Consider the following 576716-nt stretch of genomic DNA (forward strand, 5'->3'; position numbering starts at 1 on the left):
AATCCCTTTGTGCCCTATTCCAAGGTCCCTTAGCAGGTCCCTCCTTTAACGCCTGGTCTGACCAGGCGGTGTGGACGGGACCCGTTAAGGGACTTCGGAGCTAATGACGGTACCGCAACTTGTGGTACCGTTATTAGCTACTTCCCCATACCCATTGAGCTCTATGGGGGCTCAAATGGGAATGGGGAATGGTTTGGTGAATGGGGGTTTATCGGTCCCACCAAGGTTGGACTGGACCGGTAAGTCCCCCTTTCACCAAACCGGAGTCGGAACCGGTATGGGAGGTAGTCATGGCGCAAATAGCGCCATGACTACCACCATACTCGGAATGAGGCCCAATGTGTTCTTGTAGAGCTAGCCAAATGTAGAACAGCATGCCCAGACACAACTGCTGACAATGAAGAAAGAAGGCTTTGGAGCATCCCTATTATTGAAAAAGGATGGATGGGGATGAAGCCATGATCCATTTCCAGTGACACCACTTAAGCACGCCAGGCTTATATAAACTCCAGAAGGAATGGAAGAGGGACAGGAGAAGGTGGTTTAGGCAGCAGAGTCCTTTGCTACCATCCTCATTTTGTAATATTAAACTTGTTATCCTTACAAGTTTGCTTTTTAGTCGTATTTCCATAGAGGGGTGTATTTATATTTATTCTGGTGTGAGCGTAATTAGGGACACACTTACAAGTGGTGACTATTCTGACGGGATCCCAGTCTCCCCTTGTACTTTGTGGAATGGTCCCAGGCCTCTTCATCAGGAAAGAGCCACAGCCACCTACAGCGACCGGTCCCCCAAATAAAAAAATCACATGTTTTCTGAGCGGTTTTGTAAAGAGCCATTTTAAAAGAAATCCTCTCTGCTCACTGAAGTGTGGTGTCGCTCTAGGCCAGTATTGGGACCTCATAATGGAGGGAAACTCGGTGAACATGCACATGTGTGTAGATTCTTGTAAAAGATAACAACAAAGGGACAGGTTTGTATGGCAGTATGTTGGTGTGAATGGACGAAGTACGAGGTCAATGGCCCCTCCTCAAAACGAGATTTCGGAGAATGCCGGGGCCCAGCACCGGCAGGCCCCGGCCCACTTAAAGCCCTGGTTGTACAGTAGCTGGTAAGTTGTTAAATTGGGGTACGGGGGCCCTAGGACGGATGTTCTAACCTTGTATTTCTTCTTCTTCACAGGGTCTGAGTTTGTGGATGCAGAGTGCAGTGCTGCGGCATCAGGATCAAGATCACTGGATGTCAGGAGATGAGTCTGCATATGAAGCGATGAAGCACTGGTTTCCTGGAGATGAGTATGCAGGAGAATGCCTGGTTTCAAAGGTAAGTAAACTGGTCTAAGCGGCGCTGAGCGTCGCGTTGCACGCGAGTGCACAGTAACGCGAAGCACCGGACTTAAGGATGGAGCAGCTTATATAGATGAGCTTCTGAAGCCACACCCACCAGGTTCAGCCTGCCTGCCACACCCTGCCACACCTGATGAGTCAGCACATGAGAATGTTCTCTGAAATAAAGGCTTTCAGCTCCTGGAAAGTTCTTGTAAAATAAAAGCACTCCTGCACTGAATTAAAGTAAAAGCACTCCTGCACTGAAATAAAGTGTTCCTGCTCACATCTCCATATGAGCCTGGTGCGACTGAGTCCAGTCAGGACCCTTGTGTTTATGGGTCCCAAAGGGACATAAATGTGTCGAAGTGACCCATTGCCACATCACTAGATGGTGTGGTTTTTGTGTTCTTGGGCCTGTGGCCATGACATACTTGTAGATAGAGAACCCAGGATTAGGATTCACCTTCTACCACACGTCCTGATGAAGGCCTTTACATATAAGCTCCATTCAACAGCTTGTCTCTGGGCCGAAACACAATAGTGTCAAAGATTCCTTTACTGATCCAGTGTTGACTCCACACAATGATATACGTTTTTTCTGTTCACTGAAATTTGTTCCGTGCTGTGTTCACATTGTATTTGTAAAGCACAATATGCCGACGAATGAAAGCAAAACATGTTTTCTGTTTATCGAAATTCAGAGCACTTGGCTGGGTTGTACTCACCTGTATTGTACATTTTAAGTGCCAATTAAGAATGTCTCTGGGTACTCTATCCCCACATTTGCCAAATATATGTAAATTAAACAGGTAAGGTCAAAACATTTCTTTTTTGACTTTTTTTGCAACCTGAGAAACATTGTTGATGCTGTGTAGGAATACAATATGAAATGAATGTGTGATCTCTCTGCCTGATTTTTGCGATTATTTACACATGTGACCACCTGGGCTTTTCAGGGCTTAGCCAGGTGCCCTTTTAGATTATTTTTTTACACTTGTGTCTAGGACAGGGAGGATAGCTCAGGGGCAATGCGCTTGTCTTGGAAGCAACATACCACAGCCCAACAGAGATTTGAATCCTGGTCCCCGACAATAAGTGTTTTAGAAAACATTAATTCATTAGTTGAGGATGGAAAGGTATGCTTGCATAACATGAGAGTTTGAAGCTCTGGTCATTTTATTTTGTTGTCACTCTACCCCTGTTCCCTGTATGTGGGTATACATTGGTATGGATGCACATGTGGTGACTGGAAGGCTATGGTTGGTGTTTACATCTTTGTGGGTACACAGGTGTGTGCTTTGCATTTTTCGCAGTTGTGTCCTAGTGTTACTTTTTCTCCTGTGTGCATCTGTACCCCATGTGTTACTTGTGAGGTGTTAGTGTGTGTAGGCAGTTCCTTGGGTAAGATGTATTGTAATGCCAAGATAGGGTGTAAGAACCTCTGAGGTGCCCGGGTGGTGGCTCTAACACTTGGCTGCATGTATTCCTTCTCCCCTGAGTACGCCCTGTACTGTTTTCCTTATCCTCAACATTGCCTATCGTGGCTGTGTGAAGAAGGGTGATGTGTGGCATACTCCTTCTACCCCTGCGTGCCTGCGCCTACGTGGGTGTCTGTGTGTTGAGTGCTATGATGGCATGAGCTTGTGAGGTCATCCACAGAGTGTTCCCCTCCCAGGGTCAGGGTTCCAGGAGTGTCTGTTTTTAAGCTTGCTAACTGAGTTGTGGGAGCCGGTGAGTCTGCATATCCGCATGTACTTAAGATGAACATGGACTTAATATAATATGATGTGATATGATTGGTTATTTATAAGGTGCCTAATACCCAGAGGTTTCTAAGCGTGGACGCGGGGATCGAACCTGTGTTGCTCCCTGTCGTCTTGCTTCCACGGCAAGCGCGTTGCCCCTGAGCTATCCTCCTGAGACTTAAAAAATGGAACATACCTCCAAGACGTACGTGGTAAGTCCAGCATGATCTGTATGACTAGATACATTTTGCTTGCTTTAAGTTGTGGTGGCAGGAAAAGGTATGACCTTCTCAACCCATTGTTTACAACAACATTTAATCAATTTAAATTGGCATAAACTTCACCCAAATCTGTGACCCCGAATCCCGTCAAAGTTCGGCCAAACCCAAATAACCGGAATACGGTGAAAATCGGGGGACTTGGGGATCAGCTGGATTTATTTGCCCATTCTTGCATGGGAATTGATAATTACGGTTAAGCATGGTACGAAAATGCCAGGCAGAACTAGGCCTGGTGAACCTACCCTTTGGGCACAATGTGCGTATGGTTATTGATTAGTGCCGAAATATTGGCCGCTTTTTAACATGCTCCTTGTGTTACAACTTCCTCCAATTTTTCAAAGGTAAAAAGACACACACATGTTATTTAAATCAAGGTGTATCTTTAATGTGTTAATCATAGACATGTGTCATGTAAAACATTTAGGTATAGCAAATACGATAGAAACTTCACCAGCTCAGGAATGTTCCACACCCTACCGCTCTTCATGCATTTCTCTAAATGTAGGTCTAATATGAATGCTCGCTCAAGTACATTTTGCAGCTTCACTCTAGTTCTACTGTGTACACCATATTGAGTATTTTGTCACTAAAAAAATAAAATACAGTCACAAGAATTCATGTTGGCCCGTGAACCTGGTTCTATTTTTCTGAAGGTGGAATGTTCATGATCATCAATGAGAAGGCGACTGTCGTGATGTCAGTGACACGTCTCCATTTGCTAGGTCTTTAGGCTGATATCGCGTGAAGTCCTGCTAAAATGATGGGACTGTAGTATAAAATGTAAACATTTTCCTTCACCGTCACTCTTTACAAAGACAACGCATTGAATCGTCTAATGCAAACTGTTTTACAATGACAATGGATTACTCTATTTCGGGTCCTTGCTAATTCAGTTATATTTCCTTCCTGGTTCTGAAATACTGGGGGCAGAGCCTTGTGCTGGTTCAATATTGATACAGACATGAACATGTGTCTACATAATTTCTTTGCTCATACAATTATACAACAGTATTATCAAAGGTTCACAATACACATGGTGGTGTTTGTTCGTGGGTGTTTCCACACCTTGCCTCACATCATAGCAAGGGATGAGAGGGTTCAGTTTACCATTCTCTCTCTCACACACACACACGCACGCACGTACGTACGTACGTACGTACGTGGTGGTGCTGCCCTTTTCAAACAATGTGAACAGCAATGTGACTTGGGTACTCGGAAATAACTTAGCTGAAGACCCACAGCTTGAAAAATGGGTTACGAGGACTGTGTTTGTATTTCAATGTATCAGACAGGACTGTGATGTAACACACGACTTCACAAGAATTGCACATATTTCACTAAGTACTGGCTCGCCTTATGTGCACAGTGCAAATTAAACATAATTCCACAAGTACACATTTTTTGTGACACAGCATGATTGGCACATGTAAAATGATTTAATTTTACAATGTTTTGCTCTTCCAGTGAGATAGTGAACATTATTGCTAGGTTTTTGGTCTAACATACACATCAATACATTCAGAACGTTTTTTTTTTGTGGTTTTAAACAAAAGATTACAAATTCCTTGGTCTTGTTAACCATGAAGGAAATAAGTCCCACATTTGCCAGCGACATAACGTCTGTACATCAGGGTTATAGCGTGAACTGTGAGGAGGTGCCGTTGAAGATTACATTTAAAGATGGACGCTTAATATTCTGTTGCTGAGTACCATTTGTTTTTGTGGTTTCAAACACAATACAATGTACTTCTTTGCAGATAGTTTTAGTTTCAGTCAGGGGAGTTGCTAGGTCTGGAAAAGACCCGGGGCTACGCTGATGTCGGAACTGTTGGGACTGGGGGCTAGCTAGCCTTTTGGCTGTAGTTCCTGAGATTCTATCCGGGGCTACAACCAAAAGATCAGGGGCTATAGCCCCTTTAGCCCCCCCCCCTAGCAACGCCCCTGGTTTCAGTTTATCCACTGCATTTTTGGACATGTTTAAAAAATACTACTCGTGGTTTGGTGTTCAGCGCTCTCTCAAAATATTTCACATTCTGAAAATGGATAATTTCAAAATGGCATGTTTGCAAATCCCTTTTGACAATCTAGTGAACGTAATCTGGCATGGGTTTCTCACCAATGCCCTGTGACACGACGTGAGTAGTTCAAGGTGATCTCTAACTCGTTTCTATTCAAAAGCATGTGTCAAATCACTCCAAAGATACCACGAGCAGGAGTAAGCCAGAGTTACTCATAGTAACTTCTCTAGTGATTTGAGTAGCACTCCGCCGGAGTAAGTCGAAGGAAAGTCAGAGTGAGTCAAGGGAAAGTCGGAGTTACACCTGGTAACTTCTCTATAAATCGACTCCAAACCATTTGCTTGAGGGGATCTGAATAAGTGTTCTTAACCTGGTCACTATCATAGCCTGTTCTTGCCTAACAATAACAAAGCGTGAAGGGGAACTCTGATTTCTGTGTCGCAGTTGCTTCAATCCAAGCACATGAAGGAAACACCATGGGCGTCTTAGGTTGCTAGCTGTCTTTGCTGCTGCTCTTAAAGAGAGTGAGGTACAAACACATGCAAAGTGGTGCCAAAACAGAAAAACACTTTCACAACGATGTTACTTGGTTGTGGGTTGAGAGGACACGTATGGTACAGCTCTTTGTTCAATGCTTTTTTAATGTCCCCTCCCTTCCGCTCCAAGTGTGTCACCTTTGAATGTCACACAGTTTGGTATTTAGTCACGGTTGCTGCACCCAATGTATATCTAACCGTCTTTAAAATCCTTGTACCTTTGTTAAGACGAGCCACACGGGCAAAGCTGCAAGCAAAAAGAATACGAGGCTCATTCCGGAAATGATGTAATGCTACTGCCGAGTATAAGTGCAAAATATGCCCAGTGATAGTACCTTTAATTTAAGTGCGTCACCATCAGGTATCCCCATTAGCCAAAAAGATGATGTTTTAAGAAGATGGTAATTGCCATCTAATATACAAACAATTTTGAGTTGGCCTTAAAAATGACCTTGCTTGTAAGCATGTGCTGCTATATGAATGTGTCGTATTGTTGCTACATAACACTTATGCCAGAAGGGGCAAGTATTATTTTTGCAGTGTACATGCCTATTCCCGAGGAATGTACATGTGTTTGCTAGTGGCATGTTATTTCTTCTGCGCCCGTAGTGGATCATTTTACCGCCATTATTGTATATACATATATGGCACTACTGATAAAATAATGTATCATCACCAGCAGTGTGGATATACAAACAGTGGCACATGCTTCCAGTGTTAATATGTCTCCACTTGTGGCATTTTTAACACCAGCAGTAATTACCACCGGAATCATTTACCGCCACTGATAATACTTAAGACTAATATTGCCGCGATCACCTCCCGGTGGAATGGTAATGATGGAAGTGGAGGGATTTGCCAACAGCAGTATTTCTTCGAGAATGAATGCCTCCGCGTCCTATACCGCCCTGCGCTTCATCAGCCATGTCAAGTAATACCTTCTGAAGTCACTATGGACAGACATTTTTGCCACATTGTGAAACATGTCAAAGGCGGTTTGGGAAATAACTCTTCGTCCTTGATTGATTATTTGTCAGGAAATTGTCAGCTGTACCAAAGAAATCAAGGATTGTTTTGGGTGGGTTAGGGGGGGACGTGTTGGGAAGTGGTGGCACTGGAGGTTGGAAAGGTCTCACCTAAGCCCCCAACATGTTCTCATGGTGCCAGAACAAGCAGGCAAAGAACATGTGGCCACAATTAACATAGGTTTCTAGGTTGTAAAATCATGGCGTTTATCAGTGGAGCAGGAATTTCAGGTGGCAATGAAAAGAACATCTGGAAGCTGCATGTGCACATCAGAGGCGCATCCACTCTTCCAAAGCAAGACAATGGCCAGCGTGAACCATGATTGACTGTCTACACCTAGCTCCTTTATGATCCTGGTGATGATGGTCAATGGTCTTTTAAGTACCTCCCACATGTAAAATACCACCTAATTATGAGTTGGGAGAGCCTGGATCATTTACGTCCTCGGTACTGTCACAAATGTGACATGGATCACAACACAAGCCTGGACAAAAGTTACTTATACAATTTAATTTATTATTAGGGCAGTATAATTCCAGGGGGAAGTGGTGTGTTCAAAGCAATAATAGATAAGGTTAAGAAACTTAGGATTTAGAGGAGCATTGTTGATGCTTTATGCTTTACATTTTTTTATAAACAACATCATTTTGCTTTAAGAGGTTTTCCACACCCTCATTTGCCCTTCTAGAGAGAATCTCTTGTGTGTGTCTAATCAGGCTTATGGGTTTCCTGTGCCCTGGGATGATCACCTTATCATCTCTCAGTTCTTTGATCCCCACCCTCAGACTTCAGGGTTTCTTGCACACTTTGATGATCTCCTGAGCATCTCATGCTTCTTGATTTTTAGGCTCGGGCTTAAGGATTTCGAACACTGTGTGATTATCCTATCATAGCCCCTGTGCTCCTTGGTTCTCAGGCTCAGGCTTGAGGGTCTCTTTTAGTCTTTTTAGTGCCTTTCAGGGCTTCGTTCCTCAATCTTTGGCACAACGGTTTCTCGCTCCCTGTGATGATCTCTGCAGTGAAGAGGTTCTTGATATGGTCTCTGCCACCTCGCTCGCACAGGCCCCTTGCTCCTTCCCCAAACCCTGCCTCACTACTCCTATTCTTTTTGTGATCCTCCTCATTGCTACGCCATGCTCGCGTGCCAGCATGGTGCCTTCCACCCATCACTTTTGTGGTTATAGTTTGTCTGACTATGTGAGAGAAGGTATGCCCAGACGTGGGTCACTTGTTTGCTGCGCCGTAGGGAACCAAGCTGCATCTCACCGAGGGGGCCCATCAAGGCTGAAACATGTCTGGGGTTGCTTGTGTTTCCATGCAGAGGGGACCTGGCCTAGCAGCTTGGGCTGGGCTGCTCCCATTGGTAGCAGCACCTTACGGATTTGCATATGAGTTGACCCCTTTTGCAATGGCGCAGGCAGGCTAAAAAAGAGTAGTGTGGAAGGTTTCCCAGAGCAATGCCAGTGGTTTAGATTCATTCCAAATCTTCCACCCATCACCAGGGACTCTGCCCCTTCCGATCAGAGCTCCACCCATACCCCCTGCCTTAGGCCATGCGTACCCATGGAAGCCTTCCTTGTCTTTCTATGATCTTTCTGCTTCCTTTGGATGTTCCTTCACACTCCAACATTTGACCTTTTCTGTCCTTCTGATGTTTCTACACCTGTACCTCTTATTCTCCTCCAGCTTTCCCTGATGTTTCCTCCACCCCTTACTTTCCTCTGTCCTCCTCTTGATGTTTCTTTACTTCTGCCTCTTAAAATCCTCTCACACCCTCTGACATATTCTCTACCTCCACCTCCTAATCTCCACCAACCTCCTCCTATTCTCCTGCCAAATGTCTCCAGATCTCATCTCCTCTTCCAACCTCCAGCCTCTACACTGAGAACTCCTTTTGTCTCCAAAAACTTCACAACACTGGTTTACTCCAACCACATCTAAAATCTGTACTACTAGACACACCTCCTGCAACTGTCTCTTCATTCAGCCACCCCTGTACTCCAGCTCCCTCCAATCTCCTTACAACTCCTGCACTCTCCAGCTTTTACTCCAAACAACCACCCAAGTTGAATAAGAATCTGGGATTATGTAGCCATGTAACCCCTCCCACTGGGATGGACTCCTTGTGAGGGCCTCCAGCTATGCAGGCAAATTGGCGAGGCACTGGTATTGGTGGGTCTTAATACTTTCATTTGGAATCACTGAAGAACTATGCTGTGTTCCGCCATTTTGGATTTCAAATCCTCCCTCTGGTTACTGTTGGCCTTGCCACACACTGACTCTTCCATGCCTCTACCGTGGCATTCATACTGCTTTGCATTGGGAGTGTATATTACTCATAAGAGGCATTGTGCAGATGTGGAGCTCTGTATACACAAGCTTGCAAAATGAAAAATATGGCTGTTTTGCCAGCATGGGCTCGTTCAGTTTGTTGTGTAGAAAGTGCAAGTTTGTCTGTTACAGCTACACAGTCTGCCTAAGTGGGCCATGCAGAAAATATGTGCTTGTTGTGAGAAGCCTGAGGGTATTCCCTTTTCTATTCCCCTTGGGTCCTCTGCCCAGATGGCCAGGGAAAGGCCATCGCCTTTGGATCCTGACCCTGGGGGTGGACAAGTGAGGGAGGATCACCTGGGTGGAGGGTCCTTGTTGACTAGGAGTGAGAGGCCCTTGGGCGAGACATGGTATCCCCTTTTCCAAATGACAGCCCAACCAATCATTCTCCAACCTTTATGGGATATTGCAAACCAGGTTCCCTTATGCTACTCTATCACTGAGACGAGGAAGAGGCAACTAGGAGTCATACACACCAACATGAAACTACACCACTCTGGTACTGGGATGAGGAAGAGAGCCTCAAATGAATACCACTATAAAGATCAGGCATGTCTCACTAATAAGCCTAACTATGGTCAGGCAATTGAAAGAGAGGACTACCACCTGCAGCTCATTCACAAACAACGTGTGTATAAAAGGTGGGAAAAAAAAGAGCATAGAGAGGGAGAGAAATGTGAGACAATGCTGGGAGCCTTTGGATGCAGAGCTGCAGTGTAACCAGGGTTGGACCACCAGGGGCTGCAGGAGCTGGCAATCCAAACTGGGATGGTGCGAGAACAGGAGTTCTTTGGTGCAATTGCACGGCAAGAGAAGGCAGCATGCTGAAGGACCGGCCTTCTAATAAAGAAGCAGAGTGCTCGTTCTCCTGTGGTGATGCAAGAGCGCGGCAGTGTCTCAGGGGCAGAGGAAAGAACCCTGAAGACAACCAAGGTGAAGCATGTCCAGTGTGGTATGTGAGAAGCATGTGGAGAAAGCTGGTGAGTTCCAGAAATCAGGAAACCCGGTGTGAAACTGACCGTGAGCGCTGTGAACTATTCTCCGGTAATTGTGAATGTATACATTGTAGCAGAGTGGTTGCGTGGGTCTGAATGGAGTACAACACGTTCTCAAAAGTATCCATTTGAACTGTTCATTGAAATTAACCATTATATAAACTGTTAAAGGGCCTGTGGACTTTGAAGACAGAGAAGGAGCAGTTCTCCACAGTTCCAATCTGAGAAACAAACATTTCAATGGTGAAAATCGTCATTGCTCAATTTAATAAAATACCTAAACCTCTTTAAACCTCAAGTTGAATCAAAACAAAGCTGATGGCTTTTCCCTAAATATTGGAGTGAAACAAAGGTGGGGAAGGGTACCCCAATGAACACAGGAAAGGGATAAAACCAACTCCAAATATAATTGAAGTGCTACAGGAGAGTAGTGCTTCCATTGTGAAATATTCTGAACTTGGGAAAGGGAACGCCAGTGCTTACAGTGTGAACTGTTTTGAACTTGGCAAAGGGAACCCCATTGATTCTGTTGGTAGCTGCTTTAAATTTGACGAAGAGAACCCTGGGTCATGATTTAAACAGTTTCCTTTTTGGTTTCCAGAGGAGAATTTTGAGACTTTGTCATAAAACAATTTTCACACATGGGAAGATGGTTGGACAGAAGCTGCGAGCTGGAAGAAGCTCACAACTTTGGGGGTTAAACACTGTTTTCTTTTGTTTGCTGATATCCCTCCACATTTTACAGAATTAGTTGTGAGGGCAAGTATAGGTTTTGGACACAGACCGATTCTTTAGTTGAACTTCTTGACTCTGACGTTTCTTAGTTTTCTTTAGGTAGGGAAATCCCACCTTAGTATAGGGCAAGATTGGCCTTTTTCCATCGTGACATTTAAGTTTCAAAGTTTTCATTTTAAGATTTGAATCTGTTTTCTGTGTCCTTCTTCATGATGCCTTCACATTTCTTGCTACAGCTATGAAGGCTCCCTGAGTAGGTGTGACAGACACCATACTCCAGCCAACCGGTGCAAACCTCGTGAACCCAATGTCCCAGAAACCGGCTTGTCCTGGGACGTCAACCCACCTCCTGAAACAGTGGCGGCTTGGAGTCATAAGGGTTGTTACCCAACATGCGAGAAACTGACAAATACTACATTAAGTGGATATACCATGATAGGTTTGCCAAGACAACCCACAACATTCGACAGGCTCATTCCTGAAAGCGGGCGTTTACACAGCCCATCAGAAGAGCCGAGGCTGTATCAACGACAATTCCCCAGAAACGTTACCAACGAGTACGCGACAGACACCAAAATCAAGCTGAACCACTCACCTGTCTGTCAATTCCCCAGTAATTCTCCTTCTCAGGGACATCCGCCTGTACCATGGTGGCTGCCTCAGAAGGCAATCACAAACGTGATGGAGTTAGGGGTGGGGCTTCCATGTCTTGTAGCCTCCATGGGAAATGCTGCCTGAATTCTCATAGGTGTTCACCATTCCCCAATAGTATAAAAGGATATTTACCCGATATTTTGTGTGTTTTATGTCTCAACAGGGAGGAGACGCTGAGAGAAAGACAGACGAGTTTGAATGGGCATGCTAAAACGAACGAAAGGAACGCTGTAATACTAGCTCATCTGTATTTAAGAAATCAAAAAGACTTTCTTTTTGTTGCATGTAACCTGAATAAAGGAGTTAAGCAGAAGTTTGACTCATCTCTAACAGTAAGTCTTGTAGAAAGTCTGATTTTCTGGTTTGACAGTATGCAAGTTCCCTGAGCAAGTCATATAGAGATGTTCAGTTAGGTACTAGGTCTATATGAACTTATCAAGGGGCTCACAGAGAAATTCAGAGAGAGACTGGGATATCTTTCGGAGGGTCCGTCAGCACAACCAGAGAGATATAATTCACACGATGCCTGATTATTCAGAGCTTCAAAGCTCAAGTTCCTTAAAAAGACAGAACTACCAACAATGCTCATATTTGGAGAGGATTATGCTTTGGAAAAACATTGCATCCTTGGGGGCTGTCAGCCTCAAACTCGGAAAGTGCAGAGCTGTGACTTTTAAAGGGATAGATCCTTTATCATTATGCTGGTTGAGAACAAGGGGCTGGTTGGTAATGAATGTGGAGGGTTGGTGTCTCTTCTCAGCTGGTGTGTCCCTGGACATCTAAAATGCCATGTTCTTGGTTGTGAACTATGTGATGGTCTCATGCCTTAGGCAGGGGACCAAATAAGGGTGACAAGGGGGTCCCCTTAAACCACCTTAGGCACATTGTTCTCTATGTCGGTGAGGCCCCTAGCACCATTTCTCATTTCACTAAATATCCCCAGCAGTAGGCAAAGTGCATCATCACAGAACATAGAAATCACTGCATTGAATAAATATGGCTTTCACCCCCGCTGTAGGGGGTTGACATGGCCATTGACGGCCCACTAGTCCGAGATCGGCCGCGGCCTGCAGGGCGTTAAAGGCCATGACCGCCTCCCACAGCGGGGGGTTAAAGACATTCGCACTCTGGGGTTTAGCTGGGGTGCAAAATGCTTTTTTTTCCCCTCAGGCAATTGGTGTCGCTTGCACAGTCAATCTCCCGAAGAAAAAACATATATGAAAAAAGATGGCCGCCACCATAGTGAAAAGGGACTAACTCCCTTTTCTATTTCTATAGCGGCAGCCAGGTGACAGGAGGAGCGCCGGGATTGGAGCACAAAGATCCGGTCCAACAGGTAAGTGTGGAGGGAGTGGGTGGGTAAGGAGGAAGGATTGTTTTGGGGAGAAGGAGGGTGGGGAGGCAAGAAGGAGAGGCTTCCTTTAGCCTCCCCACATGAAAAAGAAATGTGGCACTACCGGGGAAGGACCTAGGGTGGCTGGAAGCAGCAGGTGCAGAATGTGATTGGCTGAGCACCCTTCCCCGGGTGTGAATATGCATTATTTATCTCACGCAGTATTTTCTATAAACTATATGCAGTAAAAAACGTTTGCTGTGCCAACTCATAATTAGGTCGTATTTTAAAAGGCTCTGCATTACATATTTATTCTGTGCATGCACTTGCTATGTACCCATGCCATAAAAATACCATACACTCCCAACTAAGAATTGGGTGGTATTTTAAAAATAGGAAGTATTTAAATTACCATATACTTTTAACATTACTATCATACTCATTGTGAAGCCTCTTGTCCGTAGTGCTGGGCTCTTCTACCACCACATTGTAAAATGTGGTTACGTTTTCAGAATGGCTAAAACATGGGGAAACCATTTCCATTTAAAGTCAGTAAATGTAATGTTTACTCTTGCATAGTCCTTGTGGACATCCTAGAAAACCTGACGAGATTTTAATAGACAATCGGTGAAAGAGCGCAGTTCTGCTCCCTGAACCCGCCAGTTAGATTTGCTGTACCTCAGCCAGGACAGCGTCAGCGACACACCACTCCACGGCTGCCTTTGAGGGCTGTTTCCAACATAAGTCAGAGAACTCGTTTGCATGCAAACATAACATCCAGCCGCGGCATGTTGAAAGCCCTGACACAGCCCGGATGTCCTGACAACACTTCATGATCAATATCCCACTTAGGAATTAAGGCTGCCAGGGTTCCTGTCACAGCTCACTGTTTCCAAGGCAATGGATCTCGCCGCCCTCAGCAAAATGGCGGATTATGTCCCACATACGCAGGTTTTTATGTTTGACATACAATAGCACAAGTAAGCCTTTGAGGTGGTGAGCATATATATGTCTGTGTTATAGGGCCCTCCTTACACACTGCGTAGTTAAACTTCCCAAGCATTTAGTGCAGAGGAGCAAATACACGGAAATCAATGGACAATATCAATACAACACATTTGGCCTGATTTCCAAAGCGTTTTTCAATGGGATTGCGCAATTGTAAAACGCTTTTGTAAATCACGCCCTGTGTATATATAAATATGCAATTGTTGAAAAAAAATCAGAAAAAGAACTTGCTTGCAAAGAATGTTTCCTTGTTAAAAGATAAAATTAATCATTTGTGTGTTCATTTGCAATTGCATGTTGTAAAGCACAATCTGTATGCGCGAAATTGTCCCCATGTCTCCTCCTGAAGCCAAGTTTGCTTCACAACACAGGGTACATCATATCCTTGAGGGGGCATAAAAGCCAAGCTGATACACACAGTAAAGGAAACTCAATATCTGTTTGTCATTCCTGAATTGACTTTGGGTAGCACAGAGATGCTTCAAAAACTATTGATATAATCAAAAATGCTACTTTTGTGTAGGCATTGTATTGGCAGCTACTATCCTGCAGTGCACCCTGCATTACACGGAGGGATGTCAATATCCAGATTTTGTGAATTTGATCTTGTTTGCTGCTGGCCTGGTTCGTCCCTGGGGCAGAATAGGGTTGACGCGTTCTCTCCTGCTCCTTTGGTAGAAATTCGGTCTGGCATCCATGATATCCCACACATAACAGGGCCTCATTACCGGTCCGGTGGTAACCGTGCCGGTAAAACCGGCAGGTAGCTGCTGGACCCGTAAGGAATTACCAGCGCCCGACTTCCCGGTGCCACCGGGCTATTCCAAGTCGGGAAGTCAGAAGCCGGCAATTTTGTTAGTCCACATTCCCATGGGAATGGGGACACGGGAGCACCGGCAACGTTAACAACGGTGCCGGTGCTCCCGTGAGAACTCTGTGAGCCGGTGCCGTTCCGCCTGGCAGGTCCTGCCCTGGCGAGCAGGATGGCACCTGCCCGCAGAGTTGTACTGTGCCGGTCTGGAAACAACGGTTCCGGACTGGCAGAGTTGTAATGAGGCCCATAGAGAACAGCGTGGCTAATGGTGAACACACTCACAGCAGTTCCTGCTGTGCATATCCATTTGCATCGCACCACTTTGCATGCACAAGGAGACACACAACATACAATATTATATCACCAAGTCCTCAAATGTGTGGCTGCGCCCAATCAGCCAAACATAAACAATTTGTAGCAGTCATAATTTACCTAATTCCAAATATCTTGCTATACATCTTAATGACCAAGTAAACCACAATATCTCAATTAGCTTCCAAGTCCTCAAATGTGTGGCTGCGCCCAATCAGCCAAACATAAACAATTCTTAGCAGTCATAATTTACCTAATTCCAAATATCTTGCTATACATCTTAATGACCAAGTAATCATCTATATCTCAATTAGCTTTGGAAATGTCTTCAATATGATTAAAGGATTGGTGTCAGCATGTACCTGCGTGACAGGTGAGTGGCACAGATGCCCGTTTGCAACTGCTATTCACCCTAATGAGGACCTGAACAGGGACCACAGATTATTGTGGAGACGGTGGTCTTAGACAAGAAAGGTGGGAATGCACATTTAAAGGTACAGATTTAGAACAGTAAAGTAAGGGTGGACATTTTGTGGTGGCAATGTCTTTCATATGGGGCTTACCTGACGAGATAAGAAAGAAGAAAATCAAAATAACAATAGAAAATCGGGGTAAATCAAACGAGGAAAGAAGCAGCGATTCAGAACGAAATGATGGGGAAGGAGATTCAAAAAATTGGTCCTGGTTAGCAAAATCGTTAAACAATGTAAAGAAGAGCTAATGCCACGAGGAGATAACGAAGCTAGTGATAGCTTCGTGGAATACTAGAGGATTTTCACATCTCCTAAATTCCCCTCCTGCAATCTTAGAAAGGGCAGATTTGATATGCTTACAAGAGACATGGATCACCACCATGCCATGTGTGGATGGATTCAAAGTAGCAATAAATCCAGCCGTAAAACAAAAAAAAAGGGCGGCCAATGTCAGGTCAATTGACTCTAATTAAGAGAACAAGCGGTCTAAAAATCAAATCGGCCCGCATTTGGTCACCTTTCCTGCAGGAAGTCTGTTAAGAGCAAATGGAGCTGAAAGAGAAGCACTTCCACCTAGTGCACATACTAAACATTTATTGGAACTCAACACCAAATTCAAATCAAAAGCTTGAGGATGACATCATTGAAGCCATCGATTCCATTCTGACAACTGATTCGAAAGCAGTAATTGTGTTGTGTGGAGACTTCAATATGAAGCTAATTGAATTAGATCAACAGAGAACAACAAAGTCTGACAATAAAAGATACAAAAATGATTGTTGGCTAGAAGGATTGTCACTGAGAAATCTCTCAATGCTCAATGAAGCGACAAGAGGAGACATTCCGGCAAAGCCGACATGGGAAAGAGGAAACCAGAGATCTATACTAGATTATATCTTCGTCTCTGAAAACATACTACACGAAATAATCTCTTTCAAAGTCACCAAAGACAAGCAAAGTGACCATAACATCATATAGACAGAATGGAAATGGATCAAAGTTAAGAAAAGAGAACAGTGGTGTTGTGACATCTCAGTGGGACCAGGGCGAAATAGATTAAGGCTAAAAAAAAACGGACATTAAGGAGATATCTGACCAAATGCAAAGATGCCAAGTAAAAAGTTCAACTGCTGGAATCGAATATCAGCAATTGCTAGAAATCTACGAAACTGAAAATAAGTTTTGTAAAAAGACTCAAAACTATAGAAGGCACACGTACAACCCAGATATAGCGAGAAAGAAGAGAGAACTAAGGAAAACCTTAAGAGAAATTCTTGCGACAAAAGGAGAAACGACTCAAGGCTCAATAAAAAGAGCAAAGAACCAATATAACAACTGGTGTAAACAACACAGAGCAAAGATGGAGCAAAGAGATGCCGAAATAATGCTGAAGGCACTGAATCAAAGGAACTCCCGAGGCTTTTGGGCCCTAATAAATGAATCAACAAACTCAGAAAAAGCCATGATAACGAATATGGTAACAGAAAATGACTGGTAATGTCACTATAAAAACCTATTCAAAAGAAGAGAAAGCACAGGTAAAACTGAATACCAAACAAAAGTACCATGGGATATTGAAATAGACAAGGAGGACATTCGAGCTACAATTAAAAAGAGTAGCACATCTAGAGCGGCAGGACCCGACGGTCTCTCCAATGCCGACTTAAAACAAAATATTGAAGAATGGTCCGAATTCTGTGACATCTTATTCCAGGCAATAATAAAAGAAGGAAGGATCCCTACAACCTGGAAATCAGGGATCATTGTGCCTATATTCAAAAAAGGCCTGCGCTCTGACCCTGCAAATTATCGGCCCATAGCCCTCCTTGACGTTGTAGGAAAAGTGTTTGCAACCCAACTCCTTAACCAACTAACAACCTGGATTAACCAAGAAAAAATATATGATGAGCGACAGTCCGGGTTTGTCAAAGGAGTAGGATGCAGCACGAACCTTCTAATACTAAACCTATTGAAAATCGATGCCATCCGAGCAGGTCAGAAAATCTACCTAGCATTTATTGACATGGCAAATGCGTTTGATGGAGTAAACAGAGAAATCTTATGGTACAAACTAAAAGAAATAGGGTGTCACGAGTGCCTAATTGCTGCCATCAAGGAACTTTACTCAGACACCTACATTCAAGTACGGTTAGATAGTAAAGGAAATTTATCTAAACCAATTCCCACAGAGAGAGGTGTAAAACAGGGTTGCCCATTAGGGGCGACCCTATTCAACTTCTACATCTCAGAAGTGGAAAAAGCTCTGGCAATCGTAATCTCATTTCCACCAAGCATTAACGGATTACAGTTACATCACATCCTATATGCCGACGATATGGTGATCTTGGATCGCACACCTATCGGTTTGCAGCGCAAACTAACAGCATTAAAGAACTATACAGAAGATCTCGGACTAGAGATAAACGTAGCTAAATTGGAAATCCTAGTCCTAGAAAATAAAAGAGGAAGAAAGCCATTGAAATATAGTACAAGCTGGTTCGTAGGAAAGACAAAACTGGAGAAAGTACATTATACAAGATATTTAGGTACACTAATCAACTCCAGTGTTAACGACGAACCGATGATGGAAAAAATCTTAAATAGCTGCAGGCAACTTACCACACAAGGAATCGTAATGCAAAAGAAATTTGGGAAATTCACGTGCGAGCCTGTGAAGAAATTTTATCAAAATAAAGTGACACCGATTCTAACCTACGGGGCAGAGAACATGTTTGGCTGCGACCACAAGATATGGGCCAGATGCAAAGGATTCTTCTGGAAAAAATCCTCCAGATACCTCAAAGTACGCCGACATCTTGTGTCCTGTATGAAGTAGGGATGTCCACCCTGAATGCGAGGATCATATGGAACAAACTACTGCTCTTCAGGAAAACTCATGATGAAGCAAACTTGCCAACGTTTAAAATCCTGATGGGAAATGAAATAGGGAAAAAATCAGCCCTAAGAGATTGGAAACAACAGTGCAGAGAGGTCCTCAACCAATTGGGCACGGATGAGACCACACTCTGGTCTAATCCAGATTCTGTAAAAAAAAATTGTTAGATCTCGACTGGATCAAAATTGGTGAGAAAAGAGAAGCACAAAAATCCATGCTAAATCAGCCTAAAGAAGCAAAAAAACTGAACACACTCCAGAAATATCTGGTTTTATCACCATGTAAACGTGTCCGAAGACTCTACTTGAAGTTTCGCCTGAACATCATAGAAACAAAAGAAATTCTGAGGACCAGGCGCTTAATCCCACAGGGAAATGTACTATGTAGATTTTGTGCGAAAGAAGACGAAAAATTAAAACATCTTATCCTAAAATGTTCCGAACTGAATAAGCAACGTGAAAACTGTTTAGGTAAAGTGATGGAAAACTATCAGACGCTGACCACTGAGGAGTGGTGGAGGCTATTACACCTGACTGAAAGTAACTCAGTGCTGATTGCGCTTACGCGATTCTTAAACATATTACAGAATCAACTAGAAATGAGACCTATTATTCCCAAAGGCGAGCCCGATTCAGCAACAAATCAAAGGAGAAAAACTTGCACAATGAAATCATAAGCAACAACATACAGAGGAACTAAGAAAAATAGTTGCAATTTAGTGACAATGAACAAGGTCTAAGACCAAAAAAAGGTTAAAGAGACACTGCAAGTTAAGGCAATAAGCTTTGTGTCCCTCCTTTTTTAGTATGTGTATTTCTCTTTTTGTTTTGTGTTTTTTCTATCTTTTTAAGCAAAAAGTTCTTTTTTCAAAAGTTTGTTCAAACTAAATGAAAATAAAAAAAAAATAATAATAAAATATGGGGCTTCAGAGGATGAGATGGCCAGGATTAAGTTTTTAGAGGGGAGAGGAGGGATTTAGGCAGTGATAAGGAGGCCAGGAGTAAACATGAAGTCTTCTGCACTTAGCAAGGCGACATTATCGTGGGATAAAGCTGAATCTCATGTTAATGCCTGAGGTGAAGTTAGGGTAGGGAATTATCCCAAGTGATAATGACCCCTCCAAGGAATATAAGGCTGTTAGCACTTTTTGGTGAATTAAAGTAGTGTGTTTGCAGTGTTTGCATTTAGGTTGCCATGGAAGTCAGACATTTTAGAATGAGGTGAATAATTAAGCCTTATATTTCCAGCGAGGGGTCATTAACACAGGACAATATCCTGCCTCAAGTAATTGCATGAGGCGAAGCCGAGGTTTTTAAAGTTGGGGAAGGGTCATTAGGCCAAGCGATAATTAGCTCTCCCGAGGTCTATAATGTTTTAGCAAATAGAGCTGTCTAACTAAAAGGGAACGTGCTTGTATCTTGGGGTGAAAAAAAAGAGCACACACCAGTAACTTTGAATGTTAATTTAATGAACATGGAACTAGAAAAAATCAACTTTACACATTTTGTGTTTTATTGCTTGGGCAAATGAACTGCACACGCGCCTCCCGGCCTTTACAATGCTCATGACAATTGTTTCTCTGCTGCTTAACAGGCTGCTGCTCAAGTCAGAATGTTTGTAATGAGGTCTATACCAGAGATTACAGACTACATTCCGAACATTTTGAATGGCTGGGAGGAGATCTGCAATTGAATCAATGTGCGAACAGATATTATTGACTCAAATCCGAGCATTCAAGAGGATATTAATAATGACGTCCATCTGATCATTATGCACCAAAAACGTGTTATAGCTATCATTCATGTTGACCAGCCAACGTTATGATTGTTTAGGAACATTAAAGTCAAATTAAGATTCCATACCATATTTTGAACATACAAAATGGATGGTAATAAGAGCGAAGACATTATTATCAATGTTATGGAAAAGGTAAACTTCAAATCAGTGAACGTGTTTCTTTAGAGGTACAAAGACAACTGAATATGATGGGATAAATCGATTAAGAAGCACAAAAAAGGTATTCTAAATTACTATTCAGTGCCCATGGTGTTTCCCTCGCTTCACTTGCTGGGAGAATAGGTGAGGGGCAACACAGGTCCGAATCCCAGTCCCGTGCTTAGAAACTGGTTTCCGGTAATTTGTGGGTTACAAAAGATGAATACATTTATTCACTGTTACCAAATGAGAGATCCAATGGTTGACTTTTGGAATGTGCTTTAGACTTTTTCTATAGATCTACAGGCGTTTCTAATCCCTGTGAGACAATGTTCAAAAGGTGGCATCAAAATAAGACCGGGAATAATGTGACACATGCTTGATGCTTGGCTGCTGCAACGTAATCTAATCTAATGGGAACCTTCTGCTTTGTTCCATGTTGTGTATTTAGGGCTACCACACAAAATATAGGGTTCAAGTGATGCATTTTGATTAGTTAATTTTGTGGAACTAACGCCATGGCCATGGCCATGACTCAGTGCTAGCTGCTGGAAGTCACCATCCATGTGGTTGGTTTAGAGTTCATGGTTGGGTGCAAGGCTGTCGTAGAAGCTGTATTCAATGAAAGCATTTGATTTACATGGAAATGAAAACCTGTACCCACATTTGTATCGCCATGTTCAAAATCTCTGTGTAGGTGAGCAATTTGCTGAACATTTGATCATTTACAGTCAATTTCCAAATGCACTGATAACTATTACAGGACATCTCCAGATGTCATAATACGGGCATTTCCCTAATCTTCACAGCTTTTGAGCCAGAGTGTAAGTTCACTTTCACCTGCTCTAGAACTTGACATTACCCTCTAATCCATGGCAAAGGTCTATTTTCTTTAGTGGTAATCCATGTCATTATTGTGACAGAAAGCAGAGAGGGCTAAAAGGTAGTATACTTGATATTCGCCGTATCAATCATTATAGCTAAAATTGAAGCCTTGAACATGAAAGATGCAGTGGAACTACAGGTGCGTTAATGTGCATCGTCATAGCTGTTTAATGGATGTCCCTTTGAAACCCTACGCCCATGGATTAAAAGATTTGCATCTTCGATTCAAACTTAAATTGTCATTCGACTCCAATCTCTACTAGGATATCTCTTATCCATGCATTCGACCGTGACTGTAAAGACAAATTGTGCTATTTACTTGTTTGGCAAGGAGGACCGATGTTCGTTATCTGGTCTTTGTGTAGTATGCAGGACCGTGGAAGTGGCAAACCATTTCCAGAGCTACAACCCACAGGCAGAGTGTGCGTATGGATGCCTGCGGAACTGTATGCGTACAAATTGAAAGATGACATTATTTAACACTGTCAATCTAACACGGAGGAAGGTGGAGGGTGAACACAGCAATTAGGTCGTCTAAAGTTCTGGAAAAGGGACTGGAGAACATTGTTTTGTCTCCTTTTCAGCTTTTTACTCGAAGAAGTGTCTGAAGATATAGACTTGCGGTTCAGCTTTAGCTGAGCCCGGATCATTTTCTCATGCTCTCGAATTTGCCTGGTCAGGTGGTTCTGAATGGCAATTCCTAAAGACTCTGGGTCCATGGAAGCACCGTACACCTCCCACGTCATGCCCTGCTCATCCCACACAACGTCCTTCACGCTCTTAGACTCCTTCCCTTTCTCCTCCGATTTGGAACTTGCCTGGTTCAGCTTCTTGCCCAGATGCAGTTTAGGCTGATCAGAGGTGGCAGAGGCTGCAAGTTTCTGCTCCTTCTTCTCCTCCCGGGCTTTCTTAAGACGAGGGGTATGTGGGGAGGAAGCGTGACTGAAATCTGAAGCTGACCGTGACTGGAGGCTCAGGCTGCTGGATCGCTTGGCTTGTTCATTCTCCTCTTGGAGCTTATCCTGCTCCTTTTTTATGAAGACTTGGAGGAATTCTTCCACCGGGCCACCTGTGGCTCCAATATTGCTGTTTATTTCTCCATCATAATTCAAAAATGCTGGCTTGTCATCCTTCTTTGGCTTGATGATGTCAGTAGTGATGATAGCTTGCGTGGTTCCCAGTTCATTTGTGATTTTGAAGTGGAAAGGCTTTCTGTCCCCGCCTCCATCAGTAGCCGGCTGGTCATGGTCTGTGGTGCGGTTAGCACGTAACTGATTATTTTCTGCAACACTGACAAGGTGCTGGCCAGGCCTCTTGTTCATCTCCTGGCCTGGCATGAACTGGGGTTGCTGAGTTTTGATTTCAAGTGGCCTTTGACATTGCTTGTTCTGGTTACTGGCTTCAATGTTAATTTGATAGGCAGGCTTCACATTCAGTAAGACAGGGTTGGATAATGGATGCTGAGGTAGCCCGTGACTTTCTCTCATGGCTTGTGCATCGGAGTCCCCTTTGTACATTCCCATTGGGTAGTTGGATGCTTCTGGGCCTTGATAGGCAACCTTGGTTAGGTTTGGTGAGATTTTACAGGCTGCCTCCGCGGACATTCCTGGCCTTCCATGCAACTTGAGATATGCAGGATTTAGTACCTCCATTGCAGTTGCTCGAAATCGTACCTTGGGCGTAATTACTTGATTTAGAGCCATATCTTTGTGCAGAGGCATACGATAGGCATTGCCATGCTGTGGGTGGCCCGGCCTTCCACTACCTCGGTAAATGATACACACTTGTTCTTCCCTGTCTTTTAGCTGAAAAGGATTTTCCCTTAAATATGCAGCAAGTATGCTCGGGCTGGTGGTGACTGACTTACTCTCTACATGGGCCACAGCTTGAACCTCAGCATCATGGTAGCTATGTGTCTCTGTTGTCATCGTTCCCATGTCCTTGTACTTAGAGTCCTTTGACATGTCTGGTTTACTTTTGTCCTGTGCGGAATTCTGAATTGGCTGCTGCTCAGATGCGCTGGGCTGCAGAGACATCTCCAGATCTCGTGATGTATCAGAAGGATGGCGAGATAGTGCTTGTGGGTCACCTCTCGCATTTGACTCTAAATTAACCGGACAGTTACTGGTCTGCTGAACTACAGTCGGCACCCCGCTAGGCTCACAATTTACTTCTGACGTGGCAGCTTTTGGAGGTTCGTACGTAGAAGTGTTCTCTAAAGATGGCTTTTCATTCTGTCCTGTGGGTAGGCCACTTGACTGAGTTACACCATTGCGAGATTCTTCATCTTTAGATCTGCACTCCTGCTGTTGACATGGATCCACAATGGATGCTTTATTGGCTATGCTGGTTGTATTTACTGAACAGTTGCCATCTTTTGAAGCGGATTTAGGGAGGGGCTGATCAATTTGCATTGTTGGTTTAGCAGAATGCACATTGGACTGGATGTCCGTCACATGCACTAGGTTTCTTTCACCTGCTGGCTCATGTTCCTCAACGACACAGTGGTTTGGTAGCTTGTGATTAGTGAGGGCCTGAGCATCTGATGGAAGTTCTCTTGCTGCTGGACTGGTAGGCGAAGGTGGAACTGTCTGATTGAGACCCTGTTTGCCCAGCTCACATGGCTGCTCACTATTGGGCGTTTCAATGGATGTACTACAGTTGAGGTCAAAGGATCCCAGTCCTGCAGCCTCTGCTCGTGGCATGGGGACTCCATTACCATTCTTCTCCGTGATCGTTTGTTTATGTTCATGATTGGTGGATTCCGGGTTTATCAGGGAAACCTTCTCTTCAGTGCCTCCAACTATTGTATCTTTGGCAGACCCCTGAGAATCGGATACAGTCCCCATGGAACTTCCGTGTGTTGCAGCTTGAAGCCAGCTTCCTCCGGTGTGAGTTCCCTGTTTCCAGAATCTCAGTTGGAGTCAAGGAGAAGGCTGCACAAAATCTCTCTGTGAATGAAAAAACAAAACCAGGTTAGTCTCATTTGGAAGGGGTTAATGCCTCAAATATTCCAGTTGCACTGGGAACATATATTGCAATTTGATCTTTCTAAAAAAACCGTATTATGTTTAAAAAATGTGTAGAAAGCCCTAGCAAATCTTTCTATTGATCTATGGATTTGTGGGGAATCAGAGGACAGGCAGCACACCTTTGAGCATGAGATGTATTTGTTTGAGAACCATGGTAATTAACATGAGTGAGATATCTGAAGCAATTCCAAATTCCAATAGAGATTAAGGATTGTAATCATATGAAACCAGTGGGATTAGCTAAGTAACAAGCTAACAGATTGTCAATTCCAAATCCAGAGCTATCTAGCAATGATTTTTAGGAGTGTCGATCCTCTTACAATTCTGGTTTGTTTCACAGTGCAGGTTCCACAGTGTCCTTCAATAAAACAAAAATCACTTTTCCACACTTTCCTCCCATTCTGCAACCCAACCGCCCCCACCTTCCCCTTCCACAGGACCACCATGCTCCTTAGAAGACATATTTACAGCACACCTCATAGAGCACAACAGTTAGGGATAATTCTCCACACAGGAGAGAAACTTGTGGACTGGAACGTTCTCTCCAAGTATGATGCCTACAGCTACACTTAACTGCCCTTCCTCCTGTGTCTAATAGCATTTGTTTCAACAGCTGAGGACATATCTTCCATATTACTGTATTAAGCCAAAATGGAAGCCATTAAGCCTCCGCATTAGTTAGGCTCCCATTAATCCAACAGGCCAGTTCTTCCACATAATTCAGTTCCCACATTTCTCTCGATCATTCATCTTCAGAAGTTGTTGTTAGTTGTTTTCTTCCAGCACCCTTCCAAGCAAGCTCTGACTGCTAAAAGCCTATGATGCAACATATGTGGGAAAGTTCTACTGCAATCCTCTTCAGGTGAGATGTCAAACAACACCATCATGGGGTCTAATGTATGCTCTGTTCACCTCTGTGTTGTTTATCCAAGATAGAACTTCTTCTCAGTCCACCTGTATATAGTTGCATCTCCACCAGACATGCCACTGTTTCCCTGTCAACACAATTCCTCCAAAACAACTCACTCCTGCAAACATTCTCGACATTCTAGTGGTCTGGGGAGGCTGTCATTTGCATGCCACTTGAATTGAGTAGCCTATTGCCATTGTTATACAATAGAGAACAAAGTTTGGCAGAGAACATAAAACAATGCCTGCTTTCTATCTCTCTCTAGCCCGGAGGGCCTTAGGACTTTTTGATTCAATAACTTTCCAGTACATTTCTGAGACCGGGCCCTTACACCCCTGCGGGAATTCAATACCTTTTCACACCCTATCAATTTCCTAGATGTATTGAGCTTCCATTTGTCTTGGGAGAGAATACCCGTTAACTGGAGAAACCAGCAAACTGAGAGACTTCCTAAGTTGAACTCACCTTCCAGACTGTAGATATCATTGAATTCCCTATCCCTTCAAAGCTGTCCTGCTCATTCCACTCCAGCCTGAAACCAACCCTGGAAGCACAGCACTTTACTAAAATCCACCCAAAATTGGGCACTCAAACAGCTCAAGGGTGTGGACCAGTGATCTTTGGCTCTCCCCATGCCACACAGACAGCAATAAGAGTTGGAAGCCACCTAACCAGTTTAGTTGTTCTAGATTCTAACAACCATTCCCCCACTGCAACTGGCTTTACAACTGAGTCTCTGATATGATCATTACCCTAGGTTGAGCTAAAAAGTAATACTCTTCTAAGTCTGGGAATCCCACCCCTCCATTTGAAAGTGGGATTGGGGGATCAGGACATTGTATGCAATACTCTGTCTTTTTTCATCCCATAAATATCTTAAAAAGGTTAATTTCAGCTTCACAACAAATTTTTTAGGAATCAATACAGGATGTACAGTGAACAGGACCAACACACTTAGGAGTACATTGATTTTTAATATTGTTATTCCATCTATTCGATATAGTGTGAGGGTTCCCCATCTTGGAAAGTCACACGTTATGTCCTTCCCCAAAGGGAAAGTACTGGGAAGAGGAAGATGCCTGCAGAGTACTATGAAGGCCAGGCATGTCCCTCTAACTATAGTCAGGCAAGTCCAATTGGGAGCTCCCACATGTAACCTGTCAAGTGGGTGCAGGCGTATAATAGGAGACCAAAGGAGCAACAAAGAGCGCACCAGGGAGGCCTGTGTGGGATAGTTCAGCAGGGGACCCTTCTCGTGAGGTGGTAGCCGTGGTGGCTCCGGAGAGGAAGCCAGGACGCCAGCATTTGTCCCAGAAGATCTGTGGAGCACGGGGCGAGTTAGGTACCCCTTTCGACTTCCACTGGTGTGGGAGCCTCTGTGGTCGAGAGAGAGCAGCTGGTGCTGCGGACAACGAAGAAAAGAGAGGTCGCCATCCATGGAAGAGAAGCAGAGCTGCTGGCGTGTGCAGAGAAGCACCCGGAGTGCGAGCGGGACTCGCAGTGACCCGCCACGAGCCGGCAAAGCAGGAGGGAAGCTACAGAGCCGCCAGAGAGGAACGCTGGAGACCAGTGAGTGCAGGAAAATGTCACTCGAGGCTAGACTGTCCTGGGGCTACGCATAAATCACGAAGTGCCAAATTAATCAAATTAAATAACAAACTGAATGAAAACTTGAAGCAAAGTTAAATTGCTCATATTGAATACCGAACTGAATGAAAACCTAAATCAAAGTTAAATTACGCACATTGAATACCGAACTGAATCAAGATTTGAAGCAAATCATGCATATTGAATACCGAACAGAGTGAAAGCTTTGTGGGCAAAACTATTAGCTGATGAAAGTTAAAAGGGAGAAAGCCCATTTGAAAGCAACCTACGAAATAAATGCGCATTTCTGCATGAGCATGACAGAAAGGTGGGAGATAAATAAGACCATCACAGAGTGAACTTTATGAACGGATACAGTGAGTGCAGCAAGGCCAAGGACTGGCATCAGATGTGTGACACGTTATGGCAAAGCCAAGAGCCTAATCAGGAGAAGCCATGAGAGTGTGAACCTGCACATAACGCCAAGAGGCCGACAAGGAGAACCTAAGTGGATGGGAATCTGTACACAGGGTTAACTACAGAAGAACCTGTGTGGGCTGTAGAGCCTAGGATTCCTGGTTGCGGGACCTCTGATGGGTGGACCGTGTGGTCTGACAACTGCGCTTAGACCAGGGAGCCCTAACTTGTGAAAGCCAACGACATTTTGAAACAATCCAAGAAGGAGCACTGTGAGTGAACTGTTAATACAATCCAGAAGGAGGGTCAAGCTGACCTAGACTCGTGTTGAATGTTGAAATACTGAATCAAATAGAAGTTGCTACGTTGAAGTCTTGGTGGAAGGGAACCCTGAGACTTGATGAACTGCAAATGTTGTCTTGAGGACGGAGCATCAAGACCCTTTTCTTTTGAACTGCGCTACTTTGAACTTGTCCTTGCCTTCACAACTAAAGCTAAACAATGTGTAGGGATTTCAATAATCAAAGAAATTGTTATTAGTACAGTAGTGAGCTTCTTCCAGCCCTTAGCTTCCTACTGTCAAACTGGATATTAAATTATGCCTCCTATTGTAAACAATTATATGCATATTGGCCTACGCCAAGTTGCATAAAACTGTATGCGAATAACTCTCTACGGCAAGGTCTTGACCTTAGAAATTGATGTAAGCCGCCATCTTGAATCAAACCGCCATTTTAGGTTCTCTAGCTGTGTAAAAGTCACCTTGTACATCAAAATGGTGGACGATGCCATTTCGAACAGAATCTGGTCGACATGACCTCCGTACAGCTAATGTATAACTTGCCTGCAAGCCACTTGTTAGGGTCGTGAACTGAGACCTTGTCCTTCTGTTGACCTGCATGTAAATGGATTACCTGTATCAACAGAACTGATCTATGCACATACTAATGAATAAATCAGAATTGACCTGGCAGAGACCCTAGACCAGTAATACATTCATGGAATGGTTAACCCGCGAAGGGGTTGGACAAAAGGCTGCAGAAATGTATAAAAGCCTGAATGTCCAAATGTACAGTCTCTCACCCCCGTTGAAGTTCGTTGTGTTGTACTGAGGGCCGATAGCTATCTGACCTATCATTGACTTTGTCATTGCTTGATCTTCAAATAAAGTATTTTGTATGTTCCTTTGTAACCAGTGTTTGGTGTGTTTCCTTTGGGTTTCCCGGCCTCATATTATTTTCCTCTTTTCACACTTTCCCTTCCCCAAGTTCAAGAAAGTTCCACAAATCCTTGAGGTTTCCCCTCCCCAATTGGAAAGCAATACAGTTCCACACAATCCATGAACTTCCCTTCCCAAAAAAGCTGTTGCGCAATAAATTAACATAAAGGGAAACAATACAATAAGAAGTTACCAACAGAATCCTCTCAAGTGCTAAGATTTCATTTTGATATTATAATGGGTGTTTGCTCACTATAACTGAAAAAATGACTAACTGAAATGTAATCATTTGATTTTTGATAGACAACAAGGAGTTTTTCTTTATATTTTAGCGCTCGTGACTTTGGTAGTACTGTGCTTTCTTTCTCGGTGTATAGTATGAGAAATCCCGGCGTTCACCACTTTTCCCCGAGGGGGAGCCACCGCCTTTGAGACTAGGGAGATGAGCCCTTTATGCTTAACACCCACTTGGGGACAGGGGATGCTGGATCCCTCTGGAGGTGGCGCACCCTTTGGGGATGGGAAAACCCAGAGAGGGGCACACGTCACTATCCCCAACCGCTCAGACACTAACACTTTTTTGGGATATGTGGGAGTTAAAGCATATGATAACTTATGTTGTAATGGCTGTTTCGGTTTTTGGCCTCAACCCTCCTCAGTCCTCTTGAAAAACAGCTGAGAGTTAAATGGATCGGCCTCTTAGAGGCACGTCAGAAAAACAACCGCTCAGAGGAGGGGCTCTGAAAAGCCAGATAGTGTAATTGCGCCAGAATACTAATAGGAGGTGTGGTCGGTCAAGAACCCCAGAGGCAGCGTCTCAAAGCACGCTACGGGCTGCTGGACCCACTGGAGGAACAACCGGAAGACTTCAGGTCCAGGGAATGGAGGCAAAGGAACCTCAGAGTGCCAAGGCCTGAGGAGATGCAGCTTCATCCCCGAATTAAGCGAGCAGGAAAGGAAAGCCGACAGCAGGCGGCACAGAACCTGGCAGATGTCCTGTGGCAGACCAAGTCCACCGTCCCTTCGAGCCGCCCCGATCAAGAGACACAGGTATGTGGTGGCACCAGGGAACTGGGAGGTGGGTAGAGACACAAAGAAGAGGAAGCAGAACCCCAGAGTGGGGTGAGAGAAAGAGGGCGACCCCAGAGTTGGTTGAGAGAAAGCAAATTGTAGACCATGGGCCCATGGCGCTCGCCTAGTAGGGCCTGCATGCTGTCCCTACAAATAAAGACACAGATACCAGGGTAATCAAAGCACTTTTCTTTTGTTGTTTATTTTCTTTTATTGAATTACAAACCACAGTGCAATACAACCAAAACAGTGGCAAAGAAAGTGTGAGGCAACAGATCCATAAAGACAAACATTAAGAGAGCTTCCATGTATTCTGAGCCACTTGAAACCCCGATCCTTCTCCCACCCGCAACGTTCCCTCCCCCTAGAATGTAATCACTCTGTAAAGAGTATGTTCATGTTGGAGCAACACGTGTACGTTAGGAGTAGGCGTAAGGCCATGGAAATCATAGGCTTTCCACGCCCTTCCTGACAGAGGGTAAACTGTAGTTTCGCTATGTGGGTAATATGACTGCGTCGTTTTCATCTTAGAAGTCCCGTCCAAATCCAGCTCATGCAGTAGCTCCTCAAGCCACAGCGACTGAAGTGGGGAGTAGATCACCAATTAGAAAGCAGGCATCCATGTCACGACAGCATATGTGTGAAGCTTTACCGAAATGTGCATTCATGATCATCCACAATCTACCCTTTATTGTAACATTGTCCTGCATTCCCGACGTAGCCCCCTGCACCATGCGGTGAGGCTTTGCCGGAGTGCGCATCTACACTACTGTTGCTTTCTATGCCTACTTGCATATCCAACGTAGCCCCCTGCACCATGCAATGAGACTTTGCCGGAGTGCGCATCTACACTAATGTTGCTTTCTATGCCTACTTGCATATCCAACGTAGCCCCCTGCACCATGCAATGAGACTTTGCCGGAGTGCGCATCTACACTAATGTTGCTTTCTATGCCTACTTGCATATCCAACGTAGCCCCCTGCACCATAGAGTGAGGCTTTGCCGGAGTGTGCATCTACACTAATGTTGTTTTCTATGCCTACTTGCATATCCAATGTAGCCCCCTGCACCATGCGGTGAGGCTTTGCCAGAATGCGCATCTACACTAATGTTGCTGTCTGAGCCTACTTGCATATCCAACGTAGCCCCCTGCACCATAGTGTGAGGCTTTGCCGAAGTGTGCATCTACACTAATGTTGCTGTCTATGCCTACTTGCATATCCAACGTAGCCCCCTGCACCATAGAGTGAGGCTTTTTTTGCAGTGTGCACCTACACTAATGTTGCTTTGTATGCCTTCCTGCATATCTGACGTAGCACACTGCACCATGGGGTGAAGCTTTTTTATGGCGTGTGCACTTACACAAATGTTGCTTTCTATGCCCACTTGAATATCCGACGTAGACCCCTGCACCATGGGCTGAGGCATTTCCGCAGTGTGCACCTACACTAATGTTGCTTTGTATGCCTACTTGCATATCCGACGTAGACCCCTGCACCATGCTATTCCGTAGTGTGCACCTACAGTAACGCTACTTTATATGCCTACCTGCTTATCCAACGTAGCCCCCTGCATCATGGGGTGAGGCCTTTCTGGACTGCGCCCCTGCACTAATGTTGCTTTCTATGCCTACATGCTCATCCGATGTAGCCCCCTGCACAATTGGGTGATGCTTTTCGGAGTGTGCACCTACACTAATGCTGCTTTATATGTTTACCTGCTTATCCGACGTAGCCCCCTGCACAATGGGATGATGCTTTTCTGGAGTGTGCACCTACACTAATTCTGCTTTATATGCCTACCTGCTTATCCGAGGTAGCCATCTGCACCATGGGGTGAGGCTTTTCTGGAGTGTGCACCTACACTAATATTGCTTTCTATGCCTACCTGCATACCTGACATAGCCCCTGCACCATGGGGTGAGGATTTTCTGGAGTGTGCCCCTACACTAATGTTGCTTTCTATGCCTACTTGCATATCTGACATAGCCCCCTGCACCATAGGCAGAGGCTTTTCCGGAATGTGCGTTCACGACCTACCCTAATGTTGTAATGATAAAAGTAAAAATAGCATAAAATAAAATATGCAGCAGTAGTAAATTATATAAAAGGGTCTACTACATCCCAGAATGTGTCCGCATGTGAAGCATGTGCAATTTGTCAAAAGCTGAATTTCTCTGCGAGGCATAATTTGGAAAATAATGCTGAACATTTCCTTTTGTCTGGCGGGGCCTCAGCCTTCCATTTGGAGAGAATAGCTTTGCGAGCCAAGCTTAGAATTATGTGGAGGAGTTTACAGGACATCCTATCTTCATGCCATTCCTCGTCATCCATTCCGAATAACATTAATATGGGGGTCACTGTGATAGAGGAGCCTTGTAATCTGGATGTGTGCTTTAAAAGCATAGCCCAAAAGGATTTAATTTGTGGACAAGACCATAATATGTGTTTAGAAACCTCCTGGGGAAGTCGTTGAACATTCACACTGTGGCGCCCTCTATATGTATAGCGCTGACAGCGTGATGTGCCTTTAAGATCGCCAGCTTATGTTGAAAAGTTGAGGAGCCGTAACGTGATGATCTGAGGGTGCTCCCATTTGTTTGGTTTCGGGATAGGGGCTCTCTGAACTCTTTCTATGGTGTAACATTCTAGGGTCAGTGATGTAAAGATTATTCTGGAAGTATCCATTCAGGAAACTCCCCATATCTGTGCCCTCTGCGTTTTCTGGAATACCGACGAGCCAGAGGTTATTTCGCCTAAATCTATTTTCTTGGTCCTCAGCCTTAGCACCAAGTTGCTGCACATATTTGATAATTACGCCTACATCTGCTGAGAGAGTTTTGTTATTGTCATTCAGTGCGCTTATGCATTGCTCATTTTTCATTGTACGTTCTGCCTGTGCGTTAAGACAACCATTAATGGGCCTCATTACACATAGTGCGGTAAACCATGGTGCTTTTAGCACCATGGTTCAGGCCGGTAATTTACTGGTACCACCTTGGAGGAAAGGGGAATTACTGCCCTATTCCAAGGTTAGGAAGGCGGTAATTCCGCCTTCCTCCATTGCCCTTCCCCATTCCCATTTTTGCCCCATAGGGCAAAATGAGAATGGGGAAGGTGCTAATTACGGTACCGCAAATTGCGGTACCGTAATTAGCACCCTGGTCCCTTTGCGGGTTGGTTTTTAACGCCTGCTAAAAAGCAGGCATTAAAGTACCAACCCGCAAAGGGACCTCGTAATCAGGCGGTAAGGGTTTTCCGGTACCAGTGCCCTTACCGGTACCAGTAAACCCTTACCGCCTACCGTGTAATGAGGCCCATCTTTTAATTCCTTCACAATATCCTGGACCGTATTGTGTGTCTCTTATGTGCATTGTCCAGTGCTCTGGAAATGATTTGGAAGTCAGAGTATTTTACTCCCTATTTTTTAAAGTTGGGCGTAAAATGATTTGGTATTTTACTGCTGTTTTGGTTTTGTTTCAAAAAAATCACATAGAACTGTATATTATATGTATATAGTTAAGTAATGTTAAATAGGATGCTATGTAGGGAAAAGGGGCTTAAAAGGGATTTCTAAGTAGAATGTTAAGTAGGTGTAGGACATTAAGTAGAAAAAGGGGGTAGAAAGTTGGTACCCTGGCGTGAGGTAGCGGGATAGTGTGGCCGCTTGCCTGAGGCCACCTAGCGAGATGGGACCACCAACAAGGACCGTCCGCTCGCTTCCCACTCCATGTGGGTGCTACCTTACTGTAGGTAAGTGGTCTGTTGTGCCAGGCTCACCCTAAGGATCCCTGAGTCCCCCTCCAGGGAAGGGTGTGCTGATGTAGCAGGTCCCCATTTAGTCGGTGTTCACGACAGGTGAATCCTAGGGTAGAAAGAGGGATTTCATGCTGGGGTTAAGTAGGAATTTTATTAATCAACAAGACCACTGATCAAAGCTGATGGATGACACACCTACTACTTCTATTAGATTCAGCCACTGTTAGCCTTTCCGTATATGGTTGGGAACAGCACCAGCAGAAACAATTTCCAATGCTTTGAGGACTCTTGTTTTCCCCGAGCCCGGTGAAAACAGAAACGTGTAGCTCAAAGTTGGGATCGTGACAATGTGATAAGTGGAGCATCAAGTGGGGTTCAAACAAGATCGGTGAGGTGTTTCCAAATGTAGACTTCGTCCAACGATGTGCCCACCAGCTGAATGTAATCATGGAGCAGGCTGTATCCCTGGCCTCCCCAATGTGAGCCTTCTCTGGGGACCTCAATGTCCTGACAACTTTTCTTTCCTCTGTCCCTAAAAAGAAGGAAGTCTGTGCAGGGAACAGTGGTAAGAAGACTTCCGAGGGGGATCCAGCTCACTGGAACTTAAAAATGTGTGCAATTAGTATTGTGTGCTTTTACACAGAAGATCAAATACAAGGATGTTTAATAATGTGAACATATTGGTTCAAGCTCAGAGGATTTATCCAAACCCTGGTAGACCAGAGGTTCCTCTACTACTTCTTCGGTTATGATCTAATGCCCTATGTCAACATTTTATAAAATTCTCTAAAAGAAGGGACACATTGACGATGCATCTATGTACAGAGACTGTGGACTTTGCCAGTGACATTAGCAAGGTGAAGGGAATCTACAATTTATAGTCCTGACTGCCAAAGGAGTATTTCTTTTGTAACCCAAGGTGTACTGTCAATTGGAGAACTCAAATCAAGAGGCATAGGAATTATGTGTGATCCAATTATTCTGAAGAACATAGTGTGCCTGGTGTTCACAGAACATTTAGTGAATGGTAATTTGATACCGGAAGACCCCCACAAATATATGCGGCAAACTCATCCATTAAAAAAAAATATACTATGAATTCTACTGAGATTAAATAAATTCGACAATCTCGCATAGAACTAGCCTGAATTGCAGCATGGTAGGCGTACGCTTTCTTTCTTTGGATTGCCCACTGAAAACAATATATAGGACACTGGGCCTCATTACGAGTGTGGCGGTAAGGGGTTAACGGCTCCGGTAAGGATGCCGGTGCCGTTAACCCCCTATCGCCGCATTCCGAGACTCCTTAGCGGGTCCCACTAAGGCTGGCTGGTTTTACCAGCGGTCCTTAGCGGGATCTGCTAAGGGACCAGGGAGCTAATTACGGGCCCGCTATTTGCGGGCCCGTAATTAGCTCTTTCCCCATTCCCATTGAGCCCTATGGGGGCTCGAATGGGAATGGGGAATGGTTTTCAGAATGGGGACTTATCGGGTCCTCCAAGGTTGGAATGACCCGGGAAGTCCCTATTCCGACAACCCGGACATGAGGTTGGAGGCAGCATGGCTACATCCAAACTCGTAATGAGGCCCACTGACTCAGTACGTTTATTGAAAATGCTCCTCACAGCCGCCATGTCAACAACAGAGTCTGAGCAGTTTTTCCCCCACCTGGCGATGATTGCGGCTATGTGGTCACGGGGCAGGATTGGCGTGACGCTATTGGGACTTTCAGTGAGGAAACAGCTGTGGCTGGTAGCTGCGCTGATTTGTTGGCAGTAGTCACACCCTCATCACATGGAGAGCCCGCGTGTTTTACCTTGGGGGCAAGGTGACGGGTTGTAGTGATGACTGGTGAATTTTAAAGTTGAATGGCCAAACATGTTGATTCTGAGCTAACGCATGTGAGCGAGCAAAAGGAGTGAGCCTGACTGTTTCAAGGGCAAATTGAGGGTTTATTCCCTACATGAGCATTTTTTTAAATGATGTGTGAAAATGGGGATTGATGCTGCAGAATGTTCGGGAAACGCTGTGTAAAAACACAAACTATTCCAATACTTCGGATGCTACACCGCCCACAGCGCACTAGACTAAGTCATGCATGTGCCCATCACTATTACATGATGTCTCCCAATAGGTGGGTGCATATTTGTGCCATCTCACTCAGGCAAGTAGTACAGTGCTACTGACTTTGCATATGGTGATTAATGCACATTCATGTGCTGGAGAGTTTAAAATATAATCAAAGGGGCAATGGTGCCAGCATATGCCAGTCTACCACTAAGTATATCTGGGCGTTGCTCAAACAATCCGTTGAGTTGCTAATGTGCCAACTCCCAGGGGTGATGAATAAATACACCACGTGACTCCCACATTTCAGTCCAATGAGCCAGCTTTTCAGTTCCAAAATTGGCATGGAGTGTTTACATTGCCAAACCATTTTCTCTCTGACGCAGAGCAGCTAATCAGATTTTCTTAATGTCATTCCAGTTCAAACTGTGATGGCATGCTAGGTTCATCCCAGTTAAGCATAGTCATGCTGACGTCCACACTGCGCTGGCCCCAGTTAGCACACTATCCTGCTGGTTTCTATATTTCACCCAGAAAATTGTGATACCACGCCAGGGCCAGCCAAGGAACACACATTGACAGTCTTGCCCTACCGATTAAACACATCCGCTTCTTTTCTACAGCAATTTGCCAACAGCCACCGCGGCAACGAAAGCCTAGGATCATATATAGATAACATTAAATGATGCATTTTAAAACGACTATTTAATATTAGCACTGGTGGAGTTATCCCAAAAACTCATAGACCGATTTACTTGTTAAAAAGTGCAACGGCGGAGTTTACAAAAGGTTTCAAAATACAGGTTTTTATGTTGTTTCGTTGAGATAAATTTGAAAGTGGTAAATGTGATCGACCTAGAAATGATTGCTGCATTTGGCTCTTTTTTCTTTTAATGGACGGCGGGCATGCCTTTTCCCCGTTCTACAAACTCTTCCTGCCCGCACTCCCCTCTACAAATAAATAAATAAATAAATATCTGTATGTGACAAGCATCTCAGTGCAAAGCCTCTCCTTTTTCACCCGCTGGAATCAAATAAAAATAAAAAAAAATCCTGTGGCATTCTGGTTTTATTTCCTTGGGAATCCGTGAGTGCGCCCAATGACACGATGTGTCATTTGTTTTTCTTGGAAGGCAGGAGGGGTTGGTTAGGTGTCAGTCGTATGTGCAATCCAGTTGAAGCTCTGTATGACAGAGCAGCCCCTTTACAAGATCAGTGATAGAACAGTCATGAACATATCAGGCATTTGCCTTAGAGATCTGAAAGAGGGCAGATACAACCTGTTAGGCCTGTGACCCGTGGAGCCCGGTGCGGTAACTTTGTGCCAAATTCCCTATAAGGATTGTGTTACATCCCAATCAAGAGGAACGGGTGGGGTTTGACTAGGGACAAGGGCCATGGAAAGCTTTTGGCAGATGGGGCTGGGTTGGAGGGAGTTTGACAACAATGTATTGCCTTAGATAGAGTTTAAAATCATTGCCTTTGATAGAGTTTAAAATCAATACATTGATTCACAAATGTTTGTTTGCTGATACTCCTGTATACTTGAAAATATGTATCACTGTCCAGAATTCTGTTAGGACTACCAGATCTAGAGACTCTAAGAGATTGATTTGTCCTAAATCTATACGAGCCAAAGGGAAGGAGAGGTCCTACCCTGTGAGGGCTGCTGTAGCTTGGAACAAATTACCGATAAACCTCTGCTGCGAAGAAAATCTTCCCGCTTTCAAAAAAGCACTGAAAACACTTTTATGTTCTTAAGCCTCCTAATGCACCGTTTATTCCCTTCTCCTTTCTAATCTCTTTTTTTCGATCTGCCCTCTCCGCGCCCTGATGCCTACGGGCTGCGGCGCATAAGAAACAGACAATAACAATAATAACAATTAGAGAGGCTGGTGGGGCTGGTGCAGTGCCAGTTGAATGTCTGTGAATGGCTTTGGAAACAAATGATGGCCTGGAAAGTGTCTGGTCTGGATGGTGTGATCCCTGTATCTCTGGATGCTGTGATCCCTGGACAGTGTCAGGTCTGGATGATGTGATCCCTGTATCTCTGTGATAGACAGTGTCAGGTCTGGATGGTTGATCCCTGTATCTCTGTGATGGACAGTGTCAGGTCTGGATGGTTGATCCTTGTATCTCTGTGATGGACAGTGTCAGGTCTGGATGGTGTGATCCCTGTATCTCTGTGATGGACAGTGTCAGGTCTGGATGCTGTGATCCCTGTATCTCTGTGATGGACAGTGTCAGGTCTGGATGGTGTGATCCCTGTATCTCTGTGATGGACAGTGGCAGGTCTGGATGCTGTGATCCCTGTATCTCTGTGATGGACAGTGTCAGGTCTGGATGGTTGATCCCTGTATCTCTGTGATGGACAGTGTCAGGTCTGGATGCTGTGATCCCTGTATCTCTGTGATGGACAGTGTCAGGTCTGGATGGTGTGATCCCTGTATCTCTATGATGGACAGTGTCAGGTCTGGATGGTTGATCCCTGTATCTCTGTGATGGACAGTGTCAGGTCTGGATGGTGTGATCCCTGTATCTCTGGATGCTGTGATCCCTGGACAGTGTCAGGTCTGGATGCTGTGATCCCTGTATCTCTGTGATAGACAGTGTCAGGTCTGGATGGTTGATCCCTGTATCTCTGTGATGGACAGTGTCAGGTCTGGATGGTGTGATCCCTGTATCTCTGTGATGGACAGTGGCAGGTCTGGATGCTGTGATCCCTGTATCTCTGTGATGGACAGTGTCAGGTCTGGATGGTGTGATCCCTGTATCTCTGTGATGGACAGTGGCAGGTCTGGATGCTGTGATCCCTGTATCTCTGTGATGGACAGTGTCAGGTCTGGATGGTTGATCCCTGTATCTCTGTGATGGACAGTGTCAGGTCTGGATGCTGTGATCCCTGTATCTCTGTGATGGACAGTGTCAGGTCTGGATGGTTGATCCCTGTATCTCTGTGAAGGACAGTGTCAGGTCTGGATGGCGTGATCCCTGTATCTCTATGATGGACAGTGTCAGGTCTGGATGCTGTGATCTCTGTATCTCTGTGATGGACAGTGTCAGGTCTGGATGCTGTGATCCCTGTATCTCTGTGATGGACAGTGTCAGGTCTGGATGGTTGATCCCTGTATCTCTGTGATGGACAGTGTCAGGTCTGGATGCTGTGATCTCTGTATCTCTGTGATGGACAGTGTCAGGTCTGGATGCTGTGATCTCTGTATCTCTGTGATGGACAGTGTCAGGTCTGGATGCTGTGATCCCTGTATCTCTGTGATGGACAGTGTCAGGTCTGGATGGTTGATCCCTGTATCTCTGTGATGGACAGTGTCAGGTCTGGATGGTTGATCCTTGTATCTCTGTGATGGACAGTGTCAGGTCTGGATGGTGTGATCCCTGTATCTCTGTGATGGACAGTGTCAGGTCTGGATGCTGTGATCCCTGTATCTCTGTGATGGACAGTGTCAGGTCTGGATGGTGTGATCCCTGTATCTCTGTGATGGACAGTGGCAGGTCTGGATGCTGTGATCCCTGTATCTCTGTGATGGACAGTGTCAGGTCTGGATGGTTGATCCCTGTATCTCTGTGATGGACAGTGTCAGGTCTGGATGGTTGATCCCTGTATCTCTGTGAAGGACAGTGTCAGGTCTGGATGGCGTGATCCCTGTATCTCTATGATGGACAGTGTCAGGTCTGGATGCTGTGATCCCTTTATATCTGTGAGTGAAAAAGGGGAAGGTCTGTTAGTCCTGTCGAAAAAACGACTTCACACTTGTTAAGTGAAAAAAAATGTTTATCGGGTCCCTAATCAATATTTATGCGGTCTGAACCTTTTCATAGCACATTTCCAATTGGAGAAGCATCACAGTATCACAATAGGGACTGTTGAGCTCTGATACACACACGCAATGCTCTCTGTACCTTTACCACAGCATCTGATGACACCAAGCAAGGCAGAACCACGTGCCTGGCATTGCTGTTGATGTTCTTGCCCAGACGAGACCGGCTTGCCCTTTGGGGCCGGTCTGTCCTTTGAGGTGGGGTGGGGGAGTGTGATATGCAAATAGCTGTACCTCCCCGGTATGTCACCGGCCGCTTAGACGTCCCACAGAACACGCTGTTAGACCTGGTGTGTGCTCAGCAGCAGATGGTCTCTCCCACTGACGAGCAACAAGGCAGAAACACACGGAGGGACACCCACAGGCACACACACCAACGAGTGAGACATGCAGAATGGCATGCAGTGCCGCGTAGGGCGCACATGTGACGTTCAGATAGTGGTAGGCATGGCTTTAAGTGGGCTGGTGAAATCTTGTTTTGAGACGGAGCCCTGCCAGAGCCCACTAATCTCCCGTGGCAGCCCCGGCCACTACACGAAAAGGCTTTTTTTCTATAGCCTGAAGCTATCGCTCGTGTGCGTGAGCTTCAGAAAAAAATGCCTTTCGCTTTCAGCCACAATGGTGGCGCCGCACCTGCGAGGCATCCCTTTAAGCAAGAGATGCCCGTGGACTGGCGCCACCATTATGGAGAAAACGTGAGGCCGCTGGAAGCATACCTGCCTAACCTCTGGAATTTTTCTAGAGACTCCGGAATTTCAAGCATTTCTCCAGGTCTCCGGAAATGTTGCTTGAATCTCAGGAATTTTGAGATTCTTTCTGGGTCCCGTCATATTCTCCACCTGATTGGCTGCCGCCGGGAGCCAATCAGGTGGAGAATATGACGGACCCGGAAACGGCGTGAAACGTTCGTGCCCACTGCCTGCACCACTATAATAATAGTGCTTTCAATCCATATAATTGGATTGAAAACACTATTATTACGGCGGCAGTGCCACGTTCATTTTGCTTACCAAAGCACTGAAAATAATTAATTCAATGCTATAGTAAGCACACTGAAGCCGGCCCCGCAGCCGAAATAATGCTGCTTTCAATGCAATGACATGGATTGAAAGCGCTATTATTTTGGCGGCGGCGCCGCCTTCATTTTTCTTACTATAGCATTGAATGAATTATTTTCAATGCTATAGTAAGCAAACTGAAGGCTACAACAACCAAGTTTACCTTTTTGACAGGTGGGCGGGGCGTGTGGGCGGAGCCTTGTGAACATGGGCGGAGTCTTGTGTGGCTGTGGGCGGGGCATAAATCTCAGGAATTTTGATTTTCAAATGTAGGCAGGTATGGCTGGAAGCAGAGGCCTCGTTTTATAAGTCCTGAAGCTCCCGCGCATTCGGCCTCTGCTTCCAGAGGCCTCACCCTTTCAACCTTAATGGTGACGTTGCCCCTCCCCAGCTGGCGAAGGGCAGCACCACTATTAAGGCTGAATAGGCGAGGCGCTGTCCCCTGCCAGGCAAGCCTACAGAAAATAAACGCAGAGATCAGTACCCTCTCCCCCATGGAGAGAGGGTGCTGATCTCTACAAAAGGCTGCCTGGCAGGGGGGCCTGTAGCCCATTGAGCCGGGTCCCCCGCCTTTAGGCCACGCCCCCTTGATGAGCCCCACGCTCATTTTGTAGTGCCACTTAAGGCACTGGTGGTAGGTATACTCAGTGACAGGCCCACTCACACAAGGTGCCAGCCATGCACACAGAAAAAGAGACACAATGCAAGCGATTCTCACACACACATCCCCATTGACTTATACAGAACGCATATTTATGACAGTAATAGCACAAACAAACTTACACCACTGACACAGAGCCATTTAGCGACAGGGGCGCGCGCGCGCACACACGCATGCAAAGCTGACGTCTCAAAATAATGTCACATATTTTTATAGTGCAACGTGATGGAGCCCTTCCTCTGCAATAAAATGGGGTTTCATTGCCCAGCTTAATTGTTTTCATTTCATCAACCTGGCAAGAATAAACGCATGATTTGGACCTGCCGGTATTTGAGGCTAACCCTGAGTTTCTTTTTGTAAGTGTAGGTGCTAAACCATCTCTGTCTTCTTCTCGAGAACTACGTTCTTGTTTAGTTACAGTATTTCCATAAAATAAATACACGCTATCGGGGATTGTGCAGCGCTGCGTTTCCGGTGGTGCTGTGACGAAGATGGCCTGCATAATCCTGATGGACCCCTCCATATTCTCTAGAGTGACCAGATTTCCAAAACGAAAAACCGGGACGACCAACAACATAAAAGAGGGACTACACCATCACAGCCCACCAATTACCGGCCCTCCCCCAACAAGCCCCCACAACCACCACCCAATTATGTTTCGAGCACTTCTCCTTTCTGTAAACTGTATATGATCTCATTTGTGCAGTTTTGTCTATGAATATTGTCATGTTAATTCAAAACAGGCATTTGCTCTACTGGATATAACATGGCTTGCTGTACCCTCATTTTCAGATCAGTTCCGGTGGCACAGTCAGTAAGTGTTGTGCCTTGTACCTGATAGGTTGGGGGTTCGCGCCACTGCTCCAACTTCAAAATTCTAAAAGCGTTGTGAGAAAAAATTACAATTTTTAAATGCCGTAGCCACTGAACCGTGCAAACCCCGGACGGGGTTTCTAAAATGTAAAAACTACCGGGACCCCGGGACGGAGGGTGATTTCCCCGGACTGTCCCGGGAAAACCGGGACGTCTGGTCACCCTAATATTCTCTCACTCTTACAAATAAACAGCCCCCCCAGATCTTTGGAAAAACCTAGAAAATGCAGTGACGTCAAATGAGTGATCAAGTCCCCGATATCGTCACGTGAGCAGCAGGAGAGGTCGGAGACACGCAGTGATCTCTAATGGATTGGGTAATCTAGCAGCCCAAGGGGAGTATGTGGCAACCTACCTGTGCAACACAGTCCTCCAGTGATCGCCGGCGGCCTCGACTGCACTTTCTGCTGGCCCCACTGGCTGGCAGAGCGTCGGCGGCCCTACTGGGCACCGAACCGCGGGAGTGGAGAGATCGGTGAGGTAAGGTGCCGCACGTGAAGTGGCAGGTAGGTCAGCGGAGTCCCGCTAGGCCATGATATAACTACGCCCGATTCGCAGAGAGTTCACAGATCCAGCTGCAAATACTGCACTCACTGGCGAATTGAGGCCAGCGTCGTGGAAGGCAGGGCCGTTTCCTGACTGACATGGACGCTGCACGCGGGCACTGTAGTTCCACTCTGAATGATTCATGTAATATGCAGCAGTGGTTAGACCAGTCTCTGATGACTGGTCATGAATCGTGCCTCCTGAAGTTTAGTGACTGTGATATACACAAGCCAGGGCAATTCCAGAACCAGGAAAATGACCGTGTACGTTCTGCTGTACACACGTTTAGAAAATTAATGCATTGCCAAGCAGACTGGCCGAATGTGACGAATCAACTTCCGGCGCACCAGTGGTCCAGAGGTGAATATCAGTTTCTAAACCATCAATCATCCCCACACATCTAGTACACCATAAGGGATCCGAACTGATTGCAAACCCAAGCAAATTATAAACCTACTTGTCCAATTTTGGTAATGCGGACGGAACGGCAGGCTTATCTCCCAAAGGTCGTGGATCGTTGGTTAGTTGCAACACAGCAGCGAGCATAGGTATGGTTCCTCTCACATCTGAGAGCTTGGTAAAAGATGAGGGGAAGCTTAAGGGCGATGTCCACCCATGCTTGCTGGCGCAGGGAAGGAGATGAAGGAAAGCAAGGTTCGGGTGGTGGGGGCGGGGGGGTTATGTGATGTAGCAGTGGCGATGGGAGCACGATGATCAAGATAACGAGAATTACAATAGTCGCAGGACTGGGGAGAATAGACATCCCGGTTTTGCTGGAACTGTCCCGGAATTGAGCCCCCTGTCCCGAGAGTTTTTATGTTTAAAAAGCCATCCCGGTTTTCTAGGAAGGGAGGTGACGAGCAAGGGAAAGAAGGGAATACCGCTTTAAGGGGGAAAGGAAGCAGAAAGGCACGGGTTGGAGAGAGGAAGGGGAGGAGTTAGAAGAGGAGGGCACTGTGTGGACAGAGAAATAAAGGCGAAGGTGCATTACTACCAAGTCTCCGGGTATCATTATGGAGCAATCCTCATTCCAGCCCGAAACACCCACCCCTGCTTACCTTAAATGAACAGGAGGGTGAACACTGAAACATTCCAGGTTGAGTGCACAAAGAGATTCAACCTAACAATTAAACAGTTATAAACTGTATACAAATAAGCATATTCAAATTGTGCTCTATCACTTAAGCCATCTTTTTTTCATTCGAGGCATGGACACAGCCTTTCAGGTGACAGTCACATGCATTAACTAATTGAGCCAGGGGGCTTGCTGTGAAATGTATACACACAACAAAGCCTGGGAAAACAATCGGAAAACAACAATTTTATTGTTTTTCACATGCTTATGTTCACAGCCAAATCCGCACAATATATATACAATAGCAGTGTTAGAAATCGAACTAATTTACTATGGGAGTCCATTAGAGTGGGGCTAGGGGTGAATCTTCCGAGGGCATTGGGAGTTGGTGTGTAGTTCTACTTTTATGTTTGTGCCCGTCCCTGTTTTTTTTATTTTGAAAATGTGGTCACACTAGTAGGAGCAGGGTTGCCAGACAGGATCACTGCCTGGGAACAGTCCCAACTGACGGCCATGTAAACGTTGGAACCACCATCAAATCTTGGGACCAATGTTGAGTATTACAGAGTGATTACCTGAAAATCCAAACTAGTTTGATCAATGAAAACTGCTTCAAAATTCGGTTAGGGTTGATCTCCAGAACCCCAATTTCAGTTACATCCAATGCTCATCTTGTTTGGTCACAAAACATGAGTACAAATAGACAACCCAGGATGGTCTACTACTGCCATTGCTACCACTGCTAGTGGCACTGCTAACAGTACTGCTAACACGACTGAAAACAGACAATCCAGGATGTCCTACTAGTATAGCCTCCTGCTACTACTGGTAAAAAGTCTACAGCTGTAGCTACTACTGCCATTGCTACTACTGCAACTGGCACTGCTAACAGTACTGCTAACAATACTGCTAACAAGACTGAAAACAGACAATCCAGAATGACCTGCTAGTCTCACCTCCTGCTACTACTGGTAATAAGCCTACAACTGCTGCTACAGCTGTTGCTACTACTGATATTGCTACTACTGTTACTGGCACTGCTAACGGTACTGCTAACAAGACTGAAAACAGACAATCCAGGGTGACCTGCTAGTCTCGCCTCCTGCTACTACTGGTAATAAGTCTACAGCTGTTGCTACTACTGCTAGTGCTACAACTGCTGCTTCCACTGCTAACAGTACTGCTAACAAGACTGAAAACAGACAATCCAGGATGACCTGCTAGTCTAGCCTCATGCTATCACTGGTAATAAGTCTACACCTGTTGCTACTACTGATATTGCTACTACTGCTACTGGCACTGCTAACAGTACTGCTAAGAAGACTGAAAACAGACAATCTAGGGTGACCTGCTAGTATAGCTTCCTGCTACCACTGGTAATAAGTCTGCAGCTGTTGCTACTAAGGATATTGCTACTACTACTACTGCCACTGCTAACAGTACTGCGAACAAGACTGAAAACAGACAATCCAGGATGATCTGCTAGTCTAGCCTCCTGCTACCACTGGCAATAAGTCTGCAGCTGTTGCTACTACTGATATTGCTACTACTGCTATTGGCAATGCTAACAGTACTGCTAAGAAGACTGAAAACAGACAATCCAGGGTGACCTGCTAGTCTAGCCTCCTGCTACTACTGGTAATAAGTCTAAAGCTGTTGCTACTACTGCTACTTGCACTGCTAACCGTGCTGCTAAAACAGACTGAAAACAGACAATCCAGGATATCCTACTAGTATATCCTCCTGCTACTACTGGTAATAAGTCTACAGCTGTTGCTGCTATTGCTATTGCTACTACTGCTACTTGCACTGCTAACCGTTCTGCTAAAACAGACTAAAAACAGACAATCCAGGATGACCTGCTGGTCTAGCCTCCTGCTACTACTGTTAATAAGTCTACAGCTGTTGCTACTACTGCTAGTGCTACAACTGCTGCTGGCACTGCTAACAATACTACTAACAAGACTGAAAACAGAAAATCCAGGATGACCTGCCAGTCTAGCCGCCTGCTACTACCGGTAATAAGACTGCTATTGCTACTACTTCTGTTGACACTGCCAACAATACTACTTTTACAGTCCTATTTTAAGTACTCCCAGTAATAGTGCAACACCTGTCAGTAGTAGTAACCCCTTGCTCACTATTCTTAGAGAGGCACAGATCCACCCTACTGATGTGGTCCAACAGACCGAAACACGTGTCTGGGGATGCTGTTGGTACTCTTGTTCAGAGGGGAATTGCCTAGCATTTCGGTGCTGGACTGCCCCAGGGCAGGACAAAGACTGATATGTTTGGGATACTTCTTCTCTGTGAAAGATAGTGAGCTAAAGACTCTGGGTAAGTCTCTCGTAACCAGGACTAATGTCTGGCAGAGGACCCCCCTTGTTAATTAGTTAATTAGTAGTAGTAATAGTAACAACAGCCGAAGTTCTTCTAGCTTGACCACAGGTACTAATTGTAGCAGTAGCCAATGTAATACAACTGGCATTACTAGCAGTGTTACAGGCTGTAGTGGCAAATGGAAGGATCAATGGCAATACCAGTTGTAGGAAGGACTAGGGGTAGTTCTAGCAGTAATAGAAATAGCAGCAACCATTTACTATTAGTAGTAATAGTAGTAATAATACCAGTAGTAGTACTAGTACCAGCAGCAGCAGTAGAATGAAGACAGATAGTATTAGTCTTACCAGTACCAACACTAGTTACATTAGTGGTCTTGCGATAGTCAAAATAGCATCATTAATAAAAATAAATAAATGTTTCATATAGCAGTTGCTGCTACATTTGAATTACAATGACCTATTTTATCTGGATGCTGGAACTAGCATGGAATTTAGAGATGTTTGGGCCAGACTGGCAACTGGGGCAACAGCTTTGCAGTTTGCATTAGGGCTAGTGTGGTGCTCGGGTATCTGGGTTGGGTTGGTGCCAACACTGAGGTGTATCTTGTGGCACTGTTTCTTAAGGAATAATGACCCTTGTGTCCTCGTATGAGGATAGAGCCTTTTTACGTGCTAGAGCTATACCCTCAGATACAGAACTTGAGGAATTCTGCAGGTTAAAGTGTCATACAACTTTCCTTTCAATGAAGACCAATTTGAGGAAGTTGTTGCTGCTTTCCTGTTTCATCGTGGCTGTGTCATTACATAAACTCTTCTCCCATCTGTGGGTGCCACTTACTACACAGGTGGCCTATGATGGGAGTGCGTTGCAACTCTTCCTCTCGTCACTGTGATGTCAGTTCCTACTCACCTCGTTTCCCAGGGATGCAGGACTCTACGACGTTCTTGAAGTTTTGATGTTGCTGGCCTACCCACCTCCCCCAAATAAGACCTTTTATAGTCAACAGCCGGTCCCACCCCGAACCCCACTGTGTAATCCGGAGTCAGCAGGGTTCGACTGCGTTGCCATAGTGATAACAATGACGTCTTACAGCGGTACAAATCCCAGGTGCTATTGTTAATTAACAGCACTCAGTTCATTGGCCTGCCATGTAAACATCTCTCAGTTTCCTTCTTGGACAATCCATTATCTATAAGGAACCCTCCTGTAACTGGAAAGCAGGATCGAGGTCCAACCCATGTTTTATCGCTTCACAATAATACGCCATACGTCCCATCTATGGCACATATTTCTGAGAATATACTGAAGACACATTTTCAAACTATTTGCTGACAAATTCAGAGCTGCATGGCAGGCCCCACCCCAATATCAGCGATCCAACCCAAAATCAATTCAATTGGCCTCCCTCCTAAACGCCACTTGCAATGGAGCCTTTTCTTATCCCTCCACATAACCCGTTAGCAGCACATATAACATGTTCTGAGGATCTGTGGTGTCCTCGTGGACAATAAGACGACTCTCTCCTCTAATATCACTCTGGTTAACACAATTGTATTCACTGGAAACATGTGCTCCCTGGTGTTTCTAGAGATGAAAGACTGGTTTTGAACTTCAATTTGTTGATGTTCACCATGGTCTGATTTGATGTCATTGTTGTAGTCTGGTTTGATTAAGGGCCATGGCCCTTGCGATTGACTTACATGTATGATACGCAGCCACTTAATTAGCCCTGGTGATGGACTAAGCAGTCCGAAATGCATTGGCAGATTGCCAATGGCCTTCAATACTGTTCACCTGTTTGCTGCGCTACCAAACTCTTGACAGGAAGGCCTGCTGATTAAACAGGAAAGGAAGAGGCTCAATGCTTCCTTTGCTCTTAGTTGGGACACCAAGCAAGAACATGTGCTGAGATAGGGTGACAAAGAAAGACAAAGGTAGCTGCCGCCTTGTCCCCACAACCGTGATACGGGCGATTGCCACAAGGCCATCTCAACAGGCCAAACAAAATCATACGTCCATGGTAAACTTCGCCACTTCCAAATAGCTATTGACATGCATAATTTATAAATGCCTGAGCAGGGGAGTACCCAGCATGACAGGAGAGGAGGGACGAACTATGGAAAAAGTTGTGCTTTCTTTTTGATTAGGAGAAATTGGTTCTCCCAATGTAAGACCAAACTACCCATCTTCATGGGCTTCCATACCCTACCCCAACAATACTTCAACAATACCACTCGGTAGTCGGGGGCAATTGCACCTGGTGAATTTCTAAAATGGAGGGGGGTAAACGTTGTCCCTGGAATGAACCGAGCAATCTCACCTATATGAATCCAATAGGGGTATGGCCAGTGCTTAGAAGTCTTTTAAAATAAGGGGTTGAAAATGTGCATTTGAAGTTACACTCCATTTCGGAGGGAAACACATTAAACACTCCAATAGATGCCAGGTCACCATCAGCGCACAGGAACATTTTTTTAACAGGTGTTGCTGCTGTCTGTCCCCAAAAAACAACCAGGGGGTTACTCCCAACAATATATGCTTTTAAGCAGGTTCTGTCCAAACCACATCACAAGATATGTCCCACTGTCATGCTTTGTGTGTCCAACGACACAATGATGCTGGTCTCGACAATAGATGCCAGCATTGCCCCTGTAGAACACATTTTTATGCTGCTAGTGCCAATAAAAGTGCCATGTCTCAATATTCAAAGGCCATGCTGCCCACCTTTGATGCTGCTAGTGCCCAAATCAAATCCTGCAGTCTGTTGCTATATATGACCTTGTTGTCTCATTATATGCCCACTCTTAGTGCCCGTAAACTGTTTCTTTGCCACACACACAAAAACATGCATGCAAACACGCATGCAAATCTTTTTTTAAACATTTCTTTGTTCTTTGATATGATCCTAAAAGCCAGGAACGGTTCATTATTTCGCAAACTGACATTGGGAAACCTGGAATCTCCTTACACTGCCCTACACCCCATAATAAGTTCAATACTTAGATAACTACCAGAAGAGCATTTGTGAGAGCGCCACCTGCTCGTAGCCATAGTTTGACAAAGACATGCATCTTGTACACAACATGTGTTCTTCAAACAATCATCTATAACTGGGTTAACCCTGCATTGTTTGCCATGTCTGCTGCCAGGGGCGAAACTACACAGAATGTCAAGAGGGTGGGTGGGAGACTAATGCTTCAAATGGTGGGGCTAGGGCCTACACTCAGAGACCTTATGGGCCAGCAAAACTTACTTGTATGGAGGGCCCTTCTCAATCTCACCTTTTTGGTTAACTTGTGTAAAATCAGCAGAACATGGTGCAATTTAAAGCACATTGGAGCAGTGACATTGCCCAAAATCATGCTAGTATTTAAAGAAAAAATAGACATTTGTAATGGGAAATAACAGCATGGTAATATTGGTTTATGGTCTTTCCATCAAATGTTTTGCATCGAGGGACATTTCCTTTTAATGTTTTTTTTTTATTGAGGGGAGTCCCCCAAGCCTCTGTTTTTTACCCTTTAAAACCCACCACAAAAAAATAAACCCTTTACCCCCCAAAAACATGCATTCAATGTATATTGTTTCATTGCAAACCCCTTTGTTGAAAAATAATTAGATGGAAAGGCATTCGGTGGATAGACTAGATACCGGTAATGCTGTGGTGGTGATGTGGTGCATGGTTGGCTTTGCCAGTTTCTAGTTTATAGTGCACATCCATCTGCATTTTACCATAATCCCATGTAGGACTGAATTACACTACGGATGGAGTCTTTGAGGGTTCAAAGGGCAGTCAGAAGGGAGGTCCTGGGCAACTGGAGAGAAACAATGGGCCCTAAAGTTTTGCCATGGTATAGTGTCACCTGACATGACATCACTTAACCTACCATCACATACTATGGCATGATTAGGCAAAAAAGCTGCAGACGAATGGTTTGCATGGATGTAAACAATTATGACCAACTGTGGCATTTCCAAAGTGAAAAAGGCTGTCTGCCCCCAGTTATTGGATGGTTTGTTGGGCAAGATATGGTAAGAGGTTTCACAATGGAACGTACACTGCCTGAAGACACGTGTCTACACTACATTTCGCTACACACCACAGTAACTCACTACAGAAAGACCAACACAACTCTACACACATCTTCAACCCGACTCTGACAGACACAAACTATTTACATCACCATCCTGCAGCGGACATAACCACTGCTCACAAAATATTTAAAGCGCTCACACCACGAAAAGCCCTCTCTTTTCAGAATTGCACATATCAACACTGCAACAATGCAACTTGCCCTGCTCTCCCTGATTCAATGTTACCCCACTACCCCAGTCCCTGCAGATCCCAAAGCTCCAAGAAACTAATAAAAAGGCTGCAGGTGCTACAAAAGCATTAGACTGTATTTCAAATAGTTTCACTCCTTCTTCGGTGGGGCAGTACTCGGGATGGCCAGGCACCTTCAGGGATTGTCAATAACAGGGGAGGAAATTAACATTGCTTCCCTGCAGCCAGTCACTATACTAGAATCTCTGGTGGACTGACTGGATAGTGAGACTATGGGCCTGATTCCTGGAAAGTTTTCCTATGGGATTGCACCATTATAAAACACTTCCATGAATCAGGCCCTATACATCTGCCTTTCAAATCAAGTGTTATGGGACTGACGGAGAACCAGTGCCACAATAAGGCAATTCTATGTACAAGTGTCAGAAGCCATTAATAGAGGAGGATTTTGTCCCTAAAATAATTTAATGAGCGCCATTGTGAGGGAGCCTTTTTTTAATAGATTGAACTTAATCACTTCTATGGACTCCAATTGTAGTTAAGTCACAGCGAGATTACATTGTTTGTCCAGGATCACACACTTTTTTTAAGCAGTGAAACCAGGATGAGTTTTACCTTCTCTGCAATTTAAGCACTCGGCCACATATTTTTTAAGCCTAACTTGGTACAAATATTACATTTTGGCTTTCAAGACTACAATATTATTGTTTCATAATGATTACCTGTGAAATATTTAATCACATTCTAAAGCAACCTAGCAATATATAAATCCTCATTGAAACATTTAATACAAAGAGCATCAGAGTGGCATTTTTTTTACGACATCCTTAATGGAAAAACAACAAGTACCAGAATGCAGAATAATGCAAGTCTAAAAATATCACTGTACCTTTAGCACTTGAAGACACACACACACATTCTTTCTCTCTCTCTCTCTCTCTCTCTCTCTCTCTCTCTCTCTCTCTCTCTCTCTCTCTCTCTCTCTCTCTCTCTCTCTCTCTCTCTCTCTCTCTCTCTCTCTCTCTCTCTCTCTCTCTCTCTCTCTCTCTCTCTCTCTCTCTCTCTAAAAGGAATTGTGTAGTAAGGTCACCTGGCCATAGACATTGTTTGTCACAAATTTCTTGCTTGCTCTTATGCATAATGTTAAGAGCATTTGACTAGCTGCATCAAAGCAAACGCTTTTTTGCAAGTCAAGCTAGCAGACATTAGGGATATAAATGAATATTTAAAAGGCGCTTTATTGTGTTGCTCACTTTAATTGTCTTCGTAGCAGAAACAGGTTTGCTAGGCAACCTTAGGAATGTGTGGTCTTACATCATTGTGTCAATTAAATTAACACGTATGCCTAAAAAAAGGTGCTGCTAACACAAGAAATGTTCTTTAAAGTAATTGTGAGGCCATTGTTACCTGCGTTTTATCCTGCTCAACGCAACTCTGAAGGTTAGCAGGTCCCTTAAAAAAAGTCCCAAAACGGCAAAGGGTGGGTGAAGAAACTGGTGCAAAAAAGCAGGAATTTACTGCCCAGGCCGGGACAGTTTCTACCAGCCGCAGGTTTCTCCTGTCGAAGCAGCAGCAGGGAAAAAGCATCCAGGAGCAGTCTCTAATGTCCTGTTGTTGTGGACTGTGGCGTCCTGTGTGGGGACAATCTGCCCCCACCACCCCTGTGGTTGGTAGCTACCATCCCTGAGATGTTGGATGATAAGGATAACCACACTAAAACTACCCATTCTGCATACTCACCCTCAAACTCTGAACTAAACACAACCATACCTCTACCGCACCACAAACCGCACGCACTTCACAACACCCATCATAAGATCAAACCATACACAATCATAGCTCAACACCACATGGCGGCTAGAAACTGAAAATGCCCCAACGCTCAGTGGCCAGTTTCTCCGAACTGAAGCTGCCAACAGCACGAAAAAGCTCTCTTGCTCTTCTTCCTCTCAAACCCCACTAACAAAGCCCCAACCCTCTTTCCACTGCCGGCACCCCAGAGCACCAACAGGCCACGTAAGTGGCAACAGTGCGCAGTACAGGAGCCATTAGCATTTACATTAACGTTCTTTCCCATCCTAGTTTGTTCCTCAGTCTCTTTGAGTTTTATTTAATTCATCCTTTCTTTTTGCCTTTCTCCAGACCATTTTTCATATTTAACTCAGTGTATTTCTTTCCCATGTTTTGTTTCCAACCTCCTCCTTCCTTTCTCTTCCTCCTTAATGTTGTTCACTTCACCCCCTCTCTCTGTTTTGTCCTCTTTAAATTTGCGTCTCAGACATACTTGGTCACAGGGACTAATTGATCAAATGTCACTGCAGTGCTCCCTTCCCCGTTTGCGCCCCCTGCCGTCACCCACTGACCCTGCTCCTAGGAGCGGCCCTCCTGACATGAGGCATATATTGCAAATGGCTCTCTGCTAGCAGGCGCCTGTGCTCCCGATCGAGAGAGCCATCTGCACCCACAGCTATCTCTGTTCATGTCATAAAACATAAAATACCAATGTCTTCAATCATATTTTTGTCGGCAGTGTTTTGGCAATCTCAACTCCCCTCATAGACAGGTCTAAGTGGCAGTGCCAGGTTGTTTTAAGGCATTGAGCCTCAAAATCTATGTTTGTCTCACTAGCCCTAACTGCCTGATTCATGGAATTATTTGCACTGAAAACGGGGATTTGTGCGCCATTCTGCCCGCAAATCCCCATTCGTCAAACAGGGATTTGCGGGCAGAATGGCGCACAAATCCCCAATTTCGGCGCAAATAATTGCATGAATCAGTTTCCATTGTATATCTTGTGGTCCATTTTCAGATCTACGTGTGTGAGATTGGTGGTACATGTTCCTCAAGCAACTATGTTTTGATATTTGATAATAATTCATTCCCACTTTAAAACAAATTTTGTCCTGAACACGGTGTGATCAAATTAATAACAGACCAAAAAAGCTGTGGGAAAAATATCGAACCAATTGTGTTCCTTTAGAAAGTTGTGGAGTGTCCCACTGCAGGAACTCACTTTCTACAAGATGCACGGCCAGTGCCTTTGTGCAGTGAATTCTTGATTTTGCCCTGTCAAGTGCAATAACTAGAGCAGGGGTCTGAAGTCAGGTCCTCGAGAGACCCAGCCACACCAGGGTTTCAGGATAACCACTGAAAATGTCAATAGCTCCCACTTATATTCATTCTAGAAAGTTGCATTTTGAGCAGAGATCCTGAAAACATGGAATGAGTTTGGCTCTTGAGGGGCATTCTTTGAGACCTCTGGCCTACGGAATACAAGCTCCGAAAATAAACAAGATCAAATGCCCAGGTGTCCCTCGGTCCCTTGCTCGCAACCCTAGATGCTGCACTAAGCTCTCATTTCCTAGAAAAAGTACTGGTTAAGCTAGTCGTCCTTACAACGTGTTATTGTAGGGTAGAGCGCCATATAGTGCATGGTTCCCCTGTCAAGAGAATCATCATGTGGGCCCGGTATGTGGATACCTTTATGATGCTAGCACATGACTGCTGAGTTCCCCTGCTTATGAGGGGCGCTCTGCAGGCCCAACTCTCACACCCAGGAGAACATGCAAATGAAGAGAGAAATCAGGCAACGCCTTAGAGTAGGTAGTTGAAACATGAGAGTAAGTAGTTGAAACATGGCACCATGGCATCAGATCTCATATCCGGCTAATAGCTACTTTTTGGACAAGCTGGCAACAAACAATTCTTTTGGTTTGATGTACAAGCAGTTTATAGTAGTTGCATGGCCCTGGATGCAGCAGGCATCCGACTTCAAGGCGCCAAAGATGCCGGACAGGAAGAGGGTTATCAAGATAAAGCAAATAGATGTTGGAGGATGATCGAGGGGTTGTTTAGGGTTGAGCGTGGTGCATATCTGGTGCGTATTCTGACCTACATTGGGCCCGTGTTGAGGCATATATGCACCACAGAAGGGTTTGAGTGTGAGGATCCTGGGTGGACATGGGGGTGTTATGGATGCAACATCTGGATTTGTGGCGTTGTTTGCATTCTGGCGATTGACAATGATTGACTAAAGATAGTTTCTGAGGTTCAGAAGAGCAATGTTTGTTTCTGTCATCTCATGATATTGTGTTTCTCCTTTCTTTTGATAGAATGTGAGGGTGAAGAGGGAGACTGGGATCGGTTATGCAGACTGCTTGGAAGTGGTTTACCCCGCCGCAGAATGGACCGAACGCTGGGCATGTGCCGTCATGAGGGAAATCATAGCCGCAGCAATAACGGGTCCTATCTGACTTCTTCTGAGTAGGTGCTAGCATCGAGATCTGATGGACAGCGCCTGTATTGGGAGTACTGAGTTTGATTTTGTCAATTTTTTCTAGTTGCATTTCAATTTCCGTGTCAGTACGTGCCATTAGTAGGTCTTCTAGGGTAAGCAGTTTCTGTAGCAGTTTCTTGCGAAATGTGGAAGACTCACATCCTGCTATGATTTGAGATTTGATGGGTTCCTTTTTTGAATAGTGATTAAAATCACAGTGTTTCACACACATCCGCAGTCGGATGTCCAAAGTGTCCATGGGTTCTGGTTGGGATTTGAGTGGTTGTTTGAAACACGTGCCGCTCGTAGTCTACGTTCCCGTGTGGAGCAAAGTATTCATTAAAAGCTCCTCACGAGGCGTTGAAAGTAGGTCTGGTGTCTTCCGGGAGATCGTAGATTATAACCCAGGGACAATGTGAGGAGACTTATTTTCTGGAGGACATATTGTGGACCAATTACATCAATGTAAACGTTGAAATCGCGTATCTATCGAGTCCGCAAATGTCCTAAATTGCCTGCATCATATTCCCAGTGCGCCGTGTGGTAGAGGTAGTGCTGCCCTGGCGGGAATGGCTTGACTCGTGGGAGAGACGCCATCGTCTGCCCTTTTGTAATCCTTGTTAATGTAGTTGTACAATGGCAGGTGTATTGTCCGGGGGGTGTCTAATCCATGAACACATTGTTCTCTTTAATTACCTGAGCAATAACGAGGAGTCAGAGAGAAAGGGCAGTAATTGGGCTTTGACCTCGGCTGTTGTACGATTTAGTTACAGTTAACACATAGCACTTGCACCACCCGGATGGCACGATAATGCTGTAAGCGAGATGTGAGCATTTGTGTAAGGATACAGTGCGCTGTCTTGCTATATTTTAGTTGTGCATTCATCCATTTAGTTTGGGAAGTTCTCGCATTGCCTTGCCTGGCTACTATGCTTCACTCTGGAGGGCAGATGTGGGTGAGGCAGGCACATATAGCAAGCAGGGTAGGGTCCTGGATGCCACGCATATCTCCCTCAGAAAGCAGTAGGAGAGGTATCCCCCCGCTTCTGCTGGAATATCACCACCCACTTTCCCTACCAGCAGCAAGCAGCCAAAAGAGGGCAACTGGGCAGGGCATGTGGATCGGAGCCAGGGTTTTCATTTCTATTGCTTGACGTTCAGTCTGGCCACCGGCTAAGACATTTACAAGGCACCTTCTGAACAGACTGTGGCGTGTTGTCTGTGAAGGAGTAGTGCAAGGACACAGCAGCAGGAAGAAGAGAGCAGTGTGAGGCGACAATAGCTCACAGGCAGCGTAGAATGTGGAAACAGAGCTAAGGCAATATATGGCTTGCAGATACAGCAATTAGTATTCATTGGGAAGCAGAGGTACAGCCCAAGTATCTACCGCAATGGGGGAGGAACTCTGAGCCACGACCTGGTAGCCATACATAAAGTTAAGTGTTTCCCAGTCTACCCCGCCATGACATAGGCCGCCACAGGCGTTGGTTATTGACCAGGACTTTGACCCACTGCCTCAAATGTATGCCTGCAATAGGCCACCGCCATTGCCCAAAATGAGAACCTCCAAGCCATAGTCTGGCTTGAAGACGACTTCCATTTGTCTGGTGGGGCACAGCAGGACAATGGGTAAAGGGCGCCAAAAGCACAGGGAAGCCATGCTAGGGCACAGCATTAAGACACACATATGGATTTCCCACCGTACAACTACACCAGTGGAGGATGCATCACAGTGCAAGGACACCATAGAAGGCTGACTAACAGCCCAAGGACACATGGGGGGGTTGTTAAAAACAGCTGACGTATATCATAGTAGAGTGACCGATGGCTCAGTAACACCTTGGGGTGTGGAGTGAGAAACTGCATGAAAGATGTGGAGGTGACAAATTCGGCCGGGGTTGACATATAGGAGTGGCACGTAACATTATGGGGAAATGAACAGATACACCACCTGGGATGGTGGCCAACAGCATCATAACACTACGGGAATAGACCACCAACACCTTAACGCCACTGAGGAGGGTCAAAAACCGCAAAGTAACTATGAGTAGAGAGGGACGATTAAGAGAAAGGCCACCACCTTTAAGAGTCTGCAGCAATCCCTCTGGCAGAAGAAGTACAGAGTAGTTCTCCACAAACACACCACACCAATGAGTGTGGGTCATTGTGAGAGACGTCATAGCATCATGTGGATGATGGTGAAAGGAAGGTAAGGCAGTGGGAGGCCAAGCTCTGACCGAGTCTCTGACTCCATCTAAAAGTCAGCAACTAGGGAATAGTGCCGCCCTCCTGCGACAATCGCGTCGCTTCATTAGCAGTGTCCTGCGTTAACATCTAGGGGTGTGTGTGACAACTCTTGCAACTGAATTAAGTCTCAAGGATCTCGATCGCTATTTGAGGAGAACCAAAAAGAGCATATTAAAGTAGTCTAGTTGGAGCCATTGATGGCTTCTGCAGCAGTGGTGCAGTGTTTTTCCGCTAAGAAGGGTCTATGCTGCCGCAGTAAGATAAGGTAGTGATTTTCGACGATGGCATCTGATTGGACACTCATAGACACTGTAGACTTGAAAATCTCACTGGGGGTTTTAGCATGGTCAGTGGGGGAGAAGGTCAGATCTGCGATAGTGGGCAGGTGTTTCTTTATCTCGAGGGATGGCCGCCTCAGGGGCTAGCAGCAGAAGTTCCGACTTTGACAGATTAAGACCAAGCCAGTTGCCCTGCATCCTCTGATCTACAGCAGCGCAATTATGGAAGAAACTCCTTTCTTTGACAGAAGGTCATCTAAATATTACATACAAATGTTTACAAGAACTAAGAACCCTGGGGAACCCCACAATGAAGCATGGATGAACGAGACTCAAATGATCCCACCTTGACTTCCAAGCGATTGTTGCCCATGAAGATGCCAATCTATTTTAAGGCTTTTTCTGAAACCCACACCACTTGCAAGGGGCCTAGAGTGGTCAGCAGCATTTTAGTATCTGCCCAGATTCTGCTGACTCGGCATAGTTGTATCTGATACTCCTGTGCTAATTGTGCACCATGAACTCTAGCCATTATGCTAATCGCTCACAACCGAGCATGGTGATGCTGTGGTAAATGACCATAGGATGGTGGAAGGTGTGAGGACCTGAAATTGGATGAATTTGGAAATCCAATGCAGCTGCCAGATCCGACAGCATCAAAAGGCTGAAGTCAACGTTGTCCAGTTGCGGCCGCAGCTTCTCTTTCATATCCAACCATGCTTATTGAGTGGCCTTGTGAGATCTAAACCCTGACGGCGCCTGCCAACGGCATGAGTAACCTGACTAAAGTGATGAGGACAGTGCCTGCCAACGGCATGAGTAACCTGACTGAAGTGATGAGGACAGTGCCTGCCAACGGCATGAGTAACTTGACTGAAGTGATGAGGACAGTGCCTGCCAACGGCATGAGTAACCTAACTAAAGTGATGAGGACGGTGCCTGCCAACGGCATGAGTAACCAGACGTTTGAAAACAATACCTGGTATCTGATTGCAATATTTGTCATGTGATGCATCATTCCAACACCTGAACATTTCTGGCATTTCCTGGGCATGTAATGGCAATAACTGGCAAATGGTGTGCATGTGCAGGGCTTTGACAGCAGTACCAGTACATGAAAGAAATACTTGACATGTGATGTGTGTACAGGAGCATATCATAGGAATGCCTGACAAATGATGGTACTTCCTTGCTATACGGAGGTTATAACTTGCAAAGTGTGCGATCTCCGTGGCATATGACGCCAGGGGCGTGGCATGGGGTGGCACGTGCTAACCCTGGAATCTGATTGGCCACCCCAAGTGTCACCCCATTATCCTAAACTATGATCATTATGTGTGTGTGTGTGTGCGCTGGTGCTTCATGCCGCCCCTGCATATGTCAGTGGCCCACTCGGAACACCACAGCCAAAAGAGTCTGGGCAAGCCACTGTATAATGTTGCCAATCTTAAGCCTTTCCACTTTGCAAAGGGGCATCTGGAACTGCCATGCTAACCCATCTCAACTGACTCCCAAGCCAGCCTATGCCAGTTCGTAATAACTGGATTTATATATTTAAATTATACCTATGTCATTGCTGACAGTAGGCCCTACAATTCAAAACTCATGTCAGCTAAAGTATTCCACCAACATACTGGCAAGCGATGAAATTCAACTGCAAAGGTATCTGACGAGGAGGTTCCCGGGCCCAATCAGAGGATGTAGTGTTTACACCAACGGTGCTTCAAAGTGGAAGCTCCATGGCGTGCACACGCTTTATAACCCCACTCTCTCGCTAACGTTTAGACTTGCCACTGTGGGGTCTAGTCAAGGTTCTTCTTCTGAGAATACACCTCTGCTAAACATTCAAGGATTAGGTGTGTCGAGGGATGTGCAACAAACCCCTCTGCTTCGACTCACAAGGTTAGAATCAAAAGGTGAAGCAAAACTTAAAGCATAGAGACACAGAACTAAAACTCCCAGAGTCCCCAGCGTTTACCCTACGCGGCCTAGCTACAGCTCATTCTACTTTTTGATGAATTGAACCGAATCCCGAAACACTCCCAAAAAAACCTTCATTCCTTAACGACAAAAATCCACAGAGAGAACCAACTAACGCAAAGAAGCACCTGATGGAAATAACATGTTTGTTTTTAATTCTTATAAAGCTCCACATCACCTGCTACCAAGAGGCCGCTCTATGGCTTTTGAGAAAGTGTAATATGGATGGGCACCCCGGCTTGAATCTAATGCTAACCTTTCTAAACAGTGGGTGGATCCTGTCAGCTTTACTGTTCCACACCATTTGATGCTAAAAAGGCAAAGGGAGCCATGTTGTAAGAAGTAAGTACATGGAGTGGGCACGCCAATGTCAGAAATTACAAGCTTTTCGATCCCCTCCTTGGACTTTTCCATATTTGCAAAACGGAATACCAAAGCCAGAGTCGCTGCTAGAGGGTTCTGGGGGGCTATATCCCTGGGCCTTTTGATTGTAGTCTCTGATAGAAGCTCAGAGGCTACACACAAGAAGGCACAACACATCTGTACATAAGTGCTCTGCAACACACTTCTCAGTCATCCTGTGGTGATAGAAGGAACTAAAATTATGACCGTTGGAAAGGACACAAGGATAGAATGATTTTCTATCTAAAGCTACCTAGTGATGAACTAATATTAGGAAGCGCTGATGTGCCGCTTATCTAAAAGTAGATAGGACAAGAAAGAGAGACCTAAACAACTTGTCAACTAGGTACCTGTAGGCTCACTAGTGGAATGAGAGAGTTCCCCCCTGGACCACACACTTTCATTCATGTAAGTTTAAAAAAAGGAAAGAGAACTGTTAGGCAGAAACCTGTGCAGTTCCGCCTGGGACCACTGCAAAAGATTTAAGACTACAGGTGTTTGGCAGTAAACCCACTTGGTAGCAGTCTGCACCACACAGATTTACTTGGTAGCTGTGGCTGAGCAGTCAGACTTCCCTCAAGAAGAGTTAGGCAGTATACAGAGTATTGGCAATAGGTCAAAAGAATACAGTAGAACAAGCAAACACTGACCAGAGCTTGGTGTAAAAGAGATATAAGCATTTATTTAAAACCACATCTAATAAAACACACAGGCACTAATTTTAAGCAGTTCAAAAACCATCCACTAAAAGATATACACTCCCTTCAACGATTAGTTAGACAAGTCTTAAGTAAAGCAACACTTATTTTCAGACAGCGGTGAGCGCTTAAAGAAGATGGCACTCTAATCAATCGGTTTAAAAGGGAGAGAAAGGCAGAGCAAAGATAGAAACAGATCCCAACACTTTCAGAAGAACACAGTAGAAGAAGAAGGCAGGTTAAAACCGTAAAGTCAAAGTTAACAAGGCTGGACCCACTGTAAGAGGCTCCGGTCGAAATGTGTCCAAGGCCACACGGTTCAAAGTGCCAAAAAGTCTCGAAATCAGTTCAGAAAGATTTGGACCAAAAGAAAGGGACCAGTTAGATGGTCAAGGCGGCCAGCCCAGTCCAGAAGGTTAAGGGATTATTATTACCTTGTAGCAATCTTTAGAAAGGGAGGCCTGGCGGACACGGTACCTTAAAGTGGTGAGAATATGTCCGGGGAAGAGAGGATCTCGTCGGGGAGGAAGACAGGAGTCGGTTGCACTGCCAGGGAAGAAACCAGCCGCAGAGTTCTCAGTTAAAAGGAGCGGTCCTTTTATTCGAGGTCCAGTGGTAAGTGGCTATCCAGTTGCCGGGGTGCTTGGCACGGGCAATTCGAGCACAAGACGTCCTGGGATGCGAGGAAAAGAAGGTAAACTGGTTGTGCCCACCAGTCAGGGGAAGAAGACTCTCCAGCCGGGAGATCTTCTCTTTCGTCGGGAAGTGGTGAGTCGGTTCCGCAGGGCTCCACCGGTGGTGTTGTCGTAGCAGGTCGGCTCAGCTTCTCCCTCGTCAGATTCTCAGGTCCTGTGGCGACTTCTGAAGTTCCAGTCCCAAAAGCCCTGCTTTTATGCAGCACACCCCCATTCACTCAGCCTAGCTGTCAATCAAACATGCTAAGTGGTGAGCCGGCCGGCTCACCACTTGGGCCAATCACACAAGAGTGAGACTTGAGTTACCAAGGTAACTCAGTCCAGTGTGTCCAAACCCCCTCCCACACCCTCTGTGGTACCCAGACAGAGTGGCACCACTTTTGGAGGCTTCTGTGGAGAAGCCCGCCAAAAAGTGGAACAAAGGGCTCGACTTGGGTTGGAGTCACTGAAGAGAACACAAACTCCATTTTAGAATCGAGTTCTGGCAAAAAATACCAACCGGCGAATTAATATTAAATAAATAAACCGGCGGTATGTTTGAGGCTATGAGAATTAAATAATTAAAGTTGGTAGCCTCGAACAATGGGAAAATCCCATAGAGATATATTTGCGGTCGAATATAAAAAGTAGTATCCACTGCCACCAGCCAAAACCCGATCAGGGGGGATGGAGACGTGCCCCCTCGACTAACAGACCCCGGGGCAATTGAATTGCCCCAGCCAGTACATCCACAATATGATGGTTTGTACTGGTTTCTGTTCATAATTTGGGACTAGTAAAGTCAATGGTGACTTTACATGCCCTGGGAGACAGTAGTCAGTCCCAGGGTGTGGAGTCTATGGTGGGGTGTCACTATGACACCCCTGTGTCACTGCACTGAGGGTGCTGTGTAACACACATAGTAAAACACATGAGACCCTATGTAGTAAAAGACCCCATAGCCCATAAAACACATTAACAGTCCAAGGAACCCCTCAAATCATGTCCAAGAGTGTGAAGAAAAGAGACTCGCTCTTGGCAGGAGAAAAAAAACAAACTCCAGAAATCCAGCAAAGCTGCTGGGGGACTCACTAGGTTAGGAAATTCAGCCTAAACGGAGAATTCTCCCTAACAAGAACACCTATGGCATACAGTAAGCAGTCTATTTCAAGTTACAAACATTTTATTACCCTGTAGATTCACTGAATTTTCCTAGGCTCTCTATTATTAAAAATTAGTGTTTCCTTTACAGCAATAGCCACAGATTGCTAAAAATGAAGACACTAACGTTCAACTTGCTACAGATGATTACTAGTAATCAGCGAGAAGCTGAGAGTAAAGGCTGCTTGGACTAAATAAGGATATTATGGCCTCCTAGATGCAGCAACAGTTGCTTCATCTAGGAGGCTATAATATCCTTCTTTAGGATAAGGATATTATCCCGATATAAACCAGAGGCCATGACTCAGATAATCTGGCTATTGGCCATGACCACAAGAGACTGGCAATGGGGTTAAAGAGGGCATTGCTCACCAGGGACTGGCTATGTGGTGATGTTTTTCAAAATCGGGATACGTTTGAATGGGAGAATAAATTCTGCCCGTGGCTAAAATTCTGTCCGTGGCTACAGCCCGAAGTGCTGCACAGGATTGCATCAACAGATTGCTGTGGTTATCGCTGCATAGACTCCGAGACAATGCTTATCAGTAGATAATTACCAAGCACGCCGAACCAGGAGCCCATGTGGTCACAAGGCCTCCCCTTGAAATCATTACCCACCTTTATTTGCGACCATAGTGGGACATGATATTGGGATTGAATGCTGGACTCATTTCCACAACCTCGCAGAAATGACTGGCCCACAATACACATGCCTTGAGAAAGACTCTAGAGAGTCGAAATACGTGTCGGCTGAGTTCTAACAATAAATATAGCATCAAGAATGGTTTTGAAGACTGCTTCATTACGACAATAGTTACTTATTGAATAACCCAGTGCTGAGATGAACAGGGCTCACTCTCCTGTTCGAAACCTAACACCTGAACAAGGAAGAGCACCTTCACAAAAGAACCCCATCACCAGCAGCAGGGTAATCTGTTTAAAGTACTAGATTAAGTGCTGTGATCTACCCATTCTACTGCCCGGCAATTACTTGATAATCATGTACTCTGATTTGATTATTGGGGCTTGCAGCATGGCCGAACCATGGGTTTGAATGGGAAGAAATATTTTTCTTGCGGCTACAGCCTGAAGTGCTGTACTAAATGACAACAAACCTGCGTGAGGAGCATCAGCAGGGACCTGAAAGCACGGATTTGCAAATCTGTTTTGTGTTTTATTTTTTTGAAAGTGTGGAAATGGAAGTAAATAAAATTGTGATATAACTTTTCTGCCATGGGCAGCGGCACAGAAAATAGTGATATAAGTTTGGTGCATGGACAATGGGCCTGGCCCTCAGCAAGGACGAATGCCTACTTTAATTTACTTATTGGGGCATGCAGCAGGGTTGAAGCTGTAGGATTTAATAGGAAAAGAAATTGTCTTGCGACTGTAGTCCGGAGTGCTGGACGGGTTTGCAGCAAAGTTGCGGGCATGCGGTATGGCCGAAACTGCAAGTTTAAATGGGAAAAAATTAAATCTGCTTGCGGCTGCGGCACGGAGTACTGAATGGGATTGCAGCAAAGTTGTGTGAGGAGCATCAGCAAGGACCTGAAAGGATGCTTTTGGAAATCTGTCCTGTGTTTTACCTTTTTGAAATTGTCAAAACGTAAGTACAAAACATAATTAAATAACTTTTCTGCCTTGGGCAAATGGCCTGGCCTTCGGCAAGGACAAATGTCTACTCTGATTTGCTTATTGGGGTATGCTCTCCTGATAACGACTCACATAAGTATGCTTTGTAAAATATATGTTTGTTAAAGGAGGTTTATAGTTCTTTCATATATGTTAAAAGAGGAATTATTGATAACTTATATACAGTGATGTAACATTATGAAACTTTTTCAATTATAAAAACCTATTCAATTGACAGTAAAAACTCTGTTAAAGAAATGTTACGGTTAAGCTGTACCCCACCCTTGATAGTGGCCTCCCACCTTGGGATCCTTTGGCCCTTCATCCTGGGCTCCCATGAGCACTTGTCCATCCGTACTGCCACTTTTATTTATGCACTTATGTCACTGCACAATGCATATGTGCATTTATGGAAGCACTATGTACATATTTTTGTTATACGTATGGGAAATGTAGATGCAAAAGATTTATAGAACATTGATAAGTGGCAGTTGGTGAGTGCACGTTTAATATTTTGATAAGTGTTTTTATTAAGTGATTGGTGGATATATGTGTGAATGGTGTAAAGCAGACAATGAGGGAGTGTTACAAATATAACAGTAAAAAGAGTAGAAGGGCTGTTTTGTGTGATGGTGTGCATGTGCAATCTGGGTTTTCTAATAAGGCATGGGATAGACAGGGGAATGCAGAGACTGTGGATAGTTATAAACAGCAATGTATTATGCTGTTTATTGTATACAAGAGAGGAGAATTTCAGACAGAAATTTGTTTCTGTGCTTTTTTCTTTTTCTCTAGTATACAATTGTCCATTATTTCCATTAGCATAGTAGACAATGCTTATGGGAATGTTGGAGAATCTTATTGAATCTAACTACTTTACTGAAAAATGTAAAGCAGATGGAGTCTATAAGCTTATTTTTTGAGTTCTATTTTTTAACTGTGAAAGGTGGTTCCAAAGGAAACTTTTTTTTAATTTCTTTTTTGCAGGTGAGGCCAGAAAGTAAGGTAGAAAGGGAAATGAGGGAAGGGGCACCAACCACACATATGGGGGGCAGGTGTACAGAGGAAGATGTTGCACGTGTGTTAAGTCTAAGGTAGGGGGCAGTGTTTCTCATGCTCCTTGATTACAGTTTCAAAAGCACTTTGAAATTGTTCCCCCCTGCAGAGTGGTGTGTTGCAATACATAAACAGTACTGTTGTTTTCGAATTATATGGATCAACAGCCTCTTTCATTGCTTGCAAGGTAGCTGGTGGGATTGTGTGTCCCATAGAAGTAGGCTGTGTGATTACATCATTGGTTGAGAAAGATGAGGTAGAGGACAACAGCCTACTACTTCCTAAAAAAGGAACAGCCTTTCTGAGACCATTGCAGTGGTTGGATTTGGTGTGACGCTGCATGGAGGCGGTCCCATAGGAGTACTGCCCAGGTTCTCCGCAACTGAGTACAACGTTGCATTCAGTGCATTTGACTTTGGTAGCTTTAGCCTTTGGTACATTTCCAACAGTGGTAAAGAACTGCCACACCCATGAATCTCTCTGGGTGTTAGAGGTAGGCATTTCTTCTACCTCATCTTCCTGGTGTTCGTGATTGTCTTTTGAAGTATTGCACTTCTTTCATTGCGTAGGTCCTCCAGCTGCTGGTGGTGGTAGCTCTTGGGGAGGAGGGATGGCAATAGATGATGCCATGTATAAGATAAATGGCAGTTTTCCTAATATTCTTCCAAGTATGTGCTGTGTGCTAGATTGTTAAAGTATAATGAGTAAGAACAGGTGTAGGAGCTATGCAAGAGTACATTTTGAGTGTCAAACTTCTTAGATCAGATGGATATGCACTTCCGAACTGTTCGTGAAGCATGGACCCTTTGGCGAAGTGTGGACCCTTTTACGGACACGTCATCATGCTGTGTGCGAGCACATGGTCACGTCATGCTGTCCGACAAGTCCGCGATGAACAAAACATTGGAAAAGTTGCAAAAAGTGTATAGAAGTGTTAAAAATGATGCTAGAAGGTGGGGAACGGCAGAGGGTTAAATTGAAACTTTGTAAATTAGAAATAAATGTTGCTATATTGGGGTAAGTATGATGTTAGTAAGTTGTAACAAATTAGGGTGCGCTGGTAAAAACCCAAGAAATTCACTGGAAAAACTTTGTTGAAGGGAAGATGTGGTTAAATTGCAAGGGTTGTTATGGTTATGTTGTACTAATAAAAAACTATGAAATTCAATGAAAACACTTTGTGAAAGAGACTTTATGGTTACAAGTAATTTGCCAGTTATGGTAAGCTAAGAAACCGTAACTGCTGCACCATCGTGCACTGCTAAGACAAACATCCATGAAAGATGACATTACAAATGTCATTGATGACATCACTGATTACATCACATATTAAAATCATATTAAAATCATTAACAGTCCCTACAATGCAAACAGAGGATAGCATAGGGGCAACGCGCTTGTCTTGGAAGCAAGACCACGCAGAGCAAGAGAGTTTTGAATCCCGGATCCGTGCTTAGGAACCAAACTCAGATATGGTATTAAGGGCATTATAAAAAACAATTAAATAAATAAAATTTAAATAAATAATGTTGGTAACAAGTAGTCAGCGGTGATCGTGAGATCTATCACAAACTACTTATTTATATTTGTATTTTGTATTTATTTTATTTGTATTGCGCACCTGGCCCGAAGGCATTTGGGTGCATTTCTTAGGGAAGGGTGACAAAGGAGGTACATAAGTGGCAGTGAATTTACAATAATTGCAAAGTGCAACAATGAAAGTAAATTTACAATTTTACAGAGAAGCAAGGTAACTGAATTGGGTGAGCATAATTACAGAGGCACAGTTACTAACATATGACAATATATTTACAAGCGGTAGAAGGAGATGATAATGGAAGTGCAGCAGATTTACATAATAGATGTAATGTGGTCCTGCTCGATGAGCCAGGATTTGACTTTATTCTTAAATGCCAGGTAAGATGGTTCGGCTCTCAATGTAGAGGGTAATGTGTTCCAGAGTTTAGCGGCGAGGACTGGGAAGCTGGATCCCCCTGCTTTCTGGAGCTTAAATCTGGGTATTACCAGTGAGTGGACTTGTGCAGATCTTAAGGGTTTGTTAGGAGTATTTGTAGTGAAGCGGTTAGCAAGATAGAAAGGTGCCTGGTTGGTCGTGGATTTGTGAGTAAGCGCAAGGGTTTTGAGTGAAATTCTAGAGGCAATAGGGAGCCAGTGTAGACTTCGTCGCGTGTCGGAAATGTGAGATTTCCTGGGGATGTTAAGGGCCGCACTAATAGCAACGTTCTGGGTGCCTTAGAGCTTGTTGATGTTTCTTTGGCTGGCACCTAAGTATAAGCCATTACAGTAATCCGTAATAATGTATTAAAGAATGTTCTCATCTGAAGAAACCATTATATTGGAGTGGTGTTGTTAATACAGGAATCTAATCATACATACACATAGGCAATGGCTGCAGCATGTACCAAAAAAGTACCATATTTTTAATCTGGTAATTTCCTATAGTAAAATAATAAATGCTACCTTATCAAGGTTTCGCATAATGTTAACCATGCACCAAATAGCTAGCAATTTGAAACACAGGGCATACTTGTGTTAGTACAAGAATACATATAAAAACCCAGAATGCACACACATTAGAGCCACATACAGGGAAACTAAAGTAAGGAAAAATAAAGAAACAACGGCACCAAAAAATGACAATAACATTAGAGTTGATTATAAAATGCACAAATAAATTGTGTGTTTGAGGCCTGCTTATTGCCCAGTGTATGTTCACTATGAGGTCAGATCAAATGCTATGGAAAGTACTTTAAGAAGATATAAAAAGTTTCATGCATACATATATAGAGCACCTTTTCAATTTTAAAAATGCTCAATGTTAGTGAAAAATAAAAACTAGCCCAGACATAGTGAGCAAAAACAAGTGGCCCAGATATGTGATGTCATCAATGACATGTGTGATGTCATCTTTCATGTACTGGATGTTTGTCTTAACAGTGCACAATGCTGGTGGGAGTTATGGTTGCTCAGCTTGTCATAACTGGTGAATTTCTGGGGTTTTCGGTTTTACTTGTTACCATAGCGTCCCTTTAACAACGTTTTTTTATTGAATGTATATATACATAATGTCACATAGAATAAATAGCTGCAATAACAATGTATCTGGGTTTGATGTGGTGCGTCATGGATCTCTTTTTGTGTTTGTAAGACCGCTTTTGCTAATTCAGGATAAACACCCTCTCAAGCAAATGATCGCATTGGTCTTGCATATCTCCGTACGCCAGTATAAAAACTAATTTGGATATGTTGAAAGGAAGGTGGTCTCATCAATGAAAATATGGATGCCGTGAATGAGTGCATGCATAGGATGTGGTTCAATTGGAAGGATCACAAATAGGATCACTGTTTCGAGTCAGGGTGAAGACGAATCAGAAGGGACGCCTTCCTGAGGGATAACTTGGTGAATAATTTACCCTTGCAAACCTGTAGATTCAAATATGCTATGCTGGCTGGGGATAGTGGTCTACCAAATACGTTGATGTTCAGGCTGTAGAGGCTGGCGCACAAACGTACACCTCTCCTCTCAGGTTTTTTCATAAGAACTATGGGGCCTTACCCATTCTGTTGCGTCTACTGCCTCAATCACTCTGTCTTCTTGTACTCTCTTAAGTAGGGCATGTGTCTCTTCTCTGTGAGAGGAACAGGCCGAACGTTGTGTTGTGCTGTTACCATCCGTCCATTTCATCTTGTGCAAGAGCTCAATTCGGACCAAAATGACATGCCTTACTCGTGTAGTACTTCTGCATACTTAACTTGTTGCATCATCAACACCGAATCATCGTTGCATGGGTACAGTCATATACGGAGGGATACTTGGTATGCCCACTCTAAGGCCGATGGACTGGCCTTGGAAACAAACAGTTTACCTGCAGCATTTCTTGCACTGAACCCAAGTTCACACCCTTGAGTGCCAATCAGCTTGATACACTGTCCTTCACAAGCCCCTGGCTGGATCGATGCGCTGTCAATCGTGTCATAAGAGCCATAATCATCAGCTGTGAGGGTCTCCTGAATATCATCTAATCTGGCTCTGCAAAACGCTTTCTTTCTATGACCTTTTTATAACAGCCTGATACCTGTAGGACTAACTTCGAGGTTGCTTCCAAGAGGCCCCCAGAGTCCAAGCTGCTGTTCACCACTGCTAACTTCCCAGCAGTTTTAGCATTGCCTACCTTTTCAATGTCTCCTTTTGTCTACCTTCTCTTTGGCAGAACAGTCTTTGCTACTCACTAGGTGGGACTTGCCACCACGCCTGAAATAGATGCGGTAGAAGTCTCTGCTCGTGCACAATACCTCTGATTTTGGGCAGATCTCGTGGGAATGCATGGTGTCATCTCTGGCCTTGGCACGTGCCTTGGGATGGCCCACCACTGCACATACCTCTTCTTTGGATGCAGAACTCTTTTCCATCTACATCCACAGCATTGGCCATGAAACACTCTTTACAATGCCAATACCTTAGCTTTGTCTAGATATCCGTCCCTGCTGGCCCACAAGGCCTCTACAACTTGATGTCATGTCTCTGCAATGAACAATTAGTTGGTCACAAATGAGTTGGTCAGCTATGGGGCCAAACACATATGTGCTCAGGGACGTCATTAAGGGGTCACAACTGCTATCCATGAGGTCTCTCTTGCTACCCCTGTGGTCTCCCTGGCCACCCCTAAAAAAATATTTTTTAATGCATGGTCCTGGCCTTTGGCCAGCACCATGTGGCGCTTTGCTTCTGGAGTGGCAGGCTTTCTTGTTCAGGCCTTTTAAAAAAAATAAAGAGCATCCTAACACTTTCAGCAGTGACCCTAAATAAGAAAGAATAGGAATACCAAATAATCTGTCTTTCTGGAATTCTATACAATAATTGCTAGACGCATTAAAGGTTTATTTCAGGCAAATGAGTATCAACACAGGTTGGGTGATATTGTATGTATATTTGTTCTACATAAAGCGCTTAAGCGTAAGTGCTATATAATAACACATCATTATCATTTGGCCATGGATGTCTGCTTGCATTCACAGTAATTTGGTAATATGGGGCCATACACACTAATCTTAACAATACATATGGCGATCCAATCTTGTATGAAATGTATATCACATTATAGTGATATCGTAACCATATTTTTCATAGTGTACTTAGGGACAATGCTATAGGATGCCACTTCCTGTTTTGTCAAGGGGTGAAAGGTTGCGTTCCATCGCTTCCCGTGATATCACTTTGGGGTCAGGGTCAAATGACATCACTTCCTGTGATATCATCAGAGGTCAAGGGTCATGTGATGTCACTTCCGCTACCCCTGGCATTTTGGTGAAATGACGTCCTTGTATGTGCTGGCCAATTTATGTAGGCCAGTAACAAAGCATTACATGGATTTGTGCATGGATTCCAGCTGGGAATAGAATCTGAGCATTTCAAGTATAATATTACATTTCTCGTCAGACCTTCTTTCCATTCTTGTTTGACTGCCAGACAGAAATCATGGATGGCAGAGCATCCTTGCTCTTTGCAACAGCTGCCAAAAGAAAGTTGCGTGCCTTCCCTGATCAACATGTTGAAGAGCAGAGTCTTCTTGCTCCTCTGAATTCACAACCAGTCGATCAGGGGACTTGAGGAGCAACTGGGTTGAGGAGCAGGGACAGTGGTGGAGTTACACCCTGCACACTTGGTCGCCGCGTGACACAATCTCCAGATGCGAGTTTTTGGAGTGACTTGAGTGCGGTGAAGAAAGCAGAATGAATTAAGCTTCCCCGGCATGAGAAGGACCCACTTCTCGTCACCTCTTGGCTGATCTGGTGAGGGCTGAAGCAGCAATCACATGGAAGCAGAGATTGTGACAACTCAGCATGGTCGGACTGGAGCATAACACTGTATCAGTCACCAATGAAAAGTGGCCCGCAGTTGCAAACAGAGATTCATTCCTTCATTCACAGACTGTTTGAATAGTACTCTGGGGGGGGGGGTTGTTAAAATGTAAGCAAATTGTGATATTTAAAGAATATTGATTCAGCAACAATGGTCAAAATTACTAGCGGCATAGTCAAGTAACTCATCAAACTGGACCACATTGGCCAAAAAGTGGGCCATTTTGACTGGCCCACAATAGCATTTTGGGTATGGGCACTGTCTATCGGCCTATATATAGGCCAGTCCGAGCCTGCAACTCAGCTGCATTCATGAACTGCAGTAAATACGGCTCTCGGGTCATGAGCAAGTAGGAGGGCGCAGAGAGTGCTGTGGGTGTGTCCTCATGTGGCTGTGCTCTTATTTGCACCACTCTAAACTGCCCATAATGCCTTGCGTCCATGCCAACCATGGCTCTGCGCATTTATGAGACATGCGTATAGAGGGCCACACATGCACCCAGAGGTGCAGCCACATTTGAGACAGGCCTGGGTAGTCTATGATTAGTGGCAGCCCGGGAGCGGGAAGTAGTTGCCAGGCATAGCTCTTGCCAACACAATCTTTTGTAGCAGAGACCTTTTGTGTGTAGAGGACTGCAGACTGGTCAGAGTGCAGGATAAATGCACTTGCAGCAGAGACAGTGTAACCTGCATGCTCACATCTTCCAATCCTGAATAGAGCACTTTGCCTTTCATCATTCCTGGCGAATGAAATGAGGAGCGTTAATTGGTGATATAATATCTACTACTCACTGCCTTAAGGCACTATAAACGTGAAATCGTCTTCATACCCTAGTCTTACTACATACCACTGTATAGAATAAGGCTACATAGAAGAATCCCAGCACTACTAAAAGATGGGGGATATGTGTGTGCCTTGGAAAGACCTTAGATAAACTGGTAATAGCTTAGCTCAACAGGTTAACGTATCTGGGTAATAATAACACCTGTTATTTACTGTGCCACGAAACCGCAAAAAAAGTGGTAGCTTGTGCTAAATAAAACACTAAAAAATATAATACTTGTTGGTTGCAAAACCCCTTCACTGCACATGGTTGGGTTCTATGGGATATTTTCGAATATTAAAGGGTGCACAGAAAAATGACTGATTTATTTAGGCCAATTTGGTGCAGCCTTCAATATTCCAAAATATCACATTCCGGGGGTTTTCACCACCAACCCTTGCAGAAACCAATTGCCCAACTGCTCTGATCATTACAACTGGGGGGTTTCACTCCCCAGACACCCCTTCATCCTCCTGCCCCCTCTCTCCCCACAATAAACATTCCTGCTCCAACTTCCCCCCACCCCCTAAGAGATACACACAGACATAAACTTACTGTCTTCCTGCTCGACCCGGCCGAGCTGTCAGCCTCTGCGCGCACTTGTTGATTTAGAAAGACCTCTCTGAGCGGGTCTCAGAGCAGTCTTTCTGAATCAGTCTTTTTGGTCTTCGGTGAAACCAAAAAAACGTTTTCACTCCCCCCGTGTGCGTGCGTGTGACGGAAGGTCAGAGGTTCCAATCCCTGTAAGATAATTTATGGGGTTAATGTGCCTGCTGCAGAGAATTATGTGTAGCCTGCAGGAAATGAGTTCCATTAAGGTTGATAATATTATTCTATGCACATTTTCTGAATTGGCCTTGCTGCACCTGCGACTAAAATAATTGGATACACCAAGGATTGAACATTATAAAATGCTAGTCATATTTTTATACCCAAACTGCCTTTTTAACTTTCTGAAAATGCAAGGCAGGAGTGTGTCTCCAACAATAGAAAAAATGAATTCCTCCCTCCAGTCCGATGCACTCTGCTGGACAGACCATGGATGCTGTCATCTTTTCTGACATCCCCATTTCCAACCCTCTCACTATTCCTCTCTTCTGGTCTGATTATACTCTCCTGTCCTCTCACCTGGACCTCCTGGGTCCTCCGACTAAGCCTCCTCCTGCATGACTAGTCTCCTTCTCTGTCATTCGACACATGAAGCGAGTGTCAGTTGCTGATTTTGCTGTCACCTCCATTCCCCCCTCCTCCTTCCTCTGACTATCACTCTGACACAGCCCTTACTAACCTTCAACTCTCCATCTCCAACACTGGATATCCTTGCCCCTGTCATGATGAACTGCATGAAGCCTGCCTCCAAGCGCGATTCCTGGTATGACTCCGACTTGGCCTCTCTGAAACACAAGTGCAGAGCTGCTGAGCGGAAGTGGCAGACTTCGGGCACATCCTCTGACAAACTGACCTGCCGCCTACTCCAAAAGCAATACAGACTTTCCATCTGCTCAAAGAAGAGGACCTATATCCAAACCCTCTTTGGGGCCACTAACAACATAGCTAAACTTTTCAAAATCTGCAAGGAACTTGCCAATCCTACCCTGGCCCTCTGCACTGCACTGGCCTCTCACTTCATCACTAAAATTCAGGACATCCTGTCCTCATTCTCCTCTGCACCACTCCCTTCTCCCTCATGTTTGCTCAGTCCTCCCTTGGCGCCCCTTCCCCTCTACTCTACTCTTTCTCTCCCATATCACCTGATGAGGTTACTAGACAAGTCTGCTCTATGAAAGTCTTATCCCAACAAGCCTTCTGCCGACCCTTCCTGTCTGGCTAACTACCACCCTATCTCCATTACCCTCTTCCTGGGCAAACCCTTGGAGAAGCTGGCCATTTCCCCACTTATCCACCACACTGAATCTGTGGGTTGTCTCCATGACCACCAGTCCGGCTTCAGAGCTGCCAGGGGCAAGGAAACTGCCCTCATGAACACCTGTGAAGACTTGCTCTCTAATTCCCGATTCCAACTATCCTTCCGTTCTCATCCTCCTTGACCTTTCCTCTGCCTTTGATACGGTCAATCATGCACCCTTATAAATTAGCTCTGATATTCTTGGCATCTGGACTGGTTGACCTCCTTCCTCTCTGACCGATCTTCCCAGGTTCAACTGGGCTCTTTTCTTTCCTCCATCTCACTCTCTATCTGCGGTGTCCCTCAGGGCTCTATCCTCTTGCCCTGGCTTTTCAAAATCTACATGGCTCCTATAGCCCATTAGATCTCCAGCTTCTCTCCTAACTTTCAGTGTTATGTGGATGACATGCACCCCTCATTCAAGCTTCCCTCCTTTGCCGCCCCCTCTTCCTCTCTAATTCCTGACTGCCTGTCTGCTGTGGAGGCATAGTGCACTGCTAACGATCTCTGCCTTAATGCCAGTAAGACAGAGATCCTTCTCATTGGGACCTATGCTGCCTCCTTTTTTTATTTATTTTGCGCCAAAACCTGCAGGCATCAGTGCGTAGAAACACAGACGCAAGGTCAAGAACACGGGTTGGACAGAACGGGGACAATCAAAACCAGGAGAGTAAGCAAAATTGAGTGGTTTATTGAAACAACCAGGTCTTCAGGTGTTTCTTGAATGCCAGATGACATTTCTCCAAATGTAATTTCTGGGGTAATGCGTTCCATGAATGGGCCGTAATGACATCAAAAGATTGTCCATTTCCTTTAGCTTTTTTGAGTGAGGGACAATCAGTTGCAGATCGCTGAACGGTATGTAGGGTGTTATGCGTTCCTTGAGATAGGTGGGTGTCTTCCTGTGTGTACAATGGTGGCCAAGCGATAGGGCCTTGAAGCTGAATCTAGCTGAAATCGGTAGCCAGTGCAATCTTTTCCTGGCCCAAGAGATATGCTCCCACTTAGGAATATCGAAAATGATCCGGACTGCTTAATTTTAAGTTTGGTTATGCATTGTTTGTTGGCTCCTATGAGAAGAGCATTACCCTAAAATGGCCGCCACCGTCGTAAGCGCTAATATTTGTTTTCACTTGGTTGCCTAGCAACCTGCTACGGCGTTGCCTTGATAGGCCAGGAGGGGAACCGGAAGGCGAAATCCGCGCCAACCCCACGCCTAAGGCCACCCTAGCTCAAGGCTACCCCTGTCTGAGCCTGTCCAGGACTCTAAGGGACCAGGGCACAGAACTCTGCTACCCGCCGCGCAGCCCTATTCACTCCATCCAAAAAAGAGATTCTCCTAATCATTCTCTGGCCGTAATATCTGACCTGGATGCCCCTAAAATGGATGCTTCTAAATGCCGCAGACTTTTCCTGCTCATCCAAGGTAAGGAGTTTGGTTCCAATCCACTCCATACTCATGCTTGCTTAGCATCTACACTAACGAGGCTATGTGCCCGCACGAATGTGGTCACATTTGACTCACTATCATCATCTATGTGTAATCGCAACGCCCGCCTACAATCCAGACATCAGGTCCCTGCCCATACTGCAAGAGCACCCTCCCTCAAGCCACTAGTCCTGCACCAAACAGCAACAAGTATCCGTATCACACTTGCCACTAACTCGCCCATATCAAACTACTTATTGCTGAGTGCCACCTCCCTGGTGTCTACCTCCCTAGAAAATGGGACCCCTGATGTGATTATTGTGATGCCACATTTTGCCACCCCCAATGTTAATTGCAATGTGTTGAATTCTACCTCACCTATGTCCACCACTCCAGAAAATGGGACCCCTGATGTTATTACTGTGACACCACATTTTGCCACCCCCAATGTTAATTGCAATGTGTTGAATTCTACCTCACCTGTGTGCACCACTCCAGAAAATGGGACCCCTGATGTGATTACTGTGTTGCCACACTTTTCTACCCCAAATGGTAATTGCAATGTACTGAATTCTACCTCACATGGGTCTCCCCAGCACAAAGGTCTGACTACTACGAACATCAACACTGACAAGATTAGAACCACCCTTGCACCCAGCGCCCCTGTCTCCACGTCCCCCCCACCCACTCTTCTCCCCCAGTCACCACTAAACCTCATCTCAAATGCGCCATGATCAATGCTAGATCTATCAATGCTCATGCTCTAGACATACATGACCTCATCTCCACCCACAACCCCAACCTCCTCATGGTCACAGAAACCTGGCTACATGAAGCCTCGGCCCTGCAGTCTCTCTTGCACTCCCCACCCAGCTACGCCATCATCCGACAAGATCGCCCATCCTAAGGTGGAGGTGTAGCGCTAATAGCCAAAGACTGCCTAGCCATTAGAAAGTTAGAGAAATCTATGAGCAATAACAGTGACTACCTCCAACTCAAACTCAGCCTCTCTCCTCAACTACACCATCGCCATACACCTTGTCTACCACCCTCCAGGTCCCCTTGCCGACTTCCAGGCTACACTCACTCACCTCCTCACTGACAATCTCAAGAAACCTTCCAAAGTCATCCTACTCAGTGATGTCAATCAAGGTCTCTATGACATGAAGGATCCAGCTGCTAAATCCCTCAACTCAGCCATTGAGATTCTAGGATTCAAGAACACTATCGCCGACCCCATCCACTCTCTAGTTAGAACCTTGGATTGGATTTCCCAACCTAATTGCCCTATCACCATCACAGGAAATACCCCCACCCCATGGTCTGACCACCACATCAGCTCTTTCAGCATACCCACATCTAATTCCTCTACACCAGGGGTGCACAACTGATTTTGACATGAGGGCTATAGTGGGCCGAAAAGTAAAAGTGGGAGGGGCGGTAGGCGGGACATGTCAGGATGCTTTTTCAACCCCCAATTTGTATTAAACATATGGAAAAAGAATATGTTTTTGAGGGGTAACAATTTTTATTGCATTTCACACTTACATTTTGTACTACACATTTTCCATTGTTATCATTTATTTCGATTTAGTTATTGTATATCGTCTGTTTAATTAAATTATATATATTTTATTGCCCCTTGATTGGACATTCCGTTATTTTGGACTGCTATAGGTTGCTGTTTGGGTTGGCCAAGAGGAGTATGGCCTTCGTTGAGTCAGGCTTCCTCAAAAAAGCAAAGGATGTACATCTCCTAACTGTGCCTGTTTTAGCTTTATTGTTGAGTTCACTCTTGGAGTGCAACACTATGCTCTATGGCTCCCACCCCCAACCAAACACTATGCCCCATGGCCCCCTCACCCCCAACCAAACACTATGCCGCATGGCCCCCTCACCCCCAACCAAACACTATGCCCCATGGCTCCCACCCCCAACCAAACACTATGCCCCCAGTCCCTCACCCCCCAAGCAAACACTATGCCCCCTGTCCCTCACCCCCAACCAAACACTATGCCCCATGGCCCCCTCACCCCCAACCGAACACTATGCCCCATGGCTCCCACCCCCAACCAAACACTATGCCCCATGGCCCCCACGTCTCAAGCAAACACTATGCCCCCTGTCCCTCACCCCCAACCAAACACTATGCCCCATGGCTCCCACCCCCAACCAAACACTATGACCCCCACGCCTCAAGCAAACACTATGTCCCCTGTCCCTCACCCCCAACCAATCACTATCCCCCATGGCCCCCTCACCCCCAAGCAAACACTATTCCCCATGGCACCCACCCCCAACCAAACAATATGCCCTCTGTCCCTCACCTCCCAAGCAAACACTATGCCCCCTGTCCCTCACCCCCAACAAAACACTATGCCCCATGGCCCCCTCACCCCCACTGAAACACTATGCCCCATGGCTCCCACCCCCAACCAAACACTATGCCCCATGGCTCCCACCCCCAACCAAACACTATGCCCCATGGCCCCCTCACCCCCAACCAAACACTATGCCCCATGGCTCCCACCCCCAACCAAACACTATGCCCCATGGCCCCCTCACCCCCAACCAAACACTATGCCCCATGGCTGCCACCCCCAACCAAACACTATGCCCCATGGCCCCCACGCCTCAAGCAAACACTATGCCCCCTGTCCCTCACCCCCAACCCCCAACCAAACACTATGCCCCATGGCCCCCTCACCCCCAACCAAACACTATGCCCCATGGCTACCACCCCCAACCAAACACTATGCCCCCTGTCCCTCACCCCCCAAGCAAACATTATGCCCCCTGTCCCTCACCCCCAACCAAACACTATGCCCCATGGCCCCCACACCTCAAGCAAACACTATGCCCCCTGTCCCTCACCCCCAACCAAACACTATGGCCCATGGCTCCCACCCCCAACCAAACACTATGCCCCATGGCCCCCTCACCCCAACCAAACACTATGTCCCCTGTCCCTCACCCCCAACCAAACACTATCCCCCATGGCCCCCTCACCCCCAAGCAAACACTATGCCCCATGGCACCCACCCCCAACCAAACAATATGCCCTCTGTCCCTCACCTCCCAAGCAAACACTATGCCCCCTGTCCCTCACCCCCAACAAAACACTATGCCCCCTGTCCCTCACCCCCAACAAAACACTATGCCCCATGGCCCCCTCACCCCCACCCAAACACTATGCCCCATGGCTCCCACCCCCAACCAAACACTATGCCCCATGGCTCCCACCCCCAACCAAACACTATGCCCCATGGCCCCCTCACCCCCAACCAAACACTATGCCCCATGGCCCCCTCACCCCCAACCAAACACTATGCCCCATGGCTCCCACCCCCAACCAAACATTATGCCCCATGGCCCCCTCAGCCCCAACCAAACACTATGCCCCATGGCTCCCACCCCCAACCAAACACTATGCCCCATGGCCCCCACGCCTCAAGCAAACACTATGCCCCCTGTCCCTCACCCCCAACCAAACACTATGCCCCATGGCCCCCTCACCCCCAACCAAACACTATGCCCCATGGCCCCCTCACCCCCAACCAAACACTATGCCCCATGGCTGCTACCCCCAACCAAACACTATGCCCCATGGCCCCCACGCCTCAAGCAAACACTATGCCCCCTGTCCCTCACCCCCAACCAAACACTATGCCCCATGGCTCCCACCCCCAACCAAACACTATGCCCCATGGCCCCCTCACCCCGAACCAAACACTATGCCCCATGGCTCCCACCCCCAACCAAACACTATGCCCCATGGCCCCCACGCCTCAAGCAAACACTATGCCCCCTGTCCCTCACCCCCAACCAAACACTATGCCCCATGGCTCCCACCCCAACCAAACACTATGCCCCATGGCCCCCTCACCCCAACCAAACACTATGCCCCAAACACACTCAAGCATGCACCCATACAGACCCGAACCCCCCACTCCCCAACTCAGCACACACACTCTCAAACATGCACCCATACAGACCCAAACCCCCAACTCAGCACACAAACTCTGAAGCATGCACCCATACATGCATCTCAACATACACAACACAAACATACAAAAACAAACATTCATGCACACCCGAACCCCCCACAACTCAGCACACACACTCTCAAGCATACACCATGCACCCATACAGACCCGAACCCCCACCCCCCAAATCAGCACACTCTCAAACATGCACCCATACAGACCCGAACCTCCCACCCCCCAAATCAGCACACACTCTCAAGCATACACCATGCACCCATACAGACCTGAACCCCCCGCCCCCCAAATCAGCACACACACTCTCAAACATGCACCCATACAGACCCGAACCCCCCACCCCCCAACTCAGCACACACTCTCAAGCATACACCATGCACCCATACAGACCCGAACCCCCCACCCCCCAACTCAGCACACACACTCTCAAACATGCACCCATACAGTCCCAGAACCCCCACCCCCCCCAACTCAGCACACACACTCTCACACATGCACCCATACAGACACGAACCCCCCAACCCCCAAATCAGCACGCTCTCAAACATGCACCCATACAGACCCGAACCCCCCACCCCCCATCTCAGCACACACACTCTCAAACATGCACCCATACAGACCCGAACCCCCCACCACCCAACTCAGCACACACACACTCAAACATGCAGCCATACAGACCCGAACCCCCCACTCCCCAACTCAGCACACACTCTCAAGCATACACCATGAACCCATACAGACCCGAACCCCTCCACCCCCCAACTCAGCACACACACTCTCAAGCATGCACCCATACAGACCCAAACCCCCCAACTCAGCACACAAACTCTGAAGCATGCACCCATACATGCATCTCAACATACACAACACAAACATACAAAAACAAACATTCATACACATCCGACACGCCCCCCAACCCCCACATTTCAACATACACTACACAAACACTCAAAAACAAACATTCATACACATCTGACACGCCCCCCACCCCCATCTCAACATACACAACACAAACACTCAAAAACAAACATTCATACACATCCGACACACTCCTCCACCCCCATCTCAACATACACAACACAAACACTCAAAAACAAACATTCATACACATCCGACACCCCCCACACCCCCATCTCAACATACACAACACAAACACTCAAAAACAAACATTCATACACATCCGACACTCCCCCACCCCCATCTCAACATACACAACACAAACATACAGCAGAACAGACCCGACACACAAACACAAACACACAGACCACTTACCGGAGACGTGCTGGTAGGCAGGTAAACTGGAACGCTGGTGAGGTAAGTGGAATCGTACTACGGCTGGCGTGGCAAGCAAGGTTGAAATGCCTTCCGGCATCAAGCCTTACTGGCCATGCTAGCCGTAGTGCTGGCACTCCATTGGTGCAGCACACACGCACTACGTGGCTCATCGGAGTGACGTGGTGCGTGTGTGCTGAGCCAATGATGACCAGTGTTTTGTTCGGCCCGAAAGACAACAAAGACTTTCCTAATGGAGGGCGGCCCATGCTGCTTGCGGGCCGCCCTCCATTAGGAAAGTCTTTGTGCCTCGCGGGCTGGAAAAAACAGCATGGCGGGCCGCAACTGGCCCGCGAGCGGTATGTTGTGCACCCATGCTCTACACCATCTCCTCAACCCTTACCACCTGTCCTTGCAAGAAGCTCTCGCCAGCTAACTAAAGAGAGATTATTACCCTTACTCCAAGGCCCAGCCTTCAGACCACCCTTCTCCACGGACCCAGAAACCCATACACTCTCATACGATGCCACCCTCAAATCTGCTGTCAATGCCATAGCCCCGCTCAAACCTTGCAAACAGAAACCCACGAGTCACTCCAATACCTGGTTCACCCCGGGCCTCCTCATACTTTGCACTGAAAAACAGACAGCCCTCACACAATGGCAAACCTCCCACTCGGATAAAGACAAACTCACCTTCAAAGCCTGCTCAAAGGATTACAAGAAGGCAATCATCCTTGCCAAAGCTAAATCTTTCGAATCCAGAATCTCCAATACCAAAGAAATCTTCTCTATCTTCAGAGAATTAGAGACCCCTATGGAACACCCCCCTAACCTTCACCAAATATAAGGTATGGTGCAACGAAATCCAGACAGCCATCCGCAACAAACTTAGCACACTCCAAACTAAAACCCAGTCCACTAAGCACCTGCTCCCCACCACCACCACCCCCACCCCTTCCTCCTCCCCTGACTCCTCCCCGCTTTTCTCATTCAAAGCTATACAGGAACAAGACATGATCAACCTCATTAGGAACCTAAAATCGTCCAACTGTAAGGGTGACTCCTGCCCTGCCTCTATTATTAAAGACTGTGCCAAGAACCTCACACCATTCCTGACCGCTTTCGTCAATGCCTCATTTGCCACTGGGAAAGTCCCCTCCTGCCTCAAGGAAGGCTGGGTCCGCCACCTCTTAAAAAAAACACTCTTGACCCTACCTCCCTCAACAAGTACAGGCCCATCACCACCGTCCCCTTCTTGCTCAAGATACTGGGCAAAGCAGCATACCTGCAGGTACAGCACTTCATCGAAGAAAACAAGCTCCTAGGGCTACGTCAATCTGGTTTTCGCCTTAGGCACGGGACAGAAGCACCTTACGTGACCAACAAAAATCAGATGGATGATGCCAGAGACCTAGGCAAACCAGCCCTACTCCTACTGCTCGACCTCTCCACAGCATTCGGCCTTGTAGACCACAATGTTCTATGTCACCACCTTTCGACCACAGCCAGATTCTCCCCTGACGCCACGACTTGGATCACCTCCTTCCTACAAGGCAGAACCATGCAAGTATTCTCTGACCTGGCCTCCGCCTCACCCACCATCATGCTTTGTGGAGGTCCACAAGGCTCCTGCCTCTCTCTCACCCTCTACAACATCTTTACTCACCCACTCTTTCTCATCCTCGACGCTATGGGTATCTTGTACACAAACTACGCGGACGATACCCAGATCCTCCTCACCCTCACGGGCAACTATGACACAGACTGTGCTATGCTCAACGACATCTACAACACCATTCAAGCCTGGATGGCAGCAAACGAACTGTGCCTCAACTCTGACAAGACTGAACTCCTCCTGGTAGGTTACCCCGACACACTAAAATACCTTGACTTACAGTTTAGCCACTTCACTATCGACTCCATTAAAATCCCAGTATCAGACTCAGTCAAAACCCTTGTAGTCCATTTGGACTCCAACCTATCCATGAACAAACAAATCAGTGCTATCACCTCCTCGGCAGCCTACTATGCCAAACTAATTAACGCAGCTAGGCCATTTCTCTCCAAGGAGAACTGCACCAACATAGCCAGAGCCATCACAGGCTCAAGGTTAGACTACTGCAATGTTCTCTTCCTTGCAACCTCCACCAAAAACCTGGATAGACTACAAATCATCCAGAACAACGCACTCCGCGCAGCACAAGGTATCTCGAAAAGAGAGCACATTACTGCTTCCAGGAAAGCAGCCCACTGGCTCCGAATAAAAGAGAGAATCTTATTCAAAACCCTGACACTGATCCACAAGAGCATCTACCTCTACATACCTGAATACCTCTCACAAAGGATTCACCCATCCACAAGGCCAATTAAGACACCCTACGCCAACATGCTCTGTGTGCCTATGGTAAGAAGATCTAGAGCAGGTGGCTCTAGCTTCCCCTACTTAGCACCTTCACATTGGAATGCCCTACCTTCCACCCTCCAAGGCGAGGCATCCCTCATGACTTTTCACAAAGCCATGAAAACTGTGCTCATCACCTGAAGTACGCCATAATTTACAGCCAAACCTGTTTTTCACATAAATGCACCATGCTTATATGTATATTATATGTATCCTAATGTATATTTGCTCTATTTCTGTTCAATGTATAACTGCTGCTCCCCATGAGTCCGCTCGATGTAACTAAGTTCCCTTCAAGTAACAGCACCTCGATGCCCAAGAGCTGCTGTGTGCTATACAAATGTAATAAATAAAAAAATAAAAAAATTACAGTAGTCCTGCTGGGGCATGATAATGACTTGCACCAGGACTTTGCGATTCTTTTGGGATAAGAATGGTTTAGTGTGTTTCAATACCCTCAGATGATATTGTGAATTGCTAACCATCCACGTGCCCTTTGGAACTGAGCGAGGCTTCTATATAAACTCCCAGTGTCTTGACCTTCTCTACAGTGCCTATGCTATTTCCTTCCAGATACATGCTTTTGTATTTCGGACTCAGTTTTGCTCTTGCCATTTTGGAGCCAAAGATCATAAGCTCAGTTTTAGAGGGATTTAAACACATCCATTTACTGGACATCCACTCTTTTATGGAGTCGTAGAAGGAGTTTAGCCTGGTTGTATCATTCTCGTAATCTCCACTTAGCTCCATCACGAGCTGGGTGTCATCAGCGTAATTGGCAAAGTAGACGCTCAAGACGGTTAGTAGGTCACAGAAAGGCGTCATGTATACATTAAATAAAGCCGGGGATAAGCAGGCTCCCTGAGGGACCCCAGAGAGTATTTCCTTCCCGTCTGATGAGGCATCACCCCAACAAATTTACGAGATCCTATTGCTCAGAAACGAATGAAACCAGTTACCCATGTCCCTCGAGCACTCCCTGCTAGTGCGCAGGATATTTATTAAACACCCACGGTCTAACACATCAAAAGCGGCCGACGAATCTAAAAGTACTAGAAGGCTAACTTTTCCCTTTTCCAGAAAGTCGAGCATACGTGACTCTAGGTCCAGTAGGGCGCTTTCTGTACCACTCTCTGGCTGCCCTCCATGGGCCCCCTACCGTCACGCTCCTTTGAGGCAAAAAACCTTGGTGTCATCTTCGACTCCTCTCACTCCTTCTCTCCTCACATCACGGATTACCTTGCACTTAGATCCTGTACCTTTCTTCCTCTGCACTCTGCTTTCCCCTGGCTCTCTCCGCCTCGCCTCTCCTGGCCCTCGCTTTCTCACTGGTCCTTCCACCCTGATCGACTCTTCCACCCACCTCCCCTCCCCCGGCACTTCTTGTTACTGCGCCTGCACAATCTGAATGTTACATGACCTAGTAGGACTGTTTTTTGTTTTTGTCATGCCTGTCCCCCCTGCCTTGTTGCGCCTTGAAACACCCTGTGTAGGCGCATTATAAATACCCAATAAATAAAATAAAAAATTAGCACCCAACTGAGAACTGAAACCTTGGACATTTTGGAGCGGCACGAGGGAACAATATCCAATTAGGAAGTATAATGCATTGATCTTTTTTTTAAACAGAGTAAAGGAAGATAAATGCACACATTATTAGTCTGAAAATCAGACATAGTGAGCCAGTTGATGAGTGTGAATTCATGCACTAATGGCTATATTTACCCTGTCCCTGCCCCCTCCCCTTTAAAATAATAGTCACAACTTAAATTCAAAAGTGTCTTTGAGGACTCTTCTTCACTTTGGACCACAGGAAGAAAGAGCACTGCTTAGCATCTCAAAGGCTTTTATGCAGTGACATTCACCTGTCACTTAACTGCTACTGCCTGCAATCACTGCTAATGTACCCGTGCTTCACCAAGAGATCAGGAAATCGGGCACCCAACAGACAAAAGTCTTCCCCCTGCTGCTGCCGTGGTCCATGTTTTTCTGATGCGTGTTTATGAAGCAGCCTAGGCCGCTCGTTTCCTAGGGCTGCTGACTCTTCACCCAATGCCAAGTTTACTCTGAAGTGGCCCAGACTGGGCTCGATAGAAGGCAGCAGGCGCCCAAAGGTACCCGGTAGATAGCTCAGCAGGTTGAGGGCTCCCTTCTGCGATTTGTGTGTGATCTGCAGGTCGCAGGTTCGAATCCCGGCAAGGCAAACTCAGACTTTAATCCTGCTGCCCTTAAATGAAACCCTGGACTAAGCAGGCATGGCAGGCATGGCGTGGGTAGTATCATACAACATTATTCGCATACTGCGTCTGGAAACCGGCCTCTCCTCTTAGAATGAAACCTGTGGCTATCGGCAGCAAGTTCAGGCCACGTGATTACATTGCTGCAGCTGAGCAAACGCATCTCAGTTCTACTTCTCCAGAGAAATCAAACAGGAGATTTGTAAAGGTTAATCCGAAAACAAAAGTGGATAAACTCAACAGGTTGCGCTTGCACCAGAATGGCTGAATGATTTTTCACGGATTGTTTAACCGTGAGAATCAATAGGTGTGTTGGCAGTGGCCTTGAGCTTGTCAGCAAGGCATCGGGCCGGTCGACTGTTCGGCACTCCACTGCAAGGCCTTGTTCCACATTGCGGTGCTAACAGACATGGAGGCCAAATGAAATCAGTGATGTGTTGTTTGAGTGATTACTGATTGTTGCGTCTCATCCCATTGTTGTGCAATGATACCAATTAAAATGTCACCACTCTGACCCAAACTATGTTCTAATTTCTCAGATGTGACCTTGAGGTATGCCTGGCATTCCTTCTAGTCTGTTGAAACAAAAGAGAAAGGGGACTTTGAAAAGAACGTTGGCGCCTGTCCGTGAAGCGAGACGCTGCTGATACAGAACAGAGTGACACTTGCTGTCTTGCAAAATTCCTTTCCTGTCATGGCACTCTCCTCATGCTTCACTCATGGGCGGGCTTTGCAAGTTGTCATTAGAAAACAACCTAAAACACCTTTGCCAGAGAAGGACAAATGCGTGTGTTGCGCTTATTCTATTCACACTTGGTGGAATTCTTTCACAAAGTGCTCTACACTGTTCAAACCCAAAATGCATGCTGGAATAATGTTCCCAAAACCTAATACACAAACTACTGTAATAATGTAAACACAACAAATATACGGTATCTCAGGACCTTCAATCTTCTACTTTACGGTACATTCAACTAAATTCATTAATGAAGTAATACAAACGAGACAAATGTCAATATTACCCGGTGCATTTGAGTTGTTCAAACATATTTCTAGGAAACTGTATAACCTACTGAGCAGTTACAACATCACAGTGGACCATGTCAATGGCTAACCCATTTCTGATTTCACGGAAGTGCAAGTTAATAGATACAACAGCTTTGGGGGTGTATTCTGTTTACTCCGCCCAAAAAACTCCTTCAAGACTCCCTTCTTCTATATTCACTTCATCTGACATTTACTTCTTTATACATTTACTTATTACCTTAACTTCGACTTCAACTTGACATTCTCAAGGTGGCAATGGATGCGGGAAGGTTAGCTGCAGGGTTAGAGTTGAGGTCAGTGGGCCCTCCCCCTGTAATGACAGAGCGAATGTTAGAAGAAGTGCAAGGCAGAAGATGTAAAGGATGAAGTGGTGAATGAATGGCCAAGTGAATGCAGAAGAAGTGAAGACAGACACATCAATTCCGTGCTGTGTCAAAGACATGACTATGTTCACAACTAAGTACTCATATTCCCAGCCTTAATCAGTGAGCACAATTCTGAATGAACAAGATTGTACCTCGTAGACAAAGACCACAAAGTCTATAAGTAACAACATTAACGTTCATCCTTTACAAAACACATTTGATGTCTCAAGGATAAACTCTTACCGGGCAAAATATCGCTGAGAAGCATGGTGCCTTGTCCTACACACAGAACATTTACCATTCTGACTCTTCAGAGCCCCATGAGCTGTAGGAAATGGCAAACCATTTGAAATACTCTGTACCTAGGGTGACCAGATTTAAAAAGTAAAACACCGGGTAAGGGCAACTAACATAAAGGTAGGACTAACTCTTGAAAGTGGTTGTCAAGCCTCTACACTTCAGTAGTGGTTGGAGGAGAAGGGGGTTTAAGTGTTGCTGTTCAAATAAACACATATTATAATTAATTTATCACAAACTAACACTATCTTAAGTTGTAAAATGCAGCATCTCTTCTGTGTGATTGTGCATTCATTTCTGTCAGCTATAAAGAACGACTACCAAAAACCGGGACCACTGCAGTTTCCAATGGAAACATAATCTTGAGAAAGGGGAACAGAGCAGCAAAAACGGGGACAGTCCCGGAAAAACTGGGACATCTGGTCACCCTATCTGTACCCGATTAAAAGAATTCCTGCAGTCCTTGGAGCATATCCATCATGAGACAGGCCAGGTAAGTTTTAGGGGAGTTTTGATAGATTCTGTGGAGTTTTAGGGGAGTTTTGATAGATTCTGTGGAGATTGGGGATCTTTCTTGACTGTGCACTCGCTCTGAATACTTTTTAGTCTCTATTTGCACCCTTTTGTATATGTGTTTAATATGCCCATCTTTTTCTTACCCTTTCTTTATCTCACCCAAACCCTTCTCCCTGCCCTTTTCTCTTTGTGTCACACCAAAAAGATATAAAAAAGCAACAAAAAACGTTTCATTTTTTATTTCTAATCCCATTTACTTTGTGTGTGTTTCCTTCGAGGCCTTGTGTGACTTGTCTTTGGTTTCCGTATCTTGCCTTTAGCTCCAAATAAACAAAGAAACACATTTTACAAAAATGTTTCCTTTTTGTGTCCTTCCTGTTTAAGTCAACACCCTTTGGGTGTCTGAGAACCCCGTGTGGATCAATGTGTTTGCCCTAGTCAGACACTGGTTTTTATTCATGTAGTCTAGAGTGTCAGTCCCCAGATGAAGGGGGGTGCAGAAGTGGATTTGTGCTGCTCTGAGGCAGGTGAGCAGAGAGTACAGGTAGTGGAGCAGGGGGAAATGGAAGAGCAACACGTTAAGATGTCAGAGGTGGCCCCCCAGCAGATGTCCCAGGAGGAAGAAGAAGCATCTTCACCTGTGTCCACTCTTGCAGATGGGGTTAGACTGGCACAGCCATCCCATGTCAAGGGTCAGTTGGAATGGGATATCCTGGGCCTGAACAGTACCCACCTCGTCATGGTCCTGGAAGCACTTCAGGTTGCTGGAAGTGATGACAGTGAGGGGACAGAAGAGCACTGTCAACACACCAACGAAGTAGGATAAAACAAGGAGGTTTGCTTCGGTTCTATTTGCGGTCATCCCCGGATTTCTTTTCGCTGAGTATTTTGCAGCAATATTTTCTCTGAAAAAACTCATCGAATTTCTTGTTTTTTTATTTGGGGGGTTACCCCCCAAACCTCCCCTTCCCTTTGACTTATTATCTATCCCCCACCACCCCTATCTCTTATATGCTCTTAGCCAATCCCCTACCCCCATATTTTTCACAGAGTTTTTTTCGACCGAAATGTTTTGGCAAAAAACACCGCGAAAAATAAACGGGCGATGGATGAACGTTGTACCATTGCTTCTTGGGTGCTACTGCAAGGCACAACCACATTGAAAGGAAGCATGGCCTGAAAGGTCCTGCACGCAGGTTAGCTTCAACTGACCCCTCTTCCGCTGCACCCTCCGGCAGTGGCAGCTGATGTGGTGACACAGCTGCCTATTGCCAGACCGGGACACCCTGGCACTTGCAGCCATCAGCTACCCTTCCCTTTCAGCCTGCACAAGCACTGCTGCACTCCCTGCATTCCGGACCAGTGGCACCCTCCAAGAGCATGGCCCTGCTCGCACCTCCAACGCCGCCACCACTGTAGTTTGTTGATATTGTTAGCCCCTGGTGTGCTGCTATTTGGACAGGTGCATAATGACCAAATGATATGTCACGCTGAAATGTGCTGCCTGTATGGCCAGATGACCATCAGTTGGAGGGAGCTGAGTCAAATGGAAATGGTTGTTGACATTGAGGCACATGCTATGGCACCACGTCACCACCATGTAAGGTACTCACTGGGCGTTTGGATCTATTGGACCTAAAATGTTTGACCTAATCACATTTGATCAAATTTATTTGGCCTTTTTTTTGGGTCTAAAAGGGGTAGGCAAAGAGTAGGAAAAGGGTAGGTAGAGTGATTCTTCTCAGAGCCAGGGGCATAGTCCCCAAATATTGTGTGAGTAACTCTCCAAGTGGTTGATGGGGTCAAAATGAGTTTCGCAAGCAGCTTGGTTGCACCAAAGTTTGCAGAGTTGGAAAGGGAGTGAACACGTTGGAGACAGAAGATAAGGAGATACATGAAGTGAAATGAGCTTGTCCAGACTGGAATCAGATCAATGGACCGATGGTTGGCCCACAAGCTTGTGCCCTTACGTCGCATGTCATAAAATATACAGATTTCAGAAATCCAATTAATAATGCTCCAATTGCTAGTGTTACATATTTGTATGTTTCATTCACAGCACGCGCAACACGATAGCTAGAAATGGGGCCGTTGCTATATTCAAGCTTCTATCATGGATGGTAGAAATGAAAATGTGTATTTGGCATGCCTAAGAGAAAAAAGCACTTCAACCCACCACTGAATTCACTGTCAATATTACCTGGGCAGAATAAAGTAAATGCCAAAAATGGATGACTTTGAATATGATGTGGGGTGATATTACCCTACATACTCGTTAGACAGGCTCGTTTTTGGTTAGTTCTGTGAATTTGCTTTCTTGTTTATTGCCTGGGGCTGATGATGTGTTTTCTAAAGCAACCGTGTGCTTGTGTGGTATCTGGTCTCTGCATCGAATGCCATTGCTTCTAATGCCATTCCATCGAAAACTTTCCATCGAACATTTTTCCATCGAATGCATATTTTTGGGGGGTAAAGGGTTATTTTTTGTTCAGGTGCATTTTAAAGGGCAAAAAAAACAGGGGTTTAGAAAATGGATGCAATGGCATCGATGCAAAGACCATAAACCGCTTGTGTGCATGGACAAGCACCATAGTAAATGCTTGCTGTTGGGGCTCACTTCATATGTTTCCTACTGTGCTTTCCTGGCAAGCAATGAATGGAGGAGGCAGAACATGCTTTTCGCAGGTTTTATTTCACAAGGAGAAATGAAGCTTCTAGCTAGGGCTGCTACTGTGTGCCTTGTTGGGAGGTCTATCTCTGTGAATTACTGTGGTTGTATAACAGCACGAACAGGAGTAAAGAACTTAGCAGGAGCATCTATGACTAGTCAGTCAACCCCACTGAAAGTACTGACTGCAGCTGTGGCACAACAGCAGCAATCATTTCTGGAGTGACATCTCCAACTGGGGTGAATAGGCTTACTGGCTACTGGCAAGCTCTTCTGGGTTTCTTCCAGTCTTGTGTATGGTGCTGCACCATATAACACTGCAACCATGTGGCACCCAACTTGGCCCCAGACCTCCCCTGGCACACATCTCCATTGCACAGAGTGAAGGGGGCAAGGTGATTTCATTTGTTTTCCAGAACTAGGAAAAGTCCAAAGTGTGGACTTTCTTGCCAGAGCAAGTAGGCATGTCCTATCTACTGGCCAAAAAGCTGACGGTGGGGGTGGTGAATTTGGTGCTGTGGTTTCCATATGCTGATGTTGTACACTTTCAGATCTGGTAGGCTGTCATTGTAAGACCCAGTACATGCTCATCATCAGTGGATTTGGGTGGTATTGGAGACCAGGACCACCCACGGCCTCAACCACTGCACGTGTTCCTCCCAGCTCTTTAGTAGCACAGTAGTATCCCTTACATCCATTGAATAACATCTCTTCATGCCTACCAAGAAATGTAAGAATGTTTCTCTGCTATTGGTATTTGTTATGGCAAATAAAGGACAACAGACTCAATTACAGACACTGAAAATAACCTCTCCTTGCCTTCTTATAATTATAGGACCTTTATCTTCAACTTGTAATTTTCACAGCCACTAAAAGTCCTTCCTATCTGTATTTTAGCTCTTGCACTATTTGAAATGTCATCAGGCCAAGTATGATAGTTAATTTCACATTCTTGCTGTTTATGGCCTGTAACAATGTCATTGTATTTTCCCTTGTTCCCTCTCTTGCTGTGAAGCACTTTGAAACACATTGTGTATAGGCGCTATATAAATAAACTATAATATCATATCATAACACTCTCAGTTACAGAAACTAAATTCACTATGGTTCTTTAAACACATTCTATGATCTGTTATTTGGCAGCTTATGAGAAGTATTTAATTTTGCCACTAAAAGACAGCACAGTCACTTACAGCCACTCAACATAATCTTCTTATGCCTACTAAGAAAAGGAAGACTTATTCTATCCAGCTGGTATTTGGCATGGCCACTAAAATATGGCACACTCGGGTAAAGAGACTGAATATATTCTCCTACTGTCTTCCAAGAAAGCCAAGACTTTATATCTGCAACTACTAACAACGAGTCTTTTGTCTGGCCACTGAAATATGGCACATAAGACACTCAATGCAATCTCCTCCTCACTACCAAGAGTTATGAGATATTTTCTTTGAAAGTAGTATTCGGTATGGCCATTAAAAGCCAAAACAGTGTGTTGCAAACTCTGTAAATTATACCCTCCTGCTTTGTAAGAAATATGTTTTTCCAGTCTTCATATTGATAAATCTCCCATTAATATCGTGTAATCAGTTGTGGATCAGTGTGTTCCATAGCAGTAAGCACCAACCGCATGATGGTCATGCTACCTCGGATGCCATGTCTAAAAGGATAAACACGACTTCCAATACAAATAACACAAGATTAGCAATCAGCCTCGAATAAGAAATCACGCATTCCTCGCGAGGAGCTAGAGTAGCAGCGACGAAACAAGTGTTGAGGGTGAAAATCTAGAGGTTTATAGAAGATTACATACAAAGCAAAAAGCTGGACTTTTCGAGGATATTATGAAATTAAAACAAAGCTGCAATGACGATGTATCTACTAGAATGTAGCTAAATAAGTTTAATATGCAAGACGTTAAAGAGACCTGGAAATCAATGGGACAATACCTTTATTTATGTATGGATTACAGCTGGCGCGCAATCTCTCCACAGAGACAATAAACAGAACTCTACATTCTGAGGTGTCTCTACCAATGCCCTCAAATTGACAACTAGATCCTAATTTGCCAATTCATCACTCATCCCTCTGATACCACTGATATCAGCAGTAAAATTGGCTCATTACGAGGTTGGCAGCAATCTGGTGGTAAATCTGGGAATTACTGCCAAACTCCTTTACCGTTACCACCACTTGGTCCTGTGGCATTACTGCAAGATTACGAGTGGTGGCACATTGTTGTCCCCGCCACCCTCATAGGACTCCATGGGGATTTGTGTTGAATTACCACGAGTTGCAACTCTGCTGCGGTAATTGTAATGATTTTAGGTGGTAATGTAGACGATTTCACCTTAGTGCTGAAACTCGTAGTAAGGCAGTGTAGTACAGTGGCGTTAAAGTGGGGGTAACAGAATTACCACCACTTTACTGCCATTTTACTGCATTTGCATAGTCTAAATGAGGATGGGGCTCAATGTGTTATTGGGCGCCCTACAGACCTTCATAAAATAGCCTGCCACCCTGCCAGCCTGATGACCAGCACTTTAGAATGGATGTGACCCTTTTTGCCACATCTAAATCACGTTTGTACTACCTCCATGCTAACAGTATGCCCCTCCTTCTCACAGTTAGGGAAGAACCTCCTACCCATTGTGCCTTTCACTATTCTGTTACTTTTTACTTGCACAATTAGGGCCTTAAATTGCAGAAGGCTGCTTAAAGATAACACTTTCAAGTCCTATACAACATAAACGTTGATGTTACTACATGATAGAAGTAGCTGGGGGTCAAGGAATAGGTACTTCCCAAGCACTGGCATAATGGAATTGGCCACAACATGGGAACACCTGAAACATAATGCAATATCCAATTAGTTCATGTCAGTGCCTCGCAAATGCCTATCAAATACCCATACACAAGTGAAATGATTGCTTTTGTTAGTAAAAAGAACAAATGCAAGAGCACACATCTGTCTGATTTTAAGCACAACACGAACTTATTTGCATCCTCGATTAAGGCATTAACTCTCACAGGATTACTGAAACAAAAATACAGCCAAGTCCTATGAAACACACACTTTGATGTTACTACATGCTAACAGTAGCTACACATCGAGGAATAAACATTTCCCAAGCAATGCCATAATTGACGACCATAACATGGCAACATCTAGAAAACAGTTCAATTACCCAATGTTATGAGGTTAGTGCCTCACAAATCCCTACCTATGTATGTGTGGGCATTTTAATGTTTGAGTGTGTGTGTGTGTGTGTGTGTGTGTGTGTGAGAGAGAGAGAGAGAGAGAGAGAGAGAAAGACAGATAGAGAGAGAGAGAGAGAGAGAGAGAGAGAGAGAGAGAGAGGATATATGTGTGTACCATTGATTCTGTGGTCACAGAGAGCACACACAGCAGCTGCCCAGTTTAGGAGCGAGTGTGGGGTACTTGTGTCATCTAGTCTGTCCTTTTCCACAGTTATCTTACCAACTTGGGTAAAAGTTGCAGATGTAAGAGCACGATTCAGTGAGCATCCCATGTACTTCAGAGAGACAGCCCAACATCCTCCTTGCTCTCTTCTGTAGTGTAAATAGCTATGAATGGGTGAGGCTGTCCCTTCCCTCACTCCAAGAGACCCCTGTGGACAACAGCTCAACACATTGTGCAAATGCAAATCCCAGACAGCTCATCCCTACCATTGGAAGGACAACCCTTAAAATCTGGATGAATAAATCATGGCTGTTTTTGCCCCGGTCCTATCCTTTAGCTGTGGCACATGTAAGGAAAACCCCAGGAGACGCCAGAGCGACTGCAAGCTCGAGATTGCAGTCTTATTGGAAAGTTCACCATAACACCAGCCAAAAAACTACCAACACACTGCTCTTCACCATACTGCAGCTGTCACACCTCCCTGTCACCTTTTTTTAGGTCAAGGTGGTACACATTGTTTTGAGGAATCTGCACTCCACCCTGTACCTTTTCGGGGCCTTGTTACATCATGAAGAATCCCCAGCAGGAGTTGCAGCATCACACTAATACCAAAGGCCTGGGGCCGCATTAACGTCTGGTGAGTTGTGTCAGTTGGTGGCGGTAGAGGGAGGATTTTATTTCGGACTGTGTGAGAAGAGTTTGGACCTTGTGTGAGACAGAGTGCAAAATGAGCAAGGATGCAGGCCCCTGCACCGATCAATGTCTGATGGATGCCTGAAAAGATGCCTTGCAAAGCCCTGCCCTTAATGGGCAAACGTCCCTGCAGGCCACTGAGCCTAGCACCTGTGCATGTTAGAGTGTGGTTTGAGGTATCTCTCAGCCTACTAACCATACTAGGGAAGGTGAAATGGGTGACTGCTGTCCTCAAATTTCAAGTTGCGCTACCACTTAACCTTAACCTCTTGCCATCCAAAAGCTGTAGCAGATTATGGTAATGTCTGAGGACAGATAAAGAGAGAGGTGGCATTGAAACTGAGAGAAATGGGACCTGTGTGAAAATGGGCATGGGTAGAAATACAGGGTTGGAGGAGGTCTTGCCTTTTAAGGCCTGCGGTCACACATTCATTTCATATTATTTCATGGCAAAGTAACAATAGTGTTGCATAAGAAAGTCAATCACAGCAGGTGTTTGACCTTATGTGTTTAATTTGCGTGTTCATAAGAAATGTGGGGATAGAGTACCCAGAGACATTAGAAATGAGTTTTTTTTAAAAGGTACAATACAGGTAGGTACAACCCAGTCAGGTGGACTGGATTTTGATAAATAAACAACATGTTCTCCTTTCATTTAATGACATATTGTGTTTTGCAAATACAGTGTGAACATAGAAACAAATTTCAGTGAACATAGCAAACGTATAACAGTGTGTGGGGTCAACACTGAATAAGTAATGGAATCGTCGACACTGTGGTGTTTCGGCCCTGAAACAAACTGTTGAGTGAAGCTTGTGTGTGCAGGCCTTCATCAAAATCCAGTCCACTTGACTGGGTTGTACCTACCTGTATTGTACCTTTAAAAAAAAAAATCTGAATGCCTCTGGGTACTCTGTCCCCACATTTGCTATGAACATGCAAATTAAACACATAATAATAATACTAATAATACTAATAATAATAATAATAATAATAATAATAATAATAATTTAGCATTTATATAGCGCTACGAACCCTCAGGTATCTGAGCGCTGCTTATTATTATCCATGGTGTGTGGTGCTCATTTATCGGGATTCGAACCTGCGATAGCAGGTTCTGCAATGATGTCAAAGCAAGCGCTCTTCTTGCTGTGCTATGGGACAGCTAAAGGTCAAAACACCTGCTGTGATTGACTTTCCTATGCAACACTATTGTTACTTTGCCATGAAATAATATGAAATTAATGTGTGATCTCACACCCTGATTTCTATGATCATTTAATTACGCCCACCTGGGTTTTGCAGGGCATAGCCAGGTGCCCTTATATATTTCTTGTAAGGCCTGCTACAGCCTTCTCTCAACTAAGCAACTCCCCTCGAAGATCTCATGCCAGCTTACACTACACACACAGATCAAGCAACGACTAAGCTCTCCTCTTTAACCCTATCACACTCTACCATATCAGTCGCTAACCAGCCCCAAAGCGCTGTACTTCCTCAGATCTGCGGCTCATCCCTGTGGATAGCATACTCGCAGGTTTCTCTGCCAAACTCATAGAAAGCCGATTGGCATTCAGGAACTGGGTACATCCGACCTGCGCCCATCAACATCAGAGGTTTCACATCTTGCTTTCTCACGAATGAACCCCAACCCCATTTTTCTTACAGAGCCATTCACAGAGAGGCCACCAACAGTGGCTATACAAGACCACTCACATTATACTAATTTACATTATCGGTGGCTTCTTGCTGTCCTCCGTCTCTTAGTCCTTCTCTGTGCACACTATGATCTGCTCCACTCTTTTGTCAATGTGTACACCATTTGCCAATGTAGCGTTGCCACAAAGCCAGCGTTTTTAATTTGTGCCTGGACCGATTTTCTCTCCCAGTCCAACCCTGAGTGTAGGGGAGCGCGGTGCATTCCAGCCCATGCACAAAGAATGTTCAGCGCGCACAGAAGTAACACACAATCTGCTACATAATGGTAATGTGTTCTGTTTTATTGAGTACCAGAATGCAATGCAGTTATAGCTGCTCCCACACCAATTATAATTGTAATTGGTTATTTATGGTTTCTAAGCGCGGCACCAGGGATCGAACCTGTGTTGCTCCGCTGTGAGCACGTTGCCCCTGAGCTATTCTCGCGGTACATGAAATCTATCACCCAGTGTAGGGCATGTGATGGCTGTTCCAATGATGCCTATACTGTAAATTGGATAACCGTGTTTCAGCCTGTGCTGCAGCACTGAGCCCCGTGCTTTCCTGTGAATGCAATACCGCTGACTAGCCCCTAGCGTTGCCTGTGCACTTCTGAATAATCAGTGGGACCCTTGCGTCGAAAGTCACAAAGAGGATCGCTCCTTAAGATGTGGCCCGAGATTGGACACAGTGGACCAAAGTGCTTGTGTTTTCTGTGCTGTGCCAGACGCACTCCACGCCTCTCCTGGAAATAGGAAATCCGAGTGCTTTAATGTCCCTGTGATGTTAAGGATTCACCTTATATTATGTAAGTTAATGTTTGAAGAGTGTAAAATGGCGCTGAAATAATGATCACGCGCTTGCTGCTGGTGCCGCTGCAATTCCCTCCAATGATGATGCAGTCACACATTTTTTGGTCCATACATGCACGCCACACTCTGAAATGAAGCTAGGGGGTGTCCAGTCAGTGGGCCGAATCAAGGAAGGGGTTGCCCACGATCACAATTGGTAGCCAGAGGATTTGTCTATCCTATACCAGTCCTATGTCTGCCATGTACATGGCTCTTAAATTGGAGTTCACTCCCTGAGGCTGAGCCCTGAGTGTAGCAGGCAGGGTCTCTAAATGCGCCATGGTATTACGTAGGACCATCAGTGTCCTATTAAGGCACCTATAAGTTTGCCACAAGGGTGCCCGAGGTCATTTACTCCTAGTAACCAACAAACATTCAGAAATGAGTTAGAAGATTGATATATTTAGGTTTCTTGTCGCATGCCCATGCAATCGGATGTTTGCATCGGAGCGTGAGATTCAAGGAGAGTGAAGGCATAGATTTATATGCCTGTGAAAACACTACTGTCTTGATAGAATGTCGGAAGTAGTCATAATTGGGTTCCTGCTGAACAATGGATGTTTGAGAGTCCCAGAGGGCAAAATGTCCGCCTTCCCGTTGATGAAGGGCAAAGGTGGATGATTGGAGGGATTTTGAAGGGTTGTAGGTCCTGATTTATTTCTTGAGGTAGGTGGTCATTTTTCAGGCAGCCTGGAAACTGATTGATGGCTAGTTCCTCCATGATTTTGGTGTTCCTGGGAAGATTGGCGATTCCGTTGCATTGAGATGGTGTAGAGGGATCCAGTGATGGATTCTTGAGAAGGGGGGTCTCCATAGCATGATTAGGTTGGGGTAAATGAGGCCCCATAGAAAGACTTGTTGATGATGATGAATGAGGGGTTGCAAGTAAGGGTCTAGGCTAGAAGGCTAGAGATGGAAGCCAGCCAGAGGTCAAGGGGAGAGTCAGTCTGGCTAGCAGCCTTAATAGTCCTAATTATGTCTTAAAGATATTTTCTAAGACGTTTCTAAGCCTTTAAGATGAGTTTATTAAGAAAACACTCAGCGCAACAGCTGCGACCGGGGTGACAGCACCAGTACATTACATCCAGTGTAAGCCATCCTAGGAAAAACAGAACTTCTATGTGACATGCAAGAACACAAACACACACACAAGCTGAAATTGACTCCGACATTAACGGCCGACCAGTGCATATCACTCAACAATATGGGAACAGGCTATCACTTTCCCACATGAAATACCAGTCTACAGAAGAACTGTAAACATTCTGCAAACTCTTGATGAATGGGTGAGGTTGTTCTCAAAGTTGTGGCCAGAATCAAGGCAAGAGTTTATTGATCCCCAACGAACGTGGATTTCTGGAGGGCTAAACAGGAGAATGTGGATTGGCAGTGTGATGTGATATGTTCATTGAAGACGTCCCCATGACTTGGTGGGAAATTGATATTACAGCCTAACACAAGCAGACAAACCTGCTCGTCATTTTCAGAGAAGTGAATGGTTAAAAACACAGCTGATGATCACAGAGAAAGCTCACACGTGGTTGGAGAGTAACAATAAAAACTGAGGAGATATGAGAAGGCCAGAGGAACACCATAGCGCACTGGCGTTGATGGAGACAACCATTTCCCCATTGTCACCATTTGCACTCTACTTGAAAGGAAAGACCAACCCCTGGTCAGGGCCTGATTGATCTAAAACCAAACTAACCCGCATACTAAAAACACCATGATCCACTGTGTCAAAAGTCCCTGGTATGGCTACCAAGACTATTATGGCAAAAGATCAAGAGTTAGTCAAACATATCATGTCACAACAGCAACAAAGATAATTTCAGTGCCAAGGAGTGCCAAGGAAAAATCTCTCTCCCTCTACCCTGCTAACCTAGCTCTCTGCTCTTTCCCATTCTCCCTCCTCTTACATACAGGTTGCTGACTGCCCGCCTGGTGTACCTCAGAGTCTCACAGGTCCCGGGCACCCCCATCAATCCTCTCTCGCACTTGCCTCAGGGACCTACACCCCACCCACTTACACTGCACTTGAGAAACACCCCACACTTGCCTTAGGAACCTACAACCCAAGAGAGTGGCTCTCTCTGCACTTACCCCACTCTCCACCGACTGGGTGCACGTGGAACTCGCCCTCCCTGTGACCGGCTGTGCACTTGCACAATCCGAATACACCGGAGGTGAAGATCGTCTGTCTGTTCTCCCTTGTCTTCACCCCTTAATTGCACTGGTAAAACTGCAGAATCGCCGTCAGGCCTATTTGCTGTGTCTCAACTATTAAATGTATTTTACGCACTTACTCTGCCCGTGCAGAATATTATTGTCTCTGAATTTCAAGGGCTCTGAGCGACTGTTGTTTTTCCCCCCTGTTCCCACCCTCTTTGAGTGCTTTGAAACACTTACCTGTTTATAGGCGCTTTATAAATAAACAATACCAATACCAATACCAAGACTGCAATAGCACAAGCTTGGAAAACCTGCTACAAGATCCCACAACCTGTTCCTTAATCATGCATGCTTACGCAGACCAGTACATTCCCAGAATCGGTGGAATTTGCTCTCATGGCAAAAGGTGCAGACCTTGGACAGCAAAGACCTGAGTGGGAATGCTGGCTCCCTCAACCTGGCCTCATTGAGTGTTCCGGGAACATTCCTTCTTTCTCTCGGAGCCTTTTTCCTCGTAGCTGTTTGATTGGGAGCACATACAAACAGGCAACATCTTGCTGAAAAAGAGCTACATAAGGTCTTGATCATGTCTGTATTTTTGTAATGCAAAGATGTGGCTGTCAATTCCATCCAGCCGAGGCACAATGTGACTCGAGATGAATTGAGGAATGTGTTGAGCGGAATAAAAAAAAGATATCTGCACAACCAGCCGCCGGCGCCGCACCACCAGGATCACTCGCTGCTGCGGCCGAGTAACAAAAGGCGGGACAAAGCGAAAATTAAACAATTCAGGGCCATCACCCACTGCAGTCTTTTTCAGTCACACAGAACAGAGTCCTCCATGACATTTCAATGTGAACCAATCACATTCATTTTGGTGCAATGAGCTGAATGCTGAAGGGGTTTTAAGTAGTTCCATGAGGCATTTGATTGCATCCTTTTCTATCCTGTTTTTTTGCTTTAATCGTTTTCGGCCTAAAGCACAATGCCTTTGAAATTAACAAATGGACTATGTGTCATTTCTAGACTTAACATCTTGCTATGCCTGTCCATAGTGTGTGCAGTGCACATACTAAATCCTCCAAATAGCCTGCTTTTTAATAGCATGCCATGGATGTAAATCTCTTGGCGTCAAGGTGAGGTGATAATTGCCCTAAGGCCAAGACATTCACCCTCTCCCTGAACAGAACGCTATCAATGTACAGACTGCACACTCCTCATGCAGCCTCTAATAGCCCGTGTTCCTTCCTTTCCCAGCATATGATATGATAGGTTATTTAGAACGCACTTAATACCCAGAGGTTTCTAAATGCGGACCTGTGGATGGAACCTGTGTTGCTCTGTGTCGTCTTGCTTCCAAGGCAAGCACGTTGCCCCTGAGCTATCCTCCCGAGACACGTCTCTACGTGTACTGCCCCGTGTCTTTCCACATAAGGCAATGCTTTTCAGATACAATTTTCTGCGTCCCTCACTCTGGGTCTTTCTTTACTTTAGCTTCTATCTTCCACACATCTTGTTTGGAAAGTTGTCTGAATGTCTGTCTTTCTTCTCTTTAATGCTCTCTGGCAGTCCTCCCCTCCCTCACGACTCCCACCTCCTGGCGTTCCCACCCTCGGCCATGATCTTTTGCTTTCAACAATCCATTTCTACTTCGGATCACCTCTGACCTCACAAAGCTTTGGATCGATTTTCCTTGAGGCGCTTGCTAGGTTGCGTTTGAATTCAATATTATTTGATAACACGCTCAATGCCGTCTCTAAGTGCATGACCGGAATTCGAACCCGTGTTGCTCTGTGTTGTCTTGCTTGCAAGACAAAGGCATTGCTCCTGAGCTATCCTCCGAGCCCTCTTAGTGTATTAAGATAAGAGGTTTGGCCCCCTAGACATGTTTTACCACCCACATCTCTGACTCTCTTGCTACAGGGCAAGACTGAATGTTACCAAGGTTGATAATATACATTTTGGCCCAGCCCCATACGCACAGGGTTCAACATAAGAAGGGAGCAACGTTCTTTTTTTGATTCTTATGCACATTAGTTGTTTACATTTTTTATTCTACATATGCTACCCATCCTTTTGTAGGCTATATGAAGCCATGTTTTAGTTCAGACTGAAAGTTGGCAAACCCATATTTGCCAAAGTACTCCTATGCATATGGGCCTCAGTATTTGTATCAGTATACAAAGTAATTTGGCATGCTGTTTCCTACCTGTAGAGCATTGACCCAATCAAGATTTTGCCTGACCCTGACATGGCAGCATCAGGCAGACCCTAATTGGATGAATACTCCTGTTAGGCTGTAGATTCTGTAAGCAAGAAGGGGTGCCTGAAACCCTTAAGCAACGACTGGTGTTGTGTCCAAGTTTGAAGACGCAGAGATGTATGCACTTTTGCACAAAGCAAATACATTGAGTGTGATATATTTTGGGAAAAGTGTTTGAGCGGCTACCCCACATCAATTGCCATATCGGTAGTGAATTTTTTTAATAGTTTACACTTGGAGGGAAATGAAAATAAAATAGACAGGAGTAGTTTAATGCCTCCAGAAGCATTTTAAAATATTCTATATGTTACTGAAGATGTTTATTAGAAATGTATTTAGTGAATCGAAGATTGAGTAATTACAAAGAATGTGTGTTGGGCTTGACTTGATGAAACAATATTGTAAGTTTGCACAAAAATATATGAATCTATTATAACTATGAGCGTTTTATTTTTCTTGATGTACTTTCGAGGGCTGCACAATAATTTATATATTGTGGTTCAATGAAATAATGTGCTCATTATTGTAATGTGTTTTTGTGTCTTTCTTTTTGTATTGTATGAATTGTTAAGGTTGAACATGTTTTAACCGATAAACAATAAAAACAACAAATACTCCTGTCATTCCATTCACAGGGCTGCCTCTGGCCACTCCTCCATTTCCCAGTCCCATACCTGAAAAAGTGCACATTACAATAACACCGTGAGGAGCTATGCAGCACTTCACGCCTAATGCAGCCTGCTTCTAGGTGCTGAAACATTTGGTGTCACTATTATTAGCGGCTCAGTTTATTGAGGGGAGGACGAAGGGGTTGAAATTAGCCCAACCGCGTTATCAAAACCATGAACCATGGCATCGCCCTGTTGCAAGAAAAACATCTTGTGCTTCAACTATCAGCCTGGCATTTACCATAGATCTCTCTCTGCCCCAGTTGTTCTATCTCTCTTTCTTCCCGTGGCGCCCCGAGGTTCCCAGTCGAAGCACAGTGAGAACAGGACCTCAGCAGCTGTCCTCCCATAGAAAGACAGCCTGTGCATGATGCCACATGATGCCACATGATGCCACATGATGCCACATGGGAGGAACACTCAGTCTCACCGCAAAGAGACGAAGCACAAAATGGCCTTGGGATTGAAACCACTTTCAAGTATGGTTTGGCTTAGTGATAAGAGTCCCAGTCTATAGCAGAGCAAACCAAAGTTCAAGTGCATAGGGAGGGATATCTATTTTTTAAGGCTTTTTATTCTTGCCCACATCTAGTGATGTAAGGCCTAATCGAAAGCCGCTGTTCAACATTTTCTACTGTGATGTAGTTTACTGAAAGCTGCCAACCAACATCCCTTCATATCACTGCTCTTTCCAGGAGCACATTCAACTGAGCCTAGACCTCTGGAGTGCACCATGAGCAGGCAAGGAACTTTAAAGCTGATCCAACCCTCCATGGGCACCACTGGGCAATGCCTTATCTCAGACTGCTGCACTCTCCCGAATAGCAATAGACCAGCCAAAGTGAACATTCCAAGGGAGCAACCGATGACATGGAAATGATTGAACAAAGTCATTCTGAGCAGACTGGCCTTCCCTTAAGAAGTCTCCTGGATTGATTTCCACATGGGTGGCCATATGGAAGTCTCCTTTGATGCACTCATGGGCGCCGGCATCTAGCTCCCACTTATCCGTGAAAACAGTCCAGGGATGGGGAAGTGCCAAAAACCAACTTTAATTACGCAATAAGCCCAGTGCCGCGGGGGCATTACTGAGTCAGGTAATGCCCCGGCGTGGGCCACAGTCTAGGGGTTGACTCTGGTTTCATAGGTTTTTTTCATATTTTAGAGGGGTTCCTAAGTGCGGACCCGTGTTGCTCCACGGTCATCTTGCTTCCATGGCGAGCGGGTTGGCCCTGATCTATCCTCCCGGTCCACCTTACACCCACACTACACTACAGACCTTAGGAAATGGTAAAGATGCATCAGCACTTGCAAATATAGGCTTCTGCCCAATATTTAGACATCAGGGAACAATGGTAAGAACATCTTATTGTTATCATCACGTTTACAGTAAACTGTTGTCTCCCAGCAGCAAAAGCAAGGCTGCATCCTGCAAATATATACATATATTTCCCTTTAAGAAAGACATGCTCTGACAGCAGGGGGTGGACTAGCTGTTAGTGGCCTTCCAATGAGGTACATACTGTTGCCGACCGGTCATCTCTTTCTTCGTCTCTGGCCATATTTATCCTTTGAGATTTTGCTCCTCGCAGCTGCTTTGTGAGTGAGCACCGGATTTCTAAGTGTTGCTTCCGAGTTTCCTTAGTTTAACTTCTTTGTGACTGCGCCTCACTTTAGAATCACCCTAGTTCTCCTTTGAGCCTTTATCATGGCATTTGTGTAAGGGCGCTGTGTTCCAACTAGTGTTGATGAGGAATCTCTTGGCACAACACGAGGGCGTGTGCTCCAGCCCGTTGGACTCATAGCCTCAGCTCCAGTGTAGCAACGCTTTGCTGTGGTAAAACGCCCCTTAAGGGATTTCCTCACCGGCTCCTGGTCCCCAGCCGTGGGCCCCATCATCTACACACATGCTCAACAAACAGCAGGGGGGGGCATCTTTCTCGCTGCAGACACAAAGTGGCTCCATCGCCCCTGGTTCTGTTATCTACTGAGTCTGGCCACGGATGGCTGCCAGCTGCATTCATTACTGATGAGTTACCATTACTGTTCCAGGGGTTTTCATCTAAGGTGGCAATGCGAGCCATGCTGCTATGAAAATCATGCAAAAATAAATGGTGGCAGCCATGCATGGTTGGCTTACCCATCCCTTGCTAAAAGCATTGCGAGAGTGAATTGGGGTACCTGCACATTGGCTAGCTGGACAACGAGACATTCCTGTGACATGGGCATCTTTTGGGCTTTCCTGCCTTATTCAAACGCGTGAACTATTTGCATTCCCCTCTCGCTCCGCCTTCTTCAGGGTGGCAAGCTGTAAAGCCTTGAAACTCCTCCCTGTGGCTAGCCATGGTGGGATTGTATCAGAGTCATAAATTCCCTTGCATCATGGATGTCTGGTACGACTAGACTGTGGTGCCTCGATATGCGCACAGGCAAAACCCTGAAGCAGACATGCTGGATGTGCGTCGATACTTTAAGCCATTCAATTATTTAACACAAAACAAGCATCCTTGGAAGCAAAACTTGCAGTGCAAAACAAACCCTGTTCTGTCAACCCTCAGACATCTGGGACCCTTACCATTAAATGGGCAGCAACACCAACACAGAATGTTCACATTTCAGCAAAAATACTCAATCAAAATGGATACACAATGCACTCCCAGATGAATATCTTAAGATCCCTTTTCGTCAAATATAGACATATTTGGGGACAGTGAGGTAGCACATGGAAAATAAATGGACGGACTAAACAGTAGGTCTCCACGAGTATGGAGACTCCCGTCCCTGCACACACTTTTCCTGAAAAATCAGCCAACAATTAAAAGTTACAAATCTGTTAAATGAATTCACTGTTATAAATCCAGAATGTTTACATAATGACACATTCATTCACAACCTGTGGTTCTTCATTGGATGGAGGACATCTTCATTTTAATTTCAGGTACATAAGACACCCAAAGCACTCCCTTCTTCAGGAGTTATCTAGAACATCATTTAAAGGCACAATTTTAGTATCTCGTTATGAGAGGTTATAAAGTCAGGAAGCAAACAATGTATTACACAATATACATTTTGTTTAACTCTGTATTCAATGTAGTTCTCAATTTATATTATAAAAATGTCATAGTGTTTTCTCTGTGCAGTAATACCAAGTTAATACACCTAATATTAGGTGTAGCGATATTCCACCACACTGCGCCTCATTGTGCCCAATAATCACCCATTGTGCACTAACATGCACATCTAATAACTAAATGGCATGCCATGTTTATAAAGAGTGTTATCTGCCCTTTCCCACCCCCCCTAAAAATGTTGTTTACCATTTTCGTAATTCTTTCCACGTTTAAATGCCAGGTGTTGAAATTACTGGCGATGAAAGGACGTTGTGCCCAGCAAAACACAATTCAAGACACATATAAAAGGGCAAGAGATTATAACACATTACTAAGGCGGATGTGTTCCGCTTGCATCTGCCTCCACTGCCGTCCATTATCCGTCCACACAGCCACACACTATCATATACTTTCAAACTCACATTTTTCCATCTTCAAAATCTTCCATTCATCTCTCCAGCAGCAAACCCTTACTCGTTAACCTACCTTCATAATCATTCATGCACACATCCACCCTGGCTCTCATTCCTTCATCCGTCCTCTACTATTCATTAATCTAGCCCTGCTGCACGTTGCCTTCCCTCTTCCTGCTTTCCCCATCTGCCTGAAGGCGGCGTATAGTGCTTGCATGAACATAGAAAATGTATTCACCATTCAACAGTCAACACCGTTGGCTTCATCAATGCTTTTCTTGGCACAGCCATTTTGGTCAGTTTCTGTCTGATACTGAAGACTGTTAACTATACACCAAGGGTTATCCTTTCCAGTCGATTGCAGAACTACTTCTTGAGAATACGAAACACGTCCGTGCTGTGATCTTCCAGAGCACGCTGACACTGAATGAAGGAAATATGAAATCTAGGTCAATTTCCCAAAAAAGGCGGCTGCATTGTCTGGGATACGGTAATCACTGAATGTCAGGGCTTCGATGACCCCTCCAGTTCGAGCTACCTTCCCTTAACAAGGGTTCATAAAAGGGGTCGAAAATGAGAATTTTCAGCTGACGTTTTATAGCAAAATAATCACGCAGGCAGCTCAGCTTTCACCTGCTGTACTATAAGGACGGTGAAGGGCAAACGAGGTGAACGGGCCTCGTTTATGTAACTGTATTGCCAAGAGCTCAAAACCAGGCCAAACACACACATGCGCGCGGACACACACACACGTGAAATGAACGTATCCACCCAATCAGACAGGACTTTCACTGAAGCAGTTTAAGGATTCCTTTGGCAACTAGGACTTTTGGGTAATAACAGGGCTTCCAATACAAAGAAGATTGCTCTGAAGCCCTGCTTAATGCAGCTTCATAGAGCTATCATTTAATGTCTGTGCTCCTTCTCCCACCGGCCCCACAATCACCAACGACTCATAGCACCTGCTCCCATGATTCTTATCAGAGAATATATGGGAACTGCCCCTGCTCTGGCCAGGCAGGCCAGTCCGAGCAGTCAGTCACATGCTTCATTGAGTCTCCCGGTGGTGGCACTCTCAGTCTAAAGTTGTACCCATGCTCATACCCATTTTTTGAAAACACCCTCTTTTGTTTGTTTTTTAACCTTAATTCCCCCCCCCCCCGCTTATTTCCTAAAACAAGGAGCCGGTAACGTCTGTTACACCACCCTTATGCATGAAAATGAGGTCAGTAATTGAGTACCAACTTCGGTTAGATGATAGTGCATGTAAATATATTCTCTGAAAAGCGCTTTGGCTTGGCGAAAGCGCTATATAAATAACAGATCACTCATGTTTCCTTTCTGTACCAGTTATTTCCCAGTTCCATTCCCCTCCAGCTCTGGAGAGTGACAAATGACCAAACAACCACAGCCCCTCTCTGAGCAGTCCTGCAAGATAATAACTTCTTATTTATATAGCGCTTTTATCCAAAGCGCTTTACATAAAACATATTTACATACATTATTATTACCCAATTGAAATTGGTACTCACTTTATCGACCTCGGAAGATTGAGAGGCTTAGTCAACCTTGCCAGGATGTGAACCTATGACCAGCATATCAAACACAGATCACAGCAACGAGCACTCAACCCACTGAGCTACCTTACCGGTTAGAGATCTTTAAATCCTTCTTCACTTCTTTTCTCAGCTCGAGCCCAGTGCTCTGCATCAAAACGTTGCCCCCCACATGTATCATTCACGTGACTGGCTTGCCAGCCATATCACGAGGACAAGCACCGTAAGGGACACCGGCACAGCCAGCAAGGTACTGTGGCTTTGTGAACCGTGAACTGAACACTCGGAAAAAGCCATTGTCTGTTTAAAAACGGGAACGTCCGGTTCTATAGCATTGTACGCGCATTTGTTTCCATGTAAAGTGTCATTTAAGATACATGTGTAATTCTAATTCCGGAAACTCGCGCTATATGTGAGCAAAGGTAGCGCTTTTACAGAGGTTTATTTTCCAGTCAGTCACGGAAAGGCAGCCTTTGGCTGAGAGACGCCCCTTTTTCAGGATAGTGTGCGTGTTCAGGACTAGAAAATGACTGCCCTTTTCACATAGTGCTAACTCGAAGTCTGAGAGTGCTCTGGCACCCGTTTCTGTTTCCTGCTCGGTGATTTCCATTTTAATAAGCCTGGACGTCACTGTAGTCATGGTGATGTCTAGACATTCAGATTATTAGTTAGCTAACTTGTAGAATTATCTGTCATCGGCATAGCCTAGAGCCCGGACCCACAGACAATGTTTGCACCCCTCTAGGTCTGCCCGCCCCTTGGGCCCAACCCATAAACACCAATAACACGGAGAGGGAGGAAAAAAGGCACCCTTTCCCTTGAAAATCGAGGAAGCACATTTCCTCGATTTCAAGTGGAAAAAGCACCCCTTTTTCACGTTTTTGGGGATGAGCATGCGTACCACAAATATTTTTGAGTGTGTTAGGACAGTTTTTCTGAAGTACAACTAAGGGCTTGGAAAAACCATTCAACTGAGGCAGTACAAGACTCCACTCTTAGTACAAGACTGTATCACTTGAGTGCATGGTAGCGTAGGCAGAGCAGCCAGGCTTATCTTAGGAGGGAGAGAGGGCAGTAGATACAGTACAAGTGAAATTGTAATACAACGGATCCAAAGAAACACTGAAACACTATGGGCCTCATTACGACTCAGGCGGTAAGGGGTTTACGGCGGCGTAAACAGCGCCGACCCTTACCGCCTGATTCCGAGGTCCCTTAGCGCCATGGAAGTTTTAACACCTGCTTTTAGCAGGTGTTAAAATCCATGGCGCTAAGGGACCTTGATGTTAATTACGCCACCGTAATTTACGGTGGCGTAATTAACGCCTTCCCCACTCCCATTATGCCCTATGGGGCAAAAATGGGAATGGGGAAGGGTAAATGGGGATTGGGGACTTACCGCCCCACCAACCTCGGAATGGGGCGGTAAGTCTGCCAACCACCATGGCGTAAACATGGTTTACGCCATGGTGGTAAAGGTACGACCCAGGCGGTAATTTACCGCCTGGGTCGTAATGAGGCCCTATGTATTGTAAAAATAAAAGATTTATTTAAATACAGGTAGGCCCAGAGACATCTAGGGGTTAAGTAAGTACTAACACATTATATAAAATCACAATATAAAAACACAACACTATACTTGAAATCCACAGACCCAAGTATAGACCTTATTTGGAACACCTAACAGTAGTTCTGGGGAAGTCAAAACCTTGTTATACACATTTAGTATAGGTCAAGCCTATTCTTTGGGAGCAAAAGACCAATGGTTACTTTCAGATTATATTCAGTAATACAAGGGCAATACGCCCTTCCAGTTGTACAGTGACACTTGGAACAAATCACATAAACAGTCAACTGAACAAAATACTTTTGGTGAATAGTGAAACACTTATCCTATGTGCAGTAAAAACCTATAACTACTTTTGTCATAACACACAGTTATACCAGGTGAGTAAAACCTAAGGATGTAATATACCATTACAGATGCTTTTGAAATCAGGGAACCCCATATTGAGGTAAGAAATAACTCTGGTAACTTATTTTGGATGGCACACAGCTAACACAAGGTAAGTAAAACCCACATACTTTAACTTCACAATGAAGGGGAAAGTAAAACCCAATGCCACACTTTACTGAATAGTTATTCTAGGTAGGCAACAACCTAATATAGACTTATTAAGGACAGGCTAGCAGCAAGTCAGGTGAAGCAAGACCCAGTTGGGGGACACTCATACAGTTATCCTAACAGGACTAACCTGGTGATACCAACAGTTGGAGGACACTCATACAATTACCCTACAGGAATAATCTGGTGTAACCAACACATTACTTTTGTAAAGAGGCACAACCTAATCACAGGAGAGTAAAATACCTACACATCTACTTTCTATTAGACTGGCAAAACAGTGGCTAAGGAAGAAAAGATGTTAACCATACTTTTAAGAATATTGTATCACACATTCAAGATCAGTAAGAACATTTGTAACTGTTCACTCTTAGAATTACAGTTACCAACCAACTCTTTACAAGTAAGTAAAACACGTGATTTCTTTTCTAGGCAGAAGTCCCAATCCCTTCAAAGTCTTTCCCTTATTCTTGGAGCATGAGTGTTCTCAGTGGCAGAAGGGGCGTCACTGGGACTAGTGACCAACAGGCAGTGTTAGAAGAAGCAAAAGTCAGAGTTTGCTTACGAAAACTGGCAAACAGGTGAGTACTTTACTTTAGAGTTAGAAAAGGGTCCAGGGGCTTCACAGAAGACACCCCAGCAGGATTCTAGTAATGGGACTGGGTGCACTGAATGAGGGACCTTCCAATCACAGAAAACACCCCAGGACTGCACAGAAATCCCAACAGGCTTAAGGTAAGTATATACCCAAGCCAACACAGTACCTCAGCAATGAAGAAGAGATTGCAGCAGGAGAACTTCAGAGCCTGCAGCCAAATATCCGGTCAGTGGATTCCTTGTCCTGGAGACTAAACACAAGACCTCAGAAGGGACTTTGCAGCAGTGATCGATGAAGAAGGCTCTAGGCAAGATTTCTCTCATGGCTGAATGCGGTTCTGCGGATTTGGTGCTTTTTCAAAGATCACAGAAGAAAACAGACAATCGCGGTTGAATTCTCATCGTTTTAAAGGTGCAGCACTGTTGTGAGGGGACTTTTTGGACTCGATTCATGTCTCTGGAGATGCACCAAAATGCCCACAAAGTTTCAGCGAGATTCAGAATTCGGACGACCGTGCACTGCACAGTGGCTAGAGGTCCCAGGGTATTAGGGTTTTGCAAGAACGCAAGGTTGCAACAACCCGTGGGATGGCTCAAAATGCAGGTCTTCTTGAGTCTAGTGGTTCTCCCCAGGCCCTGGGTTCAGATCATCGTGTTCTGAGTCCCGAAGTTGATTGGAAGGAAGGGCTGCAGCAGGCTCGGGTTACACAGCAGGCTCTCCGGTCGCTGGAAATCATCTCCACTACTTTTCCTTTGTCATCTTCTTCGGTTTAATTTCCAGTGGTCGACATGGCTTAAGCTTCCAGGTTTCCAGTATTTATCAGGAACTAATGCACAACCTCTGCATTCTCTCCCTGCATTTTACAAGAAAGGGGCGTCTGGTTGTCCAATCAGGACAGCCAGCCCTCCACTGGGATTTGTCCCAGTTGAAGCAAGGCGTAAGACAAAGGTGGGGGAAGTTTTGGACTTCTCCCCCACTTCCTGTGCTTACAGACTGACTGGAGCTTGGGCGGGGTATCCAGAGGACTCCCGCCGAAGACAAATTCACACAAAGGAATTTCCCACCCTGGATGTCAGAGGAAGGAACAAGAATCAACAAGTAATACTAAAATGGCATTGAAAGAAGACAGGGGCCATTTTGGTAAAATGAGCACCCATCGGTGCCTTTTACTGCAGCTGTGATCACTGCCCGCGATAAAGGTGCACCAAATTAGTAAAAAGTATCACTGCCACCAGCCATTAAAGGTAAGCTTGTCACTGTAACATAATTGTTACAGTTTTAATGTGAAAGGGCTCCCCAGCACTCCACTTAAGGTGGGTGTGCTGGTTTCACAGAATAAAATGTAAAAGGGATCCAAAGATCCTTTCTACCCTTGGGAACTGTAGTTCACTCAAGGATAGCACAAGAAAGTTAAATGGGGAGCTCCTAGGGCAAACCAGCAACAACAGGCACTTATTGCCAATAAGTTGTTAAACATGATAACTGTAAAAAGACACTATGGAGAGTCTTAAAAATGACACCCATAAAAAGAGTTAAAGATTAGGTGAGTGTGGAAAACGGTTCCCTCTCACTAAGGTATTAATGAAAAATATCCCACTAGAAAAGCAAAAAGTTCTGGAGTTGAAGCAGGAAAGGAAGATTTACCAGCTTATGGCAATCTTACCTACCAGAGTGCCACCGCTGGGTTGAGTTCACGTTGGTGCCACCAGCAAAGTGCACATTCAGAAGGTTACAGCTCAAGGGACATAGACCTCTGCTACTTACTGATGATTAATTTCCCCCCCAAACTGCTACTTATGCGTTGAATTTACACCGCCAGAAAAAAAAAAGAACAAAAGAAATTTCACAAATAAACTTACAAGACACTTGATCAGGCAACATTCTATAACTGCATGAGGACGGTTTTAGATTTAGAAGATTCAAGTCTTCGAATTTGCCAAAAGAATGAAATAATACCTTGTAACTAACTCCGGAAAATGAAAATAGAAAGTATGAGGGTAACGTAAGGGTAACCACAATCATATACCCTCCTCGCCTTCCTCGTCTACCCCTCTGTACATTTCCAGTAGTTGGTCTGTATGTTCCTAGGCTACTCCAGCTTCTGATATCCACTCACCCTCGTTCCCTTGTCTTTTCTCCCCACAGACCATGACCTACTGTACTCCTAAATCGGGGCACAAAATGCTGTCTGTACAACCCAGGCTGCATTTAGACCACTACAGCAGTGATGCTCTCAGTGCAAACGCTTAATGACATAAAATAACAACTGCAGGGGTGGACTGGCCTATAGGGAACTCTGGAGAATTCCCGGTGGGCCTCTGCACCCTGGACTTCTTTTATGTGGTATTTCCAAATGTTCCCATAGGAAAAGGGTTGGTCTTGCTGAAAATGTGTCATATGGGGCCACTTTGAAATGTATTTCCAGGGCCTCTTTTGCTTCCCGGGCCACCCTGAACAACTGGAATCATGAGAGGCATGGTTTCCAACACCACCAGGGGAGCACGGACATATTTACCAAAAATGATCCGCCCAAATGCTCTGGAAAGAGTGCATGCGGAAGCCTCAATGCACATGCGTTGCTAGGCATTATGGGCCCAGAGAAACGTCTTTCAACTTGAGATGGGCAGCACAGGTCCAGAAATGACATGTAGAAGCACACAGGCATAGAACTGCAACTCCAAACTCTTCATCATAAATAAGCAATTGAAACAACCAGGAGGTAGGCTTCCTTTTTGGATTAACTAGCGCGGGCTATCATGCATGAATTTGATTGAATTAGAGGTTGCGTTGGTAGTTAGTTTACGTGTAGAAGGCATACGCTTTCTGAAGACGTAGGCATGTTGTTAATGCATAAATCCAAGAAGAAGATGGTAATTCCTTGCATCGCTGCTTGGTGTTTGGTTGGTGATGCCATCAGAAAAAGAGTGTACTGTCTAGCAAGCAGGTCCCAGAGATAACATTGTATTTAGTCATATATAGAAAAAGGAGCAGAAGCCCTCACTGCCTTTGCATTGCTGCTTCAGATCATGCTACCATCCACAGCAACAGCCCACCCAACATGGCCGCACACAGGGCTCATGTTGAGGGTCCCCCCCAGCTAAAATGAGAAATTGAATATCCTCTTTCAATCCAGGAATTAAAGCCGACCTCTGGGATCGAAACGCAGTTGTCAGGTTTGCATGCCAGACACTTCAGCACTGCACTATGTTAACCTGATGAAAATAACAAACAACTAAAGGTGAAATGTCCCATTTCGGTACTGCAAGATGCAGGGAAAACATTTGTATTGGTTCTTGGAGTTTAAAACATGCACACCTTTTAACGTTTTCCAAAACACTATTAGAAGCAGATATCCTCTCTTGGTTTTGTGTGTGTGTTGATTTTATGAAAGGCAAATTCCATTCGTCCTGTGCAATTTGGGAGGTTATGCAAAGCCAATGTAATGAAATGTGCATATTTCACCTTGATATGCTAATTTCTGGTGACGTCACATCCCATTGCGTTTGATGATGAGTCACCCCACTTTAATTTTTTGGATTTGACCCCTGGCCGCACAAATGGTTTTCCTCTCAGGGATGGGTGCTGCGCCTGGTGTGAGTCAGCAGGAATGTTGCTAGATCTGGAAAAGATCCGGGGCTACGCTAATGTCAAAATTGTCAGCATTCGGGGCTAGGTAACCTTTTAGCTGTAGCCCTGAGCTTCTATCTGGGACTACAGCCAAAAGACCCGGGGCTATAACCCCATTCAGACCCCATCTAGCAACGCCTCTGTGTGGGTGGGGTGGTGTAGAGTATCCACGTCAGGAGTTTACAATCAGGAGGGATACGATGTCAGCAGAATTGTCATCATTGTCTGGCCAGGGGGGTCTATCAGCGGTGTGCGCCATAACCACAGTGAATCCGTAGGCATGGGGACACACCGCTGTACTACCCATGCACACGGGTGAAGTGGTGATGTGGAAGGAAACACACAGCACACTTCTCTGTGTTTTTCTGCCCCACACAACCTCCAGGAGTATGAGGCTCTTACTCCTCGTACGCTCACTGCACTTGCAGTACCGTGTACAACCTGGCAACAGGATTGCAAGCCAAATCATTGCACTTATAAAATGTCTCCTGGGACATCCAGCGAAAAGACAAATGCTAGCAATCCACTGTATAACAAACCTAATCTCTTAGCAATACTATTTGCTGCAAAGTATTGTCACACACTCGACTATGACAAATTCTGAGTAGCTGGTCACATTACCGTTTCGCACTGAAACACCAGACTTGCCTCAACACCTCTGCTATTACAATACGGCGACAACCTACAACAAATTTAGTCTAGCCGGGTGCATATCGAGTCACCAGCAGTAGCGCTCTGTCGTGACGTCCCCAGCACCAGTCCACATGGCCAACCTCGTGGATTTTATTTTATTTAATGGGTTTTTATAATGCGCCTATACACAATGTGTTTCAAAGCACAATGGGTTGCTTACTGGAGCCTAGCTAGCCCTTCTAAGCCCTAATCTCGGCCAAATGCACACACGCATCTTAAGCCTCCACTGAGAACTTTCCCATCTCTGGATTTCGGTCCCCGAGGGCTTTCTTACCACAAAGCACGCGCCGAGGCCATACAAATGGGAAAAGGCGCTGTATAAATGACTACTACAATACAATACAATTCAGAATTTTACACAAGTATAACAGACATTGCATCTTTGAGCTCAGCGTTCAGTATAGAATTATTATATTATGAGGCCCAACAAGACTGAAACACGTGTCTGGGGTCGCTGTTGGTACTCTTGTTCAGATGAGAATTGCAATAGCATTTCAGTGCTGGACTGCCATGTGGGCGGGACAAGACTGATATGCAAATGCATATTTCCCTTCTGTGAAAGGGTACAGTGAGCTACACTGTGGCTGCCGACTTTTGAGTGGGTACCTTCCCAAAGAACTGGTCATTTAGCCGTGTTCGTTCTCAAAGAGGGGCGTCTATGGACTATTTTTGATAGAATTATATACTCTTTGCCATGAACTGTGATGATATATTCCACCAAGGCATTCCGAGTGACATCTGATCTGATAGACAGGTGGAATAAACCTACCTCTACGTAAGTGTGTGCTATTGATGACCTCCCTGCATCCCTTTGACACCCACGGCACTGTCTGCATGGACCAGCGTTGCGAGTGATGTAGGGGGAGGGCGTGTGGGAGCTATAAACAATATAAAATACCAGGGTCCTCCTCCCCTCACCCCGCACTGACCCAGACTGGAGAAAACATTATTGGCAGATAAAATGCTGTATCCCGTGCTGTGATGTCACAGTAGCTGATTATGAATTGCATCATCCCCAGCAGTGACGTCACAATAGGCAGATCGAGCATTCATAAAGGGAGATACTTGCTAAAGGCCTCTTATGGAAGCCATAGAGAGCATAGAATTCCACCATTTGTTTAAAGGCAGTCTTCGCTTGGAGCACTGACCTCATTCATTGCCCATGCATTCAAATGCAATTGGAAATTGACATCACGCTGCCTCCACGTCTGTTTCTGTTTGCAGTTTGGTGAAATTGGGCTCACAGGTTGTCAGCCGTTTAGCCCCCTTGATGCTGGTTATAACATTGCTTAGAGTCGGGCGAGGAAACAAAGGTACAATTATCAAGCGCACCTGATAACATAGAATGAACACTGTCAGATGTACAGTAACGGCCACTGGCGGTATAGAGGAATAGATAACGCTGATTATATTTACGTCATTGGCTTAGACGCTATTGACAGCAGTGTTATAAATATCGCCATAATTTACCGGGCTGTAAAAGATGATGACGGCCTTTAAGACACCATAAAACACCTGGAAGAGCCATACAGTACTGACTGATACAGCATTCTGGTCAGGACTAGAGGGAAGTAAATCGATGAGCGTGTCCCTGTGCCAAATCCTGCCACATTCCCCCACAAATTTGCCAGAGCACAAGCAATAGGCCAGATGCGTTGACAGATGGCCATGCGTGTTATGATTGGGTACATGGGGGTGGGCCGGGAGCCGAGGCGTAGACAGGGTAGGCGCCATGTCGGTCTTTACAGATGTTAATGTCACTGCGGTGGGCCCAACGACATTTGCTTCAGGCCCTACTTGTTAGGCCATCCTGGCTACGCCATTTCTGGGAGGGCTGATAAGCTGAGCGGAGCATAGTCAATGGGCAACTCTTATGCATTGGCTGGTATTTGACATCTACACAAGTACCACGGCTTTTTGGATGACTGCTCAGCTTCCATGGCCTTCACTGTCGCCCTGATGAACTCAGGCAGCAAATGCTCCTGTGCCATTGCGTGTTGAATGCCCAGCATGTGGTTCAGTGAGGTATCCCATGTGGTGCGGGGTCTTTCAGTGGCTGATAGGTTGATAATACAAGGATTGTTGACGTGGAACCATCTGTGCAGGGCCACATATTGGTTCACACGTTGGGGGCTCTTGTTCTGAAGACCAAAGAAGTGGAGCCAAGATCCCGGATCTACAAGCAGCGGAGAAAGTCTGTTGTCCTGCGAGTACACGGCGTCAGAGTCACAAAGAGGATAGAAGAAGACAACACATAAAAAGCAGTTGCATGGACATGATAGAGGCCATCCGCTTACCACCACTTTTGTGGGTTAGGTAATATGGAACACGTGTGAAGACCCGTTATTTTAGTAAGGCTATCACTGGCTAGATAACCCCCACCACAACTCGATTATTCAATAGCACTTCAATATCTAGCATTAAACAGCTGGTAGAGGGGCGGGATTGGCAGGTAATGGCCCGCTAGCCCGAGTTATGGTGGGCCCATGTTAACGGCGTCTGCCCAATCCCTTAAAAAATAGAATAAAAACAAAGATCGCCACCACACAACGTAGAAAAGGGTAATCCCTTTTCTACTTTGCTGTGGGCCTTCGTCAGACAGTATTGGGCGTTGAGGAAATGGAGCACCATGTAGCGGGTAAGTAGGTGTGGGGGAGAGAACAGGGCGTGGGAGATGTACGGTCAGAGAAAGGAGAGGAGCAGGGACAAGGTGACAAAAAAATGGCGGTACCAGGGGAATGGTGCAGGAGAGTTGGTCCTGCAGAGAAATCTGGTCACAATGGGCTATCTTAGTAGACTTTTGTATCTGAGAGAATACTTTTTTTGAACGGTCCAATGGTTATTACATTAAAAATAATGTTTACAGATTCTAAAAGAGACAAAACAAGCCTTGACAAAGCTAGTAGGATTTGTCTATCAGACATCAAGTGCAGCAGTAAATGTCCCAATTTACTTCATGCCATGTCCGAAGGACAGCCATGAAGTTCACACACTTACAAGTTATTACAATCATTAAAGTACATAACACAAAACATGACCACAATTCAAACAAAAGAGCCAGAGCTAAACTAGCACAGTGCTGTCCAGCCCAGACATCTGGGTCCTTTATATTATGCAGACAGAAGAGACAAGCAATTGCAACTAAGGCACACATAGCCTCGGGAGGATAGCTCAGGCGCAACGTGCTCACCTTGGAAGCAAGACGACACGGAGCAACACAGGTTCGATCCCAGGGTCTGTGCTTAGAAATCTCTGGGTATTAAGTGCGATACAAACAACCAATCACATCTTATCATATCACCAAATGTTGACCCTTAAGCCAATCATAATGCCAGAAACACAGAAAAGCGGCAATAATGCCACATCTCTAAGGCAGTTATGTCTCTTCTAGGACACTTAGGGACCTTCTCTTAATGCGCATGGTGGTGTTGTATGTGTAATGCTCATGTGGTGTGCATGTAGTGCTTACCACATGTGCATTTCATTTGCCTGCACAGTATTATGTGACCCTCATCTTTAGGCACTTGCTCTAGGGTTAGATAGTTGTGTGTGTACACGTTGCTTTTCAGTGCAGCATCCTCATATTAGATGACTGAGTCCCACACCGAATTCGGTCTATGCCAGCAACCACACATTCACTAACAGAGCATATTATGCTACGACCTATGTTTCAGTAGGAGTTATCTCTCCAAAAACGGTGATATCCATACCATGCTAAAGGCACAGTATCGTGCAATGTCATTTCCCTGCAATACAGTGTTCCATTCATCATATATGTTCAGATCCTGGCAATGCACCGTTTGAGCATATACCACTGACCGAATAGGCATGTCATGTCCATGCAATATTTACCGTATGTGCATGTATGGTATCCCAGAGCCCTCAACTGCAATCAGTTCCTTCAGGGTTAGCTAGTCACATTCATCCACATTGCTCAGCTCCCCTATTAGTGCTGCATCCCATATTAGCTGAAGGAGTCAGACCGCAACTGTGGTTCCTACCAGCAACCAAACAGTCAATGAGATAGTAATTCACATAGCACCCCACCCCTAAACCATAACTCAGCTCAATGTACTGTTTCAAGATTAGTCAGCTCTGCCAAAATAATGTCGCTTTCGTGCAATGGCAAAAGTATCATGTGGTGTCCTCATATAACGCAGTGTACTGTTTATCATATATGCTCAGACTTATGGTCTGCGGAACACCCACACAGCCACCCAAAGCACTTCAAGGACATGACTGTGGCAGTGAGGCGCTATAGAAACATCACACAACATTCACATTCGGCACGTTCCACTATGCATGCCAAGAACTCCTACTCCATTAAGTGTAGCTAAAGTGATGCCCATGGTCCAACCCTTAAACATCTCTCTGACAGAGATGACCCACCATTATGTTTACATGGATTTAATTGCAAGGAAATCACAGATCTGCGATCCTGTAGATCACTGATAGAATAGCGGACCCTTTCAAATGTGTGTTGCCCACAATCAGGATCAAACCAAGAAAATATTTGTATTTTACTGGAGTGCACAAAATGTGATTTGTTTTCCCATTTTGTAGAAGATGACAAAGAACATGTCCCGAAAACAGCACTGAGTGGTGAGAGGATTAGAGCCAAAGAGACTGTCAAGTTGCAAGTTCACCTCATTTAAAGATGAAAACGACAATATGATTCTGAACAAATAGCTACACTGAGGTCAATTCACAAAAGGAGCGCTTGATCCCAAAAGCACTTAAATGCTCTTCTGTTGTGTAATTTACATGAGTAAAATTCACTTGATTCACCAAAAATAAATGCTGAAAATTGCTCACATTCCCATGATGCACTCTGAATGGCCGTTATTAGCCCCGGTAGGCCTAGCCTCCAAGGCTAAGGTAAAGTCAAGTCATTTGCATTTCTATTTTCTTTATTTGAATCTGGTGCATTGTACTCAAGTGTAAATTACACATCTAAAGTAGATGCAAATGCTTTGTGGTGCAAGGCTTAATTTTGTGAACTGCCCGCAGTGTGCATGTGAGCATATGGCCCTTTGGGTATCGTGCATGCAATGGCTGGGATGCAGAGTAACTCTGACACCAAATAATCGAACCAACTCAGGAAGATCGCAAATGTGCTGTTTTATTAACAATTATCTAAAACAGGGAGTTTCAAGAGACATCAACAGCCTCTATGGCAAAGAAACATCAGACGTGACATCATACTACGTGGCAAATAAGAAAAACCTATGAGGGATTGTGATAAGTTCAAGGGGAACATCTACGTATACCTTCTATACGGAATGGGATTGTGATTGGCTATCTACTGTCAGGTGGACAATTTATGCCTACCTCTAAAACATGTCATCTTCAACACTGTTAGTATACAGTTTATCATTGGCTCTCAAACTATAAGGCCCTTCGTTAAATGGCCCTCTATAATTGGTTGGCACGCTCGTGCCATGTCTGGAACATTCGGTTCACTTAGCAGCACGTAAGCTCAGACCGAGGTGCCAAGAGGTGGACATGACTTTACCTCCGCACCCAATTAGCCCAACATCTCTCATCAACCATGCCTTCTGCCATGAAGATTGTCTTTTCTTGTCTCTCAGAATATATGGGAGTACGAACACTCACTATTATTGTTCTAGGACTCCACGCTCAACTCTATTTCCATCCTTGGCTCACGTAACAGGAGACCACGATTTGGTTCATTTTGTTATGTTATGTTATTTTGCATTTATATAGTGCCTTATGTACCATTGGTATAGTCTCAAGGCGCTGGTAGGTTGAACACCCTTGGGAACCAAAGTTTAAGTCAGTGGGTAGAGATAGAGGGAGTCAAATATGCGTGTGAGCACCTGATGTGTGTGCAGCTGGTGTGGCATTCGTGTGATAGCTGCTTCTTAGCGGTAGGTGTGGTGGTTGAGGGATCAGGAGTATGTGTTCGTTCTTGCAGGTTTTATCCAGACCAATTCTGGCTGCGTTAGGCCTGAGGAGAAACACCTAGGCTGGAGGGTGTGTAGCCAGCAGTGTTTAATAAGGGTGATGGGGAGTATGAGGCAGATGATGGTATGAGAACAGCTATACCGAACGGTGTCATAGTATAGCTGTGTTCTAGTTGAGTGGTGGTGTAAAGAAGAGAGTAAGCGTGGAGATGTGATATGGTGGTTTATCTTAGGTGTTTGAGATCGGGCCCATTCCAGTAGTTCCATGTACTCCATCTGTTCCATGTACTCCGACTGTTCCATGCATTACGACAGTTTCATGCATTCAAAACCGATCACTTCCATGTTCTTTCAAACGTTCCATGCATTCCAAACATTCCATCCCGCACATAATTCACCCGATTGCTCCACAACTCGACACCCGCTACGCGCTCTTCACCTGCTCCGGACTATACGCCCGCTCCGCACCCGCTCAGCACTCTACACCCGCTCCGCACTCTACACCTGCTCCACACCCGCACCATACTTTACATCCGCTTAACACCATACAGGGGGTGCCCACAAATTAGGCAGGTGTCATTTGGATCTTTTGTTTGAGTCTGCACGCCATTTTGCATCATTTAAATGTCTTAAATTAATAAAACTTGACACGCTTGGTGTTCTTACGTTGCACCTTAACAGGGGATGAATCAGCTTCACACGTTCACTGCCTTCAAGAATAGATAACCGACCTTGGCTGTTTCAGCTTTAATACCAGGCCAGACAGCCTCGCAATTAGTTTCCACAATCTCAGGACCATGGGTCCTGGCTTATTAAATTCATGACACCGAAGTCCAGCTTCTATACAATGGCGGCTTCGCCTGCAGTCTACTCACTACGTATATCCAGCTTCTATGATCACTTAGTATACTTGCGTTACAGCATCTGTACAATCATTGAATGTCTTGCATTACTATAGCACTTTCTTCTTTTCGCATATGAAAGTTTACTTGATTCTTAACTTCGTCATTAGTTTCTGCAAGATCCATACACTCTCTTCAGCCAGTATCCACAGGGCGTCACGCTCGTCTCTTGTGACGTCACTGACTTCTCTTTCACTCTTTTTCATACTCCTTCAGGGAGTTCCTCCCTCAGATTATCATTTCTGCAGGGATACATTCGATAGGGTTTACTCAGTGGGTACCTTCTCTGAAAAACTCGCTGCGGAATTGAAACAACTGGTGTTGTCAAGCATGGCATAATCTCAGGCTTCCAGCATATCAGAGGTAGGGGGGTGGGATTTCCTGCAGAGGCGTGCAGCTGCTCCTCTACACATGTGTATTTTAGTGCAAACCTTTGTCCAAATTTGGACACAATTGGTTCTATCATCACAAGGAAGCTAAGCCTACTGAGGAACCGCTCACATCGAGAATGGGGAAATACCCAGAAGAAGGCTACAGACCTCTAGGACCATGCTGCATGAGAGAGCAGTGGTCGAAGTGTACGAAAAGAAGTAGTGGAACTATGTTCCCTGCTGGCCTGCACCCACTACCCACAAACCCCATTTCCACGCCCTCTCTCACACACAATACAAACCCCCAAACACATGCACCTGCTGTTTAAGGGAACGTTCAGTGTAGTGCACTGAAAATGCAGGCTGCAACGTCTTCCTACACTTTTATTTTAAAATGAAAACATTCTGGAACGGTTTCTTTTTAAAATAAAAGTATAGGAGCTGTAAAACGTAATTTAAAAAAGTAGAGGAGCACCGCTCCCGACTGCTCCCGACCGCTCCCGCTCACTTCGCCCACTGGATGGGACCCTCCAGTAGTGTGCATTGGCCTTGGGGAGCCCTTACATTGCAAAGCACGTACAGTGTTGACATGTTTACGATGGGGTGCACTAGATACATTTAAGCTCCGAGGAGCTGTTGAAGTTTGTTTGAATCCATCTTGCCCCTTGAAGGTCTACCGGATAAGTTGTTCTACTACACCATGCATGATCAGGCTTGCCATTTACTGAACACATTATGGGTTCGATAAGTGAAGAATTTACTCTTAGCAAATTGAACTACTCTGAGTAAATGCAGAGTAAGTCAGAGTTACTTAGAGTAAGTTCTTTGTGAATCGAATAGCCCTCTCTAGGCTTAAGTCAAAGGTAAGTCAGAGTAACTCCTTAGTGAATCAATCTCTATGTATTTTGAAAGCAATAGAAAGGAGGGCTGCATGACATGTCGGGTGAAGCCCGTGTCGAGTTTAATATTCAGTATATTAGACACAACCACTTTTAAGGCCTCATACAAAAGGTTCAAGAGATGGCTGATGTTGAAAAAAGGAGTGACATCAATTGTGCTTGTAATATTAATGTTGTGATTAGTGGTTAGGTCCAGCTGTTTCCCTTAAAGATTGTGCAGCACTGTGTACAGGTAGGAAGCTACATGGAAGCAGCACATGATTTCTGAAACTCAGACTTCCTGCGCCTCCTAGCAACCGCCTCTGCTTTATGCATGACACTCTTCTTTGCTGTCCCTAACCAGAGGCTCACCCTATCCCTGTGGGGTGTGCGATCCCTACACAAGAGGTGATGCACCGCCTATCTAACAGTGTAGGAGAAGAAGAAGCTATCCCTATCACTACAATGAATCTGATAGAAAGAAGCTAAACAAATAGCTGGGATCCAGTCCCATAGCACACTGGACACTTCACCTAGGAGTATTTCTAGTATCTTTTTTCACCCTTCATGAGGTATGTAATGTTGTGGACATTTTAATTTGCGGGGGCTTCTGCTGCCATGGCAAATTAAAGCAAAGATGGCTGATCGCTGCACACTTGAGAGTGCATAACAATGTTATGAGCCAAAGCCGATCAAGAAGAAGGCATGTGTACGGGTGAAATGAAGGGTCGGACTGGTCGGACTTGCACAAGTAAGTAGGTAGTCCAGGTGCAAAAAAAAGAATGCCCATTCAAGAAGTGCAATGCATGACTTTTTATGATAGATTGAGTAGTAACTGGGGGTGCATTTTTGGGGGGAAAAGAGATGACGTTGTGTAAGAAAGCGAGTCGACATGGAAAAAGATATTTCTTCAGGTCTCTATAGCATTTGAAAATGGCCGCATGCCTCTGCCTCGTTGTATGTGTCGAAACACTCTCTTGCACAAATGGTGTTTTAAGAATGAATCTTCACCTGTTATGGAAATAAGGATTGAAGCCAAGGACCGTTGGATTGGCTTCATGAACACAATTGGGTCTTTTTAATTTATTAACCGATCCATTGTCCTGAGCAGGATGTTTTCGGTTTCTCCTACGCATTCTATTGTTTAACCATGGAGAGCGGATGTTCTCTGAATCGCCAACTTGATGGTCCTGTTTATATACACACACCCAATTCAGTGGACAAATTACACAGGTAGTACTCAGAGACTTCCTGTTGTTGACCTAAGGAAAAGCAAGAAGGATAGTGCCCTTCTTAGAGAAGGAAAGGTGGGCTTCCTAGTATGGCAATGGGCGGCCTGCTTAGGCTGGTCAAAAGAAATTGAAGCAAACCTAAAATGGCAGATTCTAAAATGGAGGGGCAACAGACAGGCTTCAAGAAAAACACAGCATGGAATAATGGTGGGTGTGTGTCTCTCAAAAACTAAGGCAAATCAAAAAGTAGAATGTACTCAATTAAAGGAAGCACAATTGGTGCTCGGGCACCAAATGAGGACTATAAGAAAACACGGCAGACCATTGCACGTTAAAATAATGAATGCTTTTTCCAATTACTACCCATAGAAAGTGAATGAACCTCGGCAAAGGTGTTATTCAGGTTCAAACAAAGCAGTCTGGAGTTTTGTTTCCGAACTGTGATGATTTGACATGCCTGACTACCAAATCAGGCTGGGAAAAAAGAACCTTCGCATTTGGGTTACTAAGGCACACTCTGTCTCCCCAGAAGGCCTACTTTTAAAGGAGCACTGCATCGTCATTCCTGTAAGCCTACATGACCAAGTAATCGATCTGGCACACACGGGACACCATGGCATCGTATCCACAAAGAGGCAACTCAGGACAAAAATATGGTTCCCACAGATGGATGCCAAAGTTGAACAGATGCTGTGGAAGTGCATGGCGTGCAAAGCAGTCGCCCCACGCACTTTCCCTGAACCACTCAAAATGACAACGATGCCCCAACAAGTGTGGGACGAAGTCACCGTCAACATGTTTGGTCCACTCTCCTATGGCAAATACGTCCTAGTAGTCATGGATGAGATGTCGAGATTTCCGGAAATACACCTAATTCATTCCATGAGTGCTCAGGCAGTCATCCCAGCGCTAGACAAAACCTTTGCCGACTACGGAATCCCCACTATAGTGAAGTTGGATAATGGACCCCATTTCAGTGGGCATGACTTTGCAATGTTCGTAGAACATTTAGGATTCAGCACCGCAAAATCACACCACTGTAGCCCCCATGCTACCAGAACAGTAGAGAGGTTCATGGCCAATCTGAAACGTGCTCTCCAAATCTGTTCGATCACCAAGGGATCGTTCATGCAGGCCATCTTCACGCCACTACGGGACTATAGGAAACCCCTGCACAGCTCCATGGGGTTATGCCCACCAGGCTTAATGTTTGGTCACATGGTGAGAACTACTCTCCCACACAACCCCAACAGTGAGATATCTGACAACAGTGAAGCCAAGGCCAGAGCAAAGGATCAGAAAAGCAAACGCAAAATCAAAGAATATGCCGATCACAGAAGGAAGGCAAGGACCAGTGATTTTCATATAGAAGATCAAGTGTTAGTGAGTCAAGCACAAGTCTCCAAAGAAACACCTGCATTCAATCCAGACCCCATGACAGTGACCCACATCCATGGAACCATGGTATTGGCTGCCAGTCCTACAGGAACTGTACCAAGAAACTCCTCATTTTTCCTAGCATTTGAAGGAAGCTTGACTCCTGCGAGAGAGAGGATTCAATAAATGTGAAGACTCCTCGGATGCAGACACTGAGTTCATGGAGGGTGACGTGGACACTGATGATAGTGAGAGTGATCGCAACAACGAAAGTGCTCCCGCCATGTGAAACCCCTCCCGAAAGATAATTCGCAAACTGTCTAGGTGGATTGAAGAGATGGGTTAGTGGCCCCAGTTGTTTGCTAAGCCAGGTGGAGCTGTAATGTACCCTTTTCTATGGTCTCTGTCTCAGGACGTAAAGACAGACATTCACCTGTCCCCTTTTTACTCCTGTTGTGGGTGCAGCCCACTATGACACCTGGAGACGGGGTTACCGCCTAGAGTTCAGTTCACGTTGACATATTAAATGAGGTTAGAACTACGCACTTCGGCTCCTGTGTCTTTATTGTGCTATGTATATTCATTTTCCTATTTAATTACATCCGCTGCTGTGGATAAAACACAGGGGGAAGAAAGACAAAATGCGTTGCACAGCTGCTTTGTGCAGTGGTGGTTTAATGAACAACAGCCTGGCAGGGACTTTCGGAGAAAGGAGGAGGGTCTCAGCGTTTCTGTCAGAAAAGGACTTTAGACGGAGGCTTCTGTTATTCTGTCCGAATCCACTAGAGATGAGCGTTGTCCCACCTCTACAAGGTCAGATGCGGTGTAGAAAGGTTTAACTGGCTAATGCCTTAAGTGCATTGCAAAATGAGTTGGGGCTCATCAAGGGGCATGGCCTAATGATGGGGGTCGCCTGCTGGCTCATTAGGCCACCCCCCTTGATGGGCCCCAGCTCAATGGGCTACAGGAACCCCCTCCAGGCACCCTTGTGTAGAGATTAGCACCCTCTCCCCGCTAGGACCAAGGAGAGAAGCAAATGGTGGTCACAGTGAGTCAGAAGAAAGCAACATGGAAAGAGACTCTAATGAGTCGGGAGAAGTTGTAGGAGAGATGGAGCTTCATATGAAGGTTGATTGGGAGCTGAGAAAGGAGCAGAGGAAAGCCAGGTGAGCGTTCAGAAGAGGACCAGGAGAAAGATGGGGACAAGCAAAGGCGAGAAGTGAAGGCAATTAAATGAGAAGGACTGTATAGATAAAGGTCAGACACAAGCTATAAAGGTGAATGGATACACAGGCATGTGAAGACTTGAGAAGTGGAACAGGGGGACGAGTGCGAAACCTACTTGAAGTATGAATGGGGAAACGTGGGGCGATCGGGGAATGAAGAGAAAAAATAAGTGATTGGGGGAAAGGAAGACATGCTTCCTGCACAAAAGAGGGAGACCATGGAAGAGGGCCAAGAAGTGTGGGGGAGCGGACAGTTGAGTTTAGAAGAGCAGAGAGATACAATGCAGTGCCTGGAGAAAGATATGGAGATGCAATAGTGGAAAGAAGCGAAAGGGACTCAAGGGGGAAGAATGTTGAGAAACCACTCAGAAGGCGAGGATTAAGAGGGGCGACGGAAGATGGAGAGAAACAGCAAAGGGAAATGAGTCATGGTGGGCTGATAAAACGCTATTCAGGAGAGTCGAGCAAGATATTCAAGCATTCAAGAGAAGGTCAAAGGGACCTGGGTCACTAAGTCAACCCGTGGGACAGAAGAGGGAACCAGGTCATGAAAAGAGGCTACAAGGGTAGAGACAGCAGGGGACAAGAACTGCTGGAAGGGAAAGAAAAGTTCCCCAAAAGCAGAGTTACCACATAGCAAATGGCAAGAAAGAAGAGTGGGGAAAGGGAGGAAGGGGGAGAGAAAATAGAATCACCTGTACCCCAGTGATACCTCAGACAGAAAGAACAATGAGAGCGTATTCATTCACTAAGAGGAGACTCGCCGAGCTTGAGGGAACACCTTGAGGGGCAGACAGTTGACTGAAAACAGAGCCTTGAGGAAAGCAAATAAAGAAAAAAAGGGAAGGCATAGGCAGCTTTCTGGCTCTAGGAAACAGAGAAGTATGGTAGACCTTTGCATTGGCATACCCGAGGTGGGAAGCAACACAAGGTCTTCGTTTGCCTGACATTTGCAGTACCAGAAAACTGCCTTCCTTGGTAGGCTCTTACATTGGTACTCTAAATGAGGAGCAGGGAACTTTCTGGACAGGTGAGCACAGGGCCCTTACTTGTGGTGATAACAGTGTTGCATTAAGTGGTCATTCTTTACTTCCTTCATCAATTGGATTTAGGATCTAAATTCGACACGGATGTGACCAGGGCAGCGTGGTCCCTGGTGGCTTCCAGGGCACTCCAATGAACATTGCAGCGGGCAGCCATCTTGAGTGTTATGCTATGTCATGCTAGTGGGATGTGTACATGCACTGCTCAGGTTAATCAATTCTGTAGGGATATTTTAATTAAATGTTTAATTTTTTAGTTCGCCCTCGAGTGAGGTACTTAGAATTTCTTTAAAAACTGCTTCATAGATGAAAAAATTATTTTATTAGGTTTCTCTATCCTCAGGGTATTAAAACATTTTTTTATAATAATAAAAAAATAAAAGTAGTACAGATAGACGTATTTCTATTGTGTACTTGTGTTCATTTGTCTTAAAAAATAATAATGTCCAGTTGTTTCAGTTTTACTTAAGGATTCAAATCTCCCATATTTCTCTTCTGTTCTGGTCTTTCAGAATCCAGTTTGGAAATTTGTAGTGATTCCCATCTCTTTTATGGGGAGTCATAAATCATGGAGTCCGGCGAGTTTTAAACTAATTATCTACTCGTCTAAGACTCTTCCTGATTTTTGAAGCCACAAAAAGCCTACCGGTTTCAGTGGCAAGGAGGCCACATTCATCAGGGCTGTGCAGACGTTTAAAAGTTGATAGATCAACGTCTAGATGGCTAAATGGATAGTACCAGGGGATCCCACCTAGTTAAAGGGGTCCCCACGAGTATCCGTGTGGTTGGGGAGAATGGGTATTGTACTTCCCAAAGGGGCATGAAGTACTTGTCATGCTCTGGAATCTTCTCGAGGGCGAACTAAAAAATAAAAATGAAACATTTCATTAAAATATACCTACAGAATTGATTAACCTGAGTCTTCTATTGTGTGAAAATATAAGGGTACACTCAGGTCTGAGACCCTTTCCCCTTTCCCTGGTCATTTTGTGTCACGTACCATGCACTGCTGCCATTTTAATGGCCTCCAGGCACTCTTGTGAACCTGCAAATGAAGACAGGTGAAGGGAGTGGTTAAAGGGTTAGCAGGAAAAGATGAGGTGCTGTGCTCAACTGGTGGTGCCAGCAGAGCCAGGAGAAACTGACGTCAGTGCGGGTGAGTTTCCTAGGTGGTTTGTGGTGTTCCCTGAGGTCTATATTTCCCAGTGGGATACCTGAGGGGGTGAGGGAGCCTCCACTTTGTGGGTAGATTTTAGCAGTTGGTTGGAGCGGTGCAGTGGGCACGGGTACAATAGGGAAGAGGCGGAGGAGGTGCAGGAGCAACATTTCTATGGAGAGAGAGAAACATGTGTGCACTCTGGCATGAATTGGGTAAGCCGGGAGCGAATGAGGCTGTACAGGAAAAGGAATGTGGGCGTGAAGAAACCAGGGGAGGCGGGGCTACCAAGGTAAAACAGCAGGACGCTGAATACACCCAATATTTATTTTATGTATTGTTAATTTGCAAGGTGCGCAGTGAAATACAAGGCACCTCAAGGGAAGAAGATAGGGAAAAAAAGACGAAAGGAAGGGTGGCATTGTAATAATGTGCTAGCGGATCTGGGGATGGAACCTGTGTTGCTCTGCGTCATCTTACTTCCAAGGCGAGCATGTTGCCACTGAGCTAATGATTGCTTACAGCCTTTGTATATTCCTGATCAGGAAAGTACAGGTGGGGAAGGAGACTGGTGCAGGAATGAGTAGTAAACCATGACAGTTAAGTGTAGCGCAAGAGTCATATAACACGATCAATTAAGTGACAGAAACAGTAACTCTGTTAAGGGAGACACAGGGTAATTGCAAGGGTTAGTAGGAAGACCATTAAGTCCATATCATCAGGTTTCGATGCAGCCTAGCTTTGCTTCTCAAGGAGCCAAGAGAGCCTGACAGGAACATTAATAAGAACTACCGACAGCTGGCTCCACCAAATATGGAGGGTCTGACTCCAAATAACCGGAAGTGGGAACGTGGCGTGTGCCAGGACCTCTCTGGATGCCAGTGGTGTAAAGTGTCTGTACGTGCGCACATGACGCAAGATTTCAACTGGTGCAGCAGAGGTCCATTATCAGGGCATATTGGACCTTTTGCAAAACTGTTCAAAACTAGTCTGAACGATAGGGACCGCTATGGGGTGAGTAGCATTCCAAATGCAGACATGTTTCCGCAGATTGCCACGGCGAAACAGAGGGACCAACCTCCAGGGAAATGCAGGGCAAAAGGAAGGAACTTCTTCTGGGATACAGCTTGCAAATGGACCCATGGCCTTGGTGGAAAAACCTTCTCTCCAGGGGATAAAGGGCGGCAAAATGCAGATGGTTTTGCGAGCAGTAACACTTGTGAAACGAATAATTCTAAAGTTGCGGAAGTCCAAAAATAAACCCAACATCGAGACGTGGCTTCCAGGGAGGGGTGGACTGGCCAATAGGGAATTTAGGAGATTTCATGGTAGACCTCTCTACCCTGGGCTTCTTTTGTGTGATATTTCTGCATTTTCCCATAGGAAAAGGGTTGGCCTTGCTGAAAATGTGTAATATGGGGCCACTTTGAGCATTATTTCCAGAGTCGCTTTTGGTTCCCAGTCCACCCCTGCTTCCAGGCCCAATGAGATTGCCATTGCTGTAAAACACCCCTCGATAAAGGTAGTGGAAACCACAGACAAGTGCAAGGCTACCTGTGCGGAATGTGTCGGTCCACATATTTGAATTATTTTTTATTTGCCTTTTTAAAGCACATTTTTTTGTTGTTGCACTTTTAAAGCACTCACACAGCCGGGGGCATTGAGGCGCTGTTACATAATATGTCTTAGTTGTGTATTTATAACACACTTAATATCCAGAGGTTTCTAAGCGCGGACCCGGGGATCAAACCTGTGTTGCTCTGTGTCGTCTTGTTTCCAAGGTGCGCACGTTGCCGCTGAGCTATCCTCCCTCACCATTGCACCATGTAGTCACTTTGGAGGGGATCAGAAGCTTGTTGAAGGAGCACAGTTTATGTTGCCTCCTGAATCTCAAGTGGTCCTCTTCACCTGTGCTTTTAATGGGCCAATGGTTCCAGAGTGTAGCACCAGCTGCTTTGGATGGCCTGCCCCCAAATCACCTAACTTGACATAGATCATTGTGCGTGTCATACAGCTTGCAGATCTGAGGGGTGTGGAAGGGGGTAAGCTGAAGGTGCATGGGACCAGAACCCCAGGACCCTCAACAAGTCCAGCAGAGGCTTTCAGACTGTATCCTTGAAGGAGCAGGGGGCCAAGGGAGAGAGTTTAGGGCAATGGGTAATGTGAGCTGTAGCTTGAGTCTGAGAATAGGTCTGGCTGCCTTTTTCTGGATTATTACCAGGCAATGCTGCTCGAAGATAAAAAAAAAACACATTAAGCAATGTATGTTTCACTTTAGGCACTTATAAAAATGAAAACAATAAAAATGATAGAGTGGGCACCACTTGGTAGTAGAAATTATTCAAATAATCAAATACCTCAAAAATGTGGAGTAACCTGTCCCTGGTCCATGGTCACGCAAAACTATCTACACAAATCACGACAGGATAACACCTGAGTGCTGCGTACTCTTCCAATAGGCCACAAAGAACCTCCCTGAAACATGTCGAGTATGCACCTGTGTACAGCTCTTGAAAGATGTGAATACATTCAGTGATGAAAAGCTCCAGCTGATGATTCAGAATAATGTGATCAGGATCCTGAGAGTGTAAGGTAAACAGATGACACGTGATGCCGACATTTAGTCCATCATCAGGGCGGAATCTGTTTGCTCTCTTGCTAAATACAAACACAGAATCATCATCATAGAATTCGGACCAGCCCCCTAAAGTGCTGAATTAAATGCAACTGTGTGCATGAAACAGGCCCTGCGTGTCGGCAGCCGTAAGGGGACATGCATCTGTGTCTGGGGCAGGGCCTAGACTGCAGTGGTAGGAAGTATGCACTGTGCGCTCCAGCTGTGAACACTTTAAGCACTTGCGCATTGTTGGGTGACACTACACTTCAGACTCTGGATGGTTCAAACGTAGACTCTTGTTTCAAGTGTTTACATTGTAAAGGAGCAGAGAAAGAGTTTGAAGGTCATTTCTGAGCGAGGAGAGCTGCTCCTCCGGGATTGAGTTGGAGATTGACTTTTAGGATTTACCGGAGGCTCTTAGGTTGATTTTCTGCCAATTTTAGCTGCAGAAGATCCGTGAGCAATTTGTATTGTTTACCTCTGTATCTTGTCTTGTTTATTATTGTTTTCATGTTTCTACATTTATGGCCATGGGCCGAAAAAAAAGTTTATTACTACTACTATTACTAATGTTCCTTTCTAACAGGGCTTGCATACATTCTACCGGCAGCCAATGGAATTGAAAGTGGGAGAATCCCTTGTCTTTTTTTCTATTTAAAAGCGATGTCCAGCTTAATGCGTGATATTCTTTGCTCATTTGTCTTGTGACCACCATCTGACGAAGAGGTCTCTGGGACTTCGAAAGCTAAAGTCACTACCATCGTAATATTTTCAGTTAGTCCAATAAAAGGTATCAAAACTTGGATTTAGTTTGACATTGTAAGGGGAAGGTTTGCACATGGCAGCAGTGAAGTGTGCCATGTTTGATGTTCCACTGGGCAGGTACATTTGTTTTTTATTGTTGTAAATGCGTGGTTGGTCCTCCTCGTACAAATTAGCACCACTTCATCAGAAAAACACCAAAGTGTACTTTTACCTGCACAGTTGGTTCTCACTTATTTTGCACATATGTACAATTTGATGCCCATGGGGATGCCCTGTTTTGCTCAGATCACTACTGGTAACGGGCCAGGATTATACCCCGGTTCACAATGTCCAGTACATGCAGTGCATCCACGACACCACACCCCCTCCTGCTGTCAATCAGATTTGAATAGTTTCTGAAAATGGAATCAAAAATGGGGCACAAAATGTGTCGCTAGTAATTCAACAGGGGTTGTTTTGAGGAAATGGTTAGGTTTAAGAAATACTGGCAACCCCGGCCAGTACACATACAGGGTCATTTTTCAAAAAGTGTAAATTGCATGGAGGGGACTGCCATCATGAGCACTTGCTGTTCATCCCCTCCCGTCCCCCCCTGCATGCAGTTTAAAATCATTTGAAACGCATAGTGCAAACAATAAGTGTAAATACAGGCACAATTGGCCTTACACCTTGCTTTTGCTCCCCATTTTGCAAAACGTGTAAATGCAGCCTGCCATTTACGCTTGGCAGACAGCATTTACAGCAGATGCCTAAGGAATCTGCCTGCTTTTATCAGGTGAAAAAAAAGGGCAGATTCCATAGGAATGAATTGGGGTTACATCAGCACGAAAAGGCATGATGGCATAAACCCATGTGGTATTTGAAGACGGAGGAGGCACGTATTGTGATGATGTAGATCCGATTCCGTATTCAAACTCCACTTCAAATAGCTCATGCCATGGTTTTACATCTTTCTTTAACGCTCGGGAGAACTTAGCAAACGACTCTACGGTTGGGCAACGAAGGAATCATAGTTGGTTAGAAGCAATACAATAAACCCAATACAAAGCCTCATAGAGAGTCATCAGTCTTGGGCTACCATGCAGAGAGCCCTTTAAAATCTACTGGACACGAACTTGACCCCAGATCTTACAAACAGAGGAAATGGCCAGACACCAGTTGCGCCTGCTGTAGAATGAAAGGGGTGGAGCATTTCTGAACACTGGAGAACACTGGGGCATCACACGAATATAACATGAAAAGTACATGAAATGGGAAGAAAATAGTGTCCATTGCTCTTCTAGCTGTGCAATAGAGTCAAAGCAATCCAATAGAGCATGGCCTTGTACAATGTAAGAAGGACATTGTCCTTCCGGTTACTCTTCCAATAGGAGAACATCAAAGACATGGACCTGGAGGCAGGGTGAACAGGAAGGAACTATTTTCCACCCTAGGGTGTTATCAACAAACCTGGTGTCGAGAAGCAAACATGCTACATGCTACTCAAAGATGGGAGCAGGGATGTCATTTCACCAAAAGAACATGGGTAGCGGAAGTGACATCACACAACCTTTGACCTCTGATAACATCACATGAAGTGATGTCATTTGACCCCACCCTGAAGTGACATCACGGGGAGCGATGGAACACGACTTTTACCCCTTCAGGGAGTGGTATCACATTACATTGTACCCAAGTATACTACAAAAAATATGGTTGCAGTAGCACTGTAATGTGATTTACATTTCATACAAGAATGGATCACCATATGTATCATTAATATCAGTGTGTAAAGGCAAATATTACCAACTTACAGTGAATGCAAGCAGACATCCAACGCCAAATGATAATGATGTGTTATTATATAGCACTTACGCTTAAGCGCTTCATATAGAACAAATATACATACAATATCACCCAACCTGTGTTGGTACTCATTTATCGACTTCAATTCGAAGCTGCAACCTGCAGAGCAAACACACATCTCAGCAGCAAGCGCTCAACCCACTGAGCTATCTTACCGGCTAGAGCTATTTTATCGGTTAGAGTAAAATGAGAAATTACATGTCTGAATGTTCTCAAAGTCAGAAAGCAAATTAAACTCTGTAGTGGATACTATTAAACTGGTAACTGAGATTTAACAGCAGGCCAGTTCATCTGCAGGTCTGGTGCAAAGTTGGCCGCATGTCAAGACTGTGTGGATCTACTTTTCAGGCTTCAGATTTTGGCAAAATACATACCATTGGGAGGGTTCATAACTGTATATTAAAGAATTTAAAGTAGTGCAGGAAAAGCAGCACACTCACACAGCATCCGTTACCTCATACATGCAAACAAACATTCTGAACAGCATGCCGTGGAAATAGGAAAGATAGACACATTACAACAAAGCATTAATTATGGCACAATAAAATTAAGGGCCACTTGATGTCTATGGTCAAACATTTCTACACTGTACTCAAGCTTTTAGTCACAAGAATGTTGTCAAATGACCGAGGACACCGAGATGGAATGTCTTGTGATGATCCCAACAGAGACAACGGCAGAAAAAAACATACTATAACTGCAAGTTACGGAAAGAAAAATACATAGTCTGAAATGGATGCTTATTCTACTTTAAATGCTTTTTGGAAGTTTTGGTCTGCATTGTGAATTTGAGGTGCTTAGGAACAGACTAAATCAGTGACTCACCCCCTGAAGTGTGCCTGAAATAAACCTTTGATGAGTCTAGAAATTATTGTATAGAATTCCGGAAAGACAAATTATTTGTTATTCCTATTCTTTCTTATTTAGGGTCATTGCTCAAAGTGTTACACTTGTGAAACCCCCTGTTTTCTTTTTTTTAGGAGGCCTGAACAAGAAAGTAAGCCACTCCACATAGCGCTGGCCATAGCCCAGGAGTTTCCCCTGCCCAAAAAAGAAAGACAAAAGAAAAAAACTCATTTTTTAAATTTATGTTTTTTTAGGGTAGCAAGGGAGACCACAAGGGTAGCAAGTGAGACAGACCTCAGGGGTCGCAGCTGCAACCACGGTGACCCCCAAAAGACATCCCTGGATGGGGGCGGGAAAGGAAGGGAGAACCAGCTGCATCTCTCTGAAGTGTGAAAAAGCAAATGCATACCTACAAATAAAAAAATCACAATGCAGCAGGACAAGCAACGCACAATATTATAGAGGGAAGGTGATCTTTTTGCGCCACAAAAGCTCTTTTCAGGGCTGTTCTTGGCCAACTCTGCTCTAAATAGATCCTTTTAGCCAAACAAGGGCATATTTCAAAGTGTAATCAATAACCATATACATGATTTCTTCTGATATGGCATTGTACAGGCAATACAACATGCCATAGTGGTGCCCTAAGGGCACCATTAACAGAAAAGGATGCAAAGTTGGTAAGCATTCCAGGAAACGTGCATTAACATTTTTATTTAGTTTTATTAGCAATCCTTTCTTTCTCGGATTCATGTAGGACAGGCCGTGCAGCAACACCCTCAAGTTAATAAACGTTACACGTTATCTTTAACTAATAATAATAAAAATAACAATAATAATTTGCATTTATATAGCGCTACGAACCCTCAGGCATCTGAGCGCTGCTTTTTATTACCCACGGTATGCGGTGCTCATCACCTCGGATGGATGAAAGGCTGAGTTTGGCCCTGCCAGGATTCGATCCTGCGTCAGCAGGCTCTGCACGGATGTCAAAGCGATCAGTCTACTCACTGTGCTTGCATTGTGCATTGCAGTGCTAAATGTTATCGATTCAATTGTAAAGGTTGTTTAAATGTGTGTTAGGTGGATTATTGTTTTATTGTGATATGATAATCCTGTGACTTGAATTGTAATTGTACTTTTTGTTTCTTGTTGCAAAAGTTTATTTTTTATCCATAATGCAAAAAAAATTAAATAAACAAATACATAAATAAACGTTGTACCAAACAACATGAGAGTTGCAGTGAGGAACCATGAGATAATTACCCCCATATACAATGTGAATCATCCCTATTACCATTCAGATACTACCATCAGTCTTTCCTCAAGTGTTTGAACTCCAGACTCCAATCCCACAGCAGAAGATGTGGGAATAGTCCATAACAAACACACATCTTTGCCAAGCTTTTTCTCTTCCAGATATCGTTTAATAACAGTGCCTTCTTCCCAAGAATATTCAAGGCAGCTCTAATTTGCATTTTCCAGCCAGAAGAATGTTAAGCCTGGCACAAGAGGAATGCGGAGAGGAAACTATTTGCATCTGAAAGAGAAAATGGCATAATACTATTTCCCTATTCCTGGTGCATCAAGGAAACGTAGGCCAGTGCACATGTAACTTCAAGAGCAACCCGACCATAAATAATTATTGAAAATGGAGAGTGTGAACAGAATCATGGTAGTTTAACCTAAAAAAATGAACTTAAAAGAACGCCCCATTTATGAGTATTGTAGGGAATGGCTTCAGCAGATTTTATCTGTGTGTGTGTGTGTACATTTATCTTTTTAAGTGGCGTGGTAGTGTATGGACAGATGGAGAATTTGTGAATGGATGGACGGTTGGATGTATTTATTTCTTTCTTGCTTTATTTATGCATTTAAGTAAGCGCAATAAACCCAGAGCCATCAAAGCGCTGGTTACAGACAGACATCAAAGGTTAAGCATAGAAAACATATCAGTTCAGGGCAATACTGCACTTGGTGAGAAGAGTATGGTTTTAAGTTGTTTCCTGAAGGTCCAGTAGGATTGCTCCCATCTCAGGGTCGAGGGTAGGGAATTCCAGCAATGACCAGGAAGCTGCTTCCTACAGATGTCTTCCTCCTGAATCTGGGGATGGTCAGTTGGTTTGCGTAGTGTGACTGGGTGGGCCTTAAGGACTGGGGTTTAGCAAACCTTTGCGGCAGGTATCTCGGTGCAGTGTTGGCCAAGCATTTATGAGTGATGGCTAGTGTCTTGAATAGAATGAGTTCACAGACAGGGAGCCAGTGGACTCTTGATGCGGCAGAGATGTGCTCGCATTTTGGTATGTTCAGTGCTGCTCCGAGTGCATTATTTTGAGTTATCTGGAGTTTGGTAGTGGCGTTTTGAGATGACCCAGCAAATAGGGGCTTTCAATAGTCCAGTCTCGACCCAATAAGCACTCTGGTGACAGTGAGGCAGCTTTCCAGAGATAGGAAGTGTCTACAGGCATTGATTTGTTTAGTAGTGTAGGCAGTGGAGGAGGCGATTGCATTGTCCTGCCTAGATAGTGAGAGAGTAGAGTCAAGCGACTTTCCAAAGTCTAAACATTGATGGAAACTGGGATAGAAATTCCCTCAATGGTAAATGTTTTGTAGGCCTGATTTAGCTTGATGAGTGAGCACTGTGGAGAATTTCCGTTTTCTCATCATTAAGGCAGAGACGGTGCAAGGCCATCCAGACCTCGATGGAGTGAAAGATTGAATGCAGGTTGTCAGAGTCTGTGGTGTAATGACCAGCGAGCGGGAGGAGGATCTGTGTTTCGTCAACATAGTTTGTGTAGGAGATTCCCTTGGCATATAGTAGGTCAACAAAAAGTTTTGTAAAGATGTTGTAGAGGGTGGGGGAAACAGAGGACCCTTGTGGTACACCATTGGTGATAGTAACCATAGGGGCTGAGGAAGAAGGAGAGAACACACATGGATTTATCCGATAGAAAGGAATGATGAAGAGGTACATGGTTGGCTATATTGTTGGATGGATAGGTGCAGGGTGTGATGCTGGAAATGCATCAGAGGGACAGGGCCTCCGTATCCTTGTCCTTTATTGCTTTTTATCGTGTGTTCTGTTGTGTTTTCCGCGGAGGATTTCATGTGGGACTCCTGGTGGTGCAGCTCTCTCTCCTTTTGGTTTGGTGAACAGACCCATGGGATACCCTTATGGCACCCATGGGTAGGGGTACAATCCAGAGAAGGGTACGGGCTGGTGGGAGCTCCGTGCTGAAATGACTGTTGCCCTGAGCATCCACCATTTTGGTATGCCCAGGACCTGTCATTGGAATCGGTAGATTCCTGATGGAGACAAAATGGCCCCCATGGCCTCTTGCCTTCCATCACCTGTTACCCTGATCTTCCCGAAGTCCCGGGAAGCCCTGCCTCTGTCTCTTCCCCCTGACTGGCTGTTGGGTGGAAGTTCCGTATATGGTAGTGTGGGGAAGTGCTGACCAGACTGGGTGGAGCCTTCTCAACGACCGTATGTTTTGGGTACGCCAGTGGGTGGGACCTGTGTGAATGGAGTGTGTGAAGAATATACATTCTATGTTGTGACTGTCTAGTATCTGGTGTTTAACACAATGGTTGAGACAGCCCTGCCCGAAACCGGTATGAAAGCAGCTTGGAGTGTTGAATGGCTCGGTACTTGTCCCAATACACATAACTTGTTGTGAGTGTCTGGAGAGAAGTGAATGGCCTGAATACCTCTTGTGCCTGATTGGCTGCCTACCTGCATGAATTCCCGTAGTCATGATTGGATGCTTGAGTGCGACCCAGCGGAATGAATGGGAGATCAAGAGTATATCTGGGGACCTCACACATGTGCAGAAGCTGAAGTCCACTACGACGAGTAACTGGAGTGAAGCTTAACCTTGTGCCCTGCTGGACGAGAAGAATTGCTGTTGCTCTCCTTCGCAATCTGAAAGCTGCTGTGCTTCAAGAACTGACCCAGAGAGGACCTGGTAAGGCGCCCTCTTCCCGAGCTACGAGGGACCATCGTGCACATCTGATCTTTTCCTAAGCTCCCTGGTAGACAGACCTTAGACAGGCTGCCGACCCGATACGGGGACTGCTGCGGAACTCCAAGGAGAAGTGCCCAGACTGTTGTCCGCCACTGTCGCCAACCGCCGACCGGAGCCGCCGTGCTCCCGTTGCCTAAGAACTTCATTGATCCAAGGATGCTCTCGTCCGCATCGTCGCTGCTGTATCTTGCTGGAGAAGGCCTGACCGTCGATGCGCTGAGGAGCATCCCCCGGTGGGTTTCCCGCCACCCAAAGACCACAGAGACGCCGACGACTCGACGCCCTTGCTGAGCCACAGTTCTTCAACTCTTTGCGGTCCAGAACTATCGACACCGAGGTGCCCCGCACACCTCTTCCTGGCAGGACGTTTACGCTTCCCCGTCAATGAGCACCACTAGGAACGACGTGGCCACTTCACCGTCGTAGCTCGACCTGTTCTCCGTCGGACGTTCGACGACCCGTGACTCCTGCCTGAAAAGGAGGACACTCAAGAAGGATTGTCGATTACCCCAACGCGGAACGCTACAACACCAAGGTACTTTGGGGTTGCAGAACTATTGGGAAGTCTAAGGGTGAACAATATATGGACTGGGCTTGTATCTTTCTTTTACAGGTTGCCCAGGTGGGGGGATCTCCACACAGAACTGTGTCTAGGTAACAGGGCCAGTACTCTGCCAATTGTTCAACCATCTTGCTTTCCTCTTTTTTTGATCTGTGTGTCATTCTGACCGTAGGCACTTTAATAAGATCTAATAACGTTAGTGGTACCACTTTAGAATTGTACATATTTACCATTGTTGATTTTTGGAGCACAAAGTGAGTTATCGTGATTGTGTATATGACTTTGAATATTAATTATATAAAGACTGTGTTTTAACCAATACAGTGTGTGGACGTTCCTTCGTGGGGGGTTGGGGACTACACTGTACTTAAGAACCAGCTCGCATCACCTCCCGAGAAGCTAGGCCTTGATTGCTCGTCCATTGCTACCGTAATAGAGAATCTTGGCAGGGGTCTCTGTGCCTCCCCTCTATCATATAGAGAGCGGAAGTGCAGACCCCACCCCCTCTGGTCCTTACACAGGGCAGTAAAGAAAAACACTATTACTGCATTCTCTGGTTGAACTGCATGTGTGGAGATTTGGCTCATTAACTGCAGTTGTGTTTGATAGGTAGTCTCATGAAGTCGAGACCAAACAGAGGGAGATTCTTTGAAGACGGTTTATTGGAAAATTCACTAGGAAAGATTGTCAATTGAAAGGTTTCAAGAAAGCAAAATAAATATGGGTTTAGCAAATGGAAAGGGTTTGGTACATTGCCTCACAGGTTTTGGCCATCAAGCAAGCAGGCAAGGACCACCTACAATTTCTCACTGGAAGTTTGCTTAGGGGACCGACCATCACTCTGTCTAAGGCTCCTGTACTGCTTCACTCCAACCCAGTCTCCCTCTCTTCTGCTCAATGCCTCATAACATGCTTCTTACTAATTGGGGCCTTACACCTATACTCCATTGCCCAACGCCTGTCCTGCACCTCCTCAATGCCTTGCTATATGCTTATTCCTCCACCTAACTCATGTGTGCCAAGTTTGTACACAGGGTCCTGCCTTGACTGCTTCTCCAACCTCTCCTTGATGCTTATCCACTACTCCTCCACACCACCACTTTCTTCAACATTTCACTCCTCTCCTCTGATGTTCTTCTACTCCTCGTCTACCGCTCTCTCTACCACCACCTCCTTCCCTCCTGTGATGTTCCTCCAATCCTCCTGCACTCCCGCTACCACCTCCTCCTTCAACCCTCTGATTTACCTCCAATTCGTCGATACTCCCTTTCCTAGCACCTCCTCCTTCTTGGCTCTGATGTTTCTCCCATCCGGCCTTTCTCATTTTATGCCCCCTATTCCTTCTCTCTTCCCCTCCTCACTCAGGCCTCCTGTCTCTAGAATCTCCTCTCCACCACATACTCCAAACGCACACACTAATGGTGTTCCCTGGCGTGCTTTCATTTTTATAATCCTGTGTGCCCTCCCTCTGGGGTGGGCTGTGCTCGTGGACCTACACATGCTTGATTCATTATGTATGCGATTGATTCATTTTGAATATGCATTTCTTTTCAGGTGTTTACAATTGGGGCACGCGCTCTTCTGCATCCTGGTGCTGACACGTCATCGCACTCTTCCACCATCTTGTATTGTATTGGAGTTAGTTGCATGGGCGACGGAAGCCCCGGTCCAAGTGGGGGCCTTTCCAACAGCAGGCTCTGTCTTCTTGTGCTGGTGTGCGGGTTTTCACCCTTGTATCTGCTCCACTGGGAAATACTCTTTCCTGGCACAGAACGAAGCTGATTTTCTTTACGTGGGTCCAGAGCCTATGGGACTGGTATCATTAACACTCTGTTTTCTTAGCATATCTTGAGAATTTCTTAACGGGACCGGCAGTGATTCCCTGCCTCCTGCATGCGGTGTGGTGAGGGTAGCCAGGGATTCCTGCCCATACCAACCCTGGGCCCACCTAAAGGAATAGGCTGGGGAATTTGTCACATTATGTAAGTGTCAGACCAAGACTGAGAGCTTGAGCGTGTACAGTGAGAACAAGAATGGGGGATGGTGAGCCGTGTAAAGATACCACCAGCACAGTGTGAGAGGAAAGACATCCAGACTGCGGTACGGAAGTGAGCCAATAGGAAGGTAAGAAAGTAAAATCCATTACTGTATTGTGGACACTGGGTGAACAATTTCAGGTAAGGAAACAATTGAATGTATTATTGTGCAACTATTGTAGAAGCCCGCGTGCACGGGCCCAAGTGCAGCTTTTCATTGACACATTAGGACCACTATATATCGTAAGGCAACAACTCCCTCTAGCGGTGACAACAGACGAAGCTATGACTGCATCAGACAAACATACATCTGGCCTTTAATTATATTGTTAGATTAGATTAGATTATTGATGATCTACGTGTGAGAACCACTGTCGACACATTCCTGCATTCCCTCCGCTCTAGAATCCAAGCGGACGTCCTACTGTGCACGAGGCTACACAAGTGACAGGTTAATGATGTTACATTCAGCGCTCGTTATGGAGACGAATGGTGCGGCATGCCAAAGGTGTACCCAGAGGCTAGTGTTGGATATCATTTTCAACAAGGGGACGTTGGGATGGGGGGGGGTTGTGGGTCTTGACATTTTTTTCTTGTTTCTTTCCCTTTTTCTTACCTTTATAACTAGGGTCTGACTGGGGCATAAAATTGTCTTGCGCACCAATGAAAAAGTGGGCCACAGTTGCAAATGGCAATCCATTCCTTTTTGTGACAGACTCTTTGAGCAGTACACAAGCAGGAGTTGTTTGATCAAATGTGAGGCAAATTGTGCAATTTAAAGAATGTTGATTGAGCAACACTAGTCAAAACTACTAATCACATGGGGAAGTAACTCATCAAACTGGCCCACTTTGGCCAAATAAACGGGCCCACACTAGCATTTTGCGTTTTTGGTTCGGACATTGCCCTATAGGCCAGCCCAAGCCAGTTTATAACAGTCCACTTTGAACTGTTTCAAATGGTGTACTTTTCTAGTATTATAATTCTTGTCATAGTACTTTAACGGAAGTAGGCGGTACCAGCAGCTGCCTGGGAATAGTGTTCGCTGCGCGACCTGGGTATGAGACTGAGAGCGGGCAGCGGATAGCAAATAGTGGCAGCTGGAGCGGGTGGGAGCCAGTAGCAGCAGCTGGGCAGAGGAGCACAGGAGATCAGGGCGAGGAGTCAAGCGGACGTGCAATGAGGCCAGAGAAGCAGCTGAGCGTCAAGAGCCGGAGGGGACAAGGGGAGGAGTGTTATAAAGGGGCCAATCAGCATGGCACTGCTCAACAAAAGTCACTCTTTGCCAATCGAATCAAATGCGGTAACCACTAATAAAACATTTCTGAGCAATTAGGAACCCACGAAAAACAGTGCTAATCTCCAAGGACACATGTTGTGCATGGTACTTGCGTTCCTCAGAAAAAATCAATAAAAAAACAAAGAGAAACAGCGCTCTAACTTCTTCATTCGACAGAAGCACCTTGCATTTCTTAAAGTCGGTTCCAAATACTCTTGGGAGAGACGGAACCACTCTAGCCAGACCTAAAATTGGGCTGCAGTTTACTCTTAAGGAACTAGGTGGAATGATATTTTGGCAGGTGTAAGTGATAACCATGGTGAATATTTCAGGACAGAAACAAACCCAGTGTTATGGTAATAAAGACAATGGGCTACTCCATTCCGTTCGCACAAAACTGACGTCTTCCGGTTTGCTTTTTTTGCTCCGTCATCTGTTCTCACAGCCCCAGGATACCCGGTTCATATACACTGCCCACGGTAAAATCTCTTGAGACTATGTGGATTGCGCCTAAGGGGGGGAGGGTCGCGACGAAAGCATTATCTTTACTCCTTTTTAAGGCAATTGCTCAACGTTGTTGGAAGTTCTAACCTGGCTAGCCATGGGACGCCTGGCGTTATCTTATGTCTTACATTAGGGCCTAGGAAAGCAAAAACCTTTAAAAAAGAGACGCCAGCAAAGCCTGTGGTCCATGCCCATAGACTTTCCGGACCTCTGCCACGTGCCCTCCCCTCCACGGATGTGTTTGGACTGGGTGAGCGCTCCAAGCATTTTACGAATATTTGGAGACACGCATTGTACCGGCCATCCTTCAATTCTGCGCTTTCGGAAGGTCTTGCAATGGTGTGCATTTTGACCTACGATAGGGCCATCTTATCTATCTATCTATCTATCTATCTATCTATCTATCTATCTATCTATCTATCTATCTATCTATCTATCTATCATTGTATCTATCTACTTTTTGTATAGCCCTTCACTCCCATGGGCCTCTAAGACTCTAAACCTGTTTTTAGGGCCCAAATGATATCCCCAGGTGTCGCTCTGGTGGCATGTTAAGGTACCACCTAGACAGTGCTTTAAGTGGGACGGTAAATCGAGGGGTGTACTTGAGAGCTCCCTCGCCTAAGTGGGGACGGGAGGAAGGGAAGCTGTTAAGAGCAGGAGAACTGGGCACACTGGCATTATTACCTTGAGTGCACCCAGACCCTCCGTTTTATTCCAAATCACAGGCTCAGATCCTGTGATGAAGAAACAAAAACAGAGGCTGAGTGCACGAAAGGTGCAACACCAGTGCATCCCAGCTCTTCTTCTTGCCTTCAACACCCAGCAGGAGGCCCTTTGCTCACCCCCTCAGGCAACCCTTTAACCACATGGCTCCTTGAGTGAAAGGGCCGCCTGCTGTGTGTTGTTTCTTAACTCAGAGACAGGGGGGGTTGGGTTTAAAGACCCAACACGCAACAGGAAGCCCTTTAACCGAGCAGCACTGCACGGTTAAAGGCCTGACTGCAGGTCTCAGCAGTTTGGATTAGAAAAAAGAAGAGGCAATGCTGACACCCGCAGGTAGCCCTTTAACAGTGCAGCGCTGCTCGGTTAAACGGGCTGCCTGAGGGGTCAGTGTGGCTGGGGGTACTCGGCAGTGAGCCCCAGCAGGGCCCTATCTCATGAGCCCTTTTTGGATACTGCTGGGGCTCCGCCATGGCTAGCCCTAGCCCACTTAAAGCACTGCACATAGAATTGCCTTATCGAGGCTACAGCCCTGGTCCTGCGGCCTTCTGCAGAGACAGGAGTCTATTCACAAATGGAAGTACCTTTAATTTTTAGTGCGCCGTCATAGCTGCGTGTGCAAGCTCTGGGGCGGTATTACAGAAACTGCAAACACAATAGTGTCTGATTCACAACACGTTTTTCAATTGATTTTTCCCATTGAAAAAGGCTTTGTGAATCAATCCTGTATTCTTTGAGTGCATTTTTGCACTGGAGTAACGTTTGCTCTAGTCATTTCCCCTGGTGCAGGAGTGCATGAAAGAATGTGTTTTGCACTGTGGCAATTTTCACCCTACGGCCAATTGCACCTGTGCACATGTTCGGGATTACCACCGCCGATGCTTTTAATCATGAAAACAGTTTGTGCCTGAAAACTGAAATAGGTTTTTCGCAGTTACATCACATTATTTTTTAAAGAACCACTGCTCTTCACGTGACCTGTGTGGGACCTGTGTGACGCACATCTATTGGACAGCAAAAGCAAACGCCATAAAATGATATTCTAACGCCAGAGGATTGATCAACAAATAACAAGACTTGCATCCGCCCGGTGCTGCCCATGTGCAGCCATTCCTTACTTTCATATGCAAACATCCATGGAAAAAATGGGGAAAAGTAGCTAGTTTTACTAGACAGTCCTTCGGCCCAGAGATCAGAGGCTCAGCATCTCTTAATCCGGCTCACCGCAGGATTAACTACTTTTTAAAACAAATTTTCATTTGTGCTTGCGTGGGGGCCTATTGAATCAGCAGGGCCAGGGACTTTCATTTGCAATCCGGCATTCTCCATGACCTCGAGACACAGCGATGCAGAGGCGGGAATCCCAAGGGGCAGCTGTTGCCACGTGATATAGGTCAATCTGGCATGGGAGGCAGCTGAGGGCCTCCATGCTAGCTCGGCTGGCTGCCTGTCACTTAGTGTTCGGAAAGCAACTGCGCATGCCCGTGGAATGCGGCGTACGTGAGTCACGTGTGAATGTAATATGACATTGCAACATGAGGTTTGGAATGCGAGGCCTTGCATGAGCATACCGTGTGCTTTTGAACTGGTGGGGCGTAATTGTATAGGCCTCATCACGAGTTGGGCAGTAGCCCTTAAATGCGGTGGTAACGGTATTACCGCCGCATTTAAGGTCTGGCCCTATCACGAGTTGGGCGTTAAATCGGCTGTTTTACCTCCAGCTTTTTTTCTGGAGGTAAAAATCCCTGTTTTTGGCGGGATTCCAGCCGGCTGTATTAGCCCTCAGTATTAGCACCGAAAATTTCCCACTGGATCCAATGGACCCAATCAGGAATGGGGATTTACCGTTAAGGCCCTACCCGTGATCCGGTGGTAATACCACCGGGCCGGTCGGTGCTAGGGCTATTACAGCCGGGAATACAGCCCAACTCGTGATGAGGCCATATGTGCCTTATATGCGCGAGTGCCTGTGCCCGAACCAAACCAGTGAGGTTCGGGGTATTTTCCCCAGAGAAAACGTTTAAAATAATGGGCTAAAATGGCACATTTTACAGCACTTTGCGTAACAAATCGGATAAAAATCTGCACAGTTTGCAATCAATTTTGTATGGTAGCACATGAAAAACCCAATAGATGCCAGTTACCAACAGTGCCCAGGACCCTTTTCCAAAGCATTTACTTTATGCATTTGCCCACAATATATGCTAGTATATAAAATATTTTCATGCTGGCTGTGCCCATATATTTTCATGCATGATGCACCAATGTATGCTAGTATTATCATATAAGAACTCCAAGCCTGTAAAAAAAAAATGTCATGCCACATAAAGAAAGTATATCCAGCTGGCTAGACTGGCCTACATCTGGCCTGCATCTTTTACTTTAATAGGACACCACCACCACGCCAGCTTGGGTAAGCCTTTCAAAGGCTGCCCCATTCTGGCATAGCAGTGGTGCCCTATTTAAATGAAAAGCTCCCTGCTCACATGCTGGAGTGTCCGGTGCCAGCACGAGAATGGGAAGCTTTTCACTTAAATATGGCAGCTCCACCATGCCATCTCCGGGGAGCCTTTTAAAGGCTACCCAAGCTGGCATGGCAGCCATTCACACTGTAATAGAAAAGCTGCCCCCATGCTGCTGCAGAGATGATGCCCAAAGTAAGTGAAAAACTCCTGCCACGGTGGGTGGCGCTTTTCACCTACATAGCATCACTGTAGCATCAGTAGCCGTTTATTTTACATATGGGCCACTGTTACAACAGCACAAAGTAGCTTTTTAAAGGCTCCCCCATGCTGTGTGGCAGAGGCTATGGTGGCGGGCGCCCTATGTAAATTATGTTATTGTGGTGCCCTGGGCGACAGGCCAGGTTGCCTATGCCTAAGGCCAGCCCTGAAAGGTGACATCTATGTCATGTTTGCTTTGATGCAAAGTAACGGCCTGTGCAACAAGTGTAAAGCAAAGACAAGTGTTATTACGAGAACAGACTGGCCTATGTTTAGGCTTTCCTGTTTTCAGTGAAATCCGATAAACACCCCCCAGAAGGAAAAGGTGCCTACTGGGTTTAAACAGAAAAGCACTGTGTCCCCTGTCCCAGTGGTGCCTTAGTGTGAGCAGGGATGGGAGGACCTCTGGGTGTAAAGGGGTGGCTGGAGATGGGGCATGGCAGACAATAGGAAAGGGGACTCCCTCCATGTGTGCTTGTTTGCTTTCTCCCATTGCTACCCTCCTGTCCCCTGACCTTATTGAAAAACACTGCGCATTCAATGTTACATTGTTTTCTTTGTTAAAAAAAATGTTTGTATTCATATGTGATCAGAGCTATTTTGAGGAATTCTAGACAAATTTGAGCCATTCTTGTAATCAATGATTTACGTCTTAAAATAGGTTACAATTCCTCAAAATTGCCCTTGACCACTGACAAATATTTTTATTTACAAAAATTGGTTTAACCTGGATTTTTCAGTGTCTCTGTTTGTGGCCATAGACCCTCTGTGTATGCTTTTATGTCTGGAGGAGAGCTGAAAAGTGTCAGCAGCCTGTCGGCTTTAAAAGGAAAGCTGTGCGAGGCTTCCATGTATTAGGCTTGGGTGAGGCCGCAGTGTCACGGTCACCTCTCAACCTCTTGTGCCTCTCTAGAGCACCCGCATCCAGCGGCCCATCAGAAGCTGCAGGCACCTTATTTCTTCAAGGAGAGTTTTTAAATTAAGAGCAATTTATAAATGATGGGTTATTGAAGGGACCATTGTTTTGGAGAAGATGCTAATAACCTTATTGTGTGAAGAAATGCAAATGGACATTTAATTCTGAAAGCACAAGCTAGTTGCCTAAATCTACGCCCTCCTCCAGGCCAATATCACACAAAACAGTTTTAAACTAACCAAATCATTTTCAGATGTTCATATTTAACACCAAAAAGTGTTTCTTTTTAGTAGAATGTAATATTTTCATCACATCGTAGATGAACCCGGCATTTGGCAAACACAGTTAACCCTTTCATGCATTACATTTTGATATAAGCCTTTCAAAACCCAAAGGCCTTTTTCTGCCTTTTTCTGAATTGTATTTTGGTATTTGTAGTCTTGCAGTCAAGATTGGGGCAGAAATGTCACAATTGTACACTCTTTCCCTAATATAGTTCTATAGGGATTTATCTATTTGTGTGAGTACCTTACTATGGTATGTGCAATTATCAATTTATATTTATAAAGCAGAGTATTGTTGAAAGTCAGACATGGGGCTGAGGAGGGGAAATTATGAGAGAGCAAGTGAGTCATGAATCTTTGCCCAGGATGTGGCAATTGAGGTTACAATACTGGAGACTGGTGCAGTTATTTTTCCTTGATTATGGCTGTTTTTCAGGGCACAACTAAAGGATACATGTGGGTGGACAGCATAACTTCTTTTCAGAGGATGGACGCAACGCCTTGCTCTTTTTTTAGCTTGGCAAGCTTGCTCAAGTATTTGGCTACCAGGATTTTACCCAGGTTGTTTTGCTTCCAGTGCAGATGCCTTCCTTCAAGAAAACAAGCAATTCTATCAGGATTTTGCTTTCTAGGGAATATTTCACTACATATTTCTGGATTTAAAAGGTGAGCACACTTTATGCTTTGCCAGCATATTTGTTGGAACATTTCCTCTCTCAGGTTATTTTTCTTGTATTCACTACTTTTTTTTTAAAGTCCAATGCTCTTTTGTCTTTCACACTTTCTTCTAAGGGGAAGGTCAATTGAACTCCATTTGTCTATTTCACTTTAAGATATTTTCACTTAATGTGCGTATATTCGTGGGTGCCAGCTTTTCATTTTCGCTATGAGGACAAACGTTCCCACACAGAGTGAAGCGAGAGAGCCATGCTCATCTCCAGTCAAAACAACACATTTTACAGCAAAAGTTGCAACCGGAATAGGAAGAAAGACATATGATTTACATGAAGGTATGAGCATATAACATCTCAGCAACAATCAACCAACCTGCTGATTTGCTTTTGCAACATTCTGCTATAGGATCGCTTGATATTCCCACACCCAGCAAACAGTTTTGGTCTGCTTACCCCCTGCAATGAAACCTCAGGGGGGTACAATAATGAGACTCCCTCCTCATTTTGTAGTGAGCAGTACTTTGATAAAGTTATTATCTGCTTGTAGTATATTTCTTTTGACAGTCAAAATAATCCTTATCGCCACCAAAGTGAGTGCTCCCGGGCAAATCCTTTTATCACACTATGCTTTATCTGCTAAATGTACTAGTCTCTACAATGTGGACAGGTCATTTCCACACATCAAAGTCTTCATTGGAAGAAAAGAAAGGGCATGGATGGGCAAAGAGTCCCATAAAAAGCATTACATGATTTACTACAATAAGTTTGTCTTGTAGAAATGTTGAACATTACTGGATTAACACATTCTTTTTATTCTTCGGAAAGTGTTTATAACATCTTGCTCTGAGAGACATTGCACTACTTATGCACGGAATGACACTGGAAAAAACAGTTAGCCATGATTTTTTGAAGTGGACAAATGGGAAAACACTGATGAACACATATTCTGAGCATTTTTGAAAACACCAGAAAAACACCCCCAGCCGTTTTAAAAAAAAGAAACCCATAAAACAAGAAACTCTACCAATATTCTATGTAGGCCAGTCTAGCCACATCATGTTGACTTTACCCGTGATGGACAGTAACTGTGCATCATGGGTAAAAGAAATATAAGTGTTATCATGCAGATAGACTGGCCTACATTCAATGCAGGCCAGCCTAGCCATGCAATAACACTTCACTTACCATTTTTGCTTTACCATTGATGCATGGTACTGTGTGCATGAAGGGTAAAGCAAAAAAGAATGTCATGCTCAATGCAGCCCCACCCCTAAATGTAGGAGCCCCACTGAGCAAGGCGTGTACATTTAGGGGTTGGGGCTGAAACACACAATGCAGAGAAACACTTCACCTGCACATTCACACACCACTCACACCCAACAAACACCAACATACATACATATATGCATACAATCCATACTTGCATGCATATGTACACATGAAATAAAATAAGTACACTTACTTTGCCTGCATCCACACATGCACCCATCCAGCCACTGGAGGACAGGATGGCCCTCCCTGTGTTTATGCTGATAGCATAATAATGAGAGCCGACGGGGCCAGTCTGCCGACGCCCTGCCAGCTCCCATTATTCACAGCTGCATTTGTTGTGGAGCCTCAGGGCTCAGCAACAAACCAAAGAAAAAATAGCATAGCAGTGGGCACGCCCCTTCATAGAGGCAGGAAGCACGTTCCCCAGTGAAAATACAGGACACAGGAACTGTGCTGCCTGTCACTCAGGCGAGGTGTTGGCTTAACGCTCAGGCAGTGGTCAGTGCCCCCCATTGTGGCAGGCCGCCACTGGAGGGGTCAGAGTATTTTTTTTAAAATTAATATGTTGTTCCTAAATGTTAATGTTTTCTGTGTTCTCTTTTTTTTTTTTTTTAGAGAAAAAGCCTTACCATCTATGTTATTGTCAACGTTTTTGGAAGCCTTTTGCACCCCCACTTTGTCAGCTGATGTTTTTATTCCTTTCAAGAAGAAGTGACATCAAAGAAGGCAAGGAAATGCAATACATAGACCAATTATATCAGCTTAGGTGGTTATTATGGTTGTCTTCCTGTTTAGTTCTGGCTATTAGGTGGGGCTTCAGTGCCACCTATAAGCTGACGCTATTGCTTTGGAGGACAGGAAGGAAGAAGATGGGGTGTGAGGCGGAGCACACAGCCTATGGCTTTGTTTGGTTGTTTACCCACCAATTGACTGCCAACACCCAGGTTAATCCCTATGTTTATTGCTACCCATTAGAGGTCCTACCCCCTACAAAGCACACCCTCCAGGAATATCTTTGAGCTAACTCTATAGTGCAGTAACATCAAATGTTGCTGTATAGGATCTGCCTGTCTTTTTTCTAAGCATTCTTGGGAGAGTTAATGGCTTAATTGCAGCTGGAAATGAGTGATGGTTAACAGAAATGTCTTAACTACGTGTGCCTTCAGCCACCAGATTTATAAGCAATATGTGTGGCCTTGCATCTGTTCCTTGCACTGACGTCCGGTTAAAACAAGTGGTGGCAAAACCAACAGTTTTGACTTGTGTATAATAATTAGATGGTATTTGCCAGTCACTGACATCATATGCCCAGGCACCTACACCATAGCCCAGCTGTTGCACCGTATGGCCAGCTAGTACCCTTATGGCAGTGGCTAGCAAATGCCAACCCCGTGTCTACACCAAAGAACTGTTAGTTCTGCCACTCCTTGCTGTGAACTGCCTTCAATCTCCTAAACAGGAAGTGACATTAGAAAAAGAGAGGAAGTAGGGTCGACAGATTCATATATAGATGCAGAGATGCAAGGTAAAATGTGTTTTCGAACAGCAAGTTTACTTACCTAGTAACACTGACCCACCATTATTAGTAGTTGTAATACCAATCATACTATTAACAGCAGTAGCAGTGCCAGATAAGTAGTAAGATTACTATTTGTAGTAGTAACTTTCATACTATTGCTACCCTGAAACACTTTAGTGGGACATGTGGCAATTGTGTTATGTGTACATTCACCAAAGTCAGTATCTTCATTGACCTCGGTTTATTGTAACCTGGTCTCAATAGACATTTACCAGTAAAAACACCTCAAAAGTAGGCCACGTAAGTGTTTGTCACTGTCAAAAAATATATAGGGAATAGAATGAGAAGTATTCGCACAAAAAGTACAGGATACACCCGTGTTTAACCGTTTGAATCATTAGGCCATGCAGAGAATGACATGGCCTGGTCAATGTTGCCGGTACTTGAAACAGGCCCTCGAGCAGAAGCAAGGCGGCTTGCTCTAGAACATATGTTTATTTTTGGAACAAAAAGCCACAAGTATGGTTTCAATGTAGATTTCAGCACTGTGGGAACATACCCTTATTTTACTATTAAACACTCTGCATGGCTTTCATTTTCTCAAGGAGAAATAATTTTACTACCATGTGTTACTTTGGATACAATGAAATGTATTGTAATTCCATAATCATTGCATTACTTGGGATTCTGTTGTGGGATCATAAATATGTCTCTAAAATGTATTTCCACAATTTAATTCGGCACATATTGTCAACATGGATATGGATGCATTTTTAGATTTAAAAAAGATGGTCTTTTGGGACTGATACCCCCTGCCTCCCTCTTCCTCACTCATTGCTCTCTAGGAACTATGCCTCGTACAATGGGCCTCATTATGAGTGTGGCGGAAAGGCAACAACGGCGCCGCTAGTGCCACCGGCTCCGTTGTTACCTCTCCACCACACTACGAGTTCTGCTCGCGGGTGCCGGACTGCACGCCTGGTCTGACCAGGCGTGCATACCGGCACCCGCGAGCAGAACTCATTATTGCACCAGCACCGTTATAAACGGTGCCGGTGCAACCATACTCCCGATCCCCATTCTTCCCTATGGGGAGCAGCAATCTGGGGAGTCCTCATTCTCACTTTGTGTCTTCTGCCTTCCTCCTACTGAACGATAGATTGTCAATGCTTACAATGGTTGCCTTCCATTTTGCTCATCTACCTATTAAACACTATTACCACAACTTAGTTTTGCTCTCTCACCAGGGAGTGGGCGGATTTAGCCAGGAATTGCAGGTCATGTGCATGATCCACTCAGTTTCCCTCTGCTTACAAATGTGAATCAAAGGTACGGTATAATGTCTGAAGCAAGAGTACAAACACTTCACAGCTGTAAGAACAGTCGGAGATCTATTACTTGGATTTACAGAAAATAACATTGAGCAGCATTTCCATAATTTCTTAGCTCATCTGTGTCAATAGTGCAGATACTTCTTATGCAAATGTGTCCAACTCTGCTTCAAAAGAAGAACATTTGCCTGGTCTCGGTATGAGTTGTGACTGGTGAATTATTTAATTGGGAGTGCATTAATGTTTCTCATGAATATACGAGAATGACCAAGCATAGCCAGGGAGCCCAAACCACACCAAAAGGAGTTTGGGGGGTTTCAACTGTGGGGTGCATTTAAGGCTCTAAACAGAAATCCCCTCCACCTGAAACATTGCATATAAACCCTGTCACCAAAAACGGCCGTGCTTTGCTTTCCCTGTCACATGGGAGGCAAGCATTGGAATACTGCAACCCAGAAACGGCGCTGTGTTGCTTTTGTTTCACCTGAATGACATGAAGTTATGCACTGCATCCTAAAAATGGCCCTGCGTTGCTTTTGTTTCACCTGAATGACATGAAGTTATGCACTGTATCCCAAAAACAGCCATGCGTTGCTTTTATTTCATATGAATGACAAGAAGTTATGCACTGCATCCAAAAACGGCCCTGCATTGCTTGTGTTTCATCTGAATGACAAAAAGTTATGCACTACATCCAAAAACGGCTTTGTTTTACTTTTAATTCATGAGGGGCAAGAATTTCAACATTACAACCCGACACCGTTTTTGCTTTCCATTTCATTTGAACAGCAGCCCTTGAAACACTGCAAATGAAGAAACAAATTACAGCTTGCACACGTGTGAAAAAGCAAAATGACGTCAAAAAGTCACTGTGAAAGGATAGCTCTGCTCGCACAGATAGGGCAGGGATATAGGCTGTGGGGGGTGTTGACTAAGCAATGTACATTATTTTTCCACCCACAAGACTTCAATCCCCTTGGAAGAGGCTCATAATACCGGGAAAACAGTTTTTGGGCTCAGGCAGGAAACTTCTCAATTGAAAGCCCTGCTTCCCACTGGAAGTCGCACCTACTAGTGAATCAGCCTGCAATAACATGTGACGTACTGAGGGCATTATAATTTACCTGCTCTGTAAGACTTGAAGGCAGGGGCTCAGGGATTTCAAGGAAAGCAAGTGTGGCTAAAAGCTTGACTGGGAGATGTAAGTTCCTCCTGCACCCACTACCAAGAACCAACTGACAACTTAAAAGGGGTTAATGAAAATCTCTGGTTACCGGCTATGGGGGATAAAGCGCCCCTCCCACAGAGGGGGACAGATCTTCCCAATTGACATTAAAGAACTGATTCCATTTTTAGGCATTTTTGTAGCCATTAGAATGAGAAATAATTTTGTTTTATGCTATGTTTTTATGTAATTTCCCGGTGGTTTTTAAGAGCTAAAGTGCATTTTCCTAGGACTTTGGGGACTGAAATTGCCAGTTAAGACTTGTTTCTGGCTGCTCAGAAGATGTGAAAATTATGAGATTTGATGGAAAGATGGAAGCTGAAATTAGGGACAAGCTTGATCATTTGCAGAGTCATAACTGTTATACATTTTATGAAAATGGCAAAAAGGTGACAAAGGGTCATGCTACATCGTACAGAGTTGGTGATAGGCTTAGCTAATTCCCTATGACCCCTTGAAACCGCATATCTAATGCATATGTCAGGGGCTAGTAGAAATATGAAGTAATGAGACATAACTGGATTTTGTCAAAAAGTGGCCAAAAGAACAAAGAAGGGTAATAAATGCAAATAGACAGAGGGTGCTCTCTTCCCTTGAACCAATCATGCCAGGGGGCCGAGAGAGGAATGGTGAACTGTCTTATCTGAGGGGTACAGGTAATTACAGAGTACTCCCTCTAGACTGTAAAGGGAATGATGTCATTTGGGCTCTATATGTGGGTCTTTACTAAGTCAGAGGACTGCCACAAAAATCGGGGGAGACAGGAGAAGGAGGACAGAGAAGAGGCAGCTGAACCATACCATCTTTGAGAGTCCAGCTGGCATTCCAGAATCCCAAACCAAGGCAGAGTGCAGTGACCAGATCTCTTGCTTAGCTGTCCAGAGTGTCCTGAGATCCAGCTGGCGTTCCAGGATCCCAAACCAAGGCTTACTTTGTAAGTAGCAAATAACCCCAGCCCTAGATTGCATAAGCCCTTTCTTTTTGTAGCATTGCACTCATTGAAAATCCATTGAAAACCCCATTGAAAACCTAATTGAAACCCCATTGTAAACCCCACATTGCTACTGTAATCCAGTCACCTTCTCATAGAAGAAACTATGTTTAGCCTGTGTATGTTCGCACATTCCCTTTGGTAAGCCTATCAGTGTCTGTGTAAATCCTTAGCATATTTTTAGTAAATCAATTAAATCCCCATTAAAATTTACGGTATAAGTTGCTTAAAATTCGAATTTAACCACTTTGTCCCTGGTGTCTTTCTTTAATAATTATAGTCATTAAAGTGTTGCTTCAAAAGAATTAGTCTTCTTGTAACTGAAAACCGAGTTTGTCCATGTAGTGTGTGCATTATCCCATGAATTCCTATTTGCATCTCCTCTGTTAAAACCCCAAACCATAGTCCCATTGAGAGCAATCACTTTTGCCTACAAACCTATCTGTTATGTGTGACTGTCTGTGTCAATGAAAACCGATTTTCCTATACTGAGATATACCCTTTCCCTGAGCTGCTTGCTGTCATTGTAAAACCAGTGTAAAACGAATTTCCATTTGCCATTGTATTTTTCCTTTTTGCATTTGTTTCCTCCCAAAACAGATTTCCCTACTTTATTTCTACGTTGTCCTGGTGTGCCGATTAGTAGTCTCTAAGCTTCCCTGCTCCTCGAGTGTAGCAACACAAATTTCCTTCCATTCTGTCCTATAGCAGTTGTGAGTAATAATCAAAATACCACTCTGCCATTTTGCTCTAAAAACGGGTTTTCACTTTCTTTGCTGACTTCCCATGTAGGGGTGGTGGGCTGTACTCTAAATCCGATTTTCTCTCTCTATCCCTACTCCTTGCCACTTCCTTCCATTCAAAGGAATCACGTTAGCTAATGTTTCGGGGGGGAGTGTTACGAGGGGAGTGCTAAACTGTTGGTGTTATCTCTTCCTAAAGTTGCTCTTTTTCTGTGTTGCCATTAAAGATTGTGAGAATTGTAACAGTTTATCTTAACCTAATTGTTCTGTTGAGATTAGTGCATTGTGTTACCAAAACATTGGTGGCTGTGAAATTTTTGATTTCCTTTTTCATTAAATAATCAATGAATAAATATCTTCTTGATACACACCGTCCTGATTCCTGCTCCATTGTGACACAGGGTGTTTGTGGAGGTTGGGTGCGAGACGGGTTGGAGGCCGACTCAAACAGTAAAGAACATGTGGTTTAGTAAAAATAAAAAGCGCTTTATTGTACGCCACATTCATTGTCGGGGAAGGAGTCCCTGGCTGGAGTGTGCTGTGTAATAAAACTGTGACACAACCCCCAAGAATAGTTTTAAAATAATGGGCCAAAATGATGCATTTTACAGCACAATTTCTGTGAATAATTGGTAAAAAAGCCACAAAGTTTGAAATTGGTTTTTTAGGCTAAAATGTCAAAACATCCAATAGACACAAGTACTCCAAGAGTGCACAGGGGCATTTCCATGATGCCTTTGCACACCCTATATGCCAGCATAAACACATTTTGATGCTGGCTGTGCCCACACTGGCCATGCTGGCTGTACCAATATATTCCAATATTGCTATAAATGAACATACTCATGTTTGCTTTGCCCGTAATGCAAGTAATGTTGCAATAAAAAAATCATATCCATGCTGGTTCTACCAACTTATGCCAGTGTCCCCATGTAAGAACAAACTCCTGTTGGGTTTGCCAGTAAAATACTGCTGCGCCACAGTATGGAAACATGTCAAGACTTGTATTAAGACGCAGAGTAGGTACTTGCAGAGGTCCCTACGCTGGATACTTTGATAATAACACAGGTGTTGCTAACTACCCAAGTGAGAAACAATTTTACATATTTGTATGTTTGACAGCTACTTGGCTTATCTGTTCATGCCAAGTCTGCTTGAAGGTGTATATGAGAGTACAATTACAATCAACCCAAGAGGATGAACATTATACATTCAAGAGGACATATACCACTGTGTGTTTTTGTAGAGAGTTGGCATGAACAGATAACCCAAGTACCTGTCAAATATTTTAATGTCCAGACTGGCTCCAGTGTCAGACAGTAGGGCCAAATAATAACACGCATTATACTGGCTTTACCCATGATGGCAGTACAAAATGCCATGCTACAGTACAAAACATGTCCAGGCTGGATGCACAAGTGTAGGCCAGTACGGTCATGTAAAAACAGTTAATGCCAGTAAGAAATTCCATGACACAGTAAAGAAATACTCACACTGGCTCCACCATTGTTGGCCATTGTCTATAAATAATACATTATGGCTACTTGTAAACACTCACCGCGTTGGCTTTACCCTTGATGACCTGTAATAAATGCAATGCCCCAGTAAAATAATATGTCCAGACAGTCCCCATCATGTAGGTAATTATGACCACATGAGAACTCGCATCATGCTGCCTTTACCCTGGATGCCCAGCAAAACAAAAGGCATGCCACATTGAAAACATATGTCTATACTGGCTGTGCTTCACCCCCGCCCAAACCAGAGGCCTGCTCTCCTTGCAGGCACACACAGCGTTTGGAGACCATGACAATAGCAGCGGTGTGCAGTATAAACCTCAATAACATAAACATAACACATACATTTATACAGCATTCAGATCATACATTCTCTCATTCACCTGCACACGCATGCAGCATTTACACGCACGCACTCTCTCTTATTCATTCTAGCACCCATACAATATACACTAACTCCAGTCCCATACAGAATTCACACACTCTCTCTACTCATTCACCCACGCACCTACGCAACATACACTCTCATTACCACTCACAGTCAAAGCGCATGCACGCACACCATGTACTGCCATCTTATACTTAGGTGATTCCTCACACCCAAGCACATGCATCATAGGCCTTGGTGAGGCTACATGTGGACATGTAACTCCAAACACGCTGAAGGCCGAATGTGGCAAGGTGTACCTGACCACATACCTATTATAAGAAACAAAGAAAAAATACAGACTCAATTCATTAAGACGCCTGCTAGCAAACTCGATTTAAAGGAATTCTATTTATAAGATATCATTGATCGTCTCGGGAGGATGGCTCAGGGGCAAAGTGCTCGCCTTGGAAACAAGCCAACACAGGTTTGATCCCGTGTCGATGCTTAGAAATCGCTGGGCATTAACCGCATTATAAATAACCAATTCCAATTATAATTTTGAGACCCAAAAGTATTCAGATCATTATGAAATCGCCAGTAAACCTGGCTTGAAGGAATCTTACCTACAACATATTATTGGCTACCTTGAGACTTAAAGAAGGGTTGAGAATTCTTGTACACCAATACTTTCCCCAGGGGGTGGTGAACCCCAACAACTTTGGCACAAACTGTTATAGATTTGAATTGAATTTAGTAATTTTGCACTTACACTGCATCGCTCATTTGCCAATTCAGCCTTGAGAAAGACCAAGACTGATCGAAATACATGTCGGCTTGGTTAGGACACTACTGTTACATACAATTGTTTTTGTGCAAGCAAGGCTATATGAATTTGACACTAACTTAGTCACTTTACTAAAACTCTATGGGCCTCATTACACGGATGGCGGTAAGGATTTACCGGTACCGGTAAAATACCGGTACCGGTAAATCCTTACCGCCTTACTACGAGGTCCCTTTGCGGGTTGGGGGATTTAATGCCTGCTTTTTGCAGGTGTTAAAATCCAACCCGCAAAGGGACCTCAGAGCTAATTACGGCACCGCAAAATTGCGTTGCCGTAATTAGCGCCTTCCCCATTCCCATAGAGCCCTATGGGGCAGAAATGGGAATGGGGAAGGGCAATGGTGGAAGGGGGATTTACCGCCCCTCCAACCTTGGAATGGGGCGGTAAATCCCCTTTCCACCAAGGCGTCATAGCTCCATGGCTCACCGCCTACCGTGTAATGAGGCCCTATAAATCACAAGAAGCAGATCGGCGCAGTGAATTGGTGTGTCTATGTACTGATATAATGAGCCCAGGTACAGCCCCAGATGCCCAGATGCTCCCACAACATTCCACAGATTGGTATCATGGGATGGCTACCCACACTTTGTGACATATAATAAAGGCATATGCACAGGCTCTCTTATTAGAAGCCACACATTTCCATGATATGCATGAACTACCATCCATGAAATGTCAAGGAAAAAAGCATGCAAACCACAGGGGATGATTATGTACTGGTGGTTGTGGTTGGGGGGTGGGGGGCTGCACACTCACAGGTGCAGGAGTGGTCCTATATGCTCATGTACCTCCATTCCCTACCTAGGAGAGTTCCCATGCCCATCTATAGGCAACAGTCGTGTAGATGGGTCTTCATACTGCCATGCGCTTCAACCAGGGGCCCTGGTACTGACATCATAGCGTGCAGAACAGTGGATAAAACACAAAGGGCCTTATTAAGAGTTTGGCGGTAACCCTTAAATGCTGCGGTAACACTATTACTGCCGCATTTAGGGCTCTGATCTGGGGGTAAATCCGCCCCAAATTTGCTGATTTTTGGTGCTATTACTGCACGCTAATACCGCCGGCAGTAGTAGCACTAAAAATTCCCCATTGGGCCCAATGGGGAATGGGGAATTACTGTTCCACCAAACCTGTGATCTGGCGCTAATAGCGCTGAGGGGGTTGGCAGTAATGCTAATAGCCCTGGCGGCCCCGGCGGTATGATACCGCCAGGATACCGCCCAACTCGTGATGAGGCCCAAAGATTCTACAGACTATTTCCCCATGCAGAAGAATACACACAGAAGCCAATTCTTTAGAATGCAGTATTTACTTACGTCAATGCCCTCCATCTCCTCAGAAGGGACCACAACCCAGGTCCACGAGTACTTTCTGCTATTGGTCAAACAATATCAAAAATAATAAGACATGTACAACCCATTCTCGTGATGATGCCCACGGTGAAATCGACGTGAGGGTTTACCTAAGAATACCACCCTCTTCCAATGAATTGCAAGCTGACCAGCGTAGATGTTTTGCAAGTCTACGATTGATAACAACGATGTCCCTTATTGCAGCCTAAAGAACACATTTATCAGTACTCCACTGCATGAAAATCGGCTGCATGTCTAATGCTCGACAACCAAGTGCTCGACCACTCAAGAGGCCCAGAACAAACTGCTCACCCCCCCACCCAACTGCACGCCCCTAATGACTGCCGATGAGCAGCTGCATATTGGTCGACCCAAGATGGTAGCCACACGCAACTGCTGGACCCTCCTCACATAAACTAATACCACTTCTGCATCCCCCTCTATTCTCCCTGTGCTCTCTCTTTCAGGGGGCCCGCCCCATGTACCCCCACTTCCTACCCCTGCATGCTCCACCTGGGCTGCCTCACCCACTGCCCCAATGCTACACCAACCCCTTTCATCCGGGACCCTTTTCGGCCTTGTAATAACCCACCCCATATACCCCCACTGTTCCCCCAACCCTACCCTTAGCTCCCACCCTGGCTCCCTTGCAACATTAGAAACATACCCCCAACATGCATTCCTGACATTTCTCACTACAGCCCCCACACACCCTACATGCATATCCATCCATGCTTTACCTCCACAGCAGCCCTCTCTCTACTTTCCAATCATATCCCATCCATACGTTCCCACAGCGCCCTCCCACTCCAGCCCCCTCCTCAACTTCTAGGCTGGACCCCCAACTCATCAGCAAGTGGTAGAACAGTGGGCAGGTGCATCTGTCTAAAGGGGCTGCCCACCCAAACTGGCGACCACTTTCTGGGGATCAGTTGTATTGTCGAACTGTTATGTTAGAGCGGTGGACCCTATACCTGTACATTGGATTTCAGCTGACAGTGTTGGTACCAAGACCAATAAAAGCTCTCAAACTCACATTCGTACTGGATCTTCGTCCACAGAAGAGCTCCCTGCTCACTTCAAGTTGACTTTGTCCTGAATGCCAGTAAAACAGAAAGGGCCTGATTCACAGAACGTTTTCCAATGGGATATGAATCAGGCCCTTAATGCTACAGTAAGGACCATTTCCTTGTTTGGCTGCACAAATTCCTCCTCCACCCACCATGTAAGAACACACATCATGCTCTGAACACCAGTAAATAATGCAATGCCACAGTAAGAAAACATGTAGTTGCTAACTAGACAAGAGCCGCCATCCTCCCCAAGTAGGAACACACATCATATTAACTTTGTACCTTATGTGAGTAAAAAATGCCATGACGCAGAAAGAAAATGTCCAGTCTGGCCTGACCCATTGTGCTATAAATACCCGGCCTCAATCCCTCCTTCCTCCGTGTTATGATGTGCATCAAGTTGGCTTTGTCCAAAACATGTAGGTAAATGCTCATGTTCCAATGCCCCTTGCCTGGGCCCCATCCTTGCACACTATCATTCATCCCATGGACCCGGAGCACCACATTGTCAGGCCCCCATCCAGTCTAACTGTTCGGGGGGGCATAATGTGTGTTCTTATGTGGCCCCACTGATCAATTATAGCACAAACAAATATTGATGTTCTTGTAACAATATGTAAATGGGGCTTTGAAAGTTGAACACTTGCCCATGCAGGAGCCCTATTCATGGAAGGTCTGATATTTTTGGAGCTCGGATTGTGTCAGTGCTTGGGCCGTGTGGGGTGTCTGATGGTGGTAGGGTTCAAATTATGCCAGAGTTCTGTTTCTAATCTAGTCTCTGAGGAATCGTTAAGTGTCAAGGACTGTAAATTGAGCAGTGTTACTGTTAATATATATTTAGCTGTGTTGCAAGTGGTGTATCCAGGTTACATGGATTCTAGTTCCAGTTAATTCAGCTAAGCTTAATGTGTGATCCTGGGCAAATCCCTCAATCGTCTCTTGCTTCGTTTCTCTTATCTGGTAACATTTGGAGCTCTTAGACATTGTTTGTTTATTTATTTGTAATGCACACCATACCCGGAGGTATCAGGGCGCAGCAGATACAAGAATGCTTTCAACTTGAAGTTACAGAGTTGCATGGGTAACAAGATAAAAAAAATTAGAAAGATAGCAGGCAATGTTTTAAAAGAAAAGTTACATAATTACACGTGGATACAATAAAAGGACAGGATAGCAGAAATGACATACATCACACAGTAGGATGGCGTATGTGACAAATAAATACAGGCAATGAGAATAATTAGCATATAGATACATAGACAATCAGGTTGGATTACATCGTAAGGATCCATCTTGTGTTTTCTATTTACAGGAGAGTTGAGAGAGTGGTGAGAGGAGGAGATGTCGGTCTTGTGGATCGACTAGCGGTCATTTTCTCTGTGCCATTTCGTAGTGTTGTGTTTGAATTTAAGGAAGGTTAGGTCAGCCCTCAGGAAGGGGGGGGGAGTTCCATAATTGGGCTGATTTGACTGAGAAGCTGCTTCCTCCGGCTTTGGTCAATTTGAATCTCAGTACAATGAGGCAGTTGATGTTGGCGGTCCTAGTGGGACGGCTGGATCATTGATCAACCAGAGTCGTGGAGGGCGATATCAATAAATCGACATTTACATTTTACAGTCCATTCTCCCACTTTCTGTTGGTCTGTCCTTGTGATTACATGTTATTTTTAAGAAAACCATTCTTCAACTTAGATCAGTTGAGGGTTAAGAACGTGCCTGGAGTTTTCCCTGAATCTCTCTTACAGAATATTTCAGTGTAAGTCTGTATCGCACAAATTATTTGTTAATAATGAAGTACAATAACACAATTTGAATGTCATTTAAGGAGATTTTTAAACCTACATGACAGGATAGTAAAGTGATGTTTCCAAGTGTATCAGTTTGCATCTGTTTTTCAAGTTGGGGTTATGTTGTGAAACATTTTTATTGAAACAATCACAGATGGTTTGTAAATTCGTTTAAGTACGGTTATTTTTACAATCAGTTTGTTACTAATAGTTAAGAGAAAGCATTCTTACCTTTTTGCTGGTGTCTGAGATGTTAATGGGTGCCGAGGCTGTACCTCAGTTGTGTGAATAGTGGACTTTATTGTGTTATTGTGTCATTCGTGTTTGTTCAGAACTGCATGTCCACCATGTTGGCTTGTTTAAAGGAGCTCTGTCCGTGGGGAACTCATTGTACGCCAGCAGCGGGAGAACACAACCACAGCAAAGAAAGCCAAAGAATTCCCCAGTGCTAAGTCATATACTGCCACCAAGGCCAAAATCATGCCCTCACAATAGCATAACATCAAATGGCAGCAAACCTACCACAGCTACTGAGGTCAGTGCTATGCACTGCTCATGCTGCAAACATCCTTGCATGCTGACAACTCATAATTAGATGGTGTTTAAAAGGCAAGTGATATTTTAAAATACCATTACCGGCATATTCATAAGAAGGCCTCACAAGCCAAGCCTACAAGTATATTGATCTCTACAGAAGCATTCCCGAAATACCATGAAAAGGAAGTTCTTCGAGCCTCATTAAAGGTTTGGCGCTCTAACCACCGGTGATACGGCCAAATGTAATTACGATGATTTAATGTGGTAAGCATGTGTTAACGGGAAGGGAGTCATTGAGAGTCATGCGGACCAGTCAGTTATCCCCCATTTTAGAGTACTCAATGGGGATCGGTAATTAGTGCTTGTGCTAATCACCGCACATTTTCATTTTGGTGTGGCAGTAGTTACCTCCACCCAAAAAAGTGATGGGTGGAAGTTTTTGAATGAATCGGAACCACTGGCATTGCTCTGGGCAACCTTCCACACCACCGTTTTTTAACCCCGTCTGCACCATTGCAAAAGGGGTCCAGCCAAATGCAAACCAGTCAGGTACTGCCACCAATGGGAGCAGCCCTGCCTGAACTGCTAGGCCAGGCCCCCTCTGCACGGAAACACAAGCAACCCCTGACATGTTTCGGGCTTGTTGGGCCTTTTCAGTGAGGTGCAGCTTGGTTCCCTATGGCGCAGAGAGCTGCACCTCACTGGTGAGGCCTAACAAGGCCGAAACATGTGTGGCAGTACCTGACTGATTTGCATATGACTGGACCCCTTTTGCAATGGCGCAGATGGGCTAACAACGGTGGTGTGGAAGGTTGCCCAGAGCAATGCCAGTGGTTTAGATTCATTCAAAATCTTCGACCCATCACTTTTTTGGTTTCAGTAATTACCTCCAGACATAAACAATCCGAATGAAAGAGTTTCAGGTATGAAATTCGGGATTTGGCAAAGCAGTGAGAGCACACAGGACCTTATTGCGAGTTTGGTGGTATTTCTTAAAGTTGGCAGACTATGCCACAAATGTCTCGACCATTGACAACATTCAAACATGCAAGGAAGCAAGTCCCATTTCAGGGGCCGTTCCTTGTGTTATGTATGAGCTGAACAATAATGTGATAATGCTGTGGTTGGCTGCGGCGCTTTAGGCCAGCATGGTGGCACGCCGCCAATTAATGAAACGCGTAGGGTTATGGCGTATGCAGCCATTAAGGGGAATTCAGTTGCTTGACTTTTGCTAAGAAACGGCGCAGTGGGAAGCGGAGCAAGCAGAACTTCAGAGCCGCACAGAGGGGGTGGCTTTGCTATTGAGAATTCCTTAGAGAGCCCCGCATGGGCAGCGCACGTTACATGAAATCATAACATGGAAGGAACAGAGGGGAAATGGGGCTTCAGTGGCATTGCATTTACAGAAGGCACAGAGCCCCATTTACAGCTTGGCAGCGTGCAGTGAAACATACGTGCTACAGTAATCATCGATGCATTCCCTCGACATTAAATATAGGGCGGTATTCGGTATAAATTGCAGTAATTATGTGCCTGTAATCTATGCTGCATTCCTGAAACTCTAGAAGAGGCGGGCGGCGGGTGGAGGGGGCGGGGGGGGGGTGTCTGTGCAGTGAAAAAAGGGCAGCAATCCCATTACAGGGTTTTTGGCAATAACGTAATCACTGCCATATCAGTGCGCTATCAAAGTGCGACTTCGGCCTTGACTTGGAGAATTTACCTCCAGGGTTGTGCTGGAGGTCAACCCTCTACTTTACCCCCGGAAATCGGTAGATTTGCCATGGTCAAAATAACCGCCAGGGTAAGTCCTCCAAATCCCTACTTGAGTCCCATGGACTGCAAAAATGGGGAATAACATCCCCCCCCTCGTAATCCGTTGATCAATCCGCCGGGCAGGGGAGCGTTAACGGTAACCGGTCTTGGCAGCATTTCAGCAGAAACAATGCAAACATACCACCTGAGAATGACTCCCCCCTTGAGTGGTAAGGATGTGGATGTCAGGCATCGTCCCATTCGCAGCCGCTGGGGGCCACGTTTACAAATCTCTCTGGCTGTTCCATGTCAGGCGTGAGTAGCTCATCCAGTCCTGCTTTTTCCTTCATCTTCTGGCAGGTGCAGTTGTGCGAAAATACTGGGCGGAAGCAAAATTACAAGTGCCAAAATCAAATCAAAAGAAAACTTTAGGCCTAGGGGCAGTTGGCCGGAGGGTGATGAATCATTTTAGCCTAGTAAACGTTCAGGGTTTCTGGAAGCAGAAAGAAGTTTGGTTTCATGGTGACAAAAGGAGGCGATGAAGATACTGTAGCAGCGTTTATTTTGACTGGTGTGAATGCAGATATATATATATGTATATTGGTATATACAGGTGTCCCTGTTACTTTGAACAGCTACGCATTCCTGTCCATTTTGGTATCAGGGTTTCCCCTCACCGTGAGGAGTTTCTGTGCGTATTCGTGAGCTCCCCAAGGCGCTAGTGAATAGACACTTGTGCATGGGTTTCTCCTGGTGTGCTTGCTCCTGAACAAAAAAAAACTGGTGAAATCCATGTGGCCTAATGGCTGAAATGGTACCTGTTGTTGTTAGTTCTGGCTATTAGATGATGCGTTAGAGCCACCTGCAAGTCAGAAATACTGCATTTGAGAATGGATAGGAGGGAGCGTGGCATTGACGAGGCACACACAGAACGCAGGGTTTGTTTCATAATTCACCTATCCGTTGGCTGCCCATGTATATGCTCATTCCTATGGCCATTCCCAACCACTACCTGCCTCTCCCTGCTTACTACACTCTCAGCTTGCTCTATCATGCAGTAACATAAAACTCCTACCGTAAAGCTCCTGTCAGTGTTATTCCCAAGCATTCGTCTGCTAGTACATGGCTTAGTTGCAGCTGTAAACTATCTCCTGGGTTAATACAAATGTCTCAAACACGTGTGCCTTCACCCACCTGCTTTACAAGCGGGCGCGTGCGTGTATGTATGTGTGTGTGTGTGTGTGGTGAGAGGGATGTGCTGTGTAACTGCACTTGAACAGGAGCGGGGCTGTCATGTATACCACCTGGATGCTTTGGTGTTTCAGAATCCCAGGGTGTGCATATGGTGTGGCGTATTCAGAGCTCTCCAAGTAACCCTTGGGCAAGACACAGTGACACTGGCACTCACATTACTATAACAAAGTATAGTGGTTTACACCCATTTCTGATATTCTCTTGTGTCTCAACAATGAACAGTTATCAAAGAGAATGACGTACAACACTATTATCAGGTTCCGTTAAAGCTGGCAGCACCTCTGTATACCTCATGCCTCCCTCTCGAGTCAGGTTCCGTTAAAGCTGGCAGCACCTCTGTATGCCTCATGCCCCCCTCTCGAGTCAAGCACAGATTCAACAGCCCACTCCCAGAACTACCAATCCCATGGTTCCTTTCAGTGTCGTATGTCATGAGGCGGGGTTGGAAGGGGGCAGGTTGGGGGCTGGTGTCCTTATTCCAGGGTAAACAGTACTGCTCCGCCTAGCATTGGGGAAACTCATAGCGAGGTAATAGGGGAAAGGAACATGAAGTCGAGGGCGGCCACAAGTGAAGTGGGCTCGCAACTCGATCCTGCAGGGGGTAAAGGTTCCTTGACACATGAAAACACCAGTGGTGCAAGCTCACTAAGTACCGAATATGTAAATTCATTTCGGCGGTCACCTCACTTCACTTTGTAGCGTTTGCGGTTTAACCCGCGCTTTCTAGCCCTCAGGGTCTTTCAACCCCTGGTGCACTGAAGTGACTGTGCCTCCTAGATCACCCCAGCTGGCACTGGTCGGGAGGATAGCTCAGGGCAACGTGCTCGCCTTGGAAGCAAGACGACACGGAGCACCACAGGTTCCATCCCCGGGTCCGCGCTTAGAAACCTCTGGGTATTAAGTGCTTTATAAATACCATATCATATCATAGCCAGGCTTTAAAAATGCCCGCAGGTCAGGCAGTTCAAGCCTGTCCCTCTGGAGTCTTCTCAATGGATGTCGTTGTCTTTCACGGGATAGGTGTTTGAGCAGCCGGTCTGCCGGCACCACACAAAGGGACGGTTCTGTGGTCCCAGTAATGACACTGGGCAGGCGGCCGGAGGGACTCCCTTCAAGGGGCTGTATGGTGGACACCTGTGACCTCAGTTTGGAGATTGTGGGGAACCAGAAGAAGGAGACAGATCGGGAATGACATTTTGAATGCGTTTCTTTTAAACTTAAAGAAAAATGCCTCTTGCTACAAGGGATTTTCCTACCTATAAAGTAAACTAAGGGTCAGTCAACAAAAAAGGTAGTCCTCAGTCCATAGCCTATCTGCTATCTATCCCTACCCAAATATTCAAAAGAACATATAAGTCTGAGCAATGGCCTTTTAACTCAAGCTTTTTTGGGCCAATGTTATGGGGTCTCGCTCTGGGGAGAGGTTTCTTTTCACAATTAGTTCAAAACAAAAAGGGGTTCTGCTCTCCTTTTAAACTGTTTGAATGAAATGTCTCTGGTCCTTTACATGCAGCAATGATTTCCTTATTCCTTTTCTGGCACCATGGTCACTTTCACTTCCTTGACTTTATATCTTGACCCACTTGCTTGAACTCTCCAGGATCCCCTTCAGGTTGTGGTTTCCCGAATTCCTCTTATTTCTCTAGGAACCCTACAGGTTCCCTTTGCTTTGTGGTTTTCAAAATGCCTCGTATTTTTCTAGGGTCCTCCATAGCCACCTTTGACTTTCTGGATTCTTTACGTGTTGTGTTGATTTCAGTATTTCTAGCACATATTCTCTCTAGGACATATTCCCATGGGTTTCTAGGGCTACCCTAACCCTGTTTCTCACTTTGCTTCTGTGCATGGTGTTCTGCTCGCCTCCCTCTGCCCTGGTCAACTCTGGTACCTTCAGTTTCTCTGTGTGTGCTGCAGCAGGGTGGCATCCTAGTGGGGTTGGGGCCATTCACCGCTCTTCTCAGTGTTTTTGGTCCGTAAGTATCTGCTTATCGAATGCTGTCTGGCACAGAAGACTCCTCGTTCCACATATCTAGAACAGAGGATTTTTTCCTCTGTTCTCTCCTTGCCTCAGAGCTGGTTCATGGGTCCCTGTCCCGCCACAGCTGCAGCATGGTCACACCTCCAGGTAAGACGGTTCTCCCACCTCTTGATCGGCTGTGTCGCCTCTCTCGGCTCCGGCCTTCTGGCATCTCTGCTTCCTTGCTTCTCTCCAGGCTACTGCTGGTTAAGCACTGTAGCGCAGCTCTGCTCCTCATGGATGTCTGTACGCTAGAGGCTCGCCTCTGCATAGGACAGGCATGTTGATGTGCATCCACAGCTGAGTTCAGCTGGTCTCCAGTATTACCTTGAGACAATTATAGAAAAGTACTGTCATTATTGTTTGTAGGCAATATAGGCGTAACATCAGTTCTTCTATTCTTATATAGGCAGAAATTGTATTCTTTAGAGGGAGTTCCTTAAAGGAATAGGAATCCTTGTCCCACAGGGGAGTCATTCCCAGTGAGGCCCCGCTTTCCCTAACCCCTGGGGAGGGTCTTGTTTAGCAGGCTCATCTCCCTAGCCTCATAGGCCTGGCTCCCCATAGGAAAAAGGGACGAATGGCTTAGATTTGCCACAGGGTCCAGTAGAGGGATTTAGACCCGAGAGGATGTTGCAAGCCCACACTGTCGCTGTCAGCTCTGCCTCAGGCATCAACTGCCACCTCGCTTTCCTCCGCAGAGAATGTTCCATTTGCAATAATGATGGAGGGGGGCACCCTGGCTCTGGCTCTTTCCCATACAGCATTGAACAAGCCATTCTCAAACTATAACCTTTTACATTTTTCCACAGTTAAATACACCATTCTATGAGATTAATAAATGCATTAGCTTCCACATCCCTAATCCTTGTTACACATTTTGAAAACATGGTGAACAGTGCATTATTTGTCTATAGCTGTGACAGACCCTCTGAGGGACTTGCTCAGGGGCTGTTACCATTTTCTTTCATTATTTACCTTATACTGTCACCCATAACTGATGAACCCATATGCATGCATCATAGTAGGCCGAACCCCGACCCTCACCAGAAATGATTTGCCTCACAACATTTTGTCAAGTGTTGGCAATAAAAGGCTGTAGGATTGTATTGTACAGATATGGTTATGCAGATAAACAAATAATCACATATCATAATAATATCATACTTTTGGGCACCGGGTCCTGAGGTTACCCCCTCTGGCCCGTGCCGCCACACATGGGCAGGTTACCGGCTGGCCGTATGCCCCCGAAAGTATCTCCTAATAACAGCCTCTAGATGCGAGAGTTGCCGAGATTTCCTGAAAGAAATGTTCCATGCCTTGGATTGATAAGTGGGTGCTGTCTTTGGTAATGGCCGGGTGTTTTATGAAACCCAGCCTTCTTGTTGCACAGAATTTCTCTAGTCCCCTGTTGAGTTTTCTTTTAGCAATGTCTGAGGCAGACAGTGGGCCCCCAGCCATTTCTTTCTGGGAAGGATGGCCGAGAAATATATTTCCGTTTCCCTCCAGTTGTGGGAAATGCCCACCAAGGAGGAGCAGATTTCCTCAAATAGATTTCTCCTTCCTGAGTTCACCAGGTCATTGCCCCTAAGTGTATTATGAGGAATTCAGGTGGGTCTCTGTATGCAACCAGCTCTGCTAATGTTTTGTGGATGTCAGTCCACCGTAGGTCCCTGTAGTCCCACCATGAAGCAATGGTATTTCTAAAAGGCGGACCTTCTTTGGTTTCTTCCGCCCATCGGCCTGTCCTGAAGACGAATGAGTGGCCGACAATCCATGCTGAGGTGAGCAAGGTCTTCCCGTCGCCTGTTGGTTCTGCAGGGGGGGGGGGGGGGAGAGGAAGAGAAAAACAGGGATGGCTATATTAGCTGTGGTCTGATGTATCTTTTGTAGCAATCTGACTTCCATCCCCCTATGTTTTTTAGCTGTGGTGGTGCCAGGCCTCCCTGCCACGCTGAGGTGGTGGCACCTATTCTGAAGGAGTGGGTACCAAAATCCTTTGGGTCCCATCCCGCGTTGCCGATCGCTTTTATCAGCACCCCTTGGTAGCGGCTTAGTGCCGAGGCATCTCGATGGATTAAAAACCTCCCCCCAACCTCGGGCCTTTAAGCGTAATAAAGGTTGGTGATACATACTGGGCAGTTTGTTGCACCATCGATACAACAAATGTTAATGGTTCTTTTGGCCCCAGTTTTTGTCTGTTGGATTTCTATGTTGACGCTGTCTTGTCTGACCCTGACTTCCATGACGCCTAAACCTTTTGTGGCCTTGGTGCTGGAGGCGATGAGCTCTCCCACCCGGAAGGCCCCGAAGTAGGACTGAAAAAATGCTGTTTTAAATAGTACGTTCTCATATGGGTGCCAGCATATGGCTTCCAACTGGTCTGCTATTTTTACCAGTTCGTGGAAATCGAGGGGGCGGCGGGTGTCTACCTGGGGCCCTTTCACTCTGGCCCATCCTTTCATAGCGTAGGAAATGAGGGCTTTCTGGGTGGGATCTGAGTCACCCTGTAATTTTGAGAAATATGAGATAGCTACTAGGTGTCTTTTTGCCCAGTCCCTCTTAAAACCCGCTCATGCGCACATTTTTAGAATATTTCTATGTCTTTAATCGTTATTAACTCGCCATGGTTTAACCCTGTGGCTCTAAATACCGTTTGTAAACACTTACTGTACAGAGTTGCAGTAGTGCTTGCCAGTGCTCTCTCTGCCATCTCTATTAAGAACCCTGGGCCAGGATTCGTATTTTCTATGGGCAGCGAGTTGTTGGCACCCGTTTTAAAGGTGCCTGTATCATGTTGGATATCTTGGCCTGGGCTCACTGGCGCTGGCGTTGATGTCGGTATTTTGTTGGCACACGTTTTTGAGGTGCCTGTTTCTTTTTACGCACCCTGGCCATTGCTCTTTGGCGCTGGCGTTGACGCCGTTATTTTGTAGGCCCTCATTTTTGAGGTGCCTGCTTTTTGTTGAGCACCCCGGCCATTGCTCTTTGCGCCGGCGTTGATGCCGTTATTTTGTTGGCACATGTTTTTGAGGTGCCTGGTTCTTGTTGGGTAACCTGGCCATTGCTCTTTGGCGCTAGCGTAGATGCCGTTATTTTTTGGTTCCCATTATTGCCCAGCGTTCTGCTGGTATTGGCGTCATCTGTTCGTGGGCGTGCGGCGCTAGCTCCCGGAATCTCGGCCACTGAAAGCGAGATAAAGCATCTGCAATATTATTGTCTGCTCCTGTAATGTGCTTTGCTTTGACCACAATGTTTTCTTGTAGTGTGACTGCTGTAATGGCTCATAGGACTTTCAGCACTTAAGGGCATTTAGTGGATCTTCTATTTATGGAGCCTACCATGGCCATGTTGTCGCACCAGACCAAGAGTTCTGAGTTCTATAGCTGCCTGCCCCAGATGTTTAAAGTAAGCCAGATGGGAAATATTTCTAGAAGGGTGATGTTTCTTGTCCACCCTGCAGTTTGCCATGTTATGGGCCAGTGTCCTGCCACCCATTCTGAGTCTCGTATAGCTCAAAACCCCCTGCTCCCGGCTGCATCGGTGAAAAGGACCCTTTTTGTCGATGTGTTCAATGGCGTACGCCAAAGTGTTGTCCCGTTAAAATCTTTAAGGAAATTTCCCCAAATTTCCAGATCTTGTTTCACCTCTGCATCTAGTCGGATGTGTAAGTGGGGTTTGATGTAAGATTTGATTTTTAGTTCCAAACTTCTGGAGAATATCCTCCCTTGTGGGATAATTCGGGCTGTGAAGTTGAGGCTTCCAGCTAGTGCCTGGATTTCTTTTACTGTGCCTTTGTCTTTTGTTGTCAAGTTTTGTATTTTTTCCAGGAGTTCTGCTATTTTTGCTATTTTTGTTTCTGGGATTTTGCATAGGCCCTTTGCAGAGTCTATTTCAATGCCTAGAAACATTATGTTGGTGGCTGGTTTGGTCGTTTTTTCGGCTGCCAGGGGGATGCTCCATTGTGCGGCCATTTCTTCTAACATCGCCAGCGCTCTGCTGCATTCTTCAGAATTTGCTGACCCTATTACCATGAAATCATCGAGGTAGTGTACTATCTTGGACCCTGGTCTCTGTCTTTGAAAGGCCCATTGAAAAAAGGAACTGAATTGTTCAAATAGGGCGCAAGATACTGCGCATCCCATGGGGAGGCACCTGTCTACATGGAATTTGTTGTTGAAAGTGAAACCTAGCCATTTCTGTGAGTCTGGGTGAACTGGTAGTAATCTGAACGCTGATTCAATGTCCAGTTTGGCCATCAGGGCGTTCGTGCCGCATTCCTGTATGAGTCTTAACGCTTCTTGGAAGTGTGTGTATGATACCGCAGATTCCGTGTGCGGAATGCCATCGTTTAGTGACTGGCCTTTGGGATAAGATAGGTGATGAATTAGCCTCATTTTCCCAGGTTCCTTTTTGGGGACCAGACCTAGAGGCGATATTATGTACTCTTTGAGAGGCATGAGGTCCCAGGGTACCGCAATCCTGCCTAGTAATAATTCCTTCACAATTTTGCTTTTGACCATTTGTGGATTATCCCTGGCTGACTTCAGTTTGTTTGGAACATTCGGGGACCTGATGACCTTGAACGGGATGACGAAACCCTGGGTGAAACCCTGCCAGATTGTTTCGCTGGTTTCTCTGTCTGGATAATTCATGAGAGCCTCTCTGAAATTGTCTGGCTTGATGGGTGAGCAGCGCGGGGTTAGACACGGGGTTGGGGGGGGTGCATCTGACGCTATTCCTTTGTATTTTTGGCTGGTAGTCTGGTGCAGTTACTTGCTGCGTGGTCACCGTTGCAGTTTGTGCACATGTGTTTGTACCAGCATTCTTTTCCCCATGTGCACTGGTTTTCTCCAAAGTTTTTACATGGGGTGTTGGCTTTTTGGGAATGGTTTTTGTTCTGCATGTGGGTATTAGATTTAGTCGCCCATGGCTGGTTCTTCTGAAAGGGCTGCTCCCCTTTTTTGTGGTTTTCATTGTTGGAGGGCCTGGGGCCCTGTGAGTTTTTGCTATTTTTGGGTGGTATCTGCGAGGTCTCTTCTCCTGAAGGAGGCTCTGCGTTTAACATGTATAAGTCGTTCTGGACCTCGTCCCATTCTATGGCAGGCCTCTCTGACATGCTTCTCCTGAATCTAATGTCGTATGCTAGCCAGGTTTTCCCTTTCTGAGCGATTTTCACTTCTCTGATTTTGTCCACGTATGCCCATCATTTTCTGCCATCGTGGGGGACTTTTTCTTCATAAATAGTTGCCAAGATGGCGAAAACCTGTAGCCAGTTGTCACAATTCTTTTCTACCTGGGCGTTTCTGGCTATGGCTTTCTCCTCTATCTTTTTGGGATCCCTAAAAGCATCCTTCCCTTTGCGTTGGGCTTCTATCAGAGAAAAGACCTCGATGAACTCATTCGCCCATATGGCTTCTTTGATTGTTTTGTCAATGTTCCATGCTAAACATCTTTTGTATCTGTTCAATATTTCTGCTTGAAAAGATTTAAGTTTTTGATCTAATTGGGAACTACTAATCATTACCGTGTCTGTGGGTTGTTGTTGCTTGCTCCTGACTGTCCTGGGGTATTTGTATTGGGGAGTGACCATGCTATTAAAGCACCCATTGTGTCAGGAGCTGTCGTTGTTGGAGTAGTTAAAACTGTGACGGCTGATGTTGCTGTTGTTGGCACCTGTGCCATTGGTGTTGCTGGCACTGGTGCTGCAGTAGTTGTTGCTGGTGGGGGGTGGTAACTGTGATGTCCGGTACTAGTGGTAAGGTGGGGTCTGCATGCCTGGACTCGGCTGTGGGAAGTGTTTGTTTGCCCCTAATTTCTAGCAATAATTGCTGCATCTCACTCATGTTCTTGTACAATTTAGACAGTTTTTTGTTACCTTTTCCCATGCCTTCTGCAGGCTTCCTCCTCTTTGCCAGTGTCGTCTCGCCCTCATGACTGGTTGGTATGGGGACCACTTTTTTTGGTAAGCCGTACATATTTTCTCTGACCCAGGCCCAGCCGTAGTGCTCCGCTGCCTCCATGGCTGCAAGCAAGTGGGGTGATTTAGTTTCTGGAACGTTGCTGGAGGTTCCCGTGATTTTTGCTTGGGACCCATGTCTTTTTAGGTCTGCAAAGCTGAAATAGACATGGATGCCTGCGTCTGGAGCCTTTGTTTGTTTTTCCTCCACGCTTGTTCGTGCCGGCCTTGGATTTTGCTTTTACACGCGTTCTCCCCAGGGTGTCTTCTGTTTCAGTGCGGTCGCAAGGCGCTCGAAGTTGAAAGTTTCTGAACAGTACAATGTTCAAAGGAGGGGAGAAAAGACACTGCGTAAGCAGTGAACTTTTAAAGACTGCTAAAGATGCAAAGTGTGGAAGACGCTGAGTGAACAGCGAACCTCCTGTCAGTTTGGGTCCCCGTTCAGGGTCCACAAACAGATTGTGCTTTATTAGAGCATTCTGCTCTTATTTATAAGATGTGTATAGTAGTGGGGGATGTGCGCCAGCCCCCGGCCGGATAGCCGACATGTCTGGCCCCCTGAGGAGGGGGCAGGTCTTTGAACCTGGGCCCTGCATGCCTGTTGGTTTTCCATAGGTGCTTAGCACCTTGTTTGGAGGAAGGGTGAGGCGCTTTTTCACACCTCAGCTTTGTGTGACAGAGACTGCATGTCTCTGTGCTTGTGGGGGAGAGGAGCAGGAATGGGGGCGGGAGCTGCCCCTCTCCTTACCTGCCGGATGGTAACATCATTTACTCTGCCTCGCCTTGGGCGGCCCTGCGGCATTGCCCATAATCCTAACACATGTTCATAGTACACATGTTGGTACCAACATGACAATATTTATGACTGTGCAGAGGCAGCTCTCATGAAGGGGGCCTGTGCATGCCCACTAGAGAATGTGGGTGACCACGTAATTAAAGGGGGGCATATAGGTATGAGACATGCATTTGCCATTTGGTATTATATGCTGCGGTACTCCATTTTCCAGCCGTTTTCCATGTTATGTCCAGTTAGTACCATTATGGCAGTGCCTGGAAAATGCCTATCCCATGCTTACTAAAAGCCCAAACCATTGGCTTTGCCAATGCTTGTTGCAATTAAGCCATAAATGCTAAACTACCCTGTGAAGATGTATATATTGCAGAGATATGCTCAGGAAGATCAGATGCAAGCAGTGAAGAATGCAAACAATGTGGATGCCGTCCTTCTGCACCCTTCACTACACACATGCACACAGAGACAGATGAATGGCTGCAGGTGCAATATGCAGAGACAAATCAGTGAATGGCTGTACATGCAATACACAGAGACACATTGGTGAATGGCTGCATGTGCAATACGCAACGACAGATCAATGAATGGCTTCCCATGAAATATGCATAGACAGATCGATGAATGGCTGCACATGCAATATGCAGAGATGGATTGGCCAATGGCTGCATCTGCAATACGCAGAGACAGATCTGTTAATGGCTGCATGTGCAATACGCAGCGACAGGTCTGTTAATGGCTGCATGTGCAATACGCAGCGACAGATCAGTGAATGGCTGCCTGTGCAATATGCAGAGACAGATCAGCGAATTGCTGCACAAGCAATATGCAGAGACAGATCCGCGAATGGCTGCATATGCAATGTTCCGAGACAGATCAGTGACTGCCTGCATATCCAATATGCAGAGACAGAACAATCACTGGCTGCATGTGCACTATTCAGAGACAGATCAGTGAATGGTTGCACATGCAATAAGCAGATGCAGATCGGTCAATTGCTGCATGTGCAATACGGAGAGACAGATCAATGAATGGCTGCCCGTGTAATATGCAGAGACAGATCAGCGAATGGCTGCATGTGCAATATTCAGAGACGGATCAGCGAATGGCTGCATGTGCAATATTCAGAGACAGATCAGTGAATGGATGCACATGCAATACGCAGTGAAAGATTGGTGAATGACTATATGTGCAATGCGCAGAGACAAGACCAGTGAATGGCTTCATGTGCAATATTCAGAAACAGATTAGAAACGGGAAAGGGTGGGAGGACAGACTTGCAATCATTCAGGCTTGTTGCCATGGTTTCCACCTGCAGATAGGAATGAGAGTTGAGTTGGTCAAGGGCAGATCTGGACAGATTTTCCAAGCAAGGAGCTTGCCACCTTTCTTTAGCTTAACATTCACACTTGCACGGTGCCCCCCAACCAGGGCAAGATGCTTGAGCCTAGAGAGAACTTTATTCAGAAGGAACTCACCACCGAGAGCAGTGTTTGGATAAGGGGCTGGGGCGCTGAAAGGGGTTTATGAGAACCACCCCTCGCCATTGACCTGTCCTTGCAAGTGTCTGGGGTGAAACCTAGATGTTAAGCAAGCAGTGCAAATTGCCACTCCAGTGACTGCTCCCAAGAAGAAGAATTGCTGTTGTGGGAGGTTGGACTCATGGCTGATCATGTGGAGACTCAGCCCGGACACCCGTTAAAGTCAGAGCTGGGAAAAGGTAGAAGAGGGGGGGGTCACGAGATTTACTTCCCATCCAGAGGGGACAACCAAGGGGCTCCAGGTTTTAGAGGTCGGAGTTTCTCCTCCCAAGAACAGGTTCAAAATGATTGGTCAAAATGGTGCATTTCACAGCACAGATCATATCAGTAAAAACATGCAGTATTTCCATTACCCTCATGCCCACAATAGCCACCTCATTGTAAAAAAAATCCCTGAAATCTAAACCAGGCCCAAAACCAAAATGGTTGTTCCACTGCCCATCAGCAATGAAGACTGCAGATGTGTTTCTGAGAAAGGTAAGCAGATGCACTGTCTGTGCGCGGTCATGAGAATTATTTAGCGTGCAACACGCTGCTTCTTTGGAGTTGAACTGTTGAGGATGTGCGGCTGGATTTCTGCAAGGTAATCCTTGCTGTGATGAGGGGTGGGCTACACTTGCATCATTCAAAGGATCAAGGACTCAACACAGAACAAGTGTATTACCAACTTGTACAAAACATATATCAGTTGGCCACGAGGAAGTGCGCGAAACGTGCGTCGGCCTGGTTGATTATGTAGACGCGCAGTTTCAGAAACATTTAATCAACACTGCATGCACACTGAGAAAGCAAGCACCCATCAGGGGTACTGCTGGGGGAATGAACGAGAAGAATACATGAACACCCCAGGCAAACATACTTACATAGAATGAGGAAAGGCACACAGAAAATAATCCATGCCAGACAAAAGCTGGCAGTTTATGTTAATAAGGAAGGCAGGGATTCAGCTTCACAAAAGACCTATTGAAGATACCCACTGCTCACAATCCAGGCCGGCACAGAACAGAGAATAAACAGTTATGCCTCTTGACCTGAAACCTCTCCAGGCCCTGCGCGAATGTGCCGCTCGCGTACCGCAGTGTGTCACTGGAGACGCCCTCACAATCTTACAATCGCCTGCCTGCAAAGCCATAGAGACTAGAAAGGGCACAGACGTTGCCACAAAGAAGCTGCTGAGGCCCATTCGCAAGCTACAATCATGAAGAGCCCAGGCCGCTCACAAAACACCTGGGCCTTCAGCCTTCACTCCATCTTGAGGTCATGGCGTGATGCTGCCAGTCTTGAGGCCACTCATTCGTCAAGAGGTGTGGAAAGAAAGGCGCAGAGAATGTATCATACTTGGCCAAAATAGGAGGGTACAATCAGTGCCTTAAGTGGCACTGAAAAATGAGCCAGTGCTCATCAAGGGGGTGTGGCCTAACAGCAGAGGTCTCCTGCGGGCTCGTTAGGCCACGCCCCGTCACAAGCCCCTGCTCAATGGTCTACAGGCACCCCTGTCAGTCAGCCTTTTGTAGAGATCAGCACTCTTTCCCGTTGTGGGAGAGGGTGCCGATGCATTTATTTTCTAAAGGCTTGCCTGGCAGGGGACGGCGCCTCGCCTTTTCAGCCTTAATGGTGATGCTACCCCTCGCCAGCTGGGGAGGGGCAACATCATCATTAAGGATAAGAAGGTGAGGCCACTGGAAGCATTTGCGGGAGCTTCAGTATTTTGAAAAAAAAGGCCTCTGTTTCCAGCTGCCTCATGTTTCTCCCCATAATGGTGGCGCCGGCCCACGGGCATCTCTTGCTTGAAGGGATGCCTCGCAGGTGCCAGCGCCACGATTATGGATAAAAGCAATTTTTTTCTTAAGCTTGAGGTTATCCTCTAGCGGCCGTGTCTGCTAGGGGAGATTAGTGAGCCCGGCAGGGCCCCGCATCAGAACGAGATTCCTGAAACTGCTGGGGCCCAGCCCTGCGTAGCCCCGGCCCACTTAAAGCCCTGGGTACAATAGATGGCACACCGTCACCGTGCGCTAGAGGATACTAATCAGGTGCAAATACAGGCCTTATATTTTGCACTACATTGTGTTTGGTCTGGGCTCCACCTTTTAATATTCACACTACTCTATTTGCTCCTGCTTCCACCTTCTGGCATTTGACTGAAATATTAGCACTACTGTGGTATTTCCAACTGGTTGCATCCTTCTCATACTTACACCTTTGTGCTTGCTCCTGGTTACACCCTTTGGATATTTGCTCCTGTTTACCACTTCCTGGGATAGTTGTTCCTTGCCCTCGCCCTTGTAACAGCTGCAACATTATGGATGATTGATGCCTCCTGAAATCTGTAGCACTGTGGTTTCTTCTGATTTCTGTGCCTTTGTCTTGGATCCTGATTTTCTGGCTTCTGATATCTGCATTGCATTTTCTCCAGGGATATATGGGTGTCCAATCCTACTCATCCTCTCAGCCCCCATTCTCGATGTGCTTCCCTTTCTGCACTCCCGACCTTGCCTTAAGTTCCAAATGCTTCTCCTTGCTCCGCAGCAATCTGGTCACACTCCTCGTCATACTCCAATGTTCTCTATCTTCGCTCTCCGAGACACTCTATGTTACGGAACCTCCTTTAGAGATGGCGTCTTCCTCTGGCACACAAGCTCTTCTCCCTTTGGTCACAAGTTCACAGCAAGGTTCACAAGCTCTGCATCAGATCACCCTCAAAGTAGCCGTCAAAATGGCAGCAGTCCTGCTATACAAAATCCAGCTGCATACAATAAACTCTTCTGTCCAACAGATGACATTGTACAACCGATGAAGTCATGTTTGATGATACGGTATGGTGACACCACTGCCAGGAATCATGGGGCACGGTACAGGGCACATGCTGTGTCATCCAGAAAGCAGTTGGCCCCTCGTCCCATGCTTCATGTGCCAGCATCAAGAAACCAGCAGAAGACAAGAAAATAACCAGGAAGGAGAACAACGTGATGCCATTATTTCTTACTCTCTATAGAGAGCCCAGTTTGGCGGAACATGACAACCCCACCGGGAACTATAGTTGTGCATACTAAGGAAAGATTTTGACAGGGCAAGGTAGTCTGAGCAGCAATGGTTTGGAAGGTTCCCCAGAGCACTGTCAAGGATTAGGGTTCATTCAAAATCTCCCATCCATCACTCCTTAGATTTGCATATGTCACCCTACATGGGGGGGGGGGCTCGAAGTTTACTGTGCTCAAAGTCGCAACTTCCACTTCACTGATGAAGCCAAATGTGGCCAAAACATGCCTTGGGTAATCGTTGTCTCGTGAAAATATGCTGTGCCCTAGCAGTTTGGGCTGGAGTGCACCTTTTGCAACAGCTCCACAGCTCGTTTGCACATGCTGAGTCTCGTTCTGTAATGTCATGGTGGGCTGAAAAGTAATGATCTACAGGGCTGACCAATGAATTGTCAGTGGTTATGATTAATTCAAAATCTTCCATACATCACTCGTCAGTCTTGAAAGACAAACACTAGAGCACCACTTTGACACCACCACTACAGAGGCATGAGGAGACAGAGAAAAGCACCAGTAGCCTCAGGAAGGTGCCAGTCATCCCCGCTGTCTTCTGCCCCTATTTGTGGGACCCTTCCATGAATTTATGATGTCTAATGGGGGGATTTAGGGAGTAGGAGAGCCTTACACTTTACCCGGGTAGTAATCTTAGGTGGAGGTGGCGTCTGCAGACACAGTTAGCTGAGCCTGAGATTGCATTACTGCGTAGAGTGGAGAAGCAAATTGTTGTTGCGGATTGAGTGATTCCAACCAGTGGCGTGTCCAGACTCTTTTGACTGGTTGGCCCAAGTGGGGCACTGACTTATGCAGGGGTGGCATGAAGTAAGAGCGCGCACACACACACACACACAATGATCATAGTTTAGGATAATGGGGTGGCACCTGGGGTGGCCAATCAGATTCCAGAGGTTGCATGTGCCACCCCAGGCCACTCCCTGGACACGCTGATGACTCCAACTAGGTCATCTCAATAGCAGCGTCCCTTTCTTCATTACAAGCAGGCCGAATCAGTGGTCTAAATATGTAGTGACCAACTGTTAATGGGGCCAGTTAACAGCTTGGCATTCACGGAGGGCTTGATGGTAGGGTGTGGTCTTACGCTAGTTCTTGGACGAAAGGTTGCCCTGTTTTGTTCATAGCTTTTTTGGGTGAAGGGAACAGATATGGTATGACATGGCATTAAAACGCGCCTATACACAAGTGTTTCAAGGAGCGACGAGGCAAGGGAGGGGTAATAGAGGGAAGACAGAGACAGAGATCTTACTAGGCCAGGTGATACTGAGATCGCGCAAGTGCAGGGGAGGCGGGAAAGGGAAAGTGTGAGGGGGAGGGGGCAGTGCAGTACATAGGGTCAACAGTAATACATACATAGAATAAATAAAACAATAGGTAAAAATTGCAGCCAACTTGTGGCAAGTGCAAGGGTAAGTGCACACATCAAGTGTCAAGAGCTGGTGGGGACTGTAGGGATACAGAAACAGCCCCAAGGTGCAGGGGTTGCCCGGGAGGCAGTACACAGGGCCATAAACCCTTTTCTCATCATTCTACAAAAAAGTCCCCACCCCTCACTCGATTTCTTACATGAACAAATCTTTCATGTGAGAATAACATTTCTCCCCCTTCACCCTCCACTACATCCATTATATGTTCTCTTGTCGACCAAATTCTGGATATTCCCGGTGGGACTACAACACACCAGTCTCCAGTCAGGCTAGGCACTGTTAGATCCCCATTGTGGCGACTGGTGCAATATAAACAACTCTTATCATAACCTAAAATAAGATAAGAAGGGTGCAGCACTGTGAAGTTATAGCAGTGACAGCTGTGTGCTGTACTGCAATCAGTTCCTCTGGCATAGATGGTCGCTTCTCAGGCACAGTCAAGAGAGACTGAGAGCAAAGTGATCGATGTTAGGAAAGATTTCATAATTGTAGGGAATTTTCCTTCCATGTGGCAACCCCTAAACTTTTTGCTGTTGTTATTCACCTTGTTTTTGACTTTGCCAGAGAAGTGCAGCCTTCTGCCGCACTCCTCTGGGCTTTCGCTCCTTTCTTACGGGGAAACTGACATGCCCTTAAGACAGTCAGTACCGGGGAACGTGGTTTCCCGTAGTTTCTTCGATCGTGTCGCCATTTTAGTGCAACACGACACAAGAGGGCACTGTAAGCTAAGTTACAGCTCTCTTGGGTCTCTAGCCTTCTACAGGCCCTAGATACTCTTTTAGGAATGTATTTTGATCGGTGCAAGTCATTCAGGGACTGGAATGGTGGCAGCGATCGTTTTGTTTATTTTGAGCTCCTTTTGGCGTTCTGAGCACGTTTTTGCACTGAACCCAAAATGGTGGCCTGGCTCTCCAAAATGGCCAGGCCGCGAGGCTCCTTTGTCCTGTCCACTGTCCGTCTTGCTCCCTTCACCTTCCCCAGGTCGGGCGACCCGGGGCCTTCCTTATTTGGGCATGTACTTTCCCGCGAAACGTGGTTGCTTTCGCGGGCTTCTACATGTCGTTTGTGTGCCTCCAGGGTGTGGGCTGGGATGTCTGGTCCCAATACACATCCTGGGTGCCAGAGAGTCTAGGGTGGTGTGAATGCCTGGGACCACCGTGGTCCGTGATTGGTCCACGTATGGTATGTGTGTTGATGAGCGGATCTCCCATTGGCTCCCCTCCGTTTTGGCGCGAAGGGAACCGTGGATAAGAGGGAGCTGGAAACACCACTACCATGTCGATCTCCTGAGTTCTCACGAACGACGGAATACAGGAGCCAAGTATCCTGCAACTACGAGGCTGGACCGAGGAATCGCTGGTGACCCGCTGAAGGAATCCTCCTTTGCACTGCTGTCGTCCTGTGAAGCCCTTTCCTCCTTGGATCGAACCAGAAGGCCTGTACTGGCGCTTCGACCTTTGGAATAGCAGGAACAGCTATTCCCGGCGACTTCATCAACTCCTGCCAAGTAAGCCTTCGGAAGTGTCTCTGGGCCATCCAGTTGACTGACCAGCTTACAAGGGAGTCCTGCTCTGTAACCGCCGCCAGGTTGTGTTGTATTTCGAGTCCTGGTCACTCTCCCACGCTTCGTACACTTGGCGTTCCCAAGTCTGAAGGGAGGAGTGTACATTTGGCTCGAATACACACGGCCGCTCCGTTGTCCTGCTGCGGCAACAAAACTGTGCTGGTTTCGTCGATTGGGACGTCTTTTTGCTCTACACGACTACGAGGCGTTCCCTGCTCTTCTGAACCTGCCAGCTGCTGAAACGAACGTGGAGAAGCCTGGGTCTGCTTGCTTCGGGGACCGGTGAGTAGTTTAGCTAGGATCTGGTCGCCCTCCTGCAGTATCCCATTGCTTTTCCCTGCTGTGTAAAAACAGCACCCTTTTGGCCGTACTCGCGCTCTGCTTCTGCCCGCTGTGGAGGCTGCGCTTGAGTTGCGGCACCTGTTCTCCTTCTGCTGGGCACTAACCCCAACTGCCTGACTTCCTCCGAAGAGCTTCCCCTTTTGCCCGTTGGCACCGGCGTGGCAGGTACTTTGAGCACAAGGCTCCACTCTTCGCAGGGCTCGGACTTCCATCTAGTTAGGTGCTTCTGAAGGCGAACTGAGTCTAAAGCGTTATCGCACTGCCTGTTTTCCTTTCCTTTCAGGTGGACTACATATTTCGTGCTTTAAACGCTTGCGACTGTGTATTTGTATATATATTGTGTTGATTTGGTATGTGTTGATTTAATATTGCGATATTGTGATTTTCTCGCTACGATCGTTGTTTTAAAGGCCTTAAAATAAATGTGTTTATATTTTTGATATAACACCTGTTTGGAGTAGTTTGTAAGCGCTCTTGCTTTGTGTGCTCACTGCGGGCTTTCAGTCACCCTCACCCCTCTTGAGACCTAGTCTTGACCGCCGCGATCGCTACCTTGATTGGTCTGGCTTGTCCAGAGGTTACCCTGTTCCAAGTAATTAGGTTGGCCTTCTGAACTTCTGCGCCACCAGGACAGAGTTCAGAAATCCGTCTTAACAAAATTGGTGTACAGCGGTGGGATACGACTGAAGGTATCCGGTGTTGCGCTCGAACTAGGGCATTTCGGGTTATTCCAAACAGTACACGTAGTGAATTGTTGTAATATAACTTTAAAAAGGCAATAGTCCTATCAAACAGTATGGAAACAAATACGTTGTTAACTTTAAATGCTTCCAAATCAGAAACGCTGAAAAAGATGTGTGCAGAGAGAGGTGTTTCCTCTCAAGGCACAAAATTGGAAATGATCCAGAGAATCGTGGCGTGGCAAGAAGCGCAGCTTGACGCTATAACTTCCGAGGACAGTGCGGAAGGTGGTGGGGCTGCTCTCACTGGCAGAACCGACGGTTCTGCCGCTGCACTGATCCACCGCGACCACGAGGACAGGGAGGATGTAATGTCTAATGTTTCCTCTGCCAGTGTTGATGGGGAGGCTATGCTTGAATTCAAGAAGCAAGAGCTGCGGTTTAGGCAGCAGGAGCTTGAATTCAGCATAGCCAAACTAAAAATCGAACAGGCAGAAAAACAGAAAGACAGGGATCACCAGTTGGAACTGGCCAAGCTTCACGTTGCAAATGGGTCCAAGGGTCCTGGACATGGTTCTGGGGCTTCCTCTCATCCACGGTTTCCAAAAGATCTGCTCAGTGTGTATGAAGAGAGGAATGACATTATGGACTGGCTGAATGCGTTTGAGTATTCATGCGAGGTCCAGGAAGTTGACAATGCTGATAAGATTGCGTGGTTGCTCAGTAGACTGCCCCATTCTGGCTGTAGTGCCATTATGGAAATGTCGAAGGCTGAGCGGGCTGATTTCGCAATGTTAAAGCAGACTCTCATTTTAAAGTTTGGGAAGACTCCGGCCCAATATTTAAAGCGTTTTCGAGAGTATAAGAAAAAGGAAGGTGGTACTTGGGTATCTTATGTCGCTGAATCTTTGAAAAACTTAACTGGCTGGGTTGAAGGTTATAAGGTTTCTACCTTCGAAGGCATGATCAATCTGGTCATGCTGGAACATATTTTTGCTTCTTCTTCCCCGGAGCTTAAGCAGCATTTGGCCGATTCGAAGGAGATAGATCCTAAGAAGCTGGCCATTGCAGCAGACTTATGGGTGTCACATCGAGTGTCCCATAAGGACAAAACTCATCCTGGTAAGCAGGAGGAAGGGAAAAAGTCCAAAGATATGGAGGGTGGGGAATCTGCTAAATCTTCTTCCCATAAGGGACACAAAAAGAAAATTACGGGTAAGACACAAGAGAACTCACAGGGTAGTGGAGGTCCGCCTCCAAAACAGAACTCTGGTTATAATAAGCCTCCCTACGTAAACAGACCCAATGGGGCTTGTTTTTCTTGTGGAGCAACTGACCATGTGAAGGGGGATCCCCGGTGTAAGGTTAGACCTTTGGGGGTCCACTCCGCTAATCTGGCCTTCTCCTCCTACGAGGAAGAAGAGATTACAGGAGCATCCTTCTCCTCAGACTCGTTTCCCAGCGGGATAGAGGCTGAGGTAGTTTTAGTGTCCCTGGGTTCCTGGGAGCCTAAAGTCGCTGAGGCTTATGCTAGGATTCCGGATAATACCAAGCACTACTTTAAAGACAGTGTGCTGATCAATGGAGTGGATACTCCAGCTCTTAGGGATAGTGGGTGCAGTCGCACTGTAGTGGATTCTACCTTGGTAGACTCAGAGGAAGTTGCCAGAGCTACTCTGATGCCCACTAAGTTGGCTGACGGCCCCCTCCGTATGTTTCCCGTGATCCCTGTAAATCTTACTTTAAATGGTACAGCAGTCAGGATTCCAGTGAGCATTCAGAGAAACGTCCCGGGAAAGGTCTTATTGGGTAATGATCTCAGAGCTTTAGGACTCGTAGGAGACACTGCCGAAAGACCCTACACACGGTCTCAAGCACGGGCAGCACTGGCCAAGTCCAATACGCTGCCCCAGCCGAAGGGGAAACCCAAGGCGAAAGGAGTCTACAAGTCAAGACGAGGGAAAGAGAATATTCCCCCGAGCTCGCCTACCACTGCGGTGGAGGAAGTTGGTCAATCGCCCGGGCCTGACGAGGAGGTGGCGATGCCTGAAGTATTCGACCCCAACGATCATCCTGAACTAAAAGACTTGTTAGTTGAAGGAGGTCCTGATAGGGACGAATTCAGTAAAGGCCAACGTGAGTGCCCATCTCTGGAAGGCCTAAGGAGACAGGCCTGCTCCCAGCTTGAGGGTGAACCTCCTGGGAAGCATAGGATTTACTGGGAAGGTGGACTCCTGTATAGTGAGCCCACAGAGTCTACAGAAGGAGACCATAGGAGGTTGGTGGTTCCCCTTGCTGTTAGGCCCTTCCTCCTGCAGTTGGCGCATGAAGTTCCCCTTGCTGGTCACCTTGGTATGAATAGGACCAAGCAAAGGTTATCCATGCACTTCTACTGGCCCAAGATGGGGGTGCAAGTAGAAAGTCACTGCAGGAGTTGTGCCTCCTGCCAGTTGTCTGGTAAGGTTGGCACGACAATCCAAGCTCCGTTGGTACCGCTCCCAGTTGTGGGGGTACCATTTGAAAGGGTAGGGATCGACATCGTTGGTCCCCTTGACCCGCAAACATCCTCGGGCAATAGGTTTATCCTGGTGCTGGTCGACCATGCAACCAGGTATCCTGAGGCCATCCCATTGAAGACTGTAACTGCCAAGTCAGTTGCAAAAGCTTTACTCAGCATATTTACTAGGGTTGGCTTCCCTAAAGAAGTTGTGTCAGATCGTGGCAGCAACTTTATGTCGAAGTATATGCAGGCTATGTGGAAAGAATGTGGGGTCACCTACAAGTTCTCTTCTGCATATCACCCCCAGACCAATGGTCTGGTGGAACGTTTCAACAGAATGTTAAAGAGCATGATTGGGGCTCTGGAGGAGCCCCAGAGAAGAAAATGGGATCTTCTTTTACCATGCTTGCTGTTTGCCTACAGAGAGGTACCACAGGAGGGTGTTGGCTTCAGCCCCTTCGAACTTCTGTTCGGTCATCCCGTACGGGGACCCTTAGCCATCGTCAAAGAGGGATGGGAGATGCCCACTCCCCCTGTTACTACCAATGTAGTTGATTATGTGCTAGGGCTCAGAAAACGGATGGTACTTCTGATGGGCTTGGCTAGTGATAAATTGAAGGCAGGGCAAGCGCTGGTGAAACATTGGTACGACCAGAAAGCTTCCCTCATCAACTTTACACCTGGTCAGCAAGTCCTGATCATGAATCCAATAAGGCCTCGAGCTTTACAGGACAAATGGTCAGGCCCTTACACAGTGGTGGAGCCCCTGGGTGAGGTAAACTATTTAGTGGACCTTGGAAGGCCTGGACAGGCTCCCAAAGTGTTTCACGTGAATAGGCTGAAGGCTTTCGTCCCAAGAGTCGAAATCGCAGCACTGCTACTGGCGTCAGACGTTGAGGAAGAGGAGTCAGAACCTCTTCCCGACCTGTTCCAAAGCGGTCCTTCAGATAGCTCCGTTGAGGGTGTCCGAGTGGCCCCTCACCTGACTTCTGATCAGCAGGCTGAGGTGAAAAGTTTGCTTAGGCAGTTTTCCCCCCTGTTTTCACAGTCGCCTGGTTTGACACCTTGGTGCAAACATAACATTGACACAGGAGACAGTGTACCTACCAAAAGTAGGGGATACAGGATGTCGGATAAAGTACGGTCTTATATTAAGACCGAGGTCAACAAGATGTTAGACCTTGGGGTGATTGAACCCTCTAGTAGTCCTTGGTCCAGTCCTGTGGTATTGGTTCCAAAGGCAGGCACTTCTGAATTGAGGTTCTGCGTGGATTACAGGGCTCTGAATGCTGTCACCAAGACAGATGCACACCCCTTGCCTCGAACAGATGAGCTGGTGGATATTTTGGGTGCCTCCAAGTACCTCAGCACGTTTGACCTCACTGCTGGCTATTGGCAAATAGCTTTAGCAGAACATGCCAGGGAGAAGACAGCATTTTCTACTCCAGACGGCCTTTACCAATTCCGGGTAATGCCGTTCGGGTTGAAGAATGCACCTGCCACTTTCCAGAGGCTTGTGAATCATGTGTTGAATGGGTTGGACGAATTCTGTCTTGCATATCTGGACGATATAGCAGTTTTCAGTGCCACCTGGGAAGACCATGTGAAACACCTCAGGATTGTGCTCCAGGCTCTTCAGAAAGCCCACTTGACCATAAAGGCTAGTAAATGCCAGATTGGACAAGGCTCAGTGGTTTACCTTGGACATGAAGTAGGTGGAGGGAGGATACAGCCTCTACCCAGTAAGGTACAAGCAGTACAAGACTGGCCTACCCCCACTACGCAAACCCAAGTGAGAGCCTTTTTAGGACTCACGGGGTATTACCGCAATTTTGTGGCAGACTATGGCACCATAGCTGCTCCTCTGACTGCCCTCACAACTCCGAAGAAACCCAAGAAGGTAACTTGGACTGACGAGTGTGAGAAGGCCTTCAATGGCTTAAAAGACTCCTTGTGCCAGGCCCCTGTCCTAAGGGCCCCTGATTATCAAAGACCTTTTATCGTGCAGACGGATGCCTCTGACACTGGGATAGGAGCTGTACTATCACAAGTAGATGAGAAGGGTAAGGAACACCCTATCGGTTTTATTAGTCGCCAGCTTAAGGACAGAGAGCTCAGATGGTCCACGGTAGAGAAAGAATGTTTCTCTGTTGTGTGGGCCCTACGGAAGCTGAGGCCCTACCTCTATGGGACCCACTTCACTGTGCAGACTGACCATAAGCCGTTAAAGTGGCTAATGAACATGAAGGGGGAGAATCCAAAGTTGCTTAGGAGGTCCATAAGTCTTCAAGGCTTCGACTTCACTATTGAAAATAGACCAGTTGTCCAACATAGCAATGCTGATGGGTTGTCCAGAATGTTTAACCGACCTGAACAAGAAACTCATCCAGGGGTGGATTAGTTCCCCCTGTCCATAGTCTGGGAGGGGCGAGTGTTAGGAAAGATTTCATAATTGTAGGGAATTTTCCTTCCATGTGGCAACCCCTAAACTTTTTGCTGTTGTTATTCACCTTGTTTTTGACTTTGCCAGAGAAGTGCAGCCTTCTGCCGCACTCCTCTGGGCTTTCGCTCCTTTCTTACGGGGAAACTGACATGCCCTTAAGACAGTCAGTACCGGGGAACGTGGTTTCCCGTAGTTTCTTCGATCGTGTCGCCATTTTAGTGCAACACGACACAAGAGGGCACTGTAAGCTAAGTTACAGCTCTCTTGGGTCTCTAGCCTTCTACAGGCCCTAGATACTCTTTTAGGAATGTATTTTGATCGGTGCAAGTCATTCAGGGACTGGAATGGTGGCAGCGATCGTTTTGTTTATTTTGAGCTCCTTTTGGCGTTCTGAGCACGTTTTTGCACTGAACCCAAAATGGTGGCCTGGCTCTCCAAAATGGCCAGGCCGCAAGGCTCCTTTGTCCTGTCCACTGTCCGTCTTGCTCCCTTCACCTTCCCCAGGTCGGGCGACCCGGGGCCTTCCTTATTTGGGCATGTACTTTCCCGCGAAACGTGGTTGCTTTCGCGGGCTTCTACATGTCGTTTGTGTGCCTCCAGGGTGTGGGCTGGGATGTCTGGTCCCAATACACATCCTGGGTGCCAGAGAGTCTAGGGTGGTGTGAATGCCTGGGACCACCGTGGTCCGTGATTGGTCCACGTATGGTATGTGTGTTGATGAGCGGATCTCCCATTGGCTCCCCTCCGTTTTGGCGCGAAGGGAACCGTGGATAAGAGGGAGCTGGAAACACCACTACCATGTCGATCTCCTGAGTTCTCACGAACGACGGAATACAGGAGCCAAGTATCCTGCAACTACCAGGCTGGACCGAGGAATCGCTGGTGACCCGCTGAAGGAATCCTCCTTTGCACTGCTGTCGTCCTGTGAAGCCCTTTCCTCCTTGGATCGAACCAGAAGGCCTGTACTGGCGCTTCGACCTTTGGAATAGCAGGAACAGCTATTCCCGGCGACTTCATCAACTCCTGCCAAGTAAGCCTTCGGAAGTGTCTCTGGGCCATCCAGTTGACTGACCAGCTTACAAGGGAGTCCTGCTCTGTAACCGCCGCCAGGTTGTGTTGTATTTCGAGTCCTGGTCACTCTCCCACGCTTCGTACACTTGGCGTTCCCAAGTCTGAAGGGAGGAGTGTACATTTGGCTCGAATACACACGGCCGCTCCGTTGTCCTGCTGCGGCAACAAAACTGTGCTGGTTTCGTCGATTGGGACGTCTTTTTGCTCTACACGACTACGAGGCGTTCCCTGCTCTTCTGAACCTGCCAGCTGCTGAAACGAACGTGGAGAAGCCTGGGTCTGCTTGCTTCGGGGACCGGAGAGTAGTTTAGCTAGGATCTGGTCGCCCTCCTGCAGTATCCCATTGCTTTTCCCTGCTGTGTAAAAACAGCACCCTTTTGGCCGTACTCGCGCTCTGCTTCTGCCCGCTGTGGAGGCTGCGCTTGAGTTGCGGCACCTGTTCTCCTTCTGCTGGGCACTAACCCGAACTGCCTGACTTCCTCCGAAGAGCTTCCCCTTTTGCCCGTTGGCACCGGCGTGGCAGGTACTTTGAGCACAAGGCTCCACTCTTCGCAGGGCTCGGACTTCCATCTAGTTAGGTGCTTCTGAAGGCGAACTGAGTCTAAAGCGTTATCGCACTGCCTGTTTTCCTTTCCTTTCAGGTGGACTACATATTTCGTGCTTTAAACGCTTGCGACTGTGTATTTGTATATATATTGTGTTGATTTGGTATGTGTTGGTTTAATATTGCGATATTGTGATTTTCTCGCTACGATTGTTGTTTTAAAGGCCTTAAAATAAATGTGTTTATATTTTTGATATAACACCTGTTTGGAGTAGTTTGTAAGCGCTCTTGCTTTGTGTGCTCACTGCGGGCTTTCAGTCACCCTCACCCCTCTTGAGACCTAGTCTTGACCGCCGCGATCGCTACCTTGATTGGTCTGGCTTGTCCAGAGGTTACCCTGTTCCAAGTAATTAGGTTGGCCTTCTGAACTTCTGCGCCACCAGGACAGAGTTCAGAAATCCGTCTTAACAATCGAGAAGGGACATAAAAGGAGACCAAAGCAAAATAAGATGGAGCCAAATTATGAAGAGATAAAAAAATACTCAAAGAAAGTTAAACTTCAACCAAGCATGAAAAGATAACCAGCCAAGAGATGCTAATGATGACGAGAGGAAAGAGGTCAGAGAAGACGGACAGAAGAATTGAAAATTGATTTAAGTGGAGCCAACTGGGAAACCGGAAGACCAAAGAGATTACACGAGCAATAGAATATACGAGAACAAAATTAAGGAAGAAATCAAGAGTTTAGCCGCATTGAAAGTAAGAAACAGATGAGCCTTTCGAACATTGAAAAGGTCCAAATGACAGGACCGTGAGAGTAAAGAAATGTGATGAGCAAATGAAAGATCAGAGTCCAAATAGAGATCCAAGTTCCGAGCTAGTAGAGGCAGGATGAAGAGTAGAAGGAATACTATTAATGGGAAAGAAGAGGACTACTGTCTCTAAAAACGTTTCTATTTTCTAAAAATGTTTCTGTTTTAGGGTTTCTGATCTTGATGCCTTCTAGTCTACTGCTAGCACCCAGATGCCTTCGGTCCTTTGTTTTCTGTGCTTTGTAACTATAAATACATATTGTCTTAGTGGCATTTAAATCAAGATAGTGATCCGCAATCCCCAGCAGGCAAGATGTCATGGATGGAAGTAAAAGAAGAGAAAGAAAGACAAAATTGAGTGTCGTCTGCATAGAAATGGTGAGACAATCCAAAAGAGGCAACTACAAATGCAAGAGGCGAGCTATAGGGAGAAAATAGGAAAGGACCAAGGATCGAGCCCTGGGGGACACCATAGAGAAGAGGAGTGTAAGAACGGTTAGGTAGGAACGAAACCAGGCAAGAACAGGACCAGAAAACCCCAAAGAGGAAAGAGAAGATAGAAGCGAATCGTGGTCAATAGTATCGAAAGCAGCTGGCAGATTGAGTAGGACTAAAACAGCAGATTGTTTTGCATAATGTGCTGAAAATAAAGATTTACAGTCTGAAAGAAGAGCAGTTTCAGTGAAGTGAGATGGGCGAAATCCAGATTGGAAATGAGGGTGAATAGAGTTGGCAGAAACAAAGGAAGAGACCTGAGTATAGACCAGGCACTGAAGTAACTTTGAAAGATAAGGGAGAAGAGATATAGGTCTGAAATTAGAAAGCAGATATGGATCCAAGAAAGCTTCTTTAGGATAGGGAGAATCGAGAGATGCATAAAGATAGCAGGGAAAGCTGAAGAGAAAAGAGAAGTGTTAAAGAGTGATATGAAGTAGGAAACCAGGGAAGGATGGACGAGTGGAGAGGAAGGAATCGGGTTGGCTGGTGTCACCGTGGGATGAGCATGCACAAGTAAAAGAGAAGTATCAGAGGTTGATATATCAGAAAAAGATTAAAGAACAGCAGTTTGATCAGTTGGAGGAGAGCAAGAAGGAGTAGAAGAGGTAACAAAGGAAGCATGAAGCGAAACAACCTTCAATGAGAAAAAAGAAGAAAAGTCAGAATAAGAAAGGGAGAAAGAGGAAGATATATCAGGGGAAGGAGAAGTAAACGGGAAAGAGTCTGTAAAAGACGTCGAGGATGAGCTGACTGAGTGAAGAAGATTAGAATAACAAAAGTGTTTCGCTGCAAGAAGGGCCGCATCGTAGAGTGAATGAAAAGAAGACAAGGAAGAAGAATCAGCATTAGAGAGATTTGCGCCACGTAGCTCTTGACGCATAGTGCGAAGTTGTGGAGTCATTGAAGGCTGAGAGGGTTTTTGATACGGAAAATATGAGATAACAGAATGTTCAAAACACCTTTGAAATTGACTTTTTCTGTCTTTTCTGCTCCCTTATTCACTCTGCCTTTACCCTCAATGTTTTCAAATAGCCTAGGCACTTTGACAGTGCTACACACAGCTTACCAACATAGCAGTTTGTTCCATATGTGACAGGGTCAATAGCCTGACCTTGTGAAGAAGGGATGTCGTCCACTCTCAGCCTGGGGTGGGAGACCTACCAGGCTAGAAACCAAAACCAGTCCTATCCCAAAGGAGGATAGTGGCAGACCGGGACAGGCCGAGTACCTGTCCCTTCTCTATGTGGCAGCTTGGTTGAAAATGGTACCACTCTTAATCAAGCGATATTTCCATTTCCCAATACTGTCCAGTTTTGTCTGCTGTTCAAGAAAAAGAAAGCGCTTACCGACAACAGAGCCGTGGAGTGGCTCTTAAACAAAGACTATCTTGTAAAGGTTTAGGAACCTGACACGAAATGGAACTTTGATTACAGCAGGCCACCATTCACAGCCCACAGTGGTCCCGCTTGGAAGAAATGGGTGGGGCTTAGACCCACTATATACATAGAAAGGATGGTGGAAGGGAGCGTGGTGGCAGTTTATAGCTACTGTGAGGTATTGGCTGGTGAGAGAAAGTGTTACTGTGTTGTGAACGCGCTTGTAAGGTGAGTGTTTGAAAGTGGTAATCGGAGAGTAGGTTGTGAGGGAAGGTTGCCTGAGGGAGGAAGTGAAAGGAGTGTGATTGTGGAGAAGGTGGGTTGGAGTAGTAGTGGTTTGAAGGTGAGGATATTGGTCCAGTAAAGGTGGGAGCAATAGAGATGTGGTAGCAGATTAGAAGTGATTTGGCGGTAGGTGGAGTGACAGTGCAAATGTGCAAGCACCAGAAGAGTGGAGGTGGAATAGGGGCAGCATGGCAGTGGGAATAGTAAGATGGATGTAGTTGCTGAGAGGGGCGGAGATAGTAGTATTGGGGCTAAGGACAAGAGGCAGTAGAGAGGAGGATGCGAGTAGGAGGGTGTAAGATTGGAGGACGGAATCAAGTAGCAGGAAGAGCATCATCAGTGAGAAAGGAGAGGAAGTTATAGCGAAAGAGAGAGGGAAGATGGTGAGTGGAGTAAGAAGGGAGGAGGAGAGTGTAGAAAGAGTAAGGGAGACCGACAGCAAGATCCAGGGAAAGGAGTAGAAGTCAGTGGTACACCAGGCAAGTACCTTGAGACACTGGAAGTAGTTCCTGATAGGTCTCGCCAACACTGAGCCAGGAGGAAGTGTAGATCGAGAAGGTGTTTTTCTTTTGCCCATCACACATAGCCTGGTAGCTTTTAGACAGTAGGGGTTACTGATCACAAGTACCAGTCTGGGGCTGAGGGAAACCTGGGCTTGTTCACCCCGGAGTTAAAGAAGAGGAGATGGCCACTAGCCCCGTTGCCCATCTAACAAGAAACACCCTTGAATCTCATCCTGGAGTGAGTGTGTGCTTGATGCGATCTGTCACAGCTGTTTCTTGGCCTGCTTTTTCTTGCCTCCCCTACCTTCTTCCCATTCATCCTCAACACGCTGAAGCATTCGGATCCAGGGCAACCCAAAATATAGATATCCTTGCCCCAGCAGTGCAGGTTGCAGTGCTGTATATGGAAAAATAGAAGTGCAGGCACTCACCAACTTAGGATTTAAGTGGGTTGGGGTTCAACCCCAGTAGGGTCTAAAAACTGCTCGGATGAGGCTTACTGACCCATTTCCGTTAATCGCACACACACTATGTGTGTCCCACTCCATTTTCATAGTTCTCCATTTGTCTCACTTGCAATGTGTGTTTCATTTTCTGTTTCGCTCCCCACACCATGTCTACAGTCATGTTCTTGCATCCCATTTAACTCTCTGATCCCCATTTTCTATGAGCTCCTAACTGAAATGAATAGCGTAAAAGCCTTGTGTAAGGCATTTACAACCTTCATTCACATCCCGGCCCATTTTCCTTAATTCGCATGTGGCAGAGTAGGGGTGGAATGTAACGTATGTTCAGCCGCTCCACTCCTTTCCGCCATGCAAATACTACAGCCTTTGCACTAGCATAAACTCCACCGGTGGACTCCGTAAGAATCCATTGTAATTGCCACCGGGCATGCATACATGGTGCGCAGCCTTTGCTTCATTTGCACAGCAGAGTGCAAAAGGGCGCGGTACAAGCATGTGCGCCACCTTATTACATTCTGAACATTTGGCAGCGGGGACCTGTTACGCTGAAGGGTAAATGTAACAGGTTCCTGCCCTCAAATTCCAGGGATTTGGAAAATGAGCCACTCTGTGCACATTTTTACTTTTTTCAGAGCTTGGGCCTTGGGTTTATAAAGCGTTGGAACGTCTTAGGGATTCCGACCAAAATCGCAATACAGTGGTTTTCTGTTAAGTCATTAATTTTAGATTGGATTGAACTGCAACCATCGCTCAAAGGCCATCACCAATCACAGACTGATTTTATCGTTTTGAGGCACCTGCATTGTTCCAGTGTCCAGGAATAAGGGATCGGGTAGATAACTGGAGCTGTGGATGGGATTTCAGTGCGAAACGTTCCACTACAATTCCAACACTTACACATTTTCATGCTAGCAAAGGCACTACTAATTACAAAGAAAAAAAGTTATTTCCCGGCTTTCCTTGAGCTGCTGCATGTGCAGGTGTGTCCATAATAAACAAACCTGCATTCCACATGAAAACTGTCAAGGGACCCCATGGGCAACAGGTAAAAGCCCAGTTTATTACATTGACCTCCGCAGCTGTGGTGCTGGCACCTCTTGAACTGCATGTTTGGTTTTGCTTTCTTTGGTTCTGCCGGGTGGCTCTGAAGGCGGCATGGTGGCCACTGCGGGTGGGGGAGAGAGGGTGCAGGAGAGGGCGCTGCTTTCCACAGCAAAGCCTGCAGTCCTTCATTGCGGTGCGGTTAAATGGAATGCTTTAATTTTCACCTCGCCACATAGTTTAGTACTGATACTCTGCTTCAAGCGTAGGGAAGTGCCGGTACTCATATCACCAAAAATAAGACGTGCAAGTACTCAAGATGCCTTGGGACCGGCCCATTTAAAGCACTGGCACATTGCTTGGAGACACATATTGCAATCGGTGTGTGTGTGTGTGCGTGCGCGTGCGCGCGCGCGTGCGTGTGCGTGTGTGTAGGGGAGAGCACATTGAAAAAGCCATCAGTTTTGGCTTTTGGATAGGCATGGAAATAGGAATTTGCCAGGCACTGCTATGACAGTACTACTTGGCAACACGATGGCAACAACTGGAAAATGGTGAGAGTACCTGAGCATATATATATGCCTATCTAATACCTATACACACCTGCCCAAACTGTTGGCTTTGCCAGTGCTTGTTTTTAAAAGGACCTCAGTGAAAGGAAAAGATGCTGGGACACTCATACTGCTTATAAATCAAGTGCTGAAGGCACGCTTCTTTAATACTTTTTGTTAAACAAGGTACGCATTTCCAGCTGAAATTAAACTAAGTTAAGTCTCTGAAGGCTGTTTAGAAATAATACTAGCAGACCCTATACAGTACACATTTTGATGTTAATGCTTGATAGTGCTAGATCAAAGATAACCCATAAAGATGGGATTGGGTGAAGAGAAGCAGGTAGTGGGTGGGAGGGGTTTTCATGGTTATGGGGGTGTACACGGGGAGGTAAATAACCGAATAACACCCATAGACTGCGTCCCTCCCAAAATATCATCTCTCTCCTATCTGTTCTCCAATGGAATCATTTTGTCTCAAGCACCACATAATACGCAAAACTAAAAAGGGAATTGGCAATCGTTTGAACTCACTTGTGTGCGTGCCTGTATTGTGCATAGCCCAGAGCTGCGACGGGATAACCAGATACAATGTGAAGTGATCATTCTTCTGCGGCACCAGATTCAATGAGTGGGTCGTGCTCGTGTGCAACTCCTCCCCCGTATTATTCAGTATGCTGCTGCAGTGTGTAATGCAGTGACAGGCCAGACGGCCTCAGCACTCCTGGGCCAAAGCATCGCCAGTTCAGTGCTTTACACATAACACGTAACACCCCTCCCTCTGCTGTGGAAGCTGCCTCATGGGGCGAAATGTGCCAATATCTGCCAAAATCCCTGCGACCTATTTCTTCCGTTTTGGATCAAACGAATGTGTGTTTTCGCAGCGTTGAATGCAATATTGCCTGTGTTTTTAAAGGGTTTCTGAAGGTTTTCTAAGCTTTTCTAAGTGCAACCCCCCATTTCCGCGATTGTTGGGAAAGAGTGTAGCGAAGTACTTCATTTTGAAGAAAAGCAATTTGTTTCTTGATTAGTTCACATGCAATCACACCTGTTCTTTTAAAGGGTTTCTACCTGTATCTAGTGCTCAAATTGCAGTTTCTCTTGCCTGTGGCTCTGATTTGGGGCACATTCATTTGTGTACAATCCCTTCCATTCTGGGCATGAAGAGTATTCTGCTTCTTGCCATTTCCAGCCTACTTGAAACTCCTGCGCCACCAAAGATAGTCAATTCTTAGTCATTCAGTGCAAAATACCCAAACCACCCCCGGAATTCAGCCTGTGTTCCCACAGTGGGCAAGTATGTTTTTTCACATGGATTTTCAGCACCTACGCTTACTTTTACTTCTATCTTCCCCACTCACCCTTTGAAAGATTTGTTGGTCCAAGTCAATGCTGTACAATGAGCCGGTTGACCAGTAAAGTGAGTAATTTTCCCAAGTTTATCTGAGTTCACCCTACTGCCACCTGTCAACCTAACTAGGCACCTGCAGCTCAGTGAAGTGGTTGGAAAGTGTTGGTATATATGCAAATTATTCCCAGAGGAGCACAGCAGCTGCCTGAGAGGAGTCCAGTCTCCACAACATCCCAGGAATCAGCCATATTTTTGTTTGCAAGGCCCAATGACTGCTTTGCTGGCAGCCTCAGGGTTATACTCTCAGCAGGGAACCTACATACTGAAGGCTACCCTAACGTGGACATGTGCAGTAACCTGCTTGAGAGCGAGTGAGTGACTCAGGGGCTTCAGCTTTTTCTTAGGTTTTTTTCATTGTGGTCTTCAAGTTACAGGCCATAGGATAACTCAAAGGAAGGTCAGAAAGACACCGTGCAAATACTCTCATCCAGCTCTCATGCACGAAATGACCTTCATGGACCACTCGCCCAGGCAACATTCTCCACAGTCCACACAGCTCTATGCAGCATGCCTGTCATACATTCGAGGTGCACGCACGCACGCACGCACGCACGCACGCGCACACACACACACACACACAAACACACACACTCTCACTCTCACTCTCACTCTCACTCACTCCCCCCACCCCCTCCAATGAATACAGTCAGGGCTGGACTCACACTCAGATGAATGCAAATGCACAGGAAACAAGAAGGAGGAGAAGCTAGGACGGTTCTACCTTACAGACCTAACTAGATCCAGGTAGAAACTGCAGTCACTGTAAAAGACACAGAGCTCTACAAAGATGTTGAATTCATTTGAAATAAAATGGCGGTTGATGTACATTGCATACAGCTCGAGTTCTAGGCCAAAACAATGTTGCAGGATAGATCAAAAAATGATCAACATGTGAAGGTGAATGTAATACATTTTGTCCAAACACCATTCACACATTAGTCCTCACTAAGAAAACATTGATGACTGAACATTACTTGCCTGGCTTTTGCAAAACTCAACAAGTCTGACATGTTACAGCGTTGAATGTTAGGCGTGAGCAAAATTGACAGAAGGATATTAAATTGTTTGTCCTTGGAAAAAACACAGGCCATGCATGAAAGTTTGACTGGCACTGACGGAAATAACAATATTTATCTGAAATGAATGAATGCTTTATTCGAAGAAAAAAATCCATTAAGCAGACCGACAATAAAAATAAAACTACAATTAATAGAACAAAATAAAAATCAACATATCAAAAGTGTCCTCTTAAAGGGATGGTCTAGTAAAAAATTTTATTTAAAAAATAGATAGGCCACATAAAAAAAAATACTAGCATCCTCTGTTTTAAAACTTCCTATGGAAAATTTTGAGCTATTCAAGCTCAAAATTTGAAAAAGCAAGCACAGGGGCGTCGCCATTTTGTGAAATGGAGGCCCTCCTGTGCTGGCTTTTGCTTTTGCGGCACTAATGAAGGAAAAGCCAGCCAGCTGTAGTAAACAAAGGCTACCGCTGGGTGGTTTTCCCTTCATTAGTGCCGGGACTCGGAGGACGCGGACCGGAGACCAGAGCAGGAAAGCTGCAGCTGAATCTCGGTAAGTGCTATTTATTTTTTTTACAAAAAATAAGCACTAGCTGCAGTTTTTTTCTAAGTTTTCCGGGCTGGAGGAGCCCGGAAAACTTAGAAATAAAACCGCAGCTTTAAAAACGTTGTATTTATGTTTGCGGTCGCTTTTGAAGCGACCGCAAACATAAATACAACGTTATTGTGTTGGAAAACGCTGCGGTTTTAAAACTGCAGCGTTTTCCAACACAACCGCGTTGTGTCTGCCTGAATCTGCTTTACCATTTGGGGCTCTCGGGCTCCCCGAGAGCCCCAAATGGAAAAGCAGATTCAGGCAGACACAACGCTGCATTGCGCCCGAGAGCCCCAAATGGGAAAGCAGATTTAGGCAGACAACGCAGCATTTAGCATTTCCCATTTGGGGCTCTCGGGCTCCCCACAGGGAGCCCGAGATCCCCAAATGGGAAATCAGCTGCAGGTAGAAACATTACGCAGCATGTAAACATAACCGCGTGTGTTTCTGCCTGCTGTGGCTATCACTTTGGGTCTCCGGTGCTCCGCACCGGAGACCCAAAGTGATAGCCACAGCAGGCAGAAACACACGCGGTTGTGTTGGAAAACGCTGCGGTTTTTCTTTCTAAGTTTCTCAGGCTCCTCCGAGCCGGAGGAGCCTGAGAAACTTAGAAAGAAAAACCGCAGCGTTTTCCAACACAATAACGTTGTATTTATGTTTGCGGTCGCTTCAAAAGCGACCGCAAACATAAATACGTTTTTAAAGCTGCGGTTTTATTTCTAAGTTTTCCGGGCTCCTCCAGCCCGGAAAACTTAGAAAAAAAAACGCAGCTAGTGCTTATTTTTTGTAAAAAAAATAAATAGCACTTACCGAGATTCAGCTGCAGCTTTCCTGCTCTGGTCTCCGGTCCGCGTCCTCCGAGTCCCGGCATTAATGAAGGGAAAGCCACCCAGCGGTAGACTTTGTTTACTACAGCTGGCTGGCTTTTCCTTTATTAGTGCCGCAAAAGCAAAAGCCAGCACAGGAGGGCCTCCATTTCACAAAATGGCGGCGCCCCTGTGCTTGCTTTTTCGAATTTTGAGCTTGAATAGCTCAAAATTTTACATAGGAAGTTTTAAAACGGAGGATGCAAGTATATTTTTTTTTATGTGGCCTATCTATTTTTTAAATAAAATTTTTACTAGACCATCCCTTTAACAGTAAAATGAAATTGATAGAGCAAGATAAAAATCAACACACCAAAGTATCATATTAATAATATATCTTCTTCCGTAACCTCAAAGCAGCTGTTAATATTTTTTTGAGACTCCAACCGCAGACATACCTTTTGCATCTAACAAATAATAGAGAGCGACACAGCATTGAGTAGACCCTTGAAGCCTAAGTAGAGGTTATAAATGCTTAGATCTCTGGTTTTTATAAAAAAGGACCTAAAATGCAGAATGTCTTCTTTAGTTAGAAAATCGCAGCCAGAGAAATGTGTCCTGTGGAAGACAATATTGCTGTATGAACAGCCAAAGGTGATATATAATGCCTTCAGGATGAGTTAGAAACATGCATCCTTTGATTCTCAAAATCCTACTTAGCATAAGCATGAGGTAGAAAAGAACTTACAGAGGATTCTGTTGGCAGGAAGACATAATTAATATCTTAGTGGGCCTGGCCACCCCTAAATGACGTCCCTGGACACAAACCCTGATTCATGGGTTCCACGAATCAGGGTTTGTGCCGGCAGTGCAAAGTCACCTTTCAGCAGTGCAAATTCACTTTGAACCGGGCAAATATTCCATGGATCGGGCCCTTAGAGCGAAGGGGAGGAATGAGGATATTCTGTTAATATGCTTTTATACTGCACCAAGTAGCGGTATCAGAGTGCCTAGGCTTCTCCATGAAGTGGCGTAATGTGCCCCAACCTGTGGTATCCAGGCGTTAATCTACTCTGAGATAGGAAATGAGGCGGGGAAGATAAGAGGATGGGAAAGTGGGAAGTAGGTGCTACAGACTCGGGGAGGGAGAGATGCAGTGAGGCAGGAATATTTTGTGATAGCATGGGTGTGTGTCAGTCCTGTTAGATGGACCACGGCTCTGCAAAAAGGAAGAGGCGGAAATGTGGCAAAGTGCTGTGATAACTGGGTTGTGTTTCCAAGGCAGATTTCGAGAATTGCAAGTTAGTACACAATGTAATGTTGGATGCATGACACGGGCCATCATGGACGTCTGGCGGCTTCTTTATCCTGGATGTGTCTATTCTTTGTACCCTCGCCAGCATGTTAACTCTTTGGCTGCCAAGCCTGAGCCAAGAGTGGCACAGCCAAGTGCAGACAGTGTATGAAGATGAATGTTATTGGTAACTAAAGGGAAGGCAATGGAGCAGTCAAAGAGGTAGAGTCCAATTAAAAAGGCCTGGCAGCTTGATGTCCAAGATGTTATTATAAGGCGTTTGCCCCATGTTGTGCTAGACTTTATTTTAGTTTGCAGTGACACGGGGGCCTAAAATAGTGGCTGTGCCGCGGCGTTAATGTGTGCTAGTGTACAATAGCCCACCCTGCACTTGCACCTAACATCGTTCTGCTAGACTTGTGCTTCTGGCGCCGCACTTGGATCCCAACCTATCCGGCAGTCGTTCACTTCAGCGCTCTCTTGTCTGCAGTTGGGAGTATATACAATGGCCCAGTTTGGCAAGCTTTTTATATTATTTATTTATATTATTTTTGGTGGCCGGCTCTGCTGCTTTAGCAAAATTACTAAGCACTCTTTTTATTTAAAAAATCACATAGTAGTGTGCTATAGCTAAGGCCTAAAAAGCAGCTGTTATGCAGGAATACCCGACTTGAGATGTAATTCTGCTTGATGGTATATAATCAGATATTTATTTTTTTATTCGCGAAAGCACCGTGACCATATAAATCAGCTTTCATAGGGATTAAAATGAAAGCAGGCTTTTGAGAACTAAAAATAGTGTAGGAGACTATTCCAATAATTCCACATTTTTCCATTGTGGCGCGAATATATTTTGAGACACGGCAAATCAGTTCAGTGGCACTCACAATATAGATTTTCACCAAAAGACGCTATGATTTGACCTGCCCAGAGTCGTTATATATCCATATAGTTGTGAACAGCCCTGGTGGGCTGTCACCGTGCAGGCAACATTGGAAGACACAATTGCGGGTCGCCATCCTGGTGGAGTGCAATGCATGCAAGGGCGTTATATATCCATAAAGTTGTGTATTGCCCTGGCGGGCTGTCGTTGTGCAGGATACATTGGAAGACACAGTTGCAAGTCGCCATCCTGGTGGAGTGCAATGCATGCAAGGGCGTTATATATCCATATAGTTGTGTATAGTCCTGTCTGCTGTCACGTGCAAGATACATTGGAAGACACAGTTGCAAGTCGCCATTCCAGGGAGTGGCATGCATACAAGGGCGTTATACATCTATATAGTTGTATATAGCCTTGTGCTGGCTGTCACCATGCAGGAAACAATGGACGACACAGTTGCCGGTCGCCATCCCAGGGGAGTGCAATGCATACAAGGGCGTTATATATCCATATAGTTGTGTAAAGCCCTTGTGGGATGTCACTGTACAGGCAATATTGGAAGACACAGTTGTGGTTCGCAATCCCAGGGGAGTGCAATGCATACAAGGGCAATGCATGCAAGGGCGTTATATATCCACATAGTTATGTATAGTCCTGTCTGCTGTCACCGTGCAGGACACATTGGAAGACACAGTTGCATGTCGCCATCCCAGGGGAGTGCAATGCATACAAGGGTGTTATACATCCATGTAGTTGTGTATAGCCCTAGTGAGAAGTCACCCTGCAGGAAACTTTGGACGACACAGTTGCCGGTCGCCATCCCAGGGGAGTACAATGCATACAAGGGCGTTATATATCCATATAGTTGTGTAAAGCCCTAGTGGGATGTCACTGTACAGGCAATATTGGAAGACACAGTTGTGGTTCGCAATCCCAGGGGAGTGCAATGCATACAAGGGCAATGCATGCAAGGGCGTTATACATCCATATAGTTGTGTATAGCCCTAGTGAGAAGTCACCCTGCAGGAAACTTTGGAGGACACGGTTGCGGGTCGCCATCCCGGGGGAGTTCAATGCATGCAATGCCTTATATATCCATATAGTTGTATATAGCCCTGGCGGGCTTTCACTGTGCAGGAAACATTGGAAGACACAGTTGCGGGTTGCCATCCCGGGGGAGTGCAATGCATGCAAGGCCGTTATATATCCATATAGTTGAGTATAGCCCTGGCTGGCTGTCACCGTGCAGTACACATTGGAAGACAGAGTTGCGGGTTGCCATCCCGGGGGAGTGCAATGCATGCAAGGGTCTGCTTTCATTGATCCACATTTTATTTTAATTCTTGAGCTTTATTGGAACATGCGGTAGAGCATGGGACTTAGGAGCTGTCAATCAGGATGCTGAGAACACAGGGATTGATCCGGAAGGCCCATCAACTGAGCAGTCTCCCCTCTGAGGCAATGCCCATCCCCCTTCCCAATCTGCCCTTGGCTGAGAGAAGCACGCGCCTGCAAAGCCATTTGGATCAGGGCTGCGGAGCATCTTGGAATTGCTCTGTTCGGCCTCCTATTTAACTGGCGGTGGGGCCCAACGAGCTCTGAGCCACTGCACACGGGCGGGGGGGGGGGGGCAACGAGCTCTGAGCCACTGCACACGGGCGGGGGCCCAACGAGCTCTGAGCCACAGCACACGGGCGGGGGGGGGGGGCTCTGAGGCACTGCACACGGGCGGGGGGGGGGGCCCAACGAGCTCTGAGGCACTGCACACGGGCGGGAGGGGGTCCAACGAGCTCTGAGGCACTGCACACGGGCGGGGGGGGGGGGGGGGGGGCAACGAGCTCTGAGCCACTGTACAGGGTCCCATCACCTTTCCAAGATTCCACCGCTCCCATCTCCACCGCTCTCATCCATTTGCATTCAGCACAGGGACTCCATCACCTTTCCAAGATTCCACCGCTCCCATCCGTTTGCATTCAGCACAGGGACTCCATCACCTTTCCAAGATTCCACCGCTCCCATCCGTTTGCATTCAGCACAGGGACTCCATCACCTTTCCAAAATTGCACCGCTCCCATCCGTTTGCATTCAGCACAGGGACTCCATCACCTTTCCAAGATTCCACCGCTCCCATCCGTTTGCATTCAGCACAGGGACTCCATCAACTTTCCAAGATTCCACCACTGCCATCCGTTTGCATTCAGCACAGGGACTCCATCACCTTTCCAAGGTTCCACCGCTCCCATCCGTTTGCATTCAGCACAGGGACTCCATCACCTTTCCAAGATTCCACCACTGCCATCCGTTTGCATTCAGCACAGGGACTCCATCACCTTTCCAAGATTCCACCGCTCCCATCCGTTTGCATTCAGCACAGGGACTCCATCACCTTTCCAAAATTGCACCGCTCCCATCCGTTTGCATTCAGCACAGGGACTCCATCACCTTTCCAAGATTCCACCGCTCCCATCCGTTTGCATTCAGCACAGGGACTCCATCAACTTTCCAAGATTCCACCACTGCCATCCGTTTGCATTCAGCACAGGGACTCCATCACCTTTCCAAGGTTCCACCGCTCCCATCCGTTTGCATTCAGCACAGGGACTCCATCACCTTTCCAAGATTCCACCACTGCCATCCGTTTGCATTCAGCACAGGGACTCCATCACCTTTCCAAGATTCCACCGCTCCCATCCGTTTGCATTCAGCACAGGGACTCCAACTTTCCAAGATTCCACCACTGCCATCCGTTTGCATTCAGCACAGGGACTCCATCACCTTTCCAAGATTCGACCACCCCCATCCGTTTGCATTCAGCACAGGGACTCCATCACCTTTCCAAGATTCCACCACTCCCATCCTTTCCAGGATTCCACCACTGCCATCCGTTTGCATTCAGCACTCCCATCAACCAGCACCTGCAAGTGCGCTACTATCTCTCATTACTGGGTTCTCTCGCATGTAAATTAGGAAGCCCTAACTCGGGTCGAGCTCAATTTCCCAACAATGAACATTGCAACAATGCAGCTATCACCTCTTGTGCCCAGATCTCATCCCATGCCCCTTTGTTGCCCCTAACTTCTGTCTAAGGATCTGCATCCGCTATCCACCGCTTCACGGCACTTAGTCTTATATTCAACTCCTGAGGGGTTCATTTATTTTCTCTCTGACTTTCACACACCCTCCTATTGAGGCATGGAATTTTTGGGTCCTCTTCAACTGTGATCCAAAGATCAACCCTTCATCGCATCTAGAGCCACTGCAGCCGGGATCAATCGGTTCCATTCCTCACCCATCACTCTACACAAACGCTCACCTCCACCGTTGGCCTCAGTCACCTCGAGTACAGATCAAGCCTCTTCCTTGGCCTCCCCTTTGTCAAGAGCCTCTATTCCACCACCCGCACCCTGTCCGATCTCCCTCACTCCTCTTCCACCCCTCCCCACTGCTTTCATGCCGTCTTGTCTCCAAAGGCGTTCTGGGGCTTCCTCCCTCCACCTGCCTGCAACCATCCCCCGCTATTCCCTTTCTTGCATGCTTAATTCTTCCACCCTCCTGAATCTGTCCATCTCTCACCCGTTCCTGTGCAACCTCTCACTTCTGCCACATCTCTCCCTTCCCAACACCAACACGCATCCCTTCAAATTAGCCCTAATCCTCCTTCTCTTAGACCTTGTAGGAGCACCCACCCTCTCTAATGACATTACAGTCTTGAACCCACCCTCCTTACCACCACTGCACTTCCTTTCATGTATTTGCAAATATGCATCTCACCCCCGCAATAAAGTTCTCTTCTTAATGCCCTGGCCATGTGCCAACTATGTACTATTGTAAAACAGGGTGTAGGGCACCCGCTCCCAGGACTGCTGAGTCGACTGCATATTGTTAGGTAAGTGTTTCCAATTGAAACATCATGTATTCAATAAATACAAATTCAACTACAAATACAATAGTGTTCAATAGCGTTCTATCAATATTCGGCAAAACATTTGGATCAACCCTTAAGCAGAATGCACCTTTCCCCTCAAATGAATACAATAAAGCCTATGAACCTCATTACGAGTTTGGTGGTGTGGTAATAAAGTTGTAGTACTTCCGGTACTGCCACATTTTTTGGTAGTAACATAGTTACTGCCATTTTGACTGCACCACAGAATTTGGAGTTTGGAGGATAACTGGAGGACTTACCTACAGGAAAGAGTTGTAGGAAAATCCTCCAATTTTCCTCAAAAAATCTGCGGAATTACTGCGCCGGAATCATTACGAGCGGTAATTCCACCAAAAACCCCATGGACTGGTATGGAATTCAAAAATGGGGACGAATACCACTCTACCACCGCTTGTAATCCTTTGGTAAACCCATGGGACAAAGGGTCAGTAACATTAACCAATTTTGGAATTATCACCGAATTACTGTCAAATTCGTAATGAGTAGCTATGTTCGTTATGGCCATGTTCAAAGGCGTATATTTAGGACATGGGAATCCAGAGGTTCTTGGCAGGATGGTGATGGGGCAGGTTCCTTAATGTCCATGAGCAGGAAAAGGGTATTGACGGTTATCTCATTCGATGACATTCTATGTGTGAGTGTGAGCAGTGTCAGATACAATGACCCTGGCCCTCCTGTGATGGAGGGATGTGTGTTTATTTATCTTACCCATTGTGAGAAAGGTCAGTAAGCTGACCTCGGCAGGTGGGATGTGGGCTCCGCTCAGCCTGCGGTGTAAGGCTTATACCAGGGTAGAATCAGCAAGGGATAGTCCTACTCCAGGCGGGGAAGGAGACTGGTGGAAGTGCCCTTATTCCTGTCCCTTCTGTAGTTCCAGTTTGCATGCATACAATGCCACTGATACTCCCCCCAATACCTTTCTCATATAACGCTGGGCAGTTTTTTTTTTTTTAGAAAACAAAATTTCCAAAAATCACCAGCTGAACTGAAGTTTCCTCGAGTCACAAGCAACCTGTGAACAGACAATGGTAGTATTAGGAGGAGAGAGCTCTCAGTGAGTCTGGAACCACAACATACAACGCAGCGGAGAGAGGCTGTTGCGCGCACCAAAGAAGCAGCAGCTGACCGCAGGTACACAGACCGCTCCTGGGACATTGTGCGTCCCTGGGGGAGAGCTGCAGAATGACTCCCCAATCAAACAAACAGATTGACCGGCTTTTGAGGCCTTCACAAGAACTGGGACTTGGGCACCATGACCCAAAACTGAGGGCCACCATTGTAAAACCCCAGTGGAACCACACATGGAAAAGTGGTGGGGCTTAGACCCCTTTGTGTACCTTTGTATGCACCACCTCCCAGAAGGGTAGAACAGGGAATGTTATGCCCTGAGAACCAGTAGGGAGTGATAGCCAATGGAAAGAAGCAGGGCAGCATAAAGCTAAACCAGGGAGACAGGAAGTTGGAGGTTGTTCGGGTGAGGTCAGAGTAGGCGGGCCAATAGACCAGGTGGAGGAAGAATGGTGCAGAGCAGCGTGGGGAAGAATTAAAGAGGCACTGTGCAATGTGAGGTATTGGTTGGTGAGAGAAAGTGGTACTGCAAGTGAATGTGCATGTGTGTGAGTGGAGAGGTAGGAGAGAGAAAGGCGCGAATGAGAAGGCGAGTGGGGCAGGGAAAGGAGAGTGAATGCGAGAGATGTGGTGGGAGTGGTAGAAGCAGTGTGGAGAGGGGAGAGTGTTAGTGGTGTGGAGAGGGGAGAGTACTAGTGGTGTTGCAGCGATGAGAGTGGGGTAGCAGTTTGGAAAGAGAAGAGTGGTGGTGACAAGTAAGATCGAAGGATAGAGGGAAGGAGAGAGAGAAAAAAAAGCACCATCGCAGAGACAGTATTAAGAAGAGAGAGGGGAGACCTTGGAGGAATGGGAGTAGAAGGAGAAGGGGACGAATGGCAGACAAACTAAGAGAGATAAATATCAGGGCACAGAAGGAACAGCAACGATGAACACCTTAGTCTCTGAAAGGCATAACCCTTAAGTTATTCCTGTGGGGAAAGTCATCTGATAGGAACCCGCAGATTGTTCCCTGAGGATATTTAAGTAGAAAAGGCCATCACCAGAATATGATATGATAGGTAATTTATAACGCACTTAATACCCAGAGGTTTCTAAGCGCGGACCCAGGGATCGAACCTGTGTTGCTCCGTGTCGTTTTGCTTCCAAGGCGAGCACGTTGCCGCTGAGCTATCCTCCCAAGACAGATAGCTCATTAGACAGTAGGGGATACTGATCTCTAATACCAGTCCGGGATCGAGGGAAGCCTGGGTTAGGGTATGGGACCAATTCTGCAGAGGTTGGAGAGAGAGGACCACCATTAGGCCCTTTTCTGAATTAAAACATAAAAACCCTTGAACTTCCTCTGTGCGTTAAGTGTGTTATTGAGGCCATCTGTGACATCATGCATGTAGATTCTCTCGTGAATCTATACAAATATATATCTTTTAAAAGTGCAGATCTCACTCTTTACAAACATATACATGTTATGACTCTAGTACACAATCTTACAAAGTTCCAGGAGTGTTTTGCATACTGCATGGCTATAAATGCCATTTTCCTTTCTCAGCACACACATATGAATGGCCAACCAGGCAATTATGATCCTCTTACAAGTCAAATATATGGTTCCAGCTTCAGCCGAAAGCCTATAATTGTATGTAATATCCATCTCAATGACTGGTGGAGGAGACATTTCTGAGCCTGGAGTGGATAGGCCAGCTTCCGCCTGCAACAGAAAATGCATAATTCTGCTTAATGGCTTTTCACATCACAGGTGGAAAGGCACAATCATAGCACTGCCTGTTTTCACTGATAAAGGGATTGCCTTAATAGTTCCTGCCTTGGCCTGACGCTCATGTCATTGACAGCAACTAAGCAATGATTCACTTGAGCGGCCCACAGGTAGGTTCTTATCATTTACTAAGATTACAATAGTTAGCACGTTTTCTGTATTTAGAGTGATATTCTTTAAACAGATTGAGGTCTCTTTTTAAGTAGTTTTAAGTCGTTATCAAGTACCTTTGTGAAATGCCTGGTGATATTAGCACATGGCCTTCATATGCCAATGGAAAACAACATGTTTTGGGCCTTTTTGCAAGCCAAGTAAAACCACAGAATTCAGCATATTTAAATCACAAGATTCATGTATTTTCTAAGTTAACAAGTGGACCCAATTTGCTTATAGATGACTCAGCCATACCTGCTTGAATAATGGTAAGCAATATTAGTTCTATTAAATGGGTTGGATCTAATATGTAGAAAAAGGTATTATCTATGCTTATACATAAATATAAGGACATATATTTAACATAGCTCGTATACGTGATCTGCAGATGCACATAGAAAGCAGTGCATTTATTTGTATAAAATTCCTACAAAGTGGGGGAGCACTGCACATATGGATTCACAACTAGTACAATAGCATGGGGGCACTGTTGTGTCCTGTCTTTCCCTGCACCCTGCCCTGTATACATGGAATGGTAGGAGTGACTGACATTGAATGCTGCGTGCAAGAATGTTATGTTCTAAATGGTTCTGTGAATGTTCAGTAGAGAAGATGGGTTGACTGAGAGAGGATGCCAGTGGATGTCTGTCCTAGTAACTGACCTGATGCGACCTAAATGTATTCCTGAACCCTGTAACCGGAGTTGGAACTTAGTCAAAATGTTTCCTGCTCCTACACTGGTGTCAGTGACATGCTTGGCCAGGAACCAAACTTAACATTGGCGACGAGGATGCTGGCTGTGCTGGGGGACAATACTAGGAGAGTGACATCCACCGCCTCCAAAATAAGAAAAGACCCTCTCTCGAGGTAGGAGAACTGCGGGTTGCACTGGGGCCAGTGAGGGCTAGCCATTGATGTGAGGAATCAGGGCCAGGTCCTGGGGGCCCATCGGATCTGCAAGGGGCAGACAAAGACTTTGCAGGGCTAAAGGCCCACTGTGTGTGCAACGGTCAGACAGTACGTTTGCTGGGTGAGGCATTCAAGTCTAAGTTTGAAGCCTGTGAGGGGCAGTCAACCCAGGTCAGGGAAGGCCAGTAGTGACTGCAGGAACCAGCTGTGTCTGCGAGGGGCAGCAAAGGATCCAGTATGCAGGTGACAAGAATTAAAGCAGTGCAGTCCAGCGAAGAGCTAACAGGGACTTTGCTGGAGGAACCTGGCAAACACATTGCTTTGAGGGGCAGACCTACTTACATAAGTGAGGCACACCTGTGATATTGATGGCTCTTGTGGGATCCCAGTGAAATGGACCAATCTATCTAGAATGAAGAAGGAAGTCGGTCCCTTTGTGAGCAAAAGAGCCAGAGAGAAAGACGGGCCAGTCTCCCTAAGGTACAGTGGGGCAACTTGGGTACACTGTTCTAGACAGCACTAGGAGGAAGCAATGGAGAAGAAAGGGGCTCTTGCGTGTTTGTGCTACACGTGGTTTGGTACTGAAAAGCCGTAAATTAGCAATTTGTTGGTACTGCAGGAATTAGATCCTGATTTCTTGAATTTCTTCAGGGTGATCTCAATTGAACAGAAAGAGGTTTAAGAGTTTAATTCAGATTAGAGTGTTGGAATAGTGTGATGTGAGGTCTGTTGAATATTCTTCATCTGTTGGTGTGCTTGTGTTTTGGAAGTCGTTGCCTTTATTTAGAAAGATTTATTGTGCATTTAGTTTTGTTTTGCTGAGGTTTAGTGTGCACTAATTGTAGCCGTGTTTTAACCCCTTCTTTTTGCACGTTGGACTTTAAAGTGAGTTAGGACATGGACTTCCAAACTTATTAGGGTAATGTGCAAGTTATGATGCATGTTGCATTAACCCTTTTAGTTTACAGGCTGGATTTTTACTGAAGAACATTGAATAAGAATTTGAATTTCAAGTGCATAGTTTCAATGCTTTAAGTAGAACAGTAAAGGAGGTTTATCTTAATGTGTTTAGTGAACTGTGAAAACTGTCCAGAAATGTGTTCTGCATTGTCTGGTGTGTGTGTCATGATGAGGTGTGGCCGTGCTTGGATTTCTGAATTAGGGTTGCTGAAGTTGTGGAATGTGGTTTTTCAGCACAGGCGTCTGGTGGGGTGTTGACATCTAGAGTGCTTAGAGTGCTCTTTCTGTGGAGTGCTGGTTAGCGGGGGTACTTGGAGTACCCTGCCATGTTGGAAATGGTGCACATGTTATGGTGGACAGCCAGTGAGTTGCAGTTGGAATGGTAAATGTTGTATTTGGGGGCTGAGTTTGGCTTATGGTATGATGAGTGTGTGGTGTCATGTGTGTTCGGAGATACGCTCTCTGTGTGTGTTTCAGGATATCTGCCCTCTGGGGTACCCTGGTATGGTGTAGTGGAGAGGTGTTTTGGAGATCAGTCTCTGTGCCCTGTGGGGCACACTCGGCATGTTTGTGCAGCATGGCTGTGGGGGAATCAGTTCTCTGTGCCTTCCGGGGCACACCTTGCGTGCTAGTGCGGCATGGTTTGTGCCTCAATCATGTGGTTTGGGGCTGGAAGGCTGAAGTCCCTTGAAAGTTTGGATGTAGTATACTTTTTTTCAGTGGTTGGTGTCTATCTCTTAGTGGTAGAGGAAAGGCAGTGGCATATTATGGTGCAGATTGTCACATTAGGTGAGGACGGCTACAAGGTTTGTGTGGGTGCATTTTTAGCAGGATTTATTTTAGAAGTTGAGGGATGTACGTGTGTTGTTGCATGTGTATGTTTTTCTGATGCTCCTTGGGTGTCTCTTACGTTGTTTAAGTGGGAGGAGATGTTGTGTCTTGTATTTCCCTGCACCCTGCCCTGTATTCATGGAATGGCTAGGAGTCACAGACATGGAATGCTCTGTGTGAGATTGTTATGTTCTGAGTGGTTCTGTGAATGTGCAGTTGAGAAGATCGGTTGACTCAGAGAAGATACTGGTGGATGTCTGTCCAGAAACCTACCTGAAGTGGCCTAAATGGATTCCTGTACCCTGTACCCGGATATGGAACTTAGTAAAGATGTTTCCTGTTCCTACACTGGTGTCAGTGTCCTGCTTGGCCAGGAACCCAACTTAACAGGCACCTACTGAATTGACATTTTGAGAACCACAGCCAACAATACAGGACTTAGGATGCGGAATAACCAAGGTCACAGTGGCAACAGTACAGAAAACACCTGCACATATACCTAGTCAGGCCGGCATGCCTGCATGGCACTACTAATATGGAAAAATAATGTGGAAAAATAATGTGCCAAAAGAAAGCACACCCCTGGCCTATTTTATTTATTTATTTATTTTAATTCTTGTAATGCGCCACATGCCTGTAGGCCTCAGGGTGCACAATGGAACACCCCGCTCGCCACATTGGTGCAATACCTATGACAATTAGGATTATTAGCCTGTGCATACCACTTCAGTGATAGTGGTTTTGTGATAAAAGGCAACAGAGGAACACCAGCTGCAAGGTGCAGTCACAATGTGCACAACTGGTTTAAAGGACACTCAGGAAATGGCCAACAGCTGGAACCAACTGCAACACAATGGAATTGGAAATCAAACAGCAAAACAAATGCAAACCGGTTGAGACACCAGCAATGAACAGGTGATGGGAGCACACAGGGGAAACAAACAGCTGAAGCTGGCAGACTAGAGAAGAACAGCACCCCTTGTGGTAAACTCCAGGTCAGGGCGGAGGTACACAGGAAGAGTGCACACAAATACGCACTGCTACCACTGGCCTGCAGGCAAGAGGCGGGAATGCATGATAACAGAGAACACAACACACATATCAAAAGATCTTAACACCCCTGCTGCCAATGCACTAGAAGCCAGCAGCGATATCCCACTCTCACATATGACAACAGAAAAGACGCAAGAGACAGGTGCAAGGACTGAAAATGATAACCTTGCGGGCACACATACCAAGCTCATGTGGTGCCCCTATACCATTCTGGAAAGGGATGGAAACCACAAACAAAATGACAATGGACTGCATGCACAGATGCCCCTGAAATAGACCACCACCCACCAGGCTATCACTCAAGTAAAGATAAAACACTGGCAGACGTGATAGCTCATAAAGAAAAGCCTGATAATCAGAAGGTCACACTGACTTGCAAAAGGGAGGGGGAGCTGAACCTCATTTTTTAATATCACAGACTGGCAGTAAATGGTCACATCACGTCGGACCAGGGAACAAATCCATGACCAGTGCTAGAAGTGTACCAGAAAGGTAGTGGAACTGTGACCCTGGCAGGGGACAGAATAGGCAGGAGGGGAGCAACGTCCAACACATTTTTCAAGGGTTGCAACCATGCTGGTTGACAGCCAATTGAGTTGAAACAGACTTCAGTTTAGCTGCAACTGCTATTGGGTGGTAAAGTGTAGAAGTGTTCTTTAACTTCACAAAAAGCAGTTCCGAAATGATGGAAATGGTTGCAAAAGGTAGTGGAAATGTTAACAGTAAAAAATAAAAGTAGTGGAACTACGCTCCCGACCGTTTCCGCTCATTTTGACCACTGTCCATAACATGGACCAAACAGACCAAAGGTTATTATAGTTTCACCGTGGCAGAATTTTACTGCGGCCAAACTCACCAAATCTATGTCCCCCAACCCACCAATGCATCCCCTCAATCCCTCCATACCCCCACTTACCTTTTCTCCATCCGCTGCCACTCCTGAAACTGCGGCATCAGTTCCGTCCCTCCAACGCGGGTCGGATCCGACCTGCAGGTTCCCCTTTTCTTTTGAAATTTGATTTGTTTTTTTTTGTCTCCCAACTCCAATCTTCAGGAAGCGGGGGACACCCCCGTAACACCCCATGGCCAAAAATACCGAACATAGGAAGCGGTGGACACCCCACAATCCCCGCTCCCCATGTTCTGTATTTTTAACCCAACTTGATTGAATCTAATTGATCGAATTGTACTGGCCGAATTCGGTCAAATGTACCATTCGATCGATTTGATTCGATCAAATTGGGTAATACCAATTGGGTAATACCAACATCCAGCAGGCATCATGGGCCAGGGACACTGACTTTATATGCCAGCCAAGCCTCGTATGGGCTGTTACTGACGGTATGGTAGTTTTAGGCTTGCATGCCATGTACATTGATTATATGAAAAACACAGGCTGACATAATATAGGGCTCAATGGGAATGGGGAAGGCGCTAATAATGGTACCGTAAATTACGGTACCGTTATTAGCACTAAAGTCCCTTTGCGGGTCCCGTCCTTAACGCCTGCTAAAAGCAAGCGTTAAGGAAGGACCCGCAAAGGGAACTCGTAGTAGGGCGGTAAGGGTTTAATGGCACAGGTCTCGTAACCGGTGACCGTTAACCCTTACCGCCCTACTCGGAATGAGGCCCCTTGTCTTTCCACAAGTTCCAATTTGTTAAACATTTCTTTTAAGAAATATTTGCCAAAGTGATTGCCAATCGTTTTCTTCCGGTCATGTCTTATATGGTGCATGATGACCAATCAGGTTTCGTCCCCGGGAGGTCGACGTCCCACAATATTAGAAGGCTATTTAATGTCATGGCCCGCATGGATCAGGGTGTTAGTGCAGTGGCGGTTACGCTGGATGCCCAGAAGGCTTTTGACATGGTGTCTTGGAAGTATACCTGGTTGGTACTGGAAAATATGGGTGTAGGGCCAAACATGATAGCGTACATTAAATTGCTATATACTTCCCCGGTGGCTAGGGTACGGGTTAACTCCCAGACGTCAGCTCTGTTCCCTCTTTCTAGGGGCACCCGTCAGGGCTGCCCGTTCTCTCCGATCTTATTCGCCCTGGCAATAGAACCAATGGCCGACTATATTAGGGAGCGGCACGCACACCAAGGGATTAGGTTAAAAGACGCCCCTGAAATCGTCTCGCTATATGCAGACGACGTGTTACTCTTCGTGTGAGACCCGGATGTGCACCTGGACCCGATCTTACGTGATATCACCCGAATTGGCACATACTCCGGGTTCACTATTAACTACACCAAATCTGAAATTTTCCCTCTTACTAGTTCCACGTCATAACCTGTTACTGAGTACCCGTTGCGTTGGTCCCCGATGGGGATTAGATATTTGGGGGCCCAGGTGTCTCGGACCAGGGATACACTGCTGGCGGATAACTACCGGGCAGTGGCGGAGCAAGCTGAGGCCAAAATCGTGCGCTGGCGTGTCCTTCTACTGTCACTAGCCGGTAGACTCTCACTGGTGAAAATGATCCTGCTCCCTAAGTTATTATATATCTTCTGTAATGTCCCCGTCTGGCCAGGTAGGAGATACTTTGCAAACCTCCATAAAACACATGCGCAATTCCTCTGGCATTCTGGTGCGGTGCGTAAGAAGTGGTCAGACATGTGTCTGCCCTATGACAGAGGGGGCTTCACAGCCCCGGACCTGCTAAAATACTGGACGGCTGCCCAGGCACAATTCGCTTCGTATTGGTACCCTGGACCCCCACCCCGCGCTCACGTCAAGTTGGAGATCCTGGCGGGGGCAAGCTGTAACATAATGGGCCTCATTCCGAGTATGCTATTAACGCCTTGGTTGACGCCGTACCCGGACCGGCAGCGCCTTGGTGGATGGCGGAATTACCGCCCCATTCCAAGGTTGGCGGGGCGGTAATTCCCCATTCACCAATGCTCTTCCCCATTCCCAAATGAGCCCCCATAGGGCTCAATGGGAATGGGGAAGATGCAAATAACGGTGACCGTTCATTAAGGTCACCGTTATTGGCTTGGAGGCCCCTTTGCGCCCTCGACTTTAACACCTGCTCAAAGCAGGCGTTAAGGGCGAGGGCGCAAAGGGAACTCGGAGTATGGCGGTAAGGGATCACCGCCACCGGTCTCGTTACTGGTGGCCGCTATCCCTTAACGCCATACTCGGAATGAGGCCCAATGTCTCTGATTCTGAATAGGAAGTACGAACCGGATTCGCCTATCGATCCGGTCCGGACCACCGTACAGGCCTGGGGCCAGCTGTTTGAAACCTGTGATGAACAACACCCATATTACAAGTGGCTCCCCTCCTGGAAGGTTCCCGGGCTGGAACCCACGCACGACATCGCATTGGCGCGGCACTGGGAGGCGTTGGGTTACCGCGCCCTCACTGACTTTTATCCAGAAGGGCAGTTTATAACACTGCAGACGTGGAGGCCGGGGCATTCTGGTTCAGTTATGGAGCTGCTGCAGTTCTACAGGCTACGCGCAGCCTTCCACAGCGCGTGGCCTGACTTTCCTGCTGAACCCCGGGACTCCCCTGGAGTTGCCTACATTGCTAATTCGGGAGGTGCACGCGGAGTGGTCTCCTCATTATATAAACTGTTGCTGTCCGCCGCCCCTCCCCGACCATCCAGGGCACGGGAGGATTGGGCCGCTGAGCTGGAGACGGAATTTACTGACCAACTGATGGGAAAAATGTGCTCTCATACCAGTGGGGTGTCCTTGAACGTCCGGTACCGCACCATACAATATAAACTGCTCAACAGGCTGTATTATACACCGGGTAGAATATCAAGATTTGCACGCTCTGATCCCCGGCTCTGCCCTCGCTGTGGTGCCGAGGGTGCTGACCACCTACACATGTTCTGGGCCTGCCCGGAGCTGGCCACATTCTGGTCTAAGATCATACAGACATTGTCTGCAATTATCGACTCCGTGGTCGACCTCGACCCGCTGTGGGCATTGTTTGGGGTGTGGGGCCCTGGGGAGCCTACAGATGTGGTTAAGTTCCTGAATGTGAGTTGTGTGGTGGCCAAGAAATGTGTCTTGCAGGGTTGGAAGAGCTCGACCCCCCCTACATAACAAAAATGGCTGAATCTGCTCACGTGGTCTCGGAACTGCAAGGAGGGATTCCTGGACATGCTCCCGACCCGTTCCCGTCCCCATAATATTTGGTCTGCCTTCAATAGCTATCTGAATAGTTTAAATGACACCTCCTTGACGGGCGGGTCCTCCCGGTCCTCTCCAATTGCTGTCTAAGATGTTGGTGACTCATGTTTTGTTGCTAATTGACCTCCGCTGCCTACCTTCTGCATATAAGCCCATGTATCCATGTATATGTATACTGAATGTATTCTTATTGTCCCGATGTAAGTGTGTATGCTATCTGCCTCTGTCAACAAAAATAAAAGTTTAATAATAAACATTTCTTTTAAGAATCGTACCAAAGTAACAATTAATTGTGTGCCATTCATTAACCTTTCCCACACATTCTCCGCAATTACAGAGGATAACAAGTGCACAAAAGACCTCAAGAACTGTGTCCTCTGTGAACTTAATGAAGGGCATTCCATTACAACATGATAGTCTTTAAACAGTTCATTTCACATAATCTATATGTTCTCATTTCTTTTATAATTCCCAGTTTCTGTCCCATGATCTCTAGGGTTGGCAAACAATGTAATCGGAATTTCATGTACCATATCCTCTTGTTATGTTATGTTATTTTGACTTATACCGCGCATTGCTACCGCCCAGGGGCAGTCTCCAGGCGTTCTGATGTCCTGAGAGGGACATTTTTTCAGCTATGGTCTCTTTTCCAATAAAGTCGAGTACGAGGAGGACACTTGTTATATAATCTCAATCTCGTCAGATCATTACCATCTTCTAACTTGTCTCAACTTCATATTTTATTTTTAATTAGCCACTTTGAAGAATTGGAACAAGTCCTATCACTTGCATGCGTCTTTCACAATGTTGAATTATATTCACCATAAATGCATTTGTTTCAGTTCTGATCAGCTCACCCAGAATGAGGCATAAACCGGGGCTCGATTTATTCAACAGTTTTGAGAACAGCCCCATTCACATGTTTATATACAGGGACCACAACGACTGTAACCCCAGTTCTAATCTAATAATGCCGATAGGTACTGACTCTGGCAGTTACAATACTGTTTTCCAAATTTTGCCCTCCAGAATGTCAAAGTATTTCCTCTTCGTAAAGGGTACACATTCCACCCCGTATAAAACCATTGCAGACACCTTGGCATGAAAAAAATATATATATTTAAAATTGTTACATTAATACACAATATAATGTTGGATGCATGAGGGGCTCTAGAGTGTGTTCGGGCAATAGTGGAAGTTGGGTGGTTTATTTGCCTGGTTATCGGTATACCTTGTACCCTCGCGCAAACTCCAGAATTTTAATTCTGTGACTGCCAAGCCTGAGCCACTAGCAGCATAGTCAGGATTAGACTGTGAATTGAATGTAGTTGGGGTGAACAGAAGGTATGGGAATGGAGAGGTCAAATGGGTACAGTAAATGTCAGAAAGGTTATTAAGAGTTTGTACAGTGTCATGTCATGCTAGACTTTATTTTAGTTCACAGTGAGAGAGGGTGGCACAGTAGCAAAGTAATGTGTGGAATCGTGGCTATAGCACCAAAGCCAAATTCAGATGCAGGTAGTGAGCCTAGCCCCTGTGCAGAAGAATGGACTGTGCAAACATGTGCAGACGCACGTTGAATGGGCTGTAAAGAAGAATAGAGTCAATGAAAACGACAGCCAAGAGCAGGGTTAGTACTGTTTTTAGAAGTGTTGCAAAGAAGGAACCTCTATTGTGAAATCAGAATCTTAGGAAAATACATTTCAGAAGATAAATACCACTCTCTGGTGCAGTTATTACCACTCTCTCTACATGTGGTCTTCCCCAGTGCTCTATCCTCTCGCCTTGGCTTTTCAACATCTACCTTGCACCTCTTGCTCTCCTGATCTCTGCCTTCTCTCCTCATTTCCAGTGTTGCGCAGATGACACACAACTATTCCTCAAGCTCCCCTCTTCCTCCTCTGTTTTCTCCTCTACCACCCCGTCTGCATGTCTGCTATTACGTCTTGGTGCACCTCCAATGATCTCTGTCTTAATGCCAGTAAGACCAAGGTCCTTTCTATCGGTACTCCTGCTCCCCGTTTTCCTCCTGCGCTCTGGCTGCCCTTCATAGTCTCACCTCGCTCACCTTCCACTGAGGCCAGAAACCTTGGGGTCATCTCCTCTCTCTCCTTTACTCCTTACATCCTGGACCTTGTAATGAAGGCTGACTTTCAACTTCAACTCCTTAGGGGCATTCTCCCTTTCCTCACCTTCCCCCAGAAGCACAATGTCTCTAGAGCTCTGGTCCTCTCCAGGCTAGATTACTGTAACAGCCTCTTCCTCAATCTGCCTCTTTCTCCGCTCCGTTCTCTTCAACTAATCAAGAATAGTGCTGGGAGACTTATCGTTGGCCTCAAGTCCTGGGGCTGTAGGTCTACAGCTCTAAAATCTCTCCACTGGCTCTGGGTTGTGGCAATGATCAAATTCAAGACCCTTTGCATCATCCATAAGGCTGCCTGGGGCCAGGGACCACGCTACCTGCAACTCTCTCTCAATAAATACTCTTCCTCCAGATCCCTTCGATCTTCTGGCTCCAACTCTGCTGATCAAATGCTTTTCCAAGCAGAAAGCTGGGGGTAGATCTCTCTCCTCAGCTGGCTCCCTCCTATGGAAAAGCCTCCCTCTCTCTCCGTCTGAACTAGACCACCTCAAGGTCCATAAACAATTCAAGAGCTTTCTCTTCTCCTCCTCCTTCCCTCTCTTCCTCCCGTGCTAACCATCTGTCACTGAGTTTGGCGGCCTGGACCCTTATGAGTCCAATAGGGTCCTGGCCTTCTGCCCAATAGCCCCCAGCATCCCCCTGCACTGCCTTCTGGGCCCACACCTGACTCTTGGGTGGTTTGTCTGCGCTTTGCCCTTACCTGTTGGGTGGTAGACTTCCCTCTTTGTCTGGGATGCCCTCGCCCATGCACTTCCAGTTGCCTCCCCAATGGGCACCGCTGGTACTTCCTCCCCCTAGGGGACCGTAATAGCACTTACCTGCACCCCCCCCTTATTTCTTTCACTGCACTTGCACGCTCCGGATGCAGGGTATGACTGGGTCAAGAAATAGGCCCGGACACCCAAAACCCCAAAAGAAGTGGCCCACCCCTCCTCTCAAAAAAGTGGCCCACCCCTCGTCTCAAAGAAAGTGGCCCTCAAACCATAATCTGTGATTCACGTCAATGCACGACTTTACAGAAAATGCTATTTATGGAGTGTTCATGTGTCTGTTGCATGTTATGTTTTGTGTAAACACTTGAGAAAAAGATTACACTCCTTTTGCTATTTTTTTTAAAAAAGCAACATCATCAAATAGCTAAATACTTATTTTGCAGAACCAGACTCAAGGCATGTCTACTCGTTGCCACCAGTAATGAAAATAGAGTTGCATTTCATAAGAAGTACAGCCAAATGATGACAATGGAAAGTACCTTGCCAGTTGCATTTATGCTCAAATATTACATTACAACACAACTCCTAAAATAACATTCCCTGATTCCCCTGATGCACTATCATTCAACATCCTCTATAACTTCCATCTATTAAAATTACTAAATGCAACAACTTTCCCCAAGAGAGTACGGCTAGAATCAGTAGACTCACAATTTTAAAGGTGCACAAAAGTGGGAGGCACATGGTCATTGAGGGGAGGCGGTCACTCTTTATTGTGCCAAGTATCTACCTGAAATCATTAAAGAACAGAAGGCCTACAAAGAGGGTAAACTGCAGAAGGCTTTGGAGGATGCTTTTCTGGCCATCGAAAGTATGCTCACCACTGAAGAGGTAATCAAAGAGCTCTGTCAGATGGCTTGATTTGACCTCCACTGAAATGTTAACTGCATGTTAGACATGTGAAATCGAGAAACGTATAGACGGCAAAACCAGTGCAATTTATGGCACGATGCAAGTGCCTTTACTGTCCTTCTGTCGCAATTGTAAAGTTTAAACGTTCTAGTTGCTTTTAGATCCCACTTCCCCACTTGACTGGATTGTGTGATCCTGGGCGCAAGTCATGTTCGCACAGATCGTTGTCCTATTTTATCCCGAATGCCCAATTCATAAGACCCAGACATACGATCATGTGCAGGGCACGGCTTTAGCAAATCGCGCACGTGTTCCTGTGTCTTAAGGTTATGCAATCACATATTTTATTTATTTTCTTTTGCCATTCAAGTAGTATGAAATGCGGCATGTCGGCCCTTCTTCGTGAAACTGCTGGTCTGGCCACAGGAGGCCCCGTTTGCCCTGAGTAAAGCTATTCTTCTTGGCTGCGTGTGACCGAAGAAGGGCACGGTTCCTCTGCCCGAACCAATACATTCTGAGGCACTGTGCTCTGTAGCTGCAATCGATTAGCACCTGCGCCAGGTCTTGTGAGTGATGAGGATGAGCCACTACATACACTGGGTTCCTCGACCCCACCATCTTTGCTGAAACATATGTGTTTGAAAGGCACCTAAATGGTATCCGGAGCCTGCCGTTGCAATTAGTGGGCACTTTTTGCAGCATTTGTTGCATGCAACACTTTGGGCAGGTGGGCAACTGTTGTCTTGTGGTAGTCAACCTCATTCATCCTCTAGTTTGGGGGGAAGAGTGACTGCCTTCACAAAACGCTTTGAAAGGCACATGGGGGCGCAAACTTCGGTATAACGCCTGTAAAAGATGCACAAAATTTAAAAAAAAGTTTTTGGGGACAAATCATTGAAACTTCATTGTGATGCACAAGCCTAATTAAACTTATGAATAAAGATTTGGCACTATGCAGCAATATCTGATAGAGGCTAAACATACCTGGCATAAAACATGCGGCACGGAGGCCACTTTAACTCTCTTCGATGATGCATTTAACATTACATGCTTCCCATGCACCACCAACACGCAGCACCCCAAACGCCAGCCACTCCCCTGAAACAATCCACACTACCCGATGTACCACACACGTTCCACCCCACATGCACACCCGAGCCCCGGCGATTACCCATCTCTGGTGGCCAAATCCTAATATATCCTTGATTCAATGTGCCGCTCCCTCCCCCATCCCTCCCCTCAGAGGAGCCGGGCCTCCCCCATCATGTTGGGATGCCTCACGTCCCGGTCGAGGCAAACAACACACGTGCCCACACTGACCCGCAGGAGGCTGCACTACCGAGCAAAGACTGACACACGGAAGCGCCTCATCACCCAGGCCACGTGCCAGTTAAAAAAATAAAAAGGATCTGTAACTTACGTCCGGCGACTCCGGCCCAGGCATGGGCTTCAGCAACCGGCCCCCAGGGCCTCGCTGGCCTCATGATGATGTCAGCCCAGCCATGGGCCGAATGGCCGACGGGCCAATCCGACCCTGTCTGAATGTCACAAGGCCTAGTAGGACCGCTGTCTGTTCTATTTCTTCATTGTCAGTTTCATTTTTTTTCTCCGTTGTTCCCTTCCTGTGTGCCTTGTTGCGCTTTAAAACACTGTCTTGTTGTATAAGCGCCTTATAAATATCCAATAAATAAATAAATAGATAAAATTGCAAAAGCACCGTGGCCCCCTGTAAAAAAACATAAAATAAATAAATAAATAGATTTTGGATACCATCAACCTTTTCCCTAATGGATAATATGAGCAAGAGTTACACAGAGTAAGAGGTAATTTACATACAAAGCCAACATAAAGCCAGTGGCATACATGGATGCACAGGCTTGGATATTTAGTGCATGATCATTTCTACATTGCTATGTTTTTTTTTTGTAGACCGCAGTGTTACTACAGAGGGAAGATTCCTTGTGCTATTAACTTAAACTCCTGCAATATGCTGATATTCTAGATGTGCTCTATGTAAAAAATATACATGGGTTTTAGAAGTGGTTTAAGTTGCCAGTGGTCCTTGATGCTACTTAGCACCATTGGAATTGTGTTCCACAGCATAGCTGCACATGCCAAAAAATACTGATCATTCATGCGCCTACACTTGGCTTTAGAGATGCTAAACTGTTGCCTGCTAGCAGACTTGAGTGCTGAAGACTGACATGGCAAATCCTGGAACCAGCGCAAGTCCAGTTTCAGCCTCATGTGCATAGCTTTGAATGAAACATCCTATGCCACTTACAGGTCTAGACAAACTTTCCTGCACAAACCTCGAACCGCCAACATTTTAGGCGATTTAACCTGATTGAATCTTGGACAAACGTTTTGAAAGTTTTGTCTAAAGTTTGTTTCAGAAAAAAAAAATCCAGAGGACACAATTTACAAAAATATAAGTATTATTTATTTGATTAATGCAAAAGTATTGAATAAATCAAGAACAAATGAAAAGCAATTAATTAAAATCATGAAAATGAAAAAAACAATTATTTCTCACATCCATACTGGGCAACATGCCCCCGTACAGACAAGCATATCCAGATCTGCATCTACTCTTCACAGTTATGCACACAAATAACAGAAATTATACAATATCACAATATAATTAACCATTTTTCAAAATTATATATATCTCCTGGGAAGGATAATAATTAATTTTTGTAGTCCCATTTCCAGGCATTTGGACAGGACCAACCTATTTAAACTTATTTGACACAATTTGACCACATCTTCATCCGGGAACATACAATAATCCTAAGTGGTTTGCATGTAAAATCGTGAATCATTGACCTACATAAAACACATACTATATAACCATTTACAACACGTGAACAACAATTACCACCCTTTTTTAATGTATCCATGTGCTTAGGAACAGATGGTGAGTCCCAATGGTACCCGAAACACCTAGGATGCCACAAAGCCAAGCCACGACCCAAAGAACAACAACACAACAGCGTGGGGCCCAACACCATATCTAAATTTTGGTGAGCAAGAACACTACTTTAGTGCAAGTGAAATTATCTAGCATTGTTCACACCGATTCCTTATTCACACCATACAATGTACCAGAGAGCTTAAAGGAAGCCTGAGTACTCTCACTCCTTAGAAAGCCCACTCTAGATGCCAATACTCCCACCAACTACCGCCCCATCACAACAGTACCATTCCTCCTCAAAATACTCGATAGAGTGGCCTATCTGCGAATACAAAAATACCTGGAAACTCACACTCTCCATGGCCTACGGCAATCAGGATTCCACACCGGCCATGAAACGGAAACTGCCCTTCTGGACCTAAAAATTAAAATGGATGAAATTAAAGACAAAGGCAGCATGGCCATCCTCCTCTTACTCGAGCTCTCAGCAGCCTTTGACTTGGTAAATCATAAAATACTCTGCCAACACCTCGCTTTATCTTCCCACTTCGTGAGAAAAGCCTTAACATGGATAGAGTCCTATTCGTCCAACCGCACAATGAGAGTGTTCTCTGCCGATGCAGGCTGTGGAGTGCTTCAAGGCTCATGTGTTTCACCAACACTCTACAACATCTTCACTAAGCCACTTTTTGACCTTGCAGACACATTGGGTGTCACCTCACCAACTACGCAAATGACACCCAAATCCTCCTACCCGCCACCGGCAACTATAACACGGATTCCATTCCATCATACTGAGCAAAACTTATCAAACCATTCAGGCCTGGATGGCACAACACAAGCTCTGCTTAAACAATGAGAAAACAGAATTGCTCCTTATGTGAGCACATCCTCAGCTAAACAAACTCTCTCACTCCTACAAAGCCTTCACCATTGACGGTAACATCATCACTGTGGCCAAAGAGGTAAAAACTCTATGAGTATACCTAGGATCCTCACTCTCCCTAACGCGACAGGTAAATGCAATTGCCTCGGATGCAGCATGTATGGCTAAACCGATCAATGCCTGCAGACCCTTTCTGACCACTGACAAGTGCATCGTACTTGCCAGAGCCCTCACACTATCCAGGATTGACTACTGTAACTCGCTCTTTGCAGACTCCAACTCATGCAATATAAACAAACTACAAATCATCCAGAATAATGCCATAAGAGGAGCACTCAACATCCCTAAAAAGACCACATCTCCTCAGCTAGATGAAATATCCACTGGCTCCCTGTCCGAGATTGCATCATGTTCAAAACCCTATCCCTAACCCACAAATGTTTATCGAATAGTGCCCCGATGTATCCATCTAGACAAATTACCAAAGCCCATTACAACAGACCCACATGGTCTGCCTACATGCAGCTTCTCACCATCCACAGATACAGACGTCAAAAAGCTAGAGGTAGCAGTTTCCATGTGATTTCCTCCAAACAACTTCCCCTAGCACGAAGATCGGATCCATCCTTCTGGTCCTTCTGCAAAGGCCTCAAAACTTGGTTCTTCTCTTAAGAGGTCCAGAGGAACTGAAATTGGACCATTTTTTTTGTCTACACCTGGCAACGTGTCTCAATGAAGTTCCATGCTAAATACCACGTATGCTATAACTAACTATAGTCCTCATGCACATGCTTACTACTTGTTTTATTACTAGGTATGCCTGTAACCAACTACACTTTATGTATGTAACCATTGGAAGCTCCAAGCCTATGTAATCCAGTGCCCAGATGCCTCTGGGTTCGGTGCGCTTTACAAATGTCAAAATTAATAAATAAATAAATAAATAATACATTACCTGAGTTGACAAGACACGTCTAATCAGTAGGCACCTGAAGATGGATAAGAGGAGTGAAGTATACCTGAAGACAGCTTGTGAGAGAGGGACCAACTTGCCTGATTTAGGCAGGAGGAGCAGCTGAGATTCAAGAATGTGGGTGACACACCAGTCAGTGTTTATCTCTTGAAACAGTGGATGAGAAACTTCCCATTAAGTGACATCTGGGAGTGGATGGAGGAGCCAGGAATCCCTGGGGGCAGCTTGTGGGATGGACACACTTATTTGATTTTGCTGGCAGGGAGCAGCAGAGGTTGGGGAGGTTGATGAGTGACACATCAGTCAGTTTCTGTTTCTTGAAGCGACAGGACAAGACTTGTGACATTGTGTGACCTTTGGGAGGAGTATCAGGAGGAGCTGGAAATCCCTGAGAGTAGACTAAGGGAGAGACACGCTCATCTGATTTGTCTAGGAGGCAGCAACAGAGATTCAGGCAGGTGGGTGACACACAAATCGCTGTCTGTCCCTTAAAGCGAGAGAACAAGATAAGTACCATCAGGTGACACCTGAGAGGATGAGCGGGAAAGACAGAGATTCCCTGAGTGCAGCTTGTCGGAGAGACACACTCATCTTATTTTGATGGGTGGAAGCAGCTGAAGTTCAGGGAGACGAGGGACACACCAGACAGTGTTTGTTATTTGAAGTGAGTTGCCGAGACACGTGTCATTGGGTGACACCTGGCAGGAAATGGGGATCCCTGAGGGATGATTGTCCATGGACATACCAGTCTGATTATGCTGGGATGGAGCAGCAGAGATTCAGGGAAGCAGATGATACACCAGCCAGTGAGTGCACAACACATTTGGAACCCAAAAGAGCCCGAGGTAGGTGAAGGCATGCTGTCCTGTTGTCTTTTCACGCATGCACCAGCACTTGCTGTGTGCATTGGGGCAGGGTAGGAATGGCACATGCATACATGCCAACATTCTGACGGACCTGGGAGGGAGATTTCGTCAGGGAAATAGGGAGATGTAAATTTCCCCATAAGAATACATTGGGGCTAGAATTGTTAATGGCGGGAGAACGTGAAAAATAGCTACATTTTTCACTGAAAAGTCAGGATTCTCCCACCTAAATCGGGAGGGTTGGCATGTATTCACATGGGCAACTGAAGGTACCATTCATCTCACATTCCACTCTCCCATTACAAGTCGCTCTGGCGTACATTCACCAGTACAAGTAAATGCACAGGTATTGCACCACGATGATGAACATCCATTGTGACGGTCAAAGGAGGTTCGACATTCAGTTCTGCCTAGTGACGTTGGGATAAGATCTAAAGGTTATCTATCAAAGAGCAGGCAAGAAAATGTATGAAGTGGTTAAACAGCGGGAGGAGTTTGAGAAACGCAAGTCTCTATTTCCACCACTCCCATTCACTGACAAGTGAGAATGATGATGACAGAATGGATGATGATCAAGACAAAGATTATAATCCATCCGAGTCCAGATGGAAAAGAGCATTGCTGAGGAGGACAAGGGACAGGATGACACCACAAATGCAGAGCTAGTTGTATTAATAAAAGCTGATCTCCAGTGCAGTCTATTTGAGAAACAACATTCCTGTCCCAGATCAGAAATCAATCACATCATTATGTGGCACCCAGAACACCAAAAGCTCCACCATTTCCAGTCCTTTTGCACCTCAAGGACCCCGGCTTATGTGCTAGCCCACAATGAAAGTCAAATGTGTGGCGGTAATTTACATAGAACAAAAGGCCACCGAATCTGATCACTTGCCCCATCAGCTGGAAAGAGGCGTGCCAAAGGCAAGCAAAGACTAACTTGGGTTACACGACAATGCCGCCCCACCTGCAGTGGCATCATGCACAGACAAAGGAAGAATTCAAAAGATCTGCGGTGCCTCCCTAGCAATATCATCACTCAAACAGTACACACACCACTCTGTACAATTATCCGGAAAATACTGCAGCTATGTTAGTGCTTAGAAGTGGTACAGCAAGTGCTACCACCTGTACCCCAGTGGCACAGACCAGTAATCCCCAATTGCATCTGGCCCGGGTTGTGGGAGCATTTGGGCGTGGCCATACTATTGCAAGTTCCATGACAGACAGCGCTTACTCAATGGTAACCTAACTATAATACTGGTGATAGATCTCTTGTGATACTCTTTTGTGGAAGCCCCTTGACTCGAGTAGTTTATGAGAAAAGCTAATAACTGCTAGGAAATACCTGGGTGATGTTAATTCTCTCGCAAAGCAGTACCAGAATTATACAACAAGGTTATGGTTACAGTGGGGTTGGTACTACAGCAGTCCATGAGAAAAAAGTCCACTTCATTTTGGACATGTGGATCATTTGCTACATGGTTGTCACAAAAGTTTGGGTGGCCTTTCTTTCCTTTAGGAGCCAGGAAGAATCCCAAGGTAAATAAATAGGGCAGCAGGTATATGCAGTTCGGCACCGGGCAAAGTTGTGCAGAAAGTGGCTAAGGATTACTAGTCTGCATTTGGGGTTTGTTGCAACAGACAATCGATCAAATATCCTTTCTGCCCAATACATTGGCAAGACAATGCATGTCCCCTGCTTTGCACATATCCCTGCCCTTGTGATCACATTCTTTATTGGCAATTTTGAACCTGTGAAAGGAATGGTTGCTGTGGCAAGAAGATCAGCTCCCATTTCAGTCGGGTTTACGAGGCCAAAAATGCACTATGCAAACTGCTATTGCACAACCTGAAGACCTCAGTGGCCACCTGTTGGAATTCTACTTTTCACATGGTATACTGGCTTAGTGAGCAGTGCAGTACCATCAAGAGTACCACAACAGGGGGCGTGGCCAGCATGTGAGCGGGCAGGACGTAAGTCCGTGGAGCTCCAGCGGCCGACGACAAAATCCTGTTTAAACATCCTTTTTGATGGAACAATTCTGGCTCCAAACGTATCTGTGGCGAAGAGGATAAGGTGCGGCACAGGCACACGGAGCTGGATAGCAGAAAGCCAGCCTTTTACCGAGATGTTCGACGATAACGAAACCTGATCGGGTGCAAAGGCGTGAAACCAAGATGGCCGCTGCGACTTAGTGGAGCCGCGGGAGAGAGCTGTGGCGTCCACAAAAGGGCTGGGAATGTGGCTGTGCTGTCGCCCGCTTAGGGTGCCCAACACCGACAGGCAACGTGTGCGGAGCTGTGATGCAGGACGGAGGGAGAGACGCAGGGAGCAGTGGAAGTGGTGGGTGATACGCAGAGCGGACGGCACAGTGCTGCGTGTGTCTCCCGGAAAGAAGGTAGGAAGGAACGCTGTTCCGAGAGGGAGTGGACGGATCCCCCCCTCGTTGGAGTAACGACTCACCGTTGGATTGGCGGTGCGGCTAGGACTTCGCTCTGGGGACAGGGCAGGAGACTCAAGTTGGTGTGACGTGGCCTCCCCCCGTGAGTGCCACTGGCTTTGCGGCCCACGACCGATCCTCTCCTCACCACCCGCCCCTGCGGGGAGAACTGGAGGAAATCTGCTTTCCACAGACTGGGCAGAGAGGCAACAATAGATCCGGAACCTGCACCTGCAGGGAAACTCCTGAAAGCACTTAAACACAACTCCTACCCCGGCAGTTACGACCGCCACCTTCCACGCTACAGAATGGGGAAAGACAAACAACGGAAATCGAGCGCACAAAGCAGAATGGACCAATATGCTTTTGCCACGACATCTCATCCGACGGATCAAGCACCACTGGCAAACTCTCCAGACGCGGAGGACACCCTTTCACTGAAAGATGTAATGGCGGCCATTGCGAGTTCCCGCACCTCCATGGAAATGAAAGTGGACAGCATAGCGGCGGATGTGTCCTTCCTCCGCCAGAACCTGCAAAAACTCACTTCTCGCATGAGGGAAGTGGAACAACGCATCTCAGGTAAAGAGGACAACATTAGCAATATCAACTAACAATTTTCACCGACACTGCGCTGGTTGAAGACCCTGGAGGCCAGAGTGGATGAAGGCGAGGGCAGGTCTTGCCGCAACAACGTGCGTATCCTCGAAATTCCGGAAGGAACGGAGGGACCGAGCATGGAACTGTTCTTGGAACAGTGGCTAGCAGACATCTATGACCCTCATTCCTTTTCCAAATTTTTCTCAATAGAACGCACTCACAGGATACCTTCTGGCAAGCCCATCCCAGGAATGCTGCCCAGGACTGTAATTGCTAAGCTACTTAACTATCGTGATAGGGATGCGCTGCTCCAGATGGCCCGTGCGAAGGGAACGATCACTTATAATGGCTCTCGGATAGCCTTCTTCCCTGATTACATGAAAGAAGTGCAACGCGCAAGACAATCATTCGAACCACTGAAGCGGCAGCTGTCCCTCATGAAAGTGAAATTCGGACTGCTATTTCCAGCTCAGCTCAAGATATATCATAAAGGTACGTCCACACACTTCACTGACCCTCAGGAGGCCTGGAAATGGGCGGAGACCCACATTGAGGGCGACTGGTCGGCGCGACCAACGAGACAGGAAGATAGACGCCGGCCTCGTCCGGACCGGGCCCCCCGGGGGAGACCCCCGGTGAACATGGAACCAGTGGCTCTAGAACAAGCAGTGGAACCCGCCGAGCACCAACCAGGATGATGCACTCTTACTCCGAACCACAAATAACATTACGGAAACAACATACCAATGGCGGCCGCCCGAGGCCACCTCCCAGGAATTTGAACTTAAATTTAGACTGTGACCACGAACAGTCAGTTTGGCAACGGAACAACCAAAGTAAGACAGTTGGAGATTTGTTGAAGCAGAAGCACAGAGACTTGGGTAATGGTTATTAGTTAATGAGTTACCTGTCCGTTTGACAGGTTGTTTGTATGGGGCGACAGATGCTTCAGGTTGGGTGGACTATAGGGTGGGGGTGGGAGCGTGTGAGTTGTTGTGTTAAAAGTTACACCAAGTTCAAGAAGTACATGCCAATAACTCCCTCGCGTTTGACCCGCATGGAACAAAAGAGCAAACGAGTCCCGACACTGAACCAACAGATGCACGATCCAGCTCAATCCTGATCCGGGTTGGTGGAGCATGTAACACTCTTAGATATACAATATACTGAAACCACACATGCACAAGTCACATGGCGCAGAACACCAATGTAGATAAAAGCAGAGCCATCCGGGTGATGACATGGAACATTAACAGGCTCGCAAATACTATTAAAAGACGCCTAGTCCTGCAAGCACTGAACCATCACTCACCGGATGCGGCCTTCTTAACAGAGACACATCTGGCGGGCACAAGATGCACACTGTTTAGTCGCACAAACTACCGACAAGCCTTTCATGCCGGATTCACCATGGGATCATGTGGGGTATTGATTCTAGTACATAAAAGACTCCCCTATATCCCCACTGCAGTCACCCAGGACCAGAGAGGTAGATATGTACACACGATAGGAACCCTGTGGGAGCGCACCATCTCTATGATCGCTGTATATGCACCTCCTAACCCCCCTGACTAACGATATTACACCCCTAATTGTTGACAACACTGAAGGCCTCACGTTGATTGGAGGTGACTTTAACAAAGTCATGAACACGGAGTTGGATAGGACACACGTACAATCCAGAAACCCTTACCTGGGGTTTCCCGAACTGGTGGAACACATACAAAAAGTTACTGAAACATACTTTGAAATAAATACTGACTCTGTGGATAGCCCAACAACGCTATGGGAGGCACTGAAAGCAGTATTGAGGGGTGAAATCATAGCCTGCACTGCAGTCCACAAGAAAAAACACCTTGAAGCGATACGTGCAGCTGAAACCAAGGTACGGAATGCAGAATCTGCTCACCTGGTCCATGACTTCCCCGAGGCACAACGTGCACTGCAATTAGCGCAGAAACAGCTACAGCATATAGCCTTGGACAATGCAAAACAAGCGCATGCAGCAATGCGAGCGAAAATATATGAAACTGGGGACAAGGCGGGGAAAATTCTGGCGTGGTTGGAGCGCAGGGACTTAGGCCTCACTCAAGTTAGGAAACTAACGACAGAAGAGCCAGACCCACTAGTAACAGACCAGGACATAGCGGAGGGATTTGCTAAATATTACGCTGAACTGTACAGTGCTCCACTTGCACTGCCACTGACCGCTATATTAGAAGAAATCACCCTTCCTACCCTAGACGAACAACAGGCGGCCCTACTAGAACAAGAAATTACAGAGGAAGAAGTAACCTGTGCAATGTCAGAACTTCAGTCAGGGAAGACCCCATGCCCGAACGGTTTCCCTGTCGAAATATGGAAGAAAATAGGCGCAAACGTAATCTCTCCACAACTACTGCGTCTCTTTCAACACTCACGCTCGCAGGTTTGCCTCCCCCCAGACCTCAGAAAAGCTACCATAATAGTTTTGCCCAAAGCAGATTAGCCACCTGACAAGTGCAGTTCCTATAGGCCCATATCTCTTATAAACTGCGAGGCCAAAATACTGGTGAAAGTACTGGCCAATCGGCTGCAGCGCGTCGTACACATACTAGTGCACCCGGACCAATGCGGCTTTATGCCACAAAGATCCACCAGGCAAAACATATATAGATCACACACAGCACTAGAAAAAACACCTAAGCTACCAAACCCCCTAGCCCTACTGTCCATAGATTTCGAGAAGGCTTTCGACTCTGTGCACTGGGAGGCCATTTGGGAAATTATTCGACGTATGGGCATAGGCCCTTACTGCATGAGTTGGGTTAAACTATTATACCACCTTCCAGTGGCAGTAACAAGAGTGAATGGGTATACTTCCGAACCCTTACAGCTAGGTAGGGGCACACGACAAGGCTACCCCCTGTCAGCTTTGATTTTTGCGTTAGCAATCGAACCTTTAGCAATCCTGTTAAGATCCACGCAGACATGGAGTGGATTCAGGTGGGCGGACGGCTGGGAAGACAGAGTGTCTTTATACACGGATGATCTGTTAATTTATCTGGTGGACCCGCGAGTTTCCTACCCCGTTGTGTCGCATTTACTAGAGAGATATGGCGCGTTCAGTGGACTCCACGTCAACTGGTCAAAGTCCATACTATTCCCGGTGAAACATATAGACATTGCGGTACCAGATGTGTGCCCCTACTGTATTGAAAGGGAGCAATTCAGATACCTCGGTATACAAATCACACACAAACTAACGGACTACGTGGGGAAAAACGTACATCCAGTGGCGACCAGGTTCAAGGATGATGTTCGCCACTGGATGTCCCTACCACTCACATTGCTGGGTCGCGCGGCGCTCTTCAAAATGATGGCCCTCCCCCGTTTTCTTTACGTGCTACAAAATGCACCACTATCAATAGCACCCAATGAGTTCCATAAGATAGATCAAACACTTCGGAAGTTGTTATGGAAAGGGGGGCACCCACAAATGGCACTTACTACCCTACAAAGAACCATATGGGAGGGCGGGATTGGGCTCCCCCAGCTACAAACCTATTACTGGGCCAGTCAAATGGCAATAATGAATGACAAACTGCACGGGGATACCACTCTACCGCATAATGTAATACTAGACACCAACGCACAAGAAAGGCCCATCATGAGCCTCCTCTACCGGAAAAAAGAGCAACCCGCTGACCCATCCATGTTGTCGCATATAACCCTGGTCTGGGCAGATACACATAAATACCTAGGTTGGGATAAAAAACTAACTCTAGCACAACCAATCTGGAACAACAGACACCTCCCGGAGGTGAACAAACTCCCTAAATGGAAAACATGGGCCCAACTAGGTATTACGAAAATTGGTGATGTGATGAAAGAAAATGTAATAATAGCATTTGCGGATCTAGCTGCCACCTTTGCACTCCCCCCCAGCGAACAATACCACTATATCCAGCTCAAACATGCGCTGCAGGCCCATCTCCCTGAACTGAGTGACATACCTGATTATTCTCCACTAGAACGCAATGTATTCCCAGAATTGCTTACACAGAAGGTCACATTCACTATGTACAGTGCTATTAACTCCTTTGCTACGAAAGAGCTGTCGAACCTGAAAGCCAAGTGGGAGAGGGAGGTGGGTGATATACTGCCAGAGGAATGGGTGCCTGCGCTGATGTACCCCAGAGAATCTCCTCCAGACTTAGATTGACTCAACTGAAGATACTACATAGGATTTATTACCCGAGGGTGGCACTGTTCAAGTGGGGAAAGGCTACGAATCCATACTGTTTGCGATGTAAGAGGGAGGAGGCTCCTATTATCATATCCTGTGGGACTGTGCAATCATTCAACACTACTGGCAACAGTGTTGTGAAGAACTGTCAAGGGTAATGGGCAAAAGGATACTTGCAAATCCAAAGCAATTATTGCTGGGGATAGAAGGAGACACTGATCTAACGAGGTATGAGAGAGCACTCTTATCTACCACCACTGCGATACTTAAAAGGAACATAGCGCAACTTTGGGGCTCCGAGAGGCCACCGAGCCTTGAACAATGGATCACAGATGTGGATATATGCAACGCGATGGAAAAGAGAGTCTATACTGCCAGGGGGTGCCCAGAAAAAGCGCAAAAGATAAGGCAAAGTTGGGAAGAGGCGCACTAAAAGTGAGTTATAATATTGTATCGTTACACTATCCAGAGACTTGCAGATGGACTGGCGGGTGTAATGCGAAAGGGACAAATGTTGGGGCATGTTTTGCAGCTTGTTGGTAAGGGACCACTGGGGGGACTCGTTGGCGGGCGGGTATGGGAGGCTTTGTTTGCCCCACTGTGTGGGGCTGTATGTTTTATGTTTCCAAAAACCAATAAAATGTGGTATTAAAAAAGAAAAAAGAGTACCACAACATTCCCAGTAAAGTGCTAAAAGGGACCTTTTTAACACTGTGTCATTTGCGGCTGATTTCTGATGTCCGATGAGCGTAGTGGCAGTTGGAGGGGTCCATCAAGCAGGATAGCCATCACTATGCATCCCCGTGTGAGGTTCTCCATCTGTTGTCCCTGCTTAAGCTCAACCTGACTAACATGGCGAGGGACTTTATCTTGTCATGTGAGGCAGATGTGACACAGCTGACGAGGGACATGATTTCTACCTTCTGTGGTTATCCACTACTGGTTAACATTGTGTACCTGCCAGCTTTCTTTATGTACCCATGTTTTAAAGCAGAAATGTCCACTTTTCATCAACATGTCTTGGGGCAGGATGACTCTCACAGCAAGCATCACAAGGAGGAAAGACTAGAAACGTGCACAGCTGTTTTGCTGCAGAAGATGCAACATCAATTAAAGAAGGGACAGAGGTAGAGAAGAACACCAATCAGCCCAGAATTTGCCATGTACACTGGCAATGTCAAGCTCAAGATAGCCCACATCAACCAGCAGTATATCATTGATACCCATTGAAACGCTTGTGAGTACTGCAGGTTTAGCTTATGATTATGATTATGATTGGTTATTTATAACGCACTTAATACCCAGAGGTTTCTAAGCGCGGACCGGGGGATCGAACCTGTGTTGCTCCGTCTCGTCTTGCTTCCAAGGCGAGTGCATTGCCGCCGGAGCTATCCTCCCGAGACAATGGGGAGGAGAATATATGGTCCACCCTCCTCCTTGACTCTGGTATCTTGAATACAGATGGGTTGTCAATGGGAATAGACAGCATACCATCAGCCACAAAGATGCTTGACGACCGTCTACTGGACAATTTAATCATGGGAAGGAATGATGACCCCATCACAGTACTGGTACAGCAAGCAGTTTGTCTGGTTAACAGGACTCGTGCAAATTGCTGTAGAATTGCTAAGCTTCTCCTCTGTCAGCGTTAAGTCCAACATAGGTTTTCAGTGTGGCTCTGGTAACTGTCTCTACCAACAGCAAAGGCCTTGCGTTACTGCATGTTGAACAATTGACCTATATAAAAATTAACATTCACTTCTTTGTGGAAAATTATTAGACAACATCTACCCATAGCCAATACACCAGATGATAATGATGATTTGTTGATTGATGCATCCTAAAAAATGAAAAGTAGAGCAGAGTTGTTTCATGGTGTGTGTGGTTGGGAAGTGGATAGCTGTAGCCCTGACCAGTTGCTGTCTCATGCATGCTGTTGCCTATTACCTGAGTAATGTTTTTGAATTCCTGTATTGTCTTATGATAATTATACCACTTGTCCAAAGTTGTCATGTTCTCACAAAGGGGGCAATCACCAGTCAGGTTCTTAGATTCTCCCAAAGGGCACTAGCGTACCTGAAGGTTCACAGGTTCTCCCATGAGGCACAGCCGCCTACTAAGGTTCTCAGGATCTTTCATTGGGCACAGCCCCCTCTAAATTTATTGTTTTTTTCACAGGGTGCAGGGTTTTTGGGTCTACCGTTGGGTACAGCCACTTATAAATATTCTCAGGTTCTCCCACAGAGTTCAGCTGCCCTGAAGGTTCTTGGGTTCCCTCACAGGGTGCAGCTACGCTAAGGTTCTTGAGATCTCCCTCAGGCTGCAGTGACCCATTAATGTTATGAGGATCTTCCACATTGTCCAGCAACCCCTATGGGTGCTTTGGTTCTCTCACAGGGTACAGCCACCCATTAAAGTTTGTGTGCGTTATCACAGGGGGCAGCTGCCCACTAACTTTCTCTGTTTTGTTTCATAGCGCACAACAGCCCATTAAAGTTCTTGTTTTTATCAAAGGGCACAGCCACCTACTAAGGTTCTTAGGTTTTTTCATAGTGCGTAGCCACCCCCATTAAAGTTCTAAATCTCTCCCACAGAATCTTTCCTAAAGTTCTCCAATCATCCCACAAACTGCTTTTACTCATGTGGATGGGGTGTCTCTCTGTGATGCCGGTCTCTCCCCTGTGACTACCACATTCTATCCCCCTGCATAATTCCCCACAGGAGCGACGTGTGTGGATACCCCATGTGCCTTATCAACTGCCCTCCACCACTTCACCCACCAACTCCACCTGGCTAATGAACTGCCTCAATAAAGGCATTATGTGCCCTCATGCTGCTTGATGTAGTGAAAGTGTTCCTGCACAAAGACCAGAGCTGCTGCTTGCGCATCGCCTCAACCACTTGTTATGTTTAACATAATGGGAAAAAAGTGTGCATTTTACAGCACACTTTTTTGAAAAATGTGGTAAAATGCCAAACATGTTCCAATAGCTTTTTTAGAGTAACTCATGACAAATTCAATTGATGCACATCACCAAAAGTGCACAGGAGCATTTCACTAACATTTTCATGATGCCTTTGACTACAATATATGCCAGTATAAAAAATGTTTATGCTTGCTGTGCCCATATGTTGTCATGCTAGCTGCATCAATATATGCCAGTATTCCTGTATAAGAGCATATTAATGTTTGCTTTGTGAATAATGCCAATAACGACATTACTCAAAAACATGACCATTCTGAATTTGCCAACATATGGCAGTGTGCTCAGGTAAGAACATACTCCAGTTGACTTTGGCATTAAAAATGCCATGCCACAATATGAAAACATGTCCAAAGTGACTTCCCAAAATGCCAGTCTAGCCACATAAGAACACACCATGCTTGCTTTATCATAGATGCCCAGCAAGAAATGTCATGCCACAGTAAGAAATAGCTATACGGATACACCAACATGCCAGTCTAGACACATAATAACACTGAACATGCTTGCTTTATTATAGATGCCCAGTAAAATATGACATGCCACAGTAGAAAATAGCTAGACTGGCTTCAGCAGAATTCCTGTCTAGCCACGTAATAGCACTTATCATGCTTGTTTTAGCAATGATGCTCATTACAAAATGTCAACCCACAGTAAGGAATGGCTAGACTGGCTGCACCAAAATGCCAGTCTATCCATGTAATAGCACTTATCATGCTTGTTTTTTTTTTTTTTTAACCAAAGATGCCCAATATAAAATGGCATGCCACAGTAAGAAATGGCTTGACTGGATGCACCAAAATGCCAGTCTATCCATGTAATAGCACTTTTCATGCTTGTTTTTTTTTTTTTTTTTACCAAAGATGCCCAATATAAAATGACATGCCACAGTAAGAAATGGCTTGACTGGATGCACCAAAATGCAGGTTAACCCACAAAATAACACTGACCATGCTTGCTTTCTCAAAAATGCCCAATACAAAAAAAAGTCATGACACAGTAGTAAATGGCTAGAATGGCTGCACCAAAATGTCAGTCTAGGCACATAAAAAGAATGATCATGTTTTCTTTATCAAAGATGTCCAATACAAAAATGTCAGACCCGGGTAAAAAATGACTAGACTGACTGCATAACAACAGCAGTCTAGCCACATAATAACACATATCATGCTTGTTCTATCATAGATGCCCAGTAAAACATTCTATGACTGGACTCTAGGCCCCCCAATGCCTCACACACACTCATAACACACACATAATCACATTTTGTGTGTGTGTGAGGTGCTGGGGAAACAGGGGACAGCTATGGCATTTTTTACGGGGCATAGATGCCCAGTAAAAACTGTCATGCCTGCCTCCTGTACCTCAGCAACCTAATGCGTGTGTATGTTATTTCCAACACTGCATTCGTACCCCATTCCAACCAATATCCCACAAGCTTAGCTGTTATATTTATATTTTACAATGCACTGTGCCTGTTGATGGATGGCTTCAGATTGCGCATGCAGAACATAGTTGTGCACAGAATAGCAAAATGTTGTTTTGCGCATACCAACAAACCTAATCAAGAGTTGGTTTAATCAAGTAGGTTTTCATTATAAATAGATTGTGTTCCTCTGTCAATCATGACTCGACAGACAGGGAGCTTGATCACTTTACCCTCCACTCTGCTATTATGCTGACACAGGCCCTTGTCTATAATTTTTAGTCTGGGCTATTAGGTGTAGCTTGCGACACCTATATGCGAATCTATTGCATTAGAGTACAGATAGGGAGGAATGGCATATGAGGAGGGACAATCAGCCTGTAGGAGGTGTTTGGTTATTTGGCTATAGCATGGCCATTGACTGCCCATGGCCATGCTAATATCTATGGCCATTCACACCCAGTTCCTGCCCCTCCCAGTCCAAAACACCTCCCCATGGGAACTCTTTGAGATCGCTTTGCTCAAGCCTTACCATCAAACTTTGCACTTAAAGTGTCTGCCAGTGTTTTTTTAAAACAGTCTTCGGGGGAGTTAATGACTTAATTGGAGATGTAAACCCGCTACTGGTGTAATAAAAATCTCTCAACCAGGTCTGCCTTCGGCCACTCGATTGATAAGCACTCTGAGTGTCCTTCACTGAAGTCCTGTTGCAAACAAACATTTGCAAAGCCAACAGATTTGGGCTGTGTATAAGTATTAGGCATTTGCTAGGCACTGCTATTGGTTTATAGTGATTGCATTGAATGCCTTAGCATGAATGTATTAGCATCTAAAAAAATGCAACGGAAAAAAAGCATTGAATGCATTTTTCTTCATTTCTTTTTTTAATGGGGGGTCCCCTAACCCCTGTTTTTTTACCCCTTGAAACCCATTATACTTAAAATAAAACCTTTACCTTTGAGAAAATGCATTCACTGCTTTTTATTTATGCCTTTTTTAATGCTTTTGGCATTCATTGCTTTGTATTCGATGCAATTACTGGATACCCTGCTGTTAAATGGTATGGTCCAACACTTGTTAAGTGCAAACAATCACCTCACCAGGAGGCATCAAGGCACTGAAGAGGTGGGTACAAGATGACCCCAAGTAGTAGTAACACAGAAAACCCATACCCCAACCCTCATAACCATCAAGCTCATGGTGGGAACAAGAAGGTCTTTAGTTGTGATGTAAGTCCAGCAGATTTTCAATCCCCCGCAGATTTATCAGGAGTGAGTTCAACAGCAGGGCAGTTTGAACAGCAAACAGGCGACCGCCCCACTTCACTGATCTAAATTTAGGCTCAGAAAGAATATTGGTGGAGGCTGAATGCACACATCTCCTGGGGGCATAGCGGCAGAATTTATTACTGATAAGCATTGTGATCGTGTAAACAGTATACAGTGTCTTAACCTGTATTAGTTTCTCCACCAGGAACCAATGGAGCGCTCGCAGGACTGGCGATTTGTGCTCTCTCCATCCTGCTTTTCACCAACGACATGGCAGCTGCGTTCTGTATTCTTTGAAGTCTGCTCATAGGTAAGCCAAGAGACATTTCAGAGTCTACAAATGAAAATGAGTCCATGATCTCGGGTACAAACGTGCAAAAGCACTCATTTATGGCTGTGTCTCTATTTGTATACAGGATCAAAATATTCTGTATATTGCCTCATTTTTACTTCTGATAATGTCATATCCAGTTAATTTTCAAAGGCGATATCTACCTTCTGCATAATCCTCCATCTATTGGAGGAATATTGGGAAATATATTAGCCTTTCTATTCCATGTCGTACAATGTGGCTTCCCACAAGGGCTCAATTTTAACAAAGAGACCTCATGGAACACCCTGTATGGTTGTAACTCTCATTCTTCACTTGTCGCTGTCTTATTCATACCTCTAATTCGGCCCAACCTCTTCTGCCGGACATATGTGTGTAAGATGAACTACACCCCCTGGGATGACATTTTCTATCAGGGTGTATAACCAAGCTGGGCCCTCCACATGATGGTTAAATAATGACATTGCCCGGTTTGTTTTATGAACACGTTCCATTCTACACATAGATTGAATCCATGTCTAACGGTGTCCAGATCATACATCCACCTTTTTTCGCACTTCATCAAACTCAAATCCCTATTTCCTCCTCTTTGGGACTTGTCGATGACCTGAATGATGCACCAAAGCATATCTGTGCATTTGTGTTGTTTGGACCAATAGTGCGCCATTGTTGTGGAATCTAAGAAAAGCAAAAGAAAGTTACCCCATGAGAGAAATTAAATTGTTGTATGAAAGTGGTAAACGTTGAACATTGACTAAATGATTAAATGTTTTTTACATTGTTTTTTAAAAAAAAGGAAAATAAAGTGAATTTTTTGTAATAAAGAATGTTCATGTTATAGAGAAGTGTCAAAAGAGGCAAAGGGGGCCTAATCTACCAACTAATTTAGTAGATTCCGATCATCTTCCCAGTTGTACCAAAAGGGGCCTCTAGAGAGGGGTAGTCGATCTGTCTTTATTGTTCTTTACTTCTTAATAGCCACCAGTTCACTAACTTCAGCCCAAATTCCCTGGGCTACATTTTGGCTGGTAATAATTTGACCCAAATCATAGCTGTTAGGAAAGATTTCGTAATTGTAGGTAATTTTCCTTCCATGTGGCAACCCCTAAACTTTTTGCTGTTGTTTTTCACCTTGTTCTTGACTTTGCCAGAGAAGTGCAGCCTTCTGCCGCACTCCTCTGGGCTTTCGCTCCTTTCTTACGGGGAAACTGACATGCCCTTAAGACAGTCAGTACCGGGGAACGCTGTTTCCCGTAGTTTCTTTGTTTCTTTTATCATGTTGCGGCTTTCGTGCAACATGACACAAGAGGGCACTGTAAGCTAAGTTACAGCTCTCTTGGGTCTCTAGCCTTCTACAGGCCCTAGATACTCGTTTAGGATTGTATCTGATCGGTGCAAGTGATTCAGGGACGGGAATGGTGGCAGCGATCGTTTCTTGTGTTTTGAGCTCCTTTTGGCGTTCTAAGCGCGTTTTCCGCGCTTAACCCAAAATGGTGGCCTGGCTCCCAATATGGCCAGACCACGAGGCTCCTTCGTCCTGTCCGCTGACCGTCTTGCTCCCTTCACCTTCCCCAGGTCGAGCCGACCCGGGGCCTTCCTTATTTGGGCATGTACTTTCCCGCGAAACACGGATGCTTTCGCGGGCTTCTACATGTCTTGTGTGTGCCTCCAGGATGTGGGCTGGGATGTCTGGTCCCAATACACATCCTGGGTGCCAGAGAGTCTAGGGTGGTGTGAATGCCTGGGACCACCGTGGTCAGTGATTGGTCCACGTATGGTGTGAGTGTTGATGAGCGGATCTCCCATTGGGTCCCCTCCGTTTTGGCGCGAAGGGAACCGTGGATAAGAGGGGGCTGGAAACACCACTACCATGTCGATCTCCTGAGTTCTCACGAACGAAGGAATACAGGAGCCAAGTATCCTGCAACCACGAGGCTGGACCGAGGAATCGCTGGTGACTCGCTGAAGGACTTCTCCTCTGCACTGCTGTCACCTTGTGAAACCCTTTTCACCTTTGATCGAACCAGAAGGCCTGTACTGGTACTTCGACCCTTGGAATAGCGGGAACAGCTATTCTCGGCATCTTCACCATCTCCTGCCAGTAAGCCTTCGGAAGCGTCTCTGGGCCATCCAGTAGACTGACCAGCTTACACGGGAGTCTTGCTCTGTAACCGCCGCCAGGTTGTGTAGTATTTCGAGTCCTTGTCACTCTCACACGCTTCGTACACTTGGCGTTCCCAGGTCTGAAGTGAGTAGTGTACATTTGGCTGAGATACACACGGCCGCTCCGTTGCCCTGCTGTGGTAACAAACTGTGCGGGTTTCTTCGATTGGGACGTCTTTTTACTCAACACGACGACGAGGCGTTCCCTGCTCTTCTGAACCTGCCAGCTACTGAAACGGACGCGGAGAAGCCTGGGTCTGCTTGCATCGGGGACCGGTGAGTAGCATAGCTAGGATCTTGTTGCCCTCCTGCAGGAGCCCATTGCTTTTCCCCGCTGTGTCAAACAGCACCCTTTTCCATACTCGCGCTCTGCTTCTGCCCACTGTGGAGGCTGCGCTTGAGTCGCGGAACTTGTTCTTCTTCTTTTGTGCACTAAACTGAACTGCCTGATTTCCCTCGAAGAGCTTCTCCTTTTGCCCGTTGGCACCAGCGCGTGCAGGTACTTTTGAGCACGAGGCTCCACTCTTCGCAAGGCTCGGACTTCCATCTAGTTAGGTGCCTCTGAAGGTGAACTGGGTCTAAGCATTATTTCGCACTGCCTGTTTTCCCTCCCTTTTAGGTGGACTACACATTTCGTGCATATAACGCTTGAGACTGGTTGTATTTGTATATATATTATGTTGATATGGTATGTGTTGGTTTACTATCGTTATATTGTGATTTTCTTGCTACGGTCATTGTTTTAAAGGCCTTGAAATAAATGTGTATATATTTTTAATATAACAACTGTTTGGAGTAGTTTGTAAGTGATCTTGCTCTGTGTGCTCATTGCGGGCTTTCAGTCACCCTCACCCCTCTTGAGACCTAGTCTTGACCGCCGCGATCGCTACCTTGATTGGTCTGGCTCGTCCAGAGGTTACCCTGTTCCAAGTAATTAGGTTGGCCTTCTGAACTTCTGCGCCACCAGGACAGAGTTCAGAAATCTGTCTTAACAAATTGGTGTACAGCGGTGGGATACGACTGAAGGTATCCAGTGTTGCGCACGAACTAAGGCATTTCAGGTTATTCCAACCAGGACACGTAGTGAATTGTTGTAGTATAACTTTAAAAAGGCCATAGTCCTATCTAACAGTATGGAAACAAATACCTTGTTAACTTTAAATGCTTCCAAATCAGAAACATTGAAAAAGATGTGTGCAGAGAGAGGTGTTTCCTCTCAAGGCACGAAATTGGAAATGATCCAAAGAATCGTGGCGTGGCAAGAAGCGCAGCTTGACGCTATAACTTCTGAGGACAGTGCGGAAGGAGGTGGGGCTGCTCTCACTGGTAGAACCGACGGTTCTGCCGCTGCACTGATCCAATCGCAACCACGAGGACAGGGAGGACGAGATGTCTAATGTTTCCTCTGCCAGTGCTGATGGGGAGGCTATGCTTGAATTCAAGAAGCAAGAGCTGCGGTTTAGGCAGCAGGAGCTTGAATTCAGCATAGCCAAACTAAAAATCGAACAGGCAGAAAAACAAAAAGACAGGGATCACCAGTTGTAACTGGCCAAGCTTCAGTTTGCAAATGGGTCCACGGGTCCTGGACATGGGTCTGGGGCTTCCTCTCATCCACGGTTTCCGAAAAATCTGCTCAGTGTGTATGAAGAAAGGAATGACATTATGGACTGGCTGAATGCGTTTGAGTATGCATGCGAAGTTCAACAAGTTGACAATGCTGATAAGATTGCCTGGTTACTCAGCAGACTGCCCCATTCTGGCTGTAGTGCCATTATGGAAATGTCGAAGGCTGAGCGAGCTGATTTCGCAATGTTAAAGCAAACTCTCATTTTAAAGTTTGGGAAGACTCCGGCCCAATATTTGAAACGTTTCAGAGAGTATAAGAAAAAGGAAGGTGGTACTTGGGTATCTTATGTCACTGAATCCTTGAAAAACTTAACTGGCTGGGTCGAAGGTTATAAGGTTTCTACCTTCGAAGGCATGATAAATCTTGTCATGCTGGAACACATTTTTGCATCTTCTTCCCCGGAGCTTAAGCAGCATTTGGCCGATTCGAAGGAGATAGATCCTAAGAAGCTGGCCATTGCAGCCGACTTATGGGTGTCACATCGAGTGTTCCATAAGGACAAAACTCATCCTGGTAAGCTGGAGGAAGGGAAAAAGTCCAAAGATATGGAGGGTGGAGAATCTGATAAATCTTCTTCTCATAAGGGCCACAAAAAGAAAAATAAGGGTAAGACACAAGAGAACTCACAGGGTAGTGGAGGTCAGCCTCCGAAACAGAACTCTGGTTACAATAAGCCTCCCTATGTAAACAGACCCAATGGATCTTGTTTTGCTTGTGGAGCAACTGACCACGTGAAGGGGGATCCCCCGTGTAAGGTTAGACCTTTGGGGGTCCACTCGCTAATCTGGCCTTCTCCTCCTACGAGGAAGAAGAGATTACAGGAGCATCCTTCTCCTCAGACTCATTTCCCAGCGGGATAGAGGCTGAGGTAGTTTTAGTTTCCCTGGGTTCCTGGGAGCCTAAAGTCACAGAGGCTTATGCTAGGATTCCGGATAATACCAAGCACTACTTTAAAGACAGTGTGCTACCAGAGTGGCTTTGTGCCGGGTCGCAACACCACTGCCAATCTACGTAGGCTGCAACATGTATTGTCACATCCCACTCACGCAGGGAAATCCTACGCTTTGCTTTCTTTGGACGCCATTAAAGCGTTCGATTCAATTTTTTGGGAATGGCTGATTGCGGTGCTTCGGGAGTTTGGCTTTGGAGAACGATTCATTAGATGGATCACAGTCCTCTACACCAAACCGCGAGCACGAGTAAAATCCGGCCGGCTCATCTCCACGGCATGGGATATACAAAGGGGCACAAGGCAGGGCTGCCCGCTCTCCCCCATGCTATATATACTTGGGCTCGAACCCATTGCCATTTTCTTCAGGAAACAATTCTTCGATGCTGGCATAAGGCTTGACGGGGTGGACCATATAATTTCCCTGTATGCGGATGATGTCCTCCTTTATGTGAGGGACCCGCAGCTGAATGTCCCAACCATGTTGGAGGTCCTCGGCAACTTTGCCAAGGTATCAGGCATACACTTTAGCAAACATAAGTCCTGTCTGTTTCCGTTGGGCGCCCTCCGGAATACACACGTTGATGACCTCCCCTCGCTGGGTATAGGTTGGTGCCCCACCACGTTCCGCTATCTGGGCATCAATATCTATCACACGCCTGAACTCATGCACGTCAATAACACGGCAGCGGCGCTGCCTCCCTTGCGCAAGTCGATTGGGTTTTGGGCTCGCCTCCCCCTATCCATGATGGGCAGGGCTTCCATCATTAAGATGATTGTTCTCCCCAGATTTCTCTATGGTTTCCAAAATATTTTTTATTACATTAGGACTCCCTTCTTCCGTCTTTTGGGGAAGATACTTAAAGACTTCTTGTGGGGAACTAGTAGGCACAAATTTGCATTATCCACGCTGACCCTCCCTTACGAGCAAGGAGGCATTCGGCTCCCTGATCTGGAACGGTACTACCTGGCTGCCCAACTAAGCTTTGCGGCTAAATGGCTAGCCGATGACGATACCTCCGAAACATTGCTTTTACAGCGCCCGATTGCTCCAATCCGGTTAAACGAACTCATTTGGGCCCCTCAACGTCTTGCGGATGGGATTCCTTTCTTAGCTACCCTGGGTCGTCAGGTATGGCAAAGGGTTAAAATTCTTCTTCACCTGAAACATAGATACAACCCGGACATACCGCTCCTTGCCGACCTATGTCAGAACTCTGTAGACCTTGCCTCCATTAGATACTGGGAAAGGCTGGGAGTGTACACTTGGGGGGACCTATACAATGAGGGCTCCTTCCGGGATTTCTCCTCCTTGCAATCTGACGATGGCGTTCCGGCTGGCCAATTCCTTTGGTACTTAAAGATCCGTAAATTGGCTCGGACTAAATGGGACACGTGGCCGGAGGAGCCTGAAACTGACCCCTTCATAACACACCTATATAGTTTGGGGGATGGATGGAGGCCTGTGTCCCGTATATACAGTCACCTAATCGACAGGCCCAATCCCCGCAGTCGGGATCTCAAACCCAAATGGGAGAGAGACCTGGGTCATGAGCTGACTGAAGCTGAATGGGATAGAGCACTAGCGTTCCCTAATGTGGTATCTAGAAATTCCAGATTCAAATTGATTCAGCTCAATATGTTATACCGCTCGTACCTGACACCACTTAGAATAGCCAAAATATATGAGCTACCCCAACATAACTGCCTTTGGTGTGGCAGGGATGAAGCAAATCTTCTACACATTTTCTGGGGATGCGTCCAGGTCCGGCGACTCTGGGCGAGAGTGGAACTCCTCTGTAGCGAGGCAGGCATGACCAGATATGAATGGACCCCGAAAGAGTGCCTTCTTGGAACGTATCCCAGACTGGCCAAGTTCAAACACTCAGTCAAGCTCATGGACCTGGTATGCATTCTGGTCAAAAGGACCATCGCTATGGCTTGGAAGCGACCTGGAGGCCCACGATACCAGGTATGGCGCAACGAACTGGAGCGCTGGATAGGGGCAGAAACCTCTGCTTGGGAGGACGGTGTTACAACATCCCCCGAAGACACGAGCTTGGCACTTGCTGCCTGGAAGACTCTCACCTGGGCCTTACTTAACCCCTCCAATGACGATAAACCCCCTTGAGCAACTCGCCCCTGTTGACACACGCTATCTGTCACTGAATACTTGCGCAGCACCTAACCTAAACTTACTTGCTGCCTGACCCCCCCACGTTGCTTACATTATTGACCATATGGAGACTTGTTAAAGTTGTTTTTGTTTTGTTGTTTCTGTTTAATCGTTAATTTCTAAATGGCCTATTTTGATTATTTCTGACTATTACCAATGTGATTGCTTGATACCATGATGCAACTGTTTATCATATAAATCCCAATAAAGAAATTTGAAAATAAATTAAAGACAGTGTGCTGATCAATGGAGTAGATACTCCAGCTCTTAGGGATAGTGGGTGCAGTCGCACTGTAGTGGATTCTACGTTGGTAGACTCAGAGGAAGTTGCCAGAGCTACTCTGATGCCCACTAAGTTGGCTGACGGCCCACTCCGTATGTTCCCAGTAATACCTGTAAATCTTACTTTAAATGGTACAGCAGTCAGGATTCCAGTGAGCATTCAGAGAAACGTCCCGGGAACGGTCTTGTTAGGTAATGATCTCAGAGCTTTAGGGCTCGTAGGAGACACTGCCGAAAGACCCTACACACGGTCTCAAGCACGGGCAGCATTGGCCAAGACCAATACGCCGCCCCAGCCGAAGAGGAAACCCAAGGCGAAAGGAGTCGACAAGTCAAGACGAGGGAAAGAGAATATTCCCCCGAGCTCGCCTACCACTGCGGTGGAGGAAGTTGGTCAATCGCCCGGGCCTGATGAGGAGGTGGCGATGCCTGAAGTATTTGACCCCAACGATCATCCTGAACTAAAAGACTTGTTAGTTGAAGGAGGTCCTGATAGGGACGAATTCAGTAAAGGCCAACGTGAGTGCCCATCTCTGGAAGGCCTAAGGAGACAGGCCTGCTCCCAGCTTGAGGGTGAACCTCCTGGGACGCATAGGATTTATTGGGAAGGTGGACTCCTGTATAGTGAGCCCACAGAGTCTACAGAAGGAGACCATAAGAGGTTGGTGGTTCCCCTTGCTGTTAGGCCCTTCCTCCTGCAGTTGGCGCATGAAGTTCCCCTTGCTGGTCACCTTGGTATGAAGAGGACCAAGCAAAGGTTATCCATGCACTTCTACTGGCCCAAGATGGGGGTGCAAGTAGAAAGTCACTGCAGGAGTTGTGCCTCCTGCCAGTTGTCTGGTAAGGTTGGCGCGACAATCCAAGCTCCGTTGGTACCGCTCCCAGTTGTGGGGGTACCATTTGAAAGGGTAGGGATCGACATCGTTGGTCCCCTTGACCCGCAAACATCCTCGGGCAAAAGGTTTATCCTGGTGCTGGTCGACCATGCAACCAGATATCCTGAGGCCATCCCATTGAAAACTGTAACTGCCAAGTCAGTTGCAAAAGCTTTACTTGGCATATTTACTAGGGTTGGCTTCCCTAAAGAAGTTGTGTCGGATCGTGGCAGCAACTTTATGTCGAAGTATATGCAGGCTATGTGGAAAGAATGTGGGGTCACCTACAAGTTCTCTTCTGCATACCACCCCCAGACCAATGGTCTGGTGGAACGTTTCAACAGAACGTTAGAAAGCATGATTGGGGCTCTGGAGGAACCTCAGAGAAGAAAATGGGATCTTCTTTTACCATGCTTACTGTTTGCCTACCGAGAGGTACCACAGGAGGGTGTTGGCTTCAGCCCCTTCGAACTTCTGTTCGGTCATCCCGTACGGGGACCCTTAGCCATCGTCAAAGAGGGATGGGAGATGCCCACTCCCCCTGTTACTACCAACGTAGTTGATTATGTGCTAGGGCTCAGAAAACGGATGGTACTTCTGATGGGCTTGGCTAGTGATAAATTGAAGGCAGGACAAGCGCTGGTGAAACATTGGTACGACCAGAAAGCTTCCCTCATCAACTTTACACCTGGTCAGCAAGTCCTGATCATGAATCCCATAAGGCCTCGAGCTTTACAGGACAAATGGTCAGGCCCTTACACAGTGGTGGAGCCCCTGGGTGAGGTTAACTATTTAGTGGACCTTGGAAGGCCTGGACAGGCTCCAAAAGTGTTTCACGTGAATAGGCTGAAGGCTTTCGTCCCAAGAGTCGAAATCGCAGCACTGCTACTGGCTTCAGATGTTGAGGAAGAGGAGTCTGAACCTCTCCCCGACCTGTTCCAAAGTGGTCCTTCACATAGCTCCTTTCAGGGTGTCCGAGTGGCCCCTCACCTGACTTCTGATCAGCAGGCTGAGGTGAAAAGTTTGCTTAGGCAGTTTTCCCCCCTGTTTTCACAGTCGCCTGGTTTGACACCTTGGTGCAAACATAACATAGACACAGGAGACAGTGTACCTACCAAAAGTAGGGGATACAGGATGTCAGATAAAGTACGGTCTTATATTAAGACCGAGGTCAACAAGATGTTAGACCTTGGGGTGATTGAACCCTCTAGTAGTCCTTGGTCCAGCCCAGTGGTTTTGGTTCCAAAGGCAGGCACTTCTGAATTGAGGTTCTGCGTGGATTACAGGGCTCTGAATGCTGTCACCAAGACAGATGCACACCCCTTGCCTCGAACAGATGAGCTGGTGGATACTTTGGGTGCCTCCAAGTACCTCAGCACGTTTGACCTCACTGCTGGCTATTGGCAAATAGCTTTAGCAGAACATGCCAAGGAGAAGACAGCATTTTCTACTCCAGACGGCCTTTACCAATTCCGGGTAATGCCGTTCGGGTTGAAGAATGCACCTGCCACTTTCCAGAGGCTTGTGAATCATGTGTTGAATGGGTTGGACGAATTCTGTCTTGCATATCTGGACGATATAGCAGTTTTCAGTGCCACCTGGGAAGACCATGTGAAACACCTCGGGATTGTGCTCCAGGCTCTTCAGAAAGCACACCTGACCATAAAGGCTAGTAAATGCCAGATTGGACAAGGCTCAGTGGTTTACCTTGGACATGAAGTAGGTGGAGGGAGGATACAGCCCCTTCCCAGTAAAGTACAAGCAGTACAAGACTGGCCTACCCCCACTACGCAAACCCAAGTGAGAGCCTTCTTAGGACTCACAGGGTATTACCACAATTTTGTGGCAGACTATGGCACCATAGCTGCCCCTCTGACTGCCCTCACAACTCCGAAGAAACCCAAGAAGGTAACTTGGACCGACGAGTGTGAGAAGGCCTTCAATGGTTTAAAAGACTCCTTGTGCCAGGCCCCTGTCCTCAGGGCCCCTGATTATCAAAGACCTTTTATCGTGCAGACGGACGCCTCTGACACTGGGATAGGAGCTGTACTATCACAAGTAGATGAGAAGGGTAAGGAACACCCTATTGGTTTTATTAGCCGCCAGCTTAAGGACAGAGAGCTCAGATGGTCCACGGTAGAGAAAGAATGTTTCTCTGTTGTGTGGGCCCTAAGGAAGCTGAGGCCCTACCTCTATGGGACCCACTTCACTGTGCAAACTGACCATAAGCCCTTAAAGTGGCTAATGAACATGAAGGGGGAGAATCCAAAGTTGCTTAGGTGGTCCATAAGTCTACAAGGCTTAGACTTCACTATTGAGCATAGGCCAGGTGTCCAACATAGCAATGCTGATGGGTTGTCCAGAATGTTTAACCGACCTGAACAAGAGACTCATCCAGGGGTGGATTAGTTCCCCCTGTCCATAGTCTGGGAGGGGCGAGTGTTAGGAAAGATTTCGTAATTGTAGGTAATTTTCCTTCCATGTGGCAACCCCTAAACTTTTTGCTGTTGTTTTTCACCTTGTTCTTGACTTTGCCAGAGAAGTGCAGCCTTCTGCCGCACTCCTCTGGGCTTTCGCTCCTTTCTTACGGGGAAACTGACATGCCCTTAAGACAGTCAGTACCGGGGAACGCTGTTTCCCGTAGTTTCTTTTATCATGTTGCGGCTTTCGTGCAACATGACAAAAGAGGGCACTGTAAGCTAAGTTACAGCTCTCTTGGGTCTCTAGCCTTCTACAGGCCCTAGATACTCGTTTAGGATTGTATCTGATCGGTGCAAGTGATTCAGTGACGGGAATGGTGGCAGCGATCGTTTCTTGTGTTTTGAGCTCCTTTTGGCGTTCTAAGCGCGTTTTCCGCACTTAACCCAAAATGGTGGCCTGGCTCCCAATATGGCCAGACCACGAGGCTCCTTTGTCCTGTCCGCTGACCGACTTGCTCCCTTCACCTTCCCCAGGTCGAGCCGACCCGGGGCCTTCCTTATTTGGGCATGTACTTTCCCGCGAAACACGGATGCTTACGCGGGCTTCTACATGTCTTGTGTGTGCCTCCAGGATGTGGGCTGGGATGTCTGGTCCCAATACACATCCTGGGTGCCAGAGAGTCTAGGGTGGTGTGAATGCCTGGGACCACCGTGGTCCGTGATTGGTCCACGTATGGTGTGAGTGTTGATGAGCGGATCTCCCATTGGGTCCCCTCCGTTTTGGCGCGAAGGGAACCGTGGATAAGAGGGGGCTGGAAACACCACTACCATGTCGATCTCCTGAGTTCTCACGAACGAAGGAATACAGGAGCCAAGTATCCTGCAACCACGAGGCTGGACCGAGGAATCGCTGGTGACCCGCTGAAGGACTTCTCCTCTGCACTGCTGTCGCCTTGTGAAACCCTTTTCACCTTTGATCGAACCAGAAGGACTGTACTGGTACTTCGACCCTTGGAATAGCGGGAACAGCTATTCTCGGCATCTTCACCATCTCCTGCCAGTAAGCCTTTGGTAGCGTCTCTGGGCCATCCAGTAGACTGACCAGCTTACACGGGAGTCTTGCTCTGTAACCGCCGCCAGGTTGTGTAGTATTTCGAGTCCTTGTCACTCTCACACGCTTCGTACACTTGGCGTTCCCAGGTCTGAAGTGAGTAGTGTACATTTGGCTGAGATACACACGGCCGCTCCGTTGCCCTGCTGTGGTAACAAACTGTGCGGGTTTCTTCGATTGGGACGTCTTTTTACTCAACACGACGACGAGGCGTTCCCTGCTCTTCTGAACCTGCCAGCTACTGAAACGGACGCGGAGAAGCCTGGGTCTGCTTGCATCGGGGACCGGTGAGTAGCATAGCTAGGATCTGGTCGCCCTCCTGCAGGAGCCCATTGCTTTTTCCCGCTGTGTCAAACAGCACCCTTTTCCATACTCGCGCTCTGCTTCTGCCCACTGTGGAGGCTGCGCTTGAGTCGCGGAACTTGTTCTTCTTCTTTTGTGCACTAAACTGAACTGCCTGATTTTCCTCGAAGAGCTTCTCCTTTTGCCCGTTGGCACCAGCGCGTGCAGGTACTTTTGAGCACAAGGCTCCACTCTTCGCAGGGCTCGGACTTCCATCTAGTTAGGTGCCTCTGAAGGTGAACTGGGTCTAAGCATTATTTCGCACTGCCTGTTTTCCCTCCCTTTTAGGTGGACTACACATTTCGTGCATATAACGCTTGAGACTGGTTGTATTTGTATATATATTGTGTTGATATGGTATGTGTTGGTTTACTATCGTTATATTGCGATTTTCTCACTACGGTCATTGTTTTAAAGGCCTTGAAATAAATGTGTATATATTTTTAATATAACAACTGTTTGGAGTAGTTTGTAAGTGATCTTGCTTTGTGTGCTCATTGCGGGCTTTCAGTCACCCTCACCCCTCTTGAGACCTAGTCTTGACCGCCGCGATCGCTACCTTGATTGGTCTGGCTCGTCCAGAGGTTACCCTGTTCCAAGTAATTAGGTTGGCCTTCTGAACTTCTGCGCCACCAGGACAGAGTTCAGAAATCCGTCTTAACAATAGCTCCTTTTGGTCTTTCCAATCCATTTTTTTAAATGCATGAAGTGCATGTTTGTATTCTCCTTTAGTCTTCTGATCCCGATTTTTACACCAAGCCCTTTCTGCTGATCCTGCTTTCCGTTTTTCGCAGCGCAAGTACTAGTGAGCCACTCCTTCCCCTTGTCCCTCTTTTTCTTCTAGAAGCCTGATGCCAAAAACTCCACTGCCTTAATGTGTTTATCATAAAACTTCTCCAAGAAAGCCCTAGAGTCCGCTGAGGTAGCCACAGAATTAAAATCCACAAGGAACGGCCTAAGACTTTCTACATCCACATTATCCCAATTATGGAATTCATACGCCTCAGCCACCCTCCTGTTTTAACACTGGTTGCGAGTCAATTTGCACAATGAAAAGGATCTCTGCATGATCAGACCATAAAACAAGCCAGGGCAGGGCCACCACCACAGATTTTGAGTTATCGAAGATACAGTCCAAAATCTGTCCTGCTATATGGGTTGCACCAACCACCAGCTGGTTCAACCCTACCATCCAGAGGGAATCCAAAAACACCTGGGCCTGTGGAATTCTAACATTCTCCAACCACAAATTAAAATTGCCCAATAAAATTTGTCACAAGCAGAACAAGATCATTTGTGCCACCACCACAATGCCCAGGCACTTGCACCATGTTGCACCTGCTAACATCAATTGCCAGTTAATACCAGTACAGCTGTGCCTGGCAAGTGCTTTTCCAATGACTACACAAACGCCCAAACTGTTGGCATAGTCAATGCTTGTTTATATTGAGGTTTTTATTTGCTGTAATTGTTTTAGTATTCTTGGTTAAAGTAGCTTGTGATTGGCATTGCAGGATGAAATAACTGCACACCTTGTATAGTAGTTATACTTAGCTTGAGAGGACCAATCATAGGATCTCTGTTTACTGGTGCCGTGAGCAATGAGTGTAAACCCAACAGTGCTGGTGACACCATCTTCTATTTGTGCAACATTCCAACTGGGAATGCTCTCCTTGCTTTAGGTATATTGTGCCAGAATGCCACCACAGCTGGTTCCAGGATGTATGCCAGCTGGGGCCAAGAGCAACGTTTTCTCCCCACTCCCTTCCAAGGCGGCCATATTTGATGATTTTAGGACCTTTATGGTCCACCCATCTGGCATTGCCCTGACAGACGAATGGCCCAGCACAAGACCCAGCACATGTGCAAGGTAGGGTTAGGCCCAAAACAGCTCTCCCCATGGCCTGCATACTACGGGAAATGTGGGCATGGATTCTTCATGCCCCATGGGTTTTTCTCTCTGCAACAACAAAAGTTCACACCTCCTAGTGCCTATAGCGCTGAGTCTGGGGAAATGAGGGAAGGTCTTAGGCAGCCTCCCTGCCGATTCCTGATCCTTGTTGCTCAATATGTATAAGGTATCTATAAGCGACACCGAAAGAGAGCGAGACAGAGAGAAAACGAGAGAGGACTGAGAAAGAGACAGAGTGGGAGAGAAAGAGAGAGAGAGAGAGAGAGAGAGAGAGAGAGAGAAGGAAGGATAGTTTGGTCTAAGTGGGGGGAGGAGTCAACTGCCCTCGGGCTGACAAGGCTGTTGCTTCCTGGGCCAGGGCTGAAAATAGAAAATAGAAAATATTTTATAATGTTCCCAGTCTGGAAGGAACAGAGTGCTGCAAGACCAGGGCTTCTGTAAGGATGGGGTGATGCACTTGCTCGGGTTTCAACAATGTTACGATTTTGCCTCTACAGCCCCCACACATTGGTTTTCCAGGAGAGAGCAGAGAGGGGGGTGGGTGGGGCAACAAAAAAACTAAGAAAACTGCCCATTCTAAGAATAGGGATTTTCATCAAATGTGCGTTTCCCATGGGGTGCCCGTGCACCGGAGCACCCGCGTACTCAGCGCCCCTGATGGGCAACATACTGCATTCATACTTCACACAGGCACTGCCTGCATCTCCAAATTAAGCATTGGAATGGGCCGGCTCCATAGCAAACACGAAATCCACTTTTTGGATTGTTTTGGGATGGCTTCTGTCTTGTTTTCAAGCTGCATTTTTTTGCATTTATTTTTCATTTTTTGGGGGATTTTTTTCCAAGCAAGGATTCATTTGTCTTGGGTTGGAGGATTTATTTTGGATTTTTATGAACTTGTTTCTCAGTAAAAACAATCCACTAACACGAATTGGCAGGCACACATTTTTACAGGACTTATTTTGGATTTTCTGACAAGCAAGGATTGTTTGGTCTTAAGGTGGAGGATTTTTTTGGGGATTTTTTTAAACGTGTTTCTCAATAAAACCAATCCAGCAATGCTGCACATTTTTACTGCATTTATTTTGGATTGGTTTACAAGCAAGGATACATTGGAATATTTATTTTGGATTTTTTCCAACTTGTCTCTCAGTAAAAACAATCCAGTAACACTAAGCACACATTTTTACTGCCTTTAAATGTTGGAAAAATAATGTCACTCTAGTTTCAACGTTGGTTGCAGTTATTTAGCATTTTAATGTGGTAAAACATTTCACAGAGTTTAGGTTTTATTTATTTAGCATTTTAATGGTTCAAATTACAAGTCCAACTGCATTTAACTAATTTCTCCAGTAAATCATGCCTAGTTGCTAATGTTCAGGGTATACCAATTTGCGGCAATGGGTAGAAGAAATGGCTAACACCTCGGCCATCCCATCTGCCATCGCACCACCTGACTCGCTGGACGCTGCCCGCCTGTCTCCTGCCAGCCGCCCAGTACAGCTGTAACCCTCCTCTGTGCCCCTCAGTATACCACCCCCGGCTGTATATCTGTTCTGCTGTTACCGCTGAACAGTGCTCTGTTATGCATTTGTATTGTTGTATACCTCTGTAAAGCACTCTGGTGTTTCTCGAAGCTCAGTCAGCACTTAATAAATTCAATAATAATCAAGTGCTTTTCCAATGACTACACAAACGCCCAAACTGTTGGCATAGTCAATGCTTGTTTATATTGAGGTTTTTATTTGCTGTAATTGTTTTAGTATTCTTGGTTAAAGTAGCTTGTGATTGGCATTGCAGGATGAAATAACTGCACACCTTGTATAGTAGTTATACTTAGCTTGAGAGGACCAATCATAGGATCTCTGTTTACTGGTGCCGTGAGCAATGAGTGTAAACCCAACAGTGCTGGTGACACCATCTTCTATTTGTGCAACCTTCCAACTGGGAATGCTCTCCTTGCTTTAGGTATATTGTGCCAGAATGCCACCACAGCTGGTTCCAGGATGTATGCCAGCTGGGGCCAAGAGCAACGTTTTCTCCCCACTCCCTTCCAAGGCGGCCATATTTGATGATTTTAGGACCTTTATGGTCCACCCATCTGGCATTGCCCTGACAGACGAATGGCCCAGCACAAGACCCAGCACATGTGCAAGGTAGGGTTAGGCCCAAAACAGCTCTCCCCATGGCCTGCATACTACGGGAAATGTGGGCATGGATTCTTCATGCCCCATGGGTTTTTCTCTCTGCAACAACAAAAGTTCACACCTCCTAGTGCCTATAGCGCTGAGTCTGGGGAAATGAGGGAAGGTCTTAGGCAGCCTCCCTGCCGATTCCTGATCCTTGTTGCTCAATATGTATAAGGTATCTATAAGCGACACCGAAAGAGAGCGAGACAGAGAGAAAACGAGAGAGGACTGAGAAAGAGACAGAGTGGGAGAGAAAGAGAGAGAGAGAGAGAGAGAGAGAGAGAGAGAGAAGGAAGGATAGTTTGGTCTAAGTGGGGGGAGGAGTCAACTGCCCTCGGGCTGACAAGGCTGTTGCTTCCTGGGCCAGGGCTGAAAATAGAAAATAGAAAATATTTTATAATGTTCCCAGTCTGGAAGGAACAGAGTGCTGCAAGACCAGGGCTTCTGTAAGGATGGGGTGATGCACTTGCTCGGGTTTCAACAATGTTACGATTTTGCCTCTACAGCCCCCACACATTGGTTTTCCAGGAGAGAGCAGAGAGGGGGGTGGGTGGGGCAACAAAAAAACTAAGAAAACTGCCCATTCTAAGAATAGGGATTTTCATCAAATGTGCGTTTCCCATGGGGTGCCCGTGCACCGGAGCACCCGCGTACTCAGCGCCCCTGATGGGCAACATACTGCATTCATACTTCACACAGGCACTGCCTGCATCTCCAAATTAAGCATTGGAATGGGCCGGCTCCATAGCAAACACGAAATCCACTTTTTGGATTGTTTTGGGATGGCTTCTGTCTTGTTTTCAAGCTGCATTTTTTTGCATTTATTTTTCATTTTTTGGGGGATTTTTTTCCAAGCAAGGATTCATTTGTCTTGGGTTGGAGGATTTATTTTGGATTTTTATGAACTTGTTTCTCAGTAAAAACAATCCACTAACACGAATTGGCAGGCACACATTTTTACAGGACTTATTTTGGATTTTCTGACAAGCAAGGATTGTTTGGTCTTAAGGTGGAGGATTTTTTTGGGGATTTTTTTAAACGTGTTTCTCAATAAAACCAATCCAGCAATGCTGCACATTTTTACTGCATTTATTTTGGATTGGTTTACAAGCAAGGATACATTGGAATATTTATTTTGGATTTTTTCCAACTTGTCTCTCAGTAAAAACAATCCAGTAACACTAAGCACACATTTTTACTGCCTTTAAATGTTGGAAAAATAATGTCACTCTAGTTTCAACGTTGGTTGCAGTTATTTAGCATTTTAATGTGGTAAAACATTTCACAGAGTTTAGGTTTTATTTATTTAGCATTTTAATGGTTCAAATTACAAGTCCAACTGCATTTAACTAATTTCTCCAGTAAATCATGCCTAGTTGCTAATGTTCAGGGTATACCAATTTGCGGCAATGGGTAGAAGAAATGGCTAACACCTCGGCCATCCCATCTGCCATCGCACCACCTGACTCGCTGGACGCTGCCCGCCTGTCTCCTGCCAGCCGCCCAGTACAGCTGTAACCCTCCTCTGTGCCCCTCAGTATACCACCCCCGGCTGTATATCTGTTCTGCTGTTACCGCTGAACAGTGCTCTGTTATGCATTTGTATTGTTGTATACCTCTGTAAAGCACTCTGGTGTTTCTCGAAGCTCAGTCAGCACTTAATAAATTCAATAATAATCAAATAGGATGTAGTCAGATTGCATTCTTTTCAAACAAAATTGGTATGCATTAAATTTGAAAGGATGTTTTGATTTAAAAAAATAAGACTATACAAATCTCATATAACACAGTTACAGTTCTTTTTATTTAATATCTGTCATTTTCCTTGCATAAAACATGTTTGCAGAAGTTAACATTTCTTTTACTTAACATCCTGGGTACTTAGATACATTAATTGCACAGTTCTTCTTAAAACTGTTTCTTTCAATCCCCACTTTCATTTAAAAAGCTGCCAGTAGGAGAATGCACAATGAAGTAATGGTGACAACACTTTGCCTTTACAATCAGTGTGGGTTTCCTTAGCCAATTAAAAGAATACATTGCTTCTTAATCTAGGTCATATCGATCTGGCGGCGAAATTATATATGTTTCACTCTCTACTTGCACCAGGTTGCAGGCATTAGCTATGGCACTTATTGGCACAACATCAACCAGGTCACCCTTTTCTACAGTCCCAGCTGTCCAATGCTTCCAATCATTTTGAAATTCTCGATCAAGGCAACATTATATATTGCTGAATCCACTTCGAACTGTAAAAAGCAAACTGCAATTCCCAATGCAAGCTGGTTTCTCTTTCTATAGGATACAGCACTCTGATGTCTCTTTTTCAATCTGCAGTACTCTGATCCATAAACATACAAACCCCTTTTGTACATATCTTAGGAAGCACTTCACTGTAGTTTCCTTTAAACCATACATGTTTTGCAGTAGCTTGTAATGCTCTTCCCGCAATTGTTTCCAAACAATTTCCCCAGCGCACAAATGCCCATATTGATTTCTTTATTTTTGTCTGGTAATCTAGTAAAATTGATTGCACTATAATACAGGTCTATCACTTCCTCTGATAGTGGTTTTTTGTGCACTTCGAACAGCAAAGGTGTCACCTTCCAAAGCCCAATTACATGCAAAATGTGCATGTCAACACTTTGTTTAGCATGAATATTTTTTAAAAGAAAGCCATTCAAATCTTCAAAAATAAAGCAATTATTAATATACAGCGGCCGTGTAAAATGTACACAGTATGTCAAATGGATCAGATTGTGAAGGTAAAGAGTAATTCCTCTTTCTTCATACAACTGTTTGTATAGTTGTACAAGTCTGATTAAACATGTGTCAGCATCAGATAAATCCTGCTCACTGATGCTCTCTTTTGACAGCAGATAAATACCTTGTGAAAGTAAACAGAAATGTACAAAATAAGAATCTGTAAGTACCTTTTTAATATTGGTACCCCCAGTACAATAGAATGTTTCTAAACTCTGATGCCTTCCAATGTACAAGGTCCTCGATTGTACGTGGAACCCGTGTGACAAAAAGTCTTGGCTTAATCTTTTTAGAGCATTGCTGACATATTCTTTTTTAACAAGTCTTTGTCCTTGTTCTCTTTTGAAAACCCATTTCGCAGCAAGAGATTCATGACACCCAAACACACTCTGTGCATATAATCGATGACACAGCTGTTTCTTGCGTCTGTATAGTATAATAATAATAATAATAATAATTTGGCATTTATATAGCGCTACGAACCCTCAGGTATCTGAGCGCTGCTTATTATTACCCACGGTGTGTGGTGCTCATTTATCGACCTCGGAAGGATGAAAGGCTGAGTTTGGCCCTGCCGGGGTTCGAACCTGCGTTAGCAGGCTCTGCACGGGTGTCAAAGCGAGCGCTCTACTCGCTGTGCCACTTGACCGGCTATAACCAAAATGGACCCTTGTGGCCCCTTACTACATGATTTGCATCACCAGTTTGTATTTTACCAATAGCTGACTCAATATCTATACTCATAGTTGTTTTGGTTCTCATTGTTTGGTTCCCTTTAGGATCATTATCATCATAAGGAAATATGTGTAATGAGCCTCCATTTTGAAACTTATAACGCTTCCCTTTTTGTAGGCAATACGAACAGCTGCAGTACCCATTACATTGTACACAGTTATAAACTAAAACCCTTGCTGGCAAGTCACAAGTGAATGTTAACAGGGCAAACCTTGAAATGAAAGGTCCATTGACATCACGAAATTCATAACCTTTTTCGAGCAACGCCAGTTCCTCATAGAAAGGTTGCAGAAATGACCACATTGGAGGTTTGCCCGGGAAAATCCATATCCCATAGAGCAATACATTATGTCTTTATTTCCTTGTGGCTATTGGCAGCTCATTTATTAACATATAAACAGGCCACATGCTTACATTTGACGACTTGAAAATTGGTACCCCGTCTGTATTGATTGAGAATGACAAATTATTCTTGTCACTTAGAATGCCTTGTTTAAACATCTCTTTGTAGAGCAGCCCATCGTAAATATTGCTAATATTTCCTACGTTTTCAGAGTAATGTTTGAATCGATGTGTTCTAACATACTCTGAAAAATAATTTCTTTTCCACAGACTTTGCAACTGAGCAATCATTGATAGCTGAACAAAATAGGACATAGCACCAGATGTGGTCAGGTTTTTCCTGCAAATGTGACTAGTACATTGTTGAGTGCTCTGTTTAAGGGGGGTATAACATAAAGAACAATAATAGCGAACTGTTGGCATCAGATTGTTAGCTAAATCCTTAAAAGAAATTCTAATGTGGTACAAAGATTTCATCATGCAGTGAGCTTGAGGCAGAAGCATACTTATTACTGTTAGAATCACTGAAATTGCCTCATCTGGCAACTTAAACTTAATCAGTAGACAACAAATCATCAAAACAGCAGCCCCGAGTGATGTGGTTGCACCCGAGTGGATGAATTTCCTAAGGGACGCCATCAATTTGAGTGGTTTCTCCTTCTGGGAAATCAATGTCATCCCAAATCTCTCCTTGTTCACTAAATAAGTTGTCATCTTCACAATCATCTACAAGCCCATCACAATTTCTTAACTTAGATTCCATCTGGACTTTTTCAAAGAGTTAATCGTCAACATGAATCCCTGTGGCAGGAATACCCACAAAATCCTTTGGCGCGCAAAGTCCCTCATAATTTGATGATATGCCACCATCATCACTAGTTAATTATGAAGTAAAAAATATAGAAACTGAACAGGAACTAAATTGCTTCCTCGCAACATGATGGTGTGATTTTACATGAATGTGTTTCTTCTGTAGTCGCTGATTCTGTTATTCTGATCTTTTTTGTATTAGGTTCAAAGTCCTTTGCACAAGATGTGCTTTGTTTGACATCTATGAATGTTGTTCTCTGTATATGAAAGGAAATGTAATGGAACTTTATTGATATGACCCATAGATGTGAAAAGAAAAGGAGCGTGTGACTATTCAAAAGAAGCACACTTCTGCCAATATTTAAAAAAATGAAATTGCAAAAAATGTACCCGCAATTACAATTGTATTTCTTTATTTCATTCATTAGATACTTTGTAAGTCCCCTATACAACAAATGGTGTTTCAAGGCACCTCAAGACAAAATAAAGGGGGCCGACGGGACAAGGGAGAAAGATCACAACAGTCCGGCTAGGCTTTGTGACATTCAGATCATTGCCAGCAACCCATGCCTGAATAGCCTACTGTACCCCCAAACAATAAATACTATGGATGGTACTTTTAAGTAATTTACATTTCTTAAGCAGATGTAAGTGAATCAAGCAGAAAAGAAATAATATGCCTACCAGTTGTTCTTTTGCATATGGACCACGTTTCTTTTGATTCCAAGATGTCATTTTATCGGTAAGTATGTTTCAGCTGTAAACATGTAAAACATGTAAACTAAAATATAGGCAGCAATTGCAGAACTGTGGGTGTGTGCTACGATGCAGGGGGATGGATATGTGAAAACTCCTTGCAGCTTTCCGCTAATCTCTCTTGCTACACACGTGGCCTTCTTTTTGGCACACGCTGCCTGCACTCTCTCACCAAGCACTCACCGGAGTTTACCGTTACACACTACCTAGGGACCAACCTACTTGCAACGCTGCCTACCTAAATACTGTCCCTCACAAGCCCTCTGCTCATCAACCTCCAACCTTCTGCGAGTGAGACGGTTCTCCAAGTAGAGATCTGGAGGGAGATCCTTTCCTCAGCAGGTGCCTCCCTGCCGCCCTCCGTCTTGAGCTTGACCTTCTTAAGTTCCTGCTGTACTCTAGCTCTCTGCTCTCTCCCTCCTCTTCCTTAAAGCTTGCTAACTGGCCACCTGTGGTACCTCTGAGTCTCACAGGTCCTGGGTACTCCTGCCAGTCCTCTCTCGGATTTGCCTCAGGGTCCTAAACCCACCCACCTTCAAGGCAATCAGAAATAACCCGAGGGAGTGGCTCTCCCTGCATTTACCCCAGTCTCTGCCTGTGCAGACTATTATCGTCTCAGAATTTCAAGGGCTATGAGCGACTATTGTCTTTCCCCTTATTCCCACCTTCCTTGGGCGCTTTGAAACACTTTCCTGTCTATAGGTGCTATATAAATAAACAATACAATACCTTCTCACAGCCCTGCACTTTGCCAGCACATACTCCATAAAGAGATTAACAGCCTGTACTCTCCATGCAGTATGCCTCCACAAATCTCCAGTCAGCCACTGCACATTAACAGCAGGCTCTACATATGCTATACCAATATCCAAAAATGGACTCCATTAAACATAATATATACGCCTTGTTTTCGTTCCGGCCAAAGGTTATTGTTACAGTTATTGAGTTTGACAATGCTTGTTTAAGACAGTGCTTCTGTGGCTTTTGTAATGCTTGCCGCTTATGTTTATCTGTGTCAGTTAAACTAATAGGATATTTTTTTTCTTAGTTTTGCACAATATATTTCAACAACACAAACATGTTCTCATTGTTTTCATTTTTACATGGGTTTCCTTCCAACCCAGTCTTTCCTCTCTGCCTATCCTGTACCTGCTTTCCTTCCCCAAACCATTCTTTCCTCTCTGCCTATCCTGTACCTGCTTTCATTGCCCAACCCAGTCTTTCCTCTCTGCCTATCCTGTACCTGCTTTCCTTCCCCAACCCAGTCTTTCCTCTTTGCCTATCATGTACCTGCTTGGAGGGTGGGTCAGGTCTTGGGGACATATGGCCAATTTTCCACCAAAACCGCACTTGTTGAACTTGCTGAACTGGTTGGAGAGATCGATCTGGTATCTGCCTGAAGGTAAGCGCACGTGGCTGTATTTCTTATGGGCCACTGTTTGCTGCAGCACTTTGTGTTTAAAACAGCATGGGGGACGGCTGGCCATGCAAGCACCACGCCATTAATCGGGTCTGCGCTAGCCTGCAGGCTGCTGTGATAGTCCGCAAGCTGTTAGATCCAGCAGCGGCACCGGCATCACGGGCCTCGCGCACTGCAGCAGACCGCAGCACTGACTGTTTGTCTGCGCTGCTATATGCGCAAACTATGGCGACTGTATGATTTTAGTACTGCTCTGAGATTCACGTAGCATTACTGTGTTTGCCACAGCAACCAAGTCCCTGTTTGAATTCTAAACAATTCCGGGCGGCACACGGCGTACAAGCAGCAGGGTCAATAAATTGTTGCAATTTGCTTGCTTTGCTCATGATTCCCGTGGCAACAATGGAACCGCGCTGACCCGCATGCTGGGTGACTGGCAACTCGATACTGCTGCTGCTTCATGCCGGCGACTGAGAAAGGAGCTACAGTGATGGTCCCACCTCTGGCAGTGGTCGGGGGCCGGCGTGGCAGGCACGGCATCCCTTGCTGGGGGGGTATAGACAATTCTAAGCTGCCCTTAGACATACCAGTGCCAAAAACTGAACTGGTTGCTGTCAAACCCCACCTCCCAAATAAACCTAGCACTGAAAGGGAGAACAAAAACCTCCACTGATGGGTTTTTCTCAAACCTCACATGCAAGTCACCAAAGACAAACCGTGCATAAAGATGAACGCTTATAGCCCTGACACCTGCAAACCTGACACTATAAGGCACGGCACCAAATTTGGCAACAGACTGTCTTGGCACTGAGGATGTAGAAAGGTGGAAAATATGCATTTTGCTTTTCGCAAGCTGCAGTTATAGCATATTTTTCTGCCGTTGTCTCTGTTAAGATCACCACACGACATTCTATCTAGGTGTCCTCGGGTCACTTGACAAAATCCTTGTGCCTAAAAGCTTGTTTACAGTGTAGAAATATTTGACCATAGCACATCAAGTGGCCCTTGATTTCATTGTGCCACATTTAGTGCTTTGTTGTAATGTGTCTATCTTTCCCATTTCCCTGGCACGCTGTTCAGAATGTTTGTTTGCATATATGAGGTGACGAGTGCCCAGAGTACGGGATGTTATGCGAGTGCACTGCTTTCCCTATTTTACCAACCTATGAAGGCTGAAAAGTAGATCCACGCAAGCTTGACATGCGGCCAACTTTGCGCCAAACCTGCATATGAACTGGCCTGCTGTTAAATCTCAGTTATCAGTTGAATCATATCCACTGCAGAGTGCAATTTGCTTTCTCACTTTGAAAACATTCAGACATGTAATTACTCATTTTACTATAGCTGGTAAGCTAGCTATAGCCAGTAAGATAACTCAGTGGGTTAAGCACTTGCTGTAGCGATGTGTATGTATTATTATATGTATATTTGTTCTATATAAAATGCTTAAGCATAAGTGCTATAAAATAACACATCATTATCAATTTGCCTTGGACGCCTGCTTGAATTCACAGTAATTTCGTTATACGGGCCTCTACGCACTGATATTAACGATACATATGGTGATCCATTCTTGTATGATGCCACTTCCTGTTTTGTCAAGGGGTGAAAGGTCATGTTTCATTGCTTCCCATGACACAACAGTCAGAAAAAACACTGGACAACATTGTTGGTAGAGAGTTTATTATAATAATAATCAGGTTTTATATAGAGTAGCAGTATATAAAGCAGTATTTTAAACATAGCATCCTTGGCTCAAATATGCCACAAAAGAGAGATTAACAAAAATGCATAGAGTAAATATGTAAATTATACACATTGCAACATCCCTGAAGTTCCAAGGTAACTTAGATGGGAAGTGAGTTTGGAGTGTATGTGTGATGTGGGTAGAAATCCATTTCCTGACTGTTTTCTCATATGGAATACTAGAGATTGATCTTCAGGTGCGCACATTGTTTCGCAATTGATCTCTTGGGCACCCCTCTTCTCTCCTCCCCTTTCCCCTGCCACACCTGATGAGGTCTCTAGACAAGTCTGTTCTGTGAAGGCCTCCTCCAAACAGATGCACCACTGCCCCTCCAAACCATCAAGGACAATATGGACACTCTCGCTCCAGCCTTGGGTGAACACTGCAACCTCTCTTTCGCCACTGGAGTTTTCCTGATCCAAATCCCAACCCTGGTCCATCAACTGCATCATAGGTAAGTGCCCTTAGAGTTAAACAAAAGTTGGTTGGTGCCCCTATGAAATAAATAAATGCTTTTTCTCTATCCAAATGCTATCGGTTGTAGGCTTCTGTGTTTCTCCACCCCAATCTCAAACCCTCCTCCCAGACATTCCTAGGAAGACATAGGGCTTCTAGACGACTGTGTTAGAGGGTAGGAAAAGATAGCTCAAATACTGTGGTATTCACTGGTTATTGTCCATCACTCATTATATGCCCACATGCAAACATATCGCTTTGTCCATTACTTATGACCCGTTATGCTTCAAATGTCATATAGTGGTGTCCTAGGGTTTTCTTTACAGATTGTTACAAAAGCACATACTTAAATTCCCATAGGTATATGTGATCAGCATCAGTTGGGCGGGGAGCCAAATGTAGCTCCTAGTAGGCACGTTGTAAAGCTAACCAGGCTCTTCAAGGCTACAAGCAGGGCTAAATAGCCCCCAGCTCCCCTCAATTTCAAAACCTGTGGTCACAGCAAAACAAATACTGTTGGGCACTATTTGCTTGGCTTCTATGGCTCCTATACCAATGCACTGTAGATGGGAAACATGAAATTGGTCATTTCTTCACAGTATACCAATCATGCAAAGAAATGGGAAACAAGATAAACGGAGAGCCAAAAAACAGTTTTCCTGGGGAAGTGGTACTAATATATATTACATTCTAAGGAATTACCATAGTTTGATCCAGATTGACAGCTTTGAGAAATGTAGTAATTTATCATTTTTTGTGTACACAGAGAAAAATACCCCTTGTGACAGATGGTACTTACAGGTTTGCAGATGTGTTGGTGAACCCTGTGAAGTTGAGGGAGATTGTCAGACTAGCAACCCAGCACCTTACCTTCTGAACAAGCTACTGAATCCTTTGTTCACCAAAGAAGAACTGATGGCAGCAAAGGGGAGGTTAACATTGGATCGTCATCGACAGGAAGCTATATAAGGTACATAATGGAATTCCGATAGTACACTAGAGGGTGTACAGTGAAAATTGTCTATGCTTCGTTTCTCACAGCCATGTGTCAACCAAAAAGTACTTTGCTTGCTCTTTTCAAACTTTTTACACAAATCTTTTTTGCATTTCAGAAGGTATCCATGTTAAAGCCAGGGAAATTGGCTTTCCAGTACTCTCTGCATCTGAGTACAGAAAAGCCCCCCAAAATAAAATTGGGAACTACCGGAAGAAGAAGCAGGAGCCACACCTGGTCTTTTCTACACAAGTGAAGTTGCGCATTAAGGGAGCACATTGGACTCCCTTGCTCTTTGGCCTCGGCCTGGATACTTGTATGACTCCCTGGCCAGGTTCTGTGTCTCCTCTCATTCTTGCTCCCTGGGTTGGACCCCACCGGACTCACTTGCTCCCTGTCTATGACCACAGTGTCCGATTGAACATCTGAGTAACTCTTTTAATAAATATAGTGGGGAAAACAAAATGTGTCGATTCTTTTTAAACATAGGTAATATGCTATTACATGATCCTAACTTTCATGGCCATTTTACCTAATTGATTGTTAAGACCTAATAAGTCATCACTATTGTTCTAAAAGCAATTCAAAATTCATCTCTCTGAAATGGGCAGCAATTAAGCCACAATGACGCTTTTAAAGCCCAATTCAACCAGGTGCACCAAATGTGTTTTTAAGCATTTCTTTTCAGGATTATGGTTAACATTATTTTTGGATTCAAACTTCCACATTAATTTATTCTTTTATGGATTTCAAATGAACATATTTTGGGTGCATCAAGCCAAAAGGACGCCAGATGTAATCCATTGCTTTTGGATTTATTTAGGGATGGCATTGCTTTTGGATTTTTATTGGATTGTTTGGGGATTTCATTGTTTTGGGATTTTTACTGGATTGCTCGAGGATTGGATTGCTTTTGGATTTTTATTGGATTGTTTGGGGATTTCATTGTTTTGGGATTTTTACTGGATTGCTCGAGGATTGGATTGCTTTTGGATTTTTATAGGATTGTTTGGCGATTGCATTGTTTTGGGATTTTTTTCTGGATTGTTTGAGGATTGCATTGTTTTGGGATTTTTAGTGGATTTTTTTAGGGATACATTGTTTTTGGATTTTTTCTGGATTGTTTGAGGATTGCATTGTTTTGGGATTTTTAGTGGATTGTTTAGGGATTGCATTGTTTTGAGATTTTTTCTGGATTGTTTGAGGATTGGATTGCTTTTGGATTTTTATAGGATTGTTTGGCGATTGCATTGTTTTGGGATTTTTACTGGATTGTTTGGGGATTGGATCGCTTGGATTGTTTAGGGATTGCATTCCACTGAGGATTTCTAGTTAACATATTTTGGTGCATTAAGCCAAAAGGAAGTCAAATGCAATCCACAGAGTACAATAGGAGTTTCTGCAGTTAAAGAGGAGTTTTTTCTAGGGTGTGATCCTAGATGGCCTAGTTGGCATCGCAGTGGTGGACTAGGCATTCATCCGGCAATCGCTCACTACCCCTCCACCCATCAGGGAGAGAGGGCTGCTTTGGTGTTAGTTTAGGGCTGCCTCCATGTGTGTGGTTGCAGCCCATCCCTTTGCCCCTGAAGCCGATCTCGTCAACACAGACAAGGCAACAGAAAAGCTCTTGGTAGTACACCTAGAGGCCTTATGAGCACTTCCCTCCTACAGAATTCAGATAAACACGAGTCATCTGCATCTTTCTGTCACGTGCTCAGAGGAAGGGCACATAGCTAACTGCATTAGGTGCACGTAGCTTACATCTGTGCCTGCTTTGTGGATTGTGTTCGAGTCAAGGCAGCGCCAGTCCATTTTTTTGTTGTTGTTGAGAAAATGTGTCCCGTTAAAATGGCTATTTAAAAAAAAAAAGAACAGCAAGAACAGCAATCCATATACTGCTGGCACTGCCATGCTAGAGATGGGCGCAGAAGTCTTCTTATGTTGTGCCAGTGCATATTAGCACAAAAGCGTTCACAATGCTGTGTGTGTAGAGGAATATTTGAAGATTTTTCCCACGGGCTGGAAACCCTCACTGCCCGGCGGCTGAGGGCCTCCCAGTCCACCCTCGGCTCTGGACCAGCCACCAATGATCACCAATGATTAACTTATCACGAGTCCCGGCTGCTGAGGACACACACTCCCTTATCTTACTAGAGGTGATCCTTGGCTTCATCCTGTTATGGAGCTTCCACCATGCTGTGGTGAATTTCTTTTGCACTGGCAGTTCATTACATAAAGAATTTATTAGCGCCCATGAATGTTACTCTGTGGTGGCTATTGTGATGACTGTTAGATCGCCTCTAGTGCTGAATCTCTGTCAGTTCCATGTAATAACTTCCCTGCAAAAATGTCCCCTGACAAAAAACTCATTGTTTCTTGCAGAGACATTATTACATTGAACATGCGGGGGGACACCCGGGTCACCCCCGTTTTTTTTAAATGGGAGCAGGGGACATCCCTGCAACCCGTCCCCATACATAATGTTACCATATATAATGCCAAATGCTTTTCCCGGCGACATTATGTATGGGGACATTATGACCTGATACCTCTCTGTCACGGTTGAGAATCGCGCTTAGAAAGATATGATATGGTATGATATTGCATTTATAACGCGCCTATACACAAGTGTTTCAAGGCGCGAAGATGTAAGGTTTGGGTATTAATTATCAGTAAAATACCAAGTGAGTCTATGACAGTATATAGACTATTTTGCCCAGAACACTCTAAAGTAAGCCATGAAAGACACCCACACGTATACACATACAAAACAACGGCATTCGCACATATACAAACACAGTCAATTGCTTTGCAGACACAAATACACTCTATCACATGATCTGTCTAACAGACCTTAAAATACATTCGCACATACACACCACACACACACACACAAACATAGACACACACATCACCTTATTTGTAAATAGAAATAAATACCCAAACACAGCCACATATGCAGCTAAGCGCGTGAGCGACCAGTACATGGTGACTGAGCATTATTGATAAGGGAAGTGAGTGTGGGGTAAAGGAAAGGAGTTAAGGTTTACGCAATAGGCCAAAGAGAGCAGGACAAATTATAAGGGAAGTGGATGAAGGAACACTGGTGATGATGTGCAAGGGAAGGACACGTAGGGTGATGGGCAAGGAAAATACCTCAAAATGAGACAGAGGCACACATCTAGAAACCTAGCCCAGCAGATGTAGTTACTATTCCAGAGACTTGTGCCTAACATGCATGTCACAGCACCTGGACGTTGGCATGTCTTAGCCCGAATAGGTAATGCATATTTGTTGTTACAAACCTATTTTATTAAAATGTCTTATATATTGTCAGGTTGCTTTATCATGTGCAGTGATGCTTTGAAATCCAGATTTATAGACCAGTTCGAAAGTCAGATGTATTGTATGTTGCTTCTGAAACTGATGATGGAACAGGAAAAGATGTAGTCTACTCTTCTGTGTAAATTGTCAAATGTGGAACCAGGATAGCAAGTCTCCAATTCTACCTTCCACACTTGTGATCTTAAGCAAATCCCTTTAGCTCATGGTGCTATATCTTCTTTAGATCACCTGCAGTGATTTAGTTCTGTGTGTGCTGTAGAGAAAGTCCCCCTCATATGGATTTATAGTCTATGGTGTTGCTCCATAAATAATTATAATATTAAGAATGAATATAGGGCACGCTGGTGGGGAGGCAGGGCATCATGTATGGGTCTTGTGTTGTGGGGAGGCATGGTGCCAGGTTTTGGAATTGAGTTGCAGGGGGCTGTGCGGCAGGGTGCCAGGAACAGGTTTGTGGTGGCAGGAGGTCAGATATGGGTCTTATGCCAGCCCGGGGTGTTTTTGGCTCTAAGAGAGGAGCCAGAGCCCCTAGTTCTGCTCTCCGAAGGAGTCGTATGGCTTCTGCACCTTTTCATGTTAGTTTAAAACAATAGATGGAATGGGATTAGAGAAGATGGAGACTGGTGCCAAATTTCAAACTGCGGAACCAGGAAATCTTGGTTCAAATCCCACCATTCAATGTCTATCAACTGATGTTATCCTGCTCAAATCCTTTTACTACAACTGTTAGTAGGTAGGGCAGCTTCCTTGAGGCTTGGGTGTCAAACAGACAATACTAATAACTGAAATATATAGGTCCTGGGATACAATCCCAGCTACCACACATGACAGAAATGGTGTGGTCCTGGGCAAATCACCATGTGCATTTTGAATAGTGAATTGGGGCCACTGAAGCATGGGCTAGGCCCAATGCACTGTGGGCTTTCCCCTCAGGCCAAAGGTTTTCAGTGTCTCCCCTCCCTCGCGGAGAAAGCGAGACTGACACTGGTTGAGCGAGAAAGGAAGATGGCCGCAATGTGTAGAATCCAGTGTGGAAGGACATCCTCCCTAATCCAGATGATTAGAAGACAATAGGGGGACAACGCTGGTCATTTCAATCATATAAGGATACAAACATGATATCTGGGCTCTGTTTTCTCCCGCACATACCACTTTTCTGTGAGCTCCTTTCTCCTTTCCACAAATATATGTACATTTAAAATTCAGTGTCCTGCAGAAGCGGGGAGAATATTCAGGGAAGTCCTCAGCAGGCAACTTCATTGCCCTTTCCCCCAGCTAGACCTCACCTCCCAGTCCTCTCTGGGCGATAGATGCAAGAGGCGATAACTAGAATTAGGCTACAGTCTGAAGGGGTCAAGAAGGAATTCTATTCCGTTGTAAGTCATGAACTCAAAGTCAAAATAATAATCACCAAATATATTGCACGTGTGTGTCTATTGACGTTTCGATGTATTGTTCATTGTGTATCAGGTTTGGGAGCCATCTAAAACTTGAAGTGAAATGAATCGGAAATATCATTAGAACTTTCCCGTTTTCTTCTGCTAGTTCAAGGTCACATTTCTGTATCAGCGCCTAGGTTTGCCATCAGTGATATATTTAGTCGCGTTTTCCTCGCCAATAGAAGCTGAGGACTCTCCTTCAGGATTCACCCTGCTGCTGGTGAAGGCGTTTGGCTTGACTCGATTGCTGACTGCAAATAGGTGCAGGATAGAATTCCACCTGGTGTATCTGGGGTCCCATGTGATAATGTCAGTGTGAAAAAGTTGCCAGGTAGGTGACTTATTTCCTGACCCCTATAGTTCTTTCCCTGAATATTCTAGGAGGGGGTATAATTATATATTATTGCCTCCAATGCTAGAATATTTGGGGAAAGTACTGGATTGTCTGGAGGGTGTATTTTTAGGGAAATGTTGCCGCCTGGCCGCCATTTTCACAGCGAGATTATCGCTGGATAGAGTATTTGACTAGTTAATGGAATTACTGGTGAGCAGGTTTAGAGGCCTCATTACAGGTTTGGTGGTATCTCAGCAGTAAATCTGCAGAGATACCACCAAACTGTATTACTGTTACCGCTACTGTGTCCAGGGGTATTACCACCTGATTACAAGTGGTAGTAGGCAGTGTTAGTCACCATTAATCGTTAATTGGAGTCCATAGGGGGATTTCGGCGGCATTACCGCCAGCAATTATACTGCTGAATGTGTCCACCTGCCTAGTGTAACTATTTGACACTCATACTAACCCCACCCTTATACAGGGTATCTGCAATCTTTTTTCAATACATCCCCGAAATAGATCTTGGGAGATAGTCATCAGCAGTGGTTTTTCTGTATCTCAAAGATACTTATGTTAAAAATGTGTAATTTTGTGACAACAATTTGAATAAATGGTTTTTAACATGTTCTTTGAACATTTGTATTGTTGAACTAAACACACAATTTCACTGTAGCCTACATCCATCCTTGCCTGTGTAGAAGGGCGGGGTAGCTTGGGCTCAACTGTTGTCTTTTGATATAATATATGTGAGCTCCCTCATGAACAAAAAAGAGGGCATTTACCCTTTTTTTCGGAAGGTTTAAAAGTAAGACACTAGTTTAGGCAGCCCTTCAATAACACAATAGTACGTTAAGCAGGACAACATGACAATCTCTGAACTTGGAAAAGGGAAAATGGCGGACTGCAAAGGCACCCTTGCTGACACCCTGAGCGCGGGATATGCAGTTCGCCATCTGCAGGCCGCCACGGTGACGTCTACAGTGTTCCTCGTGAATATGAGGAAACCGGAGTGAACGCAAGACAATAAATTGCATCAAGGCTTAGAGAGGCTGGGGTTATGAGACAGGCCACATCTACCGACTGAGGACAACCACTGACTAACTTTAGTCTTGCATTTACTAGAACCAGAAAAACGCCAGGCTGAAGATGTGTGGGGGTCCATTTCAACATGATGGTTGGGCCACCCCCCTCCTTGCTTAGAGCGGAAAGCAGTCTGAGGCCCCCGTGGGGGGGCATGCATTATAATGGAGATAAAGAGAAGGTTAATAACCGCCAATTATCACGAGATGGAGGGCCAGCAGGCAGCTGAAGCACTGAATGCTTGCTGAATAGCTATGAATCCTTCTTTGTAAGCAAGGGGCTGATGTTGAGGAACCAGTGCAATGAGGTGCTAACACTTCTGTTTTCCCCAATGGAAGTGATGGCTGAACGCGCTCCAGCAAACACAACTTGTAAGGCGAGTGTTGTAAAGCTCACACTGTAAGCCCCAGAAGGTACGTACTATGTGATGGAATATATTGCTGTGCTATTAGACTGCTGACTGGGAATATGGGGGCAGTTCCTGGAGGCCCACTGGAGGCTCGAGGTCCCTTTCATTTGAAAACATTGAAAGGCCATAAAGCCGTCCGTGACCAGAAACATGTACGACTGGAAGCTCCTTTCACAAATGGACTTTTAGAATTGATTTTTTAAATGTGAAGAATGAATCAGGCTTTTTAATAAAGATGCCCTCATGCACGTGGCCCCTGCAGACATAGGTTACCTTCCGACCATCTCCTTCAATGAACAAGGGGGGGCTTGCCCCTAAAAGCCTAGATTTAAATGGACATCTTCTTTTGCACAGAGTCAAAATTAAACGACCAAGGATAAGATGCTCAGCATGGAAGGAGAACCCACAGATCGTATTAACCCCCCTCCCTCTACACCCCCCCCCCCGATTCTTTCACGCAACAATGCCTTTCCAGGTTATTTTCAACCAAAAGAAACGTTGTCTTCCCTTGAGTGTTTTAATCTGTCATGAACCAAAGCACACACAGAAATGTGATGTTTTTCTGACAGAATTGAGGTCACATGTCTGTCTGCCGTCTCCATGGTAATGCCACGTCGGCAAGTTGACGTGTTTAAAAAGGAGGGGATCGTCATATACACCTGCAGCCATTGTGAAGCGTCTCCTCTGCAGACGCAGGTAACCCTCTGGGCGATTCATTTCTCCTGCTCCTGCACACAGGCCTTGCTCTTTCCGTAGAAGCGCGCTATGTTCTTTTACCCAGGCTTTAAGCCGGCCATAAAGCTGTTCCCATGTGTAACTTATTTCCAGTCCTTTAAGTGGATTTGAAATTGCAAGTTACAAAAGGATATTTGGGGTGGGGCCTATACCGTGTTTGTCCTGACCTAAGAAGCCCTAGTAGGTAAGGAACCTTCAAAAGATGTTTAGCCAGTGTAACTGAAAGAGGGTGTAGTATCTTAGCATCATATATACTGTGTTGTGTGACTATGTGATTGAGTAGTGGAGCTCGGAGTGTTGGTGCGAGGCCTGGAATGGTGCGAGTGTAAGGATTGCATGGAGGACGGTTGGGGCCTGGCAGGGAGAGATCCAAGGAAAGCAGATGCACATCACCGTATCTCCTGTCTTACTTTCCCACTGTAACTGGAACAATAAAGAAGACTTTACCTTTTCCATAATCCTGGCTCTGGTGTGGTTCCGGAGTATTCCTGCCTGTGTTCTAACCACACTAAGATACGTCATTTGGCGACGAGGATCTTAAGAACCTGAAGGACGGTGGGGAAGCTGTAGAAAACTGGAGAAGGAGATCCAGTGAGACGGAGAAGAGAGGCCTCAGAGGTGATGTCGGAATATGGGGGAAGCAGAGTCCATAGAAGTTGAAGCAGAGGCCGTAGCATGTGGAGAGTAATGGGTCCATGCTACCTGGAAGTTTTGTGAGGACTTCAAGCGGTGTAAGTCCTGCAGGGCACAAGGTACTGTGGCATAACATCCCTGCAGGCAGCCAGAAGGAGCAGTTTATGCTGGCATGTACACTGCAAGATGCGCAGCAAAAAAAAAAAAAAAAAAGTAGAATCCAGAGAAGTCCATGCTGCTTGGAGTCTGGGAAGGCCCAGTAGAGGAGGTATAAGTCCTGCAGGGTACAACGACATGGAGGGGAGCATCCTTGCAGGCAGCCATGAGAAGCTGTGATGCTGGCATACAAATTGTATAATGGTCAGCAGCAAATTCGGAGAGCGCAAGACGACGGTGAAGATTGCGACAATAATGCAGGCAGCTGAAGTGGCCAGCCCATGTTGGAAATGTGCAGCACAAGAGGTACTGTGGGCAGAGGTACGCGGCGCCTGAAATCTTTGGGCCGTGTAGAGGGTCCATGAAGGCTGTGGGTGGCGCGCGCGCCCAGCAGGTCCCAGCCCATCATTGCGTTCCAGCATGTCTGTTGGGCTGGAACGCAGGGAGAGAGGCCGGCGCCATTGTTCTTCATCTCCGTGTTCGGAGAAAATATCGGAGGAAAGGCCCTGTGAACATGCGCACGTTGGCACGTTTGCTAACGTCATACGCACGTCCGAGAAGTTTCGTCTACCGAGGGTAATCCTGCGGACGGATAAGGCGTTTGAAGTTATGGATTGTGTTTGACACTTCTTTTGGAAGTACATTATGCACGATTTCGTTTGTAACGACAGCGGCCGTGTTGTGGACAGGAATTTTATTCCGGATGCTGCACCAGCTGCGCGAGGAGTGTACATGGAGGTTTAAAGTACTTTCAGCACGGCATATTATCATTAAGAAGTCGAAATTAAGGAGTATGTTTTTTTTTTCTCGATTCCCTGTGTCTGGTTAAAGCATTATGACTATAAGGGACATGCAGCACAGAGTATATGTGATCTTATATGTATTGCCAGCTTCATGGAGGTCATAACTTTTCTGAATTAACGTTTTGTAGCTTGCAAAGTGAGTTTTGCAACGGACATGGAAGGAATTTTGGCTGCGTGATATCAAGGGAAGTATTTTGTTTTTCTTGAGAAAAGTCGATGTTCAGATTAAGGACCATAGGGGTCTAATACTAGAATGTATTTATTGAATGTTAAACTGTGTTTTCGCGTGAATGCTTGGAATGGAGCATGGCGAGTTATGGAATATATCACTGAAGGGGAAATACATACACGTTTTTTTTATTCATCTATGTTAAACTGTGTTTTCGCGTGAATGCTTGGAATGGAGCATGGCGAGTTATGGAGTTTTCGATTATTCTAATTGAAAGACTTCAATGTAATAATATATTGCAAAACTCAAACAATGTATACTATATTTTCCCTTCAAAGTATTGCAAAACAAATAATTACACTTGAAATGTATGAAAGCGATGGTGGTGTTGTAAGCATGGTGTGCTAGCGGCATCTACTGGGCAAGAGCAGTAATGTTACTCATTATCTGTCATTGACTTTTAGGCTTGGGAAAATCAGGTGGGGAAGACAGTTTCAGGAGCCGTGATATGGTCCAGCTCAAGAGCAGTTTTTGGAGCCCTCTAGGGTTGGGTCCCAACTAGCCCCAACCTACTTAAAGCCCAAATTACATTGCAAGTTAAGAATTTTTATTTTTTAATTAAGAAGGCCAAACAGATGATCATACAGAGGTAATCACATATGAATGTTGGAATTAGGTGCTCTATGCAAGGCCACTTTACATTATATTATGCAAGATAAAGGCAAGATCTATTGTCTCACATGTGTGAAGAAATCCAGAATAAATCGCCAATGGCCTAAACATGTCAGGTCAGACACGGATAGCTGCCTCTCCCAATACCCATCGCCACATGCAATTATACGCTGATTGCAAGTTGTGAATAACATATACTCCACACACATAAAAGACCAAGGTTAAGAAAGTGTGGCCTTATTATGTCATGCTTATATAGCTCTAAAATGTGCCTGGAGCAGCTTCAAAGCTCTAAGGGTGGCAGGACATTCCGACACGTGGATGATATACACAATGTCACCATTATCAAGGCCAACACCTGCACATCAGTTAGCTCTCTCTAATCACTACCGCTGCTCTCATGCAGTCCTGCTTTTAGCAGGCAGTGTGCATGTTTTCATGGAATGGCAAGTACAGATGCAATTGTCATTCCTTAGTGTGGGACTATTTTAGAACCGGAGAAAATAATAGTGTATGTACACGATATTGAATACACCAGTAATTTGCCCTAATTCTAAAACACCCTCACGCAGAGCAATGAAAATAACAGCCGCATTTATAGTAAAGTGCTGCCGAGAAATGTTCAAAAGATGCACGCTACCTCCTGCATGTAGGTAGCCTGCGTACAGCAGAGTCTGCGTGGGAGTGAGGGTAACTCTACTTTACCAACAGTGCTTAATTTGAATGAAAATAAGTGCCAGGGCCCAAATATTTTCTAGCACGCCTGTTACACAATGCGGTGGGCAGCCCCCCGCCCACTGTTGACACTACACACAGCTGCTCCATATTGTGTCAACATATTTGTGGTTAAAGCTGCCATGCCAACCGGTTAATTGGGGGTAATGGATCCTCTGTGCGATTTACAGATATCAATTGATAAAACATATTAGTTGTGTCTTGAAATAAACTAAATGTTTAAGTGTTTCTTTAAAACACATAATCGTTAACATTTTGCTCTAATTCTATTGGTGGCAAGTGGAAGATATTAGCAAAACAAAAGAGGTGATGGCTGGAACATTTAGAATTAATCTCAACCTCTGGCATTGCTCTGGGCAACCCTCCAGACCATTGTTCTTTGACTCCCAAGCCATTACAGAACGGGGAAAGACCATATGCAAATCAGGCTTGGTCCCACCTCAAAGGGGCAGTCCAGCCCAAACTGCTAGGTCACATCCCTTCTGCACGAGAACACGAGCATCCCTGGGCATGTTTCAGCCTCGTTGGGCCTCATCAGTGAGGAGTAGCTTGGGTCTCTAGACCCAGCAGGCATGGGACCCACGTCTGGGCATACCCGTCCCACTTGGGGTGACAAAATCAAGAACAAAAGAGGTAAGACATAATTGTGTGAAAAAAGTTGTAACTTATGAATGTGAAAGTTATGAATCATTCACAAAAGGACTCAAGCCCAATTTTCAAACAAAAAATGATTACTCTGGGCTCTGCATGTATTTTCCTTAAGTTCCCCATAGTGGCATGTCTTGCAAATGCCTAAGGCCTTCTCCACGGTTTGTCAGGAAGTTGCGAGTGTTTTAAGTAGGGTCCTGAATAGGGTCCACAAAAGTGTAACTTTACATAAATTCACAAAACTTCAAAGCCATCTTGGAAACTGTTGTAAGTTTCAAATGGATGTTCTCTGGCAGGTGTGAGGGGGAATGAACATGTATGTCAATGCGATGGTTCTATGAAGGAAGAGTGACTATGCAGTGGAAAGATATTCTGGAATGAAATAAAAGTTGAACGGAGTAAGCTTAGGTGGGAGACCAACTAGAATGAGTAGGAGACCCAGAGGGCATGCTATTCCATCATAACCTTTTATCCATGACCCGTCCTCCTGCCAGTATGTGCGCACCTAATCACAGTCCCACCACATAAGCCAGCATGTGCCTGTGAATCGTCTTCTGTGTTTTAGGATGTGCTACTTAGTGTGGCAACACACAAAGCATCCACAACACAATGATCCCTCAGACAGAATACATTTTCAGGACATGCCTTTTATTTTCTTGGATGTGCCGACACTATTGAGATAATTTTCTGTAGGGGCCTGACCCGCCTAAAAACCTTGCATAAGGCTTTTAGGCATGCTTCTTACGTCACACCCTATTTGCCAGCATTTGTATGGTGGCGAGGGGGGGGGACGCAACTTGCGTTTCCGCTGCTCACTTCCTCTCCGCCATACAAATACAGCATTTGCGCCAACATGGATTTTCATGCCTGTGGAAAATACCGTGGATCCCCATGGGGTCCGCTGGCTTAACGCGTCAGAAAAATGCAGGCGGACACCATAGGGTTCCATTGTAAAGGCTGCCGGCTATGCCTACATAGTCGGCAGCGTTTACTCACGTTGCATGGCGAAAGGCAACGATGCACACATGCACTCCACCGTGCAAATGAACAAAATTCAACACCTAACGAGTCCCCGCCGTCGAATACCGTGGGACACGAAAATGAGCCGCTACGTTCATTGTGACACAGTTGTCACAGAAGAGGAGACCGCCATGCACCACGTCCAGGCACAAAGAAAAAGGTCTATATCTACATTGCGGGAATCTTCAGATAGATGGGGCCCGATTCATAGAATGTTTTGCCTGGTGCAAAGTGACTTTGCACTGCCAACACAAACCCTGATTCATGGAACCGTGCAAAGTCTATTTGTTCAGGGCAAAGTCAGTGCAAAGTTCATTCTGTACTGCAAAAAGGACTTTGCACTGACTTTGCATAGAAAAAATACACTTTGCACAGTTCCATTAATCAGGGTTGTGTTGGCAGTGCAAAGTCATTTTCACTTTGCACGGGGCAAAAGATTCCATGAATCGGGCCTATAGCGCTTCTTTAGGGCCAGCAAAATAAACACACCCACAAACATACACGCGCCCACTCATAGACACACACTTGATTTTGCATATAAAGCGGTGCGCCTGAAATACCATTCCCCCATCGTGCATTGCATATTATGCATGGTAAATTTACTTTACAGGTAAAGCCAATAACAGAAGTAGAACAGCTCCTGTGAAGAGAAACAGCATGTGGAAATTAATGAGAGGAAAAAACGATGTGTCAAATGAAAGACAAAGATATGAGCGAGAAAAATAAAATGGGACCATGAACTGTCTATAAATAGAAAGAGACCTAAAACGGCTGAGCAGCCCTGTCTGAAATGACAGGATGATGTATATTCCACCGGTGCTCGGAGGAAAGTGTGCGCCACACCGGATGGGCCCCCGCGGCCTAGCCATACAATAATCGACTGCAAGAGGAGACTTTGGACCTCATTACGAGTTTGGTGGTCATGCAGGGGTATTTCTGCAGAATTACCATCAAATGCATTTACTGTCACTCGATCCCGCAGATTTGTGACAGGATTGCAAGTGGGGCAATGGCGGTGTAAGTCTGCATTTTCTGTGTCCTTAGGACTACACGGGTAAACTGTCAGATTTACCGTGAGCGGTAATTCACCATGGTAAAACGGATGATTTTTGGCCTTGAGGTGAAGGATTTACCTCCAGCAGAATATACTTTTGCTGTGTCGTAAAAGTGGTGGTGATTCAAGTACTGTCAAAAAAAGTGTCAGTAACAAAATTACTACCACTTTTTTACCACACTGCCAAACTTGTAATGAGGCCTTTTGTGTGTGCGGATGTTTTATGTCACCCATATTGATGGGATGGTCCTGGTGATATATCTATTGTTATCAATGATGTCAATGGCGGTGGCGCACGCAAGGGGATTTGTACTATTCTCAGTAAAGGTAATTTGTGTCCGGTTAGGGCTGGTAGGTGGCTTTCTTTTCTCATGTCTTCGCTTAACATCACTTTAAATAATGATATCATGAATCTGCTATCATTCTTCAGTATTGGTTGTTCATTGCCCATTGTATTACCGGTTGTGCCCTGAGGCTCCCAGTATTCCAGTCTACTTCCAGGCATCCCCATGTGAGAGCTCTGCAAGGTGGCTATCACATCTGCACTGTTGATTCGAGCCCAGGAACATTGATCAGGTTACCCCTTTTTCATTCAGCACTAACTCCGAGGAGGCTCTCGCTAGTAGGAACTCTTGTTGGTCCAGACCCTCACCCAGTGAAGGCCCTTCATGTACTCCGCAGCCTTCACATACATGCCTGCTACACATGCATGCAGTAACAAAAAGAGGGGTATACCCCTGGTGAGGCAGCTTTCGGTGGGGTTCTAAAATATACATACATTGGGTTTCCAAAAGTCCGCTAGCGAAATTATTATTTTGCCCACATAGTGAAATAAATTCAATTAATTTTTGTGTTGAGTATCGCTAGATATCTCAAATATTTCAATACCTTTGTAGTTGAAGTGAGCAGTCAGCCGCAAAGAAGAAAGAAAGTCTTTGCATTTTGTTTATTTCATGTTTTGGGAAAATACTTTTTTTATAAAAAGGCTTTTTTTTAAATACAAGTGATTTGATAACAAACAATATAATAAGGGGAAGTTGTTAAAAGATAAGCAAAAACATTACATGTTTAAATGACAAAAGACAATAGAGCAACAAAGAAACAATTTATAATGTTAATTATGCAAATCAAATTATTTGAGAGTGTTCAGCGTCTTTCAGAGTCTTAATTCTCAAGACATGTTTGCCTACGTACAAGAGAGTAATTAGTAGCTGGCTCTGAGGTCAAAAAGAATCTTTCTGTTTGGTTTTTCTGTTGACCTCTGTTACGTTTCGGCGAGACCACCTGTGGGGCCTGAATTTCAAAAGTACGCCTTCCGCGGGGCAGTTTATTTAAAGGAACAATCCCTGTGAGGGAGGCAAACACACACAAAAAAAAGGAAAATCAAGAGATGTTTTTCAAAAAATGCATACTGGCTGTCTTTCACTACAAAGGTAAATGTTGTGCATTTCATGTAAGCATTATGATTGACTACTTAATTCGAAAAACCTGAACATAAATGAGATTCTTACCACATTAGTTGGTTAAGAAGGAGCAGGAACAGTGTGTCCCAGAACAGAGACCCTTCGTTGCTGGTATGTGTGATCCAGCATTTCGGATAAACATTATCCGTGGTTGCTAAAAAGAGCGGTGGGGGCAATTCTTCACCATTAAATATTCTAAATGCAAAGGGTAAATGACAAAATTAGCCATTATATTAAACACATAGATTATCTGTATCACTGAGAGTCGTTTCTTAATTAGTAGCTCAGAGACCAATTTGTGAGTTTGTTACCGTTTGTTTTAACAGATTGCATCTGTGTTTAGTCAGCCTGAAGGAATTCATTCAGAGCGTGATTTCAGGATTGCATCTGTGTTTGTTCAGCCAGAAGAAATGCAATTGCAGCACTATATTGAGTGGCTTCTATGGTGTTGATTGAATATTATGAGTCCAATTTGATTAGGTGACAAATATATGTCAAGACAAAAGATTTTTCTGAAAGGTAATAGAGGAAAAGAAATGGTTTAGGAGTCAAAATGACATGATTTTACTGACGAAGGTTCGAACGCGTTTCACTAAATTAACTGAAGTAAACACGATTAGCTCAATCAAACATTTTGTTTGAAAATGTGCCATTTTTCTTTTTTAACTAAACGTGCTAAACGTGATTGAAAAATCATGTTGCACTGGCCTCATGGTTATAAAGAAAACTCCTCGAGTGAGGGAGCGGGGGACCGAGACGTCAGTACATTCATTTAAAATGCACGAACCAAGTGTTAAATGGTAACAGTCTACCTGTGGGCTAATGTCTATTAATTTGCTGTTAAGGTGTTTGCGCCAATGCTTACCTTTCCGTTGATGTTCACAGCAGCATGTTTAGTGCAGCAATCAGTCAGCTTTCACCTTCGTTCGGACGAAGCGTTTAAAAAGTCTGCTTCCTGGAAAGACATAGCCTATTCGTTATTGGTTGTTCTATCCCTATAGGGGGTGTGTACTTGCCGCTGATTCGATGATGGTTGTTACTTCCTGGTATTACGTCAAAATGTAACCAAGGTTACATAGAAACAATTCATTTGTAATGATCACTGCCATTTTTCTTCAAAGAAAGAAGAAAAAAGAAAAAGGAGAATCTAACTCTTCTTCATTGCAGATGCAGTCAGAACGGCAAGTAAAACTTTTTCTTCACTGCAGATAGGTTAGAACGGAGCGTCCATTTAGCAATGTATATACAGCCATCCATGTTATTGCATGTGGCTGTAGGGCTGCACGAATACAAATACGTGCGGTTTGAAAAAAGGAAAGATGAATCTTTGACTGCCTTAAAGATAGATTTAGACAAAACGTCTATATTAAATTGTGTATTGTAGGCACAGTCCTATTAAACCATGTAACTACGGTTGCATGGTTTAAGGTCCGTGCAATAAGGACCACTAATGACCACCCCTCCATTTGAGGTCTTATTTATGGCTTAATCAGCTTGAAGTCAATAGTTGATATAGGTATCTAAGTTGTTTGGTTCATGTGAACTGCACAGCAGTTTTTTTGAAAATTATGGAAGTGCCGCCAGGCTTTCTTGTTGAACAATTAAAAGAACAGTCTATTTTTACCAAACGAGTAAAGTGCAGATTTATGACAAAGTAGTGCAGTTCCAGTACTTACTCGGAGGTGATTACGACTTGAGAAAAAATGTATCAGTTTGAAGTCAGTAGCTGATGTGGGTATCTAAGTTATTTAGTTAATGTGACCTGGACAGCAATTTTTAAGAATTACGGCAGTGCCGCCAGGATTTCTTATTAACAATTTAAGAGAACAAACTGTTTTAGCAGAAAAGGGGTGCAATAGAACTTCATAACAAGACAGTAGAGTTCCAATACTTACTCGGAGATGAATTACAACTTGGTTATCAGATAAATAATCTGATAGCAGTATTGAAGCCCCTATGTTGACTGGCTTACTTAAAAAGGCTTAGAGAGGTGGAATGAATTCCTCATTCAAGCCTTTGGTATGGGTTTCCAACCGGTAGATCCAACGTGCTTCTTTCTCCAACAGACATCTGGTTATATTCTGTGAGTTTTTTGCTACATCTAACACCCATCACAAAATGTCATTAGGTGAGTGTTTAGATGTCAGGTAATGATTGACAAGGGGTGCCGTAGTGATTTTGCACCTGATGCGGGAACGATGTTCAGCTATTCTAATGTGGACAGCTCGAGTGGTTTGTCCCACGTATCTAAGTCTGCATGGGCACTCAATGCAGTAAACCATTTGTTTGGTCTTACAGTTTGTTAAAGTGTTTAAGGTCCACATGCGTTCACCAATTCGGAAGTCTTCAATTTTCTTTGTGAAGGCACATGCTGAACATGCAGCGCAGAGATAATGACCTTTTATTGATCGTAAATCCCAAAGACCCACCTTAGGTGACTGTTTTTGAAAACTGGAATGTACCAGTTTGTCCTTTATGTTTGCTGCTCTTTTCAGGGCAGAGCGAGGTTATGGCTCTTCTGATAGATTTAATTTCACAATATTCCAGTGTCTGAGAATCATTTTCCTTATCCTGAAGGTGTCAGATCCATGGGTGAGGACACATGTCATCTTGCTGTTGTCAGGTGTCCGGGTTTTTGGTGTTAATAAAGAGTCACGGTCCGTGAATCGAGCCCGCTTACGCGAACGGCTGATCAGTTTTTTAGGGTAGCCTCTTTCTTTCAGTCTCGTATCTAATTCATCAGCCTTTTCATGAAAGTCAGAGAGATTGGTGCAATTTCTTCCAATGCGCAGATACTCCCCATAAGGAAGATTGTCCTTAAGATGGCGAGGATGATTGCTGTTGTAATGTAGGAGTGTATTCCTAGCACTTTCTTTTCGATGGAGGCAGCATCGCAATTTTCCGGCCTCTTGTTTGATAATTAGGTCGAGAAAGATAATTTGATGTGTTGAATATTCCATTGTGAATTGAATATTGCTGTCCACGTGGTTTAGCCAACCCTGGAAAGAAAGCAGCTCAGCTTCTGGGCCGTCCCAGATGAAGACGATATCATCAATGTATCGTTTTCAGTTAAAAATGGATTTGAATAATGGGTTGGTTTCGCAGAGAATGGGGTCGTCTTCAAATTTAGACATAAATAAAATGGCCAAACTTGGGGCAAAGGCTGCGCCCATTGCCGTTCCCTTCCCTTGGAGAAAAAAAAGTGCCATTAAATTCAAAATAATTCTTCCACAATGCAATTTCCAATAATTCCATCACAAAATTGATGGGGACTCGAACGAAGTGAAGGGAACGGCAATGGGCGCAGCCTTTGCCCCAAGTTTGGCCATTTTATTTATGTCTAAATTTGAAGACAACCACATTCTCTGCGAAACCAACCCATTCTTCAAATCCATTTTTAACTGGAAATGATACATTGATGATATCGTCTTCATCTGGGACGGCCCAGAAGCTGAGCTTGTTTCTTTCCAGGGTTGGCTAAACCTGGTGGACTGCAATATTCAATTCACAAAACACAGATGCAATCTGTTAAAACAAACGGTAACAAACTCACAAATTGGTCTCTGAGCTACTAATTAAGAAACGACTCTCAGTGATACAGATAATCTATGTGTTTAATATAATGGCTAATTTTGTCATTTACCCTTTGCATTTAGAATATTTAATGGTGAAGAATTGGCCCCACCGCTCTTTTTAGCAACCACAGATAATGTTTATCCGAAATGCTGGATCACACATACCAGCAACGAAGGGTCTCTGTTCTGGGACACACTGTTCCTGCTCCTTCTTAACCAACTAATGTGGTAAGAATCTCATTTATGTTCAGGTTTTTCGAATTTAGTAGTCAATCATAATGCTTACATGAAATGCACAACATTTACCTTTGTAGTGAAAGACAGCCAGTATGCATTTTTTGAAAAACATCTCTTTTGATTTTGCCTTTTTTTGTGTGTGTTTGCCTCCCTGACAGGGATTGTTCCTTTAAATAAACTGCCCCGAGGAAGGCGTACTTTTGAAATTCAGGCCCCACAGGTGGTCTCGCCAAAACTTAACAGAGGTCAACAGAAAAACCAAACAGAAAGATTCTTTTTGACCTCAGAGCCAGCTACTAATTACTGTCTTGTACGTAGGCAAACCTGTCTTGAGAATGAAGACGCTGAAAGACTCTGAATACTCTCAAATAATTTGATTTGCATAATTAACATTATAAATTGTTTTTTTGTTGCTCTATTGTCTTTTTAAACATGTAATATTTTTGCTTATCTTTTAACAACTTCTCCTTATTATATTTTTTGTTGTCAAATCACTTGTATTTAAAAAAAAAACCTTTTTATAAAAAAAAGTATTTTCCCAAAACAAGAAATAAACAAAATGCAAAGACTTTCTTTCTTCCTTTTTTTTTTTTTTTTCTTCTTTGCGGCTGACTGCTCACTTCAACTACAAAGGTATTGAAATATTTGAGATATCTAACGATACTCAACACAAAAATTAATTGAATTTATTTCACTATGTGGGCAAAATATTAATTTTGCTAGCAGACTTTTGGAAACCCAATGTATGTATACACATGCATGCAGTGGCATCTTGCAGACATGCAATGTGTTTTAGCAGTGGAGTAACTTTGCTGAAAATGATGGGGGGGACATGAGATCTGATGAAAAGGTGCCCCAGCCAAATTAATGGGGACAAAATGGTGTGCCATGAAAGTTGGGGGGGAAAAACACCCATTCCCCCCCCCTAAAATTACACCCATGTGCAGTGTGATTGGGAAGATGAATGAAAAGAGATATTTTCATCACTGGGGTGATAGGTGTAAGGCCTAGCACCTGGCCAAGATTGCGGGGAGGGGATGTATAGAGTTGGGCAAACGTAATTTACCCAAAAGTGAATTTAGCAGATTTTGGCACGAAAATTGATTTGCAGAGAACTGCCAATCACTCCAAATTTTCTTGAGAGTTCTTCCCTAATTTTCAGCATGGCGACCCAGTGGATTTTCTTTACATTTTATTATATTTATGATTTGTAATTTGTTATAAAAACAATATTTAACATGTCCAGCCGCTGCATATTAATATCATATTTTTTAAAAAAACGGAGTCAGTAAGGCATAGTTGTGGATAAAAAAACATCACTGGAAACTTTAAACCAAAATAGGATTGTCTTACCCATAACTATATTATGAGTGACAGGTGTTTCATTCCACTGCCAATATCTGCAAGTGGGGTTTCATGCAGTGACCCATAATGCTCAGTGGATTATCATGCAAGCAAGTAAGTAGCAGACCACTATTTAGAGAAGGCACTGAAATCCAGAGGCATCCGTTAATGAGGGCGTTAACCCCTCATAACACGTGTAGTGCCTCCTGCGCTCGCTCTCGCGGGACATCGAGTGGTGGGACCCTGTGCTACTGAATCCCTGAGGTGGGCCGAGAGCGAGCTGGAACGAAGCGGGAAACGCGAAAAGAGAAAACATTGCTTGCGTCACAGGGCACTAATGAGGGGGTGAAGGAGGCGCGGTTGCCTTCCAGGGTCTTGTTTGTCAGGATCCGTAAGTCAAGGAGGCAAATACGCGATATTTCCTTCCCGACTCGCTTGGTTTCTTCACGTGTGGTCCCTTCACTGTTGCCACGAAGACGTTATTTCAGAACACGGAAGTTTGCTCAACCACTTCGTTCCGTGTTCTTTAGGAAGCATTGGTCTTTGCCATGGAAACGCTCTCACTCTGCGTACTTGAAGTCACGTGCCTTCACGCATGGTTAGAATATCACGTGACTTTTGTTTTTCGTCTTATGTCCCGCCTTCCCCGATACTCGCTGCTTCTGAAATTGTCATTTCTCTTGCCGCTAAGTTTCTAACCTTGCTTCTGCTGAGTTTAGTGAATTGTGACCTGGACTGCCTACTGGATTCCTGCTGTTTTGTCCCTCTTGTCAGTGCCTCGACCCTCGGAACTGCTTATTGGAACTGTTACGGATTACGGACGTCTGCTCGGATTTGGCCCGCTGGTTTTTTGACCATTGGAACTGCTCACGGATTATTCTTGTCATCTACGTCCTTCCTTCTACTGCTACTGGAACTTTTCTACGGACTTCCTTGTTTTCACTGGGAACTGGAAACTTAATTAGGCGTCCGCGTGCCGTCGGTGGGTAGGTGGATCACTCATTGCTTGCGGATTACCTACTCTTCATTGAACTCGTCCATTCTGGACTTCCTTGGAAACAATCATCCGGTAAGACTGTTCCTTTAATTCTTCTATCCTGCTTTTGCTCCTTGTGAAGTTCCTATTTAGTTACGGATTATTTCCTTGTTCTCCTCAGAATACTGACGTCATATTCCCATTGTGATCTGCCAGTCAGTCAACTAAATCTATTCTCAGGTACTTGCAGTTTGGTTGGTTGGTTGAGCATAGCTATTGCAATATTCTTGTGTTGCTAATGCATTGTTCCTTTGCAGGTTGACTGGTTCCTGTGACGTCCTCTCATCTCAAAACCATCTTTTGGTTAATTGACTGATCAGAGAGTTTTTTATACCTCTTTGTTTGGTACATTGACAAAAAGAATTCGTCTTCTACACGACGAGTTCAAAATCTTGAAGTCAGGATTCTGGTTACTTGGTCTAGGACATTCTCCTGACTTAACATATTCAGAAGCCGTATCATGGACGTCTCAGGAGACCCGTTAACCGCATTGGCTCAACTAGTGGCTGACTTACGGGCTGACATGACAGCAGCCCATGAGGACACACAACGTAACATCCATGAGTTACGATTAGGTCTTCAATCTGCTGGGGCTGGCACTTCCGGTTTCCCTTCTGGTTCTGGTGCCGGTTCGGGATCTGCTCCTATCAATTCCGGGAGCGCTCCCGTGGTTCTTGCTGCCCATTTCCCTTTGGCTCCGCCGGAGCGTTTTCACGGGGATCCGAAAACATTCCGGACCTTTATAAATCAATGTCGTTTGCATTTCCTGTGTCGTCCTACATCATTCCCTGATTCCACTACCAAGGCAGCGTTGGTATTGTCTTATTTAGGTGGCACAGCGGCAACTTGGGCTAATCCGTTGTTGGAGCAGGGAAGCCATCTCCTTTATGATTGTGATGCGTTAATCAAAGCCCTGTCACGGGTTTTTGATACCCGATATAAGACCCAGGCCACCGATCTGGAACTTCTATCCTTGCAACAAGGCGACGCTACGTTATTGAACTACTTGGCTAGGTTTAACCAGTTGGTAGCGGAATCCGGTTGGCCTGATGAGAAAAAGGCTGCCTTATTCTACAAAGGTCTTTCTGAATCCCTGAAAGACATACTAGCCACAGTCCCTGTAGTACCCTCTGCGTTTCCAGAATTGTTGGATCTGGTCCTCCAGATTGATGCCCGTCGGGCAGAACGGAAGGGTGAAAAACGGGGTCCCGTTCCTGCCGACGCTTCCAATAATACCCCTGTTCCAGGCAGCGAGGAACCTATGCAGATAGGCACATTACGGGGTCCATTAACCACGGAGGAAAGAGAACACCGCAAAAAGAACAATTTGTGCTTTTATTGCGGTTCTGCCGGGCATTTCTTGAGACAATGCCCAAAAAAGCCCAAGAAACAGGGAAACTCCAGAGCCCGGCAATAGATGGAGTCCCTTTGCCGAGCAAATCAGGTCAGGACTCCAGACCCTCCGCCCTTTATTTTGTTCCAGCTACGCTAGCCTTCCAGTCTGCCAGTCCATGGACTGTCCATGCTATCTTGGATTCCGGTGCCACAGGAAACTACATAGATGGACAGTATTTACAGGAATGGAAAATCCCTGTTGAAAACAAGGAGTTTCCAGAAATGGTCAACGCGGTTGATGGCACCTCTTTGTTGTCAGGATTGGTCACGGAACGCACCATTGAGCTCACTATGACATTGAACTCTGGCCATACTGAACGAATAACATTTGACGTTATTACCGCACCCCAATATAAGATTATCTTGGGCTTACCTTGGTTGATGCGCCACAATCCATTGGTCAATTGGCAGTCTGGTTGCATTACGTTCTCTTCAGACTATTGCAAGAGACACTGTCTCTCAGTACCTACGAAGTCTTGTGGGCCTTGCCTCTCCTTATTGGATACGGCCGCAGTGGTTGGTGGCGTTTCTTCCGCTTTGCCTAAAGTATACGAGGAATTCAGGGACGTGTTCGATAAGATAGGGGCCGATACCCTTCCACCTTATCGTCCCTACGATTGCCCCATAGACTTAATAGAAGGCGCTAAAATACCTTCAGGACGAATATATTCTCTTACTCAAAAGGAGAACCTCATTCTGAAGGAGTATTTGGATAAAGCCCTAGTCAATGGTTTTATCCGTCCTTCTCGTTCCCCTGCCGCGTCTCCCCTCTTCTTTGTGCCTAAGAAGGAGGGAGATCTGAGACCATGCATAGACTATCGCGAACTGAATGCTGTTACCATCAGAAACCAATACCCTATTCCATTGATCTCTGTTCTCCTGGACCAACTGGGTTCTTCGGAAATGTTCACTAAGCTAGATCTACGTGGAGCTTACAATCTGGTCAGAATGAGGAAAGAAGATGAGTGGAAGACCGCATTCAAAACTAGATATGGGTTGTTCGAATATTTAGTTATGCCCTTTGGTCTGTGCAACGCCCCGGCTACCTTCCAAAGGTTTATCAATGATGTGTTCAGCAACATGCTAGACCTTCACGTCGTTGTTTATCTCGACGACATATTGATATATTCCTCGTCCTATGAAGAACACGTAAAACACGTATCTGCGGTTTTACAACGTCTTCGTGAAAACCGCTTATATGCCAAATTGGAAAAATGTTTGTTCCATGTTGCCGAGGTGGAGTTCCTTGGTTATGAAATAACTAATACTGCCATCAAGATGAGTCAGGCCAAGGTTCAAGCCGTCTTGAACTGGCCAACTCCTTCTACCATCAAAACATTACAGTCCTTCCTTGGCTTTGCTAATTTCTATCGTCGCTTTATTCATTCATTCTCTGAAACCGTAGCTCCGCTCACTGCGTTGACCAGTAGTAAACGGCCTTTTGTTTGGAATACCGAGGCACAACAAGCGTTTGACGCATTGAAGCAAGCTTTTACCACTGCACCAGTTCTTCAACATCCGGATTCGACCCAACCATTTTTTGTGGAGGCAGACGCCTCTGAAGTTGCGGTCGGTGCAGTACTGTCTCAAATGTGTAAGGATACGGGTTTACTCCACCCAGTGGCATATCATTCACGCAAGCTCACTCCTTATGAACAGAATTATACTGTTTCAGAATTGGAGCTCTTGGCCGTGAGAGATGCCTTCATTGTTTGGAGACATCATTTACTGGGGACAGTCTCACCAGTGCAAGTATACACGGACCACAGGAATCTTCTGGCCTTACAAACCTTACAGTGTACCACGGCACGTCATTCCCGGTGGCATGAGTTCTTCTCCATGTATAATTTTACACTCGCGTATCGTCCTGGACCTTTAAACTCCAAGGCAGATGCCTTGTCAAAACTGCATGGAAACCCTTTACGTTCTCGGGGGGGTACTATACTTCAGAGTCACCAAGTAGTCTGCGCCTGTACCTTACAACCCTCACTAGTCTCCTCCATCCAGGATTGGGTGGCCTAAGAACCTACGGAGGTAAAAGAACATAACATGGACATCATCAACTCCTTGCCTTATGTTCAAGGTCGCCTATATTTACCCGATTTGGCTACACGGCGCATGGCTATGCAATGGTGCCATGATTCCTTGCTGGCGGCCCATCCATGGAGACGCAAGACCCAGGAATTGTTACGTTGCTGGTGTTGGTGGCCGTCATTACAGCGAGACGTCTCTGTTTATGTCTCTGCTTGTTCTATTTGTGCTCAGTGCAAGGGATCCACCATGAAACCTATGGGACTTATGCAACCCTTACCTGTCCCCGAACGTCCGTGGTCAATGATATCGATGGATTTCATCGTCGAGCTTCCACCTGTTCAAGGTTTTGATACGGTTTGGGTCATAGTGGACTATTTCACCAAACTAGCTCGTTTTGTTCCATGCCAGGGTTTGCCTACTGCCCCTGTTCTTGCGGATCTATTTCTGCGTCATGTTTTTCGTGATTTTGGCCTCCCTGATATTATTATATCTGATAGAGGGTCTCAATTCACCTCAAGATTCTGGAGGCACCTTACCAATTCATTAGGTATAGACGACCGATTTTCCAGTGCTTATCACCCACAAACTGACGGTCAGACCGAAAGACTCAATGCCACCCTCGAGCAATATCTGCGCTGTCTAATGTTGCAATTTCAAGAGTCTTGGTTTTCGGTGCTCATCCATGCCGAGTTTGCATATAACAACTCTATTCATACTTCCACTGGTACTACGCCATTCTTTGCTATGTATGGCCAACATCCCCGGACTCTTCCACTAGATCTCGTCACGGACATTGCTAATCCAGCAGTACAGGGTTGCCTATGAGACGTTACAACCGTTCATCAGGCTGTTCTTCGTCAGTTAAAAATAGCGAAAGACCATGCTAAGCAGTATGCTGACCGGCATAGAGAACCAGCCCCTCAGTATGCACCGGGGAGCAAAGTTTGGTTGTCCACCAAAAATCTCCGTATACCAGGTCGCAGATGTCTTTTACCTCGTTTTGTGGGTCCCTTTCCGGTGCTTTCTTTGATTAACCCTGTTGCGGTGAAACTGGATCTTCCATCATCCTGGAAAATCCATCCAGTTTTTCATGTCTCTTTGCTCAAACCATGCCTCTCATCAGCTCTTTCTCTTCCTCGTCCGCCTCCTGTTATGGTCCAGGGTACGGAAGAATACGAGGTACAGGCTATATTGGACGTCAAGACGGTCAGAGGCAAGCAGTTCTTCCTAGTGGACTGGAAAGGTTATGGTCCGGAAGACAGGACCTGGGAACCGGCCTCCAATATCCATGCTCCTGATCTCATGTTTCAATTTATGGCCTCTCGTGGGGGTAAGGCTTCATTGGGAGAGGATGCTGTCAGGATCCGTAAGTCAAGGAGGCAAATACGCGATATTTCCTTCCCGACTCGCTTGGTTTCTTCACGTGTGGTCCCTTCACTGTTGTCACGAAGACGTTATTTCAGAACACGGAAGTTTGCTCAGCCACTTCGTTCCGTGTTCTTTAGGAAGCATTGGTCTTTGCCATGGAAACGCTCTCACTCTGCGTACTTGAAGTCACGTGCCTTCACGCATGGTTAGAATATCACGTGACTTTTGTTTTTCGTCTTATGTCCCGCCTTCCCCAATACTCGCTGCTTCTGAAATTGTCATTTCTCTTGCCGCTAAGTTTCTAACCTTGCTTCTGCTGAGTTTAGTGAATTGTGACCCGGACTGCCTACTGGATTCCTGCTGTTTTGTCCCTCTTGTCAGTGCCTCGACCCTCGGAACTGCTTATTGGAACTGTTACGGATTACGGACGTCTGCTCGGATTTGGCCCGCTGGTTTTTTGACCATTGGAACTGCTCACGGATTATTCTTGTCATCTACGTCCTTCCTTCTACTGCTACTGGAACTTTTCTACGGACTTCCTTGTTTTCACTGGGAACTGGAAACTTAATTAGGCGTCCGCGTGCCGTCGGTGGGTAGGTGGATCACTCATTGCTTGCGGATTACCTACTCTTCATTGAACTCGTCCATTCTGGACTTCCTTGGAAACAATCATCCGGTAAGACTGTTCCTTTAATTCTTCTATCCTGCTTTTGCTCCTTGTGAAGTTCCTATTTAGTTACGGATTATTTCCTTGTTCTCCTCAGAATACTGACGTCATATTCCCATTGTGATCTGCCAGTCAGTCAACTAAATCTATTCTCAGGTACTTGCAGTTTGGTTGGTTGGTTGAGCATAGCTATTGCAATATTCTTGTGTTGCTAATGCATTGTTCCTTTGCAGGTTGACTGGTTCCTGTGACGTCCTCTCATCTCAAAACCATCTTTTGGTTAATTGACTGATCAGAGAGTTTTTTATACCTCTTTGTTTGGTACATTGACAAAAAGAATTCGTCTTCTACACGACGAGTTCAAAATCTTGAAGTCAGGATTCTGGTTACTTGGTCTAGGACATTCTCCTGACTTAACACTTGTTGTACTCAATTGCGTCAAACCCAAATTCCTTTCAATGGAAGTGCGTGACCTTGCAAGTGGCGCAATGCTTCCTGACGGATCCGCCCTGCCCCCACCAATCTCTCCAGAAATGACCCTTCCCGACAGCTGGAGGATTATTCAAATAATAACAGATGATGTTCAATCAAATCTCAAAAGTAGCAAATCAATACTGATCTCTAAATCAAGCATCCACATTTAAGGGTTACACAATGGGGATCCTTTCAAAACATGACATGACCTATGGAGACTCCTCAGGCCGCCACTGAACTCCACCTCAGGATTACTCAGGCAGAATAAAGCAGGAGCCAGACACCTAAGGTTTTGAAAGGGATGTGTGCTGGAATTGAACAACAGGCTAGTTCCTCAAAAATCCTCTGTGCATAGTTCGGCACATTTGGCATCTTGAGTCATTGATGGCACAGGGCTGATCATGTGTTGTTTAAAGCAATAGTTTAGATATGTGCAATTTTTGGAAGTAGACGAAAGCAGTTAACATGATCCATGGAGTTGCACCACAGCAAAGTATTGCTCTTAAAACTAGCGTCTTGTGCTTCCAATGTTTATTGTCTAATTATTAACCAGGTGCAGAGAAATGAAAAAAGGTTCCTTTTTGCAGCTCTAGTTATGGTCTGGGGCTTTCCTACTGCGGCAAATCCCACCACTGTCCCTCCAGAGGACCTGGCCTCTCTGGAAAAATATGGCTTGTTGGGCCCCCTCTCAGGATATCCAGGTCATGGTCTGAGGAAGGAAAATGATGAGCGGGGCAAAGCAAGAGGTTAGTAAGGCGGGTGAAGAATGACGGACCATAGATGGGCAGGGTAGCGAGGCGGGGAGAGCTATTGGGTGCACCATGTATCACTTATGAAGGAGGAGTGACATATAGGCCTCGGTTGAGTTCCAACTCTACTATCTCAGGAGGATAGCTTAGGGGCAACATGCTCGCCTTGGAAGCAAGACGACACTGAGCACCACAGGTTCGATCCCCAGGTCCTCCCTTAGAAACCTCTGGGTATTAAGCGTGTTATAAATATCCTATCACATCATATCTACACGAGGCAGTTTCAAGGGATAGTATTTATAGATTGTCCTTACGGTGTTCGGTTGCTGGAGGGGGTCAAGAAGTGCCTGAAACATCTTGTTGGACTTCCTGGAATACTCTGATCTGTATGCTAAGGGTACAATGCGGTGCTAGCACAAAGACAAGATCTGAGTAGCTGAGTATGGGGGCGGAGACAGAAAGGAAGAGCGAAGAGCGGAACTGGATTCAGTGGCAATAAAAGGCAGCTAGAAGCCACCATGAATTTCTCCTGCAGAGCTCTAACAGCTCCTTCTATGATCGGAGCGGGGAATTAATCGGCAGCTAGAAGCCACCATGAATTTCTCCTGCAGAGCTCTAACAGCTCCATCTATGATCGGAGCGGGGAATTAATCGGCAGCTAGAAGCCACCATGAATTTCTCCTGCAGAGCTCTAACAGCTCCTTCTATGATCGGAGCAGGGAATTAATCGGGAGAGGAAGGATAGCTCGGGGGCAACGCGTTTGTCTTGGAAGCAAGACAACGCAGCACAACGCAGGTTCGAATCCTGATCCCACGCTTAGAAACCACCACTCGCTGGTATTAAGCGCGTTATAAATGAACAATAAAATAGAAAATAATCAATGATGTACACCTTTAGAAGTCCAACTTGTGACGTAATCAAACTGGGTGAATTGGCTGGGGAGATCACACTGCATTGCAATTGCACAAGCACAGTGCCCCAGTATGCAACTCAATTAAAATTCCTGGTGGCAGAAAGAGGATCTGTGCAGCTGTGTGAGGTTGTGGCATAACAAGCAGGCGAGTTAGAAGAAGGCAAGGCGCAGCTTGGGAGAGGGAGAAAGGGGTAATTAGGAGCATAGGGGTTTTAGAAGGTGGAGGAGCCTTCCTGGCGGGGTCTAGGGGATGAACACAGTTAAGAGTGGTGTGCAATATCTCTGAATCCCACAATGAGGAAGTGGGGCCGAATGCATAGCACCACAGTGGAAAGACAGCGCCTTTGCGTTATATTGTGGGTCCTTGGTCTTGACCCATATTGCAGGCCAAAGGATAAAACAAGCATTGGCAAGGCAATGCAAACTTTTTTTGGCTGTACTGTTCTCGTTTCAGAATTGACACTGGGTCAAGTGAAGGCCATGCAATCCTCTGATATGTGAATTGTGTAGGGTGCAAGAACAAAGACAATGTAAACTGCTCAACGACAAGGGTGGCACTCGACAGCATGTAGCATTTTTCATTTCCAACAAAAGCGATTGCAAAATGGCACTGCAGCCAAACAGCTTCATGAATGTGGGGCTGTAAAGCGGGTCCTTTACTCTTAATCAACTTTAAAATTAAGTTGGTGATTTAAGATACAGGTAGGCCAGACTAAGCTATGAAATTGGCCTGGGCACTAAAGAAAAAGTGGCACATATTTGCAAATGGCAATTCATTCATGCTGTGATAGACAGAGTAGTACCTAATGGGGATAATCGGCAAAATGTGTTGCAAATTGCACGTTTGAAAGAACTATGTGTTCAGTAGTAGGGGAGCAACTGGTGGGGGAAAGAGCAAGAGGGCACTCCTGCCGGGAAAGTCGCATATCTGCTGGCTGTCCCGTTGCTGCCATGCACACCTTATTATTATTTTCTTTTAATCCCTTCTATCTCTTCATACAATGCACGCTCCAGTCTGAAGGCAATGCCCGGGCTAAACAGGAGAAGTACTTTAGCCTTTGGCAGAGGGGCAAACTTGCGTGGGGGCATTCTCTGACCAAGGCGTGTGTGTGGGCACTGGTGTCAAGTTAGCAGCAAATGGTGCACATCAGGCCACTGACATTGCCTCTAAACGTGATGGGATTGAGGAACAAAATGCACATTTCTATTAGTATTTTCCAGCACGTAAATGCTGTGGTTGGGATCATGGACGTCATTTAGGGATTGCTAGGGGTAGCCATAGCGACCCCTGTCATTTGGTTTGTGACCCCTACCAATCCACTCATGACCACTGTGCTAGGGGCGTGGCTAGAGCGAGGCAAGATGGGCCGTGGAGCTTAGCCTCCTCCATTTTGTCTCGTCTTTCGTTGCCAGCAGCACGTGTTCACTGTTGTTGTGTGTCGACTGTCTCGAGCTCAGAAGAGCCCAGGAGCCCTCCCTGCCTCTCGGCTCCACTCAACGAGCTAAGTTATGTTCAGCCCGGCCATAGGGCTGACACGTGTGTCGTGTGTTCGGGGCAGCCATGGCCATCGTGAGCATTAGCCCAGCACCACTGTGATGCGGTCACTGGCCGCGGGCTGCTGTTTGCATACTACAGGCAGCCTTAAGGAAAAGAGTGTGAGTAAAGTAACCCACCCATCACAGGTTCAACAAAAGTATGCACCACAGCACGACCGCCACAGTTCACCCTGGTCTGACTCTTGTCCGGCGGCCCCCAGTGAGTGCGCCTGGTCTTTCTGGGGGTAGCCGGGCCAGTGTGGGGAATACGAGATGCCTGCAGCCCACTCTAACTGACTCTGCCCCTAGCAGACTGCCAGGAGAAGCGAGCACCTGCCCAGTCGGTGCTCGACTGCGAGCGGCCCACCCAGTCGGTGCTCGACTGCGAGCGGCCCACCGGGCCCGGCAACCTCACAGTAGAGTGCACCTACCTTCCTGGCGTGGGGCTGCCACAGACGAAGTAGATGTTATTGTGATAATGTGATTTAACGTAACGGTAAATCACATTATGACAACAACATCTAAAATCTTTAAACACACACCCCCCTTCACATCATGGGTTTGTGTTTTAAGAAAAATATGAAGTTAATTGCGGCAGGGATCCCTTCCTCTTGAAGTCGAAAACTGCAGTGGTTGGTGAGAAATCCTGTATTGCCACTTATATTGGGTAGGACTTGCCTCCAGGTTTATTTCCCTGAAAATAAAGAGTGACCTTGTGGTGATCCACGCAAACACGGTCTAAGATTATTTTATGCCCAGCAAACGTTTGAAGTGGCCACCATTTGCAAAAACATGCGCAGCCATCTGGATAGGGAATGGGATGGTCCGCCTGCATGACAGAGAAGAACAATCCCTGCACTGTTTTGCTGCTGCTCCCATCGCGAGGATGGACTACGCCATCCAGAAAAGCGTGCACCTTTAATTACAACGTCTGGGTGAGTCTAGAAATGTGGTTAACACAGGGCTGTGACCTGAGGTAAAGAGTGTGAGAGTGGCGTCTCTGCCAAATGTTCCTGAATCCTGACCATACCTGCCTACATTTGAAATTCAAAATTCCTGAGGTGTATGCCCCACCCACAGCCACACAAGACTCCGCCCATTTGCACACGGCTCCGCCCACACGCCCCGCCCACCTGTCAAAAAGGGAAACTCAGTTGTTGTAGCCTTCAGTTTGCTTACTATAGCATTGAAAATCATTCATTCAATGCTATAGTAAGCAAAATGAAGTCGGCGCCGAAGCCGAAATAATAGTGCTTTCAATCCATGTCATTGCATTGAAAGCAGTATTATTTCACCAGCGCCGCCGCCGATTTCGTTTTGCTTACCATAGCACTGAAAATCATTCATTCAATGCTATAGTAAGCAAAATGAAGGCGGCGCCGCAGCAGAAATAATGCTGCTTTCATTCCAATGACATGGATTGAAAGCAGCATTATGTCGGCTGCAGCGCCGACTTCATTTTGCTTACTATAGCATTGAATGAATGATTTTCAGTGCTATGGTAAGCAATATGAACGTGGCACGGCCGCCGTAATAATAGTGCTTTCAATCCAATGATATGGATTGAAAGCGCTATTATTATAGTGGTGCAGGCAGTGCGCACGAACATTTCGTGCCATTTCCAGGTCCCGTCACATTCTCCACCTGATTGGATACCAGTGGCAGCCAATCAGGTGGAGAATATGACTGATCCGGAAAGAATCTCAAAATTCCTGAGATTCAAGGAACTTTTCCGGAGACTCAGAGAAATGCTTGAAATTCCGAAGTCTCCGGAAACATTCTGGAGGTTAGGCAGGTATGATCCTGACGCACTGGGTGATGGGTACTCTCTTCTCGAGACCTGACGCCTGGCACAGCTTAGACGGTTGGAGTTATCATGGAGTATTTAAAATGGCATGCATGCCAATTTAAACACATCGGGCCTCCATACCGGGTTCCGGTACTGGGTTCTGTGATTGAGGAATTACTGGGTCATTACAACCTTGGAGGACCCGGTAATTCCTCATTGACAAAACCAATCCCCAATGGGAATGGGGATGGAGCTAATAACTGGCCCGTTAATAACAGGCCCGTTATTAGCTCCTTGGTACTCTTGTGGGACCCGCAAAGGACGTCTGGTCTGCACAGACCTCGTAATAAGGCATCCCGTAATGAGGCCCATCCTCCTATCTGTGAGAAGGGTACCTCAGCTGGTGGCTTTGGGGTTTCAAAAAGTTTTCTAGAGTGACCTGATGACCCTTGGGTGGAGGGTCAAATAACATCACGTCCTGTGGTGTCATGGGGAGGTCAAGGGTCATGTGATGTCACTTCCGCTACCCCGGGCACATCCCTGGGCGGGATGTGGTGTGTTTTTGGCTTTGTTAGCTGTAAGTTAATTTTTCATGCCCTGCTGCATTGGGTTATAATCCCATTGAAGTCGGATTCTTGCAAGGGCTGGAGTTTTGTTTTGATCTTAAACCAGTGGGCCTCATGGATATAAACTCATCTTTAAAAAGTAGCTTTATGTTGTAAGACACTTTTTCTTGAGCAAATGTGGTGTTTAGGGCACGCAACTTTACACATTTTAAAGAGACTCTTCTGATAGAGCTTCAATTCTAAAAGCAGCCAGAACTCCCCCCTTCACGTCTAAAACCAGACACCTAAGGACTGCTGGGAAGATGGTCTGTCTCCCCTCCCCCTATTACCCTTCCAGGCACTTCCCTGAATTACAAGTGCTACCGTCCCATCACGATTTCAATTGTCTAAAAACGTAGCCATGCGAAAAGCACCGTTGCTAACAATGAAATGTTTTACACCGTTATCATCTGGTTCCTGTCCTGCCTGCCAACGTCTTATAGGTGGGTGAGATCAAGTCCACGTAACTCAGAACTTCGGGGTGGCGGGGGCTCACACCCTATTTGCCCAGTGGTTGTTGCCAGGGGTGGACTGGGAACCAAAAGAGGCCCTGGAAATAATTTTCAAAGTGGCCCCATATGACACATTTTCGGCAAGCCCAATGCTTTTCCTATGAGAACATTTGGAACTACCACACAAAAGAGGCCCAGGGTGCAGAGGCCCACTGGGAAATCTCCAGAGTTCCCTATAGGGCAGTCGGCCCCTGGATGTTGCAAGCCTGTTCAGTAACATTGATCAAAACTGCTAGCTGCACAGAGAAGTAACTCATCAGACTGGACCGCTTTGGTCAGAAACGGGCCACTTAATTTTTTTTTTAAATGGCCTACACTCGCATGTTAGTCAGGTGCTTTGGGCTTTGCCCTGTTGCCCTTTCGGTCAGTCCGAGCCTGGCTATACTTTGGTCTACTTCTCTCTCAAACCCTGCGGTGTGGTGCTGTTATTTATTTGCTTTGTAAATCTGCGCGTGTCTAGCGGGTAAAAAAGAGACAAGGCTATTTAGCCATTGATACGTTCCTCTGGGTTTGTGTAGTGAACTTCGTGCATGCAGAGCTGCCTCAGAGCACATGGGGAAAAACAAAAAAAGAAAGAGAAAAAAGACTGGGGCAACTAAGACACCAGGAGAGGTGGCAGGGTTCATTAAAAGGAGACCCTTTGGTTGTGTCCTCGGGCAAGAGGAGGTGTACACAGTAGGAATTGCCAAGAGGCCCCATAGTCAACCTCTTGTTTTACCCGTGTTTGTGAGAGGTATTTCACCTTGTGTTCACCCATTGCCACTCCAAATGAACTGAGGATAAGCGCATTATAATCGTCATCCTTCCTCGGTATTGCCTGTGCTGACTATGATTAGCAGCGGGCTTAGAGCTGCAGCAAGGCTGCTCCAGGGCTGATTCACACATCCTGTTCAGGATTTAAATTAGTTTAGCACATGGAACATGTGTAATCAAGGCTAAACTATGCACAATTCGCAAAGCATATGCATAGTTTATTCACAGAGAAGCCACTGATGTGTGCCTACTGAATGCAATGCGTAAGCACACGCATACTCTACTAAAGTCCTGATTACATGTACTCAACGCCTTGAGTTCGCCAGTCCTCCTGACAAATAATCGTGAGGTCTTCGGATCTGCATATGGTTTTTAAAAAAGCTTTCTTGCTTCCAGCCCCGGCCTCCACCTGCTCTTCCAATAATTGGGAGGGGTCTGGCTATGCTCTGCCCTGACATTCCGAAGCCAACCTCAGCTGAGGACTCTTAGGGCAGCAGGACAGGAGGGATGTGAGCATTGTGATGACTACCAGACTCAAGTGAAATGAAGGTTTATTTAAGTAAGTGGCACATTACCCATCAATCAGGTGTCCTTGTCCACTGCCCTCACTTGACATGGAACACCGAAGGGAAACCACTCTTGCCCCCTCCGAAGTACTCCCTTCACCAGCTTGTGGAAGGTGAACATGACAGACAGAACCATGTTACTGTTCTACAGGGGTCTCTCATGGTCCCACCTCTGGCGTCTTCTCAAGAGACCGCCGGCGACCTTGCTGACTGGCCAAGCATGATTAGGGCAGTGCATACACTTTCATCCTAACCAACCTCGCCCTTTTACTGAGAGTGATGAAAGCTGGTTTTGTTCACTTCCTACCCTTCCCGAAGGTCACAGAAAGGCTATCTCATTTTCAGATACCATAGCATTTATCTCGGTAGATCACCAGTGCTCTCTTGATGTCAAGGACCGAATGGCCTCCGCTTGCATGTCTTCTGGGGGAAAGTTCTGTAGGGCTCTCTAGATGTTTTGGACAACATCTCCCATGACCTGTTACCACTGAATATGCTGGCTAAGGCAGATGGGAGTTGTAGTCCAAAGCATCTGGAGAGAGAAATGTTGCAAGGCCATGCTCTATGACACAATCACCCCTTGGTCACGTTGGAAAGAGGAATACATCTTTGGCAGGGAAACAGACCCTGGTTTTAACAGGTCTGCATACTAAGGTACCCATATCGCTCATCCTCCTCACTGAGGTTATGGCCAAGAGGAACTGTGTTTGAAAAGATAACCAGGAAAAATGTATGTCAGTTAGTGGCTCAAAGTGGGTGCTCTGTAAAGCTTGTAACGCCAGGGGTAAGTACCATGGTGCGAGACATGCTTTTTTATTTGGATTCAAGAGTGTAAACCCCTTTAATAACCTGGAAACAAATATTCTCAAGTTTGGCATCATGGCCCTTTTGCTGAGCACTGGCTTCTCAAGGTAGTAAAAAGTTATATCCATCTGAAAGCTGTATAAAATGATGTCCACAACCGGTACGGAAGGAGATGCTACTTGGTTCACCCCTTGTCCCATTCACTATTGCTGGAAGAAACTCCACTGGTGAACAAAAGATCAGCTAGAAGATGGTATTTTGTACTATATCCACCAACAGTCCCTCAAACCAGCGTATGGCACACAGCCCCCTCCAGATCATTAGACTCTGATGGGATAGAGTTAAGTATGACACTAGGGGGTTCCCACGAGGGGATGGGCTCACAGGACGACTAGTGCTGTGCCACCTGTAAGACGTAGGAGTAGCAGAGTCCATGCCCTGCTTGGCTAGTGTGACCCAAGGACAATACCTCTTCCCTGTGTGCTTCCACCTTCTGGAAGACGGTGCCATGCATCAGAAAAGGGGTGAATGCATAGTGGAGACCTCTGCACCATTGTATTTATGGGGCATCAATCTTCCAGGCCATGTTACCTGGGCTTTGAGAATAGAAGACTGGGACCTGATTGTGGTGCCTGGTGTCAAGTGAGTCTACCACTGGAGTGGATGAGTGATGGAGCAGCAGGGGTGTATATTTCAAAGAAGAAGAACATGTCCAAATGAGATGATCTTCTCTTCTGTTGGGGATGTCCTGAATGCTAGACTTAGGCAGGCAAAAGCATGTTGATTCAGCACAGTAGACGATTTGAGCAGCCAATGGACTTCGCCTTCTTCCCTCACATCAGCTAACATACAATTTTGCTGTTGTGTTATCCACCCTCCTTTTTTCTAGCACGCATTCAAGAGAGGGGAGAATGCCCAAAGAGCTTCCTAAATCCACCCCACCCCCTTCCAATGAGATTCAACTCAATATTGCACCTTTATCAATCAATATAAATTAGACAGCCCGAGTAGACCTGCGGCTTCCAAGAACGCCACCACCTTTGCGTTTTCAGACCTTGAGGGAATGGCATCTACCTAACCCGCTCCAGGAAGTCAATGGCTCTGTTCTTTGCAATCTTGGGGAAATCCAGATGATGTGTTCCCAGAGTCATTGGGAAGTGTGTTTTTTAATGTGATCACTGCTCCCCCTTTTGGTAATATACATGGTATTCCCATGCCTGAGTTGGTTAATACCTCTATTAGGCTAGAAAATGGTACACCTTAACCCCTCTCTTTGAACAGAGTACTATCTGGCTAATACACTCTAGCTAAGACATCCATTGACTGCATTGCTCTCTGCAGTTCATGGGATTGGAGGCATGTTGCCTGCTCTACCAGGGGAATGCGGAGACTGCGCAGATGTTTTGATCAAAGCAAGATGTGCATGTACCTCCACATAAGGAATATCACTGTGTGATAGCTCTCGGAAGGGGCGCGCAGGTTTGCTGTGGAAGGATATATTCGCTGACAACAAGTAGAATGAGATGCTGCTCTGAAGAACAGGTTCATTAGACTCTCTTACTCACCTGCCACTTCACCCTTTTTCTTTGTCTCAAGGAAAGAAAGTTACTTACGGGCCTGCAAAGGCCACAGGGCCATCACTGTGATAACTGTGAAGAATTGTTGTCCGCTTCTCTTAATATCCAAGCCTCTAGGTGATGAAATGAAGACAGCCTCTCACCCTAAATATGGTTTATAAGAGTATCAATTATGCCATTTGCCTTGTGTAATTCTCATCAAGATGTTCCTTGAAGTCCTTCATCAATTTGAGTTCGTTTTTCTGGATGACACCTTCATTTTTTCTTCAGCTTCGTGTACAGCATCCATGGATGGTCCTACAGTGGCTACAGAAACATGCTCTCTTTGCCAAGCTAGGGAAATGCTTGTTTCATGTATAGGAAGTAGTAGCGCTCTTGCGGTTAGTGCTAACACCCTCAGGTATGCACATGAGCACCGCTCAAATCCATACTACTTTGAGCTGGTCCCATGCTCAATCCATAAAGGCCATACAGGCACTCCTCAACTTTGCCCATTTGTACAGGCATTTAATTCTTGCCTTCTCCACTATTGCTGCTCCCCTCACTTGCCTAACCAAACCTTCCGGGATGTTGTTCAGGTCCGGGAAAGGCCAGAAATCACTGGACCTTCTAAAGCAGACATTTACTATGGCTGATGTCTTTACGGCACCCTAATTCTGAGGAACCCTATGTTGTTGAGGTTGATGCAGCGCTTTTGCCGTAAGGAGCTATTCTTTATCAGCAGTATCCCACTACTCAACATCTTTATCATTTATCATGTAGGGTATTATTACAGAAATTAAACACCCGCCAAGCAGAATTATAATAATGTATCATCAGCATTACCATTTGCAAGGGGCCAAACATAAGGCGATAGTATAGACTCTCCATAGAAAGTTACCAGATCTTGCCTCTGCAAAAATGCATTAATACCAGACAGGCAAGGTGGCACATATCCTTTTCTGCCCAGTGTCCTACTGTCCATGGTTTATGGGGAGGGATCCACACAAGTTCCTAAAGATTACATCATCACTTCAGAATAGGTAACATATGCATGCATGCCCTCTCAACCTTTGGCCCAACAGCTATGTGATTTGACAGCCTCTCATCTGGAAGATGTCGTGGCCATGAATGATACTCTCTCCGAGGGGCTCGTGTGCATCCAAGACTTCTTGTATAATCTGCTCATACCAGATACATGTGCACTGGCCATTTACTGGTGCATGGCTCTAAGGTAGCAAGATATCAAGGTCAGCAAAAGAGACAAGCTTTAATATGTCACTGGTGTTGGTGGCCTCACATGGAGGGATATGGTGGATTATATACTAGGCTGTTCAATCTGTGCCCAATGTAAAAACAGGAGAGGAAAGCCATTAAGTGTGATGCAAACCATGCTGGGACCCCAAAAAACACGGTTTATTATTTATATGAAGTTATTTGTGGAATTAAACAACGTTGGAGGTATGAACATGGTCTGGGTCATTATCAATGCCTTTTCAAAAATGGGGAATTGTATCCTGTGTGCAAATGTATCATCAGCTACTGTCTAAGCTGATCTTTTTTTTTGCCACAGTTTCTGCTCACATGGACTCCCATCCATCATAATGTCATACCAGGGATCACAGTTCACCTTCCAGTTTTGGAGGGCATTGACAGCTTTTTTCGGCATCAATTCTGTATTTTCCTAAGCATACCACCCACGAACAGATGTGCAGATTGAAAGAGCAAAATCTGTTTTTTTCCATCTGCAAAATCAATCAACCTGGGTGTCTCTGTCACTCAACAATATTCTCTTTCATCAATGGGGTATTACTTTTCTTTCCAGTATTTGTGGTATTTGGGCATTATCCGCGCAAGCTATTGCTAAGTGTTCCAGTGCCTTCTCCACTTCCTGCAGCAGATGACTTTCTTCAACATCTCCAGTATGGCCTCCATACTTCAACACTTGCAGCCTGCCCAGGCATGTATCAAATATTGTGCTGATGTTCAGTTGCATGCTTTCCCTTTTGACCAACTCAGTGACAAAGTCTGGTTATCAACAGAACTCATCCCCAATAACAAATTCGTGTCTGCCATGGAAAGCCCCGCATCCCCATCCTTGTATACTAATCCTACTGTGTTGCACAGGCTCTTTCGCGTGTAGTCGATTTTGCATTAGTCACCAGCGTTTCAGAACATCTATAAATCGATCTATGTCCACCGCCCATATTAAGTATTTAATTTGCAGGCCTTTGATTCGCCTTGTTAGCAGTGGAATTGCATCCTTTGTGCACTGAAAAGTCAGCGTCAATGTTCAGCCATTTTAATAGACACCATGAAGCAGTTGAACACAGAACTAAAACTGGCAGGAGCAGAAAGCAAACTTGGCATGAAAAAGCCAGGGGGAGGGGAGTCAGATTGGTTCAATCACCAGGGTTGCATATGAGTTGTCAGATGTTGCAAGCAGCAATACAGGGATGGCAATCATTGCATGCTCGTGTAGGGATGTCAATAGAACACATGTTGAGCAAACCTCATGGACATGTTTATTGGGTATTTATAACGTGCCTATACAGCAAACAGGTGTTTCAAGGCGCATCAAGACAAGGGAGTGGGGTACAGGGCAGAAAGAAAACAAAGCAATAACGTTCCTACTAGGTCTTGAAACTTTTGGATCATGCAAGTGCTGAAACAAGACAGCAGGGGAGAGGGGGAAGAGGGAGTGTAGGTTGGGGAGAAACAGGGAAGAAGGCAAACAATAATGTTCCTACTAGGCCTTGAGGCTGGAGCGTGCAAGTGCAGTAACATAAATGAGGGGAGAGGGACAGATGGATAAGTAAAGGTTGGGGATGAACATGGAAGAAGACAAACAATAACGTTCCTATTAGGTCAAGAGGCAATTTCGGAACGTGCAACTGCAGTAGCAGAAATAAGGGGAGAGGGCGGGGAGGGGAAGTATAGGTTGGGGGTGAACTAGGCGAAGAAGACAATGGCGTCCCTACTAGGTCTAGAGACAATTCGGAGCTTGCAAGCGCAGTAGCAGAATGAGGGGAGAGAAGGAGGAGTGGAAGTGGAGGACGGGGAGGAAGGAGCAATGCTCAGGTGGGAGGGAGGAGAAGGGTACAATAACTGCAAGTGAACAGGTTCAAGCACCGCAAAAGGCTGGAAGAGAAGAAACGACATTGGTGTGGTTGCACAATTTGGGAAAGCCTCACCCTATGGTGCAGGGGGCTACATCAAGTATGCAGATACAAGTAGGTAAGGCGCAACCCTGGACTGCCTCACCTCATGGTGAGGGGGGCTACATCAACTATGCAGGATCAGATAGGCAAAATGCATCATTGAACTACCTCACCAGATGTAGGGGAACATGAACAGGTCAGTAAGGACGGTTGCAGGCAGCGTGTGGGCATCTGGGCGCTAGTTACATTATAAGCGGTTACGCCAGGTGGGTTACATGCAAAGCAAATTAGGTACGCAGCACAAGGCTGTAATGACACATCGGTTGGGATTCATAGATAGTGAAGTGCGTGCGCAGCATAAAGCTGCTGGGTTACATCATTGAGGGTGCAGCACGGGCAACGGGGGTTGCAGGCAGAACAAACTGGGGTTGCAGGCAGAACAAAATGACAAAAAGGGTTACAGGTGCAGCATAGTCTGAGCCAAGGCCTGCTCTTGATTTCGTGCTCTCTGTGTGTTGGGCAGGCTTTATTGGAAGGCAAAGTGTCTGAAGCTCGTGGCGTGGCCAAAGTGGCACAGACAGCACTGTGGTACAGTTCATCTACTTTGGGTAGATCAAGCTTCAGTAATAGCGCTTAAAGTCGATTGTTGTAGATCACCCTAGTGACAGCATCAAAGCAATTTGCAGGGGGCTGGTGGTCCCAAAAATGTCCTTTGCACCTATCAAGATGACTGAGTTCTTTGTTTGCTTGGTTTGACGGACAATGATGGCTCTTGCACAATTCTAAGTTCACAGCAGGAACATTTTTATTTTGGGCCTTGAAACTTCTTATTCCCTGCTTGATGCAAAATATAGTTATTTAAGAATTACCAAAAGGGAGCTGTAGTCAAAGTAGTCCTGCTTCCTGTTTTATGTGTGTGCTTTTGTGAGATGCACAGAGATTCTTTAATGAATCTCATTATTGCCCATAGCTCAACTCCCCAGTCTACTGAAGACTTCGGGAATGAGTGGATTGGCCATGAACAGCGTCAGCAAAAGGCACAGTTTCACTGCATCATCAATGCACGGAATGGCGCCCCCTGGTGGATCCGAGCGTCATCCCTGCGATTGATTGCCAGCTTTCTTCCCTTACACATCAAGCCAATGGCGCCCTCAACAGAGACAAAACAATACAGTACTGGTTTGAGTTTCGGCTATTAGGTGTCGCCAAAACTGTTGCATTAGAGTACAGATAGGGAGAAATCGCGTATGAGGAGGGCCACACAGCATGTTGGTGTTCGGCTATTTGCCACAACCTCTGCTTCTGCCCCCCAAACCACCGAGCGAGATGCGCGCACAGCCGTCCGTGCGAGATATTGAGCGGGGGCTGTGTGAAGAACCACACGCACCCCGGTGCTACTCCTGAAGAACTGAGGCTTGAAGCATCCTCCATGTACATAGTTATATACGAATGATGAGCACTTAATACCCATTATCACTATATACTGCTACAATAGTGAAGCAACCGTGGCCAGTCCCTGTGTGTCAGTTGGAGGTTAATAAAGCAGCAAGCTTCACCCATGCTCCGTGCCAACATTAAGACCACAACATAATTAGCGATGACGAGTAGGATGCAAACCCGCTGTGGACAAGATGCCGGGTGCGACACCACCCCTGGTCTTTATACAATCATCAGGTAGGCCTGCAATACCATGGCCCCAATGGAAACAGTTGATCGAGACATTCCTGGAAGCAGGGGGAGGTGGCGGCTACGCCACAGTAAGGAAAAGAGCTATGCTGCGAAACGCTCTGGGCGTGTAAGGGCAAAGAATGTTTGCGGGGCAGAAGCCAGAGGTTGTGGTTAATGATTGAGATGACGTCTACAAAAAGGCGGTGAGGGGGATCATGAATCGGTTCTCCAGCAAAGAGAACATAGTACTAGACAGGATGAGACGCTACAGTCAGAAGCAAGAACCCGCGGAAACGGTGGATGACAATGTAAGCAGGATGAGAGAGTTGGCTGCATTGTGCACCTTTGTAAACACTGTGGAAAAAAGGATTTGTGACATGTTGACAGTGCACACAAAAAACATGAAACTTCAAGAAAAATGTATACTTGAGAAAAAGCTGCAGCTGGACAAGGCTATCCAAATTGCCAGGGCAGTGGAGGAGACGTTGTGTAGATGCAAAGAATGGGCAGGAAGTCTGCCAGTTTTAGATGTATATGCCTTTCAGTTCAAGGGGGAAAAAGAGACAAGTAGCAGGCTGACACCAGAGCAGAGAAAGGAGTGACGTGAGAACTCTTGAAATGCCACGGATGCACTGGCACCCTACAGCTGGCGAATGACAGAGAGTGTCCTGCCAGGAGCAGTGTCTGTGATGAGCGAAGAAAGAGGTGAGAGATGGAGAGTCGTTGGATGAAGATGGGAGACCTACAATAATAATGGTGACCTGTGGGAAGGCCGCAAGGGAAAAACCACACTGTGTAATCAAGGTGGATGGAAATTAAACAAGAGTGATGGCTGACTCAGGGTGAGATCTGATGACATTACCTATTCGCACGTACAAGGACATGGTCGGCAAATAGAGGGTAGAAGTGTAGAGGATGAAGTACAAGCCCAAAGTCTTTGGAGGTGCTACGTGAGTTTGTTGGGTACATTCGCAGTACCATTGAATTCAACGGCAGAGTGACACAGACCAGAGTGTATTTTTTTCAGATGAGGGCCCAGCTGTATTAGGGTGGGATGACCAGGTCAAACTCAACATCAGGCTGGATCCCAGCGTAGTGGAACAGGTATTGATGGTGAATGCAGGAAGAGCATCGGTGTCCAGGGAAGTATTTCCCTGGCTATTCTCAGAATGTTCTGGGAGGATAAAGAATTATGTCCACCAGATCAAGTTTAAACACAAGCCTATTCCAGTAAAGCACAAGGTGAGACCGGTGCCGGCAACGGCGAGGGCAGCTCTACAGTCGCAATTAGAAAGGATGTTGAAGGACGCACAAAAGAGAGAGTAAAATCATCTGAATGGTTAAGCCCGGTGGTCCTTATAAAAAAACAGCACTCAAGAGATAGCAGACTGTGCATCGATTTGCACAGCCTCAATCAGGAGGTGATTACGGACAGCTACTGATTCCCAAGCATAAACGAGCTGATCCTTATGGTGAAGGAAGTTATACATTTTCTCAAACCTGGATATGAGGGGCGCTTACCAACAGATCAGCCTACATAAGGATTTGAGGCCCCTCATAGCGTTCATGCCACATTTTGGGACATATCAATTTACCTGCATGCCGTTCTGGTTGCCCTCTGCGGGTTCAGCCTTCCAGCGGATGATGGATTCTCTGTTGCGCAATTTAGGCAGTGTGTCCTATTTCCAAGATGACATATCAATTTACGCCAAGGACATCAAGACCCATGATGTCCTGCTTCAAAAGGTCCTCGCCAAATTACAGGAAGTGGGAGTGAGACTAAGTAATGACAAAGTGTGTGATCAAAGTCAGAGAGGTGGAGTACCTGGGCTACAAGATTTCAAGAGAGGGGATCAGCCCGAAGAGGAACTTGCTACAGGCAAACGTGAAAACCCCAACACCTGCGAACAAAGATGAACTGACATCATTCTTGGGTCTCTCAGAATATTATACTGAATTTGTTCCACAGTTCTCAGAAACCACTGCACCACTGAGGAAGTGAGTACAGCTGGCGCCAAAAACAAATTAAGCCGTTTGATGAGGTTAAAGAGTGCATTTTAAATGAACCATGCCTCTCGCCATTGACTCCACTATGGAAGACCATCATTACAAATGATGCCAGCACGTATGGCCTTGGGGCGGGCCTAACACAGAAGAAAAGAAAGGGGATGCGGAACACATAGTGGCGTTCGCCTCCAAGGCATTGTCTGAGGCAGAAATGAACTATTCCACAGTGGCAAAAGACATGGTGGCCTGTGCCTGGGCAGTCAAATATTTCAGAACATATGTATGGTGCAGAAAATTTCAGTTGGTAACAGACCATAAGCCATTAATTTACACGTTAAGTCCAGAAGCAGCGAAAACATCCAGGCCTCGGCTCGCCCGTATCGCTGCCAAACGGCAGGAAGACACCTGCGAAATCAAACACATTGCGGGATGGAAAAATCCCCAAGCAGACTGTATGTCCCAATTACTGGAAGCGAGAGATACAGCAACAGACTTTCTCAAGAATGAGTGTGTAGGCGATCTAAGAAGCAAAGAGTTCTGAAAAATGGGTGAAGGGCATTGGAAAGAGGAATCTGCGAGTGACTCAACCATAGTGAAACTGACGGAATAGGACAGGAAAGGATGGCCAGAGGTGAGAATGATTCCGTAAGATCTGAGGCCATACTGGAAGGTGGCCGATGAAATATTTGAACCAGAAGACTTAATGAGGAGAGGCGACCAAGTCATACCACCCATGGGGATGAGGAAAATCATTATGTTCAGGGCGCATGTAGGGCACCTGGAAAGGAACTTGGCGAGGCGAAGTTTGAGGGACTCATGTTGGTGGCCCGGCATGGATCAGGAGATACGAGTCATGTCAGAGAGGTGTCATGAGTGCTTAAATAGCGATAAGTGGCTAAAGGTTAGGCAAGCCCCTTTAATTCCAACAGAGATAACGGAAGGAGTGTGGCACAATCTGGAGTTGGATTTCTTTGGCCCCTCAAAGTGATGTTGCTGGACCAAAGATACAGGGTGGTCCTCATCGACTATCTTTCTAAATAGGTGTAAGCAGAATTTGCATCCGACATAAAAACATGCACGGTCGTTAGTGTGCTCACAGCAATATTTCAGAGAGAAGGTTTGCCCAACAAAATAGTGACAGACAATGGTGTCCAGTTAGTGTCCAGAGAAATGGAAAAATTCATGAGGGACTACAATATTACACAAGTAAAGGCATTCCTATATCATCCCCAGGCAAATGGACTTGTGAAGAGAACCAACAGGTTTATCAAAGGGGAATTACAACTTGCAATGGCATTGGGAATGGACCCATACAAAACAGTCAAGGAAGCTATAGCTGCCCATCGCTTGAACCCGAATGGGACCACCAGAGCAGCATCCACACTGGTACCTCCGTGGTTGTCAAAGGTGTGGGAAGATGACACTGTGGGTATGGAGGAAGTGGTATGGTGGTTCAGAAAAATCAAAAGGCAAATGAAGGAATGGAATGACAGGAGAAGGGCTGCCCAAACCAATGACGTTCAAGAAGGTGATTTTGTTAAAATTAATCTGCCCCACAAGGATCCCATGACAGGGTCTAAGTAGAGCATGCCAATCAGAGTAATGCGAAGAGGTATGAACCATGTATACACCCAAGATGTGAAGAAATGGAACGTTGAGGGAGTGGCCCTGTTTGAAAAGATGCCTAAAGTGCTTAGTGAGGCAGGGTGTTGAAGGCAGGGGCTCACAGAAAAATAAAGACGTTGCAAACACAAGAGCCCCAATGAGTTGAGAGTTGATGAACTGGGGCAAGGGTAGGGAGCTTTTCCTGAGAGTCCTAAAGTTCATGGAGAGGTGCAAAAGGCAGAAAGTGAAATACAGACAGAACTGAGAGAGGAGTTGATGTCGCAAGAGGAGGAGAGCAGAGAGAACCGGCCTCAACATGAGAGGAAAAGGACTGCAAGGCTTCCAGACTTTGTGATTGAGTAGAACCAAGCTGCTAAAAAAGGGAGATATGTGGAGATTCGGGTTCACAAGAGGCAGGGCCGCCAGCTCTTGCAAGACCAGAGAGCTAGATGCGCACGCAGATGCCTGTGCAAGATATTTAGAGCGCGGGTTGTGCAATGAACCACATGCATCACAGCGCTCCTCCTGAGGCACTGAGACTTCAGAAATCCTCCCTGTAAATAGGTATATGCTCATGCTGAGCACCTAATCCCCATTCTAACTTTATACTGCCCCCATAGTGAATCAATTATGGTCAGCCCCCTTGTGTCACTTGGAGGTTAAAAAAGCAGTAACCTTCACCCAGGTTCTGTGTCATCATTAAGGCCACAACTCCCTTGTTAATGGCCCTTGCTTTGCTGTGGAACAATTATTTTGGTTGTGGGCCACTAGGTCTTGATAGTGACCACAACTATGGGTGCCTACATTTGATTTTCAATGCTTTTTGATTTCCCCTCTCTGTCCGCTCATGTCTAGGAGCAAGCAACCGAGCTCAAGCCTTTTCCAGCACACATTTACAAAAGGAATTGAAAAGAAACATGTAATATCTCAGCAACAGTCACATAACCTGCTTTATTACCTTGCAGCTTTCTGCTCGGGGGACTGTCATTCAACTTTAGAGAATTCAACATTGACCGTGGATCCGTGGTACTCCCCAAAGCCCCAGCATTATCAACAGTGCAGTTCATCTACATGGCTTCAAAGCCAATGGTGAGTTATCTCCTGTATCATTGACAATGCGTGCAGTCTCATTTGATAAGAGACAGTAAGCAGTGGAAATGTGTAAACAGCTCTACGAGGGCAGAGTGTGGTTTCTATCCCCGTTGCTACAGAAGAGGGCACTGTCTCCTTTGGTTCCCCAGAACACAGCACCTATGTCTGCACGGATGGTCTCCATAACGAGAACCAACATGTGGATATTGAGATGTTTGCTTTCCTTTGCAGTAGGTGCACCATCTGACTGTTGTCTGCTGTTCCACCACTTGTTGATATTGTGCTACATTACCACCTTGGTTGAAAATAACACCACAAAGTAGTGTGGTGTGTCACCCCTCCTGGGAGCATGGTATCTCCCAGGGCTCGTGCTAGGGTCACCTGTTGCTGACCATCAAATAATAAAAGGGACGAGCCAGTTCCGGCTCGTCAGTTGCTGTAACGGAGCCCTGCCTGCCATATGTGTCATTCCTGCAGCGCGATGCTAGTGCTGCGTAGCAGGTGGAGGGCCTGCTGCCACAGGACCCTCCCCACAGACAGTGCCCCTGCTGGGCAACACTGTCCATTATGCCCCCCCCATGTCAGTAGAGCCCCTGCTGGGCAACTCTACATGCATGGGCAACCCTGCATATAGGCGCTGGTGCTCCTGCTGGGCAATGCCAGCGCTGTCCGTGGTGAGGAGCCTGTGTGCTCACGAGCTGGCAGGGTGCCCCCACTGTCACGTATGTCAGCTGGGTGCCTCCAGCCTTGGTGTGCTTGGTCTGTTTGACCGCAGGCCAGGACTTAACAAGTAGTCGAATGCAAAATATTCCAACACAGTACTAATGTGCCAAATATTTTCCTCTGCAGTATTGTTAGATAAAATAGTCCTGTTCTAGCTCTCTTTTAGACACAGTCCTGTGCAGTCCCGTTTACCCTCCTCTCACATTTTCCACCTCTGGTGTGAAATCATTCATGGAAAAAAGAGGTGCGTGTGCCCCGGAAGTAGAGATAGAGAATATAACCTCGCCCAGCATTGGAAGCATCACTTAAAGAAGGATCATTTAGAAATGTCGAATTGAACGAACCGGGGCTACAGTGGGAAATAGCATGTAAGGGACAACCGATGAATCTAAAACAAAAACTTTTCAGAATCCTCAGTCAAAATCCAGTCAATTCCAGAACAAGTATCTGAATTATTGATGTAAATGTTAAACAATATTTTCACAGCTGTCGCTTGGAACTCTTGTTGTGTTGAGTAATTGGCACAGCAACCAATTTAAATATGGCTGTGTATTCGATGTTTTACGAAAAAGTGAGATTAATAGAAGACTAATGACCCACATAATGTGGTTTAGTGGTTTTACTAATCAGGCTCAAAAGTAACGCGTTGTTGCTGCACACATGCCTACAATGGCATTGGGGTCGTTTTCCCAAGTACAAAAGGATGGCCTACGACACCTACTGAGGTAAACCAGTTGGTAAGCCGGGGGTAAACTAAAGAAAGGTGCGAGGGTCCTTAGTATTTCCCCCTTTACCCTTTGGGTCTAATCTCTCCTAAGGTGCAGGAGGGGAACCATGTCTTGTGCATCTGGAGTTTTCCACTCTAACTTACACAAAAGGGATCCGCTTCACAAACAGTGCTAGTGGGATAGCAAAAAAGTGAAAAGGGGAAACTTTAAAGGGCCCAGTATGCTAGTCCTGGTTTTCCCAATCTAACATTCAGAGTCTCGCGCGTATAGCACTCAGCTTGCTTCCTGGGCAGCGTCAAATAGCACTCAGCATGCTTCCTGGGCAGAGTCTCAGGCACACAGCCCTCAGTATGCTTCTTCGGCACAGACTCGGGCATATAGCACTCAGCATGCTTCCTGGGCAGAAACGTGGGCATATAGCACTCAGCATGCTTCTTGGACAGAGTCTCTCAGGCCCCTCACCATGCTTCATTGCAGAGTCTCAGGCATGCAGACCTTGGTATGCTTCCTCAGCACGGTCTGAAGCATATAGCACTCAGCATTCTTCCTGGGCAGAGCCTCGGGCATATAGCACTCAGCATTCTTCCTGGGCAGAGCCTCGGGCATACAGCACTCAGCATGATTCCTGGGCAGAGCCTCAGGCATACAGCACTCAGCATGATTCCTGGGCAGAGCCTCAGGCATACAGCACTCAGCATTCTTCCAGGGCAGAGCCTCGGGCATATAGCACTCAGCATTCTTCCTGGGCAGAGCCTCGGGCATACAGCACTCAGCATGATTCCTGGGCAGAGCCTCAGGCATACAGCACTCAGCATGATTCCTGGGCAGAGTCTAAGGACTATATACTACATATTATATTATATTATATTATATTATATTATATTATATTATATTATATTATATTATATAATGTACTTTACCAGCAGGTATCCCTCTGCCATGATGTTACCATTTCTTTTGCCAGCAAGCATCCTTTCCCCCACCCATGGTTGTTGTCAAGCCAAATCCACGAGCCAATAGTCGTCCTCAGTAGGGGGGCGCAGAGTAGGCTGAGACACTCCATTTCTGTTCCCTGACACTTGCTAGGAACGCAGTGGTGGCGGCAATGGCTTACCTGGTTGAGCAGCTTGTAGAGGTGTTACTGAGTTCCCATTCTAGATGCTTGAACCACCGAATGAGTTTGGAAACAGCCAAGAGGTGTCCCGCAAGTGCTGAGGGTTCTTTGGCTTGCTAAGGCTTGAGTACCGTGTGTTCCTACCCCGTAGGCTCCCAGTGTGTCCTGCAATGAGATTATAGGGAGTTTGAATGCCTAAGCCTAATTCCCACACTTCTCCCCTCAAAACCTTCCAGGTGGTTTATCATTATGAGATAGCGTTGGTAGTTCCTTGAGCCAATGGAATCACACCCTTTCTCCGCTGTGACGTGTACTTAGTCGAGATGCTCTGTGGAATGCCTCGTTGTTCTCCATACCTTGGTCTGAGGCCGGCTTGTAAAACTTATGGTAGTTGAAGTTTGTCACTCAAAGTGCTAAAGTTGAACTATGACTCTGCTTAGTCAATGTTCATAGGGTAATATTCATAGTGAATGTTTGCTGCATGTGCTAAAGCTTGATACATGCGATCAGCCCACTCTCCCCGCATCCATGTCCTCAAAAGCCTCTTTTTGGTGCAAAGCGGCCTTTCGAGTGACTGCGCATACATTTACTGCGCACCGAGGAAGTGGGCTGATCATGGCGGCAGTGCAGACTGTGAGGTAAGGAGGGAGTTTGGGAAGGGGTAGGGATATATGTGTATGTGGCGTTCCTGTGTGTGTAGGTATGTTGATGATGGGAGCGCAGGTCAGGGGACAGGGCGGGTCTTGTGTCAGAGCAGACATCTGGGCCTGACGGGAGGAGGAGGAGGGAGGGATCTGGGTTTGCGGGGGTGTTCCCTGCATTGGGAAGAGAGAGGAAAGGATGCGCAGAAAGGGAAAGATGTTTCCCTGCAGCGCCTAAATCAAGGCCCGAGCAACCGGGCTTCAATTAAACCAGCCTGTGGGGAGTCTTTATAGAACTGATACATTTCCACAGTGCAAAGTTCATAGAGCTCTACTATCTCGAGCCCATTAATTCCCTCTTCTTGTAGGTCAGGAGCAAATATGAATGTCAAGTAGTGCAAGCGAACTGTGTCTGAACTTGTCTCTTTTCCTTTTCCTGCAGGAGAGCCAAGTTCTGATCTGGAGCCGAGTTGCTGGAGCAGATCAAGTCTGGACAGTACTCTTCAATCTTGGTGGATTCTATGAATGTTCACTTCTCCCTGTCCTTCTTTTTCAGCGGTGAGCAGGTCTGGGAACAAAAATGGTCCGGATCTCCTTCCAGGTACGTTGCGGAAAAACAACTTGCAGGGGATGATATGAGCATGACCGTAAAAAGGTCGCACCCAGCTCATGGAAGATCTCGCAGGATTTCACAATCTTGTGCCATCTCACAGGATGTTGCATTCTCATGGGATTTGAGGGCACCTTGGGAATGTAGTCTTTGGATAATCTGTCTTGGTTTTGATAAATCCAGCACTCCTACTGGCCTTCAGCATATCCCTGGGGCATTGGTGGGCCTGAGAGGCCCCTCCAGGCTGTTGTGAGTGCAGCAATCAGACACCCTTGCTTTATGACTTGGGTCGGTGCCTTCAGCTACAGAAGCTGATCCTTCATTGGTTGGATGCTGTTCTTACCAAATAGCTGACTGTCAGCTCTGATTGGGCTTTGATATTTTCTTTTCCTCCTGCTCTTCTGGTTCACCTTCTTCAGACATGCCCACTCTTCTGAATTTCCCATTCCTGTTTTTTCTGCCTCCCTTTTATAGGACTGCACCGTTCTTTGACTGCCCATTAAGCTTCATGATTGCTTTGCCAATTCCCTCGTTCCCTGTGATTGGAGGGATTGGCCCTATTCACTTCTTTGCTTTTCTTTCAGTTTGTTGAATACCTCTGCCGGCGCTGACCAAGAGCTTTAACCTTGGGTCTGCCATCTTGAGATCAGGCAGAAGTGGCATCCCCAAAGCATGGCTTGGTGCTGTCTTGCAAATTTCTGAGCGCTTTTTCCCAAGTGCATTTTGGTCCCCCGCGTTACCCAAATGTGAGTAACGATGTGTGAGTGAATCCCTGTCCCTGCAGTGGTATGGCATGGTTTACCAGCCAATCCACTGCTTGCTTCCTACTCCTCCTCATAGCCCTGCGGACTGCAGGGACCCATAGGTCTTATTTCTCTGCTCAATAAAGGATCCGTCATCCACCAAAGGAAGGTACGACATCCTTTCATCGCTGGATGTTTTTTCGCGGGGTTTTTGACTGTGGATTTTTCTTTTTTAAATCATCGAATTTTTTGGGGGAGTTAAAACAATTATATAAATTGGGTGTGGGTGTACGAGGATATAAAAAAATTAAAGGTGATGGGGTTTGGAACCCCCCCAAAAATAAAAAAATGAAAAATTCGATTGAGTTTAAAATAAAAAAAATCTGCGGTAAAAAAACCAGTGAAAAAACATCCCGCGATGAAATGACATGGAACCCAAAGGAATGCTTGGGGTTACTTGAGGAATCTGGGGATTATGACCACCATGCACACCTCTGCTTCTACCACTATTCACATGGGGCCTTACCTGTCAAAGGCGGTTCCAAGGGGGGAGGGAACCTAGGAGAGCCTGTCATTGCCACCTCTAGGTAGTTATTCAGAGCGCTTGAGGAAATCCAGGCCCCAACCCCCATTAGATGGTTCCTCACCTTCTGTGCTTGCATCACTTGAGCCTACGCCCTGTGTAAACTAAATGCTGAGTCTGTGCTGGCTCTTTTGTGGTGCCCCAGGCTCACCATGCTCTTGCTTAGTGGCAAAAGCGGCGCCGTGTAGGAGGGATCCATGAGGCGCATAGAGCCCATACCTCCGGGTCGGCCAAGGTGATGGCGAAACATGAATGTGTACACAACGACAAACAACAGAAGAGTAATGAACCAAAAATGTACTACACAAGGACTAGGGAGAGATACAAATGGTGAATCATGTTTTAATGTCGATAAGCCGTCAACACTTTGCGCCAGCAAGAATTTCAAGGGGTTGGCCAAGACGCTGCCATATAATGACTGTGGGAAGCCGCTACCACCCAACAGTATCGGGCAACAACCTGGAAAAGGATTAGATCGGTAGTGGGTGATCTTTTAATCTCCCGATGATCTGCGGTAGACTAAGGACAATTTGGGATGGGAGTGAGAAAATCTTATTAATTTTAGTTGCAAGATAGAAATACCCCTTCAAAAAAAGGAGGGTGCTTCCCTCTGAAATGATCAGGAGTTGGGCGCTTTGGATGCTGCTGTCAATATGTCTGACTTGGGGAGCGCAAAAGGAGCTTTCACCTTAGGTTGGAAAAGCACCCGTTAATGAGCTTAGGATAATACAGTAATTGCAATAAGATAACTGCAAGAAGATTAAGGCAGAGGATTCACTAATGCGCAGGACGGCGATCGGGAAGCAAATACCTCCAGTTTATTTATCTACTTTCTCATCTTCACCCAAGGGGGCATCAGCAAATACAATGGAAAAATTGAATAGTACCAAGAAGGTGTCAGTCAATTTTAGGGCCTTGCAAAAAAAGCTCCCAGCTTTTTTGCGGAACGTCCTGAACGGGAAAACCACCCCAGCACACCCATCGCCGCATATCCAGCTAAGGTTCCAATCACTTCCTTGCCTCATGTGTTCACGCCCCCCGCCCTCAATTTCTTATCCCACTTAAAGCACTGATTATATCGCTGCCTGTCTGAAATAACAAAAAGAGCCCATTGCACTAACTCTGTAGCACTCATACGACCCCGGGGGCACACCCGCATCCAGGGGAGGAATTGGACCGTAACAAGACAGCTGCGCTCCAGCAAAAACTGTCTTGTGGAAGCATCATTCTGTGTAGACCCAAAACCCCTGCGCCCCAAAGTGATGAAGCTCTCTGCCCCTGACTGTCGCGGGTCTCTCAAAAGTCGTCCTTTGCACAACAGCCCAAACTTAAGCAATTAAAATGTCCAAAGCTGCACATATGTCTCATGCTTTTCACACATTTTAATGTCAGGGTCACTATTCCGACAGAGGAAATGAGCACCAGACCAAGTGTGCATTGCATGCTCAGAAGGAACGAACGTTTCAATAGCTAGCACAAACATGTTTGATAAATTGGTGGTAATACTTGTATTCCCGAAAGGCACTTTGTTTTAATTCAAAACATCCTATATTCAGGGCACACACGTCATTCAATACTTAGCTCCGCCCCCCAGTCCCACCCACACCACTAACAATCCACCGCCCCCAGATCCCTCCCACCAACACCAAAAATGAGCTGGACACAAGTCTCCCTCCCACACCACCCCTGTGTTTGCCTTCTCCTTCTACATAAAGCAAAACAATATATTGTGCCCTTCCTCTCCCTCCATATTCCACTTGTTGGCTTGCCCTCTACCTCCCAAAGGAAAAAACGACGCCACCATGCATGCTGATCTGCCACCCTCCTCCTGTCGCTCATCCAGGGTTGTTGCCAGGTCTGGAAAAGACCCGGGGCTAGGCTGATGTTGGAACTGTCGGGACTGGGGGCTAGCTAGCCTTTTGGTTGTAGCTCCTGAGAATTTATCCGGGGCTACAACCAAAAGATCAGGGGCTATAGGCCCATTAGCCCCCCCTAGCAACGCCTCTGCGCTCATCTCACTTGTGCATGCCTCCCCCCATTAAATGGAATCCTGCTACCCCACTCCTCCTCACTCAGCTTCTCCGACCCCTCGCTCCTGGTGCAATCTCACCCGCCGACAGTGAGGGAGCTATAACGCTCAGAAATGCAGAACCGTTTCCCGCGTTCTCCGGGTCCTAATGCCCGCCGAATGCAGAGCATGGCATCTTACAGCATGGGAGTTCGCAGCTCTGTAAAAGCGAACGTGTCGCAGCTTCATTTAGTAAGGGCGTTGGCCATTTCCCTGGGGTCTAGAGGAGACCCGAGGGAAGCAGAGAAAAATGTCACAGTGCCCTGCCATGGCACAGCAGTGAGAGATGACTGATGTGACATTTTGCAAAACCCTTTGAGAACGGCTTCTAATGGGTGTCAAACACATCAAAACAAAACTTTACAAAGAGATGTAGGTGAAAATGTTATGCCACCCTTAGCACTTTTACCGTGTGGTGTGATATTTTATCGTGCTATGCTATGTAATTCTAGTTTATTTCCCTGCAATATCTTATACTATTCCTGTTAGATATGCTACAGACAATACCTATGGTGTGTAGGGGCGAATCTGCTAGAGGGCCTACCATGGAAAAATAGAGAATGCAATTCATTTTGTTCCTAATATAAGTATCCCTCTTTCCTGATTTTTCCCGTGTTTCCTGGTATTTTTACATATGGATTTTCTGGATTTTTAATTTGAGCTGTTAGGTGGTAAAGTGCCACCTATAAGCTGAAACTATTGCATTAGAGTACAGATAGGAGGAAATGACATATGAGGAGAGACACAAAGCTTCTAGGTGATGTTTGGTTATTTGCCCACCCATTGAGGGCCCATGTCCATGGCCATACTAACCCCTATGACCATTCCCACCCAATTCCTTCCCCACCCCACCCAAAACACCTCCTCATGGAAACTCTTAGAGCTCGCTTTAACCAAACCTTAGCATCAAACATTGCAGTTCAAGCGCCTGCCAGTGTTTTGTCAAACAGTCTTCTGAGAGTTAATGACTTCATTTGAGTTTTAAGCCTTCTAGTGGTGCAATATACATGTCTTAACCAGGTCTGCCATGAGCCACTAGATTTCTAAGCACTATGTGTGTCCTTCACGGAAGTCCTGCTACAAATAAGCATGGCAAAGCCAACAGTTTTGGCTTGTGTAAAAGTATTAGGCATTTGTCAGGTACTGCTATTCGATGCCCAGGTATATACATGATTTTGCACCTGCTACCATCAATAAATAGCCAGTTAATACCGCTACGGTAGTGCCTGGCAAGTGCCTTTCCCATACCTACACAAAGCCCAAACAATTGGCATTTCCAATACTTGTTTTGTTTGAAAGTGGGCTGCCATTGTTGCCACGAGCAGGTCACTGTCACCATGTACACCTCCTGAGTGCATCTGATGAACATGCCCCTTTCAAACATTGGAAAAGCCCTCCTTCTTGCGTAAAGTGGTATTACCCAAATTGACCTTTTACAATTGACCTTTTGCACAATTGACCTAATTATAGTGGTCCTAATTGACCTTCTGCACAATTGACCTTTATATTATTTTAGTTATCTTATATATGTATTGGGCTGGTTTTGGATTATAAATAATATAAGGGGATTGGGTGGGGGGTTGCAGGGGGTTTTGGATTGGATGGGGGGTTGCGGGTGGTTTCCCCCGCATATATGTCCTAATTGACCTTCTAAATTAGGTCAATTCTCCCGAGGTCAATTCTCCCAAGGTCAATTGTGAAAAGGTCAATTAGTATACAACCTGTAAAGTACCACACATTGAGGGAATGGATACCCAAGACATTAGGAGGCTTACTTTATTATTGTAAAAAAGAAAAGGTCAGGCGGGCACTCTAGTTCCCAGTCTTTTTAATCCTTAAACTAGTAATAACAGGGTTTGATCCCAGCAATGTTAAAAAATAACAGGGTTAAATCCCAAATGTAAACGGTAACAGGGTTGGATCCCACAAAATGTTCAAAAAATATACCAGGGTTAAATCCCAACTGCCACAAAATGTTCAAAAATATACGAGGGTTAAATCCCAACTTCCAGTTCAAATGCACAGTAGTTCTGCTCCTCCAAGTACTTTCGAGTCTCCAACTCTCTTCAGGGAGGCTGTGTTTCTTTTCAGCTGTTGCCAATTTCTTTTTTAATTACAGTCTCAAGGAATTCTAGTCTTTGTAGTTATGGCACAATATTTTGTTCAGGAGACCGGTCTCCTGAGCAAAACATTGTGTTCCCTGAAGAGAGTTGGAGACTCGAAAGTACTTGGAGGAGCAGAACTACTGTGCATTTGAACTGGCAGTTGGGCTTTAACCCTGGTATATTTTTTTAACATTTTGTGGCAGTTGGGATTTAACCCTGGCATATTTTTTGAACATTTTGTGGGATCCAACCCTGTTATCATTTACATTTGGGATTTAACCCTGTCATTTTTTAACATTGCTGGGATCAAACCCTGTTATTACTAGTTTAAGGAATAATAAGATTGGGAACTAGAGTGCGCGCCTGACCTTTTCTTTTTTACTTAATGTTACAGGAAGCCCGGGTCCTGGAGCCAGCACACCGGGGGTTGTCATGCCCTCACTTTGGAGAACCATAATCATGGGTTTTCCCCCTCCCCCAATTTTGGCTAAGATGTGTGTGTTTGGAGGGGAGTTATTTCCTGGTCTCCTGAACACAACATTGTGCCATCACTACAAAGACCAGAATTCATTGAGAATGTAATTAAAAAAGCAATTGGCAACAGCTGAAAAGAAACACAGCCTCCCTGAAGAGAGTTGGAGACTCGAAAGTACTTGGAGGAGCAGAACTACTGTGCATTTGAACTTGCAGTTGGGATTTAACCCTGGTATATTTTTTGAACATTTTGTGGGATCCAACCCTGTTACCATTTACATTTGGGATTTAACCCTGTTATTTTTTAACATTGCTGGGATGAAACCCTGTTATTACTAGTTTAAGGATTAAAAAAGATTGGGAACTAGAGTGCGTGCCTGACCTTTTCTTTTTTACTTTATTATTGGTCACTTAAAGTGTCACACTCGATACCACTGAAACGCATTCCAACATTTAAAGTACCTTGTTTGATGCGCAAGGCCTCATCCATCTTCCTCATCAAAGTCCTTACTCTATGATGGCAATGTCTTTGACGGGAAGACCTGGACTTGGAGCAATGAAGATTACTGGTAAGTAATCAGGCCAGTTCTTCCTCGTCCATTTTCCTCGTGACAGTCCTTGACATCATAGAGGAAGACCTGGACGTGGAGTAATGAGGATTACCAGTAAGTAATCTGGCCAGTACCTCCTCGTCCATTTTCTTCGCCACAGTCTTCGACATCATAGAGTAAGGACTGTGATGAGGAAGACCTGGACATGGAGTAATGAAGATTGCTAGTAAATAATCGGGCCATCATAATGGAAAAGCCACCTTGCAAGCAGACATCTTCCCTTGTCCACCTTCAGAAGAAATCACTGAAATCCAATCATTTAAAGAAAACCACAGAAGACATGTTCAAAAGAACTTAACGCTGCAGGGACACTAATTTCTCACAATGCAAAGAATAGTGGAAGTGACCACACATGCCCAAAGACACCCCACGAAGTGACATGACCATGATGCTATCACCGGAAGTAATATCACATGACCTTTGGTCTTGTAAATGTGACATGAAGTGACGTTGCGGAAACAGATTAATAACATGACAAACAGTTACTAAAGCGGGCAAAAGACTATTTTAGTCAGAAACCACTTTTCAACTAGTGTGCTGCACTGTGATGCATGAAGTAGAGTAGTTTATGCATAATATGCCCATGCAGTGGCCTCATGAATATTCGCAATAAGCCTTCAGGAGCAGGAGGAGTATTGCGCGCAAATTATGTGGAAGGATGAATATGAAAATATTTCTATTTTTTTGACCACTAAGAAGGAGACCAAAGCCAGACCACCAAGGCAAGCAAGCAGGATATAAATGAATGGTAGAAAAGGCTAGTCAATCCTTCAGCTGGGTTTTATTTCATTCCTCATTTTTGTTTTCTCTTTGGAAAACAGCATTCTGAGGCAGCCATTTTGCATTGGGAGGTACATCCAATCATGTGGGACCTTCTGCTTTATCATTGTTGCGCGTATGTGCAGAGCAGAGGGGAAGGGTACACTAGGCATTCTTTTGAGCTCAGCCGAAGGTACATAGTTCAGGTATCTTCACGCACAGACCCAACAAATGATGTATGCCTTCTAAGGCAAAGGACCATTCCTGCGCATCCTCCACCCCCTCTCTCCATACCTTATAAGAGGTTCCATGTACATAAGACCACTCCGGTGTCAACTGATGCCCCTTGGCTGGTGGCGCTCTACACATTCACCTAGATTGGTTTACGTTGCCATTAGGCAGCAGTGGGAGGTTTCAATAAGGGGCTCACCAAACCAAGCAGGAATCCACATTTCATGGCAATCCACAGTGAAGAAAAAATGAATAATTCTGTATCATGACTGTTTGGCAAAATGCTCTCATGACCATATTGGCAAAGCCAAGCACGTCTCACAGCCTAGAACTGCAACTCTGGCGATCTGATTAGCTGAGAGGAGGACAATGATTACTTCCATGTGCTAATGTCTTTTAGTACCTCATCCTTTGTACCCTCTCCAATGCCACCCCCATCGTCCCTCCCATCTGTTCTTCCCGCATGACACCCCCACGGCATCCACCGGCGCTCGCACCTTGAGGCATCTTTTGACTGCAATCTGAAACTTCAGTTGCTCATTGGTCCATTGCTATGGCTCATTGCTTAACTGGTTATTACACCCATGCATCTCAAATACCAATGGAACACACACACCCTTGAGATTGCCCAGCCAACCATACATGCTCGTGTACACAGTTCCTCGATGAATCTCTCCTCTCTATCCGAACACATACAAGCAGAAACTCAAAGCCATCCAAGGATGAACGGGTGCCAAGTAGTTCTACAGGATAGAATACTCAAGTCTACGTTGTGACTTTACATAAGCGTGGTACGTTCACATTGGTATGCAGTAAAATGGCCCTAAGACTGAACGAATGCTTCTTCATTGGAAGGGCAATCAAAGACACAGTCACCAAAGCTGAACCACGGACCTCGATCCACGGTGCTGGTGGTGAAAATGGGTTTCAGTGCAAATGATGCTGAGCGTATACAGCTCTGAACAAAAAGGAGATAAAGACAGGTCCAATAGGGTGGGGAACTGAAAGGAATGTTCTTTCAGTGGTTAACAAACTATTTAATCATCATAAACATAAATATTCAACATCTAAACATGAATTTTCTAAAAATACATCATTGTTAAAAGACCAACACATAGGTAAATTGCTCACTGGTCCTGCACATTTACAGTCTGCCACAATGGTGGCCTGGGTATCATAACAAACATCAGTTATACATTCTCTGTTCTCTTCTGGTTTACACACAAAGGGTGAAAACCTAGAATTTATTCATGGAACTCTGTGCACATTTGCAGCAATGTTGTCACTGTTTGTCACTTTACAGCAACAAGGGTGCACAGAATGTGCTTACATGTTAGCCCAACAACACTCCAGAAACGAAAAAGACACATAGGGCTTTCCAATTATTCATAGGTTTATTGTATGTTTATTAAGATATATCAAAGGGGATAACTCATCCCACTGCATATAATCAAGGGTTTAGCAATTCACTTCACTTTGGAGTTCTGCGACCATGTAGAGTCAGAAGGTTTTGGTACATCTAACAGTGTGGGGTGAGGAGGGGGATCATAAAGGTGTGCCAAGGTGCACACACATATTAGTTCATGTGAAGATCAACATTTCCAAGGAAGATGCAAGCTCTACCCCCTAATCATTCCAAGGGAATATTTAGGATGGCCGACTGGCTGGACAAGTCCTACTGCAGCTGAGGCCACTGGTACCCAGGAACGTGCTCAATGGTGGTGAAAGACCCTTGCAAGTGCTCTCTAAAAACCGTCCTGGCTGAGAACTGCAGAAATGTTCAGAAGTCAAGAAACATTTATGGACCCTGTTTTCCAGCTTCAGTCCATTTTTGACCCTGCTTGGTCATATTGAGGCACTTTCCCAGCCACTGCATGCATCCAGAGCCGCCTATAACACGCTCCACTTTTTGATGCATTGTGGAGCCATTGAGCCACTGTCTCTAATCATCACCTGCCCACAGGACTGCACCACATGGCTGAACCATCGTGAGATACCTAACTGTCTAGATATCCACAATCCATTAGGAATGACTGACTCAAAATGTGTTGATGTCAACTCGACACATTGAAAGTGCCTAGAAGCCTGTCTTGATGCTGTTGAGCCCTAGAAATAACCCTTCAAGGCCCTAAAAGTGGAAATGAATTGTGGCTTGACCTAAAGGGCCATAATTAATACTTACACCAAACTCTCTACATTTTTAAAGAGATCTTCAGAGGCTGCGGATGAAAATATTGCCTGTGCACCCTGTCTTCAAACGCAGGGTTCCCCCTTCAATCAAAAGCCTGCATTCTCTGTGTTTTCCCTCGTAGGGGTGGACCTTGTATTTTGAGTCTAATGAAAGCATCCTATTTTTATCGAACCTTGGTTGGACATTCTTTTATTTAGGTACTAGAGAAGGCTCATTGCTTGGACTGTTTCTGTGCTAGGTCACACTCATCATGAAGTGTGTAGACATGGCCCACGTTACCAAAAGAGGCGAAGGAGTTACACCTGTTGGGCTGTGACTTTTTCACCTTCATGATTGGGATCACTGCTGATTTAGTAGCGGTGTGGAGCTGAGTAGAGGGTTTATCCATTGCTCAGAGCAGTAATCGTTTTGTCACAGTCACGGTTCCACGCCTTCCCTCCAACCAAGGCTCTTCTGAAAGCTGACCGTGGCGCTGCAGCACGGTTCATGACAGCACTAAGAACATTCTACCACATCAGCTTCATCCTCAAGGAGCTCAACTGCTACCCCTTCCAGCGGACATCATGTTGAACACTACCTGCTTCACATATGAAGCAGTCACAAACAAAACAACACTCTACTTGCCAGAGAAGCGCGCCATCTCCAGAGGCCAATGCCCCACAAGCCATAACATCGCCGGGCTGGAAACAAACAACTGGAAGAGTGGAAAAAAGGAATAAACAGGCCTGCATTGCACCCTTCAGAGAACGCAGATAAGAATGAACCCCTCCATCCTACACTTCAGGAAGGACTTGAAGACACTGCTCTTCAAAGAACATCACACCAATCGCTGATCACTCCAATGAACCCTATTTCTCCCCATCTGGAATCTGAGTCCTTCTTCACCCCAGCATCCTACTTGTAACATCCTGGGTGTGTCTCCTTTGTACAGCGATCTGTTGCTTCCCTGCTAGGTTTGCTTTATTAATGGCAATACATCTACATGGTCTACATGGTCTCGGGAGGATAGCTCAGGGGCAACGTGCTTTCCTTGGAAGCAAGATGACACAGAGCACCACAGGTTCAATCCCCGGGTCCATGCTTAGAAACCTCTGGGTATTAAGCACGTTATAAATAACTATCATACATATCCTACATACATATATGATGCACCAGGACAAGGTAATACCATCTGCAAATATGTTACTTGCACATCCAAAGTAAGAGCCTGAATTTACAAACTGCAAGGATACAGGCACACGTCCACCTACCTACTTCGTACTCCTCTTGCGTAGCTTCAGCCAACTTCTCACTTGTGGTATGCACCATTTTGAACCCTCACACAATACTAACCACAGTTTTACTCTCATATACAGAGCTTCTTCTTGGAACCTAATGTTAAAATTACTGGATACCCGAAGCACTTCCTCTTTATTGTGATTACCAAAAACCAAAATAGGTCCATCTATGCACTACGAGTTTGAACTCCGGGCTACACAGCCATAGCTGTTTAGCCCTTTCCAAACACCTGCTCGCTGTGCCTTAGAGAGGCTTATATTCACCTCACTGAGGAGGCCCAACAAGGCCAAAACACGTGTCTCGGGTTGCTGATGGTACTCCTGTTCAGAGGAGAATTGTCTACCTTTTCGGTGCTGGACTGCCCGTGTGGGTGGGACAAAGACTGATATGCAAATGGATATTTCTCCTCTGTGAAGGGTGCAGTGAGCTAAAACATGGTTGTAGATCCTCCTGAGTGGAAGAAAATCCATAGAACAGGGTATTTGACCCATGTTCCTTGTCAGCATAGAGGCCCCCACACTCCTTTTCAATTATGTTTGCATGTTGGTATTTGTTTTTATGAATGCGTGAATGCAAGGAAATATATGAATGATGTGTGAATGCATGGAGAAAAGTGTAGGAGCCATACTTTACCATTTGTTTCACCCCGCTCAGCATGGCCCCTAAATTTAGTACAGTGCATCAAGGGAAAAGCAAACATGATGAGTGTTATTAACTAGCTAAACTGTCCAACTGTTACACCTGGGTCTCTGTGCTCCCTGAGACGCCACGCTCTTCACAGTATAGGCATACCACCGGCGAACAACGCCACTAGCTTTACCGGTGCCTGGCTGCCCCCGTTTGGTTTCACTGGAAGTTGCCTAGGAGATGCGTCTGTATTACAAGAACCGCAGTGCAAGAGCAGAACGGCAGTCACGTGGCTAGTCAGCTGATCTCACCCGCGATGCAGCTACACAGACTCGCCCTTCGGTGTCAGCTCACAAGGAAGCTAATCCACCACAGCGCTGCTTCTAATTACAGTGTTTTTCTGAACTTTGTCCACTCCAAATGTTATCATGATGCGTCACAAAATAGTGAAAGTTTGATAGTGATGGCAATAGATCTAGAAGATCTCAGAATAGCAACGTTGGACTGAGTGCCAACCTATCAAGGAGCAAATGATTTAAATGCATATGCAAACATGCGTTCCCTGGTTTCTACTCTCAATGACATAACCCCATAACTTTGCTCTCCTCTCAGTCCCCCAGCTCTGTAATGATCACCATATTTCACAGAGTCATCCCTCTTCCCTGCATTTGTCCCTCTTTTCTCTCAATGCCATCTCACTCTCCTCCAGGTGGATCAGCGGCTCGATGCCCAGAGGCTCCCTGTCCACAGCTCACTCCGTCTCTCGGGACTGGTCATACTTCTTCTGCAACAGCCCTACATTCACGATGCCACCTATCCTGATGGCCCCACTCTTCTTTGGATGTGTACACATTGCTTGCGCACCATGCCATGCAAACGCCAGGCAATCTGCCTGATTGTGCTTTTCTTATCTATTCTGTTACTTGCACCATGTGTGCTAATAGCGATAACGGCCACCAGGCAGGGCCAGACTGGATAGTAACAGCCTTCTGAATGTGCCCTCACTTTGCCACTTCCTAGGATTGGCATGCCTTTACCAGTTGGACAGACCTAGGCCAACCAGTGGCCATTGTCACCATAACCCTAGAAACATGGCAACAATTCAAAATTAGTAGAAAAGTATTGGGGAGCCATTACTCTGAAGTGGCAAATGAGTAGGTAACATGATTCTAACTTTAAAATGAATCTGATTACACCATCAGTGACTCAACGATCATTGGGCAAATGGGGCTTTGGCCCGCTCCCAGCCAAAAATGTTAGTTTTGTTGACTTGACCTGGCTCACCCTCAGGGCCATCGGCAAGCTGGATAGCTCACAGATGATAAATGGTGCTTGGGGTTACACTGTTAACAAAGGCCTAGTAATTACTAATGTACAGGGTTGGTTGCCAGACATTTGGTCGAAAAAAATTGGTCGACCAGACAAATGGTCGAACCAATTTGGTCGAAAACCAAATGGTCGAATTTTTAATTTTTTTATTTTCACCCCCTTTTTTTTGGGGGGGGGTCCCCCCAACCCCCTTTTTTTCTAAAAACCCATTTTTGTAAAAAACGAAAACCCAAAAAAAATATATATAATTAAAAAAAAAAAATTCGACCATTTGGTTTTTGACCAAATTGCACCGACCAAATGTCATTCGACCAGTTTTAGGTCGACCAAATGTCTGGACACCTACATGGTTTCATTGTTAGTGGACAGATGGATCCTAGGTTTGATGTCCTAGGAAGTTGGAAGGGCCTTGTTTGTAATTCTACACAAAATATTCCTATTAATTCAGTTGATATATTCTAACAATAGATTTCAGTTCTTCAAACATTTCTTATATTGAATCATCTTGACGACCGTAGTATAATCCAAAAGAAGTTCTTTATTTTCAGAGACGCATATGGGTCATAGTTTGCCCAAATCATTTCAGTCTTTAGACCGAATCCAGGAACTCAATTCTACAAAAATAAATAAGATCATATAGGTAACTTTCTGTTTTAATAAAAGATTGTCATGTCTAAATTGTAACTTCATTTCAATGTTTTTGGAAAAGTTTCAGAATTCTTTTACCTGACCGTTGTGCAATGTAAAGTAGGGGGGAGGGTTGTCTCTGTCATGTCTAGTTCTGGTAAGCTTGTGGCTCACTTGGTGAGGATCCTCAATACTGATCCTGTAATGGTAGCGAGAGTGTGTTCTCCTCAATTTGTTTATTTTTTTTCTATTCCTTGTTATACAAATTCAGTAAAAGTAAGGAGCCATGGTGGAAATCTTCCTACCTGTTCTTGACTTGTGGAGCGTTCTCTCGTGTGGATAATAGTTTTGATCTGCAACAGGGTAATTCTGTTAATAAATAAATGAGGGCTCATTTAGTAAGTTGTTCAGGACTATTTTCTAATCTGTTTCCTTTCACTTACCGCGTTGTCTTTCAACAGCCATCTGACATCGGAGGGATCGCTCGGGCAAGCTGATCCTCTATGTCAATATGGCTTTTATATTCTTGAAAATGGTGCAGGCTACGGACCACAGACCTACTTTAGATCACTTAGAAGAAGAACGAATACGCATTTATTAAAAATGAGAGGCGCCCACTCACACAACCTCCCAAGCATTTCATTGTTAGCAATTGCATTGGTATGCATACATTTATAGATAATTGAAATGGTGATGGGATGTTAGCACTTGAATGTCAGGGGAGTGATTGGAAGGTTAGGAGGGGACAGGAGACTGTTCATTCTCACAGCGGTCCTTAAGTTTATGATTTCAGAAATAAAGGGGAGAGTTAACTGCTTTCAACATTGAAGCTTCACCAGAAGAGTCTGTTTAGAATGTGTACCCAAGTAGATTTGCTCCCAGGCGTGGCCTCAATCCCCAAGGGGCTGGGGGTTTGGGGTGGGTGGGAGTGTGGGGTGGGCCCCCAGCCTGAAATGGAGGTAAAAAAAAACAAAATCTATATTTTTAAAAAGGGAGAAAAGAAAAAGCTGGCGTGGGTTGGGACATGCACGTTTGTGTATATCCCAACCTACCATGGCCCCCGCCACACATGCTCAATGTGACGGGGCAGGGTTAGGGTCAGTGGGAGTGGTTGACCCAGGAAATAGACACCCTAGAACAGGGGTCAAGTCCTAAATATTAAAGTGGAGGGACTAGTCAACAAACTAATGAGATGTGACGTCGCCAGAAATGATCAAATCAAGGTGAAATATGCACATTTCATTAAATTGTCTTTGCATAACCATCCACATTGCACAGGACGAATGGGATTTGCCTTTCATAAAATCAACACACACAGACACAAAACCAAGAGAGGATATTTTCTTCTAATAGTGTTTTTGAAAACATTAAAAGGTGTGCATGTTTTAAACTCCAACCAATACAAATGTTTTCCCTGGGACTTGCAGTACCGAAATGGGACATTTCACCTTTAGTTGTTTGTTATTCTTCATCAGGTTAACATAGTGCAGTGGTGAAGTGTCTAGGGTACAATCCCAATGACTCGGTATGATCCGTGAGGTCGGCTTTAATTCATAAATTCAAAGAGGACATTAAGGGGCTGATTCATGGAATTATTTGCGCCGAAAAACGGGGATTTGTGTGCCATTCTGCCCGCAAATCCCCATTTGTTAAACAGGGATTTGCAGACAGAATGACGCGCAAATCCCCGTTTTTCAGCGCAAATAATTCCATGAATCAGCCCCTCAATGTTTTTCATTTTTGCTGGGGGGACTGAGTCCACCCTCTGAATAAAGTGGGGGGACTCCGTCCCCCCGCGTGTACCCTCGACTTTAGCCCTGCCCTAGAAGTGCACTCTTTATTCTATCCCTTTCCAGAGAGTGCGTGTCCAGCGTGTTTGAATCCAGGTGCAGGAATGAAACGCGACCGCGGTTATATGAAGTAAGGAGGGGGGGGGCTGGGGTTGTTTATGGAGCAGGTGGCAGAGCCCTGGGGTTGTTTGTGGAAAGGCTGGGGGGTCTTTTGGGTTGGTTTTGGAGAGGGTGGCGGGAGCCCTCGGGTTGTTTTCGGAGCAGGTGTGGGCCCTGGGATTGTTTTTGGAGCAGGTTGGGGACCCCTGGGGTTGTTTTGGGAGATGGTGGAGGCCCTGGGAATAGGCAGGGTGTGGGTTAGGGGAGCCCAGGGACTATGCAGGGAGTGGGTAGGGAGGAGTGGGACATGGGTGACCCCTGGGCAGGGACGGACCATCCATAATGGCCCAAGGAGCATAGACCTAGCGGCCCCCTCCGCCATTATGGAGGAGCCAGCCCAGTTAAACACTGAGCACTCCCTCGTCTTCTTTTTCCAGCTGATGGAGCACTCCTGAGCTGCCTGAACTGTCAAAGGGAAAAACTGCCTTTGACAGTTCAGTTCCCCAGCCGCACATGCTCAATGAGTGCCTAATACATTGATTGTGTGAGTGTGTTAGGCGCTGTGGGGCCCAGGGAAGAGGGATGGTGTCTTTATAGATCTGTCTTTCTATCATAGATGTCCAGTACAAAATACCATGCCTGCCCCCTGAGCTCCCCAGCACTAATTGCAAACTATTTGGCTTTTTACCCATTTCTTTTAAAACTATGATCTAAAATGCAACATTTTAACCCATTATTTTAACAAATTCACTGGGGTGGTTAACCCCCTGAACCCTGTTGGTTGGTTCAGGCTCCCGCGCTACGCTACATCGCTATGGCAAATCTGGGGAAATATTTATGATCCGCCACTGGCCCTGTGCTGAAAGCGGCTTGGGGCACCGCAGGGACTGTGGTGCAAGCAGAATGGGAGGAGACATGGGATATTGGTGGGAGCAGGGTGGAGACAGCACAGGGTCTATCCTGTTGTGGAGAGATACCAGGGACTGCGCTGGGAGTGGGATGAGGCAGCCCAGAGACTGTGATGTGAGCTTGTGGGAGGGAACCCAGGGACTATACTGGAAGTAGGGTGCAGTGACGGCACGCAAAATAGTTCACAGCCATTTGGACTTACTGTCGATTTGGCATTTTTGTTTGAAGGCCACTGCCCCACAGTCTCTGAAGTTAGCCACTCTGCCAACATTGCTGGGTTAGCGTCCCCCTTTGAAGTTTTAGTCTACTTGCACCCCTGACTGTCGGGCAGAAGAGATGCTGATACAATATGTATATGAAACCCAGAAAACAAAGATAAGACATTGGAAGTAAGTACTCTTGCAAATGCATTCTAAAAATAGTTAGATGCGCTTCACTGGCTATTGTGCAAAACAACATGAAATGACCTTGAAGGAAACTAAAGCACAGACTGGTACTGCAACAAAGAAAAGGTTGCCCTGACACCAGCTGAATTCAGCTTGTTCGAGCGCGAAGCACAAATAAATCTGACGTTGGCAGAAGTAGGCACATATGGTCCCTCCACGTGTTCTGCACAAGAAAGGCACAAACAAGATACTGTTGCCCATTAAAATAATTTGCAATAATGAGTCATTATAACAAATTGAACATTTGATTTCACTTCAGCCATTTAGTCTTGTGAAACATATACAATCTGTGACAATAGGGAAAGATCAAAAAAGGAGTGATAAATGTTGTCTTCAATGCATCACCATGCCAAATAAACCTTCATAAACTTGCAAAACCACCATCCCATATCATGGCAAATGCATCTTTCATGAACGTTGCAAAACCACCACCACAGAACAGGAGCAATGTAACAATCGCGCCCAAGCCAGGGGGCGTATATGGCAGGTAATGGCCTGCCAGCTCGACTCAAGGCAAGGACTGTGGGCCATTACCGGACTGTACGCTCCCCAGATGGGGGGGGTGACTGCTAGTCACACCCCGGAGTTTGCCCAGGTTGCAAATAGTTTTATTTTTTCTCAGGAGATGAGCTCTGCGATATTGTGCAAATCCAAACTCCGCAGATATAAGAAAAATATGCCTGTCGCCATTTCCGGGGGTTGGGATGAGTGCCGGGACCACAGCACAACGCTCTGGTCAGCAGGTAAGTAGGGAAGGTATGTCAGGGCGGGGAAAGGGAATGTTTTGTTTTGTGTGGAGGGTGGGGACGTGGGGACGCAACAGGGAGAGGCTACCTGATTCCTCCCCACATGGAAAAATAAAGAAAAAGATGACACCACCCGAAGAAGGGCCTAAGGTGGCTGGAAACATCGGGTGATACTCTGTGTATTCTTGCCTGCTGGTCCAACCACCTGATTGAATGGACGTCATTTAGGGGCCTCCAGGGGTCGCAACTGCGACCCCTGAGGTCTCCCTTGCTACCCCTAAAATAAATGCAACAAAAAATATGTTTTATTATATATATTTTTTTTACAGCAGCATGTGGCTCTTTGTTTCTGGAGTGGCTGGTTTTCTGATGGCTGTAGCCAGTAAGATAGCTCAGTGGGTTGAGAGCTGGTTGCTGCAATGTGTGTGCTATCTGCAGGTTGCAGGTTCGACTCCTAGCAAGGTCCACTCAGCCTTTCATCCTGCTGAGGTTGATAAATGAGTACCAACACAGGTTGTGTGATATTGTATGTATATTTGTTCTATATGAAGCACTTAAGCGTAAGTGCTACATATAAACACATCATTATAGTTTGGCTTTGGATGTCTGCTTGCATTCAAAGTGATTTGGTAATATGGGTCTATACCACTGATATTAACGATACATATGGTGATCCATTCTTGTATGGAATGTATACCACTTTACAGTGATATCCTAACCATATTTTTTGCAGTGTACTCAGACACAATGCTGTGTGATGCCGCTTCCTGTTTTGTCGTGGGGTGAAAGGTCGTGTTCCATCATTCCCGTGGTGTCACTTTGGGGTGGGTCAAATGACATCACTACCTGTGATGTCATCAGAGGTCAGGGGTCGTGTGATGTCACTTCCGCTACCCCATGCATTTTGGTGACATGACGTCCCTGCCTGATTGGCTGAGTGCCCTTTCCCGAGTGCAAATGTATCTTTCATAAACTTTGAGAAACTTCTATCCCATAACGTTGCAAATGCAAATACATCCTTCAAGTTAATTTTTGTTGTTCAATCAATCTATCAGTTATTTTGAGGACTATGCACCATGTGCAGTAAAAAGAAAAAAACGTCTGAGCTTTCAATCATGTCAATTTGTTTTGAAAAGTAAACAGCAAAAAAGAAAATGAATTGGGCTGGTTAAGCAAATGCCTTCAGAGGTATCAGTGATTATTTTCGATAAAATTATTGATAGAAATTACTTATTGTTTTAGAATGCAGCATTTGGGAACGAACAATCAATGTTAATCTCGGGTTTAGACATACACAGCAATATTTTTTGCCAGTACTACTGCATAATTGTTATTTGGGGGAATTTTAAAAAGCTTCTGCCGCTGCATTTAAAAAAAGGAAAGAGATAGACAATGGTTTCATATCACCAACATGGAGGTGTGTGCACATGCCATACAAAGAGTTTCGATATACCAAAATAGTACATTTCGAGGGCAACTCAGTAAATTAACAATCAAAATTTGCCCAAACCAATAAATGGTACACATGGGTGGCACTCAGTTCATGACAAAGGTCAAAGCTCCCAAAGTTGGTCTGCAAATTACATTGCTAAAGCGACTCTATGCCCCTCTGAGAACTAGGATCTCCATCGTGCACTCTTTTAACAAGAGAAGGTAAGTACAGCCCAAGGTGAGAAGGGTAGGTGGGCCAGATTCTGAAGATGAACTCCAAGATAAGCCCAAACTCAGCCCAACAGAAGTCTTGGCCCACACTACTGTATGGCATTGCCACAAGGCCACGGGAAATTCCAGGAAGCCTTCTAGGACTATGCTCTGAGAGGAGCCACAGTTCAAAGCACACACCCATCTATTAGTGCCCCTACTTTCTCCTTACGCTCTCTTTAGAACCTGGCCTATCATGGCCCAGGGAAGCAAGTAGAAGGGCGTGGATCTCGGGTACTCATGTGCAGGGTTCCATAGGCCCAGGCTCACCATGACACCCAGGCCTTGGAGAAGGCGTAAAAGCCATGCCACGGCTGAGCCAAAGGCGTGCTCATGTTCTTGAAGCCTACTGCGTCGGTGACTTGGCATGGTAGACAATCTTACTAAGACACAGAAACTTTGCAACAAAGAAAAAAATGAAATATGTTGCCAAAATAAAAAATGCTATTGCTAATTATTTATGGAATTGCGGTAATAGGCGAGATTACTGTTAGCCATTCTCTCTCCTGTGGTTGTCTGCTCGGCTGATAAGTGCTTCAGTGCTGATCTTGGGGCCTAATGTTGTTTATGCTCTTATCTTGCATCCTGAAAGATTCCCTCCCTACTTTCCCATAAAGCACTGTACGAGCAATAAAGCCTGAGACTCCACACCCCTTTCCAAATCCCACCAACATTTGGCCCACTGCATTAGGCCATGACCTCATAAGTCAACCAAGAAGAACGAGGAACACACGACCATTGTTTAGCTTTACATCTAGGGGCCCAGGATAATCACAGTTTCTTTTTTTCTTTTTGTCTATACCACTTTGTGGCCTTTGGCTACCAACCTGTTACTCACCGATATGGAGAGTGCGTAAACAGGCCGGACCTCTATTGCTGGGGAGTTGCTTGAAGGAGCTAGGGTTGGAGCCTCCTACCCAAGCCTCCTCTCTGTGAGGGAATGAGCTCTTTAAACCGATATGACCACTTGCTGAACTGTACAGACAAGGGGACCGATCGATCAAAAAAGCGGGGAGAACCGACCGTCTCAAATCCAGGCTGTAAAGGAAAGGATAACAAGTAAATAGTCTGCCAATAATGAAACTGGTTTATTCCCAAGACTATTCCCCTTTAGTAGTACCTGGTTTAATCTCCCCTTAAGCCAAAGGAACCGGAGTAACCTATAAAGTAGAGAGGTCTTAGTATATGGCTAACGTATAATTCTGCAGTATGGAAAAACCAAGAAAAACTATACTTTACCCCTGATGGAAATAGGATTGAAGTAAGAGTCCTGGAAAACAACGAAAGTATAAAATAAAAAATAGGGAGGTTAGTAAGGTAGCTATCCCCGAACGGAACGAGGGTCGCACTGGTTTCGGGATGGTGCACCACAGCAAAGCGTTCAGAAGATGCACTTAGGAAGTCGATTTCCACAGAAAAATGGTGTTCCAATTAGAGTTTCTCTTACCGGAGTAGTTACTGTCTCAGAGTCCAGGAAGCAGGCAGGGGTCTGGTACACGAGCGGTCACGAAACAGCAGAACCAGTGTTCAAGAGTTCCGAGAGCAGGCAAGGGGTCTGGTACACGAGCGGTCACGAAACACAGCAGAATCAGTGTCCAAGAGTTCCGAAAGCAGGCAAGGGGTCTGGTACACGAGCGGTCACGAAACACAGCAGAATCAGTGTCCAAGAGTTCCGAAAGCAGGCAAGGGGTCTGGTACACGGGTGGTCAGAAAACAGTTCAATCGGGGATTCAGAATAAGGAGTCCGTGTGCAGGCAGGGTCGGTACACGGGAAAACAAGGACTTCACAATTCAAGATACCGGGAGGGCACTTCAGAAAGTATGCCGGTTGTAACTTTAAACAGAAGCAGCGTTCTGTATGCCGCGGTGGAATAAATAACAACAAGAGGCGTATCGTTTGAAATGGAGGCTCCCCTCTCAACGCCGAGCACTACAACGTAGCAGGTTTTCTGGATGTTGTAGTTCGTGTAGTTATTTGCCATGGCAGCTGCCAGCGCGATAGGAAGGGCGCATGCCGGCGCCGTAACCCTTTATGAAGGGCGATCACTTTCCTGTCCCTTATTTTAGTGTTGCCCGAAATTCCCAGATTGTTCTTGCTCGTACGAGAGCAACGAGGCAGAACCCTGGAAACATGGCGCGGCCGAGGGCGAGGTGTAACACAACCACATTCACCTTCCACCATGATGTCCTACTCCTGGAGTAGGCCACCTTCTGTGTGGCTTGGCAGCCCCAGAGTTACTATTCCAGACCTTATCTGTGGCATCATAAATAGATTCAGCAGGTATTCTATGCCTAAATATATGCTAGGATTGCCCAAGCACGCTCTTGAGCTCCCCACATACCCAGGACTACTCAATCTCTAACCTTTAATTCTTCCAACACTGCCTTGGAATCCTAGAGCGTATATAAGCCCAACACATACTACTTTGTGCAACATCTCTCTAGACGATAGTCAATGCATAGTTGAAGAACATGCATCCACCCGAATTGAAAGCATTTCCAGTGACAACATTACTTCTGCCCTGCAGGAGAACAGGTATGAGTGGTTCATACATCTCCTCCTGAGCCCCAGCCTCCTACTAAACCATCAGAGATCCCAGTCATAGAGGTGACACAGGTACAGCCCAGCATAGCTGGTCAGATAGCACAGTGAGTAGAGCGCTCGCTTTGACATATGTGAAGAGCCTGCTGATGCAGGTTGAAATCCCAGCGGGGCCAAACTCAGCCTTTCATCCTTCTGAGGTCAATAAATGAGCACCACACACCGTGGGAAATAATAAGCAGCACTCAGATGCCTGAGGGTTAGTACTGCTATAGTAATACAAACAAAAAAAAAACAACATGTATACCCCCTTTGTCTATTCTGCTAACTTGGGATGAGGGAAGGCTGTACGCTTCAGGAAGGGTGTGAGCTGATAACAGAACCAGTCCAAACAGCAGTAGCTCTGGGGAGCACAAGTAAAAGGAATGTCCAATTACATTTCTATAAAAACAGGAGTCATTATTTAAACTTGGCAGCCCCAGAGTTACTATTCCAGACCTTATCTGTGGCATCATAAATAGATTCAGCAGGTATTCGATGCCTAAATATATGCTAGGATTGCCCAAGCACGCTCTTGAGCTCCCCACATACCCAGGACTACTCAATCTCTAACCTTTAATTCTTCCAACACTGCCTTGGAATCCTAGAGCGTATATAAGCCCAACACATACTACTTTGTGCAACATCTCTCTAGACGATAGTCAATGCATAGTTGAAGAACATGCATCCACCCGAATTGAAAGCATTTCCAGTGACAACATTACTTCTGCCCTGCAGGAGAACAGGTATGAGTGGTTCATACATCTCCTCCTGAGCCCCAGCCTCCTACTAAACCATCAGAGATCCCAGTCATAGAGGTGACACAGGTACAGCCCAGCATAGCTGGTCAGATAGCACAGTGAGTAGAGCGCTCGCTTTGACATATGTGAAGAGCCTGCTGATGCAGGTTGAAATCCCAGCGGGGCCAAACTCAGCATTTCATCCTTCTGAGGTCAATAAATGAGCACCACACACCGTGGGAAATAATAAGCAGCACTCAGATGCCTGAGGGTTAGTACTGCTATAGTAATACAAACAAAAAAACCCAACATGTATACCCCCTTTGTCTATTCTGCTAACTTGGGATGAGGGAAGGCTGTACGCTTCAGGAAGGGTGTGAGCTGATAACAGAACCAGTCCAAACAGCAGTAGCTCTGGGGAGCACAAGTAAAAGGAATGTCCAATTACATTTCTATAAAAACAGGAGTCATTATTTAAACTAAAAATGCACACAACTAATAAAAATGGTAATGACCTACATCTGTAAGGGAAAAAAGAGGAAAAAGGCAGTCTTTGAGATAAAGGGGCACTGTCGGGTTTGAAGACAGAGATCGACAGACAAGAATTTAAGCAGGCATTTTTCAAGTCCAATGGCAATGTCTTTTAAATGGTCAGGAGTCGTGTCTTGTATGTCGCTAGGACCCTTTGAGGTTGGCCAGGGAGACTTGAAATGTTAAATACCTTTTTGGCTGGTTCCTTAGAGTTTTTGGTGTTGAACTAGGAGTCTGGGAATTTCCGGTGCAGAGTCAGGCAGCAAGGTTGATGAGAACCAACAATGATGTATATAGTTCAGCAGCGGCAATTGCTTGCCGGACAAAGATGCTGAGAAGCTCCGGCGATGTCATCAGTGGAGCTGGAAGACCCGATTGGCCTTGGGCTCATAGAAGCAAAGACTCACCTTTGGCATTGACTGAGCTGAACTAGTTCAACGTAGCATCCTGGTACCGCAGCAGCAACGGTTTGGGGCCTGTAGAGGCTGGTGACAATGCTAGCAGTGTTACACTAGGAACCAGAAGACTACTTGAGTATCAGAAGTAGAGACAGTGGAGCTTCATCTAATAAGCGTGTCCCTGCAGCTGCTTCAGCTGGTATTAAGTTACCTTAACCAGTGTCAAGGTGGTTCAGAGATGAAAGAAGAGCCAGTGATCACTTCCTTGGTTCTTTGGTTCCTGGGGGACCCTGTCTGGGGTCTTCAGGGACAAGGGTCTTCCTAGAGCCGCACTTCCCAGCCTGGATGTTTTGCTAGAGAGTGCATGCAGGAGCTATCACCTCAAGTGAGAATAGTTCATGGCTGCACTGGTCTGGAGTAGGCCTTGTCCAGTCAGCAGATCAACACGAATGTTGCTCTGGGATGGATGGGGAGAAAACCTGGAAGAGGAATTTGGGCCATGCCCCACTTAAGTTCCACGTGAAATCCTTCTTGTTCTGAATCCCAAAGGTAACAGAAGGGGTGGACTTGCCCCCTTAAATACTGCCACATTTTTTCATGTGTCCACTTCTGGCCTTCTATAAGAGCTCCAGTATTGGCTGCTGTGTTCAGAATCTTTTTCTTGATGAGGTCAGTCCCAAAACGCTTTGTCCGCAGTAAGTGGGGATGTGTTTTGAAATTGTGGGAGCTCCTGGATACTCCGAGAAGATGAGGTACTTCTGAGGACATGTATTCCTCTTCTACCCACTCTACCTCATCCCTCTGCCTTGTCTGCCCTGTTTTAAAATGTCTTTGGCAAGTACCACGCTGGTCTCATCTCTCCATGGCCCTGGCAGGTCCCGCCTTTGAAGCACTGGTTCCCAGTTAACTGTCTGGGCAGCTTTCTTGCTGGCGGAGAAAGTTGACAAGCCCTTTCCAGACATATCAAAATATGGTTTTCCTGTGCTGGGTCTAAATGGTTGCTTTGGGTTAAACCCAGTTCATGCCACTGATACACATAAACCCCTGATAGTGAATGAGTCACTAGCGACCAAGAAGACAACAAAATAACACCAAGAAGTGTTGGCCAGTATAATTGTAGATTTTCACAGACCAACATGTGAAAACTAGACATGGCTTATATTTAGATATTATTCTGCCACCAGGCTCTGGGAGAACACCAAAAAATAGTATTTTTGGATCAGGGCTGCTCACGGTTAAAGCCAGACCATGGCTGAAGCAACTTTAAGTTCCATCAGGCTGTTGGCAGGAATGCACATGCCACTTTGTAACTGCCATATTGCCAAACTACAAGGCAGCTGCAAAGTGCTGTTAGTAGACAGGCTCAGCAGAGTTACATGTTTGCACTATACAGTATGGAGCATTATAAAGTGGAGTCTGATCATCAGACCTCAGTTTCAGAGACAGATTCACACACATCGTTTTATATTAGAAATCCAAGAATTTCAGTTGAGCCCACCCTCATAGATGTCATTCCTCCCTGTGTCTCTACCCTCCTCTCCCACTTTTCCTTCTTCTTATTTCACTCTTGTTCTTGCTCTCCTTACCAGCAGATTAAGATCTGCTTTCTCTAGGGTTGGGTGGTATTTTCACAAAGTACAAAAGCATACTAACGTAACATAACATTGAGGTACCCCCAACAAACCACAGCATAGCAATACATGTCTAACACATTATACACCCAGGTGATGCTTACTGAAGCTAATGCAATACTCCCTCAAAAACCTTCTGGCTCGAAAGAGGTTGTTGGTTGCTGTGCTTTTATGACGCACACCAGGTTGTTAGCAAAGTTATTTGACTTATTGCTGAAAAGCATCAATAATTACTGACGCACAATTGTTGGGGGCTGCTCGGACGTCCATAGTGAAAGCTGAACATGTGAACGTCCACTTCCATGTATGTCGACGAGTATTAACAGTATTAACAGTATACAGAGGATGCACAACATATTCAGTAATTCCCTACTCGTTATCTGAAAAGGCTTTGTCGAACGGATGAAACAGGTGTTCTGTGGAGATTTTTTTGTAAGCAGGTTCTCTCTACATTTGCCCCCATACATCAATGAGACTGTGTGAGGTCATCTTGACACACAAGGCCAGTTTGTCTTTTTCAGTCTCCCAAATATTTTTAGAGTCTGGGGCATTCAAGTGATTCTCCGGCAAGACCGCTGAATCGTTGCCTAGTGGTTGACGTCATCCTACGTAGTGCACTTGACCTCTGACCTACTTAAGGTGTCAACTCTCAGTGCAGAGTGCTCGTTTTACTTTTTCTCTTGCTTTTCTTTTGGGTATTATATGATATGATATGATCGGTTATTTACAACATGCTTAATACCCAGAGGTTTCAAAGCACGGACCCGGGGACCATACCTGTGTTGCTCCGTGTCATCTTGCTTCCAAGGCGAGCACGTTGCCGCTGAGATATCCTCTCGAGACAATGTTCACATGTATATGTTATTTTTACTCCTACAGCTAACTGGGAACAAATGCATAATTTAACCAGAGAGTTTGGAATTATGCAGTTTCTGGAAATAGTCACATTAAGAAAACTAGAAGCCACGTGGTTATAAGATATTGTGCAGAAGAGGTGTGTGTTTTTTCTTCCGATGGTAGAAATCAAACGTTCACATGTTTTTGCATTGTTATATTGTGGTCTTTACAAGACAAGTTAAGCAAAGCAAATTCGTATCATCATTCTAGGACCATTTTGCCAAGAGTTAGTGCACTTCTATTATGTGTTACTGGCGCTGCTACATGTTTCCAGTTAACCGGTGAAAAGGGAAGGGGAATAATTGGTCAATGTTGCAATGTTTACATTTTTTTTTTCTTTTTGTATTGACATTTGCAAGTTACATATCAAACCAGTGATAAAACATACAAAAAAGCAATACCCTCTTCCCCCCCAGCCCCTGTGCCCTCAACCTCCCTCGTCTTTACTTGCCGGATCATCGTACTTCCTTGGTGTGATCGTGACCAAATGACTGAGGAATGTCCCGTCCTCTACAGTATGTCCAATATTTTCAAGTTCTCAGGACACCATTGTAACAAAGTCGCCCCTCAAGTACTCAATTGTCAACCCCCAATCTCTTCTGAAATTATTGCTCTCCCTTGCAATCTATATGTAACCCACTCCATCGCCAAAATTCTGCAGACTTTATGCAGCCATTCTATAATCGAAGGTGGTGATTTCTGCTTCCACTTGTTTGCTATTACTAGCCAAGCTGCTATTACCAATACCATAACTGCTTTACGGTGCGTTTTCAAAGGGAATTGTTTTTCAGGCCCAAACATTCCACACATCCATTCCCTTGGAGTACACCCAATAGAGCCCGGCAACAACAACTGTACCTGGTTTACTATTTCATTCCAAAATATCTTCAACTCGGGGCAGCCCCACCAAAAGTGCCTCCAATCCCCCCTACCCCACACATTCTTGTGCCATATTGGGAAACATATCATGAAGCCTTTCCGGAGTGAAGTGCCATTGAACCATTATTCTATACCAAGCTTCCCTTAACTGGATAGACCTTGGCAACTTTGGTATATAAACCCAAAGATTCCCCCAAAGCTATTCAGGAACCCCCTCCCCCAGGGTTCTTCCTCATCTCGGAATATAAGGCCACTTAGTTGCCGGATGCAAGTCTACTAAAATAGAGTACAGTGTAGGCACTAGTTGTTTATTTCCTTTATGGGTGGTGATAAAAAGTTCGAAGGGCATAAAGGCCGACTGAGGAGCTTTTTTAAGATCGGGCTGCTTTCACCAATGGCGTAACTGGTAATTTTCCATTCTGTCCCTTTCCGTCAGCCGTATACACTGTTTACAACCTTCCCCTTCTATTATCATGTCACCTACTTTACTGCATTCCTTTGCCTTCCATTTCTGAAATGAACCCTGTACCATCCTTGGGGAAAACTAGGGATTTTTAAATAGCAGGGTTAATAGGGACAGGCGTGCAGAGAGATGTCCTTGCCTCAATAACCAATCCCATATTTTCCATGTTACCGATAGTACCCTGCTCAGAGTAGCACTTCGGGGTCTATCCTGTTTGTCTAGCCACAAAAATCCCTCCAACGGAATCCCCGCAACCGCCCTATCCATTTTTGCCCAAGATTTTGTCATTTCTCCCGGCAACCATTCCCTTATCACCCGCAGTTGAGCAGCTTCATAATATTTTTAGAAATATTAGGGAGTCTCAATCCTCCCCTATGTTTGGATGCCATCAGTGTTTCCAGGGCTACCCTCAGACGTTTATTTTGCCAAACAAAACGTGATATTAACCTATTGACAGTCTTAAAAAATGATCATGGTAGCCACAATGGGGGCACCTACAAATAATATAGAAGTCTGGGTACTGCAACCATTTTTATTGTTTCTATCCCCCCAACCACGAAATGCACAAAGGGGTCCATTTATCAAAATTTGCTTTTATTCTACTTATTAATAATGGATAGTTTTCTGCGTACAACGTTGTTGTAGATTTGGTGATCCGTACCCCCAAATAACCTATGGTGTCCCCCAACCACCTAAAAGGTGAAATCCGTGCCAGATCCTGTCTCTGGTCTTCCATCAGCCCTATCCCCATTCTTTTGATTTGGAGATATGTATTCTCAGCCCAGCTATTTTCTCCATCTTGACTAGTTCCTCACTCAAAGCCGGAATGGATTTCTCCAGATCGGTCAGGGACATCATCATATTTTCGGCAAATGCCATTATTTTATATTCTTTTGCACTGAGACGTATCCCCCTTATCTTTTGATTGTGTCTAATAGTTGCTAATAGGGGTTATAAATATATGGCATATAAAAGTGGGGATAACGGACACCCCTGCCGCGTCCCCCTTGTAATTCTGATGTGTTCTGATAAGTGGGAATTGATAGATGGGAATTGATGGATAACCGAATTGAGGGATTCACATCATTCGGATAAAGCTGGAGCCAAAACCCATATGTTCCAAAGCACAAAATAGGAACCGCCATTCGACCCTGTCGAAAGCTTTCTCCGCGTCGAGCGAAATCAATAGTGCAGGGAACTGTTGAATGTTAATTTTTTCTACTAAATGTGCCAATTTCCTGGTGTTATCCCCTGTTTGTCTTCCTTCAATAAAGACAGATTGATCCATAGCAATTATGTCCAGACGAATAGGGGTGCAAACGTGCAAAGTGTATTTTTGCCGTGCAAAGTCTAGGCAAAGTCATTTTGTACTGCAAAAATGACTATGCGCTGACTTTGGCCGGACCTTGCACAGCAAATATATACTTTGCACAGTCCCATGAATCAGGGTTTGTGTCGGCAGTGCAAAGTCACTTTAAAGCAGTGCAAATTCACTTTGAACCAGGCAAATATTCCATGAATCGGGCCCCCGGAGACTGCAACTATAGTACGTTATGCAGCTCCCCTCTTACTTGAAAAGGGGGCACTTTATCTGGCATGCATGCAATAATGTGGTTATAGCCCGATTTATAGTATGAGAGTCGATGACAGAAGCCTGTGCCTTGCTCTGCCTCTTAGCAATCAGTACAATACAAATAATATTAGGGTGCTTTGTGCTGCTGTGCTGTTTCGTGGTGTGGTTTAGTCTAAAGTTATGGTGTTTTAGGGCCTCCAGAAGCCAAGCCCCTCACACGGTGTGGCAGAAGCATCTCTTGGTGCTGCAACTTTAAGACTCGGGTTGCCACCATTATCCGTGTTCACCAGTTTTAACAACCAGCATGGCATATTGCACAAATCCCTGCAGATAGAACATGACACAAGACATTGTTCGGTTTGGAATGATTTCCTTAACCTCCTGCTAACTGTGAGGCTTTGCATTCTTTGTACAATACCCATAGAAAGGTGCAGCTCCACTGGAGGAGTGCTCGCTCGGGAGAAGAGGCGCCAAGAGCTGAAGGCAAGAAGTCGTGTAGCAGAGAATGATTGCAGAGCAGAAAAGCAGACCAAGTTCTATTAGCACCCTGGGTGGGGGAGCCAGCCAATCAGGTGGCTTGGATTGCGTGCTGAAACTTCTGGTGAAAGGCCGAGTTGTATGCCGCCTGATGGCCAGCTCCCCTGCCTGCTATCTTCCCCCACCCGACCCCGCTTTTTCTTTTTAAAACCCCTCCCCCCTAATTCACTTACCTGTTGGCTGCTTTGGCGAGACTCACCGCCGAAGCTGCTGCTGCTCACGTCCACGCTCTGGCCTCCATGGAAATGGAAGAGGGGTTGCATATGGAGCCCTGCCATCCTTTTCAATGGTGGCCATGTTGGTACTGTATTTACTCTCCGTGAACGGGACGCTGCAAGGTGTCCCGTGCATAGAAAGAAAATACTTTCATTTAAAAAAAAATTAAAAACCTGTAGCACCTGCGTAGCATGTTACATGGTTGTTAATAGTGATATGCCACTGGGTGGCTGGGCCCACCCTGTGGGTAACGGCCTGCCACCCTCGTTAAGGGACCCTTGCTTCACTCAGGCCCTTAACTGGGCGGTGGGCCATTACCCACAGGGTGGGACCCGCCACCTCGGGGCATATTGCCTCATTAATGTTTTGTCCCACACAGGGAGTTCGGCAGTAAACTGCATTGTCCAGGTGCTCAGTTTTGTAAGAGGGTTATGACTTGCTGTGCTGTGTTGGTTTAAAACAATCATTCTCCACTAACAACCCACTTGTGCCAACAAGCGTAATATGATTGGGGGCTTCCGGGAATTGGTTCTGTTCTGTGACATTGTTTTGTGTACGTGTTAGCAGCAAAAACCAGCAAGAATATTTGGAAGACACATACTTAGTTTTCTGCAGTTTACAGTCATGCCTGGTCAGTGATCACAAAACTTGCACTCTTGCTGTCAGTGCGCCCTCACTGGAGATGTGTGCCACTGAGGGTTACTTGCCTTCACGGTGCTGCCGGTTTGAGTGTGACAAGTGGCTCCCATGCTTGCATTTCAATGACAGCACACTTGCGGCCCACATAAATAAACCGGCTTTCGAGGAGCCATGAACATGTGCAGTTCAGCGCCAACTAATCCCACCCAGGAGTGGGTTCATGTTACCGCAGACGTGAGGCGCTCTTGTGACCTTTTATTGACTTCTGTACACTGAAAATAAAAGTGAATAAGTGACAACCAACAGCTGATCTCAGCAGGTACTCCCATTAGTTGTTGCAGAGGCAGGTAAATACTACAAGCCCCGCCCTCCCATTATCGATTAGGGAAATCAGCTGTGAGGACACACTTGAAATACAATTTAAATCGAACAATTGCAAACATCATTAGCCAAGGACAGTTCTATAACGTGGAATTCAAAAATGACCTTTCCTAAGCTCCCTAGGATCAGTTGCCACACACATTGCACTGTTATTGGAAGTCACCCAATCTATTATTGCAGGCTATTAAGTCTAATCAATACATTGCTCCACAGATGCTTCTTCACGCTCCAATTGTAACGACCAGAGGCCTATAAAGGTTTAGATGGAGAAATATTTGAGGCGTACATCCGAGATGGTAATGCTCCTGTTTACTCTAAAGCTGGAGTGAAGACATGCTATGTGTCCCCCTACATCCCCCCCTCCGTGCCTCCTTCTGCTCCTTCTCCCCATCCCAGCTGCTCTGCAAACTCCCACACTCTACCAGGAAACGAGTGGGTCCCCTAAGCACAGAGCTTCGTTTCTTCCTAGCTAGATGTGCGCTTTATAAACCCATACTTTCATAAAGCACCTGCATATATAAATAGTGCGGAAGCAGCCAAGCGACTGCCTCAGGTGCATGCACTCTGTGGTCACCTTGCCGAGGTCCCGGGTCCCGGCAGCGACCTCTTGCACCTCCCAGAACGGAATGTTTGAAGGGGGAAAGGATCAGTGTACCCCCTTCACCACCTTACTTATGGTGGGGCGACAAAGTTACTGCATTTCACAGAGGGTGCACTCGTAATACAAAATAAAATAGGTTGGCTGACCCTGCTGAGAACATTCTGCTCGGCTTTTCTGGAATTATTCATTGACGTGATTTGCTGGCAGGCTAGGGTGACTGCTTATTTATGATGTGAATAGCAGCAATAGGCCTGGCGGACAATGAACATAGCCCTAAAATGAACTAATGTTTGCACTGAAAGTCAGGGCAGGGGTGGACTGGCCTATAGGGAACTCTGGGGGCCTCTGCACCACGGGCCTCTTGTGTGGCAGCCTATTTTATTTCTACATTTTCTCATAGGAAAAGGGTTGGTATTGCTGAAAATGTGTGATTTGGGGCCACTTAAAATTATATCCAGGGCCTCTATTGGTTCCCAATCCAGCCCCTAATTGTTTACGGTTGTCTACCGATAATGCACAAAAAGACTTTCCAGTGTACAAAAGTGACTTAACGAAGAAACCACAGTCTGCACTGCACAGTCAGAAAGGGAAGGACCTGCACTTTAAAGCCAAGAGCATAACTAGCAAATCACAAAACCTCTCTTCAGAAATGTACAAATTGTGGACAGATGTAAAATGTTTGCAAAATGGCGGGAAGTTACCACCTTCTGGGACTTGGATTCGAGAGCACCAACCTGAGATTCCAATACCCCTACAAATGCTTTAGTTTTGTCCTCAGGGTCCCTCTGGGTATTTTTCACAAACCAAATGTGTCCTCTCTTTAACAAATGTGTAGTTGAACTTTTTTGCATTCTCTTTGATGCTGTGATGTCTCCTGTCCGCAGGTCGGCCTTCGGGCAGGGTCGCCCAGATAACTGCCGGGGCGCCATTATCCCCCTTTCACGCCTGTTCGGGGGAGTCTTTCAAGGTCTCCCCCAAGCTGGAGGGGTGGGAGAAGACGCGGCAGGCGCCCTATTGAAATTAAATGTGCCCCGCTCTCGGGAGCGGGCGCATTTAATAACAATATGGCGCTAATGCTTCCAGCGTCAACTTTTTGTTTTGCTGCCTGGGGCGCTGAAGCCGGTAAGACCGCTTCTGCTTCTCTGGGTGCTGGTCTAGTCCTGTTTTGCCCTGTGAGCTTCACTCTTGGGCTTTGTGTGCTGGAGGGAATGCTACTCTGGCATCTGCCCTCCTCAATGGAACAGTCTGAGAGGTATTGATGCTCCTCCTTATATCATCATAATGTTGAGGATGGGAGGAATTATCTGCACTTCGCGATGAAAGGCAGGGAAAATAGTCTTTCATGGCAACGTACCTTGCCATTGTTACGGGTGCAGACAAAGCATTTTTAAGGACAAAAGACATCAAATGTAATCTTTTTGTGACCCATTTTCAACTTCAATGTCAAAGGTGTTTTGTAGCGCACAGCTGTCTTTGTTACAGCTTGGCAGAGGTGCAGTGGTGTTGCTGGGTCTGGAAAAGATCTGGGGCTAGGCTGATGTCGGTACTGTTGGCACTGATGGGATTCGGGGCTAGCTATAGCCTTTTGGTTGTAGCCCCTGAGCTTCTATCTGGGTCCAAACCAAAAGACCCGGGGCTATACCCCCTCAGGACCCACTTACCAACGCCCATGCAGTGGCGTATCATTGTCTGGAAGCTCAATCGCGCCACAGCACAGGCATCCAACAGGCCATAGTCTGGTGTCTGACAAATGGTGCCTTGCATGCATATTTCCCATAAAATGTGGTGGCTATCGTGAGTAAGGAGAGATCGTATGGTGGTCAAATCCGCCTGGGCAAGCTTGTTGCTGTGGCTGGGTGGCTGACGTGGGCTGTGAGTTTGAGTTCTGCAGGTGGCGACTGGTGCAGTGCCGACCTGGACCTGGTTTTTAAGTTCCTGGCGTCCCCGGTGTGTGGCAGCCACAAACACAGTCCAGCCTGAGTACCAATGTGAGGGTTGGAGTTACCTACATTTAGAGATGTAGGGCGACCAGACTTCCTTGTTTGGCTGAAAATCCCGACAAAGATCTGCAAAACACTCAAATGACCCCGTTTGAAATGAAGGCTTTAAATCTATGGGCCTCATTACATGGTAGGCGGTAAGGGTTTACCGGTACCGGTAAGGCCACCGGTACCGGTAAACCCTTACCGCCTTACTACGAGGTCCCTTTGCGGGACCCGACCTTAACGGCTGGTGTAGACCAGCCGTTAAAGTTGGGACCCGCAAGGGGACCTTGGTGCTAATTACGGTACCGAAATTTGCGGTACCGTAATGAGCTCCTTCCCCATTCCCATTGAGCACTATGGGGCAAAAATGGGAATGGGGAAGGGCCATGGGGGAAGGGGGAATCACCGCCCCGCCAACCTTGGAATGGGGTGGTAATTCCCCTTTTCTCCATGGCGGTACCGGTAATAGCACCATGGTTTACCGCATAACGTGTAATGAGGCCCAATATCTTCATCAGGCCACTTTTCATTTTCAGTGTAGAGGGGGTCTTAGGTGCAGAGAAAGCCTGACGAAGGTCCGAAGCGCATAAAAAGTACAAATGATTATTGGCACGATGTTCATTCATTGACAGTGTTGTTTTTTTCGATTTTTTTTTTGCTGAAAATTGATGTTTGAAAAAACGAATTGAAAAAAATAGGGGATTGTGGGTAAGGGTATATACAGGGTGAGGGGTGTGGGAAGAGTCCAAAATGAATAGGGGAGTGGGGTTGTGGGAAAACCCCCAAAAATAAAAAAATAAATTTTCAATGATTTTTTTCCGGGGGAATAATTTCGGCCAAAAACCCATCGAAAAAAACACTGTTGATGAATAAACATAGAACCCAACTGATTCATAACTGAGAGATGAAAAACACTCTGAAGAAGAGATGGAATGAAATCGAATAAAACAGAGCTTTGAAATATAGGACGGAATAAAAGGTGAATAAAATGTAGGATGGGCGCAAGGCCAGGGAGGGAGCGAAGTGATATGTGCCCACCCACTGACCGAGTCGTTGGACTCGTGTTCCCATCAGAAGTGAACATCAGTAACCTGTAGAAAGACAAGGTAAACCTCCCGGAAAAGGTGTCAATCAATCACAATGCTTCTGAAATGGGGGGACATTGAAATATCCCTGAAAGGGGCTAAAGACATCCCAAATCTCAAGACTCAAATGTACTTTTACAATCTGTGGATTGGGCTTTTCTGGTCTGCTATATATATTTTCAGACTTAGGCTTTGATCTTGTTCTTATTTATTTATTTATTTACATTTTTAAAGCGCTCACACAGCCCACGGGGATCATTCATTCCATGTCTACTTTATTAAATTGGTATAATTGGACCGGGTTTTGGTTTGGAAAATCTTCTCACCCTATGGAGGTGCGCTCTGTACATGATGCTGAAATTCACACAGGTCTCGTGTTTTCACTGTACATTGACTAACATACAAGTCTGTTGGCAAATGGCAGCAAGATTCAGCTATCAGTTAAAGATGACAGGGATTTGATGTTTGCGGTTTATTACAAACCCATACTGCTGAGTCCCTACATTTGCATTTCACTGCTGATCACGAATGCTAAAGGCTTTGTTTGTAGCTGCCACTTGAGGAATCCATCTTGTCAAGCTGCAAAAATGTCAAACTATGTTATTGACAACTGGCTCCTGGGTACATCTGCCCTGTCAAATCTTGCTGAGAAACACGTGTACGCCTCACCAACGGGCATGTTTATAGGAAACATTGCAATCTATTAAACAGACGCTGCACGGCATAAAAAAGCACATTTTGTGGCACAAAATTGTATTTATTACGGCATTTTGGCAGCACGTTTTGTATGGACTGCAGGGTGTAAGACTGGCAGGTAGCAAGAAATAGGCATTGTGTGATGCTACACGTGAGCCAGGTTATCATTATCTGCACCTTTTGTACCAATTTAATAGAAAGAGTCCCAGATATCCCAGGTTTGACAAAACAGTGTTTGTTTTCATCTACTTTTTTGGTGTGTGTGCCTGTTTGATAGTATTACCCAAATTTAATTACGATTGTGAAAATATTCCCCAACTTTTTTTTTCCAAACACTCGCACACTCCACTCACCAACAACCCACACACTAACCAATTCCCCATCACAACTTACACTCCCAAACCACTCACTCTGCCAGTCATTTGCATACTCATGCGTTCTGTCAAACTGCCACGTCACAACTTGCAATCCCAAGTACCTGCCCTTCTCCAAACCATGCTCCCAACTCACACCTTACTCCTCAGTTCCTCGCTTTCTAGACCTCTGAACCCTCTCTGTTTTCTGGCCCGCCTCTCTCTCTCCGCTTTCTGGACCACCACCTCAACTCTGGCCCACTGGTCTCCCTCTGCTATCATTCCCTTCACTAACCATCAGGCCCATTGCTCCCTCTCTCTCCCTTTCCCCATCATATTGTGACTATTTTTTATTTTGTTTATTTTTCATGTAGGTTTTGGAACAGATCCTGAAAAAATGGAGCATCTAAAAATAGGGCAGACAATGGGCCTCATCCCCAGTTAATGGATTGGGTTTGGGCAATCCACTCTTTGCCGCTTGGGTGAACAGTCCATTAGTATGCAGTCAATTAAATAACATCATGCAGGTCATCTTTAGATTATTTTATTCTCATAAAGTCAGCCAACACGGGCCACCCGCGTTGAATCTGGGATCTAACTCTTGGATTACAGACAGAAGATTAGATTTTAGGTATTATACCTGGCACACCAAGCCTTAGAGGGGAAGTAACCCAGCATATTCTATTACAACCACAGACTCTTCTACATAACGTGCCTGAAACGGACAGGTTTTCTTGGGATCGAACCCTTCCAGGATACACTATCAGAATGTCTTCAAGATTCCTCCGTATCTAACGCCAACGTGCATTTTCTCAGACAACATATGCAGTAACCAATATCAAGGCCTTGAGGACGAAACACGTGTCGGCTGACCTTATGAGAGTAAAATCATCTAAAGATGACCTACTTGATGTGATTTAATTGACTGCATACTGTTCACCCAAGCATTAGGAGGCAGAGCGCAGATTGCCCAAACCCAACCCATTTACTGTTTCAGGTTTTCAAGGTCTTTATGGGTACACCTTGTGGGATTGGAGACGCTGCTTGTCGGCCGCCATTAATTGTAGTGGTCATAGCGCACTCCCAAGGATACAAACCCATACACAATTTCACGTACTCATCGCCAGTTGGGCACAGTGGTAAAAAAACGTCAGTAATGCTATGAGTTGGGCAGAAAGTCAGAAGTTTAACCCCAGTTCAGGGCCGGAGGTAAATCTGCTGACTTTCCACCCATTTTCGGTGCAATTACCACAACGTTATTAGAGCCACAGTATTTGTGAAGAAAATGCCCCATTGGGTGCAAAGGATCCAATATAAATGGGGACTTACCGCCCCACCACATCTCAGGATCCGGGGCTAATGGCGCCGGACCAAGTTGCAGTGACGCTATTTGAGTTGGGCAGTATCCCAGCGGATTTACCGCCACAATACTGCCCACTCATGATGAGGACCAATGTGCTGTTTTTAGATGTCCCATTTTTGGAAATGAGCAGATGACCATATTCTCAAAGGTGACCTGCACATTTCCAGGGGGATGAGCTGTAGCGCAAATGATGGGCTGGCCAGCCGCCTTATATACATTTGTGTCAGGAACGCCTCCCGAGACTAATGTTCTACAGGTTCCAAGCACATTTCTTTGTGGCCTGTCGCTGTGAAATGTGATCCCAAAAAAACTTTCTACCCTGTGCTCGAGGAGTAGAATTGCAAGTGAGACAGCAGCTGTTCCAACTGTTGCTGTCACACTTAAAAAAATTGCATGACAGGGTCATGACACCTATTCCAAGGAGGCACAGGGGGTCGCATTAGTTTTCTGCACTTTTAAAAGCACATCCTGCTTGTGCATTGGGGATGGCTTTTAAATGTGCAGAATTGCCCCCTGATTTGCGCAAATGTGCAAAGAGGTAAAAAAGGCCTTTGAATGGGTGCAAACGAAATGCGCCCGTTCAGATGACCTTTGTGTATTGGATTGCTCCTTTTTTGGCGCAAGTGATGAAATGTGCTAGCACATTTTATTACTTTTGCTCAAAAAGTTTTTTCGGATCGTGGCACTTTGTTTCTTATTTTATCTTTTAAACAGCCATTTTTCCAAAAACGGCCGGTTCCATATTTCTTTTTTTAAACTGCCGTTATTTGAATTAACCACCACTCTTAGGAGCTGCTTCATAGAAAAATAACATAACTGCTTAAACCATGTTAGGGAATAGGATCAGGGAAAATAACAACTTCATGAAACATCACTGAATAGTAGACTTATTGTAAATATTATGTAATTATGGGGCTTGTTCATGGAATTATTTGCGCCGAAAAACTGTGATTTGTGCGCCATTCTGCCCGCAAATCCCTGTTTGACAAATGGGGATTTGCGGGCAGAATGGCGCACAAATCCCCGTTTTTCGGCGCAAATAATTCCATGAATCAGCCCCTCAGTGTCACAGAGGTTATACGTCAATCTCGTTAAGGAACAAGTTAATAGAGGCACATTTCATTCAGTAAAAAGCATTACACAACAGATTTACAGAAAATAAAACGACCAATTAAACCTCACTGAGAAAAGGGATTATGGGAAAAAACACCACTCATTGATTGGCCCTTTTTAAAAAAAAGTTGATGAAAAAACACCACTGGACAGTGGACCCCAATATAAGGGCAAATATCTGACAGCGATCAGACGTTGTGGGAGCAACCAAATGCGTTCACCTGAAACTTGAGGATTTACCAACATCTTAAAACCGATAAAGACCGACCAAATGTCATTGCAAACATGTTCAGGTGATGAATGTAACTTCTTGCCGAAAAACGAAATACGACAGAAAAAAATGTATATGGCCAACATTATTCAGCCAAACTCTACTGCACCCCTAAAACAAATCAGCCCTGCTCAGAGCAGCAATACAGCTCCCCTTCAGGGATTGGAAACCTACTTTTATGTCTATTTTGGAAGTGACTGACTGGACGGAGAAGCAGAAGTAATGCAGGATTAGAAAGAATACTTTGGATATGGAGAAGTAGAGAGAAAGGAAACCCCATGGAGCGAGGAAGACTGGGGTGTTTATGAGGTATGCAGGTGTCAAGAGACATTGCTAGGGGGCGCTGAGGGGACTATAGCCCCGGGTCTTTCGGTTACATTTCACGGATGTTTTTTACTATTCTGGTTTCCTGGCTAGGTGAGACACATATCTATCCGCATCTTATGCTATTTTAAGTTATGTTATGCAATGTTTTTGGATCTTAAGGACTGTTTCTGTTCCACTGTAACCAGCGCTTAGATGCCCACGGGCTATGTACACTTGTATAAATGTTTAAATAAATAAATACATTTTAAAAATCCTTTCTCCCTAACTCTGATGTCTTTTGCTAATGCTAAAATGTACTGACACAATGGGCCTCATTACGACCCTGGCGGTGACGGTATGAACGGTGCCGTTCATACCGTTCCAACCCATTACGAGTTCTGCTCGCGGGTTCCTGACAGCCCGCTGTGCGGCACCCGCGAGCAGAGCGTGTGATTGCACCGGCACCGTTATTAACGGTGCCGGTGCAATCATGCTCCCCACCCCCATTCTGCCCTATTGGGCAGAATGGGAATTGGGAGCCCGGCAATATCGTCACCCGCGAATGGGCAATTACCAGCCCATTCAACTCGTAAGGACGGTTATTGCCCAATCGCGGGAGGCGGTGCCGGTAGCGAGCATGGCAGTAGTCGTGCCTGCCAGGTGCAGTAGATGTATATATGTAGAAACGCACGGTAGATGAGACATATAGAATCTTGCTAAACGTAGGAAATATAACGCAGGTAAAGCAGCCATGTTGAGAAGACTGTACTTGATTAGTCCACGCATACAGAATTTGGAATTCGCTTCCCACGCCACGCCACAGAGAATGCAACCTGCTTCTCTTTAGGAAACATCTTAAAACTTTTCTGTTTGATTAACTTTACCTTCTTAGTGTGGCAGAATCAGTCAATTTTCTACCGCGCCAAGACACCTTTGGGTAATTCGCTGCACTTGATAAAACCCTGCTAACATAATAGCACAACATAACATTGATCTTGCAGAATTGAGCAGAGGCCCACCCCGGCAAGTATCTCACTAGCAGAGCCTCCATAGGGCCACATTACGAGGTCGGCAGTAACCCGCCGGTGCTACCAATGGGTTGCCGCTGACCTCGTAACACCGTTCCGTCACCTGATATCCCAGTGCCACTGGGACATTACAATAGGACTCCACGGGAATGGGGGCACGTTGCTTATGGTGCCGGTGCTTCCATAAAAACCCTGCGTGCAGGGCCCGGTGCCCCTGGCGGGTCAGCATTCTCATAGACTGGTGGTCCGGAAAGGGTTCCTGTACGTTGCTACCGGCACCCTTATTTCCAGACTGCCAGACTTGTAATGAGGCCCGTCTCCTAAATGTGTTACTGAACTGGGGCTCTGCCGTACACTCCCCTCCCCCGCCATTGTCCCTCATGGCCAATTCCTCACTTTCGTCTGCCTGCCCTACTTACCTCTCGCCTGCGATGCTCAAGTGCAGTCCTGTCAGCCCGGTATTGCAAGAATTGAGCAGCTAAGCACCCGCTCCCCACTTCTCCCTCTCCTCTACCTGCAGCCATGAAGCAGACAAAGGAGGGTGCACAGCAGGCGATGCGAGTGCCATTAACACACCAGCGCCACCCAGCTAACCGTTTGTGAATGCTGGCGGCAGGAGTTACACACTGGTGTGTTAGTGGCACTCTTAGCACCCGCTGCGTATCCTTCTTTGTCTGTTACAAGGCTGCAGCAAGATGACACAAAGAAACAGGGAGGGGGTGCTCAGCACTCATCTTTTGTAGCACAGGGCTGAATGGGTTTCATTTTGCCATTGCTAGAGAGGAGGAAGAAGGGGTACAGATGTTCTGGAGGAACCGGGTGGTTTCTTTGTGGGAAAAAAAAGTGTTTTTGGGAATCCAGGGCACACTGCCTGTTGCTTCTGCAGACAACACGTTGGTGTGTCCATTTAAGAGGCAACGAGGATTGCTAGCAGAGTTTATAAACTGTCTTCTTTTGTACACCAGGACTTTCCAATAACACTCTTGTGACATTTCAGTAAGATAATGTTAATATGCTTCCTTTTTTTTAGAAACACAGGAATACAGTGATGGTTGATCTGGGGATCAGTGGAAATGTCTTTGGGTGGCAAAGTAGGGGATTGCTCGCTTAAAAGTGTGTCAATGCCCTGGTACTTCCTACATGTCATCTTCCATACCACAGTACATAGCTAGTTCGTTTTTATTTTGTGCTTTCTAGGATTTGTCCTTCGGGATTAAATCCTTCGGAATTTGTACAGGAATTCTATGACTACAAGTCCCACAATGCAAAGGAAAAAACAGCACCTAGCAATGGTACTGTACAGAGCATATCATGCAACTTTGAATATTTAAATGCAAACTGGACTAAGAAATATCACCCATGAATGATATTTTCTCATAGGTCTTAAAACGCGTTATAAACATACACATTTCTAATGTTTTGATTGTAAGTTTGATTGTAGGCTGTTAAATCGGCCATGCCCCGGCCATGGCCATCAACCAGATCCCTTGTTAGAGCCCACCCTTAATTTCTCATCCCACTTTAAAAAAAACTGTACCTACCCACATGCATGTGTGTGCGTTCAAACAGACACAAATACACACATGCACAAATTGAAACTTGGACAGGCCATAACATTAAAGTAGGCCATTTGGTCACTTACACACACATTGAAGGACGAAAGGGACCATTTCTAATAACCCTCGGCAGCACCTGCGAAGCGCACACACTTAACTGTTCGAATTTTGGTATTGTAGCATATTGGAAGCGCAGGGGAGCTGTGGTGGCAGCACATGACCCGGCCGGTATCCCGAGGTTCATCATCAATTACCAGTCAGCAAAGCCATCCTTTGTGGCCATTAATGTCCTTAGCAACCCCAGCAAAAAACTGCAGTTCTAATGTGTTATTTTGGAGGGAAAGCTGCTTTAGGTGGCCTACTGCTCCAATTTCCTTTAAAGATCTACAAAGATGGCTGCTAAGAAAATAAAAACGAGAGCTCAGAGCAAGTCCCTTCTCTATTGCTATGGTCGGAAAGCAGGACATGCCGAGGTTGGAGGTAGGGGAGACTGGGCATAAGCAGGTAAGCAGCGCTTGGGAAGGCAGGGCATAAGCAGTTAGCTCCCGTGGTTGCTAACTGTGCAGAAACACACGCAGATACACAGTCCAGGAGTGGTGGTTGATGTTACCACTCTGCCGAGACTGGTAGGTGCTCGCTGAGCCAGTTATGTAACATAATGGGCCTCATTACGAGGCTGGCGCAAAGGGATACCGGGCACCGGTAAGGACACCAGTGCTGGTAATCCCTTTGCGCCCTATTCCGAGTTCCCTTAGCGGGTCCCTTCCTTAACGCCTGACGGGACCCATTAAGGAAAATCAGGGCCAATTACGGTGCCGCAATTTACGGTACCGTTATTGGTGCCTTCCTCCTTCCCATTGAGCCCTATGGGGGCTCAAATGGGAATGGGGAATGGCTTTTACAATGGAGAGTTACCCATCCCGCCAAGGTCGGACTGGACCGGTAAGTCCCCACTGAACGGGACCGGACACGGTCCCGTTATTAGTGGTAGTCATGGTGCTAATAGCGCCATGACTACCACCAACCTTGAAATGAGTGCCAATGTCTCCTCTTTTAAATTCTCAAATGAGCACAAGAGTCACGACAAGAAAGATGAGGAGTGTAGGGCATCAAGAATGTCAGAAACAACTTCTCCCACTCCCCTTCAAAGATAAATAAGCATTGACAAAGCCAATGTGCACGAAACACTTGTGTACGAGCGCAATACAAATAAAATATCATACCATAACAGTTTGGGCTTTTGAGTAGGCCTGGAATAGGCATTTGTATGGCACTGCCATAATGGTTCCATCTCACCATCAGATTGTAACAGCTGGAAAATAGTGATTACCCAGGACTATAACAGCAGTTCCTGGAAAAATGCATATTTAATACCTGTACACATGCCAAAGCAGTTAGCTTTCCAAAGCTTGTTTTTAACGCATGAATGAAAGGACAAGCGTACTAATTATGAATTAAGTGGCAGAAGGCGCACTTCATTGAGACATGTTTATTTCATCAGTAACATATTTAAAACTGCAATTAAGCAATTAACTCTCAGCAGACTGTTTAGAAATAGCACTGGCATTTGAAACGTTTATGTTACTGCTTGATAAAGCTAGCTCAAAGAGATCAATGGAGGATGCGTTTTGGGCAGGGATAGGCTGGACGTTGGTGGGAATGGCCATTGGTATTAATATGGCCAAGGGCAGTCAAAGGGTGGGTAAAAACACCAAACTACACCGACAAGCTGTGTGTCCTTCATCAGGTACCATCTCCCTCCAAGCTGTACTCAAAAAGGTGGTGCTTTAGCGCCACCCAGTAGCCAAAATGAATGAACTCCTTTCGCATTAAGTTTCTGAGCATACCACCATCATGTACTCAGTCAACCACTGTTAGGCACGCATTGATGTAGTGACCCTGTGGGAGACTACACAGCCCTTGTCTGTCCTCTTGGTATTAGGCAACCCACCTATTGGTATAGGCCTGTACTACAAAAGTTGGTAGTGTGACTGAGCAACCTGGCTTATCTCAAGAGGGGTAAATGTGAGCTGTAGAGCTGTAGCAATGAAATCCATCAATACAAGTATCCAAATAACACTTACACTCAAGGTTTTGGTATAAATAATGTATTTATTTATTTAACAGTAGTTTTTAAATAAGCGCCCTTTAAAAAGGGCAATATAGGGAGCAGTCAAATACACTTCAAAATACTTTTCCAGAATCAACACAAAGCTAGTAGATACTCTTTAGAGGTGCTTTTTACACACTTCCTACACCCGGAGGTGACTTCACTAACTAAGAAAGTAATTGCATTTATATATTACTAGTACACTTTGTAGGTTCTGAGATTTCGCAGGAAGGAAAGGTTAAAGGAAGGAAAAGGGTTAAACAGGTTCTGATAGCATGTGAGCCCTTTAAATCTTCCAATGAAGTCTAGATAAAAACCTTTCCCAGCAATATTAGTTTAAAACCAATGCATCACCTATGAGGGACAGTAAGAATCAAAGTCAAGTGGAATAGAAGGGTCTGCAGGGAGCCAGGACAGCCAAAGTCAATTGGACCAAAGTCAATGGAACTGAGGAACTTCTTATACAGTAAAGGTCTTGCACAAAGTTAGAGAGTTTGTTGATGAAAAATCACTGTAGGGTCACAAGCTGTTACACTTATGGAGGATAGAGCTGAAATCAACTCCAGAAAAGCAGCTACTTCAAGTCTCAACTGAGAAGAGCAAGCTACAGACACTGAGGTAAGTGCCCCAAGTCAAAACAGTACCTTTGATTGGAAGAAGAGTGGTCCAGCTGGCTTCTATCTGGTTGCAGTGATGCAGATCCTGGGTTCCTGGGCCTCAGTCGTGGGGACAACGGGGAGGACGTCTGGGGACTCCTGTGGCAGCTTTTCGAAGGTTAGCGGCATTTACGGGCTATTTTTCAGATCAGCGGAACTTCACGGTTTCAGTGCTCAGTAAACAGCACCACCACGGATCTTGGTTACCGGTTGGGCTTCCTTCACTCCTTGAGTCCTGGACTCTGGTGAGGGAACTCGAGCTATGGTCGTCCTGCTTCTGGAGGGTCCTGGGGAGACTCCTGGAGCTTCTGGCTGGATCACAGATGTTGCACTCGACTACGGATTTCTCGACCCCCTTGCACTCAGTGCCTGCCGCAGCAAAGAAGTACAGCCAGTCGGGGAAGGTGGTCCAGTGGAGTTAGTCTCTAGGTTAGTTGGTCCCACTAACCCAGGGGAAGAAGTCGTTCCTTCCAGAGCTTCTCTTGTCGATTAGAAAAAGGAGTTTCAGCACAGCAGCAGGGCTTCACCGGGCAGTTCAACAGTCCGGGAGGATGCATCAAGCTTCGTTCACGGTTTCTTTGTCGGGTTGTTCTTCCGAGTGGTCGACTCTGACTTCAGTCCCAAAACCCTCGCCTTTTAAGCAGGTTTCTCCCATTTATGCATAGCCTAGTTAGCCAAACAGCAGGGTGGCTGTCATGCAAGGACAGACAGCCAGCCAATCAGGGCTTGGTGCATTCAGGCATTCCTAAAGGCAAAGGACAGGGGAGTTTCGGGAATCTGCCTCACTTCCTGCCCTTCCAGACACACTGGAGCGAGAGGCGGGTTTCCACAATGAAGCCCGCCAAAGGCAAAATGAACAAAGGGCTCAAACCTGGCTTGGTGTGCAGAGTAAAACCCAAAAAACCCTCACAAACAGAAAATGGTGAAAAAAGAAGACCAGGGCCTTTTTGACAAAATGGTCACCCATGGGTGCTATACTGTAGCTGAGGATTCAGCCTACGGTAGAAAAGCACAATGGTAGGAAAATTAAAAAACTGCCAACAGCCATTTAAAGTAGTGAGGGTAACAAAATAAATGTTTCATGAGTAGGTAGGAAAAGGGTCTACTATGTAACCCCCCAGCACTCCACATAAGATGGTGTGTGCTAGACCTACAAAGAGAAAAGGCAAGTAAAGTCAATTTCACTTTACTATTCTTGGGAACAGTAGTTCACACAAGAAATTGTATTTAAACCTTATGAGAAATCTAAAGTATTCCTCTGTGACAATGCACACAGGTGCTGTGTGTCAACACACAAAAAGTAGATCCCTATGGAGTTTGTCAGACTCCAAACACAAAGGAAACACATAATCCAAATCGGGTCAAAACACACGAGAGAGTGGAAAAAAGGGCTCACTCAATCCAGGGTTAAAATTGAAAAGTCCTAAAGTTCATCAAAAGAGCTGGGGGTCTCTAAGGTTGAGGGGAATTAGCACAGAAATTAGAATTCTCCCTAACAACCACCTGTGCTTCTTTTATTTTGTAGGGAGGGTAGGGTCTCCTGTCACTGTCCAATTGTTTGCTGCTCTTATTTAGGACCCCGCTACTCTTTGCCTCTGAATACTGCCTGCCCTGTCGCACAGAAGTGTTAACCGGGAAAACCAAAATCCGTCTTCCCTCTCGCGAGTGCTCTCATCACAAGGCAAAAGAGGCCGTGCGCTCACACTGTTGTAAAAGCGGCTGCTCCTCTGACTCCTCTCTATTGGGGTGCCTCTGGGTCCTGCTGTACTGCTGCCATGACAAAGACACCATGAGGGTGGAGGGTTGCAGTGGCTGGTGCGCAGCAAACACAGCAACCGCAGGGTGAGGGCGTGAGGGTCAGGCAGTCGGGCAGGGATGCATGCGTACACTGCAGCATGCACAGCTCAGGCAAAAAACCAAGCTCTGCCCCTGCCCCGCCCGAGCCGCACTAGCCCAACCGCACCCTGACACTGACAGAGGAGCCAGTGACAGTCGCCATGCTGCTGCCCGAACCCGCTGCCTCTTTGTTGCGGGCACGGCCAAGGACGCACGGAAAAAATCATCAGGATAGCCGGCCCTAGCAACCTGTCATAGCCGGTGAGTCTCTTCTTTACTCTCTATCTGGCCTCATCTCCGTGCATCCGGCAGTAGATTCCAGACAATTCTCCCGTCCCATGTCCCATGACTTCTCTTTATGCCGTTACATGTGATGGGGCAAAGGATGTATAGCAGTGCCCTTACCGCTGCATTCATTCTGTAAATGTAACACTAGTTAGCTAGTACTCGTCAGCTTTGCTACTTTGCTTGGCTGTGTCTCTCTGGTAAGAATGTGTATGAGAGCACTGACGCAAGGTGTTGCCCCTGACATGGCACACAGCATGTTTGCTTCCCATTGTTCTCGGTTCTTGTGTGCTCTGTTGTCAATTCCACCAACAATATTTTGTGTAATCTTTTCTCGTTGGGGAAACATTTGTGGTAAACATGCAAGGCCACCTCAGAAAGCAATCCACTCTCTGTCTGGCTGCTGCCACTCCTCTTGGCACATGCTGTATGCCTTTAGATGCATGGCCCTGGACACATTCTGGAATTGCAGGGTCTAATCCATAACCATTTTCTGCGCCTGGAGACCGCCCCTGAAATCAAGATAATATAACATAGAAACTTTATTTTGTGTGACCTGCATCAATATAAGGCATGCTGGGCACACCCCACTTCCAGCATCCAAATGGCTTTGCAGCAGCATGTCAATCTGTATAAAGCACAGTAACTATACAAATTAAACACCGGGTGACCTGAAGGTACCACCTGGAATTACTTCAAATTCCTTTATGGAATTAGTGTGTAATTGTAATAGGTTATTTATAACGCAGTCAATACCCAGAGGTTTATAAGCGCAGACCGGGGTCAAAACTGGGTTGCTCTGCGTCGTCTTGCTTCCAAGGTGAGCACGTTGCCCCTGAGCTATCGTCCTGAGACTGTGACCCTAGTTCCATCACATAGGCTGCTTTAATGCATCTTCTATATACGCCATTTCCTGGCCGCCTACATCCAATGCAAGCTAAGCGTCTCGGGAGGATAGCTCAGGGGCAACATGCTCGCCTTGGAAGCAAGACGACACAGAGCACCACAGGTCCGATCCCCGGGTCCACTCTCAGAATACTCTGGGTATTAAGCGTGTTATAAATAACCAATCATATCATTGCCTATTCGGAGTGGGCACACCACTAAAGCGTTGCTGAAGTAGAAGCCGATGCAAGCACACTCGACACCATCAAATATCGTCGGGCTTGAGACACCGCGATGGCCTTAAGACTAGTAACCGGTCTTTAATGTGTTTCACAGACGAGCCCATGCATTTCACAGAACCTAGACCTAACAACAGATGCGCTGCGCTGGACGTAGGAGAATTCAGTGGAGCATTTTTTTATGTATTGATAACCCATTGCTTACAAAGCTAACTGCGCCAACACACACATACGGTCTGCTATGTATTGCTAAGTTATAAATTAGCAAACAGTGGGAGATTCTAAGAGAGTACCTTAGGTATATCCAAAAGAATGAACAGGCGTCAGGTGCTGGCAGTGCGAGGGCTTGCTCTGGGTGATGCAAGGCTCTGGTGGGCACTATATGAATGTCAGCTGATGGTGTTATGGGCTTTTGTAGGCTTTGCATGTGCCTCTATGGGGAACAAGCTGACTTGCTGGGGGCAAGGTGGGATGCTCTTCTGTGGGCAAGTGAGTATTTGATGGAAAAAGAGGCCCGGGAGGGAAGCCCCTCTACCAAGAATGAAATGGCCAAATAACCTGTTCTTTGGGAAGGTACCCACTCAGGATGGCCCCCATCCATGTTTAAGCTCTCTGTACCTTTCACAGAGGAGAAATATCCATTTGCATATCAGTCTAGTCCCACCCACTTGGACAGTCCAGAAATGCTAGGCAATTCTCCTCTGAACAAGAGTACCAACAGCAACCCCAGACATGTGTTTCAGCCTTGTCAGGCCTCATCAGTGAGGTGAGGCTGTGCCTCTCTAAGCACAGTGAGCAAGGGGTCCACGTCTGGATTACCCTGGGAAACCTAGGGTGAAACCCCAAGTTCCTAAACATACAATGAGAGGTCTGGGAGCCCCTCTACCGAGAACAAACACTACCAAATAACCTGTTCTTTGGGAAGGTACCCACTCAGGATGGCCCCCATCCATGTTTAAGCTCTCTGTACCTTTCACAGAGAAGAAATATCCATTTGCATATCAGTTTAGTCCCACCCACTTGGACAGTCCAGAAATGCTAGGCAATTCTCCTCTGAACAAGAGTACCAACAGCAACCCCAGACATGTGTTTCAGCCTTGTCAGGCCTCATCAGTGAGGTGAGGCTGTGCCTCTCTAAGCACAGTGAGCAAGGGGTCCACGTCTGGATTACCCTGGGAAACCTAGGGTGAAACCCCAAGTTCCTAAACATACAATGAGAGGTCTGGGAGCCCCTCTACCGAGAACAAACACTACCAAATAACCTGTTCTTTGGGAAGGTACCCACTCAGGATGGCCCCCATCCATGTTTAAGCTCTCTGTACCTTTCACAGAGAAGAAATATCCATTTGCATATCAGTCTAGTCCCACCCACTTGGACAGTCCAGAAATGCTAGGCAATTCTCCTCTGAACAAGAGTACCAACAGCAACCCCAGACATGTGTTTCAGCCTTGTCAGGCCTCATCAGTGAGGTGAGGCTGTGCCTCTCTAAGCACAGTGAGCAAGGGGTCCACGTCTGGAACCCTGGGAAACCTAGGGTGAAACCCCAAGTTCCTAAACATACAATGAGAGGTCTGGGAGCCCCTCTACTGAGAACAAACACTACCAAATAACCTGTTCTTTGGAAAGGGCCCACTCAGAGAATTTGATGGAGGCTGTGTGAGAAAACCTTCAAGGTTGCACGTGACTCAGTCTGATGCTGGGTTGGTTCACCTCTCACAGGTGCAATACAAGCTGAATTCTGCATAAGTACAGCTTTCACGAGCAGACTCTGGGGGTGCACAGTGACAATGGATGAAAGTTGCAGTGAGAGGGGAACGAGCAGCGATCAATATTTTAGGAGCAGACTCTGGGGGTGCACAGTGACAATGGATGAAAGTTGCAGTGAGAGGGGAACGAGCAGCGATCAATATTTTAGGAGTGATAGGGGGAAAATGTTAGGGAAATCCCAATCTTTTGGCTGAGTGCTTTCCCATTACAAGAGAGAGATGTGGAAGCCTCCTTATAGGCAAAGATTCATGGTGACAGTGTTCCCCAAACCCCCATCCTGTGCTCCTGTTACACGTTTATATCATGTTCTTTCTGTCACCGCACATAATGCATTGCTTACTGTGCAGAGCCTGGACATGGGTAAGATGGAATATACCCTGATTTCTCCGCGTGCTGGCGTGTCTGTGAACAGCGCTGCTTAGGGATTGAAAGGAAAGCTTTGCTGCGGCACCACTCCGATTCCTAATTTATCTGTTACTTCATGCACACTAAGGGCCTGATTCATGGAATATTTTGCACAGTGCAAAGTACTTTTCACTGGTGCAAAGTGACTTTGCATTGCCAACAAACACCCTGGTTCAGGAAACAGTGCAAAGTGTCTTTTTGCCGTGCAATGTCACTTTGCATGGCAAGCATACACTTTGCACTGTTCCGTGAATCAGGGTGGAGCAGTGCAAAGTGTATTTTTGCAGTGCAAAATGACTTTGCACGGCTACTGCCAACAAACACCCTGATTCATGGAACAGTGCAAAGTGTCTTTGTGCTGTGCAAAGTCACTTTGCACTGCAAAAGTACACTTTGCACTGCCCTGCAAAGTCAGTTTGCACCATTGAAAAGTACTTTGCACCATGCAAAATATTCCATGAATCAGGCCCTAAGACTATTTTTTGTTATTTTTGTGTGTTTTTCATTTTATATACACAAATATTGATTCAAATGTATGTATTTCATTTTCCTATTTATAATTGTGTCCATGAACTTTGTATATTATCTCAGTAATTGTGATTAAAACATTATGTTTAGACCTATATCAGGCTTACTTAAACAATAATTGTTACTCAATAGCTTTACATTTATCGTGTGATCTAAATAACCTTTTATTCATGTTCAAATATTAACCAACGGGAACAGCTCTGTGTGTGCTATGTTTATTAGTTGCCCAGTTCCCGGTTGTGTAGGGCACCTTGCCTTTTGGTAAGATTATTATTCTCAAATTGTGGCAATTGGGCAGGGCACTCATTTCCTTCTGCCTGCTCCCGTAGGTGAAAGAACACAAAATCATGTGCGACTTTTCTTATTGGCGGAATCAAGCGGTGGCTCCAGCAATGCAACATGGCCTTAGGGGCCTTGCATGGCTTAAAGAGTGCTGGGAGTTGTATTGGAGTAGCAAGCAACTTAGGCAAGTTGCTTTAATGTGATTTGTGTAATTTGAAAGTCATGTATCTGAAGCAGAGCATTCCTTAAAGCTAAAAAAACACCTATTTCTACGAGCTAGAGTTGGGAGTTTATGTTGTCAATGGTATTTGCCGAAAAAATGCCAGAAACAAAATGGAGACTGTGGTCCTCATTAGGACCCTGGTGTTAAGGGGTTAACGGCGCCGTAAAAGGTGTCGGCGCCGTTAAACCCTTAACGCCTGATTACGAGGTCCCTTTGCAGCTCCAGACCTTAAAGGCTGGTTTGGACCAGCGGTTAAATAGGGACCTGCAAAAGGACTTTCGAGGTAATTACGGTACCGTAATTACCGCCTTCCCCAGTCCCATTGAGCCCTGCCCTATGGGACAAAAATGGGAATCGGGAAGGGCCAATGGTAAATGGGGAATTACCGCCCCGCCAACCTTTGGAATGGGGCGGTATTTCCCCATTTACCATTGGCGGACTCGTTACAATACCGGCAGCAACCATGGTGCTAATAGCGGCATTGGTTACCGCCGGTGTTGTAATGAGGGCCTGTGCGTTTATTGCACATTCGGCATGGACAAAAATCCCAAAGCCCACAATGCCAAGCAAGGGGAGCAGGGATTGCGGGGGTGTCCCGCTCCCCTTGCACGTCATTTTAGTTGCAGGGGCGTACCCAGCTTACATTACATGGAAAGCAGGGGACATTACCGAGAAACACACAGCCTTCTATTGCCGAAGCTGACATGACTGAATGCATTCGACATTTTCGAAATGCAAAGCTGTCAGCTTTGGCATAGAAAGCTGCGTGGTTCGCGGTTTCGGTATTTTAACATAGGAACGTTGTCAACTGCCTAAGATGCAGACGGGTCTCAAATCCCACCTTTACTCCTTAAATAAGATCCTGGGCAAATCATTCAATCTCACTGCGATAGAAGCACCGCGTGCGCTCCGTCAGCTGCAGAGTTAAGCATCGTACGAGAGGTTCGTATAGTGAAGGAGGGTAGTGGGGACAGGAGGAGACAACTCACTCTCACAGCAGTCCTTAAGTGTGTGGTTTCAGACATGAAGGGGAGAGTTAACTGCTTGTAGCATTGAAGCATCAGCAGAATAGTCTCATTAGAAATAATGTGCAAAGAAGTTAGATGCCCCATTGTCCCCACACAAGTAAGGTTGCTCCTGCGCCACAGTACTCTCTGAAGTTAGCACCTCAACATTTGAAGGGTTAGCCCTCCCCCCGGAAATGTTAGCCTAGGTGCACCCCTGAATGCCCATACTCCGCCGGCTCCCTGGACCCTCGCACCGAGGCAAAAGGGCTGTCCCATGCTGAGTGACTTTGAGCCCCCACCCCCCTCCAGGCACCCTCTCCTCTCCAACTGGACACTCAATAGGCCTGATACTCTGATTTGTGATCTTAATCACTCAGAACGGAACGTCTAAAATCTTGACTGTCCCGGGAAATCTGGGTCGCCTGCCCGCCCTCTTTAGTGGGTCGGGTTTGCACAGTCACTATCGCCAGTGACATGTCTCCCCTACTAAAATTCTAAAGAGAGGATGCTGTGCGGTCCAGTTGCTGTAGCGACCAACATGGCATGATGTTAGCGAATGTCTGCTTCTAGCCACTGTCTTAAAATGGTGATCACTTCATTTGTATCACAGCAACTTTAAGAGCCAATATTGTTCAGTGCGCAAGGAAAGGGCCCGGTGATCACGTCTAATAGCTGCAGACAGAAGCCAGGGAAGCGCCCCTGGCACCTTTTAATCTGTCATGTATTCAATAAGAGAAATGTGGCAAGAAATCCCCACACATTCATTCTCTGGAACATGTGGGAGCAATTTTTCACATGGAATATTTTTATTTGCATTGTGCTGTGTTCATTGAGTGCCAAAGAACTGAATTCGGGGTGTTGGAGTGGTTAGGGGGGGGGACTGATCCAGAGAACCGATAGGTTTCCGACTCCCTCCCAGGACTGTCCCCTCATCATCCAATAGGACTCGATGGGAATGGGGATTTTCTTTTTTCCAGCGGAAAGAAAATGACTCCGGCGGCAGCCGTGCTGGAATTTACCAGCACGGCTACCGCCAGAGTCATAATGAGGCCCAATGCTTCTGTTTTAAACAAAAGGATTTAAGGGAGGAGGAGAACAAACATATACAACAAGAATTCTATAATTTGGGGGCATTGACATTCTCGGACACAAACACGTGGTAAACGAGTCGAATTTGAGATGCACAACGGAATGGGTACAAAGACCAATCAAAGAACCTGGCCGTGTGGCTGAACCATGACTTCACATAGGCATGTTAGTGTTAGAGTTAGACCATACACACAAATGAAGTCTAAAGGCGAAGCAAAGGGGACCGTTTCCTGGTCGTAGTGCTTTGGCTTAACTGCAACCTGCAATTAAGTTTGACAGAGGGAAAGGACCTGCGACCTTTCTTTATTGGGGCAGGAGACTTTTTTTACATCCCTTGTCAAGTCCCTTTTTTGGCTTGATTATCTTTGAAGAATACTGGGCCTTTTGCATCATGTTATGTAGATAACCTGTGACCATGATTCTTTTTCAAGTCCATCTTATTTATTTATTTTAAATCCTGATGTTGCAGAACTAACCGAAAAGAAATGTAATGGTTCCAATCTTACCTTTAATTACCTTTCATAGGGGAGGTATCTTCATCGACAAATGAACAACAGAACAAAGGGAAAACCCCTTATAAAATTAAAACATGGACCAGCAGTTTTAACAGCTGGAAAAAGATATAAAGCTTACTTTATGAAAATATTCTGCTTGCAGGGTGATGGAAACTGAAAAGTTGAGAGACCCACAAGCTTTTTTTATGAAGCAGGGGAACTTGCCCTGAAGAGGTTCACTGCACATTTACTTTGGGATTATTTTACTAGTAGTAGTAGTCATTTATATAGCGCCTTTATCCCATTAATATGGCCTCCAGACCCTTGTGGTGGGAACGCCCTCAGGGGACCAAAGTGCAAGGTATGGGAACATTGTGTGAAGGCTTAGAATGCATGTGTGCATTTGGCCAAGATAAGGAGTTAGGTGGGCTGTCCAAGAATCACTAAGCTACCCATGAGGTCAGGCACATCTATGGGTGCTGAGTGGAGCGGATTATGTGCTTTTGCAGGAGAATCGTTGTGTGCCCAGCTAGACCGAATTGTGTCACAGGTTGTAGCTACATTCTGATGGAAGAGGTGTTGCTCACTATGTTTAAGTCTGGTGGAACATTATGTGTCCAGATAGACAGAAGTGTTGTCATTGGTCGTCGCAGCATTATGGTGCATGTGGGTGGGTAGCCGTGCTTGTGGCAGATGTGCACTGAATTTGTATGTGCATATGTACGTTGCGCTTGGATGGAGCCTTGTCCTTGAAGACGCTGTGTGATAAGGATCCTCTGTGTTATCTGTAGGTGAAATAGACAGGCTGGTCTAATACATTTTCTAGGCGCAATAGACTGGCTATCCTCCTGAACCTTATTATTCCTATATCAAGTGTCTTCTGAGTGCATTTTATCAGCAATCCCCATAAATCTTCTGCATTAAAAGACAGGCTAATATCATGCATCTTCTATGTGCGAGATCAAGGCTGAGTGGAATAAACAAGTATCCCAATTCATCTTTTGCAGAATGGGCAGGGTATCCTAATACCATTTCGTGTGTAATAAACAGGTTACCCTCAAATTTTCAGGAGCTATATACAGGATGCAGGTGTGCATAAAGCCGAGAACGGGAGCAAGGTGGGCTGGCCGCACTCCACCAAGCATTCCTGGATGGTCGTGTTTATGGAAGGCGCAGGGTGGGGTCAGAGGAACTAGAGAGGGAAAGAGATTTGCCATGTCACCACTGTGACCTACTTCTGACACGGTGCAAGCTGCATTTGCAGCCAAGGATTTTTTGTATGTCCTGCTGGTCTGAAATAAGTCGTAGGTCGTATTTTCAGTCTGATGGCTGCTGTGTATTTGTATACATAGTGTAGGGTGAGGGCATGGGTGTGTAAGGGTGGGCTGCCGCAACAACAGCCGGCATCGGCATAGTGGTATATGACCACGTGTCTTGTTGGCGCTTTGCATTTGGTGTTGCCAAGAGAATCTGCGGTGACCTGACTGTTCTGTGGCATATCCTACCTTGCAGTGGGAAATATTCACGATACAAATGAGACTGTGATGGAGGCGGATGATGCTGTGATGATAGAGATGAAGGGAGAGAAGAAAATTCAGGTTGCCATAGGGAATAACCAGGTTTTGAGGACCTTTCTGAAGGAGAGATAGTTTTCAATACAGTGGATGTGTAGTGGAATGGATTTCCAGGTGGAGGGGGCTTGGACGAAGAAAGCGGTTCCTCCCATTCTGGTGGAGTTGTAAGGGGGGATTATGAGGAGGAGTGCAGAGCCAGATCTGAGGTTTCTGGTGGGATGCTAGCATGTGAGCCTGTCATGGTAGAATTATGATCCCGTATTATGGGGGCAGGGTGAGTGATGCACATGGCTTTAAAGGTCACCTGTAGGCTGATAGAGAGCCAGTGTAGTACTCTGAGGGCAGGGGTAACATGTTCTCTGGGTGAGAGGGCAAGGAGGAGGCTTACTGCAGAGTTTGGGATTTTTTGGAGTGTCCTGAGCTGGTATGCTGGAGCACCTAGGTAGAGGGATTTTGCATAGTCGAAGCGAGAGTGGATGGCTGATAAGGAGTCATTAAGGGAGTCTGCAAAATGGCTAGTGTAGCCGGGGGGCCTGTATAGGATTAGGGAGCTGGCGGGGTGTATATTGACTAACAATGATGCTCAATCAGTGCTGCACAGTAGTTTCTCATGGAGTAGGACTGAAAGGTGATGTTTGTGGAGAATGGCCAACCCTCCTGCTCTGCTGGATCTCTTCTGTACAACCAGGGAGTAGCCAAGGGGGAAAGCCTTGCGTGCAATGAGTTCGTAATTATCAGAGAACCGGGTCTCTGTGATGAAGAAGATGTCTGGGTGTTCACCAGAAATAAAGTCAAAATTGCTGTATTTGTTTTTGGAGACATGTCTAGCATTGATGAATATGCAGAAGAGCAGGTTCGGTTTCTGGAAGAGGATTGTATTAGGGGTTAGAAGAGGACTCGGCATTGGTTGTAGTGGCGGAGATGGTGATGAGAGGGAAGGTCTGACTGGCAGTGAGAGGAGGGGTGTACTAGTGTGGGGCTGGAGGCAAGAGGGGTGTAAGGTGAGATGAGGGGGCAGGGGAATGGATAGTGGGGGATTCCGAGGAAGGCATCGGGGTAGGTAGGATGCTGGCCGTGTTAGGGAGTTTTGGGGGAGGAGAAGGGAGCTAGGACAGCATTGGGGTTAGGAGAGGAGGGCTGGAATGGAATAGGGGGGTGAATAGTGGGGGTATACAGTCTTTTCATCTACAGATGTTTCATCGAAAAATGTTCATTGAAAGATTTTTTCATCGAAAAGATCTTTCAAAGAACATTTTTATTTCGAAAATAGTTGTATGGATGTTTGGATGGTGGAAAGGGTTACATTTTGAAAACGGAGGTTTGGGCGGACCCCCCATGCCCCACAATAAAAAAAAAACACTACACAAGTTAGAGGGAGCTGTCCAGTGCTGAAAGACATTGTAACTGTATTGAATCGATTTCAGCACTGGACAGCTCCCTCTGACTTGTGTAGTATTAGCAAGTAATTTCAGGACAGGGGACTTTTATTCTTTTGGGGGATTAGGTGGCGATCCCCCCCATTCAAAAATAAAATTCTCAAGTGCACTCGCTGACACTACACGAGTTAGAGGGAGCTGTCCAATGCTGGATTAGATTGTTACTTTTTGTATTCGACTTCGGTACTGGACAGCTCCATGTAACGTTATAACGTTATGCATGATTCAGCTACTTTCCATTCAAAAAATGAAAAGTGTTTATGTAACGAAACTCTATTCGCTGAAAGGGTTTCGATGTATAAACACTTTCCGCTTCATGTATGGAAATTCATTGAAACATCTTTCTCTAAAAAGATTCGATGTACCATCACCTCAATGTACATCTTTCGATGAAAAGACATGTAACCAAGAATGGGATCTTGGGTGAAGCTGAGGAGAAGAATTGGGGTGGGAGGTTTTGAGCTGGGTGAGACCAGTGCATTTTGGTTGGTGTTTGGGGGCCAATTGGGAATGAGTGAGAGTGGGAGGTTCTGTTGAAAAAGATGTGCTGGCCGGGGCGGCCCATGCACTGCTTGATGGGGGGGAGTGCAAGTTGGGGAGCGTTGAGGGGGGGAGTTGTAAGGATGATGGGCGAAAAGGGAGGGTGGTGAAAAGACAGAGGGTGCAAGTGTAGGTGGGTTAGGGGGGAGGTATGGTTGTATGAAGGGACGGGAGGGTGGCCGTTAGGGCTGATGTTCTGGATAGTACAGCGCCAGCAGGCAGCTCTGTTCTGGGAAGATTGAGGTACACATGGAGAGGGGTGGGGAGGGTTGTGAAGGATGGGGGAGAGTGAGAGGAGGAGGGCAGATGAGCCTGGAGGTTTTTGGAGCACCTGCGTGCTGCTCTGTTCAGGGCAGTGTGTGGAATGGTGTGAGGCAGAGTAGCCTGAAAGATAGGAGGGTGGGGAACCGAGGTGTAGTTAGTGAACAAAGCAGACAAACAGACAATCAAAGAGTCAATCAGGAGACCATCAAAGTACTAAGCACATCTCACCCTTGAGTTCCTGTTGTATTACTTAAACAGGTGGATTTCTAGAGCCTTACGGAATTCGTGGAGAGATTGGAGGGCACGAATCTCAAGGGGAGACTGTGTTCTTGGTCAACACAGTCTTATGCCGCTTCAATTTGTCAGGGTAATATTCTAACACAAAAAGTATAAGGCACTTTCTCCTCCTTGAATAAGTTCTCAGTTTATAAATTGCAGCAATAACTGTCTTGGTTAGGATGATGTTGCCACAACAAATGAATTCCAGAGAAATATAGTTTCTTTGCAACCGCTTTGATCAACTTTTCTTTTAGTACCACCAATAACATAAATGGTCTCTGTCAGAACCGCTCTCTAGCCCTTCTCCAACTTCCACCTAGTTTACTCCTATGCCAGGCTTACTTCTCCAAGGTCTATCATCCAGGTATACTCCCCTGCCTGAACAACATTTCACAACGACAGTGCTTGTGTGGTTTAGATCAACTGACAAGAGGTTCATATCAACTTCACAATGTTCAACAAATTGTAGCTTCAGCACTTGCAAAAACATTTCAGTTTCACATTGGTGCTCTTTAACATTCTTTTACCAAGGTTGCTCCTCTCTGACTGGTTATCTCTTCCCCAGAAAGTCCACCTTTTGCCACTCTTGTGTCGCCACCACACCAGTAACCATTGACTGCCAAGGATAGAGTTTCTCTCTGCTTCTCCCCTGGCTTTGGCAATGCACATTTCTACCAGCTTTCACCAAATGTTGGACAAAGCATGGGCAATAAGTATCCCTCTGCAGACCTTTAATTAGCCCCCTTCTGCTGTTGACAATGTTGACTAAATTGCTCTTGCCTAAGTCTTGGTCTCTCTTGGCTTGGGCAATGTGTGTAGGTCTTAGCTTTTAACATTATTGTCCCCTTGGCTTTCTGGGTTTTCCACAGACTTACATCTGTAACATTACAGTAATTCACCTTGGTTACAAAATGTTGCTTTTCATTGGTTAAAGATTCAAATTCACTGTGGGAATCACTTTCACTTCTACACAAAAACTGCATCTGCTTCTTTTCAATTGTTTGCTTCTGCCACTCCTATGCAAGTGATGCTCACCCACCAAATGCCTGCCTGACGAGGGAGAATGGAGTGCTCTGGGGTCACTACAAACCTGTAAACTCTGCAGGTAAGCCACACGCCTCCATTTCCCTTGGCACTCGCAGGACTTCTGCTTTGGTGACTTCTCGCTTCTCTGCAAACTGCTTTCTTCAGTCCACCTTTGCCAGTGCCACTTGTACTTGAAGCTTCCCTTGCTCTGGGGATCTCCTGCTGCACACCAGCCACCAGAAATCTCCTCAAGGCCCTCGGGTGCATGCCAGCCACCTGAGACGGCCTCTCGGGAAGGAAACCTTCCCTTGCCTTCGCAAACCTCTGCAACACGGGTCACCAACGGGCAAGCTTCTTTCTGGCATGCTTCTAGCTGTGTGACCTCTTCCCTTCCAATTCGGGGAGACACAGACCCTCTCAGGACCGGCAGCTGCAATATGCCACACAGGGGTCCCCATGTCCTCTCTCTTCTCCAGCTTTGGAAAGGGCTGCTTGTGCGAGTTATGTTGCTTCTTCTTACTGCTACTACTCTGCTCCTGCTCTCTTATGGTTTGCACCTCAGGGGGCTTTTTAAGCCTCTCAATCTCCCTCAGGTGTAGGGCATTGGGATTAATTATTGGTCTACTCCTGCAACATTGCACCTCCTCAACCCTCTTCCTTGTCCCAATACCTAGGGAATTATGGTACTTGAAGTCCCTAATGACGGTTAGTAAATTCATTTCAGTTACCTTGCAATAAGCCATTAGAAGAGTGGGACTTTGAGGAAAGTCAAACCAGGAGGTTTCTCATTCCTCCTGACCTACTTCTCCCCTAATGTGATCCATTCGCAGAACACCACCCTCATGGTCAGGATCAGAAAGCGTCTGCCTCTCACTGGCCAGATTAGAAGGGTCCAAGGCCAGGTTTTCTGGAGAAATCATTGCTGATTCATCACCTCTCTTTCTGGATATCTTTTCCCAGAAGGGCAGTCTTTTTGCCAATCTTGTCTCCACACTACACAGGTAACGAAAGACTGACAGGGGTCTCTATGTGATAATGTTGAATACTGAAGGTCGCACACAAAAAAAGCCAGATTTCTTTCGACCGACTTGGTGCGCCTCCATCATCCACCTATTTTCCCACCTCCTGCTCCCTCCCCTCTGAAAACAGGTTTTTTTTTATCCCCCAGACCTTTTCCCATTATTCCTGCACCCTCTCCCCATCCCGTCCCTATTCTATCCTTAGCACATTTAAATATACTCTACATACACTTACCTCTCTTCCTACTTTCGTCTTCTCCTGCCCATCTTGATCAGCCTGTCAGCCCCTGCATGCACTCGCAGCGGGGGTGTCACAGTTAGATTTAGAAAACCGCTCTGTGCATTCACAGAGCAGTCTTTCTAAATCGGTCTTGTTTCCGTCAATTTATTTTTTTAAAAAATTCACTCCATACCCTGACAAGGATAGAGTCTCTTTCTGCTTCTCCATTGGTTTTGGCAATGTGTTTTTATCCCAACTTTTAGCAACAGGTTTCAGAGCTCATAGACTTTGCATAGACTTTGCATTCACCCCCTTCTGTTGTTGGCAATATTTGCTAGGCTGTATTGGCCTTGGTCCTAGTTTCTCTTATCTTGGACAATGCTTGCACGTATTAACTTTCAGCAAATTCACCCCCTCTGGATGCTGGGTTTTCAACAGACTCTCTCTTTTTTAGTTTACATCCATTTGCCTTTCTTATAATAGGTTTTTGCTGCTTTCCCAATTTCGATATTCAAAATAAACTTGGGAATCACTTTCACTCATGCGAGTGCTGCTTCTGCTGCTTTGTAATAGTTCGGGATTCAAAATTAGTCTCTGAATTACTTTTACTTCTACGTGAGGGTTGCCCACTGAATGCTTGCTTCTGACACACAAACAGGAACGGAGCAATCCGGGGTCACTACTCACTCATGAACCCACCGGGTAACACATGCACCCCATTCTCCTTGCCGCTTGAAGGACTTCTGTTGCTGTGGCTCCTTGCGACCCGGAAAATTGCTTCTGTTGGTCCGCCTTCACCCATGCCTCTTACAATTGGAGCTCCTCTTGCTTCTGAGGCCCTCTAGTGCACATCAGCTGCCGGAGATAGCGTCCTGCCCACTTCCCGCTGTGCAGCCTCTGCGGAACAGGTCGCCAGGACGTAAGCTCTCCTCTGGTACGCTTCATGCGGCACGACCTCTGCAGTTTTCTGGAGACACAGACCCTCTCAGGGCCGGCAGCTGATATCTGTCAAGCAGTGGATCCGGCATCTTCTCTCTTCTCCAGTTTCTGCCTAAGCAAGAGCCACACTGCCTCCGCTTCTGCGTCCTCTGCTCTTCTCCAACAACAATTCGTCTTCTGTGGCCTGCACCTGACAGAGCCTTTTAAGCCTCTCTGTCTCCCTCAGGTGTGGGTCATCTGCGTTAATGAGCTGACTACTCTTGCAACCTTGTACCTTTTCTGCCCTCTTCTTCGTCCCGCCGAACACCACACCCAAGGTCAGGCTCAGAAAGCATCTGCCTTTCCCTGGCCACCTGGGAGGAGACTTTAGGCAGGGAATTAGTGAGGAGTTCGTAGGATTCATCCCATAACCTCTGAAAAGTGCTCCGTTATGCATCTGTACTGTTGTACACCTGTGTGAAGCGCTCTGTTGCTTCTCGAAGCTAGGTCAGCGCTCAATGAATACCATAATAATAATAATAGGGGCTCCAAAAATTGGCATTACCACTGCTTGAAATCTGGCAGTAAATCTGCCGGACTGAGTGGCAATAACGGTAAAGGAGGTTTGCAGTCATCACATCAGAATTTCCACCAAACCTATAAGGCCCAAGGTTTTGTGACAAAATCATACTGTATGCTGCGCATTTTATGGGCACGAACGTGCGAGGGCCGAGGATACCCACATGCTACGTGGTGTGCTACCCCGCGGGGGCATACAGGGGATTCCTCAAGTCCTTTCACATCTCCCAAGACCCTGCCAAGCAGCGGGAAAATCCACCTCCCTCAATGCCGATAGCCAGTGGGGACCCATTCTATTGCGTTCAGCAGGCCCACCGACGCTGCTAATTAGCGACCAGAGGCAAGGTACACCAAGCACCAGAAAAAGGGAAAGGGAAAGTGCACCCCAACACTGTCCTTGTGCACAACTAGTACCCCTCTCCCATTGCACAGTCAGCCACAGCACACCCATTCAGAAGCTAAGCTTGCATCCACAAAAGACTGATATGGCCTAAAGCCCATTGTAATCAAGCACTTGAAATTCTCAAGGGACTTTCCCAATGGCATGTTACTGAAGCCTGGTTCTCAGCAAGGTGTCTGCGAGAGGACCCTGCCAGGGCAATAAAACAAGTTCTGTGGAGTTGGCAAATCGTAGAACCTGCAAACTGCATGACTACACGTTTTTATTCAAAGAGACAAGTGTGCTTTCAGTGTATGCTTTATTGAAACAGGAAGGTAATGATCACTTTTGAGATAACAGCCCGGGTGTAAATGTGTCGGCGGGAATCTACTGTCCATCCTCTGGGCTAAGAATACGTGCTCTCATTTTGAGTTGGGAAAAGATCATAAGGTAGCTCTTTCAATATGTTGTATTTATTCCCTTCACAAATCTTTATCAGCGCCCTTATGTCAGCAAGAGACATAAGTAGGGGCAAGCCTTTGGGACATACTTCAGCAAACCTTTTTTTCACCAATGAAAACCCAGGTCCAATTCATGAAGGATGTGTTGGAAATCATTTGTCGCTAGGCACAGACAGTCTGCACGTGAGTGTCATGAGAGGACCAGGTAGCCAGCATAAGCGGCGTGCTGCCCGATCCGCTTGCATAGATATTCACTGACTCCCGTCACTGAGGCGCTTGCAGGGGCAGAAGCCGCGGGACATCCTCCTGAACCATACACCAACTCTGGTCAGTGCTGGGAGCACAGTACCGATGATGAGCATTAAATGTGAGACTTTTTACAAATTACAGTTTTACATTTCTACCTAGCGATGGAATTAAAGAGCAAGCATTGGCAGCGAGGAGCTTAGGGTTGCCTTCTACATTTGCAAAGCCACGCCCATTGGCTTTGCCAATACTTGCTAGTGTGCAGTTGCCAGAATTACTAATGTTTTCACTGCCTGATGTTTGCCAGATTGCCAAGCCCCCTGTTTCCTCTGAAGCCTTATTTGACTTTTAGACTAGTACCTATCATGTCTGATCTAGAAGCCATTCAGACTGGTTCATACACCCATGGAACCCCATGCAAGGTTCAGACACTGCTGCTTTTGTGCTGTAAATCACGCTGCATTCTCACAGAACAAGGGACTCCAAAAGATTGGTTGGAGACAGTTGAATGCCATTCCTCGGGAGTAGTGTTTTATATATGGATTAGTTCTAAGCGGGGAAAGCTTGTCCAATAAAATACACTGGCCCTCATTAGGACCTTGGCGGAGGACCATGGCGCTATTAGCACCATGGTCCATGGCGCTAAGCTGCCAACTCCGCCATGGTGGTTGGCGGACTTACCGCCCCATTCCGACCTTGGCGGGGCGGTAAGTCCCCAATCCCCATTTACCCTTCCCCATTCCCATTTTTGCCCCATAGGGCATAATGGGAGTGGGGAAGGCGTTAATTACGCCACCGTAAATTACGGTGGCGTAATTAACAACAAGGTCCCTTAGCGCCATGGATTTTAACGCCTGCTAAAAGCAGGTGTTAGATCCGCCATGGCGCTAAGGGAACTCGTACTCAGGCGGTAAGGGTCGGCAAGGTTTACGCCGGCGTAAACCCCTTACCGCCTGGGTCCTAATGAGGCCCACTGACAAGAATAACACAATCAGTGATCCTTGCCGTAGACTGGTCCCCAAACACCGCCATAGCTATGTAAAACCCTTTAGGAAAATAATTATACTATCTTGCAAACATACCTGTCTGTCAGTAAACAAATATATCTGCATTGCTCTTCTTTCACAATAATGCCTTGCGTCGCAGATCAAATGTGTAACACACAAGGTAAATGCACGCAGCAAACACTGTTCTGTGATGCCACTTGCAGTGGTACATTCACTGAGATGTACTCTTAAATGCCACAGCTCAAAGTTGTCGCAAACAGGGAAACTTACATAGGGTCAGCCGCGGCTGGTCGGGTGGATGGGGCGGTGACCACCCATTTGCCTCAATGGGGTTGCTCAGCCACTCCCACCATGTTCATGAGTGAATGCAGTCTAATTTGGCCTGCCTCACTTACAAACAGTGTGGAGGATTTCATGGGAACTCGATAGAGAAGAGCCAATGGAGAGAAGCCTCTCGCACTTGTTTGTTTGTTTGTTGGTTTGTTTATTTGTAGAGCGCTCCGGACCCATGGGTAGAAGGGCGCTTAAGGACACGGTTACAGGCAAAAGCTATGCATTTACATTTACAAAGTACATCAATTTACAAAAGATTTGCACAGTACAACAATTTACATATAGTACAGGTATAGTTGCGGCTGTTAGATATTTGGGATGATGGTGGATGCTACTCTTTGTTCAGTAAGCAGCCAATAACAAGTTTCCTAAAGATCGAGAAGGACTCAGTGGTTTTGATTCTGAGTGGTATGGTGTTCCGAAGTTGGGAGGCTAGTACAGTGAACTCGTGCCCCCTGCTCTTTTTAAGCCAAATCAGGGCACTAGCAGGCATAAGGAGTTGGATAATCTGGTGGTTCTGGATGTGGATTTTAGAGTGAATTTGTTGGAGAGGTACGGTGGGGCTAGGTTGTTTAAGGCCTTGTAGGTGAGGCAGATAGTTTTGAGGTCAATTTTTTGCTGTATGGAGAGCCATTTGCACGCTTTCTTGGTTGTGGAGATGTGCCCACGCCTAGGGATGTTGAGTGCTGCACGTAGAGCGTTGTTCTGGAGAACCTGGAGTTTGTTAGTTACGGATTGGTTGGCTCCTAGGTACAGGCTGTTGCAATAGTCTAGTTTGGATTGAATGAGTGCGCTGGCCAGAGTGAGGCAGCTGTCGGGGGATAGAAAGGGTCTGTTAGCCCTGATTAGCTTACCCGTATAGGCAGTGGCCGAGGCGGTTGAGTTGATTTGTTTGGAGAGGTTGGTGTTGGCATTGAGGTGAAAGCCTAAGGTTTTCACACTTTTAGCGATAGGGATGGTGTTACCGTCTATGATAATGTTCTTGTAGCTGGGACTGAGTTTAGACAGGTTGTTAGGAGAGCCGACCAGCAGGAGCTCCGTCTTCTCATCATTCAGGCAGAGGCCGTGAGTGGCCATCCATGCCTGAATGATAGAGAAGATTTCGTTGATCCGGGTGACGTCCGCATTGTAGTTGCCTGAGATGGTGAGGAGAATCTAGGTGTCATCTGCATAGTTGGTGTAGGTGACACCCAGACGGTCCAATTTGTCAAATAGGGGCTTCGTAAATATATTATACAAGGTGGGGGAGACACAGGAGCCTTGTGGGACTCCGCAGGTGATGGGGATAGGGTTACCAGCAGCTGTTGTGGAGAAGACTTGCATGGTTCTATTCGCCAGGAAGGATTGTATCTATGCGGAGGCAGAGGAGGAGAAGTGGGCTGCGATAGATAGGTGGTTGCATAAGATTTCGTGGTCGACTAAATCGAAGGCCGCTGAGAGGTCTAAGAGAATTAGGATGGCTGCATTTCCTTGGTTTTTGATTTCATCAATCTGGCTTTTGAGGTCAACCAGAGCAGTTTCAGTTCCGTGTTGAGGTCTGAAGCCAGATTGACGTATACCTAGCAGTTGGTTAGATTCCAGGTACTCCTGAATCTGGATGTAGGCGACTCTGTCCAGGATTTTTAACAGAAAAGGGACGGTAGTGATGGATCTATAATTTGTTGGTATGGCTGGGTCTAGGGATTGTTAATTTAGGAGAGGGAGCACCCAGGATTGTTTTAGGTTGTTGGGGACAGAATTGTTAGCAAATGAGAGGTTAATTAGCTTAGTGATAAAGGGGGAGAGGCAGCGTCTTTTATTATTTGGGCAGGGCAACTGTCCACTTTGCAATTGGAGGGTTTTAGGGAAGTGATGATTTTTTGGACTTCTAAGCTGGTCACTTTCTTAAAGGTGAAGCCTATATTGGCTTTGTTAGGTGTTGGTGGGCTTAAGCTAGGGTTGGCGGTTTTGTTGCTGGGGAGTTGTTGACGTTTGTTCTCGATTTTGGTCTGGAGTCCTGTGATTTTATTGTTGAGGGAATTCTGGATGCTGGTGCACCAGGGTTTATCTTTTGAGCAGTTGTCTGGGGGGTGATTGGGGTTTTCTAGCTCCTTTAGAATTTTAAATAATTCTTTGGTGGAAGAGCCTGCCTGGTCAATCCTAACGTTATAGGCATATTTTTTGGTGCAAATTATCTCACTTTTGTATAGCGCGGAGATGTTTTTAAGATTGGATTTGTTTTCAGGCGATGGGTTAGTTTTCCATAGTAGTTCTAGTTTGGCTTTCTTTTTCCTGAGTAGTTTGAGTTCTGGAGTGTACCACAAATTCAGCTGGTTTATTGGTTTACTTTTACGTAGTTTCAAAGGGGCAATGGTATCAATGGCGGTAGCTATGGAGTTGTTGAAGGTGTCAACTAGTAGGTTAAGGTCAGCATTGTCCGGTAGAGCGTTAAGGGTGGGTAGGACCAGAGGTAATAGGGCTTCGGCCGTGATGTTGTGCTTGTTTCTGGTTGGCAGGCTGGTGCCAGGGGGCGTTTCTTGGGCGTGGCCTGGTTAGTATGAATTTCGAGTGGGATAAGGTAGTGATCTGTCCATGTAAGAGGTTGGGGGTCCTTACAGGTGGTGTTGCAGTTAGGAGTTGCTACCCAGTTGAGACTTCTGCCTTTCTGGTGAGTCGGTGAGATGCTGAGTTGAGCGAATCCGTGCTCAGTTAGGGCGTTTGCTAAGGATGCGGCTGGTGCGTCCTTGGGGTCGTTGTAGCCCAGATTGAAGTCGTTGAGGATAATAGTTTGTGCTAGAGGCTTGGAATTTTCAGTAATACGCGCTGTAATGTCTTCCTCGAAGGTTCCCGGAGGGCCTGGAGGTCTATATATAAGGTGTCGTGTAATCGTACTTGTGGGGGAGGTTTGTAACTTGATTGTGAGTAACTCACATGATTTAAGAGATAGGGTGGAGACTAGTTGGCAGCCTAGTGTTGATTTGGAGATGATTGCTACGCCTCCTCTCTTACCATTAGGTCTGTCGGCTCTAAGGATGGAGTAGTTGGCTGGAATGGCTAGCGATAAGTGTGGTCCTGAAGCCTCATGTAGCCATGTTTCCGTTAGTGCAAGGAAGTCAAGATCATAGGTTAGAATGGTGTCAGTAATTTCTGTGGGGTGAGCGGCCAGGGATCTGGCATTGAGTAAGACTCCTTTTAGGGGGAGTGGGTCAGGCGCATTAGGGGTCTTTGATTTCTTCTTAGTTTTGGTGTTGCGTTTGGTCAGGTGGATGCTATTTGTAAGGGGCAGCCTAGTGCCTAGTCTGTTGTTGCGGGTGGTGAGGTCAGGGTTGGTAGAACGTAGGGGTTCTGGAGATTTCAATGTGGGGGGACCCGTGCGACATGGCACACTAAGTGTGCTATGATTGGGAGTCTTGTTAGAGGTTGCATTGGCAGGGGAGCTGTTGTCTACGGAGGAAGTAGGGTGGGAGTGGTGGTTGGGTGGAAAAGGCGGCTGGGAGGGTAGAAAGGGCGTGGGGCAGGGGATCGGGTAGTGCCTATGGCAGGCTAGCTTGGCTAAACAGTTGTTGACGGTTATGAAGGTGTTGCCGGTACAGTTTACATTGTCCGGCATGATGCAGAAAGGGAGCATGGTGAGAGTGAGCCAGGTGATCATGGTCTGGGCGTGCAGCTACGCAATGCAAGTCTGGTATTCACTAGGCCTAGGTTTGAATGGGACAGTACCTAGATTTGAAAATGCACTCTGCAGATAAATGCTGTGCGGTAACAGCTAGGGGTACCTGCTAGGCGTAGAACATGCTAGGCATAGACGTGGAGCAGTAAGTATAATGATAGAAGATGGTCAGAGCAGAGAGGGGCTAGTGGGGGCTTTTCCTATCAGCATGAGTCATGTGTACAGCAGTGTAGGTGCTGTAAACACAGAATAGGCTAGTTTCACTTTGCACAGAATCGATCCAGAGCTCAAGATCATACGATTGGGCTAATAGGTGACACCTAGGTTCAAGATCATACGATTGGGCTAAGATGCAGCAGGCTAATATCTAAGTTCAAAATAACACAGTTTGGTAAAAAGGCCATAGGGTAACATCTAAGTTCAGAATAGCACAGTTTGGCAAAAATGGCCTAAGGTACCAACTAAGTTCAGGATAACACAGTTTGGCAAAAACACAAGGGCGCAACGCCTGGAGCTAATATGAGTCAAGTAACGGTGCAAGGCACGTCAAGGCTGGGCAGTGAGTGTCGCATAGGCTAGATACGAGTGATTATGCAGGGTGCCACAAGGCTAAATGATGCAGGGCACACAGGTTCAGTTCAAATGAAGGGGCAGGGCACAGTAGGGTTAGGCAGTGAGTGTCAGTGTCACAAAATGGCGAGAGAGCGCCTATGGCTCTTTCACCATCTATGCTTCAACAATTAGGGTTCTCCTAAATTCAAAATTCACAATATAGGCTAAAATGCAATGTGCAGACAGGAAGGAGCAAATTCAGCAGTTAGGTTTCACCTAAATTCAAAGATCACCATATGGGCTAAAATGCAAATTCAACAATTAGGGTTCCTAAATTCAAAAATCACCATATAGGCTAAAATGCAAATTCAACAATTAGGGTTCACCTAAATACAAAAAACACAATATAGGCTAAAATGCAATGTGCAGACAGGACGGTGCAAATTCAGTAGTTAAAGTTCTCCTAAATTCAAAGTCACAGTATAAGCTGGGTGCATTAGATATAGGTACGATTTCAGTTTCCATAGAGTATTCTGCGGGGCTGTATGTGGGCAATTATATGTGTAGGTAGCAGCATGTATGAGTGCATTTCCGAGAGAGTACAGATCATTATTGGTAGGTCATGGTAGTGATTGTACAGGTGAGACAAGCAGTTTGCGGGCAGTAACAGCCATGGTCATAGTAATAAATTGGGCATATCACATGCACTGTAGGAATAACGGGCATAGAGTCTTAAATGAGCAACTTGTGGGTAACTTGCGGGTAAGCAGCTTATAATCACTGTATCAATTTGTACAATAGCAATCAGATGAGTCATATAGGATGCACACAACTGTGAAGGGCTGACAGTGCCATACAACAATCAGCCAAGCGCAAGACGATGGCAGATAAAAAGTTTAATATGGGTTCAGTTAGAGGCACTTGTCCAACGCGAGGTAGGGTTCTCAGAAATCGGATGAGGCACAGTACAGTGCATACGTGAATACATTCTGTTCACAGTGTCATGGCTGATTAGGCTGAGTGTGAAGTAGTGTCGCAAGTGCAACAGTGTCGGCAGGTGTGCAAGGCTAGCTAGCGTGGGAACATGCACAGGTTAGATCAGTAATGGCGTCACACGTAGCATATTGGTATAGTGGCATAGGCAAGGATAAGTTCAATATAGCGTGCTCTGATAAGTCAATAGCAAAGGCAATTGACTATTTGGATAAGTTTAGGTTGGTTTTACCATTGTAGGCAGAGAAGACATCTCCATAGCGCATCCAGTGTGTGAACAGGCTCAGAACAGGGCCTTTTCGTCCGGGCCTTCGCGTGGAAGGGCCGGCTTCCGCCTGCCGATGGGGGTTTGTGGGTATGAAGAGCACCGTTGCTTAGCAACGTATACACGGCCTCGATTTCGTGCCAGAGCGGACGGCGGCCATCTTTGGGGCAGGCGAGGTATGGACAAAGCCTAGAGCTGGGTTAGATATCCCTTGAGAATGAGGGATATTTGGGCAGAAAGCAGATTGCTCACCTCTTAAGCTTTCGCATGAGGTGGATGCCTCGGATGGGCAAGTCGTGGCGGCTATTTTTGTAGTAGGTTGGGGTGAGGATGATCAGGTGAAGCTGCTGCTGCGCATCAGGCTCCTGCCTGATGTGGATTCCACGGATCAGCTGAGCAGGCTCCTTCGTCTGTGCGGAGCGCCTCAAGTATGTACAGCGCATATGTGCAGGAGTGCCGCACTGGGCCTCACATCTGTTTGGAGCAGTAAAACTGCAGCGCTCAGCAGGCATTATCAGGCCTTGCAAATTAACAAGGGGGGTCCTGGGAGTCCCTCTGCCAGACATTAGTCCTGGTTACGAGAGACTTACCCAGAGTCTTTAGCTCACTATCTTTCACAGAGAAGAAATATCCCAAACATATCAGTCTTTGTCCTGCCCTGGGGCAGTCCAGCACTGAAATGCTAGGCAATTCTTCTCTGAACAAGAGTACCAACAGCATCCCCAGACACGTGTTTCGGTCTGGTTGGACCTCAACAGTAGGGAGGAGCTGTGCCTCTCTAAGAGTAGTGAGCAAGGGGTCCACGTCTAGATTCCCCTAGTAACTTAGGGTGAGACCCAAAGTTACTTAAAAATGCAAATTAACAAGGGGGGTCCTGGGAGTCCCTCTGCCAGACATTAGTCCTGGTTACGAGAGACTTACCCAGAGTCTTTAGCTCACTATCTTTCACAGAGAAGAAATATCCCAAACATATCAGTCTTTGTCCTGCCCTGGGGCAGTCCAGCACCGAAATGCTAGGCAATTCTTCTCTGAACAAGAGTACCAACAGCATCCCCAGACACGTGTTTCGGTCTGGTTGGACCTCATCAGTAGGGAGGAGCTGTGCCTCTCTAAGAGTAGTGAGCAAGGGGTCCACGTCTGGATTCCCCTAGTAACTTAGGGTGGGACCCAAAGTTACTTACAAATGCAAATTAACAAGGGGGGTCCTGGGAGTCCCTCTGCCAGACATTAGTCCTGGTTACAAGAGACTTACCCAGAGTCTTTAGCTCACTATCTTTCACAGAGAAGAAATATCCCACACATATCAGTCTTTGTCCTGCCCTGGGGCAGTCCAGCACCGAAATGCTAGGCAATTCTCCTCTGAACAAGAGTACCAACAGCATCCACAGACACGTGTTTCGATCTCGTTGGACCTCATCAGTAGGGAGGAGCTGTGCCTCTCTAAAACTAGTGAGCAAGGGCTCCACGTCTGGATTCCCCTAGTAACTTAGGGTGATAGTGAGCTAAAGACTCTGGGTAAGTCTCTCGTAACCAGGACTAATGTCTGGCAGAGGGACTCCCAGGACCCCCCTTGTTAATTATCAGGCCTTGGCCTTGGCCCTCTCCCTGTCACTGGTAGGCTGGCCCCACTCCAGCCTGTGTTGGGGCATGGAGTGTGGGCAGGTTTGTAGACTGGGAGGATGGACTAGTTGCTCATCGTGCGGCGGGTCACATCACTCTGAGCTGCCCCCATGTGCCCTCCTACAGCGGGCTTCGAAGCTGCGTCACCAGTTTGCATGAACCCAGGACGAGAACTAAAGAGCAGCATGAACAGGGAAGGGAACATATTTTTTTCATGCAACACTGCAGTTTGGGAGGAATTAATGGATAAGTGATTTGGCTTATTCTTATCCACCTGTGAGCTAAAGCTCTGCTTTTGTGTGCCGTTTGAAATCATCTAATCACTTGTCCAATTGGTTTAAGTTCCAGAACATTCGATGCTAAAAAAATAGTGTTTGCTTCAAACAGAGAGGAGCAGCACACCGCTAGCTTCTCAGTGTGTGTTTTAATTGCATTCTTAAGTGAAAGTGCATCCTTGGCGGCGTGTATGACAATGCACGGCCACTCCTTAGCCATCAAATGCACACCTGTCTACTGCCCCTCCCTGACCGATGCCCCTCATATTCTAACAAATAATGATAGCAATGGTAGCTTGCACGCGACCCTCAATTGTAGATTGACACTTATTTTTCTAAAAAGAAAAACAGCATTTTTGGATGGCAAATATACAATATTTAGCCCGTGGTCGGTCGCTTTTCGGGTCAGGGAAAGTTCAAGTTGCAAAGCATTTCAATGTGGGCCATGATTTCTTTTCTTAGTTAAGAGTAATGGCAGAATGTCTCCCTGTACTGACCCTCAGTCACTGTAGGGTTTAGTATGCTGTGTCACACCCCTGCCACCCCATACTCACAACTGTGCTTAAGCCATTGTTCAGAAACCAGGCGCAGGCTGTAGTTTAAACCTATATTTTCTGGGATATGATGCTTAGAATTTCCAAATCAGGGAAAAAATACCATGTGCCATTGTAACTGAGGCAAGTATTCATCCATTCTTACACATTTTGAAATGGCATTAGTATTGTCCTGATGCTGCCCCTTCTCTAAACCGAGGGATGTTGCCCCTGTAGTTCCTGCCACTGCCCACAGCAGCATGCCGTAGCGGTATGATTGTACCTGCTCCCTCTCATTCTCACTAAAGCTACTTTTCACAGTTCACTCGAAGGAGGTTCACCTTGTACCCTCATCCATTGCACAGACCACTAGACTGCATAATCCCAGTTTTGGGTCCTCCTCCCCAACACAAAAACTAAGCATTAGTGTGCAAGTCCATAAACACGACAAAGTTGCAGCCACCGCTGCAAAAATACTGGGCATGGCTTCCTTTGCATGCTTTTGATATATGTAGAGAGGCGTCAGGCAATGGGAACTGAGGCCCCATGGCCAAGTTCTAAGTGATTTTACCGAACCCAAAGGTTCGACTCGCAAAGGTTTTTTTTTTTTTTTTAATTTCCTGTATATATATATATATATATATGTGGGGGAGACCCCCCACAACCTCCCCACTTTACCCCTATACATTTTTTATATACTTTACCCCCCCAATATATATATGCAGGAAATTGTGAGTCAAACTTTTGGGAGTTAGGTAAAATTGTACTATACCCCATGGCCACATCACCTGCATAGGCACATTTACTAATGCACAGCACTGCACAGAACCCACATGTTGGTGCACATTATCTTCACACACTAACCAAGTACAGTGCCCTCCATAATCCCACTTTGCTCATTTGTCTCTCTATCTCTCTATAAATATTACGGAGCCTGCGGTAGCGGCCCTGTAGTTATGGTTAAATTGCTCAACTCATACAAATAGCACTTTTTGGGCGGTTTATAACTTTGACCCCCTGACAAATCCTTACAAAACCTTCCAAATATACTATACAGCCCGTCAGATTGATCCTGCGAAATTTGGTGAGGTTTCATCAAGGGGCGGCAAAGTTATAGGGGCTCCTAAAATGTGTGGTTTTTCCCATAGACGCAATGGAAAATAAAATGTGCTCACGTCTATGGGCCAAACTGCTGGATGGATTTTCATCAAATTTGCGGCAGGAGCGGCGGCTTGGTCCCAAAAGCGTGCTTTTGTAAATTTGGTGTAATTCCGTCCAGTTGTTTTTTTTAAAACGACCACAAAGTAGGTAAAAAAGATAATTAGTGATATCTGGGTTCGGTCCGTGGACTCACTTCCCTATTCGGTCCAAGGACAGGCCTCCGATTGGCACAGAGGGCGATGTGAGGTCCGCGGACATCGGGCGCACCTTCTGATTGGATGGGGAAAAGCGTGAAGTGTCAGAATTTCGGAAACGCCCGGCATGTTGGATCCGTGGACAAGTGCCGGTATCCGCGAACATCACGGTAAAAACATATTAAAAAATACTACATTGCACTTGCCAAACTTAGGAAACAATCTCCGGCGAGGTGATGGGTGATGAGAATGCATGGGATATGGCCTTAAAAATACAAAAAATGGGTGTGTTTCTTCTCCGATGTCTTTGAACAGTCCGGGGCAGTGCTGTTCGGGAACATCTCAGATGCTCGCGGGCATCTATGCTTATTTGTGCATTGCAGGGTTGGTGAAAAGCAGTTTTTGGATGGCTTATAACTTTGGTGCCATTCAATGAAACTGCATGAAATCTTGGAATCTCATTCTAGACGTGATTCTGAATAGTTCTGGAAAGTGTGGTGCTATTTTGTCAAGAGGGAAAAAAGTTAGAGGGGGGTCCCAAAATATTGTAGAGGGTCATAAATGTGGTGCCATTAGATTTCAGATCTAGATATAAATATTTTTGCAAGGTTTAGTGGAGTTTTGTCAAGAGGGGGATAAATTAGAGGGGGGTCTCAACATTTTTAGATGGCTTATAACTTTTTTTTGCCCTTTGACGAATGTAGACAAAAGTTTTCAGAAAGATTAGAGACCCACCCTTGGATGTTTGTGCAAAGTCTGAATGGATTTTGTCAAGTGGGGGCTAAGCAATATGACTATTGTATGTATGTACATTTTGACACTTTTGAAAAAATAAAACATGGGCGGATTTCCAGACAATTTTTGTAAGGCGCATTGGCAAGGACCTGAAAGCATGGTTTTGGAAATGTGCCCGTGTTTTCTTTTTTGACACGTGTCATAATTTAGGTACAAAAAATAGTGATATACCTTTGGTGACTGAGGTATAGCCTGAGGCCATGGGCAGTGGCCAGATTGTCCGGGTCATGGCATAGGGTCATGACACAGACAATCTGGCTACTGGCCATGACCACGAGGAACGACCAATGGAGATAAAGTGGCCATGTCCACCAGGGACGGGCTATGTGGTAAAGTTTATCAAAAAATGGGATAGATTTGAAAGGGAAAAAAACATGCTTGTGGTAATACGGTCATAGGGTTCTCTCTTCACCTTCTGCAGGCCTCCATGGAAAGGGAAGAGGGGCTCTGTATGGAGCCCCGCCTTGCCTTCCCATGGTGCCCATCTTGGAAAGGGATTTTCCTTCCTACAGTGGGATGCCGCGTGCACCCCGAGTTACCGCTTTGTCAACCCGGGGTGCTAATGGCCTTCATCCCTCATTGCAGGGGCTGGAAGAGGGGATAATGGTCTGGAGTCCTCGTTATCCGGGCTCACTTCACCTGGGCCAATAACTTGGGCTGGTGGGCTGTTATCACCCATTCTAGTACCTGGAACAGGGGGATGAACGCCACATTATTCCCATTAGCATAACACAAAATGCTAATGGTAATGTTAGAAAATCTTATTGAGTCTATGTACTTTACTGAGAAATGGAAAGTTGATGTAGTCTATAATATTTTTTGTTCTATATTTTAACTGTGAAAGGTGGTTCCAAGTGGAACCTTTTTTGTGTTATTTTTTTTGCAGGAGAGGTTAGAACGTAAGGTGGAGAGGGAAATGAGGGAAGAGGCACCAAGCACTAATTTTTTTTTTTTGTTTTTTATTTTTTTTTTTTTTATTTTCATTTAGTTTATACAAACTTTAGAAAATCTTTTAATATCAAAACTTATACATTATACAATATACAATGACCAATTGCCTCCTCAGCTCTGTCCGAGGCTCAAGTTTTTCCCTTAAAATTCCTCTATTTATAATACCTCGTCCTCATTTCTCAATGTCTCGTTTGTCAAACATTTGATCGACGCCGCAGTCTCTTAGAGAATCCCTAGTCAATCGTTCTTTTGTATATGAATTATGTCTGTGTTTGTTCCTCCATTTTTCCCCACATGATTTCTATTTGTTTCAAGAACAGTGTGAGTGCCACTGCCAGTTTTTTGTTGTTACTGCAGTGTAGCCTTCCCCACCATTCTTCCTCACTATACGTGGAGACTATTTTTCTTTCCGTTGCCAGGTATTTTGTTCTTAATTCCTTGAGTTCGCTGCAATAAAGTATCAAATGTTTTAGTGATTCTGACTCTATTCGACAGAAACGGCATGTTGTATCTTCGTTTGGCCATTTCCTGTTATAGATTTGGGCTTCTTTAGTTTCATATAGATTCAATCTGAATCGCAGATATGCCCTCCTTAGGACTTTACATGGAAACAATTCAAGGTATTGGGTTAGCTGCATTCTCCCTTTTGCTTCTCCAGGATGGTTCTTCATACGTTTGTGTGAATTTCTTTTTTCTATTGTTTTAATCCAGTCAAGATCCATTAGTTTTTTTTTCACTCCATTTGGGTCGTTGACAAGCTGTTTTTCGTCTACTTCTATCTCTTTCAGAATCCTTTTACAGTTTGCTCTCCATTGCTGGAGGATCGAGTGGGGCTGTATACTGTTCCGTTCTGCCAAGATTTCGAATTGGGGGACACAATTTTCAATTGTTTTCCGATACAGGTTTAGCATGTTCCATGTGATCTTCGCATCTAACGTTGCTACACCAACTTCATAGATTACACAAGCGGTCGGGTAACTTTGGGGTATTTGCAGAATCTTTTTCCAAAAGTGCCCCTCACATCTTGCCCAGATCTCACTGGAACATCCGAACAAACATTCCGCTCCGAATATTAGTGCTGGGATTACCTTGCTTTTATAGAAATTGATCACTGGCTTATATGAGAATTTTCCATATTTGTTATGGATTACCCGGGCTTGTGCTGTCAGCTGTTTACATTTACTCAGGGTCTTAACTACCATAGGTTCATCTCGCAGGCTTGAGTTGATATACACCCCTAGGTATCTGCTGCATTTTACTTTTTTAAGTTTTCCATTTCCGAGTGACCATTGGAATTGACGTTTTCTTGATGAGGTACCCTTTAGATTTTCTAGGGTCAGGATCTCTGATTTCTCTGCATTGACCTCCAAGCCCATTTTTATTGTATATTCTTTAAGTGCTGTTAATTTGCGTTGCAGGCCTATTGGTGTAAGATCTAAAATTACCATATCGTCTGCATACAGGAGCCAACTAACTTTATTTCCGTTTATCGTGGGGGGCGTGCTTCGCACTTCCTCAAACACCCTACCCACTTCTGATATATAAAAGTTAAATAGGGTAGCGCCCAATGGACAGCCCTGTTTTATCCCTCTGGCCATTGGTATTGATTTTCAGTGATTTCCCTGGTCGTCCAATCGAATTTTTATGGATGTTTGCGAATATAATTCTTTTATAGCCAGGATGAGGCTCAATGGGCAGCCACGATCTTTCAGGTTTTGCCATAGCGTTTCTCTGTCTACCCCATCAAACGCATGAGCCAGATCAATCAGAGCTAGATACACTTTCTGGCCCGATCTAATTGCTTCCATTTTTACTAGGTTCAATATTAGCAGATTTAGGTTACATCCCACGCCTTTTACAAAGCCTGCTTGTCGGACGTCAATTGACTTACTTTCTTTTAGCCATGTATTCAGTTTCTGTAAGAGCATAGTTGCAAAGATCTTCCCAAGTACGTCTAGCAGGGCAATTGGCCTGTAGTTTGTTGGTTTCAGGCAACATCCTTTCTTAAATATCGGCACTATGATGCCTTCTTTCCATGATGCAGGGATTCTAACCTCTTGTATGATGTTTTGAAATAGTCTTTCGCAAAACGCGGACCATTCATCGATGTTTTGTTTCAGCATCAGGTTTGATAGGCCATCTGGCCCTGCTGCTCTTGAGTCACTACATTTTTTAATACAGGTTGATATATCTATGCGTTTGAAGCTTAGATCCCATGGTTGTATTTTCGGGAAAACCGGTGTTTCTGTTTTAAGTTGTTTCTCGAACAGGGATGTGTAGTGCTTCTCCCATTCACTTTCCGTCACCATGTTCTTCATTATTGCTTTCTGGGGATTTTCTACTTCATTTAGCAAAGACCAGAATCCTCTGGAATTTCGCTGCCTCAGCGACTTCAGCATGGCTTCCGCGTCATTTTGCTCTAATTTGGCCCTATGCAGCCTCACCCATGACCTGTAGTTGTTTTTTAACAGACTTATCTTTTGCTTGTATTTCGTGTCATTTGTTTGCTTTAGCTTTCTACAGTTTTTCCTTAGGGTTCTTTTTTTTTCAGCTATTTCTTTGTCGTGTACATGCTTTTCATACTGTAGTTTCCCCTGACCTTTAACTTTCACCCTATAGATTTCCATAAATTCACTGTACTCTGTTGTTGGTGTCTTCAGATGGCATGAATCAGGGTTTATGGCCTCTACCAGTGATTCTATTTCAGTAGCCGTCATTCTCAGCCTTGTTCTTCCGGGTTCCACTTCATATTGTTGATGCTTCTGTAGGATTTTCTTATGTGTGGGTTGGCTCCACATCAGTGAGACAAGGTTGTGGTCACTCTGTGTCGATTTTATCACTTTCATGGAGGACATTTCTGCAGCGATGTTTTCTGTCACGAAAAAATAATCTATGATTGACCTCTGAGTACCTCTCTCCCATGTCTCTACTGCCGGTACATCGCCCAATGTGTTCCCATTCATCATTATCATAGCACGATCTTCCATCTCTTCGAGCCACATTTTTTCTTTCCTCCTTTCCTTTACTGATCGTTCTTTTTTTCGATTTGGGTTTGTTAACAATTTCTATTAACTTCAAATTCAAGTCTCCGCATATCACCATCTTGGCATCCCTCTCTATTGATTTCAAGTGATCAATGGCATCCAACAGGTCGTCCATTAAATTCTCTTGTTTAGCCTCTTGATTGTTCCAATAGATGTTGAAAATATGTATTCTTATGTTTTTTTGTGGATCCTCAAAATCTTTGGCCTCGACCTTTGCATATTGTATGTAGTTTGACAAATTCATGGACTCCTTTATCACAAACCCGCTCTTGTGACTCACCAAGATTAGTTGACCAGACATGTGTCTTCCCTTTTTTTTTATTATGGCCGGATTCATTGCCACCTCAAAACCTTCTATACACGGGCAACTGGCTAGCCATGTCTCTTGGAGACATACAATATCGCAATTCCTCAGCAGTTCATTGGAACTGTTGGCAAGATGTGCGAATCCTCTGGTATTCCAAGTTGCCCATGTTATGGTGTTTTTGTCCCTTTGGCATTAACTTCGTGGTTGGTTATTTATGGCTTTAGCTATCCATGCCCATTCATCTGCTTCTTTTTCCGGTTTCGGGCTATTTCCATTCGGAGCTTGCTGGTTTAGATCATCTGTGGCAGGTATGTTCGGCACTGTTATTTCGATTTTTAGGCCTTTTGGGTCGTCTATCTTCTCCCTCGTTTCTCTGCACTCTTCACCGGCTTCAGTGCCTTTATCCACACTCCCCTTTCTTTCGTGCTGATCAGCCTGCTGCTGTTGATTTTCCTTCTGTGAGCACTGATTTGGTGCTAGTAGATTATCTACCTCATAGATTTGGTATCCTGCATCCATTATTTGCCTTTCACACATCATAATCAAGACAGTGATCTTCCTTGAGTCGATGTGTACCAAGGTACTTACACGACCATATTCTTTTATCATTTCGACTCTGCTTAATTCGATGCTTCGGATAGCTCGCAATACCGGTATTGATTGAAACAGTTGTAGTATTGTATTCCTATTCGGCGACTTATCATTCTTATTTTGTTCAATCTTTTCAATCAAGACCCTGAATTTTGGTTGGCCCTCCTTTGGCTTATACTTCTCCTGATTATTTTGGATTCTCGAATCCTCTTTGAATCTCTCACTTGTTTCACTCTTTTCTTTCACTATTTTAGTGAGCTTTGGCATTCTATCTATTGATGGTTCCACTTCTGGTTGATTTGAGCCAGCTTTTACTTCTAAGTTAATCTGCTTCCTATGTTTCTCCTGGGCTAGTTTGTTTTTCAGTAAACTGATTTTTAATTTTTCTTCCATGGTGTAAAATGGCTTTTTTGCCAGGGTATCATCCACACTTGTTCCAACCAGCGCGCCCTCCATCTTTTCCGATGGACAGATCAGGCGTATCACTCTCCTGTTCTTCGGTTCATCGTTTGTCCTCTCTCTCGTAGGGTCCTTATGTCTGCCCCCATCCTTCTTTTTGTGGGACACCTCTATCACACTTCTCGACTCATCTTCTGTGTCATCATGAGTGCTATATACTGACACATTCATCAGATCTTCATCGTCCTCAACTTGATCAAGTTCTATTAAGTCAGTACCGTTTTGCCGAGGCATTTCTTGCTGCTTATTTTGATTTTGTCCAGTAGTTGGATCACTAACCGCGTGTTTTTTAGCATCCTCTTTAATCAACTCTGTTTTATTTATTGTCACGTTTAGGGCCTTAATATTTCTTAAAAAGTTTGCTGTGTTTTTGGCATTTTTGTTCTTTGGGGCTGACAGGTTTTTTGTTTTCCTTTTACATTTCCCTTGTTTATTATTGCCATTTATTATCCCATTTCCGCTATTCTTTGGATTGGTTGCTGGTTGTTTTTCAAATATCTCATACCAATCTTTATCTGGGCTCTTATTTTCAAGTATTGTCTGTGTTGATATCACGTCTTTCATCCTATTGTCTTCACACTCATTATTGATATTTTCAGTGGATAGTGGAGCCTCCTGTGCCACTAACTCCCTTGTTCGTGTATCCTCAGTTTTGTCGTCCATTCTATCGCTCACATTACTGGTATTTTCGGAAGTTGGAGGGGCAACTATTTCCTCCGGCTCGCTTAATCGTGTGTCCTCACTTTTTTTATCTTTACCAGAGACTACAACAGATGACCCTCTGTTCTCCTTCTCTTTGGTTCCGGGTCGTGTGGTCTTTGGCTCTTGCACGTTGTCTTTGTGCTGGTGATCTTGTTCTTTCCCTTCTTGCTCTGTGTTAATCACGTCGTATTTCCTTGGGATTGATTTTTTATTTGCTCCAACCTCATTTCTATCCTCCACTCTCATTTGCTTTATTGGGGGGGACTCTTTCGGTGCGGCTAGCTGGGTTTGGGGCTCTTGTTCTACCAGTATCGTTTCATAATGGTCCGGACACTGATCAGATCTTTTGAATTGTACGTGCCTTTTCTCCTGTTCTTTATTCAAGGTTAGTATCGCATGTTTGGCTACCTCTGGAAATAACCGCTTATCCTCGGCGTTATTTTTCAGGGCATCTTTCAGTGTGTTTGTCGCGTATTCGTATCCTCGAGATGACATTTTATTTTGTAGGGTCATTTCCAAAATGTCACCTTCCATTTTTATTATTTTCGTATTTAACACCGCGATCAGTGTGTTCTGATCTTTGCATGTTTCATTTAATTGCTCATAGAGCTTTATTAGCGGCGTTGTTGCTATTGTCGTTGCCGACATCATAGTTGGTCGTAATTCATTCACCACTTTTTCGATCATGGCTTTCGATGTTAAGGTCTTGGCCCTTGTTTTCCTTTGCGATAGTTTGGTCTTGTTGTGTTCGATCTGTTCGACTTCCTCTTTTTCTGTTTCGGTCTCAGTGTTTCTTGTAGATATAATGGATGACCCCGACCCGGACCTTCTGATATTCCTTGATGTATTTGCAGAAGCATTTACGTTGTGATTTTCTATGTCTCTTTTTCCCTTTTTATGTTTTTGCGATTGATGGAGGTCGGAGTCCGAGCTATGTATATGGGAATAATGCCTTGAATGTACTTCAGTCCTTCGTTTCTCTGTCTGTCCTAGACGCACATTTGAGTCCTCCATTCTTCCGGTATCCTTACCGCACTCTTCGAGAGCTGTTCGGTTAGAGGTGTTTCCTTGCTGTTGGATATTTTGTTGGCGGCTCACACTTGGGACCGCCATTTTAGCATTTAATCGGGTTAAGTCTCTGATCAACTGATCTGCTATGGCTATGGAGCTTCGTCGGGGCTGTTGTCGGGGGTCTTTCTCTTGATTGACCATGGAGGAGACTTCCTCTGCTGGCTTCCAGATTTCTTCTTCGTGTGGGTTTCTCTCTTTGATTGAATCGCTCGGTCTCCGACTTATCATGCCTTCCTCGTCCTCCGACATTACGTCATTCATTTCGTCTGGTAACCATTGCTCTTGTTTTTGTTGACTGGTCATCATTACGGGTTGCCACAGTTTGTCCCTCGTCTCCAGATTTTTGACCAATTTACTTTTAGCAGGTGGTAGTTCCTTTATGGGGCTTTCTTTAGAAGTTTTCCATCGCTTTTGGAGCCTCATTGATGCCAGATTAGGAGGGCCTGACCTATTTAACACTGAGATGCTTTTTACTTTCTCCATATCTTTTTTAATTATCTCCTCGACATTCTTCCATGCTAGTATTTTCAACGAGCAGATTTCTCTGCGCGGATTCGCTCGGTCAGGATTTGGATTTGGCATGCTTTTCTCTTTAATTAGGGGGCCATTAGAGTGTGTGACCACTCTGTTTAAGTTATTGGCCCTCTCTGTCAATGGGGGATTCCCCTCTTTCTCCATGTCACGGGCACTCACGTTGACTCGGGCGAGGTCACAGAGGCTATCTCTTGTGCTACTTTGCACCTCCAGGACCTCGCTTGGGGTCTGGTACTCAGACTGCTCCTCTCTTTCTATAATTGGGCATATCGCAAACTCCCCCCCCTTTGGCCGCTTCTCTTTCTCGAAACTGCATGTCCTGTTGCACGTCCAGTTGCTCCAATATATCGCAGGGGCTAGGGCATGGAGGGCGCGGGGTTGCCTCTAGGCAGTCAATCACATACTCAGCTGTTTTTGGTGCTGAGTCTAAAGATCCTAATATGGTCGTAGTGTTTGTGATATTGACGCCATTAACTCTCTGCTCAAAAGGTTTGGATGGTAACAAACTCAGACCCTTAAGATCATGGCAAGGCTTTGCTGCGCTGTCAGCCAACACACTTACCGCTCTCCCGTGGGCTTGCGGCGTCTTTCTTCCGGCCATCGTGATTTCATCTCGCTCGGCTTTCCTTAGTTGCGCTCGGGTCTGCGGGATTCCAGGTCTTCCTGGCATCATCTTCCGCCCGCTCCTAAGGCTCCCAGGGAACACGGGCGACACTCTCCTGCCTCCCTCCACTGAATGAGCCTTAATGGTGGGTCCCAGCACACCAAACAGCCACAAAACAGTATGCGCCCTTTGCACCTGTCGGGCTTAGCGCCGCAAGGGTGGTGGGCTCGCTGTTTTCTGCTCTCAGCTGAGTCACGTGCAAGGTCACGTGACACTCCCGGCTCCGCCTCCTCCAGGAAGCGTGGATATGCCGAAACGAGCCCTCCACTAGCTCTTGATGTCCACGTTCGCCTGCTGCAGGGCGTGCTGTCTCTGCAAGTCAATTTCAGAGCACTAATATGGAGGTGCAGGTGGACAGGGGAAGATGTTGCGCGTGTGTTATTTCTAAGGTAGGGGGCAGTATTTCTCATGCTTTTTAATTACAGCTTCAAAAGCACTTTGGAATTGCTTCCCCCTGCAGAGTTGTGTGTTGCTGTATATACAGAAGACTGTTGTCTTCGAAACATATGGATCAACAGCCTCTTTTATTGCTTGCAAGGTAGCTGGTGGGATTTTGCGTCCTACAGAAGTAGACGGTGTGGTTACAGTATTGGTTGAGGAAGATAAGGTGGAGGAAGACAGCCTACTACTTGCAAAGAAAGGAACAGCCTGTCTGAACGCATTGCCGTGGTTGGATTGGCTGTGGCAGCCCATGGAGGTGGTCCCGTAGGAGTACTGTGCAGGTAGTCTGTGCGTTTCACATTGGTAGCTTTAGCCTTTGGTACATTCCCAACAGTGGTAAAGAACTGCCACACCCATGATTCTCTCTTGGTGCTAGAGGTAGGCACTTCCTCTACCTCATCTTCTTGGCCCTCTTCATTGTGTTTGGAAGTACTGCGCTTTTTTAGTTGTGGAGGTTCTCCAGCTGCTGGTGGTGGTGGTGGCTCTTGGGGAGGAGGCATAGCAATAGCTGATGCCATTTCTAAGATAAATAGCAGTTTTGCTAGCATTCTTCCACATATGTGCTCTGGACTAGATTGTTAATGGATAGGGAGTAAGAATAGCTGTAGGAGCTGTGCAAGGGGAACATGTTGAGCTTGAAAGTTCCTAGATCAGTAGAGGGTGCAGTTCTGAACTGTCCACAAAGCACAGACCCGATTGCGAAGTGCGGACGCGTTTACGAACATGTCATCATGCTGCGTGCGCATGTGCAGTCACATGACACTGTCTGGAGAGTCCAGGATGAAGTCAGACTATTGCGAATGTCGACGGGCACAAAAACAGTGGCAAAAGTTGTAAAAGTGTATAGAAGTGCAAAAAATGATGCTAGAAGTTGGGAAATAGCAGAGTTTTAAGGTGAAACTTTGACTTTGTAACTTGGACAAAAATGTTGCTATATTGGGGTAAGTATCCTATTAGTAAGTTGTAGGAAATTAGCATGCACTCGTAAAATCCCATGAAAATCACTGAAACATTTTTGTTAAAGGGACATTATGGTTAAGTTGCACTAATAAAAGCATATGCAAATCACTGAAAAAACGTTGTTAAAGGGACGTTATGGTTAAGTTGCACTAATACAAATCTATGAAATTCAATGAAAAAACTGTGTTAAAGGGATGTTATGGTTACAAGTAAAACCGAAAAACCTCCGAAATTTGCCAGTAAGCTAAGCAACCATAACTCGCGCCACAACCGTGCACTGCTAAGACGAACACCCAGGACATCAAAGATGACATCACAAATGTGATATCATCTTTGAGAGGCATATCCTGTACCTATCAACAGGAACCTAGTTGCACTTGTAGTTTGTCAGTGCTGAGAGTGTGCCTCTCGCGCTGCTGGATAGGGATCCAATAGCTGTGCAGCCCACACCTCTACAATACAAGCTCAATGCACAGAATCCACCTCCCAGCCGAGGTGCAACAGAGAAGCCACGCTGCTGGTGTTGCAGTCTTTATTGTGTGCGCACGTACAAGAAATCCCAAAGGCAGACCAAGGCTTCCCTGCCTGCCCCCCTAATTCGGTAAACCATTGTGAACCATGCAATGATAAATCTAGATAAATGAAAACTGTTCACGGTAAATCTACCGGTATACCGGATTACCGTTACACTCCTAGTGCACACCAGTATTATCAAAACGTTTTACAATAAGAAGTATGCAATATATTGTCGGCACATGGATCATGACATGATATGATAGGTTACTTATAACACGCTTAATACCCAGAGGTTTCTAAGCGTGGACCCGGGGATCGAACCTGTGTTGCTTCATGTTGTTTTGCTTCCAAGGCGTGCACGTTGTCCCTATCCGCCCGAGATCATGATTATTTGCTCTACAGCGATCATGCTGGCATATATTGTGAGCAGAGAAAATGTCTATTAAAATACTCCTGTGTTCTGTTGGTCACGTGGCATCGATTGACTTTTTTGCATGTGCTACCCTACAAGACCAGTTATATTTTGTATGTCGTTTTACATAATTGTTTTGCAAAAAAAGTGCTGTAACGTTGCATCATTCCAAATCCATATTTAAAAAATGTTCAAGACGGGAGAAAGCCCCCAAAATCCCACTAGGTATTTTCACGCTCCCTTGCTACGCTTGGTCACCCAGTCACCCACAAATGAGTGGGAAATAGTTACGCCCCTGCACTGAAAAACGTCACCAGCCGCCACTGCATAGAACAGATGCATTATAGCGAAGCTGACACACACAATTAAGCAACATTATTAACAGTGACCCAAACCTCTAAAACGATACCCGTGCAAAAAATGCCTTAAGAAGTAATGACACACACTCTCTAAATCACAGAACAGCAGATGTCGATGTATGTATTGGCAGCCTCACTTTCATTAACCGCTGTGTAATAATACATGAAAGCGAAAAACAACAATTTGCCAAGCAGCAACAACACAAAATAAACACTTCAAATATCATTCAACTTGTGCAGTTGCACTAGCAACCAAAATATGGCTGAGACTTTAACAGAGAATTCACCACGATGCACTTATTCTGCATCACAGAGTAGCTGATTGAAACCAGGGCATCTGCAGGCTGCGACAAAAGCTCTGGCAGAGAGCTACATGTCTCTCTAGGCAGACCTAAAAAAAAACGCAATGATTATGTAATGATTGGATGACACTGCTGCACATGAGCTGCTGCAGAACAAAAAGGGGTGGTCTTCGTCCCTTGATTTCCTTGGGCCATCTCTGTGCATTTCCCTGCAACTGGCAAGGTCATATGTTTGGGAAAGCTGGGTGAGGAGAAGGCCCCATGTGTGCGCTTTTCTCTGTGAATTGGGGGTTGGCCCACTATGCACAGGGCATAGATATAGGGCCCGATCCACAGAACGTTTTCCTATGGGATCGCGCCATTATAAAACACTTCCATGAAATCAGGCCCATAGTCCTTCCCTTCTCTGCAGCATTGCTCAGGAACCGCAGTGCTCGTCGTAAATTGCACACACGAAAATGCGCCTCCGAATGCGAGGGGAACCCAAAACCATGTATATTGAGCTGGCACCTTGAGCTGGAGTGGAGAGTAAAGCACAACAGCTTCCAACAGCTGCAGGTCTCTCGATTCCCGGCGGTTGATCAAGGGCAACTTCCGCACACACATGTGGAAGTACTAGGCTCCAGGGACAAACGCGAAACTGAAGAGATATCCAGAGTGCAAAATACTATTACTTACAAAAGTATCAAATCATTTTATTTATCATGATACAAACATTTTTTTGAACAAGTCAATTAATGGCATTCTACTTTGTAGGGCATCAATAAATCACGTAACACACCAGCATAGATGAACAAATAACTGTGACTAAAATACATCCATCTCAACAAACATTCATAGTGCAGCATCCAAACCATACATCATACACAGTGACATTCAACCAACCAACAATGGCTAAAAAGATAACTAAATTAATTAACATTATTTGCCAATTGGGAGTGGGACAAACATTCATCACATCCCATTTGATTATTTTAATTTTTACAAATATATTAAACAAACAGCAATAGAATACATTAAAAACAATCTATCACAAGGGTGGATCTGTGAGGAGAAGTGTTATGTAGATCACATCCCTAAAAGAATGAACTCAGCAGCACGTGTGCCACAAAGTCATATTCATAAAATATAAGTGACATCACAGTCGAACCCCAGGCTGTGAGAGGAATGGTTTTAACCAGAACCCTTGAGGTCACGAGGGACGTAATTAATCCACGAAAACTAGAGCACGAAGGGAACTAGGACACGCCACGGAAGACGCTCTACAAAGTTATTAAAAGCTTTTCCTCCTGATGTGTCATAAAAAGGACACATGTAAAATAGGTCACGAGCAGTGCTTTCCAACATACCAACATAGAAAAACTGGGGCATCCCGGGACAGGGTGGGCTCCTTTCACCTCAAGCCCCTCCCCATCAAAGTGTATTGGGGACACCTTCTTACACAAATCCACTAGGTGTCTGTCAAGCACTCACTCACAGCACTCATTTCGTGTTGCCTGACCAGTGTCCCGCTTCTGCGGTTGACTATCACACCAGGGCAAGTCCTCACCTGGGAACATTCTGGATTTTCAGCTGGAAGGCCTTCTAGACAGGGACCAATGGAAATCGGCGTCTTAAATAAACAATGTTTTTTGAGGGATACTGCAAATCATTTGTACCCTGTCCCACTCTGAAAAACTGTAACTATTCCTTCCTGTGTCCAGAAGTGGGTTGGCCGCAGGGCCACCAGAGGAGGCCCCCAAAAGCCGCCAAAGGTGTAACCTGGGCTGAGACCCAAGGGCTGCACCTGGCTCCCGCTTCCTGTTCCGGAAGCAGCTGAGAAACAAAGGGCAGGTAAAAGCCAGTGAGTGCAGACATTCAGCACAAGAAACGTGCTGCCAGAAATGTGTGGCTAAAACATCCAGTCCCAATGATTGGCCATGGGGGTCAAGGGGCGTGGACCTAACTAAAGGGGCATGCCCCCTGCTTAAATAAAGGGGAGAAGCCCTCTATGTCGTGGTACCCTGCATAACATTACCCACCCACTATCCCCACAGCTTTGGGCACAGTCATATGCAGCTTGCAGACAATGTAATGCATGGGTAATATACTATCTTTTATTCTGTTCGAGGAGCAGAGGTCACACAAGGGACCAAACTCATCAGAGAATAACAAGTATGAAGGAACAAAGTAGGGGGGGTGTGAACCCTGTCCAGTTGCCCGCGTTATGCTGAACGCCAGGGGTGCATCACAGACAAGAAATTACACCTCCCAGAACTAAGAGGAGGAACAGCACTTCTTGCAGCCTAAGCCAGACATCATCCGCGCAGCCGCCTGCCTGGCGTCATCCTCCAAACAGAAGCGATGCTGGCGCCACAGCTGGAACAATCCATGTTCACGAATCCATACATGGCCGGGCCCGCGCGATAAGAAAGGGCACTGCCATGCATCAGAGGTCCTTGGTGAGCTTGTGAATTCCGCTGGCCACGCCACCCGACAACGAGTGTCTTCAATATTTTTTTCCCTATTTGTATTGGTGTAGCTCTTTGATTCTATTAGTCCTGAAAAAGAAATATAGTGCTCTGAAGCCCCTAAGGTCCAGTTGGCACTTTAAAAATATGCAAGAATAAATGAATGTAATATGCAAAATTTGTGGACTTAAAGGGCCCGATTCGTGGAACTTGTAGCGTGGTGCAAAGTGATTTTACACTGGGGCAAAGTGACTTTGCACTGCCAACAGACACCCTGATTCACAGAGCGGTGCAAAGTGCATGTTTGCAGTGCCACGTGACTTTGCGCCACTTTTGCATACACTTTGCACCACTCTGTGAATCCGGGTGTCTGTTGGAGTGCAGAGTCACTTTGCAACATGCTAAAAGTTCCATGAATCGGGCCCTAGGTTATTTACGTTTGCTTTCATTTCAGTTTTACTTTAGTACATTTTATTCCGTTGGAGACTTGAAGTGACCCAAGACTACAACTGCACAAAAGCAACTACCAGGGCAATGAAAGCTCAGGACTAGGCTGAGTATCCCAGAGGACATGGGCTCATCTGGCAAACTTACGTCTATGCAGACAGTCGTTTCAAGCGAAGCACACGCTGCAACACCGAATTACATTAGATGCTGCAGGAAGTGGGAGCGCGTGATCTAATTGGTCCAGTATATGGGTCAGCGGGATTTGAGCGCGTGAGCAGAAGAGCACGCTGCCTGGTTTCAGTGCGGCGAACAGCGTGCTGCGATGGTCATGGACAGACGTCAGCCGGCAGTCAGGGTGGATCAAGGCCCGATTAAGCAGGCCCTGCAGCCTCCTCGCGTGCATTCCCTGCCTCTCACCACGGCGCGGGCAGAGCAGAGCTGTGGCTGGCACAAGAGTCCCCATTCCTGGCACGATGCCTGCTACTAGCAGTTGGCAAGGACTGTAGTTTAGCGTCGCCTTTGGTAAATTGGGCCCGTAATTTAAGCGGAATCCTGCCAGCAAGGGGGCAGCTTCTGAGGAGGATACAATAGAAAAGGGGATGAAGACGGTCTTATAGAGCAGGTGAGGGGGCAGGAGGAGGGAGTCTGGGTAGCCGGCCTGCTACCCCAGGCCCCAGCCACTCCCATTTCTTTACTCCTGACAGAATGCTGGGGGGCGCTCATCGTATGGTGGGTCTGCCAGGACAGCCCCTTAAAGCCAAGCCCTCGCTCCCTCTCTTGAGGGCAGAGTGCCACACTAAACAAAATGTGCAGACCCTACTACCCAGCGATATCCGTGCCCTCTGCCAAGCAGTAGGCACCACTGTCAGTGTGAAACTGAGCCTGAAACGCCCAGGGAAATAGTTCTGGGTGGGGATGCATTTGCTTAGAAGTATGCCTCATGAAAGCATGGCTTCGCCCCGAAGCTCTAATGGTGAGCCTGGGCAAACGTAGATCAAATTTACCCAGTCTTTTGGTGGTATAAATCTAGACCTTTCTTTCAGGGCTAGTCATCCATGGGTTCCTATGAGACCGACAGCATAAGTGAGCTTCTGGGGAAACCCTTCCACAGGAGGCAGGCTCGGACTGGCCTATTGAGCGTTATGGTGATGCCGAAAGGCCAGCCCACCATGCTAGTGGGGGCCAGTTTTGTGGGACAATGTGGCCAAGTTCGATGGCTTAATGCAATGTACCGTGATTGTGACCAACCTCATTGACCCTACATGAATTAAAATGCACTATTTGACACACGTTACCATAAACGGTCTCCCAAGTAGCACTCAAACCTTTTGTAGCAAAAAGTAACCAGGAGAGAGTTGCAAATGTTACCCACTTCTGTCTTGGTGCCCAGGGCTATTTTGTCTCCCAGCCTGACCGTGAACCCAGGCAAGAGTACACCGTTTCTATCTCGCCACGTTGGTGCAAGGCTAAATGCGTGGCCCCATCTGCCCGGCTGAGGTCCTCCATCAGAAAATGTGCAGGTGGGCCGGAAGAAATACTGCTCTGCCCTTTTGCCAACATTTTGGCAATGCCACTCTATCCAAGCCTTACTGCCCGGCAGGAATACTCACTTCCTGACTCGGCCGGCATTATGTGTTCCCTAATGAGGATCGATGGTGAGGGACCAACATTTCGTTTTGTCTTTCTGCAGTCCAGGTTCAATATCTAAGATGCCATCGCTGGGCTCCCAACAGGTAAACTGTGTAGGGGTGAAAAGGTCAAATAAAGGCTAATAAATGGACCCAATCAAAAAATGCCCTCCCGTTAAAATTAGTCACGTAAAGGAAATGTCAGAACTTATTAAGTGAACTTGTTGAGCCCATACTGCTCAAATACAACACTAAAAGATGGAAAACCAGACCATTGTACTGGAAATGCTTAGCTAAGGACGGACCTGTTGTGGTCCAAATGATCCAGGGCACGCTGCCAACACAGAATGAACTGATTCTGAATGAAACATGCTTGCTACAGCGCTTATGAGAAATTGGGCACGACTGAAGACGATTTACTGTGAAACCCATTTGGAATAAAAGGCAACTTGTGGAAGATGGGACTGGATTGAGACTCTGGAAGCGAGAAACGAATCTACGTTGCTGTATTCCTATAGTATGGCAGAACGTATAATGTTTTGCCAAGATATTTAAGCAAGTTTCCAAGTCGTCATAATCATGCCCAATTTGTATGGTTTCGGGTGAACCTCTTCCCCACCAAATAAATTGTATTTGCTAGGAAGTCAAATGGCGCTAAAGATTGACTATGAAGATTTAGCACAGGTGAGAGCAATATAGAGACACTTCAGCACCTTTTGTTATTTTGCACAGGCTTGACAGAGATGCGAACACAATAGTATGGTGTTACGGTAGCAACAGTGCCGGTAGCAATACCGGCGCTGTCGTTGCCTTACCCCCATACTCGTAATGAGGCCGAATGTCTTGGGAAGTTCTTCTCTGAGAGCAAGAGTGTGACTTTGGATGAGTGCTGGCCGACTTATTTGATGGGTGAAAGAGATCCCGTGCTTTTAGCTTTGAGTCGATTTTTAGGAGAATTATTTAAGGAATGTGATAAATTGTAATGTTGTTTATTCGTGGTTTTATGCAATCTGTGGTTTGATGAAACGTCTGTGCACATTTTAAGAGAATTGTTATTTTATTTTATCTATGTTATGTAAAGATGGTGAGCGGTTTTTAATTAACCACATACCTAATACAAAATAAAAAAATAAACTAATGGTTACAAAGATAATTTCTACAACCTGGAAGTAAGAATTACTTATTTTCCCATAAGTAGTAGAACACTTACTGTGGGCAAAAAAGTACACCTTGAGGGTACCGAAAAACTTCCAGCTGTTCCTACTCACCTGAAATATGGTTAGTAAGTGAATAATCAAAAAGTACTTTTAAAGCAAACATTGGAAAGAGATAGTTTTACACATCCAGTGGATGTGTAATGTAAAGACTTACTAGCTATGTAACCTGATGAAGATCAGGCAAAATAATGCCATCCGTTCGAAACATGTCAGCTTGAAAAACAATCTTAAAATTGCCAAGCATAAACGCCAATATGCTATACCTACTGTGCAAAAAGAAGACATGCTTTATTTGCTACATATAACGACAGTCTTGTGTAATGTATTTATGTTTGTTGAGAATGGATGACTCTAGGAGTATGAATGAAACACAAATGTAATAGGTATGAGAAAATGCAATATTCTGAGAGAACCAGGTGTGAATGTGTTTCTAAATGAGTGTTTGTCTTAAAAACAAGCGTGATTCCCGCAAAAACGGAATATCCTCTTGAAAAGTAGAAAATATCTGACAGTATGTAGTTTAAAAAAAATGGATACGATGAGTGTATTGTACTGCATATTTATATATTATAAATCTGGTCTTGAATGTAATGGGCGCTGGGAAGGGCAGGTCATGTCTTTTAGCGCAGGTGGGTTGTGGTCCACTTAAGACACCTGCCGCAAATCGAGGAACCGGAAATGTTGGAAACGCCAGCTGGGCCCTGGCTCCCCCGTCGGACTTGCGTTCCCAGTGTAGATGTCCGGCGTGGATCTTGGCTTTCTCCCTTCTGGAGGCTGCACGCCTCGCTCTCCGTGCCGGCACAGCCCCAGCCGTAGTAATCCCTGTGTGTGACGAGGCTGCGACTGTGTCAGACAGTGTGGTTGTCATGGAAATTAGCATATGAGAATGAAAACGAGAGTAAACAAATTCAGCAGAACGACACATGTATATCGGTTGTAGCCAGTGCATATTTACAGTGGAATGTAGGATAATGTGTGGGGGCGCTACGTGAGATACTGGCTGCAGCTGGATGTGAAAGGCAGCTGATCACCGCCACACCACGTGGGGTGTGAAATGGCGGTGGCGGAGAAAGGAAAAACAACAGTCTTTAAAAAAAAGCACAAACAATCCACGTCATCTAAAATGTGTTACACGGCTACCAGGAGGGCAGACATCTTGTAAATAATGCTGGTTATTATTAGCCTTGCGATTATTTCAATCCTTGGCTCTCTCTGGTAGCACCGTGTTTTCAATGTGATAGCCGGGGTGATAACATCGCTGCTTTCCCTGCAGGACGCATTACTCTGCGCACAGAGGTGTCCCTCCGCAGCACCCTCCAGAACAGCCCCCAAAGGAGCCCATCTCAGGAGGTCTATAATTATTCACGACCGCAAATTTAGCAACAAAGATACCCTCCTCCAGAATGTACAGCTAAACCCCCAACATCTCACTAGGGCCCAGGAACCCTGGCAAGAACTGTTTTTTGCAAGTTTCCGGGTGTGATTCAAGCCACGTGGCCCCATAAAAGTGTCTTACAGCTGAATGTCCAGAGGACTTTTGAAGAGGTCATGGAAGAGGTCATGATAAGGATGTGTTATTTATTTAGCGCTTTCACAAAAGCGGTTTACATAGAACATATAATTTCACCCAACCGAAGTTGGTACTCATTTATCAACCTCAGGAGGAAAGGCTGAGTTGGCCTTGCTGGGATTCGAACCTGCAGATCAAACACAGAACACAGCAGCACACACTCAACCCGCTGATCTATCTTACCTGCAGTAAGCATTGATGTACAGCAAAAAAGATTGAGGGTTAACTACTAGCATGAAAGGCTGTAAGAAAGAAAAGGGCAGAATGGGCAGAGCCAAAGAATGGGAACGTTTTGGGGGACTGCTTTGGGGGGCGCGGGGTATGGGAGGAATGAGGACTGTGCATCTCTGATTTCCTATACTTGGGTAGATATAACTCAGCTTTCCATCTTTCACAAATCAATAAAATTAGTACTGCTAAAGCGGTTAGATGTGAGATTTCAGGGCAGACCTGCACCACTGGAGGTCTTGGGAGAAGTCAATAACATGTGAGGCAAAGCCCAGTCTTCTTTATGAGGTTAATAAAAATGAGTATCATTGAGGTATGCAATATTGCAATAGGGAGAACAAAGGGGGGTCTGGGATTCTCTCTACCAGCACGAACATGGCCCAATGACCTGTTCTTGGGTGGATGGCCCCTGGGAGAGTCTCAACCAAGTATTTAGCTCACTCTCCCTTTCACAGAGGAGAAATATCCCTGCATATCAGTCTTTGTCCTGCCCAGGGGCAGTCCAGCACTGAAATGCTAGGCAATTCTCCTCTGAACAAGAGTACCACAGCAACCCCATACACGTGTTTCGGTCTGGTTGGGCATCATCAGTGAGGTGGAGATTTGCCTCTCTGAGAACAGTGAGCAAGGGGTAGAGGCACAGTTCCACCTCACTGATGATCCCCACCAAGGCTGAAACATCTGGGCAGGACAAAGACTGATATGCAGGGATATTTCTCCTCTGCTAAAGGGACAGTGAGCTAAATACTTGGTTGAGACTCTCCCAGGGGCCATCCACCCAAGAACAGGACAATGGGCTGTGTTCGTGCTGGTGGAGAGACTCCCAGAACCCCCTTTGTTTTACAACAGGGAGGTTTCATGGCAGGCAATTATCTTTGAAAGGCCTATGGGGCTGGGTCAGAGTCGGTCCTATGTCAAGGATACATGATTCATTCATTCACCCTTCTGAAGTCACTGGGGCAAAAGCTGGGGCAAAAGCTATTGTCAAACACATTGTGTTTTCCTGATACCCTCAACTAAAAATCCTTCATATAAGTCAAACATATCCTATGATTGCAGACCCCTCCCGTAGCCACCATCTTCCGAAGCCAGGGAAGAGTGTGCCCGTAAGACTCTGACGCTGGCCTCATGGAATACGAGAGGTCACGCCCACTTAGCTGAATCCAGCACCATTGACCTAGCCTTGTTCGACATTTTCTGTCTCCAAGAGACGTGGCTCCAAGACAAGCCGTCCATGGACGGATTCGAAATTGAGATTTCGCCAGCCACAAAGGGTTTGCTAGGCCGTCCTTCGGCCGGCCTCCTCGTGGCGGTACGCTCTGGGCCCAACTTGAGAATCATCAAGACCACGAAGAGGGCTTATGGGGTCTTAGCCGTCCTTATTGAGTGGAACTACGCTGCGGAAAATCTTCCCCCTCGTTCTAAGCTTTATGCAAACCACCCCTTAGCGGTGATAACCACGTATTGGAACCCGCAAAGAAGGTCATCCGCAGACCTTTGCCACACCATGACAGAAACTATAGATGCAATAATGCTGGAATGGAACACCCCTTTCACAATAATTTGCGGAGATTTGAACCCCAGCTGTATCCACCCTACCCAACAAGTTGCTGCCCCAACCACGCAAGCGGAATACAGTGGGCAAGCCTGGATGGACCTAATGACAGCGAGAGGGCTACATAACGCGGAATGGATTTTGGGCGGAGACCATCATATTCCGACCTGGGAAAGAGGCCAGTCGTCGGCAACCCTGGACTACATCTTTGTCTCGCAGGCCCTGACCGTAGCAATTCAAGATTATCAGGTGGTGAAAACTGAGGCAAGCGATCACAACATGCTCACCTTGAAATGGGCAGCCAACGTCCAGGCGTGTAACCATTTTTCTCCTTCCATCGAGATGAATCCCCAACAATCTCGGCTTCGTCTAACAGCGGCTAATGTGCGGTCCTTAACTCAGCAGTACGCTGCAGTGGCCAAACTGCCACACACCTGCGAACAGGCAACAAGTCCAAACTATCTGCCGATGTTGTTAGAACATAGAAAAAAGGTGGGGTCTGGGATGGGTACTTTTCCAGCCTTTACCCACAATTACGACAAACTCATAGTAGAGAAAAAGGAGGAGCTAAGGAAACAAAAACGCAGAGCGAAGATTGAAAACACACGGGATGCCTGGGACGCGTGGAATACTTACAACAAAATCTATAAGTCATGGATCAGGTCAAGAAGAGCAGCCATTTATCAAAATGACGGAGAAATAATGCTGAGAGCCCTTATCACGAAAAAAACTGCAGACTTTTGGAATCTGATAAATCACTCTCAGCGTAACACACAGAACAACTTGGTCAACGCAGTGTCGGAAGCAGCCTGAGTCCAATTCTTCACAGTCCTTTTTGCGAGCCCAAGATCCACCATAAATCTGCGGATAGAGCTGTCGCAGACATCTTGGGTTGATTTGTCGGATCCTACGGACATATCATTGGCTATTCAAAAATTGAAATCTTCCAGAGCCCCGGGTCCCGATGGCCTCTCCAACCTGGATCTAAAAACCTACATCAAGGAATGGGTCCCCTTCGTAAGTTTACTCTGCAAACATTGTGCGGACAGTAGGAAAATCCCTCTATCATGGACCAAAGCCATCGTGGTCCCCATTTTTAAAAAGGGAAGTTGCGAAGAACCAGGCAATTACCGGCCTATAGCATTGCTGGATATCCTGGGGAAACTATTTGCATCGCTCCTATTGGACTGTTTCCGGTGTTGGGCGCTCTTGGCTCCTTGCAGAGATACCTTCCAGGTTGTCTTCAAGAAGAACGGAAGCACCAGCGTGAATATCTTTATAATGAACATCCCGAAGGCTAAAATCAAACAAGGGGCTCCGACAGTCTACGCTGCATTTATTGACCTCTCACAGGCATTTGATAAAGTAGACAGAGTGCTGCTGTAGAAAAAGCTAAAAAACTGGAATTGTCCAGATGCCATCCTTAACCCAATAATTGCACTCCACTCTAATACCACGCTAAGTGTTCGCCTGAATAAACAAGGGTCCCTATCCAAGGAAATTTCAGCCAATAAAGGGGTAAAGCAAGGCTGTCCGCTGGCACCGGCACTCTTTGTTGCCTTTCTAGGAGATTTCAAAGAGTCTGAATGCATGACACGATCATTTCCTCCGAATTTTGGTGGCTCCAAGATGTCCCGCATGTTATATGCGGATGATATGATTCTGCTTGACCAAACGCCCATTGGCCTTCAACGCCAGCTGGAGAATCTAGCATGTTATATGGAAATTAACAATCTGTCCATAAATAAGCTGAAAACCAAGATCATGATATTCTCTAAAGGGCAATTGCCGTCGAAAAACATCAGGTCCTGGTCTGTAGACAAAATTAATATTGAAGTGGTCTCGCAGTTCACATATCTCGGAGTGATTCTTGACGATAGCAGGCAAGACATAAAATTGCAACAACAGCTGCGGGCAAAAGCTAAACATTTAACTTCACAATTGAGAATGGTGGACCGCAAATATGGCAAATTTTCTTTGGTCCTGGCCATTAACTTTTACAAAGGCAAAATGGTTCCTGCCCTGACGTATGGTATGGACGCTTCGCTTACCATACCGACCTCTTTTTGGCAGAAACTAGAGGGCTTCATTTGGAAATCAGCTCTTGGCCTTCCTAACTCAGTTCCTATTGTGGCCCTGCGAAGGGAATTAGGTCTGCTATCACTGGGTGCCACTGTGAGTGTGTCCACACTGGCCCTATTCAGAAAGATTCTCATAAAAGATGGGCTCCCCATCTTTAATGCCATAGCTCAAGAGATGGCTTCATCAAAATGCAAGACTCTTGTGAAATGGATTGACCTCCAGAAAATGAAATTACAGGAGCTAGAGTGTACCACGGACAATCTCATCTCCAATCCCCAAAGAGTCACCAAACAACTGAAAATCCAGGACTGGATAACCACCAATGATCAAGCGTCGGCATGTAAGCTCCTGACTCACCTTCCTCCGACGTTCAATAGGCTAAACGCTCCGTTAGCTTACTGCCTGCAATTTCTGGACAGGAAACTAAGGGCCACCTTTTTAAGAACCCGCTTGAACTTACTTCATACAAGAGAAATTTTGGGAATAAGACACCAATCGCCAATAAAAATCTGTAGACTATGCAACCCCCCTGATTCCATAGAGACAGTTCGCCATCTTCTTTTGAATTGCCCTTCTTTAACGCAAGAACGCTCTGCTTTTCTGTCTCCCTGTTGGATTGATTCCTGTTTGATCGAAGAAGACACTTGGTGGTGTCGTCTCATCTCAGGGGAAAAAACCCGCTGGACAATAGCGACATCTAAACTAATGGAAGCAGCGTTCAGTAAAATCAACGCCCTTGGGCTTGGCTTAACCCTGCCTATCTCCTCGCCCTAAATTGCCTCAGGGTGCCACGGGGTGTGGTATAGAATTTCTTCACGTACGTGACACATGATGTCTATGTAACAGTAGACGGGAACTTTCTTAAACAAGATCGGCATTCTAGATTCTCTAGGAAGATTTCAGCCTTGTAAAAATCATGTATTTTGATTATACACAAGTAAATAAAAAAAAATAAAAAATAAAATATATATCTTTGAAAGGCCTATGGGGCTGGGTCAGAGTCGGTCCCATGTCAAGGATACATGATTCAGTCATTCACCCTTCTGAAGTCACTGGGGCAAAAGCTATTGTCAAACACCTTGTGTTTTCCTGATACCCTCAACTAAAAATCCTTCATATAAGACAAACATATCCTATGATTGCAGACCCCTCCCGTGGTGCACGTGGCACCTGCGGGTGCCATCTGTGAGAAATGGGCCACCTCTTACATTCTTCTTTGCAAGTATATACTGGACTACACGTCATGCGGCCTATGCCACTGCAATGCACTTCCCATGGTGGGAAATCTAGTGCCAACCATGAAACCGATGAAGTCACCTGGGAAGGCTTCAGCTGCCCTGGTGACACCAATGGTCAGTCAAGCTTCCCTACTCGTGCAAAAGCTCTAGCACAGGCTGCAGCTGTCACATGCAGGGTGAGCTGCATGGGCAAACGAGGGACATGTTAACACACGCAGAGCAAGCACAGCATGGGCGGCAGCCGCGCAGGCTTTCTTCATATCCTGTAAAGGTATATTGCTGGTAGGCAGCAGTGCTGCAAGCTGCCCTAGCAAAGCAGGCAGCAGCGATACAAGCTGCTAGCAAAGCAGGCAGCACGGCAAAATCTGCTAGCAAAGCATGCAGCAGCAGTGCAAGCTGCCCTAACAAAGCAGTTAGCAGCGGTGCAAGATGCCCTAGCAAAGCAGCCAGTAGCGGTTCAAGCTTCCCTAACAAAGCTGCCAGCAGCGGTGCAGGCTGCCCGAGCAAAGCAGGCAGCAGCGATGCAAGCTGCTATCGAAGTAGGCAGCACGGCAAAAGCTGCTAGCAAAGCAGGCAGCACGGCAAAAGCTGCTAGCAAAGCATGCAGCACGGCAAAAGCTGCTAGCAAAGCATGCAGCAGCAGTGAAAGCTGCCCTAGCAAAGCAGCCAGCAGCAGTGCAAGCTGACCTAACAAAGCAGGCAGCAGCGGTGCAAGCTGCTAGCAAAGCAGGCAGCAGCGGCAAAAGCTGGTAGCAAAGCAGGCCGCAGCATTGCAAGCCGACCTAGCAAAGCAGGCAGCAGCAGTGCAAGCTGCCCTAGCAAAGCAGCAGTGCAAGCTGCCCTAGCAAAGCAGGCAGCCGCGGTGCAAGCTGCCCTAGCAAAGCAGGCAGCAGCAGCGCAAGCTGCCCTAGCAAAGCAGGCAGCAGCGGTGCAAGCTGCCCTAGCAAAGCAGGCAGCCGCGGTGCAAGCTGCCCTAGCAAAGCAGGCAGCCGCGGTGCACAATTCCTTTACGCAGAACAGGTAAAGTCAAAAAAGCAAGCTTCCTTCATTTCATGGAATGGGGAGCAGGGATGCCTGGATTGCTCACATTACCCCTAGCCCCATTGTACCTTGTCATAGTCCCCACTTTGTAAGGACTGTGACGAGGAAGAGGGATGTGGGAAAATGCCTTAATTATGAACCAGTAATCTTCATTAGTCATAACCCTACTCTTGCTCGTCACATTCCTTACAAAGGGACAGATTAGCGATAGAGGAGGAGGAATGTACTTGAAAATTGAGGCCCACGCTTCATTGTCGAAAGGCCAGGGAAAGAGCTGGCACACCTTCCTACCTTCTAAAGGAATGGGAGAGGACCACCGGGTGGAGGGTGAGGAAGGAGAGAACTTTGTGAAGGTAATGGGTGGTGTAAGGTAGGGGGAAGACTTTGACAAACAAGAGCGATGTGGGGGCACTACCAAAACAGGGGGACAGCGCCTTACCACAAATATCAAAAAAGTAGGATGGGAAGACTTTCACAGAGAATGGAGCTATACTAGTTAAATCCGCTATCGATAAGCGAGGTAATCAGGATTAGGTCGCCGGGCTTAAACTTGCCACTGTTTGGAGTTCATGGCTGAAAGCTAATGAGCTGTCACAGAGGTGCTGTGCTGGTTTGGGTATGATATGAGATTGGAGAAGCCGGTGGCACCATATTGGATTGGGAGAAGGCTGTGGTCTTGCATATGTGGATCAAGTGGAGCCATAGCAGGTCGAAGCATGTACACACTGATTTAAGGTGCTGTTTGTCCTGCCGAGCCTCCCATAGTAATCGCAGCTCCAAAATACAGATAACATTGTTAGCATTTTGCGTGGAGCCTGTTCCATGAGCTACTTCCCTGGACAGGCACGATCAGAACCATGGATAGCTCCCTGTGCATGCCTCGACACTGGGCCTCATTACGAGTCTTGCCGTGCAGGGAAAAAAGTGGAGGTCATTCCGTTCACCTCCATTTTTCCCGCTCCGCCAAACAACAAGTTTGCCGGTATTACCTCCGGCGGTATTACCAGATGGTAATACTGGTGATATGTGGAGGTAAAGTGGAGGATTTACCTGCAGCTTCAATCCAATGGGCATCACAGTGAACTGATAACGTTCTTCTGGGGTTGGTAACTCCTCCACTTTATCTCCAAAAATTACTGGTATTACCATCCGGTAATACCACCAGAGGTAATACTAGCAAAGATCCCCTGGAGTCCTATGGACTCCAGTAAATGGTGATTTACACTGGCATACCCCCACTTGTAATCGGGTGGTATTACTGCCAGAGGTAAAACCTCCAGTGGTAATACCGCCTGACCAAATGGCAGTATCAGTAATTCTGTTAGCCGGTATTACCGCCAGAATACTGTCAAACTCGTAATGAGGCCCACTGCCCAGTAGCATGCTTCCGGATATAGGCCTCTATATAGACTTAGCTGAGACCTTTTGCTTTGCGGCGACAGAAGCACCTTTCCTTATGAGCTTATTCATCCGCTCTGGTGAAACTCTACTGGAGTTTTCTATGGTGCAGTTTCTCAGTGCTTTGCACACACACAAATCAGATATAATACAGGCAGTGGCTACCTTCCCTCAAACGCATAGAGCATAACGCTCAACTCGCAGGCTTTTGGCAGCTGTCAACCGCCAGGGAATCTGTTAACTCACCCGCCAAGCCCCTCATCTGTGCATTCACTTAATGAACCCTCAACCGTCAAAAACGAAATGGTGTGCTCGGAAGGTATACTAACAACAAAAGGAAGGTCTCTAGACCATATAAGGACTGTGTATCCACATTACGCAGGTAATGCATGCATCAGTTAACTGGGTATTACTCCCCCAGCCATGAAATAGAGGATCACGAGGACTCGGCCTCCTTTGTCTCCAGGGACTAAGTAGGTGAGAGATAATGAGATACTGGTTAGTCACACTGGACCGGCGTTATGATGTTAGCAACAGCCTTTTACAATGGGTTGCAATGGGTTGCAGTTCTATGTAGGGGAAAGCAGGATGATTTTCCGTGATTGAGAAACGGTCAGAGCAAAATTGAAAGTTGCTTTTTTTGGTTGAAACTGGAAAATAGTGAAACCTCACAGGTTGATGCAAAATAGGCTAGTTGTAAATCTTGGGGTGTAGGGTTCTCTCTTTATATAGAGGTTTAGATACATATATAAATATATGTTTATCTATTGTGTATCCATGATTATAGGTACTCGCATGAAACCACATGTTAAAATATAGTGGAATTCTTCACGTGCACACATACAACAGTGGACGTTTGATACCAGTCACTTTTATAGAACATACACAGCCCCTGAAGAATGTACGGCATATGTTAGCCATTGAGGACAGAAACGTATATGTAGGGCAAGAGATCATCATAGGTGACAATTTGGGGTCAGAGGACCCACACTTTGGTTGATCAAGTAACAAAGACTTGGGCCCTCATTACGATTTTGGAGGCAGACATGGAGCTATTAGCTCCATGGCTGCCACCAAACCGGGCTCGTTTACCGGGTTCCTGCAATGAGGAATAACCGGGTCATTCCAACATTGGAGGACCCAGTAATTCCTCCTTGCAGGAACCATTCCCCATTCCCATTTGAGGCCCTATAGGGCTCAATGGGAATGGGGAGGGAGGTAACAACGGGCACATTACAGGTGTCCCGTTGTTACCTCCTTCTTCCTCTCGCGGGACCCGGAAAGCACGCCTGGTTTCCCGCGATGGGAAGCTTGTAATCAGCCCTGATGGAATGAAAGGGGCCGCTCCCGTACTGGCCCCCTTCATTCTGTCAGTGCCTGCCCCGTAAGGAGGCCTTTGGTCTTAAATTAATGTGATCATTTATGCTTTGTATCATCAGATATGAAATACTGATGTGAAAGTTTTTAAGGAATGTGCTTATGAATTTATAAAAAAAGTGATTGGAACATTTTTTTAAAAAGTGATTGTAAATGTTATATCAGATAATAAAATGGTTTGATATGTGTTCATTACATGGCTGGGGGAGTAATAACATGTTAACCGATGCATGTATTAACTGGGTAATGTGGATACTCAGTCCTTATATGGTCTAGAGACCTCTCTTTTGTTATTAATATATTGTAGACACGTGCCACATCCTGTGGGCTGAGCCCCGATGAGATGAGAGTGTTTGGAAGGCGTGGCATAGAGCAGCAGTGCCAGCATTCCTCACGTAAAGGTAAATAGAAAAGAACAAAAGCAGCAGAGCTGGCTGTGTCCACCCAGACATAGACAGTAGCAGGTACAGATGGAGGCAGCAATGGGGGCTGATACTTACAATACAAGCAGATTACACGGAGGAGGAGCAGCAGGGAAAGCCCCCCTCTGCCACACACACAGTCATAGCAAAAGCAACAGGAGTGCAAGCTTCCCTCACACAACCGAGTGTAATATTGACAATCATAGGTACCACCTCTGCACCCCTCGACTAGCATGGGGTTCAGGCTCCTCCTTCAGGATCAGTAGAGCTGTCAGGAGGAGCCCTCAACGTTTTTCCCCTTGCCCTTTGTTTTCGCCTTCTTTTATTGGGAATGGCGGCAGATTAGCAGTGCGATAACAAATCCCTCACAGATCAATTCTTTTAAGGACTGCTGCCAAGTAAAATAAACAAAATTGCGCTGGATTGCATAGTCAAACCATGACCTTAATATTGAATCCATATAGTAAATTTGCATTTCAACTCTTTAGGTTTTTGGTGAGATAGCACTTCATACACAACAACATCTATGCCTTTATCAAGTAATAGTTACAAGCGACTCTATAATCTAGAGGAGAGTTTGCACTTGATGTCAAGTTTTCCCATGATGCTTAGGTCTATTTTAGGCATCCATCACTTTGCATTCTGATACTTGTAGTTCTGCATTCATAGTGGTAAACTAAAACTACTGTCCAAGAGTGCAGAATGAACCTAGCTTACAAGTCGCTACTTGAGAAATACCTTAAACCGGGTACAAAGGGAATTGAAAGCTGTTTGTACATATGTATGAAAAATGTGTGTTCACAGCAGCACATTCACTGGGGTAGGTCCTCATCACCCTTGCTCCTGACTGCTGGGATGTTTGGGACCAACCGGACCAAAGGACTATTTTTCTGTTCAGGATAAAAGGAAACAAAGAAAAAGTTCAGCAAAACATGCTCCTCCCCACCTCTCAGACCTCATTCTCACAGGTTTGGGGCAGATGCCCATTTTTATCTGATGGCCCTTCATGTAACGTCATTTCCGTCTGAGTTAAAGGTTTTGCCTTCAGAATGTCCCCATCCCTTATAAAATGTAGGAGGCGGCACCAATGAGGACAGCAGCAGGGAAAGCCTTTCTTACACAGAGCAGGTACAGAACAAACAGCAATACTAAATGCTTGCCTCACTCAATTCGATCCATGTGGTGGGGGCACAATAAGCTCCCAAAGCAAAATGTACCCAGGCAGACCAGTAGTGGCGTGCTAATGAATCCTGTGTCTAGTTCCTGTACCTGCATAATTAACAGGGCTCGGTGAAAATGTTAAATTTCATTCTGCCAGCCACAGAAGCGAAATCTGTTCAATTCTGTTCTGCTTCACCCCAATACACTGTTCCACCACCTCACATATCGAAAAGAGCAGCGCTAAGTTCATCGTGCTACTGCGCAAAGTGAAAACAGCCGTGTAAAGGTTCTCATGCCGCTGCGCAAACCGATAAGAACCACGCAACGTTTCTCGTGCTGTTGAGCGAACACCATTAAAATCAAAAAGAGCCGCACAAAGCTTCACGTGCCGCTGGGCACAAACTAGCACAAATCGAAAAGAGTGTTGCAAAGTTTTAATGCCGCTGTGCGAACCTAGTACAAATCAAAACCAAAGTTGCAAGTAGTTTCGCATGCAGCTGCGAAAACCTAGCGTAGATTCAAAAACCTGTGCGAAGTTTCTCATGCTGACGCGCGATACTAATGTTGGTCGAAAAAAGGCCTGCGTGAAGTTTCTCGTGTCACTGCATGTAACTAGTAGGGTTAAAAAAATGCACTCAGTTTCTCGTCTCGCTGCACAAAACTAGAACAGTTTGCAAAAAACCCACAAAATGTTTCTTGTGTCGATGCCAAACCTAGCACAAATAGAAACACTGCGTAAGGTTTCTCGTGGCACTGCGCAAAACTAGCACGGATCAAAAAAAAAAGACCAGTGCCAAGTTTCATGTCTTGCTACACGAAACAACATGGAAACGAAACACCACGCTCTGCACGAAACCGCACAAAACCACAACAAAATTCTGTAGCAGCAGAACGTAATGCTGATTTTGTGGAATGGGCAGAAAAGGAATCCAGTGCGAATGATGCACTTTTTGCTCCATGGGTGAACATTTTACCCACTCCTACACATTAATTCTATGTTCCTAGCATCTCTATTAGTGGGTTCTGTAATGAATATGGACAATTTGTCCTTTGTCCCCAGAGGGGAGCCCCCGTTTTGGGGCTAGGAAGGTGAGCCAGCTATGCAAGACACTCCCTGTGGGTCTGGGCAAGTGGGACCTCAATGGGAGTGACTCCCCCCTTGAGTGCAAGGACTCACATTTGAGCATGGAACTTCCAGTCAAAACTACCCTTTCTGTATGTATGGATGCCGGAAAAACGGTTGCATTCCCTGTTACAACTCTGAATCACAAAGACCCATCAGCGACCGTAATGGTTCAGGTAATGGTGAGCCTCACCTGAGTGCCATAATCATGGAAAACAGACATAATTAAATTCATTCTAACGATGTGTATAAGACAGAAACGTTTCGTGAATTGAGAGGGAACTCCCACAGTAGGAGGTGAGCAAGTACTATGCAAAGGCGACCCCCTGGAGCCTCTACGTTCTTGAGGGGCGGAGCTATGTCAAACCATGTAGCCAGTGGTGATGAGGATGATGAGATACACACTAGCTGGATGATGGGTGCCTTAAGAGGCTCCGGTCAAGGCGCGATGGGAGACGGAAAGACACCCATCTTCCCGGGTGGCATGACCACTAACGAGCAGTTGTGGGCCTGGCTCCCAGCAACCAATGCTGTGACCCGAGAGGAAAGAGGAGCCTGAGATCCTGAGCCCCCTCTGACAAGCATCTTTGCTGCCACAAGAGGCACAGATGGGGAAAGGGACACTACGGCCCTTTGGAGGTGAGAAAAACACAGAACTGAGTTTTCCAACTGCACAGAAACCGACGCAGGTATGAAATACAGAGCAAATATAACAGGCACATGGCCCCATTAAAGCAGAGAAAAAACAATATGAACAATGTACTGAAAGGCTGGAATTGCCACCAATACTACGAACAGTCATGAAACATAACGGGCACACGGCTCCTCTAAGCCATAGAGAAACGGGACATGAACAATGTAATACAAGGCAGAAATAGCCGACAGAGTATGCCAAGTTAAACGAGGGAGGAGGGCACACAGCTTTCACTAAAGAAGAGTGGGAAAAGAAAACAAAATGGTATATCAAAGTTGAAGTAATCACCAAGAGGATCAAGGAACCACGTGCAGAGGTCCCGTGTTGAGAGAGAGTGAACAGAAGCAGAATACTATACAACAAGGACATCATAGTACATAAATCACGGGAAATAAGTTTATTCGACTGGACAAGAACCCTAAGTTAAATTGTATTCTGAGAGATAGCACTTTTTACCACAGAGCTAACAGACTATTGGGAAGTCCACCGATACGAAGGTGGGAAAGAAATAAGCATTTTTTCAAGTCATCCTGGATAGATTGGAACATTAAAGAAATATGAAACAGTTTCCTTATCCGAGGGAGAGGAAAACCCTTACAGAAGATGGTTGATTTTCCAAAAGGATATGTTACTAAAATTGGGAAGATGATCTACAAGAACTCTAAGAGTAAAAACAAGTCAACTACAATTGGGCCAGGCAGAAGTCCAAACCGAGACTATTGAACAAGCCCTCCTTTTCTTTTGAGGTAGGTATTTTTCTAAAGTGGTAGGGCCAGTTATCTATATAGTATTCGGATAGAAGACTTTTTATTTGGACTTCACGAGCACCCTTAGTTTTACATTGGCTAAGCAGGGAACTTTTCTCATAGAAAAAGGGTTAGTCAAGTGTTTTGTCTTCATATAAATAACATTTGTGAATCATGACCACATATAGTCGAAGTCCTTCTTCTGGTTCACCACATATGGTGTCAGAAGTGGGATGTAGGCAAGGTGATATAAACTGGGAACCCATCCTCTTTACTAAGACCTTTGAGAAAGCCAAAGTCACTCCCAATCTATTGGTTTTGACTTATGTAGCATAAAAACCATCTAAATGTTTCTGAAGGGGAGATGCTTAATACCAACAGGCTTATGACTTTCTCCTCCCCCAGGGACCTATATCACGCTGGCAAGTAAATCTGGGCTAGCTTGGTGACATGGCCTAGATGCTGCTGTCTGAGTAGTAGATCCCGATTATAGGGGGGAAGGTGAAGGCGATCCTCTATAACCACAGGACGTCTGACTATTTAGTTAAAGAGGGGGGGGCCGTAGGTCAGGAAATCCTTGTGAAAGCCTTCACCCAAGTACCCCAGGAAACAGAGACCTTACTCTAAACTGAGAGAGGATCAATGGGTTTTGGAGAGGCAGACCTCATTAGAGAAGAACCTAACAGGGAAGACGTGGAGGAAATGGTCTGTTACCCGATCTTGCCTTTACTCAAAGGAACGACCCGGACCTAATGGTTGCCTTTTCAAGGGTAATCTCAGAGGAGCAGGGTCATTGCCAATCCAGTCCTTTTAAAAAGAAAAAAAGACTACTTTACTGAGGCAACATGGGAAACTATGGAGATTTACCAGGCACAACTAGTGGTTTCTCACAGTTATCAAAGGGCAGTGCTAGAGCTTGCCCACTCCCATCTCACGGCCACCCATCAGGAGACAGACAAGACCCAAAGGCAAGTGGTACCCAATTATACTGACCTGGAGTGTTCGCCTATGTAAATAACTATGTTGCCACCTGCACAATCTGCCAGAAAACTGCACCCACTCCAGTTGCCCTAGCCTCAGTACAACCCCTTCCCATTATTGACATCTCCTTCTCTAGAATAGCAATGGACATGGTGAACAACTGGGGAACAAATATATATTAGTAATCATTGACTATGCCTCCTGATACCCTGAGGCCTTTCCTCGCTGTAACAACATTTGTCAACAGATCCTTAAAAAGCTCCTTCCTTTTCTATCGAGAGTAGGGTTCCACAAAGAAATCCTCATCGATGAGGCTACTAATTGTATGTTCCAAATCATTAGTAAGGTAAAAGAAATGCGAAAAAATCAAAACCCTTCGGACCCCCGTTTATCATCCCCAAATGGATGGCCTTTTGGAGAGGTTTAATCAAACCCTAAAATTGATTCACCACAGGTTGGTGGGGACAGACAGCAGATACTGGGACATTATGATTCCATGGGCACTATTTGCAACCAGGAAAAAAAAACAGGCGTCTCAAATCTATTCACTGTTTGAAATCCTGTATGGGTCAGGATGTATAAGATATGTTGAAGGAGACCTGGGTGGAAAGGGAAGAAGCTATCCTACCCATTTCCCAGACAGCCCAGAAGTTAAAAACACATTTGAATGTTATAAGGGAAATTGTCAAGCATCACCTTGGTAGGGTCCAAAAACATCAAAAAACCCTTCATGATAAACAGATATGTTCTATTGGGGAATCTGTCCTAATCCTCCTTCTTACCTCTGAGAACAAAATTATATCAAAGTGGTAGGGGAGCGACACAATTCTTGAAAAGTAAGGCCCCTTAATCTATCTAGTAGCCCAACCAGACAGAAGGCAGAAAACCCAGGTTTACCATATTAACCTTCTGAAGGAGTGCAAGGTCGTCCCCCGCAGAGAAGACTACAGTGACTGTGCCGATCATCCTTAAAGATCCCGGTCTTGGCAAACAGCTAATCTCTAACCAATGTGACGAGTCAGAGGACATTGTCCGGAGACAAGGAGTAGAAACACTCCACCCATACCAAAAACCCAAAAATTATTGGAAAGTCCCAAAACATCTGGAAAACTAGACTCTGATATAACATATGGGTTTATGTACTTTTGTGATGTAAAACCTGGTATCCAAAATACTGAGACGAGGAAGCCACCTTTAGACGAAAACCATACCCGATGTATAAGTCCTTTCTTTGTTTTTGACAAAAGGATTCACAATAAAGAAGAAAGACTACCCAGGTGTGAGGGGTATACAGTGATAATAACAACAGCAATAAACGAAAACATATTCAGTGAATTTACAATAACGAATAACATAAATAATTATTTAATTGTATTTTAACTTATATTAACATTTAATACTATGACTCTATTAATTTTTTTTTCAACTGCAATATCATTTTTCGTCAGCAGTTCACTCTTTCTATGGCTTTTTCAATGTATTTTGAGCGGAACACTCCGACGACATTTTTCGCTTCAACTTTATAAGCAATTGGACAGATTTCTCTGGAGTTCCCTTTTCCACTGAATTTTTTCTTTTTACCTGGTTTTTCTTCATCATTTTGCTGGATTTCTTCACATTTGGGTCCCTGGATTTGGTTTGAAACTGGTTCTTTGGATTCCTGCGCTCATTTCTGCCTCACTGGACCTGGATTCTTTTTTTGACATTTTTCCTGATTTTTCTTGCTCATTTTGCTGGATTTCATTACATTTCGGTCCCTGGATTTGGACTTAAGTGGTTCTTTGGATTCCTGCGCTCTCTTCTGCCTCACTGGACTTTTGTTTTTCAGTTGGATTTCCCTGCTTTTCTTGGATTTCTTTTAACATTTAGATTGATTTTCTTCATGTCTTGATACCATGATGTGGATTTTCTTTTTTGTGCTCCGGCTGGATTTAATTGGATTTGCTTCTCTATGGCACTTAGATATATCTGCTTTCTGGTAAGTCTTTTTTACTTTATTTAGTATTGCAAATTAAGTGTCATGCTTTGTAAATATGCTACTTCCTCTATTTTGCCCAAATTCTGAATACATTCTTTTAAAAGTGTTTGTGCATCGCTATATTGTTTCCTCTGTACTCCTGTTTTTTCTCTTGCTTCATATGTGTCATATGCCGCTATGCCATCCTTCTAAAGTATAATATGTTTTAGGTGTTTCTTCTGTGTTTCTTCTGTACTTGCCTGGTAACACTACGGTTTCGTTATATACATCTGTCATTGTTTCCTTTTTGGTATAAGGACACTTTACAGTGGACCATATGCTTTTCAGTATTTGTGTTTTCGTTATTACATTTTCATTATATTTTCATTTTGATATTTATGTTTCGTTATAAACACATGGCACTGGTTTGAGGGAGAGAACAGTAGGGCTGGCCGAGGAAGAGACTGTGAACTCGAAGAGGAGAGAGGGAAAAGGTTTAGCGACCCCGGAAAATGGGATAAAAAGGTACTCATGTGACGTCTCATTACTGGGAAGGAGTACTGGAAGCAACTGCAAAGAAGCCGCAGAGTTAAAGATCAGATGACTCTCTATGCAGCAGGCAGAGTAGGGGTCTTAGATCAGCGGCAGCATCCTTACACAACGCGAGGTACAGCCCTGCAATACTAGCGCAGGGCAACCTACAGGTGCATTGAACGCGGGTTTCTGGGCAAAAGGGGGCTACCTTTACTTCTGTAGGCAACTCTTCTTCTCCGTGTGCTCTTCAAGGTGATATGCCACCCTCTATTCCCCCGGGATTTCTTCCGACCATGAGTATAATTAGGGAGCATAGCTGCATTACCTTTCTTGTAAGGTAATCCCATTTGTCTTCCTAGAGTTTTCCACCACAATTCCCTTTCACAAGATGATCTCTGATCCGTCAGTTCCATATGGAGCTTTCCTACCATTCTCTGGTAGTTCTGTCACTCGTTTCCATACATAGTGAGACCCTAACCAAACCTTATCCCGGAGGGATTTTCCACCTTCCCTTCCACTGGAGGAGCCCTTCATCCCTTCCTAGTGGAGTTGCTGCTCTTCCTTTCCAGAAAAGAAATGCCACATTTCCACTCCACAGGAAGCTATAAACCCTGCTGCCCTTTCACAAGGACCTGGCTCCTACCCTTTCACTGTGATCTCTGCCACTCTCCTTTTCCCTAATAAGAAATCTTTCCATTTCATTACCAAGAGAGATCTACCACTCTTGCCTACCACAGGGGGCTCTGTATTCATTCCCTGGATGGCTGCCACATTTTCTGTCTACACAAAATTCTGCCACATTACGTCCTTGCAAAATAACCTTTGTTGCTCTTCTCTTCAATGTGTAGCTCTACCACCGTTCCCATTCACCGGTAGCTCTGCCAATCCTTTAGGAGATGTTCCAACCTTCCCCTGTAGGAGCTCCACCATTTTCTTTTCCCCAGGGAGCCCTACCAAGATCCCCCTCACTGATAAGTTTTCATCTGTCAGGGAGACCTTGCGCTTTTTTTCCCATAAGGTTCTTACAATCTTTTTCTTGATTTTGGAGCTCTATAATCCGTCCTTTCAACGAGGAGCTTTTGCCATCAAGCTACCCCGCCTCCCCTTCCTTGAAGATCTTTCCTGAGCCGCTTCCTCGAGGAGCATGGCCACTGTGTCCCTACAACCAATTATGCTCCCCTCACTTCCATAATCTCTACCACCCCTTTCTTTACCTCCTCCTATTTATTTATTTATTGACTTATTTTTCTGCATTTGTAACATGCTACATGCCACAATCATCTTAGTGTGTGGGGCAAGATAACAAACCAGTGAATAATGTAGATGCGTCTTTACTGTTGGGCACTACCGACACATCTAATGGATTTCACCATAGATCTCTACAGAACATTCCTGTTGTGAGATACCTCACTCCTATCTCAGCTGCCTCTATTGGGGTACACAGTGTAGTTTCTGCCCCATACATGTGAGGCTTGTGGCAGACTGCCAGCTCTTGGTCCGTCTGAACTCTAAAGACCGCTGTTATTCGTTCCTCTGTTCTCTTGTGGGTGGCGCTCTTCCTCCAGGCTCAGCTCAATGAAGGATCTTTATTACAGTACGTGCTCTATCACAGCAGGACCTGAGGATGCCAGTGTGTAGGATTCATGGCAGAGACAGTTCCACATCAATGTCCTGGAACTCCAAGCCATATTTAAAGACCAGAGGGCATTTCTTGCAGTCATCAAGAATTCTTGCTTTGAAATCCTAACGGACAACACCACTGTGATGTGTTATATAAACAAGCAAGGAGGGACCAGATCTCTGCAGCTCATCACTGTTGCGGTAGAGTGGGGGGTCTGGTCCATTCAACAGGGCATTCATGTTCAGGCTCTCCCTTCTACAACCACAGACCCAGCTTGCATAGTAGCCCAGGCTTCTACAAAATACCTGATCTTATCGACACAAGTACCATTTTGCTGCTTTTTCCTGCACAATTCTTTTCTTTGTGTTGTATGTGTGCCCACTTTAGGAGCGAGTGTGAGGGACTCCTGCTGCTGTTCTCTGACATTTCCCTAAAACATCTTATCTGCTTGTGTAAAGGTTGTACATGTAAGAGCATATATCAGTCAATACCCTGTGTACTTCATAGAGAAAGCCTGAAAGGCTCTCCACTCCTTCCTCTCTTCTGTAGTCTAAATATCTGTTCATTGGTGAGGCAGTAATGTCCTGGGCTCCAGTAGACCCCTGGGGGAACAGCCTGTGCACATGCTAATCCCTGACAACCCCTTGCTACCCTTTGAAGGACAGCCCTTAAAATCTGGATGAATAAAGCATGGCTGTTTTTGCCCCGATTCCCATCATTTAGCTTTGGCACAAGTAAGGAAAACCCCCTGAGACCCTTAGCTAGAGACCGCCAGAGACACTGCTGACTTGAGATTGAAGTCTTATTGGAAAGTCCATCATATCCCCTGGCCCCAAAACCCCTGTCTGCCCCTGCCAACACACTGCTCTACACCATCCTGCAGCAATCACACCTCCCCGGTCCCTTTTTTAGGCAAAGGTGCTGCATATTTTTGAGGAATCCACACTCCACCCTACAACTTTTCTACTCTGTGTTTTATCGTGCAGAATCTCCTGCAGGGTTGCAGCATAACTCTAATACCGAAGGCCGGGTGCCACGTCAATATCTGGGGAGTTTTTGTCTCTCGTTGGTGGCGGAGAGGGGGATTTAATTTTGACTTGGTGAGAAGAGTTTGGGGCTTGATGGAGACAGCAGGGTAGACATCTGGGGGCAAAATGAGCAGGGATTTTGGTCCCCACCACAACTAATGCCTGACGAACAAAAGCTTGACAAACACCAGGACGGCCCTTTCCCTGATGATTAGAATTCCCAGCAGGCCACTGAGCACAGAAGCTGAGCATCGTAGAGTGAGTTTTGAGGCATCTCACAGACTGCCAACCAGTATGCTAAGCAAGACAAAATGGGTGACTGCTGTCTCACATCTTGAGTAGTCCTTTCTCTGAACCAAAGGTTTTTGCCTCCCATAACCCTCATTTGCTGTAGCTTATGGAAATTGGAGTTTACAGACTGGCCCCCGCCCCGTCATCTGCCAACTTGCAGATGCTTGTTTTGTTGCACATGTATCGATGAGAAGGAGGGGGGTGGGAGAGAGAAAGAGAGAGAGATTGACAGGGGCAGAGTGAGCTAGTGAAATGGGACCTGTAGGGAAGAGGCCAGTGGTGGGAGTTTAGGGATGCAGGTTGTTTTGCCTTGCAAGGCCTACTCCCCTGTTTCCTTGACTGTCTCCTCTCTAAGATCTCCTACCACCTTACACTACACACACAGACCCCCACAGAAGACCACCACAGGCCCTGCCATTAGCACATTAACACTAACCGAGCCACATCTACGCTCTCTTCTTTAGCCCTGTCGCGCTCTCCCACATAAGCAGCTAACCAGGCCCAAAGCGCTGTAGTCGATCAAATCTTGGGCTCTTCTCTGTGGATAACATACTCCTAGGTTTCTCCACCAAACCCATATAAAGGAGATTGGCCCTCAGGAACCGGCAACTTCCAACTTGCACCCATCAACACCATAGGTTTTGCATCTGTCTTCCCGACTCTCCCACTAATCCCCCCGCCCCTTTTTTTTTACAGGGCCGGGCCACCAACAGTAGTAGAAGGGCGCTATACATGACCACTTACATTACATCACATCCCCTGGGGAGCTTTTTCATCCATGTGACCACTCCCTGGGAGAGCACTACTTCTTCTCCTTAGCCCCGTAAATATCAGCCATGTCTTAACCGGCACCCTGAGGTTGTTCTTCCATCCTTCCATGGGATTTCCTACTCTTCTTGGGGAAGCTCTGACGCCTGTGTCAAGGAGCTTCACCTGCTTCATCTGGGAGCTTTGGTTAACTTTCCGGCAGGTCAGTACCCCTCCTGAAACTTCTATTTTTTACCCTCCCTGATGCACTCTCCACCCTTTTACTTCTTTGATACAAGCAGCACAACACGCTGCTCTCCCCTTCCCTTAACCCACCCATTACTTTCAGAAAGATTGCTCCTTCCTCAGGCTCTGCCCTAGGGTTCTCTTACGTTCCTGAGAGGGCGGGAAAGTGTGCCAGGTCTTTACCTGCACTTTCAAGAACAGAGTATGGACCCCACTTTCCAAGCACGTTCCTCCGGCTGTTCTATATGTCACTTTGTACTTTGTAAGGACTGTAATGAGAAAGAGTAGGGCTATGAGCAATGAGGATTACTGGTCAATAATCTAGGCATGTTCCCCACATCCCTCTTCCTCGTCACTGTCCTTGCAAAGTGAGGTGCTCCCCGCTTCACTAGATAAAGACTGTGACGAGGATATGTAGCACCAGGAGTAATGGGGGGATCTGACAGTAGTGTAGACATTCATGCTCCCCATCCTATGAAATGAGGGAAGCTTGCTTTGCTGCAGGTTGTGCTTTACTTGTTGTGTGTAGAGGTATTATGTACTGCTAGTGCCTGCGTGTACATACTTTTTATTTGCGAGGGCAGCTTGCTGGCATTGTACCTATATGGTATTTGAAGAAAGCTTGCACGGTTGCAGCTGTACTCAGAGGAGGAAATGGGAAACAATAAGCCCCACGATAACCCTGACGGTGTCCTGGTGGTAAACCTGCCAGGATACTGGCAAAGGCTATTACCGTTTCCGTCCCTCGGTCCGGTGGCATTGCCATTGGATTACGAGTGCCGGAGTGACGGTGTAAATCCTCATTCATGGAATCCCATAGGACTTCATGAGGGGATTTGCCGTCATTGCCGGCACCGGCAATACTGGTGCCGGTAATGACTGTGTTGTTTGCCGGTATGGCTCCTGGGGGTAAGGAAGGTGCCCCACCAGCAAACCTGTAGTTGGCTGGTCCGTGAAAAGCGCTGGTATTCATGAATACCGGCAATTTAATATTCGGGCCGGCCGACACAGAATGAGGCCCAATATTCCGAGTGGGTGCCCACTCTTTTCGAACATTGGTTAAAGCGTTGGTCTGCAACCTTTGGCTCTCCAGATAGTTTGGACTACAACACCCAAGATTGCTGACCGTTAGCTAGGCTGGATAGGGGTCATGGGATTTGCAGTTGGAAGTTGCAGTCCAAAACATCTGGAGAATCATAAATTGCAGACCCACAGCAGTAACCTGGGAGGAAAATGTACTTTTTTCATTACATGCAGACAGGCATGTGAGTCGCTCACGAATCGGCCCTCGCCGCATGTACCAAACCAAATGAGCTCAGCTGTGCATCTGCGCAGCAGGAAACATGGTTGGTCCCTCATGAATTCTGTTCCCCTAAATATGCGGATTACAGTTGTTTACTACCACAGATTAGGACCAGACTACGAAGCTGCACAGATGCAATGACAGTGCCGCTGATACCAAAATGGCGGACTGGGCTTTTAAAAACTGAGTTTGTGTTCTAACGTGCAATCAAGTAATTACAAAAGACCAAAAGTAGAAAAAGCACAAACACTTGAGAATGCTAATAGAATGAAAAGAAACCCCTGGGGAAAGAGTGGAACCAGGGAATTTTTACCCATCTCGTAGCCCGCTGAAAATGATGAATTGCCCATTTGCGAAAACTGTTAAAAGATCATAAATGCATTGATACAACGGCTCTGTGCTAATCTTGTGCTAAAACACTCCCATATAGATTATATGTTGTAGTAATGAGGTGGCTCTTATTCAAACCGGGTGGATAGCTAATAGGTTAAGCTCTCACATCTAACATGAAACCCTCTGCACTTTGCAAGTTCCTAGTCAGCTCTTGATCCTTTCTAAGTCGATAAGTTGACTACTATTAAAATGTGCAGTAATAAGACCTGTTATGACAGCCCAAAGAAATGCGAGGAACCTTTAGGAAACGAAACCCCCAACGTACAGTGGGCCTCATTCCAAGTCGGGCGGTCTGGTAAAAAAGTGCTGGTATTCGTGGATACCGGCATATTACGGGAGTGCCCGACTACAGGAGTGACGGTGGGGCACCTTGGCTTACCTCCAGCTAAATGCAGGAGGTAAGCCAGGCGCCCTAATGGCCAACGAAGCCCTTGTTATCCCCTCATGAAGTCCTATGGGAGGACTCCATGAATAGGGATTTAGACTGAACTGCAGGCACACATAATCCAGCAGCAATGCCGCCGGACCTAGCGTCGGTAAATGTAAGTACCAAATGCCGGTATCCTGGCGGCTTTACTGCCACAATACCGGCATAGTCGGAATGAGGACTGCTAAATGTGTCTTTATATGGCGGTAATAAGTGTTACATTAAACAAAATTAATGGTATCAATGGATTGACAATCAAAGGCTGAGTCGGTTCTTCCTGGACTCAAATCCGTAGCTTTCAGCTTGTACACAGACCTCTGCAAAAGACACGATAACCTGCTGAGCCCACTCGCCCGCAGGCCATGCAGCTCGAACACTGAAGAAGCTGGCTGGCTGGCAAGAAATAATGTGACTACGAAAAACATTGTTCTTGACTGTTTGACGTTGATAAGAAGCTCAGAGCGTTTGAATTGCCAACTCTCATACAAACAGATCTAACCAAACAGTATCCAGGTTAAGGAACCTGAGGTCTCATTACATGTTTGGTGGTATCTTTGCGGTAAATCTGCCAAGATACCACCAAACGGATTTACCGCTACCACCCATTGATCCAGCAGAATTACCGCCGGATTACAAGTGGTCGTAGGTGTTAGTTCCCATTTATTGGAGTCCATAGGACTCCATAGGATTTTTGGCAGAATTACCACTGGTGGTAAATCTGCCGATCTGGCAGTGTTTGGGCTGTACAGCTAAGGAATTACCTCTAGCATTCTGTTGGCGGTTTTTCCACCATCTTACATCCAAACCCATAGTTCGGCAGTGTAACAATGCACAGTTAATGCAGTGGTATCTCTTTTACAACTGCAGTACCACAATGTTTGGCCACACCACTGAACTCGCAATGAGACCCTTTGGGCCTCACTAGAGCCTTGGTGGTATCCAGCGGTAAATCCACTGGGATACCTCAAACACAAATAACGTCACTGCTGATTGGTCTGGCACTATTAGCGCTGGATCCCGAGTTGCGATAGGGCTGTAAATCCCCATTTTTTAAGCCCATCACATAGTTGGGCACAGCAGTAATGCATCAGTAATAGCGTTACCATCGCATTTTGGCCGCTCCACCCAACTTATGATGAGGACCAAGCTTGTAAATCTTGTTATAATCAGGATCCTGTCTTTCTCCAAAGAACGTTTAGTGAAATACACACCTACCAGAAAGCCGCAATCGGCCTTCTCTGGTTGCTGAACCCTCCAAAAGCAAGGTACGTAAGAAGGAGCGACCGGTCCATCTCGGTGGAGGCAGCTAGGCGCTGGAACTCTGTGCGTACTTCAGCACTAAGAGTGGACCACTAAGAATCCTCTGGGGTTTAGGTGTAAATGAAAGGTATTTCTATTTCCGCACTGGGAAGCTGGCACCGCAGGTGGGTAGTCTAGGGCATCCTAGAGGCTTCACTTATAAAGCTAAAATGCCACCTTAGGGTGAATGCATGCTGCCTAAATGCCAGTAACATAGCAGACCAACCGGGCCTTGCCCTTAAAGTGCCTCATTTAAATTCCCCTTGCGTCCAAAGGGTGTGTGTGGTGGATGGGTGGGGAATGGGCCGGTTCAAAAAGACTTGGGGCCTGATTCATGGGACGTTTTCCAATGGGATTGTGCCATTATAAAACACGTCCATGAATCAGGCCCTTGCAGTTTAGCTTCGATACAAGCAGCTTCACAGCGCATGCTCATTCCCTGTTCTAGAGAAGAAAAAAAAACAATTTAAAACAGCGAGAAATCATTTGCCAAAGAATCACGCACGCCTGCACGTGAACACAGCAGCGGCTCCCACAGAACAAACGCTCAGTGACATAGCAGTCCTGTCCATAAGGCCAACTAAGGTGCCCTGGCAGAGGGACAGCAGGCGAAACCAGCTCAGAAGTATGAGGCCCATGGCGAGACTTGGCACTTCTGAGGAGATGCGGCCATCAGTTCTGTTCCCGCGTCTCCCTCTTTCCCCACACACCGCCAGGGATGCGCGGATACATGTCACTGTGCACAACGGAGGCCATGGCTTGCCGCCACTCCGCGGCCTGCCAGAGCACAGGGTGCCAGAAGAAAATCCCATGATAAAGGACTGCATTTGCACTGCCACCCTGACAGGCACCCCTGGGTTTATTCTGTGGCAGTCCAGCAGAATGCAACGCGCGCCCGCGTGTGTAAATAAAGCAGCCGTGTCCAGGCCCTCGCCCCTCCCGCCTTCCCGCTCTGGATTATGAATTCACAGTGCCTTCCAGCGCTGCGGCTTTGCAAGGCCGGGGGAGGTGGGGGGCGCGGCGGCAGTGCGGATGGGGACCTGGTCAGCAGGTCGCCGCCATGCAGCAGCACCCCACCGCTTAGGGAGCGCGGAGAGGGTCAGGCGCAGCCTAGTGCCTTTACCTACTTATAGTCCTATCCCCCCTCACCCGCCCCCGACACCCCACTCTCTTCTGGGGGGCGTTCCCCGGCAGATACACGAGCTCGTCATTCCGTCTCATTGGTATGCAGAGGTGTGAACCAGAAGGGCAGCGCTCCCCAGAGTAGAGTGGCATAGCTCTCACAGAAGGGGGGGGGGTGGCGGGGGAGGCTGGCACGGTAGCAACGCTGCCTGCGGAGACATGGTGGTAGGGTCCCAGGAGGGTATGTGTGGTTCTCAAGGGAAATGCGAGGGGGGGGGGCTCCCGTGGATGTCATGCGTGACAGGCTACCCAGTGTGGCTAGGGGGGTACGAAGGAAGTGGGTGCCCCGCCCCCCTCAAGGAGCAGCGCCTGACGGCTTCCTTACTTTGCAAGCGCCGCGAAGACCCGGTACTCGTCGCTGAAGCAGGTGCAGGCGGCGGAAGCCATGGCGATTCCTCTGGATTGGCGATGCCACCCGCGCAGGGATGGAGGCTGCCAGATATGCAGATGCAGAGCTGGGCAGGAAACGGCAGGAAGCTGAGCAGTGCTGCCCCCCTCTTTCAGCACTGTGCCCCTGGATCTGGGCTACCTCCTACCGTTGCGTCCTGCACTCCTGCTCTGCTGCTTGGCCATCCCAGGCACCCTGGTCCTCATTGGGTTGTTTAGTGTTATCTATACTCCAAATTTCACAATGCAAAAAAGGACACAGCCAGAGCAAACACAGCCTCCGGGAATTCCGCGCCCCTCGTAACAACCAAAAAACGAACAAATTCTCCAAGAGCACAACAATGATTGAATATCCCCAAGTACAAGTTGCGATGTCGAACCCCTTCTTCGGGGTGAGAAAGCCCCACAGGAGTGTCTCTCGAGTGAGGGCAGCAGACACCTCTCTCCCGCTCTTCCTCCGAGACCTTCACGTCCGCACACAAGCTAAGAAACAGCTGCAGCCAGGTGTGTTTTTTTTCTTTTTCTGAGCTGGACGTGATTCGCCCTCCCCGTGTGAGTGTATTAGAATAAATGACTACACGAGCCTGACAAGAGGAGGCGCCACTCTCTGCCCCACACCCCCCTCTAGCGGCGGCCAATATATTACGCTCCGGAATCTCACTGCGCTCCCATCGAACAGCAGTGTTGTAGTCCAAGATTATGGGCCTGAAACACTCGTTTACGAATTCTAAATGTCCCTCATCCCTAGCACTGGTGGAGGCGTTACAGTTTTTGGGGGATTAGTGGGGCTCTCTCGGGTCTGAGGCTCAACTCAAATGGCCTCAGAACTGAGACAGTGAGCGACAGGTCCATATAAACATTTATATTGAGAGATTTATTTTTAAAAAGACACATAATGGATTTTTTACAAACACAGTCACACGCCTGCAGAGCTGTAGTTTGCACAGGGGTGCTTCTTCCGCAAACCATCACATCAGGAACGCTAAGGCCCTTCTCATCCTAGCAGGAAGTGACTGCCATGTGGATGACTGCAGAGAGATGTGATGCTCACCTCGCTTCATCTGAATCCAGACATGTAAAGGTGGATGGTTGGCAGCTCAATCTTCACACTTTTTGCTGATGCGAAGGTGCCCCTCGTGCGCTCTTCTCATAGCAGAGTGGATGTGTGCCTAATGGCAGGGAAGTTGATGGATAGCCCTGCATTCCAAAGGCTGCACAAACAGGTGAGTAACGCTGGGCGAAACTATTAGATTCCATCCCGCCAGCCGTGGAAGCAAAATCTATCCCATTTTGTTCGGCTTTGCCCCGATATGCAATTCCGCCACCGCCATGTATCGAAAAGAGTCATCATGAACCAAAAAGAGCCACACAAAGTTTCTCGTGCCGCTGCACGAAACCCGGCAAAATCTAAAAGAGCAACCCAACGTTTCTTGTGACACTGTACGAAAAACAAGTATGAATCATGGACGTCATTTAAGGGTTGCCAGGGGTCCCTTGCTACCCCTGTGGTATCACTTGGTACCCCTAAAAAAAGGAACAAAAAATATATATATTTTTTTAATTGAGGCTCATGGGCTGTGCCCAGCAACATATGGCCCTTTGTTTCTGGAGTGGCTGGTTTTGTGATAGCTATAACTGGTAAAATTGCTCATTGGGTTGAGCGCTGGCTGTTGCAATGTGTGTGTGATCTGCAGATTGCAAGTTCGATTCCGTTTGGCCTTGGACGTCTTCCCAGCAAGGTCAACTCAGCCTTTCACCCTCTGAGGTTGATAAATGAGTACCAACACAGGTTGGGTGATAGTGTATGTATGTTTGTTCTATATAAAGCGCTTAAGCTATATAATAACACATCATTGTCGTTTGGCCTTGGACGTCTGCTTGCATTCACAGTGATTTGGTAATATGGGCCTATACGCACTTATATTAACGATACATATGGTGATCCATTCTTGTATGAAATGTATATTACTTTACAGTGATATCGTAACCATATTTTTCGTAGTGTACTGAGAAACAATGCTATGTGATGCCACTTCCTATTTTGTCGAGGGGTGAAAGGACATGTTCCATCACTTGAAGTAATGTCACTTTGGGGTGGGTGAAATGACATCAATTCCTGTGAAGTCATCAGAGGTCAAGGGTTGTGTGATGTCACATCCGCTGCCCCAGGCATTTTGGTGAAACGACATCCCTGGTATGAATAAAAACAAAAACTGTGCAAAGTTTCACGTGCTGCTGCACAAACCTAGCACAGATCGAAAAACCTCTGCAAAGTTTCTTGTATCGAATCGCAAAACTAGTATGGATCGAAAAATGTCAGCACACAATTTCTCGTGTTGCTAAGCGAAACTAGCATGGACTGGAAAAGCCATGCAAAGTGTCTGGTGTCACTGTGCGAAACTAGCGCAGACCGAAAAAGAACGGCCCTCTCTCGTCTCGCTGTAAAAACGTTGCATGGACCGCAAAAGACCCACACAAAGGTTCTCGTGTCGCTGTGCGAACCTAGCAAGAATCGAAACCCCTGTGCAAAGTTTCTCGTAACACTGTGTGAAACTAGCACAGTTTGGAATAACCCATACAAAGTTTCTCGTGTTGCTGTAAAAAACTAGCACAGATAAAAAAAAAAAGACATGTTCAAAGTTTCGTCTCGCTACCTGCAACAAACATGGAAAAGAAACACAACGCTGCACACAAAACGCCACACAACTGTGCGAAATGTCAGTGGTGGAGGAACCGTAATGCTGATTTAATGGAAAGGGTGGAAGTGGATTTGCACACAAACTCCTCACTTTTTGCTTCGCGTGTGGACATTTCTCCCACGCCTATAGATGCGAACCCCAAAAATGGGCGTGCGATTCTGTGACAGCACTTGTGAAAATAAAACCCTATGAATCAGGAAAGTGAGGGGATGAGTGGTAACAACCACACTGACATCCTGTACAGGATAATGGGGGGTGAGTTCCCCATTCTTTTCAAGCTCCCACACCCCTGTATGAGCTTAATATTGACAATGAAAATAACAGTTAATGGACTAACGCCCATGAATTGCAGGAAGGTACTGAGACTATCAGCCGCATCGTGAACTGAGTAAGTACTGACATTTAAAAGCAGACGTTTCTCACTGGCTGTCATGACGTCATTTTTTCACAGCTACTTGACGATGGAAGTTTGACTTTTTCCCCCACTTACAGCTGTGCCGATTTTTTTCCCCTGCACCATGTGGATGCAATTTCCCACCAATTCCCCTTGCAATGAAAAACCATCAAACCCTTGTAGGTTGATGAATATGTTATAAAAAACGGTTGTTTTGGGTGAGAACAGGGAAGCATAGCCCCATTCGCGAATTTTATAACTTGCCACAGTACATTTAGCAGAAAATAAAACATGCTTTTGAAATCTTTGTTACTCATTAAAGTACACTTAGTAGAAAACAAAAGATATGTAGGGCCTCATTCCGGGTTTGGAGCTAACCATGGAGTAATTAGCTCCATGGTTGCCTCCGAAACCGTCCCAAATCCGGCATGGTGAATGGAGTAATTACTGGTCCATTCCAGGGTTGGAGGGACCGGTAATTCCCCATTCACCTTTTGCCCTTCCCCATTCCCATTTCTGCCCCATAGGGCTCAATGGGAATGGGTATGGAGGTAATTGCGGCACCATAAATTACGGTACCGTAATTACCTCCAAAGTACCTTTGCGGGTCCCGTACTTTACTCCTGCTAAAAGCAGGAGGTAAGGAAGGACCCGCAACCTCGGAATGACCCCCATTGACACAATTGCAGTCGTTTTTTGGTATATTTTGCAGAAGGTGAAAATGAGATAGATGGAGGAATAATGTGGGGGAAGTAAAGGCAGTATCTCAGTCTTTAAAGGGTTTAGGTGCAAGAAGTTGGCATTCATCCAAAACTGAATTGCAAGAAGGCATGAAGAAATAGTGGCGTGGAGAGAGTCGGAGAAGGAAGCGAAGTAAAGATTTGAGAGTCATCAGCATAGAAGTGAGACGTTGGTTCAAATGAGGAGACAATTGAAGAAAGAGGAGAGGTGTATATAATGAAAAGGCAAGATGCCCCAAAGCTGAACCTTGTTGGGTGCTATGAAGTATAGAAAAAGTGGGGGAGCCCTACCAGCCCAAGAGATAGAAAAGGACAGATTACATAGGTAAGATTTGAACCACTGCATAACAGAACCACAGAAGCCAAGAGAGGTGAGAGTGGAGTAGCATGGCCAACTGTGTCAAAAGCTGCAGAAAGAACACGAAAAATAAGAGTAGACGAGGGCTTTGAGTGGTGGGTGGTTAGAAGTCAGTTGGCTACACCAAGGAGAGCAATCCCTGTAGAATGAAGAGGATGCAAGCAAGGCTGTGATTGTGGAAGAAGAGAATGTGGGTCCAGATAATAAGGGACTTGAGAACAAGTAACTTGTTCTCAGATTTTAGAAATATAGGGAAGAAGAGCGTTAGGATGAAAGTTAAGTGGAAGAGAAGGATCAAGAGTGGGCTTTTTAGAATAGGAAGAATGAGCGCACTCATGAAATCAGAGGGGAACACATCTGAGGCGAATGATGCTGTAATAAGTGAGGAATGGTAGTAAGAGAGGGTAGATGTTTGGGATGAGTGGAGAAGGAAGAGGATCACGGGGAGAAGCAGTAGGGCGAGCCACAGCAAGGTAGGAGGCTGTGTCAAAGACAGAGAGGAGTTCAATGTTTATTCACACTCAATGCGCATGATGTGGGCAGAAGTCAATGTCCATGTGCTCACACAGCACAAGCAATTCTGAGATCAGGCTGTTTAGTCTGCTCTCACTCTCTTGGGGATTGTTCCTGGGAGTTTTTTGTTCCTTCTTTGGGAGATGGTCACTGCAAGGAGCATAAAGTTTAGTGAAGTGGAGATGGCCTACCTCATATGTTATGTTATTAAGTATTTATACTGCACCCATTACCACCATAGTGGTCTTACGGCACCTGACCTTGTTGGAGAAGTAGCGCATTGCGACCATTCCAGTGTTTCATCAGACCTTGGACGCTGGATATAAAAGAAGTGTTGGGGGGGAGGAGGTGATGGGAACAGAGGATTAGCCAGTGGATAAACAATTTAGTGGGAGAAAATTCATGAGGTGATGAGGGTGGGTCATGGTTATGTTAGCTGGGATGCGTGTTTCCTAAGTGTGATTAGTTATTGGTAAGAGTATGAGTATTAATGTGCAGCCCATTTTAACTGTGATTGCAGTAGCTAGACCAGACGATATGTAGTGCTAAATATTCTTGGTGGGTGGTTGCATAATGGATTTAAGAGGTGCTCAAGCAGGCCCTAATGATGTGGAGGCTTTTTAACCAGTTTAGTTTGCAAGCAGCACACCCTCCCTTTTAAGAAGGGAGAGAACTGGTTTTACCAAGCCACCTGACAGAAGTGTCAAGAGTTAGATCTGTATAGATGAATGCATAGGAAAAACAAGATAGAGGTGATGGGGATAGAAGGACCGATGCTGAACTTAAGTCCAATAATAATAGTTTATTAAACTGTGAGCTGAGTATAGTTCACCGTAACTTTAAGGAAGCTGAACTCTAAGGAGGATTGTAATGTCTGATAATGCTGGATTGCACTCCATCTTATGTCAAGGCCATTAAGAATGAATCATGGACCTGTCAGCGGCCTTCAACCCTGTTGACCACCAGATCCTGCTGGCAAGGATCCACAATATGGGTATTCAAGGCAAGGTCTGAAAGTGGATAAGATCTTTTTTCTAAACTGTACCCAGCAGATTCATATGGGTCAGTTTCTTTCACCCATTTTCAATATAAACTGTGGAGTTCCTCAGGGGTTCCTCAGGGGTCGGCCCTATCCCCTCTTTTGTCTAATTTGTATCTACTAGCCCAAATGCACGTTCTCCAGTAGGCTGGGCTAACTTGCTTCAATTATGCTGACGATACCCAGATCCTGGTAGATCTGTGAGAAATCAATCGTCAAACAGCATACAGGATTAAGAACTGCCTAGTTACAATTAAGACATGGATGGATCAGAACTTTTGAAAATAACCCTGATAAAACCGAGGACTTAATTATAAACAACAAAGACCTGTGGAACCATGTGTGTTGGCCTGAATCCTACATCCAGTGCAGAGGTGAAGATCCGTGGCAGAAATTTGAACCCTACAGAGTAAGATTTGAACACTTTAGGGGGAAAAAAGACCATCTGATTTTAAACAGAACAAACATCCTGCATCTAATGCATGATATGATATGATATGATATGGCATTTATAACGCGCCTATACACAAGTGTTACAACGCGCGACGAGGCAAGGGGGGGAACAAAGGGAAGACAGACAGCGATCCTACTAGGCCAGGTGTCATTCAGATCATGCAAGTGCATGGGAAGGGGGGAAAGGAAAGTGCGGCCGGGAAGGGGGAGGGGAAAGTGCAGTACATAGGAAAGTGGAATAAATAAAGATAAATAAAATGGGAAAGAGCAGTACATGGGAAGTGGAATAAATAAGATAAATAACGGCCAGCTGGTGGCAAGTGCAAGGAAGTTCAGGTGCTGGTAGGGGGACTGTAGGGATACAGAACAGCAATCCCCAGGTGCAGGGGTTGCCAGGGAGGCAGTGCAGGTGGGCAATTGACAGGGCCAGGGCCAGTGATCAGAAAGGGGGCCAGGTAGCCAGTGCAGTTTCGGTCAGAAATTCAGCAGGGGGGCGGGGGAGAGAAAGCAGAAGCAAAGAGGAAGTTTTTGAGGTGCTTCCAGAACCGAAGATGGTTCTCCTCAAGTTTCAGAGAGGCAGGAAGGCTGTTCCAGAGAGAGGCCCCTGCCGAAGAGAGTGATCTGCCACCAACTCATTGCTTGGAGAAGCGACGGACCCTGAGGGAGTTGTAGGCGGATGAGCGAAGAGCTCGAGAAGGAAGATATTTAGGAAGAGAGAGTTGAAGGTATTTTGGCCCCAGACCTCAGAAGGCCTTGTGTACAATGCAGAGGGGTTTAAACTTAATCCTCGCAGCCACTGGGAGCTAGTGAAGAGATTCCAGTCCTGGAAAGATACGATCCCTGGACTCGAAGCCAAGGACAAGTCTCGCAGTCCTGTTCTGGATAAGTTGCAGAGGGCGGAGAGTAGAGGCAGGCAGATTTAGATAGCGGCTGTTACAGTAGTCCAGCTTAGAGAGAACCAGGGCTGTGGAGAAAGTGAGCTTCTGGGGGAAGGAGAGGAAAGGAAGAATACCTCTAAGGAGGTGCAGCTGGTAGTGTGACTTCTTGGAGACGTCAGAGATGTGAGGGGAGAAGGAGAGTGCAGAGTTGAAGATGACCCCGAGGTTTTTAGCCTTACAGGTGGGGGTAGGAAGAGGGCCAAGAGAGGCCGGCAAGAGAGCTGCAGGTAAGGAGGGAGTGGTTGTACCGATGAGTAGAATCTCAGTCTTACTGGCATTAAGGCAGAGGTTGTTGGTGGCACACCACTCCTGGATGGCAGACAGGCAGTCAGAGATGAGGGAGGGGGAATCAGAGGCCAAGGGTAGCCTGAAAATGAGCTGGGTATCATCCGCATAGCACTGAAAGTTGGGATAGAGAGCGAAAATGCGGTGGGCAAGGAGTGCCAGGTATTGGTTGAACAGCCACACAGAGAGGTTAGATCCCTGGGGGACACCACAGGTAGAGAAAAAGATGCCTGAGAGGAAGGACCCAGGTTGGACCTGGGAGGGTCGGTTGGAGAGGAAAGAAGTCAGCCACACCAAAGCCTGACCAGTGATACCCAGGTTATCATGGAGACGGTTGAGCAGGATGGCATGGTTGACAGTGTCAAAGGCTGAAGAGAGATCAAGCAAGATGAGAACGCACGGGGTGTTAGAGTCAAGGTTGGTGAGCAGGTCTTCACAGATGTTCATGAGAGCAGTTTCCATGCTTCTGGCAGCTCTGAAGCCAGACTGATGGTCATGAAGACAACTAACAGAACAGATTCAGTGTGGAGATGGAGCAGGGAGATGGCCAGTTTCTCCAGGAGCTTGCCCAGGAAGGGAGTGATGGAGATTGGGCGATAGTTAGCTGGGCAGGTGGGGTCGGCAGAGGGTTTCTTAAGAAGAGGGTGCACAAGGTAGTGCTTCAGGGGGGAAGGGAAGGCTCCAGTGGCGAAGGAGTGATTGGAGAAATCAGCCAGGGCAGGAGCCAGGGAATCGATGTGGTCCTTGACAGTTTTGGAGGAACAGGGGTGAACCTGTGTCAACGAGCCTTTCGTAGATCGGACTTGTCTAGAAACCTCGTCTACAGAAAAAAGGGGAAAGGCAGAGAAGGAGGGAGCAGGGGTGGCAGCAGAAGGGCCAGCGGAAGAGCAGGGAATAGCAGGAGGGAGGTGAAAGGAGGAGAATGATGACAGGATGTCCTGAGTTTTAGAAGTGAAGTGGGAAGCCAGTGCCGTGCAGAGGGCCTGGGAAGGGACAGGAGAGGTAGAGACTGTGGCAGGATTGGCCAGTTCCTTGCAGATTTTAAAGAGTTCAGCCGAGTTGTTAGATGCTGCCGAGACGCGGGCTTGGATATGAGCTCTCTACAGCATATTAATTCTCAATATATTCGAATTATAGAATTCCCCTTCAAAGATGAAACTGACACAGTGGAAGTACAATTTAACACTCAACGGATACACGATCAAGTAATGACATGTTGTGAGCGATTCCAAACTCTGGGATTCCGATGTTTAACAGAGGACAGTTACTTCCAAAAACAGGAAATGAATCCACCAATTCAACATCATAGCCGATCCACCATGGTGAGATCACAACTGATGATTAACACATCTCGGAATTCTTCTACCTCTCAAGCTACGGAACAAAACTTAACTCAAGTGACCATAAAGTCCCAAGTGACAAGAAAGAAAGAAAAAGAAAAAACGGAAATAAAACAAGCAGCTAGAGAAGACCATAGAAGAGAGGCTACACGACGGAATCAGCAACATTAACAATTACAATCGACATCAAGCCGTTCACTATCGCTGTGCTCATGGAATATGAGGGGTTCAACTCCCCTTTTTGAAAATAACAACTGTCACTTACAGACCTTTGTTTGCATAAGATGTGGTTAACACTTCAACCAACTTGCGATGGATATATTACTTTGATCAACCCTGCAATTACAAGACCAAAAGGTCGCCCTTCAGCCGGACTACTAACTCTCATCAAAGCTGAAGCAAATATCAAAATTGTCGACTCATATAACCCGAACTCCTTCATTCAGATTACAATACTGAAGCCTGCAAAGAAAGAAAACACATTAAAAGCTCATACTAACCAAGTGAGAAACGACAAAGGAATAGCCCTAATAAATCTTAATTGGAGCACAGCCGCAATCCAAGAAACGTCCTTCATTGACATAGTGTTCATACAGATTGGCGAACTATAGATGACACCTAACCATCTAGAAGTTATAATTTGTGGCAACTTAAACATCCAGTTATTCAATACAGAGAGATTGGAAATACCAGACGGAAAATTAACATCAAAAGCGCGAATATGGAAAAATTAAATGGAGAAACGAAACATGAAACTCGCCAATATTCCTGGTACACATGACAACAAAATTAAATCAACATGGATTTGCAAAGGATCAGCTGCCCATCTCGATTATATTTACATATCTGAGAAAATGACTTCTAAAATTGAAAAGATAGAAGTGATTCCGTCACAACGAAGTGATCACCATAAAGATACAATGCATTGGAAGTCGACGCATGAGAGATCCTCAATGACACAAATACAGCAACTGGACCTTGTAAATGGTTCGTTCAGACTGCGACTTTCTGACTCACAAGTAACATCATTAAAGGCCTAATTCCTTGATATAAATATCACTGATAAAGCCAAATTGGATTATCCATAGCTACTTATACCATTCAGGTGTAACAAGGGAGTCACACAACCAAACAAGGCAAAACATCGTCATGCGTATAACACCCAGATCAAGCGAAAGAAAAAAGAGCTGAGAATGAACATAAAAGCTGCTAGAAGCATGAACCTAGAACACCGCTTAAGATCAATACACCAGCTAAAATAACAATACAGAAACTGGATTAAAAACAACCAAGCACAGATAATTCAAAATGACGCAGAGAAGATGCTTAACGCACTTAAAATCAAAAGAACACCAAATAACTCTGGACACTCATCAATGATAATGAAGATCACACCATTTAATTGATTTCCGGTGTGACAGAAGAAGCATGGATAGCTCACTTCTCAAGCTTGTATTGCAACATAAACGAAACAAGAAAAGAAGACAAAAAAACGACCCTCATCATCACGGGAACTAAACTGGGACCGAAATGACATCTTAAACCAAATTACACATGTTACCGTCTCAAGAGCTCAAAGCCCAGATGATACTTTGAAAAGGAACCCAGAACAGTGGGCAGACATTTGCTTTCAACTTTTCAAAATTGCAAGTACATATGCAAAAGTACCCAATACATGGAAAACTGCAATACTAATTCCTACCTATAAGCAAGGCAATAGAAATGTACCTACAAATTATCAACCTATTGTCCTGGTAGACCCATTAGGAAAAATATTCGCGGGAGCTGTACAAAAGAAATTGACCAATTGGTCATCTCAGAACAATCTCTTTGACCAACGACAAACTGGATTCACAAAGAATGTCGGCACAAATATAAATCTGATAATGCTGAACATGCTTAAACACAAAGCACTTAGAATGAAAACTCACTCTTACGCGATGTTCGTAGATATACAACAAGCTTTCGACTCTGTAAATCGACATACGTTATGGGATAAATTGAGATCGTGGAATTGCCCAAAAGACATATTGGATCCCATAATTGCACTATATTCACAAACAACTATAAAGGTGCACTTATCACAACAGGGAGCTATGTCAACAGAAATCACGATGTAGAACGGTCTCAAACAGGGGTGCACCTTGGCAGCCATGCTGTTTGTTCTATATATATATCAGACCTAAGAACAAGTAATGTAGCCACAACCGGAGACCCTCCAAAACTGAACAACATCAAAATCCCTTACATGCTATTCGCAGATGATATTTTCCTTCTGCACAAGACAGAAATTGGATTATAGAAGAGGGTAACAGCATTTGTACAATATACTGGAAGAAATAACCTAAGAATCAACAATAAAAAAACAGAAGTGATGGCCCTAACACACCGACCAAATCCAAGGAAAAAACTGCTCGCTATATACATAAAAGAAGAAAAAATCAACCCTGTAACCACAGTGAAATACTTAGGCATATGGGTGAATCAGTCAGAAATTGACACAAGATGGACAGAACACCTAAAAACAAAAGCCTTATCCTTACCACATCAAGGGCCTGCAATTCACAAGAAATATGGGACATTTTCACTTAAGCCTGTGTTGACCTTCTATCGCCAAAAAGTTGTAGGCATCTCGACGGATGGAAGCGAAGCAGTGCAGAACATTGCTCCCCAAATTTGGTCCCAACTGGAAGCCACCTTCTGGAGGAAAATCCTATCATTACCAGCGGCTTACCCGATCTCGCGAATAAGATATGAGTTGGCTCTACAATCGTTAGAAACAATAGTTATCTGGATTTTTTTTAACCTAATAGGAAAATACCCACCACGGACAAGATTCCAACAATTCACATCCTGCGTGAAAAGCCAGTTGCTTTAAATGAAACAACAACAACCAGATGGGGGAAAACCTGTAGACAACTAATGGAGAACGCAAAAATAACTCCTGAGTTATTAATCAGTCGCCCCGTCTAAGCAAAGATGAAAATACAACGTAATGATTGGATTCATACAGCAACAGAAAAATCTAAATACCAACTAAACATACATCCTGAGGTGGAAACAAGAGGATTGAATCAGCTTCCCTCGTACGTAACCCTTTTTCGAGATCGGCATATCAGAGACACTTTCCTAAGACTGTGATTAAATTTACTTCCAACCCGAGAATATCTGATGACTACCAAGCAAATAAGTGCAGAAGAAGCCATTTGTAGATTTTGTAAGAAACGTAATAAGAAAGAAACTATTATTCATTTCATAGTAATAGTCCAGTCCTTGATTCATGTGAGTTGAATTTTTATTAGTGTTTTAACAACATCATAGATAATATCTTTTTGGTGCCAAGTTGGTGAAACAAAAAGTACCGACACGCGTTTCAACCGAAGTCTTTATCAAAGCAAAGATCAAGTGGCAGCAGACTCGTGGTAGAGCTGGTGGCTGGTGGCCCAGGTTAGGGTGCCAGATAGAGGTTGGTCAGCCTGGTCTGACGCCGGGATCAGCGCTGCGTTGTGGCTGTTATCAGACCGCAGGACTGAGCATTCAGTCCTGCGGTCTGATAACAACTGCAACGCAGCTAAATAAAACTGCAACTCACATGACTCAAGGACTGGACTATTACTATCAGATCTCTTAGCAATTGGACTACTAAGGCCAGCCAGCGCCCACAAATAACAAAGGTTTGTCACCCCACTAAGTACCAAATCAACTGGGAACCCAGCAGTGGGTCCCGAGACAAACCATGTGCCAGGCGGCAGGCTAAAACTTCAAACACTAACAGGAGGTGTGCAGAGGACTGGCTGTCCCGACACCAAAACTCCTCACCCCCCTGAAACTCTATTATTCATTTCATTATGGAATGCACAGCAGTAAAAGAGAAACGAGAAATATTTGCAAATATGATGCCCCAACAGGCGAGACCAATGGACGCCTACGAACGATGAACATATATTGTCCTAGGAAATGATAAAATAATGATCTACAGAATAATTCAATTTTGGGAAGCAATTATGAAATATGAAAACATTTCCCACTATAAGGGAGTAATATTAACTAATACTGACTCTTGAAGGCACTACTCCACTGATGTGAAGAACATTAAACTGTACACTGAAATGAAATGAAATGTAAATTGAAGAAATAACAGACAGTATGTATTTTCTTTTTCTTTTTTTTCTTTAGTTCTGTATTAATTACTTGAATTGGACAATGAAAAGTTTGTTATCAAACTAAATCATTTTAATAACAAAAAAGAGGTGAAGAACTTGGGCATTATCATTGATGAGAAACTCACTAAATGCTCAAGTTTCAGCAGTTACAAATTCATCCCACTTAATTCTTTGGAAATTAGAGAAAATCTTTCCTTACCGAGCATGATCACATCAGGTGTTAGATTGTAATGCCTTAATTTCTTCCTGTCTGGATTTTAACAACGCTGTTTATCTGGCCCTGCCAAACTATACCATAAGCAGACTGCAAAGATTACAACAGCTGGAAGCAAGGCTCTTGAGTAAGCAAAAGAAGTCCCAGTTTATCACTCCTGTGCTTCGTTCTCTTCACTGGTTGTCAGTGAAAAACCAAATGATTTCCAAAATGTTATGCATCATCTTCAAGTGTTTGCAAAATCCTACTGCAACGCCGTTAGCAAAAAACTTGAATACCTATTCCAAGGGTCACTCTTCCAGACTGCAGCAGAACAGAAGACTGAACACACATACATACAGACAGGAGAGAGCTGGTGGCGGCTCTTCCTTGGTGCGATCCATCAGAATCTAGAACTCATTACCTGTCAACCTTCGGAAGGAAACTAACCTACAGACTTTCAGGAAAAAAATCGAAAACTCACATCTTTAATATATAACTTACGCCGTCTCATTTTTCATATGTCATTGTCCAGTCCTTCGACTATGAATAGCGCTGTGATACCCTTGTCGGGCGATTGTCACGCTGATAAAACACCCTCATAACATTAAAGTAACAGAGTTTATTTTGTTCCTAGCGTCATACGGTCTTAACACTACTAGCCAAGATGTTTACTACGGTCACTTCCAAGGTGAGGCAAGTCTATCATTTTTAATTCAAGTTGGCATATTTACAAATCTTCACCACAGCCCATGGCATGATATTGATATGAACACATGTTATGTTATTCAGTATTTACACTGTGCCCATCACCAGCATAGCGGTCCCACAGTGCTCGATCCAGTCGGAGAGAAGGCACAATGCGATCCTATCGGCGAGCGACCAGAGTCCGGTCCTCAGACAAGATGGAGGATTGGTGTGAGGTGAAAGGGAAAAGGTGGTCCAGACAATAGATGTGACAAATCAGTAGGAGAAAAGCATTGGGGTGAGGGAAAAGGTTACTGGCTATGGCAGCATGGATGCAGGTCTCCAAATGCCACTCGTCATCAGACAGTGTGAGAGACAATATTCACAATACACAGCCAGGTGAAAGGCTGTGCTCCAATGAGAAGGCAACATCCAGACCAGCTGGTGCCAGGAAACAAACACAGCTGGTGTGTGGCTGCGCAATGGACCAGAGATCCGGCCAAGCGGACCCTAGTGGGATTCAGCAGGTGCCACAACTAGGCTCTTATAGCATGGGGGTGTCATTGCAGCAGAGGATGTTTGCATGGGTGCGGGAATCATGCCTCAAGAAGAGGCAGGTGGCTGCAGTGACCTACCAAAAAGGAGAACGAGAAGCCAACCGGGCGCCACCAGTCCACAAGGCCCACCACCCCCGCTTTTGCTGCTGTGATCACTGTTAACAGATGGAGACATTGCCAGTCGCTCTGTACCTCACCCTTTCCGGATTACTGCCACACTACAGTCTGACCTGCCAGGCATAACGGTACCCTCCCGCAGAGTTTCCACAGAAGCATTGGCACCGTTAGCAACAATGCCGATGCTTCCGTGTTCCCATGAAGTCCAATGGGAAACTATGGGAATGGGGACATGCATGTTCAGCCGCCTGATATCTGGGGCCGGATTTGTCAGGCAGCGGAAACAGAGGGTTACCGCCGAACTTGTAATGAGGCCCATTGGAGTGGCTAGTTCCCTCCTGGGGAAGTTGAAAATAAGTCCAACCCCTTCTCACGTGCTGCACTTCTCTCCTGAATGTTGCCATATCATCATAATTAGAGCCAAAAAGCAGACTATTGCGATCTAGAGCATGTTTTTAAAACTGTGGCACAGATGAACTCCTCTGAGCCAACAATATCTGTGTTTATCGTAGCATTTGTTTCAAAGTGCTGCTGTATGCCATTGAACAGACCCAGGAGTTTAGAATCCTCTACTACCCTAATTCCTTACACCATCATCAGAATCTTTTTTGGAGCACACGAGCCAGAGGGATCCCATCACTCATGGTAGTGTTTTTGTTGCTGACAGGCTGTGTAGCATTTACAAAGGGACTACAAGCTGGATGGGCCATTTCAAGAGACCTCATTGCTAAGGAACCAAAAACAGCGATGATCCTGCTTCTCATTTATGTTGTATCACTTACTTGATGATATCTTTGTGCTGTTGAAAGAGGTATTAAAGCATATATATTGTCGAATTCCATTGGGCGGCAACCTATGCACGAGTCCAAGTTTGCAATCTTCTCAGCATCTTTTGGGCTTTGACAGAATGGCTTAAATGGCCACAAATAGTGGGACATAAGATGTTCAACACGCTGGCAACTTCTTTGTCTTTTTTCACTCATTCCTGTACTTTGAGGTGCAAGCAGTGCACAACACAGGTCACAAGGTAGACATTTGCATACACAGCTGCACAAACAATGTTGCTCCCATTGTCACTGCAACCAACACCAGAAGTTAATCCTTTGGTCCAAGCCACCCCAAAACCTGCAGTTAATCCTTTGGTCCAAGCCATCCCAAAACCTTGGGATGTAATACGGTCAAGATGTTTGCTGCTGTGCGCACACTCTCCATGGCAAACATTGAAAGGTTGCTTGATAGTTGGGGTAGTGTTGGTTGGGCTAACAGTGTGCAGATCCTTAAAAGAAGCCCCATTTGTAATGCTGCACATATGGTGTGTGCATCGGAAGCCATCAGTGCTTTGCCAATTGTTTCTAAAAGAGTTCTGCAAAGACCAGGCACTGTCAATGTGGAAAAATATGTGCGGCTGGATAATTGATATTTTGGACAAACAGTTTCGAATAAATTCCCAGAATGCTTCACTGTTTCCAAACAATAGGACAGGGGTTGAACTGCAAACAATTCGGTGAGCTAGCTTTCCATTGCCAAAACACACACAGGGGTGGTTTCTTTGGTTTCTTGGTTGATTTGGGGACAAGATTATTGATGATGGCTTATATAAGGGGATGTGAAGTGTGCTTCTAGTGGCTGCAGGGCTGTCTGGCTGACTAACCGATGACCCCAAATGAGCAAGGGTGACCTCTCCCTGCTTCCTGGATCATACAGAGGGCATTGGGCTTGATGCCCGGCTCAAATATTGTGGATGCGTTCCGGCAGCTCCATGACCCTCATCGCACCGCCCTTTCTGAAGAAGACCCTGGAGCCAACCACATTTTACTATATTTCTAATAAGCCCATAACTCCCCTAAATTATTTTCCAAGGGACTACACAGTTCCCCAGTACCCATCATGTGTGCGTAGTTTCCCATGATGCACAGGGGTGAGTGGGGGGGTGGCAATTTCACTGAGTGCAACAGACACTGCTTTGTGCTGTGCTTCCATTGTGCCTCAGTTGCATTTTCCCTTAAATGGCCAAGGTAAACAGCAGTACTGTTATCACATTCATGTTGCATTGATTCTTGCCTCTTCCTTTTACCAGGGCCTTCCGATATCCATCTAGGCCTCACTTTCACCACCATTCCCACGTTCCGCTGAGGAAATTGACGCGTGTGCAACCACCGCTGGAACATCTTGCTTCTTTTTTTCTAATGCTGGCCCCTCCTCCTGCGACTACCTCACCACATTATATTGCCTACAGCACTGCAGACCTTGTCATTGGAGGAACCTTGTTCCCCATGATTCTAATTGGATGATGCCTCCGGCTTACCAGAACGTCCTTGTTCATTACTGGGTCCGGGACTAGGTACACCAGACAGTGACTGCTGCCGTAGGCTTCTTGTGAAGAATTGGGATAGTTTCATCCCAGGCTGGGCCGGGCTGCCCATTTCCGTGGCGGTGGGCACTTTCTTTCATGCCTCAGATTACGTCTTTTGAGCCACTGTTTCAGGAATCTTGACTGATTGGTCTCCTTGGACGAAAGAGAAAAAATATAAGAGTGCATGCACGCTGCCCTGTGCTCGTCCTTGAAATAGGGTTCATTGGAAACAATGCAAATGTTCAGGACCTTATACTTATATTGTACATTTTTAAATAAATGTATTACATATTCCTGTGAATCTGACTTAGCTGCTGGACCTTGCTGGTGAAAAGCTTGTGCCAAAGTCTAATTGGACACGCTTCTGATTCTGCACATTTTGCGAAAGTGTGGACTTGTTTAAATTCTCTAAACGTGGCACAGTCTCAAGATTTTTTGTTTTTTTTCCTCCTTTCTATTTTATCAATAAATCATTTATCCTTTATCCTTTTCCAATGCCACCCATCCTTTTGATTCCTTTTAGTAAGCCTACCCGAGCCTGCAAAATGTAATCCTTCACTTACGGCCACCGCATGAGATGTACATTGACCCAGTTGAAGTCTTGGATAATATCTTACACCAGGTCTATGGTAGAGAACCTTCATGAAATGTCTGTGGCATTCAACTCAGTCGATCACACAATACGTCTCACCATATTGTCGGATGCCATTGGGATCTCCATTACGGCTTTTAGGCAGTTAAGCTTATTTCTCATAGGAAAAAAAAATAGATGGCGGTTGTAGGTGAGCTTGGATCTCCTTAAATTGAAAACAAACATGGAGTCCAACAGGGATCCGTTCTCTGGCCCATATTGTTCAATATTTAACATGTACATGGCACCTATAATTCACTTAGGGCCTCATCATGATGTGGACGGTATCTTGGCTGTAATACCGCCCAACTGTAATAGCGTTACTGCCGGATCATGGGTTGGGCACTAACGGTAAATCCCCATTCGACATTGCGTTCATTGGATCCAATGGGGCAATTTTGATGCTAATACCGCATGCTAAAAAAGCCAGTGGTAATACAGGGAGCTAAATGGGATTTTCATCTCCAGAAAAAAGCTGGATGTAAAACAGCCCATTTAGCACCCAACTCGTGATAGGGCCAGCCCTTAAATGTGGCGGTAATACTATTACTGCCGCATTTAAGAGCATTAATATATAATATGATGTAAGTCATTTATACCACGCCTGTACACAAGTGTTTCTAGGCAAGACAAGGGGGGAAGACAGAGGGAGGACAAAACAAATGATCTTACTAGGCCTTGTGTCATTCAGGTCATGACCATGTGTTGCCTTCATATGACCAGGTACGTACATAGGCATTATATGATGGGTACCTATAGCCACAGGCTAGGTTTGACATCATATTCACAGTTGCTCACAATATATGTTAGGAAAAGCCATCAAATGCACAAGTGCTCATATCATTTGAAGGTAAATGTCATCATTTTCCAGGTTACATATATCATTTTTCTAGATATTGCTTTGTAAACCCCAAGTACTTGCTCAATTTACCAGTTTGTGACACCATTCACCTAGATACTTGTACTATTAGCCATCTGCCACTTTCATATGCCCATCTACTCACAGAGGTTTCTAGGTAGATGCCTCCCATGCCCATGCATTCACACTGTGGGTGTGCGCATGCCTGAGCTTTTGTGAAATCTTTGATTGAATGTAATAATGGTAGGCCAACCTCAGGTAAATGTGTGTGGCTAATCCACACACATTTTCCTATGCTCACACCACAACAAATGCCTAGATCTGTGTACTCTAGGTGGACACAGCCTACAGGCACAGTCCACCCTGTCATATTTGACAGGCAGGAGTAGACTATGTCCTCATCAGGAAGGGGGAGAACCAAGCTTCAGCCTGCCATGGCCAGTCTGATTAACTAACAAAAGCTCCACTGATCCACCCAGCTCTTTTGTTCACCCCTGCATCTGGTGGCAGTGATTATCATACAAATAGAATGTACTTCAAACAGACCCACATGGGGACTGGCTGCAGAGGGTAACAAAGGAGACAGGAAACACCAACAACCTTTCATATGTAACTGTGTCAGCTTGAAGCCAACTACCGCCCTCAGTGTCATTGACAGTGATCTGTCATGTCTGGGACTGCGTCCTCTCAGAAAGCCTCCCCAGTAGGCAGACCCCAGTCATCAGGCAAGAGAATGAGCCAGAGAGTCTGGTCTCGCCGCAGCTTCAATGGAGACCTTTCACTTTAAACAGGAACCACAGAGAGATCAGTTAATGAGAGAGACAGACAGGAAGATGGGTGGGATTCAGTATCACATGTTTTCACCCCTTTCCTGTTGCAAAGCACTCTGGTTATGACCTCAAGCATAAAGGATATTGTCGGTGGGGACCTCAGGTTTGGTTCATTAAGTGGGCTTAGCCTACACCAATCATTGTGGCCAACTTGGCTTTAAAAGAGGGCTAATCCCCTCCTTTGGCAGATCATCTGAAGACTTTGCAAGAGTACCAAGAATAACTCATCATTGTACCCTGGCTGAAGGTACAGTCTTCCTTTCATGGTCCACCAGTGAAGGAAGGCCAGGACCTCCGAAGAGGGAAGCAAGATCCCCCCCCATAACATCTGCCAGGGAACAGAGGGAGATAAAGAGCTCAGAGGACCCTCCGGCCGCACCAGAACCATTACCCATCCAACACACAGCATGCCCTGCTAGGCTCTGTAGAAAGCTTCCTAGGTAAGAAGCACCAGAATGTCTCTGATCCTACAGCAAAGGACAGGGCTGCTGCCTTCAACACATTCCCCAGCTTTGGGACGTCCGCATTAAAGGACGGCACAAGCCCATTGAAGAAGCTGTGAGAAGTGCCTCAGCGAGCACCTACTGAAATCTGCCTTAAAGGATTTTTTCAAGCCAGTTGAGTTCCTCGAGCTGCAACTGACTGCACTGCTGACTGTTGTCAAGACATCTGATTAATGTCACCCAGTATTTCAGAACCGCAATGAGCATTGAGACCACGATTCCTGACCCCGAACTGACGTGTATGCCAGCCTGCAGCCGTTTGTCCTGCTTCGCTCGGCGAACCATCTTGCCGCCTGATATCCGGAGCTGACTCCCATCTTCAACTCTGTCACAGAAGCCTGCAAAGTGCATGCAAGCCAACTCGATCCCGTTGAGCACCAAGAACACTTACAGCACAAGGTACATTGTCGTTCTGTCTCACCGGTCCTTCCTGGAAGGTCCCTAAAGACAGATTAAGACCCACTGCACCTTTTGTGCTGAAGCCAAGTACACTTAAACTGGTGTAATTATTAACCATACTGACTACCCCCCTTTCAGTATCAAGAGTGCATCCGCTTTCCTTCTTTGAAACTGTCTGTCCTCTGTATTTCTATACAGCGTGGGTTGTATTTCTAAATGTTGTTAGAATGGTCTGCTTTGATATAAATAAAGTAGATATTTTTGATACAACCTTGAATGGACAGTCCTTTTATCATTGGGTAGTAATTGTATTTTCACTGTGTTGCAACTAACCAACAATCCACGACATTTCAGATATAAGCCTGCCGTTCTGTCCACTTTACCAAAATTGGACACAGAGGTTTATAATTTGCTTGTCATTCCAATCTGTTTGGATCCTTTCTGGTGTACTAGGCGTGTTGAGCTGATTGATGGTTTAGAAACCGATATTCACCCGTGGACCACTGATTCCCCGGAAGTTGATTCGTCACACACACTACTTGCCAGGCATATGTCTAGCTACTTCCACCATTTTCAAAGTATTGGGCCTCATTACGACCTCGGCGGTAGCCATGCCGCTATTGGCGTCCGCGTCCACAGAATGAGGAATTACCGGGCCATTCTGAGTTCGGAAGGCCCGGCAATTCCTCCCTCCAAGGACCCGGACCCGGTCCTTCCCCATTCCCATTCAGCCCCTATAGGGCTGAATGGGAATGGGAGAGGGAGCAAACAACGGGCCATTACGAGTTGGCCCGTTGTTTGCTCCCTCTTCCCCTCGCGGGACCTGGTAAGCACGTCTGGTTTGACCAGGCGTTACTTCCTGGGTCCCGTGAGGGGACCTCTTAATGAGGCGGTACGGGGTAAACAGCGCCGGCACCTTTTACGGCGCCGTTTACCCCGTACCGCCAGGGTCGTAATGAGGCCCATTATCACTAAATACCCAGGCACTCACTGCATTTGCTAGGTATTGCCATCCTTTGCCAGGTTTTGCCTTCAAACGGGAGGGACCATATTGCAGGCAGGTTCTGCCACTATATGTGCCAAATGAGACTGGATGTTCCACAGTAGCCTTCTGGGGCAAGGTCCTGAGGATTTTTCATTTCCCGAGTGCCTTAAGCAAATTTACCCAAAGGGCCTTCATCTGAGACTGAATCAGAGAAATGAATGCTGATGCACATCCCTGGGTTTCTCAAGGATGGGGTGCTTAAAGGCTCACTAGTTTTCAGTGTGACTTTCCTCTCACCACCGGCTGTATGGACGTCACCGATTTGTGATAACCTGTTTTGACAATAGTGGGTACCGGGAACTCCTGTGTAATTCCAGTTGCATCCCAACAGCCATTCGTCATTTCCTCTGATAGAGTGGGATACACATCTTGCAAACTATAGCTATGGCTGCTGCCTACCTCTGAGAATTATGACTGCAGTTAAGAGACCCAGATGTGACCTGTTTGTGAATGGTGTCAGAATTCGCAGTCTAATCAAAATCAACACTTGAGAGAAGGGCCAGTAAAAGCATAGAAGAATGCATTGCCCCTCTATTCTCAGAAATCTGTCCCTTCTCTTCCCACTTCTGGACCTCCTTCCTTTGGCAAAGGGTGATGCCTATTTGCTTACTTGCCTGTTTGCCTAGCGCCCAAGCCCTGCTACTGCTACCCATTCACCTAGAAGAGAGATTCAACAATCAGGTAAGGCAGAAGACCATTCATTTAATTTTCATTTCCAGTTCAATTTATTTAGCTGGCTGGGAATATCAAGACATAGCTAGATTACATATTTTTTGCTACCTGGGAATTACATAGAATAACTACATTACTTTTTTCTGCTCTCAGAAAAAAGCATGAGATAGTTACACTACCTTTTACAATATACGATATTCCACTACGGTCTAAGTCATCTAATTGCCCTTGGGCTATTATTATTATTATTATTATTATTATTATTATTATTATTATTATTGTATTTATTGAGCGCAGACCTAGCTTCGAGAAGCCACAGAGCACTTTACAGAGATGTACAACAATACAGATGCATAACGCAGCGCTTTACAGAGGTATACAACAATAAGATGCATAATGGAGTGCTTTTCAGAGGAAAAAAACAGAACAGATATACAGCAAGGGTGTTGGATACAGAGGGGCACAGAGGAGGGCTACTGCAGTACAGAGTGGCGAGGAGGAGAGGGGCAAGCAGCGCCAAATGAGTTTGGTGACGTGAGGGGTGATGCCATGGCCTATGTGTTGAGGCGGAGAGATTCCTTGAAGAGGTAGGTATTGAGTTCTTTTCTGAATTGTAGGAGTGTGGGGGTGAGCCTGATGCTGATGGGGAAGAGGTTCCAAAGTCTTGGGGTATAGGCAGAAAAGGCCAGTTTTCTGGTCCTTTCCTTTTTGCAGCAACATATTTCAAGTCTGCACGTGTCCTGGCTTCTGGTGGTGCACTGTCTGCCGGAGATGCATGGTTTTTCTGCAAGGCAGCTGGGTGACTTGAGAGTGACTGCCTTATATATGATGCAGCAAGACTTGAAGGTGATTTGTGCGTGCAGTGGGAGCCATTGAAGGTCGATGAGGGCTGGGGAGATTTAGTCGTATCTGCGTACACCCTCAATGAGGCGTGCAGCAGCATGTAGGGCACTTCTCAGGGGCACAAGGTAGGATGACAGGAGGCCTTCAAGGAGGGCATTGCCCTCATCCAGGTGGCATAGGAGCAGTGCTTGAAAGAGGTCCCGCTGAATGTACATTAATTATTATTAATACCTTCTCAGTATCTGATGTCTGTGCAAATTGCAAGTGCAAAACATGATTGGCTGTGTAATAAGGCAATATAAATATAAATGTTAAGTAATCGCGGCATTAAAACACTCTAAAGTGCATTTGATCAATGTACACTTGCAATATCTATTAACTCACACATTCTAAAGTGCAAGTACAAAAAGATATCACAAACAGATGTATATTTATCATACAAATGTCATACAGATGTCCTGCTGAATGTATACTAATACTTTCTCAGTCTCTAGTCTCTGTGCACATTACAAGTGCAAAACATGCTTAGCTGTGCAACAAAGCAATTTACAATAGCAAATGTATATAATCATGGCCCTAAACCACTTTAAAGTGCACCGGATCGTATACACAATGAGAAGATTAATAGAACAGCATCATGAACAAATCTATATCAAATAACCAAACAGTTTACATGTCACTGTAGAAGTGTACAGATGGGCCCAGTGCCCTCTCTAGGCCCTTGGCCCTTCTGGATTTGGGAAGGCATACCGCAGACCAAGCAGGAAGACATCAAGAGACCCAGGCTGAATTTCAAAGACATCTCTTTAATTCTTCTCAGGACACAGCAAATAGCATCCAGCAGAAAAGTCAGCAACTCCCAACTCCTCTCCTAACTTCATTGCCATTTATACATTTTCAGAGGTGCTGTAATTTAATAATTAATACAAAACATTCTGATTGGCTTTGGAAACCTAAAGACAACCCCTTCTTCAGTACAAGGTGGGTTACCTCGGCTGCCACTCATCAGTTCCACAAAACAAGTCTGGACCTGTTTCATTTAGTTTAATGTAGACCAGTGGACTTTCCATGAACTGCTATGAGGGAATTATATAATTAGTTCAGCATGATTTTGCAAAACTCAACCATTTTGTGTTTTCAGCATCCATCTTAGAGTTTGCCTAACTTTGTCTTAGCCAAAATGGCCGACCAAATTATAAAATGACTGACCTCCTATTTTTACTTATAACTTAAGTTCTGTTCCGTTTTAATGCTAGATGTTTGGTAACTCTGATAAATGTATGCTCCCCAACGTGCCCTTTGCTTGGCAAGGCATTCTGACCCCAAAATATATATAAGCACTGCAATTCTAATTTTCGCAATACTGAAATTATTGTTCAACGCGATAAGTTATCTACATTCAGCTTGAGGGGGCAATGGGGTCAACCTGCTATACATTCCGTATGAGGGAGGGTGGGGTCTACCTTCTGTAAACTACCCCCCGGGATTGTATTTAGTCACTTACTCAATACATACCACTACCCCCAATGTCCTCCCTCCTCCATATTCAGTGTACCTAATCACCTAATCACCCCCCTCTATGAGGCGATATGTTTCAATATGGGAGGCATCCTAAAAACATGTCTACAACGTCAGTACTAACAAATTACATTCTCCTAGTCTAAACATGGATATATCCCTAAAGAACACCTTTGTTCACTTTTATCGGCATCCCATCCTCCATTACTCAGTTTAATTTTATACTACTATGAGAATCGAAAGACAGTCACACTTAGAGGAAAGCCACCAGCCCGTTTTATCACAATTGCTTGCGTGTGATTTTTACTCCACATTTTTTCCTTACTCCCAATCCATAACATTTTCCTGGTTCCACATGCACATTTTCTCAAGTTCATTTTTTGTTTCTTCTTTATTCATCTTTTATCGCCACATCTTACATTCGACTCTTGGTTTAGTATCCATGGACCGTCTTTGTCCAGTCGATTTTGTCCTTTTTTGGGCTGCCTTGCAGCAAGTTCCTGGGCCTTTATTTCAAAGGCCAGTCATTTTTAATGTCCCTTTTGTCACAAAGGACATTAATTATCACAAAGAACAATTTAAGCATGGGGATACCCAGATTTGAACCGGGGACACAAGGATGGGGGAGTTGTGCGGGGAATGTCTGTGTATAGGCATTTTATCTGAGTCCCTCGACCATCTCTCTGCTCATAGGTTCAGATGCCACCAATCTCTTGATGTATACTTAATTTCTTTTGTCCATCTGTAATAAAAACTGAATGAATTTCCTTTAAAAAACAAATATGTCTCTATCATCAATACTTCCTCCTCAACCCAACCCTTAAAAACCCACATGTGTCCTTACTTTAAACATTCCTGCCTTATAAACAATCTAAATCATATTTTACTTTCAAACATCCCTGCTTCCTAAACAAGCTACTTTTTTCTTTCTCTGTGTACATGTTTACTTTTTCTCATATGCACGCTGTCTGGTTGCTGGGACCTGGTTTGTTTACAATAAACACATTCACCTGTGTCTACCATTGCCCTTTTTTTCTATGGGCTTTCTTTTTTATCTTATCACAAAATATATGTACTTTCAGAGCACATGTTCTTCCCTTAAGTTGACATTCTCAGACCAGAGACTCGAAAAATAACAAACAACAAACAAACAACATGATAAATAAAAAAACTTTTAGAAAAGGATCATATCTTTGTGTGATGCTCTTCTTCTATTCTTCTTAGCTGGAGAGGATACCGGGGGTGCAGGATCTTGCTTTCTGCAGAAAACCAAAATAGCGGCAAAAGTCATTTGGGGACTGGCGAGGGGGTCAGGTTTCTTCCTAACATAAACCCTTGCTCACTTCTGCCTATAAAAAGATGTTTACTAAAATCATTTCTTCCAGTATCTTTTGTCTATAGGCTAGCCTTTTTTCAAGTTGTTGGTGCAGATTAAAGAACAATTTTCACAACATTGAGTCACACTGAGGCCTGTACACTGCTTTTTCTTGCTTAGTTGAATGTTCTTCCTACTGGTTAGCTGAACAATCTTCCTTCTTGTTAGCTGAACATTCTTCTCCTGCTGGTCTCATGGGACCTCAATCATTTCCTTTAAAGTACAATAGACATATTTCGCTCCACATCGCACGCTGCCTTAATCGTTTGCTATTCCCTGTTTGCCCTACACTAACCTAGCCTACCCCTGTTTTTCTGGAATCTGGCACTGTTTCTACTACGCACCTTCACGTTTTAACATGAGAAAACACATTGTATTACCTATTCTAAACATTTCCTACTCTTTTGCCAAATCTACCCTCTTTTTTGGCATTTTGCCAGTTGCTTAATTTTAAAAGTAGTTACTCCACCTGTTATTTGATGTCTTCTATGTCCTGCGTTATCTGAGGAGGCCATGCTATTATCTATATGCTACTCTATGCTCACACATGTTTGCACCTATCTCGGGAAAAAGCTACATAATTGAAACACTGTATCCCTCACTACCTTTTTTCTGTTCTCACCTGGGTCCTCTTACTCCTAATAATGATCAACAGTGTGTCCAGACACTGTGGTGTGAACCAGTACTCACCTCGTTCTTCTCTCCCTATTCACTAGTACTCACCTTTGCCGTGGTATAATGTCTCTTCCCCTATCAAGGCCATGCAGACATTTCTCCCATGTTCATGAAAAGATCAACAATCTTCATCTATAAAATAAAAACCAACATCATTATATACATTCAAATAATATAATTTTACTTACTCTCATATGTTCTTTTGTGCAGTTTTACCACAGGTTTTTTTCCCCCTATGATCAAAACGACCTTGGACAATCATACTCCTGTGGCCCTTCATCATTCCCATTATCTTTTTTATTTATAATGCGCAACATGTTTCTACTATGGCCAGCAACCTTAATTGGTGCTATTTATTTTTCAATTTTGAATGCTTTACATATTTATGTTCCCTTCTGCTTTAATATCCATTCATTCATCCAATCATTTCTCCATTTATTTTTCCATTCATTCATTAATTGTTTGTTTATTTATTTATTTATTATTAAACTCTCTAAATGTATCATCAAATCTCCAGTCTTTGAGTTTCTTACTCCTATGCTGTTTAAAGTCAATAATTTATTTTCATCTTCACCTTATTCATTTTACTGGACCCGTGCCATAAGTGCCCACAGTCCACAAAACATTTGGCACTTTCTCCAAGCCTTCCTGAAATTATACTGAATGCTGCTACAGTATTGCCATATGCAATAACATGTCTCCCTTCTCTCTTTTTCTGTGTATGATGCTCCTAAAGGAACACCACCTAATCCTTTGTTAAGCCCTATCTAAATATGTTGTCATCAGTGACGTCAATCCACTTAGACCCTTTCTGTAGAACCATCACTGTTCTCTGTGGTCCACTCTCATTGTTCATTCTTTTGAACATCGACATTTCTCTTACACTATTGCTGTTTTTAATTTAATGGGGTTTATCTGCCCCCCCATCTGTGTCCCTAGATATCCGTGATCCCAAACTAAATTCATCAAACATTCTCACAATGTTTCTCCACTAGGCCACATAGCCATGTGTAACACTATGCCTATCTCACAACAATAAAACCTCTGGCTTTACCAGAAACACCTTGCAGAGCCACTTGCCCTTTACACCAATATAAATTCATCCATGCTCAAATGGTTTATTCCAAAAGTGGAACACACTATCCCTTAATCACCTAAATAGAATCATCATGTTTAGACTTTGTCATCCAATCTCTTCTCAAAACATTGGCAGGTGCCGGTTGCCAATGTAACAAAGATATGTCATAGCACACTCTCCTTCAGAGACTGATAATTCATCATTGAGAAAGGAAACTCCATTTATAGTCTTCAAAATAACCCTCAATCTTCTGAGTAATTCCCATCATCCAACACCTTTCTGCCTTTGCTTTGCTGCATAAACATGCAGTTGCAGTGTCCATTAATAAAATGGAGATTTTTCTCCTACCCTGTCATATTTATTTTTGACACTTTTTGGGGCCTAGTGCTACTAATATTGAGCACATCAAGTTGCCTTGTGAGCTGCCCTATTGTGGGTTCATACATATCCCTATTCCGGTGACAAGATTTCTTTCTTCCATACTGGCACTTACAATCCTGAGTGTCAATATTTATCTTATATTTCAATATTGCTGAATCTGCATGGGGCTCACTACAATTGCCCTCAACAGTAAATCTGTTATGCACCTTTCCTGGCTGCTGTGCCTGTTGCACTCCAAGCACTTATGTTCTAATACACCATCTGATCCTGAGAAAACCCTTCCTTAAGTTGTGAATTATATATTAGGATATGTGCTGTCTCCCTCTTGCCAAAAGGTCATCTTTTAGATCGATCTGGCCATGCCAGAGGCTCTGGTGCCCTCGGTTTAGGTAGATCCAGGTACTACCGTCCCACTTCTTTGTCTGTCTGAGAACACCCCTCCTCTTGGGATCACATGTGACAGTGCCCTGCTCCCATTGAAAGGTTTCCCCCTTTTGGTCTGACATATCTTGTCCCTAACTGGTGCAGCTATCACCTTTCTAGTCTCTGCTTAACTTCAGCTCGTCCAAAGACAATGCTGTAATGTTTGAGGTAGAACAGGCCTCTCTCTTGAGATTTGTCCAATCTTGTTAGGGACCAAGGGCTAACTCCGGTAGTGGTGGCTTGACACGTCGTGATACAATTGAGTCTTTCTGACAATATACCCCTCAAGAGTACAAAAGGACAGATTGAGGTGAGTATTGCCCGAAAATAATGATACACCCTGGTACTCAGACAGCTGGCTGCAAGAAAAATTAACCAAGTATTAACATATGGTTTAAGGCAATGTAATCTCAAAACAATAATGTCGACATCCTATACTTATAATGTAAAAAGTCATTTTTTAGAAAAAAAAATGTCGACAAAAAAAATGTCACTTAGAACTATCAACACCTCACCCAACACCCCCCTGCAACCCCCCCCCCCCACACCCCCCACCACCACCCTCATACTCAACACATACTAATTATATATTTATTTATTTATTTATTCAATAATTAAATAAATAAAAAGAGTATCATTTACTATGGGGGGTCCCTCCCAACCCCCCTCACCCAACACCCCCCTTCCACCCCCCCACACCCCCCCAACCACCGTCTCACCCTCATTCTCAACACATAGTAATTATTTATTTATTTATTTAGTTATTCAATAATTAAATAAATAAAAAGAGTATCATTTACTATGGGGATGTCCCCCCCAACCCCTCTTACCCAAGACCCCCTGCCACCCCCCCACACCCCGCACTCCTCATACTCAACACATCTTAGTTATATATATTTATTTATTTATTCATACAATAAATACAAAATTTCGAAAAAATATCGAAAAAATGTCGACATTATTGTTTGTCAACATTATTTTTTTCGACATTTATTTTTCGAAATTTTGACTGTCGACATTTTGACTGTCGACATTATGACTGCCCACCGTTCCAAGCTAGATTGGTGAGTATCCTGAAAGAAGAAAGGTAACTATTACCAGAAGTGCAGAAGAGTAAGAGAAAGGAAGAACCAAATTGTTTGTGCTTACCAAATGAGTGGTCTGGGTAGATACAGCAGATGAAATTTGAGGGAATGAAGTGGTAGTCCTGGAAACACAATGTCCTGTTTCCCATTCCCGCCAGCACGAGGAAGCCTAAGGAGTCTATTGATCCTTGCGCTGTTGCGCTAATGTCCTTTGATCCTTGCGACGATGCGCGAAAATCCTTAGAGTCTTTGGACGGTAAGAGAGTGAAGACATAGCACTGGTTGTAGTTGGAGTAATCCAAGAGACTTCGGTCTTGGCAAACAGGTAAGACGTGAGGAATGAGATGAATGTAGTCCGTGGCCGTTCCGGGTCTAGCAATGAGCAGGTAAGACTTGAGGGTTGTGGCGAATGCAGTCCGTGGCCGTTCCAAGTTTAGCAATGAGCAGGTAAAATGTGCAGGGATGAGGCGAATGCTGTCCGTGACAGTTCCGGGTCTAGCAATGAGCAGGTAAGACTTGAAGGATGAAGCGAATGCAGACCGTGGCCGTTCCGGGCCTAGCAATGAGCAGGTAAGACTTGAGGGATGAGGCGAATGCAGTGCGTGGCCGTTCCGGGTCTAGCAATGAGCAGGTAAGATGAAGGCAATGACAAGAACAAGGCAGGAAAGTCACAAGGAAGACCAGGGATTCAAGGAGCCAGAAGACAAGGTAACAAGATGTGTAGCTTTGAAGATTTACAAATTCAGAAGCACCGCCGTGCGCGGCGGCGGGATTTAAATACCGGTCAGCTGAACGCATGCATAACACGGTGCCGTAGGCCTGAACACCTACGTGAATGCAAAGGGCACCAGCGTCTCCAAGGCAACCCATAGCTTTCCCTGAAAGGGAGTGGGGAGACAAAGACGAACCATGGTTCCGAGGTGCTAAAGAGAGTCCCGCTTTGGAATGAAAGCTGTTCGCTCCACTGGGTATTCTGGAATGTTTGTTCCTGCCCGAGACCGATCTATGATCAGACGAAGAGACATCTAATGGAACCCTGATAAATTTGCATAGTCTTGGCTTTTATATGTGTGTACAATGTGCGCTGTTATCTCATACATTTAATGCACAGGAGGAGTTCTTCTGATTACCCCTGTTTGGACATTCACCATTATCTAAAATCTACCTTAGTTTTTCTACAAGCCATCTCTTCCTCCAAAATCTGTTCGCTTGCCTCTTGGCATACATCCATTCCCTCCTTAAACCGTTCGGTACTTAATTATTTGCCTTGTGAAGTACCCACTGCTTGCCACATTCCCAACTCTATTCTTTTGCTTGTCAACATTGCCCTTCCTACAGCATTTATTTTAATATTTTCTCTTTGATCCAGCTTGCCTCTCGCAAGCTTCCCTTGCTATCTTTTCTTTGGAAGCAGTCTATACAAAAATATGTGATAGTTGCTGTATTCTTATCTCATGACTTTTGCCTTCCACTACCACTCGTTTCCCAAAAACGCCTTCATGTCTACTTCAAACAGCCTCTAACATGAACTGCAGTGAAATATAATTACCGTTTACACGCTTGCTTTTTGCATTGACAAAAAATCTCAGTATTTCTAAATATTAATACGCAAATCTCTGCCCTTTTTTTCAAAAAGGACCAGCTAGCCTCCATGTCAGCTATCATTCTGACTGTAAAACAAAAATATTCTGTGTATGTGTGTGTGTGTGCTTGCATGTGTGCATTCTTAATTGCATTGTCTGTGGTGTACTAATTGCCTACACTTCCATAAAAATCATGCATGCACATGTGTGTGTGCTTGCAAGTGTGCATGCGGGTATGTGAGTGTGTGTGTGTGTGTATTCTCTCTCATGTCAGTGCATCTACGTGAATTCCTTTCAATGTTGATACAGGTTGTGAGCATTTCCTTCAATGCTTACTGCTTCCTTAAGCTAAATACAAAAATTCTTTCCATTTTTCATATTACAAAATTTTTCTAAAATAGCCTTTTTATTTATTTAATTTTGTCATTCCCCATAGATAGTCGCTGTGCCTAGTTCAATAACAATCACTAACACACTGGCCTGTTTGGTTTCTTACAGCAATTCACACTCAAAATTACATTTTCGAATCTCAGCTAGTCTTGGGACGCAGGACACATTTATTTTAAAAATATTCTCTGAATGTCTCCATATTTCACAGACATGATGTACAGTGAAGAAATCATTGTTCCTTTGCTTGGTATCTCTCCAATGTGCTCTGAATTTATTTGGTGCACATTTCTAAACTCGCATGCATTGCACCTCATGTTCCCTTTCGAATGCTATCTCTCTCAGCATTGTCATCATTTTGATTACATAAAGCAATCCTCATGCGCTGCTATTTGGCAATCTATCTTTCTTCCTCCTTTCATAGCACACTGAAAGCTATTTTATCAAAATAATAAATGCCTCTTTCTCTTCTTCATAAGAGACGCCTATTTTGCCATATACAAAATCAACAACTTAGAGGCACTCCCAACGTGCACCCATCAAACAAGCATTCATCGCCACCCAGCCAATGTGACCAAACAATTCCCCCCATAATTGGAAACAACCCATGAAATCCTGAAAGTGTTCAAATAAGACTACCCCCAGCTCATACATAAAACTTCCATCCAGTCTTTTCTTACAATGAGAAACTGCTTAAGCAATCTTTAAACAGTGTCTCAGTAAGACTTCCTCCAGTTTACAAATGCTTTCACAGCCATGGACAGCCTTCAATAAAGGCAATACGTTTCCAAAACCTGGTTTCACCCATGTAACTCTTCAGTCTAAAACATCAACCTTTCACAATACCCACCACCAAGGGGATAAAATTGCTTTGCACATCTCAATTCAGAGACAAACGCTTTCCTCAACATGTTTGTTTCATCATTATGCATTGCCATTCTTCTGCACAAAACTGAAAACTATCCCTGTGAATTAGCCTCTGGAATGTATCATCTTATCTCTTAGCCCTTGAGTGGAACACCGTGGCTCTTTTCAGAGCAAGCTTCAAACATTTATCCACTGTGCGCGTTCTCCTGACTGGCTGCCAAGCTGCATATTCTAATTTTAAAAAACATGTCTATTTCTTCTAAGTTGTTTTCAAGGCATATACTGCATCTCATTAGCTGTGTTCCTCTAAGCAAGAAAGTAATGTACTGGCAGATTTACAAGCCTGTCCTCTATAGCTATGCAGTTGGCTCTAAAAAGCCCAAGTTAACATTTATCACTTTTGTCACATTTGTATCTCTCTTTGTTTGCAGGAGAAAGAGTACAGTTTTTTGTCGCATAAACTTATTTAAGTAGCTAGGACTGTGTACTATCCATGAATAAACAAAATTAACCCTGTATCTGCTATGATCTGGCTATTATAAGGGTTCAAAGATGACCACATTTTCTAACATTTTCTTCATTATCTGGCCTAATATTTGTTTTATCATAATTTAAAACATGCACATGGGTGCCTTCTCCTCCCTAGCTCACTTTTACATATTATTTCTTCATCTATTGATCACTTTATTTTTCTGGATTGGTGCCAATTTTACCTCAAATGAATACGTACATATATTTTCTTGACTCCTCATCATAAAAACACATATAATACATAAAACACATTACACATAGACAATACTAACAAACTGGCCGGCCCACATATATCTCAGTCCACGCTCCTTGTGACTATTCCCGCCCCTAACTTTACTCCTATAGAGTGTTAGATGTTCCCTTTAACAGAGCAATCTGTTTGTAGCCTACGCCATCCACCTTGGAACTCTGAAAAAGATCCTTCTACACATCCATTGATGTAGGATTCTGGGCTTTAAACTAACTGTGATGTTCCTCGTCTCACAGTCCTCACATCATTAAATAAACACTAAAACAATGCTTCCCATTACATTTCTAAACTACAAAAAAGAAAACTTCACTAATTATTTCTAAAGTCTGCTAAAGAATATATATATCCCCTCATTTTCTTCCTTCTTACCGCCTTCCATCAGTCCCATGTAGTAAGGTCCCCTCAAAAATATTGCCATCCAAAACAATTGCTGAAAAATTGCTCTTTTTGTGGGGTTATACACCCCACAGCCCCTGCTCCCCTGTCCCTATATATATATAGTCACCTACATAATGTCGCCACAACCTTTTCCCAGCGACATTATATATGGCGACCATATATATAGGGATATTATTTATATATAGGGATATTATTACCTGATACCCTTCCATCTACATCCCCCAATACATAGGTGCCAAGGCTCCCTTCCATGCTATCAGCTCTGGAAGCCCCCTCCCAACAATGATGTGTGGGCATCTGCAGTTTGCCCCACCATCTCTCTCTCTTCCAGCCCTGCTAGCATGTACCTTATGTCTGGGTCCGTGACCCTGAAGAGAAAGTGTGGTCAGTCCTCATCTCAGGGTCCCATCTGAAGGTGCCAACTGTAGAGATGGGCCCAGTGCCCTCTCTTGGCCCGCACTTCTGGATTTGGAAAAGCATTCTGGAGACCAAGCAGGAAGACATCAAGAGATTCAGGCTGAATTTCAAAGACGTCTCTTTAATTCTTCTCAGGACACAGCAAACAGCTTACAGCAGAAAAGTCAGCAACTCACAACTCCTATCCTAACCTCATTGTCTTTTATATATTTTCAAAGGTGCTATAATTTAATAATCAATACAAAACATTCTGATTGGCTTTGGCAATTTAAAGACAGCCCCTTCTTCAGTCCAAGGTTGGTTACCTAGGCTGCCACTCATCAGTTCCACAAAACAGGTCTGGACCTGGTTCATTTTGTTTAATGTAGACCAGTGCACTTTCCATGAACTGCTATGAGGGAATTATATAATTATTTCAGCATGATTTTGCAAAACTCAACCATTTAGTGTTTTCAGCATCCATCTTAGAGTTTGTCTGACTTTGTCTTAGCCAAAATGGCCAACCAAATTATAAAATGACTGATCTTCTATTTTTACTTATAAATTCTGTTCAGTTTTAAACCTATATTTTTAGTGACTCCGATAAATGTATGCTACTCAACATGCCCTTCACTTGGCAAGGCATTCTGTCCCCAAAATATATGTTGCCCTACAATGTGCTTGTTTGGCCTTTTAAGCACTACAATTCTAATTTTCGCAATACTGAAATTATTGATCAACCCGTTAAGTTATCTACATTCAGCGGTTCCATGTAATAATGTCCCCTAAAAAATATCACCATACAAAAGAATCGCAGAACAATTGCCATTTTTCTGTGGGGACATTATTACATGGATCATGCGAGGGACACCCCAGCAACCCCCATACCCTTTTTTATTTTTCATTGGGAGCGGGGGACACCCCTGCAACCCCTGCTGCCCCTGTCCCTATATAATATGGTCACCTATATAATGTTGCCACAACCTTTTCCTGGCAACATTATATATGGCAACCATATATATAGGGATATTATTACCTGATACCCATTCATCTTGGGAAGTTCTACTTCCTATACATTTCAAATGAGGGGGTGTGGGGTCTACCTTCTGTACAGAAGAAAAGAAGACAACATTGTGTCCTGGTAATTTATTCAAAAACACAAAGTTCTTCATCTCCGTTAAGACCCTTGGGTTTCAGAGTCTCAAAACGGATTGTCAGTTTGGACTCCAAATGTCTTATTTTCAATTGTCTATTGCCTTGTCTAGGATGTCCAGGAATATAGGCTATCTTGCCTCAACTAATGTCTGTCCTTTTTGACAAATTTTGCACTCAGACAACTCACTTCCTCTTTCTACGAATCCATTATCTGATGCTACCCTCAACTACTCCTTAGGTCCTGTTGTCTAACCTTGTTGAACCTGGACTCTTGTGCCTCGTATAATATCTTGTCAACTGCATTTGATTCAACTTGCTTTCCAGATGGGTGTACATCACCTAGTAATGTTCTATGAAACCAGACCAGGAAAGAAAAAGGGGGATGCAGGGAAGATGGGGGTAGGGCGGTGGTGAGGAGACAAGGAAAAGGAGCAGGACCTATCCAGTTCTAACCTAGGCCCAAGCTGTCCCGAGGTCAACTTACCTTTTCATCTCCTTTAAGTCTGTACTGTTTTATGAATGTTTAGATTTTTTCCATTTTCCCTTTTTTATTATTTACTATTTTTACATTTTTAATGTTCAAACATTTTAATTTTATCATACACATGTATGGCATACATCATTGGCCGTCAGTTTTAGTGATATCATCATGTTACCTAACATTGTATGAATGGCTACAGCTTGGCGGATATTGCATGTGAACTGGGACACAAAGCTTGTGGGTGTTGTTTGGTTATTTACCCATCCATTGACTGCCCATTGCCATGCAAATTCCTATGGCCATTCCCACCCACTACTTGCCCCCCCCAAAACACATTGTCTTGGGATCTTTTTGAACTACAACTATCAAGCAGTAATATCAAGCGTTGGCTTGTCTTTGTTATTTCTAAGCAGTGTGCTTGGAGTTAATGACTTATTGGCAGTTGTAAATGTGCTAATGGTGTAGTAAAAATGCCTTAACCAAATCTAACTACAGCCACTTGATTTATATATGTTCCTTGCACTGAAGTCCCGTTAAAAATCAGCATTGACAAAGTCAACAGTTTTGGCATTTCTGTAGGTACTGCTGTCGTATGCTCAGCTAATATCACCACTTTCCAGCGGGTGCCATCTTAAAGCCAGGTTGAACCGTTGTAGCAGTAGCTGGAAAATGCTTATCCCAGGCCTATGCAAAAGGCAACACGCTGCTTGTTGAAGTAGTTAGCAACCAGAATTTGAGTATTCCAGAGAGTTTGTGGGCTATAATATGACTGTGAACGGTACTACATGTGGATTTGTTTTCCTACTGCCGACTCTCTGGGTAGCATATTTTTCCAACAATTGGTAAGAAGTGTATTTTTGTATTTTTGATTCATGCATGGTAACTAACAGCGTAGGTGGGCCTAGATTTAATATATTTGTTCATGTTTTACTGAAATTTTCATCAGATTTTGTCTCACACATCGAACATTTTTTATTCTGAAATCGTTTGTTTGAGCTTTACATTTTTCTTTGGCTTGAAACCTGGTTGATATTACTTTATTTGATTTTTTTTGTTTAAAATTTCATCATCCACTTTTTTCCTATATGGGTCCAATGACAAGTGTTCCCTATTATTCATGTATTTAGGCAATTGGTTTTTATCTGGCTAATTTCATGTTGGGTAATCTCTAATGAGGGCTATTTTACTATGTCTACAGGCCCTGATGAAGACTTAGGTGGATAGGAAATGCAATGGATTCCATAACATCTGTCCTTATGAAGTGGATGTGTTTATGTTGAAGAAATTGTTAACAGCATGGGATCTTTGTAGGTGTACTTTGTTAAATATATTGAACATTGTATAACTTGAAATGGCTTTAGCTACTGGGGCGCACCAGGTTCTATTTATTCTATACTTGACAGCTTTCAGCACCACATGGCTATGCACTTGAAAACAAGGTTTGTGGTGGCGGGGACCTGTACAAGAAAGGGGTGTGATGTATCTTGCATGTGGACATTTTAAGTAACTGTGGTGCCTACACACGGAGTGCATATGTAAACCCAAGGACACGCTTAAAGTATGCAACACATTAATAACAATAATGGACTGAAACAGGTCACATTTTAGACTTCTTTTAGTGATCAGACTATTCTGTTCCGTAAGGCAATATCATACTTTAATATTTTCATAAACACATATGCACTTATTCCCGCCCTCAAACTCTTCACTGAGATACCGGTGCTCGACCTGGCAGGAAATATAAGGGCAGGAGGATATGGTGAACTAAATGGCTGCTTGGAGGGAAAATGTCTGAACTATCTGCTATTGGCTGACGAGCTGCAGACAGCATCCAGGCCAAAAGTCTAAGTACACACACTTTTAAATATACACAGAGCTACAAAGCTTTGCTCCACCATGAATCTTGAGTGGCCTTTGCTTCGACTACGTGTTGTATTTCACAGAGCAGGCTCCTGGGAAGTGGTTCCTCTGCTGGATTTGTGCTTTGTGGGGTTCACGTTTATTCCACCTCACCCCACTTATGTCATTTCACTAAAATGCCAAGGGTAACGGATGTGACATCACACAACCCTTGACCTCTGATGACTTCACAGGAAGTGATGTAACTTGACCCCAACCCGGAGTGACATCACAGGAAGTGATGGAACACAAGCTTTCACCCCTTGACAAAACAGGAAGTGGCATTACATAGCATTGCTCCTCAGTACACTACGATAAATATGGTTACATCACTGTAATGTGATATACATTTCATACAAGAACGAATCACCATATGTATCGGTAATATCAGTCTGTATAGGCCCATATTACTAATGTACTGTGAACGCAGGCAGATGACCAAGGCCAAATGATAATGTTGTGTTATTTTATAGCACGTACGCTTAATCATTCCATACTCTCGGCACATGTTGTGAACAGTGAGCCAGGGAGATAGGAAAGATAGACACATTAAAACAAAGTATCAACTGTGGCACAATGAAATCAAGGGACACTTGATGTGCTATGGTCAAACACTATACACAAGCTTTTATGCACAAGGATTTTGTCAAGTGACCGAGGACACCAAGATGGAATGACTTGTGATGATCGTAACAGAGACAACCACAGAAAAACACATGCTATAACTGCAACTTGCAAAAAGCAAAATACATATAGTTTTTGTCTGCATTGTGAATTTGAGGTGTTTAAGAACAGACTAAATCAGTGACTCACTCCCTGAAGGGTGCCTGAAACAAACCTCTAATGAGCCTAGCAATTATTGTATAGAATTCCAGAAAGATTATTTGTCATTCTTATTCTTTCTTATTTAGGGTCACTGCTCAGTGTTGCGCGTGTGGTACCCCCTTTTTTTTAAGAGGCCTGAAGAAGAAAGCCAGCCTCTCCAGAAATAAAGAGTCACATGGTGTTGGCCACAGCCCAGGAGCTTCCATTTTAAAAAAAAAAAAGATTTCATTTTAGGGGTAGCAAGGGAGACCACAGGGGTAGCAAGGGAGACGCCCAAATTACGTCCCTGCAACACCCTACCCCACCCCAATTCTATTTTCTTGTGTGCACCTTCTTTGTGCACTTTTCCTCGTTATGTTTTTTATTTTGTTTATTTAAATGCCCCCGCAATCCCACCCTCTAGCCCTCCCCACCACCTTACATCACCCAACCCATCCCCACCATTCCCCCCACACAAGTGCTTTAAATGGAACTCAGGGTGCAGGTACTCACTATAGCAGAGAACCTGCCTACAGCTGAGAAGTGCCAGCACTCCTCCATTAAAAGCATTGGCTTCCTGATGAGAAGTGCCGGTATTATGCCTTGTAAATAAAAGAAGTGGAGGTACTTTGGACCGGCAAGTACCTGCCCATTTAAAGCACTGCCCCACACACATTAACATATATGCTAAAAACGAATTGGTGGATGGTTCTAAGATGGCGGCGAAGTCAACTTTATTCAGGTCTGCTTAAACACCTTTTTCAGTACAAACGCGCATGTGCTTAGGCCAATGTTTATATTCAGATGGTATGGCATTATGCAAATATAGTTTGACAAAGACTCCTTTTGGCCTAAGCTAAGAGCATTACTCAATCATTTTGACTGTACAAAGACCATGTGTCGCTATTAGAGCACCCCGAGTTGCTGGTTTCTAAGACATCAAACGTAATGAACTCTTTGATTGAAATTTCCTGCATTACTACAGCATTGGTCGCCTTTTCAGGCATTTGTATCTCAGGCCCTAGTGTACCTATTACTTGTGAACAACATCCTCAAATCATGGAACATATGACAGGCAGACATTGTATACAACAACAGCAGAACAGAAAAATACCAAGGATCACCTTTAAGACTGTGAACATTTTCGAACCCCAAGATCGCAACAAATCCCAGAACCATCAACTTAGAGTATGTAAATTCTGAATTGCCCTAAATATGGTGGGGGAGGAGTCAGGTACAAAAACACAACATGCAGATACCACCATTTTCCATACACCACCACGTTCAGTTAAAATGATGTATAACACCATTCTATTTTGGAGGGCTACTAATCTAATTGCCTTTTGCTCTAGCATCATGTTGTACAAAATATCAGTGGTCCTATTGATGGTTTTCTCTAATACCCTTGCTAATCTTCTGATATCCTCGGAATTCATTATCTGTCCCCAGAATGGCACAAAGGACTTTGCAACATCACCCAAGACTTGTGAAGGAGTCTCACCATTCTCATTACGCCTTGGACGAGCTCTAGAGACTTTTCTGGTGGTGGCAATATATACTCCTAGCAACAATATCCCCAAATAACAAGTACCCTGCCAATCGGGTAACCATGGATAGGCATCATTGCCACAAAGAAAGTAAACAGGATCTCCTACATACAGAGGTCTATCCTCACTAGTTAACGCTGCAATATTCATGCATCCCTCAAATGTACCCATTGGTCGGGAGCCCTCTCTCTGTATGCAGAATGAAACAGTTTTGGGACTATGGTTGATGGTACAAGAAGGAGGTATGGCATCACTATTACCTACGGGAGCCATCTTGAAGGTGATTAATGATTGAAAAGGTCTAGAAAATCTGTCAGAAGGCCTAATAGAAGTAACATTGAGTTTGCTCCTATTTGCAAAGAGAGAACATCCTAAAGGTGTTAAGACTCAATCCTCCAATTAATTTATATTATTCCCATCAAAGTTCCCAGAAATACTGTCATTTCAACGGCCAAAGAATAGTGTCCCGAGCGAGGCATAGTAGTTAAAGGGAGCGGATGAATATACCAGCCTAATCCCTTTTCCCCATGTTGTGGCAAATGAGAACACATCCAGCAATTCATTTTCTTTAGAATTGCATGGGTAGCATTCATAATTGTTAAAAGAGTGTTATTATGATAACCTCCTCTGTGTTGAAGGTCTTGCGGAGGAAGAATGTGCAGTTGCACATAAGGCGAAGGCATAGTAGGGGTGCTTGCAGTCGGTAATAAATTATCAAGCGGATGCACACTTTCTAGATACCAAAATCCAAATGAAAATACGATGACTAAACAAACTGCTATTGTGACCAGTAAACATTTGGTCCTAAGGGACCATAACCCTTGATGGGCAGATTCATCACCAGAGAAGTGACCAACATTCTTTTTCGTATGAATGGCTTTAAAATTGGGCATTGTTCCTCAGAGTCCGTTAAGAAGCCCCTCTGTTAGACTTTTTTAGTTCATCCATCTGTGGCTCCTGACCGTGTGGCCTGTGTTGATTGAAGGTAACTTTGCCGGTCCCCGCTTCTTATTTATTTTCAGCAGAAGAGTGACAAGGACTGGCTCAATGATGGTCTCTTGTAGGCACAGACGATGCTGTACTGTAAGTTTGGTTTCATGGTCGCATATTGTACCTTAAGACTCCAGGTACGGTGTGATCTGCAAACAGAGTGCCGTTGTTTCCTGAAGGCAATGAAGACACTGAGGAAGGAGAAGCAAGATCGCTTGATGGTGAAGAAGAATTCGAAGAAGAAGCAGCAATCTCCCAGGGCCCCACAGGCTTAGGAAGGTCTTTCGCAGACAAAGCAGCAGTCTCCCTAGGCCCCAAAGGCTCAGGAAGGATTTCTGGGACACCCTCAGTGTCGATTAGAGCAGACTCGTTGTGAGCATCAAGATCATCAATTCCCTTCTCGTTGCCTTAGTCGTAGGCCAGAGAAAAAGGAATCCTCTTCACGTGCATCGCGTGGATCCAGTTCTTCTTGTCGGTGACTCGAACAACAGTCTGTGTGGCCAAGAGGACTTGATGTGGTCCTCTCCAGCGAGGTGCGAGACAGGAGGCTCTTTCAAAGGCTTTTAGTAGCACATAGTCACCAGGTCGAAGTCGATGACCTGGACCCTCGTACTTTACTGGGAGGGCCTCTCGCACCTGTTAATGAATCAAATGCAAGTTTTGAGTTAACTGGTCACAATATTCAGAAACAAGTACATGCTCAACATCCTTAAATAACTTGGGTTTTGGCATCTTCCATATGTTGGCTGGTCTCCCCATGACAATTTCAGAAAGAGAGAGCCCTGTCTTTGATTGTGCAGTCATCCGCATTGATAATAAGGCTATTGGTAAGGCGTCAGGCCATTTCAAGTTGCTATGAGCACAAACCTTCGCAATCTTGTTCTTTAATATGCCCTTATGGCGTTCTATAAGTCTGGCACTCTGAGCATGCCTGGCTGAATGGAACCGTTTATCGATCTGTAATCCTGCACATACTTGCAGCATGACAGCAGCGATATAATGTGGACCATTATCAGACCATATGACTCTCGGCAAGCCAAACCTAGGAAAATATTCCTTAAGCATGACTTTCGGCGTTGACATTGCTGTGGCATCTCTTAGAGGAAAAGCTTCAACCCATTTACTAAAAGCGCAGATGGCTACCTATCCTACCTAGATACTATCCTTTTCCCACATCGTCCGTTACTTTCTGGTGTGCTGCGTACTTCATTTTTGCTAACTGTGTAGGAAGCTCAAGTGCTGAAAGTAGCCAAATTATTAGAGTGCCATGCTGTATCTTAGTTCCATGCGAGTTCAAAAACTCTCTCAGCCCATAGTCGACCAAAGTTGTGAACTACCCCAAAGGCATACTGGCTGTCCGTTTATATGTTCACACTAAGCCCTTCAGAAAGTTCACAAGCTCTAATCAACGGAATAATCTCTGCGGCCTGCGCAGAATTATGCAGAATTCGTTTGGTCTCCACTATAGTTCTTAATGTAGTGATTGTGTAAGCAGCAGTGGATGTACCATCCAGAAGTTTGAAGCAGGAGCGATTGCAAAACAGCTTCCCTTGTGGATTCTTTAAAGGTGCATCACTTAGGTCAATTATGCCCTTAGTCTTTTGTTCTGTGGTATAGAGGCAGTCATGTGACATTTTGTCACTGCAATCAATTTCTTGCAGAAAAGGCAATAGTTCGGCTGGGTTTAATGAGCGACATCTCTTAATTTGAAAATGTGGTGCAAATAAAATCAGCTTGTACCTAGCTAGTCGTGCTGATGTGAGATGTTGTGTCTGCGTTCTGTTTAACAGAACATCTACAGAGTGAGGTACCATCACGGTTAAAGAGTGACCCAGAACCATACCCTCACTTTGTTTTGTGGTCCAGAGTCAGTGACCCCTCCTGACCTTGGGTAGGAGATTTACCAGGGTGAAAGCCAGAGCCAGCTCTGTCCCAGAGGGGGTTTGTGAGTTTGGGGTGGAGGGCAATCCCTGCGGGAATTCACTCATGTGCCATGAATTTTAATGTGGGTACCACCCTCTGTCACACGATGCCCCCAGTACTATTTCTGGGCAGAGTTCTTTGTTATCTTTTTCATGACAATAACTCCCAGAATGCTCCTGGGAGCAACCTAGAAAACTCAGATCGGAACCTGAGTAATAGAATCAAAAATAGGAATGGTATGGACTGAGATTTTTCTTGCCAAACAGGATGAGACACCCACACCAGACCTAGCAAACCCAAACAGACCTCAGGTGAATGGTGGGACAACTGTAATGGAGGAGGAGAGACAAGGAAATCCCCCCAAACCGCAAAGGAAGCAAAACTAACCAGCACATGAAAAAAGCATAAGGAAAATTAGCAGCTTGAGCACAGGGCTGCTACCCTGCAAATAGAGATTAAATAGGAGGCAGGGTTAAGAGGCTTTTTTAGAGCTTTGCACTTGTGTAACCCAGCCCCTGGGCAAGGAAAGAATAGCCACAGAGTGGTCCAGAGTCGGTGTGCACTGGAACCAGTGGAAGGGTGTTATGGAACCGGGAAGAGAACAATGTAAAAGGGGAGTGAATGAGAGACAGAGTGTGGGTTGTATGGGGGAGGTCAGGAGGGGCGGAGGTGGACCGAGAGATCAGGCAGAGCACGGATGTTGGAGTGGAGTGTTGAAGAGTTTTTGGCAGATGTGGTGTATAGTGCAGTTGAGGTATTGGTTGTGAGAGAGAGAGTGGTACCAGTTAAGTGCAGTGTGGTGAGGAGGGTGTAAAAGATGAGTGAGAAAAGAAAGATACAGAGTGGGAGAAGAATAGGGGAATTAGAGAGAGTGAGAGTGATACACATTGTGTATAGTAGGAGGATGTGGAGGGAGTACAAGGTGGTAGTGAAAGTAATGATGAAAGTGGAGTGTAACAGGTGGCGATAGTTGGAAGAGATAGATGAGGAGCGTGTGAAAAGATTAGGGGACAAAAGTGCAGATGGGAGATTATGTGTAGAGGAGTGGAGAGAGGTCGGAGAGTGTTGAGGAGAGCGGTGTGTCTAGTGGTAAGGAGAGAGGCAAGAAGAGGGGTGTAGAGAGTTGAGGAGAGGGGTGAGGAGACAGGTGGGAGGGGGTAAGGAAACGGGTATGCCCTTGGGCTTGGCACGCTATACAAATAAATAAAATACAAATACAAATAGAGATAAGGAAGGTAATAAGAGGGGTGTGGAGAGAGGTGAGGAGAGAGTGCGGACATCTAAAAGACAGAAGGAGAGAGCGAGAGGAGAGGAGAAAGACCAGAGGGTGAGAGAAGGTGGAGAAGGAAGGTGTCACGCTCACCTGATTCCCACAGAGGCGCAGGTCTGGCTTCGAGTGCTGATGCTTCTTCAATGGTGAAGCGCATGACTCTGATGATGGAGAGGAAGGGCCCCTCTACTCTGGCTTTTCTGGCTCGCAGGAATATTCCCCTGTGCGTGAAAAGGGAGTATTACCTACTGACGGAATAATGCCCAAGCCTCCCACTCCCTTCCAACCCTCCTCGATACCCTTCCACGATTCCCCGTGAAGTCTCACCTTAGGGTCTGGAAGGATGAGTTCTCCATCCTGCTTCTGATGCAGGGGCGCGTTGAAACCCAGTTACTTCACTGGATTGAGGTTTGATGGGAGTTCAAAATAAGCTTGACTATTCAGGTGAGGCGCTGTAAGAGTTCTGTTGCAAGTTCAAAAGTTCAAGCTTAATAATAATGTTCATTGTCTTATTGCAGCAAGCGCTAATGCTTATGTCTTTTTCCCCTTAGGGGCCGGGGTTCGGAATGCCGGAGATATGGCGCCGACCCGAAGTGTAAGTTCCGGATGAGCGTTCAGGTAATGTCTTTGCATTGGCTCATTCAATGTCTTTGTCTTTTTTCCCCATTGGGGCCGGGGTCCGGAATGCCAGGAAGCGGCAGGACCTGAAATGAAATGGGAATGACCCAACAGGTAAGTCTTAGAAGGAAACTGAGCTTTTCCTATTTCCCTTCCTTCTCTCACCTTGTTTTCTTGTCTTTTCTCTCTAGGCTCTGGGAAGTGGGTGCGGATCCGGATGATCGCTGCTGTAGATGGAGGCGCCCAGGAAAGGTGAGTGAAATGCAGCGCTGCAGCGATCGAAGCGAAATGCTTTTAAAATGATGTCTTCCCTTTCAGGATCGTCGGTGTGATGTCTCCGTGATGCAGATTTAGCAGGTAAGGTCTTCTTTCTCACCAATTCTCTCTTATCTCCCTTTGCAGGCGACCCAGGATGCTGACAGGCGTGGCTGAAGTCCAGATGCAGGAGCTGACACGGTGAGCATCCAGCTGCGAGGAGCAGAACAACGCGAAGCGTGAGTTGCTGATCGGGCGTGGTTTAAATAGCTTTGGAAGAAGTTCCAGGCATGTATCCTTCCACCGATCAGGTATGTATCCTTCCCCGACCACACCCAGGTGGAAAGTAGTCCCACAGGTAAAGTAGTTCCATTCAGGCCTCAAGAGGGCCTGTATGTAGCAGCATGGTCTGCATCAGGTAAGTGCACATTAAAACACTTGAACACATGTCTAGCTTTATGAGCCTGGCGCCTAAGGCGCCAGGACAGGGGTCCAACATGAGCCTGGCGCCTAAGGCGCCAGGACTGTGTCCAAAGGGCCCCAGCTTGGGCCCGCTGGCACTTCCCTGGGGGGAATGATGCCTGCCTCTGGGGTTGCTGGGTCGGACCTGGCTCCTTGGAGGCAGGCATCATGGCAGTACCCCCCTCAAGGCCCCTCCCATGGTTGTTCCCTCCGGGGGTTTTGGCTTGTTCGGAAATCTCCGGTGGAACCTTTGTATTAATCGAGGTGCGTGAACATGCTTACTAGGCTCCCACGATCTCTCCTGAGGTCCATATCCCTTCCAGTCAACAAGATAGAAGAGTTTTGACTTTAACACCTTGGAGTCTAAAATGTCTTTAACTTCGAATTCTAATTCCCCTTCAATTTGAACTGGGTCTGGAGGCTTGGACAGTCGGGTCCCTGGTTGTACTGGCTTCAAAAGTGATGCATGAAAAACTGGATGAATACGCATGTTAGATGGTAAATCCAGTTTAAAGGCCACGGGATTGATTATAGCCTTGATGGGATAAGGTCCTATGAATCTGGGATTGAAGGTTCGCGGGCCCTTGAGGGGTAAATGTTTCGTTGCTAGCCATACCTGGTCTCCTACTTGGTAAGGAGGAGTTTTACTTCGGTGCAAATCAGCATTTTCTTTATACTTTTTCTTGGCTTGCTGTAAATGAGTTGCAGCTTCTTTTAAGGCTCGGGTTATTGTGGAATGCAGATGATTTACTGCGGGCATTTCCAGGGTCAGAGGTGGATCTAGGTCAGAGGTCCGAGGATGATGACCATACAAAGTATAAAAAGGAGTTTGTCCGGTTCCAGAATGCACTGAATTGTTGTATGCATATTCTGCGATCCAAAGGATGTCTTTCCAATTTAACTCGGATTGGTGTAACATGCACCGAAGATATTGCTCGAGAGTCTGATTGGTTCTCTCGGTTTGTCCGTCGGTCTGGGGGTGGTGGCTGGTGGACCGCACATCTATTTGTGCTAGTTGGCAACATTTCTTCCAAAAATGGGAGATACATTGACTTCCATGATCCGAGACTAATATGGAAGGAAAACCATGTATGCAAACTATATTCTCCAGAAATTCCTTGGCCAAGGTGGAAGCTGAAGGCAAACCTTTTAAAGGGATAAAGTGGGCCATTTTGGAGAATAGATCCACAATTACAAGGATAGTGTTGTAACCAGCACAAGGAGGCAGGTCAGTTATAAAGTCCATTGACAAGGTGTGCCATGGTGCAGGTGGAATATCCAAGGGTTGAAGTAGGCCGGCTGGCCTTTTCTTTTGACCCTTGTTTTGGGCGCAAATTCCGCAAGACAATACGAAAGACTTTATGTCTTTTCTCCAAGAAGGCCACCAGGAGTGGCGTTTGATTTTTTCCTCCGTTTTAGCGATACCAGGGTGTCCTTCCATTAATGATTCATGATGATGGGCAATAACAAGTTCTTGCAATTCTTTACTTGGCAGAAACAACCGCTCCTGGAAGTAGGGTAAATCATCCTTAACGGTGTAATGAGGACCCTTTTGACTCCATTCCAGTAAGGCTGAAGAGTCTAGAAGTTGTTTTACTTGTGTTTGGATGTCCTCAATAGTTTTCAATGAAGTTAGGCCTAAGATTCTTTGTTCAGGTATGATTGGCACAGGTTCTAAACTGGAATTGGGTTCTTCCATGCCAATCCGGGATAAGGCGTCAACTTTACCATTCTTGCAGCCAGGGCGATAGGTAATTACGAAATCAAATTCCGCAAAGAATAGAGCCCATCGGAGTTGTCGTGAAGATTGAGCTTTGGCCGTCTTTAAATATTGTACATTTCTGTGGTCTGTAATTACGGTGATGGTGTGTCTTGCCCCGAGGAGGTAGTGACGGAAAGCCTTGAAACAGATTTAATAGCCAGTAACTCCTTGTCGGTAATTGCGTAGTTGATTTCAGGAGGAGAACATTTCCTGGACCAAAAGGCCACAGGGTGTAGTTGGTTAGTTTCTGGGTCTCTTTGCGACAGGACAGCTCCCATGGCCGAACTGGATGCGTCGGTTTCCACAATGTAAGGGAGATCTGGGTGCGGGTGCTTCAATACAGGTGCAGAGGTGAATTTGGTTTTCAGGTCCTGAAAGGCTTGTTCGGCCTCAAGAGTCCATTCAAAGCGTTTGTTATTCTTTAGGAGAGCTGTGATGGGTTGGACTGTTCAGGAAAATTCCGGAATGAATCTTCGATAGAAATTGGCGAAGCCGAGCATGCTCTGAACTCCCTTCACCGAGCTAGGAGATGGCCATTTGAGGATGGCGTCCACCTTTCGCGAGTCCATTCGGACTCCTTGAGGTGTCAGGATGAATCCGAGAAACTCAACTTCTGTGGTATGAAAAATGCATTTTTCGAGCTTTGCAAATAGTCTGTGCTGGCGCAATTTCTCAAGAACTGCCCTAACATGTTTTCTGTGATCAGATTCTGAAGAAGAGTACACCAGGATGTCGTCAATATAAACAATGACACAGACATCGATAAGTTCCCAAAGAACATCATTCATAAAGTACTGAAAGGCGGCAGGTGCATTGCACAAACCGAAGGGCATCACCTGATATTTGAAGAGCCCAAATTTGGTGCGGAATGCAGTCTTCCATTCGTCGCCTTCTTTTATACGCACCAGGTGATAAGCTCCTCGGAGATCTAACTTGGTGTACACACAAGCGTCTTTCACCTGGTTGATAAGCTAAGGGATCAGGGGCAGAGGATAACGATTCTTAATCGTTATTTGATTAAGGGCGCGATAGTCTATACATGTTCTAAGGTCGCCCTCTTTTTTCGGCACGAAGAACAGAGCTGAGGAGACAGGAGACTTGGACGGACGAATAAAACCATTGGCTAGGTACTGATCTAAATACTGACGCAAATGCAGGTTCTCAGGTTCTGTAAGAGCATAAATCCTACTACAAGGTAGTTGAGCATTGGGTACCAGATCGATTTGGCAATCATAAGACCGATGGGGAGGTAACGTGTTAGCCTGTTCCTTCTGAAAAACGTCTTGGAATTCTTGGTATTCTGACGGTAGCTGTACAGGGGTGGAAGTTGCTGAGGCTAGACCCATAACTGGATTTCTTGGATAACAAGTTGGTTCACAATCAGGAAAACTTATCTTCTTTGCTCGCCAGTCGATTCTGGGATTATGTGTTTCTAAACAAGGAATTCCAAGAATTACTTGAAATTGTGGGGCCTTGATCACATCAAACACGATTGCTTCCCGATGTCCATCCTGACCCACCAGTGTCATTTCAACAGTGGAATGCGTTACAGGCCCTGAGGCTATTTCGGTTCCATCCACTGTAGTAATGACATCTTGGGTTACTTTCGGGCGGAGAGGGAGCTTAATCCTGGAAGCCAATTCACGGTCTATGTAGTTTCCAATAGCTCCACTGTCGATGTATGCTTTTACAGCATGCAACTGCTGAGGCTGTTTTGGGTCCACGAGCACCATTGGCATGACAAAATGCGAGGTCAAAGAGTTTGTTTTCAAGCTCGGCAAGCGGACCCCTACGCTTGTCGGGCTAGGTCGTTCCCCGAATCAGGTGTTAATAAATCGTTATCAGTGGCTCCAACCACCTTCTTAGGTGGTTTAACCGGACAATTTCGAAGAAAGTGACCGGACGTCCCGCAATACAGACAAAGTTGCATTTGCCGCCTTCTCTCTCGTTCCTTCTGCGTTAATGGTCCTTTAACACCGCCGATTTGCATAGGTTTGGATACGTCGGTACTCTTGGAGTTAGCGTGGGTTTTGATCGGTACTCGGGTTTCGTACTTGAACCGATCTGCTTTTCTATTTTGAAGTCTGTGATCAAGTTGAACCACCAAGTCTATGTAGTGTGCGCAGACCTGGGGTGGATCCACTATCTGAGCTAGAACATCCTTAAGCTCTCCGCGCAGGCCTCGATGAAACAATGCGATCCTTTTGTTTTCTGGCCATCCAGTTTCCACAACCAGTCTATTAAAGGTGGCAACGTAGGACAGGAGATCCTGATTACCTTGTCGTAAGGATAGCAGTTCGTTATCAAGGGCCTATCCTTGAGAGTGTCGAGCAATCAATCTTTCCATGCTGGCCTGGAAGCCCTGAAAATCCTGGAGAATGGGATCATCCTGATTTACCAATGGAATAGACCAATCGGCAGTACTGCCATTGAGGTAAGATAGTATAAAGGCTACCTTGGTCTGGTCGTTAGGGAAGGCCCCGGGTCTGCATAGAAAGTGTAAACGACATTGGTTCATAAAGACGGCATATTTCTTGGGATCCCCCGCAAAACGTTCAGGCGGGGCCAAAGGCATGTGTCCAGGTAGATTGATTTGTACCGGGTTATTCAAACCCATTGATGTGGAAGTACCTCCGGAATTAGGTAAAGGAGTGTGCCCTGCCTGGGCCTGCAATTCACCTTTTGGCCAGGTCATCAGTTCTTTCCTTGGATAGGATCAGTTCTCTTTTGAGAGCATTAGTCTCCTGGTGGGCTGAGTGCACTTCTGCCCGTAATTCCCCCAAAAGCTGGGCCAGCTGATCTGTCTCGGAAGTCTCCATAGCGCCCGGGTGGGAAATTGTGGGTAGGCTTCGCGTTCTGTCACGCTCACCTGATTCCCACGGAGGCGCAGGTCTGGCTTCGAGTGCTGATGCTTCTTCAATGGTGAAGCGCATGACTCTGATGATGGACAGGAAGGGCCCCTCTACTCTGGCTTTTCTGGCTCACAGGAATATTCCCCTGTGCGTGAAAAGGGAGTATTACCTACTGACGGAATAATGCTCAAGCCTCCCACTCCCTTCCAACCCTCCTCGATACCCTTCCACAATTCCCCGTGAAGTCTCACCTTAGGGTCTGGAAGGATGAGTTCTCCATCCTGCTTCTGATGCAGGGGCGCGTTGGAACCCAGTTACTTCACTGGATTGAGGTTTGATGGGAGTTCAAAATAAGCTTGACTATTCAGGTGAGGCGCTGTAAGAGTTCTGTTGCAAGTTCAAAAGTTCAAGCTTAATAATAATGTTCATTGTCTTATTGCAGCAAGCGCTAATGCTTATGTCTTTTTCCCCTTAGGGGCTGGGGTTCGGAATGCCGGAGATATGGCGCCGACCCGAAGTGTAAGTTCCGGATGAGCGTTCAGGTAATGTCTTTGCATTCGCTCATTCAATGTCTTTGTCTTTTTTCCCCATTGGGGCCGGGGTCCGGAATGCCAGGTAGCGGCAGGACCCGAAATGAAATGGGAATGACCCAACAGGTAAGTCTTAGAAGGAAACTGAGCTTTTCCTATTCCCCTTCCTTCTCTCACCTTGTTTTCTTGTCTTTTCTCTCTAGGTTCTGGCAAGTGGGTGCGGATCCGGATGATCGCTGCTGAAGATGGAGGCGCCCAGGAAAGGTGAGTGAAATGCAGCGCTGCAGCGATCGAAGCGAAATGCTTTTAAAATGATGTCTTACCTTTCAGGATCGTCGGTGTGATGTCTCCGTGATGCAGCTTTAGCAGGTAAGGTCTTCTTTCTCTCCAATTCTCCCTTATCTCCCTTTGCAGGCGACCCAGGATGCTGACAGGCGTGGCTGAAGTCCAGATGCAGGAGCTGACACGGTGAGCGTCCAGCTGCGACGAGCAGAACAATCCGAAGCGTGAGTTGCTGATCGGGCGTGGTTTAAATAGCTTTGGAAGAAGTTCCAGGCATGTATCCTTCCACCGATCAGGTATGTATCCTTCCCCGACCACACCAGGTGGAAAGTAGTCCCACAGGTAAAGTAGTTCCATTCAGGCCTCAAGAGGGCCTGGATGTAGCAGCATGGTCTACATCAGGTAAGTGCACATTAAAACACTTGAACACATGTCTAGCTTTATGAGCCTGGCGCCTAAGGCGCCAGGACAGGGGTCCAACATGAGCCTGGCGCCTAAGGCGCCAGGACTGTGTCCAAAGGGCCCCAGCTTGGGCCCGCTGGCACTTCCCTGGGGGGAATGATGCCTGCCTCTGGGGTTGCTGGGTCGGACCTGGCTCCTTGGAGGCAGGCATCATGACAGAAGGGTTGAGTTAGAGTAGACTAAAGGGTGATGCAAAGGGGGTCATGAGATCGGGGAAAGGTGAGACAGAGAGCACATGCATGAGAACAGTCCAAGATTACCAACACAATAAACTTATCGTTCCTACTGAGCAAACCTGGGGAGTGTTAGGTTATAGATCCCTTAGAACTACCCTGGAAGGAGCCAGATGGATAAGGATTTTGCCTTTAAGCCCTCACCTCTACGTAGCTTTTGGATAGTAGGGGTTACTGATCGTAAGTTGTCAAGCATGGGGCTAGGGAAGCATGAGTTATGGAGGTGGAATCCCACAGGAGGTTGCGATAGGGAACCCCTGAGAGATATTGTTTACCACTTTCAAAATAAAAACCCTTGAACCATCTTTCAGTGTATGGCAGTTATAGAAGCTATCCATGAAGGCTACAACATGGCATAGAATTTAGAGCTGAATGTTACGCGTGCTGGCTCCAAAAAATAGAGGGCCGAATATGGAAATTGATTCTGGGTCTTGAACAGTCTATGACAAACCACCCAAGCAATATGGAGAAATATAAGCATTTATATAAAATGTAAACATGCCAAATATGACACAACTGTTGTTATTTGAGAAGAAGCCCTGACCAGGGACTCTCACATAATGGTTCAATTTGAAAAACACTGCACAGAATTCTTGAATTTGATATCCATTGATGTTGACTGGCCACAGGTACAATTTGGAGTGGAATTGGAAATCAAGAAAAAGGCCAAGATTTGGAATCAGCAACAAAATTCTGATTATCTTGGGAGACTGATGATGATGAGGGAGTATGTAAATCATTTCCTGATGTTTAATACCATACGACTGGATGTTGAAAGATTTACTAACTATTGTGTATAATGTTTTTACGCTTTTTAGCCTGACTAAATGTCTGAACTATGAAGCTGTTGGAGCAAGGGCAAGCATAGTGCAAAACAAACAACTGGCAGAATTTGTGCTTAAGTGACCAAAGTGGAGAACCTTAAACAACTTTACATTGAGAGCCGGGTAGCTGAAGAATGTAAAAGGTTATTTGCATGCTTTTTGAGATGTCAAGATATTTAATATGAGCGATTTTTGTATACGATTGATGAGTGGCATGCAAAACCTGAGAAATATTTATATTATCTATTAAAACAATTTTTCAATTTTTTTTAAAAGAGTTAAGCTCAATCAAAAACCAACTAAATTCCAAAAACAGTGGAAATAACGAAATAAAGGTACAAACACTTAGTGCATACCACTACAATTTCTACATAGCAATGTAAATGTAACCATAAAACTATAATTAGAAACACTCTTTCCATACCACTACAAAATACATGCCGACATACCTCTACAAATTCAAGCAGAAAACTACAACTAGAAACACTACCTTCATGCCACTACAAATGTGTAGGAGATATATTGTCATGTAGGTCTTGTATATATACTCAAAGGGAGAGCCAAGTTCATCCTCACTTTCATGTACATATCTATAAAGGTATCAGAAACTGACAGCTCATACATGTATGGTCTATTCATGTGCATATATACTGCGTATAAAAAAGTATGTTCATTGTGTGCATGTGTAATATATAAATACATCTTAAAACCTGAATATCTCCAACTCGATTTTCTAAATATTTTTTTCAGTGCATCAATTAGTGATAAGATCTAGGTCCATGCCAAAAATCTGGAACATCTGAAAATTGTGCCTCACAATCTTACTGTGGTTTTATTTCTGATTTTTTCATGGAAGCATTCAAAAATTAATTGTGGCAATAACCGCCGAGCCGACGGGCCATTACTGTCTCAGGTAATGCCTCCAGGCCTGAAGTAACGGTGACCCCAGGGGCATTACCTTTAGGCGGTAATGGCCCGCCGGCGAGGAGGTTATTGCCATTAGTATTCCGGAGTATGCAGGCTCGGGATACTAGTTTGACTAGGCTGACGAAACCTTTTCAAGCGGCATTTCTTTTACCATTTGAAAAGGTTTTGTCACCGTGCGCGTTAGTTCTAGGAACACTAGAACGCGCGTACTGCTTCATTCACTGCAAAGGAGCAAAAGGGTGCCATTTTGGCCTAAGTTGCTCCGTACTAATGAATGGGAAGAAACTGGCCACCTTGGAAAAGGGAGAAGGGACTACATGTGGTTCCTTCTCCTTTTCCATGGTTGCCAGAAAAAAAAAGAGTGTACCCGGCGTGGGATGTATGCAAGTGAGTCCACGCGATTACACTGTGGAAAGGCTCGGAAACGAGTCAATGCACATGCAGTGTATCCCATGGATTTGCTGCGCCGGGTACTAATGAGAAAAAGTATCTTTTGGAACTCCATGAACAATCACACTTAACCCTAACTATGTATGCTATGTACTAGTGTAATGGCATAATACATATAATAATATATATTTTGGTGCATGAGCACCTACAGTCAGTGAATGTCTATGGATTTACAGATGTTAAGATTTTCTACTTGATTGTAGATGTATGAAATTCTTTAAATTATATAACATTTTATTATTTGTGAATGTTTTTGGTAAACCATTGCACAATATAATAAATACACCAAAATAAACATGTGATTTATCATTGCAAAGGACTAGTCCATTTGTACTGTAATGAATGCGCGTTTCAGAAACATTTTATGCGTTACATTATCACATTTACATTCTATGTCGGTGTCCCTCACAAGAAGCGAGTCGGGAGCAGGAAAAACAGCTCTCTTCACCATTCTTAATGTGGGTAGACGCTATCCCTTTAACAGCTGCGTCAATATGTTATGCCATTTTTTTCGGCTTTGCATAGCTCACTGCTGTCATTTTTATCGTCTCTTGGCACTTTGGGACCTACAAAAAATGGGCTTGGTTTCATTAGTTGGAGACAAAGGAAAAGTGCAAGATTGCTTTTGCGTGGTGTCAATGTGTGAAAATTGAAAGAACCCAGGCTCTGTGAGCTGGTAGGGCCTTTGGGGTACGTTTATCTGGAAAGTGTAGGCATACTGATTTGGGTGCTATTACAAGGTCCGCCCTGTTAGCCAGGATGTCTTGAAGGTTGCTGACGGCTGATTTTATCAAGATGATATGTGTGGCAAGCCCTGGTTATTTCCCACGTCGACAGTGGCAATGCCCCACCAATAGGAGTCTCAGATGCCATCTTGGACCTCCGGCACATTGATGCACTCCTCATCACAGGACTAAGAAAATGTGGCCACGTCACCCCTATCCTCGAGGAGCTGCAAGGGCTACCCCTCAATTCATGAATAATGTTTATTAGAACCCAGCTAGGCACAATCAGCGCGATAAAGACCTACCTGCTACGGGGGCGCTGGGACCGCCGCATGCCCTCAAGTTCCTTTCCATTCTTCATCTGGCCACCATGGAAAGGGAGTCGCCCACCCCATGACGGCCATTTTCTTTGTTTACCTTTTTAATATCTTTTTAATGGCCACCATGGAAAGGGAGAAAGGACTGCATGTATTCCCTTTGCACTGATCCATGGTGGCCATTTTCTTTCTATTTTTTATTCAGTTGAGAAACTGTTTTCACTCTGTTTCGCAGCTTGAGAAAAAACACTGTTAGTACCCCGGTACAACGTGCTGTGGTACTAATAGCAATAGAACCCTCAGAGGGAAGGGTTCGCCCGGGCATGTAACTATCGCCCAGGGGCATTACCAGACTGGTAAGGCCCCCCTTCAGAGGGTTCTATTGCTTTAAGAGAACTGCATCACCAAACAAAGTAGTCACAACCAAAACACCACACTACCTGGACGATGAATTCACAATCTGTGGTGGGCAGTTCACCGCCAGAAGCGACAACATTGCCAATCTGGAAAGACAGAACTGCAAGAAAGAAATGACTAGAAAATAGGCTTTTTTCCTGCTTTGCCCACTGTCTTTGGCATAAATTACCAATGCAGGTACCAATGCAGGTAAATGGGTCTGCTCCATCACTTCAGGAAGGACATGATAACCTTATTCCACAAAAGACAACTTTCTGATCACCAATCGTTCCACTCAACCCTATGCCTCCTTCCTGCGGCTCCACCTATCCATTCTCTGCTACCCTTGCACCCTTATCTGTAATCCGCTGGGTGCATCCCCTATGCATAGTGCTCTGTTGCTTCCCAGCAGGGCCGGCCTTAGCGGCAGCAGCGCCCTGTGCAGAATTGGCACCCCCCACTCTCCACGCGCCCCTGTCAACAGGGGGAGGGGCAGGGGCAGGAGGCGCCACATTTTTGTTCTACCTCCCCGCTCCAGCGCCTGGCAGGGAGTTAATCACTGGAATAGGGCGCTCTTCACTACACCTAGTCCTACTGTTCCCCGCCCCAGTACTTACACAATCAAAGCCTTCTGCCTTCTCCCAAAGATTAGCAAATCCATGTTTTTGCTCCCACTCCGCCGCCCCCTCTAACTCCTATAAAGGTGGTTGCTTACCGTCTTTCGTTCTGACATAACAATATGTCGAATCGATGACCAGAGTGTTGGGGGGAAGGAGGAAGAGAGCGTGTCCTGGGACGAGGAGGAGTAGTTGGTGTAATGAAGATTACCAGAACGTACTTAGGCAAGGAAGGAAAGCAGGGGAGAGTCTACAATGCACCAGTAACGTGCAGCACATCTAGTGTTTTTTAATGAGCACCCAAGAGACATCAAACTGAAAAAGAGCTCAACACAGCCCGAGCAAACTCCCACACACTCTGCCCAGGGAGTCCCTTCCCCACTTCAAGCCTCCGGCTCCCTAGGCAGACTTGATGTTGAGGCAGAGCCAGCACGCCTCCTCTGAAGGTGCCTGCGCACCGTGGGGTTGAGGGGCTACCCCCATGTCCCAACACGTGAGGTAGACAGAGGGGTGAATACTTACTCCGCCAGGCCTCCAACCCCGGAACTCTCCCAGCAGTGTCCAGACATTTGGTCGACTGAAAACTGGTCGAATGACATTTGGTCGACGCAATTTGGTCGAAAACCAAATGGTCGAATTTTTTTTTTATTATATATTTATTTTTTGGGTTTTCGTTTTTTAAAAAAAGGGGTTTTTAGAAAAAAAAGGGGGCTGGGGGACCCCCCAAAAAAAAACAAAAAAGGGGTGAAAATAAAAAAAATTAAAAAATTCGACCATTTGGTTTTCAACCAAATTGGTTCGACCATTTGTCTGGTCGACCAATTTTTTTCGACCAAATGTCTGGTAACCCTCCCAGCCCCATGAGCCATGCACCTCAGGTGGGAAATCGTTACAAGGATTTTAACCTGAGGTCCAGCCCAGCAGGCCCTCTCTGGAGTCCGGCAGAAGAAACAACAAGACTAGAGACGGTAAGCAATCTCCTTTATAGAAGAGGGTCCCAAAGCATAGACAGGTGTAACGCTCACCTGATTCCCGTAGAGGCGCCGGTCTTGACTGGGCGTATACCGTATCTTCAAAGGTGATGTGTAACACACGGCTGGCTCTTTGGGCTGGACCTCTGTGCACTGTATGTCTGGCTCGAAGGGTAAGATGTCTTAGGTAAGTGAACGCTGTGCTCTCCATCTGCCTCGAGGCAGGGTGCTGTAACCAGTTTCTTCACTGGATAAGGGGAGCAGGCCTCTTGACTTCAGAGGACTGCTGTCCGTCGTTTACTGCACGAACGGTAAGTTTCGAGTAATTCTAATGTCTTTAAAGTCTTTAGTAATGATGTCTCTTGTTTTGCAGGGTTCCGGCGATGGCGGATGGCGGGCTGAAGTGAGTTGAAGATGGAGCCCGTGTGATGAATAGAAGCGCCTGGAAGCACGTAAGTAAGCGCTTGTTGCCTGCTTCACGATGCGCTCTAACTGTCTTTTTATTTTGCAGGTACAAGTTCGGGGCGGCTGCAGGGTGCCGGAATACCCACTGGGTTAGATGTGGAAAGGAGTAATGGCACGTGAGTATTAAAGTTCCCCAATGTCTTTAAACGCACCTTGTTTTGTCTTTCAGATGCGGGATGCAACGCCGAAGGCCTCCGGAGCGTGCGAAGAGTTGGTAAGCTTTTGTCTTTCAGATGCCGGAATGCAGTGTGAAGACCTCCGGAGCGCACGAAGAGTAGGTAAGCCTTTGTCTTTCAGATGCCGGAATGTAGCGCGAGGCGTTGGTGACAGCCGATGGACCAGGTAAGTGAAGAGCTGTCACTGAAGACCGTAATGCTAACCTGTTCTTTCTTGTCTTTATAGGTGTTGCTGAAGACTGGATTCAGAATGGTAAGCCTTTTTCCTTAGTCCCAGGATCAGATGCAGAAGACACAATGAGCGTTCTGCTGCTGAGGATGCAGAATAACGCAAAGCAAGATTCATCCATCGGGTGTGGTTTAAATAGCCTCCTGTAGTGCTTAGGTGTCTCCTTCCACAGCCACGCCTAGGTAAGAAAAGAGTTCCTGCTTTCCAGAAGAGTTCCAGTGTTCTGAATCTAGGGAGTGGCTCCTGCCCCACCCAACAGGAAAAGTAGTTCCAAACAGAAGAGGATCAGAGACTCAACTGGCAGGCAAGTAAGCAGCATGGTCTGCTGCAGGTAAGTCCACCCAAGCATTATGAGCCCGGCTCTTCCAGCGCTGGGACTGGGCATATTTATGAGCCTGGTGCCACTGGCGCCAGGACTGGGTCCAAAAGGTCCCAATTGGCACTGGTTGGCACTCGGAACCTGGGTTATGGATCTGCTTCCAAGGGAGTTGGGAAAACCCTGACCTTTTGGAAGCAGAGATCATGACAGTACCCCCCCTCAAGGCCCCTCCCAAACCGGGCTTCTCCGGGGGTTTTGGCTTGTCAGGAAATGTTCGGTGAAATCTTTTGATTAGGCGAGGAGCGTGGACATATTCAGCAGGTTCCCAGGATCTCTCTTGGGGGCCGTAGCCTTTCCAGTCAATTAGGTAGAATAGTTTAGATTTGGAGATCTTGGAGTCCAGAATGCTTTTGACTTCAAACTGGAGTTCTCCATCAACTAGGATAGGTTTTGGAGATTTGGTTAGTCGGGTTTGAGGTTGCACGGGTTTTAATAGAGAGACGTGGAAGACCGGATGTATCTTCATGTGCGGGGGCAAGTCCAACTTGACCGCTACTGGGTTTACTATGGTAGTGATGGAATAGGGACCAAGGTATCTTGGGTTGAATGTGCGTGGCCCTTTTAGAGGTAGATATTTGGTGGATAACCAGACTTGATCCCCTACTTGATATTGAGGGGCTTCCTTCCGATGTTGATCTGCTCCTTTCTTGTATTGTTCTTTAGCCCTTTGAAGGTGAGAAACAGATTCCTTAAAGGCTTGGGTGATTGTAGAATGCAGGTAGTCTACTGCTGGTGTTTCAAGATCTTGGAGGGGATCCAACTCCGAGGTTCGAGGGTGACTGCCGTACAAAATAAAAAACGGGGTTTTCCCAGTTCCCGAATGGACAGAGTTATTGTAGGCATATTCGGCTATCCAAAGGATGTCTTTCCAAGTTTTTTCAATTTGTTGCAGCATGCAGCGTAAATACTGTTCCAGAGTTTGATTGGTCCTCTCGGTTTGTCCGTCGGTCTGAGGGTGGTGACTGGTCGATAGTCTCACATCAATTTGAGTCGACCGACAGCAACTTCGCCAAAAATGAGAAATAAATTGACTACCTCGATCCGAAATTAGAACCGAAGGAAAACCGTGCAGTCGGACGATGTTTTCGAGAAATTCTCGGGCCAGAGTTGCTGCTGTTGGCAAGCCTTTGAGCGGAATGAAATGCGCCATCTTGGAGAATAAGTCCACGATTACTAGAATCGTATTGTATCCGGAGCTTGGAGGTAGATCGGTGATGAAGTCCATAGAAAGCGTATGCCAAGGGCGAGGTGGGATGTCAATAGGGCGTAAGAGGCCTGCTGGTCTTTCCTTTTGACTCTTGTTTTGGGCGCATACTCCACAGGACATTATAAAGTCTCTGATATCTTTTTTCCAAGACGGCCACCAGAAGTAGCGCTTGATCTTTTCTGAGGTCTTGGCCATACCGGGATGTCCTTCCATTAAAGAATCGTGATAGCAAGAGATTACTTTTTTCTGTAAATCTGTGCTGGGTAGGTATAATCGTTCTTGGAAATACAATAAGTTGTCCTTTACTGCAAAGTCCTTTCCCTGCAGATGCCAATTCTGTATGTCTGCTGGAGTTACAAGTTGCCTGGCTTTATCCTTAACTTCCTCTATGGATTCTGTGGCGATTACACCCAGAATTATTTGTTCGGGAATGATTGGTACAGGTTTAGGGTTGATCAAGTGTTCTTCCACTCCCATCCGAGAAAGGGCATCAGCTTTACCGTTTTTTTGTACCAGGTCGATAGGTAATTATGAAGTCAAACTCGGCAAAGAATAATGCCCAACGGAGTTGTCTAGAGGATTGGGCTTTTGCGGTTTTCAAATATTGCAGGTTTCGGTGATCCGTAATCACAGTAACGGTGAGTCGGGCCCCCAGCAGATAATGCCGCCAAGCCTTAAAGGCAGACTTGATAGCCAGAAGTTCCTTGTCAGTTATCGTGTAATTGATTTCAGGAGGCGAGAATTTGCGGGACCAAAATGCCACGGGATGCAACTGATTGGTTACCGGGTCCTTTTGTGATAGAACTGCCCCCATGGCAAGGCTTGAAGCATCAGTTTCCACGATGTAGGGGAGTTCGGGGCGAGGGTGTTTTAAGATTGGTGCAGAGATAAATTTAGTCTTCAAATCCTGGAAAGCTTGTTCCGCCTCGGTAGACCATTCAAAACGTTTGTTTTTCTTTAACAAGGCAGTGATGGGCTGGACTATTCGAGAGAATTCGGGGATAAACCTGCGGTAAAAGTTAACGAAGCCTAACATGCTTTGCACACCTTTTATGGAGGATGGTGATGGCCATTTGAGAACTGCATCGACTTTCTTTGAATCCATACGCACTCCGCCAGGTGATAATATGAATCCCAAGAATTCAACTTCAGTCACGTTGAAAACCATTTTTCCAACTTAGCGAAAAGTTTGTGTTGACGCAATCTTTCGAGGACCATTTTCACGTGTTTCCGATGTTCAGATTCCGATGAAGAATAAACGAGGATGTCGTCAATGTAAACAACAACACACACATCTATGAGCTCTCTGAGGACATCGTTCATAAAATATTGAAAGGCGGCCGGGGCATTACAAAGTCCGACGGGCATGACCTGATATTCAAATAGCCCATACTTGGTGCGGAAGGCCGTCTTCCATTCATCGCCCTCTTTTACTCGTACCAAGTGGTAAGCTCCTCTAAGATCCAGCTTTGTATATATGCATGCTTTTCTGACTTGGTCCAGGAGTTCAGGGATCAAAGGTAACGGATATCTATTCTTAACGGTGATCTGGTTCAGGGAGTGATAATCTATACAAGTTCTAAGGTCTCCTTCCTTTTTTGGAACGAAGAACAAAGCTGAAGAAGCAGGGGACTTGGAAGGACGAATAAACCCATTTGCCAGGTATTGATCCAGGTATTGTCGAAGGTGAAGGTTCTCAGGCTCGGTGAGGGCATAAATTCTACTACAAGGAGGAGTAGATCCAGGTATCAGGTCGATCTGGCAGTCATAAGACCTATGAGGAGGTAGAGAGTTAGCCTGATCCTTCCGGAAAACATCTTGGTATTCTAGGTATTCGGGAGCTAACTGGGGAGTCTCTGAAGAAATTGCTGCCAGTGCAACACCAGGTGGAGGGTGACAAGTAGAGACACATTCTGGAAACTGGACCGTTCTTGCTCGCCAATCGATCAGAGGATTGTGTTTCTCTAACCAAGGTATTCCTAGAATAATCTGAAACTGAGGGGCCTTGATCACATCGAACACGATCTTCTCATGGTGTCCATCTTGACTTACTAGCGTCACTTCTTGAGTGGTATGCGTTACTGGCCCGGAGGCTATCTCCGTACCATCCACCGTAGTAATGACGTCCTTTACAGCCTTGGGACAAAGAGTTAGATTCATCCTCAAAACCATTTCATGATCCACATAATTGCCAATGGCACCGCTGTCGACGTAAGCTTCAATTGCATGTAATCGATCCGGATTATCAGGGCTAATGAGGGCCATAGGTATCACGAAATGCGAGGTCACGGAACTGGTTTTCACGCTCGGCAAGAGGACCTCTATTCTTGTCGGGCGAGGTCGTTTCCCTGCTCAGAGTTTGTAACTTTGGTAACTGCAGCTCCTACTGCCTTCTTGGCAGGTTTCACCGGACAGTCTCGAAGAAAGTGCCCTGAGTTTCCGCAATAGAGGCATAATTGCAACTGTTTTCTCCTTTCCCGCTCCTTTTGTGTTAGAGGACCTTTCAGACCCCCTATTTGCATGGGTTCCCCGGAGTCTACTCCTTTGGAAGGAGTTGGCGGTTTGGAAAATACTCGAGCATCAAACTTGGAACGATCGGCCTTCCTGTTCTGCAGTCTGTGATCTATTTGAACGACTAAGTCTATATAGTCCGAACAATCTTGTGGGGGATTCACTACTTGGGCTAACACATCTTTGAGCTCTCCGCGTAGAACTCTATAAAACAGCGTAATCCTTTTGTCCTCAGGCCAGTGAGTTTCCACTATCAGTCTGTTGAAAGACGCAATATAAGCCAAAAGGTCTTGATTACCTTGTCGCAACGAAAGAAGCTCATTGTCCAATGCCTGCCCCTGTGAATGTCTTGCGAACAGTTTTTCCATACTGAGCTGAAAAGCTTGAAAATCATGGAGGACCGGATCATCTTGATTTACTAGAGGGATCGACCAGTCTGCCGCATTGCCACTAAGGTACGAAAGCACGAAAGCTACTTTAGCTTGATCAGTTGGAAAGGCTGCTGGCCGGCATAAGAAATGCAACCGGCACTGATTGATAAATACTGCAAACCTCTTTGGGTCACCAGAAAATCGTTCGGGCGGAGCCAGAGGTACATTTCCAGGTAGGTTGATCTGCACTGGATTCATAGAGGATGTAGAAGGAAGATTTCCCCCAGATGCGGGTAACGGGGTCTGTCCGGCTTGTGACTGTAGCAATTGTCTAGCGAGATCATCTGTTCGCTCCTTGGAAATAATCAGTTCCCTTCTTAGAGCGTTCGTTTCCTGACGGGCTGCATGCACTTCTGCCCTTAGTTCCCCAAGTAACTGGGCTAGCTGGTCGGTATCCGAGGTTTCCATAGCGCCTGGACGGGAGTTTTGTGGTTGGCTTTGCGTTCTGTAACGCTCACCTGATTCCCGTAGAGGCGCCGGTCTTGACTGGGCGTATACCGTATCTTCAAAGGTGATGTGTAACACACGGCTGGCTCTTTGGGCTGGACCTCTGTGCACTGTATGTCTGGCTCGAAGGGTAAGATGTCTTAGGTAAGTGAACGCCGTGCTCTCCATCTGCCTCGGGGCAGGGTGCTGTAACCAGTTTCTTCACTGGATAAGGGGAGCAGGCCTCTTGACTTCAGAGGACTGCTGTCCGTCGTTTACTGCACGAACGGTAAGTTTCGAGTAATTCTAATGTCTTTAAAGTCTTTAGTAATGATGTCTCTTGTTTTGCAGGATTCCGGCGATGGCGGATGGCGGGCTGAAGTGAGTTGAAGATGGAGCCCGTGTGATGAATAGAAGCGCCTGGAAGCACGTAAGTAAGCGCTTGTTGCCTGCTTCACGATGCGCTCTAACTGTCTTTTTATTTTGCAGGTACAAGTTCGGGGCGGCTGCAGGGTGCCGGAATACCCACTGGGTTAGATGTGGAAAGGAGTAATGGCACGTGAGTATTAAAGTTCCCCAATGTCTTTAAACGCACCTTGTTTTGTCTTTCAGATGCGGGATGCAGCGCCGAAGGCCTCCGGAGCGTGCGAAGAGTTGGTAAGCTTTTGTCTTTCAGATGCCGGAATGCGGTGTGAAGACCTCCGGAGCGCACGAAGAGTAGGTAAGCCTTTGTCTTTCAGATGCCGGAATGCAGCGCGAGGCGTTGGTGACAGCCGATGGACCAGGTAAGTGAAGAGCTGTCACTGAAGACCGTAATGCTAACCTGTTCTTTCTTGTCTTTATAGGTGTTGCTGAAGACTGGATTCAGAATGGTAAGCCTTTTTCCTTAGGCCCAGGATCAGATGCAGAAGACACGATGAGCGTTCTGCTGCTGAGGATGCAGAATAACGCAAAGCAAGATTCATCCATCGGGTGTGGTTTAAATAGCCTCCTGTAGTGCTTAGGTGTCTCCTTCCACAGCCACGCCTAGGTAAGAAAAGAGTTCCTGCTTTCCAGAAGAGTTCCAGTGTTCTGAATCTAGGGAGTGGCTCCTGCCCCACCCAACAGGAAAAGTAGTTCCAAACAGAAGAGGATCAGAGACTCAACTGGCAGGCAAGTAAGCAGCATGGTCTGCTGCAGGTAAGTCCACCCAAGCATTATGAGCCCGGCGCTTCCAGCGCTGGGACTGGGCATATTTATGAGCCTGGTGCCACTGGCGCCAGGACTGGGTCCAAAAGGTCCCAATTGGCACTGGTTGGCACTCGGAACCTGGGTTATGGATCTGCTTCCAAGGGAGTTGGGAAAACCCTGACCTTTTGGAAGCAGAGATCATGACAACAGGGCAGGGCCTGAGCGGGTAAGTCTGTCCAAAATCTGTAAATGCCTACTCAGCAACTCTGTGTGGGCATTTACAGATGTTAATGTCACTGCGGTGGGCCCAACTACATTAGCTTCAGGTCACACTTGTTAGACAATCCTGGCTATGCCTCTGGCGGTCAGTGGGGAGGGCAGGGGTGTACTGGCCTTTATGGAACTCTGGAGATTTCCCAGTAGGCCTCTGCACACTGGGCCTCTTTTGTGTGGCATTTCCTAATGTTCCAAAGGAAAAGAGTTGGGTTTGCTGAAAATGTGTACTATGGGGCCACTTTGAAAGTTATTTCCAGGTGGCCTTCATTGCGTAAGTACTGGGACAAGGAAAAGGGACCTGGCGTAACGTTAGTGATTATGGGGGAGCGGGGTGTTGGGTGGTGCCACCTGTGACGTTTGAGCAAGCTCGTTGATTTGCCTGGTACCTGGTAAAAAGTGGAATGGTGACAGGTTTTTGAGGCGTTTGAACAATCAAGAAGCCACAAGCCAAAAAGGACTTTCCCCCGCCACTCACCTGACATGTGCTGCTCACCGAATTAGATAACAAAATGTTGGCCACTTGGCACATGTGTCGTGTTGCATGCTCATTGCCACTCTACGCACATGCCAGCGCCTATTTATTAACTCTATTACTATTGGCATGCCATAGTCGCATTTACGCCACACCCAGCGTGACCATGAGAGCACCAAACTATATGTCCTCTTGTTTACCTGCCACATGCTGTTCAGCCAACTCTCGCACACTTCCGTCCCTGGCCCCCTAAAGCATATTGCAAGGTTTGCACAGTGTCCCAACTCCTGATTCGATGTCCCTCAAAGTATCGTCTGGAAATTGCATTACAAGAGGCGCGCTGTGAATTTGAAACCACGTGTTTCTCCAGAGCAACATTTTAAAGCTATTCTTTCAAAAGCCTTTCTGCGAATGTTTACTGGCGTGCGGCTTTTCTCTCATTTCTGTACTTCCTGGTCATTGTGTGAAGCCCGCTCGTGCTCAAAATAAACCCAGCGCTCATTTAATCACGAATGACCTTCATCCTCGCGATACAAAGCAGGGCCGAGCGATTGGATCGTTTGTCCTGCATTCCGATTACCACCCCAGTGTTCCAGCAGCTGCATTCGTTGATTGGCGGATGGCTAAGTGATGATTTCACGAGCTCGTTCTTCAGAGCATAGGTGAAGGTGATTGACACCTTTCACTCTGCCGTGACTTGGGAGGGGACGTTTACACTAAGGCTTTGTGTTTTCAATTGGCGATGTAAAGTGGCCGTAAGGGAGGCATTCCGTTTGTTTGGCTCTGGTGACGGCAGTCACCTGTTCACGACTTCATGCTATCTGCGACGCTCCAAACCCAAAATATCATGGCCTGGCACTCTCTCTCATTTTTCCTCCAGACTCTCTTCTTCAGTGATAATGACTTGAATAATGATTTTTGGTTTTTAATGACTTAGGACCAGAGGCGTTGCTAGGGGGTGTCTGAGGGGCTATAGCCCCAGGTCTTTTGGTTGTAGCCCGGGATAAAATCTCAGGGGTTACAACAACAAGGCTAGCTAGCCCCAAGTTCTGACATTCCCGACATTAGCGATCTTTTCCTGACCTAGCAACACCCCTGCTTAGGACAGTCCTGATGGACACATTTTAAACATTTTATGTATCAACTCGTTATGTGTTGTTCTGATAAGGTTTTAGCCAGTGTATTATATTATATGAATTGTCTTCCTTTGCACCCCTCCTACATGTTACATGCTTTAATTTGTATCTAGTAACTGTATATTGCATTGAGTGATTTCATGCATTGTTGTTTTTATGGTTTTTACACCGAAAATAAAGCTGTATTCATTTGGTAATGACTTGGGCCCGGCAGGACAAGTCATATGGAACCATTTCCAAGGGCTGTGGGTCAATACCTCCCCATCCTTCTTCCTTGTGCCCATATGCTACGATACCTCCCACCTCCGTTCAAGAACCATTTCTATTTCTGTTCTCCTTCTATACATACCCGCCCTTCTTACTAGGGTATAATACCTTACCTCGCCCTGTCCCTCCAATTATTTCTTTTCTGCTGGTCCTGGGGTGCCTTGAGGGTCAGGGGGAGGTGACGTACTTACTGGTGGGTCCTGGAGGGACAACAGCAGAGTCTATGCTGTGCACCGGAGTGGGGCCGAGCTCGCAGGTAAGAAGCACCCTGGAATGATGTCTCGCCGCTCTACCATAAAGTTAAAAAAAAGAGTGAAACAGTGGGGGGTAGGGGACATGTACAGGGAAAATTTAAGGTGCCATAGCAACCAGCTATACGCTCTTGGAAAGCCTATTGCAAACATGGGGAAGGCCACCAAGAAGATGAAATGTCTTACACACGGGGCCTCGTCCAGGTCCTCCTGGTCATCCCCAGAGGGGAAGGAGGTGGAAGGGGCGGAGAAGCCTTTAAAGAAGAATCATGGGTTTCTATAATAAAAAGGCTTCAATGGAAGGACATAAGAAAAGATGATATTCTCCCTCCTCCACCACTCCCACCAGAACCTCTTCCACAAATTCTTCCCCAAGGACTTCCAGTTTGGAAGGAGAGGAGACGAGAGAAATAAACACCTGTACATAGCCGAATATATGGACTTCTGAATGCAAGTTGAACCCGCACAGGAGGAGGGTTAGCACCCTCTGCCGAAGTATTTACAAATCACGGAAAGGGCTGCCATTACTGCCTGCAATAAAGGAAGAGATCTTCAAGGAGTGGGCAGAACCAGATAGGAAAAGTATCCCCAGATGTCTGGCTAAACTTTACCCCTTGAAAGGGGTGGAGAAAGATCTTCCACAGACAATTCAAATAGATGACATCATCTAAAACCTGGTAGAATGGTTGTTGATGGCTCTAGAGAATGTGATAAAACATTGTGCAGACCCTGCTTTGAGCAAGGCCTACACAGGAGCACACTAGATTATGAGGTTCTGTGTATATACATCGTACATGGCAGAGATGGCGTCGCACACCTTTTCCAGATTAGCTACAGCGATTGACGATGGATTGGACTGTGCATCTATTTGATATGATATACAGTCACAAGTGGATTTTCAATTGGACTTGGCGTATGATGAAATCAAGGACTCAGCCGCGTAAATGGGGTGGTATCAACATGTCACAGGTTTCCCCCCTTCTCACCTGGTACTGTTGTTTGCTGGAGCTCTTTGAACGAGCCTTCTTGCGCACAGTCCGAGTCTTGTATAGTCCTGTGTGGGAGTCTTCGGAGTCCAGTGTGCGTTCGGCATTCCAACGCCTGGGACGTTCAGTATGTCCGGGAAATCCAGGAGTAGAAGAAGTGTACTCGCAGACGGGTACATGGAAGTCCGGAAAACAGAGGGGAAGGTGAACGGAAGGGAATTAAGGAGGAAGGGATAATAGGACCAGGAACCGGGAATTAAGTAGTCAGCGAGAGCGAACTACGGCAGCACACGTCTAGCCACTGAAAACTGTAGCGTTGAGAGGCGCAGGGCAGCGGGGGCGTGGCTTACTTATAGAATGTGCTACGTCCGGTGCAGAAGCTGGTAAGCAACATTCCGTGTTTGATGGCCATGTTGGTAGTAGGGCAGAGTGCAAGCCCCGATGTGCCAGGGACCAGACAGTCCAAAAGGGACACGTCCGATGATTCATGACAGCATGCCTCCTCCGAAGACCTGTCCCTCTGGGTTTGCCTGGGTGTATGAGGTGATATCTTCTAAGTAATCTGGGAGCATTCAGGTTCGAAAATTGGTTCCCAGGTGCGTTCACTAGGTGGGTACCCTTTTCACTCAACCAGGTATTGTAGCTGACCACGTTTGTATCTGGAGTCACATATTCTGGATACTTTGTATTCCAGTTGATCATTGATAAGTACAGGGTTAGGCCTGGGGGCAGTTCGGGAAGACTGGATGTATGGCTTCAGTAGGGACGTATGAAACACTGGGTGGACCTTCTTCCAAGAGTCGGGTAGTTTGAGTCGGAAGGCCACTGGGTTTATGATTTCCTTCATGGAAAAAGGGCCATAGTACCGGGGAGCAAGCTTGTTCGGCCGTAGATGCTGAGGCAGTAGTTTTGAGGATAGCCAGACCTTATCACCCATGGCATAGGATGGTCCTGGTCTTCTTTTGGAATCCGCATAATGCTTGATGTGAGTTCGGGTCCTTTCCAGTTGTTCCTTGGCTTCCTTGTGTACGTTGATGAGAGTTTCGATCCAGGAGTCGACTGTGGGTACTGGTGTAGGATGTGGGAGAACGGAAGGTAGGACTGAAGGGTGGAATCCTTGACTGTAGAAGAAAGGGCGGGTCTTGACAGCCGAGTGATACGAATTGTTGTAGGCAAATTCAGCCAGGAGTATTAGAAGTGACCAGTCGTCCTGTACCTTGGTAGTGAAACATCAAAGATAGTGCTCTAGGGTTTGGTTCACACGTTCAGTAGCTCCGTTGGTCTGTGGATGATAACCTGAGGAGAGAGCACGTTGGATCCCTAGTATTCGGCAAAGTGTTTCCAAAACTGAGAAATGTATTGAGGCCCTCTGTCAGATATAATCTTAGAAGGGAGTCCATGAAGTCGGAATATGTGTTCCAGGAAAATTCCAGCAAGTTCTGATGAAGATGGTAGTTTGTACATGGTGTAAAATGAGCCATATGAGTGAATAAATCAATGGTGACCATGATGGTCGTGTATCCCCTGGAAGGGGGTAATTCTACAATGAAGTCTGTAGCAATGACTTCCCAGGGTCTAGTTGGTAATGTAGGTTGAAGTAGGAGGCCAGCCGGCCTCTGGTTATCATGTTTATTTTGAATGCAAACTGTACAGGCTTGGACATACAGTTGAACATCAGTCTTCTTTCTCGGCCACCAAAATTGTCTTTGTATTAGGCGGAGTGTGTTGGTGATACCACAATGTCCTGAGTGAAGGGTATCGTGACAGAGATTTATGATTCTTTGTTGTAGTTTCTGTGTGGGAATAACCAGGCCGTTATCCTTGAACAGATACCCGTCCTTAGTTCTTAGAGCCCAGCGATTCTTCCCTATAAATTCCTTCCAGAGGTCAGAGGACTGGGTTTGTATTCGGACGTCTTCCAGGAGGCTGATTGCTTGAGCTACAAAAATTGTGTTGGGAAACATCTTTGGAAAGGATTGATCCCGTAGTCGGGACGCCGGGATAGGGCATCAGCAATTATGTTCTGTGTTCCAGGGACATGCTGCATCTGGAATTGGTACTGGGCAAAGAAAAAGGCCCAGCGAGCCTGACGGCTATTTCTACATTCCAGGGACTGTAAAACTTGAAGATTCCAATGGTCCGTGCAGACTTGGACCAGATGTTTTTCTCCCAGAAGTAGATGACGCCACTCTGTGAAGGCTTGACGGATGGCTAACAGTTCCTTTTCCAAAACTGAATAATGGGTTTCGCTAGGGGTTAGAGTTCGTGAAAGATAGGCAATGGGATGTTCTAATTTATCCTCGAATTCCTGCTTTAGAATTGCTCCAATGGCGTAGTTAGAGGCATCCGTTTCCACTAGGAATGGTCGATTGATGTCAGGCTGAGCCAGGATGGGGGCTTGTGTAAACTCTGTCTTCAACTGTTGAAATGCCTCCTCTTGGGATGTGGTCCAGAGAAAGGGAGCATCTTTTTTCAACAGTTTAACGATCAGTTGAACTATCTCAGAAAAAGAGGGTATGAACTTCTGGTAGAAGTTGGCAAGCCCCAGGAAGGATTGGATCTGTTTCACAGTTGTTGGAACAGGCCAAATAGTATGACTTTTACCTTTGATTGGTCCATTCCTATTCCTTCTGGACTAAGGACGAATCCTAGAGAGTGAACCGTGGAGACATGGAAAAGACATTTCTCGGGTTTAGGCAGAAGCTTGTGTTCGCATAGTCGCTGTAACGCTGCCTTCACATACTCTTCATGCTGAAGATGGTCCTTAGAAAATATTAGGATATCGTCCAGGTACACTATGACGAAGAGGAACAACATATCAGAAAACACCCGATCCATGAAACGTTGGAAGACCGCTGGAGCATTGGCGAGTCCGAAGGGCATGACCAGGTATTCAAAGTCACCAAAGGGCGTTCTAAAGGCCGTTTTACATTCGTCACCTTCTCTGATACGGATCAGATGGTAGGCACCTCTGAGATCTAATTTCATGAAGACTACAGCTCCTCTCACTGCTTCCAAGATGTCTGAGATTAAGGGCAATGGATAGCGGTCCTTCAAGGTGCACTGATTCAAACCACGATAATCAAGACAAGGCCTAAGCTCTTTGGTGTCTTTTTTAGGAACGAAAAACAACGAAGCTCCTGCAGGTGATTTGGATGGTCGTATAGTGCCATTTTCAAGGTTGGTATCCAAGTATTCGCGGAGGGCCCTTTTCTCAGGTTCGGACAAAATGAACATTCTTCCAAAGGGAATCACGGCTCAGAGTTCAGTGTCTATAGCACAGTCTTCAGGTCTGTGAGGTGGTAGGGCCTGAACTATGGCAGTTGAAAAGACATCAGTGTAATCCTGATAGGCCCTAGGAACCTGGATGATATTTGAGACCATGAATGGCCCTTGCTGGTCTGACGGCATAGCTCCAGGAGATGTCGGTGGGGAATCCAGGAATAGACAATGAGACATACAATGTTCTCAGACCAGAAACAAAGAACCTGCTGCCCAGTTGATGCATGGGTTGTGCTTTTGTAACCAGGGCATACCCAGCACCATTGGGTAGTGAGAAGACTTTATGATGTCAAATTTGATCACCTCTCTATGGTGATTTATCGAGAGCTGCAAGTCCCGAGTTTGTAGAGTTATTGGACCTGATGAGAGGGGTCTTCCATCAATAGCCTCTACAGGTTGCGTGATGCCTCGGGTTTCATATGGGATGTGGTGGGTAGTGACCCAATTTTGATCTATAAATATCTCCATGGCTCCACAATCCACCAATGCCAAAATGGGGTAGGTTTCGTTCTGGGATGGCGATAGAAAGGCCTGTAATATCACAAGATTGTTTTGTCCAGGAGAGTTCAAGGATGGAATAGACGTGGAGCAGACTTCTCTCTCCTGAAACTGTGCTCCATCTAGGATCGGGAGCTGGCGTTTCCCGAACGCCGTGGAGGGGCTAAGGGATATTCCCTCACTAGATGTTTGTCTGATGCACAATACATACAAAGCCCAGTGTGAATCTGTCACCTTCTTTCCTGCGGAGATATGGGTCCGTGGAAAGCCCCGAGTTGCATGGGCTCAGGTTCATTAACGGGGTTAGGAGTGTGCTCATTCTTCGAGGAGGTTTCCATGGAGGTCTTTTGGAAAGATCGTATAGACTTCTTCTTTTCTGCCTTCCTTTCCTGGATACGGAAATCTATCTGTAGGGAGAGGTCCATAAGAGCCTGGAATGTTCCTGGTCGAGCCACTCTGGCAAGCTCATCTTTTATTTCTTCATTTAATCCTCTCCGAAAAAGGGTAAAGCAGGCTTCTGAGGACCAATCTGCTTCTTTGGCCAATTGCTTGAAAATTTGTCACATATGTAAGCATGTCTTGGGAACCTTGTTGGAAATCCAGTAGGCATTCTTGGGCACTATAGACATGTTCTGGGCGGTCAAACATGGTCTTTAGAGCCTGTACAAATCCATCGTAGTCATCCAGGAGGGAATCTCCGGAATTGACTAAGGGCGTGGCCCAAATCAGTGCATTCCCGGAAAGATGCAAAATCATAAAGCCCACCTTTGCTCTGGGGATAGAAAAGTAGTAGGGCTTGAATGTGAAATGGACTAAACATGAGTCAAGGAATCCGCAAAGGGTTTTTGAAGAACCGTCATATTTATCAACTACTCCGCCCAGCAATACGCTTTTCTTGGTCGCGGAATCCCGGGACAAAACTAATTGTTTTAACGCAGCATTCTCAGCCTCAAGATTTTGTACTTCAGCTGTTAGCTCCTGCATGCCACGCCTGAGATCTTGAAGTGCCGCCTCCATGTTCATATCAATTTCAGTTCGTTGGCGTCTCAGTCTGTCACAGGTTTCCCCCCTTCTCACCCGGTACTGTTGTTTGCTGGAGCTCTTTGAAGGAGCCTTCTTGCGCACAGTCCGAGTCTTGTATAGTCCCATATTTGCATCTTGGGGGTCCAGTGTGCGTTCGGCGTTCCAACACCTGGGACGTTCAGTATGTCCGGGAAATCCAGGAGTAGAAGAAGTGTACTCGGAGACGGGTACACGGAAGTCTGGAAAACAGAGGGGAAGGTGAAAGGAAGGGAATTAAGGAAGAAGGAATAATAGGACCAGGAACCGGGAATTAAGTATTCAGCGAGAGTGAACTACAGCAGCACACATCTAGCCACTGAAAATGGTAGCGTTGAGATGCGCGGGGCCGCGGCTTACTTATAGAACGTGCTACGTCCGGCGCAGAAGCTGGTAAGCAACTTTCCGTGTTTGACAGCCATGTTGGTAGTAGCACAGAGTGCAAGCCCCGATGTGCCAGGGACCAGGAAGTCCAAAAGGGACACGTCTGACGATTCATGACACAACGTGCAGGAGATAGTTGCACTTGACAGACTAGCAAAAAGCAATGATGCAAGAAAATCCTTTTGAAATGATTTCGTGTTTGGTTCCTTGCTGGAAGACAAGGTCCATCATGGCCTTAATGGGAGAAAAACTAAATGTCTAGGTCCTTTTCCTCCTAAAGCTTGAAACACACTAAGGGCCTCATTACGAGATGCCCGCTAAAAACGGAGTAATTACCGGCATGGAGGTATTAGCGCGTCCATGCACCCTTGACGCCACTAATAACAGCTGATTATGAGTGTGCGAACATGCGCGAACCCCAATGCCGGTAATGGCTACACCACCATGCCGCTAAAGGCCCTCCAGCCCCCCGATAGCGCCATCACGGGACCCGCCGATACCGCCTCCGCCAAGGAGCAACCCCTTAATAATGACCCAGTAATAACAACATGCTAATACCAGGCTCCTAATACCGGACCCGGAAGTAACTTCATCGGGTCGGAACGAGAAATGCGCCGGCGGCCATCTTTAAAAATACAATCCATTGCAATCCTCTCAATCCAGCAACGCTACAGAGCAGAAACCAGGGCCATAGCATACATCATGTCGAAGGCTACCCGAAAAACTACCCCCCACCTGTGCAAGAAACGCTTCTCCAATGAGGAGCTAAATATGCTGGCCGATACCCTTGCTGCCCATGCAGATGAGGTTTTCACTAATAACCTCAAAAGGGAGGTCCAGCTGAGGAAAAAGAGATCTGGGAGGAGGTTGCACGCAAGGTGTCAGCGGTTGGCACCACCCCCTGCACAGTCAAAGACTAAAAAAAGATGGGACGACCTTCGTCTCAGGGTCCGGAACATCCTGTCCAGCAATCGCAGGGAGGCCATGGCCACAGACAGGGGTGCCCACTCACCAGTGAAACTCATGCGCTGGGAGGAAACCTGCAGCACGACGATCCAAATGGAGTCCATAGAGGGCTTTGGGGAAATAAACGGGTGCCGCGACATCTGGAGATGGAGGTGAGTGACCCTGATTGGTTGATATTTTATTTATATCGCGCTCGTACACAAGTGTTTCAGAGCGCGAAAACCCCAGTTGGCCAAACCATGACTTAATACAACTGATGTGAAAGAGAGCCCAGCCAAGGCAATGCATGGCCCATCATACACACATATACAGATCCATGTCCATATGGAGGCCCAAACCCTGCCACAATTAAATGCATGCTGTGTGCCAATCCCATTACCAATAGACACCCAACACACAGGGACCATCTGCATGTCATACATCACACAAACCTCAATACAATGGCATGCCACTTGGTACGCATCAGTGCCGAATGGAGACGCCACAGCTTATGCCAATATGCCCCCCCTTGAAAGTACCCTCTGTGACACACCTATAAGATTGCAATGCATGAGAAATGAAAACTGTACAGCACCAACTCATGCATCTTGCATGTAACACCATCACTGATGCCCTGCATCTCTTCTTCCCGCACAGGAAGTGATCCAGAAGGTGAAAGTCTGTACCCTGGCCCAAGACCATCTACATCCAGGGCCAGACCATAGGGCACTGGCCATTCCACCTCCGGGGCAGCACCGTGGCCCACAGTGCAACCCAGGGCACGTGCACAGGCCAGGCAGGCACATGAGGAAACCACAGCAGCGGACAAGACTGCGGCTACTGAGCTGCCAACCACAGCTGAAGGGGAGGCTGATGGCACCCAGTCCGCTGCCACAAGTTCAGTGGGTGAGGCAGCAGTCACAGCCCCACTCAGTGAAGTGGATGTGGAAGTGCAGGAGTACGTGGACCTTGATGGAACAATCCATGTGGAATGTCCCCACACCCCAAGCCACCCGTCCACCTCCCAACACGCCACTCAGGGCACACTGTAGCCCCATGCTGGATTCTGCAGTTCAACTGCACAGTCCAGAACTCACAACCACCCCAGAGGCCAGCCTGCAATGGCCCACCCTTTTGCACCACCCCCTACCTCCACAGCCCCCACTGACATGGAGGCACGCCTGTCAAGGGTGGAGGCCCGGCAGGACTCGATGCTCGAGCTTGTGCGCCAATATGTGGCTGACGGCGAGGAAACACGCTGAGAGATCCGTGAGGCCAATGCTGGGACCATTGCGGCCATTCATTCTAGAGCAACCATGATCTGTGACAGTTTGGGGGCCATCACGCAGGTCCTAACCAGCATGCTCCAACACATGCAGCACCAACAACCTGCACCGGCGGTGCAAATCCCATCTGCATCCACCCCATCGTCCACACCTGCATCCTCTGCTCCCTCCAGCCCTGTGCGGATGACAAGTCGGAGTGCAAGGCAGACCGAAATGCTGCCCCCGGACACGAAAAATCCCGGAAATAGTGTGGGGTGACAATGGGTGAGGGGGGAGGTGGTGTTGGTGGTGTAGAGGGGATAAAGGGGGTGTTTATTGGGGGTATGGGGTGTTTATTGGGGGATATGGGGTGTTCATTGGGGGTATGGGGTGTTCATTGGGGGTATGTGGTGTTTGGGTGTTTTGGGGGGAGAGGGGAGTCGTGTGAGTGGTGTAAGGAGGAAGCACTATTTTGTAATTTTCATTAATACACCTGTTGTGTGCAAAATCATTTAATGCCTGGACAGCGTTCATTTCATGTGTGTCCATTCAATTCATGACAGCGCACAGTGCCCAACTCCCCACACTCCCTGTGTCCATGTCCACACGGTCCCAGTGCTCAGTGTAGCACTGACACATAACCATCAATGTCCCTGTGGTTCAGAAGTAATCATCAATCAGTGATTGGCGTACTGCACGGCCATCTTGTGCATCACGTACTGGCAGGGGTGCTGCTTCTCCTCCATCATCATCCTCATCATCCTTACCCGGTGCATGCATGTCAATGTCAGGTGGCAGTGGTACATTTCTGCGGATGCACATATTGTGCAGCATGACACAGACCATGGTGATCTTTGCCACCTTCACAGGGCCATAAAGGAGTGCTCCACCTGTAGGGTGTCCTGACCCACGTTTAAGCTACCCTGCTACAACATTTGGTGCTGTGGGCTTAGGAAATTCAAGATGGCGGAAAACCCACATGTGCGCCGAAATCCAGGAAAGCTGCGCAGTTGTGCGCACACCAAAATGGTTACCTAACTTGCCACCCACCAGGGTAAAGAAAGGTCTTTGTTAACAAAATCCACTTTTACTGATGTCAAAAAGTTGCTGAAATCGTGACTCATTGGACCACTTTAAAGATTCAACCCTTTTTGTGGGGTTCCACATAACCATCTTACTGTAAGGAGCCCCATCAAAACAATGTTAAGCAAGGATTTACTACCATGTAAGAACCATTCCTGTTTAGAATGCATTAATCCAAGAAAATCCCAAAAATGGGTGCAGTACCAGTACTCACCACTATCCAAAAGCCGGCGTTTTAAAACCCACTGTGTGTTTTTCTGAAGGCAAGCAAAATGCCTATTTCAAACCTTGCAACATGTGCAAAATATTCACTGAACACCAGCAGACATTTGGCAGAATGGAGTTTTGTGTGCCTACAAAATCTGGGAAATGAAGAGCCCAAAAACAATGCTTATAACAAAAATGCTATGGAGTCAGCAGCTTAAGCCTAACTGCAACTGGATTTAAAACCACCAAAATCGAAAATGTTAAATTAAATGAGTGACCTATGTTTGGTGTCACATGCCTTTGTAACTGTTGAAATGTCATAGTTTTGCACTTAGAATCAGCATTCTAGCTGCATGTGTAAAATTACAAGTTATTTTAAAAGCAACAAAAAGTTAGCTGAAGGTCTGGCTTAAGGAACTTGATTTTGCCTAGCAACGGATCCCATCAGGAGTGAAACTTGAGTCACAACTGTGTTCCCAGGCCAATCTGCCCTTTTGCTGCTCACACAAAGGATATGCCATCTATCTGATAATTGAATTTCCTGTGCTCTGCCAGAGAGTGAACAAAGCCCTCTCCACTCAGGCAAAGGTTTTTATTACAGACGTCGTAAAAAGTGGCTTCCTCCTGGAGAAGCTGGGAGGGGCACTGCCTGTGAGAAGCAAGCTGGCTTGGCAGAAACTGGAAAGACTGGTTTCTGTACCATGTGACCTGAAAAGACACACCCCTGCAGCAAGGATATGGTTTTATAAAAAGGGGGATAATTCATAGTGCGGACATGTGAAAATTTTATAAATGATACCATAATTCTTGTGATTTTTCTGCCCACAGTTTAAGACGTGGTAGGAACCGGTGGTATGTTCAGGGGGGTTAATGTCCCTACCCCCTGCACACATGTATGTAAAGTTGGGTCCATGTCGGAAATTGCAAAATCAGTTAAAAAGTGAAATATGTGCCAGTTCTGAATGCAAGCTCCCAGGAAGAGCAGAGTTTGAACAGGGGATACCTCCTGTAATGCATGATGGGTGCATATGATTTTAAAACAATATGTACCTCTGCAAATATGTATTTGTTTCAAATCTAGATTTGTGTGTAAGTTGACAGGAGGAGTGGATTTTCTGCAGGCTGTAAAATGACATCAATCTGACTCACAGTTCAGTTTGCCAATCAAGCGGAGGAATGGAAGCCTGACTAATGACGAATGAGAGGGGCAAGTCTAGTGATGCAACACACACACCCATTCTCAAGAAACAGATAAAAGCAGAGAGTCAGGACACATAGAGACATTCAATTTCATCTGCCGCTGGAAGCCCTGCCGGAAAAATCCATACTTACCTCCATCAAACTCCAGAAAGCCAAACTAGAGACTTCAATCTATCCAGAGCAGAGACCAGACCAGAGAGAAAGCAGTGCTGTGCCTAGCAGAGACCAGACCAGAGAGAAAGCAGTGCTGTGCCTAGCCGAGACCAGACCAGGCGCTGTGAGCAGAATCCGGAAAGACCTGACCAGACTGAAGATCGTGACCAAGTCGCTTTCCGGTTCAAAATCTCTTGTGAGTACTTAGCAAAACTCAGAACACATCTCTTAGTTTAAATTCATCTAATTCAATCTATTTAACCTAAGTAGAACTGCCTCCTATCTGTCACCTGTCATTTCTAGTAAAATTTGTCATTTTGAAAAAGTGTGCGTTTAAAATTTACAAAACCAAAAACGACCTTTACTAAAATACTCATATCTCCGCAACCGTTTGGGCTAGAGACTTGCAATAACTTTCATTTGGAAGCTGAGATCCCAGGCTTTCCTAGGACCCCAAAACGGTAGAGATAGTCCTTGCGGTTCCTTTGTAATAGCGCTCGGCGCATCCGCGAATTTTGCCGCGATTTGCAATTTCTTCACATGTAAAAAAACTGCTGATGCCTGATTTCATTTGCCAGAAATTCGTTTAACCTGCTAACTATCCCTGCATCATTGCTAGTGTGAGCCTGGACTAATATTAACTAGATACCACTCACCCTGAACCTCTAAAAGGGAATTAAAAGCGTTTCCAGCATATTTCTCATTCATTGCCAGCACATATCAAAGCAATTTGGCCCGGTGATTTCAAAACTCCTACCTGTTTTCTGTTGTCTAATCTTGCGGGATTGAACTGATTACATTGATTGCATTTCTGAGAACTGTGTGCTTTCCTCCCATTCCCTTGCATTGCATAAAGAGGGGGGGAGTGAATAGCCAGAGAAAAGTGATTACATTGTTTGGTTGAACTCATATTGAGTATTTTCTGTACTGCATTCATTGAATATTGCATCCACCTGAGCTTACATAAAGCATCCTCTACCACATTATACTTTTGTTCCTATTTACCAGTGTGCTACCTTATCCATTTCATCTCAACTCCTTATTGATTATAAGAAGTGTGCTAGTGCCAGATTCTCTGTTGTTGATCTTTATCATATCAGATTCAGTGTGCTATTCAATTATTAATTTATTATAAAGCGTGATATATATATCTATTTTAAATTATCAAATAAACCTTTTAAACTTGCAAAACAGAACTACTTCTTGGCTCAGTGGGGTCAGGGGGATTCCAAGAGAGGGGTGTTATACAAGGGTAGTCATCCAGAACGCATGAACTGGACCTAAAGATATATCAATAAGGGTTTTCATTCAGTATTCTAGACTAGGCGTTAACTTGGCTGTAGTGCTGAATTGAATCCTCTTACAAAGTGGGGGCTCGAGCCGAGACGTTGGGTTAGATTTACCAGTTGTGCAGCTTAATACAGTGTGCTAACTGACGGGATACATACACCCGGTCGGATCACCACGCTGCATTACGCTGTGAAGCATTCCTCAAAAGGGACACTCCAAGAAAAGTTCTGTTCTGCAAAAATAAAATACTAACTTCTGTAAGTCAGGACAGAGACCAATCTCTAGAATGACGACCTTAGTAGACATGAAAATAGCCAGAGAGCACCTCTTGCATAAGCTATTTGTGAGAGGTGAATGGACCGAACAGGGCCAGGATGTGTGGTTGCAGGCCATCACACAACAGGTCACTGAAACAGGGTCAGATATATATAGAGATCAGGGTCCCTTACATGTGGCCCTGAGTGAACTATATATGGCTCCTAAAGCCAAAGAGGAACACAATAAGATCGCCAGGATAGCAGCATACCTGTACCTATATATGGGAGACATGCAGGATAGATGTGCTGAAAGCCAAAATCTGGCAAATAGGCAACAGATGGCATTACAGAAGGTCCAATCTGATCTGGACTCTTCTGAGCAGAGGCTGCAGAGGAGCCAGGAGTCAGAAAATGACAGCAGACTGTACATTACTAAAATAAAGGAGGATATGGATGTGCTGCAAAAGGAAAAGTCAGAACAGGATACTAGATTTCTGGCCCTGCAGAAGGAGCACCAAGACAGTTTGGACTCCTTACTGCAGAGCCAGAAAAAGCTGGAGCAACAGATCAATTTCAACAGGGCATGCACAGAGCAGGTAGCCACCCTGCAAATCCAACTAGACAGAGAGAAAGAGGAGAGCAATAAACTGATCCTGAAAGACCTGGATACCCAGGCAGAGTTTGATCAGGAGCGCCAGAAAGCTGGTGCCTTCCAAAGGCAAAGGGACGACCTGGCGGCACAAATGCAGGCTCTTAGTCAGGAAAGAGACGCCTTAGGCCAGGAAGTCTGCCATTTAAAAAGGAAAATGGAAGAAAATCACCTGGCCCACCAGGGACTGGGTGACCTCCAAAAAGAAAACCAGAACTTGGTAGAGCACACCAGAAGGGTGGAAGATGCTCTAGCAAGAAAGGAGCAGGCCAATAGGGACATTGCCCAGGAGGTAAACCTCCTGCAGCAAAGACTGGCCCAGTTCTCCAGGACCAACCAGGAAGCACAGAGGGAGAATGAGGCCCTCTGTCAACACAATGATAGGCTCCAGCAACAGGTAGCGATGCAGGAGAAACTGATAGAGTCGAGTAAGGCCTTAACAGAGGAACTGAAGGCACAAATGCAGGCTCTTGCATTGCAACAGGGAGCAGGGGCGGATAGAGATGAGGTCCGCTGGGAAAGAGAGACTCCTGACCATAACCGCAGGAGCCCTAACCCCAGGGGCCTTCATCTCCCCCAGTCCCTGGACTCTGCCACCCCCATGTCCCCTGGCGCACATGAGCACAAGGCCACAGGGATGGCAGATTACTATCCAGCTAAGAGTATGGGGCTCATAGGCCAGTACCACTCAGGAATGGAGGGGTGGGCATCCGGGTATGGGCACCCAAGTACAATACAGTTCAGTGGGGAACCCCAGGAGAGTAGGCCCATTAAGGGCATCCTGAAAACCTCTGCCCAGTTAGGTCAGTGGAGGGGGTACCCATCAAATCCTGACAGCAAGGAGGAATCTGAAGACTCCTCTGAACTGCGCAGGACACAGGAGACCAGGTCCCCACATTCTGCCAGCCATTCCCAGGCTCGCAGAATCCGGGAAAACCTGGAAGAACAGACGGGAACCTCTGGGAGCAGTGCCTCTGAGTCCGACGAAGAATGGACAAGGGTTACCCAAACCAAAAAGGCCAATAAGGCAAAAAGGGCCTTGCTCAAGGACCCCTTAAAGCAGATTAAGGCGATCAGGAGCGTCATCACGCCTTACCATAAGAACGCTAAGTATTCTGTTTGGGAGCACTTAGAGTTGTTTGAACAAATGATGGAGACTTTCCATTTGAAGGACAGCCAAAGCTGCATTCAATATGTAAAGTGGACCTTCTCCCCGGAATACTCCAGTTTCTTTGCGGGGCTGGAGGACCAAAATCATTTAAGATGGTCCACCTATAAGGCGGCCATCCTGAAACATTTTTCTGTTCACAGAAATCCTCAAGAGGCTCGCAAGGCAGCCTACAATTTGCAATGTGGGGAGGATCAGGCCCCACAAGAATTTGTGCAGGAGTTAAAGCGGGCTTTTGCACAGACCACAAGAAGGGTGCGCACGGATAGCCGTGAATTTATAAACACGTTTTTCCATGCCTTGCCCAAATATATCATGACCCAGCTCGTGAGGGATTTTCACGAGAAAAGATCTTTAGACTGGGTCATTGAACAGGCTACCCGCATCTATGAGGTGCAGAAGCCCATAGAAAATAAAAGCAATGCCCAGAAAAACCCCAAAGCCAACAGCACCCCTGCTGCTGCCAAGGTGGCAGAGGTAAAGGTCACCCCCGTTTTGGATTTGGAGATGGGGGGGCCTAAAAACCTACCTGCACCTAATAATGCTAGGCCCAGAAGGTCCTCGGGCCAGTCGCAGACAGGGAGCCAGGGAGGCAGCCCCACAAATGGGGTCCCTCGCTCTCCTGACTATGTAAGTCCTCGCTACAAAGGTAACAGACCCATCCTGGGTTATGTGTGGACTCCTCCAGCCCAAGGGGGGGGATCCAGCCAAGCACCTAACCCAGGGAACTTCCCTCCAAACTTCCCACAGGAGGGCAGAAATTTACCAAACCCTGGGCAGAACTTTTTCCCCAGATATCCACCCGACTTCCAACCCCAAAATCATCCATCCTTCCTTCCTCAATTCCCTGAGCCCAGACCACTGAATCCGGGAGAGGGGAGGCCAAGGGTGGAGGGGTACCAAAATCTTCCCAACCAGGGGTACTACCAGAGGAGGGACAGCTACCCTTCCCGGGATCAGCCCAGGGGAGAAAACAGGGCCCCGTATCAGCCTGAGCGGGTTTCCCAGTTAGAGCGCCAGGTTCAAAACATGGCGCGGGATATGGGTCATATACTGAGGGCACAGCAGAACCCTCAGATCAGCATGCCGGCGCAGAACGCACCCAACTCTGGACCTGGTGCTCCAGAACAATGACGGGGGCAGCACCCCGATAAATCACCGGTTCCCAGGGAGGAGGCACAAAGGGAAGGGGGGTGTAAAGCCTTGGAGGAAGCTTCCTTCCTCACTTGTAAACAGCCCCTGGAAACCGAGGAACCGGAAACAAAATCTCTTGCCCCTGAAAGTCTGCCTCCTAAGGAGCAGAGGGGGGGTAGGAGAAACAAAAGACCCAAACAGACTCAGTTTGAGGAGGAGGTACAGATCTTCCAATTTGAGGGAGAGGGATCCTCAGAGGGTCCTGGGAAAAGGATCTTCTCCTTCAGAGAGGGGGGAACTCCTCCCAAAGAAAAATGGGTCCCTAGGGATGCAAATCCAGACTGGGGAGATGTGGAGACTGAGCTACCGCCGGCCACCATCTCATCCCAGAACCAACAGCAAGAAAATCCCCTGGTTCAAACCCATCCTGGCGACTGCCTCCAAAAAGGGGGGGGCGGCCCAGAAACGGAGCCAGGGGAACCCACAATGGCTCTGATCTCCAGTTGCAAATTTTTTCTTTCAGATTCCCAAGACTCTCCACAGAATTCTGCCCAAATCTCCTCGCTAGCGATGTCCAAAACCAGAAAATTAGCCCACCAGTTGTCCAAAAATGTACATTATCTGTGCCCCCTTGAGGAGAAGGAGGGAAGATATTATGCCCCGGTACAAGTACAGGGGCAGGGTACAATCTCAGCACTGGTGGACACTGGATCTCAAGCTACCCTTCTGTCCAGAAGGGCCTTTGACGAACTGAATGCAGGAAGGGGAGAGAATTACCAAATTCCTCTCACCTCTCTTCCTGGACAACTACAGAACTTTGACGGGAAGGAAATTCCCGTTGAGGGGACGGCAGATTTGGACATTAAAATTGGGCGACACAAGCTGAAACACCCGGTCATAGTTGTGACCCCAGAGGGCACCCCTTGTTTACTAGGGAATGACCTCCTGAGAAGGTTGTCAACCCTAATAGATTGCGTAAACAAGGTCCTCTGGACCCAGACTAGCCGACCAATAAAATTAAAACAGAGTGTCAACCATGTTAGTTTAAACGGCACATGCCACATGGTTGAACAAAAATCTGACCAAGTAGAATTTCACTTCCAGAATAGCCAAATTCCAGACGTGACAGTAATAGCAGTAGGACAACAGACTGGTGATGGGGGGTCCTCTCTATTTCTGAAAATCAACCTTCCTTCCAGTCTAAAGTGGTATTCCACGCTGGAAGGAAACACTCTGAAATTCTATACTAATCCACAATCTGAAACTCCCACTCCTATAGTCCAGAAAGATGTGAAATCAGCTCAGAGCCTGGCTGATATTCAGCAAATTGGAGAGCAGTTGTTCATCCCTGTTCAGTTAAATGATGGGAAGGACTCTGTTCTCGCTCGAGTGTGTGTGAACAACGGTAAGAGCTTCATCAGCGAAGCCATGTTTCGCCAACTCCCAAAAGATCCAGCCATTCCCACCTTCAAACTGATAGACAAATGGGAAATGGACCTGGAAGCACCTAATTCCAAACATCTCCTGCCAAGCAGGTGTATGCTCAAAATCTCCATTGGCAACAAGAGCATAGTCCATAATTGTTGGGTCGTGCGAGACGTCACTGCCGCCTTTTACTTAGGCAGTGACATTCTCAATCGCTTTGCCATTAGTTTGGACCTAATAAACTTCAAAGCTTGGTCCCGATTAGCGGATAATCCCATGGGCTTTGATGATCCAGAAAAAGCATTTAGGTCAGCTCAATTGCTACCTTATGCAGTTGAAATTCAGGTTAAAGAGGAAGTCACCATCCCAGAAAGGACCCGACAATTCTCCCTGGAAGTGAAAGTTAAAAGGGGACAAGAGTTGAAAAACCCTGATGCTTACATACATCTAAATGCTTCTCTCCAACAGCAAGGGTTGGGGGTAAACCCGACTCCATTAGTCAACATAGAACATGACCCCATTCTAATAGAGGTGGATAACAGCGACTTAAAGAGTATTACTCTAGCCGCAGGCACCATTATTGGAATGGCGGTTGATGACCGACATTTCTCCATTGATCTTGTAAATGAACTGTTAGGACCCATCCCCAAGGACTGTTTTGACAGTGACAGTGATGACAACGCAACACCAGACAGGATTTTTACCCGGCATGGGGGGAACTTCCTGGTGTACACTTCCTGCCCCTATGGTAAGGAAGATGTGACCTGTGACTTCAGGAGGGATGAGGTGATTTTCCAGGTCCATGAGGGCTGCCTTTCCCACCTGAAGCCTCCGGTCCAAATCAGCACTCTGACCAGGGACTTCTCCACCCAGCTGGAGGAGGCCGCGGAGATAGCCAAACCAGAAGTCTTTCCAGGCTTCAGGCAGATGGTGGAAGAGAGAGTCAACCTAGCTGATGCCTGTGTGACTCTGGAACAAAAGCAAAAGTTGAAACAAGTTTTCTTGGATTTCCAAGATCTCTTTGCGGTAGACTCATATGACTGTGGTCGCACCGACATCCACACCACAACAATCCCCACGGACCCTGGCATGACTCCAGTGTTTGTGAAGCAATATCGCTTGCCTCTCGCATCAATGGAGTCCCTTACTGAAATAATTAAGAACCTTGAGTCCCGGGGAATAATCCGTCCAGTCCACAGCACCTTCAATAATCCGGTGCTGGGAATATTGAAGCCAAACGGCCAGTGGAGACTCTGCGCTGACCTCAGGGAGCTCAACAAACGGGTCCACACTTCCCGATGGCCTCTTCCCTACATTGACCAAGGGCTGGCCCAGATTCAGGGGTCACAGGTATTCACTGCAATAGACCTGACCAATGGATACTGGACCGTGCCTGTCAGTAGGGAGGACCAATACAAGCTGGCTTTTACCTTTGGGGGCCAGCAGTACACATGGACCCGGACTCCCTTCGGATACCTTAACTCCGGTAATGAGTTCAATATTTTCCTACATAAGGCCATGCCCGACCTGGGTACGAGGGGTAACCTGGCTTATGTAGATGATGTCCTCATCAAAAGTTCATCTGTGGAGGAACACATAGCAGAGATCCGTTATGTTCTGACACAGTTGAGGGCCGCCGGAGCAAAACTTTCCTTTCAGAAAGCACAGTGGTGTAGAACCCGTGTTAATTTCTTGGGGCATGAGATTACTCCTCAGGGTCTCTGTCCCCAGGAAAAGAAAGTGGAAGCACTTCAGAAACTGAAAGACCCCACAACTCTGCGGGAACTAAGGAGCCTCCTTGGACTGACTAATTACAGCAGAAAGTTCATTGAGGGCTACGCAGAGATCACCAGACCCCTGATTCATCTCCTGAAGGGGGGGGTCAAGTGGGAATGGGGTCCAGAACAAGCCGAGGCAGTAAAACAACTCAAAAGAAGCCTCTCACAAGCGCCTTGCCTAGCTTACCCTGTCAGAAACAAGGAGTTCTTCCTGGAGACGGGGTTCTCTAATACGTGCTTGACGGCAGTATTATATCAAAAGCATGACAAGGTCAATAAAGTAATCTCCTATGCGAGCAAAACTTTATCCTCTGTGGAGGAAAAATTCAACGATTGTGAGAAGGCACTCCTGGCAACGGTGTGGGCATTGAAGAATTACCGCCCGTTTATCCAGGGGGAACACATCATAGTGGAGACTCCACACCAGCCTCTGCAATATCTCCAAAGTGACAGAATCCGGGCCGGAAATGTGAGTAATTCCCGAATTACTTCCTGGATTCTGTCAATGCAAGGCTTTCCTGTGGAGGTCAGATATGGCCAAAACAAGAAGAGTCCCCTCGCGCAAGGTCTGGCAGACTTGCATGATTGTGCCAGAGAAAACTGTCTCGAGGACGAAAGTCTAAAAATAAAGGACAACATGGAGGCATACCTTAATTCCCCACACAAAGTCTTTGAAGAAGACAAGTGTGAGGGAATGCCCACTGTCTATGTGGATGGATGCTCTTACCATGTTGACAACGACGGGGAGAAAGAACTGGTGGCTGGCGTAGGGAATGCATGGGTGAATGAGTCCCCAGAACCCTCCGCTGGATACAAAATTGGTCCCCGAAGTAGTCAGGTGGCAGAATTGATGGCTGTGCATCAGGCCATCCTCACTGCTGTCCAACATCAACTCCACGAACTGGTCATAATCACAGATTCGGATTATGTAAGGAACGGGTTCGTGGAGCACCTGATTAATTGGAAAGCCAGAGGCATGTTATGTGCTAACAACAAACCCTTGAAACATGGGAAGTTGATCCAAAACATTGATGATCTGGTCACATCGAATGAGATGACCATCTATTGGAAAAAGATCAAGGGTCATTCCAAAGTAGAGGGACCAGACAAAACTGGAAATGACTTAGCTGATCAGCTGGCCAAAACCGGGGCCATCCAAGGGGATCTAATTGAGATTGAGTCCCTGTTGGGGGAAATCCAGGTCACTGCCATCACTAGGTCCCAGACAAATGCTCACAACGACCTCTCAATTGCACAGTGGAGTAAGGAGACCCCTGATGCTGATTTGATTACAGCTCAAAAGGGGGATCCAATAATTGGTAAATTTTACCAGCACCTTGAGGACCCTGAGAACTTTCCCCTGACGGATACCGATTACATTGGGAAAGAGGACCTAAGAGTGTTGATGAAATGTCCAAAAATGTTCCGAATCCAAGACGGTTTGCTGGTAAGGAAATCCAAAGCTGGCCACGATCAGTGGGTGGTTCCTACCTCATTCCGAAGCCTGATGTTAAGTCACGCCCATGATGCGGCCACCGCCGGTCATAGGGGGTTTCACACAACATTGGAAATCTTAAGAGAGGTTGCATACTGGCCACACATGGGCCAGGACCTCAACCAATATTTGAAGGGTTGTCTTGTGTGTGCACAATTTCAGCCGACATCCCTCACACACCGGGCGCCTTTACAAAAGAGGGGAATGACACTGCCATGGTCAGATTTACAAATCGACTTTGTAGGCCCTGTGATTCGCTCGGCTAGGGGGAATAAGTACATGTTGACCGTGACATGCTTGTTTACCAAGTGGGTGGAATGTCTCCCAGCCCCAAACTGCAAGGCAGAAACTGCAGCTGCCTTGATGATTAACCACATCTTTTCCCGTTTTGGTCTACCTCAAAGGATTGAGTCAGACAGAGGTAGCCACTTCACCAGTGAAGTAATGACAAAGATGTGGGAGATACTGGGGGTCAAGAGAAAGCTGCATATTGCTTACAGACCAGCTTCTTCTGGGGCAGTAGAGAGATATAACCGGACAATTGTGAGCATATTAAAGAAGTTTGTGGCAGATTCTGGGCCAAGTTGGGATATCCGATTACCTCTGGTCCTAATGGCCATCAGATCTACCCCTTCATCTGCAACCAAAATGTCACCATTTGAGTTGATGACTGGGCGCAAGATGGTGCTTCCGCAGCATTTGCTCTACAGGACCCAAGAGCAGACACTGATAAATGCCTCCACTACTCATGAGTATGTAGAGAATTTAAGGAAACACCTCCAACATGCTTTTGCTTATGCTCAGCGGAATCTAGAAAGATCGACTGATAGCATGAAGACCCATTATGACCTGAAAACTTCCAGGAAGGAATATCAGGTGGGAGACCGGGTCTATCTATACAACTTCTAAAGGAACCAGGCCAAGCAGCGCAAATTTTTGCCTACATGGAAGGGACCCTTTGAGATCGTCGATAAGATCTCCCCTGTGGCCTACAAGATCCGCATCCCCAAAGGTGGTTCGGCAGAGGGGGAAGACAAGTGGGTCCACATAAACCAGTTGAAATGTTGCCATCCCAGGCACACTCTGCAACAACTGGAGGAATCCTCTGGAATCCTAGCGGGTACTGTATCAGACTAATTCAGTTCCAATCATAAAACATACCACATCTAGTCTCTAAAATATTGTGATTTACATGAAACTGTCTCTAGTGATGCTGTTTTTTTTTTCAAAATAAGAATGTAATATTTCGTTACGATGAAATGCATATGCTGCCCCACTATCTCAACAGTGGTGGAAAAAAAAATCGTCTATGAGTAGATATTGCCGCTCTTCCTTTATCATCCTAGGAGAGATGAAACCATGAAGGATGACCAAGAAGGACGATCCGGAGACCGGGAGCAAAGACACAACGGGCCCGGGGTACCGCCCAATCTTCCCATCAGGACCGGCGAGGAGAACTGATCGATCTGACCGGATGGAGAAGAAGATGCTGAACTGTGCCATCTACAGAAGAGGAAGAAGATTATGCGGACAGACCGGTGCGTGGGTCAAAACCCTTGGGCACGCGACTCCCCATCGACCCAAACTCAAAGTGCAGTCACGTGGGGGGGCTTGTAGGGTGTCCTGACCCACGTTTAAGCTACCCTGCTACAACATTTGGTGCTGTGGGCTTAGGAAATTCAAGATGGCGGAAAACCCACATGTGCGCCGAAATCCAGGAAAGCTGCGCAGTTGTGCGCACACCAAAATGGTTACCTAACTTGCCACCCACCAGGGTAAAGAAAGGTCTTTGTTAACAAAATCCACTTTTACTGATGTCAAAAAGTTGCTGAAATCGTGACTCATTGGACCACTTTAAAGATTCAACCCTTTTTGTGGGGTTCCACATAACCATCTTACTGTAAGGAGCCCCATCAAAACAATGTTAAGCAAGGATTTACTACCATGTAAGAACCATTCCTGTTTAGAATGCATTAATCCAAGAAAATCCCAAAAATGGGTGCAGTACCAGTACTCACCACTATCCAAAAGCCGGCGTTTTAAAACCCACTGTGTGTTTTTCTGAAGGCAAGCAAAATGCCTATTTCAAACCTTGCAACATGTGCAAAATATTCACTGAACACCAGCAGACATTTGGCAGAATGGAGTTTTGTGTGCCTACAAAATCTGGGAAATGAAGAGCCCAAAAACAATGCTTATAACAAAAATGCTATGGAGTCAGCAGCTTAAGCCTAACTGCAACTGGATTTAAAACCACCAAAATCGAAAATGTTAAATTAAATGAGTGACCTATGTTTGGTGTCACATGCCTTTGTAACTGTTGAAATGTCATAGTTTTGCACTTAGAATCAGCATTCTAGCTGCATGTGTAAAATTACAAGTTATTTTAAAAGCAACAAAAAGTTAGCTGAAGGTCTGGCTTAAGGAACTTGATTTTGCCTAGCAACGGATCCCATCAGGAGTGAAACTTGAGTCACAACTGTGTTCCCAGGCCAATCTGCCCTTTTGCTGCTCACACAAAGGATATGCCATCTATCTGATAATTGAATTTCCTGTGCTCTGCCAGAGAGTGAACAAAGCCCTCTCCACTCAGGCAAAGGTTTTTATTACAGACGTCGTAAAAAGTGGCTTCCTCCTGGAGAAGCTGGGAGGGGCACTGCCTGTGAGAAGCAAGCTGGCTTGGCAGAAACTGGAAAGACTGGTTTCTGTACCATGTGACCTGAAAAGACACACCCCTGCAGCAAGGATATGGTTTTATAAAAAGGGGGATAATTCATAGTGCGGACATGTGAAAATTTTATAAATGATACCATAATTCTTGTGATTTTTCTGCCCACAGTTTAAGACGTGGTAGGAACCGGTGGTATGTTCAGGGGGGTTAATGTCCCTACCCCCTGCACACATGTATGTAAAGTTGGGTCCATGTCGGAAATTGCAAAATCAGTTAAAAAGTGAAATATGTGCCAGTTCTGAATGCAAGCTCCCAGGAAGAGCAGAGTTTGAACAGGGGATACCTCCTGTAATGCATGATGGGTGCATATGATTTTAAAACAATATGTACCTCTGCAAATATGTATTTGTTTCAAATCTAGATTTGTGTGTAAGTTGACAGGAGGAGTGGATTTTCTGCAGGCTGTAAAATGACATCAATCTGACTCACAGTTCAGTTTGCCAATCAAGCGGAGGAATGGAAGCCTGACTAATGACGAATGAGAGGGGCAAGTCTAGTGATGCAACACACACACCCATTCTCAAGAAACAGATAAAAGCAGAGAGTCAGGACACATAGAGACATTCAATTTCATCTGCCGCTGGAAGCCCTGCCGGAAAAATCCATACTTACCTCCATCAAACTCCAGAAAGCCAAACTAGAGACTTCAATCTATCCAGAGCAGAGACCAGACCAGAGAGAAAGCAGTGCTGTGCCTAGCAGAGACCAGACCAGAGAGAAAGCAGTGCTGTGCCTAGCCGAGACCAGACCAGGCGCTGTGAGCAGAATCCGGAAAGACCTGACCAGACTGAAGATCGTGGCCAAGTCGCTTTCCGGTTCAAAATCTCTTGTGAGTACTTAGCAAAACTCAGAACACATCTCTTAGTTTAAATTCATCTAATTCAATCTATTTAACCTAAGTAGAACTGCCTCCTATCTGTCACCTGTCATTTCTAGTAAAATTTGTCATTTTGAAAAAGTGTGCGTTTAAAATTTACAAAACCAAAAACGACCTTTACTAAAATACTCATATCTCCGCAACCGTTTGGGCTAGAGACTTGCAATAACTTTCATTTGGAAGCTGAGATCCCAGGCTTTCCTAGGACCCCAAAACGGTAGAGATAGTCCTTGCGGTTCCTTTGTAATAGCGCTCGGCGCATCCGCGAATTTTGCCGCGATTTGCAATTTCTTCACATGTAAAAAAACTGCTGATGCCTGATTTCATTTGCCAGAAATTCGTTTAACCTGCTAACTATCCCTGCATCATTGCTAGTGTGAGCCTGGACTAATATTAACTAGATACCACTCACCCTGAACCTCTAAAAGGGAATTAAAAGCGTTTCCAGCATATTTCTCATTCATTGCCAGCACATATCAAAGCAATTTGGGCCGGTGATTTCAAAACTCCTACCTGTTTTCTGTTGTCTAATCTTGCGGGATTGAACTGATTACATTGATTGCATTTCTGAGAACTGTGTGCTTTCCTCCCATTCCCTTGCATTGCATAAAGAGGGGGGGAGTGAATAGCCAGAGAAAAGTGATTACATTGTTTGGTTGAACTCATATTGAGTATTTTCTGTACTGCATTCATTGAATATTGCATCCACCTGAGCTTACATAAAGCATCCTCTACCACATTATACTTTTGTTCCTATTTACCAGTGTGCTACCTTATCCATTTCATCTCAACTCCTTATTGATTATAAGAAGTGTGCTAGTGCCAGATTCTCTGTTGTTGATCTTTATCATATCAGATTCAGTGTGCTATTCAATTATTAATTTATTATAAAGCGTGATATATATATCTATTTTAAATTATCAAATAAACCTTTTAAACTTGCAAAACAGAACTACTTCTTGGCTCAGTGGGGTCAGGGGGATTCCAAGAGAGGGGTGTTATACAAGGGTAGTCATCCAGAACGCATGAACTGGACCTAAAGATATATCAATAAGGGTTTTCATTCAGTATTCTAGACTAGGCGTTAACTTGGCTGTAGTGCTGAATTGAATCCTCTTACACACCACACCTGCTTAGGCAGCGGAACCGTGCCTTCAACAGGCCAAAGGGCTGCTCAATCACGACACGGGTATGTGTATGAACCCGATTGTACTCCTCTTCGTGCCTGTTACGCGGGTTCCACAGCTTCAAGGGATAGCCTCCATCACCTGCATGGGAGCCCGAAGAGGTATGTGTGAGTCAATCTGAGCTGACACCTTTAGGATTCACAGCCATGGCTGCAGCTATTTGGTGTTGACATGCACATATCCATGTATGTATGCACACAGATTGATTTGATGCATTGTGTACTGCAATATGGCCTGCTTGTGTGTCTTGCATGTTGTCATTGATGTACAGCATTGGTCTTATGTATGGCATTGATGTGTCATGTTCGGGTTGGGATTTTCAGGTCAACAGTGTTTAGCTCTGAGTGCATTGTCCACTCACCGCCCATTCCCACCCAGGTGGAGTATGCATCCCCCCAATCCCACCAATTGGAGTATGCACCGCCCCAATCCCACCCAGGTGGAGTATGCATCCCCCCCACCTCACAACCCCTGATCCACTGCCATGGGCCAGTCAAGCAACTCACCAAGAAGCCAGGCATGTTGTCCAGCATGTCCAGCATGTACCGGGGTAGCATGGAGTTACGCAGCACCATGGCATCATGTGTAGATCCGGGATATCGGGCGCAACAATGTGTGATGATCTTGCTGGAGTCACATACCATCTGCACATTGATGGAGTGGTATTGCTTGCGATTGCGGTACACCACATCATTGGCATGAGTGGCCAGCAATTCTACATGGGTGCAGTCGAGGGCACTGACGCAATTGGGCATGCCTGCCAGTGCATGGAAGCCTACTTTGGTGTCAGCGAGCTCCTGGCCAGTCTGTGGTAGGTAAATGTGGATGCTTGCATCAAGCACTTGGGTCAGCATGCGGGACAAGAGTGGTTATGATATGCCATGCAGCTGGCGCACTGTGTGCTGGTAGGTGCCTGTGGCCAGAAATTGGAGCACAGACACCACCTTTTGTAGAGGGTGGATGGCAGTGTGGATTTCTATCAGGCTGATGATGTCGTCGTGTATCATGTCCAGTATGGTGGTGATGGTGTCCCGGTCCAACTGGTACAGGGTGTGGATCTGCTCAGGAGTTAGATTGAATGGACTGGGTCTGATGCGAGGGTTTGGTTGGCTGCCTACGTGGTACCACTGGCTGCACTGGTGGAACTTGCTGGGCCTGTTTCACCCTCCTTCTCCTCCTGCGTCTCCTCTGTGCTGCCTGTTGTAGTAGCTGTAGTTGTTGTTGCTGTTGTTGTTGTAGCAGTACAGGCATGTCCTCCAGCCCCATGATTGCAACAGCTAGTAGGATAATTTTGGTGTAGGAAGGGGTGTGGTGTGTGGGTGTACTCCTTTTGTACTGGGACAGGCTCCATTGACTCCACCTGTGGTGATTGTGTGCACCTGTGGCAGTTGCCTGCACTGCAGGTTGCTATTTGCGGGTGGTCCACGATGCCTATATTGCCGCCGTCGTGCAGCCCCCAATTACTGCCATCGGGATGACGGTAAGTGCATGCCCGCGTAACTTGTGATGTCCTCCTATTAGCGGCATCCCGATATTGGCACTGTGAAGGGGCGCGTGTATCCACGCATGCTGGTAAGAAGGGCACGGTATGGGCGGTGGCGGTATTGGCGGGTTGTCAGCTCGTAATGGCCCGGACCCGTTAATGATGCCGGTAATGCCATTCCTCCTTCCTTTTTTGATTACCTCCATACTCGTAATGAGGCCCTAAATCCTGAAAAAATTGACGATGTTGTGTGTGACATACACAATATACACATTTTTTTTTATTTAATTCAGTTGTTCACTTGCTCATGGCAAGAAACATATTAAAAGTCTAATAAATAGACATCACAGTAAACAAAAATATTTAATAAACGGGTACCTGCTCGTTATGCATGAGTGCATAACGAGCAGGTACCCATGTATTAAATATTTGTCTTGGTGTTGAAAGCAATACACAGATTAAGCATAGCTATTTGTTTTGATCTGTGTTTTGTAATTATACAATTTTTGTATTTCAGAGTGACATTTTAATCCTTTTTATTGTTTTTAGTCTTAGAAATGCTGCTGACATTTTGAATCATCTATTGAAGTACACAAAATAGTCTGAAATCACGTCATCTTTCACTTTTTAGCCCCTGGTGAATGTCTGGTGTATTCAAGTGGGATATAGGGATAGAAACATATAGGACCAGTTAAAACTCAAATGAGAGTACTGTATATGTGTTTAATGTCCCATTGTGTTGTTGTATTAGTTGATTTATACGTTTCAGGGAGCACTCATGTTTATTGTTTGTCATGTGATTTTTGGACTAGTTTACTTTGATGTCTATTTATTAGATGTTTAATATGTTTCTTGCCATGAGCGAGTGAACAATTGATTTAAATAAAAACGTTTTTGTATATTGTGTATGTCACGTCACATGCAACACCGTCCATTTATTCAGGACTTAGTGTGTTTCAAGCTTTAGAAGGAAAATGACATAGAGATTTTTTAATATATATTTTTTTAAACTTCTCTTTATTGGTATTTTGATAAGACAAAAGTGAAAACCAAACAAACCAAAAACCTCCCCCTTACTCCCTCCCCACCTGTGGCCCTCTCCCCACTCTCTCCCAATCCTTTGAGCCTCCCATGGGTGGAAGATTCATAACTTAATTGTTCAGTTAATCCCCAATATGTGTAGTTTCTGCAGACAGTAGGGTTCTGCATAGAAAGGTCAGTACTAACTCTCATTCCATCGTGAATTTGTTTTGGTCTCCTTGTATCTGATACGTGACCCACTCCAAAGAGACAAAATTCCATATCTTGGAAAGCCAGTCGTGTTCCTGCGGGGGGTCTGGAGATTTCCATTTTTGTGCGATTACTAGCAACACTGCCAAAAGTAAGGATTACATATGCTTTACTCTTGGGCTTTGACCATGGGACATCTGTGCATTCCCTCTGCCATAACAAGCATTCCTTGGCTCCCCTTTCAGTATGGGATCCGAATATGCTTTGGATATGACCATTTATCAGGTTCCAAAATGCAGAAAGTTTCGGACATTCCCACCAGACAGGCAGCCAGATCCCCACAGCCCGCAATCCACCAACAGTTCTGGGAGTTGGTGGTATACATCTGATTTAGGCGCTCAGGAGTATAGTGCCATTGGGTCATTTGCTTGTATCAGCAGTCACTAATTTGTAGAGATCGTGTGCGTTTAGGAATATCAACCCAGAGTTGTTCCCACTCATTCTCTAAAATCAGGGCTCCCAGTGTTGTTTTCCATTAACGTTTATATGTGTGGCCGCTGGGGGGAGAGTCCTCTGCTAGCAATTTATAAAGGGTGGAGATAAGATGTTTGTCCTCCGTGTCCGAAACCAAGAATTTTTCAAATGCAGTGAGGGGGCGAGTGGCTGCCTGCCTATTTGGGGGAGCCATTGCCGCACGTGAAAGTACTACTACCTATGCTCCTCCTTTAGACGTAGCTCCAGCATGCATTGTTCGAACGATTTTATTTTATCCCATTGGAACATGTCCCTCAGTTTTTCAGACCCCGTCTGTTTCCAACAGGGGAACAAATCCCTCTCAAGACCCGGTGTGAATTGTGCATTAAGAAATATCAGGGTAAATGGGGAAGGAGGTGTTCTGGTAGCATTGGACTGACTTGTTCCATGAGTTCTTGACTAATTTTGTGATCGTGCTTTTGTGAATGTTAGAAGGTCATTCAGATTTGGGCAGCCAGAGGGCTTCCGCTGTGGAAGGCCCCATGACTGCATGCTTCGTTTGAACCCATCTTTTGTCTACAATATGAGAGAACCAGTCTTTAATGACCCACAGTTGGGCTGCGTGGTAATAGCTTTGAAAGTTCGGGAAGCCTAGCCCACCCCGACCTGTCGAGGCCATTAGAGACTTTAGGGCTATCCACGCGGGGTTATTGTTCCAGATGAAGGAGGTGATCATCTTGTTCAATGTCTTAAAGAAGGAAGGCAGAACCGCGATTAGGAGTGCCTGAAAGTAGTAAAGGATTTTTGGTAATGTCACCATCTTAATTGAATAATCCGGCCGAGGCCATGAGACCGAAAGCGGACCCCAGGTGTGGAGTTGTTGTTTTATTGTCCCCAGCAGTGGTGCATAATTAGCGCTACAGAGATCCACCAGGTTCCATGTTAAAGTAATCCCCAGTAATTTGATGCCACTTTGGCCCCAACTAATGCTTGGCTGTTGTAGCTCACTTCAGTCCCTCCTCTTCTAATGATAAGTTCAGGATTTCGGATTTATTGATATTGATTTTTAGCCCCGCTACTGCCCCGAACAGGTCTAATTCCCAGATTACTGCTGGGAGTGAGTCCTCAGGGTCTGTCAGGGATAGGAGCATCATCCACGTATATCATTATTTTATGGCCAGCCCTCCCTAATGAAATGCCTCGGATGGAATTTGTTGATCTTATTTTAGCCAGGAGGGGTTCCAGGTGAATGGCATATAGCAGTGGTGATAGGGGACATCCCTGCTTGCTTCCTCTTCTCAACGGGACCAGTTGTGGCAAATGGCAATTAATGGACAGCCTTACCGATGGGGTTTGTAGTTTGCCTGGATTTTTCTCAAGAACACAGTTCCAAACCCCATCTTACCCATCGTCTCGAATAGAAAAGACCACTCAACCCTGTCAATGCTTTTTCTGCATCTAAATAGAGGAGAACTGCCAGGACCTTTTTCAGAGCCGCTTTTTCTATGCAGTAACATGCCCTCCATATGTTGTTGTGTGTCTGCCCTAGCGGGATAAACCCTGCCTTATCCGGATATATTAGCTTCGGCAAGATGGACTCTAGCCAATTTGCTAGAATTTTTGTGAAGATTGGCGTCTATGTTTATAAAAGCAATCGGGCGGTATGACCCGCAGCACATTGGGTCTTTCCCCGGTTTAGGGAAGAGGACCATTTTTGCCTCCTCCATTGTCAGGGTGATTCGTCCTGTCTTACCAAAGGAATTGTATAGATTGGTCATATGTGGGGCCAATACTGACTGGAATGTCCGATTTATGGGGACTTATTTTTGGGGAGATTCCTGATTGTATGTCGCACTTCCTCAACCGTTATGTCAGCCTGCAGGGCTTCCCGCTCTTCCAAGGTGATCCTCGTGAGCGACAATGCAGATACGTCTTTTTTAGGGACTGGGCTGGGTGATCCAAACGATAGAGCGAGCAGTAGAAGGTGGTACACTGCGCTGTTATGTCAGGGGTAGTAGTTACCCAAACGCCATTGGGGTCCCTGATTGCTCGGATCAATTGTGATACTACCCCTTGTTTAAGTTGCCTAGCTAGGAGGCAATCCGCTTTATTAGCTTTTATATAATACTGTTGCCATGTCCAGAGCAAACTTTTCTTGGCCCTTCTCGAGTGGAGAAGCTCAAGTTTTCCCTTAGCTCACCTATATTGCTTACAGAGCTTTACCCCAGAGTTGGTTTCCATTTTGGTCAAAACTGTCTGCAGCTCTTGTTCCAATTCTGCCTTTAGAGCCCCCCTTTGCTTGCGCTGACGGGCTGCCATTGCAATCAGTACCCCCCTGCAAGTTGCCTTAAAGGCATCCCACACTGTAACGCTCACCTGATTCCCGCAGAGGCGCCGGTCTTGACTGGGTGAATGCCGTATCTTCAAAGGTGATGTGTAACACACGGTTGGCTCTTTGGGCTGGACCTCTGTGCACTGTATGTCTGACTCGAAGAGTAAGATGTCTGCAGATAGAAAATATGGGATTAATGAACTGGGGTTATTGGGTGCCTCTCTCCTCTTCCCTTTCTCTTCTCCTGTAGAACCCCAAAGGTTAACGCCCTCACCTTAAGTAAGTGAACGCCGAGCTCTCCATCTGCCTCGGGGCAGGGTGCCGTAACCAGTTTCTTCACTGGATAAGGGTGCAGGCCTCTTGACCTCAGAGGACTGCTGTCAGTCGTTAACTGCACGAACGGTAAGTTCTGGGCACTTCAAATGTCTTAAAAGTCTTTTGTAATGATATCTCTTGTTTTGCAGGGTTCCGGCGATGGCGGATGGCGGGCTGATGAGAGTTGAGGATCGAACCCGCGTGAGGAATAGAAGCGCCTGGAAGCACGTAAGTAAGCGCTTGTAGCCTGCTTCACGATGCGCACTAACTGTCCCTTTTATCTTGCAGGTACAAGTTCGGAGCTTTAGAGAAGCTGAAGGGTGCTGGAATGCCCACTGGATTCGGCGTGGGAAGGAGTAATGGCACGTGAGTAATAAAGTTGCCCAATGTCTTTAAACGCACCTTCTTTTGTCTTTCAGATGCGGGATGCAGCGCCGAAGGCCTCTGGAGCGTGCGAAGAGCTGATAAGCTTTTGTCTTTCAGATGCCGGAATGCAGTGCGAAGACCTCCGGAGCATGCGAAGAGTAGGTAAGCCTTTGTCTTCAGATGCCGGAATGCAGCGCGAGGCGTTGGTGACAGCCGATGGACCAGGTAAGAGATGCGCTGCCACTGAAGACCGTAGTGCTAACCTGTTCTTTCTTTGTCTTTACAGGTGCTGCTGAAGACTGGATTCCAGGATGGTAAGCCTTTGTTCCCTTAGGCCCAGGATCAGAAACAGAAGACACGATGAGCGTTCTGCTGCAGAGAATGCAGAATAACACAAAGCAAGATTCATCCATCGGGTGTGGTTTAAATAGCCTCCTGTAGTGCTTAGTTGTCGCCTTCCACAGCCACGCCTAGGTAAGAAAAGAGTTCCTGCTTTCCAGAAGAGTTCCAGTGTTCTGAACCTAGGGAGTGGCTCCTGCCCCACCCAACAGGAAAAGTAGTCCCAAACAGAAGAGGATCAGGGGTTCAACTGGCAGGTAAGTAAGCAGCATGGTCTGCTGCAGGTAAGTCCACCCAAGCATTATGAGCCCGGCGCTTCCAGCGCTGGGACTGGGCATCTTTATGAGCCTGGTGCCACTGGCGCCAGGACAGGGTCCAAAAGGTCCCAATTGGGACTGGCTGGCACTCGGAACCGGGGTTATGGGTCTGCTTCCAAGGGAGTCGGGCAAGTCCTGATCTTTTGGAAGCAGAGATCATGACACACACCATGGCTTCCCCCACCACGGGAGAGATGTTTAGAGTGAGGAATTCTCTCATTTTAAGTTCCAGCTCCTCCTGCATCACCTGAGCTGTGAGTATACCATTTGGAAGCTCCATTTCCAGAGCTCTGTTGGTTTTTGCCTAACATCAATTGTTATTGTGATGGGGGCGTGATCCGAAATTGTTATAGTGTGAAGTTCTAACTGTTTGATTTTCCGCGTCGCTGTAGTTCATGCCCAAATATAGTCAATCCTGGAGTCGTTGTGTACATGTGAGTAGGTGTAGCCTGTTTTGTCCCCCCGTAGCGTTACCCATACATCTGTCAGGGTCAAAAGTCCCAATCTTTCTTTAAGTACCGGGGAGGGGGAGGTTGATTATATGTTGTTTTTGAGCTCTTCTCTCTCTGGGGGTCTCAAGCCATGTTGAAGTCCCACATTACCAGGCACTGCCCATCTTGACCAGCATTTGGGACGTAGATGGATGCCACTGTGAATGTGATGTCCCCCGCCTTTAAGGTTACAAACAGAAATGTCCCTTCCAATAATTACCCCTGCTACTTTCCCTTTGGCATTCGCATGGAATATTAGCATATAATGTTTCAGTTTAAATTTAGGACTGTCCCGTTTCCTAATGTGGGTTTCCTGCAAAGCTACAAGGTCTGGTGGTTTGTGAGGAGCTGTTCCAATTTTTTCTTGTTTGCCAGTGTATTGAGTCCCTGGCTATTAAGTGTTAGCGCCTTGAATTACAGCTACAGTCTGATTTGAGATGGTGAGTAAACCCTAGTCCGCTGGCCTTTGTATGTATCAAATTAGCGCGGTGAGCTTCCCCTTTGTTACTTCTACCCAGGTGCCTTGGATGCTTTGCCCCGAGTTGGGCTTTTTCGGGAGTCCCACCAAACTTGGACCCCCTTGTCCCCCCTGAACTTCCCTTCAACCAACCCCCTTCAAATACCTCCCAACCTTCCCTCCCCAACCCCTCCCTGAGACCTGTTTTCCAGATCCTCATATTGACGTTCCACATTATGGGAGACCCTTGCGAGGTCCTCCAGGGCTATATAAATTTTGCCAGTGTCCTCTACAACCTCCTGGAGCACCCTTTCCGTGGTGGCCGTTTGTTCCTACAGGGCTGTGACATCTCTCTGTAGGTCTGTGATGGATTTCTTCAGCTCCCCCATAAATGTTGCGAATTGTGTTTGGAAAGTCGCTGCAAGTCTATCCTGGAATTCTTGAAAATAGGCTTCTATATCTGCCTTTGACACTGCCATTGTGGGGGCGGGGTACCTGCTTCATTTTCAAGGCAGCTAGGGAGCTCCTGCACTGTGCCCAGGTGCATGTGGGGGTCAGGTTCCTTAGCCCAACACCACTGCATGGGGCCTTCACGACTCGCCGCTGTTTGTGATTTCTTGCCGGGTGCATTCTTTCCCTTTTGAGCCCGGCATCGGGTTAGCCCCCTGCTGTAGGCCGGAGGCTGAGGACGCCCACTGACAAGGTGGCGCACTGCCCCCAGAGCCACACTAGGCCTTGCATTGGTCTGATGGTGCCCGGCTGCTCGCATTTGTGGTCTTTAATGATTCAACATCTAGGAGGCCCCACTTTTATCCCTGAGGGCAAGCCAGTGCTGCAGGTGTGCACATGCCCTTTGTGCGTACCATCTTCACTCCCTCCCTTTACCGACTTCCTCTGCTCACACTCTACACCATCCTACGGGGGGGATGAGATTAGCTGTCCAGCCAGAGGGGGCTCACAGGCTCCATGAGGGCCAGCAATGTGCGCAGATTATCCCTGGCTATCCAAAGTGGCTGTGTTCCCTGTGAACTGTATATTTGGTTTGAGCCGGCAGGGCGCACCCTGTGGCCAACCCGGCCCCTCTCACCGGTTACCACAGGGAGCGAAGGGGACTCTCACCACTGCTCTTGGCTACCGGGCGTTCCAGAGAGAATGTGTGGGCTGGGGCGGGAAAAGTCTGCCTGCTTTTCCTCTGATCTGCGTCTTGATCCGCCTCTCTTCCCACGTCGGTGGCAGCAGCGCTCCTTTCTGCCAGCAGCCAGCTGGGTGCTACGCCTTGGGGATGCCGGTACCGCCAATTCTATTCTGGGGCAGCACCACCCCCAATGGCTAGCCCCAAACTCTGCCATGTGGCTGACTGCTGCAGCCACTGAGGTCCCCAGGAGGGACGTCATCTGCAGTCCTATCCCAGCTTGAAAGGTCCCACTTCTCACAGGGTTCTGCTGACTGCCAGGACTTTTGAAGGTGCCTCTGTGAGTTCTTTATTGTGGACATGCAGCAATGTCTCTAAACTTGCCCAGCCTGATATTATTGACCTCGGGTCAGACGGAGCTCGACATGCTCACGTCTTTACCTCGTGGCAGCCATCTTGGAATCCCCGAGATTTTGTTTTTTAGCACACCTTCTTTGCTTCTTAATATACACACATTTTGTTGATCCCAGACAGTAGAGAAAGGTGATACCCCCCTTTGTGGGTGTCTCTGGGTTCGATACCAGTATTTTTGAACCCCCTTTAATGCGGAAAAACATGCAGAGAATTTGAGGATAAAACCTGATTCCAAAACACCACACAGGAAGAACCAGTAGAAGTGTGTGGGTAGTCGATCTGATACCTGACCCTGCTCCCAATACCCAGCTAGGTGGGGTCACAACATTTGGGAAAGTTTAATCAACCAGCGGGGCAGCAGAGGTCCTGATGCCAGAGTGATAGGAGCCCACCGCCAGTGGTTGTCTAAGCGATGGGAGATGTTGCCTACAAATTTGTGGGTCAGCAAGATCGTGAATAAGGGCTAAAAGATAGAGTTCTGCCATGTGCCGATGGGATCATGCATAATTCATTACCCCTCTTCCCAGGGTGGAGAATCGCCAAAGAGCCCTGAAAGAAGGGATGATAGGTTTAGGGATTAGCTGCAAAATTGCAGAGTTTCTTATGGAAAGCAGGCGATAGAAATAAACTTTGAAGAAGAATCGAGACAGTGGGCAGGTCCCTCTTTGAAGAAATCCCTGCTCGGGTTCCACCTTAATGCACCATCATTTACCAGCGGGGCTCAACCAAGCCAGTTCGCCACGCTGAAGCTCCGCATACCTAAGGGAGAAAAAAGAGACATTTTAAACAAAGAAAGGCATGCAGGATAGCAACAAAACTAAAGAACAGCAATAAGACCTACCTGAACAATATCAAACAGGCCAGCATCAGTGAAGTAACTGGACCGCACACGCCCATGAAAGACAACGCGCCCCTGCAAAGAAGGCAGGACGGAGAGCACGCCTAACTCTACCACAAGGTGAGTAGAGGGCCCCAGAGGGGCTGAAATCATACGGGGGTGGAGGGGGGATACTTACTCCAGTCGGTCAGTCTTGTATTTTCAGGCAGAACCTTCCCCGCAGACCACATCTGGGCAAAGCTGACAAGCATACCAGCGAGTAACCCGGCTGGGTGGCGTCCCTGTGGATACCAGGTGAGCGTAACAGGTCTCCCATCAATAGCTTCAACATGTTGCATAGTCTCTCGTGTTTCGTGTGGGATGTTGTGACTAGTGACCCAATCATGATCTATGAATATGCCCATGGCTCCGCAATTCACCAATGCCACGATGGGGTAGGATTCTTTCTTGGAAGGCGATAGGAATGCCTGTAGAATCACAAGATTGTTTTGTCCAGGAGAGTTCAAGGAAGGAATTGCTGAGGAGCAGACACCTTTCTCCCGAAACTGTGCCCCATCTAGGACCCGGAGCTGGCGTTTCCCGAACGCCGTGGTGGAGCGATAGGGCACTCTCTCACAAGGTGTTTATCCGAGGCGCAATACATGCACAGTCCAGTGTGAATCCATCGCATCCTTTCTTGTGGGGTAATGGGTCCACGGAAGGCCCCCAGTTGCATGGGTTCTGGATCCGAGGTTGGAGAAGCTGCAGGCTCTGGTCTGTATGGATGGTCTGTGGCAGCCTTTTGGGATGTCGACTTAGACTTTCTTTTCTCTGCCTTTCTTTCCTGGATACGAAAGTCGATTTATAGGGAGAGATCCATGAGGGCCTGGAAGGAGCTTGGGCGAGCTACCCTGGCTAACTCGTCCTTTATTTCTTCATTTAGGCCTCTTCGAAAGAGGGTGAAGCTGGCTTCTTGGGACCAATCAGCCTCTTTTACAAGTTGTTTAAAGTGGGTCACATAGGCAAGCATATCCTGGGATCCTTGTTGAAATTCAAGTAGTCGTTCTTGAGCACTTTAAACAAGCTCTGGACGATCAAACATGGCTTTTAGGGCTTCCACGAACCCATCATAATCATCCAGGAGGGCATCGCCCGAATTTACTAGGGGGTTGCCCAGGTCGAGGCATTACCAGTGAGGTGTGAGATCATAAAACCCACCTTTGCTCTTGGGGTGGAAAAGTAGTAGGTGAAATGCACCAAACATGAATCAAGGAAGGCACAAAGGTTCTTTGAAGAGCCATCATATTAGTCCACTGCTCCTCCCAATCAGACACTTTCATTAGTAGCAGAGTCACGCGACAAGACTAGCTGCTTTAAAGCAGCATTCTCTGCCTTAAGGTTCTGGACTTCAGTGGTTAATTCCTGCATACCTCGCAGGAGGTCTTGAACCGCGGCTTCCATCTCTGTATTCGTATCGTTTTTTAGGCATCTCAATCTGTCACAAGTCTCTCCCCTTCTCACCTGTTTTTCCTTGCTTGCGACCTTCTTGGATGATTTCTTTCGCACAGTCCGGGATTTGTATAAACCCGTGTGCTGGTCTTCGGGTTTCAGCGTGAGGATAGCAGTCCTACACCAGGAGACGTTCAGATGTCCAGGACCGGGAACCAGGAAGAAACAATGTCTGTGCTCGGAGGCACGGAACGCTGTGACCCGAGCGCAGGCGAGGATCCAGGAAGAAGCTCGAAGGTAAGTTCGAGGAAAGGAAAGGAAGTTGAATCAAGGAATCGGGAAACAGGACTCGGAAGGAAGCCCCGAGCGAACTCCCGCAACACACGTCAGATTACTCTGAGCAGTAGCATTGAGATGCGCAGAGCCGCGGGGGCGTGTCTGTTTTGTAGAATGTTGAACGTAGCGCGTAAAGACTGGCAAGCTGCGTTCCGCACCAAATGGCCATGTTGGAAGGATCACGGAATTCAGTCCCCTATGGGTCAGGGACCACAAAGTCCAGAATGGACGCAGGCGGCGGTTCATGACAACTACCAGTGCAAAGGCGAATAGGAACTATTACCCCTGCATGTAGTGGGATCGGAAAATGGGATGGAGTATTCACATTTTCCCTTATTAGAGAAAGGAGGAGCGAGGCCGCAATATATTCCATGGCATCAGATGGGTAACGAAAATCTAAAATGCAAACTCCCTAGTTTGACTTCGGGGGCTGGGAAATGGATATATGAACTAGAGAAAATGACAGGAGGAAATACGTTGGGCATAGGAGACATCAAGGGTCTATTGGCAGCTATTCCTGTAGAAAGGACAGACGACATTTGGAGATGAGCAGGATATGCTGGTGTGACAGCACAAAACACAGCACATGATAGAGTGCCATTTAATAATTGTAGGGCTGATGTTTGGAGAGTTCTGAGGGTGGAATATCCCAACACATCTGACATGGGTGCAATTATGACACGTAAGATGAAGGAAGGTGAAGATCCTATTTCTTACGTTCAGGATATTCAGGAGAAATGACAGCTTGAAACTTGCGAGCCATGGGAAAAAACAGTGACATTATTCTACCATATTTTGTGTCAGGCGCTGCCTGAGCCAGTGCAGAGGCAGATGAAAAAACAGGTATGGATGGAAGCAAAGCCATGGGTGGAAATACAGTTAACTATTGTACATCATTGTCGACTGTTATAAGAGAAGAATAAGAAAAAGGAAGAGAATAGACAGATTGAGGAAGCCAAGCTAGTTCAGAGAAAATTGTCGAAATATGCCATAGAAGGGGCAATATTCACAAGTGGAGAAGGAGTCTGCATGCAAGAAGTAGCTGGAACATCGCAGGTGAATCAAAGCGGGTATGGATTTTGGCCACGAGGTAGAGGTACAGGTTTCAAAGGAAGGGGAAGCGGGTTTCAAAATAATCAAGGTGGATTTCAGAACGCTCAAGGTGGCAATCAGAATACTCAGGGAGGATATCATGAAGGGGTTGTCAGAGGCCCACCCACAATATGATGGAATTGAGGGATGACAGGGCACATTGCGCGTGTATGTAGGAGTCGAGGGAATACACAACAGAATGGGCAATTCATGAGAGGGGGACAGTTTTTCCTCTGCTGTATAGTACGCAGGCAAAAGAGGGATTTGCCCAGGATCACACATCTTATCAATTACAAGTGCCTCAAATAGAACAAGCACAGCAGCAGGGGGTGATGCAATGTGCCCACCACAAGGGTAATCACAACAAACACCTATGCAAACACAACAAAATGAAAATGCCGGACGGGAATTAGTTTATATCCTCAATAGGACAGCTCACAGGGTGACTTGATGTGTTCAGTACTATCTGTGACAACAGACCCCAAAAGAAACCAAGGTTCGATGTGACGATAGGAGGCAAATCATTTTCTTTTCTTGTAGACACTGGAGCAACTCGCTCCTGTATCAGGGAGGGAAAATATCCAATGTCAGGGATTTCCATGAATGCTCAAGCATTCTCTGGAGCTACAAATGTAGTTCCTTTTACTGATAAATTACCTGCCACCAAAGGGGAATGTGACTTACCTGTCCCCTTGTTATATTCACGACAATAGCCAGTTAATATTCTGGTTAGAGATTTGATGACAAAACTTAACATGACAGTTTCATTCACTGATCAGGGAATAGTGTCTTCCACCCCAGGGATACATTATTTAAATGTAGGAGAGTACATACTGGCATTCACAGGACAGGTGGCCCTATGAGGAGTCCCAGTAGATCCTGAGATTTTTATATATGGAGTGAGGGTTCTGCCAACATGGCTATCTGAACTAGTAGGAAAGATTGTGAGTATATCCCTATAGAATTGGAAACAGATATCGTGCATATAGCAATGCTTGATGGAATGGATGACCAGGTAAGAGCATGGAGAACAGTGGTAGCTTAAACCAGGAGCGATGTTACCTCGAGCAAAACAGTACCCAATGTCCAGAGAAGCTGATGAGGGCATATGTCAGATCATTTCAGCATTAATGAATCAGGGAATACTAGTGTCATCAGAATCATTGTGCAATACCACGGTGCATCCGATTAAAAATTCTAAAGGAGGGTCGTGGAGATTCATAAGGTGCCTTAACCAGATTTTAAAAGCAGAGTTTCCTTTAGTTCCTAATCCTGCAACGATATTGTGCAGTATTGCAGTTGTAGCAAAGTATTTTACTGTGATCGATTTGAAGAATGCGTTCTTCTCGATCCCATTACACAAGAACTCACAAGACTTGACTTCATTTACATTTTTCCAAAAAAGACTAAAACATACTCAACTGCGTCAAGGGTACTGTGAGGTCCCATTGATAATTAACAGGGTCCTACAGATGGATCTTGGTAATATTGAACTTAAGAGTACAGCAATCCAGTACGTAGATGACATGTTGATTTGTAGCAAAACTGAAGACGAGTGCAGGCAAGATTCTGTTCAGTTAATTACTATTTTGGCAGAGAAAGGATATGAAGTGAACAAGGAGAAGTTGCAGGACTGTCAGGAAGAATTACTGTTTATAGGTCAGTTAATTTCACATGATGGAAATAAAGTGACACCTGAGAGAGCTGAGTCAATCATGAAGACACCAAAACCAAACACAGTGAGGCAAATGCAACAGTTGTTGGGCTTGTGCAACTATTGCAGGGACTGGGTTTTTGATTACAGCACATATAGTAAGCCGCTTTTGCAACCATTAAAGAAGACACAAGTTGGAAAAGAAAAAATAGAGTGGATTGAAGAAATGGAAGAAGGATTTGAGGAGTTGGAAAAAGCAATTTGTACAGCCCCAGTTTTAGGGATCCCCAATTACAGCTTGGAGTTTTATTTGTTTACAAACACAACTGCGTCGGTCATGAGAGCAGTACTTACACAAAGGACAATGTTGGCGTACAAGCCTTTGGCATACTACAGTGGGATTTTAGATCCAGTTATGAGAGGACAATTTCCTTGCGAACAATCTTTGGCCGCTGCCACGTTCACAATTGAGAAAGCCACAAGTTTGACCATGGGCTGTTCCATGACTCTTTACGTGAAGCACACCCTGTTTGCGATTTTAGACGAACCCAAGGGTACATTAACGTCACAAAAAGCTTTGGCTTATGAGGTCATAATTTCCAATCCAGCAGTTAAAATAGTGAGGTGTAAAATAGTGAACCCACCCATGTTCGTAGCTGAACCCGTAGAAGAAGGTGACCATGTCCATGACTGTGAAACTTATGTTTAATTCTATGATGATATACCCCGTTTGAAGGAGAATGCTTTGGCAGCAGGGGAACTTCTCTTTATTGATGGTTCTTCAAAAATGTATTAAACAGGCGGGGAAAGGCATTCAGGCTCTGCAGTAGTAAGACACAGATTAAATGGAGAATTTGAGGTGGTGGCGAGTGTAAGGCTACCGTCTCACTTTTCAGCACAAGTAGCAGAGTTCGTAGCGCTTATTGTTGCACTCAAGAAACATGAAGGACAGGAAGTGATGTGTACAGTGACTCCGCCTACATGACGTCAACCGTTCACACAGGGCTGTCACATTGGAAAAGGAGGGGCTATCTCCACGTAGACAGCTCTCAAGTACAACATGCGTCCTAATTGGACAGGCTCATTAATGTACTACAACTCCCAGTGGCCATAGCGGTCGTAAAATAAGAGGCCTATACTAAACAAACAGACTTTATTTCTTGCGGAAATGAAACCGCAGACATAGAAGCATTGCATATTCTCCCGATTTTTCTAGTTTTGATACTGAAGATCGTAAGGAAGTTCTCACTAGAAGCATGCTAGTGTGCAAAGTATTTAATATGTTGTCTATTATGCAACTAATAGAAATTCAAGGAAACGCTCCGCTAGATGAGCACAAGTTATGGAAATGGAGGGGGCTTTCTTTATCCCCTGCGGAAGCATTATGGCGACAGGAAAGTACTGTAAAGCCAGTGATGCCAGAGGCATTATTGAAAATCACCCTTGAACAGCTGTATTACCCCTCGCATATAACCAGAGAGAGTCTTCCTGCCTCAATTGCAGAAGTCTGGTTCATTTCCAAATTATTAGAACATATTGCACAATTAATGGTGAACTGCATCATCTGTCAAAAGTTTACTGCTGTGCATACACTGAGAACAATCAGAGGAGTAATACCTCAACTGAATGGTCCATTTCAGCATTTACATATCGACTATGTTGAGATTCTGCAGACATGTATTGGATACAGGTATCTGTTAGTGGTGGTGTGTCCCTTCTCTAGTTGGATCGAAGCCGGTTCATGCACACACCCTGATGCCACTTGCGCGGCAAAGTGTTTAGTGCACATAGATTTTCCAAGGTTGGGTGTGTGCGAAGTACTAAGATCCGATAATGGGCCACATTTTGTTAATGAGTTATTTGAACAGGTAGGGATTCTGTTAAACATAAAACACAAGTTTTCTTCTGCTTATCACCCACAAGCAAACATGATATGTGAGAGACTCAACAGCCTCCTCAAAGAGAGGATTACCAAGATCAAATTGACATTAAAGAAGGGATGGATATATTGCCTACCCTTAGCGTTATATGCCCTTCATAGCCAGCCAGGTTCAGACCAGCATCTCACACCCCACGAATTAGTAACATGGCATCATATGAAAATGCCTCTTATGCCTCCATCTAGGGTCAGGAGTGATGCCCACAGTGTAGCGAAGACTGTAGCTGATGAAATGCATGCTTATTTGACATGTATGACCACCACCACCAGTATTTCTTTTATTTCAGATCAAGTCAAGCATCAAGGAGAGGGGTCTAAGAATACAGAAGAGGACAATCCAGTTGCCAATCCAGTTGAACTATTGCCATTGCCAAAGTTATGTGTCAGAGATTTCATTTTGATAAAGAATTTTACCCACAGGTGGCACGAGCCAAGATTCAACAGCCCGTTTTGCGTCAATGAAGTCTCTCCTTCTGCAGTAAAGGTATCCGGAATATGAGCTTGGCTGCATCTGAGTGATGTGAAGGTTTATAAAGGCAAGACCAACCCCTGCAACAGTTGTCACGACCGTTGACCTCTGGCGGTTGTGGAAGAGGTGGAGGTTGGGCCGCCATTAGACCGTGCCACCACGTATTCGTTACGTGCAGGCAGCGGTCTAGTGTTTTTTCCAAGATGGCCGCCGCCCGATAGTATTACTAGACGACGTTACGGCGGCTCAGCGCGTTGCAAAGAATTGTTTTTCCTCCCCGTTGCTTGCGCTCCATAGTATCTTTCTCTGGGCGTTTGTTTTCGCCTGTTGTTGTTGTTAAATTTTCCTTGCTCCTGCCCTCCCTTTTTGTCAGCTCTTCTCTTCCATTTTGTTTCCCCCTTGCCCTTTCCTCTTATATATTTTTGGATACTGTTTTCCTGCCCTCATTTTTCACTCCTCCCTGCTCCTTTACATTTTTCCCCGTTTGTCCTGCCCGAATTTTACCCTTTGCTTTCACTCTGCTGCTCTCTGAGTATCCTGCAGTCTTTCTACGCTATATTCATCGGGTCCTGACCAGCCTACTTCCTATCATCGAGTCATCATTCTGCTGCAGAGTCTTCAGCGACCAACTCCATTCCAACCAGGATTTTTTTCTGCCAAAGGCTTTTTCCCCTGCTGGCTGTCACGGAGGGAGGTCACGGTGATTCCCAGACTCTGGGTCACGGTGGCTTCTTTCCGAGGCAGACCTTATCTGCATGAAAAGAAAAATCCCCTCTCCCAAAAACTTTGAAGAAGGAAGTCGGATTTACCCACGTCACCAGGTGAGGAGGAGGAGTTGGAGGGAAAGTCAGGGAATTGCTACATTCTAGCATTGAAGACGTTAATACTGAAGGTCAGCCACCTAGCATTGATAGTTTGCAACGCCACGAAGAAGTCATGGCCACCCCACAACAGCCGCTGTCCAAAGCCTCAATGCTGAGGTTCAAGCTTTAAAGACCGACAATGCGGCTCTCCAGCAAAGAGTAGCCGCCAGGGAACAACAAGCACAAGATTTACCCCCTTTACCTCTGGTTTCAGGAACGTTCGATGGCTCAGGATGTAAGGTGAAGGATTTCCTGGAAGCCTGTAACATTCACTTTAAGTTTAGACAGAATGCATATTCAACTGATCATACGAAGGTGGGGTTTATGATCACCCACATGACAGGTAATGCCCTGTCTTGGGCAACCCCACTGGTGTCCCGAGATGATCCAGTCCTACAAGATTATGCCACTTTCACAAATCTGGTATGACAGACTTTCCTCTGAACTGAGAGCGCACATGTGGCCAGCGAAGACCTTCTGGATGTACGTCAGGGTAGCTCGGATTTACTCACATACATATCCACCTTTAAGAAGTTGGCGGCAGAGGCCGGCTGGGCCGAAACTGTACAATACACCATATTTCGTAGGGGTCTTCGGGAGGAGCTAGAGGATGAACTCGCCAGAACGGCTCGGCCCGATACTTTCTCGGATCTACTTTCAGCTGTTCAAAGGATAGATTTCCGACTCCTAGAACGGAAGAATGAGAAGAAGAAGAGCCGAAGCATGTCATCATATCCTGAACCTCACTCCTCTACCTCCTCATCTGCTATGCGAGCTACCAGTGAAGAACCCATGCAAATTGGAACTACTCAAGCACCTTTAACCGCTGAAGAGTAAAAGAGGAGAAGAGAAGGTAACCTATGTTTGTACTGTGGTTCTGCAACCCACCTGCTGCGAGATTGTCCAGATGTGCCCCCAAGGAGGTCGGGAAACGAATGCCCTTGGTAGTTGGTAGGACGGAATATCGAGGGGCTTATGCTTGTTCCTATGCTAATCTCTCAGTTACCTCTTCTCAAATGACAGATGATGTACGTCTTATGGTTATAGCCATTAAATTACACTTCCGAAAGAAGGAAGTTGACACCCAAGCTTTACTAGACTGTGGGGAAGCCGGACATTTTTTGGATACCTTATGGGCCGATAAGGTGGGTCTTCTAAGGATTGCTAAGAAAGAAAACCAAAAGGTGGAAGGTGTTGATGGAACCCATTTATGTTCTGGTCTTATTACACATACTACGGAAGAAGTAGTAGTATCGATTCAGCAACATTCAGAGTCTATCACCTTTGACATAATCCGTGCAGCTCATTTTCCGGTAATACTGGGAATCGGATGGCTCCGTAGACACAACCCTATTGTAAAAGAGAATGCCTACCTGAGCCTTCATCTAAAGAAGTAAGGACCGTGGCTGTTACTGAAGGGATTCCTATCCATTGCATTCCCGGGAGCTATTCAGAATTTGCGGATGTTTTCCAGGAGCAGGTTCCCATTCAGCTTCCCCCTCATAGACCCGAGGACTGTGCCATTGACTTAGTCCCCCAGGCATTGGTTCCTTTTGGGAGAATGTATCCTCTTTCTGTGTCCGAGAAGACTGTACTCCGAAAATATTTGGACGATAACCTTGCCAACGGACTTATACGCCCTTCAAAATCGCCAGCTGGAGCATCTTTGTTTTTTATTCCCAAAAGAGAGACGAAAGAACTGAGACCCTGCATCGACTATAGGGGGTTGAACAAAGTGACAATAAAGGACCGTTACGCGATGCCCATCATATCAGAGATTCTGGAAGCCGTACAGGGTTCAGTAGTCTTTACGAAATTGGATTCACAAAATGCCTATCATCTGCTCCGCATGAGAACCGGAGATGAGTGGAAGATCGCCTTCCGCACACCCTACGGCCTGTTCGAGTACCAAGTTATGCCATTTGGTCTGGTAAATGCACCCTCGGCTTTCCAGCGGTTTATGGACAGGCGATTTTCTGATTTGTTGGGCCAAACTACGTTTGTCTATCTGGACAACATTCTGGTCTTCTCACGCCATCAGGAGGAACACCACTTACATGTCAAGGATGTCTTACGCCGACTTCAGCATCACCATCTGTTGATTAAGCCAGAAAAATGTGCTTTCTCTCAATCTTCTTTGTTTTACCTGGGTTTCATTTTGTCCAAGGATGGTATCATTATGGACCCTAAAAAGGTAGATGCCATTATCTCCTGGCCGGTCCCTGCCTCAGTGAAAGACATCCAGCGGTTTTTGGGTCTAGCAAATTTTTATCGAAAATTCATTCCCGAGTTCTCAAGGCTCATGCTTCCCATAACCTCCCTGCTTAAGAAGTAGTCCGGACCCTTTGTTTGGTCCAAAGAAGCAAATGACAGTTTCCTTGATCTGAAACACAGATTCTGCTCGGCCTCAATATTACGTCAACCCGATCAGTTACAGCCTTTTATAGTGGAGACTGACGCCTCGGCAGCTGCTGTGGGTGCTGTTCTCCTTCAAGGCAACCCAAACCAGGAGTATCCGATTGCATATTATTCTAAAACACTGAGTCCCAGCCAACGCAATTACTCGGCCATTGAAAAATAACTCCTTGCTATGAAGTTAGCATGCTTGGAGTGGAGGCATTTACTACAAGGAACCTATCACCCCTTCTTTATACAAACGGATCACAAGAATCTGCAAATTCTTAAACAGCAGGAATGTTATAACACACGACAAGCAAGGTGGGCCCATTTCTTTGCCCAATTTAACTTTTCCATCACTTTTATTCCCGGTTCTCAAAATCAGATTTCTGATGCCTTATCTCGTCGAGATGATGTCGACACCTCTTACAAGAAGGAGCTGATGTTCCCACATACTCAAATCCTAGCTGTGACGACCTCTTTCTTGCAAGATGTTAAAGAAGCCACCACTGCTATTCCAGTTCGAGGCCTCGGAGACCAGCCCGTCGAGGAGAAGGATGGCTTGTATTTTATAGGCGGAAGACTATTCGTCCCCACCAAACCACTTAGACAACGGGTCCTTCAGTGGTGCCATGACTCCAAAACTGCTGGTCATCGAGGAGTGCCGGGTACCCTTGAATTGCTTCAGAGGTCGTTTATATGGCCCGAGATGAGAGCCGACACTCAGTCTTATGTACAGGCCTGCTTGAAGTGTCTCCAAAGTAAACATTCAACCCAAAGGCCGTTGGGGTTATTACAACAGGACCAGGCCCCTTCTGGTCCTTGGAAACATATATCTACTGACTTTATCGTAGATCTGCCAGCATCTCGGGGTTACACCTGCATAATGGTCACCGTGGATTCTTTCACCAAACTCGCTCACTTTTCCCCTCTAGCCAAACTACCGTCAGCTTCGGAGATGGCAGAGGTATTCCTTAAAGACAACTTTCGGCTGCATGGCCTCCCTCAGAAAATTGTGTCTGATCGAGGGAGTCAATATACTTCCAAATTTTGGGCTGCCATATGTAGCTTGTTGGGTATTGAGAGAGCGCTGTCCTCGGGATTCCATCCCCAGTCTAATGGCCAAACCAAAAGGTTAAATGGGACATTGGGACAGTATCTAAGGTGTTTTATCAACCAACAGCAGCACAACTGGGTAGACCTGCTCCCCACTGCCGAGTTTGCTTATAATAACTCGGTACATACGGCTATCGGAATTAGCCCTTTTTTTGCACCTACGGGTACCATCCACAAACCTTCATACCTACCTATTGGAACGACACCAAGATTCCATCTCTTGAATCCACCTTGGAACAGCTCAAAGAAGCCCAAAAGACCACTAGAGATAGCCTTCTAGAAGCTAGCAGACATTACAAAGAGCAAGCGGATAAACATCGAAGGCCTGTACCTGCGTGGAGTAAAAGCTCCAAAGTCATGTTATCCACTAGGTTCCTGCCTCGTTGGGTTCGTCCTTCAAAACTCTCCCCTTGATTCATTGGTCCTTTTGAGATACAGTCAAGGATTAATCCAGTGGCATACAGACTGAAGTTGCCTAAGGCCCTGAGAAGGATTCATGCTGTGTTTCACTCCTCTCTGCTGCGCCCGTATTTTCCGGACGTTAGGAAGCAGGAACGCCCAAAATTATGGACCTTACCAAATCCATCCTCAGATGAATACGAAGTCTCTCAGATTCGCGACTCCCGGTACTACAGAGGTTGTCTTGAATATCGAGTCGACTGGAAGGGATACCCGTCATCTGAAGATACCTGGGAACCATTCTCTCATGTTCATGCTCCCCGCTTACTGCGCAAGTTTCACAGATTACATCCGGGTAAACCCGGGGACCATACCCTTCGGTGGGGGCATACTGTCACGACCGTTGACGGTTGTTGAAAAGGTGGAGGTTGGGCCGCCATTAGACCGTGCCGCCACGTATTCGTTACATGCAGGCAGCGGTCTAGTGTTTTTTCCAAGATGGCCGCCGCCGCCGGATAGTGTTACTAGACGGCGTTATGGCGGTTCAGCGCGTTGCAACGAATTGTTTTTCCTCCCCGTTGCTTGCGCTCCATAGTATCTTTCTCTCTGCGTTTGTTTTCGCCTGTTGTTGTTGTTAAATTTTCCTTGCTCCTGCCCTCCCTTTTTGTCAGCTCTTCTCTTCCATTTTGTTTCCCGCTTGCCCTTTCCTCTTATATATTTTTGGATACTGTTTTCCTGCCCTAATTTTTCACTCCTCCCTGCTCCTTTACATTTTTCCCCGTTTGTCCTGCCTGAGTTTTACCCTTTGCTTTCACTCTGCTGCTCTCGGAGTATCCTGCAGTCTTTCTACGCTATATTCATCGGGTCCTGACCAGCCTGCTTCCTATCATCGAGTCATTATTCTGCTGCAGAGTCTTCAGCGACCAACTCCATTCCAACCAGGGTTTTTTTCTGCCACAGGCTTTTTCCCCTGGTCGCTGTCATGGAGGGAGGTCACGGTGATTCCCAGACTCTGGGTCACAGTGGCTTCTTTCCGAGGCAGACCTTATCTGCATGAAAAGAAAAAGCCCCTCTCCCAAAAACCTCGAAGAAGGAAGTCGGATTTACCCACGTCACCAGGTGAGGAGGAGGAGTTGGAGGGAAAGTCGGGGGAATTGCTACATTCTAGCCTTGAAGACGTTAATACTGAAGGTCAGCCATCTAGCATTGATAACAGTTGCAGACACGGAGGCAAAACAAGAAGAATTTCCACATGTGCAGACTCGATCGATGAACAGGAAGAAGGAGGATATATCTGTTTGTGATTAGCACATGTTCTTTTGGACTGGAATTCAGTGGACACTCCTTATACATTTTAGCAGGAAGGGTAAAAGGCTGGCAGTGAATTCCTTAAGCTGAACGTACGTTTTAGAAAAATGATTTTAAAGAAAAATAAACATTGCTTCGGTACCATGCCAAACGTCAATTTCTGATTCGAAACTGAAAAATAAACCAATATCCAGATTCATTTTTAGGACCATATTTGTTTTAAAATCAACGTATGCCACCTGTCAACAGTAGTACACATCAGTTTATGGTTGCTTTCTTTGTCTTTATCCTTCAATCTTATCCTGCTCTTGTTAGAAGAGACGTTGATATTCATACCTTTTTACGAGATCCCAAAATGGCCCAGTGATAAGGAGACTCCGTCTTGCAATAATTGAGCAAATTGTGCAATTATAATTGTAGAACGAATAAATGAATATTTGTATTAGAAAACAATATATTTTGGAGGAAGATAACGTGATTTTAGAAAGAACCTGAGCTCAACAAGTGCTGGGATGGCACACCAAATGTTTTTACAGACTCTTGTGTGTGATATACATATGTATGTGCATTCTTTTTGTCTTTCTGTACTTTACATTTCACAGCCTCTATTATCCTAATGGTCCTGTTCAAGAAAGGGCTCCCATGATTTGTCTGATTATGAGTACAAATGATGACAATTTCTTTGATCTGTATGGGTATGTTAGATGACATAAAAGGGATGCAGAGGAAGATAATCAAGGTATAAATACCTACCTAGATAACTCAGCTCACCTGGGGAATAAAATGTGGTATCAACACATTTGTATTTGTATTTCTATTTATTTTATTTATAAAGCGCAGCCAGGCCCGGGGGCATACGGGCGCGTAAGTTAGATCTGGTTACAGTTACAATTAGGTGCAGTAAACAAGGGTTACGTTACAATTAGGTGCAGTAAACAAGGGTTACGTTACAGTTACAGATAGGTACATACTTAGTATTGCAGATACATACATACATAGTCTAAGATAAATACATTAATTACAAGAGTGTGCCGTCAGCAGTCAATCATGCTGGGATCAGGAGGTTAGGCTGTCATGGAGTCCATGTTGTGAAGCCAACGCTTCGTGTTGTCTTTGAAAAGGTTAAATGAAGGTTCAGCCCTTAAAAGCGCAGGGAGTGTGTTCCATAGTTTAGAAGCTTGTACAGGGAAGCTAGCTCCACCTGAGTAATGGAGTTTGAATCTCGGTATGGACATAGTGTTAGCTTGTGCTGCTCTAAGTGGTCTTGATGATGTGTGAGGTGTAAGTTGGTTGGTGAGGTAGGTTGGTGCAAGGTTGGCCCTGGCTTTGTGTGTGAGGGCCAAAGTTTTGAGGGATATTCTGTGCTCTACTGGGAGCCAATGTAACTTGCGTCTAGTCTCAGAGATATGCGCCTTTTTAGGGATGTTGAGGGCAGCCCTGATGGCATTATTTTGAATTACTTTCAGTTTGTTGATATTTTTGTGGCTAGTGCCTAGGTAAAGGGCATTACAGTAGTCTATTTTGGATAGGACTAATGCTCTAGCAAGAGTAATGCAATTGGGTGAAGAGATGAACGGCCTACATGCAGTGATCAGCTTGCAGGTGTAAGCGGCTGATGATGCTACTGCATTAGTTTGTTTGGAAAAGGATAAGGTGGCATCAATGTAGATGCCAAGGGTTTTAGTATTATTTGAAACGGGGATGAGATTGCCATCTATCGTGAAAGATTTGAATGCAGAATTAAGATTTTTAAGTTTGGCGTGAGTGCCAAGGATGATCAACTCAGTTTTTTCGTCATTGAGACAAAGTCCATGATGTGCCATCCATGCTTGTATTACTGAGTATATTTCATTAAGGGTTTTGCTGTCTGTTTCATAGTTACCCGAGATAGGAATGAGTATCTGGGTGTCGTCTGCGTAATTAGTATACGTGACACCCAGATAGTCAAGGATATCAAAGAGGGGCTTTGTGAATACATTATAAAGCGTTGGGGACACACACGAGCCTTGCAGGACTCCACAAGGTACTGGTGAGGGTTCAGCAGAATCAGTGGGAGAGAAGACCCTCATGGTTATTTATTTATTTATTTATTTTAATTCTTGTAACGCGCCAACATGCCCATAGGCCTCAGGGCGCACATAGAAACTTAACAGGACAGACAAACATATAGAGTAACCTGTATAGAGCAGAGAAGGAGATAAGTCAAAGAATTTATTCCATGTTGAAAAAGTATGTTTTTACGGCGCGTTTGAATACGGTGTAGTTCTGAATCTGCCGCATCTGGGCTGGAAGTTTATTCCATAGTAGGGGTCCCTGTGCGTCAAGAGTAGTACCTCCAAATTTAGCTGTCCTAGTTTTTGGCTGTTTGAGAATAATGGCCGAGGATGACCGAGGTTCTGTTCGCCAAGAAGGAACTGATCCAAGCCGTGGCTGCATCTGAAAAGTGTGCAGCAGTTTTCAAGTGGTGACAATGTGTTTGGTGGTTGACCAAATCAAAAGCTGCTGCAGGTCAAGCAGTAAAAGGAGTGCAAGTTTGCCATTGTCTTTCAGGATTTGGATCTGGGTAGTGAGGTCTATTAATGCAGTTTCCGTACCGTGTCTCGGTCGGAAGCCGGATTGCCTAAGTCCCAGGAGATTGTTAGATTCTAGGTAGGCCTGTATTTGTAAATAGGCTGCTCTGTCCAGTATTTTTAATAAGAAAGGTACAGTCGTTATCGGCCTATAGTTAGACGGGTTGGCTGGGTCAAGAGTAGGTTTTTTGAGAAGTGGAATGACCCACGCGTCTTTTAGGTTGTCAGGTACTACTCCAGATTTGAAGGAGGCATTGATGAGTGTGGTAATGAATGGTGCCAGATCGTGCGCGGCTGCATTGATGATCGGGGCAGGGCAGGCATCACCTTGGCAATTTGATGGTTTAAGTTTCCTGATGATGTTTTCTACTTCCCAGATTGAGAGGAGTGAGAAGCTGAAAGGTTTACAAGTTGACTTAAAGGTAGGTGATTTGTTAGGTAATTGTTTGTAGTCAGGGCCAGCTAGTAGCAGGGATTTTTTTGCATTGATTTTAGATTGTAGGTGAGGTATTTTATCTAATAAGGCCTTCTGAATATTACTACACCATAGTGTGTCAGTAACACATTTGTCAATAGGGGCAATAGTGTAATCCTTTTGTTATAGGTGTCTTTTTTAGCAAGAAGGATGGCTTCTTTGTAACTAGTGGAAGCTAGGGTTAGCTCAGTCTTATTGGATGCTGTGGGGTACTTTCTCCAGTGTGCCTCAGCGGTTCTCTTAGTTTTGCGTAATTCTCTTAACTGCGGCGTGAACCAAGTGTTAAGGTGACGCTGTGGTTTAGGTTTCTGCAATTTTAGGGGGGCGATGGTGTTCAGTGCTTTGAGAATAGCCTGGTTGTATATATCCACTAAAACTGTAGGGTCAGCATCTGAGTCAATATTGCTCAGTATGGGGAGTAATATGGGTAGGAGTTTGTCAGGTGTAATGTCTTTCTTATTTCTCGTGCTGGTGGCTGGGGCGATGATACGACCCGGGTGGGGTGTGTTGGCTTCGATGGAAAAGGTTATTTTATGATGATCCGACCAAATACATTGGTCATTGGATAGGAGATCAATAGAGCAATTGAGGTGAGTGAGCCAGTCCAGTGTTCTGCCTTTGATATGAGTAGGCTCATGAATAATGTGGGTGTTACCCAAATCAGATAAGGTGTTGGCTAGGTCATGGGTGTTAGTATTTTCTTCGGGTCGTTAAAACCAAGATTAAAATCTCCAAGTAGGATGGTTTGTGAATTGGGTTTGGTGTCTGTGGTTATGAGTGATGCAATGTCCTCTATAAAAGAAGAAATGGGACCTGGTGGTCGGTAAATAAGGTGCATTGTTGCCATGTGGTTAGGTGATAGAGGTAGTTTGGGGGAAAGAGCATCTGATGAGAGTTGCTATGTCTGCTCTCTCATCCCCTATGCCATGAATACAGTAACGACTTTCATTTCACACAATGCAAAGTGCCTCAGCCATCTTGCAGCATGTACTACTCAAGGACTGTTCAAAAGGAATTGGGCAACCTTGCAATGGAGAAATAGACAGTCTTTCCAATACCAGGATGATTATATCAAGACTAGACAAATGGAAAAGGAGCCTAGATGGACAGGTAAAATGCTTGTGTAACCAGCTGCAGGACAAGATAAAGTACTCATTGAAGACATGAAGAGAATGAATTGCTATTATATGACAGAAAAAGCTTGGATGCCTTGATGCTGGGGATGATCCCAGCTAGTAATCTATGGATCTGTGAGCACAACCAAAGGATGGGAAGATGGAATGATGTCCTGGGCAGGCCATCTGCTGAGGAAGGATGCAGTACTTGGAATACAGAAGGTGAATAATGACTGTCTGAAATTATGGGCAAAATATTCCAAACTACTGACATGGGTGGAATATGAAGTAGGCCCAGTTGTCGTTAATGGAAAGAAATACATCGGACAGATCAAAGGATGCAAGACTAACATTGATGTTCCAGGAATGAGGAAAGGAACAGCTGTTTTGATGGATCGATATTGGGCCAGTGGATCAAGAGCATATATGAAGTTGCCCCGGATTTGGGGAGGAGTTTGTTCTTTGGTATTTGTTCATGTTCCAGCATTAGTGATTCCTCAAAGCGACCTGAATATTGATGAATTCTCAAAGGTGGAAGACCATATGAGAAAAAAAAGATCTCTTGAACTCAGACGAATGAAAAGAGAGAATTATTTATCATCTAAATCAATAAAAGCTTATGAAGTCATTCCTGATGAACATAAGTTGTTTAGTAAGATTGCATTGATAATTACATCTATATTTATGCCTGGACTTCAAACAGCGGTGAACACCAAATGGCTACTAATCACCACGTGGGAACTTCTGCAGACAATCAGTGCTACTATAAAGGGATTCAATGCCATAAAAGAAGAGCTGAGAGCCATAAGACTGATGACCCTCCAGAACAGATATGTCCTTGATGTGATCACAGCTATGGAAGGAGGTGTTTGTGCCAAAGTCAGGCCATCATGTTACACATTCAAACCTTCTCACGATGGTGAGAATGTGTCAGAAACTGAGATCCACGTAGATTAGAGTACCTCTGTCCCCAAGCACCAGTCAGAGAGAGAAAACAATAGACTTGCTGACCGGTTATTGAGGCCACAGTTGGCAGGAACAGCAAGCTCCAGGTCCCGGGTGACTGTAAGGATAAAACAGGCAAATTAAGGTTAAACAAACAATTATGGTCTGTTACAAACCCCAAAGGTACGAATCATAGAGGCACCTACCAATAGATGCCAGTTGTTCCCTCTTGGTGTCTAATAGATGTTGGGATGAAGACAAAACAGAAGCAACAGGGTTGTTACTTAAACTAGACAGCGATGGGACGCCACCATAGGGTAGAGAGGAATGGAGGGTATCCTGAAGGGGAGTGGAGTAGTTAGAGGTAGGGCCAGAGCAGGGTAAATGTCCAGGTGCCAAAATCCAAGAGGCAAGTATCAAAGCAATCCAATGTCCAAAATCCAGGGTCAAGGCAGTTCAGTGAATCAATCCAAAATATAGGCGCCAAATTCAAGGGACAAAATCAGGCAACAAATCCAAGAGAACAAAGCCAAGTCCGAAATCCAGGAAACAAACCAGAAGCAAGAACGAGCGCCTGTCATGTTGCCTACCCCCAGGCATCTGGACCAAGCCCATCAGCCCCGGGAGCAGGCATCAAGACATTTAATAAAACCTCAGCAAAAACCCACAAAATATGTCCCCACAGGTTATCAACTGGTGATACGGTATATGTATTACCTATACACACCTCATTTTCTCTGACCAAAGAAGAAAAAAGACAAAGATTTGAAATTGTTGCACAGAACTATTTTGCAACCAGAGCACTGCTATCTGGGTATATTACTCCTTAGCTCCAGGTAGTGTCCTAATAATCTCTATTTGTGCACACTGACATCACATATATGTATTAATGCAATTGATGTTATCACAAATCATTCACTTTGATTTTGTTACTTGACTAGATATGAAATCTCACCATATACATCAAGAATATTTCTCATTATTTAATAAAGAACATAAAGCAGTCTTTTACACATGAGCCTCAGTGTGATTGCTATTTTACAAACTGTTAAACACTATTTTCTTGAATCGGGCTCAAAACATATGACAATAAAATCAACAGTATCTGAATAGATCATGCACCATACGGGACAATAATAATCAACAAAAAATGCATCAATAGCAAAAAGCTGAAAATTTAGAAAAAACAAACGGTTGGAAATAAGAAGAAGAAACTTTCTTTGCAGTAAAGACGCTAAGTGTCACAGGAATGAAATTCTTCTCCTGTGTTAAAGAAGTATTTATTAAAACCTCAGCAGCCCCGGCTAGGGGCTATCTGGGTTCAGTCCTGGCGCCTTGGGCGCCAGGCTCATAGTAGAAATCAGTCCTAGCGCCTAAGGCGCCAGGCTCACAGTCATTACTTACCTCAGGCAGACCATGCTGCAAATTACTCCAATCCAACGTGAAGCCTGGAAGGGACTATTTTTCTACAGGGACTATTTTTTACTCAGGTGTGGTTCTAGGGACATCTTACCTGGGACTACTTTTGAAGCTATTTAAACCACGCCTGACCAGCAACACACGCTTCGCGTTATTCTGCATCCAGCAGCGTAACGCTCACCGTGCCTGCAACGCCCGTCCTGAATCCGGAGCTCCTAGAGAAGAAGGAAAGCAGACTTTATTTACTTTATTTATTTAGAAAACAAACTTTATTCCAGTTTCTCACCTGATTCCGGAACCATCACGTCTCAGCACCTGGAAAGGACATTCTTTCTACATGCGTCGCATCGCCGGCTGCAGCGCCGCGCCATACTCACAGGTCCTCACAGCACCTTTCGATCCGGCGCTGCCTCCATCATTTCTTCGCCGGGCTCCGGCATCTGGGGACAAAAGAAATAACCAGGTGAGCCGAGAGAGTCAACAAATACAATCTCTCTTACCACCATAGACTTACCTGATTTACCACCGGAGGCATTATTTTTTAACTCTCCACTCCTTCAAACGCCGCATCTGAAAACAGAGAGAAAACAACACGTTAAATACATGCATTATTTACCGGACAGCATCGGGTAATACAGACTCTTACCTGAAAGCCATCTACCGACACAAGACCATCTTTTCTCGAACACCACTGCAAGATAAGAAAGGAATGGGACAAGAGTGAACATCGGACATATTGAACTCTAAATTTACTGGTCTTTGCCAAGAACCTCAGAGTCAACTCTTGTCTGGAACTCCCCAACACCTTCTAACCAGTGAAGCAACTGGTATCTACGCGCCCCTGCAATCCACGCAGGATGAGAGTACTGGAAGGGGATTTCGGAGGTGATTAGAGGGGAGAGCAGGGAGGTGCCATCACTAGAATCCACAGGTGGCTGATTCCTCTCTCCACTTGCAGGAGAATCCTTCTACGGGTCAAGCAGACGAGATTAGGAGGGCCAGTCCAGTCTGTCATCTCTGCACTACGCATCTCGTTGGTGGAGACAACAGCAGTCTGCGTCTGACCGACGCCCCTATGGGAGCCAGGTGAGCGTAACAGCACCACACGCTGCAGAAACAACAGCTGAAAAGCGTATAGTGGCATGCATTGCGTCCTTTTGTACTTCCGGCTAAATGTTACGTGAGCGCGTGACTATCACGTGAGGAAGATCACGTGACAGCCCTGTGCGGCAGAGATCGTGTGCAGAGGAACCACGTGACATGGAGGGGAGAAGGCTGCGCCCCCGTACACGTGAGTTCCCTCTCCGTGCAACGTAAACCATTGGGGCCTGCCGCCGAGACTCCCGCAAACCGCCATGGCAATTGCCAGTGCTAACGCGGCCAGCGCCGCCAACAAGGACCTCTCGGGGCACGCCGCAGCGTGAATGCACCCCAGTGCCATAGCAGGACGGAAGGCGTGGGGGCAGCCCAGGCACCGAAAGAGGTTAAGTGCATGACAGAATGTGATCCCTGACGGAGGCCATATCAATGTTGACAGAGCTACACACAAAGATGGAGGAAGAAACAGATGGAATTGAAGATGATAGCTGGCTCACGTTCCTGTTTTCGTGGATTCCTCATTGGATGGTGAACTTATTCAAGTTTCTTGGTGCAATACTGGTCCTGGTAATGTTTGTATTCTGTGTGATCAGAATAATAATTGCACAATGTAAGAAGACAGCGAAGAAAGCGGTGGAAGTGAAGCTGATGATTGATGCCAATGAAGAGCCAGAAGCTAAAGAATTAGTAAATGATGCTGTCAGAGATTACAAAAACGCTAGCATTGTGGCACCTGAAGGAACAAAGTACTGGTACCTGAAGGATCATAAGAAGTACGTAGGACCATGGGTCTATTGTACTCCGAATGGACAATGTAGTTACATGACTTGGAGCGTGGATGAAAACCTCAAATCAGCAGGTACCCTGAGGTGGTGATGAAGATATGGACACCAAAGAAGAATTTCTTCAAGAGAAAAAATGCAGGAGAACGGAAAACTTGGAGGAAGTGGTCGAGGACTCGACCAGAGGGGGGAATGTAGAGGAGCAGCTGTACACATCAGCAGGAGAGCCCGTACCCCTGCATCCCATATACTGAAGACATGAGACTGTGCCATGTTTGACACCAGCTGTCATGCTAATACTACAGCGAGTATTTGGAGGAAGATACCCATTGAGAGAGCCAGTAGGAACTCCCTGAAGGAATATGAAAAAAGCAAAGAAGATGAGTCAGTGATGTCATGAAAAGTTGTGGTTGACGACTCAGGACACTGGCTAAAGATAATGTATGAATCCTAAGAATACTAATGGTGAAGTAAAAGAGTGAACCCTTAAGTATAAAAGAAGAAGATTACACATGCACAAGTTGTTGCAGCAAGAATAAGTAGAATCGTGGAGCTGCATGGCGAGGTTTTCTGGACTAGAGTCAAGACTGAAGCAGCCAAGGTCAGCTATCCATTCTCGAAAGGAGCAAGCGTGCAGAGGATGAAACTTTCCTTGTTAAGGTGCAAAGAAAGAACACCAAGGGTACCAAGTTTAATTCATTTACAGCATATAAAACCTGCAAACTAGACCAAATCGTGGTCTCCTGTCACGTGAGCCAGGGATGAAAATAGAGTTTGAACTTGGAGTCCAAGACACGATAGCGGGTGCTCTCACTCCTGTGCATTCTCAAAGACAAGAATACTTTGCAAGGCCAAGTACAAAGACAATTTTCATGGCAGAAGGCATGGACGATGAGAGATGCTGGGCTAATTGGGTGGTGGGGTAGTGTCCTGCCCCATCTCCTTGCACCTGGGTTTGGGCGTACGTGCTGCTAAATGAACCAAATGTTCCAGACATGGCACAAGCGTGCCAACCAATTATAGTAGTCAATATAGCGAAGGACCTTATAGTTTGAAGACCAATGGGAAACTGTGTATCTAATGTTTCTGAAATGACATGTTTTTACGAGGTAGGCATAAGTTGTCCACCTGATAACGGACAGCCAATAACAATCTTAGCTCTTATAGAATTATATATCGAGATGTCTCCCAATTTCCACTTTCCTGTTTCTATGGTGTCACGCAGAATCTGGAAACATCCATCATTTGCAGAAGCTGCCTTGATTTCCTCCAGGTTCATTGAGTTGGGGACGGATCGCTCTATGACGAGTCGCAGGTGCTCTTCGGCTGTTGCTATCTCCTCAAGGGAGGTTGTGTTTGACAGCTTAGGGTGTCGAGACAAATAGTCTGCGGCGTTGCTCTGTCCCGGTTTGTACTTCAGGTCCACGTTATACTCCTGGATTGCCAGCAGCCATTTCTCAATGCGAGGAAGAGGGTTTGCTGACCCGCCCGTCATGATGGGAAGAAGGGGTTTGTGAACGCTGACCACCTTCACCGGTTTCCAGTAAATGTATATGTGGAAATGGCAGCATCCCCACAGTACTGCGAGGGCCTCTTGCTCTATTTGTGAGTACCTTTGCGTTGTAGGTGAGAGTGCTCGACTCGCATACGCCACAGTCCACTGTGTGCCATTGTTGTTGGCTTGAGGGAGGATGGCTCTGAGCCCAAACGGGCTTGCATCCACAACAATTTCTGTGCACTTCTGGCGGTCGAAGAACGACAGTATGCATTCATCAGACAGCGCTTTCTTGATGTTGTTGAATGCTGTCTGTTCAAGGGCCGACCATCTCCAGGTTGTCGTCTGCTTGGTGAGGTTCCTCAGGGTTTCTGACATGATTGCTAAGTTTTCTATGAAGTGGCCACAGTAAGGGACCATGCCCAAGAAGCTCCTTACTTCTGACACCGTCTCAGGTGGTTTGGCCTGTTGGATGTCTTTGACTTTTGCTGTGTCAGCTGAAATCCAACCCTCGTGGAAGACGAAACTGAAAAATTCGATTTTGTCTTTTAAGAATTCACAATTCTCGTGATGGAGGGTCAGGCTCAAAGCCTGGATTCTTGTCAGGAATGTTTCCAGTCCCTCCAGGTGCTCGCTCTCAGACTTGACATGTATTAGAATGTCATCACTGACATTTAGGGTATCTGGTAGTCCTGCCAGGACGCCGCAGATGGCGTTCTGAAATACCTCTGTGGTGGAGGAGATGCCGAAATTGAGCCATTTGTATCTGTAGAGACCAATGTGAGTGGTGAAAGTCGTAATGTACCGGCTGTCCTGGTGGAGTAGGAGCTGGTGGCAGACAAACCGGCGGTCAAGCTTGGAAAATACTGTGGCACCGTCTAGCTCCGCGATGATATCGTCCAGGGTGGGCGTCAGATGTCTTTCCCTCAGGATCACCTTGTTGGGAAACCTCATGTCCACGCAGATACAGACTTTGTCCATTTGTTTGGGTTTATGTGCCATGACAATTGGGGAGACCCATCGGGTGGGTCCTTCAACACTTTCAATGATGTTGAGGTTGACAAGGTCTTGAATCTCCTTTTCGACTTGCTTGCGAAGGTGGAAAGGTACTCTCCTGTGCTTCAGAGACACTGGCTGGACTGTGTCATCTACGTAGAGCCAGATAGGTGTTCCTGCCATCCGCACAATTCCTTTAAATATGTCTGGGAATCTTTTCAGGAGCAATGGGACATCTTCTACAAATACCCCATGGGTGAAGTGGACGAGGCCAAGGGCTTTCGGCTGCGGCGGAGCCAAGTAGCCTCAGTGTTGCTACTTTTGTGACATAGAACCTGCCACATATGGACGTCCCATGATGCTGGATGGTGGGGATGAAGGTGCCTTCCAGTGGTAGAGGAGGTTTCCCACCAAAGGTGAAGATGCACACTCTGGTGTCTTGAAGCGCCGGTGGTCCTGGTAATATCTGGTATTGTTCATCGGCCATTACGTTCACTGAGGCTCCCGTGTCAAGGAATACATGAACTGGGGTACTTAGGATAGTCACTGCGCATCGGGGTTGGCGTTTTCCATGCCCCCTGATTGTTAGCACTGCTGATACAAAAAAAACATCCTCATCTTCTTCTCTCAAAACCGCACCCGAAGGGTCTCCTTGCGGGCCAGTGGACGCAGTGTTGGCGGATTGGCTTGTTCTCTCCTGCGGGAAACCTCTGGGAAGTTCCTTTCCTGTTGGCACTGTGGCCGGGGCTGATACTCTGCACACCCTGCAAAATGGTTTGGGATGACACACCTTGTGCAGGTGTACCCCTTTGCTGGGCAGTCTTTTTCAGGTCATACCCACATTGCAGTCAGGGGGCTGGGACAGAAGCATGTTGCTGCTTTTTCTGCCGCCAGTCATTTCTTGTACCTTGGTTCCTTGGAGGTTGCCGTCCCACTAAGCACACTTCCTCTAGCTTTACTGATTTCAGGGCTGACTCCATTTTGGAGAGTGCCCTATTTCGAGGATCCCGGGGAGTGTGATACCTGGTTCTCTCAGAATCTGCTTCCGGAGTTTTACCGAGTGACATCCTATGATAATTTGGAGTCTTACCTTCTCTTCCTCATTATCCCATCTACAGGTCGAGGCCAGGTGCCTGAGGCGACTTTGGTATTTGTCCAAGTTTTCATCACCCTGCTGCATAGCCGTGCGCATTACGAACTTCTCATAGTCCTTATTTACCATAGGGGCGAAGTAGTCCTTCAGTGTCCTGACAGCTGCGTCATATGAGTCGTTTGCGGGGCGCAGGGTTTTGAAAAGTTTGTAGACCACAGGTCCAGCTGAGTATATCAGGGTGCACTTCTTCGTGAGGTCATCTTTATCCCCGGTTGCGTTGAAGTACCTATCTAGGCACCCACCACAGTACCCATTGAGGTCCAAGTGATGTTGGGGCCCCATCGATGTCGAACTCGCATAGGGGCGTGAGTGAGCTACGTTGTTGGGATGAACCTACTTGCAGGCGTGGAGGAGCGGGGGCTGCAGCAGCGTCCTCTGCAGACATGGTGCCTGGTATGGGGTGTCGGCGCAGGTGTAGATGCAGGGGTGCACAGGCACTCCGAATGGAGCCGCTGCCCCAGTCCTATAGCTGGTGAGAAGGTCTTCAATGAGGTGCCCAGGTGCTCCTGGGGAGCTGCTGCGTTTATGAGACTTGTGGGGTAGTGATGCTGGCACTTCACTAGTATCGTGCTACCTTGGGGGCTGTGGTATGGCAGGAGAACAAAGTGGCAATGCATGTGCACTCTCTGGTGAGAGCCGCACTGTTTTTCTTTTCTTTGTGGCAGGAAATGCTTGGCCCTCAGTGATTGAGGGACCAGAGGTGGGCTGAAAGCACTGGGGGTGTTCCAGAAATTCTGGCCTGTGCCATTGGTATACAGTGTGAGGCTGTATATTGGGTGGGATCCCTTATCGGTGTGCGGGAGCACAAAGAGGCTCTGTTGCAGGCTGAGGGATAGCACTCTGTATGGAGTGGAGGCCCGGATTCAGCAGATTCCTCAATTGGACTGCACACGTCAGGGTCCACAGCCCTCGTCGCCAGCGTTGTGGGGCTCTGTGCGGCCTAGGCGCGTGGCACAGCAGGATGTGCAATAAGGCATAGACACATGTCGGTGGTTGACAGGCCCCGATCCGTTCTGCCATATGGGCGTGAAACGGGCCGTTTTATTATCCGCCCTGCGTCATGACGTTCTCCGTCATGCCGCCGGTCACGTGACACAACAGTGAGTAATATGGGGCGGTATGTTCAGTCCAGTATTGAGTTCCCTTCTCACACTTCCCTTCATAGGGGGATTTTCTTTACTCTTTCCTCTAGAAAATAACCAGTTCAGGGTGCACAGTACATTTCCCATGTTATAAATTACTGAGGTGTGGCGTTGGACCTCTCACACGTTTTACTGCTCTCAAAGCAAGTAAATCCTTTCCTCTGTGTGCTCGCAGCGGGTTTGCACAGAGCATCCTGTTGGATAGGGCTGTGGTCCTTGAACCAGGTTCTTCCGCTCATGTTAAACACCCCAGGGCCAGCAGCGTGCATTTCATTCACGTTTTTCCCATTGGAGGGTGTTCCCAGGCTATTACAAAATTGGTGGGTTCCAGTCGCATTTATTGAGGCAGGGCGTTAGTGCCAAAGGTCCATGGCCATCACAAGGAGTTCAATGTTGTGCATACGTTTGTGTGTAAAAATCATTGTTCTTCGTGGTAAACTGCAGCTACCATAGGAAGGGGATTGGATTGGCTCTCCCCCAAAGCCATCCATTTACCCATTTAATTCTGGTGCCGGGAATTTTGAAGAACAGTGTGGTACACAGTGACATTTTTTACATGCTTACATCATAACTACATGTACTTGGGTTATCAAGGTGCCAGGGGATAATCGTAATGTGTACTTGCCACTGTTGGGAAATTATGAGCACATTTACCACCTAACTGAAGGTGATTTGGGGGATTTATTCTGTGTTGGGTTGGGGTTGTTAATTATTTCTCTCCTGTTAAAATATGCAAAGACTAATATCTGTTTATTCATAAGGTATTTGTTACCAGGACCATCAATGAATGTAATCACTATATTTATCTATTTTACCCATCAAGCACCCATGTGCCATGGTCATGCCTCAAGGTATAAACTAAGATGTTGATGTGATTGTTGGACGAGCATATGGTATTATTTATCCCTTCACTGTGCAATGCATTGCTAAGGTAGTGCGGCTATATTTATCTATTTATTTTCCGTTATATAAATGCTACCCTGTCCCAGGGTTGACAACTCCATTGGTGTACGTTGTTTTATTAGGCTCATATAGAACAGTTACACTTTCCCCAGTCCAACAAAGGTCATTGCCATGTGTCCTTTTGACAGGAAAAGGGGATTTGGGGTAAGCCCTACTATTGCCCCAGTGGAGGCACTTGTGTTTTCATTGACATGCCTCTGGTTGGTGTTCCTTTCTTACTTTATGGTCAAGAATAGTATCCCTGGACTCTCAAAACAAGTGCATGTAGCAAAGAAAGGATGCCCAGTCTGACGTTTACCTACAGTTTGCTGTTCAATCATACATTCCCACTGGTGCTCCTCATACATCACTAATGAAGGGCAGATTCACCTTACATATATAACAGGGCAATTCTATGTCAATATAGGAGGCAAGCATTATGCTTCAACTTCTTTAATACCACTCTTCAGCAGTTTCAACAAAATAACAGAACAAACGTTGAAAATGTACTGAACTCTGCATTTTCTTTTTCCTTTCTTCTTAAAACTACATTTCCCTCTGTTCTGTGCTTATCTGTAGTCCTTGGTAGTCCTTGCCCTGTCTACATGTTACTTCCTGTCCATCAACTCCTCCTCTTCTTGTCCTGCTCTTCAGCAAGATAAGTGCACTTTTTCTTACTTCAGAACGAGTTGACTTGTTAATGGTGTTTAGTGAAGTTGGATTCACACAGAACTAAATGATTTCTTTCATGAAATGCTAGGGAAGTTGGTATCACTCAGAACAAAATGATGCCTTTCATGAATTGCTAGTAACTGATTAGCAGAGTTATAACTTTAGGGGAGAGCGCACCACTTAGGTAGATCAGTATGCCAACGCTCTTTAAAGTTTTATATAAATGAGAACACGGCACGTTCATTAGAAAGCAGCGCGCACATGCGCGCACAGGCGCTGAGGTCGCGTTTGGATCCGAGCAAGCAGGAGAAGGGAAACGGCACCCGTGCTGCATTCCCGACACAGACGGGGGCCCGTTTTCCTTCCAGAGAGAGGAGCAAGCAGGCCCCGCTCCCTCATGGGGGCAGGGCCTAGGCAAAGAGACGGGAGAGCACACAGGCCCCCTCTGTCACGGGGGTGGGGCCACAACAACGCACGTCAGGAGTGCGACAAAGCTCCAGAGACGGTGTTGTACACAGAGAGTGAAAGCAATCCCGGCCGCAGCAGTGAAAAATAAATATTCGCACAGAATGTTGTGCGAGCAGCAAATTGATTAAACACATCACTGTGGAAGCATGAGGGCTCACGCTCGAGACAATAGAAGCTCTCAGTGGGTAATCCCAACATATAGAGGCAAGAGATGATGGGGAGAAGGCAAGCTCCTTAGAGGGGTCCCAAATAGTGCCCACAAGAGTAAAAACACTGAAAAAGAGGTGCTAGCCACACAAAAAAAAGAAGGAAGTGAAAAAAGAATAATAAAGTTTAAGAAATACCTTGATATATTAGAGAGCAACATCAGCACAACGGAGCAGTGGGCGTGCAGTTCAGCCTGCAAGTTCAGGTACCGGCACAGAGCACCCAGGCATTGTGGAATGTCTGAATATGAGTGGAGCGAAGAGGGGCAGGCGCAAGACCTGGCTTATAGCTTCAAGGAGGTGCTAGGAAGCTTGCTGGTGGATGCAGTGGCTCAAGGGGTGAAGCCCTTGCAAGATAAATTGGATACATTAAAATCAATGTTAAGCCAACCTCGTAAGAGCACCGAGACAGAGCAAAGCAAGTCCACTAAGACCTCGTAAAGAGGCTTTAAGGGGTGTACAGAGACCCGCAAGAGGAAATGCTCTACTGACCCCCCGGGTCATACTTACAGGGCGAACAGAGAGGCCCCAGAGCCTGCTGACACTTTCGGGAAGCTAAGAAAAGCTTTTCTGCAGAAATCAGCTGTGCCAAGCCTCATGACCCTCTCCGCAGGGGATGATAATATGGAAGATGCAGACGGGGAGTCAGAAGAAGAGTCACCGGAGGTCGCAATATCCTCACAGGATGAAAGAGAGAAGCGAGAGGAGGATTAGCCAAAGCCTGCTGAGGGCAAGAGAGCCCGGAAGGAGAAACACCTAGAAAGTGAGGGTGAAGAAATATCAGACATGTTTGAACGGAGAACATCAGAAACCCCAGGTCATCACACTGGCAACCATCACCCAGACTGTTGAAATACATGAGCCATAGGCTCAGAAATGCACTAGACAAAGGACCGAGGCAACGTATGGGGGCAGAGTGCCCCTGCCCAGACCTCCCAGGCAAAGTGTCAGAAGCACCAGAGTTGGACCCTAAAAAGCTCGCTTTTGTCACTAATACAGCTAAGGACCCATGCAAGGGATGGACAGGTCTTTGAGAAGTTGCCGGGAGAAGGAGGTGCTAAACCTCACAGGTCCACTTGCAAAGATCATGGATCTGGCGGAGCGCGCCAGGAGCACCAGAGAAGAGGTGAACCTGGACGTGCTAGCAAACTGGGCTCAAAGAGCAGTTTGCTTACAAGGAAACACGAACTGCGCAATAGCATCAGAAAGGAGAAGGGACATCCTGCTGCAGATAGATAAAAAACTAGGAGACACAGCCACTTACGAGGCAGTAGAAACAGCGCAAGTTCTCCTATTTGGAATTACTTTTGTCAAAGAAATGGGGAGGTTCGTAGGGACCTACAACTCCCTTGAGAAAGCCCAACTCTCAATAAGAAAGATCTTCCTGAGCAGTTTTTGCCTGGACCGGCCGCTATAGAGGTCATGCAGCCGGTTCATTTGAAGGTGTGAGGAGGCCTCGAACAACAGAGCCCACTATTGTGAAAACGGGAAACAAGAATTGCTCTTCCCCGAGAGAGGACAGTTCCCCAGAGGTCGCAGAGGAAGAGGTCCAGGAAGAGATCATGGTTCCGCCACAGATGAGAGTCTGCGCATACCTACCCGTAGGCGGAGGACACAAGAATGTTGGCAGAGTTGGCACACGCTTTCCAGCGATGCATGCGTGCTGCAAACAGCCAGAGGGTTGCATTTAGACTTTGTACAAACGCTGGTGCAAGAGCCCACGCTTCAAGCGATACACATGGTGTAGGTAGCAAGGGAAAGCCTACACTACAAGCTAAGCCAGCTCAAACAGAAAAGGGCCAACCTGCGATGCACAGCAACACCACAGTCTATAAGCAACATGTTCCCAGTACACAGGAAAGAGAAAGTGAGGCCAGTCATAAACCTGAAGGAGTTAAACGGCTGGGTGCTATACTGACACTCCAAGATGGAAGGTATACATCAGCTGCGAGACGCCTTAAGGGAAGGAGACTGGTTGACCAGAATAGAATAGACCTGAAGGACACCTATCTCACAGTACCAGTCCAAGAAGAATTCCGAACATTTCTGGCATTTGACTGGAACTGACAGTTCTGCCAGCCCAAGACGATGCCATTCGGACTAGCATCAGCACCATGGGAGTTCACCAAGTTCATGAGACCAGTAGCAGCAGCGATCAGGGAGAAAGGGATTTGTATGATCATATACCTATATGACATGCTTTGTGCTAGACACCAAGTCAGCGACACTAGAGTTGCCAGCCAGAAAGATCTGAGACATCAAGAAATAGATCAAAATATGCCTGAGCAAACAGTTAGTATCTCTGAAAGTCCTAGCGAGAATAGTAGAGCTATTAGCATCATCTATTCAAGCCATTTTCCCAGCGTCCTTACATTATCGAGCCCTGCAGAGACTGAAGATAAGACACCGCCAACCAGGGTCAAAATATCAACAGACGGTACCTCTAGATCGTGAGTCCATCACAGAACTAGAGTGGTGGTTGAAGAATATGGACGCTTGGAATGGGCGAGCCATCTTCGGAGACCGTCCGATCTAGTTATACAGTCAGATGCCAGCAGAGAAGGATGGGGTGCAGGATGCGGCTCGCTTCAGCACCTCGATGCCCCCGGGCTGAGTGAGTGCTTTAAAAATGCAAATAAATAAAATAGAGACTGGGGGAAATGGAGCACAGAAGAGCTGCAGCTACACATAAATTGCTTAGAACTACTAGCTGGCTCTTTTGCGATCAAAGAATTTACGAAGGGTAAACTGAATTCATGCATCCTGCTGAAGATGGACAACATCTCAGCAATCAAGTACATCAATCCCCTAGGAGGTACCAGATCCAAGCTCCTAGCAGATCTGGCAAAGGACTTTTGGCACTTTTGCCTCCAGTCAGGGACTTCAGTCACAGCAGAGTACCTGCCATGTACACTCAACGTGGTAGCGGACTAGAACTCCCGATATCTGACGGACTCCAGCAACTGGAAATTGAACACAGAGGTATTCCAACAGCAGGGAAAGTTATGGGGGCCTGTAAACACAGACCTATTCACATCACAGCTGAACGCACAGAAGGACAGCTACTACTACTAGTAGCCCCGATGTGGAAGTCTTAAATATGGTTTGCAACCCTGATGGAGCTGACCGCGGATCTCCAGCGGATCCTTCCGGCCGGAGAACACCTGCTCACGGACCCAGCTGTGTAGTTTCATCCTCTGAGGGTGAAAGGGACTCTCCCATTAATAGCGTGCAGGATATCAGGAGACACTGGGCACTGCCAGGTATTTCGAAACAGGCGGCAAAGCTCATCGCAGAGCCATGGACACCATCCACACAGAGGAGCTATGACGCAGCTTGGAATAAATGGTAGGCTTGGTGAAGAGGGAGACATTTTCATCCCGTTTCTGCCCCTGTAGCAGCAGTCCAGAATTTCCTAGCATCCCTGTTACAAGACTGCAAGGCCTTCAGGACCATTGGGGTCTGTAGGTCAGCAATATCAGCCGGAAACCTACCCGTAGAGGGAGTTCTAATAGTTGCGAACCCAGTGGTAGGGAGGCTCATAAATGGAGCCCGTTTCAGAACACCCCCGGAACCAAAATATTTACAATTGTGGGACATGACAATAGTATTGCGCCTTCTGGCGAGTTGGCCAGCGAACAAGTACCTATCCTTAAAGAAATTGTCGGGCAAATTAGCCATGCTATTATGTCTAATTAGAAATGGTATTATGTCTAGTGTCGTGCAGGTGAGTTGCAGATATCGGGGCCCTAGAAGTGAATCGTAAATCTTTCGGACCGGAAGGAGTGACTTTTACGCTAGAACAAAGGCAAACTCCATGTCTTTATCTTACCCCTACTTACTGGGACCCCCGAAATGGTGTGTAGCAGCATGTATCAGAGAGTACAAGGATAGAACTGCAGAGGTAAGGCCATTGGGCATCTCCCAACTCTTAATAATGTGCAGGTAGAGTTACCAGGCCATAGCGACACACACCATCGCCAGATGGGTGCGAGAAGTAATGCAATTAGCAGGTATTGACTTGAAGAAATTCAGGGTGCACTCAGTATGAAATCTTATGATAGATATGGCATTCATAACGCCCCTATACACAAGTATTTCAAGGCGTGACGAGGCAAGGGAGGGGAAACAGAGGGAAGACAGAGATAACGATCCTACTAGGCCAGGTGCCATTGAGATTGCGCACGTGCAGGGGATGGGGGAAGGGGAAAAGTGTAGGGGACAAGGGGAGGGGGCAGTGCAGTAGATAGGATAACAGTAAATAAAGACAATAAATAAAAGTACGGCCAGCTGGTGGCAAGTGCAAGGGTAAGTGCCGACATCAGGTGTGAAGTGCTAGAAGGGGCTGTTGGGATACAGAAACAGTCCCCGAGTGCAAGGGTTGCAAAGGGGGCAGTGCAGGTGTGCAACTGGCGGGGAGGGGACCTGGCCCCGAGATCAGAGAGTAGCCAGGTAACTAATGCCATTTCAGATTCAGCCAGGGGATCAGCAGGGGAGAGAAGGAGAGAAAGCAGAAGCAAAGAGGAAGGTCTTGAGGTGCTTCCGGAACCGGAGATGGTTCTCCTCAAGTTTCAGGCTGTTCCAGAGGGTGGCCCCAGCAGAAGAAAGAGATCTACCACCAACTCGCTGCTTGGAGAAGTGATTAACCCTGAGGGAGTTGGAGGTGGATGAGGGAAGAGCTTGAGAAGGAAGATATTTGGGAAGAGTGAGTTGAAGGTATTGAGGTCCCAGGCCCCAAAAGGCCTTGTGGCCACTGCAGAGGGTTTTGAACTTAATCTTCACCGCCACTGGGAGCCAGTGCAGAGAGTTCAGTCCTTGAGAGATAGGATCCTTGGGCTTGAGGCCAAGGACAAGTTTAGCAGTCCTGTTTTGGATGAGTTGCAGAGGGCGGAGAGTGGAGGCAGGTAGATTTAGAAAGAGGCTGTTGCAGTAGTCCAGCCTAGAGGGAACAAGTGCTCTGGAGACAGTGAGCTTCTGGGGGAAGGAGAGGAAGGGAAGAATACCTCTGAGGAGGTGCAGCTGGTAGTGTGACTTCTTAGAGACGTCAGAGATGTGAGGAGAGAAGGAAAGTGTGGAGTGGAAGATGACCGTGAGGTTTTAGCCTCACCGGTGGGAGCAGGACGAGGGCCAAGAGAGGCCGGCCAGAGAGTGACAGGAAAGGAGGCAGCAGGTGTGCCGATGAGGAGAATCTCGGTCTTACTGGCATTAAGGCAGAGATCATTGGCTGCACACCACTCCTGGATGGCGGACAGGCAGTCAGAGATGAGAGAAGGACAAGAGGTGGCAGAAGGGAGCCTGAAAATGAGTTCAGTGTCATCCGCATTTCACTGAAAGTTGGGGCAGAGAGCGGCAATGCAGTCGGCAAGAAGTGCCAGGTGTTGGCCTGAACAGTCAGGGAGAGAGGTTAGACCCCTGGGGAACAACACAGGTAGAGATAGAGATAGAGGAGAGGAAGGACACAAGTTGGACCTCGCAGGGTCGATGAGAGAGTAAGGAGGTCAGCCAAGCCAGGGCCTGATCGGTGATGCCCAGGTTATCACAGAGACGGTTGAGCAGGATGGCATGGTTGACCGTGTCAAAGACAGAAGAAAGATCAAGTCAGATGAGGACACAGGAGGTGTTGGAATCGAGGTTGGAGAGCAGGTCTTCACAGATGTTCAGGAGAGCAGTTTCTGTGCGTCTGGCAGCTCTGAAGCCAGACTGATGGTCATGGAGACAACCAACAGATTCAGAGTGAAGATTAAGATGGGAGATGGCCAGCTTTTCCATGAGTTGCCCAGGAAAGGAGTGATGGAGATTAGGCGTTAGCCGGGCAGGATGGGTCGGCAGATGGTTTCTTAAAAAGAGGGTGCACAAGGGAGTGCTTCAGGGGGGAGGGGAAGACTCCAGTGGCATAGGAGTGGTTGTAGAAATTAGCCAGAGCAGGGGCCAAGGTGTGTTCCTTGATGATTTTGGAGGAACAGAGGTGAACCTGTTTTGACAAGACGTTCATAGATCCGAATTGTCTAGAATCCTCGTCTGGGGAGAACAGGGGAAAGGCAGAGAAGGAAGGAGGATAGGTGGCCGAAGAAGGGCCAGAGGAAGAGCAGGGAGTAGAGTGAGGAGTGGGAGAGGAGGAGAGAGAGGACAGGATGTACTGAGTTTTAGAGATGAAATGAGATGCTAGGGCCATGCAGAGGGCCTGGGAAGGGACAGGAGATGTAGAGACTGCAGCAGGATTGGCCAGCTCCTTGCAGATTTTAAAGAGTTCAGTCGCGTTGTTAGATGGCACAGAGATGCAGGTTTGGATGTGGGATCTCTTCTTGGGGGGTACAGAGAGCCGGTATTGCCTCGGGAGCAGGCGCCATGCCAGTTTGTCAGAGGATATACCGGAAACACGCCATTTCCTCTCAGCAACCCTGCACTTGCATTTAAAGGTGATGAGATCTGAGTCATACCAAGAGTTGCACCTGGCTTTGGGCTTCAAGTGGATCCTCATGACAGGGGCAAGAACATCGAGAGTATCAGATATAGCAGAGTGGAGCATGGGCTGTGTCAGTAAGAGGAGTGATGGCCTCGAAAGCTTTTGTAACAGGAGTGACACTGCAAGATATTACGCAAGCAGCAGATTGGGCTAGCGATAGCGCATTTAAGACCTTTTACTTTAAGCCGATTCAGGGGATGGAGACAACAGTAATAGGAATCTTTGAACAAGCATAATGCTCTCCTCCTGTCTTGACATACAATGAAGATTACCCCTGCATACTGCGCAGTGAGTTTTGATTCTATTAAAGACAAGGGGGCGAGCATTCATTTCCCGCCCAGAGCATGCACTGCATAGAGCATACATTGAGAACTTTAATTATGATTTGAGAGACAGTGCATTGGCTCCACCCTAACGATAGTACCTTATTTGCTCCACAGGAGATGAGCAGAAGGCTAACTGAGCGAGATGGAGTGAGCGACGACAAAGTGCAGAGAGAGCGATAGGATGCAGCAGACAAGCAGCGGACCCAAGGCAGTTGGAAGCCCCACTTTTGTTGGAAATTTTGTTTAATCAAGGGTTACAGTTATGGATCAGTTCAGAGCCTCCAAAGAAGAGGAGAAGTTGATGGACAGGAAATGACATGTAGAAAAGACAAGGACTACAGATAAGCAGAGAATAAAGGAAATGTATTCAAAAAGAATGAAAAAATAAAATGAGGAGTACAGTTCCTTTGCAATGTTTTTTCTGTTATTTTGTAGAAACTGCTGAAGAGTGGTTATAAAGAAGTTGAAGCATAATGCTCGCCTCCTTGTCTTTAATACAATCAAGACTCCCTGTGCAGTATGCAGGGGTAATCTTCATTATACAACATATGTAAAATGTACCTTGAAGAGTTCATTCACTCTCCATCAGTGGCCTTTTTGCATCTCCTAAAATATGACATGGTCAGTCAGGACAACAGTCTAGCATAGACCTCATTTAAAAATCGTTAAATCGTGTGTGTATATGACACGGCTGTTTCGTCTCTTGGTAATTCCTTAACTTGAATCATATCACTGTAGTTTCGATTTGCAAATAAGAGGCATGCAAAGTGTGCTCCACCAGAGGGACAGAGTAAAAGAGTTGGCTGGAGGTGGGAGGGGTGTGGATTCAGGGGAAGAAAACAGGGAAAGGGGCAAATGTTGGGTAGGTGAGTGAGAATGCATGATTGGGGAGAAACAATAGAAGGAGCGACAGAAAGGACATGGAACTGAGAAGGGGTAGATGATGGATGGTTTAGAGAGGACGTGGGAGAGAAACTGTGACAAAAATATGACATTTATTAGGCCACACCCAGGACTCTTTAGGCCGTGCCCAAAAATTCTTAGGCCACCTCAAAAACCATATATTTGTGACTTGAGAACCATCCCTCGATTTTCACTTAAAACATTGACAGTTGCTACAGCCATGTTGAAACAGAGGAGGTCTTTCTTCGTGCTAAGTGGTTTTATTACTCACAAAGCCCCCACACACATGAGAAGAGAGACACACTTTCACCCTCTGTTGGCCGAGCTGCCAAACACCACCCTAACCATCCGACCTGGAACCCAGTGTCCCTCACATTCAACCACTATGTTCCACCAGCCACATTCCACGCAACCCCCACAGTTCTCTCCCGAGAAGGCCTGAAAATCACTCTGGATGTTGGTGCGCTTTCGCGAAACGCAGTGGTACTCCCCTGCCAGGGACAGTGGCAAGTTGTTGTTCTGTGAATTCATGGGTGCTGACATGTTCAAATTTCAGTGGTGGCTACTGCGTTGGGCCGCAAGAGTGATGCACCATTTGTTGTGGGTGAACAGATGTACCTTTAGATTAATATTCTAAATGAACATCCTTTACCTGATATATTAGAACTCAGGCCAGTGTTTTGTTTCGACTGACAGGGGTGGACTGGGAACCAAAAGAGGCCCTAGAAATAATTAAAGTTGCAGCTTATTACACATTTTCAGCAAGCTCAGCCCTTTTCCTATGAGAAAGTGTGGAAATACCACACAAAAGATGCCCAGGGTGCAGAGGCCTATCGGGAAATCTCCAAAGCTCCCTATAGGCCAGTCCAGCCCTGTCGACTGAGGACTGTGATTCCTGCCTCTGAGCACATGCGTGTCCCCGCTACATAGATATGGGATTCAAATAGAGGATGTACACTACATAATTAAGAGACCAGCGGGGCATGTGAGCTCAAACAGCAAGCAGCAGCAGCATGCTGACCTAGTGACAGGATATGAGGCTCGGTTGGGGGAGGCGTCAAGAGGAGGGCCGATGATTTTGACAAGTTGGGGGCGAGGGGTGAAGGGAAGGAGATGCTGTCACCGGCACTGAAACCTATTGTTGTGCAATCTCTTATGGGCAAAGACAAAAATAATGTGCATGTCCCTAGCCAATATATGCCTGTACCCTGTGTAAGGTGACCTTACTTTGGCTACTGGCTTATATTGATGCAGTCAGTATTGGCCTGCTTTTTTACAGTGACATTGTGTTTTTTAGTAACATTATGAAAAAAGCCATAATGGAATATTTTATTTTATTGCTTATAGCGTGAACCTAGCTCAAGAGCAGTGGAGCACTTTACAACAGGTTTGTGCCAGAAGTGGGTTTGGCATTTTATACAATAACACAGTACTGTTGGTGGAGGAAGAGAGTGATTTTTATTTATCTGGCAGGCATTGTTGAAAGAGACATGTTTTTAGTGTTTTGAAGAACTAGAGGATGGTAGGGACATGTTGAGCCTCTTTTGGGATTGAGTCCAGAAGGTTGGGGCGTGGCAGGCGAAGGGCTGCTTGAAAGTCTTTTCTTTGCTGGCTAGCTTTGACTCCAACCTTTTGATAGTTTTACTATGTGAGGTACAAGAGCCTCCAAGGGTGTGGAGGTTAGTCGCCAAGTATGTTGGTGTTCAGTTTGAGACTGCTTTGTAGGTGATACATGCAGATTTGAATATGATCCTGGCGGAGAGGAGAGCCAGTGAAGCGTGCACAGTGTTGGAGAGATACTGTTGAACGTGTATGTACTTTTAATGAGGCGGGCTGCAGCATGGTGTGCTGCTTTGAGGAGAACCAGGTGTGCAATGGAAGCCCACTAAGGAGGGCATTTCCTGCGTCGATGTGCAAGATAACGAGGGCTTGGACCACCGTACGGAATTAGTGTAGGGAAACGACGAGTTTGATTTTGCGGTATGGGTGGATCTGTAGCCATGCGGTTTGTGCATGTTTGCCTATGTGCTTTTGGAAGGAAAGACTACTGTCAACAATGAACCTGAGGGATTTAGCTGAGTTTGACATCTGAGTGATGAATTCTTCCAGGCACATGCCATACAGCCAATGTTGCGCGATTTGTTGTTTGGTGGGGGACTGATGAGGACAAATTTGGTCGAGTTCAGTTTAAGTTTATCGTTTGGCCTGCATGTTTGGTCTGGGCATGGATACCTTTGGGCCCTTCCGCCCCCCAAAGGAATGAGGGGATCCTTGCCTCGCAGAGATAAAAAATAAGCATGGGTACTGCTTTTCAGTCCCATTGCCCTCTTCATTCTTGCTATAATCAGAATTATAAATAAGTAGAATTTCATGGGCAACATTATCAGTCCATGATAAGGGTACTTGTGTTGTTGTATAGGTACAGGACACTTCATCAATAGCAGCCACGAGGAAGGTGTACTGTCCATAACATGAAAGCCGCACACAGATCAAATGAAAAAGGTGCACATGATTCAGAATAGACAGACCGATGACTCAGATTAGCTGCCTCACAGAATGGAAACATGCTCAAACATGGATACGGGAGACCAATTGCAAGCAAGGAGAAAGCTACACTACCATAGCATACATAGTGGATGAAGATTAGAAGCTACCAGAACGGTGTCTGTATCCACACAGACTGAGATTAGAAGAGGGGCATGATTTTAAAGTAGTTTTGCCATTAGAGAGCAAAGACAAGTGGCTCTGTGCACTACATCAATGCTCATTGTTATTACAGAGGAAGCTACACTGTAGCCAGTGAAACCATGAGCGAGGCTTTTTTTGAAGATCATGCCCGGAAAGCGCAATCACTCTGAAGGGTGACAATTTTGAAAGGTCCAGTGACTCGTAATTTTGAGATGCAAGATTAAATGAGATGATGATCACACATTGGTTAAGAGGTTACTCTGGGATTTGCTCACACTCTGCAATTTCTGCGTTTTACCACTTTCTTTTCCAGTTCTTACCATGTACTAAAGTAATGACATTTTCTAGAACTGACTTGGAAAGTACACAAATCACATAACCCAATATGACCATTTTTAAAAGCAAAATGTTCTAGAAGCATATTATGCAAAATGGCAAAGATTCTAGATTCATTGTATCCATCATCATGTACCAACATACTAATTGATGTGATCTTAACAGATTTGATCAGGTTTTCCCTTTTGAATGTTAAAGCTTTAAATATACCACAAACACAGTCTTGTGACATTGTTATTTATAAATGTGCAGATAAACCTTTGAATTGTACAAAAAAGAAAACCTTTTTTGTGTCACATGAGCAGACCTTAAAATATGCTTGCCAGAGCCCTCCGATATCTCGACCACTTTCTTCTATCTAGAATCCCTTCAACTCAAATGACCTCTATAAACAGAAGTATAAGGTAATGGGCTAAAGAATGCCACCAGCTTGTGAGATGGCAAACCTTTTCACAGAAGACAGCACAGTGCTCTCAGTGATATAATAGGATTTGTCCAGGATCATTTTATTATCTGCTCGCAAAGCCAGGATACAGGAATGAGTGCCTTGGTTCCACAGTCTTGACATTTATTACCTAATCATCTCTCTAGTCTAACACTTTATGCTCATTTACAACCATCCATCCAAAGAAATCTATTTCTAGACCTTCACCATACGGATGATATGTTTGTTTTTATAGCAATGGCTATCTGGTGCGAGTACATTCCTGATAATGGCACCTGCAGTGCCACTAAACAAAGTTCATACACATGCAGGTTTATCAATTTCAGACATAGGAACAGATGAGTCAGTCTTGCTGGATTTGGGCTTTGTAATCTTCCATATGAACATAGATTTCTGCAATTCTGCTTCTCCTTATAGGGTTCCCGGAGCAACAATGGGGCTTTGTGTGCCACAGTGCCTGCACCCATTCACCATCTAGTGCTTGAACCCCTTTTACCTGTGAATGGAGTCTGTAATTACCTCTGGATATTTGCCACTCAATTCTCCCTCTAATAGTATCTTGAATTTCATATGCATAGGTTTAATGATTTTTGGTGGTGACCTTCTTACCTCCATAAAGCCTGCCTCTGATCCTCCTTCCCTTAAGTTACATCTCCAAAATACCACAACCAATCATGTCAATCTTGGCAGTACCTTCTGGATTGATGTCTGACTTTGCTAAGTTCTATATTCTCTACCAATGCTGATCCACGTGTCCTAAAACACTATGGAGTAAAGGGATCCAAGATCTGCCGTTTTCCTCAACAATATAGCATCTGTCCGCGGTGTGGGTTGAGGACCTGCAGAAGAGGTCGCTGTTTGGGAAAGTCATCCTGCGCAAGCAAAAGAAGGGTGGTCTCTACAAGGAGATTTGAGGTAGGTTTCTGGACCTGACATAGCAACATGGTATTTTTTCTTTGTCTGGCCTTTTTGTTTGTACTCTGTTGTAAATATTTCAATTCAATAAAATGGTAATACAAAAAAAAGAAACAATATAGCATCCACACACATCCCGCAACAGGGTGCCTCAACATCCTCATCATTGAACAGGGACAAAATAATATCATAATTCTTGTTTCTGATTTCCTCGCCGACACTCCTCACAACTCGTGTGGATACATCTCAGCCCTTGCAAATCAGGAGTCATCTGTTTTTCCACACATTTATGTGCACTGCACCTCTGACACTACCCCTTGGGCTCAAGGATAGATGGGGCACCAGACTCCCACACCAAAACACAAGCACATGTTTTGCTCTGGTACACTTCTCCCCTCTCCCACATTCATGTGTTCAGTAGGTTTAGGTTTAGAAACCTCTTTAATGTTTAACATATTAATGACTTCACTCCCTTCCAATTTGTTCAGAACCCTCATATATTCGACATACTACTCAGCCATCATATCCCTGCTTACAGCATGCTCTAAGGTCCAACCCTTCACTAGGTTTTCACTATATAAACCCCAGTACATGCATACAAAGCAGCCGGTGGTACAGGCCGAAGACGGCCAGTTGGGCTGGTATGCGGCTGTTCTTACATATTCTTGCATCCTCCTTCTTTAATGTTGGCCACCATTAATTGCAACATGAACTTCTCCGTGCCTTGCAGCGACTGTGTCGTGCCACCAGTGGCACTGGTAGAGTGTTTTCTTTCTCAAGGCCTTTGTCTATATGTATACCCATCTATCAAAGGCATTTAAAGCATTCTTATTCTTGGCATTTGGGTTGGATTGACCTCTAGGAAAAGGTCCTGGCTAACACAGAGACATGTTCCGGGAGCAACAATGACATTGAAGTTATATCTGAAGGAGGCAACTCTGGGTATCACCTTGAGAGAGCTTCAGTCACAGTGTTCTGTGAGACAGGTATGTGTATGTATACAAATTGTAAAATTAAATAGGCCCATGTGTCCTGCCAGCTGTTGTGGCAATCTATCTATTTCACAATCTACAGGTTACAGTGGTTCATTGTATTTGGATGTGATGCCTGGCTCCCATAAGGACATCATGTCACATAAGGCACTTCATGTAAAGACAAAAGCTCTTTCCTCAGTAAATAACAATTAAGATCACTGGGTGTTAAGGTGAGAGACAAGAAGAATCCCAGCTGTTCTGTAGGGTCGTTGAGTTTTTTTTTAGCAAAAATGGCCACTGTGGCTTGGTCAGAGGAATCCATCTGAACAATGAAAGGAAGAAGAGGGTTTGGATGATGGAGTACTGAGGCAGCGACAAGAGCCTTTTTTAGTGCTGAGAAGGCTGGGTATGTCATATTGTCCAAAAGGAAAGGAACATTTTTCCTGGAAAATGCACGATAGGTTGTGAAATCTGTTAAGGTGGGTGGATCATCAGATTATTCAAAGCGTAGGTCTTAATGTTCAAGTTTCTTTTGTTTAAGAACACAAATTGCTAAAAGATTCAGTAGAATTGAAACAATGTAGTGGGTAACTCAAAACACTAAACAAAAGTAAATCATGCTTCCTGGAGGACTTTATTCCACCAGTAATTCCCTCTCTTCCTCACACAGTTGGCCAAAAGGGTGGTTAAGAATTCACTCATAATCTTCGGGGATTTAAGTGCCTCAGCACTTCCTTCATAGCTCTCGCGGTGGATACTTGACTTTCGCCACTCGTCTTTCGTTTGTTGCATATTTCAGGATTTGGTTCTCCTCTGGATGGGAAACTGGCACTCCCACCGTATGATCTCAGAGGCCTCTGGTTGTGGAACAATTGCCGCATTCTGGTTGATCTTAGCCGAAATCTTGGTGGGACCTGAGATCACCTACCTGGTGCTGCTTGCAGACCCTGCCACAGTCTCTCACAGAAAAAGGGTCTCATACACTCCTATAGACTACAGCCCTTTAATTTGGGCACATGCTCTTCGTGAGAAACCTGAGGGTGTTCTGCCAAGTAGACCTTGAGAATCCCTTATTCGGGTGGCCAGGGAAGGGCTGGTGCTCTCAGATCCCAACCCTGGGGGTGGACGAGCAAGGGAAGATCACCTGGGTAGACGAGCCAGGGTTGTGCTTGGGGAAATACCCCAGGAGAGACGCGGTACTATACCGGGGAAGAAGGAGAGGAGGACGAGATCCCTTGAGACTTTTGTAATCTGTACCACACCTGCCTCCCTTCCTCCCTCTAAATCTCTCTTGCCCAAATCCAACACCCCCTCTCAATATGGCAAACCCTATAAAGCTCCCTTACTAGAATCAAACCACCCCTACACCTCTGGTAAACCAATTAAGAGCCCAAATCCTGTTACAGTAGGAAACAACCTCTCTCAGAATCCTTGTTTTTCTGATGCTTACCCGAATACTCCCGGTCATTCTTTTTCACGTCCCTCTGATTATTCTTTCCCAAAACCGCTATATACTACATTGACAACACACTACCATTCCCACAATCCCCCCTGTTCAGGTCACGATAAAAAACCTGCTTTCTTACACTGTGACAGACAATGGACTAATGCTAAAACTGTTTACCTGACATGTCCTGACACAAGGGTCAGGCAGAGTCAGGAAATTGAAAACAACTACACACACCTGACTCCCCTTTCTGTTCCCCACAGGGATAAAAGGCGAAGCAAGGAAGCTTACTACGAGCAAGGCAGACCGCACCTCGAGAGAGCTAACTCAGCACAGCAGTTCAAGAGGAGGAGAAAGACGGCACAAACTCAGAGTGTGACAAGGAGAGAAGTGACCTTGCCCTTTCCAACCAAGGCCTATGAAACCTCTGCAGAAGGAATCGTAAGACCGCGAACAATAGCCAGCATTTGTTGCAGCAGATGTCAATGGTGTCAAGACCCTCCTTCGCTGATAAAACAAGCTGGGGAGAGACGCTTGTCTCCTTGGTACCAACCTTGACTCCAGGGAGAAGAAAAGCCAAGTGGTTCATCACAGCCGGTGAGTTGAGGGGAGAGCCAATAGGAAACTGAACTGTGTTGAACGAAAAGTAGCAAATAGCTAAATGAATTGTGAAAGCATAAAGAACTATTGATACTAAAAAGGGGGAAAACCAACAACAGAGGAGTCTGGCACCACATGGGTGCGTATGCAGGAAACTCTGGGCGATTATCCGATTGTTGAAACTACCACTACGAGAAGGTCTTGGGAAAGGCAAGAAAGGGGGTCAAAGGGATCATACAGGGGTCCAGTAAAATCCTCTGAAGAGTTGAAAGTCTTTAGCCGACGGATGATTGTGAAGCTAAGGGAAGTGAATCCTGCCTCGTAAAAATGTTGACAAAGTTGGCAAGAGTGAACCCGAAGGAGGGATGCTGATAAACAAGTGGCGAAGTCTCAAAGTTCCAAAATATAGTGTGCTGACAAGAGTGAGACATTAAGAGTTGTTAATGTCAAAGACAAAATTACATTGAAAGCCAGAGTGAACCCGACGGAGGGAGGCAAATAGTCGAGTAGCCAACACCCACCGACCCACCAATGGAACAAAGAAAAGTACAACAGGGAAAGTCTGTGAATGCATGCCATGCAGGAGTGAACCCGACGGAGAGAAGCTGATATTCGCGAGGGGTCTAAGACGAGAAGAGGGGGACCCAGGGGTAAAGAGCTATCACCCAAGTACAACCAGAGAAGAACTCTATAACTTTTTGTTGAACTTTTCTTTTGATACATTGAATCTGTCAGGCCCTCGGAAGCAAGAAAACATTACTACCGACGGTCCGGATATCATTACGAACATTTTGTGGATCTGAGCGCGGAAGAGGGGAATCCAGGAGTGAAAAGGTATCACCCAACGTACGTACAGAAAGGAACTCAAGAGGCAAGCAACTTTTTGTAGAAAAAAAGAGACTTAACCACCAAAGGCCCTGATTGCTGAGAGCGGAACTGATAGCTTGTGCTGGGAAAGCTTGACCGTGTGCTGTGCTCCAGCATCCTACCTTGCCCCGTGCTGAAAAACTGGGGAAGGGAGACCTCGACTACCGCATCATGAATTATTATTTGTGAACACTTTTTTTCTAAAGAACATTACCCCACACTTCTTTTTGTATTTAGTGTAATGATTGGTAATAGGTTTCTTAGTATAGGCCC

At 45.7% G+C, this 576716-nt stretch overlaps 1 protein-coding gene and 1 long non-coding RNA gene across 4 annotated transcripts; both read right to left on the reverse strand.

Moving 5' to 3' along the window:
• Nucleotides 1–3715: 3715 nt before the first annotated feature.
• On the reverse strand, nt 3716–431604 carry GPRIN3 (GPRIN family member 3). Of its 3 annotated transcripts, XM_069630750.1 has the most exons (3): nt 430991–431604; nt 85666–85758; nt 3716–24257 (listed from the first exon to the last, which is right to left on the reverse strand). In XM_069630750.1, exon 3 carries the CDS (start codon nt 24153–24155, stop codon nt 21792–21794), a length of 2364 nt encoding a protein of 787 aa, XP_069486851.1. In that variant the 5' UTR covers nt 24156–24257; nt 85666–85758; nt 430991–431604; the 3' UTR covers nt 3716–21791. The 3 variants fall into 3 exon arrangements, with proteins under 3 accessions (XP_069486851.1, XP_069486852.1, XP_069486853.1); XM_069630751.1 differs by lacking the exon at nt 85666–85758; XM_069630752.1 differs by lacking the exons at nt 85666–85758; nt 430991–431604 and adding an exon at nt 42152–42264.
• Nucleotides 277941–279392, reverse strand: LOC138515501 (uncharacterized). The gene is made up of 4 exons (XR_011282032.1): nt 279304–279392; nt 278750–278950; nt 278487–278633; nt 277941–278321 (listed from the first exon to the last, which is right to left on the reverse strand). It is a non-coding gene; the product is annotated as an uncharacterized lncRNA (long non-coding RNA).
• Nucleotides 431605–576716: the final 145112 nt, after the last annotated feature.

Source organism: Ambystoma mexicanum, chromosome 6q (assembly GCF_040938575.1).
Source record: "Ambystoma mexicanum isolate Mex_15411 chromosome 6q, UKY_AmexF1_1, whole genome shotgun sequence".
Classification (NCBI taxonomy): Eukaryota; Metazoa; Chordata; class Amphibia; order Caudata; family Ambystomatidae; genus Ambystoma; species Ambystoma mexicanum.

Bases quoted from the DNA above. Each gene is read 5' to 3' on its own strand.
- GPRIN3 (XM_069630751.1), bottom strand. From the start codon at position 24,155: ATGGGGACTGTATCCGATTCTCAGGGGTCTGCCAAAGATACAATAGTT.